This window comes from Pelodiscus sinensis, chromosome 10 (assembly GCF_049634645.1).
Source record: "Pelodiscus sinensis isolate JC-2024 chromosome 10, ASM4963464v1, whole genome shotgun sequence".
Classification (NCBI taxonomy): domain Eukaryota; kingdom Metazoa; phylum Chordata; order Testudines; family Trionychidae; genus Pelodiscus; species Pelodiscus sinensis.
Genome location: NC_134720.1, coordinates 17,539,795 through 18,116,510, shown reverse-complemented (window position 1 = coordinate 18,116,510; position 576,716 = coordinate 17,539,795). Strand labels below are relative to the sequence as shown.

Here is a 576,716-nt window from a genome sequence, read left to right as displayed (position 1 = left end):
AGCCGGAAAAGAGCGTCTAGACTGGCCCCGATCCTCCGGAAAAAGTGCCCTTTTCAAAGTAGGAATAAGACCCTCCGGAAAAGGGCACTTTTTCCGGAGGATCGGGGCCAGTCTAGACGCTCTTTTCCGGCTTTTTTAAAAGCTGGAAAAAAGCGGCGGACATTTTTATTTAAATGCCGCGGGGGATATTTAAATCCCCCGCGGATTTCCCTACGACGACTCGTGAAATTTACATGCCCCTTCCGGAAAAGGGGCCAGTGTAGACATAGCCATACTGTTTTGGGGCTTATCAGGTGAAGTTTGTGCCATGGTTGGCTGAGAGTTATCTTCCAATCGGATGACCTCTGAGGGCAGAAGTACATAATACATTCAGGTGTGTTTCTAATGTAAAGAAGCTCAGAGTAAATAAGGTCTGAAGACAGCAGCTAGCCCCAAACAGATTTGCTGAGAACCTGTGAAGGACTTGGCTGGACATCAAGTAAAATATTGCAGGACTATTGGATGCCAGAAATGGGATTTTATGGCATGGAAGCATTTTTGTTCCAAGGATATCAAAGCCTTCTAAAATGGGGGGCAAATAGTGCCCTATATTTAGCAGATGGGGAAAGTGAAGCACAAGGAAGTGCATTTGGTGACAGAGTCAATGTCAGAGCCAAGAAAAGAAGCAGGTCTATTTTAGGAATTGTTGCTGCAAGTAGGGATGGATGGATAGGAACAACATTAAGGGTAGAAAAAGGAAAGGATCTATTTGCTTTGATAGGTGTGAATGAAAAAAATGGGACTAGAATGAAATAGAGGAGAGGACTATCTGGCAAAAAGAGAGGGAGATAGGGTTGCCAACTTTCTACCCCTATCCTCCCCCTTCACTGAGGCCCCACTCCTGCTCACACTATCCCACTTCTGTTGTATATTGGGTTGTAGATATAGATCTTGTTGTTATGGTAACTGAGTAGGTCACTGGGGTCAGCCAACCTAGTCTGGGCTTGTTCTAGTGAGTTCTGTGCTATGCAATAAAATGGACACTTGCACCTTTCCACTGATTTCTTCCTATGCTGTGAAACTCCCCAAGACACCTTCCATCTGTCACTTGCTCTCCTCATGCTCACTCATGTGCTCATTTTCCCTGGACTGGCTCAGAGGGTAGGATTCAGGAGGGGGCGAAGATTCCATTTGGGAGTGTGGGCTCTGGGGTTGGGCCAGAAATGAGGAATTCAGGATGCTGGAGGGGGCTGTGGGCTGAGGCAATGGATTGGGATGCCAAAGGGAGTGAGGACTCTGGATGGGGATGTGGGCTCTGGGGTAGGGCCAAGGCTGAGGAATGATGGAAGTACAAGAGGGGGTTCTGGGCAGAGGGTGGAGTTGAGGGGTATGAGAGGAGGTTCCAGGCTGAAGCAAGGAGTTGGGTTGTGAGAAGGGGTACTGGTTCTGGGCTGGGAGTGCAGCTTCTAGGGTGCGGCCAGAAATGAGGCGTTCAGGATGTTGGAAGGGGCTCCAGGCTGGGATTGAAGAGTTCAGAGAGTGGAAGGGGGATGAGGCCTGCCTGGGACAGAGAGTTGGTGGCAATGGGGGGAAGGGGAGTGTGCAGGCTCTGGGTGCCACTTACCTCAACTAGCTCCTGGAAGCAGTGGCATGTCCCGCCCCCAGCTTCTACATGGAGGTATGGTTAGACATCTCTGAGCACTGCCCTGTCCACAGGTGCCCCCCATGCAGCTGCAGAGCCACCATTTGGGACGAGGGCAGCGTGCAGAGCCCTCTGGAAGCCCCAGCTCATAGGAGGCGGAGGGAGGACGTGCCACTGCTTCTGGGAGATGTGCAGAGGCAGGGCTGGCAGGGAGCCTGCCTTAGTCCCACTGCACTGTCGACTTGACTGGAGATACCAGGATCCCTTGTCAACTCGATGTTCTGGTCAAAAACTGGGCACCTAGAAACTCTAGAGGGTGAAAATAGCAAAAAGATTTGTATAAACTATAAATAAGCATTAGGATAAAAATCTGGTCCTATTGAAGTCAATGGCAGAACTCCAGTCATTTCCATGAGGCCATGAGCCATGATTTCAGCCTTGGCTGTCTGAGAGAGTATATCAGTGAAACTTTCCAATCTTTGGAGGCCTATGGTAGCAGGAGTTTCTTGTGTGTTATATGCAACCACAGTTTTATGGCCACTATCATCAAGCACTTACCAATGACGTGCCTTTGAATTTGAAAGCTGTATAAGGTTTTCATTGAAAGATGCAGGTGCTGGAAATCCTAGTAGGCATTTAATTTATACACACCACATATGCCTGACAGCTATATGTCTTTGGAAGATCTCAGGTCAATTTCTAGTGAACTCCGTGTTTGATCCATGGTGCCAATATATTTTTCCTTTCCCATCAAAGCATTAGTGAAAATAGTGCTCTCCAGAGAACCCGGCCAGGATTTTACTGATGCAGAATTGTGGCACTGAAAAAGCCAGCTTCAGCAGTAGCAAAAAGGAAGCAAATTCTCATCTAATTTGCACATTGAACATGACACAGAGATTAGCAGTCATAATGAGGAATGCCTGCATGAAAAATTTCTGCCCGAGATGATATGTTTGATGCAGTGTGTTCCATCAATTCAATATAAATTATTCCTGAGATATCCCCTTTGCATTTACCTGATTAGTAATCCCAATTATTTCTCACTGTTCCTAGGACCTGATTAAATTATACCCCTTCCTGATTACTTTATCAGGACCACTTTTTATGGTTTATTGACAGTTCTGTGTTAACTAGCTGCTTTGGTTTTTTGGCAGGCTGCCAGTGGAGGAGAAAAGCAGCTGTTCCTTGAAATGGGAATAATAAAAAATGCCAACTGATAGTCTTTCTGATTTTTGCAGTATTGAAAGAGGCCAGTAGCAGTTCTTGGAATTCTTCAGTTGTTTGCCTATTTGTGTTTCAAGGGAAATAATGTGGGAGGCAGGATATCAACGAGAATGTAATGCAATGGGTACAATTGGAAATACTAGAGCCAGGAAAAAAATCCGAAATGCAGACCAGCAGGAAAATATATGGATGAAACGACAGCACCTACTGATATATGGGTCTGCTTCTATTCAGGAGACTCTGAGATTTGTTTTTAAGACCATCACAGTGAATCAAATCCTTACTCAGAGCCACATTCTGCCATCCTTATACATGCTGTCAACAGTAGTTCCTATCTCTCTTACCTTTTACTAATATAGAAGCCCATACAGAGTTATTCCCCAATCTGTGCTTCTCCTAAGTCCTCTTAGGCCCCCCACCCAAACCAACTGTAATTCCCTTAAAGAGTTTAGGGATCGGGAAGGGCCTAGAGATGACACTGGACATGGGAGGAGAACAACAGCTACATTGTTGCTGACTTCGTCTGAGCCTCCATGTCAGGCCCCCAGCCCATGCCATCTATCTTCCTGAAGAATCCAGCAAAATGGGGTATGGAGACCCAAGATGAGAGACCTAGCAAGGCAGTCAGTGCAGTATCAGTGGCAGTGGGCTGCTGGTGAGAGCCTAACAGCGCCCATGTCTAGGAGTCCAGTCTCAGCAATTGGGAGGCTCTAAAGGGAAGAATCCCTTTTGTCTGTGAGCTAGTTTGGCTGAATGTGGATGGGGGAAGCCTCCTGATCTTGCTACCAAGGACAGTGAGGCTACGTCTTCACTGTGAGTTCTTCCGGGTTTTTGCACAAAAAGAAGCAGCGTGGACTTTTCTTTGCGCCAAACCTCCGTTTTGTGCAAGATCCTTATACCTGTCCCATCCACACTGCTTCTTTTCGCGCAAAAACCCCTTGCGCAAAAAGAAACTGCAGAAAATATGCTAATTATGTTGCAAATTATGCTAATGAGTCCCTCATTAGCATATTTTCTGCTGGAAGAACTCACAGTGAAGACAAAGCCTGAATGTGCAGATCAAAGCTTTTCCTTTTGGAGTGGGGGTGGGGTTTACTGGTGCTTGTAATAGTGGAGACCAGCTCCTCCCTGTCTACTCCACTGGCTTTAGCAGAAGAGAAGGGACAGGAACTCCCACAGTTTGCCAGCAGCTCTGGACTAGTTCAAGATGGGTACGTATGGAGGCATAAATGCTGCATCAGTGAGAAGCAGGAAGAGGAGATGCTGTGGAGACATCATCTCTCCCTTCCTCAAGAGTTCCTAGATGAGAGCTTTCTTCCTCACACCCTATCAGCAGGGTCACCTCTTTCTTATCCTCCCCACTCTTCAAGCAGCAACTCTCCCACCCTTACTCATCATGCAAATACCTCCTCTCTTCTCCCAATTTCCCTGGAAACAGCACTCTCTTTCCCCCTTCCACCAATGATAGATGCTCTGCAGTAGGGAGAAGTCCCTTCCCTTAACAGTACCTATGTTCAGGAAAAAGCTAGGGTTACTTTGATTCGGCAGCACTTGCAGTTGGTGGCTTCCTGTGATCCCCAGCTGAACTGGGTTTCTCATTTACTGACTGGTGCTTATTTCTTTCCAGTTGCTGAAACGGAGCTCTCCCCATTTCTTACCCTTCCTCCCAGTTTGTAGGAGCCTTCAGGCATGGAATGTTTGGTCTCAGGCCTGTTGTATGAGAGTAGGCCTTACAAGACACTTGGGAGCATATAACCTGCAGCTGCTACTCCTCTTCTATATCATTGGGACTGAAGGCTCTCCCTGCTCTCATTCTCTATAGAACTCTTAAAACCAACATTTGAACTTTGGTATCTTGAAAGCTAAAAACTGAGCGTGAATGCTTCAACAGAATTGTTCTATTTTATGACAAAATGAATTATTCTCTTGCATTTCTGTGGTTTTTATGATGTAGTAATGAATTCTGAAATGCAACAAGACACCAGTGAGCTACTATGAAAGCTTAACTTGCTACATTACCATTTTTGTCATTCCTTTTGATATGAGGGATAGGATTCACTTGTATTGAGGGAGGAAGTCCAAAGGAAAAGCTGGAGTGTTTAGGGACACTTTGATTCTCTGAAAGGTTGGCGTAGAGAAGGAAATGTTAACTAGATTTAGATATGCAGAGTTCAATTTCAAACATCTCATTTGTATTGCATGGTTAGCTTTATTTTAATATTGATGTGAGACACTAAAAATTTAGAATAACATGTAGACTTCCCTGTGGCTTATGGTGTATCCATATCTTGATTTTTGGCATTTTGAAGTCATTAAAGGGCCAGTTGCGAAGTTTCTAACTGGAATGGGCATGAAGTTTGCATGAGTGGATGGAAAGGTAAAGGGGAGTTTGAATGTGAGAATTTAGTTTGAATTCTACATTAGTTAGCTCATTTAAAAAAAAAAATCTCATTCATTTAGTTGGCCGAGAGTGGAAAGCAAGCAATGGAGAAAACAGGAAGGAGAGGGAAGACAGTATGGAAAAGTAAAAATGGGAGTAAGAAAAGGATGAAATAAGGCTTAAAGGAATTCAGAAAAACTTCATCAGAGTTGGGCCCAGATCCAAATCTTTTATACTTTGGTATTTCGGTGTTGGAATCTGATCTGGATTCCAGATATTGCAGCTGACTCCCTTTTATGTAATCACATAAGCTCACGTGCCAGATTTTAATGCCCCAAACATGGAATGGATGGATGCTGAAATCTGGATTTAGTTTGCATCTGGGGCCCATATCTAACTCATAATGTCCTACAGTATGTGCATATTGGATTGAGCTGTGTTCTTGGCTTAGAATGGCAGAGATGTCAGGTGTTACTTAGGTAGTTACATGTTTTTGTGTCACATTCTTCTAGTTTTGGACACTAGAGATGGTGGGTTCAAATCCAACCTATATCATCTTGTAGTGTCTAATGCAGTTGTGGTTATGAAATAAAGAATATAAATTACAAATATGCTAATTTATTGTATTTGATTTTATGCGAAAGATTTTGTGGAGAGTTGAATTAAAAAAGCTATTTGGATGTGGTATAATGATCTGGTTGTGAAAAGGCTTAATAGTTTAGCTTTGTGCATTTGTTTTTCAGATAATATCATGGGTATATTCTGCATCTCTCCAGACAAACAGGTCACAGCTCATAGTCAAACTATTTTATGAGTACCTTTATGAATGTACAATTGTCCGATATGCATGCTTGAGTACCTCTTGCACATGCAATACAGAGCTATTATGTGCAAATTGTATGAATGCAATTTAATTTGGCCTTAATAAACGTATTCTGCAATCCTTAATTGGGAAAAATTCCCATTGAGGACAAGTGGGAGTTTTGCCCGGTTAGAGCTTGAACTCACTCATTGAAGTCAACTGCATTATTCCCAATAACTTCCTGCTTCCACTTCCGCTTAGGTTGTTCCTGAAAAATATCTACCATGAGAAGCCATGGCATCTTAGTACTTAAACTTTTGGTCCTGGCTGACTGACCCATTGCCACCTGCAGGCATAAAGCAAGGGATTGATGAAGAGAAATGCTGCAGCTGCTAGAGGAAAAAGTTAGCTCCTGCCAACAGCCATCAGAACCATTCCAGGTATGAAAAATATTTTCCCCACTCTCAGTATGCTTCCTTAGCCCTGAAGTTGCCTTCCCAAGCATCTCACATCTGGTACAGGGATTTGATTTAATGCTTAGTTATTTTTATAGTAAGACTTGATAACTTCATCCTCCCAAGCTGAAACCCGAGGGGGGCGGAGAGAGAGCACTGGGGGAAAATCAAACAGGAATCCAAGAGGGAGCTTAAGGTAGAATTTGCTCCCCTCTTGGTACAGTGCAGCCCAAATCCATTGACCTCCAGGGCATGATGAAAGACCCACATGTTTTCTCAGGCTTTTAAGGAAGGAGTGAGAAGGGGAAGATGGTTTGGAAGAGTGTATTAATAGTCCAGTGTAGGTATTAATGATCTCATTTACTTGACAAAATTAACAAAGGGTAGAGTCTACTTTTTACCTTTGGTCTCTTTTGTTTATATAATGCTTTATCTATTTACACTGACCGTCAGTTTCCTGATGTTATGCATAGAGCACTGACCTAGTCCAACCTTTAGTTCCGATTTTATTACTATATAAATCATTCCCATAGCAGTATAAATTCACACATGAATATAGATAAGACACACCATCTGCCCTGAAGAGCTTATCTAAATAAGACAAATGCAAGAAAAGGAAAAGGTGCCAGTTCAAAAGGAGATCATGGGGACTATGTATAAGGAGGAGTCAGGAGAGATCCCGTGGAGAAATTGTGGTTACAAGGAAGGTTTCTCAGGCTTTTAAGGAAGGAATGAGAAGGGGAAGATGGTTTGGAAGAGTATATTAAGAGAGAATGAGGCTGAAGGAAGACAAGAAGCCTCAATGAGGCAGCAGGAGGGCATTCACAAATCCAAAAAGAGTCATGTCGGAGCCTGGAGCAGAGCATAAGGAAAATGAGTGTAACAGCACAGGTGGGAAGAAGAGCATGATGTAGGGCCCTGTAGATGAAGAGGAGCAGACTGGATATGAGCTGGTAAGAGCTAGGAAAGAGAAAATGGAGATGTGTTTAAAAAAAAAAAGGCAAAGGTGAATTAGAAGATGAAAATGAAATCAGGTTGGGCTTTTACTGCAAAAGATTCTCAAAGGTCATGAGAAAAGCAGTATGATAGCACACTGTAATCAGGTCACCACCTAATAGCCCATAATCCCGAAAAGAGATTTCCCCTCCTCCTCCCCCCCTCCTCCCGCAGATCTGATGGCTCAGGAAACTGATAATGGAACGTGGAGATTCTTCACATCTAGGCTATTGCTTCAGATTAGATTCAGGTCTGTAGTGCCCACAAGTCCTTACAGACTAACAACTCTTGGATGGCTCTAATACATATGAACTTAAGGTGGATAAAGTCTAACTAATGGTGGACAAATATAGTGTCAGTGATCAAAAACTGGCTTGCCATGGAGCTTGAATCCTGCTATCTCTAGAGCTGTGTCCTCTAGGTGAGGGTAAAGGCATTTTGGTAGATCCAGGTGATAGAGCTTGTGCTGCTGTTGTTGATTGTATTCTTTGCACAGAAGGATTTGATCCATCACACCAGTATTTTTAATATTTATTCAGTGTTGAGGAAACTGAGCCCTTTGTTCCCCACTTTCCTTAGATGTAGGCACTGTGATCTAGAGTTGTTGATTGCAAAAAGGGCAGAGGCCTACCATGTGTTGTGTGAGGTCTAGCTGGTAGAAGTGGGAGCAAGAAGCGGTGCTCGCACATCCATGTGGGTGTGGGTAGGCTATATCCCTAATAATGTGAACTCTAGAAGAAGAGCTAACTTGCTCACAACCTCACCAGTATCTCAGGAATAGCAATCAGTCTCTGTTGAGACTGATATTCCTGTGAGCATGCTGCAGTCAGAAGTAGCAGCAGAGGGTGGTACTAAGTATGTCAATTGTAGTCTGCATCATTCAGTTTCCAACATGTCCACTCAGCCACCACCCAGTACTTACAGTTGTCAAGTTAGAGCAGGCTTTTGTTCCAAAGCTTGTTGCTGGAGTTCTCGACGTCCATTTTGGGAAATCAGATCTTGACACTCTAATACCCAAAGGAGGTGAAGCCCAAAATACACAGAATGGATCCTCACCCAGTTTAACTATTAGAGATACACAAATCTACACTTCCTAAGGCATTGGATAGTTGTGTTCTTATCCTTCGGACTTATCTATTAGACTGACTGGTGTTTCTGAATATATATATATATATATATATATTTTTTTAAAGGCCACAAACTACCATTATGACCATCTACTCTGGGCTACTGCATAATACAGTCCAAGGCATTTTACCAAATGATTCCTGCATCAAGCCCATAACTTCTGGGTATACTAGAACATTTATTTTAGGAAGACATCCGATCTCAATGTATGTGTGTAATTCAGAATGCATGATGATAATAGTAATAATAAAAAAATCCCATATTTCAGGATCTATATTCATTGTATTGTAATACATTTGTCCCTATGTAGTAAAGTATAAAAATCAAAATCCACATAACTCTTAAATTTGTACTGTAGTAAAATGATTTTTCATAGCACTACAGAAGTGACTATAAAATAAAGCAGGTAAGGGTTTGAAACCATATGTATTGACAGTTGGAAGCTCTTTGTCCAGGGGCACTCTTATACTAAGAGAATATTTCTGATTGTCCTCTAAAATGGGTATGATTTTAGATAAACGGTGTTGATACAAAACTAGAACATAACCTCCATGGACAGAAATTTTAGCAAAGGCATTTAATCTGTAGCACGGCATTATAAATGAGCTCTCACAAAAATCTCTGGAGAGCTTCTGGCCAAACAGTTCAGCATGGCAGAAAGAACAGCTTTTCCTTAATGTTGTGTTGTAAATGTGACAAACAACATTTCACAAAAAACTGCACCGAGTGAGAAAATTAATCACAAGTAATCTGCATTTTCAATACAAAAATACCACAGATCTGGCAATGTCCAGAAATGTTTATTGTGGGCCTAATTCTGAGATGTTCCATGTGCCCATAAAAGTCTGTGGGCCTCATTCTCTAGTACCTGTCACCTAGGCTGTGTCCAGACTCAGGATTTTTTTTGAAAAAAGTAGCCTTTTTTCGAAAAAACTTCACCTGCGTCTAGACTGCAGCTGCGTACTTTCTAAATTAAATCGAAAGGACGCGGCTTTTCTTTCGATGGCGGTAAACCTCATTTCACGAGGAAGAACGCCTTTTTTCGAAAGTGCTCTTTCGAAAAAAGGCGTTCTTGAATGCCAACAGGGCTTTTTAGAAAGAGAGCATCCAGACTCACTCGCTGCTTTCTTTCGAAAAAGCGGCTTGCTTTTTCGAAAGTTCCGCTTGCAGTCTAGATGCTCTTTTTCGAAAGAGGCTTGCAGTCTAGACATAGCCCTAGTATGGTCATGTAAAGCAGTGCAAACCATATGAATGCAACACATGGAAGGAGGATGTACTGATTTGGTAACAGTGTGTATTTTACATAGGAACAAATGACTACAGCAGGTTCAGGGCAATGGAAAGAGCCTACGTATTCATCACCTGTCAGGTTTGGGCCCAATATTACTCAGTTGGCTCCAAATGTCAGGATATTTTAAGAAAAATTATACAGCATGCAATATGATCATTGCTATCTCAGAGGAAATTCCAACAACTTCATTTCTTTGTGTCTTGGTCTTTTTTTCTGACAAAATGATACTTCTCTGTATCCATGGGTACACATTATACCAGGACTCTTGTGAAGCATAATTCACTGGTGTCTGTGCTATGCTTAGATATTGGAGGGACGAGACATGCTTGTAATAAATGAACTAAACGAGTAATGTTTTTAGCATAGGGTTTTAAAATACCATATAATGAGTAATATTTTGCTTACAGTATTTACCTCATTATTACTACAAAGTGTTGTGCAATGTTTGGCAATAAATACCTCAGTGTAAAGGGGCATGAAACAATCATGCAGGAATTAACTAGTAGAAGACACCAAAGAGCCTTTGCACATAGAGACACTTCTTTACTAGCATAGCCATTAAAAATGAGGTTAGTAGACCGTTTGAGCATGATAATCCCTGGTACTGCAGTTGGGATGAGTCAGACCTTTAGAAGAATAGAGGAGATAGGATTTAATATTTCCCTTGAAGGAAGAAATTCACTTTGGGATTGGAGCAAGAAAAGGGAGTAGCAGGAGAACTCTAAAAGATGGGACAGAGCAAGGCTTGGTTAAGCAACAGCGAATTGGGGACAAGCAGAAGAGAAGCCGAACTTTAGCACTAGATAGGTCAGTGACAGCAACAGACAATAACTAAGGAGCCTGGGTCTGTCAAGTTGACTGTACATCCAGGAGGGTGCCTCTCAAGAAAAAGATCCACTCCATCCAGACATATTACCGAGAATGTACTGGCTGAGTCTATGTGGTTACATACCTCAAGGGGCTAGAGTGTTGTTGTCTCTTAAGGGGGTTCGTTAGAATGGAGATGCTGCACAAGGTGCCTTCCTCAGATCCAAGCAAAGGGACTGCTCTGCTTCCTCCTCACACTGAAAAGAGACACAGAGGAGTGGAGGGAAGCCGAGGTTATGGTTACTCTTCCCCTCCAATTTGACTAGCAGAAGTGACTGCACAGCAGGGAGACAGGAGCAAAGCCTCAGAGGCGGGGGACCCCGCCGCCTGTGCGGCTTTGCTCGGGTCTCCCTGCTGTGCTGTGGGGGTAGGGGGGCGCAGCTAGTGCGCCCCCCCCTCCAGCAGACCAGGCTTTTGTTGCGGGACGCCTGGGGTAGAGCAGCTGGGGTGCTGCCGGGTTGGTCCTGCGGGGACCTACCCGGCAGTGCCCCAGCTGTTCTGTCCCAGGAGTCCAGATTCAGCCGCTGTTGAAACTGATCAGCGGCTGATTCCAGGAAGCGGGGGCAGAGCAACTCTGCCTAGGGCTTCCTGTAGTCAGCCGCCGATCAGTTTCAGCAGCGGCTGAATCTGGAGCCAGTTCCGACTTAAATACAAATTCAACTTAAGAACAAACCTATAGTCCCTATCTTGTACGTAACCCGGGGACTGCCTGTAAATCCAATAGGATTCAGAGGGACAAGTGGACTAACAATTGGACAAGGGGATATTGAACAAATGATTAAACATGAGAAAGAGAGAGAGAGAGCCAGAGATTGCTCTGTAAACCAAAGGGACACACATAGCTTGCCAGAACTGAGCCAGCACGTACTCAAAAGCTGACTAGTTGGGAGAGGGAGGTGCTGTCCTGAGCAATGATGTAGCTGAACTTATGCAGGTCGAGATTTCCTAAAAATACCCGCGGTTCTCTGGAGTAACATAAAAGAAAGCAAAGGACTCCAGATGGCAGTAGCAGAAGGGAGGAGATCATTTTAGATAGAAGGTGTGACATTTTTGTAGTGTCTGAAAATGAAGAAGGTCAAAACGTTTCTGCTTTGTATGAATGAAAAGCCTCCTTATCAGGTACATTGCAACATCTCCTTTATGGTAGATCTAGCTTCTTTAAAGATATCTAGCTAGCTAGCATGCATCTGTCTTTCTGTGTGTCTGTCTGCAAGTTTGTGCATTCAAGAACTCCCCCTCCTAAATGATAAGACTAGAGCTACCAAATTAGGTAGGCACCTTCCTCTTCTCCTAACTTAAAGCAAAGTCAGGGTTTGGTTGTGCCAGGAGAACCAGAAGCCGGGAGAAAGTGACAGCTTTCCATAATATGTAAAGGGAAGGGCTGCTTTCAGAGGGACATGATATGAGAGTGGCCAGTGGGGTCAGCGAGTCTGCAGGGAAGAGCTATCCTGCAGAGTGTCCCCTGGGGGCAACTGCACCATCAAGGGAGTAGAAAGCAGGGCGGGGGCTCTGCCATCTTGCCTGCCAGCACACTGAGTGAGTAGCCCCCCGCCTCAAACCCTTTTCCCCTTCCCAGTCCTTAGCTGCAGCATTGGAGGTGGGGAGAGAACAGGTCCCGGCTGGGCTGGGGGGTGGCCTATGCGGAGAGAAAACAGGCTCCAAATTTTGTGTGTGTGTGTGTGTGTGTGTGTGTGTGTGTGTGTGACAGACAGACAGACAGACACCTGGAGGGGAGGGGAGAACAGGCCTCTGGGAGGGTAGTCTGGGGTAGGGGAGAGAATAGGCCCAGGGCCCTCAGTCTCCTGCACCACCCTAGAACCCCAAGGCTCTGCCCTGAAGGACCTAGGCAATGCCAGGTAAGTCTGTTAGTTATATATATGAATGTAGTATCGTGTGTGTGTGTGTGTGTTTGTTTACAATTAGATTTACATTACTTTTATACTATATCAGGATACATCTCAAAATTCAGGTAAACTGTTGTGAGGTAATAGTACATTTTGTCTGTCACACTTATACATATTTTTACATTTGAGCAGGATCAGCTCAGCCATAACTAGGTTTCTGATTCTGCATGTGCAATGAAATTTAAAGAAATGAGACATTTAAAATAACAAATTGATTTTTGAAGACATTCCAACCATCAGATTATATTATCCAGATGAAGTGAACTTTTGTTATAAAAAGCATTAGTAGGTGTTAAGTTAATCATTGCAATACATTGGCTGAACATTTCAAATACAGAAGCATGAATTAGTTCATTAAAACCATCCAAACAAAGAATCTCCTAGCTGGTTGGAAGATAATGTTAAAGTGCAATTAAAGATAACAGCATTCATCATTTACATGTATATAGCACATTTCAGTTAAAGCTGTCAAAGCACTTTACCAGTTGGGGAGAAGGAGAACCCAGCCGATAGTATCTAGCATGAGTTTTTCTGCTGGGCACTTGGGTTTCCCTTGATGGAAGTGGTGAATGCCTTCCCCCATCCCACTAAATATACTTCTTCAGGAAGATGAGGAATGCAAAGTTTGCTTTTTGTTATTTATGTGGGGAACCATTTGGAGGTCTCACAGCACATTTATTTGTGATCTTTTACACCTTAACTGAAATGGCAGGATGCTGAATCTTTAACAAAGACTTCCTTTATCTGAAATGTTAATTCATCATTTGAAGTTATAGTTGTATTAACAAAAGCAATCCATTCTTTTCTCAACTTGCACATTCTTGGCTTTGGTGATGTCACCATTCCACTACTTCTTTAGACATCAGAGACTTCCAGGGTGGGCTGGAAGGGTCTGACATGCAAACAGACAAAGACATTTTCAGGCTTTTTCATACATTGTAGAGAAGCACAAAAGGGCACAAGTCCTTTTAAAAATTTCTTTCAGGTTACCCTTTAAAATCAATCAACTGTTGTTCCTATGGTCCTGTGTGTTTAATTCATCAAGAGGTATTGTTTTGAGATGAGCTATCTAAAGGGTTTCCATTTAATACTTACATCCAGCTCTTTATACTTTTAATCAAAATTACTTTTGTCTTGCTAGACCACAATCACAGCTATAGCATTACTGTGTAACTGTCTGATAGGAGGCATGGGCTAGTAGCTTATTCAGATATTATTGCTGATTGTGCCTACCCTTTCTTTTTCCCTTTCTTAGTTTTCTTTTGTAGGAGGATGTTGGGATTTATTGTGCTTATAGGGCTGGTTGTGCTGCTAATGGTTAAGGCCATCAAATACTTTCCATTTGAAGTTTTAAGTTGCTTATAACTTCAAACATTTGGACTGAAAATTCCTTTCTGAGTGTCTTTCTCAGGCTGATATTTTTTGAAAAGTTGCAGCTAAAGTGCTTGGACCATTTCTAAGAACACGATTTGGGAGAAATATGTTGTTTTGTCCACATCAAAAAAATATTTCAGCTGTTTCATTGGAAAGATCTAGTGACTCCATGCTTTGGAATAGGCACATGTAATAGGGTGGGAGGGTTTTTGCTGTTCCTGAGAGAGATCACATAAATTTGTCCAAATTATCAGCCTGTAAAATCCTTAATTCAAATGTAATCAGTAGAGATTTGTTAGCATTTGGCAGCTAAATTCTCCAAAGATTCTGTCTGATGTGGGCATGCTGCAGCCCAGGAATGCAAGGGGCAAAGCAAGTCCCCCCCCCCCCCCCTCCGCAACTGCTGCTTGTGGTTGTTGTGGGCTGCTGTGATGCCAGGAGTGAAAGCAGGGAGACACTGTTCTGGACTCTAATCGCTAACTAATTACTAATAGCTAACTAATTGCTAATAACTCTAGCAGTATTAGTCAGTGTCTACATACAAGCATTTATTTCAACATAATGTCGAAATAATGTTGAGCTGGAGGACTGCTTACTCTGACTCTTGTAACCCTCATTGTACAAGGAGTAAGGGAAGTTGGGGGAAGAATGCTTTTTCTTGAAATAACTGCTGTGTAAACAGCACCTAAACTCAAAATAAGCTGTTTCAATTTATGCTATGCAATTAGTGTAGCTCAAGTTATGTACCTTGTTTTAAGTTTAGTCCTGCAGTGTAGATATGCCCTCTGTGCTCCTCATGTTGGCTTCTTGGCAATGTGAAGGAGGAAGCACTTAATGCAAATGCAGAGAGGACAAGAGCTGCCCAGGGACTGAGGTAGCATTGGAGGAATTAGATTGAGACAAAGAGACTTTTGGGGGAGAAGCCTGGGAGTTCTGTGGTGGGGAAAAGTGATATCCCTTTTAATGTAGTTTTTTGTGTGCAATAAAATGTAGTTTTAAACATTTTCTTATAGCAATTAGTATTCACAGACACAGTATTAATGTGCAACAGATTCCTTAAACAGGAAAAAAAGATGAGACAAATGTTGGGGTCATTGAGGTCAATAGTTTTTTCATTGACTTTGGTGGGATCAGTATATGGCCTTTAGGGTATAGATTTGTGACTATCCAGTACATTTTAGTTCTTGATGAATGATAAATATTGTATTTGTAGACTAGGAAATACTTTTACATCCTTATGTATGATATATAATTGTTCTGAACTGGCTATTAGAAAATAGCTCTTTTTAATAGTTTTTGGTAGGTGGGAAAATTGCTTTTGATTGATGGGTGAAATTCCAGCATAAAAGCAGTCTTGTCACATGTTTTTGTCTGTACGATAATGAGCACTACTCTGGGTAATTCAAAAGACTGACTCATGTGTAGTATGTCACAGAGCTTGAATGCTTGGTGCTGGAATTATTCTTTCAGTTCTTTTAATCCTTTCATGTATGCACCCTCATTACCATAGTTGTATCTCATTTTAGCATTCATAACTGTTTCCTAATGTTATATATTCTATGTTAAAATATTATACATTACATATATCATAATATGGAGTAAGGGCCAGATTTTGATTTCAGATCAAAGAGACCTTCCTTTCCTCACAGAGCTTAGAGTCTAAGTCTGAGGTCAAAATTCTGATTTCATTTACAACTATCTATATCTATATCTATATCTATATCTATATCTATATCTATATCTATATCTATAATAACTTCTGTTAGAACATACGGGTGCATTAATAGGGCACAGGATCTAATTTTCTACACTAAGGCTACATCTACACCACAACAGAAAGTCAACTTAAGGTGCGCAACTCCAGCTACATGAATAACATAGTTGGAGTCGATGTACCACAAATAAAGTTACTGTGAGCTCTACAATGTGGGGTCAACTTCTCTTACTCTTCTCATCTGAGGTTGAGTAACAAGGTTGACGGGAGAGTGATCTGTGGTCGATTTGGTGAGTCTTAACCAATGTTCCCTCAAATTTTTTCCATGCATGTGCTGAATAAATTTTGTTATGCACACCAAAGTATGGGTCAGTGTTCATCACCCATAGAAACACATGCTGTTGGCTGCTGCAAGTGCTTTGCTTATCAGCTGGGTGACATTTGAATTTCTCCTGGATGGATCCTCCATGCACACAACTTACAGGGAACGCTGGACTCTTAACTAGACCCACTAAATCAACTGCCAGTGGATCAATCTGGGCTGCAGTGTAGATGTTAGCCTAAGTGCTCCAATTTAGTTGTTTTCTCAGGGACTAACAAAAATAATACATGTCCACAAGAAGCTTCTCTAGTCTGAAAAGCACCATAGATGCAAGCAGTAGAATATCACAAAATGGTCAGAGTCTCTATTTAAATGAACATGAAATAGCATAGTCTTTAAGAACATCATTTATGGCATTTCACAATGAGAGGACATTGCTATTCTTTGGGAAGTTATTCTTAGCTACATCACAACACTGTTTGCATGTCATAACAAGGCATTTTCAAAGAGGAAAATGTTTCCCACAGCCTTTTGCAAGTTAGCTGTTAAGAAGTAGATGGATAAATATAGTTGTTTTGGATTTTAAAATATTATTCAATTACATTCAAAAAAAGTATTAATTGGTCAGATAATTAGTGAAATTTTATTCCAGATTAATTATTGTAACAATAAAATTTGCTCCATTATATAACTGACAAATATATTTTCTGCTTTTCCACTGGTCCTAATTATCACTTGAGTCTGCAATTCCACATTGGTTACTTGTTAATTTTGTCACTTCAAGTATGTGTCTAACTTTTGACCAGGAAAACAGCAAATGCACGCAAGAGATTACATATCATCGAAGGTATTATTTGAACCTAAGCCTCCATAGATGAAAAGCTGGTCTATGAGTTCCCTAGATCATCTTTCATTCTTCATAAGTATTCTTGACAAAACTCTGGGGCTTTCTAGAATATCTTTAAAGCTGTTAACAAAATTACCTGTATTCAGCACAGGAAATATGCACACTGGAGCTATATTTTCAGAAGTGCTCCGGATTTAGAATTACAGATTTTCTGAAAAGCTGAGCTCAAATTTAGGGAATAGCAAGATTTTCAAAATTGCTTATCTGTTTTAGATTAATTGATTCCCCATATTAGGACTGGAACTTGAACCCAAACCCTGAATCCTATTTTAATACTAGTTTGAATCAACAGCCAGACAGTACTTTTGCTGTTTATGATATTACAGTAAACATTGGAAGCTGCTAGTTTAAGTCACCTCATATGTAGGTTCAAGTCAATGGAGAATTTTTCCATGTTTACATTGGCATAAAAGCAATTTTGTTCTTTTGCATTTTGCATAAAAGTACCGGTATCTTGTTTTTCACATTTTGCTGCAATCTTTCTTTCTTGTTCTCATTTTCTTTCAGGTTATCCTTTTTCAATCTGATATACTGTACATCTCTTGTTTAGAATAATGAATGCCTATTAATAGGTTGCTGCTACGATGCAGATTATGCATGGGATAAACTACTGTTAGAGGCTTTCAATAAAAATATAAAAAATAGTGATGTGTCAGACCAGATACTCACTAAGGATGATTTTGTAACCACTATACAATATAGTATAAAGGCTGGCTAACGGGGGTAAAGGAGACTCAATAAAGGGAAGTAAAGTGAGAATAAATCAGTTGTCACAGTCTAAGAGTAGTTGTTGTGGAGGCTTGTTGCTTTTTCTCCAGCTTTTGCCAGGAGTCCCCACCAAATGAGCCCACCCTGACTCATCAAAGCAGCTGCCGCTCTCTCTTTCTCCTGGGGTATGCTAGGTGAGCAGTGTGAGCTTGACTGCCTCACAGCTTGCTGCTGCTTCTATCTGCAGCCTGACACATTCCAGCTAAACCCCAGAACTAATACTCTGTGATACATCAGAATCAATTGAAAAGCCTGGGTCAGAGGGCTTCCGAAGAGCAGAAGAAAAATGCTGTTTTTTTTTCTTCTTCCACAAAGAATTTTCATATATTATTTGAGACAAGGCTTCTTACACAAGTTATTGATGATTGCCTTCGTTTAATGCCCAGGAAGCAGTAGATCTCAGTTCCCAGACAAACCAGGAATCTTGTATGTTTAATGGCTATACAACACTCATAATATGGCTGAACCTTTGCATTGCTGGGCCTGACGATGTGAATCGCTGAGTACCCTCAAATCTCCATTGAAGTCAATAAGCTCTGGGAGTGCTGAGTGCCTCTGAAAATGAGGTCAGGAATTTACAGCACTCTCCTGGAAAACAAATGAATGAATGAATGCATTTTGAGCTAACGGTTAAAAAGATACTGAAAAGAGAGCAACTGTCTAGGACTTTGTGTCATTTAAATTCATCTCAGAACGAAGGAGGCTGGACACGTTATTCTACTCCTTTTTGGCACCTCTGATCTCAAGCAATTCCAGGCAGTTCAAACAATATAAAATGAATTTGTTGAGCCTTGTTCATCATTCTCTATCATAAAATCCAGATAAATTATTGTGTGTTTTGATTAACATTACACAGATGTTTTTGTTTGTGTTGTCTGGGCACTACTGTACTCAGAGATGTTATAGATTCTGTTTCTCAAGGTTTCACTGGGTCAGCTGGATCTTTCATCAGTTAGAATCCTTTTCATTTCTCTAGCCATTGCTTGTCCCTTGCCAAAGCTGGACAAATGATTAGTGATGATTAAGCTGTCTGAGGCTTTTAGCTCTTTTTTTCTGTTTCGTGGTTTGATCCTGCTTCTGCAAATGTCTTATTTTGGATGAATAAGGTTTAAACTTTTGATGACTCACAAATTATGCACTTTTTTGTTCATTTTTTGTGATAAACAATATTAGTGATCACCTAAGTATTAGTTACATGCTAATTTAATGATTGTTTGGAATCTGAATTGAAATTGAAACATTAATATACACTTTAAAAGCATATACCGTATATGATAAGATATGTGTATCTGAAAAAGTATAATAGATTTGAAAAGCATGAACAGATACTATCTTCTTTATACAGCTATTGTTTTTTATGACAATGTCAGTGCATTCATTTTGGTGATGTTGGCCAACCTAATAATTTCACATTATGATTTGTAAGCAAAGTCAAAATGAGCTCTCCCTGACAGCTAGTGATGAGCTGGAGGCTGGGGGGAAAGGCTTCAGAACCAGACAGTATTTATATTCACACCTAATCTACCTAGGTATCCAGTAAACAGTATCTGTGTTGCCCAAGTTATAGATTTTGGCTAGAATTGGGTTACAAATCACTTGAATGCTGGGGGGGGGAGGCATGAAATGTTGTTGTTCTTATTGTATGAGTAAAGGGCAGTAGAACTGTACTTAACCTGTACTGATTGAGGGCATCAAGAGAGAGGGTGGGGACAGGTGTTTTGCTTGATGGTCTGTCTGAGTTACAAGTACTATTTGACATGCCCCCTCCACTGTTTAAAGACAGAGCTGATTAGGCTCCATATATAGGCTTTTGTTTTGTTAAGTGACCACTACAGCTGAAATCACTGATAATCAGGTCTAAGTGCTTAGTCCTGCTGTGGGGACAGTGTTTCTGTGGGTACAGTGTTTTTGTGTAAGAGACAGCCCAGACTGCACTAACAGCGAGGTTCCCTTCTGAGAGCTGAGCTGAAATCACTGAGAGCTGGGTGGAACCTCAAGAGACCAACCTGCAGAGGTCACAGTGGCAGGTGGCCGCAAAAGGTGATGACGCAGGGCCATTGGCAACACAGCGATGGAGTGAACGGTGGCACAACGAACAACAGTGGCCAGAGTGAACAGTGAGCAGCTGGAGGAACAAGCAAGGTGCCTTCTTGCCCCCCACCGGGGAGGTGTACTCACGTGAAAGCATCTCTGAACTCTGAGTCTCCACTGACTAAGGACAACACCAGTGAGTGGGGTGAGGTGGAGGGAAAAATGAGGGGCACGTTAAATAAACATTTGTTTGTTGGACTATATTTTAGTGACTTTGCTCCAGAATGCTAGATTTGTGACTGGGAATGGAAACTTATATAAATGTGTTTCCTAGTAGGCCAAGATTTTTAAAATGCATTATATGCCAAGGTTGTCATCTCATATCGTTGCTATTTTGAGAGGTCATTATGTTGGGGAGTTTCTGTACTAAACATTATTATTATAATTAATTTTTATGTAAGAATGGTCATACTGGGTCAGACCAGTGGTCCATATGGCCCAGAATCCTGTCTTCTGACAGTGGTCAAGGCCAGGTGCTTCAGAGGGAATGATCAGAACAGGTAATCAAGTGATCCATCCCCTGTTGCCTATTCCCAGCTTCTGGCAACAGGCGAGGGGCACTCAGAGCATGGTATTGCATCCCTCCCCATCCTTGCTAATAGCCACTGCTGGACCTATTATCCAGGAATTTATCTAGTTCTTTTTTTAATCCTGTTATAGTTTTGGTCTTCACAGCATCCCCTGGAAAAGAGTTCCACAGGTTGACTTTATGTTGTGTGAAGAAGTACTTCCTTTTGTTTTTTTAAAACCTGCTGCCTATTAATTTCATTGGGTGACTGCTAGTTCTTGTGTTATGTGAAGGATTAAATAACATTTCCTTGTTCACTTTCTTCACATCAGTCAAGATTTTATAGACCCCACTTTCATAATCCCCTCTTAGTTGTCTCTTTTCTAAGCTGAAAATTCCCAGTCATTTTAATCTCTCCTCCTGTTTCATACCCCTAATCATTTTAGTTGCCCATATCTGTACCTTTTCCAATTCCAATATATCTTTTTTGGGATGGGGTGACCAGATCTGCACACAGTATTCAAGGTGTGCACATACCATTTATATAGAGGCAATATGATATTTTCTGTTATGTGTCTTGGTGTATTTTGCATTAGCCTTATGTTAAATTTGCATTATCCTAACAAAACATTTAATTTAGTCATATCTCTTTTATACATTGCAGATCAAAGTGAAAATGAAAAGACAAAAAACAATACAATAATTTTTCCATTCAAAGGCCTCAAAAACTAACCAAGATGAAGAACACATCAAGAACCAAGAATATATCAGCATGTCATCAGAAGGGTCAAGTGGTATATCTACATCCGACCAGCCTGAAGCACAAATACAGCTACCTACTAAAGAAACAGTGTCTCCAAAACCTAAAGGCAATTCCTGATGTTTGTCGATCAAAGTGTTCCCATTTATTGAAGTTACAAAAGATGACTACTGGTGCACCTCTTGCAAAAAAGCTTACAAAGAAGGAAAGCTTTCCAATGCTATAACTGGTAAAAGTGGAGGAGCTTGGTTTGTCAGACCGTTCAGCAAAGCCAATGCTGACAAACTATGTGAAAAGGCAGCAAAACACCAGGCCTCTGGACTACATCAACATGCAGAAAGCCTTATAAGCCAACTTTCAAAGCGAATTTTAGAGGTACTTAATGAGTCTGTTAAGAATGCTGGAGACAAAACACAGTTCATGTGAACAAACATGGCTGTGGCATCATACTTTCTATTTAAGCAAGAGATACCACATACTACAAACTGGAAGCCAATGTTAAGTGCATTGTCACTTGTGCATCCTGAAGCTGAACACTGGTTCCGAACAAGACCAGCAAATGCTCACTATCTTTCTTCAAGAAACTCAACTGATTGGCTAGAAGCATGCGGTGCAACAGTAAAAGACTCAACAGTTGAAAAAGTGAGGAAATCTCTCACCACATTTAAAAAATTTGCATACATGGCTGATGAATGCACCAATGCAAATGGGGATCAAGTATTAAGTCACTGTGTACGTTATCTTGATGTCAGTGGTAGGCCAATAGATGCATTTCTAGATGTTCAAGTTATAGAAAACACATCGGCTGCATCTGTGACAATCCACATCTTAGAAGAGTTAAATGCTTGTCAATTGGACCCCAAACAGATGGTTGCTTGTGCATTTGATGGAGCTGCAAACTTCTCTAGAAGACATGGTGGAGTACAAGCTTTGTTCAGAGAAAAGTGTAATCCTAATCTCTCCTACACACATTACAGAGGCCATCTACTCCAACTAGCACTAGAACGAGCTGCAGAATCTTCAAAAGACATTAAAAAAGCTATAAATGTAATGTCATCATTATATTCTTTTGTCAGCAAGAGTCCAAAAAGACTGAATAACTTGGAAAATATAGAAGATACACTGGGACGGAAGTTCAAATTAGTCCAACCTGGGAAAACCCGCTGGCTTTCTCATGAGTGATCCTTGGCTATTGTCTTAAAATTACTCCAACCATTATTACTGGCTTTGGAAAGTATCTACCAAGATGGGATGGATCTAAGTAGTGAGGCTGGAGGATTACTTTTGCTACTATGTTCAGAGAAGATGATTGCCATTCTCTCTCTCATAAATCTACTGTTGAAACCACTTGGGTCATTAAACAATGCCATCCAGGCATCGGCTACAGCAGTAGTAGATCTTTTTCCAGCAATAGAAGCTACATTTGGATCAATCAGAGAGCTATCCATTGAAAAAGTACTGGAAGAAGCAAAGATTTCAGTCCAAAAGTTAACTAATGAAGGCATTTATATTGAATCCTTAAGTGAAGAGGACAAGAAGTGTTTGTTAAGACAACTGAAAAAGTACACAGACTCGATTCTTAAAAATCTACAACAGTGACTTCTAGATTCTACTCAACCTCTAGGTAGCTTTTACAGATGCCTGTCCTATAAAACACCGACAGTTGAGTGGAGTGAGGCACTACTAGCAATGAGGCTGCCATGTGCTCAGGGCAGAATAGAGAATTTGAACACAGAGTGTAATATCATACAATGAATGAATGAAGATTTGACTTCAACTTCTTTTTTATCATCACTAGTGGCTTGACCAGATCTTTGTGCTATGTTTCCTGAGATGAAAGAAGTAGGAATTCATCTCTTGCTACTCCCAGTCACAACAGCTACAGTTGAGCATTCTTTTTCATCATTAAATAGAATTTTGTGTTCTGAAAGAAGTTGCCTTCTACCTGATCATGTGAATGAACTAATGAGCATATCAATTGAAGGAATGGAAGTACCGGACATATGAGAAGCCACCAAAGATGAACACATTGCATTCGAGAAGTTCATTAAAAGAGTTGTGCAAAATTATAACAAGAAACCAAGAAGGATGTAGACGTAGTGCTTCATAGAAGGCTTGAGTAGCCAACTTTAATTTGTGTGGTTTTAAAACATGAGTTAAATCTAATAAAATGGTCATGATACATTTTTCAGTTTTTGCTATGGTGCCATACAGCCCACCTTCACCCTCATGGTCTCACTCCTCATCAGCCCTGACACTCCTCTCCCTCCGTAAATTTGAACTAATTTCAGTTCCTTGGGAAAACACTGGGAGAGAGATTTTTGTGTCCAGTAATAAAGATACACCTGTATGCATATACTTTCTTTTTATGCCTTCTAATTGCCATAAACTCACCACGTAACAAGTCTTCAACTTTAACTACTGAACTTGGGCCAACATAAAGTCACTGTGGAATTTCAGATTTTTGATAGTTGGTGTAATGGAGGAGCTGATGGCTGCTATGAAGAAACTTTCAGGAATAAACAGATATTCTAAATCTTATCACACACAAATTGTTTTCTGTTGATTCCTGACACTTTCAGTTTTATGTAGACAAATGCTTATCATGTGCAGGAGTTATGTAGATGTTTTTTATAACTGCTGCTATGGTTCACTACTGCAATGAGAATTTGGCTTAGAAAATCTCTTTTTAGGATAGAAGAACTAAAGAAAAACCTCAAAAATAACAAAGCCTGTTTCTAAAAAATTAAGAAAGTAAAATAAATATTTTAAACATACTTTATAAAACTCACTTTTTCATATCATATTTTGCCTTTAAGCTCAATCCTTTCAACCTGATAATATTTTATGGGTGCTAATTAGGATGGGATTTCACCCTACATCTGTTTATAAAAATAATATAGTTGCACATGCCAGTGAGTTGCAAATAAGTGAGTTTGACAGTTAAAATTCTAAGTCTACTCTCATTTATACCATTTTGCCCTGCTATAATCTCATTTACTTCAGTAAAGCTGCTTCTGATTTATGCTTGTTGAAGTCCAAGAAGAGTCAAACCCATAATCTCTGCTTCTTATTTTCCCATTCAAATTCTGTGGGGCACAATCTCTTTTCAGAATATTAAACATGGCAATAGATTCCAGGAAGTGATTGGTGCTTCCTGCATGGCTTGATATGACATAGTTAAGTACTCTGCTGAATCAGGCTACATGTGGGGTTGGAGGGACAGGATGAGAGAGAGGCATGCAGGAGAGAATAGGAAAATGAAGAACAGCAGATAAGCAGTGAGAAAAGAGAGAGAGGATGAAAGATAGGAGGCGAGTGAAAGGGGAGAGAAGGGAGGGAAGTCAGACTAGAATGAAAGCGGGTGGATTAAGCTAGGCACTTGGTTCATTTATTCTTGAAAGGTGGATCAGTGCATCCTGCTAGATACACTGTTGTTTAAACCATGTTCGGAAACAGCTCTATCTGATGTATCAGGCTGCTCCTTCTTGGTAGCTTATGCCAGTCCTTGAAACTCTGCAAGACTCAGACATGGTTGCTTAGAGAAAGATTTGTTGCGGCATTAGCTGTAGCTGATGGGCTGAAGTTTTACTTGACAGGAAGATCCCTCTCCATCCATAGTCTCTTCCCTGTAAGCTGCAGGGAGAGCAGCTCATAAGGAAAGCTAACATTCTGCAGAAAGCTTGGGAAAACACAAAATTGTCCTATAAGAGCCTGAATCACATTTGTAGCATGACATTTCTGAGGCTTCTCTCTTGTGGAGCTAGGCGGGATGCCTGTCCTGTTTTGCAGTGTACCTTAATAAATATGCTTCTGTTATATCCTCACCTTGGCCTACCATCATGTGTGCACTCCCTGCTGTCACAGTGGCTAAACTTTTCTGTGGCAAATAAGACCTCATGGCTTTGCTCCCTCTCCACTCATCTGAGTGGACAGAGATGATTATTCTTTCTATTTGAGAGCAATAAATGCTCCAGAACAGTTGTGTATCTGGTTAAACAACAGGGATAGAAGGAACAGTCCAGTACAAGGTGCTTTAATGGAATGTCATGAAATGCTGTCCCTCATCAGCTCCTTAGTGAGGTGTGAATATTTCTTGGATGATGGAGAGTCATTTTCATCAGTGTTTCTGAGAGTCTTCATGCTGCGATATGAGTGTTTGGACATTTCTGAGTGCTGCAGCAAGAAACATAAGGATCTGTCTCTGTTGTATATTGTGAGACACACCATACATGTGCTGGCTTACATCTCTAACAAGTGGCCATAAAACTGCAGAGCATCTTGAAGGGTCTCTCCCCTCGAAAAAGTATGCAATTTATTTAATGCTTTTAGTGGCGAATATTTGATTTTGATTTTAACCTTAACAGAGCTATATGTGCAAAATCTGAGGATTATCGCTCCATCTGCAGGTGCTGTTGAACAGAAGTTTATCTGCAGGAAATATTTTTGCTGAACAGACCCCTGATTTTCATAAATATAATGATAATAGAAACTGTGTAACTCATGTGGTGGGCTCCTCAGCATATTACTGTGTAATTTATATGCTGGGTTCCTTCTCAGCCTGTATGAGTTATTTTTTGGAGGCCTACTGGGACCAATGTAAATGTGTTGCCTTTCTTGAGGACGTGGAGGTTTGTGGACAAGGCTCATTTCTGCATTGTATCCCAAGTAACTTGCTTTATCATCTGCTTATTTCACTTGTACCCCATGAGTGTCATGGGATTATGTACCACATAATCTGCACTTTAATTGTGTCCAGGCTCTTACGGATACAATTTTCAAAAGTACAAAGGTGTTTTAGGATCCTAATACCACTAAAAGCCAATGGGACTTAAAGGACATAGGAAACATTGGATTTAGGCTCCTAAGTCACTCATGCCTAGCTTTCTGTAGGAGTTATACACCTAAATTCCTTTAGGATCCGGGCTTTAGGCACTTATGAAAATTTTGCCCTGTGAGCCTTTCAGTTATCAAACAAAAAACAAACCAAAACCCCCAACAACCATAAAATAAAAATGAAGAAAACCATAAACATGAGAATTTCTCCCTTTCTGTCTCTTGCCTTAGGGATGGAAAACTTGGAAAAGAAACATATGGTCTGGACTCTTAGAGCATGTCTACACAGCAGCATTATTTTGAAATAACTAGGGATATGTCTAGACTGCATCCCTCTTTCGGCAGAGGGATGCAGATTAGGTAGGTCGACATTGCAAATGAGGCAGGGATTTAATTATCCCATGCCTAATTTGCATAAAAATGGCTGCTGTGTTTTGCCTACTCAGCACTTTGTCAGCAAAAAGCGACAGTCTAGAAGGGGATCTGTCGAGAAAGAAAGCCTTTTTTGACAGATCCCGTAAACCTCCTTGCAGGTTAGTCTGTAACAGGAAAAACTTAAAAAACAATACATAGTTTTCTGTGGGTGAATGAGCAAATCTGTCTATCCATCTGTCCACTTGTTCAAGAACTCCTCCTACACAATAAGAGCTAGGACTACTAAATTTGACATGCTTAAAGCAAGGTCAGGGCTTGGCTGTTGCAGGACAATGGGATGTGCCTGGATTGTGATTGTTTTCCTTGACATGGAAAGGGAAGAGGTGGCTAGCAACTGGTGATCTCGAAGTACGGACCTCTCATCATTTTCGATAAAATGAGAGAAATGTTTCACTTCATCTTCAAAAAGATTTGTGTCTATGTCCTCTCTGTAGAATTTACTTAATTTCTTACTGTAGTGGCCTTTAGCATTTTCATCCATACTTCTGTCAAAAATAAATCAAGTTTTCTTTAGAGATTCACCTCTGCTCTGCAATTGTACCACTATTGTGTCAAAAATAACATTGACAGTCTCAATAATGATCTTCTCTTTTCCTTTTAAATTGATTTCATTATCTCTACTTTAATAGAACTTAATATTCTGCTGATATGTTTGTGCATTATCAAAGCTCTGCCCACAACAATTTTTGATATCCAAACCTAAATTTTTAATGATTTCCAAAACCTTTGTCTCTAGGCATTCAAAAGTATGGGATTTTAGTCGGACAAAACAAAGAAATTGCTCTACAGCTTCACTATTGCTAGTCACATATCTTAAAAGTAATGTTAATTGGTCTACACAACTCACTTCTGGGGTTGAACTGATTATTATGGAATAGTGCTTGGCATCTTTTACTTCATCAGTGAGTGGGTTTCTGAGCTGCTCTGCCATTATATTAATGAATTAATTGTAGGTTTGGTGCATAAAAAGTTGGTCTTCCTTGAGCCACAATACTGATAATTTTTCAAATGTTCATTGAGAAAATTGTCAAATTCACTAAGATATTCAAGGCAGGTAAAAAAAAATCACCTTTTTGATTTGACACTGATCACTCATCATGTCCTCTTAGAGGTAGTGCCAAAGAAGACAGCAGTTTCACTGTGGCAACTCGTCTAAGCACTTTCCTCCAATAAGAACATTCCTTCTCAAACTGAACTGAAAATGTAGAATCAATTCTTCTGGATAATTTACATCCAGAGGAGACTACTTGAGGGTTCATAGAAAAAGTATCTAGAGTCTGTGTGGCAGGAGGGCTTTGTGGTCTCACTGTTCTCTGAGGGCTCTGCTATTCATAGAGCTGGGTCCCCCATCCCTGCAGCTCTTACTGGCTGAGTGAGCAAAGAGTATTGGGAGCTGAGGGGCAGCTTCAACATCCTGCACAATAGCAGCATTAGAAGAGGAGGGAGCAGCACCACTGCCTGTGAAATGGCCCCAGCCAGAGAAGCAGCTGACCCACCCTACCTGGCTCTGACTTCCTGCCTCCAAATTGTGCATTTCCACTGAAATTGTGGGGGAGGTTAATAATCTGGTTGTGGTTCACAAGGATTATCCCCAGTGAGTTGCTGTCTCTATATTTACCTGCACCTCCACAGCTACAGGGGATTGCAGTTCCCATTGGCCAGGAACAGCGATTTGCGGCCAATGGGAACTGCAATCCCCTGTAGCTGCAGAGGGCAGGTAAATTTGGCGGTATGAAGGTCCGGGGCTGGTATTTGCCCACTTCTGCCCTTACCCCTGTGTCACACATAGGCTGCCTTTCCTCCTGCTAGCCTCTGCACCCTGCCTGAGATCACCACTTCCTGGCTACCATCTGCCCTGTTCACCTGCTGGCCACAAACAGGAGGCTGCTGTGGCTGCGCTGATCATGACTGACCAGCAGGGAGAGCACTGGCACTGAAAATACGGGACAATTCACCTTTTTTTTTTTTAAGTTCCTGGTTTAAATATGGGGGTCACCCTATCTTTAGTCCAGGGTTCTGGGCTGCAACCACTCAAGTCGCTGTGTTCTAGGTCAGCCCTTCCTGGTGGGGTGGAGGCAGCTCCATACACCAAATTCCTAACAGACGTTAGTTCGAATTAACATTGATAGGTGCTACACATACGAACCGCTAGTTCGAGCTTAATTCGAACTAGCGGAGCGCTTAATTCGAACTAGGTAAACCTCATTCTACGAGGACTAATGCCTACTTCGAATTAAGTAGTTCGAATTAAGGGCTGTGTAGCCTTAAAGGGGCATGGTCTGGCTACGGTGCCCGTGCCAGGTGCAAGCCTGCCAGCACCCAGCCAGCAGACCCTGCACCTGGCATGGCTCGAGCCGGCCACCTGCTGCCACCCAGCCCTCCGCCTCGTCCCAGGACCAGGCTGGTGGCTCCCAGGAGCCTACCCAGGTCCGCAAGAGGCGGGCGCCCACCTGGTCTAGTGTGGACATCGTGGACCTCATCCACGACCTCTGCACTAGGCACAGGAAAGTGGCCGTCTAGGACAGGATAGCTGCCAGCCTGGCCACCCAGGAGCAGGTCTGCATGAAAATCAGGGTGGTCCAGTGAGACCCCCGACCCTGAGCCCTGAGCTTAGAACGGCCGTACTGGGTCAGACCAAAGGTCCATCTAGCCTAGTAGCCTGTCTGCCAACAGCGGCCAACACTAGGGACCCTGAAGGGGATGGACCGAAACAACGACCAAGCCATTTGTCTCGTGCCATCCATCTCCAGCCTTCCACAAACAGAGGCCAGGGACACCATTTCTACCCCCTGGCTAATAGCACTCCATGGACCCAGCCTCCATGAATTTATCTAAATTCTCTTTAAACGCTGTTATAGTTCTAGCCTTCACAGCCTCCTGCAGCAAGGAGTTCCACAGGTTGACTATTTGCTTTGTGAAGAAGAACTTTCTTTTATTAGTTGAAGCCTGCTACCCATTCATTTCATTTGGTGTCCTCTAGTCCTTCTATTATGGGAACTAATGAAGAACTTTTCTTTATGCACCCTCTCCACACCACTCGTGCTTTTATAGATCCCTATCATATCCCCCCTCAGTCTCCTCTTTTTTACACTGAAAAGTCCCAGTCTCTTTAGCCTCTCTTCATATGGGACCTGTTCCAAACCCCTGATCATTTTAGTTGCCCTCCCCTCTTCCACCCTTTCTCTTCCCCTCTCCCACCTCCTTTTCCCAGTCTCCCCGAGTTTTGTGCAATAAAAAGAGTTTCTATTTTTGAACACACGTGTCCCTTATTTTGTACATCAGGAAGGGGGGCTAGAGAAGGGTAAGTGGAAGGAGGTGAGGGAGGAATGGGGTACGAGCCCCCAATGGGGAGGACTGGGGTGGCTCTGCGGGCTCTTCGGGATGGAAGCTCTCCTGCAGCCCCCCGATTGACTCCCCCCTTGGATGGCAGCCTGCAGCAAGTGCAGCTGGGCTGATGGCCAAGTGCTGTGATGTGCCCAGTGTGGGCACTCAGGGCACTCCAAGCCAGGACTGCTTTGCAAGCGGGAAACCCCTGAGAACTGTCTGTCCGGGGTGGGGGTCGGGTCCCTTTAAGCACAGCCCTTGGCTAGCCTGAGACAGCAGCTCCACGCTCTAAGTTCTAATCTGATGCCCTGCCGGCACTGCTTCTGGCCATCTTTAACCTCGGTTCATGGTCCACTCAATGTGGACATGCTAGTTCGAATTAGCAAAATGCTATTCGAACTATTTTTTAGGTCTAGATGCACTAGTTCGAATTAGCTTAGTTCGAATTAACTAATTCAAATTAAGTTAGTTCAAATTAGTGCTGTAGTGTAGACATACCCTATGAGTGTCAGGAGTCTCTGTCCCTACACTGGCCTTGCCAGGAAGCTCAGCCTCTGCAGCTCCTATTGGCTGGGAATGGTGGCCAATGGGAGCTGTGGTGTGGGAGTGGTGCCTACAGGTGAGTGTGGGGCAGTGCAGAGATGCCTGTTTTCCTACCCTACCAAATGGGAGCTGCTCTAGTTAAGTTTCCGGCATCCCAACTCTATGTCCCAGCCCTGAGCCTCTCCTGCACCCTAACTCCCCCACCGCCACCCCAGCCTCCTGCGCTGAGCCTGCTCCCATTCTCCAAACACCTTATCCCCAGCTTGGAGCCACCTCATCCTCAGCCCTACCCCAGAACATGCCCCCCCAGTCAGAGCCCTTACCCCTACTGAACCCACCTTCCTGCCTCAACCAGTAGCCTCCTCTTGTACGCTGAATCCCCTGGAGCATTGGAGTCCCCACAAAATCTAATAGCGTTGGGCACCAGGACCAGACTGAGGCATGGGCAAGATGGGCAGCTGCCCGGGGTGCCAACCGATGGGGGGCGCATGATGGCAGCTGTAAGTGGTGTGCAGTTTCCCTTACAGCTGCCATCAGGTGCTGCGCGTCTGGCTCTCGCAGCGCCAGCCCCTCGGCACCGGCCATCAGCGCCCTTCCCCCCATGGCCGTGGGGCCCTGCACGGCCCGGCGTGTGCTCCATCAGCGCTGGCTGGGCTGGGCTGGGTAGCGCATGTGACATGCGCCCTGGGGGCGGGCCTGCACACCCGGGGGGGGGGCCGTGCCCCATGGGCGGGCCCACGCATGCGCGTGCGTCTGGGCCCAGGGCACCAAAAGGGCTCAGGCCAGAACTGTTGGGCACCCAGAAGAGTTAATCTGGCCCTGGCTGCAACTCTACATGGCAAGCTTAAGATACACATTGTGTAGTAGGGTATTTTACATTTAGAATGCAGACTATTAGGCTGTGTCTAGACTACAGGGTTTTGTCAAGAAAAGTGGACTTTTATCAACAAAACTATACCTGCATCTACACTGCCGCTGAGTTCTGTCTGCATAACGTGACATAACTCAGCAGTTTTGTCAACGGCTGTAAACCTCATTCAACGAGGAATAACGCCTTTTGTCTATAGAGTTCTGTTGACAGGGCGTTATTGCATCTACACTGTCCTTTGCATCTACACTGTCATGTCGACAAAGTGGCTTGTTTTGTCAACAGAACTGGTTGTAGTCTAGACGCTCTTTGTCGAGAGAAGCTTTGTTGACAGTATCTGTTGACAAAACTTCTGTCGACAAAAGCCTGTAGTCTAGATGTACAGGCAGTCCCCGGGTTACGTACAAGATAGGGACTGTAGGTTTGTTCTTAAGTTGAATCTGTATGTAAGTCGGAACTGGCCAGTTCTGACTTACATACAGAATCAACTTAAGAACCCCAGGCGTCCCCAAGTCAGCTGCTGCTGAAACTGATCAGCAGCTGATTCCAGGAAGCCCGGGGCAGAGCAACTCTGCCTGGGGCTTCCTGTAATCAGCGCTGGTCAGTTTCAGCAGAAGCTGACTTGGGGACGCCTGGGGCAGAGCAGCTGGGGTGCTACTGGACCAACCCAGCAGCACCCCATCTGCTCTGCCCCAGACGTCCTGATTCAGCCGCTGCTGAAACTGACCAGCAGCGGCTGAATCAGGACCTGGGGCAGAGCAGCTGGGGTGCTGCCGGGTTGGTCCAGTAGTGCCCACGGGCGCTGCAGGACCAATCGGCAGCGCCCCAGCTGCTCTGCCCCAGAGTCCAAAACAAAAGCCTGGTCTGCTGGGGGGGGGGGGGAGCACACTAGCTGCGCCCCCTTCCCCCAGCAGACCAGGGACACGGGGAGCAGAGCCGCAGCGGCAGCGGGGTGCCGCGCCTCTGAGGCTTTGCTCTGGCAAAGCCTCTGAGGCGCGGGACCCCCCGCGGCTGCGGCTTCAGTCAGGGTGCCTGTGGTCTGCTGGGGACCGTCCCCAGCAGACCACAGGCACCGGGACCCAAGCGGCAGCAGCGGGCGGGTTCCTGCGCTTCTGAGGCTTTGCCAGAGCAAAGCCTCAGAAGCGCGGGAACCCCCGCTGCTGCCGCATGAGACCCGGTGCCTGTGGTCTGCTGGGGACGGTCCCCAGCAGACCACAGGCACCCGGACTGAAGCCGCAGCCGCGGGGGGGTCCCGCGCCTCTGAGGCTTTGCCAGCGCAAAGCCTCAGAGGCGCGGGGAACCGCCGCTGCTGCCGCTTTGACTGAAGCGGCAGCAGCGGCGGTTCCCCGCGCCTCTGAGGCTTTGCTCTGGCAAAGCCTCAGAGGCGTGGGACCCCCCCGCGGCTGCGGCTTCAGTCCGGGTGCCTGTGGTCTGCTGGGGACCGTCCCCAGCAGACCACAGGCACCGGGTCTCATGCGGCAGCAGCGGGGGTTCCCGCGCTTCTGAGGCTTTGCTCTGGCAGACCACAGGCACCGGCACCCAAGTGGCAGCAGCAGCGGTTCCCGCGCTTCCGAGGCTTTGCTCTGGCAAAGCCTCAGAAGCGCGGGAAGCCGCCCGGTGCCCCTGGTCTGCTGGAGACGGTCTCCAGCAGACCAGGGGCACCGGAGCTGCTTACGAACGGGGCTTTCTCGCCCCGACTTCCGGGGCGAGAAAGCTCTGTTCGTAAGTGCGGATCCGACGTAAGTCGGATCCGCGTAAGTCGGGGACTGCCTGTACCCACAAAGTGCACAGCCCTATAAACCTGATTTCTCTGTCTCCCCTCACTCCTGGTATCATTATGAGTTATGTGTAATTGGCCTATTTATCATACATTAACTCTGGTAAAAGTGAGGAAAAGGACCTTGCATAAGCAATTCTAGTGAGTCTACACACAGCATATTGTTAATATTATTTCAGGATGTGACTGATTATTCCCATCTCACTTAAAATGACTTTCAAAATACCTGCTTGTCACCTTTGCTACCTTTCTTAATTTCTGTAATAGAAAGTATCTTTACCCAGGATGAGGGAAGCTCAGCAGTTGTGGTTGGAGCTTATCTAACTAAAAAGCACATTGAAGCCTGAAATTTGTTTTCTTTCGGGTTGCATGTTGAGGGTCATCTTGTACTGATTTTTTCTGGTTGGAAGCACATTGCAATGACTTGTGTGTTGCAGTAGGAAGCCACGATCACATCATGATGCCTTATCAGCTGAACTCTTAAAAGTTCAGGTTTGTGGCTAGATTCAAGTGGACAAAGCTGACTGGATAAGTCCAATTTTTACTTGAACTGACATGGACTAATAGGTAGCTTGAAAATTTTTTTATAAAGACAGTACAAAGTGTAAATATCACAGCTGCCTTATATTTACTTTAAAGACCAGAGCTAATTTATATCAATTATATGTGTAAAACCCATTTAAAATATTCTATCATCTCCTAGTAGGCTTTACAGTCTTCACATTGATCATTATTTTTTTTTCTACAAATAAGAAAGCCCATATGTTACTGATATCCCTGGTGTTCCTTCTGATGATGGTTTTCTTACTAGACAATCAGACTGTCAAAGTTATCATAGAAATGCCCAGATATCACGATTTATGTATTTGTCAAGGAAAGATCATAATCATTATCAGAATATTATTGATATAGTGAGATTTTCGGTCTCCATAGGCATTTATCACAAGTCTCTTCATGTCAAAGGAATGTAAAAGAAAAATGTAGCTGTAAAATTGTAGTACAACAGGTCGTTAGTGTCATGTCTATCACTCAGTGTTTAGATGACTCATTTCTTAATGATGATTGAAGTTGAAAGGGCAAGTGCTTCCAACAAAGAAAAACACACACTTTTAAATGCCCCTGCCTTTAAACAGTGGTATGATTTTGGAGATCTCTAATTTACAAAGTAGCCTTTTGATCATTTCCAATGTTAGTTATTTTAAGACATTTTTATTCACTTTCCTTACATTTGATTTAGTTTTGTTGTTCCTCTCAGTCTGCATTTTTCATGCACAATTGCTAAAAAATAACAAAGGGTCTAATAACAAAGGGTCTAATCTTCTGTTACATGGTGGTAAAAGATGTAGTAACCTGTGTTCACTGTAAATGGCCACTCAGGAGAGATTCAATCAGCTGGGCAGCATTTAACAGAGCACCCACAGCTGGCCACAGCAAGCAGCATGTGTTTCTACTGAGGGTGCACATCTGCACATTTATCAGTGCACATAACAAAATTTATTTTGCATGTGGATGGAAAAAATTAGAGGGAAAATTTGTAGTAGGCTTTTACTGCTACTACATAGCAAATTGATATGATCTCCTTGCCTTTTAAGGATCCAGAGGCAAATATACAACTGCGGAGCTGAATAGCACTATTCAGTTGCTGAAAACTTCTTACTGTGAGTTAGGTCCCAAATTTGAAAGGGCCAAATTTGAAAATCAATTTTCCCTCTTCTTTTTTGTTTTCTGTAAATGGATTTAGATCCCTTATCATTAGAGCCCTTTGCAGATTCAGAAATTTAGGACAGCTTCTGCTATAATTAACTTGTATCCAAGCCCCAATCTGCACTTCACCTAATATATATATATATATATATATATATATATATATATATATATATATATATATATATATATCTGTGTCTGCAATAGCTCCTCATCTCACCATTACAATTCTGTGTGGATACAGAAGTTTGGATATGGTTTTGATTCACGATCCACAAAGAAGTTAAACATTACAACCACCTCTGCATCTATGGATGCAGGTATCCACAGCAATAAAGCAGATATCCATGGATATGCAGGGCTCTACTTCTCCTTTACAGTTGCTCTGTTTCTTTGATTTGTTTCTGTCGGAGCTTTTCACTAAATTTGCATGAGACATTTCAACTTTACAAAGTGCAGAGATCATAAGACCAAATTTGAGTACTAGAAGTGATATAGAATATTTGGATGAAGCTGGATCCAAAATGCATCTGAAGTAGCATAGTCTCGAGAGAAAGTGTTATCAAGATTTGCCGTGCAGCAGATCCATCAACAAGATCACTTGCTTTCAGATTATCTTTTGACACTTGTGAAATTGTGGTATGGTGATAGGACAATCCGGAAATGTTTGTGAAACCCTTCACTTTTTTTGATAATGGAGAATTTGGAGCTAAAATTTCAAATATAGTCAGGATTCCAAAAAACACAATACTGGATTTAATCACCAATAAATGAATCTTAAACTTTTGCATTTCAGTTCAGATATAAACTCCTCACCCAGTCTATGTGTATCTGAACTATTCAAACTTCTCAAGGTTGCAGAAAAGGACTAGAAAGCTACAAAAATCAATGGGCTGAGATTTTCAAACGGAAGTAATGAATCCGGGTGCTGTCATTGGTTTTGGTTGTCCAACTTGAGAAATCTTTAAGAGGATACATTTTCATGGATGGGTACTTAGTTTTTTTCAATTAATCAAGCTTGCTTCAGGTGTCTAAAGTTGAGGCGCTTCAATCCATGGATGGCTTTTAAAAATCTTGGCTCAAGTTTTCTTGTTAGGCTTCTGATACTTCCTGCTGGACAAACTTCTATGGTAACCTGTCGCATGTTGCTGAGCCAAATAATACCAAGGTGTGGGTTTCTTTTGACTATACTCAGAATGAGTTTCAATACTTGGGTTTTGTTGAAATCTGGGCAACGGTTCAAGTTAGTTTTATTTTAATTGAGTCAGTAGTCTCATATCTAATTCTATTCAAATATCTTTGTGATTGTTACTACATTTCCTTTCTGTTTTGCTCCAGAGAGGATTGCAATGTGAAATACTATTCTTAGATTCCTGGTCTTAATTTTCTCCATCATTCATATATACTAATAATCAAAAGCAGATGTATTGAAAGCTCAGCCTATAGTCTTGTCTCTGCTTTGGTTACAATGCTGAGGTGGGAGGACACGCAATTATTTCTCAACCCAGTGTACACTTCTAGCTAGAGATTTGTATCCTCACTTTTTTGGTTGAGATACTTTTTTTCTGCATCTTTTTCAGTGTAGAGTTTGGTTCCAGATGCTGATTGGATGAGCTGCTGAGGATACAATATCTTACAATTAAAAGACAAGATCTAAATCCACTGTACAACCTAGATACTTGTTATCACAGTTGTCTCCTTAATTAATTGTCATTCAGGGGGCAAGCACATTATATACTAATCAGTCTATTGTCTCATGCTTGTTAATTTTGTAATTAATTATCGTGAGTAGAGCTGGGCAAATAATTTCTAATGAATAATTTTCTTGTAAACTTTTGCATCTTTTCTGCTCATTAATTGTATGCAAACAGATCATGACTTTAACTCTGGACTTTAATTTTTCTGCATTGCTGGGGAGTGTAAGGGTATGTCTACACTGCCACCCTAGTTCGAACTAGGGTGGCTAATGTAGTCATTCGAACTTGCAAATGAAGCCTGGGATTTAAATATCCCGGGCTTTATTTGCATGTTCCCAGGTGCCGCCATTTTTAAATGCCCCGTAGTTCGAACTACCCGCCCGCGGCTACACGCGGCACGGACTAGGTAGTTCGAATTAGGAGCTTTAATTCGAACTACCTAGCCCATGCTGCGTGTAGCCGCGGGCAGGTAGTTCGAACTACGGGGCATTTAAAAATGGCGGCATCCGGGATCATGCAAATAAAGCCCGGGATATTTAAATCCCAGGCTTCATTTGCAAGTTCGAATGACTACATTAGCCACCCTGGTTCGAACTAGGGTAGCTAGTGTAGACATACCCTAAGGGAGTTCCTTGTCCCCCTGTCCCTTCCTCACAAGGGTGCTAGATTGTATGGCTATCCTTCCATGAAGAGAAGGGAATTCAGAATGGTTCTTGAGGGGGAAACTTACCCTAGCTGTTCCTTATGAGCTTGGGGATGTCCATGTTCACGGGGTCCCCTTCTTCCTCAGAACCAAGCAGAATGATCAGGCACCTTATGTCTAAATATTAACTCATATTACCCCTCAGTCGTAAAGGTCTTATTCTACCCTACCACTGGAGGAGGGACAGGGAACCTTGCTGTGGCATGACAGGAAGGGAAGAGGGTGAATGATTGACTAGGCCATATGTACAGGATGTATTTGTGGGGAAAATAGGCACCTCTTTGCGCACTAATAAAATCGTTACCCCCTACTGCTTGGAGAAGTATTCACATTGTGTGGATGAGACTCGCTTTCTTGACTGCTGGAGGACGTGACTTGCAACCCCACTATGCTTATGAAGCATCTGCAGATAAGAAGAGGAGAGGGGGGAATTGATAATCCAGGCAGTATCCCTCAGGAATTCTGCCTAGGGAGAGGCTCCTTCTAAATTTTTACCTCAGTTCCTTAGGAGCCCCTCTGGCACTACCTTCTTGGGATAGGAACTAATTCAGTGCCCTTTGTGTCTGGCCTGTTTCTGCTCCTCAGCTAGCCCAGGTCTCTTTTGTTGGCAGATCTGCAGCAGCAGAGTGGGGTTGTTGACAGCTTGCGCCATGCAGTACAAGACAGGAGCAGCTTGCGTTCCCCTAGAAGGACCTGCACAATATTCCCAGCACTCTGTGTGCAAGAATTCAACTTGAATAAAGATGCTTCCCTTTTCAATCTTCCGTGTAATTAACACCTGGCTTTGCTTGGGGGCTTTCATCTCAGACCTCTGCAGTCTGTTGCCATAGTAATGTTTTGTTGCTGTTTGCCATTCCTCACTAGATAACCTTGGGAGGTTCCCATTACTTCACATTGTTTATGGCTGTCCAGAATTCAGTTAAATTGTTTCCCAAGATTTTCGTATCTGTTTACAGCTTTTGAGCTTTCTGCAGCCTTGTCGGACAACATTCCATCTCAACTGCTCCCTAGAGGTTCTCTAGTTTCCAGGCTACCTATTCTATTTGTTTTTCTTGGTCTCTCGATTCCTAGCCAGGCACTGCTTCATATGGAATTTTCTTTATTTTCAGTCTCACAACAAGAACTTTGTTTCTGTTTGAACTTTGTTTCGGTTATCTCTGACGAGTTGTACAGAAAGTGGAGCAAGATTTGTGAGCTAGGGCTTGAATGCTTCTTAGTCCAGGGTTTTGCAATTATCTGGCTGTCCCAAAGGTGTCATTCGTGTTGTTGTTATCTCCTTTGGAAAACATTTGCTCTTTCTGGTAAAATTTATCCAGGAGGCTCCCAACACAACGGGAGCCTGTGCATAGCAAGGGCAGATGTGGAACAGGCAGACTCTAACTCCTCACACGTGGTGCAGCTAAATTCCATCCCAGCTCTGTCTGGGTTGAAGTGGAAAAAGGCTGTGGTAGGTGTGGGTAAGTTTGAGGGGAGACTACAATGGACTATGAGACATAGGTGCTGACTTCCTTTGTTTCTGGGGGATGCTCGACCCCTGCTTCAACCCAGGGCCTACCCCTTCTCCATCTCTTTCACCCCACTTTTTCCCTCCCCTGCTCCCTCCTCCTCCCCCTCAGTGCCTCCTGCATGCTGCTGAACAGCTGATCTGCCTTGCATGGGAAGGAAGAGGAGGAACTGATCGCTGTGTCTTACGGTTGGTGCTGGCAACTACTGTTTTTTCCTCTGTATGCTCCAGCTCTGGAGCAGCCTTGGAATGGACTCCTATGCCATGAACTCATGTGCAGTGAGATCAACCACCTATTAAATCTCATGGGCTGGAGTAACTATTCTAGAGAGGCAGCAGGGTTACTCCATGCACTGTGCACTGCCCAGGGGAATGGATTCTTTCCCCTCCTTTAGGCCAGGTCTACACTAGGGGAGAAATGACTGTAATTGTTAAAATATGTAAGCTAATGTTACATGCGTGTTCATGAGTAATCCGACATGCCTATATCAACCTAAGATATAAAACTCCAGCTAGTTTAGTGTAGCTGGATTCAACGTGCCTTAGGTCAAATTTCTGCAGTGTCCCCACTGGTTGAGATCGATGGGAGAAATTCTCCCCTCAACGTCCCTTACTCCTTGTGACCTGGTAGAGTACTGGAGTCGACGAGGCACCTGGTAGAGTACTGGAGGCACCATTAGCAGTTGATTTAGCAGGAACTTACTAACTCTCCGCAGGGTTGATCTTCTGGTAAGGAGAGATGAGGCCAGAGTCAGGTTTGATGTAGAGTTTGGAAAGGGAGTGAATTTCACAGTAATGGTGCTGAGGTGATGTGGTAATCATGGATGTCAGTTTTCCACCCACAATTGGATTACTCATGAACACGCATGCGGCATTTGCTTATATATTTTATCATTTACATTAATTCTTTCTCCTATATTTACATCCTACAGTAATTGCTTAAAGTTCTTCTGTTTGTTTCTCTTCTCATATCACTTTTAGGTTGGTGCAGTACCATTGATTTCAGGAGGGTTAATCGTGATTCTCACCAGGGTGAAAACAGAAACAAACCATTTGCTTTCAAGTGAGATTTACTTTGCACTGAGTTTCCTTTTATGAAAAGGATAGACTATGCCATGGTTATAACAAGTCCCTGTGTTTGTCAGCGACACTCTCCCTTTTCCCCACCAATTCAGCTGTTGCTTTGCCAGAAGCATTGTTCAAACTGCTAACAACAGCTTGTGGTTATTTCAGAAGGTGTCCCGTTAGAATTTCAGTTGTCAATGTCAATTTAATGGTACTCAGGGAGCCTAATTCTTCCACTCTTACGATGTGTAGCACTTCACTGCATGAGTACTCTCACTGAAAGCGTAGCTAACAGTGGCCAAATCATGCTCTTGGTGTGTAAAACACGGCACGGTGCCAATGCTTGTTTGGCACTTCTTAGTCATCTTAGTACTCAACTTAGTACTTAGTGTCATGTCCTGCAAGCCTTGCTCATGTGAGTAATCTGTAGTCTTTAGACTAGTAGCAATGAAGTAGCACTCTGAATACATCGATGTCAATGGGTGATGAAGAACTGGGGCCTCTGTTTTGCCTCTTTGTCATACGCCTTTTTCTTTTCAAACAATTACCAAGCATTTGTCTTTTCAAACAGTCATAGAAAATGGATGGCTTTAGTCTAGTACTTAACACTGAAACTATACAATAACTATTATTCATACAAACTTTAACAATCACATTGTCTATGGTACATGGAGATGCACTTGGAAAACTGAATGGGGATACACTGGAACCATAGTAGCTTTGTGTAGTATCACTTAGAATCTAGCTAGTAGACAATACATGTCTAAAAACTGTTTACATTGAAGTAATAAACCATAACAATTTTGAAGCAGCTGTATGGATAGTTAGTGAGCAAACATTTCCCATAAGCATGTGGACTGCTCTTGTGAAGTTCTTGTAAAAGTAACCATGAACGAAGGGAGTTAAATGCTCTAATAATGCTAAGGTCTGATTTAAATTAACAAAATCCAGGAAATTCAGAATTATGACTGAGGCACTGTTGTTAACTCCAAAGCTAGCTAACTGAGCATGCTGTATGTGGCAGCTGAAATCATCCACTTCTGCAATGCCTACTGTAAACAAAATGGATTGGGTAAGGAGACAGAATTTCACCCACCAATCTGCATGGCCTGTTTTCATCATGTTAATCTTTATATCTGAATTTATGTTAACATAAATTTAATTTTTCTTTTCTGAACTCCATGTATGTGTGGTATCTATCCAACATAAACACATTACACACGTGCACATGTGCGCGCGCACACACACACACACACACACACACACCTTTGCAGATATATTACACATACCAGCATAATTCATAATTTATAATAAATGGAAAATGTTGGAAGAATGTGTCTAATAGGCTCATTTATATTTAAAAATATCCTGAACTACCAAGTACCATACAGCTAGAAATAAAGTTTGTAAAGAAACTCCCAAGGTCTCTGTACCTTTCTGTGTGCCCTAGTCTCCAGCTCTGAATTGGTCCTCTCCTGTGGAGTGTGGATCAAATGCAGCTCCACTTAAGTCAATGGGAATCAATGGGAATTTTTCTTTGACTTCAATGAAGGGTGGATTGGTCCCTAAGGGTACGTTTACACAATAGCTGACCTTTATTCCAAAATTATGTCAAGCTGGAGGACTTCTTACTCCAACTCCTGGTAACCCTCGTTTCACAAGGAGTAAGGGAAGTTGAAGGAAGAGAGCTCTTCCTTCGACTTCCTGCTGTGTAGTCAGCGCCAAAAGTTGAGTTAAGCTATTTTGACTTAAGCTGCGCAATTGACGTAGCTGAAATTGAGCAGCTTAATTTGACGTTAGCCCTGCTGTGTAGACGTACCCTAGTGTAGGAAGCCTAGGCAATGGGAGAAAACTAGCACAGACAGCAAAATGCAGGACAATGTAGCACTTTAAAGACTAACAAGATGGTTTATTAGATGATGAGCTTTCGTGGGCCAGACCCACTTCCTCAGATCAAATAGTGGAAGAAAATAGTCACAACCATATATACCAAAGGATACAATTTAAAAAAATAAACACATATGAAAAGGACAAATCACATTTCAGAACAGGAGGGGGATGCAGGGCGGGGGAGGAAGGAAGGTAAGTGTCTGTGAATTGACGATAGTAGAGGTGGGGAGAGTGGGATGTTTGTGAGTTAATGGTATTAGAGGTGATAATTGGGAAAGCTATCTTGATAATGTGTAAGATAGTTCAAGTGTTTGTTCAATCCTCTTTGGAGAGTGTCGAATTTTAACATGAATGACAGTTCAGAGGATTCCCTTTCAAGTGCAGATGTAAAAGGTCTTTGTAGCAGAATGCAGGTGGTTAAGTCATTGAGAGAGTGTCCTTTCTGGTTAAAATGGCAAGAAACTGTTTTTTCTTTGTGATCTTGTCTGATATCTGTTTTGTGGGCATTAATCCTTTGGCGAAGTGTCTGAGATGTTTGTCCAATGTACATAGCAGACGGACACTTTTGGCACATGATAGCATAGATTATATTTCTGGATGCGCAGGAATACGTGTTCTTGATCTTATAACTCACTTGGTTAGGTCCAATAATGGTATCAGCAGAATGAATATGTGGACAAAGTTGGCAACGGGGTTTGTTGCAAGGGAAGGTACCAGGGTTGGTATTAGTGTGGTATGTCCTGTGGTTGTTGGTAATAATCATCTTGAGGTTAGGTGGTTGTCTATAGGAGACTATGGGTCTGTCTCCCAGAGCCTCTTGGAGTATGGTATCCTGTTCCAGTATAGGCTGTAGTTTATTGATAATGTGTTGGACAGGTTTAAGTTGGGGGTTGTAGGTGATGACAAGTGGTGTTCTATTGTTGGTTTTCTTGGGTCTGTCTTGAAGTAGATGGTTTCTAGGTATTCGTCTGGCTCTTTCAATTTGCTTTTTTATTTCTCCGGGTGGGTAGTTGAGGTTTATAAATGCTTGGTAGAGATCCTGAAGCTTCTGGTCTCTGTCAGTGGGATTAGAGCAAATGCGGTTGTATCAAAGGGCTTGGCTATAGATGATGGATCGTGTGGTGTGTTCTGGATGGGAGCTGGAAGCATGTAGGTAACTGTATGAGTCGGTGGGTTTTCTGTAGAGAGTGGTGTCTAATTTTCCATTGTTGATTTGTACTGTGGTGTCCAGGAAGTGGATTTCTCGTGTAGAATGGTCCAGGCTGAGGTTGATGGTGGGGTGTAGGTTGTTGAAATCTCTGTGGAATATCTCCAGTGTTTCTTGGACATGCGTCCAGATCATAAAGATGTCATCGATGTACCGTAGGTAGAGAAGGGGTGAAAGGGGACGGGAGTTGAGGAAACGTTCTAGGTCAGCCATAAAGATGTTAGCATACTGTGGGGCCATGCATGTACCCATGGCTGTGCCACTGATCTGGAGGTATAAGTTGTTCTCAAACTGGAAATAATTGTGGGTGAGAACAAAGTTACATAGGTCTGCTATCAGGTTGGCAGTAGTGTCCTCTGGGATAGTGTTTCTAATTGCTTGTAATCCGTCTTCATGTGGGATGTTGGTATATAGAGCTTCTACATCCATGGTGGCAAGGATGGTGTTATTGGGGAGGTTATCGATGTTTTGTAGTTTCCTTAGGAAGTCAGTAGTGTCTCGGAGATAGCTGGGGGTATTGGTTGCGAAGGGTTTGAGAAGAGAGTCTACATAGCTGGATAGACCAGTAGTGAGCGTGCCAATACCAGAGATGATGGGACGTCCGGGGTGCCCAGGTTTATGGATCTTGGGAAGTAGATAGAACAATCCTGGTCGGGGGTCAGAAGGTGTTTCTGTGTGGATTTGTTCCCGAGCAGCTGTGGGGAGGCTTTTAAGGAGACAGTGTAGTTTCTTTTGGTATTCCAAGGTGGGATCAGAGGGAAGAGGTTTGTAAAATGTGGTATTCGAGAGTTGTCTGGTTGCCTCCTGGTTATAGTCGGCCTTATTCATAATGACTACAGCACCCCCTTTGTCAGCTGGTTTGATTATAATGTCCAGGTTGTTTTTGAGACTCTGGATGGCATGGTGTTCAGTGCAGCTAAGATTGTGTGTCGCTTGTTGTCGTTTGCGAATAATGTTAGTCTGTGCGTTGTTGCGGAAGCTGTGTATATAGAAATCCAGATTGTACAGACAGGAAAGTGGTATATCCACTGTCTATAAATTTTGCATTGAACAATGTAATGGACTGTGTTCACATCTCCTTCCATACCCTGTCCTAGCAACTATACATGCACTGCACCATACTGTTTATAACAAAGGGGTGTTTGGTTGGTTAGACCACACAGCATGGTTACTGGAGCTCATACTCAGTACCAAGCTTTAACTTCTTGTCTGCATCCTTGTTCCTATCATCATCTGGAATGTTAGACTTTAAACTGAATTATTCTGAGGTTTGGATACCTGTAGAAAGTGTTTATTTTTGTAGTTCTTGCCAAAAAATTCTGCCTTACTTATCATGAATCCAAATATACACGCGTTTGTTTATACAGAGCAGGCTGAGGGGGGAAAAAGTGCTTTTCCCACTGTTGAAAGCAGTGTGCTTATCCAGTCCCTTTTCAGAGACTCATGTCTAAAAGATCTTAAAAATTAATGCTAAGTAAATGTTAATTAATGTTAATGTGAAGGAAGATGGCTGTGAATTCTGTACCTAGTTTACTGAAACTCAAAACAATGTTTTGTACTAAATTTCAAAACTGATTTATAAAGAATTTTAATAAAAATGAATTTGCATCCTTTTTTCTCTGTTATGACTTATGAAGGCGATCTGAAAGGCGTTTAAATAGATTGTTCTGTTATTTGTTTTTACCATAGAAAAGGGTCTGGTCTTCCCTGTTTTCTTGGGAGAAAGGATTGTTCCTGATATTTATTGACCTTTCCCACCCTAGCTGAAGAGGAGGGAGACTGAATGTTTAGGCAGTCTCTATGGTCATTATTTACCCAAGTTGTAAATTCTTTGGGACAAGGACCTTTATTTTTTCAGTTAGTGAGTGTACAACATCTGGCAATATGGGACTACAGGCTCTGATTGGGGGCCTCCACATGTTACCACAAGAGAAATATTGATTTTAATTAGTAACAACACCCTCCCCCATTTCTAATGGCACAAAGAGTTGACTTAGTCAACAAGGTAGTTGGGCAGTTCGGAATCAGCAGCGATAAGATTGCTATTTCAGAGTGAGTATAAATATTTCCCCTGTTTGTATTGATCCCAAATTAAATATTTAAAGTGAAAATTATTTTAAAATTAGTTTTCAGGTATAAGCTGAGTAATTTCCCAACTGACTGTTAAGATTAAAACAAGGGGTTCCCACAAATATTTACTTTTCTACAGAAGATTTAACAGTTTCCTGATAGGTGGTGAGTTCCATTCACAGCAGAGAAATCATCCCCATCTTCCCTTCCGTGGGTGAAAGAATGTTAACATTGTGCTCTTAAGTGCTCACTTTATCATGTCACTACATTAGCTAGGATGAAGTGTTAGAGAGCTCAGCTGCAAAATGTAACATCCTAGATGAAAAACTTTAAAGATGCAATAGTTACTTTTAGTTTCGTTTGACCCTTCCTTGTTCAAAAGGACTTTTCTGGCCCATATTTTTAAATATTTGTTTTTCAGCAAAGTGACTTTTTAAGCTTAAAAGTTGAGCGTGGTCATGGTATTTAAATATCTTTGAATGTGACTGCTAGGAAATTAAGTTACCACTGTCACAGCAGCTCTTTGGTTCTGAAAAAGGTTTATATATAAATGTATCATCCTATGACTTCTAGCAGAACGGCTGTCCTGTGTTTTTGAGATGGGTACTGAGCAATGTTCCCTGTGAGCTGTGCACTTGTGTGGATGATCAGGAGAGATTCCAGTGCTGGCCAGATGATTAACAGAGAGTCCACAACTAAGGTTTTTTTTTCTACTGGTGGTGCACATTCACACATGTCTCAGGGCACATAGCAAAATTTATTCTGCACATAGATGGAAAAATCTGCACCTAGATGGAAAGATTGGAGGGAACATCGGTAGTGAGAATTCATAATTATGCTCATTTTGGTAGTGTTATCTCAGGGTTCAAGAATACTTTTTACATGCTGAAAATCCACAGTTGGCGGTGGATGAAATACATGCCAGAATAAAATAGAGAGGATTCAGTTTCAAAAATCTGCAGGGGAAAGTCCCATGGATCCCAAGTCATCGATCAATTTGTATACCACAAGGAATTTATATTCTTGCACAGAGTCAAAGTTGAGGTTACAATTTGGTGTTTCTATCCACAGTGCTCTATTATTTTCCCCAAAACCCCTCCATTTCTGTTCTATTTTTAAATATTGCTGTCCAAGACAAAGTATCCCACACAAATCTAGTGCCAAATGACATAAAGGAATGATGAATTTGTAAAAGGCTATTATTATGTCAGAGTGCATTTCACTGTAATGCATCTATATGTGTTAATGTCATTTTGGATGCTTTCCTAATTTGAATCAAACCTGTTGAGGTTTAATAAACTAATAAATATCCAGGAATGCTAGAAGTGTGCACGACACTGGACTCTGCTTCCTCTTTGGCAATAATTTTTGGTATGAAAAAGGGACTATTTTGAGCTATATGTCATCAGTTGTTCGACCTAATAGGTTAATTCATTCTGGGCCATTTGCCATTGAGTACAGTGGGAATAAAATTGGGGCTTATGCGCTCTGAGGAGAAAACGACAACCAAAATTTGAAAAGTGGATGTCTAAATCTAAGCTGCTAATTAAATGGTCTGATTTTCAGAGGTGCTGAGCATGCTCGGCTCGCAATGAATGTGATGGGAGTTGTAGGTGCCGAGGTCTTTTATTTACATGCATAAATGTGGATTTATGCTCACATTTAAAGATATACAGGTTTGAAAATGTAATGTAGGCTGCAGGTAAACAACTGCAGTGTGCATTGAGTATCACCAGCATTACATCTCCTACATTTTCCTTGATCAGAGATCCATTGTGATTATAATGTTCAATAAGTGGTGATTCGTGACGATCATATGTACTTACAGATGGGAACTTGAATGTAAAGTTCATGGACATGCTTAATGAGGTAATTATTACCTCTGTAATGTAAATCTCACAACTCAATGTATTCATTAGGGCCAAATGATAGGATAATGTTTTTCATGAACACTCATTTTTACCTTCAGAAAGACAGAGTTTGTGGCTATAAAGCTGTGGATGCAAGTTTATAAAGTAGGTTGAGGTGTCTTTGATTCCTTTTGCTCTGAAACTATAATTGATTACCCAACTATCTGACATAATTTAAACACTATTTATTCATTTTCTATAAACTGCTACTGATATATAGCCATAGCTAAGTGAGCACTCTTTTGGATACATGCACTAGCCTAAAAGTTACACTTAATACATCAAAAGTGTCAGCCTTTCATAGGAATCCTGGCATTAATTTCCCTGTGGCAACTTAGTGCCTGGGCTAAGGATGGGCTTTTCGACCCACGTCAAATAAGTTGGCATTTGACAACAAAGAGGCTGATGTATTGAACAGTTCCTTCTCTGAGCCAGTTTTGTGAAGCAGGCTTTATATTGAACAGAATCACATCCCAAATGAGCCTGTTTGGAACTAAGTACTCTTCTAGCAGCTCTGATCTACTCATGTGCCCCCATACCATTCAGTCAAAATGGTCCCTGTGAGGTTTAGGAAAACCATAAACACAAGTGGCTGATACACTATTGTATTTCTCTAAACAAACTTAACCAACTGAGGTAGTCTGAAGTGCATCTGTCAAAAGAGGTAGAAAAAATGGGTTTTCTGACTGTTGTTAGAAGCATTGCTGCAACACAGCTATTCGGAAATGGCCATGTGATTCCACTCTGCTGTCTTCACGTGTGGATCATAGGTGAGAGAGCCAACTTCAGATCAGACTAAAAAACAGGGCAGACACTCCCACACTTGTGGTTTATTTTATAGTCAGATTTAACCAAACCAGTAACAAATATGTCCTCCTGAATTGCTATAACAGTTTAATATTTATAGACCTGCTAATCCATATTACCATCCAAAGAAACTGGACTTGTGTGATGAAAGGTTATTAAAATAAAAACTCACTATACATTAGGTCTCCCAGCCCCAGGGAACTGGTCACTTACCCAAATCAGTGGATACTCATACAACTTACACCAAAAAACCAATGCTGTACCAATCCTTAGTAAACTATCTAATGATTTATTAACTAAGAAGAGAAATAAGCAGTATTAAAAGGCAAAGGCAGGTAAAACACACTGGATTAGACTATTCAATCCAAAATGTTAAAGCGGTGTTAAATCTGTTAGTTTTCTATACATCTTTCTGGGTTGCCTGAATAAGTTATGGAGACCTCAGTCCTTTCATTCAAAAATTCCCCTGTCACAACCAAAGTCCAGAGAAGGGGTAAGAAAAAAATGGCGAGGGGCTCATTGGAAAAATCCTGGATGTGTTACAGGTCAAGCAGTTCCATGGCGTATGTGCGCTGTCACCCATCCTTCATCTTACTTGCAGATTCTAGCTTTCCCCTTTGCCTACATGCATACAAATGCCTATTGAGTAGTTGGATTTCTTATTGTGAGAATTTCTCAAATTAAACAGATAGGGGATTACTATATATGCAAACTCATTGATAAGACTACCAGAAGCAGTGTCTGAAAAGATCTGAATGGTAATTGTTTTAGTTTTCTTTTGTACAGTATAAAGTGAATGTGCAGCACATAACTCCAGAACACATAGATGTACTGCCAAGCATGATTGTGTATTCTTGGGCTAAGTAAAGTTAGGAAAACTATTCTTCAAAGTTTTTGCCACTCTTTTCCCTGCCCCTTTTATTCAAGTATGATGCCTTCCATGAGAAGGAAATATAGTATTTCCAGGGAAGATGATAGTGTTGGTTATCTGTGGCTTGATTTGCAAAGTACAATAAAAAAATACTCGTACAATATGGTAGGATCCTAGTCAACAAAAAGTAGTCTGGTCTCCTGCTGCATAGAGGCAATGATCAATACGCCACCCTGATCAATACGCCACCCATGGTTTTTGATGTCTGTGCCTTTTCGGTGTCAGCTGCCAGACAACCTCAGCCTCAATCACTCCCCTCTCAGTCCACACAGGTTTCATTGTCTCCTGTGATAGGCACATGCCTGAATGTTCTCATGCAGCATCCAACCTTTCTCCACTGGATGCTCACAGAATTACCAGATCCTCTGTCCCCAGCGGAATGCGACACCACAGATTGCTAGTGATGCCTGAGAATGCAGCTCTGCTTCATGCACGTGTGTAGAGAAAGTAAGTATAAGTTTAATAAGGATCAGCAATTCACATGCCAGTGTAATATAACAGGTGGTCTGGGGCCACTGCTGTGAAAGTCAAATCAGGGCAAATTGCTTAGAACCAGGGCTGCTTACAGCCTAAGACTGGGTGTCCTTCTCTGTAAGACACCACACCAATCACAAAGCACACTTCAGCTGTCAGTCTGGTGAGCAAGAAGTTACATAAGCAATCCCCTTAGTCACAACCAGCACCACTCTTTACACAGATGAGAGGTTATGAAAACCATTCTCGCCAAATCCAAATAGGTTCTCCCAGTCCCAAAGGACCAGCCACAGTCCCAGGTCAATATACTTCAGATCTTACCCAAAAAAGCACATTGTGCCAATCCTTAAGAATCTAAAATCTAAAGGTTTATTAATAAAAAGAAAGAAAAAAGTTGAGAGTAGAATTGTTAAAGAAAGCACATTACATACATCAATCATAAAGTTCTTGATGCAGGCGTTTAGCAGAGATGTAATAAACTGCTAGCTTAAAAGTCTCTGGAGTACGTCCTGTCATAGGATGGGTCAACGAATACTTCTGAACCCTTCATTGATAGTGAAGATGCTTCTGAGGTGAAGAGCAGGATTTGAAGACAAAGATAGAAGAATCCCCAGGATCCCTTTACAATCTTGCCCATGCAGAGGGAAATCCATTGTGCTCCTGGGTGATGGTGCCTCCCAAAATGGAGTTGACCATATGATCAACTCACCTGTCAATGTCCATTTCATGCAAACAGCCATGGAGTATCTGTTAGTCTTCAGGTTTGCAGCAGAATTCCTCAGGCATCCCTTAAGAACCATTGACCATGCGACATAGCTATTCACCGAGTAATCCCCCCCCATAGGTGGTCAACTTTTGCTGATGTCTCCTAGACAGAAAACATTTAAAATACAAGTACAGAGCCCATATTCATAACTTTACATACAGAAATCATACATGTATATGAGCAGCACAGACAGATTCACCCAAGCATAAGCTTTCGTTAGAGACCTCATTTGGCCCACTTTGCACAGAATTTGGGGCAAACACACAACAGTGATCATAACAGTGATCTGCATTTTCCTATTAAAATCCAGCCAGCCAACAGAAATATTGAAAACAAAGGGTTACAGGTAAAATAAAATCATTACACACATTCTAGAGCCTACACTCAACTTCCAAGAGGCCATGCTGTTTAACTAGGTGCAGCTCACCTCAAAGTCCTTCAGACAGCATTTTTCAGCCATAGTGGCTAAAACATGCAATCAAGTCTGGTGGCCACTTTTCTCCCAGACAGAGGGTCCTAGCTAGGGCATCTTTTTGCATCCCTTGTCCCCACAGATATATCAGCCTAGTTCTTCATTCTTCACCTGTAAAACAGGGCTCCTCTCCCACTGTTTACCTCCTCCTATTAATTTTTATTCTGGTGTCCTTACAATTTCTTAATAACATTTGACTCTGTTTGTTAATCGATTTCTATTGTAAAATCCCACAAGACACATTGGTCAGCTAGGGGGATAAGTGCCTGTCATCTTTTGTCTGGAGGAGTCTGGAGGAGTCTGTCTCCAGGTATGCTATTTTCTTTAACTACAAAGCCTTAAGTATATAATTTCTAGTTTAGATACATTTCTCCTTACATATTATCCACACATCCATAGCACAACAACCTTATATGACACTCTCTGGTGAACTAAAATGAAAATACCAGAGCCAGAGAATCCTATAACCCACATGCCCTCTGTCAGTTGGCATCAAAATGTTCTTGGGTCAAACCTCCTCATCTACAGTTATAGATTTTAAGTAGTTAATATGCTGGAAGAATGCCTTCTAGGGAGGATCAACCTGCAAACTGAGGCAGAAAAGTTAAGAGCACAAAGCAGCTCTCTGATGTTTATTACTGTATTGATGTTAATACTAGGGCTGGATAAAGTGTCCCCCCAGCAAACAACTGGTTCTAGTTAACTCCCTTTTCCTGTTTGTGACTTATGTAAAGAGACTTTAATTTTAGTGTGCTCAGTGACAAGTGTTATCTGAGAATATATTGAAGTCTATTAATTGCTCATGAGCTATATGCCATGATAATTGCTTTGAGTTGTCACTGTTTAGGGATTGGGTCTTCCTCGGTGTAGTTCTGTATACTATTTATATTAGCTAAAGATCTAATATTATTTGAGTCACACAATCACATAATGTTAATGAAAGAGAGTGGGAAAAGAGGATGAAAACAAGAGTAATTGGGCTCTGTGTAAGTGGAATGGAGTGAGGAGGGGCCGTGGAAAAGAATCCACCATCTATTTTCCAAGTCCCTACAAGAGTTACCTCTCTCGATTCTCATAGTATGGAATAAGCAACTTTCCACAATGCTACCTGCACAAGTTGTTGGAGCCATCAGGTCTGCATTCCATATTCATGGCCTTCTGAACAGGCTTAAATGGCATTGCTGCAAAGACCTTCCCATGGAGGGCAGGCATATGTACATGCTCATATGGCTATACTGAAGGGGGGGGGTCTCTCTGTGCTGTCCTTTAAAATTTATGTGGGATCTCTAGTCAATGTCAGCAACTAGGCCTCATCCCAAATGAATACATTTATTTTTAAATCTGAAAAGTTAGAAACATGAGAAAACGTTGACACAGGGGCCACAGTAACACAGAACACAAAGACTAACAATAGTGAAACGCCTTGGAAAAGGCCTTGCTTTATTTTTTAGCTGTTTACAAATCTGTTTGTTTAATTCCATTTACAACTGCAAGACAAACATGCTACAATGAACTAAAGTTGAGCAATGTTTGTGCTGCCTGTTTCTTTCAGATTCCATTAGTGTCAACTGAATGCTGAAAGAATTGTGTTACACTTTTTGGTGCCATACAAAAATGGAGCCCCTATAGATATTTCTTTCTACTAATATTTCAGAAGTCTTCAGAACACCTTATATTTACTACCTTGTGTATTTCCTGGAGCTCCATTTCTAAACTGTGCAAAACTGCAGAGTTTTCACTTTGCTAGTGTATGTGCAAAACCAAATATTTTACTAAGTGTTCATGAGTACTTGCCAGATCTTACTGTAATTCCTTCCACAGCTGTCATCATAATTGCACGAGGCCCTATGCCTCCATGACTAACATGCCATGGACAAAAGCCAGTCAGAGCAATTTACTGCTAGAGGTGCAGGGAAAGAGCTAGCATGGGATGATGAGTTTTTTTCATAAGATAGACCACATCTTAATAGAGAGGGTCTGCTGGATCAATCTCCATGGCTATTTGTGATTGAATAACCTAACTTCCCTATGAAAATTACAGCAATTGCATATATGGAAAAGTAATATTAAGAGAGTATTTTATATGTTTGTATCTGCCTCTAATGCCATGTAGCAGCTGGATGTAAGTAAGAGAAACACCATCGCTTGATTCCTTCTCTTCCCAAGCTACCACCATGTGTGCTGCCCATGGGTCATGGGGCTACTACCTGGTAGCTAGTGTCCTAGCACAAAAAGTGGTTATGCATTATTATGTCACATCAATACCCCCAGTTGTTCCCATAATCGTAGAAGATGTGCTACACAGAAGTGGGCTGTCATCTATGGAAATGTAGGTGTGAGTAGGATTTGCATGAGCACTCCCCTGACATCTAGTGATGAGCTGGGAAAAAAAAGGCGTCAGGAACAGACTTTGTTTGCATAGACATCCCAAATGATTATTTTTGGCTGATGTTTGATTGCAAGTCAGTTGGTTGATGGGTGCAGAGGTGATGAGAAGTTGTTGCCTTGGTTGTACGAATGGGGCATGGCAGAACTGTGGTTTGCCTGTTCTGATTGAGGGATTTACCCTCAACTACAGTCACTGACTTTCAAAAGTTGTAGGGGTGGTCACCCACCTCTGCACTCCACCTCTTCCCCAAAACCCCATTCCTGCCCTCCCTCTTTCTGACCTGGCTCCATTCTTGCCCCATATCTTTCTACCCACTTCTGTCTCCCTCCCCTGAGTGTGCTGCATTCAGCATGGAGTGAAAATACAGTAGGAACCAGTTCTCTATGTGGAAGCAGTAAACTAGCTGAGATCTCAGGTTCTCTCTGGACAGGAAAATCTCTCAACATTTCTAGTACATTCTTAGCATACTCTTTACAGCCAGATCAATATATTTGCTTCTGAGGTTCTGTAGCACTGGGAGCAAAGGGGACAGAAAAGAAGCAGAGTCAATCTGGAACAAAAGGGTTTAAGAGTCTCACAAGGCCTATAACTAGAAGACTGATCTTCCTTCTTTTACCATTGCATATCTGAGCAGAATTAGGCCACACACTGCACAGAGAGCCCTGTCAGCATTTGCTGATGTTACTGGCCGTGAAATCTGTCCCTGAATTCAATCATTTTAAGCTCCAATGATTTATTTTTATAACTACATCAGTTTCCTACCTGTCCTGGTATCTCAGCTCATCTATTCTTCCATGCTGTTCTATTATGCAATTGACCAATTGGGTAATACTAGGTATGTAGGGCAGAAATTCCTACCAGACTCCAAAGCCCAGACAGAGATTAGTGAATACTCAAGCGGATACAATCAGATTCCCTTATTTTAGCATGAAGACAACATTGCTAGGATAGAGGTGACCATGGTTTTGCTTTAAAAACCTTGTCCATCCGGTTTTGCTCTTACAAAACTATAACACTGGGGAATCACACTGGAATTCCATCAGAGCTCCAAGGTGGAAGACAGGGCTTTTAAGCAAAATGTTCTGCTCTTAGCCCATCTCTAAAAGAATTCTTCAAAACTTTCTTTGCTTTAAGAATGGAACCATTAGTATAAAGTTTTCATGTAATGAAATGAATGTTTTCATGAAGCAGGTTTTGCAGGACAAGGAAGAGATTCTCTGGAGGGTACTGGTGCAATTTTGGGATACTTCTGGTATCCCAAAATAGCATTTTCCAAGTCTTGACAATACACCATTATTTCAAAATAGTTTTCAAAATAACGGGCACGCTATTCCAATGTCCCTGTAAATCTTGTTCCATGAGGATTAAGGGATTCTTTGGAATAGCTCTTTATTTCAAAATTAACCATTTATTTGTGCGAAAACCCCAGCGCAAAAACGGATCTGCGGAAAATATGCAAATGAGATCACGACTCATGGAAATTAGTCTCTCATTAGCATATTTTTTGCAGAGAAAACTCGTAGTGTAGACTTAGCCTAGATGTTTTTCTTTTTCTTGCATATAGAAAAACTATTACGGATACTGAAGTAATATAAACAATATCTGTATTTTCACTGTAACATGAAAAAGTATAAATACCCCTTCCTACGCCAAAGCCCTTGAGAATGGATTGTGGGGAAGTTGTGGGTTTTCCATTTGTTTCCTCTGGCAGGAAATTTGATTCGTAAAACTCAGTGCTCTGTGAAGATGTTAAGGGATGTACCACTGGCTAGGTGCCCAGTCCTATAGCCTCACTTTACATTAACTCTAATCTCTCAGTCTATCTAATTTTTCAGTAGTTCTGTTCTGAGACTTTTGTTTTGAGGGGCATGTTCCCCCAGCCTGCTTCCTGTTCACACCAGGACCAGCAATCCTATAAATGCCCTCTGTAGAGATCCCAGGGACTGGGTTGGATGGAAGTGGGATGATGTCTTGAAATGGCTGTTTTCCTGTTTCCATATGGATAGTGAGTGATACACACATGGAAAGAGGACATATAGTATATGTTTACATATAATTTGTACCATGTGTGACACCATTTAGTAGCTTACAGTGTGACAACCTCCCCAAAACAAACCTTAAAGAGCAAAGAAATAACAAGATAAGGGATGTTTCTTAACTGTATGCAGATCTCCACCCTACATATTCTTAGGGACTGTGCCAGGCTCTGCATTATCACAAGGAATTTCCTTCTGTTTGCAACTGACGGCGAAACACGCTGTGCACTGTACATTAGTCTCCTAGTAGTATAGCACAAAGCCTTAATTATGACCTGCTTGTTTTATTAGTGTACGTGCACATAAAACCCTTAGTCTGAGTACCTTTGTTAAAGGAAGATTTGCTGTTCCCGAGGTTGTAATTGATGTTTACATTCCAGATTTTCATACATGTTGAATCATATGATCCTGTCAATTCTTACAGATTTACTTTTGTTTTGGAATTTGAGTTGAAAAAAAATGTCAATTTTATATGGCATGTGAGGACACAGTTACTGGTATAAATGATTATCTTATTGAGAAGAATAGATAGGCCTGTAACCATAGCTGATCCAGAGAATAGAAGGGTGTGCTGTCTGCCAGGTGCTAAGATAAGAGATGTGGAACTGAGGTTGAAGAGAATTATTAAGGGAGCAGGAAGGAATCCATTGATCATCTTTCATGTAGGAACAAATGATACGGCTAGATTCTCGCTGGAACGAATTAAGGGAGACTATGCTAGGCTGGGGAGGATGCTCAAGGAAATTGAGGCTCAGGTGATCTTTAGTGGGACTCTGCCTGTTCCTAGAGAAGGGCAACTAAGATGTGACAGGATTATGATGATCAATAGATGGCTTAGGCAGTGGTGCTATAAGGAGGGTTTTGGAAAGTATGGTCACTGGGAGGCATTTATGGACAGAGGACTGTTCTCTAGAGATGGACTTCACCTAAGTAGGGAGGAAAATAGACTTCTAGGATAGAGGCTGGCTCAACTTATTAAGAGAGCTTTAAACTAGGAATTTGGGGGAGACGGTTGGGAGATGCCCAGGTAATCTCTATGCCAGATTTTAACACTGAGAGGGAGGAAAACTAAGTAAGAAAGGATATAGCTGGGGGTAGGAGAATGAACATGAGGAAGGGTGTGGTGGATACTAGTCTAATAGGTCATATTGGAGGTATAATGTCTGTGCCAAATTGGGTAAAGAATGTGAATGAGGCCAAACAGCAAAAATTAAGATGTTTGTACACCAATGCGAGGAGCTTAGGTAACAAAAAGGAGGAACTAGAGCTATTGGTCCAGGAAGTGAAACCAGATATTATAGGAATAACAGAAACATGGTGGAATACTAGGCATGACTGGAGTACAGGTATTGAAGGGTATGTGCTGTTTAGGAAAGACAGAAATAAGGGTAAAGGTGGTGGAGTCGCATTGTATATCAAAGATGAGGTAGATTGCAAAGAATTAAAAAGTGAAGGAATGGAGAAGACAGAGTCTGTCTGGGCAAAAATCACATTGGGGAAGATCCTCCCCTGGGATAGTGCTTGGGGTGTTTTATAGACCACCAGGATCCAATTTGGATATGGATAGAGACCTCTTTAATGTTTTTAATTACCGTATTTTCCGGCGTATAGGGCGACTGGGTGTATAAGACGACCCCCTATCTTTTTAATTAAAAGATAGGGTTTCATCTTATACTCCAGCGCCCCTCCGCCTCCTTTGCTCCCGGTGTCCCTGGTCTGCTGGAGATGGTCCCCAGCAGACCAGAGGCACCGGGAGCAAAGCCGCCAGGAGCGCCTGGGCTGCCCCCCCCCCCGCCGGAGCCCCTCCGCGGCTTTGAAAGCCTCGGGGGAAGCCGGCGGGGGGGGGCATCCCAGGCGTGCATGGGCTGCCCCCCCGCCGGAGCCCCTCCGCGGCTTTGAAAGCCTCGGGGGAAGCCGGCGGCGGGGCATCCCAGGCGCGCATGGGCTGCGCCCCCGCCGGAGCCCCTCCGCGGCTTTGAAAGCCTCGGGGGAAGCCGGCGGCGGGGCATCCCAGGCGCGCATGGGCTGCCCCCCCGCCGGAGCCCCTCCGCGGCTTTGAAAGCCTCGGGGGAAGCCGGTGGCGGGGCATCCCAGGCACGCATGGGCTGCCCCCCCGCCGGAGCCCCTCCGCGGCTTTGAAAGCCTCGGGGGAAGCCGGCGGCGGGGCATCCCAGGCGCGCATGGGCTGCCCCCCCGCCGGCTTCCCCCGAGGCTTTCAAAGCCGCGGAGGGGCTCCGGCGGGGGGGCAGCCCATGCGCGCCTGGGATGCCCCGCCGCCGGCTTCCCCCGAGGCTTTCAAAGCCGCGGAGGGGCTCCGGCGGGGGGGCAGCCCATGCGCGCCTGGGATGCCCCGCCGCCGGCTTCCCCCGAGGCTTTCAAAGCCGCGGAGGGGCTCCGGCGGGGGGGCAGCCCATGCGCGCCTGGGATGCCCCGCCGCCGGCTTCCCCCGAGGCTTTCAAAGCCGCGGAGGGGCTCCGGCGGCGGGGCATCCGGCGTACAAGACGACCCCCGATTTTGGGGGGATGTTTTTTAACATCAGAGGTCGTCTTGTACGCCGGAATATACGGTAAGTAAATACTCGTGGAAACTGTGTAATCATGGGAGATTTCAACTTTCCAGATATAGACTGGAGAACAAGTGCTAGTAATAATAATAGGGCTCAGATTTTCCTAGATGTGATAGCTGATGAATTCCTTCATCAAGTAGTTGCTGAACCAACAAGGGGGGATGCTATTTTAGATTTGGTTTTGGTGAGTAGAGAGGACCTCACAGATGAATTGGCTCGAGTGATCATGAGCTAATTCAGTTTAAATTAAATGGAAGGATAAACAAAAATAAATCTGAGACTAGGGTTTTTGATTTCAAAAGGGCTAACTTTAGTAAATTAAGAAAATTAGTTAGGGAAGTTGATTGGACTAAAGAAATTATGGATCTTAAAGTGGAGGAGGCCTGGAATTATTTTAAGTTAAAGTTGCAGAAGCTATCAGAAGCCTGTATCCCTAGAAAAGGGAAAAAAATTATAGGCAGGTGTGTTAGACCAAGCTGGATGAGCAAGCATCTCAGAGAGGTGATTAAGAAAAAACAGAAAGCATATAAGGAGTGGAAAATGGGAGGGATCAGTAAAGAAAGCTACCTTATTGAGGTTAGAGCATGTAGGGATAAAGTGAGAAAGGCTAAAAGTCAGGTAGAGTTGGACCTTGCAAAGGGAATTAAAACCAATAGTAAAAGGTTTTATAGCCATATAAATAGGAAAAAAACAAAAAAAGAAGAAGTAGGACTGCTAATTACTAAGGATGGAGTGGAGGTTAAGGATGATCTAGGAATGGCCCAATATTTGAACAAATATTTTGCTTCAGTCTTTAATGAGGCTAATGAAGAGCTTAGGGATAATGGTAAGTTAACAAATGGGACTGAGGATAAGGAGGTAGATATTACCATATCCGAGGTAAAAGCCAAACTTGAACAGCTTAATGGGAGTAAATCGGGGGGCCCAGATAATCTTCATCCAAGAATATTAAAGGAACTGGCACATGAACTTGCAAGTCCATTAGCAAATTTTTTTAATAAATCTCTAAACTCAGGGGTTGTACCATTTGACTGGAGAATTGCTAATATAGTTCCGATTTTTAAGAAAGGGAAAAAAAGCGACCCGGGTAACTATAGGCCAGTTAGTTTGACATCTGTAGTATCCAAGATCTTGAAGGAAAAAAATTTGAAGGAGAAAGTAGTTAGAAACATTGAGGCTAATGGCAATTGGGACAAATTACAACATGGTTTTACAAAAGGTAGATCGTGCCAAACCAACCTGATCTCCTTTTTTGAGAAAGTAACAGATTTTTTAGATAAAGGAAATGCAGTGGATCTAATTTACCTTGACTTTAGTAAGGCATTTGATACAGTACCACATGGGGAATTATTGGTTAAATTGGAAAAAATAGGGATTAATATGAAAGCTGAGAGGTGGATAAGCAACTGGTTAAAGGGGAGACTACAGCGGGTCATATTGAAAGCTGAACTATCTGGTTGGAGGAAGGTTACTAGCGGAGTTCCTCAGGGATCTGTTTTGGGGCCAATTTTATTTAATCTTTTTATTGCTGATCTTGGCACCAAAAGTGGAAGTGTCCTAATAAAATTTGCGGATGACACAAAATTGGGAGCTATTGCTAATTCAGAAAAGGATCGGGATATCATACAGGAAGATCTGGATGATCTTGTAAATTGGAGTGATAGCAATAGGATGAAATTTAATAGTGAGAAGTGTAACGTTATGCATTTAGGGATTAATAACAAGAATTTTAGTTATAAGCTGGGGACACATCAGTTGGAAGTAACAGAGGAGGAGAAGGACCTCAGAGTCCTGGTTGATTATAGAATGACTATGAGCCGCCATTGTGACATGGCCGTGAAAAAGGCTAATACGATCTTGGGATGTCTTAGGCGAGGTATTTCCAGTAGGGATAAAGAGGTGTTAGTGCCATGATACAAGGCATTGGTGAGACCCCGTTTGGAATACTATGTGCAGTTCTGGTCTCCCATGTTTAAGAAGGATGAATTCAAACTGGAACAGGTACAAAGAAGGGTCACTAGGATGATCCAAGGAATGGAAAACCTGTCTTATGAAAGGAGACTCAAGGAGCTTGGCTTGTTTACTTTAACCAAAAGAAGGCTGAGGGGGGACATGATTGCACTTTTTAAATATATTAGAGGGATAAATACCAGGGAGGGAGAGGAATTATTTAAGTTTAATACCCATGTGGGCACAAGAACAAATGGATATAAGCTGGCTAGTAGGAAGTTTAGACTTGAGATTAGACGAAGTTTTCTAACCATTAGAGGAGTGAGGTTCTGGAACGGCCTTCCAAGGGAAGTAGTGGGGGCAAAAGATCTATCTGGTTTCAAGAATAAACTAGATGGGTTTATGAAGGGGCTGGTTTGATGAGATAACATGATCTTGGTAACTAATTGACCATTCATTATCAGTGGGAAATAGGTCAATGGAGGGATGATAGGAGTTACTATAGAGAACTTTCTGGGTGTCTGGCTGATGAGTCTTGCCCTCATGCTCAGGGTTTAGCTGATCGCCATATTTGGGATCGGGAAGGAATTTTCCTCCATGGTAGATTGGCAGAGGCCCCGGAGGTTTTTCGCCTTCCTCTGTAGCATGGGGTACAGATCACAGCTGGAGGATTCTCTGCATCTTGGGGTCTTCAAAGTATTTGAAGTCTTCAATATCTGAGATATAGGTGAGAGGATTATTCTAGGTGGGGTGGGTGAGATTTTGTGGCCTGCACTGTGCAGGGAGTCAGACTAGATGATCATAATGGTCCCTTCTGACCTTAAAGTCTATGAGTCTATGATTAATTTGCTTGAATGGCTCTGTCTGTTACAATTCTATCCCTGAGCTGTTGCTTAATAATTTAATATAAAATGTTAGCTGCTTCTGGCTGCAGAGTAACTTTTTCATTTGCTTTACTAGTGGGTAATAATATCAGACAACCTTTTTGGCTTATAAATATATTAAACCACATTACTACAACAGTTTTATTATGTCTAGACAACATTGTATTCTCCCTTATCAGATCTCTTAACATGCTGCTAGGGTCCTATGACTAAGTACACCCACTATGTTAGTGAGCTATCAAACCTCTTCAGCTATTTGTCTGATGAATAAAACTCAGAAAAGAGGGAATCTGGTACTTGCTGTTACTTTTAACTTGTTTAAGTTCAGCCCTAGACACAATTTAGGCCCCGCTGCTGTGATGTGATCAGCACAAAGACTCTTATACCTGTGCAGAGTGCTCCTAATGACTCTGCATGGATATAAAGGGGTGGCTTATGCAGAATGGGTTGCAGGATATGCGTATGAGATTGCATCACAAGAAGAATTTGGTTTAAATTTTTTTTCTAAGAGCTCCAGAATGCCTGCCACGTATCTTGCTAGCTAGGATTTTCTTAGTCGTCTGTCCTTTAAAGTCATGGTGTTTCAAGAGACAGCATTAAGTCCTTTGATACCACACTCAGGGGTGTGATATTGATAGAAAAAAATGTGTTGTTTCCTCTGTGCTATTAATTGTTCCAATATACACCACATAAAGCACAGAGTAACAGTCAACTTACTCACAAATGCTTCCCTAATAATAAATTATTAGCAATAAAATAGGTTTAAGCATATATGTTGGTGGGGAAATGTGGGAAAACTTATGTCAGAGTGAGGTGTAGGGTTTGGCTCCCATTTATAAACTCCCATGGATAAACTCCTTGCTCCACAGGGGCAGATTTTCCTTTCTATTATTCCCTCAAGTACTGCATTTACCCTTCAGTACTCTGAAACATCTCTGATGAGAGTGCCTCACAGGACTGGCCTTACCATGAGGTGAACTGAGGCTGTAGCCTCAGGTGCCAGACTGTGGGGGAGGATGGAGGGGAGCTCCACTAGGACCCAGAGTATAGAAAATTGTGTCTGCTGCTGGTGTATATGTATTCTCTCTGCTCTAGAGAGGGGCTGTCATTTGAGCTCCCCGCCTCAGGTGCCAAAACGTTGTGCGCCGGCCCTGGTGCCTGAGCTGTAGTACATAGAGACTAAATTATTCTCTCTGTCCTCAAAGTGACTGCCAGCAACAGTGACTTCATTGATAGGACAGTGTGCTCATACGATTTTTTGCAAAAGATTTCATTGCCCTGGCATAGAAGATTGCAGTTTACCAGTGCTACCATGCAAGTACTAGTCCTTTGGAAGATTTGGCCCACAGTCTCCTTTCTTTGTATTAAACACGAGTGAAGACAAGTGGATTCCATTCTTTTTCTGACAGAAAAATTGATGTTAAAGTTTTTAGAAAGATCCTTTCATTGTTAATAAAGTCAGCTATAGTCATAAAGATATGTGCAGAGGAAGCACTTGGTCTAGCCGAAACCCTGTAGAGAATGGTATATTTTGACAAAAAGTAAAAAAAATCTCTTAACATTTTGATGAAAACAGTCAACCTTAGGCATATTCAGTCCCCCGTCTATAATGATAGTGAGCAATCTTTTCTGCAGTTTGAAGTGAGCCATCATCAAATAACTCTCACAACATCACAGACAGAAGCTGATCTCTGTTGGCAAGTTTATCACTTTATTTAATATGTCATAGATATTACAGTTTTGCAGTGTTTTCAGTGCAGTATTGTTAGCCTCCTTGAAAGATTTCGAGAACCAGCCAGTACAGATCTCTAATCTGTCTCATAGGTTGTTTGTTGTTTCTCAGACTTACACAGGGGAGGAGATAGGATACAACTCATTCAAAATTTTAAAGGCCTATCTTGACCTGATCTAAACTAATAGCTGTGGTGAGGATTTGGCTCCTGGAAAATTTCAAGACAAGGCCACTCTGTTGAGACATTACCACTGTGGATAGGAGAGATTTTAGTCTCCCGTATTCATACAAACTTTTGTCTTTCTGGCCCCCACTGCCCTATCAGAGGTGCCAGCTAATTTATATATGGGAGGCACTGGACATTTTAGTCCCCAAAAGAAAATGCCTACAAATACAAATAAAAGAGCCTTTATAACATATTTCCACAAAAGAAACTGGGATTTTGACTAAATTATATTTTGTGTGGCAAGTGTCTATTTTCTTCTAAATCTTTATATTTTTAATTAGAATTTTTTTTAAAAAAAACTCTCAACAGTATATTTTAGCTGAAAATGAAAGATTTTGTGGTTTTTGGCAAGTTAAAAATATTTTGGTTTTGAACAGTTTCTAGTTGAAAATATTTTGGTTTGCAATTGAAAAATTTTGAATTTTGGTAATTTTTAAGCAAAAAATGTTATTGTTTGAGGATTTTCATTTTGTTGACAAAAAGTCAAAAAATCCACTTACAGTTTTGATTAAAACAAAATATTCCTCCATCAGACAGTTATAGCATAATTGTCCGTGAAGTTTTAGGTCACCTCCTGAACTTCTTGTACCAGTCATCATTAAAGAGAGGAAAGCAAGGTAGGTGGCTGAATTGGTATGGCATTTCCTCTGTTCATGAGATTTCCCTTAAGGATTGCAAATGTTTATTCTTCTCTAGCTCTTTCTGTGTGAGGTCTGAAAGAATATTGCAGACATTAGTAAAGTAAGCCCTACAAGTTGGGAAGTCGTATTATCCCTATACTATGGGTGTGCAAATTGAGTAACAAGAGGGCAAGTTACTTGGCCTAAGGTTACACAGGACATATGGGTCAAAGACCAGAACAAAACTCAGTTTTTACTCTGAATTCTGAGTGTTAATCACAAGACCTACCTTCATCAGCACCTTTTATTACAAGAATAAGGTCTCTTATAAGCATTTTGAAACATGCAGGGCTATTTTAAAATTCCTTTCTTTTTCATAGAATAATTTAATCTTATACATAATGTTACCATTTTATTCTTTTAATTGTTATAGAAAGATTTTATTGTCCTTATTGTTGGCCTGTACTTAGACCTTGTTTAAGAATGGAATCTTTTTAGGTCTGCTAAGATAAGTAATTTTATAATCCTTCGTAAATTTGTTGCAGACTATGTCAATTGACTCAAGTATCTTCTCAATCTTTTCATTTAAATATTTTGTCCAATTTGAAAACTTCTCATCAAGTGTATTCTCCTTTTGATATGCAACTCTTATGAATGCTAATGGAAATTAGGTGTGAATTAAGGAGAGAATAGGCCTGATAGAGAGTATTGTGAAGAGCTACAAAAGAAAAAAATCTTTTATTTTGACTAAGCAAGATAAAAATGCCAGTAAATGTCTTTCAGTTTTGGTGGGCTATTTTCCCTTCGTGAATTCGTTTTTCTTTGTTATGTCAGGAAGACTTGGAAACAATTTAAGAAAGAAAAAGAGAAATGGGGAAGGGACAGAGATAGAGATTAATTTTGTTAGTTGTTATAAATGTTAGTGGGGGTTTGTCTATGATAGTTTTTTTGAAAAACGGCTGTTTTTCAGAAAAAAACTTCACTTACGTCCACACTGAAATTGCATTCTTTTGAAAAAAAAAATGGAAAGAACAGATGGGTTTTTTCCAACATTGGTAAACCTCTTTCTACAAGGAAGAAACCTTTTTCTGAAAGAGCTCTTTCGGAAAAAGGCGTGTGTGGACGGGGAAGAGGGAGTTCTTTTGAAAGAAAAGGGAAGAGGAAAAAGAACAAGTGCCCTGATATTCACTCCATCCATAGCAATTACATGCGAGATAGCATCCATTCAGTGTGGACACTATCTTTCGAAAAAGCAGATAGCTTTTTTGATGCGCTTTGGCAGCGTAGAGGCGCTCTTTCAGAAGAAGTTTTTTTTGGAAGATCTGTTCTGGAAATCTTCTTCCAAAACAAGCTTGTAGTCTAGATGTAGCTTGGTATATTATTACAACAAAACATGAAATCTGTTCTTTTCATTGTTTGTGCTAGCTTCTAATTATTTTTAATGGAAGGGTATAGAACAAGAGGCTAGTAGGAGTCACCAGTGTGTCTCACCTTTCTTCTTCTTGTTGTTTCCAGTGCTTTCTGGAGTGAGTACTACTAGGGTGTTTGATAAATGTGAACATTATTATGATTTTATTGTTCATTCATGGCTAGTTTGTTTCTATCACTTTTTCAAAGCAAAAAATTCTTAATTTACTTTAAGTAGCTAGCATTGTATTTGACTATACTGAGTGTGGGCATGTCCCCATTGCAGTTATGAGATGGAATTGTAGCTCATTCATACAAACCAGAGTTAAGTCTAAAACCTAGTTTACTTGAGTAGCAGACGAGTAAAACCCATAGTAATGTAGTCTTCCCTGAACCCTGGGCAATTAATTGTGGGGCTAGCCCACGCTGCTGCAGCTGCACTGCTTCAGTACCTGAACTAACTAGAATCTAGGTTAAAGCTAGTTTAGGCATGTCTACAGAAGCAGCAGTCATACTCCTCAATTGCATGTACACATGTCCTGTGTAAATCAGAGGTTAGTTTGTCTCATTTAACTTTCTGAAAAGTCAGGTATGCACAGTTTAGCACATATATGTACATGGTATTGTGGAGTGTCTGTATATTCCTATAATTTGAATAAAATGATTTGGGTAGTACTTAGTTGTTTTCAAACATAAGGTAAGGATTTTCAAAAGTGATGAATGATTTGGCATGCCTCATTTTTTGAGTGCTCAGTTGGAGGCCCCTTAAAGTGGTGAGCAATGACGCACAGAAAATCTGCCCTGTTTAGGCTGTCTCAAATTGGGTGTTCAAAATCAGTAGTTATTTTTGAAAATCTTGGCATATAACACCAGAAAAAAATATGGTAAAATTCAGTTTGAACTAAATCTGCTAGAGCTTTTCATGCAGCAGGTTGTAAAACTAAGCAAATATTTAGATGAATTGATGTACCCCCTGAAAGACTTCTGCCTATCTCCAGGGATATGCATACCCCTGCTTGAGAATCACTGCTCTAGCTAAAGTTGTTCTATTGCTTAACTACCTTTATAATTTGGAAGATTTTCTTAAGTACAGTCTAGATCTCTTACTTCAATTTATTCCATTCTTCTTGTTCTGTCCTCAGTATTTAAGGAGAACAATCCATAACTCTCCTATTTATAACAACCTTTTATGTACTTGTATGTTATCTTATTCTTCCTCTGTAGTCTTCTCCTGCATAAACAAACCCTTTTTTCCATCCTTCCTTGTAAGTCATGTTTTCTGCACTTTACATAATTTTTGTTGCTCTCCTATGGACTTTCTCTAATTTGTCCACATCTTTGCCAAAGTATGGTGCCCAGGACTGGACACAGTACTCTAGCTGTGGCCTTATCTATGCTGAGTGGAGTGGAGGAATTACTTCTTGTGTTTTCTTAAGAATACTTAAGAATAGTGTTTGCTTTTTAAAAATAATAGTATTACATTGTGGACTCATTTAATTTATGATCCACTTTAACCCCTCCAGTTCCTTTTCTGCAGTACTCCTTTCTAGGAAGTCATTTCCCATTTTGTGTTTGTGCAGCTGAGAATTCCTTCCTAAGTATGCTATTTTGCATTTGTTCTTATTGAACTTCATCCTGTTTAATTCAGACCATTTCTCTTGTTTGTCAAGCTCATTCTGAATTCTAATCCTACATTCAAAGTGCTTGCAACCCCTCCCATCTTGCTATCATCTGCAAATTTTATAAGTGAACTGTGTATGCCATTATCCAGATTATTTAAGTAGATATTGAACAGAACTAGACCCAAGATAGATCCCTGCAGGACCCCACTCTTTATGGCCTTTCAGCTTGAACGATTGATAACTACTGTCTTACTACAGTTTTAAAAGCAGTTGTGCATCCACCTTATTATTGTGGTATCCTTTTCAAGCAGGAGTGGGCTGCTAATGTGTTTCTTCTGTTATCAGCCTTTGAAGTCACTATATGGAGAGATATGCATTCTTCAGGCCCGGAAAGGATTTTTGAAGTATTAGCCTTGGTTTCAAACTGGCTTTGGGCTTTCTTCCTTGCCTAGCAAATGGACAGAATGTCTGCTCCAGGGCGGGGCCCAAATCTTTAGGGAAGGATTGAATGGATCCGACTTACTAAGGCCTCATTAAACTTATTTTGAGCTGAAACTGTGAAGAATTTATAAGCACAAGGAATCCCCTTGGGTGGGGATTTGAAGGACTGCTTCAGCCAGAGCCCATTGGGGTTGATTTGAACCCTGATAAGCTGTTTTTTTTCTCTTCAGCATCTGAAGAAGTGAATTGTAGCTCACAAAAGCTTATGTTCTAATACCTTAATAAATTTGTCAGTCTTTAAAGGGCCACCGGACTCCTTGTTGTTTTTCTCTGTGTAGATTATTTTATTGTTTTTAATATATTTTCTCTGTAGCGGTCTCATCTTAAGAATAAAATAGAAAGAACTGGGTGGTAATTTAACACTAACAATTACACCTGTTAACTGTCTATGGAGAGAAAGCAAGCAGGTGTGCTTGGGTGGTCTGTCTCTGCCAGGGATAACACAGTGAATACAGGGACCTGTGCCGCCTTAGAAACACTCTATTCAGATGGGAGTGAGACATATGTCTCCACCCAAGGGTGTGTCTAGACTACCTAGTTTTGTCGACAAAAGTGGACTTTTGTCGACAAAACAATACCAGCGTCTACACTACCGTGAAGTTCTGTCAACATAACGTCGACAGAACTCCGCGGTTTTGTCGATGCTGGTATACCTCATTTTATGAGGCAAAACACCTCCTGTCGACAGAGTTCTGTCGACAAAAGGTGTTATTGCCTGTAACGTTGCGTCCAGACTACGGAATTCTGTCGACAAAGCGGCTTGCTTTGTCGACAGAACTCCATGTGTCTGGACGCAAATTGTCGACGGAAGTTTTGTCGACAGTATCTGTCGACAAAACTTCCGTCGACAAAACGCGGTAGTCTAGACGTACCCCAAGACAAGCAACAGCTGCGGAAAGAAAGCCTGACAGGATATACCTGTGCTGGGACACTGATGGGAAATACAGATGAAGTTACCCTCAACTGTGACAACAGGCTTGTGTAATTTTTCTTCACAGGTGAAACTCCACTAGGTTAGATGAGATCATGGCAATACAGTGGTATAAATCCTGCACTATAGCTTCCACTCCATATCATGAGTAGAGCTGAACTAGTGCAGAAAAATGCAACAGTTTCCCCTGTGATGGGTCATACATGGGCAGAGATAACACTGGCTGCTCAGCAGATTTGCTGGTAATAGTGTCAGCAACAGATGCCATATGTTTGGCCAGATACTGACCTTATTTGTTGAGGGACTCTGTATCTTGTTCCTTGATCATGTAAGCTGAACTAATTGATACAAATGTGTTTGCCGTAAGTTAAATCACAACACAGTTTACAGCTAAGTTGGTGCTAAGAGACACAAAAGTCAGTGGGAATGGCAGCTTAATGACTTCCACGTTGATAGCCCTGTTATTTTGCAGTGATACTTAATAATGGTACTTTGACTTCTGTCAGAGACCAATTTAGCAGATTTATTAGTTTGAAGAGGTATATTAAATAATTATGCAAAATCTTTCAGTACAGATTAATTAAAGGTTCAGTGTAGGATTCCCTCCTAGCACTGACAGCAGCATGAGGAATCATACACTGTTTTGAACAAGTGTTAAAATTCCCAGCAAATTCTGTGAATCCATGAGTGAAGCAGTAAAAATATCTTGTATCTGTTAAAGTTGTTCCCTCACTCAGCCTTCTGCAACAGTGTGTCTGAGGTTATGTAAGGGAAAGGAAACTTTACTTTAGAACAAGAACTTTTAATGAACATCCTGAAGATCAGCAAATAGTCCTATGGCACCTTAGAGACTAAACAAGAATATATAGTATCATGAGCTTTCATGGGCAAACCCCACTTCATTAGATGACAAGCTGGAGTGGAAATAACGGAGCCAAGATATTTATAACAAAAGGGGGGGGGGGGAGAGGAAAGTACCAGTCAGTTGCAGGGCTGGTGCTAATGAGGCTAAATAAGTGGGCTGGAAGTGTCCCATTCTTAGCTTTTGATGTGAAAATGTAGTAGTTAGAGACAGGTGAGACTGCAAAGTCATGTCTTCCATGCAGAGTCCATTTTTTCTGCCTCTCTGTCTTGTCCTTTGATGACTTCTGGGGAAAACATTAAGGGAAAGTATGGATGAGCATCTCAACTCTCAGAGGGCTCAGCCCTGCAGTCTTTTGCCTAAGAATTTGGCCTATTGTTTGAGAGATATTGAGCAGAGTTAGTAACAAGAACCCAAATGTTTAATCCCTGAGGGCAAACAAAGTCATAGTAGGCCTAGTTAAAATTGCTCCATTTTGGTGTCGCATTGTTAATCCTGCATTCACAACAAGGGTGTGGGTTAGCTTGTCCTGTGCACTACTGGCTCATAGCTGCATAATCATACTGCTAGTGGGTCATTTGCTGCTCCATGTATTGTACTTGTATAAAACCCAGTGGAGTAGGTGCAGTGGGTCCCAAAGCATTCTCCTGCCGGAGATACAGAAAATCGTTAATTGTATGGAAGCAGAGGGAGGTCACAATATAGGTGCCACTCAGAAAATAACTTCTGTACCTCAGCTGTGTATATCCCTCTGAGTCTAGTCAGTGGGAAACAGGCATTTCTTGGAGACCTAGGGAACAATATAAACTGGCTCTAATATCATGATCCCAAGTAACGGCTCTGTCAGGGCCACTGCCTGTGACGACTATGACTCTATGAATAGAGTCTTTAGACTCAACATGGTCAGGCAGTCGATTTCAGACAAGTGGTTAATCAAGCATGGGCAACAGTAATTGTTTCCTGCAGACACTAGCTGAGCAGCAGGAGAACCACAACACGATCACGAGATGAAGGCAACCTACAACCTTGTCCATTTCTGCCATGGCTAGCACCATTGTACGATGCTTTCTGGTGCACATGGAATTTTGTCCATTAGGAGGACCTAGAACAGGGGTCAGGAAATATGGCTCTTTTGTCATTCCAAAAATATACACAACTTTTTAAATTAAAATGAAAAATACATTCAAAATTTCAAAAATGCATAATTACGTCAAAATGTTTTTTTTTTTTCCTATTTCACCTTTAACCAAAGGTGAAAGTAAGGCAGTATGCCCTGGTAAGAACTGGCTGCAGCAGCCTGGCCAAGAAGACCCCAATTAAGCTTGAGGAAGGGCTGGCAGTGGCCCCCCCTCCTGCTGAGGCATAGATAGGAGAGGAAGCCACAATCCAGCTGTGGCAATTCTGTTCCAGCCACTTGTCCAGCTACTGCTGCCCAGGTGCAGCAGCCCAGTCCTGGCCAGGTAAGGTAATCCGGCCCCAGGGCCCCCCTACAAATCCTACTTCCCATTTCCAGCACCTTGCCCTTTCTCCTGCACCTCTCACACATCCCAACCCCCTGCCCTGAGCCCCTCACATGCCTCAGCCCTGACTCCTGCACCCCACATCCACAAACTGCTCCCCTAACAGCAGCAGAAGTCCCATTGAATAAAGTTTGTGAGTACAATGTTTCATTTATACTGTTATTAACCATCATGTCAATTATCTATAGTATTAAGTTGTATATTTTGAGTCATGTAAATGGGCATTCTTATATGGCTCTTTGTTGACCTCTTTTTCTGAATTTTGATGTAGTTTAGCTCTTTGGTTTGAAAGGGTTGCCGAGCCCTGACCTAGAAGATACTTTATTTGTGCATGTTGCTTTTGCACCTTCATTGAGTCTTAATGTAATTCGTATTTTTAACTTTTTCCTCCTCCTTCTACCAAAGAACAGCTCTTTGGAAAGTCAGCACTCCCACCAGCAGCTGTTTCTGCCTCTGCTCACCAGCTCTGGCTACTGTTGCAGAATGGCTGCCTGCAAATATGTATTAGGCTTGGTTGTGCAGTTGATGCTGAATGTTCATGCATTTATGCCACAGAGATGGAGTTAGCTGATTTGCTTCTAGTACTGACAGCTCCCTGATGTTTATGTGCAGCGACTGCTCTTCCTGGGACCACATAGCCTTTGTGTCCTGAGGTTGGCTAGGGGGGCTCCCCATCCTGTATCAGAGTTGCCCATCACCAGCTGCATCGAGGTGGGAGGGGCCTGCTGGGTAGATTACACTAATTGTTGAATTCCTGGTGATGGAGTTCCAAGAACTATGGAAGGGGAACAGTCTGTTTGTGAAGGGATGATCTAGGAGTGGATCTGTTAATCTGCCTTCAGGCACAACATCAAAACCCTGACCTTGGCCCCTGGATCCTGTTTGGGGGCTGAAGAGCCTGGTCGTAGGCCAACCTTGAATTTCTGTGGTTGGCCCTACTGTTGTTGCCCCTATTATACCTCTTATTACTGTCTTGTCTAGGACTCTGCCGGTATGGCCTCTGCAGTCTAGGATTCAAGGGGCAACATTGCGGGGTGTATGCCCAAGGATTTCAAGGTTGCCCTAAGTCCTTAAGGCTTTGCAGCTTACTGTCCATTTACTCTGAAAAGAGCCCTGACCCAGCAAAGGGCAGGTTTTTCAGGGTGATCTGAACTTCAGGTGGGATGGCTGACACCTGCAGCCACGAATTCCTCAGTATCACTATGCCTGTGGCCATTGACTGAGCTGCTGAGTCAGCAATGTCCAATATGTCCTGTAGGGCCATATGGGACATCACCCTGCCCTCCTTGGTAAGGGCCCCAAACTCCTGTTGCGACTCCTTAGGGAGCTGGTTCTTACGTTTATTGAGTTATAGGTTTATCTGCTGAGCACTGCTTGTTGGTTTGCAATCCTCAGCTGTAAGCCTGTGGCTGCATAAGTCTCCTCCCCAAAAGGTTAAACTTTTTAGGTTCTTTATTCTTGGTGGGTGGCCAGGCTGGCCCTGCCTCTACCTGTGGCATGCGGCCTGTACCACAAAGGAACCGGGAGGTGGATAGGCAAACAGCTGTTCATGCCTGACTGCAGCACAAGGTACCGCCTCTCAGCCCCCTTCTGCTTTGGTGGGATAAACATTGGGGTTTTCCAAATAGTCTTCGTAATTTTGGCTGCTGTCTTGTTAAGCGGCAGGGCAAGTCTAGTTGGGACATTGGCTGTCAAGGTGTTTACAATTGGGTCTGAATCTTCCGCCACCTCTTCCACCAGCACCCTCAGGTTTTGGACACGTTTCCTGAGGAGCTCTTGGTGGGTATGCATGTCCATAGTGGGCATGGTTGGGGAAGGGTCAGACCGTGCCTCACTGAGGGAAGACGACAACGAGTCTCTGAGCAACACCAGTTCCTCGGGGGACACCCCTTGCTGAGCCTGAGGAGACTGCAGCTGAGGAAAGCCTGCTGGGGCTGGATGAGGAGCAGGCAGTTCTGGCTGAGCACCCAAGGTCCCTAAAGGGCTTGCCCTGGACTCCAATGCTGGTGCACGGGTAAGCAGGGTAGCTGACAGGGTACCCTTATACCCTGAATTCACTGATGCTGAGGCTGAGACCAAAGCCAACTTCAACATTCTTTGCCCCTGAGCCTGATCGTATGCCCAGGGGGTCCAAAAGGGCCACTGGGATGGTGGTTGTCACTGTGGCGGCCACATCTGAGAAGCGGTGGGATGCCATGCCTGGAGCTGTGACCTGAGCATGTGATGTGAATGGGCAGGGCTCGACAAATAATACAATCTACTCGCTCCGGGTGAGTAGATTGTAACCCAGAAGAGCTGGGTTCGGGCGATCTGCGCATGCGCAGATTGCTGGACAGTGCGGCTGGCGAGCGGGGCTCGCCGCAGTTTGGAGAGCCTGCGAATGGGACCCGTGCAGAGAGCGGGATTACCTGGACTTGAGAGACCAATGTGAGGATGCCCTCGACGCAATCGACTCTGCGTCCGACTCTGATGAGTACTACAATGGCAACCATAGTGGTACGACAGGTGACAACAGGGCACAGTGCTGGCCCCAGTGATATACCATAACCACTGGCTTCTCCTGATGCGGTGTTGGTGGTGCCAGTGGTGGCATGGTGCTATGTCCTGGTGCCGGTCCTGCCTATAGATGTGGTACCGGTGGTACAGAGCAGTCTCCAGTCTGTGGTGTATACGAAGGCTGCACCAGTGGGACTGGTGCTGCTGCATGGGCAGGTGCTGGACTCAAGCCCAAAGTTATCGAGGGAGGTGAGCTCACAGTAGCCAGTGCCAGCAGAGAGTTCCTTGGTGCTGCAGGCTTCAGTGCTGGCTGCTGCTCTGCTTGGGGCATGGGTGGGAATCTCCACCCCGCACTGCTGGACCCGATGAAGATGTGAGCTCGATTAGCTCACAGGCTGTGGCAAACATGTCCGGGGTTGATGATTCAGGGACCTCCTCCACTCACAGGTCCTGAACCTCTGGACTACTCACCCACACGGAGTTCGACCTGTTCCTCCAAGACATGGGAGCAACATCATGCCTGAATAAGAATGGAGCCATCAGGTGTCCCCCTGCGGATGCACCCCATGCTCCTGTCTTGATGGAGATCTTCCCCTCCTCATCTTCTTGGATGTTCTTGGTGCCAGGGACTGGGACCGGTGCCGTTGAGTGGCCCAACGCCACAGAGTGCTTTGGCATGACACCTGCCTCACACACCAATGCCGGTGTGTTTCTCACAGATGTTTCAGGGCCTAGTGCTACAGGTTGGAGGGCTGACTCCATTAGGAGCAGTTTCAGCCTAGAGTTGCACTCTTGTTTGGTCCTAGGCTTGAATGACTGGCAGATTTTGCAGAGGTCTGTCAAATGTGCCTCTCCTAGGCACTTACGGTGCTCTTCATGAGGCCCCCCCCCCCACAGGGCATCGGCTTCTGGCACCACGCACAGGGCTTAAAGCCATGGGGCCCCGGCATTCCATAAGAACATAAGAGCAGCCATACTGGGTCAGACTAAAGGTCCATCTAGCCCAGTATCCTGTCTGCCAACAGTGGCCAATGCCAGGTGTCCCAGAGGGCATGAACCAAAAGGTAGTGATCAAGCAATCTCTCTCCTGCCATCCATCTCCAGCCTCTGATAAACAGAAGCTAGGGACACCATTCCTTACCCATCCTGGCTAATAGCCATTAATGGACTTAACTCCCATGTATCTAGTTCTCTTTTAAACCCTGTTATAGTCCTAGCCTTCACAACCTCCTCAGGCAAGGAGTTCCACAAACTGACTATGCACTGTGTGAAGAAGAACTTCCTTTTATTTGTTTTAAACCTGCTGCCCATTAGTTTCATTTGGTGACCTCTAGTTCTTATATTATAGGAACAAGTAAATAACTTTTCCTTATTCACTTTCTCCACACCACTCATGATTTTATAGACCTCTATCATATCCCCCCTTAGTCTCCTCTTTTCCAAGCTGAAAAGTCCCAGTCTCTTTAATCTCTCCTCATATGGGACCCGTTCTAAACCTCTAATCATTTTAGTTGCCCTTCTCTGAACCTTTTCTAATGCCAGTATATCTTTTTTGAGATGAGGAGACCACATCTGTACGCAGTATTCAAGATGTGGGTGTACCATAGATTTATATAAGGGCAATAAGATATTCTCCGTCTTATTCTCTATTCCTTTTTAATGATTCCTAACATCCTGTTTGCTTTTTTGACAGCCACTGCACACCGCGTGGACGTCTTCAGAGAATTATCCACCATGACTCCAAGAGCTCTTTCCTGATTAGTTGTAGCTAAATTAACCCCCATCATAATGTATGTATAGTTGGGGTTATTTTTTCCAATGTGCATTACTCTACATTTATCCATATTAAATGTCATTTGCTATTTTGTTGCCCAATCTCACTTAGTTTTGTGAGAACTTTTTGAAGTTCTTCACACAGTCTACTTTGTTCTTAACTACCTTGAGCAGTTTAGTATCGTCTACAAACTTTGCCACCTCACTGTTTTAAGTTGAATAGGATTGGTCCTAGGACTGACCCTTGGGGAACACCACTAATTACCCCTCTCCATGCTGAAAATTTATTATTTATTCCTACCTTTTATTTCCTGTCTTTTAACCAGTTCTCAGTCCATGAAAGGATCTTCCCTCTTATCCCATGACAACTTAATTTACGTAAGAGCTTTTGGTGAGGGACCTTGTCAAATGCTTTCTGGAAATCTAAGTACACTATATCTACTGGATCCCCCTTGTCCAAATGTTTGTTGACCCCTTCAAAGAACTCTAATAGACAGGGCTCGACAAATAATGCAATCTATTCACTCGTGGTGAGCGTGGCTTGCTGTGGTTTGGTGAGCCCTGCTAATAGATTAGTAAGACATGATTTCCCTTTATAGAAACCTTGTTGACTTTTCCTCAACAAATTATGTTCTTTTATGTGTCTAACAATTTTATTCTTTACTATTGTATCAACTACTTTTCCCTGTACTGATGTTAGACTTACTAGTCTGTAATTGCTGGGATCACCTCTAGAGCCCTTTTTAAATATTGGTGTTTCATTAACTATATTCCAGTCATTGGGTACAGAAACTGATTTAAAGGATAGGTTACAAACCATAGTTAATAGTTCCGCAATTTCACATTTGAGCTCTTTCAGAACTCTTGGGTGAATGCCATCTGGTTCTGGTTAATTGTTACTGCTAAATTTAGCAATTATTTCCAAAACCTCCTCTAATGACACTTCAATCTGTGACAAGTCCTCAGATTTGTCACCTACAAAGGACGGGCCAGGTTTGGGAATCTCCCTAACATCCTCAGCCATGAAGACTGAAGCAAAGAATTCATTTAGTTTCTCCGCAATTACTTTATTGTCTTTAAATGCTCCTTTTGTATCTTGATTGTCCAGGGGCCCCACTAGTTGTTTAGCAGGCTTCCTGCTTCTGATGTACTTAAAAAACATTTTGTTATTACTTTTTGAGTTTTTGGCTAGCTGTTCTTCAAACTCCTTTTTGGCTTTTCTTATTATATTTTTACACTTAATTTGGTAGTGTTTATGCTCCTTTCTATTTACCTTACTAGGATTTGACTTCCACTTTTTAAAAGATGCTTTTTATCTCTCACTGCTTCTTTTGCAAGGTTGTTAAGCCTCGGTGGCTCTTTTTTAGTTCTGCTACTGTGTTTTTTAATTTGGGGTATACATTTAAGTTGGGCCTCTATTATGGTGTCTTTGAAAAATATCCATGCAGCTTGTAGGGATTTTACTTTAGTTACTGTACCTTTTAATTTCTGTTTAACTAACCTCCTCATTTTTGCATAATTCCCATTTCTGAAATTAAATGCCACAGTGTTGGGCTGCTGAGGTGTTCTTCCCACCACGGGAATGTTAAATGCTATTATATTATGGTCACTATTTCCAAGCGGTCCTGTTATCTGGCCCTCTTGGACCAGATCCTGCGCTCCACTCAGGACTAAATTGAGAATTGCCTCTCCCCTTGTGGGTTTCTGTACCAGCTGCTCCAAGAAATAGTCATTTAAGGTATCAAGACATTTTGTCTCTGCAGTTCATTCTGAGGTGACATATACCTAATCAATATGGGGATAATTGGAATCCCTCACTATTATTGAGTTCTTTATTTTGATAGCCTCTCTAATCTCCCTTAGCATTTCATAGTCACTATCGCTGTCCTGGTCAGGTGGTCAATAATAGATTCCCTACTGTTCTATTCTTATTAGAGCTTGTTATATTTTTGTTATATCCCTACTTGTTATATTCTTATTCCTCTTCCTGGGGTGGAGAATGAAGTACAAGCTCTAACTCAACTCCAGACCATTAACAGCTAATAACACTATTTACAAAAGACTGAACTATTTACAAGTGATAAGGGTGGAAAGGCTAAGGGTGCACTTGCAAAGGAGCAAGCCAAGCATTCCAGCAAAGGTCATGGGCAAAAAGAAGGAACTTAGGGAGTGGGGGGCCAGCAGGGATATATATGCGCCGATATAGTGACACCACTCCAGAGGACTCCCTGGTTGACCTGGCAGTACAGCTAAGGGTAAAAAGCTTTCGGGACTCGTGCTCGCAGCATGCACACACCTAGGTGGAATGGATATAAACAAGCACTTGAAGAAGATTTATGCATGAATCTCCTAAATGAAGGTATGTGTTTTCCTGTGCCCTGATGAGCCCATAAAACCATTAAAGAGAGTGGGGCAGTAACATCAGATGAGTTAGTCAAGCTTGCTTGGAGTTACAATCCAAAGCTTAAACTTGTATCAACTTTAACATGTCCAGGAGAAAGGAATCACTTGCAGTTTTATAATTGAAACCATCTAACAGTAACCAGACAAGCAGAGGGGCCACAGGGCCTAGAATAAAATTGAAATCTCAGCGACAGCACTATATTTTAGAGGCTTCGAAATCTTACCCAAACATAATTCTATTTTATTGTGTTTCTTGAGAAGCAATGTAAACACTGTCCTTAAGGACTGAAAAGTTAATGTTTCAGATACAAGGGCATTTTATTAGGCATTGCTGTTTTGGTGCCCATGTTACTAGCATATTAATGGCTGTGTATTTTCAGAACAGTGAAATAAGTGTATTTACTGTACAAAAGAACGTGAGAAATTAAAAACTGTGGGTTCTCTTGTCTCCCTCAGTGGCTCCAGGTAGTGTACAGTGTGTGACCTTATTTTGGGTCCATAGCTATTAAAATACTCCCTCCTAAGTTACCTTGGATAACCCATCCTTACACAGAGCTATATTGCTAGCTTTCCAAATCATACACATTACTCTGAAGTGAAAACCACAAGGAAAATGTTCCAAAATCACATTCTTGGCCCAACATATTGTACCCATGGTTGTTTGCCAGTTCCCTTTTCCCTGAGCTTTCAGGGTAATTTATAAAAGTGTTGCTAGATGTCATACTGAACACTGGCACTAATGCTATTTCCTTCACATTCATTGTTCATTGCTACCAAGATAGTATCAGGAAAGAACAAATTAATGTCAATCTAATAGAACTTCTGTAGCTTAGGTTCATTCTCCACCTTAAGGAGAAGCCTGTTTTTTATTGTCTGTGTTCCTCTTGTACTAAATATTATGATCCAAGGCTTACATGAAGATATGCAGGAGACAAAAGAGATGTAAAACATAGCTATGAGATATGCCCCTGGGCCCTTTGCTCTACAGTCCTTCAAGGACTTTGCTAGTCATCTTAGGTAATTCCAAGGTTCCTATAACCTTGGGATTTAAGTGCCTTATGGGGTTTCTACAGCCAAGGGTTGCCTCTGTTAGACCCAGAATAGTGAAAATAACTGCTGGTTTGGTATAGATATATTTGAGGGAGGAACTTGTAAGGAAAAACTAAAATCTTTAAATGTATGTAACATAGCTAAGTGATGATAAAGACAAGATGCTGCTTTTGTTTGTTCTTTTGCTTAGTAGTACAATTCTCTGTGTGGGGTCCCATGAAACAAAAAATACTGATCCATGTAAATGAGGGTGTTGGAATTTTGTCCTTAACCTTATATATATAGTAGCCCAATGTCTGTGACTCTGTAACGCTGAAATGCTGGCTGTTCCCTCTGGGTGGCACTATTGGCTCCCTGGCTGTTCCCTCTGGGGGGTGCTGTTGCTTCCCACCTGTTCTGTCCCAGGCTCCAGAGTCAGCAGCTGTTGAAACTGATCAGGCTGATTCCAGGAAGCTGGGGGCAGAGCAACTCTGCCTCTGGCTTCCTGTAGTCAGCCCCTGGTCAGTTTCAGTGGCAGCAGCTGAATCTGGAGCCAGTTCTGACTTACATACAAATTCAACTTAAGAACAAACCTATAGTCCCTATCTTGTACGTAACCCGGGGACTGCCTGTATTACATTCTCCATGAGTAGTGGAGAACTCTGGGAAACGTTTTGTCTCTTATCCTTTAACCTAACCAATTAACCAATATTTTGGGTCCTGAGGGATTGTTTCTCTTAGATGGACAGATAGATAGCATGAGTCAGGTGTATTCTTTGGTGCATTCTTTTTGATTTGCAAAGTGTGTATACAAAGTTCTGTTTTTCTGAACATTGTAGGAACAAACAACAGCAGTGGGCAATTTTCTTGCTCAGAATTCCCAAACCTGCCTTTCCTGCCAGTCCTGTGCCCCAAGGAGCTCTGTGTCTGCTCCCTTCCAGAGTTATGCTCACAATAGCTACTCAAGAATTTTGCTCACTTTCCTCTTCTGTTTCCTTTCCTATTCTGCCTCTGAAACCAACACAGCTAAACAGAGCTGCAATCAGTCAGTTAGTCCAAAGGGAAAACACTTTTATTCTCTCTGAATTAGCTTTTTCTCAGGCCTCCCCATATGGCCTAGCGCCTTGAATAATGGTTTTTATTGCTTCAGCTATCTTACTCCAAAAAGCTTAATTGCTTCATTTTTTTTCCTGAATTAATGCCTGCTACAGGGTTTCCCCTCCCTATCCTCCTTTGGAACAGCACAGAGTGTGATCCCACTGGGGTCTGCCAGACGGGCCTCCTGCTGAGAACAGCATGGCCTAGACACCAGAGTAAATATGATGGCCTGTAGGCTCAAGGCTGTGTGGCCAAAGTCAGAGAAGCAGGCCACCTCCTAGGGATGGATGGTGGCCATAGTGGAGACCCAGGCTCTCCTTCTCCATCACATGCCAGCACAGGTCTCTGGCAGTGAAAGGGTTGCTCATCACCCATTCAGAGGGGAATCCTACTGCAATATGGTGTCTTTGCTTGGGTGGTAGATCCCTGAAGTGGTCAATAGTTGGTTGAAAGCTGCAAAGCAATGTCATTAAATATTTATTTGAATTCCAAATCAGTACTGCCTTTTGTTCCAGCTTTTTATTTGGCATTCACAAACATTCAGCGGTTGTTTGCTATTACAAATTTGAGAAGGGGGGGAGGGGGAAGGTTGTTCTTTATTAGACTAGCCATGTTTGCACCCGAACAAAGTAATGACATGTGATCAGGAATATTTGTTATTGGTTATTTAACAATTCATTTCCTAATTAAAAGGATTCATCCACCTACTCCAGAAGCCAACCCTTCTGTATGACTTAGGTGACCACCTACATATCACAAACAGGATATAGTCCAATAGTGAACATTTCATGAACTTTCTAGCTGAAATTTTTTCATGTAGGTTCTGATCCAAAACCCACTGAAGTCATTGGTAGTCTTGGGGTTTGGATCAGTCCCTTAAACAGTTCATTGCACCATCACAAATTGAAAATATATTAGAAAACAACAGTAGTCTGTTTGCAAACAATTGACAAATGGAAAAAAATCTGAATTTGTCAGCAAATATATTCACAACCAGTAATTTGACCAGCTCTACACATTACCTTAAATGACATTTCTTCTCTTTCATGAAAGCTTCTAGACTATATATCCTACTAGTTTCCTTGGCAACTGGCATTCAGGAAGTATAATTCTATGGTACCTGCACATTAAGCATATGCTGTTTGTGATTCTGTATAAATAAGGGGTTTTCCAATTGCTTTCTCAAAAGCCAATCCTGCTAGCAGAGGGTGTATTTGTGGGAAATATGTGTATAGCAACTCTGACAGTCTTAAGATTCAGTGCTGTAGCATAGGAGATGTTAAATGGGCCTACTAAGCAGCAGGACCATGACACTTTTGTGAGCACTGTAAACCTAGTCCATGCTATTGGTAGCCAGTGACGCTTTTTTATTTAATTTAAGAGCTATTTGCTTTGTGTAAAGTAGGCTTGTGAGTGAGTAATTAAGTGAACTAGAGAATAACTCAACTCATGCATCACAAAGCACAATTCCCTCTGACAGAGACCAAACCTATGTGGTAATCACTGAAGCTCAAAGAGTGGCTGATTGAATTCCCATGCCTTTTGACATGTAGTTTTCAAGTTCAGATATCTCATCTGAATTTATCTGTGCTTCCAAAACCCTGCTTGCCTGAGAACTGCACTGACTCCCTCCTGCTTTATTAGTGCACTCCAGAGTGATAGCTGAGACACCTCCTCTGCATGTGAGATTTCACATACTGCTGTTCTTCCACTTTCTTAGGCTTCCCTTTTAAGGTAGCAAGTACCAGGCAGCTATCACTCCAGTTGATCACCACTCTCCTGTTTCCCACGCTGAATATCTCTCTCTATTGAGGGGGAAGTGGAGGGAGAACATAAACTGCAGTCATCAATTGCATTTGTGAGCTGAGCCGTGACATTGTCAAGACATGCTTCTTATGTTTATAGAATCATAGAATACTAGGGCTGGGTTTCCCCCTCCCTCCATTGCTTTTGAGGTCCACTGGCTCTGATGCCAAGTACTGGGGTGCATCTACGCTGCCCCCAGAGGTCAAAATAAGCTACACAATTTGAGCTATACCAATTGTGTGGCTTATTTCGAGTTAATTTAGAAATAGCTTATTTCAAATTTGGCACTGTCTACACAGCACCAAATTTCGAAATAGAGTGCTATTCTGAAATGTTCCTTATTCCTTGTGGAACAAGGTTTACAAGAACGTCAGAATAGTGAGCCCATTATATTTAAAAATGAAGAGCTTGCTCAAAAGATGCGGAATAGCTGTTTTGGGATACTTCTGGTATCCCAAAATAGCTCTGCAATGCAGATGTAGCCTTAAGGTGCATCTACACTGCACTGTAGCTCAAAATAAGATGCACAATCTGAGCTATGCAAATTGCGTGTCTTATTTCAATCAAAATAACCTGCTATTCCGAAATGTCCCTTACTCCTCGTGGAATGAGGTTTATAGGGACGTCAGAATAGAGAGACTTGAAATAACAGGCCTTCTGTGAAGATGCGAGTCAGCTATTTTGGGATACTCTAGCATTGTAGTATAGACATAGCCCTAGTGTTTGACCTGCAGGAGTCCTGGCTCTGGGGTTCAGGAAGCTTTCCTTTCTCCTCATAGCATTAGGCCTTTTCCAGGGGAGTTCTGAGGCACAGCACCTCACAGCAAAATTTACAATTTTTGGTAGGTCCACCGACCAGTAGGGGAGGGACCTAAAGGGGCAGTTGCCCAGGGTCTGGTGACTCAAAGGGGCCTGGGGCTTTTCTGGCAGTGGGTAGAGCCCTGGCCCCTTTAAATCACCATTGGAGCACCATGCCAGGTGCTCTGCATGTCTCTGAGGGCTGGGTAGGGCCCAGCTGCATGCTCTGGGGGGCGCTGTGGGATGGCTGCTCTGACCTGCCCGTTTTGTCTGAGGCCTCGTCTCTTATGAAGGCACGGAGCTGCCCCCCACCTTGCCTAGGGGCTCGCGTTGGCTGGCAGCTCTGCTGATGTCTGTGCATTCTATATAAAATAGTCTGATCTTCTTTATGGCACCCTGCTTTACTGTTCTGGAGATACTTCCTGGTGGGAAGGGATTGTTCTGATGAGTTTCATGACAACATTGACATGTGGTGTTATATCACAGCCTTTACACAGCTGGTCACGCATCATGCTGCATCTTGCCAGTAATTTTCAGTCAAAGACCTGGCTCAGTGATCTCTTTATGGTGGGATGTCAGAAAGTCAGGACACAGGGTGGTGCTTCCAATGGCTCATTAAGGCAAAGGAGACTCAAAGGTTCTTGGTGAATAATTAAAGTTTTAAAAAAACAAAACAAATCTAACTGGAATGATATCAAGGGGTTTTGTAACAAACTGTACTTCACACTTCCTGTACTCTCCCCCTAGATAATGTGAACAGAGGGGAGCCAGGAGGATGCTAGATTCCTCCCATTGGCATAGAATTGCAGAGCATTACTTCAGCTTCTTATGCATCCCATCTCTTAATCACACAGAAATTACTGCATGAACCAATGGAAGTTAGGAACATAAATATCTTTGAAGACCAGGACCTTGGTAATCTGCTCCATTTAAGGAACTTCAGGGGGTAGTCGAGTTAGTCTGTTAGGGTATGTCTACACTATAATACTATTTTGAATTAACTTAATTTGAAATAGTTAATTCAAATTAAGCTAATTCAAACTAATGCATCTATACACAAAAACTATTTCAAAATAGCACTATTTTGAAATAGTGTGTCCACACTGAATGGACCCTGAACCGAAGTTAAGGCTGGCCGGAACCAGTGCCGGCAGGGCATCAGGTTAGGACTTGAATGTGTGGGGCTGCTGCCTGAGGCTAACTCAGCTCTGTGCTTAAAGGGACCCTACCTCCACCCCAGACAGACAGTTCTCAGGGTTCCCCACTTGCTTGTCTACCTTGATGAGGGATAACAAAGCAGTCCTGTCTTGGAGTGCCCTGAGTGCCCGCACTCGGGACACCACAGCACTCGACCACATGGAGCCAGAGCTGCCCCTGGGCAGGCTGGTCCGTCTCGTGGGGTTGGTGCCATCAGCCTGGCTGCACTTGCTGCAGGCTGCCATCCGGGGGGGTGTATCGGGGAGCTGTCATGATCCAGGAGGCCCTGAGGGAAAGTGTCCACCACGAGGAGCCCTCAGAGCCACCCCCGTCCCCCCCACCGGGGGCTCGTGCCCCATTCCTCCCTCATGTCCTTCCACTTACCCCTCCCTAGCCCCCCTTCCTGATGTCAAACAAAAGACATGTATGTTCAAAAATAGAAACTGGGTTTATTGAACAAAACTGGGGGGGGAGGGGGAGGAGGTGAGACTCTGGGGAGACTGGGAAAAGGAGGTGGGAAAGGGGAAGAGAGAGGGGTGGGAGAGGGGAAGGAGAAACCTGGGAGGAGGGAGCTGGAAGGGAGAAGCAAGGGGAAGAAGCGGGAGGGTAAACTAAAGGCTCAGGTTTGGGGGGTCTCGCTGGACCAACTTGACTTTCATGCAAACCTGCTCCTGGGTTCACATGTGGCCTTTGGTGGCCAGGCTGGCAGCTATCCTACCATAGACAGCTGTATTCCTCCTTCTAGGGCTGAGATCATGGAAGTTGGGGGCATCCCTCCCAAACCTGAATAAGGTCCATGATCTCCACCCTGGACCAGGAAGGCACTCACCTTTTCCTGGGAGCTGGCAGACTGCTCCTGGGGAGCGGTGGAGGGCTGGATGCCAGTGGCTTGCTGGCTCATGTTCTGGGGCCTCTGGATCTGGGGCCCCAGTGGCCACTGCTGGCTCTGGGCTGGCAGGCTTGGAGCTGGCACAGGCACCGTGGCCAGGGTCTGCCCTTTTAATGGCTCCTGGGCTGGGGGAGAGGAGAGTAAGTTTTTCTGGTTGTGCCCAGAGTGGCCACCAGGGCTCCTTGGGAAGGGCTGGAGGCCCCCTATTTCGAATTAAGTGTCTACACAGCACTTATTCCGAATTAGCTATTTCGAATTAGGTGTTATTCCTCGTAGAATGAGGTTTACCTTATTCGAAATAAGGGCTCCGCTATTTCGAATTTATTTTGAAATAGCGGATTGTATGTGTAGGCAGCTATTACAGTTAATTCGAAATAACTGCTGTTATTTCGAATTTACTCTGTAGTGTAGACATACCCTTACAGAAAAAAAACAACAAATGGTCTGGTAGCACTTTATAGACTAACAAAACATGTAGATGGTATCATGAGCTTTTGTGGGCACAGCCCACTTCTTCAGATGACCGGAGTTATGAGTTGGGGATGTGAAAACTCAAAATAAATAGGAGAGGGGAAGAGGAGGGGGGAGAGAAAAAAAGGGAGGAGGTGGGAGACAGAGCATCATTATGTATCTGGAGAATGGGTACTTAAATGTAAGCAGATAAAAATCAAAGTCAATAGATAGATTCCTAAAACAGGAAGGACACCACTCAGGGAGCTGTTAGCACTTGCAGTGGTTATTAAGTAGGTAGAGTCCCCACCAGCCCATATGACAACTGAGTCCATCAGCATGTGAATTGAATTTGTGGATGAACTTTGATTCCAGGGCTTCTCTGTGTATTTGGCTTGTAGAGCTGGGTTGTAACAAGACAGCTACTTTCAGGTCTGTCAGACTGTGGCTAGGCAAGTTGAAATGCTCACCAACAGGCTTCTGTATATTCTGCAAATCCGGGGCTCCGACCCCACAGACAGAGACAGTCACCTACAGGATCTTTACAGAGCATTCCTAAAACTGAAAGACCTACCTGGGGAAGTGAAAAAACAAATTGATAGAGCCAAAAAAAAACACCCAGACGTGAACTACTTCAAGACAGACCCAAAAGAGAAAATAACTGAACTCCTCTTGTTGTTACTTACAGTTCACAACTCAGACACCTCCAACACATTATACACAATTTACAACCCATCTTGGAAAATGATCCCTTACTCTCAGAGGCCTTGGGAGAAAAACCTATTCTTGCTTACAGACAACCCCCTAACCTGAAACGTATTCTTTCTGATAACCATGCCACACAACCACATCATAAACCTCCAGCAACCCAGCCCTGCAATCAAAAAAGATGCCAGCTCTGCCCACATATCTACACTGGCGAATTCATCACTGGAGCAAACAACATAAGCCACAAAATCAAAGGGTCATTTGACTACACATCCAGTAATTTGATCTATGCCATCAAATGCCAGCAGTGCTCCGCTGCTATATATATTGGACAAAGTGGACAGTCTCCGCGGGAAAGAATCAATGGACACAAACCAGATATACATAAAGGGAATATACAGAAGCCTGTTGGTGAGCATTTCAGCTTGCCTAACCACAGTCTGACAGACCTGCAAGTAGCTGTCTTGTCACAAACCAGCTCTACAAGCCAAATGCACAGAGAAGCCTTAGAATCCCAGTTCATCCACAAATTCAATTCACATGCTAATGGACTCAGTTGTGATATGGGCTGGTGGGGACTCTACCTACTTAATAACCACTGAAGGTGCTAACAGCTCCCTGAGTGGTGTCCTTCCTGTTTTAGGAATCTGTCTATTGACTTTGATTTTTATCTGCTTACATTTAAGTACCCATTCTCCAGATACATAATGATGCTCTGTCTCCCACCCCTCCCTTTTTTCTCTCCCTCCTCCCCTTCCCCTCTCCTACTTATTTTGAGTTTTTATATCCCCAACTCATAATTTCAGTCATCTGAAGAAGTGGGCTATGCCCACAAAAGCTCATGATACCATCTACATGTTTTGTTAGTCTATAAAGTGCTACCAGAACATTTGTTGTTTTTTGCTCCATTTAAGTTAAGCATCACCTGTTTGGGCATCCCATGGGGAGTATGTTTCATACTGTTGTAGATTCCAAATTATGGTAGCTACTATGGGTCATTTCTTATCCTATATGCAGGGGTTTTCCTTCTCATGAAATGCTCTACGGGCACGTCTCCCCAGCAGCGTTATTTCGGAATAACGAAATGTGCATCTACACAGCAAGCCATTATTTTGAAATAATAGTGAGCTGGAGGATTTCTTACTCCAACTCTTGTAACCCTCATTTCACAACGAGTAAGGGAAGTCGAAGGAAGAATACTCTTCCTTCGACTTCCTGCTGTGCAAACAGCGCAAAAAGCCACGTCAAGCTATTTTGACTTAAGCTATGCAATTGATGTAACTGAAGTTGTGTATCTTAATTAAACTTTTGCCCTGCTGTGTAGATGCATCCTAAGGCAGAGTGGAATGGTAGTAGTGTCAGTGGTTTTTACACCTTACCCGAAAGGTGGGATACCTTTTTTGGGTTGGGGGCTGCTGACCCACAGAAAAATCACTTGGGGGCCAAACACAAGTGAGAAGTAACAACAACAAAAACCAAACCCCAGCAACAACAACAAAACCCTCTCCTGATGGCCCCTGACTGAGAAGGATAAAGACACTCTTCACATTACCCTCACACACCGGAGCCTCAGGTGGCCCAGGGTAGTAGATTTTGTTTGCTCTAGCTCAGTCATCCCCAACATTTGGGGGCATTTGTGTGCGCCCGCCAAGTGCTTGGGGCTGGCCCTGCCCCAGGCACGTGGCACATGTGCGGTGCCAGCCCCAGGTGCGCTGCGCATACGCGGCGCCAGCCACGGGCGCATGGCACATGGGGAGCGCTGGCTCCAGGTGCGCGGCGAATTGGCCGCCTGCATCCCAGGTGTGCGGCGCATGGGGAGTGCAGGTCCTGGGTGCGCAGCAAATTGGCTGCCCTGGCACCAGGCACGTGGCAAATTGGCTGCCCCACCCCCAGGCGCACGGCTATGGCGGGCACCGACCCCGGGCGCATGGCTATGGGGTGCGCCAGCTCTGGGTGCGTGGCGAATTGGCCTCCCGCCCCTGGGCACACAGCTATGGGGGTTGCCATCTCTGGGCACGCGGCTATGGGGGTGCCAGCCCTGGGAGCACGGCTCTGGAGGGCATTGGCCCCAGGCTTGCGGCGAATGGGTGGCCTCGCCCGTGGCCACACAGCGCGTGGGGTTGCTGGCCCCAGGCACATGGCTCATGGGGGTGTGGTGTATGTGCAGCACCACCCCCGGATGCGCGAGTGTCCCCCCCCTCTGGTGCCTGGCAGGCGAATGGCCCTGCCCCCTGGTGACAGAACCTCCAAATGGTTGGGGACCACTGCTCTAGCCCCATGGTGCAATGGCAGGAGGGAGGCTGGAGCACTAGTGCAAGCTCTCCATTGTTGTGGGGAGCCATGAACCTTGGGGGCTAGATCCAACCCTGGGTCTGAGGTTCCCCACTCTTGTCTTAAGCTTTACAATGCATTTGAAGAGTGCAGTGACTTGAACGGCCAGCATTAGGGCTGGGTTACAAAGGACATGAGCAATCTGAGGAGAACTGGTCTCACAAGTCACATGCCTAATTTTTTTGAGAGGGATTAATTATTTTGAGTTCTTCAATTTTTGAGGGACAAATTTGAGACTCCTCTCAAAAGCAAGGGGTGAGGTGCTTGCTTGAAAAATCAGACCCATTGGAGGAGTGATTTCAAGTGCTCAAACTGACACTATTAAATTTGGAGAATTTAGCACAATGATGTATCTCCTGTTGCAAAAGACATCAAGCAGTAGTGAATGTATGTCCTCTTCATTCCTCTATTGCTGTCCCTTCATCCTAGTACTACGTATGATTTTTTCTTTTTCTGTTCCTTCTTGCTTATTAGGCTTTCCCTTGGGCCCCAGTAGTTAATATTTACACCGGAAAGCCTTACAAAATCAACAGAATGCTTCAATCAACTAACAAATCAGTGGATCTAACCTGATGGACACATCTTAATCTGATGCCTCACAAGGAACTAGGCTTCCTGGGATATCTGAAAGATAAAACCAAAACTGGATAATCAGAAAAGTGCAAATGGAATGATGCCATCTGCACATTCTCCCATTATTCATCAAATGGATGCTGGTTGAGTATTTCTTGCATTTGTTTTTACCTGTGACCATCAAGTTAAGAGTGAAAATATTCTGTCCACAGGGAGCTGGCAGATATGCATGCATGATAAGACTCTTCTCAGTTAGCTTGTTATCACCCTGAATGTTTCTTTTGAAGTAAGAAACAGGTGGCAGTGTTTACTATAATAAGTGCAACAAAATCATGCCAGCCAATTATGGACATTTCAACTGACTGGAAATCTGGATATCTTTGCAGTATTTTGTTGTTTTGTTTTATTTTTGGTCTGTTTGTAGAAGAAACTTTTATTAACAAATTATTTAATAGAATCATCGATATTGTAGATTAAAAGTATGTTAGATCATCAAATCTCCGGCAATGAACCTTGAACCAAAGTACTGAAAAACAAATGATATTGTTTAAAAAGGAAGCAGCTTTGCAGTGTGTCATGAGATTCAATAACCAAATAGCTTCATCTGTGTAAACATAACCCCCCTTCCATTGCCTGACATGAGCTATCCCACATCCAGTGTTGGTCTCTCTCACTTGGGGTCTAATTCTTCTAACCCTTTCTTACATGAGTAGTTCCTCTTCACTTACATGAGTAGTCCCATTGGTAGAGGGTTGAAGTTATATAAAGCTTAGATTGTAAATTCTGCAGGGTAAAGGTTGAGGCTAGAATTTTCAGAAGTATTCATAGTTTTGGGAATGCATTTTCAGACTTGAAGAACCTTAAAAAAAAAAGGAGGTGCTGAGTACACACTTCTCCGATAGTATTTAGCACCTCTCAAAATAAGGACCTTAAATGCCTCCTTTTGGGATCCCCAAAATAGTAGCTATTTCTGTAAATGTGTTTTGGCTTGTGTTTTTAACTTTGCTTCAGAGAACCTTGCAGCATATCTGTATTGCTTCACTGCCCTGAATATTATCTGTTGTTATTGATGAGGATAGTGATAATAAAAGGATTGTTTCTTATTTTCTAATCTAGTATTATGCCTTGTTAAATTTTGAATGTTCCATAATGGGCATTCTGCCATTCCATTTCTTTGTCAGGAGTTTTTTTTTTTGATAGCAAACTTCTTTTTTTTCCCTTCAATTGGTTCTGATTCTTTATCACACTGAATCATTTTTGCCATCTTTAACTTTGCATTCTTTAAATGTCTGTCACAATACCATACACAGGATGTAACCTGGAGCAGAATTTATACTGCTGTATTTAAAAAAAATGTATAAAGCCAACTAGTGATTTTTTTGTTCCCTTCAATTTATTTGTGTCCTATCATTAAAGCAACCTAAAAGAAATAACATATTCCAGGAAGAGTCTCATCAGATCCTACTAATCTCAGCCAAAGCTCAAAAGTACGACAAAATTTGAAATAATACACTATTTTGAGATATCCGTTAACCCTCGTGGAATGAGGGTTACAGGGATGCTGAAATAGCATACCCATTATTTTGAAAAATGATGGGTGGCTTGTTAAGACTCAGGGTAGCTATTTTGGGATATTTCTATTATCCTGAAATAGCCGCGCAGTGTAGACATACCCTAACTGAATCCTTAAACATTGCCCCCTGCACTGCTTCAGATTTTGCCTAGCTTCTACTTGGTTAGTCTTGAGGGAAAACATGGGAGGTAGATGAACTTCTCAACTTCATGTATCCTCTTCCCATTAGTGAGTGCATCATTGCAGAATTTGGCAGAGTTTTCTTCCATAAAGTTTATAGGCTAGATTCCCAGCTCATGTATCTCTACTGAAGTCAATAGAATTTTTAGGGTTATTTGATTGGATATATTACCATGCAACTGGAGAACATAAAGCAGTGCACAGCTCTGCAATGATAATGCAGCATTGCTGTCTTCAACAGAGCTCCACTATCACAGGCTTCTGGTTCATTTTATATTTCACAAAATTTCCTCCTCCTCAGTCATTTTTGGGTAGAACTGCATTTATCCAAGAGGGCAGGCTTCTCAGAGGCTTACACATCTGTTGCAGATGTAGTTAGTTCACGGGCAAATCAGCATGAGCTATACTGGAAATTAGCTAAACATTCCACCTTTAGTGAGTGTAGAGTTACCATGGAAGAGGAAGCATTCTGCTTCAGACTTCTCACTCCCAAGTGATGCTTAAGGAGGCATATCGGCTCCTATTAGATATGGACTGTTGTTCCTAAACGATATTTTGTTGTATGTTATGAATGCATGTGGGGCAGAGTCATTTTGGGAAGCATTTGGAGGTAGTTAGGAATTGTGCTTCAAAATTAGAAACAACTGGAAGTGCTGCAGTTATGACTTAAATTTCTTTTTAAAATTCTTTCGGACCACAAATCTGTGCGTTGCTCAGTGACTTAATGTATTTGTACGTATGGAACTTTTCATTTAATACTGTTCTCCATTGGTTTTGGCTGAGACCCAAGCCTCACATCTTCTGGTTGCAGGATTCCTTTCTGCAAACTCCATAGTTTGCTGAGGACTCAGTGTAACATGAGACTATCCCCATTTCCCTTCAGGCAGCACATTAAAGATTTGCATGTCGACCAGCTGCAAAGACAGGTGTTAGTCTTCTTTTCTTTATGCTTCTCCCTTTACTTGTACTTATAACTTCCTTACCAGTGCTACCAAATCTTGAAGAAAATGAGTGGACATTATAAACTTAAAAAAGGCAATTCATTCAGACGTTATGGCACATTAGATTTTGGTTTGAAGCAGTGCGCTCTTAACCTATTAAGTACCATGCTTTCCCTGGCACTCTGACAGTCTGAGCCAAAGTCCAGACCCATCCCGCAGTGCATACAACCAGGCAGGATATATCTGCAGTAGTCCATGCATCATGCATCTTTCCTTCCCGGACATTTAGCAGCAGCCAGAACTGTTCCACAGTGCTTCTGGAGACTCAAGGACAGGGGTGGGCAATAATTTTTTCAGGGGAGGCACTTAATGAATTTTGGTACATGGTCATAGGCTGACTCCACAACTGGAAGGGGCAGGGCCTGGGGAGGAAGGAGCAAGGCTGGAGATTAGCCTCCCCTCAGAATTGTCTGGGGCCCAGAGGCTTTGAAGTAAAAATTCAGCAAAAGGCTCCCAGCTCCCATCCCTGCTGCTACTGCATTACCTGGCAGCTGCCCAGCATTGCCATGGCTACTTAAAGGGCTTGTGGCCCCTACCAGGAAAGCACCATGACTGTGAGCCATTTAAATAGGATCCTGTTGCCTGACCCCCTGCCTGTAAATTCGGTTGCACGGGCAGCCGGATATAAATAGAAATCAGTCAGATGCAGTCCATGGGCTGGATCAAAATGTTAGGCAGGCCAGATCCGGCCCCCAGGCCACATCTTGCCCAGCCCTGCTCAAGGTTGTAGTAGCCTATATTGTTGCTGTGTTCCTCTACATAAGGGGACAACTGGACATGCATACAAAAGTGTGTCTATGACAGAGAGAGAGAGAAAGAGAGAGAGAGAGATCTAGTATGTAGATATAGGTATCTAGGTCTCTCACACAGCTCATGCCTAGGATCTGATCCTAAGCCCACCGTTGTCACGGAAGTCTTTCCATTGAGTTCAATAAGCTTTGACCATCCCTACAAAACAAGTAAAGCACAAGCAGTGAAAACAAATTACCATCTGCTGTCCTGGGAATATGCCCTTGCTGTAGTTCAATTCTGTTCTGGATTGACCCACTTGAGAGCTGAAAGGGCAGTTTCTTCTCCAAGCCCATTCAGTTCTTGTTCTCTGCTGAGACTGTCAGCAGTTGTTATAAATGTTTCTGTGCTGTGCACACAGCACTAGTAACTATCACGCAGGCTCCCAAACCCATTTTATGTAAGCCATGGCCTGGGCCCTGTGGTTTGCTACAGAAAGATGTGTTATTTGCACAAATCCCAGTGAATCCATGGTAAATTTTAAAATGTAGTTAAACTCCCCAAACTATTTGATCACCCCATTTTCACTGCTCTGGCATTGTAAAAAGGCCTTTATTGCAGACATGGAGTATATCCAATCACTTTGGGATCCTTGTTCTGTAAATGAGCATCAGGCCAGGTATCCTTTAGATTCCTTTTAGGGATATTGTAGCAATGAATCACTAAGCATAGGCGTTTTCCAAACATTACCTCTGAGATATTTTTCTAAGGTGCTGTTCAAACAACAAAGTAAATAATCACATTCAATCCAATCAATATTAAAACAATTATAAAAGTTCGAGTGAAACTATTAACATGGCAAGAAATTGCAGAGTTATTGTTTCTGCCTAAACTTTATTTAGTCTAGTCCTGTTATGTCTAGGTATTGCAATGGTCATAAAGTCTGATATTCCTTTCATAACTATTCTTTCTTACTGAATGGAAATCACTTCCAAGGTGTCCAGCATATTTTTTCAAGTCGTATCATATAGTGTTTTGGGAATATTCACAGAGAGATGTGTTGATACGTTTGGACTTGATTCTTTGTGGTGACTTATTATAGGGGCTTTGATTTATGTAATATTATATACTGCTAAATATTTATTTCACCGATATGGTCTACACATGTGAAGAGACATAATTATTTTGTGCACCATTTATTATGGCCCATATGCAATATACAAAACCACCGAGGACACGTCTACACTACAAGGTAAGATTGAATTGAATAAGGTTGATTTCTTACCACTGGGTCCTCACTGCAGGGAAGAGTCGACTGTTCTCTGAAGTAGCACGTCCCCGTTAGGTAGCCTGCTGTTGACTCAGAGCGATGCACTGTGAATAGCTTGCTGTCTGGGCTATGGTTCCAGTGCCTCCTGGGATCAAAACTGGGAAGTGGGTGGTTAGGGTCTCATGTCGCCAGCATCCCATAATGCACTTCTCTAGTCCCTCCTGCCTAATGTGAGAGGCTTGGGCCTTTTTGTGCCCTGGTCACCCATGCAGATGCCAGAGCACTGCAAGCATTGAGCCTATGCTCATGCTTATATTTGTTGCGGTGAGCCTCATGGCGAGTACTTGGAGAGCATATGCATGGTGCTTTTCCAGGAAGAGGACAAGGCCGAAGCTCGGCGTGGCACGGAGGCATTGTTCATGCAAGGCCTGGGGCTGATACTAGTGCACCTGTCTGTCAATCCTCCAGACACAGTGCAAAGCTGGTTTCGGCATCATGAGACAAGCTCAGACTGGTGGGATTGCACTGTGATGCAGACATGGCACGATCAGCAGTGTCTGCAGAACTGCAGCATGTGGAAGGCCATGCTCCTGGAATCTGTGAATGGCTTTCCTCTGAGCTTAGGCACCAGGATACCTGCATTACACCGCTCTGACTGTGAAGAATCATGTGGCAATTGCCCTATGAAAGCTTGACATGCCAGACAGCTATCAATCAGTTGGGAATCAATTCAGAGTGGGGAAATCTACAGTGGGGGCTGTTGTCATACAAGTAGCTAAAAGCTATCAATAACATTTTGCTATGGAGGGTTGTGACTTTGGGAAATACGGACGCCATAGTGGATGGCTTTGCTGCCATGGGTTTCCCTAACTGTGGTGGCACCATCGACAGAACACACATCCTGGTCCTGGTCTCTGAACACAGTGCCTCGGAGTATGTCAACGCATCATTTAGAAAATCAACTATATGCGGCTAATGTCGATGTAAAGTCCTAGTGTAGGCCTGAGTGTAGGTAACGTCATCTAGCATTTTGGAATATCTGACTTTCATGATTGTGAATCTATTTTGCTGTATTTATCTTCTGTTCTTTGGAAATCTTACTCTTTTTTTTTCCTATTGAAATAAGAACTTAATTAATGAATGTAGTACCAGCTTGAAAGACAATCAGTGCACATTTTAAAAAAATACCTGACTCTTCTCATTTCATAATTAATCAGAAATGATAGCCCGGGTGGATTTCCTATTTCTTGATGATCAAATATGTTGTCTATTTTTGGATAGTTTTTCTTTTCACGGAACGAGTAAAATGGATATAAAATTTTAAAATTAAGGAAAAAATCTAGCTAATTCTCAAGAACTCAGAAACCCATCAATTTTTGTATTACCTACGTTAGGAACAGTAATACAAGCAAAATCTAAACTAATTTTTTTCTTTTTAATGTTTCAAAAATTACACATTTCCTCCAGAAGTCATTCCACAATTGGTAGAGTAAAATGTCCATTTTCATTGAAAGGATTTAGAAAAACTGTTCATATTTGACAGGGTTAGTTTCATCACAATTTGCAGTGCTGTTTACTGGTGTGTTCAAGTAAATGAGTAAGATAAGTCAATAAATACGTGCTCACTTTCCTCTAAACTACAAAGAAGTGATTAGCAATTTGAAATTTGTGCAGAGAATAAGTCACTATCTTACCTCCACCCAGTTTCCATTACACTGAATCAATATGATCACTGTTATTTAGAAAGCTGTATTAGTGTATTAAAAGATCTGGGATAACATTTTTAAAATTTCTTTGAAAATCTAGGCCAAGCGACTGAGTTTCTCAATCCCATTTTCAAAACTGACTTTGGCACTATAGAGACTATCACACTGGCTTTCATTGAAACTTAGACTCTTAAGTGCTTAAGTCATTTTTGAAAACGAGAATTGGACGATTAAATTACTCAACCAATTTTTACAATGTGATGAACACAAAGAAACCTGTTTGTTACCAGTTGTACCAGGAAATTAAAAATGTATTCCACTAAAACTGCCCACCTCCTTATACTAGTTCTATTCAAATCTAGGATAGGATTTTAAAAAGAATTCAGTTTTTGCTTGTCCTCTTGAACAAATGAAGTACTGAGCTAAATATGTGATATATGCAAATGATCAACAAAGAGTTTTATTTCAGTTAAAAAAAAGGGGAGACTAACTTTTTAAATGTCAGGATTTGAAGTGTCATTAATGTTCTGAATTTAATTTTTTTTACTAGCTCTTTGATGAGTTGGATGAAAATCTCCAAAATTCACTTCCTGTATTCTTCTAATCTTTTATTACCTTTTGAATTCTGAAATTTTTTAAAAAAGTCAAATCTGCTCTAAGCTCTTCTAAGTGTGTTGTCCTCAGGCTTTCTCTGCATAAGGCTTCCCTGTCGCTTTTGTGGTACAGCAGTAAGTGGATCTGGCAACAGCAGGAGATTCCTTGATGCTATTCCTATAGAATTCCATCTCATCTGCTGTAGTTGGAGGTGTGGCTGAAATCTGTTTGTCTTTTGGCTATGTCTAGAATTCAGAATAGCTCCTTGAGTAAATTGACGGCCTACATAAATTAAAGCAACTATCAGGCAAAACTTAGTGAGATCAGTGGAAATCTGACCTATATAAGGACTGTAGGATTTGCCTAATATCAGCTAATGCAGTGTAATGTGCAAAGTCAGTTGCTTACAAATAATGTGTTAAATCAGTACTTAGTTTTATGCTCCATTCAAATTAAACCTTGATTTCTGAGGGTTTGGCTAGGGATCCTATGTGGGGCTTTTCCACCTCTACATTCAGCCATTCATAACTTGATTCAGGAGCCAGGAGTTTTCTGGCACCATTTCTGCTGAGATTAGGATCAGGATTTTCCTTTCCCCCCAGCAACTCAGCTAGCAAGGAGCAAGAAGTCACGCCTTCTCCCCATGACCATATGTGGAAGCAGGCACACAAAGTGATTATATTGAGTCCAAGTCCAAACAGCTGTTCATCCTATATTTAATGTGCAGGGATATACTTGCTCCTATCAGGGCTTAGGCTCTATTTCTCCTTTTATTTATATAGGTTTTACACTGATTTTTGTGGTGGTACTCCTCATTTATTCCTATGTAACTGAGAGGCTCTGAACTCTTAAACATGAAGGGAAAAAATTGTTTCCAGTCCCAAAGTGTAAGGTTTTTGGTCTGCTTTAATGAAGCATGGAGAGCAAGAGAGATTTGAGGCCTATGTTATATTAAAAACTCCACCCTTTTCTCCTCTCCATGGGAGGTTCATGTAGACTGAGTTTTTTAGTGTAGTGTGAGCCAATTCGGGCTTGGGTGGACAGGCTGAGCTGTGTGAGAACAGGTCAGCTGGAGGGGAGAGACCTGTTCCATGACTTGCTGCTTATGGTTTAAGTGGAAAATACGGTTAAAAGAAGTTTGTGAGAATGAAAAGCTCAAGTAGATATAACCATGGCCCCCATTAATATAACAAACTCAATCAATCTTTTCCTCTGCCATGGTCAAAACTGTCAACGGTGTCAATCCTCTCATTGTGCTTTCAGCTGCTAACTTTGCACGTAAAATGAGACACAGAGCAAACACACACATGGCCAAAAAGCACTGGGGCTGATAGCTATGGACGCTACTTTCAGGTGAATCCCTGATTGTGCCAAGCTTCAGTTCAGTTTTAAAATAGAATCACTTATTTAGGGACAGAAACATTTGTGGGACAGATACAATCAACTGGCTAGCCAAGAAAGAGGGTGTTTCCTTGTAGGAAAGCCAATAAAAAAGAGGAGTAATAATACAACAACTTGCTAAGAGTGAGTTAACGGGCAAAGGAAACACAAGGCTGTTATTTATTGTGACTATGCCAGAGAGGCCCTGATACAGAGACTCAATAATAAAGATAATTTATGAGGCTTCATTAAAAAGCAAAGAGGACATATGTTTAAGTTCTGAAGTGATATTTCTTAAGTTTTATCAAAAATGTAATATTTGCGAAACATTAGAGATGGAGTGACACTGTGGATTTGGGATTCAGGGGTGGAGTCAGATAAGAAAGTTTTGAGGAGTCTGTGCTGAATACAAGTTTGTTTCATCCCATTATAAATATGGACAACATTTATAACATTTGTACCTGAATTCAGAAGACTTTGGGTACCCTAAGGGCTTTTGTTTTTGGATTGTGGGGGGAACAAATTCTCATTCACTTGCAATGTCTATTAAAGTTGCCTTATTTCCATTTGTGCCTTGGGAAAACATATCCCTGGGAGTTTCTGTGGGGAAACCTGGAATTATAGAATTCAAGTTGCAGAAATAACTGCTCATAAATGGTCTATTTCTGCAACCCTGATTCACAGGGAGTAATACTAACTCAACCAGCTAGACCCAGCATGTGTTGTAAGACTTGTTTAAGAAGAGTAAGAGCTACTCTACATGAACACATTTTGCATAAAAGCTGGGCTCCTGAATGACTTTTATTTCTATTTTAACAAATCGTTATTTTCTCTTTTCTTCACGAGCAGCCTCATTGCCATTTGATTAAAAAAGGACTCACTTTGCAGAAATATGATTCTCAACACAGCACAATGAACATAATCCAAGCATCAGCCTTACCTGATATTATATTTCCTCATCTAGCCGCGTCAGTTGTGTAGAGGGATTTTCACAATAAATTGTATTAGGTTAATGTGAGGTATCTTCAAATCACTGGAGGCTTTGCTGGAGAAAGTACTTTGCAAAGCTGCATATCCATAATGGCTCCCCTCCAAAATTTGGAATTCAAATCTCATTTACTGTAAATGTCTGCCAAGCGGTAGACATACATAATTTTTTTAGTATGTAAGGATCAGTGGGAATATGAGGGGACTGATTTTGGAATACTCATATAATGCATATTGATTTATTGAAATATTAATTCATATGAAATAGATGTTTTTCAATAGCAGCTAGTAGTAATATAGTATATTGGAAAATAAGATTGCTTGTTTTGATGGTTCCTCAAATACCAGGGGTAATGGGGCATGTTTTGTTTTGCTGTCAGGTCAGCAAACTCTTAATTCACCTGGGATTTTCAGAAGAGCTCAGTGTTGCCCTAACTCGCCCAATTAAAAGTAATAAGATGAACCTTCTTGGGAATAGAATTGGCCAACCTTGTGTGATTTTAAAAATCCCACTCTTAGGGCATGTCTACATGGCAGGGCTACAGCCGAAATAAGCTATGCAACTTGAGCTATGTTAACTGCATAGCTTAAGTCAAAATAGCTTATTTTGGCTTTTGGCGCTGTCTAGACAGCAGGAAGTCCAAGTTAGAGCACTCTTCCGCTGACTTTCCTTACTCCTTGTAAAATGAGGGTTATAGGAATCAGAGTAAGAAGTCCTGCAGCTCAACATGATTTTGACATTATGTCAAAATAACTGCTTGTAGTGTAGATACCAGCTATGTTATTTTGGAATAACTTCAGTTATTCTGAAATAATGCTGCTGTGTAGTTATAGCTTTAGTAATTTTGCAGGGCCAACATTTTCAGATTTTAGGAGTTTAAAGTTAGGCTGCTAAATATATGATTTTCAAACATCCTACACTAACATCTCCTTTTGATCATTTTTCAGAACCAGGCAGGTGCCTAAATATGGATTGAAGAATCTAAATGTAGGCTCCAATTTTCAAAAAGTCTAGCTTGTGAGTATTATTTAAAAACTTATGGACAGATTTTACTACTTTTACTCATAATAATGTTGGCTGGTTCTAATGTATTTTATTGTCACCAAAGTGTTACTCAATATGAGTAAGGGATGCAGCAGGATCTGTCTTAATTTTATATCATAGGGTACATCTAGACTACATGCCTCTGTCGCCAGAGGCATGTAGATTAGGCTACCAGACATAGTAAAATGAAGCGGCGATTTAAATAATCGCCGCTTCATTTAAATTTACATGGCTGCCGCGCTGAGCCGGCAAACAGCTGATCAGCTGTTTGTCGGCTCAGCGCGATAGTCTGGACGCGCGGGGGTCGACATCAAAGGTATTTGTCGACCACCCAGGTAAACCTCCTGGGATGAGGTATACCTGGGTGGTTGACAAATACCTTTGATGTCGACCCCCGCGCGTCCAGACTATCGCGCTGAGCCGACAAACAGCTGATCAGCTGTTTGTCGGCTCAGCGCGGCAGCCATGTAAATTTAAATGAAGCGGCGATTATTTAAATCGCCGCTTCATTTTACTATGTCTGGTAGCCTAATCTACATGCCTCTGGCGACAGAGGCATGTAGCCTAGACGTACCCATAGTAATGGCTGTGTTGGTTTGAGGGGTTATTGATTCACTACAAATTTTTTTGAGAAGAACAAATTTCAGTTCTCAAGGAAAAGAAGTACATCACTCTGAATAATGAATGTCCCGAAACACAACTGAGGGATTGCAAGCAGGTCATGTCAGAGATCTGGTGAATTTAGGAGATCTAGGTCCTGTTCCTGGCTTTGTCACTAACCATGAGCAAGTTACTTCACCTCTCTGTACCTCTGTTTCCTTTCCTATGCTTAGTTTGTCTTGCCTGTTTAGATTAGTTGTATCTTGCTATTTTTGTATGGTGCCAACACAACGGAGCCGCTGTCTTGGCTGCGGACTCTAGGTAATAATAATGTTACCATAGCTATTTCAGTTCATGCTGGTGTAACTCCATTTGCTTCAGTAACTTACAACGGTGTAAATAAGATCAGACTCTGTCCCCATATGTTCAGACAAGGGCATTGTTGAGCTCTATAAATTAAAAAAAATACTAATAACAAAGAATCTGTTGGAGCCTTCGATGCAATCCTGGCAGCATTTAGTCTGTAACAACTCTTTCTTTCATCAGCCTGAATCAGTTTCTGTGTAGAAATTGTAATTCATTGAATGAAAGCCACAATCTCTGCAAGAGACTAAGTGAACTGTACTGGGCTGCATTACTGGGGTCAGGCTCCTCTTTTTGCAATTGATATGCTTGTTGGTATTCTCAAGAGGGAGGTCATGGGCTATTTGTGAATGGAGTTTACCCTTGCTCCCATATAACTAGAAGGGGACCCCAACCGTCCTTTAGATCTTTCTGTTGGTTGGAATGTGGAGAGGTGGCAATGCTGACTCACTATAGCTGAGCCAGCAGTCTGGCAACATTTTTAAAACTGGAGACCACTGGAGGCAACTTTCTACAGACAGCTGGAGGCTGAAATGCACCCAATTCTGATGTTCCTCATTTATCATTGAATAACTTCTTCAACACGCTTTTAACATTTCCAGAGTTAGCCTGTGTATTACAGCTCACCATGAAATGACCCACATTTGAAGTCTTTCTTGTACATTTCATAGCTATGAAGGGTGGCAAAAGATCATGGGAAAAATTTTCAGACTACAATTCATGTATCATGCCACAGAGCACACATGCAAAATTTGAAGGTTGATATTTCAGAAGAGGTATAGAAACAGAACTGGGCTGTTAAGAGAAAGCATGACAACTTAACCATGGAATGGCTCCCATTCCTCAATAATAAAATGTAACCCTGCGGCACTGAGACCAGTCAGAAAAGGAGAGTGAAGTTTGCTGTAATGACCTTAGGGCCAGCTGGCTTTTAGCTCATGCTATAGAGGCACATGGCTTTAGCCCCTAAAGTCCCAGGTTTAATCTCATCTACCAAAGTCAGTCAGCTCTACAAAAAGGTCATAGAGAGAAACTTTAGAAATTGAAACAATGTGGCTACATCTAGACTACATCCCTTTTTCGGAAAAGGGATGTAAATTAGACATATCACAATTGCTAATGAAGCGGGGATTTAAATCTCCCTCGCTTCATTAGCATAAACATGGCTGCTGCTTTTTTTCGGCACGGAACTTTGTCGGAGAAAAGCGCCGGTCTAGACACTGATCTTTCGAAAAATAAAGCCTTTTTCGAAAGACCCCTTATCCCTCTTGAAATAAGGGATAAGGGATCTTTCTGAAAAGGCTTTATTTTTCAAAAGATCAGCTTCTAGACTGGCGCTTTTCTCCGACAAAGCTCCGTGCCGAAAAAAAGCGGCAGCCATTTTTATGCTAATGAAGGGGGAGATTTAAATCCTCGCTTCATTAGCAATTGCAATATGTCTAATTTACATCCCTTTTCCGAAAAAGTGATGTAGTCTAGACGTAGCCTGTCCATGATACATTTTGCAACAAGGTAGAGCTGTAAGACATGTGAGCTATAAAAGAAGCAGTTGCAAAAGTTACCTGCAATAAGAATAGGGCCATAGGGAACAGTTTGGCAGATAAGATGAAATATCTGATTAAATTCCCCTAAAAGAAAATCTAAACATTTTACTTGAACATTATTCAAGAGTCAAGTGAAATCTTAGAATGACAGCACCAGAATAATCCTCTTCCTTGGTATTTCTGCTGCTCTCTTGTTAGGTTAATCCATGTGCATCACTGTTATTATAATTACTTAGGTGCTAAGAAAACCCCAGTGTGCCAGGTAGTATACAAACAGGTAGCTTCTGCCCAGAACAGTTTTCAGTCTAGCTAGATAAAACATACAAAGCTTGAGGGGAAAAGGAGCAAACATGGCTTGCCTAAAGTTAGTGGCTCAGGTGGGAATAGAACTGAGGTCTCCCAAGAATCCATCTTTAATCTTTGCCAGAGTACCACCATGTGTCGAATCGTAGTTTAACTACAGAATCTGTGGTATGGAAAAACATATATATTGATTTTCTGTGTCCAGAACAATGAAAAAAGGTTTAGGTATTCTGTGGTAAGAAACAGATTAGAAATAATGTGACTACAGTGTTTTATCTAACTATGGAGACTTGTGCCCAAAGCAAGTAAGAGGGAATAGGATATAGCAGTGGTCTCCAACCTTCCTAAGCATGAGATCACTTTTTGAATTGAAGTGCAATCCAGAATCTACCTCAAACCCAAACACCCTCTACTCACTCCATCCTCCCCCCTCACTTTCTTTAATCAGGCTGGGGATAGAGAGTTTGGATGCGGGGAAGGGGGATATAGGCTCTGGTCTTGGGCTAAAGGATTTGGAGGGGCTCTGAGCTGAGCCTGGGGCAGGGAGTTGTGGTGCCAGACGGGGTTTAGGGTCCAGTCTCTGAGAGGGAGTTTGGGTGCAGGGGGACTCAGGGATAGGGCCAGGGCTTGGGGTGCAGGACGGGATTGGCTAAATGCTAGGTGCACCCAGCCCAGCCAAGCAAGTAGAAGTGTAACCCTTCTGCTGGGTAGGCCTAGCAGTAACCAGGGCTGGGTTCAATATCTTGGGGTCCATCTCACATAGAACCGGATCAAGCCCCCACCCAGTAATCTGGGAAATTCACGTACCCCTGGGTGCTCTGAGAGGCAATGCTTCCCCACTCACAAGCACTGAGTCTGAGTGTAGGAAAGAAACATTTAATGAAAGAGAGAGAGCAGTCATACGGCATTAACTTGGGGAAAACACCACAAACAGAGTTCATAACCCAAACATGAGCCAAACCCCACCCGCCCCAGGCAAGAATCGCCCGAAGTCCAAAGAGTCCGACACCCCAAAAGTCTCTGTCCCTGGTCCATGCCACCCAGAGTCCCAAAGTTCACCCACAGGGTTTCACCTCCCAACCTGGGTAGAAATGGGGGTGAGGGATAGATAGGGAGCACCTTATACGAAACTCCGCCACGCTCCACCAGCTGTCTCATCCCACGCCACTGGACGCTCCACTGGGCGCCTGCCGCCACTCCTAGTCTGCTGCTGCCGCTGGCTGCCACTCCTCGCCTGCCGCTGCTCCACGCCACGCCGCTGCTCCTCACCAGCCACTGCTCCACACCACGCCACTGGTTGCCGCTCCTTGCCTGCCGCCACTCCACGCCACGCTGCTGGTGGCTGCCACAGGCCTGGCTCTCAGTCAAACCAGTGATTTCAGCTCTTTAGCCACCAGCTGGACTGGCAAATGAATCCAGCTTTCACTGGACTAGCAAAAGAAACATCTCCTCAGGGAGTCTGCTTTAGCTCTGTCCTTAAAACAAAGGGGGAAAGGGGCAGGCTGGGCCAGTCTTATAGCTCACACCTAGCAAGTGTGAAGCAGGCTGACTCAAGCCCTTTAACCCTTCCCCCCTAGCTTTGTCCACTCAACTCTGAAAGGGGGGAGGCTTGTTCTTCCGAGACCTCTTACCATGATGGTGGTGTCTCTCCTGCAAGTACTGGTGGCATGTTTTACAGTTCCCACATTAAGGGGTAGCATGATTAGTGACCCCCACAACAGTCCCAAATAATTTACAATTCTCCACATTCCATTCCAACACTGACCTTCCATCAGCCCTGGCTGAATGGGCTTTACATAGCCACACCTCCGATTCTCTCCTGAGCTGTATTTACATAACAGTTAACAGTTAATTTCCTTTCAGAGCTAAACAATTGTAGTGGGCACACCCACCCCTCCTTTTAGCTGGCTGATAGCAAGCAGCAGTTCAGCCCCTGCTTACAGAAGCAAGTGTGCTGGAGACACTGCACACCATTCCTTCTGGAGCTAAATGCTTTGCCTTCAGATTTCCTGAGCAGTCCTGAACTATATGAGAAGGCTGACACTTTGACTTTCCACTGCATTATGATTTATTTGCTTTGCTCCCAACCTTTTCCACAGCTTTGGGTATGTCTACAAAGCAGTGTTATTTCAGAATAACTGATGTTATTCCAAAATAACAAAGACCATGTCTTCACTGCAAGACATTATTTCAAAATTGTTGTTGTTCGTCCATCGTATTCGAAGAGGACCTTGACATCTAACGGGTTGTGGACTGTCCACGGTGTGGTCGCAAATGGCTGATAAGGCCGATACGGGCACGTAATGTTCTGCCACATGTTGGGCAGACATGTGTGGGCACCACTGTTGCAGCTTTTGCAACTCTGGCTTTACGGAGTGCTCGCTTCTCTTGTGCTATGGTTGTCCTTCTGGCTTCAGATGTTTGACAGCCTTGGTAGATCAGCGTGTGCCATGTTGATCGGTCTTGTGCCAGGGTCTCCCAGGAGGTGGTGTCAATATCCAGGGACTTGAGAGAGGCTTTAAGCGTATCTTTGTATCGCTTCTTTTGTCCCCCGTGCGATCGCTTCCCTTGAAACAGCTCACCATAGAAGAGCTGTTTAGGGATGCGATGATCTGGCATCCTTGCAACATGGCCTGCCCAGCGTGTCTGAGCTTTCATCAGCAGGGTGTAAACTGACGGCAGACCTGCTCTAGGAAGGACTTCTGTGTCTGGCACCTTATCCTGCCACCGGATCCTCAGAAGTCTACGGAGGCAAATCGTGTGGAAGTGGTTCAGTTGCCTAGCATGCATGCTGTATACAGTCCAAGTCTCACTGGCATACATCAGGGTAGTTAACACTACTGCTCAATAGACTTTAAGCTTTGTAGCAAGGCTTATTCCACGGCGGTCCCACACTTTGGTCAGCAGTCTGCCGAATGCAGAGCTTGCCTTGGTGACTCTGCAGTTGACCTTGATGTCAATTGTCACTGAGCGGGAGAGGGTGCTGCCAAGATATGTAAATTGGTCCACTGCTTGCAGCTTTTGTCCCTTCACTGTGATGGCGGGCACTTGATGTTGAGCTTTCGGAGCTGGCTGGTGCATCACTTCGGTTTTCTTTGTGTTGATGAGAAGGCACAAAATAATGTCGAGCTGGAGGACTTCTTACTCTAACTCCTGAAACCCTCCTTTTACCAGGAGTAAGGGAAGTCTAAGGAAGAGTGTTCTTCCTTCGACTTCCTGCTGTAAGGACAGTGCCAAAAGCAGAAATAAGCTATTTTGCCTTAAACTATGCAATTGATGTTGCTTAAGTTTCACAGCTTACTCCATATTTAGCCCTGCTGTGTAGATGTAGCCTTTAGAGAGTTAGATATTTGCATGTATCTCAAGGGACTTCCCATTTCATTCTCTCTTTGACATCAATAGAACAGATCCAATATGCCCTGTAAAGTTCTTTGGAGGTAGGGTCTATCTTCTTATTGTGTTTGCCCAGAACTATGGGGTTCTGATCCATGACTAAGGACCCAAGTCATAAATAATAATAACAAAAGTGGGTAAAGCCCTGCATGGATACAAAATCTTTATCTGCATCCACAAAAATGATCTGTGGATATCTGCATTCACATCCACGAATGCAGATACCAATGGATATAAAGTGGATATCTGCAGATTTGCCGGGATCTAAAAATAGGAAGAAATAATTTGACATGAACTCAAAGGGTCCCCCAAATACAACAATACATTTGACTTGAATATGCTGCTAAATTTAATTTCTTGGCTTCACTAAATGTTTACAAAGCTACAAAAATAGTTTTTTGGGGCTCAATTCTGTGAGGTGCTGAGGGGCTGCAGTTCCAGCAAGAGTTGCTCATGGTTGAGCTCTTATTGCCTAACATTTTCCTCTGAGTGAAACAGCTGACCTTTAGTTGTTTGTGGCAGCATCTTGGAGTTCTCTGAACTGGCAAACACTTTGGAAGAGATGCTACTGTAGGCTTTCACAACAGTCAGCACTTTGGAAACATTCCCCTTGAATAATGTCAAAAACAATTCCAGTTTCTATAATGTAACTCATCCGTATCATGAGCACCAATAAACAAAACCACTAGAGATTCCAGGCCCGTGTCTTGCCAAGACCTGGCATTATGTTCTGAGCCAAGTAACTCATTATAAACGATGAGTATTTCAGCTCTACAAGCATGCCTACTCTCAACAGGGTGTTTGTGTATGTATGTAGCTGGCACCGGAAGTGATGAGTTTTAGATCTTTGCTTTGGATCAATCAAAATAGCTACTAAAGCCATGCTGTTAGAGAAAAACAGGTATTTACTTGGGGTTCTGCTGGACATGATTTATGAGAATACAAATACCAACAAAGAGTTGGAGACCCAACTCCACGAAACATTTAGGCTGTGTCTAGACTGGCAAGTTTTTCTGCAAAATCAGACGGTTTTGCGGAAAAACTTGCCAGCTGTCTACACTGGCCACTTGAATTTCCGGAAAAGCACTGACGAACTCCTGTAAAATCATCAGTGCTTTTCCAGAAATACTAGGCTGCTCCCGTTCGGGCAAAAGTCTTTTTCCGAAAGACTTTTGCGCGAAAGGGCCAGTGTAGACAGCATAGTACTGTTTTCCGAAAAAAAGCCCTGATCGCAAAAATGGCGATCGGGGCTTTTTTGCGGAGAACCGCGTCTAGATTGTCCACGGATGCTTTTGCGCAAAAAGTGCTTTTGCGGAAAAGTATCCTGCCAATCTAGATGTGCTTTTCCGAAAATGCTTTTAACGGAAAACTTTTCCGTTAAAAGCATTTTCGGAAATTCATGCCAGTGTAGACGTAGTCTTACTGTTTAACTTACAGTAGGATATCAGAGCTTAATGTATACTCCTGGTCTCTCTGTGCACAGTGTTCCATGCAACACTATTGTGAACCCTTAAAAAAGTCACTATAGGTTTTAAAATGTAGTGCTGAAAATGTCAGGAAGTAGTGCACAGAGAGAAACAGAGATGTAAAGGAAGGGAATTGAGTGGAAGTGAGAGAGAAGGAATCCTAATGGAAGAGAAAAAAAGATGGACACTGAAATACTATGGGCCACTATGTATTCACCGCACCCCATCACATAAAAGGCCAGTCAGCCTGAAATGCTAATAGTCTCCTTGTGCTGAGCCTGCCTAGATTTTTAGGAGGAGCACAAATGCAATTCATATATACCCTTTTGTCATCTCAGTAATGGTGTCAATCCTTCTAGGCCAAGATTAGATTTAAAACTCACAGTCAAGCTATTGGGACTACATCCACACATTCAAGTAGGAATAAGGGATCCTCCAGAAAAGGGCTAATTTTCCGGAAAATCGCGTCTAGACTGGCGCTTTTCTCCGGCAAAAACCCCGAGCCAGAAAAAAGTGGCAGCCATGTAAATGCAAATACCACGGGGGATATTTAAATCCCCCGTGGATTGGCAATTCCGAAGTGTCTCATTAGCATCCCTTTTCCGGAAAGGGAGGCCAATGTAGACACAGCCTCTATGTCTACTAAATATGTCCCCATCCTTCAAAGAGGCAGGCATCTGTGTTCCGCTGGAGTAGTGTTGAGCCACTTGGATCTAGAATTAGGATTATGCTTTTTGGGATCTGTGTGACAGAGGCCGAGTGACTAAAACTACAGAAATAAAATATTTGTGTTGTTTGAGTACAGTCTTAGGTAAGTGACAGTGCTGAGTAGTTGATAGATCAGCATTACATCTGGAGTGCACAGGCACGCTGTTTTCATCTTGGGTAAAAGTTTAGAGGTTACATTCTCCTCTAGATGTGTAATTTCCACTCCCATGAATAGGGATTATAGCTGTATCAAAGGGAGACTTAAAACTACTGCACTGAATAGATGCTTTTCTCTCAACCTGGATCCCCTTTCTTGTTCTCTCCAACTTCTCGGAAATGAGCTCAAGAAAAGACTGAAAGAAGGGAAACCCGGCCATCACCGTGACTAATATCTGAGGGCAACATTTCCCCCCTCACTCAGCCATAACTTATTAGAGAGCATTTCTGCTAGGAAATTCTGCCAACAAGACAAGTATCTTTAATGGGACTAAAGACTAAAGGTCAGCATCTCTGCTGGTGGAAATCAGCAGTCATATTGACTTCACTGAGCTATGCCCATTTACACCAGCTGAGAAACTGCCCCTAGAAAAACTGCTTTCTCTGCTAAAACAAGTGGATTATAGCAACAAGAATAGCAAACTCTCCACTGCTGTGTACCCCTAACAGTTTCAGACAGGTGCCACCCGCTTTTGTTTGTGATAGCAAAGGAGAGACTGTTGCGAAGTGCTCCCTAGGGCATGCAATATCACTCTTCCTTTTCTCTTTTTTACCTCTTCCCAATGAAAATCATATGACCATTATAAATCTGATGAAATACTGTCAAATAAATGCAGGTCACTAGATATGAAGCTCTAGTTGCATATTTAGCTCCCATTAACCTCTTCCCTTCCATGTAAAACATAATGTATTTTGTTAAGGAGTCTTCTGTTCCTCTTTCTTCTGGACTTCTAAGAGCCCTTCTTAGGGAATTGGGTTTCCAAACTCTTTTAAATGGTGAAATTCCAATGGAAGCCAATGGAACTTCAAATTTTGCTTAAAGCTTTGTCTACGTTATGGAATATCCCATTCTGGCAATCTGAGGTCAAGCAATCAATGTAGGTGCATTGGTACTGCTGACACTTAAGAGTAGACAAGGAAATGTTAGTACTTGCACTGTGGGAACTAACGGAAAGTTCGCTTTTTCAAGTCATTTTAGTTTAATTGTGCAGACCACAGGTAGCCTCTGTCTATGCTTAGGGGTGTCAATAGATACACCGATCACTTGCCACCAATAGCTACATTTGTGTGGTTCCTAATTGAAGAGAAGACCTGAGTAAGGAATGAAAGAAGCTTGATGTGGAGGAAAAAAGCCACAGTTATTTACCGCTTTTGCAGTCTGAAGTCATTTTGTCCTAGGCATGGTATAATATTTAGGGGAAGAGGGAAAGCAGAGAAATTTACAAGTGTATCTTAAAGCTGATCCCTGTGTTAGTGTGTCTGTTTCCAGGATTAGAACCTAAATAAGTAACTAAGCAAATGTAAAAAACTGTAATTGTATCCTTTAGTTTGTGTTATAATAAGATGATTTTATAATTTTCCTCAAGTGAGATACTTTATATAGCTTTCCAAAGTGTCTCAGCCAGCTTTGGCCCCCAACAATTGCTTTAATAACTGAGACTGACCAAGAAGCCACACAGTGTTCATTAGTAACTTAGCTACAAGATGTGATCAATCATTTTGGTACTGTCAAAGAATGTATTTTACATTTCATTGGCAAAGCGACTGGTCCCAGACCTGGTTACTGTGCTCTGAATATGCTGTTGTTTACTGTGGGGTTTTCAGATGAATTTTTCCTTTTAAAATGTTCCAGAAAAATAATTTTCTTTTCTAATAAGATTATAGAGGTACAAAGCAAATGTTTGGCTTCACTGGGAAATTAATTATGTGGAATGACTGATCTTTTGCTGGAAGAATCAAATAAGAAAATACAGCATTGTTTGTCTACATCCGACAGTGTGGATTTCTTGTGAAAAACTGTTAGAAGTTCTGAATAGCACCCATATGTGAAATCTTGTGCTGGCTGGAAATAGCAAGAGATTCTTAAAATGCCTTGCTCTGAAGTGTTACAATTAGTATTTTTGGCTGTTAGCTAAAATGATTAAGAAAACAAAATTATCACAGGAAAAATTAGAGTAAGATGACTAACACCTAATGATTGTTGGTGAGGAGTTACATAAATACTCCCCTTATATATATGAATATATGAATATTATAACCAAAAAGGGCATGTCTATACTGCAGGGTAAAAGCCGAATTAAGATACATAACTTCAGCTACATCAATTATGTAACTGAAGTTGAAATAGCTTAATTCAGCTTTTGGCGCTGTCTACACAGCAGGAAGTCGAAGGAAGAACACGCTTCCTTCAACTTCCCTTACTCCTCATGAAATGAGGGTTACAGGAGTCGGAGTAAGAAGTCCTCGAGCTCGAAATTAATTCAAAATAACAGCTTGCTGTGCAGACACGCACTATGTTACTCCGAAATAACACTGCTATATAGACATACCCTAAGGGCTTGAGTCTTCTTTAACACCAGCTTTACATTTTGATCTCACTATTGAGGGTATGTATATACTACAGAGTTTTGTTGGAAAAACAGCCGTTTTTCTGACAGAACCTGAGTTACATCCACACTGCAATTGTGTTCTTCCGAAAGTGAATTGAAAGAACAGAGGGTTTTTTCTGGAGTTGGTAATCCTCTTTCTACGAGGAAGAAGCCTTTTTCCGAAAGAGCTCTTTTGGAAAAAGGTGTGTGCGGATGGGGAAGAGGGAGTTCTTTTGAAAGAAGAGGAAAGAGGAAAAAGCACAGGTGCTCTGGTGGCCATTCCATCCATAGTAATCACAGCTTAAACGCGAGATAGCATCCATTCAGCGTGGACGCTATCTTTTGAAAAAGCAGATAGCTTTTTCGATGTGCTTTTGTGTGTGAAGCAAAATACAGAACTATGTAGCACTTTAAAGACTAACAAGATGGTTTATTAGATGATGAGCTTTCATGGGCCAGACCCACTTCCTCAGATCAAATAGTGGAAGAAAATAGTCACAACCATATATACCAAAGGATACAATTAAGAAAAAGAACACATATGAAAAGGACAAATCAAACTTCAGAACAGAAGGGAGATGCGGGGGGGAGAGGGGGGGCGGGGAAGGTAAATGTCTGTGAGCTAATGATATTAGAGGTGATAATTGGGGAAGCTATCTTTGTAATGGGTAAGATAACTAGAGTCTTTGTTAAGACCCCCGCACAAAGTGTCGAATTTTAGCATGAATAACAGTTCAGAGGATTCCCTTTCAAGTGCATTTTTAAAAGGCTTTTGAAGCAGGATGCAGGTAATAAGTCATTGAGACAATGTCCTTTCTGGTTGAAATGGCAAGAAATTGTTTTTTCTTTGTGATCCTGTCTAATATATGTTTTGTGGGCACTGATCCTTTGGCGAAGTGTCTGAGACGTTTGTCCAATGTACATAGCAGACGGACACTTTTGGCACATGATAGCATAGATTATATTTCTGGATGCGCAGGAATATGTGTTCTTGATCTTATAACTCACTTGGTTAGGTCCAATAATGGTATCAGCAGAGTGAATATGTGGACAAAGCTGGCAACGGGGTTTTGTGTGTGGACACTCTCTTTTGGAAGAAGTTTTTTTGGAAGATCTCTCAAAAGAAGCCTGCAGTCTAGTTGTAGCCAGATTTACACTGAGGCAAGAACCTGATTCTGTTCCCTTTACTCCTATTGAACTGAAATCTTAAGCATGTTATAGAAAACACACATGAAAAATACATTTTTGTAGTATGGAAAATGGTTTGTGAAGAGAGCCAGCTTTCCCTAGAAATCTCCACAAACAGGCCTGGTTTTGATTAGAATAAAAGTTGTGTTGATGGGTTAACTAATGCTATAACAGCCTGATCAAACCTAACCACAAGAAGCCCTTATATGGTATTTGACTTGGGGAGCTTGAGACGTAAGAAGAGTTCAGATTTTCAGCATGATTGGAAACAAACCATTTTTTAAATTTTTGAATTTTTTGAGGGATTTCTTCTGTCTGGATCTGTGTGAGTTTTTTTGAATGACTTCTTTAATGAACCCAGAATGGTGCCTATTTAAAAAAAGTAAATCTATGTGGCTTGACAAAATGTTATTTGCATAGGATCACAGAATCATAGAAGTGTAGGACTAGAAGGGACTGGAAAGGTCTTTTAGTCCCATCTTCTGCACTCAAGGCAGGACTAAGGATTATCTAGAGTGACCATCTCAAAGGTATATGTTTCTAACCTGCTTGTAAATATCTCCAATGATGAAAATTCCACAACCTCACTAGACAATTTATTCCAATGCTTAACTATCTTAGGTATGTCTATACAGCAGTTTTTTTTTTCCAGAAAATGGCCTTTTTTCCAGAAAAACTACACATACATCCACACTGCTAAAGCGATTTTTTTTTTTGACAGAACAATGAGCAAGAAGCCTTTTTTCAAAAAAGCTTTTTTGGAAAAAGTCATGTGTGGACATTGAAGAGAGTGTTTTTTTGAAAGAAGAGGCCTCCAGGAAAAAGCACAGATGCCCTGGTGGCCACTCCGTCCACAGTAATCACAGCTGAAATACGAGATAGCGTCCAATCAATGTGGACGCTATCTTTCAAAAAAGCACATCGCTTTTTTGTTGCGCTTTTGCTGTGCAGACGCTTTCTTTAGAATTTTTTTTTCTGAAGATCTCTTCCTGAAAAACTTCTTCTGTGAGAAGCTTGAAGCCTAGACATAGCCCTTGAAAGGTAGGAAGTTTATCCTAGTCTCCAACCTAAATCATCCTTGCTGTAAATTAATCCCATTGCATCTTTTTCTATCTTCAGAGGATAAACAAAGCAATATTTCTTCCTTCTTGTGACGAGGTGGCGGCGTGGACCGCCACCCCACCTGCTTGTAACTCGATTATGCTCAATGCACTGCCCGGTTCCGAATCTCCCGGGCGGAGTGGGGGGTCTGGGCCCACCCTCACTCCAGACCCTGACCCAGGGCCCTAACACTGAGAGTGTGCCTCTCAGTGGTAGCAGTGGGGCTAATACCCCAAACATACCTGCTCCCGGGTTCCACTGCCCGCCCTGGGTCCTTCTCCACTCCGCCGGCCCTTGGCCGCGCTGGTCACCCGCTGACTCCCGCGGGCTGCCTGCCTCCTCCGCTTCCCCCTTGCCCGGGCCTCTCGGTAGCCTCCTCTCCCTCCTGACCTCCTGATTCCCCTGGCTCTGACCACCCTTCCCCGGTCGCTGCCGCCTCCTTTATGCTCCCCCTCTCTTTCGGGTTCCCCGGCGGCGCGCCCGTGACGTCATCACCGGTGCGCCCAGGCGCCGCATGATGACGCGTCCCTCTCTCGCGCGGGCCGGCCGCGCTTGTTATCTCCCTCTCGGCTACCCCGGTCGGCGTTAACAAGTGACGGGGTTGCTCCACCCCGTCACGCTCCTCCTTGTAACACCTTTTATTTACATGAAAACTGTTATCATGTACCCCCTCAGTCTTCTCTTCTCCAGACTAAACAAACTTGATTTTTTTCAGTCTTCCCTCTATATTGTGTTTTCTAGTTTTTCTTTAATCATTTTAGTTGCTCTTTTCTGGACTTCCTCCAACTTGTCCACATCTTTCCTGAAATGTGGAACCCAGAACTGGACACAATACAGTAGAAGAATAACGTCTTCTGTCTGGCTTACAATGTTCCTGCTAATACAGTGTAGAATGTTGTTTGCTCTTTTTGCAACACTGTTACACTGTTGACTCATATTTAGCTTGAGATCCACTATGACCTCCAGATTCCTTTCTGCAGTACTCCTTTGTAGGCAGTCATTTCCCATTTTGTATGTGTCCAACTGGTTGTTCCTTCCTAAAGCCAGATCTGTACTAGACCCAGAAGGTCAGCTTAAGGTATGCAATTCCAGCTACATAAATAACATAACTGTAGTCAACATACCTTCAGCTGAGCTTGGCACCATTTCCACAGTGAGAGGTTGACAGAAACAAATGCTCCTGTCGACGTCCCTTAATTCTTGCAAATTGAGGGTAACCAGCACTGACCAAGGGTGTCTTTAGCATTCGATTTAGTGGGTCCTTACTACACCTGCTATGCCAGAAGATCAGTCTCTGGCACGGTAAGTATAGACATGGCCTAAGTGAAGTACTTTGTATTTGTCCTTATTGAATTTCATCCTATTTACGTTAGACCATTTCTTCAGTTTTTCCAGATTATTTTGAATTTTAATCCTATCCTCCAAAACACAACCCCTCCCAAGATGGTATAGCCTGCACACTTTATAAGTCTATGCCATTAGCTAAATCACTGGCAAAGATATTGAACAGAACCAGATCGAGAACTGATTCCTTCAGGTACTCATTTTGCCCTTCCAGTTTGACTGTGAACCACTGATAAGTATTCTCTGGTAATAGTTTTCCAACCAGTTATATGCCCACTTTATAATAGCTCCATCTAGGTTGTATTTCCTTAGTTTGTTTATGAGAAGGTCATCTGAGGAAAATATCAAAAATTTAGTCAAATATATCCATCTTTACTTAAGTTAGTAATTAATTGGAAACACAATTTTTTTTCTTGATTCCTCTGATAGTCTTTGGTTTAAATATGAAATATGTCACTTTTCTAGACCCAATATATAAAATGTTCCAACTTTTGATACTTCCATGCTATGTAGACTGTAGATTTTTTTTGGTGTTTTATATATGACACATAGTTGATAAATTTTAGCCTTCAACACTGACATTGTTCTGTATTTCCGTGTTTTTGACATGCTGTGGCGGGTTTATTCATTCTTCTTTCATCTCCTCTGAGTGAAAAACTCTGTAGTCATCCAACCAGTCTCTCTCCCTCTCACCCTCTCACTCATTCAGTCAGACCATCTGTTTCCAGATTACTGATTTCTCTGCATGAGAATCAGGTAACAGACGTGACTTCTCTCAATAACTACAGAAAAAAAGGTTTCACACACACTGCACAATCTGTGAACATATGATAAGTCTAGAATAACACGTCATGCCAATCAGAGGAAAGAACCCTGAAATCAGGAAGAGTGATAGTATTGGTAATAAGGTAATTAAACAGGTTGATTTTATTTTTTTGGACTTTGCTAGTATTCATTCAGTTATGATCCTGGAAATTTCATCGCAGATAGAAAACTGTCCTCAGCCGTATGAGAAAAGTTGCCTAAGAATTAGTGCAGAGGACTGGATTCCAGAGTTCAGGGTTCCACTGTTGGAGCTGCAGGGCCGGCCCAACAATATTTTGAAACCTGAGGCAGGGAGCTCAAATGCTCCCTCATTGCACCAGCAGCAGACACAATTTTCTACATTCTGGGTCCTAGTGGCGCTCCCCCACAGTCTGGCACCTGAGACGGCCGCCTCAGTTTGCCTCATGGTAAGCCAGCCCTGCGGAGCTGCCAGCTGTTTCACCTCTGACAAATCACTTAAAGTTGACCCTGAAAAATATTGAAAGTCCTCATTCCCCAGTGACAGCATGGAGATATGAGGATACACAGCCTTTTTCAGAAACAGGTTTTACTGTTTTTGTTCTGGTATCACAATAAGGAATAACACTAATCTCAAAGGAGTGTTGTGAGGTTTAAATTAAATGTTTGCTAAGATCTTTAAGATCCAATGATAAAAAGCAGTGGTGTAAGAACGCAAAGCACAATGTATTATTAACTAAGTACAGGGACATCTTCATTTTCTGACTCTCTGTGATTGGAATTCACCAGCATAACTGCATTAATGGACAGCTTCTAAGAACCACAGAGATTCAACCCCAAAAATCTGAAGCCAAAATTTGGTCACAGGATAAGTCACAAGTTTTGATTTTTTTTGTGATTCTTCCAGTGTTACTCTTTTATGAAATATCAACTCTGATTTGAAATTAATCTTTCATTATTAAGGATATGTCTTTCCTGGTTTTTTTTGAGGGGGTAAGGAGAAAGCTAACATATATTTATCCTTCTTTATGAAGATCAAAATAATATGGTGATATTCTTTTCAATGTCTGAAGTTTACATCTTGAGCATCATCCAAAATGAGTCTCAGTGTAGATTTTAGGTTCTTATAGTAATATATAATATAAAATAATAAATATTGCTTCTCAAATAATCTACTTCTGAATTCTTCAAGACAGACACATACTTTTGTAGTTTGGAGAAAGATTTTCCTTTTAATTTTCTTGCTTCTTGATTAACTGTGCTGCTTCATCGACATCTTTGAGCTGCAAAGATACAAGTGTGTGTGTGTATGTGTGTAGTTATTTACAATGTTTAGAAAACAAATAGCTTGAATTCATCTTAAAGTCAGATACCTTCACTAGCCAAAGTGAGGAAAACAATATGTATGATTTGCAAGCTATTGGTATTAAAAAAAAAATTAAGCCAAGTATTGGCCATCTAACTACAGGATAAGCCTCTGTAATACGGGAGACTCTGCTCTGGCAACATCCATCATCCAGCAAGACCACGAATATTCAGGAACCAGAGAGTCCCAGTGGGAAGCTGGCAGCTGGATTTCCTGCAACTGGATTCCCCGGAGCGCCACATCTGGGCAGCCAGGCACAAACCAGTGGGGCTGCCAGGCAGGGCCAGGAGCTCAGCACACCATAGTAGGGTTGCCCAGCAGGCCGGGAGTCCAGGGACTTGGGCTGGACCTAGGTCGCCCGGCATAGCAGGGAAGGAGATGGGGGGACCGGCAGGGAAGCAAGGCTGGCAACAAGGAGGAGCCAGCCAGGAGGTTTGTGGCTGGTCCAGGGCTGGAGGGAGCCAGTAGCAGGGGAGCCAGATATTACCTCTCCTGGTCTGGCAAAATCCCTCATGCAGAACCAGTCAGGTCCCAAAGGTGCCGGACCAGGGTGGTCCAACCTGTATTTTAAATCATCACAATTGCCTTGAAATTGTTAACTATTAAGGTTAACTGTCACTGCGAGATACCCTTACCAAAGGAGTTATCTCTTGATGATAATCAAGGTCTAAGCAATCATGGTACTCAGCTGATTTTTTTTGTTCTTTCTTTTTGTTTGTTGCAGTTCATAAGCGATAGTTCCTGTTTCTTGGTTAAACAGAAGCACACATTCCCCAAGAACAAGGATTATGTGTGTACTTTATTCAAGCTGCTGAAAAGCAAACAGAAACAGGTTTCCTGAAAGTTGTGTAGATTAAAAAATACATAAATACAATAAAAGATTTTTTCCACCTTTGTGATAATACTAGTGCATGATTGCCATTAATAAAATTTGGAATGGAATGGAAACCATCTGTTTATTTTTCTGAAAAGAGCTGTCTATATTATGACTTCATTCAACAGTGAAGGTGTATGGCAGATACTAGCACACCCTTTAATTTATTCCTGGAACTATTTTCTCTCATTTAATATGTTCTCCAAATCCTTGTCATGGCTCCTTCCCCACTCTGGCATGATAAATGCACAAGTGGGGACCCGCAAAAGTACCCCAAAACCTTATCTACTAGGCTTTGGTATAAAACTTCCCCCCAAAATCTTAACAACCTAGATTTTGGGGATAAAATCCCACTGCTATCACCCAAGTACTGATAAGAAAATCAGGGGAGAGATCACTTGGGAAATCTCACCCCTAAAGTAAAAACCAGGAAACAAAAATTAACCAATACCAGGTTGTGACGGCGCGTTGGGGGTTCCCCGTCTCCTGCACCCCGAAATGGCACAAACAGACTGCACCAGCCAGTGGAATTGAGGGTGGTTTATTGCTCCTCCAGCACAGCGCAGCACAGATGTAGTCTGGTCCCAGAGCTGGGCTAGGATGCCTCAGGCCCCCTTGAGATGGGGGAGACTGGGCCCCTAAACTCCAGCCCCTTCCCCTAGGCTCTCCTCCATGCTCTTCCACAGTCTAACTAAATTCCCCTCCAGCCCTGCCCCCGCAGTCAGGGCAGCATTCCACCTTCCTTTGTTCCTGTCCATGGGGGGTGTCTGGCCACTGGTTCAACCAGTTTGGCCTTATCTCTGCCTAGCCAGGTTTTCCCTGCTGGGTCTTGCTCCAGACAGCAGGGGTCACCACAGCCCAGCAAGTACCCCCACTACGTCACAGTTCTCCCCCCTCCGAGAGCGAACTGAGCAGGGTCACTCCGCTCGTGACCTAGGGAAGTTCGGGTCCTCTGCGTGGGAACCCGCCCTGAGGACATGGGTGCTCCCCTTGACTCAGGCCGGCCGTGGCAAGGCCCCACATGAGCTGGCTTCCCTCTGTCCACTCGCCGCCCCGCTCCAGGGCGACTGGCGCAGGCCTGTCCTCGGGGGTCACACCCACCCTTCCGCTGGCCTTGATCTCTGGCCAGGGTCGCTCGGGCTGGGGCCATGAGCCCAGCGAGCCTTCTCTGGACAGCCAGGGCGGCTTCCACCCCCGAAGCTCCATCCAGGGAGGTCTTCCCCTCCCATAACTCTCTCAGCAAGCCCAGAGGGTCTATCTGGGGTAGAGACCCCCAAGCCGCTTTCCTCCTGTCTTGGGCCTTCCCGCCCCTCTGGCAGGAGTCACAGGACCGGCAGTACCGCTGCACGGCTGTAAAGATTCCTGGCCAATAGAAGTGCTGGAGCAGCTTCAGCCGGGTGCTCCGGATCCCCCGGTGGCCCTTTCTGTACCCCCCGGAACTTCTTCCTGTACATCTCGGGGGTCAGCCCGAACTTGTGCAGCAGGGCCTCCTTGACTCGGTTGTAATCCCCGGGCTGTAGGTCCTCCAGCTGACTGAGCACTCCGGCCGCCTCCTGGCTCAGTGCGGGGATGAGCTCCTGCAGCCAGTCAGCTGGGGGAACCCGTTGCAGTCCACAGGCCCTCTCAAAGGCACTGAGGAACCCGTCTATGTCACCCATGTCCTTCAATTGGGCCACCACGGGCCTCTCCAAGCATCTGGCAGTCCTGGGACCCTGGGGCCCATCCGCACTTGGCGCAGCCGGTGCCCCGCCGGTTCTCCGCTCTGCCATGGCCAGCTCATGCTGCCGCTGCCTCTCTCGATCTTGGCGATCCCTTTCTCGGTCCTGGCGGTCCCTCTCTCGGTCCTCTACTTCCAATTCCTTGATCCGCAGCTGGATCTCCAGCCGCCGCAGCTCTGCTTGGCTGGCCCCTGCCCTAGATGGGCTGCAGCTTGCAGGCCTCCTGGGGGAAGCTGTCTCATCTCTCCTGTGGGTTCCAGCGCTCCTCCCCCTCTCTGAGCCTGACACACTCTCAGGGGGGGTCTGGCTGCTTCCCCTGGGGACAAGATCCTGGCCCTGTGGCTGGTCGTTCTCTTCTAGCTGAGCAATCAGCTGGGCCTTGGTTGCTTTCTGCACAGGCAAGCCCCTCTCTCTGCACAGCCCCACCAGCTCTGCCTTCAAGAGTCGGGCGTAGGCCATCTGCCCGCTGGGCCCCTCGGTGCAGACTCACCAGTCTAGTGCTGCAGCGCCCCACGATTCCCAGGAACCGCTTCGCTCTGTCTCCAGCACGCCTGGCTCCAGGGCTCTTGCTTCTACTGCGCCTTGTCGCTCGCCGCTGGAAGCTTCATCCACGGGGTGCCGTGGATCCCACTCCTGACACCAGTGTGACGGCGCGTTGGGGGTTCCCCGTCTCCTGCACCCCGAAATGGCACAAACAGACTGCACCAGCCAGTGGAATTGAGGGTGGTTTATTGCTCCTCCAGCACAGCGCAGCACAGATGTAGTCTGGTCCCAGAGCTGGGCTAGGATGCCTCAGGCCCCCTTGAGATGGGGGAGACTGGGCCCCTAAACTCCAGCCCCTTCCCCTAGGCTCTCCTCCATGCTCTTCCACAGTCTAACTAAATTCCCCTCCAGCCCTGCCCCCGCAGTCAGGGCAGCATTCCACCTTCCTTTGTTCCTGTCCATGGGGGGTGTCTGGCCACTGGTTCAACCAGTTTGGCCTTATCTCTGCCTAGCCAGGTTTTCCCTGCTGGGTCTTGCTCCAGACAGCAGGGGTCACCACAGCCCAGCAAGTACCCCCACTACGTCACACAGGTTAATAAAAGAAAAGAGAAAGAACTTTTATTATCACCACAATATTCCTGTTGCAAGCATCATGAATAGAAGGAAAAGTCACAAAATAATACTCATGGTGGGGGAACCTCACGATAGGCCAGGGGCTTAGTTACAAGAGAGCAAAAAGCACAGACATCAGATCCCATTTCCCAGACCATAAAACAATAAAACAGATTTATCTAAACTTTACCCTACTTACAGAAAAGTGAAGAGTCTATTCTTGGAGAGAGACATTCTGTCTGTCCCCCTCAGTAGATGGAGAGAAAACTGGCCAGGAGAAAGGAGGGAGAAACCAAACATTCCTTTGTCCTAGTTTGAAATTCCTATCTACATTCCTATTGGCTGAATCTACTTGACTTAGGTAAGGTTAACCCCTTAGGCTGTGTCCAGACTCCATGCCTCCGTCGACGGAGGCATGTAGATTAGCCAGATCGGAAGAGGGAAATGAAGCCGCGATTAAAATAATCGCGGCTTCATTTAAATTTAAATGGCTGCCCCGATCTGCCGATCAGCTGTTTGTCGGCAGATCGGGAGAGTCTGGACGCGATGCCCCGACAAAGAAGCCTTTCTTCATCGACACAGGTAAGCCTCGTGAAACCAGGTTTACCTGTGTCGATGAAGAAAGGCTTCTTTGTCGGGGCATCGCGTCCAGACTCTCCCGATCTGCCGACAAACAGCTGATCGGCAGATCGGGGCAGCCATTTAAATTTAAATGAAGCCGCGATTATTTTAATCGCGGCTTCATTTCCCTCTTCCGATCTGGCTAATCTACATGCCTCCGTCGACGGAGGCATGGAGTCTGGACACAGCCTTAGTTCCCAGGCTGCTGGCTAACCCTCATGATCATGACAATCCTGAATTACACGTATCACAGCCCTGTTTGTTCACTGGGATGCTTTTCTACATCCCTCTTTTTTGCTTTAGTTTCCACACTGATTTTCTTAGCATAATTTTTACAAATTAACATGCTAATGTGGATAACTGCCCCTCCAGGGAAGAAGGAAGTGTGAGACAAATGTCTGATTGGAGCAATGGACTATCTCCAAAGTACTGTGGTCCAGGGCAAGGGAATAAATATTCATTTCATATCAAAAGCCTTTCATACCCTCTGCATAAAGTGGGTCAGATCACATGACTGTACAAGTTGCTCTTGTCTTCTCCTGGGCCATATGATTATTTTCTCCAACTTTTTCCCCTAAATTTCTTCAACTTCGTTTTCAAGCTCAAACAATGAGTATTTTTGATTTCCAAGTTCATTCAGGCAGTAGTGGATTGTGCTAAAATCATCTGTGACTTTTAGCAGCAGTGATGGGTAATTTTATCCTTCTGGGAACTCAGCTCTGGTGCACTTGTCAGCACCAGGGAAGTAGTGAGCCCAGTGGTAAGTACAGTATAGAGCCCCTTGCAGGCTCCAGCTCCAGCTTAGCACAACTCGTCCTCACCTGTAACAACTTAGGTTGGGATTCCAAGAGATTAAATAAGTGTTAACCACCCAGCATCCATTGGTCCCTTGGAAAATCTCAGCATTAGTGTTTAGCGAGACAGGATTGGAACAACTGGTGAAATAAACAAGCTTTTAAGCTACACTGAGCTCTTCTTTGGGTCAGTTTTTAATGGCAGATACCGTTTCAAACACAAGGTACTGCTAAAGGATCATAGATATGCTGGAAATTAATGGGTCCAAATTCAATCCTGGTCTGTGTGAGGCAAGTGCATTAAAGAAACACTCATGCATACACTTATACCTGGACTGACTTTACTCCATTAACAACATACCAATTATATGAGCTAATAGTTAAAGAGGAATTTTGAAAAAGTCCGGGAGATTTGTTGCTGACTGTTCTGTTAGTAATCCAACAGCTGCCCATCTGTACTTTAACTGGACTTCATGCTGCACCTGCCATGCCAAATGTTGTACTATTTTAAGGTAGACTCTTAGGCTGTGTCTAGATTACATCCCTCTTTCGACAGAGGGATGTAAATTAGGCACTTCAAAATTGCAAATGAGGCCGGGATTTGAATTTCCCATGCTTCATTTGCATAATCACGTGATGGCACTCTTTTGAAAAAGCACTATTTCGAAAGTAAAACTGCGATCTAGATGCAGTTCTTTCGAAAAGTGTAGGCTTTTTTGAAAGATCCTGTAAACCTCATTTTTTGACTGTTTACCTTAGATTAGAACTTTTGTTGGCAAGAAAACTATGTAATTTAGGTTTCTAATTCTCATATGCTAAAATCTGTTTAAGTATCTCAGGCTTTGTCTATACTACACTGTTCTTCTGGAAAAAGTTTTTTCCGCTTCTTTTTTTGGAAGAGGCTTTTCCAACATTTGGCCCATCTACACTGGGCCAAATGTCAGAAAAAAAGCCTTTTTTGGAACATCCCTTCTTCCTTGTAAAATGAGGAAAGAGCAGATGTGTTCCCTGGATACCTCTGGTATCCTGGAAAAACTCTGTAGTGTAGACATATCCTCAGGCTTTCAGGAGTAAAAGATGTAAATATAGAAGTAGTAACAGCTACTGTATAGACTGAATGAACTTGGAAATAAAAAATACTCATTATTTCAACTTCAAAATGAAATTGATAAAATTTAGGGAACATGGGGGAAAATAATCATTTTCTTAACAAAAAATGAAATCAAATAACAAAAAAAGGAAACATATGAAACCCTGGATAATCCAGTTAGAATCTGTTGTTTGTGAGAGAAAACATGAGTGTACAGAAGTAAAATAAATGATTAAAAATGAATGTTGAAACGGGAGGAACTTTCATTGGACTTTGATTGCCATCAACATTTTAAGTAATGAAAGTGACTCTGATTGTGGAGCTATTTAAAAAGTAATTCCAGGAGCTGAAATTTTTTCGGGTTCTTAGCCAGGATAGAGTTTGTAGTTCAGAGATTTTGAGGCAGAATTCTGATAATCAAGTCTGAATCTCTACATAGCACAGTCCACAGAATTTCACAAGGCGGTTCATCCATCAAGCCCCAAATAATTACTTGAGCTAGAACATAGCTTCTGGAGAGGCATTCAATACAGAAAACACAGAAAGCAGTATTATTGTAATCCTAGTTGATCTGAAAATATGAGAAAACAAGAATGCTTAAACAAGCCAATCTCACTGCCAAATAGATGTGAAAATATCTTGTAAGGCTGGATCCAATACTCTTCAAAATTAATGACTTCAGGGGGCTGGGGCCAGGTCCATAAAACATGTACATATAGGATAGAAAAAAGAATATGCATAGAATATAATCATCCACCCACTTGTTTTCCTGCCTGTATAGTATTACTTCAGGTATTTTTTTATGTGCTCATTTTCTATACTTAAGATCAAAGACCTGCTGGGAACTAACTACAGGCATTACAGCCTGAGCTTGAAGTTATTTATAGTGAAAATTGAGACTTGAGCTCAACTGCTTTGTTTGCCTCAGAAGTTCAAGAATGGATTTATCTAACTTTAATAAACATGTTGTTAGGGAAACCTAAATAGTCCAGAGCTCATGTGAAACTGCTTGACAAAGGTTTACAAACTTGTTCCATGGAGCGGGGAGCTGCATTGGCATTGTTCTGAGGTGGGAATTTGTCTATGAAAATGGCTAATGTGGCAGTATGGAGGTGGGGGGAGGGGAGTTCCCTTTGAACAAACTGTCCAATTATTAAAGCCAACCTTTTCTCTTCCTTTTGATGGTGTTTATCTTGTCTGTTTTATTTCTTTTCTCATAAAGTTTAATTAGGTTACTAGGCTGCTTTATGAGATCTAATTGAGTCTGTAGTTGTTAGTACAGCACTTCCCAGGACAAATATATGTGCAGATAAAAGGAATTATCATCCTGAACTCATTGCTGTATCCTTCTGAGGAATAGGAAGGGATTTTCTCAGAGTCAGGCTCATTTGCTTCTTCACTTTAAGCTTCTGTGCCACATTTAAAAATGAATTCTCTGTCCCAGTCTCTCTCTCTAATATCTACTGAAGGTGGGTAGGTTTGCTGTCTTAGGTGCCCTCTGAGAACATCTGCTAGTACCTCCCTACTGGACTAGTTCTCCCAGGCGAGTATAGTGAGTCAGTGTAGCCTCCCGCTGACCCAGAAGGGGGATTACTCCATAAGAACCCTTGGTGGGTGGGGCCAAAGCCACCCAGCCCCACCCACAGGAAGCAGAAGGGTGGGGCTGGGACTATAAGAGCAGGGACAGAGAGCTTAGTTAGGTGAGCCAGCCAGATGCTTTCCCTGGGCTCCCTAGAAGGAAGGCACGGCTGCCCTGTCCTCAAAGTGATGGCTAGATTGGACCACCTGAGCCACTGCCAGACGCTGGAGACAGGCGAGGGCCACCCCGCCCACTGCTGAATACCGAAGTCTTGCCAAAAAGGCCCAAATTCTGGCCAGATGCCAGAGATTGGACTGCAGTACCAGGACCGCCAAGTGATCTGGACCCTGAGCCCATGGACACCCTGCCTGTGCCATTGTCCCCAGTGGACTCTGAGGAGCAGCAGCTGAGCTACGTAGGCCCCCAGGGAGAACTGGGAAACAGCCCAGGGAAAGCCGACCCGGGGCTGGCTGACAAAATAGAGGTCAGTTGGGCCATGTGTTGTGGCCTGACCCACTGGCTTGGTTGGTGTGTTGTGGTCAGGATCCCTGCTGACCCAGTAGCAGCTCACGCTGCCAGTGTTAGGGCCCTGGGACTGCATATTGCGCCCCACCCTCCCCGCACACACCTTGGGTGGCAGGTAAACCCCTGAGCTTGTCAGATCTCTGCCTGCGAGGAGACCGACCCCGCTTCAGCCTGCTGATCGGCTCGAGTGGGGAACTGCGTAGATTATCTTGTTGTTTGTACTGTGTGTTTGCCCGCTTCCCCACCCTGACCCAGGGCTGGGCCTTAAACTGTTCACCCTGTCTGCGTCCAGACCTGGGCCCTTAACTGTTTGCCTCCAGCTCCGCCCTGACCAATGGGCTGGGCCTTAAACTGTTTGCCCAGTCTGCATCCAGACCCGGGCCCTTAACTGTCTTATGTACTGCCCCACCCTGACCCGGGGCTGGGCTTTATAAACTGAGTCACAGCCTGCAGAGAAGCTTTAGTCCCACTTAAACTGTTCGCTTGTTGTCCCACCCTGACAAAAGGGGGGGGGGGGCCTTTGTAAACTGCTGCTCGGCCTGCAGCAAGTTGGCCTGATTGGTGCTACTGGGCACCTGACACTGGCCCCACCCTGAGTAAGGGTCTGGGCCTATAGACAGCCCTTAGCCTGCAAACAGGCCTGGTCCTTATAAGTGAAACCATTTATAGATGGCTTGCTGCTCTGCCCTGGTCAAGAGCTTAGCTTCTCAGACTGTAGCTCAGCCTGCCGCCTGAGCCTCTGAATGGTTAGGGCCTAGTGTAGTGAGTCAGCGTGGCCTCCTGATGTTTACAGTGAGATAGATGGGGGAAATGCCTACTTTATGAAATCTATTGGGATTTAGGCATGAGTTGGGTGCAGAGCAGCTTCATTTGGTTGGCTTGTACCCATTAGCAGATTTGTATGGGATTTTTATTAGTGGAAATTCATGCACCTCGGGAGTTTAGGTGCCTGCAAGGTTGGGGAGAAGCTGTTTTGAAAGTTTAAATTTCAGATTTAGGCACTTAAAGTGATTTTTGGGAGTCTAGATATTTGCATTTGAAAAAGATAGCATCCTTGGCCCTTATATTATCATTCTTGCATGCAAGACATACAAAACAATGTATAGCTTCCCAATACCTGAAATATTTCTCAGGAATTCATCTAATTGCTATACAATATGATTGTTGTCAATAAGTTGGAAAAATGTTGAGAGCATGGTGACAAACATTATTGTAGATTGCACAACAAATAGCTTTTGTGAGTCATTAAAAATGTGTAATGCTGAGACATTAAGACTGTAGCCCGAATCAATAGGCATTTGTAGGTCTGATCCTCTTTTACTTCCAACAGTTGTACACCTGTGTAACTCCATTGGGTCCACTGACGTTATTTGTGATTTGCGTTAAACTGAGTGAGTTAAACTTGAGTCTAGAATAATGTCATTAAGGATATGACAATTCTTTAAAAAAGACATTATTAAGGCTCCACCAGTTGGATTACCCGAGGTCCAGAGTTGCATAGTGAACAACCAGAAAGTCAGAACGTTCATGTGTAAATAATACAATATTCAATAAATTAACAAATGGTGCCTTTAAAGCAGCTATGCTCCCTGTACTTCTGTACAACTAAATGTTAACTGCCTAAAACAAATCCAAATGACTGGAGGGGGAGAGTCTTTTCCTGAAGTTTCCATGTCTCTTGTATTATGGTTTTTTTCAGTGTTTATGCTTTTCCTGCAGGAAAGATGATGAGCAGGTTTGTGTGGTTTGCAAAGCATAGTTTGCATGTGACTACCATGGAATTGCATTTTACTTTTCACGTGTTTCAATTTTTTAATGCTACTGATTACATGGTTCCTGTAGGATCCATGCAAAGATCTATGAAGTGTGTTAGTGGGTGTGTTAGGGAGAAGGGTTTTTTTTTCTGTCGTATTTTTCATTAGAAATTAGGCCTTGTCTACTCTTCAGAATTCTGAGTGACCTGTGAGGTAGGTAAGTAAATGCGGATGATGTACTCAAGTCTCATGTATAAATGCTGCATTCCAGGATCTTAATTTTTCTACATAAGCATGACAAGCATCTCCTGCTCATAGGACTCATTCAACTAACTGTAATGAAGTCACAGGTGCATCTTTAGTCAGGATTTTCTCCTGATTAAAGCGTGAAGGATTAAATTTGTTACCAAGTTTTGCCCTAGGTTTCAGATCCAATTAGTAGATTACATTTATGGATAAATGCTCTGTTTATATCTCACCATATATCTGACTATAAATATTCCAAGACAGCCACATAAATTACCATTTGGCCGCAGAGTGATTACCTCTGCCTGGCAAAGGATACTAAACCACTATACAAGTTATACTAAAAAGGAGAGTGAACTGTCTGTCCATTTCTTTACTCTTTACAGTTAAAAATAGCATAACTTATATCCCAGTTTACTATTTATTCTTTCAAAATTATATACACCATGGCATTCAACCCTGTTATTCAGCACACACAATGACAAATGATCTCCTCACCATGTACTGCATCATTATGAATGACTTTCTCAGTGAACAAAACAAACATGTTTCAAGATAGCATCAAATACTCATGATCCTGAAAGATATGAAAGGTTTTTTTGATAGACCTTGCTGATTCAATGGATAACATTTAACCTGCAGGAGGATTAATATAGCCATAACATGACATGTTGTGTCTGACTCTGACCACTACTGAAGTGCAATACTTTATAGTGTCATCCTTTGTCAACCATATCTAATTGGTTAAGCTACAGTAACATTTTTATTCTGCGCATGAGGTTCCCTCCTCAATTGTCTCCCTCCCCAAAATGTACATGCATCATTAATTACAAAATCAATGGCAGAGATGATCTGGAGCATATGTAATTGATAGCTTCCTTTTCAAATTAGCATAATCTGCCAATTCATTATGAGGAGTGAATAACATGTTTGTTGCTAGTTTGAATGGGGCCAGTTCACTCACTGTAAACTCTTTGTCAAAGTGCTTTTTCATTCAAATGGAGTTTACTGGATAAGAGTACATGGGAAAAAAGGTCTTTTTTTTTTTTAAATGCCCAGATTTATTTCCTACCTTTTGGTGAAGTGGTGATCATAAATTCAGAAGAATTAACACTTTAATATTGAAAGAATGGAAGATTTCTATTGCTGTCTGGAATGATTAAACTGTGACCAGTATAGAACTGATAGAAATGTAGCCGTGTTAGTCTGGGGTAGTTGAAGCAAAAGTGCTACATTGCTACATTGTCCTGCATTTTGCTTCAGTATAGAACTGTGATTGCAACTTGGGATAGACTATTAAAAAGCATGCACTGGGCCAAAAATTTGGGTCCCTCATGTGACTAATCTCATTAAAACCAAGGAGGCTATTCACATGAGCAAGGTGAACAGATTCTGGCTCAACTAGTGCATCCCATTATAAATTCAGATGCCTCTTTGTAAAAGCACTTCAGAAACAAAGAAAGCAATGAAATACCCGAAATATTTTATAGTACATACCACATCAGGACTGGATTACTCCACTTCTCTTTTTCAGTGGAAACAATCTTTCATTCAGATTTTCCAAAACAGCCTCTACAATTGCTAAGCAGCTATGTATTTTGCACACTTACATTACTATGCATGTTCTTAACTTTGTGTGTACCACTGTCCAATTTGCACTGGCAAATGTAGTTTCAGTGCACAAATACTAACTGCTGGATGTACAAAGATTGTGTGGAAAATTGCATGCACACAAGTTTGGTTTTTGAGAACGTGAGCCATTCTCTCTTTCTGCTAGAGATCTCAAAGCATCTTTACAAATTTACATTACATTACAGGCAAATATTATTTTATCATTTTATACAAAAGCTGAAAATCACCCTGTATAGAGGCATATGCCAGATTAAATCTTCAAAACAAGCCTGAATTGAATTTAAGGGATTGAATATCATCCAGTACAAAATATTATTATTAAGTGATGTAATATATCAATAAACAGTTGACAGGTTGAAATTCAAGTCAGGTTGTTGATGAAATAAACACAAAAGACAGTAACAGAATTGATATTATATATACATTCCATTCTTACAAGAATCTAATCATTTTCCTGTAGCTGAATCTCCCTTTGTAACGATATCCAAGAACCAGATTTTAATACCCTAACTAATGTTGTAGCATTCCATGGGTAGTTCCATTGAAGTCAATGGAATCCTTTCTGGAGTAAGATGGTGCACAACATGAGACTCTGATTGTTAATGAAATAGAAATATTTTTTGTGAAATGTAACACAAAAGCATGAAAATCAAACAGATGCAGCTTGATTTTCTTTGAAAATATCAATTATTATCTTAAAATTAAATACAAAATATTATAATGATATATCAAATATGCAAATAAAAGGAGTGTATGCTCATAGTTTTAATAACCATTAATGGAAGTTGAGCTGATGTTTAAGAGCTTTATTTAATTCGATGGAAAGACATCTATTAGCTTCAGTGGGAGTTGGAATGGGCCTTAAGTGATTTCTATTGACTTCAACAGGTTTTTGGATTAAAGCCTATGAGAACATGCCCCGTAATATTTAAATTATGAATCTGACCCTGCATATGTTATAAAGTGAACCAAAGATACAGTAGTATTATTAGAAACTCTTAATTTAAAAGGAATTAAATTAGGGAAAATGTCTGAAGCGGGGCTAATAGTAATATTTACAATAAAAGTCAAGCCAGGCTATTAAAAAGAATAATGGCAGTTAATTTTGTACATGTCAGTAAATTGTACTACAGTGTATGTTTCTACTAGAATTGAACAGCATATACAGAGAAATATAAATAGGCTGTAAGTCCTAATGACTTTATCTAGTTTGATATAAAAACAAATTTACTGTCTGCTTTTATTAGCCCTTTTGAATTGCCCTGTGTCTTAATTTTGTGATATTTGTAAATAGAGTACCATTCATGGTCTTTTATTTAGTACCAGATAATGCAAACAGATACACATGTCCTTAACTTTAAGTACAGGAGTTGATCCATTTGAGGTGGAAATTGAACAGTAGTCAGTGTGATTAGTTTATTCACATGCTTAAAATTAAACATGCACATAAGTCTTTATAGGATCAATAGTTTTGATTTTTACTTTAATGATGTTCTGATATACTTGGGGACAGGAACTTGGCATGGGTCCTTTTTTTTCCTCATATATAGTCTGCATCACATTTTCCCTGTGTCAATTCTTCAGACAAATTTTTAAAAAATCCCTACATTTCTGTGTGCCTTATTACATAAAAAAGAAATTCACATTTCTACAAGAAATTTGATTGTAATTTTTACAATCAAACCCTCCAGTTCATACTAGGGTGAAATTTACCCCTTGTACAAAGAATCAGCACAAGACCTATGCACTTTTCAATCTCTTTGAACTTCTCAGAAGATGATGCAAGTGGTGCATAAGCTAGCTCTTTGCAGGGGGCGAATTGCATAATACGTGCTTTCCTTTCTAAAGAAAAACACATTTTTCATGGAATCTCCACAAAACTCAACATGTGTTTATAATTTATGGAGAAATGAGGTTTTGCAAAACTCATAATTATTCTGAATATTCCAAAATATTTGTAAAGTGGGACCAATGTTGCCATTGACTTTCATAGACGCAGAAGCAGGCCCCAGTTTGTGTAGATGCCAACATTTCAAATTCCCCTGAGTTTTATGCATCTTTAATGTATAATGCTGACGTATATTTTAATTAGGCAAGGTCTTGACCCTGCGTTTTTAGTATCCAAATGTCTCACTGAAGTCAATGTGAGTTTGAGGTTTACAGGGAACGCAGGGTGAGATCCTGAATGATCAAATCCCTCCATCACGTTTATTCCTTTTCAAAACCATGACCACAATGAGTATATGACTAATCATTGCTGGATTCCAGATGCTGGGCACCATGTGACCAATTGTTTTTGTGGTATTATAAAACCAGTCAGACCTTGGTAATCCAAATTCTTTTGGAAATATTGAACCCTTTACACACACAAAAAAATGGAATGTATCAGTGGTACTTAGACAATCATAGAATTGCTACTTCTGGCTCCCAGAAAACAGATGCACACAGGTGGATCTTGAACCCAACAGAAACTACTAGTTTCAGATGGGCTCTACATGGGCACAAAGTGTTAGATTTACATCTGCACCCAGGAATTTGCCAGTTAAGACACAGAAAGAGATCTAAATAACCTGCTTGTTTCTTCAGCTGCTGCTGCATTGATTCTTGCTCTGCCACATTCTGCTACTAAGCCTCTTAGTACCACAAAGGCCGTCTAGTCAGTAAGCATGGAACATGTAGAATTACATCACCTACATTACAGTCCTCCTCTCTTACTGTTTCCCTTCAAACATGTCTAACCTAACATTATAAATTGCAAATATTACTAAGCAGGTCAGAATAGACTATCTGAGCACTCCATAGGAAATGAAAGTAATATTCTGCATCTATACCACTCATCAACTGGAACTATCAACTATTTCAATTACAGATTGAGTTGCTCAAGTGGTTTCCTTTGGTGCATAGGTTAGCATCTCTCAGATTATGGTGTAGACACTTGAACAGATGCTTCAGATGATAATTCAGGTTCTGGTTGCTCTGTGACAGAAATCAGTGTCCTAAACTTCAGAATATTGGATCAGTCAAAGCAGGTACAGATGGTGTAAACTCTTTGTTTTGAGGCTAAATCCCAATTTTTCTTGATGCAGTGATGCCATATCACATCAAAGTTACTACGATGGCATAAGAATAAGGTCCCTTTGAGCTTGGATAGTGCCAGAATCCCACTTGTAGTCACCTCTGTAATCTCAATCAGGAACACATTGTCTGGAACTCTGTAATTGAAGAGTGTCCCTGGTCCCTTACTTAAGTGGCCTGCTTTCTAATTACCCCCCTTTGCTGGTGACATCAGTGGCTGTGTCCTAGGAACAAACTTTGCTTGTCATGTGCAAAGTATTCTGATATGCCAACAAGCTGTTTGCAAGATTGGTCTATAATGAACTTGGTTGGTTGCAACTCTCAAAGCTTGTTTTATGGCTTGAATAAAGCATTCTATTAAGCCATTTGATGCAGGATGGTTTGGTGGAGATGTAACATGACTGATGCCATTACTTTTCAAGAAAACTTGGAAACCATCTGAAACAAACTGTGGATATTGTCAACTTCAAGCAGCTTGGAATATCCTAGAAAATGTATACTTGAGAATGGGCTTGTAAAAGCCAGTGGCAATCATTCCCAGGGAGCAGTTGGCTACTTCTAAAGATGAAGTGATGCCAAGTCAGTCCTATTTTGCACCTTCTGCCAACTGGAACCACTCTTAATTAACTGCTCAATCTGTCAATCAATGCATGGCCACCAGACACATCCTCTAGCCCAGGGGTGGGCAACCAGTTAGAGACAAAGAGCCAAAATAGTGGTGGATAGAGTGTGAAGAGCCACGTATTATATAAAAATAAATATCTATCTATAGAAAGATAGATAGATATAGTACACAAAATGTAGTGATAAAAATAACATTACAGGACATTTCCAACAAAAACCAATACAAATGTCTCTAGTCACTTAAAACATTCACGGCCAGTCCAGATCTTCAGAGAACTGGAAAAAGAACAAACATCAAATTAAAAAAAACAAACAACCTTTTAAAAATACAGTAATATTCTCACACTTAAAAAAAAAAAAAAGCATCCCCACCATGTATTTTAAATTTAACACTACTGCCCTATTATGTCCTGTGAGTATTTTAAAATTCTACTGAACTGAGAAGTAAATTAGCCCGATTTGAAGTGCATGTTTCACTCCAGCTTGTTGATCTCTGGTATGGTTTCCTCATTTTTTTTTTTTTTTTTTTTTTTTACTCATGAAGATTATGGCTTTTTTATAGTTCTAAAAATTCAGGCCTATCCCAGACTGCAAATATGAGAGGTTCAAAAACAATAATTGCCTCCGCCTGGCAAACAATAGCCTTTGGATTTTTTTTTAAAGAAACACAGTATAAACCAGGTACATGCTGATTCTTTTTTTTTTCCCCTGGAATTTAAATATGACATCTGTGTTGGCTGCCTTATTCTGCATCCATGAAGACTTTGAGTTTAAGGTGCTTCAGCTTCCCTCCCCCAGACCCAGGCACCCTCAGCCTCTCACTGTAACCCAATCCTCCTCCTCCCCCCCCCCGCTCTAACCCAATGCCCCACCCCTCTCCCATAGCCTCCCGCGCTAACCCTCCCCCAGAACCAGGCCCCCCCTTCTCCCCGCTCTAATCTAATGTCTGGGTCCCAGAATCGCTGCCTCCATGCATTTCTCCCTCCAGGCGCTGGGATCTGTGCACAGAGGGGCCAGCTGTGAGCAGTCTGGGTGCATGGCTCAGAACCAGCAGAGCCTCATTTCTTTACTCAAAGAGCCGCCTGCGGCTTGAGAGCTGTGGGTTGGCCACCCCTGCTTTAGCCAATGTCTTCATTCTAGACTACATCAACGTGCCCTGTATGTAATTCCCACAGGAACCTTACCTGGAGTTTCATAGGAAAGGTGGCATGAATTCCCCACGTCAAACAACCTGTTGCAGCTGAGATTTCATTCCTTCTGAGGGAAAATGTCTTTAACCTCTATGTTGGTTCTGTCTTCCAGCTTTTAAAGATAGCATTATATCCTTTGCTAACGCAAAGTTCTCGCTTATTCTTGTTTCAGTATCACCTGGGAATGCCAATTTATGCCACACTGAACATTTCAACAGCTGTAAGTTCATCTTATTGCTGCATGGAACTTGTATCCAACAGTTATCAGCATTATAATGTTGAATAGTCCTCTAAACTTGACATCATAGTTAGGGGCCCCAGAAAGAATAAAACCCACCGCTGCACATGAGCAACATCCATTTCTGGAATGCCCCTTCATATGAATGGCTTATGAACAGTCACAAACATAAATGTCCTACTCAGGGCCGGCCCAAGCCCTTTTGGCGCCCTGGGCCTGGGCACATGGCACCACCCCCCCAGGCGCACGGCACATGTGCAGGCCCACCCCCGGGGCATACGGTGCATGTGCAGGCCCACCCCGGCCCAGCCAGTGCTGCTGGCCCGTGCGCCAGGCCATGCAGAGCCCTGCGACCATGGGGGAAAGGCTGCTGGAGCTGGGCGCACAGTGCCTGATGGCAGCTGTAAGGGATGCTGCGGTAGGCGCCCCGGGCAGCTTCCTGGCTAACCCATGCCTCAGTCCGGCCCTGGTCCTACTATACAGGCAATGTCCAAATTTCTTAGTTCTACAGACTAGACTCAAGGCTTCATGGTCCACTTGAGCATCGTTACACTCTGCTAGACTTAGGGATCTGGAAGTCAAAATGATAGGTCATTCCTGAATATCAGGCATGATGTGAGAGATTGTTTATCCAATTCTATAGAGTGTGATGTCATAAACCAAGGAGATTGCTAGCTCTGGATTGTAATGAGTTAACAATTGACTAGAAGTAACTCGATACTTTCCCTTCTGGAAAGCTTCTTTGCGTTGCTTTTAGTCCATTTTCAGCATTTCCATTTTCAGTCAGCATTTCCCTTTCTGAAGCAACTGATTCAGCAGGAACAAAACAGCTGCTAGGATGGGCAAGAATGAAGGGTAATTGGTAATATGTAATGAACCAATGCCTGCATGAACATGTGACACTTCTTCAGAACAAGGTACCCTTATAACTACTTAATCTTTCTCTGCTGATTTATGCAATCCTCTAGCATCTATGACAGGCAGGGTTCCCTCTAAATTACAGGGCAGCACAGCTTCAAGGGTGATTAATCAGCCCGGCCCAGTCAGTCAGCTCTATGGAGGGAGCCCTGAGCCTCTGACTGGGTGCGGCTGATTAATCACCTGTTAAGCTGTGTTGCTGCACAGTTTAGAGGGAACACTGATGACAGGGATGGCCACACTTACTGACCTGCCAAGCCACATATGACAATCTTCAGACGTTCAAGAACTGGGGCACATCTGCCAGGAGTTGAGCCTTCAAACCTTGGGAGTTGTTTGTCAGGGCTTGGAGTTTCAGCCCTGTTCCTTCTGAAGTCTCCAACAGGTGTCAAGTATCAGAGGGCTAGCCGTGTTAGTCTGAATCTGCAAAAGCGACGAGGAGTCCTGTGGCACCTTATAGACTAACTGAAGTGTAGGAGCATAAGCTTTCGTGGGCAAAGACCCACTTCGTCAGATGCATGACGAAGTGGGTCTTTGCCCACGAAAGCTTATGCTCCTACACTTCAGTTAGTCTTAAGGTGCCACAGGACTCCTTGTCGCTCCAACAGGTGTGTTTTGTGTGATTGGTGCCCCAACACCTCCTTCCCCACTGGGCAGAAGGCAAGTGAAAATCCTGATCTCCCCTTCCAGTCTAGTAGGTGGAGAATGGGAGTATTAGAATGGGGGGAAGGTTCTGAAAGCCACACTTTAATGGTAAAAGACCCACATGTGGTTCACAAGCCACAATTTGGCCACCCCGATCTATGATGTTATGATGTGTCTACAGTATGTAACTGCTTCCTTGAAAAACTCACATTGCTGGTTTATCTGTAATCCATATTCTTTCAACCTTTCAAAAACTTGTGCCAGATTCTTCAGGTGATCCTTATCACTGGGCCTGGTGACAATAAAGTCATCTAAGTAACCCTAAAACTTGGTATTTCTTGGAGTACCTACTCCATTGCCCTCTGGCTGACAGCATGGGCAAATGCCCCTCCAAGTACCAATCAGTTCAACTGGAGCAACCTTGTTCAGTGTTGATGGTGAGGAACTTCCACAGCCTTTCTCTTACTTTCCTTTACATATAAGCCTGAGTTAAATCCAATCTGCTGAATTTTTTCCTCTAGCCAGCGATGAGAAAGTATCTTCAATGTAAAGTAAGCGTTATTGCTTCATCCAAAGCATGGGAATAGTGATCACCTAAAGACACTACAAACCCTTACCGCACCATTTTTCTTATAGGAGCAATGGGAGTCTCAACTTGCTGTTACAACTTGCTGTTACCAAAGGTTTCCTGGATTTCTTTTTTGGAATCACAGATATAGCTCAATCCCTATTCGGCTGCATATTAAGGGTGTTTCTAATTTACCACAAGTGTCACACGGATAACTTCTTTACCTATTTCCTGCACACAAGCCATTTCTAGGCATGCAGTGCTAAACTCTGCTAAATTGTCCTTGCTGCATTTGGCTTCTGCTTGCAAAGCATGCACCTTATGGATTGTCTCTGGTCTCTTTTTCTTATTTAGTGTTTTGGTCTTTATGGAGGTGCCCCATTTTGCCATAATGCTAGCAGTTTTTATGCTGGAAATGGCAATCAGTTGCATGGTGTGCACCGTTGCCCCAAAGTTATAAATTTCTCCATGTTTATCTTATCTTTTCCTGTTAGAATGTAATGTAATTTGTGCGTATTGTTCACTGTTTCCCACTGATTGAAACTCATATGACTCTCAGGGTCTGTCTAGACTGCAGCGTTTTTCTGGAAAAAACATACTTACGTCCACACTGCTATTACATTCTTTCAACAGAAAGTCGAAAGAACTAGGGTTTTTTCCCGAAGGCAGCAAACCTCTTTCTATGAGGAAGGCGCCTTTTTCTAAAAAAAGCTTTTTCAGAAAAAGGCATATGTGGATGCAGAAGAGGGAGTTCTTTCAAAAGAAGAGGCCTCCAGGAAATAACACAGGTGCCCTGGTGGCCACTCTGTCGATACTAATCGCAACTTAAATGCAAGAGAGCATCCAATGAATGTGGACACTATCTTTCAAAAAAGGACATTGCTTTTTCCTTGCGCTTTTGTTGCATGTACGCTCTCTTTCTAAATACACTTTTTGGGAATATCTCTAGATCTAGACTCCAGAAGAATCTAGATGTAGCCTCAGATGACAGTCTCCATAGAAGGAACTAACCACATAGTTCTCTTGAACTTGAGGCTGGTTGTTGTCAGGAGATGCTTCTGGGTTGCTTTATCTCATACTACATCCAAATTGATCCCCTGGGGCAACTTGCAAGGTATCTCCAAAATGGCAGTATTTTGTTAATCTCTGTAGTGTAGCTCCATACATCAAAATGGTTTCACCTTCTTGCTAATTGCATTTATGAACTCTAAAATGATCAACTATCTCCAAAGGTGCAAAATACTTGCATAAAATTGGCACTCACTCATCAAACGTCTTGATGTATGGCTTGTCTGGAGATGTCAGCCTGTGAAGTAAGTGGCATGCTTTGCCACCCATTTAATTCGGCAACACAGGCAGTTTCTTCACATCTTGCATGTAACAGAAAGCAAAATATAGCTGCAGTGTATGTAGGGCAGTTTTGCATTGTATTATGTCATATATGTCTATATGTTCTTTTGGGGATCCCATGATCTCAGAGCCCGCAAAACTGTGTTTTCAGTGTCAGTTGTGAAACACATGATGCCTCTTTAAATGTTTCTGAGGCTGTTGAAGCCCCAGCACATGTTTTTTCTAGCTATAGGGTTATTGAGTGCTCTCTTCCTTCCTTTACTGAGGAAATGAATACTGCACCGGACCTGCGTCATCTGCCCTCAACCCATCAGCATGGCCACTCTCATCTATGGGCTCCTGGTGAAGGAGGACAATTAAAACAGCATCACCACTGTTAGATCTTTTATATTTGCATCTAGGAACTTTCCAGTCAAGACACAAACAGAGAGCTAAGTAACCTGCTAGTTTATTCAGCAGCTCCATTGATTCTCGGTTCTACTGCCCCACTACTAGGGATCTTGTTACTTACAGATGCCCTGTAGGGGTTAGGCATGTATCATACATACACAAGGGCCCTGTGCTGAGGATCCAGTTACAATATAAAAGATTTGGTTTTTAGACATGTAGTATCTCTGAAGACTAAAAAGCTGTACTGAGTCATCTAGGCCATGCCCCTACCAGTGAGGGTAATTTCTTGCCAGTGTTAATTTTCTGAGACTGTGATAAATGTAATTTTCAATGTCCCAACTGATGGATTTTCCAACTCTTTTACAGGGAGATCATTTTACAGTCTAACAGATCACAGAGGCAAACTGGACATCCTTGTTATTAATTTTCAATATTATTAATTTCACCACATTACTATGACTGTACCTAGAACGCTTTTGTATCTAAATAATTTATCTCCGGGCTTACAGAATGCTCTTCAAATTTTAGAAGTCATCTATTGTATCTCCTTACTCTGAGCCAAGCTATATAAATTTAGCTCTTTCATTACCACAAAAAATGGGGGGAAAAGATAGATGAAACAGATCTCATTATGTTTCTGCATGAATAAGGTTTTCTTAGTTAAACAGAGGATCTTTTATTGTGAAAAAATGCAGCTTATTGGCCCTTGTAACTACATTTATGAAGTATTCTAAAAGTTTGTTATTGACTCATTAGACTGCAATGCAGAGTTGTTGCACTTAATCATATAAATATGTATGTAGGAGCCTTTATAAAATGCAGATTATTGACCCAGTCCTATAAATATTTAGTTGCGGAGTTTTAAAACCCAAATTATTTGATATGATTTTAAAACTATTATTACATTTTTAAATCACTACAGCAAATATGTATTTGGAGGTTTTAAAAGATCTTAGAATTAACCAGGTTGCTAAGAGTACTTCCAGGTTCATTTCAAGTTGTAGATGTTGTGAGTTTGTGTGTCTTCATGACAGGTGAATGGCTTACAAAATAATTCATGTTTAAAAAACAAACCTGTATTTGAGTTATAGGAGGGAAAATATTATAGCTTTTCCAATACTATAACTTGTATGCCAAGTTTCAGCCCAGAGCAAAAATTTTGATGGCTGAGTTACAAACCCATGAAAACAGGGATTTATAATGGAAACACTGACACAACTTTAACTATAGTGGCACAAAAAGCGCAGCTATAACATACACCAGAAATAGATAACAAGATTAGAGATGATATTTAGGACATGAGGCCTTCTTCAGGCTGTGGGAAAAATAACTGTTCTATTTTTTTTCCACAGCCTGAAAAAGGCCTCCTGGCCTAAGTGTCACCTCTAATCTTATTTTTCATTTTTATCATGTATTGAATTTACTCCTTTGTTTTTTTATTGATTGCAGTTTTTATAATGTTAGGGACAATCCTAAAACTAAATTATGATTTCCCAAGCTACAGTTCATCAGGTTGAGTGGGAGAGGGTCCAAGAAAACCTATCACCATCATAGTAGTTCTGTACATTAAAGGCCACAACGATGCAGAGCCCGCAGTTCTTGAATACCTACACTACCATCAAATAATACTGCCTTGGGCATGGGTGTGGCCCAGGCTAGTGCCAGGGAGGATGGAGCTAGAGGGCTGTGTGTGCATGTGCCATAGCAAAGGCTGCTAGTTAATACTCTTAACTCTACAATTCTTGGAAGCATTAAATGTGCTATAGCACTATTCAGCTATAATTATTCTAGCCATCATTCATTAAGCAGGGCACATCCTCCCCCACAACCTGAATCTGTCTCTAGGAGTCCTTAGGGTTATAAAGTGAGAATTTCATTAAAGAACAATAAATACTATGGTAATTTGTAGAGGACTTCTTACCCCATAGAGCTGCAAATCTCTTGACATCTTGGAAGTAATCCACCCTTCCCTCCTGAGTCGTGGTTCTATTAGCTGGGAAGTCTTCACTCCAGAACCATTAGGTAGGTGGGTGTCAGGGAGGCCATCCCTTGACTTCCTGCTTCCAGCCTCCTTTTCATAAAAGGACTTGGAGTTTGGGACTTGCATAGCACAAAACATGGGTTGTCATTGCTGCAAAGAAGAAGTGGTACCCCTAGCTTGGGAGTAATGGCTCAAGTGGGGAGGTGCAATTATGAAAGTTTCTCCATTGGCTGGGTCCGACTTCTCCTGTAGGGCTTCAGAATTTAATGCTGATTAGCCAGTTCCAGGTAGTAGGGAAGTAAATAGCATTTTTGCCCCCACACCAGTGATTGGAAATTTGAGACAATTTAATAACCCAGAGACTCTTTCAACACATTTGATTGTAACTGAAATCAGAAGAGTTCATGTGAGAGAGGATACAAATGTAAAATGCATTTTCTAGGAGGGGAAAGGGTCACTTTCCGAAACGTTTCAACAGCAATCTTTTCCTTTCTATTCTTCTTCTCCCATGGCAAAACATGTGTCATTGTTTATTAAAAACAACCACCACCAAAGCAACGAAGCAGTAATAGAGAACACTTTATAGAAACCAAGAATGAAAATAACCACTGTAGTAGCATGCCAGAGTTTCAAAGCACAGCTATAATTGATGATTGAAAAACCTAAATATTCATTGAAACACATGGCTATAGCCTGAGTCTTAGGGCTATTGTAAATCAAAACTATATTGTGATATGGATCAGCCCCATTTAAAGTTGAGAGAGATCTTTATCACTGGACTAGTATGCAGTGACTTTTCAGGGGAAAGGCTCATCTTCAAGATTTCCCCAGCAATTTAGTTTTTTGAGAGTTAAGTGAGTTGAGAGTCCCCCCTTAACTTTATATCGCTCCATAACCTCTCTAAGGGTGCATTTACACAGCACCCTAAACTGGAAATAATATACTCAATTTGCATATCTTATCTCAAATCTATTTTGAAATAACTTATTTTGAAATTTGGCGTGTCTACATAGCACCACATTTTGAAATAATGCGTCCCCTGCCATGCCACCCCATTTAGGTGAATAAAGTGCAGCTGGCTGGAAAGAACCTGCCCTAATTGTGGAATCAGTGAGAGTTGCCAGCTGAGTTAGCCCAGGGCTATATAAGATGCTGGGAAGAAGGAAACTAGTGGTAGTGGGGTGGAAGAGAGTGAAGGAGTGCATGCAGGGTGAAAGCCACCCTCTTTTTCTGTTTTGAGACTTGAGGACCCCAGAGCTGTGTACGCTGTATGGAAAGAAGATGGTGGGAGCACAAACTTGTAAATAAAGGTGTCAGTAGTTACTGAACCCCAGGGTCTACAAGTGACTTTGTTTGAACCTAGCAAAGGCAAGAGGCAGGAGAGCCAGGTGTGATGTGTTACAGTAGTCTACAGCCAGAAATTACCATCTGCTTAATGTTCATGGAAACATTGCTCTCTAAATTGAGGTGAATGGCCCAAAGACACTAAACTAAATCTAATCAGAATGCCTCTGTAGACAATAATTTGAAAAACACCCAAATCCTGTGGATTTTATCTGCAGAGGTTGTCTATGGTCTTTGGTTTTAGGAGATGAGGTGGTTAATAATGGCTCTCATGTATTTACTGAAAAATCAAGAGAACATAAATTATGATGAGAAAAGTAAGAGACGAAATCCCATGGATAATCTGGAATATGAGTGATTTGGTATTTGTGAGTGTTCAAAGATGTTGATATGTCTACTGTCAGAAAATCCAAAGCAACTTACTTTTTCAAAAAAGAAAAACAGTGGAATCATAGACTTTCACTATTAACAACCAAAGTGTGAACTTTCTGTGTTCAACATTTCTCTTGCTAGTGGCTACATCTCTGTTATTCAATACTTGTGAGCAGGCTGAAAATTTAGGGTAGTCATCTGAAAAAGGGCAGCACACACTGCAGCTATTGACCACTGTTGCTGTAGCAAGCTGGTAACCACAACAGTATCTGTTAATATACAATTGCTGGGAAACAAAATGTTCTCTCATATGCATTCTTATCCAAATAGAACTGTGAATGTGGAATGTGCAGGGGTATACACAAATCCATGCTGGACAGGCAATACTCTCTAATTTAAGACTTAATTACTTATATTACTGCATAAGCATGATAAGTAGTAAATTATACCAAGGAACATGCTGACCGTGTCTGACATTCATGTCGGAACGTTTTGTTACATTAACTGGCATGTTTTATCTGTGACAGTCGCTGATAACATTTCTTGCTTACTCAAAGTGGATTCTAGATTTGCCCTAAAAAGAAGGTTGTTTTTGAGGAAATGAGGGGAATGAAACTCTGGTTTTAGCTACTCACACATTGCAGTGGCTTAACAACCAGTTTAGTTAAACAGGTACAACTTTGTGCGTGGACACTTTTATATTGGTTTAAACCTGGCTTATTATTGGTTCAATTTGTGCCTGTTAATTGTCCATAATATCGGTTGGATTTAAATCAATAACTGGAATAACTGCAATACGTTAATTACCTTGATACAGATTTGAAACGGTAGGCCAGGCCTCAAAGGAACCATCTTTTCCTTTGCTCACAATGTCCTTGTTTTTTTCTAATTAATCTTCCTTCAAAAGTATTGGGGCAGAACCTCAGCTAGTGTAAATGGGCAAAACATCATTAAAGTCAATGGAGAGACTCCAGATTATATTTTGAGGATCTGGCCCACTGTTTTTCATCTACATATGCACTGTTTCTTTTTTAGATAATGCATTCAGAGGCCTTCTTTGGGACTTACCTAATTGTTCTCTTCTCAAAGCTTTCTCTACCATTCTGATGAAGTTACTAATCTGGTCCCAAGTTCATCATGTGTAGGCAAAAATAGGAAGGAATTGCTGCCATATTTACTGGCATGGAGGACAAATAGATTATTTTTATGAGCTACTACATGGAAAGTTATAAGGCCATATTCTCCTGTCATTGAAACAACATTACTGAGTATGGTACAGTCGCACTGTTGTAAGTTCAAGGAGAATTTAGCCCATACCTCAGAGGAGTAATAAGAGAGTTTCTAGTTGACCTAGGACACAGAATAAAAGGCAAGAGAACAGTCTGGTCCTTTCTAAGTGTTGCCTGATCTTTAGATTGTGTATTAATTATATAGATTTCTTATGAATGTCTTGTAATCACTTTGAGGTTTGACAGATTCTTGTCCCAGAATCAGGCCCGGTATTTAAATTATTCTGTGTTTGGGAAACCTGATATTCACAGTTGCAACCCTCACACTTTAGGATCTCTTGTATATTACAAATATAGTTTATTAATACATTTAGCACAGTCACAAACACCCCAGCAACACAGATAGATAGGAAATATACATCAGTATTTCTATAAACTCACCCCATTCCTTCTAAACAGCCTGAAGTGTTAGCCATCATCTTCCCCATCATCACCAGTGGCCATCATTCTGGCACCTCTTAAGGAGTACATTGGTTCTCTGACTACCTCCAGACTAGGATGGCAATTTTATAATATGTTACAGTTACGCTGACATTTGTTATGTTTGATACATATTTAGTAGGGGATGTTTCCCTTTCTCCTTATATGTATTTCACCCCTTTACTAATGGGTGCAGTGACTTTTTTCCCAAAGGTCAGTATGGCTATGTCTAGACTGAAGGCTTCTTTTGGAAGAAGCTCTTCTGGAAGAGATCTTCTGGAAAAACTTCTTTTGAAAGAGCATCCACACAGCAAAAGTGCATCGAAAAAGCGATCTGCTTTTTCGAAAGATAGCATCCAATCAATGTGGACGCTATCTTGCATTTAAGTTGTGATTACTATGGAGGGAGTGGTCACCAGGGCACCTGTTCTTTTTCCTGGAGGCCTCTTCATTTGAAAAAAAAACCACCCCTTTTTCCCATCCACACATGGCTTTTTCTGAAAGAGCTCTTTCAGAAAAAGTCTTCTTCCTCGTAGAAAGAGGTTTACCACTGTTGGAAAAACCTCTGCATTCTTTCTACTTTCTGTTGAAAGAATGCAATTGCAGAATGGACATAAGTGTAGTTTTTCTGGAAAAACAGCTGTTTTTCCGGAAAAACTCTGCAGTGTAGACATACTACAGGCAGTCCCCGGGTTACATACAAGATAGGGACTGTATGTTCTTATGTTGAATCTGTATGTAAGTCGGAACTGGCGTCAGCCGCTGCTGAAACTGATCAGTTTCAACCGCGGCTGAATCTGGATGCCAATTCTGACTTACATACAGATTCAACTTAAGAAACCCAGGCGTCCCCAAGTCAGCTGCTGCTGAAACTGATCAGCGGCTGATTCCAGAAAGCCTGGAGCAGAGCAACTCTGCCTCGGGCTTCCTGTAGTCAGCCGCTGGTCAGTTTCAGCAGCAGCTGACTTGGGGACGCCTAGGGCAGAGCAGCTGGGGTGCTGATGGATTGCTATTCGGCGCTACTGGATCAACCCAGCAGCACCCCAGCTGCTCTGCCCCAGGCGTCCTGATTCAGCCGCGGCTTTGCTCGGGTGTGCCTGGTCTGCTGGGGGGGTCCAGCGGCTTTGCTGGACCCCCCCAGCAGACCAGGGGGACAGGAGCAAAGCCGCCCAGGTGGCGGGAGTCCCACTGCCTGGGCGGCTTTGCTCCGGGGCAAACGAGTAAAGCCACCCAGGTAGCGGGACTCCCGCCGCCTGGGCGGCTTTGCTCGTGTGTCTCTGGTCTGCTGGGGGGGTTCAGCGGCTTTTCTGGACCCCCCCAGCAGACCAGGGAGACTGGGAGAAGCTTTTCTCGCCCCGGAGGACACGGGTGGCGACCCGCCGCCCGTGAGCTCCGGGGCGAGAAAAGCCCCGTTCGTAAGTGCGGATCCGACATATGTCGGATCCACGTAAGTCGGGGACTGCCTGTATATCACTGATCAAAACATCTTATCATCATATACATCAATTTGTTACCATGGCCTTTTTGTGGTTATGTATCACACTTGTTATTTCTGTTCTACCCTTTTATTTAGTTTGGTCTTAACCGGTTATTTTGGATTTTTCTAAGTTATGGTGTCCCCATTAAATTTGATGATATTATTGGAGGCCCCTAGGCCAGGGGAAGCTTTTTTGGGTCAGGGGAAAAATCAGAAAAATCAGTTGGGAGCTGCACACAAGTGAGAAGCCTCACTCATGTGGCCCCTGACTGACAAGGAGAAAGATACTCCCCATATTCCCCTTCATCAGCAGAGCTCGGGGGGCCCAGACTAGTAGATTTTGTGTGCTCCAGCTCCACAGGGAAGGTTGGAGTGCCAGCATGGGCACCTCAATGCTGAGGGGAAGCCCTGAGCCTTGGGGGCTGGACCCAGACAAGCCAGAGGCTGCATCTGCCCACATCTGCCCTACGCAGTTGAAGGTTGCTTTATCTAGGTGAAAGGTCCCGAATATATGCACATTGACTTTGCTATTTAGGTAAAAGATCTAGGCAGAGGTCTGCTAACTTTGCCTTAGCTCAACATAAATGATGTGGCCTGTAGGTCTCTTGTGATACAACCAAACTGGCAAACTACTTTAGTATAAACCTATTGTCACTAATTATGATAAACATATAAACATATAATTGAAATCCTAAGAAAATAATAAATTAATTATATATCTGCAAGCAAGCAGGTTAGCCCTATAGGCTATTTCCCCCCTGTGGCAGGGTGTTATGTAAAATAAACTTCATCATGCAGGTATGTATGTAAATAGTGAAGTATTTGTAGAGACAATTTCAATGCTATTTTCCACTACTTGGGGTAGAGGAAGAGTATCATAAGGATGATACTCTGACCCTGGTGTGTTTCTGTGATGTGTCATCAATGTTTGTTACCTGTCCAGGTCTCCACTTCAAACTATTAGAGTAGGACTGTGTGTATCCTAGAATAGTGAAAATAAACCCAATAATCCCTGATCCATAACCCATCTTTTTATTCCAACATGTATGCCAAGAATTATTAAAGACTTATCACCTTCCTTCATTAATTGGGAAATAGATTGTTTAGCTTTCTCCATATCGTTAGTAATTTCCATGAGGTGGGTTTCTTTATGAGCAAACAATGACTTCAGTTGTCATCCTAGCAGGAGACTTTACATTAGAAATGTGGGTATACTTTGGATAGTTAAATCCTGATAGTCTGGATCCCACAGGGTAATGGTGATGTTTCAAATGTGCAAATAAGAGAAATTGCTTGGTTCCCTATCAAAGTAGGGTAGTTGGCAGTTAAGCAGAAATTTGGTTTGTGACAGGACACTCCAGGGACTATAATGGTGCCTCTTTTCATTGGTTACTATGCAAAATTGGCCATTTCCAGAATAGATCATACTCTCCATCAGTTTTCCTCTTGGACAGCCTCACCAGGGCATGACGACAACAATGATGATTTATTCCATATCTCCTTTCCCTGTAGTCCACACAAAACACATTGCATCTTCAGATGTACTTAACCTCTATTTTCCATTCCCTGAAAACTTGGGGTTTTCTGTTGGAGTGTGTAGTGAGGTGGAATGGCCACTCACTGAGCCGGAGGCGGAGGAACCCCTCTGGGAGCCATTTTGGGCCCAGCCTAGCCCTGCCCCCTCACCTGACCGGAAGTCAAAGGCCGGGGCTAGGACTATAAGAAGGCTGCCGGGGAGCTCAGTCAGGGCCCAGCCTCTGAAGGAGCCCGAGGCCTGTCCGGAGTTCCTGCCTGGGAAGGCTAAGACCTGGACTGGGCCGCCCTCAGCTGCCTTCCTGGAGGCCGGCCAAGGCTTCCCTGCCCGGGCTACTGAGGCCTGGCCAAGCCTGCCAGCAGAACCACCAGGGGACCCAGAGGACGGGCCCGACCTGGGGGACGAGCTGGACCCCCGATGGGTACTGGAATGTTGGGCCGGATGAGCGCGCAGGACGCTGTAGAGCTCCAAACCGCTGACCCCTGGATTGGGCTGGCCAGACACTGCGGGGACGACAGCGCCTCAACTCCCTGACGGACCTGCTGGAGCTGCATGTACCTGGGAAGGGGGAGACAAGAAGTGGCCCGCGGCCAGCAAGTTACGGGCCGGAGCCATGCTGAGCCAGTCGCAGCTGCACGGCTGCATTCAGGGCCCCTGGGCCGGGGCGCAGTGAGGTGGGTGAGCCTGCGCCCCACTGCCACCTCCTAACCGGGTGTCAGTCTCCCCCTCACCGCTGCTGCTGGTGCCCTCCCGGGCCCACTCCTGAATGAGGAGCGTCTACAAACTGGTGTTTGGTTGCGGCCACGCCTTTCGTCAGGGCCTGGCCACCATTTGCCGCCCCGCCCGGAGTTAGGGCCTGGGTTTGGCTGGTGGTATTTGTTGACCGCCCTGCTCAAGAGCCCGGGCTTACCTACGGTGCGTTTGGGACCGTCCATGCATCGGGCAGAAACTCCTAAAGGGACAGGACTAGAACGGTTGCCCTGCCACGAACTGTATGATAATAGACTGACAAGTGGTGGGCTTATTTCTCTGCGGCCCGGACCTGAAGCAAGGCCGGGTGTGCGAACAATTACCTCTGGGCCCGACCTGAAGGAAGGCCGGGAAGAGACTCACCCGCCTGGACTGTTTTAAGGCATGGTAACGCACGGAGGCAGGCACATCTCCCACTGTGCTGGAGGCGGAGGGACCACCTCCTGAAGGCCTACCGGCCTATCACAAACTTCCCCCAGAAGGGGGGAAAAGCTCAGGCTGTTGTGGACATTGCCGGAGGGCAATGTCCTGAAAAGGGATCCGGCCACCTGCCAGCAGTGCTAATTCCCCAACTCGACGGCAGGTGGCGCTGTGGCGAGCAAGAAGGCGCTACAGAGTGTTAATCTGTACAAACTGTATTTGTTTAGAGATTGTAGATCTCAAGACTTACACTAATGTGTCAAAGCTAATGTCTTACAGGATACAAGGTTACTTGCGTTACCGCTGAATCTAATGCAAAGCAGAATATAATGTAGCAGTAAATATAGTGGTGCTGGACTACAGTAACAATGACTATAACAAAGGCAAACGAGTCTATTGGGCTACATAAATAACCATCAAAACAGAAATTCATATCCTTCTCAACTGGAAAATGGACAACTGGAGTACATTTATTTATTCTGAAATCCTAATCAGGATGAGATGGTGCTGCACAAAATATTGAAAAATGTCAAGGATAAATATAATTTCGAACCTGGGCCAGATCAGACATACCTTCCAATTATAATTTCAGAAGGGTCACTGCTTTAACAAGCATCTTTCTTTATGAATAGTGTTAATAGGAATAGGGATGAATTTTCAGAAGTGCTGATTGAGTAAAATTGAAATGGAAGCCAGGTGAAAGAAGTGTGGACACGCAGCTCTTCTGAAACTCAGGCCCATAAATAGGAGAATAAGGGTAAAAATCCCAAACCTATCAGACTTCATGACACAGCACTCTGTGACACAGCATGGTTCTGCTGCCAAAGAATGTTATACACATCGGCTACGTCTAGACTGGCATGATTTTCCGCAAATGCTTTTAACGGAAAAGTTTTCTGTTAAAAGCATTTGCGGAAAAGAGCATCTAGATTGGCATGGATGCTTTTCCGCAAAAGCACTTTTTGAGGAAAAGCATCCGTGCCAATCTAGACGCGCTTTTGCGCAAAAAAGCCCTGATCGCCATTTTCATGATCGGGGCTTTTTTGCGCAAAACAAATCTGAGCTGTCTACACTGGCCCTTTTGCACAAAAGCTTTTCCGCAAAAGAACTTTTGCCCGAATGGGAGCAGCATAGTATTTCCGCAAGAAGCACTGATTTCTTACATGAGATCGTCAGTGTTCTTGCAGAAATTCAAGCGGCCAGTGTAGATAGCTGGCAAGTTTTTCCACAAAAGCAGCTGCTTTTGTGGAAAAACTTGCCAGTCTAGACACAGCCATCTCGAGGAAGAAATCTCCTTTCAGGGCTAGAAATGCCCCACCAGGCCTGGTTCCCTGATCAGCTAACACAATCTGTTACTAAGCCTTTGGGGTCTGGAAGCACATGCCGAGAGCCTTTTCAGCTCGGTATTAGTGGGTGTTTCCTCTCTGTAGCTCACTGGCAATCAGTCTTGGAGGATTTTGTGCCCCTGAAATGGAACAATTGTTTATTGGGCTAATGGAGGACAGAGAAGGGTGGAAGAACCTAATTCTCCCAACACACAAATACATTGTAACCCATCTTGATCTCCATTTTGCCCTAGATGTGTCTCTAGAAGGATTACTCTGGCCCTTGTGTTGTGAGAGGGGAGGACAAGTATTCATGAAGCAAAGCGGAGAGTCTGTAGGCAGGAGTCCTGCAGCTTTGAGGACCGTTGTCGCAGTTTCTTCATCTTCTTACTTTTGGGAGCCAGCTAAAGCAGGCATGCTCTGCTTGTCTCTCGGGGCAGGTAAGCCATCTCCAAAGTAATACAGCAAGTCTCTACTGAGTCCATGCACCACACTGTGTGGCCCAAGATGTTTCTGAATGTGCTGGGCAGTCATATAGGACACAGAGGCCACTGCCTCCTGTACAACTCAAGAGGACTGCAGGAAATAAAACGTGTGCCAGGGAGGAGGGGAATTAACAAAACATGGCCAGTTCTGTATTTACTGTGTTTTCAAATTCCCGTGAACCTGAAACTCACTGGTGAGAAACTGAGCAAAGCAAACCAAACTGCTGGCAAAGTTTGTTGAAAGCTAGACAAACCAAAACTGAAACCTTTGGCACAGTTCTCTAGGTCTAACTAGTCTGACATTAGCAAAACTTCATGCCTGTTTTTCTTTGAAAGTCAATGCTATTACTTCCTGAATGGGTTACTTCCTTCCTGAGTAGGACTGTAATTGGACATATGACTCACTATGCACGCCAAACATACAGTTGTTGCACTACAACTGCAAGCCCTCTGTTGACTATTCCTTTTACATAATATACCAGGAAAAGCATTTATTGTGTCATAAAGTGCAGAGATTTATGACAATAGTTTTTAGTGGTGAACTCAACTTTATTCTATGTTATTCTATGCTAAATTAAATCACTTGCAACTGTACTGTTTAAATATCATGTTAACACTAAAGATAAATTGTGAAATGAGGGCCACATTGTGCCACTAGTTCCGCATATGAAGAGGATTCTTTGTGCATGGATCCAGGCCCGGCCTCTTGGCAAGGTGAGTGAGGTGGTCGCCTTGGGCCCTGCACAGACAGGGTCCTGCGGCTCCACACATTCAGGGCCCTGTGCTGTCCAGCTCCTGGCCCTACCCACTCAGCTGGGAGCCATGTGGCTCAATGTGCTGTCTTGGTCCCCACACAGTCTTTGGTTGGGCCTGCATGGATCTCACCTTTCTGTCTTGTGCTAAAAAAAGCTCTCTGACCAGTCAGTAACTGCATGGGCATGGGACAATGAACCAGAGTGGGTTGAAGGGGCACACATTATTTTTTCTCTGTTTACCAGCGCCTGCTCTGCAGTACATACACTCAGGTGTCCACCCTCTCGTAAGTAGCCCCCTGTGGAGCTTAAAGCAGGAGAGCCCCTGGAGAGGGGTACAATTGGAAACAAGGGAATGGTGGCCAAACCAAAGACACATTGCTAATGGGGAGTCATAGAGCTTCTGAACAAGAGGACTCTGGCCTCCCATTGTTCTCTTTTGGATCAGGTTCATCCACACTAAGTATACCTTGCCTGTAGACAGAACAATATGGAGGAAACTCTGAAGGACATCCCTATGGAGATTCCCTACCTTTAGCCCTGACATGGAAGTTTTGGGCAGCCTAGCCTTAATTTTTTAAGAATCATTGTGAGTGATAATTGTGAAGGGGCAGTTCTGCAGATAGAACTTGTCCATTTCTTTAGGTTCCCTTCGGGGTTCCTACCTGGAGTCATGAGCTGCTCCATTATTTTTAACTGAAAGTTTGGTAATATGAACAAAAAATGTGGTCTTGATGTTGTCACTGATATTGTCATGCAGCCTTTAGCAGACCGGCACCTTCTATTTTACAGTCAGCACTTGTGACTAGTCAGCAGCATTATAGAACTAGATTCACAGTATTACCTCTGTGGATTGCTGCTTGCCCTTTTTTCCTGGCTGTTGCACCTAATTATAAGGATTTCAATTAATTTAAAAAAATGTAATTTTGCACAGTGTAGCCCAACCACAGGGTGAGGCTCCTTCTTCTCTGCATCAGTGGGCAACCACTCCACTTCACTATCTACACTGACTTAGTCGCAAATGGAGAATCAGCCACAGAGATAATTCAGAAGCTTGGAGCTATGGTCGGGCTGGGCCAATAGTCAGTACGACTTGGTCCTCACTCAGGGCAGGCAGCAGTAGTCCAGGGACTCAGGCCTATGATCAGGCCAAGCACACCGTCAGTAAGCCCTGACCTGCTTCAGGGTGGGCGCCAACCAAAGCAGACAATTCTGGTGCTCAGGCTTATGTGCAGGCTGAGCCACCGTCAATAAATAGTTACAGGCTACATTCTTACTTCCCCTTTGGGCATATCTAGCTCCATAGCAGGATCTCTGGGTTGCTGTGGACTGGACGCTGTCAAGGTTGGCAGCTCCTCTGAGTCATGGTCTTGTGGGGTGGGGCCGAGCTCTGCCCACCAGGGCTCAAGGGAGGGACTTCTCTGCCTCACTACACACAGTAAGCAGTTTTTGAAAATTAGCGCCTAAATATCTAAGTCATGGTTTGACAATAATTGTTATCAAAGCCATGAGTCCTGATGTCACACCATTAATTCTTATGGTGAAATTGATATATTGCTGTTATATGAATAATGAACTATATTACATAAATAAACAAAGGTGTGTGTATATATTGATGTACCAAATCCTACAGTCTAGTCTCAGGAAAAACTCCCATTAGACTTTTATATAGGCCAATAAAAATCATTCTAATCAAGCACAATGATTACAGCTTGAGTTCAGTATAATTGAGACTATTTTGCATAATATTTAAATATATGGAGAAGACTTAGCAGTTTGTCTGCTAACAAGGAAAGAAGAATTTCAACAATAAGAATTATCACCATGTTAAAGAAATTTTCCAGGCTCAAGGGCTTCATCTTAGCATGTGTTATAAAACAGGAGACAGATAGCTAGAACTATGGTCACACTACAGGTAAGACTTGTGGTGTTGGATGAATGTTTTGCATTGGCAGAGCTCTGCTTTAACATGTTGTCAAGCAATAAGACAGTCTTAGGAATTTGCACAAAGCGTACCATGGTCTGAGTGAGAGTGGTGGATTAAATCAAAGTTTTGGATGAACTGCTATCAAATGTTTCGCCTAATCAGTAAATGGCTATGCGTGTCCTATGGAAATAACTTGGTTTATCTGTCGGTATTGAATTCTACTTCACTCGAGATCAACTATGGAATAAGATATTAGCAACACAGATGGTTATTCTTGGGACTTGATCCTCTAAATCCTTATCACAGAGAATTACAGCATTGACTTAAAAGGGGCTACTTCTATGAACAAAGATTTTTTAGAGGGATAAAGATTGACACAAAATACTAATTTGTTGGCTTTTAAAGAATTCATTTTTACTGTTTCTAAAATAAAGTAGTCCACACCAGATGTACACCCTGATATACAATTAGGATATACCATTGTTGGGATCAACTCTGTTTTCAAAGGATTTAAAACAAGTAGGATATAAATATTGAAATATTGTTCAAATGGCTTTCAAAATGAAAGGGGCCTGAATCTGATCTCATTGAAGTGTTAAATCTGCAGTAAGACACATGAGAGTGTAATCCTCTGCACCTGTCTGAATTTGTATCTGTTCTAAGATCAGAATCAGGTTTACCATTTTCCTTTAATCTACTCCAAATTAGTTTATCTATTACAGTGAAAAATCTCTTATAACTTCCTGAACTGTTCACTCTTTTTTATATACATCAGTTTTCCGGGTGATGTTTCTGTTGGCAGATGAGCCTCTCTCTTCTGTTTGGGAGCAGAGCACCATATAGTTAATCCAGTTTCCCTAATCAAACATGTCATTTGATGAAATATTCTTTTTGGCATTCACTAACACAAAAATGAGAGTAACAACAGAGTTCTCCTCATACAGAAATCTCACACACTTCATTATGTGTTAAAGTAGGGATGGGCAATAAGCAGCTCACAGGCAAGATGCGGTTCACCAGGGCTAGCTCCTGGTGGGCTACCGGACAGTTTATTTACCTGCATGTTCACAGGCATGGCCACTCATAGCTCCCATTCACCACAGATCACTGTTTCTATCTAATAGGAGCTTCAGGAAGCAGCGTGGACCAGAATACCACTTTCTGCAGCTCCCATTGTCTGGCGATCCACAGCCAAGGGGAACTGAATGGCTGTACCTTCAGATGCAGGTAAATAAAGCATCTGGCGGCCCATCAAGGGTTAACCCTGGTGAACCACGATCAGCCCGTGGGTTGCTTATTGCTCACTCCTGTGTTAAATGTAGACAGAACTTAGATAATTAAATTAGAAAATATCACTTTCTTTTGCTATATTAATGTTAATTCAACATAGTAACTGAACTCCTGGAAGATATTGTACCTGATCATCTATTTCAAAAATTACTGGGATAAATGTAGTTTTGCAATTAAAATGACAATTATTTTATCTCTTTGCATCAGGTCTCTCTGTTAGTTCCCTATGGCTTTGTTTAGTAGTACTTGATGCTTCTCATCCCACCACACTTTCTTCACTAATTCCAAGATGACTAGATTCCTGAAGAGATTTATTATCAGATCCTTCCCACCTTTGGTGAAGTCAGTACCTCAATGGCTCTTCAATCCCATTCTTTCATCTCCCATTGAATCTCCCTTGAGATCTTTAGCTACATGTTCTATGTCTCATCTCTCAATTGAAGTTGCCTTCCTATCACATTAGCCAGAAGGGTCAGTGAGCTGTGTTCACTCATGGTAGACGCATCACATACAACGTTTCATTTTAAAAGGTCTTTCTTCATTCCCACCAAAAATTCATCCCTAAAATATTTTCAGAGTTTCACATAAATCAAACCATTAATTTACCAATATTTCTTTTCCAAAATTACACACCTCAAGTGAGGAGAGAACGCATAATTGTTTAGAGGACCAGAGAGCAGTTAGCTATATAGAACAAAAACCATTAAAGAAACCTAGACATTTAGTTGCTATTACAGAAAAATCAAGAGATGAAGTTTTATCTCTGCAGTGACTTCCTAAATTTGCAGTATCCTTTGTTAACAATTAACTCACATCTCTCCTATGGAGAGGGTGAGGGTTCATTCCAATAGAGCACAAGCAACCTCTGTGGCATCTTTGCAAGATGTACCTTTTCTAGAGATATGTATGGCAGCTCTCTGGAGCTTCTTACATATCTACAAGATGTACTTTGATCCAGTCTTCTGTTACTGATACAGCTCTGAGGACAGCAGTATGACAGCCAGACATAATTTCTACATGATCACATCCACCTTCTGTTTGACTACTGCTTGCTCATCTCTGTGTATGGAATACACATAAAATTACAGAAGTATAGAAACATAGAATCATAGGGCTGGAAGAGACCTCAGGAGGTCATCACATAGGGTATGTCTACACTACAAAGTTAATTCGAACTAACGGATGTTAGTTTGAATTAACTTTCATAGGCGCTACACTAGCGGAGCGCTTAGTTCGAACTAGGTTAACCTCATTGCACGAGGACTAAGCCTAGTTCGAACTTACTAGTTCGAATTAAGGGCTGCGTAGCCCCTTAATTCGAACTAGTGGGAGGCTAGCCCTCCCCAGCTTTCCCTGGTGGCCACTCTGGCACCACCAGGGAAACTCGTATGTCCCCCTCCCGGCCCCGGAGCCCTTAAAGGTGCCCGTGCCAGGTGCAAGCCTGCCAGCACCCAGCCAGCAGACCCTGCACCTGGCACGCCATGAGCCAGCCAACCGATGCCCCCCAGCCCTCTGCCTCTTCCCGGGAGCCTGGCCAGGACTGCGAGGGGGCTAGGGAAGGGTAAGTGGAAGGAGGTGAGGGAGGATTGGGGTACGAGCCCCCGATGGGGAGGACTGGGCTGGCTCTGCGGTCTTCTTGGGGTGGAAGCTCTCCTGCAGCCCCCCGATTGTCCCCTCCCCCTGGATGGCAGCCTGTGGCAAGTGCAGCCGGGGTGATGGCCGAGTGCTGTGATGTTCCGCTTGTGGGCACTCAGGGCACTCCAAGCCAGGACTGCTTTGCAAGCGGGGAACCCTGAGAACTGTCTGTCCGGGGTGGGGGTCGGGTCCCTTTAAGCACAGCCCTCAGCTAGCCTGAGACTGCAGCTTCACGCTCTAAGTCCTCATCTGATGCCCTGCCGGCGCTGCTTCCGGCCATCCTTAACCTCTTTTCAGGGTCCACTCTGTGTGAACTTGCTAGTTCGAATTAGCAAAACGCTAATTCGAACTAGTTTTTAAGTCTAGCTGCACTAATTCGAATTAGCTTAGCTCGAATTAGCGCTGTAGTGTAGACATACCCATAGGGACCACTGCTTGAAGAAGAAATGGAGGTTACTTATGGGTTTTTTGAGACATGTAGTCCTTATCTATATTCTACCACTCACTTTCCTTCCCCTCTTCTGAAAATTGTAGCTGAATTTGTGGTAGGAGAAGGAACTCAAAGAGGTGATGGTGTATACTATCCTCTCTGAACTCAGTTCAGAGCTTTAGAAGAACAACCACACATATGCAAACCAATGGCCCTGCTTTTACTAAAACTCTTCAGGTTCATGCACATGCGTATCATACAGATGGGGACAACAAATCTTGAAGAACCACCACTTACAGAGAAGTAAATTCCATTGCTGAGGGTTGGCATTTTATAACAGAGGAATTCTGCCTTCAGTGATTTGAAGTACATAGCAGCAATACAATATCTGTGGCTGGAAGCAGGGAAGGTAGGTGGGTTGGGAGGAGGGCGGTGGCGGTAGCAGGGGATCTTGTCTGGTTTGGCAAATTCCCTCATCTGGGACCAGTCAGGTCCGGAGGGTGCCATACCAGAGAGGTCCAACCTGTAGCATCTAAAGGAATATTGCAACAGTTTCACCTGTCAGGTGCCATAATATTTGAAGATATGAGGCTTTTCCCATCCACGAACTACCTCGTTCATATTAGAAAAATACTTGGAAGTTAAGCATAGTTTTATGGAAAGATTTTATTGTGTTTTACACATTTTATTAGTATGCTCTGTATTCCTTATGTAGGCAAAATTATCCTTGAAGTCAATAGGAGTTTTGAACCGTTAGTGTATTACATTTGCTAATTGAATGCATATGCAAATTAAAATGTCTGATTAATGTATTTTTTTAAGTGTGATTTAAACCTCAAAAATCTCGTATCAAATATCTTAATAGAGAATGCTTTAAAAAGATTAATAGTGAAATCCTAATATTAATGATCTGGGCCAAAGTAAAGACAAGTGTGACTTGAATAAGCCCTGAGACGATCATAAAATCTGTAAGGATGTCAAGCCCAAATCTGGAAAGCATTTATAAAAATGACAGAAAAGATTTTTGGAAAGTTATTAGTATCCATCCTTCCTTTTTAAAAAAAATCTTTTGACTCTAATTTCCTACATTTTTAATCTAATGACCAGGGCCAACAAAAACATGAAGAGAAGTAAAGGGGCAAAGATAGTTTAAAAGCTATCCCTGTGGAAGTGTGAAAAGCTTTGTATTCTATTTTACTTTCACACATAAAGCTACATTCAATTCACCAAGAGACTGCGTTTTAAAAAAAATGCTGTGGTTCTGGCTTAAATCCACAAAAGTAAGGAACTTCAAAGTTAAGGATCAAGCCTCCAATATTTGGCTACAATATGACACAGTTGGGTAGAATTAAGGATGGCATCCCGTTGTGACTAGACACTGGGAAAGGGGTTTGATCTTTGACCCTGAATTTCCTTTCTTTTGCAGACTGAACCTTAACAAACTCTGAATGCAGTTAGAGGAATTAACCTTTGTGTCATAGAATAGAATAATAGAATCATAGGACTGGAAGGGACCTCGAGAGGTCATCGAGTCCAGCCCCCCGCCCTCAAGGCAGGACCAAGCTCCGTCTACACCATCGCTGACAGATGTCTATCTAACCTGTTCTTAAATATCTCCAGAGAGGGAGATTCCACCACCTCCCTTGGCAATTTATTCCAATATTTGACCACCCTGACAGTAAGGAATTTGTTCCTAACGTCCAATCTAAACCTCCCTTGATGAACTTTAAGCCCATTACTCCTTGTCCTGTCCTCAGAAACCAAGAGGAACAAATTTTCTCCTTCCTCCTTGTGACACCCTTTTAGATATTTGAAAACCGCTATCATGTCCCCCCTTAAGCTTCTTTTTTCCAAACTAAACAAGCCCAGTTCATGAAGCCTGGCTTTATAGGTCATGTTCTCTAGACCTTTAATCATTCTTGTCACTCTTCTCTGTACCCTTTCCAATTTCTCCACATCTTTCTTGAAATGTGGCACCCAGAACTGGACACAGTACTCCAGCTGAGACCTAACTAGTGCAGAGTAGAGCGGCAGAATGACTTCACGAGTTTTGCTTACAACACACCTGTTGATACAACCTAGAATCATATTTGCTTTTTTTGCAACAGCATCACACTGTTGACTCATATTCAACATGTGGTCCACTATGACCCCTAGATCCCTTTCCACCATGCTCCTTCCTAGACAGTCACTTTCCATCTTGTATGTATGGAACTGATTTTTCCTTCCTAAGTGGAGCACTTTGCATTTCTCTTTATTAAACTTCATCCTGTTTACCTCTGACCATTTCTCTAACTTGCTAAAGTCATTTTGAATTATGTCCCTATCCTCCAAAGAAGTTGCAACCCCACCCAGTTTGGTATCATCTGCAAACTTAATAAGCGTACTCTCTATCCCAATATCTACATCATTGATGAAGATATTGAACAGTACGGGTCCCAAAAACAGACCCTTGCGGAACTCCACTTGTTATCCCTTTCTAGCAGGATTTAGCACCGTTAACAACAACTCTCTGACTACGGTTATCCAGCCAATTATGCACCCACCTTATCGTGGCCCTATCTAAGTTATATTTGCCTAGTTTATCAATAAGAATATCATGCGAGACCGTATCAAATGTCTTACTAAAGTCTAGGTATATGACATCCACCGCTTCTCCCTTATCCACAAGACTCGTTATCCTATCAAAGAAAGCTATCAGATTAGTTTGGCATGACTTGTTCTTCACAAACCCATGCTGGCTATTCCCTATCACTTTATTACTTTCCAAGTGTTTGCATATGATTTCCTTAATTACCTGCTCCATTATCTTCCCTGGGACAGACGTTAAACTGACCGGTCTGTAGTTTCCTGGGTTGTTCTTATTCCCCTTTTTATAGATGGGCACAATATTTGCCCTTTTCCAGTCTTCTGGAATCTCCCGTCTTCCATGATTTTTCAAAGATCATAGCTAAAGGCTCAGCTCCTTGAGTATCCTGGGATGCATTTCATCAGGACCTGGTGACTTGCTGACATCTAACTTTCCTAAGTGATTTTTAACTTGTTCTTTGTGTATCCTATCTTCTAAACTTACCCTCTCTCTGCTTGTATTCACTACATTAGGCACACCTCCAGACTTCTTGGTGAAGACCGAAACAAAGAAGTCATTGAGCATCTCCGCCATTTCCAAGTTTCCTGTTACTGCTTCTCCCTCCTCACTGAGCAGTGGGCCTACCCTGTCCTTGGTCTTCCTCTTGCTTTTAATGTATTTATAAAAGGTCTTCTTGTTTCCCTTTATGCCTGTAGCTAGTTTGATCTCATTTTGTGCCTTTGCCTTTCTAATCTTGCCTCTGCATTCCCGTGTTGCTTGCCTATATTTTACTAGTGTCACTAGTGTTCTTTTGGTTTTTCATTCCTTAAAGCTCTATTTTATAGTCAAGGTAATAAAATTTGCTGATTACTTATAGCTTATGCAGTAAGACAAAAAGACCTGTTGTTTTTTTCTATTGGCTTGCTCTGTGATGGTCATCTCAGCAAAAGCGTGATAGGCTGCTCTTTTCAACTGGCTGATCTGAAAGAGTGATCATAAGGTCCAGTGACATACATTGATTTCAGTGGTGATGGAGAAGGACATTCTGGACAGGAAGTTAAAACAAACTTGTAGAGTTGGTTCAAAAGTTTCAGTGAGGCCAACAACCACCACTGGCCCTTGGGCAAGATGTGAAAGAGTCAGGGCCTCAGGTGGAAGGGGCCTGGATGGTGCTCAGTGATGCCAGGATTGCAGTGCAACTCCCCCTGCCCAGCTGTGCGGAGTGTGCAGAGCTGTGTTCTGACTCTCTAGTGAATCGTTGGGACCCAGGGCTTGAGCCACCGCCACTGCTGCAGGAACCCCAGGCTCCTTTGAATTGCCAGGCCTGGGGGCAACTTTCCCCTTTGCCTCCTCCCCTGAACCTGAAATGTTTCCATCAAAATTGTTCTTTAAAGGAAAATCTACATTTTCACCTAAAAAAATTCCACAAATAGCAACCTGCTTGCCTTGAAACATTTCAACTTGTCACCCAAAAATTCAATGTTGGAATACTTTGATTTGGAAATTCCACTGCAGCCTCTCCTGGGAGTTGTAAGGTTGGCTCTGAATTCCCCATTTCCCCCTATGAGCTGGACTCCCCAAGGATATGTCTGCCCTACGTGCTTATTTTGAATTAAGCTATTTCAGAATAAAAACTCTGAAATACCTTATTTTGACATAGCGTGTCCAGATTACAAATGCCCGTCGAAATAGCGCTGAGCTTTTTTGAAATAGCGCATCCACACTGATTGGAGCCTGAATCACATTTACGGCATCCTGGAAACACTTCGGCAGGGTATCAGGACAGCAGTTATTTCCTGTAGCTCGTGCTTAAAGGGACCTCCCTGTACAGTTGTGTCTCAGGCTCTTCACCTTTGCCTACCTCCTCGAGGGACAGCAACCTTTTCTCACTGCCTGCTCTTGCTGCCCTTGTGGATACCACAGCACTCCAGCCATGGAGCTGGACCTGCTGGAAAGCAGTTGCCAGGTCTTACACCTGCTGCTGAACCTCCTGATGCAGTTACTACAGGCTGTCCTTGTGGCTCTGCAGCAACACGACCCACTGCTCCCTGCAGGGCACCTCCTCTCCTCTCCCCATAAGCTGCTCATGCAGCACAACCCCTCTTGTCCTCCCTACACACCCTGCCAGGGGCAGATGAGAGTTTTGCGGGGCCCAGGGTGCAGGGCCTATTGAAGCGTGGGGCCCGGGGCAGCACAATTTCATGCATGCACCACGGCCACAGCCAACAGGTAGTAGCGCATGTGCGGGGACTATTGAAGCACGGGGCCCGGGGCAGCTGCCCCGCTTACCCTGCCCTATATCCGCCGTTGCACCCTGCACAGCCGCTTCTGGCAATAGGACATCATTTCCAACAGGTAGGACTGGATTGTCATAGAGTGGTGGGACGACCAGCAATGGTTCCAGAATTTCCACATGCAGAAGGACACTTCCCTGGAGCTGTGTGAGTGGCTCGCTCCTGCCCTTCGGTGACGAAAACCCACATGTGGCCCGTGTTCCCCTCCAGAAGTGGGTAGCCATTGCACTTTGGAAGCTTGCCACGCTGGACAGCCACTGCTCTGTCAGGAAACAGTTCAGTGTGGGGAGATTGACCATCGGGGTTGTGTTCATGCAGGTATAACTCTTGTGCTATTGTCCCAGGAGGGTGGTGAATTGCTGGAATGGGGTTCCTTAAGGAAAGGGAAGGTTTCCCTCCCTGGAAGGTTTTTTGGTCCCGCCTTCACAAAGCCCTGCTGGAATACAGTAAGTAGAGGTTGGGCTTGGTGTGTGGGGAAAGCGGTTGGACTCGGGGAACTCTCGAGGGCTCTGGCAACCCTATGATTTTCTGTTTCCTTCTACAGGTGGTGAGGGCCATCAACACAGTATTTCTCCGGAGGGTCTTCACCCTGGGCTTCCCCAATTGTGGGGGAGGAAGGGAGAGGACCCACATCTATTTCTATTGCCTTAGTCATTTGGGTAGTTCTATTAAGTCCAAATGAGATTCATGGAAGTAAGAACTAGAGGATCAGGCTGTAAATACAAATTATTTTCAGTTGACTTTGAACCAGTTTTCTGGCTCTTGATTAGGGTTTCATTTGTGATGTAGCATGAAAAAGATGACCCTGGAAATTGCTTAGTATAGCAAATTGGGATTTCTGATTAAATTGTTCCTCCCACAACTTCACAGGTGAGGAGGCTTTATCTGGGCTAGCAGTGGAAGAAATCCTCGGTTCCTTTTAAGTCTTATTGAACCTTCCCTACCTGATGGTTGTCAATCACTTCCTTCTGGGCTGGAGGAGTTTGGGGCTGTATGGCTGGTTGGTTGGCCAGAAGTGTGCAGCACAAGCTTGTAGCTCTCACACACCCAAGCGTGTGAGCAACCTGCACTAGGAAGAAAAACTCCACTCTCTCTTTTCTTGGGTTTAGAGTAGAATTGGACTATAGGGAGTAGCTGTGAGCATCATGCCAGTTGGGTTTTTATGGTACTGGAAAGATATTTTCCCCTTGCTGCCAGATTAGCCTTGGCAAGAGTGAATTTTTTCACCTGTTTCTTAGCAACCCAGGGGTGCTACGTGTTGGTTAGTTTATAAAATTCATTTTTTGCTACTTGGCTGGTGCCCGGGGTTCCTTGATAAACCAGAATCAAAATTGGATTAGGAAAAGGCCACTTCTCAAGAAGCTAGAGAATGAGGTTGGGGCTTCTAATGCCTGGTGTAACCTCCTCTTCCCACCCCCTAAACCTCATACAAAGGAAGGTCTGTAGGATCCCAGAAACTGTACTGGGACCAAGTGACTGGGGTCAAGTCTAAGAACAGCCCTCCCCTAGGTGGAACAGCTTACAAACAGATGACTTGCACTGGAGAAGTTACTGTCAAATAGGTCCCAGATGTGTTACTTACAAAAGTTGCATCCTAGTTAAACTATATATCAGGTGCCTTGTTTTAATTTCATCCGTCTTGGGACAGGAGAGGTCTGCCAAAATATTACCCAGCAGCAGTTCAGCTACTATGCAAACTACCAGGGTTTACTAGCTACAAAATGCACTGGACAATTCGGTGTACTATTTGCTTTAGTTTGCTACTGAATCAGAACTCACAGATCCCTGCAATCTCCTATGACTTCTGACAATGAGAGGATTAACTATGATTTTGCTATTACAGGGCCAGTTTTTGACTGGTTCTTATCTGGGCCACAGGATGTGTGTGAGTGATAGAAATATTCTGGGGAGTAGAGGAAATGCTGTATGCCCTTATCTCTACTCCCAAAGAGCATGAGAAAGGACAGGATGGTCACACCCATCCTTCCCCACATTGGTTAATAGAGCAGAACCAGCCCAATAGGGAGAGCACCTTGCATGCTAGGGAGGACTGTAGCAATGGGTGCATGCCCCGTTCACACTGTGCTACATATGGAGATACGCCCAGTGATCTTTGACTACACAGGAAAAGTCACTTGATTTATTTGCAGGATTGAGCTTCATGCAAAGATCAGGACTTTGCTTTTTATGACATTTTCAGGATCATTAATCTGTTCAGAGGTATAATCAAGTTGATCTGATTTCACTAAAAATCACCAGCCCACAGACCTCCAGACCTGAACACAGGTAGAAGTACAGCAGCATGCGAGTGTACATCAAGGAGAGAGCTAGGCACCTGCGTTCACATCCCTGTTCTGTTCATGTTCCAGGAAAATGGTTTCAGTATCAGGAATGTTCACTGAAGGAGCAAATGAATGAATATTACACAATGTTCGGGGGATTATTTGTTCTGGAGGGAAATGATTTTAAGAGCAATGAGACAGGGTTTTTCAATCCTGCCACTGCCTCGATTTTCCCTTGTTGGGCTTCTCAAAGGCTGTGCTGCCTCTTGAGTGTCAAATAACTCCCTTGGGGTATTAAAACAACACCATTGTTCAAATGTCAGCTTAAATCAAAACCACTTTTCCCCACTGCACAGCTTTACCAGCCCCTCTCTGGGTTCAACAGATTTTTCCCTAAATCTCAGACTCTGTTTCCTGGTATTTCCTCAAGCCTCTGGCTATTTAGACTTATGCTTCTTCCATTTTACTGCAGGTAGCTCCAGCCAAGCCTTTCAATATGGCTGGGGTGAAGAGCCACTTTCCAAGTCATCTCTGATATTGTGTCCCCACTGGATTCACTGCAAAACTTTCCTGCAGATCTCTTTCCTTCTGTGTTGTTTCTTACCTTGGTATCAAGGCTTCCGGCCAGGGCTGTCCTTAGGATTTATGAGGTCCTACACAGTACCGTTAAATGGCAGCCAGGGGAGGGGGACCATTTTTTTAAAGATGTGATTTTATAATCTTCAACAGCTTGCCAGTGAAATATTTTTAAAACAAATTTTAAACTCAGGTCCTAGATACTAATGCAGTAAATTCAGTAACGGACAGTATATACCTGGGAGTTCCAAATGCCTGTCAAATGGCTTCATTACCACTTCAATGGCTCTTTCACGGTGTCAGTGTTCTGCTAATAGTTCTGGCAGGCTTTTTTCACTTTTAAGTTAACTAGCTTCTCTATGGAGTTAGGCCATATCTATATTTACCCTCGGAGGTCAATCTTCTGCGTTAGATTTAACGGGGCTAGTAAGGACCACTAAATCAAATGCTGAGAGCACCCCCATTGACACCAGTACTTCTACACCTCACAAGGAGTAAGTGAAACCAATGGGAGCATTTCTCCCTTTAACCTCCCACTGTGGGGACAGCACCACAGTTTGAATTAAGATACATCAATTCCAGCTACGAAATTAAAGTAGTGGGAGTTGCATATCTTAATTTGAACTTACAGCTAATGTAAACCTGGCTTTAGTTTACTGATGTTATTCCGAAATAATGCTGCTGTGTAGACATACCCTTAGAGACAAAAATTGAATACAGGTTGGACCACTCTGGTCCAACAGCCTCAGGACCTGACTGGGGAAGACAAGGGGAAGTCCCTCCCCTAATGGCCCATGCTAAACCACAGCTTCCCTCACCCCAGCTGCCCACCCCATTGCATCCTGGCCAGCTATTGCTCCCTGGGCCAGAGCTCTCCAGCTCTTGCTGGCCCCACTGCTGCCAGGGTCAGAACTTCACAGCCAGGCTGGAGTTTCCGGCCTGCCGGCAGGGTCGAAGCTGCGTGGCCGGGGTTGGAGCTTCCTAGCCACCAATAGGGTCGGAGCTGTGCAGCCGGCACTAGAGCTGTGCGACCACTGCAGGCCCCCTGCTACTGCCCAGTTTCTGGGGCCAGATCTCCCTGCTGTGGCACCCCTCTCCCAGGGCTCCCCACTCTGCTGTGCGACTGCCCTGTGGCCAGACCTCCCTATACCTAGACCTTGTGATCCAGGAACTTCTGTGGTCCTGCTGGACCACAGTTGTTGCCAGACCAAAGAGTCCCAATTAAGGGAGGTACAACCCGTATTTAGGTTTTTACTCTTGTAACCAGCAAATTGGACTTTTATGTAAATGGATATTATATTTTTCTTTTGTGATTTATTATACTTGTAGTGATGTTGCTTATTTTTTTACTTCCTAATAATGAAAGCTTAGTTTAGCAGGATAAAGTGCTTTAAATATTTTTAGCAGCCAGTCACCTGCATTGGGATTAAATAGCTGGCATACAAACGTTTTTGTCTTTTCAGGCTGCTCAACTTCACTAGGGCTATTCACAGCTTGCACTTTAGTAAGGTCATTGGTATCACTATTACACATTTCCTCTGTTACAGGAGGATCAAATTCCAGTAGTTAACAAGTTAAAAAATATTCATAGGGCTGGGGAAGGAACTAGATGGACGAATGTCTGCTTTATTTCTAGAATTGCTGCCCTCATCCATGTGATACATTGTTGTGATACAAAATAATGTTGAATGGCAGTGCTCCAAATCACTCAGAACTCTTGTAACAAGCTGTAATATGCATTTCTGATTTATGGGGGCAGACGTATGATGGGACCCACACCTGCTGCCACCATTAATTTCAATAACTTCATACTGAATAGTTATAGGGCCAGAATTTGCTCAGTTACACCAGGGCAGATTGGGAGCAACTCCAGTAAGGTTAGATACTCTATAATTAAACCACTGTTACTCAAAAGACAATTTGCCCACAGTGTCAATTAACTTAATATGAAAAATAAGGGCCAGCCTTTTCTCTGTGTTACGCTGGAGTAATTGAGGATTAAATCTATTGAAGTAAATTGGGGTTGATTCTCATCTCTCTTATATTGGCATAATTCTTTTTGACTTTATTGAAATTAATCCTAATTTATATCAGGGTAACTGAGATCAGAATCTAGCCCTCAGTGTACTGTGTGAATTATGTTGTATGGGTTCCCTTGCAGGATGGAAACTAGTTGCAAACTATAACATTCTTTTTCTCAGTACTGACGGTGGCTCCTGCTGCAATTATCTGAAATTACTTAGGAAGAAAATATAAATCTATCTGTGTGCTCAGTGATCCCTAATCTGTGAATAAATAGCTGTCTGTTATCACCATACCCTAATTTAAAGAATATACTTGGAATGCGGCCAATAAAGTTTTTATCTGAAGGGGGAGAAAAGCTTTAGAAACTTCAAAATGGTAACATGTGAAGATTTTGCTTAAGTCTTTCTTCTTATACAAGCTTTCTTGTTAATTGATTTTCCTTGTCTCTGCAGCTTCTGTTTTCCTCAGCTTTACATATTATGTTTCTCAAGCATATGATGAATGGGATGCTGTGTAGCTGAAAGATCACAAGGCTCAAATGGCTCACTCTGCATTCTTGTAGTGAAGTGGCTGGCTGAGAATTGCATCTGAACTTAAACTAGGAGAAAAGTTGCCTTCTCCTTTTATAAGAACTTTGTTAAATGCAAAGTGAAGGAAGCTTCACCTGCAAAATTTGCTGAGGACAGGCTACCCCACACCCCTTTTCATACACAAACTGTCCTCCGCTCCTGCTTCCCTGGAAATATTAAGTTTGTCAGGCTGATTTTTTCCTCTGTTAGCAATGAAAGTTGACCATAAGTCACAGCATGCCTCAAGAAATCGAGCTGTGACCACATTAAGCATGAATGGCAGGGCAAGGTTATAACATGTAACACTATGCTGGGCCTGCTGTAGTTAGTGTTTGGGAGGTGGGATAGAGAACTTTTATTGCAAGCTAAGCCCAAACCTGCCTCAAGCCATTTACGCTTTCAAAAGGCATTTAGCAAGAATTTTTTATTTTGCAAACATACCACTTTTCAGCTGCAAGTTTTGTAACTGGACAATACAGAGTCAAACTCAAGTACTCCTTAATTTTACTCTTAACTGCTCCAGTTGCATACTTGAACATATTTTAGAAACAGTAGCTTCTAAAACTTTTCAAAACCTCCCGTATGAAGTGCTTCCTGTAAATCGGTGGTCTGAAAAAAATGGTGTGGTATTTAAACTGTGCATCTGAAGTGTTGCACTGTTATCCATTCAGTATCTGCAATAGTGTGGAGAGCTCATGGATGTTTAGTGATCAACTGCAACTTCTCCTCAGTATGAGGTTAAGTATTCTCCTAATGGGAAGAAAAATCTAGAGGCAGATGAATTATTTACCCTACTCTAGAGCCTGCCTCTACAAACCTTGACCTTATGAGACCTACCTGTCCTTCTGTTGAATGACTTTCAGCAGCTATAGTTAGAGTTAGGTATAAACACAAAGAATTGTTTGATTTTTGAGGCTGAAAATTGATAACTTTAGTGAGACAAAGTGGGTGAAGTAATACTTGGGTATTATACACAGTCTAGTTTACTGGAACTAATGTGGCCACAGCAAGTCTGCAAACAAATGGTAACTTTCTAATGTACTTGTTTGTTCATTGGTTTTGTTTGTAGTTACTATTTTCATGCTTATTCACTCCTTAGAAGCCATGTATACACTGCCATTTTACTGCACTGCAACTTTCTTTCTGAGGGGTGTGAAAAAACACAGCCTGAGTGTGACACGTTACAACCTTGTAAAGCACCAGTGTAAACAGGCTCCCAGCACTATTAACTTCTCTTGGTTAGGGTTTACGTAGAATGCTGGTGCCATGGCCATATTTTAAAGCGCTACTACAGCTGCACTTTTATGTTTTAAGTCTAGACTTAGCCTGGGTAGCCCAATAAGATGGAGCCAATTTACATTGCTGGGAAAGGAATTGGGCCCAATATTTTATGTCAGGATTGAGAAGTTTTGTACAATACCTACTCTAACAGTCAATAGCCAGGAGTATATATATTTAATGTATACATTTCGTCTTTGTCATTGATGTCCATGCTAGAAGTGTTAAGCCTCTGCAATATAGTATCAGTATTCACTTAACATGTATTATACTGAAATAGTATTGTCACAGCCAGTCAGATTTATATAGACATATTATACAATTAGCAATGCATAACTATACTGCCTTTTTTACTTAAAAGGGAAAATAACAGAACTCTACTTGTTATTACTTAGAGTCCACAACTCAGACCCCTCCAGTGCATTATACACAATCTACAACCCATCTTGGAAAATGACTGCTCACTCTCAGAGGCCTTGGGGGAAAAGCCCATTCTCACTTACAGATAACCTCCCAACCTGAAACAAATTCTTTCCGGTGACCATGCCATACAACCACATCATAAGCATCCAGGAACCCAGCCCTGCAACCAAACATGATGCCAACTCTGCCCACATATCTATACTAGGAAATCCATCACTGGAGCCAACAACATAAGCTACCAAATCAAAAGGTCATTTGACTGCACATCCAGTAATTTGATCTATGCCATCAAATGCCAGCAGTGCCCCATGGCTATATATATTGGACAAACTGGACAGTCTCTGTCTGGGAAAGAATCAATGGACACAAATCAGATATACGTAAAGGGAACATATAGAAACCTGTCGGAGAACATTTTAATCTTCCTAATCACTGGTTAAAAGATCTTCAAGTGGCTGTCTTGTCACAAACCAATTATACTAGCCAGATACACAGAGAAGCATTGGAATTAGAGTTCATCTGCAAATTCAATACTCATGCTGATGGACTCAATCTTGATGAAGGATAGTGGAGACACTATCAACCTAACAGTCAATGAAGGTACAAACAGCTCTTTGTGTAGATTTCTGTGTCAGGAAGGATACTATCAATTGACTTTGATTCTTATCTGCTTCATTTTAACTACCCAATCTTAAGATACTTATTCATTCCCTCTACCTTCCTGATTTTCTATACCCTCTGATCTCTGTCTCTCTCTCTCCCGCTCCTATTTATTTTGGGTCTGGACATCCTAAACTCAAAACTCCGGTCATCTGAAAAAGTGGGCTGTGCCCACAAAAGCTCATGATACCATCTACATGTTTTCTTAGCGTATAAAGTGCTACCAGACCATTTGTTGTTTTTTTACTTATGCAAGTCATTCTGCTCTGGTTGGTTGAGAGACTCTAATTTTCCCAATCATTATACAAACTTATTTTTACAAGAAATATACAGTACAAAAATCTCTTACTGTTGTCTTTGATTATTTTTCATGTATAAATGGTACCTGTCTAAACTGCCCAAAGTGCACAACAATACAATATTTAAAACAAACAATTTTTATCTAGGTAAAGAGTAAAGATACACATAAAGCAATTATGCATTTTTTTTATTTGGCTACTGTAGTCTTTCAGCCACAAGAGGTTCTTCCAATTTAAGGGCCCGATTCTTAGTTGGGTTTAATGGACATATCTCTATTCACTTTATAAACTTGAAGGATGAAATGTATGCACTAGATTTAAAAAAAACATATTTGGCAGCTGTATTCATTCTTCCACCTCTGTCAGTCATGCTCATCTCCCCATATCCCATCATTCCCCTGGCCTAAAGCAGCTTTAAGCCTCACAGATCTTCTGGTCACAGCACTCTGAGGTGAAGTTATCTTTATGAAACAGCTAGAATGAGCTGGATTGGTCCTAGCACCTGAAGAAACATACACATTTTAAATGTTAAATTCAATGAAGCTGCTCATGTGCTTACAGTTAAGTATGTATATAGGTGTTTGAGGCCTCAAGGCCAAATTCAGCCAATGGAGTCTGACTCTACTTTGCACTAGAAAAACAAAGATTAATGAATGGCACAACTTGTTCGTCCTGGCTCTCCTCATTAATTGAGCAGTCCCACCAAGAAGAACAAGAAACAGGTCCTGATTGCCCAACTATTTCAAGCAAAGAAGAAAACAATACAGTGTCAAAGTATCTACTAGTGCAACAGTAATAGACTGAATAAATTAAAAACATTTTTCAAAGACAATTTCTATGGTTTTCTTCATCTCACCTTTGTTGGATTATTCAATTTTGTTTCAGCTCAAAGGCTGCTTAGATTTCATAAACTGTCTTGGGATTTAAGTTGAAATCCTGGACTGATTTAGGTCAATGGGAATACTACTACTGACTTCAATGTAGCCAAAATTTCATCCTCACGCTCTAGATTTTTGTTGTCTATGAATGGACTAGATTTAATTCATGAATAGTGATTTGCTCAGTAATATACTCGCTTCTCTCCAGCATTAGGAAGTATTATTTAAAATATTTTGGCTGTTGATTCTCCATTGCTCTGCATCTCATGTGGTCATTTAACCTGTGCAAAATGAGTATAAATCACAAGAAGATATGAATGGTAGGCATTTTATAATAAATTACTAGGCAAAGTGCAAAGGAGTGGACCATCAGGCCCTGTGTGTCAGTAATACATTTGGAAATCTGTAAGTAGTGGACCATCAGCCAGCTTTCTGCAGCCCTTTAAAATTGCAGCATCATACCAAAGGCTGCTCTAATTCAAAGAGATTGCAAAATAAGGCACAGAAGGCTTCTCCTTAGACATCTATCTGCTGGATATTGGAAAACTCTATAGAAAAATCCTTTAAAATTCCTCAATTTTTTTTTTCAAGTCAAACTTCAGCATTTTGCTGGGCTTCTCCACTTCACCATTTATTTTGGTTGCATGCAGGAGAATATGTGAAAGATAGGAACAATTTAAAAATAAAAATAATTCTTTTTCCAGAGTCCTTTGTTTCGTCATATAGTATAGCATACTGTATGTTACCATATATATTACCATTCACTTTATATGGAGTAGAGTGGAGTAATAATTTCCCTTCTAAACAAAAATATCTACTCGATAGCTTGTAATATTCTGTTAAAAAATGTTCCCAATTATATCCTTCTGATTTAGGAATCTACTACCAAGGCATGACTGTTTTAGCTCTAATTTGCTGGCCACTGCACAAATTTATATAACCATATTGGGAACTTCGGATCTCAGGTTAGTGAGTCATTACTCTCCCAGGTCAATATGGGTATGTCTACACAACAAACTTAGTTCAGGACAGCAGAACTATCCAGAAATAGCTACCTCACATCTTTTGAGCCCGTCCGCTATTTCATAATATAGAGGATGCGCTATTTCGCCATCCCTGTAAACCTCATTCCATGAGGAGTAAGGGATGGCTCGAAACAGTGCTTTATTTTCTGAATCTGGCGCTGTGTAGACAGTGCCAAATGACAAAATAAGCTATTTTGAAATAGACTCGAAATAAGCTACGCAATTTAGAGTTTCGGGTGCTGTGTAGCCATGTGCTAAGACTACATGGGTGACTACTTGATCACCAGTGGGAGAAAAGGGCTCAAAACCTGAACCATAGTAAGTGATGGCTCCTTCCTCAAATACCTGATGGTGAATTATCCTATGTAAAGAAAATAGTGTTACATAAAATTAATATTATTAATGTAATAAACACAAAATCTGAAATGTAATTTTTCCTAGATGTGCAATCAAGGTCTTAAAATTGGATTATAATTTTAGTTTCATGATCATCTGATAACATCCTTGCTAGTTACATTGAACATTGCTAATATATCCTTCACAAGCCTATGAGGACTAAATAAGAACACAATATAAGAACACTGTAGCCACAGTTTCAGTATTAACTTTTAAATTGTTCCAGTTAGGTTTTGAAGTTCATATGTCACCAAGGAAAATGGGATGAAAGAGTATAGAGCAGTGGTCTCCAACCTTTTTAAACATGAGATCACTTTTTTAATTTAAGTGCAATCCAGGGTCCACCTCAAACCCAAACACTCTTGCCCCTCCTCCTTCCCACCCCTTCGCCAAGGCTCCACCCCTGCTCACTCCATCTTCCCTACCTCTCCCACCCTCACTCACTTTTAGCAGGTTGGGGGCTGAGGGTTGGGGTGCGAGGGAGGGAGATGCAGCCTTCGATCTTTGGCTAAAGGATTTGGAGTGTGGCAAGGGTTCTGAGCTGAGCCTGGGGCAGGGAGTTGAGGGGCAGAATGGGTGCAGGCTCTGGGAGGGAGTTTGAGTGCAGGGGGACTCAGGGCTAGGGCAGGGATTTGGGGTGCAGGAGGAGGTCAGGACTGGGGCCCGGGTTTGGAATGCAGGCTCCAGCTGGGCACCATTTATCACAGGTGGCTTCCAGGTGGTAGTGCAGGGGGCTAAGTCAGGCTCACCCCTCCTCTGGCTCTGCATCATTCCCCAAAGTAGCCAGCAAACTCTCTCCATCCCTGCCCCCCTCTGCTCTGTGGAAATGGGGTACAGGGTGGGGGGAAGGGTACCCTCACATCAGCGCCCCCCCTCTTCTTCTTGTGCTGTGCACAGCAAGCAAGAGGCTCCTGGGACTGGGAGGGGAGAGGGCAGCTCTGAGGCAGAGGGCAGGAGCAGCATGGCAGTGTTGAGAGGGGCAGATGAAGTGCCAGCACTTAACAGCCTCCTGGCCAAACCTGTCAGGATCATCTGTCAAAGGCTTCAAGATCTACCAGTAGATCCGGATCTACTGGTTGGTGATCACTGGTATAGAGGGTGTATACTAGAGTGATGTGACGGGAGAATGAGAGAGGTGTATTCATATTCACTTTTTAACTGCCTCTATTATTGTTTGAATGTATTGTCCTGTTTTCCCCAAGACTGGATTAACAAAGCCTCAGCTCAAGAGTTTGCATTGTGTTGACTGTATCTAGTGAAACAAGAGTGTGAAATGTTGATTTAAAATTAAATAATATTGCAGAATGCAATGATGTTATGGAGACATCCTGCAGTCTCAGAGGGCATGTCTACATTGGAGACGTATTTCGAAATAACAAGGCGAGCACCACAATACCAAACTTGTTATTTTGAAATAATAACTCCTGCTTGTGAAGAGGAATAAGCTTATTTTGAAATAGTTATTTTTGGAGTTATTATTTCAAAATAACTTCTTTTGAAATGACCTGGTAGTGTAGACATAGCCAGAGTGTCTGCAGTTTGTCAATGGTCACACTGTCCCCTGTGCTTGCTGTTATTGCAGCGGTTCATACAGAAGTGTGTGCTATGTGTTTCAATTAGTTACTTCTGTTTTCATCATACAAACTGTCCCAGCAGCATTCCGAGATCAGCAGCTCTTGTGCTTTTAAGGGTGGAGAGAAAATGCATCGATATGCCACAAAGAGCTCTGATAGGCTTAGCTAAAAATCACATGGGAAGACTCATGTGTCCACTCAGATCTGTGTGGGTGAAAGGCTCCATTCAGATGTCCTCTCAGGGCTTTAGTTACTTACTAAATAATTCTCAGAAAATGGTGTCAATCTGTAGTTACTTTTAATGATGTAAAAACCTTTTTTTTTTTTCGTACTCCAGAATGAAAATTAGTTAAATGACCAGTTTTAAAGAGAGACTTGCATTTGTTTTAAAAAGACAAAATGTGGCAAAGTATTTTACTTTGGGGAAAGATATCATTTTCTCAACCTGGACTCAGAAAAAGTTAAATGAGTTTTCCTTGCATGTTCATCAATAAATCTACTAAAGCCAAACATGAGAAACTTCAGCCCAAGAGGAAATCTGTTTTGGAAAGTGAATGAGTGAAAAGAGGGGTTATTGATTTAAGCTGTTTTGCAGCCACGCCAAGTGAGTACTATGACCCAAAACACATCACCATGTTATTCTCCTTTCTAGTGCTGTTCTCAGTCTCTTATGTAAGGTTATTGGCACACATTGTGGGATGGGTATTGCAGTGGCCACGCTGGCATTTGCTCTTCATAGCTCTCTGAAGCATTCTGTGCCTGGACAGAGATGCATCCTGAATACCTCTTGGCCAAGCTGTTGTGATGGAGCCACATCATGGACACCCCAGAGTTAGCTGTGCCATTGACAGCCACAACAGAACCCTGGCTTCTTAACATCAGGAGCAGGCATTGTCTAGAAAAAGGAATTCTGTATAGTTCTAATAGTGCATTACAATCTTAATCTGGTAATAAAATGAGACGAAAAGCTGCTTTTCTGGTAAAGCAGTGGCTATAAAGAGTTGCTTGACATCATTCTGGTAACTAAACTTGAATGGATATATGTTTTGACATTTAGGGGGCTGGGACACTGATGGAAACTGATGGAGCCAATGTCAGAAAGACACTAGAGGCAGGAGGATACCCAGCAAATTAAAACCCCATCCCCAAAGGCAAAGTATGTAAACAGAGGACTGAAAAACAGAAAGAGAAGGCAAAGGCAAAAAAAAATGGTTTTTCCTGTTCTTTCTTTAAAAAAAGTTCATCTCCTTTAAACAAACAAACAAGAGAAGGTCTATAGGTAGAGCCGATGCAGCCCAAGACAAGAATTTGTTTTTAAAATGAAATATGGGTGTTCACCTTCTCTTCTATTCCAGTTATGTAGTGTAAGAATAACCTCACTAATAACACTGTATAGTTGGTTATTAGTCAGCCTCGATGCAGGATAATTGATTTTGCCATATCCATACACTCCACATCCAGTTACACAGTTGTCTGATTAGAATATACAATACGATTGCCTGCATGTCCACAGAAGGAGCAGTATTCGAAGAAAAGGAAAAACAAAAGAACAAATGCAGATTTGTACTGCAAGAGCAAACACTTTTCCTGTATTTACTTCAAGCATTTTTCTAAGCACGTTCTGCCTACATATTTATAAAGTGTATTTATATACAACTGTCCAAGATAAAAGGCCTACAGTGGTAGTTCAACTATAAATACACTCTTGTGCATCATATGGTCTGGCTATTTTGAACTGTCATACAACTTTATGTTTGTCCTTAATGATTAATAAGTAAAGGATTGATGACAGTGGTGTGGCTTAAAGCTTTCTTAAATAATATAACTTTCTTAAATAATTCAGAGGCAGAGCAGCAACAGTTTTGAGGTATTATTAGCTTGCATGGTTTGTTGCAAAAATAAAACACTCCCTTCCTCCCTCCCTCCCATACGCTCATACTATCAAAAAAAGAGCTATTGTGGGAAATAAAATATTAAAAATTAACTGAAAAAAACTTATTAAAAATACTTGGGGTTTTTTGGTGGGAGGGGCAGAGGAGGAGGTCTGGTTCTTTGATTCTCTGTTGAAACATTTCCATTGATAGAGTTGCTAAGTGTATTCTATTTACAAATATAAACACTTGGTTTGATCAGCAAAAATGCATCAGCACACTTGAATAGTGTCAATGATGACATAATTACACTTGCAATTTCCTCTCTGTAATGATTTTTAAATGCCAGCAGTCATTTTTTGTCTAATTGTAGCCTGCATGTCAGCACTTCCTCTTAAAACAGCATGTTCCTCTCTGCTGGAATTTCACACCTCTCCACTCACTTACTCACTTCACCAGTGAAGATAATGAGGATGATATAGGGCTTCAGGATATTTTCATTTCTGCTCTGTTTTACTATCTAACATCAAACATAATGAGATTTTTTTAAAATACAGAGTTTTATCATTTAGCCACTAAATAATTATTTGAGATACTTGATGTCAAAAAGCAGTGTTCTTTTTTTCTGGCCTCCTACCTGTGGTTGATTAATAATCCATTTAAAACCATCAACTGTTGGTTAAGAGTATTCTCATAAATCTATACTGTAAACTAAATCACCAACACAGAAAGCTTTTCCCAGGCTACCTGCTGACCGCTGCTTGATCTGTTAGGTGTTTAAAACCAGCTGACAGCAGGTTACTTTTGCTTTGAAAGGGTTTTTTATTTAGTTTTGTTTTACATTTATTGACATTGTGGTGCCATGCTCAGGCCTAGAAAGTGTCAAATGAACTAGTTTTCCAGCTGGTGCCAGGCCTCCAGAGTCCACAGCATAATAGAACAAATAGATGTTGCTGGAATAAAACTTTGTGCCCCCACCACTTCCCATAGCTGAGCCTCCCTATTGACAACACCTTCAAGTGTATATCACTTGTACAGTGAACTGGAAGCTCTGAAACTTGGTTAGCAACAAATGTTTCCCACTCATTTGATCACCCACTGGAATTGGAAACAGGAGTCCAAAATGTCTACTACAAACCAATTAGCTTACAACTGATCTTCAAATATCTGATAATGCTTAATGCCTGGCCTTTAGAAAACAAAGCAGCTATCTTACAGGCCCAATGTAGTATTAAAATAAGTGAAGGGACCTCCGTTAATACCTGCGATTAATGCAGGACAGGATTAACATGTTAATTTTTTTAACGCGTTAATCACAAGCATTAATGCTGTGCTCCACCTTTGAAATGCTGTTCCAGCTTGTGCTTGTGTGCTTCAAAGGGGCTGCCCAAGCGGAACTGGGGATCAGCTGGAGCGCTGCATGGAACCCAGGGTTAGCTGCAGACTCCAGCTGATCCCAGGCTCCATGCAGTGCTGCCCTGTTGAAATGCTGCCACTGCATTTCAAAGGGGAGGCACATGCGATTAATCATGATTAAATTTTTTAATCACTTGACAGTCCTAGAAGGGACAGGAAGAATACACAGAGTGAAAATGAGTTATACAGCAAGGAAGATATCCACTAAAAGAGAAGACTAGTGAGTATGTTAGTATTTTTTCGTACACACCTATGTATCATTGATATTTGTATGTTACAAGTGGGTCCAGAGAGATGGATTAATAGGCAAATTGTAAGAGAGGGATCAAAGATACATGATATATATAATCTTATAAATATGACTATAGTTTATCACATGACTATCTATCAGCACCACATACATACCCTCATCTGCTCATTCACACACTTGGTTCTTTTAAATTCTTCATGTCCTGCTCTGGATTTCTTTCCCTCTAGGGTGAATTTCATTTGACCAACATGAATTCTTGTAAAAATGGCATTGCTTTCTGTAGCCAGACACAAAAACCCCATCTTGTTTCCCCCCCCCCCCCCCAGAGAGCAAGAGAAAGTCAGTCAGCCTTTGATGCCCTGGGAACACAGGTTTGCTGCCTGTCCCTGACTCTACCATAAACAGAAACCAGACAGTAAATGGGCTAGCTGACGACCCGGGGCCTCCCGTCGCCCTGATGGCTAGTACCAGTAATTGACACGCCTGCACTGTCCCAGAGAGGAATCTTCGCCCATCACATACCAGAGGTGCCCATTGTCTGCATTTTCCCAGGTGTGAATTATGCTTTGCACCCTTCGTGGGAAACTTGGCATTCAAAGCCATTTTTCCTAATTGGCCACTTGAGCCCAGGAAGAAGCCTACATGACCCAAGGGGTATAAAAGAGGTTCAGCAGCCCACCCCATTTGAGCTCCAATCATCTATACCTGCTGGCAGGTATTGATTGTCTCCCGAGGTCTGTGGGACGCCCAACCTCGCCCTACTTCTTCCCGAGGGATTGAGAGAAAGACGCTGGCCACACCAAGTCTGGAACGCAGGGGTGAGAATATATACCTGCTATGTGTCTATTTTGCATGCATTTAATAAGAGCTCAGAGAACCAAAGGGTTTCATGGTACCTGTAAATGACTTATTAGTGTAATTTCTGTCCTGTCCTTTGTAGTGTCTGTGTTATCTGTAACACAGTAGTAGCATTTAACAGCTAAATTTACCCTGTAACAATAAAATAGTAACTGTTTAAGCTTTAACCTGACTCCTTCAGTTGCTGTAACAGAACCAAGCACAATTTAAAAGAACTTCAGCCGGTCATAAGGGACTCACTGCCCTGACCGTCGGCTGACACTTTCCCATAGGAAAGGAGACATTTCAGAAATCCAGGGCTGCTGATAAAGAAGCACATCACATATGGTATCTAAGTCTGTGCATAAGTAGAGAGAATTCAGTATGCAGTCTAAAAAGATGTATGTCTGTGTCATCTGACTTTGAATACATGATTGTCCAGAGACTTTCAAGAACTAGTGAGTGTTGCTGAGACCAGAGGAAGTATCACCATATAGGTACGATAAGTTCACTTGGCCTTCTTGTCAAACTACTAAAGAAAAAAAGACAGGAGACAGTCAAGAACAAAGGAATCCTAAAAGCAGAAGGAACCTGGAAGAAATGAATCCAGGGGAAAAAGGAAGACATAACTGGAGCCTTTCCCTGAGCCCCTTCCCTATCTATTATATATGAAGGAAAGAGCAAAAACTTTAACAGTCCCCGAGTTACGCGGATCCGACTTAAGTCGGATCCGTACTTATGAATGGGGCTTTTCTCGCCCCGGAGTACGTGGGTGGCGGGACCGCCCAGACGCGCTGCGGTCCCGCCGCCCGTGTCCTCCGGGGAGAGAAAAGCGGCTCCGCATCTCCCTGGTCTGCTGAGGGGGGGACCCCCCCAGCAGACCAGGGAGATGCGGAGCAAAGCCGCGGAGGACGCGGACGGCGGGACCACCCAGACACGCCGCGGTCCCGCCGCCCGTGTCCTCCGGGGCGAGAAAAGTGGCTCTGCTTCTCCCTGGTCTGCTGGGGGGGTCCCCCCAGCAGACCAGGGAGATGCAGAGCAAAGCCATGGAGGATGCGGGCGGCGGGACCGTCCTCCGCAGCTTTGCTCCGCGTCTCCCTGATCTGCTGGGGGGGGGTGCAGCTAGTGCACGCCCTCCCCCCCCCAGCAGACCAGGCTTTTCTCGCGGACACCTGTGGTAGAGCAGTTGGGGCGCTGCTGGGTTGGTCTGCCCCAGGCATCCTGATTCAGCCGCTGCTGGCCAGTTTCAGCAGCGGCTGAATCAGGACGCCTGGGGCAGAGCAGCTGGGGCAGAGCATCCTGCCTGGGGCAGAGCATCCTGTAGTCAGCCGCTGGTCAGTTTCAGCAGCGGCTGACGCCAGTTCCGAATTATGTACAAATTCAACTTAAGAACAAACCTACAGTCCCTATCTTGTACGTAACCCGGGGACTGCCTGTATTTTGGTGAGGGTTAGGAAGAAAGGAGGCTACTTAGTTTACTATTGTTTGCATTACTGTGATTTCAGTTTAAGTATATGGCAAAGGCATCTAGAACATTTTGTAACGTATCATATACATTTACATTATGAATGCAGTATATGTAAATATGTTGCACTCATATTTTCTCTCAGACACTGGAAAGCGGAGAAGGGAAGGGCAGAATTTGAGTTCTTTGATTACCTGACCTACGGTTATTTTTATATTGTACTTGCTCCATGGATAATTTATGTGGATACTATCTCAAGGGAACTTAGAGCATATAAACAGGCACTACTCTCTTTAGCATTTCTGCAAATCCAAACAAATAACACTGGGCGATGTGTTTGGCACATACGGCATTTCACAAAGGTGAGTTCAGCATGTGGAAGCATAGCAAGATTTTCTATGCTAACTATAGTGGATTACTGTTATATATAAATAGATTGCTATGGATCATACCACCAGGCTGTTTGTTTTTCATGTTAGGAGGCATAGCCTTATGATCTGTTCATCACATATGAGGCCAGTGAAGTCAATTGGAGTTGTAAATGAACATCATCTCTGAAAATTAGGCCTGAGGGTCTTAAGGTGACCACTCCAAAATGGAGGCACTCAAAACTAGAGGCAACTTCTAAAAATTTCAGCACACTTGCTCCCTGTGAAACCTTACAAATTAGGGGATGTTAAAGCAAAAAGACAGCTGAGTGGTAACCATGACAACAATATTTCCAAAAAATGAATTGTATATTCAAGATTTATACACAGAGGGAGAGAGAGAGCACATGAAGCTCTATACTTATCAGCATCAGTTTGTGCTGTGTGCATTACCCATGAGTGAGTTATACAAATCTTTCCAAACTAGCCAATTAGCCCATCATAAGATGGGATTTTCAGGTCTCTCCTCCATGTCGGTCTTCTCTCCTGAGCCCCCAGTTTCTCGCTGTCTCTCTCTCTCTGTCTCTCTCTCCTCTTCCTACTGCCTCCTCCCCTCTCTCTCAGCTCTCCTCCACCTCCTGCCTCTCTCTCTCTCTCTCTCTCTTTCTCTTCTCCTCCCCCTCCTGCCCCTCCCTCAGGGGACCTCAGAGCCCAAACAGTCGCTTGCACCACTTGCTCCTATGCGGCGGCCTGGCTGAGTGTGTACGTCAGCGCCCCGCCCCTCTTCGCCTCCTGCAATGGTGCTTGGCTAACTTCTGTGACGCTCAGCTGAGTTGCCATGAGGGAGCAAGCAGAGCAAGCTGCATGGGGGCCGTGGCGCCCAAACGGTTGCTTGCTCCCCCGCGGCAGCCCGGCGCAGAAATCAGCCAAGCGCCACTGCCGGAGGAGAAGGACATGACTCAGGCAACAGCATCGCCAAGAGGGAACAGCCAGGGAGGCAACAGTGCCGCCCAGAGGGAACAGCCAGCATTTCAGCGTTACAGAGTCACAGGTATTGGGCTACTATATATATGCTACTATTGTCAAAGCTCTGTTATCTGGCACTTGATTAACCTGAAAGCTCAAATTAACTGGCATTTCTGATCTCTCCCAATACAAATCTTTAGTATAGTAACCACGACCAGTACACTTCGCCTTATACAACTGCACATTCTACACTCTACTTTTATGCAAAAGAGGCAGAAGACAAGTTAGCAAAGCAGCTTCCAGGATGTGGGACCAAGTCATTTCAGATTCAACCCAAGATCCTGAAGAGGCTTCTGAGTCAAAGGAAGATTAAATTATGTTTGTATAGTTTTAGTATGAAGTGTATTTTCAGGGAGTGGCTGGACTCCATGTACTGCTCAAAGTGACATGCACTGACATAAGATAACCTACTATATAGAAAATGTTACTTGTATATACCTAGATGCTTCAAGAAACCAACCACTCTGCACTATAATATTGACTGCTGGACTGGTGAGTACCTGTATACTATTTTATACTTTATTCATTTAATTGTATTCTAATTCTTTGAAAATAGGTATTACATTGATAAAATTTAACTCCCAGTTAACCAGAATTTTCCATTAACCAGCACTCCCTCCCATTCCTCCAAAACGCTGGGTAGCAGAACTTTTAGTATAATTTGTAACAGACATATTTGTTGACTTACCTTGGGTTTTCACTTCCAAGTAGAGCTGATAAAATGTTCTGAATCTCAATTTAAAAAAAAAAAATTGGTGAGAATTTTGACTTCCATTTAAAAACTTTTTGCAAAAATTGTCACCCAAAATTCATCTTATTTTTCAACAAGCATGGAGCTAGTGGCAACATTTTGAAATTTGATGCAAGAAAACTAGACGGAATTGTTTAAAAACCCCAAGTTTTGTGAAAAATATTCCTGTTTTTCAGAGAGCTCAGTTTATAAAAGAAAAGTTTAGTTTCTCTATTCTGTGTATTTGATCCTTTTTTTTGGATTGACAATAAAGTTGGGTTTGGGAGTGTTTTTGGTGATGTGCGGGCCCTTGTGGACAGTGAGGTAAAATATTTTAAATCCCATTCTTCTGTTCTCATCCACCCAGGCCATTGTTTCTTAAATTCCTTTTCTCAAACTAAGTTGAGAAACTGAGCCCTTATTGTCAACATGAAACGAAAAAAAATCTCATTTCCTCACCCCAGTACCTTGCAAATCAATGAAGGTTTTCTAATCTTTAATTAGTATCACAAATACTTCATTGCATGCACATTCCTTTAGTGAAAGGTTGTATAGAATGAGTCACCGAGTTCTGTATGTCCTGTGGGACTATGTGAAGAGCTACATGCTATCCTTTGATATATGAACAAAGGCCAAATTCTTGGCTGTCATTTTTCAGGACTGAAATGCTAAAAAAAAAAAAAAAAAAAAAAAAAAAAAAAAATAGGTGCAGGGGCTGAAGTCTGCATGCTGATGATGAGGCCTTCTTGGGTGGCAACAGGGGTAAGGTTTTAGGTAGCTCTAAAATGTCTGAGTTAGGGTACTGAGTGGTTTTTAATATTACCCTGTGTTTGGCACCTTCTTTGCTTTCATTGAAAAACACGCTTACAACAGTTCATATTTCTGTTGAGCAATTCTCAATGACTTTGTACTTGCAAATGCAATGTTCATGCTTCCCACAACAATTATAGGGAAGAAATTATTCTGATAGAATCTGGAGCAAATTTATTTACACACATTAGTTTAGTCAAGAAGTGTATCATTCCATTAACTAACCGTAGCCCTCTAGTTAGAATCAGCCCTTTTTTATTAAAGCAAACAATTAAATAAACGACATGTAGACATAATACTTAGTTTACTCCATCGACCCTTGACATGTGGTGCAACCCCAGGAATTAAAGTCACTTCTGTGTTTCCCTGATCTGTAAGGTACAGTGGTGACCCAGAGGCACTTGAAACAGCCTCTGTGCTGCTCTCTATTACACTTTCTTGTAATGGTACCCTAGCTCCACACACGCCCCTTTTTTCATCCAACTCATCCCTTACTCTCAGGGATTCTCTCAGGTTGGAAACTAGAGAAACTTTATAACTGGAGCAGCATGAAGGTACCATATCAAAGCTGAGAATTTGGCACATACCTACCATTTATCTGTTATTTCTACAGCAGTCATCACTATAAGGTTTAATGATCGATAGACTTAAATTATAGCATGAAACCACAATGCAATGGAAGACCTTCCAAACTACTCCATCTTCCAAATGTAGCTCTAGCTTAGGGTGAAAACTGATGAGAACCTGCTGATACAAAAACCCTAAAATCAATTTTTTATCAAAACTTCTCAAAATTCCACAACTATATATAGTTTGTGGGGGTGAGAATTGTTTGTGGAGGAGAGCTCTGGGCTGTAAAAGTTCTGTCTTTCTCCCTTTCCAGTTCATTCCCAATCAAGCTAGCCAGCCAATTCATTATTTCTAACATGTCATTAACGTGGGTTCTGGCCTATGTCATGAATTCTCCATGTGAACAGCATTTACATGCTCCAGTGGGAAGAGAGCAGGCAGCAGGATGTCAGGAGTGGAAAGTCTTTACCTGTTCTCTAATCAGTCAGAGTTCTGGGAGCAAGGAGAGCAGCTAGTGCTGTCTATCTGTCCCTTCATCAGCTAGGGCTCAAAGAGCAGGTCTGGCCTCTTCTCAGCTTGGCTGCTGAAATGTGAATTGGGGCTTCAGCCCTCTCCCTTCTAGAGCATAGCTGTCCCCAGAAAGTCTTGTTATCATTATTATTTGGTACGTATGTGGTGGTAGTGCCTGAATAGCTATTAAGACATATGAGCCTTAATCCAGAAGCTTCAGAGGGGTAGCCAAGTTAGTCTGTAACAGGAAAAACTTAAGACAACAAATAATCTGGTAGCAGGAAAGGGGGGCTAAGGAGGGGTAAGTGGAAGGAGGTGTGGGAGAAATGGAGTACGAGCCCCCGATAGGGAGGACTGGGCTGGCTCTGCGGGCTTCTGGGGGTGAAACCTCTCCTGCAGCCCCCCAATTGCCCCCTCTCCCCAGATGGCAGCCTGCGGCAAGTGCAGCCAGGCTGATGGCCGAGTGCTGTGATGTGCCCAGTGTGTGCACTCAGAGCACTCCAAGCCAGGACTGCTTTGCAAGCGGGGAACCCCTGAGAACTGTCTGTCCGGGGTGGGGGTCGGGTCCCTTTAAGCACAGCCCTTGGCTAGCCTGACACAGCAGCTCCATGCGCTAAGTCCTAATCTGATGCCCTGCCGGCACTGTTTCCGGCCAGCCTTAACTTCGGTTCAGGGTCCACTCAGTGTGGACATGCTAGTTCGAATTAGCAAAACGCTAATTCGAGCTAGTTTTTAAGTCTGGATGTGCTCATTCGAATTAGCTTAGTTCGAATTAGCGCTGTAGTGTAGACATACCCTATGATAGATGGTGCTGGGGAAACTGGTTTTTAAGCTGGCTACCCCCAGCACCAGCTCCTACTTACTCCCCGCTTGCTGCCTCTAGCACAGAGGCAGCAATGGGGAGGAAGTGAATAGCTGAGCAGTCAGTCAACTTGACTACCTGATAAGCCTACTACTCCCAACCCTGTATACTTAACAAGTATGGTATGAAACTTACCTTGTTAATATTTGTAAAATGCTTTGAGATCCTCTGCAGAATTATATTAAAACAAAACAATTATTTATTACTTATATAAAATTAACAATAATCTGCTTTCTACTCTATATTAATGCCATACAATACCATTATTTTTGTTTTGTTAGTGCAGATCAAATGAAGTTCTTACTTGAGAGTAAATGGTGTTTACTTCATTTTTCAAATTATTGTGTATTTCCCCATGTGTTCTCAGGTCTCCAGCAAATTCATAAAAATAAATGTATTTGAGATTGTAATGGTTTGAGGTTATTTGTTATGGTACATATATTTTATGCAGGCATTGATGGAGCATATATTTATGGTGAACACACTTCTTTGGATTCAACCCTGGATGTTAGGGGCAAAGATCAGTTCAATGTAGAATTCAACTGTTTTTTTTTCAAGGAGAAAAAAAGGACTGCTGAATTTAAGTGTGTTTGAGTATATCTGGTTGACTGAACTATTTCCTCAAGGAAGTATTCATTCAGTCAATGCCCTGAAGGGTTAAGAAAACAGAAACCCACAGTTTTAGTGAGTTGTTATGTATGTTGCCATGGGAACCGTAGCTGGAATGTTTAAATGTGTTGTTTCTCCCCAAAGCCACAGGAGTGTAGCTTGAGTGTCCAGTGCGTCCTAATCCTTGCAATTAGCTGCTATGTGGTGGGGCTTATGGGGCTGGATCAGACAAAATGCCTGCCAGTGGTGCTAGGTAAAATTCCCACCATGCTGGATGGATTTAGTTTAGCATCCTACTCATTATATATGTGAATCACAACCACAAGCAGAAAAAAGGCAGCTTATTAAAAATTTTCCCTTTCCCTGGGCCCCGAGGATTGCTTTTGATAAATGTATTGTAGAAATTAATGAACCACTTGGAAGCAACATCAAAATGTAGTTTAAAGCAACATTAATGTCGAGGAGGGGCTTAGCATTTGTACCACCTTACCTAGTGCAATAGGTCAAATTTTACTCAGCAACATCAGTGTAAACCTTGACTCTATTGAAGTAAAAAATACAAGAAGAGATTTTAGCCTTATGTGCATCTTGTTTTCATTTTAATGGTCATGCTCTCCACGTTATCTGTGGATTGCCAGATTTGCTCTTCAACAGCTATAAGTAAAAGGCCACTTCTGACTCTGCAGACCATATGCGGGGTTTCACCTGAATCTTCTAGCTTGGGAGCAACAATAACAAATTCAATTTTCTCCAAATTGTCTCATGGTAACACCCACTGTTGAGGGGAGGTCAGAAAATGTAGGGGAAAAGTGAGAACTGTTAACAGCCAAGAGTTGGGCCTTGCAATAATAATAATAATAATTAATAATAATTAATAAGTAAAGTCAATAGCCATACTGATAAAATTAAAAGAAGGAAAGGAGAAGTGACACCACAAAGGACTTGAGAATGGGGTGGAGACCAAAGAGAATCTAGGTATGGCCCAAAACCTAAGTGAATAGCAGATGTCTAATGGAAATGAAGATACAGAAGTAAAAATGACCATATCAGAAGAGAAGCCAAAGTCAAGGACTCAGTCAAGGGGTCCTAAGAATATTAAAAGAGCTGGAACATGAAATTGCAAGCCCAGTAGCAAGGATTTTTATTGAATCTGCAAATTTGGGGGTTGTACCCTGTGACTGGAGAAGTACTAATATAGTGCCTATTTTTAAGAAAGATAAAAAAGTTGATCTGGGAAACTACAGGACTCCTAATTTTACTTCAAGGACTTAGAACAAATTTTGAAAGAAAAAATGATTAAGGACATAGAGGTACATGATAATTGGGTAAAATGCATTAGAAAAGGTAAATCAGGCCAGAACATTCAGATATCTTTGAGACGATAACTGATTTTGTAGCTATAGGAAATGCAGTAGAACTAATGTACCTGGATTTCAGATACAGTACCACATGGGAAATTATTAATTAAATTGGGAAAAATGGGGATTAATATATTGAACAGTGGATCTGCAATTGGTTAATGGGAAGGCTACAATAAGTCATACTGAATAGTGAACTTAGTAGGAATAAGAGATCCTCCGGAAAAGGGCTTTTTCCGGAGGATCGGGGCCAGTGTAGACTCTCTTTTCCGGCTTTTCTAAAAGCCGGGAAAAAGCGGCGGACATTTTTATTTAAATGCTGCGGGGGATATTTAAATCCCCCGCGGATTTCCCTATTACGACCTGGAAAATTAGCATGCCCCTTTCGGAAAAGGGGCCAGTGTAGACGTAGCCGGTGTGTGTGTGTTCACTGTCCGGAGACTGATGCAGGGATGGGTTGTGGGAGGAAAGGTTTTTGGGGTGGGGTGTAGGCCAACAGGCCACATTGGGGAGACCCTGGGGAGAGTCATTGGTCTCCTGCTGAGAATCTGTCATGCAGAGCCTCCCGGGTGCAGACCCCAACCTTGGCGGATGGCAGATGTCCGGGTCTGCTCAAACCTCCTCCCCTCCACATCAGCCCATGTCCCCAACCCTGGGAGGAAGGCCTCCCCTTTGATCTCCACCAGGTTGTGGAGCATGCAACACGCAGCTACCACCTCAGGGATATTGCGTTCCCCCATGTCGAGGAGAGTGAGCAGGAACCTAAACTTTCCCTTCAGCTGGCCAAAGGCACATTCCACCTGCAAGCGCGCCCGTGTCAGGTGCGCATTAAATTGTTCCCTGCTCTCATTCAGATGCCCAGTGTATGGCTTCATGAGCCAGGGCATGAGGGGGTACGCCACATCGGCCATAATGCAGATTGGTATCTCCATGTCTCCAACTGCAAAGTTTCACTGCGGGAAGAATGTTACAGCCTGCAGCCTGCGGTAAAGGTAGGAATTTCAGAAGATCTGAGCATCATGTTCCCGGCACGACCACCCCACTCAAATGTCAGTGAATAGTCCACAGTGGTCAACCAGAGCGTGCAGCACCATGGAGAAGTATCCTTTTCTGTTGATATACCGGGCTGCTCGATGGGGCAGTGCACAGATCAATATGTGAATTCTATCGAGCGCTCCTCCAGAGTTCAGGAATCCCAGCCCAGCAAAGCTGTCCATAGATCTCCGAGGCGGACCATCCTGTTCGCAGCTCCAAGTTGATGGCCCTCACCATCTGCAGAAATAGACACATACAAACACACAGAATAGGAAGTTAGAGGGGTTGCCTGAGTCCTTTGAAGGTGCCCCCTCTCCCTCCCTCGCCAAAGATCCCAGGAGCGCCCCCCCCCTCCCCGGTGGCCATTCCTAGCAGTAGGGCAGGGTGAAGCCAGGAGCTCTCCCCCACTCCCACTCCATTGCCCCCCTGCCCTTTCCTCTTACAGTCCTCCTATCCCACATGGACTGTCCCCCCAGAGGGACCTACTCCATTAACATGGCGCCAACAGTAGATCTCCGCACACCAAACTGGTGTCCTACCGAAAGGTAGCTGTCAGGAGTGGCCAGCTTACAGAGTGCAATAGCTACCCTCTTCTCCATGGGGATGGCAGGGTGCAGGTGGGTGTCCTGTCATTGCAGGGCGGGGCCAAGCCAGGTACACAGTTCCTGGAAGGTGGACTTCCACATATGGAAATTTTGGAGACAAGACTGGTCATCCCACCGCTCCACAACAAGCCAGTCCCACCAGTCTGAACTTGTCTCCAGCCTCCAAAATCACCTCTCATGGGAGAAGTTCGGTGGCAAGGACACTGTTGCTGCAGCCCGAGTGAGGGGCTGAAGGCTGGGTTCAGAATCCAGACCTGGCATGAACATAATGAAGCTTGAGAACTTGAGTTGCAGCAGAACTTGAAGCACAACAGTGTGGGGCCATCGCCTTCAGAGGGGCAGCTCCAGCTCCATGGCAAAAAAACAACCAGGAAAAAAAAAAGCTCCAACCAGGAAAAAAAAATGCTGTGATGTCCCAGAAAGCAAGGCACTCCAAGCAAGCACTGCAGAAGCTTTGCTGTCTCTTTAGGAGGTAGGCAAACCAGCTGCAGGAGCAGAGGAACGGCTGTTCAGGGGGGTCCCTTAAAGCACACGTCTCTGCAAAGAGCATGCTGCAGGACCTGGAAGTAGAGGCTGCCCCTATGCCCTGGCACAAGTGCTTCCAGATGCCATTTTTTCGACAGAGCATCCAGGCAGTCTGGATGCTCTTTTTTGAAAAAGCAGATCGATTTTTCGACCTGCTTAGTGCAATCTAGATGCTCTTTTTCAAAAGAGGCTTTTTCAAAATTATCTTTTGAAAAAGCCTCTTTCGAAAAAGACATGTAGTCTAGACATACGTCAAATGTCTCCAATGGCTGGTGATGTGACACTAGATGGGAAGGGGTTGGAGTTACTCTAGAGAATTCTGTCCCAGATTTCTGTTGGGTCAGTGTCCAAATGACCAGCATATTTTGGGCTGGGAAGGAATTTCCACCAGGTCAGATGTTTCAGTAACCGGGTTTGGTTCTTTAAAGGATTTGAAACCACAGACAGAGGAATACTTCTTTTTAGGGTTTTAAACAAAGATTTTTAGTTTTCTATTTACTTTATAATTAATTTTTCATTTAAATCAATTCACTATCTTTGATTCTTTATAAGACAGTGTAATATACAAACAAAAAGTAGAAAAAGTACAGTTAAAAAGCAAGAAATAATAACTCCTCCTACAAATATACCCTCCTGATTTACCTTTAAATAATTTATAAAGTTAACAAATATATAATACTCACATAAAGAAAGATAGAAGCATTGCTTAGATTCAGGAGATATTCTTTTCTTTATGTTTCTCCTTTTTTGGATTTTTTCGTTGCAACTTACGACTGGTGTTGTTCCCCTTTTGCAGTGAGATTCAGCACCAGGGAGGGAGCCCTGGTTGATCAGACCTAGTTTTTTGGATTTGCAACCCATCCATCCTGGTTTGTTCCATCCAACCTTATATACCCTGTTTCGGTATTTCGGTATTCCTCCACTCTCCTGACAATTGCTGACGTTAGATTTTTGTTGTCTCATTCTGCCCTTTCAAAACTTTCATCTGCTCCATTTGGGGTAATCAGCACTTTGTTGCATATCGCTGTCTGAGTTACTTACTTCCCTAAAAGCGGGGTTATTGTTGGTCATCCAATCAAATTTTGTTTTTATTTTAAATCTCCCGTATCTCACAATGCTGCCTTTCCTTTACAATTACAATTAAACTGGTGCTCATTTGACATATTCTGGGTAGGCCTCAACACCTTCCTTTTACAAGATGAACATAAGAATGTTCATACTGGGTTAGACCAAAGGTCCATCTAACTCAGCATCCTGGCTTCTGACAGTGGCCAATGCTAGATGCACGAGAGGACTTAAACAGAACAGGTAATCAAGTGATCCTTCTCCTATCTTCCATTTCCAGCCTCTGACAAACAGAGGCTAGGGACACTATTCCTACCCATTATGCCTAATAAGTATTGATGGACCTAACCTCCATGAATTTATCTGGTTCTTTTTTGAACCCTCTAAAGTCCTGGTCTTCACAACATCCTCTGGCAAGGAGTTCCACAGGCTGATTGTCTTCAGCATGAAGAAAAAAACTTGCTTTTGTTTGTTTTAAACCTGCTACCTATTCATTTAATTTGGTGAACCCTAGTTCTTATGTTATGGGATTGCCAAAGATGCTTCCTCTGCATCATAGGTTCTGGGTCACATTTCAGCTGTAAATGATGCAACCTGAAGTCTTTAAATCATGATCTGAGGACTTCAGTAACTCGGACAGAGATTAAAGGTTTATTACAGGAATGGATGAATAAGGCTCTGTGGCCTTCAGTGTGCAGGAGGTCAGACTAGATGATCAAAGTGGTCTTAAAGTCTATGAGCCTATAAGACTATCAATGCAAAACTGCTGCTATGCTTCTCCATAAGTGACATGGCACTGCTTGATACTTGAGCTAGGTTCTCCCCCATTAAATCTGCCATCATGTCAGATTGTCTGTGCTTTGGATGGTTTATGTTTCTTTCTTCTTTCTGGAGGTGGAAGGACCCACAGTGTTTTAATGCATCACACTGTGCTCTTGAACCCATATATACCAGACAAGGTGGAACTCTGTCAGCACTAACCAATGTTGTTGTTCACCTTGTTGTATCACAACCATACAGATTAATTTTTCTTCAATAGAAGATCAACGGGAAGATCTTTTTCATGGGAAAAAGGGATTGCATTTGCAGACAGACGGCAAATTTCTGGTCCTATAGCAGTCAATGAGAGTTTTGCCATTGACTTTAATGAGGCCAGAAATTAGAAGATCAGCTATTTAATTTCTGTTTTTTTCAAGTATCAACAAGCAGCAAAACAGGGGCAACCCACAAAGGTTGCAAAAAAAAAAAAAAGTTTTTATCCTGGTGCCTGTTGCTGTGCATTGTAAAACCGTTGCATATTTTGGTATGATGGGCCGTCCCTGCTCAGGTGAAGCCTAGTTCTGAAATAGCAGAGTTGCTGTAGGTAGAGCCTAAGGTACAGTCTGGGGCTATACAAAGGTCCCCCATGTAACACCTGGCTCAAATGAGTGCTTCATATATCAGATTCATATTTTAAAAATAGTCAGCTAGAATAGCCCTTCTCAACGGCATCAGAAAACATCAATAACAGAAGCTGTTATGTGCACTCTAACTGGTATTTACAGTAGGAACATTAAGGGCCAGACCATACAAGCTGCAAATACTAATGTATTTAGCCACCTGTCTCCATTCGCTGACAAGTGCTCGGACCTTCTCTGGAAGTCAGACCTGTTTTACGGCGAAGCCCCTATGAAAATATTTGGCATTAGAACTGTTGTACCCTGTGGAAGGGCATCTTCACCTAGGGTACGTCTACACTACAGCGCTAATTCGAACTAACTTAGTTCGAATTAGTTAATTTGAACTAAGCTAATTCGAACTAACGCATCCAGACTAAAAAACTAGTTCGAATTAGTGTTTTGCTAATTCGAACTAGCATGTCCACACAGAGTGGACCCTGAACAGGGCTTAAGGATGGCCGGAAGCAGTGCCGGCAGGGCATCAGAGGAGGACTTAGACCGTGGAGCTGCTGTCTCAGGCTAGCCGAGGGCTGTGCTTAAAGGGACCTGACCCCCACCCCAGACAGACAGTTCTCAGGGGTGCCCCGCTTGCAAAGCAGTCCTGGCTTGGATTGCCCAGAGTACTCACACTGGGCACATCACAGCACTCGGCCATCAGACCGGCTGCACTTGCCACAGGCTGCCATCTGGGGAGAGGGGGCAATTGAGGGGCTGCAGGAGAGGTTCCACCCCCAGAAGCCCGCAGAGCCAGCCCAGTCCTCCCCATCGGGGGCTCATACCCCATTCCTCCCTCACCTCCTTCCACTTACCCCTTCCTAGCCCTCCTTCCTGATGTACAAAATAAAGGACAATTGTGGTCAAAAATAGAATCTCTCTTTATTGAACAAAACTCAGGGAGACTGGGAAAAGGAGGTGGGAGAGGAGAAGAGAGAGAGTGGGAGAGGGGAGGGCAACTAAAATGATCAGAGGTTTGGAACAGGTCCCATATGAAGAGAGGCTAAAGAGACTGGGACGTTTCAGTTTAGAAAAGAGGAGACTGAGGGGGGATAGGATAGAGGTCTAGAAAAGAATGAGTGGGGGGGAGAGGGTGCATACAGAAAAGTTCTTCATTAGTTCCCATAATAGAAGGACTAGAGGACACCAAAGGAAAGGAATGGGTAGCAGGCTTCAAACTAGTAACAGAAAGTTGTTCTTCACAAAGCAAAGAGTCAACCTGTGGAACTCCTTGCTGCAGGAGGCTGTGAAGGCTAGAACTAGAACAGAGTTTAAAGAGAAGTGAGATAAAGTGATGGAGGTTGGGTCCATGGAGTGGTATTAGCCAGGGGGTAGGAGTGGTGTCCCTGCCCGAAGTTTGTGGAAGGATGGAGAGGGATGGCACGAGACAAGTGGCTTGGTCACTGTCTTCGGTCCATCCCCTCCAGGGTCCCTAGTGTTGGCCGCTGTTGGCAGACAGGCTACTGGGCTAGATGGACCTTTGGTCTGACCCAGTACAGCCATTGTAAGCTCAGGGCTCAGGGTCGGGGGTCTCAGTGGACCACCTTGATTTTCATGCACACCTGCTCCTGGGTGGCCAGGCTGGCAGCTCTCCTGCCCTAGACGGCCACTTTCCTGTGCCTAGTGCGGAGATCGTGGACGAGGTCCACGATGTCCACACTAGCCCAGGAAGGTGCCCGCCTCTTGCGGTCCAGGGCAAGCTCCTGGGAGCCGCCAGCCTGGTCCCGGGAAGAGGGGGTGGGCTGGGGGACATCGGGTGGGTGGCTCTGTGCCGTGCCAGGTGCAGGGTCTGCTGGCTGGGTGCTGGCAGGCTTGCACCTGGCACGGGCACCGTAGCCAGCCCGTGCCCCTTTAAGGGGTCCGGGGCCGGGAGGGGGGCATACGAGTTTCCCTGGTGTTGGCCAGAGTGGCCACCAGGGAAAGCTGGGGAGGGCTAGCCTCCCACTAGTTCGAATTAAGGGGCTACACAGCCCTTAATTCGAACTAGTAAGTTCGAACTAGGCTTAGTCCTCGTGGAACGAGGTTTACCTAGTTCGAACTAAGCGCTCCGCTAGTACGAATTAAGTTCGAACTAGCGGAGCGCTAGTGTAGCGCCTATCAAAGTTAATTCGAACTAACGTCTGTTAGTTCAAATTAACTTTGTAGTGTAGACATACCTCTATTGTGGTGGCAGTTAGATATGGATTAGATATGTGTGGAGTGAAGCAAGGGCTGGGGGAACAGCTCTTTTTTCTAATGACTACACTTTTTGGGCTCAAGTATGACTTTCAGTCAGTGACAACCAACTCTGGAAGTGGGCCAATTTCTGCTGGAGTTGAGGGGGAGAATAGGTACTATAGTACCTATCTTAAAGGGTGAGCCCTGCACCCGTTTTGAAGGCTAGTTTGTACCTATAGAGGCTAGACCTGCATAGTTTTTGCCTTCTGTGAGAAGGAGATGGGGAACTTCTTCTTTCACTCCCTTCCCTACTTTGTCATGGTGAGCTCTTTAATTTTATATTCTACAGGGAATGTGTTTTGTTGTGGAGAGTGCACCTATTTATCATTCAGAAGGTTTGTGGTGTGTCAGAGCTGTTTGGGAGATTTTTATTTCCTGCTAGAATGTTCAGGGGGAAAATGTTCTTATTTGTTAATTATGCGCCCCTTTAATTGCCCCTGTAGAAGGAAAAAGAAAACTCTGATGTTACTGCCTTATGCATAACTGCTACAGTCTATAGTCTGTCCTGACTAAATATTGTCAGAAAGAGAATGAAACAATGATGAGGAGATCTTGAACATCTGTCTGGCATAATATTCAAGAAACCCGTGAGATTAGCAATGGCCCTTCATTCAAGCACCCTTGAAGTGTGGGCACATTTGATTTTGAATGTGAACTTCATTGACCAGCATGTAATCTCTGCTGTATATCTAATAATTGTTCTCCTTTCATACTTGATAATGACATACTCTGGAGCCTTTTAGAATGATCTTCAATGATGGTTGGAGAGCTTGAAATATTTTAGCCAACAGCCCCAAAGTTCAGATGCTCATTCGACCTTTAGCCAAACAACTTACAATACAGTAAGGTATCAGAGGGGTAGCCGTGTTAGTCTGAATCTGCAAAAGCGGCGAGGAGTCCTGTGACACCTTATAGACTAACTGAAGTGTTGGAGCGTAAGCTTTCTTGGGCAAAGACCCACTTCATCAGATGCATGTAGTGGAAATTTCCAGAGGCAGGAATAAATATGCAGGTCAGAATCAGGCTAGAGATGACGAGGTGGATCCAATCAGGGAGGATGAGGCCCACTTCTAGTAGCTGATCTGGAGGCGTGAATTCCAAGAGAGGAGAAGCTGCTTTGTTTAATCCTTTACAGTCTTTGTTTAATCCTGAGTTGATTGTGTCAAACTTGTGTCAGGACCAGATTTCAAAGAGAAACTGCTGAGCTACAGTTCATCTTCAAGTTTGACACAATCAACTCTGGATTAAACAAAGACTGTGAATGGCTAGCTAACTACAAAAGCAGCTTCTCCTCTCTTGGAATTCACACCTCCAGATCAGCTACTAGAAGTGGGCCTCATCCTCCCTGGGATCCACCTTGTCATCTCTAGCCTGATTCTGGCCTGCATATTTATACCTGCCTCTGGAAATTTCCACTACATGCATCTGACAAAGTGGGTCTTTGCCCACGAAAGCTTATGCTCCTACACTTCAGTTAGTCTATAAGGTGCCACAGGACTCCTCGCCGCTAATACAGTAAGGGTGCATCCACACTGTACCTGTGGATCGAAATAAGACACACAATTTCAAAATAGCTTATTTCAAAATGTCTACACAGTGCCAAATTTTGAAATAAGCTGCTATTCTGAAATGTCCCTTAACTCCTGTGGAATGAGGGTTAAAGGGATGTCGGAATAGCGTGCCTATTATTTAAAAATCTATTTCGAAATAATGGGCTAGTTCAAAAGATGCGGAATAGCTATTTTGGGACACCAAAGGTATCCCGAAATAGCACCGCAGTCTAGACATACCCTTAGTCTACAAAATGGTGCTCAATATCTTGTAAGAATGTTCTTTCATATGGAGTGTTATTGTAGCTTTTTTTATTTTAAGTCCCAGAAATGCAGAGAGATGTCAAACTGAAAAAAAGTAATCCAACCACATTCTTTTCAAGCCTCAGAACAGGTTCTGTTTGCATTTCTGGTTGGGGGACTCTTATTTTATCTAACCTGTCCTTAGTCAATTGATCTAACTATTGCAGATTTCAAAAGTGAAGCTGAACAAAATCTCTGGATTTAGTGTTCTCCCCTAGACTGCTGGGATTTTCAAAATTAGATCTTGAACCTGTTGTTACCAGTGATGCCCATTTTTATAAAGGGGATCACTGCCAAAACCCCACCTCCACACTTGGGGTCATTTGAAATTTGAATGCAAATCTGAATTTTGTGGCATAAATTGCCTCTTTCTATTTGTCAGTATTTATTCCAACCATGTCCAGTCTTTTTAAAATAACTACTCTCTGATGCATCTGGGAGTATGTTTATGCTTCTTCACAAAGCATGGTGCCCTCTTTAAAGTTGTCAGAACCCTTTAACATTAATGTGCCTCAGGCAGCCAGGGCCCCTTGATGTGATGTGAATGCTGGAGGGTTCAGCATATTTAGGTTAACATTTTGGATGTGCACAAAAGCCTGTGCAATCAGTAGGCTACGTGATTTAAACAGCATTAAAAAAGTTGTCTATTAAATGCAAGCTCATTAGAATTAAATGAATTAGTATTACGCGTTAGCTGGTAGGATGTTTCTAAAGCAGGTTTGTCTAACAGAAATGACAGGTCACAGGTTAGGGATGTAAGGGAGTAGTCGATTAGTCAACTACCCGACAAGCATATGCTTATCAGGTAGTCAAGTTGACTACTCACTTTCCCCCCACTTGATGTGTCTGTGCCAGAGGCAGCAGGTGGGCCGGGAGGAGAAGCAGAAGCTGGTGCTGGGGGAGGGGGCAACTTAAAAGCTGTGTCCCCCCCCGCCCCATCTCTGTGGTGCAGGGGAGCCAGAGAGGGGAGCAGAGTCACAGCATCCCAGAACCAGCACAAGCCTGGACTGTTCAATCCCGGCACACACCACCCCCAGGAGCTAACCCCACTGCGGCTCAGCAGTTTAAATGTAGTAGGAGCCAGGCTGCGTGCATTTAAACTGCATCGCCGCAGCGGGGTAGCAAGCGTTCCCTCCATTGTCTAATTGAGTAGTCCATGGAAATTCCGACTATTCAATTAGCCAATTAACCTCAATTTAACATCCCTATCACCGGTTGTTAAAAATATGATTACAACCTGTGAATTATGGTGCATCTAGCACCCTTACAGTTAATAACTCTCTTCCCATTAGTTCCAATCAACTAGTTATTGGAAATCCACCTGGATCATCATCACTACAATGAATCAAACCTTTCAGGAAACTCAGTTCTTGTCATACATGTTTCTTTTATGCCAGCTTTAGTTTTAAAGCACAACAACAACATGGACTTTGATTAGTCCCTGCATTTTTGCACTAGGATTTGTTTAGCTGACATAAAATGGCAACTCAGGCTTTCAGAGTCAACTCTATAGGGGGCCTGTAAAGGGGGAAGCTCAGCCCCCTAAATGTGCATTCCCTGTGCCCCCTGAACTAGTTTCCAACAAAGACATTTTAATTATCTTCAGAAGAAACCCCCTCCCACCTTTATACAGGCCACCCTGAGCCATGAAACCTAGTCCCTTCCCAGAAAGCATTCAGGATCCTTTGAAATGGAAAATGTATGCTGTACTGAAATCATTGGTACTGTAATAAACAACTAGTGCCATCATTCTGATGGTATTCGGATTGCACTTAAACCTGATCCTTATGTAAGTACAGTGTCTGAGGTGATGGTAGAGGAACTGGTCTGCTCAAATGTTCTTCTGCAAAAGACTGTATTGTGCTCCTTTTTTCTCCCACTGTATCAAAACCCCCCTCCCCACATTCATTTGGAGTCACAGGACGTTGTGGGTGATTATATAACTTATAGGTCAGTTTGTTGTTTAGGCACAAGTACTATAAGAATGTGGTATGTTGGCTGAAGCTGTTTGTTTGCTTAAGTTGTCAGAGTTCAATGAGGTCATTTTCTCATCTTCCCTGTGTTTTCTGTATTTTCCACAGACCTGCCAGCCTCAAACAACACCCTCTTTCTTCGCATTAGAAATGGAAACACGTCCTCTGCAGGAATTTTCCACTTAATAACTCCTGCTTTCCTACCGGGGGCCTCAGCGCACCACCACTGCAATGCTGTATTTCTTTCCACTGCAGCTTGACATTTTGCAGCCAGCACAACGAGCTGTATTCACTCAATCCTGATTAAAAAAACCCATATTACATATGCATGCATAATGCACCCAATGCAACAATTTCAGGGGCAAATAGCAAAGGTATTAAAAAGGATTTTGTGCCATTAATGGTATGGCATTCTTGAATAATAATGATCTTTGATAGTGCTTTCTTCTTCCCCCCGTGCCTTTTTTATATGTGCTTTCTTTCTCTCTTCTTTGCCAAAACACCTTTTCCTGGCAAACATGAAGAACAAACCTCATATTCTATACGTTTATTGTAATTGTTTGTAAATTATTTCCTTTGCATAATACTTGCAAACAGTGCATCAGTTCCTCACACTGTGATAAGGAAGAAAACAGATTGCTTATAACTGCAGCAGTAAACAAGAAGCCAGCTTTAAAATGTGCCAAATGACCTCTCTGAAAGCAGCAGTATTTGCAAACTGTTTACTGCTGAAATGTTTTGATGTGCTCTTAAATGCGGCAACCTAAAGATTTGATCAAAACCAGTTCTCAGAGACACAGTTTGATTTTTTGATGGGAGGGGCCATAGTAAAATAATAAAAAAACTAATTTCCAGGGATCATGCTTCTGCGCCTGATAAGAAATTGTTTAGTAAAATGTAGACTGATGCATTGAAGTAAACATTGTTTATTGATAGAGTGGAGGTTTCCCCTGTCTGCACAGAGTGGTAGAGTCTCAGACAGCAAGGTCCCAGTAGGTCAGACTGGCACATTGAATTGCTTATAAAATAGAACTGGGATTCTGGAGAAGGGGCGGAAAGAGGAAGAGGGGTAGTGGTGGGCAGGTTGTTCTGGCGGGGAGGGTGGGCTGCCTGCTGTGGGGAAAAAAAAGAAAGAGGATTGATGATTTGCAGGACACCTAGGTATTTCTTTCAGGGGGTATTACTTCCACTTTTAACCAGGAACAAGAGCTGGGAGAAAAAAAGCGGCAGGGGCTGACAGCTTTGTGCTGATCAAAGGGACATAGCATTGAATGCCTTTCCTTACTAGCTATTTATTAGAAAGAGAGGAGAGCTCCTTTGCTATTCTAGTAGGGAGAGACGGGATTAAAGATAAAAGAAGGGGACTCGCCTGACTCCTTTGTTCAGAAAATATTTTTTTTAAGAAGCTGTCCACTATAAGACAAAACCCCCCTTTCTTTCCACAGTGGTGCCACCTCTCTTTTTCCAGTGGTTGAAATTTCTGATGATGAACAATTCCGTCAGCATCTTTTCTTATGTAGAGAAGTCCCCCCTCTGGGAAACTTAGTTAACTGTCTTTTAGCCTGATTAACCTAGGAAATAAAGTTTAAATGCACTGCTGGGATTCTATTAGAATCATCCGTTCAAACAGATAACAGGGAAAGGTGTTAAAATGCCCTTCACTGGCGCATGTGACCTCGTTTTGTAAAAATGATTATCCCCAGCAGTACTGGGAAGGAGTAAGGGGCCACATCTACACATGGGAAACCCCGTAAGTGTTTTATTATCATTAATGCATGTATTGATCAAAAAGAAGCCCCCACGATGGTAGCAATTGATGCAGTGTATTAAATGTACTCCCTTAAGTCAGTGAAATGTGATCTTCTTAATTCCTGGAACTGCAATAAAACTATTAAGCAGTTGAAATTGGAAAAGCCTGTTTGTATTGAGTCTTTATTCTGGATTGCCCATAATGTAAAAAGGACAGGAGTGTTACCAAAGTAAGATCATATCATTGCAAAGACTCTGAGGAATGTGGACTGAATTTAGTCCAGATGTATCTTCACTAAATCAGTGAAATTATCCAAGGGATGAATTTGGCTTAATTGTCTAAATGTTTGGTTATATTTGTGGATTCTCAAGCTCTCCATAAGGTCTAGGAGGAAAAAGATTAAATTTTACATGATTCATTACCTTTTAATTTCTTCTTGGTTCAAGTTGTTATTTCTTAGTTCAGGAGAGTGGAGGCTACACGTAGGCATAGGCAGGACTAAGATGAAAGCTGGTAAATATAAATGCTCTGAGACAGACCTGTGACAAAATCAGGATTTTGGCTTTGTAGCATTTGATGCTGACATTCTCCATGGTCTTGTTCTGTGTACATTTGCAGTCTCTGAATTTTGCTTTAATTTCAGATGAATCCCAAATATTAAAGCAAAATTAAGTGAACATTTTTGAGTTTAAAATTGAAACCTCAGTAAACTCCATCACTAGAGTTAAACTTTAGAGCTTTATACAGAGGGTAACACTTTAACAAGGTAACTTTTTAAAAAGGAGAGTCTTTTAATGGTTCTTAGGAGCTTAACTGAAATGGGACTTAGACTCCTAAATTGCTTAAGTACTTTTCAAAATATTACACAGTTAATAGTGTGGTTACCATTAAAATACTCACCATCAACAATTATCATGCTGAGATGTCCGCGAAAATAACTGTGGTGCTGTTATTGGTAAATTATTTTGTTAATGATGTCCACAGAGCGGATAACAAAAACACCAGAATTTTAATCTGTATTACTAATAAAAATGGTTGTGTTGACACAAGTCTGGGTTTTAGCTAGCATGGATCTACTCAGTTCCAGAGTTGGGCCAAAGATTTTTGGTGCCATAGGTGAACAATGACTTTGGTGTCCCTCCTCCTTCTCCCCAGCCCATATTCAATATAGAGAAAAATGAGTAGTCTACAACAAAATGTTACCTTTATTTACTTGGCATTATAAATGAACAATGTAAAAATAAAAATAAATACCTTATTGATTTTTTTCTACTTTTCATTAATCCTAACAGGGCAAACTGTCCACTAGTGGATAACGTTTAACCGTTTTGAGTTGTACATTGTGTTTCCGGTCACACTATAAGCAGCTGCATTTCCTTCTCCACTGTGTGACTGGCCAGCACTGGGCTACTAAGAATGCCTGAACTGCCAGATGCCAGGCAGCAATGCCAGGCAGTGCTCTTTTGAAGCTATGCTGTGAAACATTTTAATACACAGCTGTGCTCCACAATGTGATATATGTAATGTAACTCAACTTCTGGCATGGCAATGATGCACTGTTTTACATGTACAATATATGATACTTTTGTTTATAAGAGACCACATATAAATATATTTTCACATAGAGAAAAAATCACTCCTGTCTAATTTGGTGCTCCATAAAGCCTAGCACCCTAGGCAACCGCCTAGTTTGCCTATATGGTCGGACTGGCCCTGCTCTGTTCTTGTCTCTGTATAGATATGTGGAGTAGCATATATCTCCATCATTTCTTTGGTGAATCCTGTTTTTAGTCCACCTAACAGCTCAGTCCATCATTCCAAGGTAGCTGGGATCAGCAACCAGATTTTGGTTGCTTGGTTGAATTACAGAAAGGACACGATTCTGCAAATAGATATGTTGGTGTAGGCATGCAGGTGTTTACAATCATGTGGAATCCCACTCAAGCAGAGCGTCCCTGTCTGCAAAACAAGCATATTAACTCATCCCATAAAAGAAGTGTTTGAGAATTATTAGTTCATAAAATCAAAATTATAAAAGGGAGAGGCCTACTAATCCAGCTAGTTCATTCCCCCAGTAATATGCAATGTTTGCAAAATGCTATGAAGATGAAGAGGATTCTGTGTGTACTAAGTATTATGAATACTGTACAATTCTTGTTTATGGATAAGTGGGAGAATTGACATTGCCAAAAGCCTAATGAAAAGCTTAACATGTGGGAGGGGAGAATAGCAAGTAACCAGGTGACAAAATAGACAGAAAATAAAGGTCAGTCTACAGCAGACAACTGGGCAAAGAAATGAGAAGCCCAACCTATAAATGTATAGCTAGGCCTCTATAAATGGCACCTTCATGACAAATGATCAAGAATGTTTCAAATACACTGCATTTCTCCACCCATTCCTGAGTAGGTCTTAAGTACCCTTCACTACTTTGAAGTTAGATTTCATGCCAACATGTCTGTTAGTAGTTTTGCAAGTGCTACCAGTAACTGAAGCTACAGAGTGTTGCAGATCTGAAATAAGACAGCCAGGGCATCCCTGCTGAAAAGCTACCCAGCAGGACAAACCCTTTGTTCTCTTTTAAAATGAACTCATTCAAGGAAAGTGCCGTCTAGATCATTACTGCTTAATGTATGCAGCATTCCTTCCCTCCCCCGACCCCTTTTCACTATAATTTTCCTGGTTAGATATCAAAGGACTTGGATATTCTTGTAAACTGCATAATTGGTTTTAATATGTAGCCTTGTCATTTCTAGGTGTTTGCATCTCTGCAGTAGCAGAAGTTTTGCATTGACCATACAGAGATCACCTGTGGATAGGCTGATTAATTAACAGAGCCGGAGCCCTATTTCATTCCATTTATACCAGAGTATTTCAATCTGGGTAATCACTGCAACAGTATTCAGTAATTTAACCTCCCTTTCAAGGTTATTTTAGCAATTATAACCTTGGTGAACATGTCAGTGAATGCATCTGCTATTTCCTGCTCTGCTGCCTGGTTTTCCTGAGCTCCATACCCCCTAGCTTGTCTATCGGTGTTTTTCCAGTTACATTAGTTTAAAAAGCTAGAAATAATGTAACTAACGTTAGTTGGGCATTCTTCAAAGTCTATTAAACACAGAAAGGCTCACTGGGGATTTCAGGAGATGTCCATAAAATGAGAAGACATTGAGAAATAGCCTAGTCATTGACCACCTTGGCCATGAAACAGCAAAAAAGACCAAATTTTTATTAAGCCTGGGATTTGCTCAGAAACTTAGGTATTGACTTCCCATTGAGAGTCAGTGGGAAGCGGGCATCTGATTTCCTTACACTCCTTTCAGAATCCATCCTAAAATAATTGTTTGGAAATAACGTATCATGTACTTTTCAAAATTATTAACTCCAGATGAGGTTTTTTATAGCAGTGGAGAGCAGTTGGCCACATATATTCAGTAAATGTTAATGGAAGATATGTGGTTGTACTCCTGCACAGCTTTGAACATTCCCACATCTGAGCATGTACATGAATGGTAAAGTTGATAGAACCCACTACTAGTGGAAATGCAGAGCTGTAAATAGTTGTTAATTTGCATCATGATGACAAAAGGCACGCTAGCTCACTGGCCCTTGAGGTTTTGTAGTGTTAACAGAGTAGGTCTATATTTCGGTAATAGTTCTGAAGGGAAATGAGATTTGGGACTTCACAATTTGCTTGTTATGTTTTTGGTTGCTCTCTCTCCCTCTCTCTTATTTATATTAAAACAAAACAAAATATCATAAAGGAAAAGTTCATGCATAAAACATCAACTTGATAATTGCAAATCAGTATTTTGCTTTTTTGTTGCTCTTTATACCACTATGAAATGAAATTCAAAGTTCCAACACTTTTAGCATGTGAACTAGAAGATATATACTATGGCCCCAATCCTTTTGTGAGTTCTGTGAGTTTTCTTGACTAAAGATTGTAGTTTAATCTAGCTACTTAAGCTGCCTTTATGACTTGTGGAAAAGACCTTCCTTACCTTACAGTTAAATCCTCTGTGTGGAATCGATAGTCTCAATAGTCACCTCATTTTTAAATTTAGGAAAAAACTGGTGTCCCAGCCAGTAATTAGTCATTTTCTGAAATCCTTAGAGTAGATCAGAGTCCACCAATACCCCTGGAAACAGCGAATTCAAATAATTGATTAGCTTCATGGTGGGGGGAACTTTTGTGACTTATGGGGTCTTTTGTTGGGAGTTTCTTTAATGCAAGAAAAACGTATGTGGGTTTGTGTGACTGCACAATGATTCTTTCTTCTTTCTTTAAGATAGTAACTCAAATGAAGTTACATGGAGTTACGCCAGTGTAAAACCAATATAACCAGTGTAACAGAGGGGAGAATCTGGGCCAGGGGATAAAAATACTGGTCATAAGATCCTGTTTTTTCCTGCCGAGCCTGAAGCTTGGAGTGCTATTGTGGCAGCATGCCTAAATCCCCAGTGGAGAGATTGCTTTCAAACAGGTCCCTCTAGTGGATGTGCAGAACAGAGCTGATGGTTTCTAGTGAGGATCTCTATCTAGCAATCTTAGGCTAACCGGAGATTATCAAAATGTGAGGCCCGTATTACTAATGGGAAAATAGTTATGGGCCATGAAGGCCCTCCTAAGCGTGAGGGGAAAAAAAAGGTGAGACATCTCTGCTTGAAATAGCTTCTACTGGGAGCAGAGGTGGCCTCCGCTGTTACCGATCCGAAATGCAGAATGAATAGAAGCAGAGGCATCTTAGCTTCAAACCCATGTATTCATCAAATAATGCCAACAGGAACTCCTTAACAATCCACTGGTGAGGTCAGTCTCAGATTAGCTACACAGACAAGTTTTAGAGCAACAATTTTGTCATTTCTATTTATGGGAAAGCTGTAGTATGTATACCAACCACAGTACTGCCTGTATCACATGACACACATTATTTTCTTATTGAATCACTCTCTATATTACTTCATACACCAGTCCTATTGGAGTTTTTTATTGTAGAACTCAGTGCAGAGTATGTATAGAACTCTTTGCGAGAGCTGAAGATGACTAACTTTTGGATGTGACAAACAGCAAAGAATGTGAAGAACAACAAAGACAATCTTGGTGCATGACACACATATTGCATAAAAGATAAATGATTGATTAATTTGCCTGTTTATTGCATCATTCAGAGCAAGCAGTGGCAGAGTAGCCAGATCAGAATTTGATTTTATATAGAATTTTTCAAACTTCAGTTATTCCCCTGGACTTTATAAAATAATGAGTCCCGTTAATAGTCACCGTGTTTACTGTGTAAGCAGAAAAGAGCTGCCAAGTTCTACTTAGCAATAACTCACATTAAAGCACTGGACAATGAGAACTTGTTTTAGTGGAAGAGGAAAAATGTTGTTCAGGACATCAGGGGAAGCCTCAATATTTTTTAAAAAAAGCCACAAGATCTTTCATATTCATCTGGTCAGTCACCAGGAGTGGTTAAACCAACCTCCATTTAACTCCTTTCCTTAAGGCTGGCCCCTTAACATTGCCTGCCCTCTGCCTCCCCCAGACACGTAAAATATCACACGACAGGCTGTGCACTAAGTATGAACATAAATCACGAATGTGGATTTAGGGCCTGATTGTTAAAGGTAATGTGACACCTAAAGATGCAATTTGGCACATAGGAGATTTTAAAAAGTTGTATCAGTGGGAGGTAGGTATCTTGGTACTTGGGGGAGGATTTTTAAACATATATAGGCATCTCCCTGCTACTTTCAGTGGCTAAATCATTTTTACAATCTGGTCCTTAGTACCTACTTGCTGCTTTCATCTGAGGTAATGGCTAATTTCCCATTCCCCCTTTTCAGTGGGACTAGAAGCAGGCCCTTTACCAGGAAGGGAAAATTAAGAACTGATTAAAATGTTCACCCTAGCACCTTTTCTTTTTCCCATGGTCATGCTTTGGAACCTTCTGTTTAACTGGGGCAGTGAAGCTCCATGAAAAGGGCAGGTTTCACTGGCGTTCTAGTCATTGTAGTGCTCAGAAATCGCACACGGGATCTTATCCTTACTACATTTGTAGAAAAAAAATGTTCAGAATTAGCATCTGAACAGTCAGGCATTTGTGTAAATGTGGCCCTGCAAATCTTTTGACATATGCCCATCATAACTTATTCAGGATATTCTGGTAAACTGGGAAAAGTTTTACCAGGGAAGGTATGAACACAAAAGTTATTTCAATCAGGAGATGAGAAGTTAGGTATAGTAGTTAAATGCATCTTTGAGTGAAGGATGAGTTAAGAAAGGCAAGCAGTTTGAGACAGGGATTGTCATTCGCCAGAACATCCCCAAATAAAACGTTTTGTGAAGTTTTAGAAAACCTCCTATTGCTGTTGTTCCCATTTCTAGTTTTGTTTCACCATTATTCTAAAACAATAGAAATTAGAATGATAAAAGTCCTGCTAAATCTCTTAGGGCACATCTACACAGAAGCTTTATTTTGGACTAAGGGACGTTATTCCAAAATAACCATGTGAGTGTCTACACAGAAAGCCCGTTATTTCAAAATAATATTGTTATCATGGGCATCTTATTCTGGATTCTGTAACCCTTATTTTTACAAGGAATAATGCCTATTCCAAAATAGCTATTTCAGAATAGGGCGTGTGTAGACAGGGCAGCTGGAGTGATTTCGAAATAAGAAGCCTCCAGGCCTTCTCACAGATGTCCTGCTGGCCACTTTGGCCACACTCATCAGAACTCTATAGCCCCTCTTCCACAGCAGGCTTTAAAGGTGCAGCCACAGGGGAAAGAGCCTGTGGCACAAGGCAGGCCCTGACAGCCCTGAGCCACAGAGCAGCAGCCTGCATAACTTTTGCAGCCACCATGAGCTCCCCCGTTGCTCCCACTGAGCCCTCCACAGCTGCAAAGGTGCTGGCAGCCAGCTCCAAGAACCCTGCCCAGGGGCGAAAGAGGCGCACACCTTCCTGGTCTGGTGTGGAGACCCTGGACCACATGGGGCAAACCTCCAGGATCTCTGCACCGGGCACAGGAATTCAAATATCTACAGCCGGATCTCTGACAGCCTGGGCAAAAAGGCCCACATGTGCACCCAGGAGCAGATGCTCATAAAGGTGAAGAAGCTGAGGAAGGCCAATGCCAAGGCCAGGGAGCACAGCCCCTGCTCTCGGGAGGCATTGCAGGCCTTCCCATATTATGCCAAGCTCCAATGCATCGTAATGAGCGGGTCAGTCCCTTCCCGCCTCCTCATTGTGGACTCAGGGTTGAAGACACCCGTCGTCACTCTCTTGGGGCAGGGGGGCAGAGCTGTTGTGGAGGAGGAGGAGAAGGAGCTGGACGAGGGCAGCAGAATTTCAATGCCCACCAACCAGGAGGTTATGCTCACCCTGTAGCCTGTATTTCCCACCCAGGATGTCTCCGAAGCTGGGGAAGGCCTGCAGGCTCCCAGTCTGGCTGGCACCTTCCCATGCCTGCTTGTCCCTAGAACATGGGGGGTAGTGAGACTTGCCCCCCATGGACATCTGTGCCCCTGCAGGAAAGGGCCCATTGTCTGGGCCACAGATGGTTTTGCTCAAAGCGCATCGCCTTTGTCTGACCTGAGACCTTTCGGTCTCAGATCAGAGATGAGGGCCAGGCTTCATGTACTGTGTCTCCTTGGATGACTGACCTTCTCATTGTTCTCCACAGCTGGACTAGCTGTGAGAGGGGTGTGCGCTACACCTCCCGTGCCATCTTCCTAACCCCATGTGACCCACAGGCACAGGTGAGCCCTCGAAGACCTCCAGAGAGCACATCGCTGCTGTGCGTGCCCTGCAGCACTTCCTGGACCGTCAGGACTGGAGACCGGAGGAGGACCTGCAGCTACTCTCTGACACCTGGCAGGTGTCCCCGCCATCCTCGACCACCATCACCACTACCCTTCCTTGGGGAACCTCATTCCAGCAGTTCAGCACCCTTCTGGGACAATAGCATGAGAGCACCATACCTACATGAGCATGGTCCCAACAGTTGATCTGCCCTCACCGAGCTGGTTCCCAATAGAGCAGTAGCTGTCTGGTGTGGTAGCTGCCAGATGATGATGTGACCCACTTCTGGAGGGGGGTGGCGGGTCTCATGTGGGTGTCCCATCACATGAAGGCAGGAGTGAGCCACTCACACAGCACCATGAGGGTGTCCTTCTGCATGTGGAAATTCTGATGCCACTGCTGGTCATCCCACCGCTCCATGATGATCCAGTTGCCAGAATCAGCGGTGCACAGTATGCAGGGGAGGGTGAGTGGGGCCAAGCTGCATGAACAACACCGTGAGAGAGGAGAGGAGGTGCCCTGCAATGAGCTGCAGGTACTGTTCCTACAGGGCCAGGAAGGCAGCCCACAGAAACTGCAGCAGGAGGTTCAGTATGGGGTCTAAGAGCCATAGTGCTGCAAGGGCAACCATAGCAGACAGAGAAAAAGCTTCGCTGTCCCTCAAAGAGGTAGACAAAGGTGAAGAGCCTGAGACATGACTGTACAGGGAGTACCTTTAAGCATGAGCCTCAGAGAACCTCAGGCAGCAGCTACTGGAAGTGAGTGCAGTCCTGATGCCCTGCTTGAAGTGCTTCTGGGTGGCCTTAAATGCGATTCAGCATCCAATGAGTGTGGACGCTCTATTTTGAAATAGCTCCGTGCTATTTCGACGGGCATTTGCTGTGTTGACGTGCTATTTCAAAATAAGCTATTTCGGAGGATTTCTTTTGAAATAACTTATTCCAAAATGAGCGTGCAGTGTAGACGTACCCTATTAGTGGCCATATCTACACTAGGAAATTATTTTGAAATAACTAAATTTGAAATAACTCCTAAAATAACAAAATCAAAATAGTGTGTCCACATTACGGGGGAGCCCCAAAATTAATCCGAGGCAGGCTTTGTTATTGTGGGCATGCTACCTCAACTAAAAGCCCCAGGAAACATTGGGGAGTAATTACTTTGAATTACTCTGGGGAGTTATTTCAAAATAGCAGCAGCGGAGCATCCATATTACTGCTATTTTGAAAGATGTATTATTCCCCGAGGAAAGCAGAAGTACGGATTTTGAAATAAGCAGCCCGTTATTTTGAAAGAACATAAGAACGGCCATATTGGGTCAGACCAACGGTCCATCTAGCTAAGTATCCTGTCTGCTGGCAGTGACCAATACTAGATGCCCCAGAGGGAGGGATCACAACAAGTAATCCTCACGTGATCCTTCCCCTGTCACCCATTTCTAGATAAACAGAACCTATTCTGAACCTTTTTTAATGCCAATATATCTTTTATTTACAGAGGCGACCACATCTGTATGCAGTATGCAAGATGTGGGTGTACCATGGTTTTATATAGAGACAACGGACATGGTAATACAGATGCTCCACTTATTATTTCGAAATAAAGGGGGTTATTTTGAAATAACTCCCTAGTGTAGACCAGAGCTTAGTCTGTCTCCCTAATTTATATTTTTTCCAGTGAATAGTCTAGTACTGCCAACCCAAAGCCTGCAAAGATGATGAGTCAGTCCTCCCCCCATTAAATCATTTTTAAAAAATATGTCAGGTGTGGTTTTTTTAAATTTGCCTTATGGTTTTTAAGTCTTTGTGGGCCAAGTTTTTGAGATTTCTCCACAACATTGACTAGAAACTTAAAAAAAAAAAAAAAAAGAAAGCTGAGCTCTTCACATAATTCCATCACCCCAGCAGCTGTGGCTTTAGTCACCAAAATAGACAGCTAAGAGCACACACATTCTGACATTTAGTACTTCTCTGGTCCCCATCACTGTGGTGGCTAAAACCCTTAATGTATTTAATGTACTTCGTCTCACAACACTCTCCAAAGAAGGGATGGCTATTCTACCCCATTTCACAGACAGGAACCAAGGCACACAGAAATGAAGTAACTTGCACAAAGTCACACAGGAAATCTGTGGTGGAGCAAGGAAAAGAATGTGGGTTTTCTGCATCTCAGACTAGCTCCTAATCACTGGCCCATCCTTTCTCTCTGATGATAATTCTGCATTGTTTGAAAAGTCTTCAAGTACGGAGGCACACCTAGCTCATCAATTTTATTATAGTGTAAATAACTATTTCCCAGTACTCATTTGCACAACAGTCTACTACTATAGTGCATCTAGGCAGGATTTCTAGTGCAATTAAAAAATGGAGATTGCCTATCTCCAAGAACTGGAAGTACCTTGAAAGGTCATCAGTTCCAGTCCCCTGCCTTCGCAGCAGGACCAAGTACCATCCCTGACAATTTTTTGCCCCAAATGGCCTCTGCAAGGATTGAGCTCACAAGCCTGGGTTTAGCAGGCCAATGCTCAAACCACTGAATGATCCCTTCCCACATAGGTAGTCATAGTAACCTGACCAAGGGGTAGAGGTGGCTAAGAATTCGAGAGACTTAAAAAAAATTAAAATAATAGCTACGAACAAAGGCATTAGAGTCAATCACTCAGTAGTCCTGGTAGAGCAACCTGAGGGAAAGCTGAATTTAAGTGATTCAGCATGCTTTCTCCTGTACTGTAGCTGCATGGATGGCTGCTTTTCAGACACAGCCTTCAGCGAGATGGAGGCATATTTTAAATTGCCACATCTGAAAAAATAGTATCCTTTTGCCCTCATTCTCCTCACGCCCTTCCTCCAACCACTGTAGGTGGCTCCTTCATTATCCAAAGCCCCACCCTCATTCCCTGCTTTCAGCCATGATTAGTACATATTTTTATAATAAAAATAATCCCCTGCCTTCCCAGCTGTAGATTCCCACCCAAATTCCTTTTATGAATCATGACAAATACATGTGTTTAAAATAATAAAAAAATGTTTCCCTCTGTCTTTGCTGCCTTTCCCACCCCTGGCCTCATCGTCATTGAACTATTTCCTAGAGTGCTCCAGTGTTTCCTCAGAGCTGAGGATGCCTCCTTCATACCAATTTTATTTGTTTTCAGCAGGACATGACTGGAGCACTTGGCAATGAGGTCATGTGTGTCTCTCTCTCTCACAGTCATTTAAAGCAAGCAAATGAAATAGGGAAAAAAGTGCAAGGAACGCTAAATGTGGGCTTAATCAGCAACATACTTTTTTGTATATGTGTTTACTGGAGTTTGTATTCCGGAGTTCAAATGGCGGCTAACCAGCCCATTGCCACGAGCTCCTCTTTTCATATTAGACATCCAGAAGAATGAGCAAGAGACAACCTGGATAGTGATGCATATATTCTTGAAATATTTTAAACACAATCTTCAAAAAGTTATTGCCTGATATTCCTGGTAAATTTCATAGAAAATAACAGATTTTTATAGGTTTTTGTGGAGCATCCAATAGAACCTGACATAAGGTTCTACAAGAAGGTTCCAAAGGCCTATAAGGGCATGTCTACACTGCAGGAAGTCACAGGAAGAACACTCTTCCTTCAATTTCTCTGACTCCTCATTAAATGAAGGTTGCAAGAGACAGAGTAAGAAGTCCATCTCGACATTATTTCAAAATAACGGCTTGCTGTGTAGACGCACACTTTGTTATTTCGAAATAACATCAGTTATTCCGAAATAACGCTGCTGTGTAGACATACCCATAGAAGGTTCTTATTCACTAGTAAACCCTACAGGTCTTTAGAACAATATATCCTTGTTGCTTCAAACTCTATTAAAAATAAGGCGCTCCCATATGGGCTTATTCATATTTGCCTACCATCATCTATAATGTAAGTAAAGCTATATGCACTGTGGACATTTCAGTTTTGCATTTCATTTTAAACCAAAAACTTCACTGATCCAACTACTTGTATTTGCTGTCTCGCTGAAACAAAACAGCATTTCTTTTCGTGAAACATTGCCCGGGCATGTTCAAAAACATCCTTAGTGTCACAGCCTCAGAAAAAGTGACCTTAGTTTCAGGCTTGTAACCAGCTTTCTCTGTGTATTGAAATGAAGCTGAGGTTTGAACCTAGAGCCACTTGAACCATAGATTGCATCTCTAGCAGGTAACGCCGATAGAAGTGACTGCTTGGGTGAGCTAATCACACACGGCTGCTCTGCTTTGCACAACTTTACATACAACACTTGGTAATTTGTCCATTTGGGTGCCCCACCCAACAAAAGCCATTTCACAAAAGTCTGTGCCATATCATAGGACTTTTTTTTTTCTTTCAGTACTTTACATGAAGGTTGGCAGACTGATGTGGGGGAAAAATCAATTTGTTCTCTAAACCATGGGATTCGGCCAGAAGGTTCAGCTCAGGTTGTCTCTGACTGAGACAGTGGCAGAATCTTCAGAGTGGTCCGTTGGGTAAAGCAGTGCTGGAAATTCTATGTCAGAAAAGTTCCTTGTCTGATGGCGGGATGTGAAAGTTTAGCCACATGCATCTGACAAAGTGGGTCTTTGCCACAAAGGCTTATGCACCAATAAATCTGTTAGGGTATGTCTACACTACCCCGCTAGTTCGAACTAGCGGGGTAATGTAGGCATACCGCACTTGCAAATGAAGCCCAGGATTTGAATTTCCCGGGTTTCATTTGCAAAAGCGGGGAGCCGCCATTTTTAAAACCCCGCTGGTTCGAACCCCGTGCAGCGCGGCTACACGGGGCACGAACTAGGTAGTTCGAACTAGGCTTCCCAGTTCGAACTACCGTTACTCCTCATTTCACGAGGAGGTTCGAACCAGCGGGGTTTTAAAAATGGCGGCTACCCGCTTATGCAAATGAAGCCCGGGAAATTCAAATCCCGGGCTTCATTTGCAAGTGCGGTATGCCTACATTACCCCGCTAGTTCGAACTAGCGGGGTAGTGTAGACATACCCTTAGTCTCTAAGGTGCCACAGGACTTATCGTTTTTGCAGATTCAGACTAACATGGCTACCCCTCTGATTCTATTCAGGCTTTTGTTAGGTTTCTTCAATGGGACTGGTTGGAGTTCAGGGTAATAGCGATGGGGGTGGAGGGCTGGTCACAAAGAGGTGCCTAAACAACATGCTAAGCAGTTTATGAGTTGTCTTTCAATCCTCCAGTTTGTGGCCTAACAGGCAGCCCACCTGCCTGTTGGCCACCTCACTTCGAAGAGGTCACATACAACCCTGACCACATGGAAAAATGTGTTTAACTCTGGGTTGACCCATTTTGTGGGTTTCCTTGTGTTTCCTCAGCTTACACTCAAAGGATGGAATGACTGAGGATATATTTCTGCTTGGCTACGTCTAGACTACAAGCCTCTTTCGAAAGAGAGCGTCTAGTCTATAAGTAGATTTTTTGAAAAAGCGAGCCACTTTTTCGAAAGAGAGTCTAGACGCTCTCTTTCGAAAAAACACCATTTGCATTCAATAGCACCTTTTTTTCAAAAGAGTACTTTCGAAAAAAGTCTTTATTCCCCGTAAAATGAGGTTGACTGTGATCGAAAAAACTGCCACCTTCTTTCTATTTACTTTTGAAAGAATGTGGCTACAGTCTAGACACAGGTAAAGTTTTTTTCAAAAAAAGGCTACTTTTAAAAAAAACAAAAAACCTTGTCGTCTAGACTCACTTTTCTGGCCTGTCAGTCTCCTTTTCTAGTGAATGCCACTTTCTGGGCTACACAGGTTCTGCGATAATACACAGGCTTCCCTTCTGGCCACATGCCTACAAATGTTGGCCACCTCCGCTACTCATACCAGCTATCATGGCGTTAGGCTGCCACCTAAAATAAAACCCCACTTTCTGAAAGAAGGCTCAAAACTGCCCTCCAATTTGCAGTATGGTTGGTGGGTTGCTCTTCTCTTTCATTCCTGCCTCAGATTAGTCAACAGGCTCTCTCCCTTGCTTGAAAAGCATGTAGAGAGAGGGAGAGCGAAAACGAGATGTTGAGTGCCAGGCAGTGAAAGCAATACTCCGTGCAAGGATTGCTACTTTTTCTGCTCCAAACTTGGCTCCTGGTGCTGGCCATGTGTTTCAGGCAGGGTGCAAAGAGCATTTATTATCTGAACAGCAAGTCAGCGGAGAGGCGTGTCTTGGCAGAGTGGTACTCTGCCAGCAGGTGGGGGAGTGAGATGGGCATGACAGGGGAGAGTAGAAGGAACAAACACCCTTGGAAGGAAGTTGTTTGAGTGTGGAGCCCTGTGCAGCTGTACATACTAGAGCCAGCCATATATGGCGTGGAGGGTTTGTAACAACACAGTATTTGCAAAGAGCAGGGAATCCATTATTAGATACAGTTTCTTCTGGGACTCAGTACTGTACAAATATTGGGCTCAAACTAATCAGCTTTTATTAAAATGTAAGATCCCCCTGCTGCCTCCAAACCAAAAAAATGCAACGTTTGGTCATTTCTAAAGGTGGTTTTTTTCAATTTTAACATTTTAAAATGGAAACATTAAATTAAAGTTGAAACAAAAAGTCATTTTGAACTGAAATATGGAACTTTTTAGATAGAATAGATCAGAATGGGATGTTTTGACTGTTTCAAATATTTAAAAACCAGAAATTCATTCAAACCAAATGTTTCCTGTGACAAGTTTTAGTTTTTGACAACTGCCATTTTCTGATTAAAGAAACTTCTATCAAAAGAATGCCTGACCACATCTAGTATAAATTGCATTCCCTGAACCAGCAGGGGAACCAGCTTGTGTATTTTATATTTTAGCTATTTTGATGTTTCAGGTTGGCTGGAACCCAGCCTTCCTTTTTGTGCATGCATTTTGTCCCTGCAAAATTAACCATTAGCACAAATTGCACCTGTGGAAAATATCTATAATGTTGCAATGCCCAAAACGTGTAAGGAGCTGCACAAATATAGGGGAAGGCACTATCCAGGAAAAAAAAAAGCAAGAAGGTAAATTGAATCACTTGCTGAGGGCAGGCTGGTGCCGACTTTCTGCCAAGGTTAATCAGGCAGAGGACAAAGAATTAATGGCTCTGCATGGTTAAACCTTTCTTTGACACACTTGTCATAACCCTCCACCAGCTCTTACAGTTTCTCACTAAAACCTGGCTACCAGATGGAGTTGCCCTGGTATCCTCCTGTATTCTATCCAGAATCTCTTGGAGCGTTAATATACTGCTGGGAGAGCCAGTCTGGAACCGTTCATTAGCAAGCCATGCAATACATAGCATGAGGTCCTCTGAAACAAGCCAGGGCAGTTTTAATGCTCAGTTAAAGTCAACCATGTTTCTGGCCAACCTTCACAAAGTTTTAATTCATGAACAATTTAGTTATTATCTTCCCTTTTTTTTCCTAAGGGCATTTTTCTACAATGGGAAATCTATGCATAAAGAACCTTATTCTCCCCTTATACCAGTTTAAAACTGGTGTGATTTTGGTGGCTTCAGTGGAGTTATTTTTGAATGGTGTGACTGAAAGCAGAATGTAGCATAATATATTACTGGCACCTTGCAATTATTCCCCCTTACACTGGCGTCTATTTTGGGAGTGCCTCTCACAATAGCCACATTATTACATTCGATATGTGAAATGGTTCCAGAGGATTTTTTTAATAGTTCCCCACCTATAGTGAGACTTCTCCAGCTTAGCTGACTCAAGCAATGAGACTATGAAATTATGGAATTGTGTGCCAATAAACAGTGACCAGAGTGCTTGTGTGACTATAGTGGAGGCAGCTAACTTTTAGTTCTATTTATACCATGATCTGTGCTACTAAGGCGATTTTGAGCTGTACTTTTCATGCCCATGAATACCACTTTGCTTGTGAATGTGGACTCTGTTTTGTCTGCTAGCTAGTGGAACTGGCCATTATGAATGCTTCCGACTTTACATAATTCTGAACTATTATTTGTGGGCTATTGGGTTGTTTATTAATGAGTCCTGGGAACAATCAGGTCTGTTACATAGATTTTAAATTCTCACGTGGTCCTTTAAAACTTTTGGGTCTGATTATCTCTGGGTTACTGGGTTTCCTCCAAATTTATCCATCCAGTGTTCAGGTTTGGCCTCTGAGACGGAAGGGAATCAGCTTTCAAAGCCTCTAGATCCCTGAAGAGCTCTTTAGATTGCTGGGAATCCAAATGAAGCCTATGAGGGTGTGTCTACGCTGCACCAGTAGCTTGAAATAAGTTATGCAATTTGAGCTATGCAAATTGTGTGCGGTATTTTGAGTCAATTTCAAAATAGCTTATTTCAAAATTTGGTGCTTTCTACACAGTGCCAAATTTTGAAATAAACCGCTATTCTGAAACTTCCCTTAATCCTCGTGGAACGAGGTTTACAGGAATATTGGAATAGCGAGCCCATTATTTTGAAAGCTATTACTGAATAATAGGCTTGTTTAAAAGATGTGGAATAGCTATTTGGGATACCGAAAGTATCCCAAAATAGTGCCTCAGTGTAGATGTACCCTCAGTCACAAGGCAGTGAGCAGAACAGAGGAGTAACTGGATAACATTCTACGGCCTGTGTTACACAGGAGGCTAGATTCATCCCATGGTCCCTTCTTACCTTAAAATTGATGACTGTGACCAGGGAAGAGACCTTGTGGGATTGCTGCTTCATCTCCTGCTCCTCCCAAGAGTCACTACTAGAGTCACTCAGCTAGGGTTTTTCTGAGTAGTGTCTTTACTCGGAACACCACTAACCCATGGGGTTGAAAACCATGGAAAAGCAATGAACTCAGCATTCAGAAAATGCCTCCATAAGGATTTATTTCAGATTTCTTATTATTTCATTGTGTGGCTCTATTACAGATTGTGAAACAGGTAAATCCCAGAGCATGTGCAGGCATCTGCCTATTACATGTACACGCCAAAGTAAACTTTTATTCCAGCGTGGCTTTGACATGTCAGTTTTTAGTCGCTTTGGCCAGGAGTCATATAGTTTCTCACAATAAATGCATCCAGAAATGGCTTAATCATCCCAAACTATGGAGCACGCATGCTACTTCCACCTATATTTATCTTTGTGCCTGATTCACAACTTACTGTAACGTGAGATCAAGAGACATTCAGAATTTATTGAATTCCACCCTAAATTTTCTAAAGCTTTACATGGACTTTTACCCCATTATTTGGCAATGCATCCCAACTGGCATAAAGCCTTTGAGCAGATCATGCCTATAAAAGTTGAGGGGGCCATGAGTTTAAAATTCCATAGAACTTCTTGAAAATCAAGCAATGGAATGTAATTGAGCGGTCACTGCATTTCAACCACATCGTATTTTCATTGGGCACTTGCTCCAAGACATCCTGTTCTGATGAACAGAACACAAAGACAAAACATATCCTCAGCAACCAAACAATACCTGTGCTCAAGCCCGTGTCTCCCACCCACTCTTGCCTCCTCATGGGGATATTAAGGGAACTCAACTCTGGTGATATGAAAAGTGGAAACAATAACACAGATATGAGTCATGCTTAATTTAGTGTGTGTTCTGTGTATTTATTTAAGGCCTGGCTCTGCTACCTTTATTCACTTGGAGCACAGTGAATTGATTTCTATGTTGCTATGCATGGCGCAAGGTGATGTTTCAGGTGAATCAAGGTGGCAGAAACTCATCCTTTTATCACGACACCTCTCAAATTCTGTGCGCCTGCACAAATTTCCCCACTATTATCACTACCAGCTCAGCACCGTCAGTGACAGCAAAGATGGTAATGCTAGTGCTGACAAGGCTCCAGGTGACTCACAGTATTTTAAGCCCTGCATGGTTTAACCACAGAGCAGGTCTAGACAACCTTGTAATTTAAATATCAGCAGCACCTGCCTCATGTGCTCTCCCAATGAAGCTGAACTAGTCCTAGCAATGGGCAATGTTAGCTTAAATCATAGCTTGAGTTAGTGAGAGGTATTTTAAAAAAGGCGTTTAATTTAATTTTTAAATGAAGTTAGCTGAAAAGTTTCTATGCTGCCAGACGTTAGCTCTGAAGTAGGTCTGATGTCTTAATCACAGCCTGAATCATCCCCAGCTGATTTAACTCAGTGGAGCTGCACTGGGGAGCCCTACACAGCGGAGGATCTGAGCCTCTGGTCATGCATAGAAGTCACATTTGTTCAGCTAGTCCGTGGCAGTCTAAGACATGCCCTGCGATCCACCTTTGGAACTCCCTGTGATATCAGTCCAGGAGTTTCCCCAGGCAGCACTACAGCAGTATATTATTTCATTCTCTCAGTGAAATATCCCATCTCACCAGAAGCACACTGCATTGTCTGACCTCCCCCTCACTGTATAATAGTTGGCAATTCACTTCTTTTTTTCTTTGTTGACAATGCAAGGTGGAATATAGGTCAAAACTAAAAGCCACTCTTGAGATACTGCACAGTTTAGAACCCTTCCCAGTAAGCCAGGATCGCAGATGTTTTCTTTTTTCTTCCTAACAGATAGCGCTGAATTGTGGGTTTTTTCCTTCCAGGAGAATGTATAATAAATTATCCTTCTGGTTCACTCCTTAGGTAATTTAGACCCACTTCATTTTGATGCCAGGTAGGAATAGCCCAATGATAAATTAGACCAATCTGTTAGAACTGCTGAAACGTGTTAGTTCAGGCAACAGCCATATTAAGCTCTTTTTACTAGATTCCTCTCAAACCCACAAGCTATTGCCTGCTATTACATGCAATAGTAACTATTATTACACTTGCCCCCTCTTTTATATTGCTTGGAGCACAGTACATTCCATTTGGGAACATGAGATGGGCCTGAGGTACAGAGTAAAGTTCAAATCTGGGGCCTTCTGAGAACATTGCCAGGTTCAGGGTGTTCAGAACTCGAAATCTTGTTCAACCATTAAAAAAGAGAGAGGTCAGCACCATTATTCAGCTCCAGATGTGGCTGTCAGATTTTTTCAAATTTTGGGGCAATCAGAGCTAAGGTGTTGGTTTAGTCCATAATGTAGTCGGAGGACAGTCATAAAGTTTGGATCCAGATTTGAACATTCCCCAGATCCAAGCCTGTTCTTTGGAGTTAGGCCCACCTCCACTCACGAACAGATTTAACTTGTGCTCACCAGCATTTCAAAGATTCCAAGTAACTTTTACATTTTTAAACTATTACCCTGTTTAGATCCCTGATAGACTTCAGAGCCCCCCACCATCCACCTGTCAAATTAGAAGAAAGACAATTGAAGTGCAAGAGCCACTTCAAGGATTTCCCAAATTTCCAAATGCATTGGCCTTTAATGGAATATCTTTTCTGAGTCTTTGCAGCTATTGTATTGGGGTACTATTTTTCAAAGAACACAATTTAGGGCTAATCATTTGTTTCAGGTGTTGAGCTAGAAGTGGATTTAAAAGGCAGGATTTAAAGGGAGAGAGAATGGTGAGTTGACAAAGCACTTCAAAAAAGGTTCTGTTAATATGGGATGAGATGGAAAAAATACAGAGATGGCTGTGGGAGTCAGACAAATTGGGCAATGTAATAAGAGATGATGTCGAATAAGCAGGGAGGATCAGCTAGGCAAGACCGTGACGATAAGGACAAATATGTAATCTATGAGGATTCATTTTGTAAAGCACCTCAACTCTGAGTCAGTGTCATTTCAAAAGATACAGCCCTAATGCCTATGCTACTAAGTAAGAGGATTTGCTTTTTATTTATACTACACTCTCAGGTTTGAGGAAATGGTTTTCTGTACGTACATATGTTTTGCCCATGAGCAGGTGTTCAACTACAAACCAAAAAGAAAAATCTTAGACCAAAATCTCACTCTAGAAACCATAAAATAGTCACACTAAATATTTTAATCTGAATTGCTTTTGGGCATAATGGTGCAGCCCTTACATTGGTAAACACTTTTCCTACTAGTAGATGCAAAATGAGGAAGAACTGCACTATTGAGCCTGGCACTGAGCTACAATGACTTGTAAAATCCAGCAAACAAGTCCTAACACTTTGCTTCCCTTTAAAAATGTGGATCAACTCTATTGCATTTGTGTCTCAGACATTTTCTCCTATCATGCTCCCTTCCACTAGGAAGGGAAAAGTCTGATTTACTAAAGAGAGGCAAAAACCTTACTTACAAATATGAAAACCACAGCAGGCCCTAGCCTGGAGAGATTCTTTAAGCTGAAATCCTGGCACCACTGAGGTCAATGGGCGTCTTACCGGTTAGTAGGTATAGCGCTTAGCAGCCAGACGAGTGTGTTGCATGAGGAGTACAAGAGTGTTATGAGAATAATGAATTTCTCACTTCATTGCTAATTTTGAAAAATTAAAAAAAAGAACTAAACTAAACATTTCAGGTTGACCAAAAGGCACAATTAGGTTGGATTTTGAGCTTTCGCTGCTTTTTTCATATACAATTAAAAGTAGTTATGAATCAAACATTCATTTTGAGTCAAAAAGACAAAAACTTTAATTTAAAAAATGTTGAAAGGAAATGTTTGACACAAAAAAAAAAAAATTGTGTTGGGTTGGTCCCCAATGGAAGCAACTCACCAAAATCTACATGAAGCCATGAAATGTTTTGTTTGACCTAAATCTGTTTTTCTTTTTTTCATGCCAACAATTTTTTTGCCCCACTCTAAGCAGCAAGTGCTACCAACTGCTATGAAAATCTTTGATGCAAGCATGGGATCAGTGAGTGCCACTCAGCCTTAAGAGTATAGATTACATATTAAATTTACTGTTGTCATTATTTTAAGACAGCGCATGTTTGCTAAGCAAGCTTTACAGAGGTCTAGCAAATAGACACTTTTCAAAGATATATATCTCATAGGAAGCCACATACCCAACATCTTTTAGAGGGAGCTTTTAGCAAATATGCAAACAGAGGCTTCAGAATCTGCACCAGTTGAGAAACTAGTTGCAAGTAGCATTTACTGCACCTGTTCCAGGGAGCTACTTTGGGCTTCTAATATGTGCCAGCAACAAAAAGGTCAGAATGAAGATGACGGTATATAGAACACCAGGAACATATCTTAGCATACAGTATGAGCATGTTAATATGTCAACCCTTTGGCTCCCCTATCAGTCTGAATCTTGAGACTGCTGCTTAGGTCAGAAATTGCAAATAGCAGCAATGCAGCTACTTATCTGGCACCACAAAGTTGTATTATGGTCATGTTTATGTACCTCTGTTGGTGGGTGAGAAGGGTGGACACATGCTGAAGGAGGCGCAAGGTTTGTTCAGTACTGAACGGGGATTGTCGGGGCAGAGACAACTGAAGACAGTGCCTGTTTTCACAGCACTGACAGCATCTGTAGCATTTTTACACCTACACACCTTCCAAGGAACATACAAAATCTCAACCCCCCTGCTGCCCCCTCGTGAATATGCACAAGATCACCCAATGGCATGAGCAACCAGGATATCTGAACGTCAGATATCAAATAAGGGCCATCTTTGCATTCTGCAGATTCTGAGGAGGCAGTGGTTGCTAATTAAATGGGAAATTTGCATTCTAGCATACACCTTAGTGAGCAGGCTACATTTTGCTAACAATTCTGCATGTATACAAAGAGAATCTGCCTGGAAAGTCTTTAATCACCTTAAATCACAATCTGATATAATCAACGCAATAACATTGCAACAAAATCTGATGGATAAATCAGAGAAAACACTAGCCAAGTTAGAAGATAGGCTCAGCAGGCCTCTAGAAAGTCTTCCATATAAACATGTTTTCCCTGATGTTGAAAGAGACTTATTAAGTAGCACAGCTGGCGAGGACATTTTGATTAAATGTATTTTCATTAAAATATGCTGGTGTGTCTAACCTGAAACGTTTTGTAGAGATAGCTCTTATTTTGACACACTTTTTTTTCCCAGGAAGATTTCACAGGTTTCTGTGAAATGTCTTGTCTTTTTTGATCTGAGACACTGTACCCTCTACCTCATATGCTACCTTGTGCCCCATGTTCACCACTTTTATATGATTAAGATATCATTTCTACAAAGTATGCCTTATAAGATATCATTTGAAAATATGTAATTTAATGGACTTCATTGCCCTTTTAAAATATGTGTATCAACATAGTGTGGAACTATCAATTTGCTTATGATTGTTACTGAAATATACTATAGTTCTGGGTAATACCCTCAGACCATTTTCTCAAAGACAAGGATGCACTTGCATGCCAGCAGGGGGCTGAAGAGTCATTACCTGCTTAATCAGAAATTCATCAGCAGGAGAGTTGTAAACAAAGAAATTTACAGTTCATCTGAAAGACACTGCAAATCTCAAATCCACAGGGGGACTGCTGGGTCTATACCCAGAGGGGGTGGGATAATTCTCAAAGACAGAAGAGGATATAAAACAAAATTCCCTTAAAATCAATGAATATTTGAAGAACTGAATCCTGGGGAATGGTCCCAGGCTGAAAGGAAATCCAGCCTGTGAACTAAGAACTGTGAATTGGAGATTACCTGCAGTATCTAGTGTGGTGAAAAAAATGTTTGCCTCAAATCTTATTTTGCTTAGTACAGTAGAACCTCAGAGTTACAAGTCCCAGAATTACAAAATGACCAGTCAACTACACACGTCATTTAGAACCAGAAGTACAGAAGTACAGAAATCAGACAGCAGCAAAGAAACAAAAACAAAACAAAACAAAACAATCTCTCCCCCCCCCCCCACACACAGTACAACACCATGTTAAATGTAAACTATTAAAATATAAAGGAAAAGCAGCATTTTTTTCCTGCCTATTAAAGTTTCAAAGCTGTATTAAGCCAATGTTCAGCTGTAAACTTTTGAATGAAATTATCATGTTTTGTTGAGAGTTACAAACATTTCAGAGTTATGAACAACTTTGCCATGGGGTGACTGCCCCACACATCCTTAAAGCAGGATGGTGGGCATCTGCGCAGAGCTCTGGCCAACTGGAGAGGAGATTTTTAAGGAGTCAGTCAGGTTGTAGCTTGCTGGGGCAGTCCTGTATAAAAGGATCTGCTCAGCAGAGAGTAGACAAATAGGCCCTGTCCAGGGAAGGTACCGGACTGGTTCCCAGAGAAAGCACCTTCAATAGAGCAGTACTGGCTGGCTAAAAGGCTAGAGAGGGAGGCTCCAGTCCAATACCTGTCAGGCTGCAGGCCCTGCTACATGGCTAGGAGGGTGCAAATGTTCACAGGGGAAGTGGCCCAGGGAACTAGAGGCAGTAACGAGGAGTAGGGAAGAGCAGGACAAGGCTGCCAGGAGAGGGTCCCAGAGTCGAGACTCATAGTAATGGGTAGGCCTGGGTACCCCTTTCCCCTGGCACTACACCTTGCTAGAAATAAAAAAGCAAATTGAAAGAGCCAGACGACTACCTAGAAACCATCTACTTCAAGACAGACCCAAGAAAACCAACAATAGAACACCACTTGTCATCACCTACAACCCCCAACTTAAACCTGTCCAACACATTATCAATAAACTACAGCCTATACTGGAACAGGATACCATACTCAAAGAGGCTCTGGGAGACAGACCCATAGTCTCCTATAGACAACCACCTAACCTCAAGATGATTCTTACCAACCACCACAGGACATACCACACTAATACCAACCCTGGTACCTTCCCTTGCAACAAACCCCGTTGCCAGCTTTGTCCACATATCCATTCTGCTGATACCATTATTGGACCTAACCAAGTGAGTTATAAGATCAAGAACACATATTCCTGCGCATCCAGAAATATAATCTATGCTATCATGTGCCGAAAGTGTCCGTCTGCTATGTACATTGGACAAACATCTCAGACACTTCGCCAAAGGATTAATGCCCACAAAACAGATATCAGACAAGATCACAAAGAGAAAACAGTTTCTTGCCACTTTAACCAGAAAGGACACTCTCTAAATGACTTAGCCACCTGCATTCTGCTACAAAGACCTTTTACATCTGCACTTGAAAGGGAATCCTCTGAACTGTCATTCATGTTAAAATTCGACACTTGCCAACAAGGACTTAACAAGTCTTTGAACTTTCTCACCCATTACCAAGACAGTTTCCCCAATTATCACCTGTAATACCATTAACTCACAAACATCCCACTCTCCCTACCTTTAATATCAGCAATTCACAGACACTTACCTTCCTTCCTCCCCCTTCCCACCCCCCCCCCCCCCCCCCGCATCCCTCTTCTGTTCTGCAAAGTGATTTGTCCTTTTCATATTTGTTCATTTTTTTAAATTGTATCCTTTGGTATATATGGTTGTGACTACTTTCTTCCACTATTTGATCTGAGGAAGTGGGTCTGGCCCACGAAAGCTCATCATCTAATAAACCATCTTGTTAGTCTTTAAAGTGCTACATTGTCCTGCATTTTGCTTCAATTACCCCAGACTAACACGGCTACATTTCTATCACTTGCTAGAAAGGCATGGCTGATACAGTCTGTGGCTTGCCCCTAAGGTAAGGGGCTGGACTTTGGGGCTGCAGTTGGTCACAACGGCAGGTGGAATCAAGAACTGCTGATACCCTCCTGGGAGGAGGGCATGGCCCATACAGATTGTGCCTGGTCCCTGAGATAGAGGGGCTGGATTTGGAGGCCACAGTTGGCCACCATGGCAGGTGCTAGACAAGACTGCTGATAACCCCCAGAAGGGGGAGAGAGAGACGATTGGAGTGGGCACTGCTGGAGGGCATTGTCCTGAAGAGGACACCGTGGTCCAGGAGTGACACGGGTCTGCAACAAGAGCATGGAGCATGGACGGGGAAAGACACCAGCTGGAAGGAAGCACCCTGCTGATGAACGGACTAATTCCCCAAAGCAGGAGGCGCCACAGCAGTGAGTTGAGTCCATGACAAACCTCCATTCACAAGGTATTTGTACCTGTTTATTTTGTATTTCTTTTGTAATCAAATCTGACCTTTATGTTTTATCCCTCATAATCACTTGAAATCTAGCTCTCTCTGGTTAGAAACATGTTTTATTGCTTCATTTAACTAAGGGGTGGGAACCTTTTTTGGGTTGGGGGCCACACACAAGTAAGAATCCCAAACAAACAAACAAACAAACAAACAAACAAACAAACAAACAAACCCCACTCCTCACTGATGTAGCTCCTGTCTGAGGAGAAAGACACTCCGCACATTCCCCTCGCATACCAGAGCCAAGAGGAGACCAAGTTAGTAGATTTTTTGTGCTCCAGCCCTGTGCTGGGATGGCAGGGGGAGTGGAGCACCAGCGCAGGCTCCCCAATGCTGGGGGAAGCCCTGAGCCTTGGGGGCTGGATCCAGGAAATCCAGGGGCTGTATCCGGCCCCTGGGCCTCAGTTCCCCCACCCCCCGAGCTAAACCAATGTGTTTTGATTGAAGTGCTTGGGTGAGTACTCAGGTTACCAAAGACTGGTATATAGTCACTTCCATTTAACAAAATCATTTTGCAAATGATAAGTTAACAGACTATTAATAAACCTGCATTGTTTAGTAATGTGCTGGACAGTATAAAACACATGCTTCTGTAGGGTAAGCTTGGGATTAAAGGATCTGCAGGTATTGATGAGTGGTTGGGAATAGCATTCATGTACTCAGCTGGGAATGACTGCATGCTGGTGGCTATGTGTGATCAGCACCTGGAGAGATTCGTTATTCACTAGCAAAGCAGTGCAAACGTCACCCTGGGCTAGACAATTAAGGGGTCACATCAATTCAACAGTCCAAATTGTACCTTTGGAGACCTCATGGAGACACAAATAGAAAAACTGACCTTTTAAATAAAAAAAGTGATGCTTTGACACAATTTCATTAAAAATAAACTTTTGAAAGGTTTTTGTTTATGTTCTATGCAGAACGAAAATGAGAAACCTCGAAAGCTGTCATGAAATGAAGTTGTCATCCTTTGGCCTGTTCTAATAAGTAGGTGCAGGCATAATAAAGGTCTAGAGAAGTGGGAGACAAAAAGGAGTGCAGAAAGAGCTGAGAAACATAAGTTATATGTTCCAACTAGTCAGGAAAACAGTGGCCTGTTGTCAGTTATAACAGGTAATATCTTAAAGATCATAATAAAAATGAGATCTGTGCAAACACACAGCCTTTCAGAGTCACCCATGGAACATCTACTCAAACCTCAGGAAAGGGATACACAAGACCAAGGTGGGTTTTTTTAAGTGGTTTTCATGCCTGTACAAACAACTTTGCAGATGCAACTCCCAGCCTGGTGACTTTTCAAACATTATTACCAATGAATAGGTGATAATCTATCATGGGGCGTTTCAGTGCTCAGTCCATAGATAAATCCAGATTAGAATTTGTCAAATTTCTATTTACTTCTTGGCAGTCTCATCTATTAGCTGAAAGCGAGATTATCATATTGTTAAGACTATAATCAAATTTAAGGTACTCAGCTTTAAAATATTTTAATTTTTCTTAAGAAAGCCATTATGATACTTTTGGAGTTCACCAGATTACTGGTTTTGACTTCGTTGTCCTCATTCACCAGTGGGCTTATTATACACATCTGGCCTGCGAATGAAGTCAAGGCAAGGGATATGTTTTCTTGCTGCCTGTAAAGTGTTACACTTTTGGTTCCCCAACAATAAGAATCCTAAACAGTAAGTTATAATTCCCCTACCAAATAATGACTGGTCCCTTTGATGGCTATCACACCTTTGCCATAACGAATCAGCTGCTTCCTAGCTACATCCGACCAGCCTGAAGCACAAATACAGCTACCTACTGAAGAAACAGTGTCTCCGAAACCTAAAGACAGTTCCTGAAGTTTGTCGATCAAAGTGTTCCCATTTATTGAAGTTACAAAAGATGGCTACTGGTGCACCTCTTGCAAAAAAGCTTATGAAGAAAGAAAGCTTTCCAATGCTATAACTGATAAAAGTGGAGGAGCTTGGTTTGTCAGACCGTTCAGCAAAGCCAATGCTGACAAACTACTTGAAAAGGTAGCAAAACACCAGGGCTACGTCTAGACTGGCATGATTTTCCGCAAATGCTTTTAACGGAAAAGTTTTCTGTTAAAAGCATTTGAGGAAAAGAGCGTCTAGATTGGCATGGACGCTTTTCTGCAAAAGCACTTTTTGTGGAAAAGCGTCCATGGCCAATCTAGACGCACTTTTCCGCAAAAAAGCCCCGATCGCCATTTTCGCTATCGGGGCTTTTTTGCGCAAAACAAATCTCAGTTGTCTACACTGGTCCTTTTGTGCAAAAGTTTTGCGCAAACGGGACTTTTGCCCGAATGGAAGCAGCATAGTATTTCCGCAAAAAGCACTGATTCTTACAGTAGGAAGTCAGTGCTTTTACAGAAATTCAAGTGGCCAGTGTAGACAGCTGACAAGTTTTTCCGGAAAAGTGGCTGATTTTCTGGAAAAAATGGCCAGTCTAGAGACAGCCCAGGCCTCTGGACTACATCAACATGCAGAAAGCCTTAGAAGCCCACTTTCAAAGCCAATTTTAGAAGTACTTAATGAGTCTGTTAAGAATGCTGGAGACACAACACAGTTCATGTGAACAAACATGGCTGTTAGCTATCCTGCAGGGGCAGGGCTAAGGGGTTAGGTAGTAGTTTAGTGGCCACCCAGGCCTTATGAAAGGAGGACGTGACGTCAATCTGGAGTGGAACTATAGGGCAGACTCCTGTGGACAGCTCTGAGCCAGAGTCTATAAGAACCTGGGTACTCCAAGGGAGCTAAAGCTCCCTCTATATCAGAACTTGTGCAAATGCTTATTGGACAGTTGACACACTAGTCAACTAATTGCTTCCCCACCCTTGCTGCATCTATTAGAAAGAGGCAGCAAGGGAGGGGAGGGGGACAAGGGAAGGGGGTGCTTCAAAGCGGCAGCACCATGTGGAGCCCTGGGCCAGACTGTGGGCTCCATGCGGTGCTGCCACTTTGAAACGCCACATGCATCCTGGGGGCTGTTGCTACACTTCAAAGTCGGAGGTGGCCTTGTTGACTAATTGACTAGTTAGTTATCTAATTGATCAAAATTTTACATCCCTAACCAGAGCAGGGAAAGACTCAAAGGTAACACAATAAGGAGCTGGGAACAGGGCCCAGAAAGTGGACTGAAGTGAAGCCTTATGGGACAAAGGACATTTTTTGTTTGCCTAAGACTTATCAATTAGACTTTCACTACTCTGGCAGGGGTTAAGTTTGTTGATCACTTGGCTGGAGGGGCAAACCACATTTCCAGCACTGCTCTATGTGTGTAAAACGGAGCAGACCAAACTTGAGGAGGGAAACTGAGTCAGGGAGTAGCAACCATACCACACTCAGCCAGCTGAAGGTGTTATGGGGTAATCATACTCCATGATAGCATCACAAACTAAAAATATCAATTCAAATTAGCTTATGTAATTTAAATTATTCTCCTGCATTTTTTCTCATATAAAATACCTTGCACTTTTTTTTTAGATAATACTAAGTGTTGCTAAATAATTCTTGCAACTGCCACCCAGTAACTGAAAGCATTTTACTGCATATTCCTTGAAAGACTCGGTACAGAATGGCCTTATGAAAGTAAGTACTGAACAATAGAGAAAGTATGTAATCTCAACTTATTTTTGTGAACAGTCAGAAGAAATAATTCTAGTTATTTTAAGTTTCCCTTAGTGTTACTGCTATAACAGAATGTGCTAAATGCTGTCTAGCTCTTGTGTCTATTTGAATATAAAGATTCAATAGGATGAGGCAACATCTGTTCTGAGGAAAAAAAATCAGTGGTTAGCATGTTGATATGCTCTGTGCTACAGTTAATAAATGTATATATTATATATATGATTTGAACTACATTTTTAATAGTGTGTTTAAAAGTTCTTGAAATTGAAATCCCCACACATAGCACCTAGAATCACTAGCTATTCAAAATTTAGACTGATATATTTAAATCGCTCCCTATCCCTCTCTGTCCCCTTTTTCTTTTTAGTTTTGTAAAGTAGTGGAGAAAAAAATCAGACCATCTTTCACAAAATTCACATATTTTAATATTGATTTTTATCCAGAGTTGGAAGGAAAGGGTTTTTTTTCCTCCACTAAACTGTTCAGAAAAATTTCAATTTGGAAACATGAAACATCAGATTACAGTCAGTTCAACATTAAACTGCATTTACCTATGTTGCCATTGTGCCTCATAGCTGTTGTAATTTGGCTCCCTGGCAAAACTACATTTCCCATGATTAACCCACAATCATGTGACCCAATGCACCTAGAACCTTGGTCATAGGAGACATTGTGCAGTACCATGGGAGTTGCAACCTTGTCTGGCAGTTCAGTCCACAGGGGAGAGTAGGGGCATGAGGCATCCAAATTACAATGCCAATGAGGCACCACATCACCATAGAATATGTTTGAATTCCCTAGATACAAAATGTTTTTGCTCGGCTTGACAAACAGAACTATTTAAATGTGGGTCAAACTAGCCCAAAAATAAAATGTTTTGTTTAGTTTTTCCTCATGGAAAAGCAAAATATATGACAGAAAATTCTAGACCAGCTCTATTTTGTAGCGTACAAAGGAGGATAGTGGATACGCCAGAATACAATATCTAAATATCATCATTTCTGAAGATACTACAAAAAGGATACACTCAAAGACATCCAGAAGAGTAATATGAAAAAAATATGGCTACTTTATATCCACAAGTCTTGTGGATAAGGGGGAAGTGGTAGACATGGTATACCTAGACTTTAGTAAAGCATTTGATATGGTCTCACATGAATGACCTTCTTGGGAAATACAGCCTAAATGGGGCTATTATAAGAGGGGTGCATAGCTATCTGGATAACTGTTTTCAGAGAGTAGTTATTAATGGTTCAGAGTCATGCTGGAAGGGTATAACAAATGGGGTTCTGCGAGGATCAGTTTTGGGACCAGTTTTTTTCAATATCTTCATCAACAATTTAGGTAATGGCATAGAGAGTATGCTTGGGGGCTGTGTCTAGACTGGCCAGTTTTTCCGGAAAATCAGCCACTTTTCCTGAAAAACTTGCCAGCTGTCTACACTGGCCGCTTGAATTTCTGCAAAAGCACTGACTTCCTACTGTAAGAAATCAGTCCTTTTGCGGAAATACTATGCTGCTCCCGTTCAGGCAAAAGTCCCTTTTGCACAAAACTTTTGCGCAAAAGGGCCAGTGTAGACAGCTGAGATTTGTTTTGCGCAAAAAAGCCCCGATCGCGAAAATGGCGATCGGGGCTTTTTTGCAGAAAAGCGCGTCTAGATTGGCCACGGATGCTTTTCTGCAAAAAGTGCTCTTGTGGAATAGCGTCTGTGCCAATCTAGACGCTCTTTTCCGAAAATGCTTTTAACGGAAAACTTTTCCGTTAAAAGCATTTCCAGAAAATCATGCCAGTCTAGACGTAGCCATAAAGTTTGCAGATGATACCAAACTGGGAGGGGTTACAAGTGCTTTGGGGGATAGGGTTATAATTCAATATGTTCTGGGCAAACTGGAGAAATGGTTCTGAGGCAAATAGGATGAAATTTAATAAGGACAATTGAAATATGTGGAGAAATGGGAGAGGGTCTAGAGAAGAGCAACAAAAATGATTAAAGGTCTAGAAAACACGAGGAAAGAATGAAATAACTGGGTTTGTTTAGTTTGGAAAAAGAGAAGATTGAGGATCTGTCTACACTATAGAGTTATTGCAGAAAAATGGAGCATCCACACCTTAAGCACATTTTTGTGCAAAAAATCAAAAGAACAGAGGGGGTTTTGTGCAATAGTTATTCCTCTTTCTACGAGGAATAACTCCTTTTTGCACTAGAGTTCTTGGTGTCTTCACCACTGAAGCTGCAAACAAACAAACAAACAAACAAACAAACAAACAAACAACTTAAAATTAGAAATTTAAGCACAACCCTGTTTTGGAAACAACCCTGCCCCTCCAATACCAACTTCTAGTATATTAATACATTATCCCTAGCAAACATTTCCACCTGTTAGAAACTGTCAGGGAATAGGTCAATATAAATTCATAATGTCATGCTTCATGTGCATTTCCTGGTTGTGCACAATTGACAAAAACAGTACTGGGAGCTGGTTTAAGGTTACATCAGTGAACATTTGTGGAAACCCAGTTTTATATTTGCACATGCAAATATATTTGCTCTAGAAGTGCTTGTGCATTTATCAAGTTAGCAAACAGAAAATAACACCCTATGACTTATGAGAGGACTGAGCAACAGAGCTTCAACTTCCAATATTCATGATCAATCAATACAATAGCTAGATGAAAAGCTATTCCTTGCTAAAGAAAGTATTTGGAGCAAGTTGTGATCACGAATGTTCCACAATCAGAACAAGAAGCTAAATGATGACTCTGAAATGAACTTGGAATATCTGAATGCTACTCAAGTATCAGAGGGGTAGCCGTGTTAGTCTGAATCTGCAAAAGCGACGAAGAGTCCTGTGGCACCTTATAGACTAACTGAAGTGTAGGAGCATAAGCTTTCGTGGGCAAAGACCCACTTCGTCAGATGCATGCCATGACATGCATCTGACGAAGTGGGTCTTTGCCCACGAAAGCTTATGCTCCTACACTTCAGTTAGTCTATAAGGTGCCACAGGACTCTTCGTCGCTGAATGCTACTCAGCGTTTTTGAATATTTTGTGTGAGAAAGGTCTCATAATGTTAATGTATTTATTACCTTTTCCCTGTCTAATCTAATTTAAGTGAATGTCATTCATTGTGAAATGTCTAATAGGATACTAATGCTGCTAACAGCTATTTGCTGCACTTGGAAAAGCAGGAGTTAGTACTACTACTGTCTGTGTTTGAAGATGTTATTCTTAACAGTGAATTAGAGAATGTTGTAACCATGTAAATTTATACACTAACACGATGGAAATGGAAGCAAAGTGTCAGAAGGAGCTATTGAATGTTTCTACATAAATACTGACTCTCACAGATGGCAAATAGCTCCAGATTTGAAATGAAAACCCAGAGAGATACTGACACTAGATAAAAATGTCCCCTAACATTGCAAGGGCTCGGACATAAATCAGTACATCAAATTTCTAATTACATTGACTTGCCAAGGACCTGCCTCAAATAACTAAATAATGGCCCCAGGTTTGTGACATAATCTGACAGGATGCCCTTTATTCTTGTTTCTAGACCCTAAAACCCTGTTTCTTTATGATCCACAGGTCTTCAATGCTCACAGCTAAGGGCCACCAGAATGTTAAAAAAAATCCTTTTCCTGTACAAACAGCTTTTGAATGAAGCCAACATGCTTGTTTATAATGGCTGATCCTCCAAAGGCTTTTTGTTGACTTTGGTTTTAGGATTGAGAGTAAAAATTGCCTTCAGAGCTTTATTCCATTTCACCTTTTGTTTCAAGAATGGATACTTGCCACTTTTAATCAGCTTAGCACAATCCAATTCAAGACTAACAATTCAAGAGTAAGGAAATCCTCTGATGACCACACCTTTGAACAGCTATGGGCAAATCACCCTCCTACCTACAGTATCTAATCTAAATGGTTAAAATTAACAGGTTTTATGAACATGTTAAATGTCTTTTTTATATACAGCGAGATAATGTAACAAAAAGCATGCACAAAGAGCTATCAAGATAATACATTGATAAACAACCGAGGGTATATCAAGACACATGCATATCTAGGGGATTACATGAATTTAAGCAGTCACAAAAGTACAAATTGAATGGTTATTTTAAAGTCCAATGATAATAGTTTCTCAGTTTAATTCTCAGCACAGTTTAAGAGGGGTGGATCTGGGGTAAAAATGCTGAAGGATACATTTGTTTGTATGAGATCACGACTCATGCAAATAAGTACCTCATTTGCATATTTTTTGCCGAAAAAAACTGTAGTGTAGACGTAGTGCAATAGTCCCTTTTTCTTTAAGTAACATGAGGGGACTTGATTTCCTTTCCAAGGCTTTGAGGAAGATAGGCCAATAGTTTAACAGTTAACCAAATACTTTTCCATCTACATCTCTTCTCAGTGGTGAAAAAATGCTGCTAATTTTATTTTTATCTGATATTTTAAATAATCCAAATACTGTTTCATTGGTAGGAAGGGTCCCCTGTGAGAAGGGCAAGTGCTCTGCTATTTGAGGGAAAGGGAGAGGCAGGGAAGCTGATAGAGTTGCCGGACTTCTGGGCAAACTTTGGGGGGATGGGCAGCTCCATGCTCCCAGAAAGGACAGGGCCATGGAAGGAAGGGGTGGGGCAGCCAGACCTCAGAGTTACCCAGATTGTGCCACACACACAACCTGCCAGCTTTGAATGCCACTGACAGCACCACCTAGAGCACAACACCTGGGGCTCTGGTAGTGATTTAAAGGGCCTGGTGCTCTGGCTGCCACCATTGCCACAGTAGCGGAAGTTCCAGGCACTTTTGAATTGCTGAAGCCTGGGGCAATTGCCCCCTTTGTCCTCCTTCCTCCCCCGCCCCACATCAGTGGGCCTGGGGAGAGGGCAGGATTCTAGAGAACCATTCAAGGCACTTCTCAGTGAATAAAAAAGAGGTGGTGCTGTGGGCCAGGAATACTACAGTGTATATTCTATTACCCACCAATTCTCACACCATAGAAAGAGTGTGTGGCTCTGTGGCCACAGTGCAACTTTGGAAGAAGAAGGGAGAAGGCAAGGAAGATTTATAACCCCACCTCCCAATGCACCACAGTCTGGTAGGGTGTCTTGTAAAATGTCTGGGCTTGTGAGTCTAGATTTTCAGCAAGTTGCTACCCACCATATCACACTGCACCATTCAAACTGGAGTTTAATAATACAGTACTGTGAACTCTGGAAAAGGCATGCTGGGTTAATCCTAATGTCTCAGTATGTGGTGGATTTAACAGCTAAAAGAACACTTAGCACATACGAACAACTGGGTCTTCACTCTGAAGAAGAGAGTTTACAACTGAGAAGTATTAATTCAGCAGCCCGAGACGCTCTGGGAGACAGACCCATAGTCTCCTATAGACAACCACCTAACCTCAAGATGATTCTGACCAACAACCACAGGACATACCACACTAATACCAACCCTGGTACCTTCCCTTGCAACAAACCCCGTTGCCAGCTTTGTCCACATATTCACTCTGCTGATACCATTATTGGATCCAACCAAGTGAGTTATAAGATCAAGAACACATATTCCTGTGCATCCAGATATATAATTTATTCTATCATGTGCCGAAAGCATCCATCTGCTATGTACATTGGACAAACGTCTCAGACACTTCGCCAAAGGATTAATGCCCACAAAACAGATATCAGACAGGATCACAAAGAAAAAACAGTTTCTTGCCATTTCAACCAGAAAGGACATTGTCTCAATGACTTGATTACCTGCATCCTGCTTCAAAGGCCTTTTAAGACTTCACTTGAAAGAGAATCCTCTGAACTGTCATTCATGCTTAAATTCGACACTTTACACTCAAGTTTGACTAAAGATGCTAATTATCTTATCCATTACAAAGATAGCTTTCCCAATTATCACCTCTAATATCATTAGCTCACAGACATTTACCTCCCCCCCCCCCCCGTATCTCCCTTCTGTTCTGAAATTTGATTTGTCCTTTTCATATGTGTTCATTTTTTTAAATTGTATCCTTTGGTATATACGGTTGTCACAATTTTCTTCCACTACTTGATCTGAGGAAGTGGGTCTGGCCCACGAAAGCTCATCACCTATTAAACCATCTTGTTAGTCTTTAAAGTGCTACATAGTACTGTTTTTGTTTCAGCTGCACCAGACTAACACGGCTACATTTCTATGGCTTTACAGTGGGCATTCTTGTACAATTCTACCATTTTTTAGAGATTCTAGTGATGTCGTTGTTATAATGGGAAATTCCATTCAAAATGGGTAGTGCCTTGTACAGCAGTACACATTTCACTCTAGTGCATTTTTTAAATGCCTGTCTTGTCCACTCTGAATAATTTGTTGAGAAGATAAGTGACTAAGAAGGTATTTACAGTATCTGACCTTTTGTTACTGAATCATAATATCTTTTATTGTTTCTGTTCAATAGCACTTTGCAAGGCAAATGATAGCATTGGTTGTTACAAATGTCCAGTGCCCATTTTTTCCCGCGTTGTGAGAAAAAGGAATGTTTCTAAACACTGACATGGTGAACGACGCTGAACACTTTGTTCAGAAGGATGGGACGCTATCAGCAAGGCCTAGACATTTTATGAAACCCATGAAGTGCAGTGCTGTGAGCAGAAAAGTAAACTAGGCCACTGACCTCTCCCATGACCTTACACAAATTCCAGCTTGCATTGACCATCAGAAGGCAAACATGAATGGGACCTGTCCTTTCCTCTTTTTTACCATGCCCCGTTCATGTCAAAGTGACAGAAACAGAACAGAAAACCATAGTTAAGATGAAAAGGATTTTTTTTTTAATAACAACAAATCTTCTTGGGGCCTCCCTTTCTTCATGATTTGAGCAAGCTGAGTTAGTTCTTTCTAATACTGATATTTAACAATGTTGACAGCTTTAATACATGTTAGATCCTTCAGATCATATAGTTAAGCAGTCAACATCTGACTTCTCGGAATTAATCCTAAAAAGACATGCAGTAGAGTCTGCATCTGGTAAAAACGGATTATAATTGTGCTGGCATTTCAAAACACGAAGTAAACCTTGCTCTGAGGTATGCAGCATCCTTCAGGTGCAGGACAGAGACATTTTTTCATGGCAGGAACCTTATCTTAATAGACAGTGGTTTGTGCCTAAGCTTCTCTCTTTGGCGACTGAATAACGCTATAGTTACTGTAGCAATTACATGCACCAAGCAGTAATATTAGGAGAGTATTTTGGAGGGTATTTTTAAAGGGCATAAAAGAGTCACATCCAATTCCTATTGAAAGTCTTTTGAAGATTGGAAGCCTGATTCCATTAAACTTCTTTGAACATCCAAATGTAGTGTGACTATATACAGTCCTCCAAGTTCTTTTACTTAGCATGCAAGTTTTTAGGCTCGGGAAGGCATGCTGCATTGTTGTTTAGTTTGGGGTTATTCAAGGTTCTAGAGAGAGGAAGCTGTGAAAGTTTGCTCTCTGCTCTGGTCTGAGTCCATTTTTGAGGCAGAGTTGTTTTCTGAGAAGTAGGCATTGGTGTTGGGCTGTGACTCCTGAAAGAAAGGATTGTCCTGCATGCTGTTTGACCAGGTATGGTTCCAAGACTGAGGTATATGTGTAAATAAAGCTAGTTACATTTAGAATATACCCAGACTCCAAGCCACTGATTTCTCCTCTAGAAAGCCAACCTGAAACACCCTGGGATTCTGCTAACATGTCAGAATGGGACACTGGTGGCAGGTGAGGTAGGAAGGTATTTTTAGCTGTCTAACACAGGTTAGCAGACAGAAATGTGGAGTAGGAGGAGCCAGGACCATATGATTGGCCATAATTTTCTGTACCCTTGGCAGTTCATGTACTACACTTTCAGAACAATTTAGTGATTATCAGGAAAGGTGGAATTTTCAAAAGAACTCAGCATTGGCCTACTTTGTTCTCACTGAAGTAAATGATAAATCTTCCTATTGACTTGATCTGGAGCAAAGCTAGGGCAATACTAAATGCTTCTGAAAAGCCCAGTCTAAATTTTTTAATGGACATTCATATGTAATTTGGGGCCTGACTGTCTAAACTGCCTTGACATATACTGTACAAATGTATGAACAATTGTATGCAGTTCATTGCATGCAGTTTCAACATGGAAGAACAATGATAATTTGTGCAAATGAATTGGGTAGTTTTGCATACAAATGTGTGGGGTAGTTCTGCATGTAAATTACCAATTGGATGCCTCACTTGTCTTTTATTCATGCAATTATTTGATTTTCATGCACGACCATTCTAAGCCTGTGCTCACTTCATTCAGGGTCGAGAGCAAGGAATAAAATGTATCTGAGAGATTTGTTGAAAGGTTTGTGTTGTGAGAGGAGAAAGAGAAAATGCTTCTTCAGCCATTCTGTTTTAGAGACAAGAAGAGAGTGAGGATGTTTGTTTTACTGGCCTATGATGGGGGAGGGACAGTATTGTTCTTGTGTTCGCCATTATGATTTTTCTGAGGTTGGTGTTAGCCTCTTTGACACCCTGCCCTGAAAAGAGTGAGCCTCCTGACCTTAGTCTGCCTGGCAACAACTATGACATATAAGGGGTGTTCACTTGTCCCTCAAGGCTCTTCTGCTACTCATTTGATCCCTTCAGGAGCTGGGGCAGCCTGCTGGCTTACTAGGCTGTCAGAGGCAGGAACCTGGTTGCTTTCCTCCCTGGGAGACCTCTAGCCAGAGAGTGTGGTACGGTCTCTCAGTGGGGGAGCAAACCAGATACCTTGTTTAGTAACAATTGCTGATGTAGTGTGGAGTCCACCCAGGTCAGGGTGACAGAACAAGGGCCAGAGATGCTGGATTCTTCAAAGCAGACTTGCACTCACCTGTCACTCACCTCACTCGATCACACTCTTCACTCTTAACATTGTGTCAAAAAGAGAAGACCTGGAGAAAGAAGAACATCCTCTGCTTACCTGGGCATCCATCTATGTTGGTGTCCATGTTGGTGTCCAGCAGTGTCCATGTTGGTGTCCAGCAGTGTTCCCGCTAAGATTTTCCATCCATGAGCAGAGTGAGTTTTGTCTTGTGCGCCAGCAATGAGACCATGTGCGTTTGTTTGGATGTGTGCCACTGTGGCACCCACCAGTGGCACTGCTCCCCAAGAGACTTTCCCAGAGCACAGACCCCAAGCCCTGCTCCCAGGTGGCACCCCCCATCTCATGGGGAGAAGGTGAGATGTGCCTCACCCCAGGGAGCGCTGCTCCTGGGCAGCCTGTGTGCAGGGCAGGTACTGGTCCAGGCTGCTCCCTTTGTCACATGGCCCCAGCTGCCGGAGCAGCTCCCCACTGCGAGAGCAGCTCCCTGACCACTGGAGCAACCCCAGATGCCAGAGTAGCCCTAAAGGGCTGGAGCTACAGCCAGGGAGACATGGTGGCTGCTTTGCTTCTCTCAGGGTTGACATCATGATGGGTGGCTGCCCCGTGGGCCAGGGCTGGAGCTGGGCCCGGGGTGCAGCCATAGTCCGGCTCCAGCAGCCTCCATGTGGCCTGTCCTGGCCAGAGCTTCAGCCCTGGAAAGGGCTGGAGCTACGGCCAGATCAGTGTGGTAGCTGCCCGGCTGCTCCTGCAGTGTGGGAGGCAGCTGCCTCATGCACTGGGACGGGAGGTGATTCCAGCCCCAGGACACATGGCAGCCACACACCACACAGCCCACTCCAGGAGCATCTGGGCCCCCCACGCTTCCACTGAGACCACCACCAGCAGCTTAACTTCCAGGAAGGTGATGCTGCTGTGTGGCTCTGCTGAGGAGGTTGGCGGGTTTCAAATGCCTTGTGTATGCCCATGCTGGCATGCGCCCTAGAGGGAACTTAAATGTGCAGTCATCCTGATCCCCCTCCCAGTGTCTTCTGTTCTCGCAGTGTTCTGGAACTTCATCTTCTGGCATTGAGAGCATGGTAGAATGATACAGATGGGCAGAGAACCTGAGCTTGGACCCTTCCCGTTCAGATATCTTAATAAGATCAGATCCCTGCTGACGCCTATCCCATGTCTATGCCTATGATCTTTGGTTCCCCTTTTATTCTGCCTTAGGTCCATCAATACTTATTAGCCAGGATGGGTAGGGATGGTGTCCCTAACCTCTGTTTGTCAGGGCCTAGGAATGGATTACAGTAGAGGGATCACTTGATGATGACCTGTTCTGTTCACTCCATCTGGGGCATCTGGCATTGGCCACTGTTGGAAGACAGGATACTGGGCTAGATGGACTTTTGGTCTGACCCACTATGGCAGTTCTTATGTTCTTATTTCAGGCCTTCAAACTGATGGTGCTGGTGACTAAAAAATACAACCCTCCCCCAATAGAGTGTTTGTATCACAAGAGCAGAGAAGATGCAGAGACTCCATAAACTCCGCTAGGGAGTTCACTATTGCTAGTCATTTCGAAAGAACTCAAATGCTATAATTATGAGCAGCAGTATCAAATCCTGTGGCAGGTAAGTGGAGTTTTAGATGAACTGGATGGGTTTTTTAACAACAGGAAAAGGGAATGGGATAGGGGACATGGAGCATATGCTGCTGGATTTCTGTCAAGTAAACCTTACCAAGATGGAGATGAGGGTCCCGGCCAAAGTACAGCACCAGAGCTCATTACTGGTCGCAGTATTTGGCAGCCAAGTAGATCTGTGGAAATCAGTTGAAAAATAAAATAATAAAAAAGTCTGGATAGATCCTTTACATCATTTTCCCTCTTCTGAACTAGCAGTCCACGTCACGTGGCCTATATTGTCAGTAGAAATGTGGGCTGAGAGGTTCAGACGTGGTTTTAGTTTCTTCTCCTGTGCTATCACTTCATGATCTCTACTCCTTCATATCAGATCTCCTTGTAGAGGTTTCTTTTGTGCCAGAAGGTCAAATGACTTCTTCCTCTTTGGGTCACACCAATTCTGTATCATACATCACTGATCTGGAGTGCATACAAGTCACTGGTGCCTCAATGTATTTCAGGTACGTCAGCTAGAGAGCTCTAGGTTCATTCTCCAGTTGTATGTTTCTTATATAACAGCACAGATGGTCCCATCCAACTACAGTGCCTCACTATTGGCCTTTTTCCTTCCTATATCGTACATGCTTTGTAAACATTTTCAATCATGTGAGCTATAAAAAAGTGAAGCATTATAGTAACAAAAATACTTATTTGTCTTCTTAAGTGCTTGTCTGTAATTCAGTTTAATGATGCAGCACTTTCTTGCGGTCTCTCTTTGCCTAGAGGGTAGTTTGTATTGATTTAGTCATTGTGTTAGTCTCAGTTAAAAACAACTACATAAAATAGACTGGAAGTGGAAAAACTTTCCATAGGTGTAAAAACACATTTATCACCATAATGAAAATTTGATTCTGAGCAGCATTTAGGAAAAAAAGAACTCTTGGGGCTTAAATGGAAAGCTTTATGGAGAGGAAAACGCACTATTCATTTATTTGTATAGTCTATCTCTTTTTAAATAGAACTGATCACTTTGGATTCAAGTGGGAAATAAAATACAACTTTACATTTATGGTATCAACCCCAAATGTGATAAACGCAGAAATGTAGGATTGAAAGGACCTCCACACAACATCTTGCCCAGCTCCTGTCTTGCAGCAGGTCTAAATATTATCTAAAACATCTCTGGCAAGTGTTTGAATAAGCTGTTCTTAAATGTTTTCAAAGATGGAGATTCCACAACCTCCTTAGGCAATTTATTCCACTGCTTAAATACCCTTACAATTAGGAAGTTTTTCCTAATGGCTAACCTAAATCTTGCTCGCTGCTGCTTAGGCCCATTACTTCTTGTCCTATTTTAGTAGATAAGGAGAACAATTTATTATCCTCCTTTTTTTAAGAATCTTTTACATACTTTAAGAATCTTGCCATGTCTTCTCTCTGCTTTCTTTTCTCCAGACTAAACAAACATTTTTTTTCAATCTGTTCTCATAGGTCACGTTTTCTAGACCTTTCATAATTTTTGCTGATCTCTTCTGGACTTTTGCTATATCTTTCCCAAAGCGGGATTCCTAGAATTGGACATAATATGCTAGCTGAGGTCTTATCAGTGCTCAGTATAGTGGAAGAATTACTTCTGTTTTGCTTACAACACAAGAACATAAAAACAGACATATTAGGTCAGACCAAAGGTCCATCTAACCCAGTATCCTGTCTTCCAACATTGAGCTAAAGCTCTAACAAATTACATTAATTACATGTGTCTGACAATTCTGTTCTTTGCTATAGTTTCATCCAGTTTGCCTAGTACTGAAGTTAGATTTACTAGCCTGTAATTGTCAAGCTCACTTTGGGAGCCCTTTTTAAAAATTTAGTCATTTTAAAAACTTTAAAAATTTATGTTACATTAGCTGTCCTACAGTTATTTGATATAGAAGCTGATTTAAAGGTTAGGTCGCAAACCATAGTTATTAATTCTGCACGTTCACATTTGAGCAACATAATATATCTTGTAATGCACCTCTGATTGAAGATCACTTTTTTTGAAATGGTATTACACTGTCTACTCATATTTATTTTGTGATCTACTATAACCTTCAGATCCTTTTCTGTAGTACGCCTTCCTACATACTTATTTCCTATCTTGTATTTCTGAAATTGATTTTTCTTTCATAAGAGTTGTACTTTGCGTTTGCCCTTATTGAATATATATAATTGATTAATGGGAAGCCTAAAAATATTTGGGAACTTCCTGAAGCAAGTTCTGACTATTGCAGAAAAGTATTGGGTCATACCACTATTCTCCTCTTGAATTAATAGCCAATTGCACTGTAACTTTCATTCTAGGACATTCCAAATTATGTGAATCCTATGTGAATTTCACCACTCATATGAATAGCAGAATTTAGCCAGTAACCATTCCTATAAGTCCCTCTTCCCCATCAAAGAAAACTTGATTGCATTGGGTGTCTATGTTTTTGTCTTTCTTTCATAACATCAGGCATTTTGATGGAAGACATTGCAAATGATGAATTAGAAATTCATGAATTGGACAAATGGTGTAAAGTAAGTCCATTTGTTACAGATAATGAAAATTATGTTGGTCTCAGGGAACTTGACTGGAACCCATTGGAGAATATTAATACTAGGTCAAGATTCTGTTTAATTCATATTGTTTGTATGTGCTAGATAGCTGCTCCAAAACAGAATCAACAATGGTAAGTCTTTAATGGTATCTGCTCTCTGATACCATTCTATTGGCCTCATTTACCCAGATGCCAAACTTTTAGGCAGAGGATCACTGTCTGTGCTTTCAAATATCATTTAAAATTGCTTTTAGCCAGTTCAAAAATTACCAAGTCTTTCTGTATTAATGAAGTGACAGCGTGTAGTCATAGCAGAGCCTTCCTTGCTTATAGCAAACTGGCACAAGCATTTTGAACCCCGTGCTTTTGGGGGCCACCTGCAGTCCAGTGCAAGACATAGGCTTGGGGATTATGAATGAGGGGACAGAGAGGTGCTGCAGGCTGCCACTCCACATGACTGAGGCCCTAGCTGCCGGACTCACACCTGGGGCTCTGAGTCCCTTCCTCACCCAAGGATCTGCTGTGGAGTGGGGGCCCGATACCCCTCTAGCACTGCCCTGAGTCATAGACAAATAGTGCTAATTCATGTGGGAAAGCCATTTTCCATAATGGCAGTCATTTGGAGTGCTGTTATCTTATGATAACAACATAAAAATGTTCAGAAGGAGAAGCCAATCAAGCTAAATCCACCATTAGAAACGTGTTAAATTATTTCTATATGCTACTTTCCCAAAGAAACAGTTTAGCATTACCCATCTTAAAACCTTGTGTATATGTCATGGGTTTGCTCTTTATTATGGTGAAACTTAAAAAACAACAAATAGTATGGTAGCACTTCAAAGACTAACAAGCATACCTAAGGAGCTGCCATTTTGCACAAGGGACTTTTGTGCAAGAAGGAGCAGTCTATACTGCTCCTTCTTGTGCAAAAAAACCCGCTTGCGCAAGAGCTGTTCCTCCTGAAAATAAGCGGCAATTTTTTGCCCCTTGTGCAAAATGACGGCTCATTAGGTATGCAAATAAGGTGTGGCGATGAATATCGCTGTGCCTCATTTGCATGTCTTCTTGCGCAAGAACACGCAATATAGCCATAGCTGCAGGGGCAGATGACTGTTTTGCGGGGCTCCGGGCAGCATAATTCCGCGGGGCCCCCCTTTGCCATGGCGCATGCGCAGTGACGCCACGGCGCATGTGCCGGGCTTTCTGAAGCGCGGGGCCCGGGGCGGCTGCCCCATTCGCCCTGCCGTATATCCGCCCCTGCATAGCTGTAGAGCTTTCATGGGCACAGCCCACTTCTTCAGATGACTGGAGTGCTGTAAGGGAAATTCACAGACTTAATCCTGTAAATCCTTATGCATACTTAACTTTTAGCAGGTGAGAATCCCATTTAGGACCACCTCATGACTTGAAGTTAAGCATGTGGATCTGGGCCTAATATGGATAGTGAGACCCCAAAAAGGGGATGTTTTACATAAGTCTAAATCCTTGCGCGTCTAGAAAATTATTCTTTTTTTGCTACAAAATAATTGTGGGAGCTGGAAAATGGATTTTGTTTTTATAAAGTCATGAGTTGAACCTACAAAATGTTTTGTATTTTTGTGAAACCACAAAAAGTATGTTTTTTCCCCAACTAGCTTTGTGGTTTTTTCCACAGAGCTCTAATGAAGGGTAAGTATTTTAAAAAAATTATTACTGAAAATTGCATTTTGGAAGATTAATTTCAGTAATATACATGGCCTCTTTGTAATTCATTTGCAGATGCCTAAACTCATATTTAAATAGATCTATAGTAAACACTTAAAATGAATCAATTAAAACTATATTCCTGAAATAAAAAGCTATCTTTGTAGAAGTTCCAGGCTTTCTGAATGTATTGCTTCTATTCAAGCTACCAGCAATAAATATAGTAGTTATATAAAAAATTACATGGAACATTACAACTATACCACTAGTAACAGTGTCTGAAATAATTTATGGCAGGTAAACAGCACTGCAGGTATTTTCTTTGGCAATTTGCAAAAAACCAGGAACTTTGTGAGGACTTAACAGAAATCCTTTTTGATGTATAATACTTTACACTCTTTTCAATTGGTCTTCAAAACACTAATACTGTGTCCTCCTCCAAGACTGAACTTTAATATGGGCTAGAGGGAAATAATTTCAATAAAGAGCCATCAACTTGTACATTGCCATCATCAATGCATTCCATCTTCGTTAGTGAGAAACTATTAAATATGGCTCCTGCAAAATGAGAGCTCAATGTTAGAATTCCTGCCACTGCTGTCTAAATGCTATCCAGTTAATAATAGTGTAACCACCATTATCTTGATCATCGCAGGGCATTTAATATGGAACCTCCAAAGCTAAGAGTATGAGTGTCCACAGCTTGAGATAAAAGACCTAACGTACAGATCATCAAATGTATTTAGATGCCTCAATGGGAGGTAGGTGTCTAAATACTTTTGAATACCTGGGCCTAAGATCTTACTTGGCAGGTATGGCTGATATAAAACCTCTGTGAACCAGGCATAGAGAGACAGGCATATACACTATTCATGATAACAGAGTTTGTCTTAAATTTTAATATTCTCATGGGCTTTATTGTGTGCCTCTTTCCCCATTCTCCCTCTTCCTCATTCTACTTCTTTTCTTCGTGCTTTCTACTAACATTTCTGTTTCAAGATAAGCTTTGCCATGAGACACAGCAGCTTTAAGGATAATAGGGTATGTCTACACTACAGAGTTAATTCAAACTAACAGCTGTTACTTCGAATTAACTTTAATACGGGCTACACATACAAACCGCTAGTTTGAATTTAAATCGAACTAGCGGAGCGCTTAATTCGAACCTCATTCTATGAGGAGTAATGCTTAGTTCGAATTAAGTAGTTCAACTTATGTGCTGCGTGAAGAAGAACTTTCACTTATTAGTTTTAAAGCTGCTGCCCATTCATTTCATTTGGTGTCCTCTAGTCCTTATATTATGGGTACTAATGAAGAACTTTTCCACACCACTCATGATTTTATATACCTCTATCATATCCCCTCCCCCCCCCCCCCAGTCTCCTCTTTTCTAAGCTGAAAAGTCCCAGTCTCTTAGCCTCTCTTCATATGGGACCTGTTCCAAACCCCTAATCATTTTAGTTGCCCTTTTCTGAACCCTTTCCAAGGCCAAAATCTCTTTTTTGAGGTCAGGAGACCACATCTGTACACAATACTGAAGATATGGCATACCATAGTTTTATACTTCCCCTGCTCCTTCTTCCCCTGGCTTCCCCCTTCCAGCTCCCTCCTCCCAGGTTTTCCCCTCCCCTCTCCCACCCTCTCTCTTCCCCTCCCCACCTCCTTTTCCCAGTCTTCCCAGAGGTTAATCTCTCCCCCCCTCCAGTTTTGTTAAATAAAGAGAGTTTCTGTTTTTGAACACACGTGTCCTTTATTTTTTACATCAGGAAGGGGGGCTAGGGAGGGGTAAGTGGAAGGAGGTGAGGGAGGAATGCGGCACAAGCCCCCGATGGGGAGGACTGGGGTGGCTCTGCAGGCTCCTCGGATTGGAAGCTCTCCTGCAGGGCCTCCTGGATCCTGACAGCCCCCCGATTGACCTCCCCGGATGGCAGCCTGTGGCAAGTGCAGCCAGGCAGATGGCTGAGTGCTGTGATGTGCCGAGTGTGGGAACTCAGGGCACTCCAAGCCAGGACTGCTTTGCTGTCCCTCATCGAGTTAGACAAGCAAGCAGGGAACCCTGAGAACTGTCTGTCCGGGGTGGGGGTTGGGTCCCTTTAAGCACAGTCCTCAGCTAGTCTGAAGCAGCAGCTCTACACTCTAAGTCCTAACCTGATGCCCTGCCGGCACTGGTTCCAGCCAGCCTTAACTTCGGTTCAGGGTGCACTCAATGTGGACATGCTATTTCGAATTAGCAAAACGCTAATTCGAATTAGTTTTTAGGTCTAGATGCACTAATTCGAATTAGCTTATTTCGAATTAACTAATTCAAATTAAGTTAGTTCGAATTAGTGCTGTAGTGTAGACATACCCATATTGTTTTCATCATTCAGTGAAAATGACTCATCCTATGAATAATTACATGTTCTCACATAAGACTGGGTCTGGCACGTAGGCTTGAACATGTTAGTGTTGGCTCCATCGGATCTTCTTTGGAAAGAAGTTCCACAGTTGGGGTTTTAGAGTTTAAGACCAGAAGGGATCATTAGATCATTTCGTCTGACCTCCTATATATCACAGGCCAACCATATCACCCCACCACCTGCAAACTAAACTCAGCAATGAAAAAGAGACCACAAGGGGTTTATCATTCATAAGTAGGGATACCCCGCAAAGGAATCCTGGTGAGAACTGGTAGATAATTCCAATGAACTGTCTGGGAGATAGCAGATGCTGGAAATCCAATCTGAGGTGTAGCCACATGGCTTCCTCAGCACAGCAAATGGCAAGTATTTGTAGGCACCATTCTTGAGCCATTTGTTCGCTTTTGAGTTACTACAGGCAGTCCCCGGGTTATGTACAAGATAGGGACTGTAGGTTTGTTCTTAAGTTGAATTTGTATGTAAGTCGGAACTGGTACATATTGTAGGGGAAACTCTAGCCAAACATTTCTCCAGAGCTCAGTTTTATTCTCCCATACCTCACTTCCCTCAGTCCTTTATTCTCAAGCTGAGGTGTCTGCTGAAAAAAGCCATTCTGCATCTCCCTGGTCTGCTGGGGGGGGGGGGGGGGGGGGCCTAGCTTGGCGTCTCCCTGGTCTGCTGGGGGGAAGCAGCTAGTGCGGGGTTGCCTCACCCTGTTTGTAAGTAGGGATCCGATGTAAGTCGGATCCATGTAACCCGGGGACTGCCTGTATGAGGAAAAAAATTAAAAATGAATAGGTCCCAGGAAAAAAAAGATTTTATCCATATGTTAGATTTCAAACACTTAAATCTAATATACTTTGGGTGACCCTATCTGCGGTCCTCCTTCAAATAAGGAAATCCAAAAGCAGTAGGTACACAGCAGAGGGTAATATTGTACCTAACATTATAAATTCCGTAAGGAAACGTTGCATTCTGGGCAATATAATGGAGGCCTTCCTGAAGGACTGCTTCTCATTTCCATAGAATGCTAGAAAAAGGAATAATGAAAAATGAAACTAACTTCTAGCAATGATGATAAAGATGGGTGTTTGAGTGTAGACTGTATCACTGTCTCTGAAGAGTTCACTGGGTTTGAGAAGGTGTGGTATTGTGGAAGAGACACCTGTGACAGGTCCACCCTAGATTATTAATGGAGCTTGTCCTAGACAAACAGTGGACAATTTTCCACAAAAATGTCATTGTAGGGACAGCCAATCTTACCAAGAGCTTACCATGTACAGCTCTTAAAGACAATTGTTTAACCGGAAGCAACTGTTCTCAGAGTTGTAAGTCATTGTTCACTTCCTCTATTTAGCAAGAAAATGTAAAATAAAATAACAAGACAAGGTACTTATCCACCGGATTTTCACTTGGATCAAATTCATTTTAATTGTGGCTCACTCATTTTTCTTGCTCTAGTGAACAGATTATAATTCAAGCAATTGCTGTTTGAATGATTTTATTAACTTGTTTGGAAAGTCATGTGCTGAATTTACCCCTAGTGTAAATCTATTGACTTGAATGACACCAGGGATTAATTTTATCCAATATGTTCATTTTTGCAGTCTAATTATCTTCACACACCTGAAATTTTATGTAGCATTTTCACTCACTGCATCGATACTTGTTAGTAAAAACTAAAGAAATGATCGGAGTAAGGAGCCCCTGCTGCTAAAAGCAACCAACAAACTGCTTTTGATTCCATCAGCATTTTATGCTTTGTTTTGTTTTAATTAAGGAGAACTTTTGTGAATCATCTCTAACCTCCCTTGCTCTTTCCTGGCTCAGCATCTATGAGTCCTGAAGGAAAAAACATATTTTGCATAATCAGAATGATAACATTGACATTACTAACAGTTTTGTGTTAGTCATATAGAATCATAAAAAAATCCCTTTAACATAAATTATTCAGAATGTCATAGTGCAATCTGGAAGGGATAGCTCCACTGTTTTCATGGTACCTGCAGCTATGAGGGGAAAGAGTCAAAGGTGAGAAAGGGAAAGACTGGTGCCAACAATGATTAAACTAGGACTGGGACTCTGAACATACTTAGACCATGGCCTAGTAGTTTGACGCTACAATTCTTGTGATTTCCTCAGGGAAGTTTAAGAGGAAATATAGGTTTGAGTGAAACATTGGCCTGTACAACAAATGAGGTACAGGTCATCCTGACTTGTCTTAAATTCCCTTTCCTGGGAATTAGTTCTAATTTAGATAAGCAAATTAAGCTATGTTAATTGCAAAGCTTTAAGTCAAAGTATCTCAAGTCGAATTTTGGTGCCATCCTCACTGCGGGAAGTCCAAGGAAGCACACTCTTCCTTCGACTTCCCTTACTCCTCATAGAAGCAGGACTGGTATTGACAGGAGAGCCCTGTCCATTTGAATTAGCGTGTCTTCACTAGATCTGCTAATTGGAACCCTGGAAGATTGAATGCAGCTGCTTCAATCTTATTTGTAGTGTACATATGGACCTTGAAAGCAAAGCTGGTCAAAAATAGGGTAATTTTTGTATGATAAATGTAGATTTCCCCCAAACCTCATGGCTGAAACTATGAACATCAAACATCAGAAAGCAAATGAAAACAACCCAACATTTATTATTTTTGACATCTAATGATTCTGAAGCCAGTTTCATGATATTGGAGACCAGACTAATGTGGCTTGAAAGATTGGGGTTGGCAACAATGCGTAAGTCTAATTTTGCCAGGACTCTTTATATTAACAGTGACTTAACATCTTGTATATTGCCCATGTGAAACTGCTTGGCAGTCATGCTATTTGTTTTAGATACTTAATAGTTTTAGATTTAATACTTGTCAATAAAGGCCAGCATAGACCATAAATACAAGCCCAATCCTTCTACTCTAATGGTTCCCTTCTTTTGCACCTTTTCTAAGACATGATTCTATACCTTCTTGGATTTCATCTTGTAGCACTAGAAAGGTACCTGTCTAGATTTAGGATCTGATCCAAAGCGTGTTTTTGTTTGTTTGTTTGTTTGTGTACTATTGCCTTTGAATCATGTCCTAAATTTTGACGAGAATTCCTTTGTACTGGATTAGAACAGAAATGAAGTTTTCTTTCCTTTGATGCCTACCTGAGGACAAACAAACAAAGATGGGGTTTAGGCTTTTCCAGGCTTGAGCACAGAACTATGAATAGAGCTACCAACAGTTTATTTGGGCAGGGCAGCCCTGAGATTTTAAAACTGAGACTATGTAACTGTCAACCCAAGATTATTGACATATGTTGTAATCTTTGCTTTGAGCAACCTCCCCCCACTGAGTGCAAGCTGTCATTAGCCTGCAAGATGCACCAAAACTGCCCCTTGACCTGTTAGCCCATTATTGGTACACCTCACAGGCCCTGTCTCCTCACCCGGCTCTGCCAGCTTTACTGAACTTCTATTGACATCAGAAGGAATCCTGCTCTCTCAAGGTAAGGTCCTCAGTAACCAAAACCAGTTATCTTCTGCCAGCAGTAGGAGGCAAAGCGTTTATCCCACCTTCTCATGAGGCAGCAGGCTAGCTGGGCCTGGAGCTGTGAGAATGACAATCTGCCATAGATTTAAAGACATTGCTACTGTTCACTCCAAATATGTTTTCTTTTAAACAAAAATGCTGGCTTTTCTAGGAAGACATTCATCTGTCTTTCCTGCACACATTCTGTGGGGCCCCTAAGACACTTAACACCAGCTTAAAATGAAAATGAGAATGATATTGAAATCTCCTCTCCTGTATGATAGAATTATGGAATCTTTAGTTTTGTGTAAGAATTCAGAGCAAGCATATCAGAGGCACAGAGAAGGGTTGGTTTTAATCTAAAACTCAACTCCTTTCTCCTCCCACTGAAGAAACTTCATACTTCATTTGTCATTTGCTTTGATTCACAGAGGAAACGCGTATTCAGTCCCAAATAGACCAGTTTGAGAGAGAATTTTCCAGAAAGATCTTTGGCGCTTCTGCAATTGTACAGCATGTCAAACAAAGGAGGCCTAGTTTATGGCTGGGAATTCTAGGTACTACCATAAGATCAATAAATAAAATAATAATAATAATAATAATGAATATTGTTTATCAGTGTAAAGCCCAAATAGAAGACAAGAAAAAAAAAGGAATAGAGCAGAAAAACTTAAAAAATTAGGTGGAATTCATTTCTTTAATGTCAAGTACATTTTCTCTAATCTCAGTCATGATCCATCACTTGAGAGGTGAATAATTTGCAAGATCAAAAGCAAGATTGTAGCCAAGTGAGTGGTGGGACAAATGTAAAGTTGGGTTTGAAAGTAAGGGGTGCTTTCATGGTGAAATACTTTAGAAGTGTGGTTATAAATACTTTGCAGTAATTAAATATGTTTTAGGAAAAACACATTTTGCTAATGATTAAATGAAACATTTGTTCTGTTTGCAATCAATTTAAAATTTATATAAAGGTAAATAGCATCATATTATGTCTGCTGATCCTTGAATTCAGAGGTTAGTTTATTCCCTAAAAAAAGTGTGCAATGTAGCATATAACTCTTCTAAAATTCTTTGAAGAGCCTATTGCTATGAATGAGTTAATAAGGTAATTCTAGAAGCCCAAGTTTGTTTCCTTAGCTACATAACATTACACAAACATTTTGGTTGCAATTTTGTGGCAGTGGTTTCACAGTTATTTGATTAAAATGCAATGCCTTGCTGCTTCAAGCCTGGGAGCGTCTGATATCAGTAAAAGCTCTTTAGAAGTGTTACAATTTAAAATTACAGCTTGCCCTGTGTGTAGAGGTATTTTTAGTCTATTTATTCCGAGTATAAATTTAGTCCTATACATCACTGGTTTAATGCCACTCTCATGAGCTGGTCAGAAAGATACTTTAGCCAGCACCAAACAAAGGTCAACAAATGGGTGTCTTTAAAAAAAAAAGCAGCATTAAGTGCTTTAGATAGCAAAATATTTTGTCAGCAAAGCCTGCATGTCTAACCTCTTTACTGCAGTGACCTACTTATAGAAAACACTCCCATTGAAAAGGGTTTTTTCCAAGATCTAACATTTCAAACAAAAACATATCTAAAATTAGGTGGAAAATATTTGTGGGATCCCCGAGCAGAGATAATCAAAAGAATAACAGAGCAAGAAGGCTAGGGAAATGGTGATGAATCACTATGTATTCAGGAAGAATGATGTAATGCATATTTCTATGAATGGCTATTCTCTAGTTTTATTATCAACAGCATCATGAGTTATTTATTTCTGATTATTTTGTTTGGGGTGTCAGGAAATGTTTGTGCCTGTAAACTAATGTTTTCAGTATATATAAACAGAATAGTAGTTAACATACAGGCAGCCACATTATGGCTCAGCTGTTGCCCTTGACTTTGACCTAAACAGACCCTCTCTTCTCATCTACAGCACTACTGCATATATTCAGTTTCTGTGCTAATGGAGGTCTCTGAGCTTTTCCTGAGATGGGTTTGCTTGTTATGTTGAACCATGAGAAATTCTTCTAGGAGCATTGAAAGTGGGTTGATTTCATTTTTCAGTGTGTATGATGGGGGAGCAGGAAGGGTTCAGTTCTTCCCCACTAATGCCTCTCCCCATTCCAATTCTCTCTCTGGAAACCCTCCTACTCTCACACTAAGCTTTCTCAAGACTTGTCTCCACTTACTGGGAGATTGACGCTGTACAGATCGATCTCCTAGGCTTTGATTTATCAGGTGTTGTAATGACCCACTAAATCAACCACCGAAAGTGTCCCTGTCGACTCCGGTACTCCACCTGGTCGTGAGGAATAAGGAAAGCTGACAGGAAAGTTTCTTCCATTGACCTTCCACAGTGGGGATACTGTGGAATTTCAACCTAAAGTATTTTGACTCCAGCTATGTTAATCACATAGCTGGAGTTGCGTATTGTAGGTCAGCTTTCTCCCCTATGTAGGCGTGGCCTCAGTGACTGCACAGGCTCACCAGCTAGTCTGCCAGTGGAGTTCTGTCCATGATGGCAGAAGTGCCACTTCAGAGAGGGTTTTCATGTCTCTGCATATAGCTATGCAAGCACAGAGCTCTGTTTTTTCAGATTTAGGGTGGACCTCAAATTGAAAAGGTGTCACTACAAAGTGGCAGTTATGAAGGTAGTTTGGAAGTCTGGAAAAGATGTGGATGGTATTGCAAGTGCATCTGGTTTCTGAGCAGATGTGAGTTCAGCCTCTCAGAGGGAGAAGGGGCAGTTGGAAGCAGGCAGTGCAATGAAGGTGCACAGGTGGGCACATATTCAGATCCCACAGAACAGACTTTCCATAGGTAGCTAGTCTATACAGGATGGCTACGTCTACACTGGCATGATTTTCCGGAAATGCTTTTAACGGAAAAGTTTTCCGTTAAAAGTATTTTCGGAAAAGCGCGTCTAGATTGGCAGGACGCTTTTCCGCAAAAGCACTTTTTGCAGAAAAGCGTCCGTGGCCAATCTAGACGCAGTTTTCCGCAAAAAAAGCCCCGATCGCCATTTTTGCGATCGGGGCTTTTTTGCAGAAAACAAATCTCTGCTGTCTACACTGACTCTTTTGCACAAAAGTTTTTTGGAAAAAGACTTTTGCCCGAACGGGAGCAGCATAGTACAGGCAGTCCCCGGGTTACATACAAGATAGGGACTGTAGGTTTGTTCTTAAGTTGAATTTGTATGTAAGTCGGAACTGGTACATATTGTAGGGGAAACTCTAGCCAAACATTTCTCCAGAGCTCAGTTTTATTCTCCCACACTTTACTTCCCTCAGTCCTTTATTCTCAAGCTGAGGTGTCTGCTGAGAAAAGCTGCTCTGTGTCTTCCTGGTCTGCTGAGGGGGGGGGGGGGGGCGCTAGCTTCGCGTCTCCCTGGTCTGCTGGGGGGAAGCAGCTAGTGCGGGGTTGCCTCACCCCGTTTGTAAGTAGGGATCCGATGTAAGTCGGATCCGTGTAACCCAGGGACTGCCTGTATTTCCGCAAAAGCAACTGACAATCTTACATGAGATATCAGTGCTTTTGCGGAAATTCAAGCGGCCAGTGTAGACAGCTGGCAAGTTTTTCCGGAAAAGCAGTTGCTTTTCCGGAAAAAGTGGCCAGTCTGGACACAGCAGATGTGTATTCTTAGGAGCAAAGTCTCAAAAGATGTATCTTTTGCCAGGATGGTTGTTCACAGCTAGAATCTGAGTCTGCTTAACACTTGTGTTTGGCACTGGGCATGCTTTTATTTTGCTGGGGTACTGTGTCACCTGGACCTACATGTCTAAAAGATCCTTCATGCTTGGATCCAGCTCATCCTTCATATGCACAAGAGGTAGTGAGATTCAGTCGCTGTCTCTTTGGCACTCTTACCCAAGGATCTAGGGGAAGCAATCTGTGGGGCCGAAGTTCACAGAGGTAGAAACATAGGCTGAGGCAAAGTCATGGCAGGCACACAAGTTCCTCTTCTAGTTGCACAGATATTCTAGAAAAGATCATGAAGCCCGAGGCTCTGTTATCTCTTCCATGGAGCACTCAGCTCACACATAGCTGAGGCAGTGAAGAGTCACTGGTAGCAGAGCTCCAATGAAGCCACACTATTAGGGAGGTGGGGCGGAATGATGTGGGGCCAATTAAGAAACAGAGAAGCTCTGTGAGAATCACACTGGGCCTCCTTGGATTCCCTGGGGTTTCAGTAATTTCTTTATGCAGCAGCTTTCAATAAATAGCCACGTCATCTGCCAAGTTGGGGCCTCATTCTGTACAGAATATTTCCTCTGGCTTCGTTGCAGTGGGAAAAAGTTGTGTTTTTTTTTTGCATAAGTGCACCAAGCAAGCAAGGGATGAATGTGGTAAATCTGGATCCTATTCCAGCTGTACCACAGACTCCCATAATCTGACAAGCAACATGATTTCAGGTTGCCTTGGTTCATCCTTCTGTGAAAGCTGGGCTACAAGAATTTCCCTATTTCACTGGGGTATTATGAGTATATATTGATCAGTGTTTTCATGGTATGCAAGTGCTATGAGATGAATACTATACTGTATTATGAAAAGGAGGATCAAATTTGCAAATTTTTCATCTCATCTTTGGAGATATCAGGAAATGGAGATTTTTATTTTACTTGCACTTTAGTAGACAGGGTAACAGTCCAGAAAAATATTCTGTGCCCAAACTGTGGTGTATTTTGTATAGCTTATTCTGTACTCATTCAGTGTACAGAATATACATTGATGTCTAAGAGACATTCTGCAGAACAAATGTAGCAAAAGAGAACACCACTGGTGTTTGGAAACAAGAAAATTCCTTGTATTCGACCTATAAAAATAAAAGGAATGTTATATTCTTGTTTACAGATAGATAAAACAGTAAGACATAACTGGTGGCTCTATTGATTTTTATCTCCCCAATAAAAAAAATTCAAATTCTAAAAAAAGTCATATCAACCAAAAATATTGGGTAAAACAGTAGAGGGGCTACTAAGTTAATTACTGTAAACCCATGTCCAGGATGTGGAATTTCTACATCACTTTACAATATTATACTCTATGGACATGTCACACAAGGAAATTATTTTGAAATAACTAAATTTGAAATAATAACTTCAGAAACTATTTTGAAATAAGTGTTATTTCCTGAAGAAAACAGGAGTACAGATTTCGAAATAACCAGTCTGCTATTTCAAAATAATGAGCTTGGTAATGTGGCTGCTCTGCTTATTATTTCAAAATAAAGGGGGGTTATTTTGAAATAACTCCCTAGTATAGAACAGGACTATGAGTATTCCTTATACAATTCATAATATTTGTATTCTGTAATGGACTGTTCTATCAAACCATCTTTCACATTATGGGGCAGAAAAAAACAAACCAAACCCCCCCAAACATGACAGGTTTTCAGTGTATACATAGTTTTGTCTGACTTCTGTATTATTGACGTTAAATATATGTTATTGTATTCTAGTCCCCTTTCAGTTTCTTTGTGGGTTTTTATTGTGAGCTTTTCTGTCTTCCCTGTGCCATATGGATTCACAAATCCAAAGGAAGGGAAAAACAAAATTTATTAACTGTCTTGTGGATTTTAATTCATATTAGACTAACCCTTGCATTTTTTTAAAGCAGTCACTTAGAAACCATTCAGTAGTTCATGACCTGCTCCTCTCGAAAGAGCATAATTTATTATTTATAAAGTGGATAAAATATAGACAGCTGCCATGATGATTGTCGTCAAATGTATCACCTACTCACAGCAAGGGCTACACCTGGAAAGTGTTTATTAAAGCCAGAAAGATAGTGCCTCCTTAAGATATTCCTGGGATGTGACTCATGATAATGACTAATAGAATGTTACTTTACTCAAATGTACCCTGTCCCTAATCCATCTGTTATTCTTGTTGCTACAAAAAGCAATATAATTTGCCAGAATGTTTTTATATAGATATAATACGTTTACATGATTGACTCTCTACTGCTGGAAATGTCAGCCATTATGGCATTAAAATGTACTGAAGGAATGCATTTTTGGACAAAATTTTTGCAGTGGGAATTCCAGGTGAGCCATCTAGAGGCAATAATGGGATCTTCTTAAACATAATCTACACTGGTCGTGTAATAAATTAATCTCAAATACATAACTTTTAAAACACTTAACATGATATGTACCAATTGCTGAGAGAGTCCCATCTGTTAAATTCAGAAACCTCCTAAATGTAGAATTTCCTGTGCATTAAAACTATACATTTAAGTTTCCTTTTTCTTTCACATCATTTGCAAGCATGATTTGGAATATTTTCTGCTGTTCCAGTGTCAATGAGAACCTATATTACTTATAGGGCATGTCTTCACTGGGGAGTGTATATATACCCTGTGTAATCTTCAAGGAGATATGCTGCAGTATGATGGGCAACTGCTGTAAAATGCTGAAGAATTATAGGAGTTATTGGTAAAAGGTGCTATGTACATCATTTTAATATATCACCCGTTTGGCTAAGTCCCTTTTAAAACCAGAAATCGTAACTGTTTTTCTGTTGCACATGAATGAAAGCAACTCATAAAAAAAATCCATTCCCAAGAAACTTTCCAAAATAATGGACATAAAAGTGGGTCCCTACATTTATATTTAGGTCCTGATCCTAAAAGTGCTTGCATGTGGTTAGTGCCCCATTGATAGCAGTGGGGCTAGTTAAGGAAGCAGCCTACGTACAAAATTTGAATTGTAGGATCAGTGTCTTAAATTGTCACTAGGGTATGTCTACACCAATGGTCTCCAACCTTTTCAAGCACACGATCACTTTTTGAATTTAAGTCAGTCCAGGATCAAACCCAAATACCCCTGCTCCACCCCGTCTCCAAAACCCTGCCCCTGCTTCCACCCCTTTGCCGAGGCCCTGCCCTCCCCACTATGTGAAGATGGGGTACAGGAGAGGGGGACAGAGTGACATCCGTGCCCCCTGCCTCTATCTCTCCCACCCTACACAACAAGGAGACTCCCAGGGGCAGCTCTGAGGTTCTGGGCAGGAGCAGCAGGGCAGAGAGGGGAGGGGCAGCTGAAGTGCTGGTATTTGATAGTCTCCCAGCCAAACCAGTCAGGATCACCTGTCAGAGGCTCCAAGATCTACAAGTAGATCCTGATCTACTGGTTGGTGACCACTGATCTACACTGTGAGGCTATTTCAAGATACCGGAGGTATCCCGAAATAGCTACCCCACATTGTAACAAGCTGCCTGTTATTTTGAAATACTTTTCGAAATAACAGGTGCACTATTTCAGCATCCATGTAACACTAATTCCATGAGGGTTAAGGAATGTCTTGAAATAGGGCATTATTTCAAAATTTGGCACTGTGTAGATGCACAACATTTCAAAATAAGCTATTTCAAAATAGAATCTAAATAGATATGCAATTCGCATAGTGCAAAGGCCTATTAATAGTTGGGAATAGAAATATAGCAATCATGAGCTTCAATCAATGTAACTATGGGTATGTCTACACTACCCCCCTAGTTCGAACTAGGGGGGGTAATGTAGTCATATGGAGTTGCAAATGAAGCCCGGGATTTGAATTTCCTGGGCTTCATTTGCATAAAGCCAGCCGGCGCCATTTTTAAATGCTGGCTAGTTCGGACTGCGTGCTGCGCGGCTACACGCGGCACGAACTAGCTAGTTCGGATTAGGCTTCCTAATCCGAACAAGCTGTACGCCTCGAGGAAGCCTAATCCAAACTAGCTAGTTCGTGTAGCCGCGCGGCACGCAGTCCGAACTAGCCAGCATTTAAAAATGGCGCCGGCCGGCTTTATGCAAATGAAGCCCGGGAAATTCAAATCTCGGGCTTCATTTGCAACTCCGTATGACTACATTACCCCCCTAGTTCGAACTAGGGGGGTAGTGTAGACATACCCTATCAGTGCTAATTCTTGAGTGCAGAGAAGGGCTAACTGGTTTTGTCCTGAGTAAAGTAATCCCGTTGGGAAGCAGGGGTAAACCCTGATTAATCCAACTGGTTCAAACCCTTTCATAGGCAATACAAATAATAAATATTCCAGTAGTTTAAAAAAGGAGTGGATGTCCTACTCTACACTTGGGCATCAACACAAATGCAGCTAAATTGATTAGCTCACATATGTTAGGGAGTGTCAACACATCAAGCCCATGGTAGGAGTGTGAGGAAGTGTGGTGGCAGGCGAAACAGCCTGGCCATCTTCTTTTCATTGTCCAAATTCACACTTTGGAAAAGCTTTGTTCCAGCCCTATAAAGTAGATGGAGAATGGAACCATCAAAGTAGGGACTCCCATTAGGAGCTGAAATGGACCACAATGTTGCTTCTTCTCACCTAACAGCCTGGTAATGTGAACTGCTCACATTACATGTGGAGAGAGGCTGCTGTGGAGCAGTGGAGCTTGAAGGCTGATTGAAAAGAGGCTTTTTCACACTCTCCTTACCATAGTCCACAAATGAGATATTGCTCTGTTCTGTGCAATAATGGTTCGCTAATTAAAGGTGCCCAGTTTCTCTCCTCAAGTGCTAGAGACATGGCTTTTCTTTGGGGCTCCTATAGGAACCCTCTTCTCACTCCACTGGCTAATGAGAGTCCTTCTTGGGACAGGTGAATAGACTCTGACATCTGTTCTTCTCCCTATTTCTCCAGATGTGGTGTACTGCTGGTGATGCTTCCTGTAGCTCACAATCTGTTCAAGTTGCACTGCTTTCTCTTCAGTTTAAGTGGTCAATCCAACTTTCGTTCCCGTTTACTTTGGACAGCTGTGGTTTCCTGGGGCTGCTCTCTCAGAATTCATATGTACCTCAGAAAATTGTCCAACTTGCCCCTCTCTTTGAAAAATTACAGAATACTTTTTTTACTTGGCAGTGCCAACAATTGTTTGCATGTAGTTTGTGGTGCCCGACTACAGCCACATAGTATCAAAGAGCACACATGGTAATTCCCTAAAGCGTCAAGTGGGATAAGCATTACGAATCTATCACAGACACCTATTTAGACAGAATAACTAAATTCTAGTCCACAGATCTTTCCTAAGTAACTAAACCAGTGCTGCAGAAACAGATAATACATAGTGTAAAGAACTAAATAGAAAACTGCAGCATTTGCTCAGCATGCCTAAAAACTTGTGATTTTTTAAACTATAAATAAAATAGCAAAAATATTGCAATAATGAAATGTGCAACAATAAACTCTGCAGTAGCTCTCACATACACAAACCCTAATGGTGACAATCATATGAGAAGCTATATTTTTCATGCACTTTTATCTATTTCACCTGCACTCTGACCACAAACCTTGGATTGCTAGTAGCATTTCAGACCTCTGCAATGCTTCAAACAGCAGATGCCAAAAACTGTGTCATGTAAGTGTTTCCTTCTTTATTTTCAAATGGGGAATTTCTTTACCCCAAATTAAATCTGTTCGATGTATAGGGCAGGCAAAAGTCCCTCAGTATAAAGTCTGATATTTCTAAACTACAAATGGTGCTTTTTACCTTGAAAAAGCTAAAGGCACCGTAGCCCTATGAGAATAACATAAGGCAGAACCTGAGACTTGGTTTACGGCTTTTCTATCTGGCTCTCCCAATTGTATCTCAGTGACACTTTTATATAGTCTTATGTGTGTGTTTACACACACACACATAAAATATATGAAATGTGCATTATATACTTTTATATGTTGCATCTCTATACACTATCTGGGCACCACACAAACAGTAATGGATATTCTCAGAACAGCTGAGTGAAATAGGAAAATATTATTGGTATTTTATAATTGGGGAACTGAAGCAGAGAGAGATTGATCCCCCCACCAGTTCCCCAAACCTGACTGTTTCATTCAAAATGAATGAATTTGGCCAAAGGTGATAAGAAAATTGGCAGTATAACTGGGAATTGAAATCCGATCTCCTGACTCCCAGTCCAGTGCCTTACTGTCTAACGTATAAAGTAGCGCTGGGTGAATTTTTTTCAATGAATAGCTTGTCAAAATGGAGGTTTGGGTAGCTTGCACCTATATACCGATTAAAACAATTATTTTTGGGGGGGGCAGGAGGGGGGCTAAATTCTCAGTGAGGCTTAAATGTACTCATAAACCACCCCAGTGAGGTGCACGCTCATCTAGGACATGTGATTATTTAATGTAGATGTTCAAAATGGAATGACTTTGAACAGGGAAGACCAACTTCACTAGAACAGGTACTGAGGAGATTCACCTTGGAAGGGAACACCCTGCTGAGAAGAAAATTCAAACCTGTAGCTCCTACAACAGGGGTGGCCAACCCAAGGCTTGCGAGCTGTATGCAGCTCCCAAAGAAAAAAATTGGGGCTCCTGACGGAACTGGGATGGAACCCGGAACCGCTCGGGTCAGCCGCTCTCACTGCCGGGCTGCTGTGAGCCGCATGCATGCTTACGGCCCGCACTGTTCCGCTCACGACCCCAGCACACTGTGCCAGATCCTACACGTGCAGGCCGGGTCACACACAGCGTCCCAGCCTGCACGTGCTAGCAGCCGGCTACTGAACACAGGCAGCGGCTTTGGCAGTGGCTCCAGGCATAAGGTTGGGGGGAAGAGATGCCTGGCTCTGGAGAAGGGGATGGGGGGGGGGTGCACATGGCATCCTGGATGCGGCGCAGTGGCTCTGGCTCCAGGACCTGAGCATAAAGTTGCAGGGGAGGGGGATTGGATTACAGCAGGGAGGGGAGGTGTCTGGCTCTGGGGAAGGGAAGAGGAGGGGAAGGGAAGGGTGATTTGGTTGTGCACAGTATTCTGGCCAGCTCATGCTCAAAGACGGCCACTCAGCACATGTGCCCAGTGCCTGGAGGGAGACTTGTGGCTGTAGCAGCAGCTGTGGCTCTGGGACCCGAGAATTAGATTAGAGCAGGGGAGGGGAATTAGGTGGGGGGGGGGGTGCCTGGCTTTGGGGAAGTGGAGGAGAGGGGGATTGGGTTGAGGGGTATGTGTGCCTGGCTTTGTGGAATGGGAGGAGAGGAGGATTGGGGTAGAGTGAGGGGGGTACCTGGATCTGGGGAAGGGGAGGGGGACTAGGGCTGTGTCCAGACTCAGGATTTTTTTCGGGAAAAGTAGCCTTTTCCCGAAAAAACTTCCCCTGCGTCCAGACTCAAGCCGCGTTCTTTCGAAATTATTTCGAAAGAACGCGGCTTTTCTTTCGATGGCGGTAAACCTCGTTTCACGAGGAAGAACGCCTTCTTTCGAAAGTTCCTCTTTCGAAAGAAGGCGTTCTTCAATGTAAATAGGGCTTCCTCGAAAGAGAGCATCCAGACTCGCTGGGTGCTCTCTTTCGAAAAAGCGGATTGCTCTTTCGAAAGATCCGCCTGCAGTCTAGATGCGATCTTTCGAAAGAGGCTCTTTCGAAAGATGCTTTCAAAAGAGCCTCTTTCGAAAGAAGCCTGCAGTCTAGACATAGCCTAGGTTACAGCAGGCTGCTCTTTCCCTCTCCTAAGCAGCTGGCATGCTTCCTGAAATGCTGGGTCTGTTGCACCACCTGGGACTTTTCCCCCTGTAGCCTGCCTGTGCAGGGGGGGATGGGGGAAGGGAGTAGGAATCCTGGGACTTCATGCTAGCTCCAACTTCTCAGGAAGCATGTAGCTGTCGTGGGGAGCAGAGGAAGAGCGCGTGCTTCCTGAGAAGTTGGAGCTGGCATGCAGTCCTGGGCCTCTTTCACACACACACCCACTGCTCAAGCAGGCAGCAGTGGGGAAGGAAGTCCCTGGCAGAGCAACAGAATGGGCATTTCAGGAAGCGCACCAGCTGTTTAGGGGATGGGAAGAGCAGCCTGCCCACTTCCTGAGACCCGGGATCCCCAGGTACTGGTCCCTGCTGTCTCTGTCCCTTCTCCCCGGCCAGACCCCCCTCCCTCATGAATACCCTGCCCCAACACCCTGTCCACTGCCCCCACCAGCACAGTTGAGGCCACATTAGTGAGGCTTGGAGAGTTTTGGAGGGTTTTTTTTTTGCATCTCACTTATGTGGCCCTGAATGACTTTTCTGTGGGTCAGTGACCCCTGACTCAAAACAGGTTCCCCACCCCTCTCATAAATAAAGACAATGTTGAAACATTTTGTGTTTGACATAATATTTTATTTAAAAATGAAGGTTGGCCAACACGCCCCCAGTTGGTGCCAAGCCTCCATCTGGCTGCAGAATCATAACACTTCTGCCACCCCCCATCCCCGACCTCAAATCTGAGCCTATCATACATTGGAATTCCCTGTCTTGAGCCTCTCACATCCCCAAACTCCTGCACCCTCACATCCCCAGTCTTCTGCCACAACACTCCTGCACCATCCACACATCACAAATCTGTGTCCTGAGCCCATCATACTCCCAACCTCCCTGCCTTGAGCCCCTCATGCACCCCAGCCCAAACTCCTGCACCCTCACAGCCACAAGCCTGTGGCTTGCTCAGCACCCCAACCCTCCACCTCACCCCAACAATATCCAGCCTGGAACCCCCTCCCTCAGCCAGCATCCTCTTCTCTACTTCCCCGGCACCCAGATTCCCTCCCAGAACTTGCACCTCTCACCCCTTCCCAGTGCTTTTTTTTGTGAGCTACAGTAGCAGTGGAGACAAAGTTGTCAATTAAAAAAACAACAACAACTTTTTCCTGGGTCTTTGTGGCCCTGTCCCCCCACCTTTTTTTTTTGCTCAACAATTTTGCCCCGGCTCTTCACGCTGTCTCCACTGCTATTGTGGCTCTTCATCTGGAATGGGTTGGCCACCCCTGTTCTACATTCTAGGTCAGGACTACTCAACTTTGTAAGCCCCGGGGATCACAATGATACTTACAGCACATGCTGAGGGCCGCAGCTGAAGTGTGGTTGCATATACATGCAAATATATATGCAAATATATGCAAATAGCTCCGTTCACACTGATTGGCATGAATACAAATATTAAGGCAAGACTACACAACATGCAGACCCCTTTAAGTCAGTTCTGCTGATATTAATAAAATGAAATATTTACCTGATTTTCACCCATAAACAGCACTTTTAATGAGCAATGACAGTCCAGGAATTTAACTAGTAAAATGCATATCAGCAGAAGACCATGTTATTGACTCGTTGTGGAGCACGTTCTCAGTAGAGACCATGATGAAAGGATCCCACCTGTGGGCCACATGTTGAGCCCCGCGTAAACCCAAACCACACTGTGGGCTGCAAACAAATGGGCCAGGGGCTGCATGTAGCCCATGGGCTCTGTGTTGAGTAGCTTTGTTCTAGGTGAATACCCGAGACCCTGGGTTAATAACAAACAGACTTGTTTCCTCGTCCTTTGGCTGTAGTATTGATCTAATTGCCTGGGATAAAGTGTTTTATTTGATCCAGAAGGGACTTTTCCAATTGGCTGAACATTCTAAAAAAAGTTGGATTTGGTACACTCTAAATAATTTGTATTAATTTTTCAGCACTACCAGCATACAAAAAAATATCAGTTACTTACCATGTGTATTTATATATCAAATTGGATAAAACACACCTTAAAAACAGATGTAAATATATAGCTATACTGTCAGCCAAACCTCGAGGTACTTTTTTTGGGGTGCAAAATCATATGTGCAAATACTTGCACCCAAATTTAATGAAATGCAGCTAACATACCTGGATTTGGGGTGCAGATTAGGGCCTCTTCTCATGCTAAAACCTGAAGGAGGGGACTTTACAGTGGAAAATCTGCTCAAAGCTTTCCTTGCACAGATGCCATCTCATTCAGCAGTCCCACTCTCTTTGGCCCCACATAACAGCCCCCGGCTGCATTCCCACTTTGGAGTGTTTTTTGTGAGGATGGCTTGTGGGGCTATGTACAGTCCTTTCTTTATCCTCTGACCTCCGTCCTGACCATCCCCCTCCATCTCCCATCACAGGTGCATCTGACCACTTGGAAAGCCCTCAGCAAAGGGCAAGGACCAGGCACCAGATTTCATCTTCCTCACACATGTTCCTTCTGCATAATAACTGCTCCCTATACAGATCTTGAGTGGGGGTGATTCCCTGGCCAGGATTTTTGACTATTGTTGGCAGTAACTGTTGGACAGCAAAATACAGGCACATATATTCCAGTGCAATTTTGCATCTGCAAAAAAACAGACAATAGTTGTGGTCTGCCCTATTATGCTGAAACTTAAAGAGAGGGTTATTTGGCTTCACACAATGCAAAAGCTTGTAATACCTGCTGCAAGAACCTAGGGGCATTTAACTAGGGCTGTGTCCAGACTCCATGCCTCCGTCGACGGAGGCATGTAGATTAGCCAGCTCGGAAGAGGGAAATGAAGCCGCGATTAAAATAATCGCGGCTTCATTTAAATTTAAATGGCTGCCCCGATCTGCCGATCAGCTGTTTGTCGGCAGATCGGGAGAGTCTGGACGCGATGCCCCGACAAAGAAGCCTTTCTTCATCGACACAGGTAAACCTGGTTTCACGAGGCTTACCTGTGTCGATGAAGAAAGGCTTCTTTGTCGGGGCATCGCGTCCAGACTCTCCCGATCTGCCGACAAACAGCTGATCGGCAGATCGGGGCAGCCATTTAAATTTAAATGAAGCCGCGATTATTTTAATCGCGGCTTCATTTCCCTCTTCCGAGCTGGCTAATCTACATGCCTCCGTCGACGGAGGCATGGAGTCTGGACACAGCCTAGGAAAAATGAAAAAATAAACTAAAATAAATGGATTACACTGATGTTACTCTAGATTACTCTATGAAAAAAGTAATTTGCAAGTAATCACCTGGTAAATGATGTTTATTTGTGACATTGTGGTAATTGCTTCCAAATTTATTTCATGCTAGTTGAAAAAAAAATCATTTTGTTTGTATTGTTCAGAGCTATAGAATAACATTTCTGCTTTATGCACTAGCATTTTTTTTATTCCTAAAGAAACACTTGACATCCGTTACTCTGATGACAAAAGCCCAATAAAGAAAGAGAACTCTTTTGTATAAATTGTTGTGCGTGATCGAATATGAGAGCTGATCTGAATTAGTCATCAAATTACAAGTGAACTTTAATCAAACCTTCTGAAGAAACAAGAAGTTTGGTGAACTTGTTTTAAAGATAAAAATGCATACATCCTCTATCATGTGGGTCAAGACATTACACTTTGACACCCACATGGCAAATGCAGCAAACCCAATAAAACTCAGAAAAAATAATATATTGTAATAATATGCAAAAAATGACATTTTTGTTGAGATGGTTTTATGTTCCTCTAAGGTCTTGTATTTTAATATACAAGACCCCTTGAATATTTTAAATAGAGAGGTGCGGTACCAATATTTTAAATAAATGAATAAACATGCTCTGCGGTTTTCTTTCACGTCCATTAGCCAGTTAGCTTGCCCCAATAAACAGGTAATGTTGAACAATAATGAAAATTGGGCATAAGTGTAGGGAAGGGAAGGTTAGTGAAAGATACCGAAGAAATCCTATTGTTATTGAAAAGGCCATAAGTTTTTAACATAAGATTTTAAATATCCATGGAAAATAGAGAGACTTTCTGTTTTGATGGATGATTTACATGCAGTTTATTGAAGAGGAATTGTAATATCTCCCTACCCACCATTAAACTAGAACCGACAGACAAATCTTCCAGTATTGTATAGTCAAACTTTGAAATACACACATGCAGCTCCGTTCAAGATTAGGGAATGAAAGTCAGTGCAAAATTGGGCCCATGTGGTCTGACCAGTGATATTCAGAGATTTCTTTTGCAGTGGTTTAACTTCTGTTCCATTGATTTCAGAGGAGTAACTCTAGCTTTACATTGTTGTAAGTGGGATCACAATTAGTTCTCCGATAAGTACACTTCTTGAGTAGCAGAATGTGCTCCTATTCTGAAAATGGCTATTCATATGAAGACCTGCAGTATGGTTTGCCCTCCATATCAAATTGTTCTGTTTACTGAAAAAAGATATTTACCTTTAACGGCCCATCCTTGAAATGCTATGTATGCTTTTAAAGCCATGACCTATAACCTTGACTAAAGTTAACTACATTATACTTATGGTTAAGGTGCAACAGAGGTAGTACAATTCTTTGAATTTTAAGTAAGAGATTCTATCTCTGGAACGCCTTTGGTCAACTGACATATGCAGAAGAAGAAGAAGAAGAAAAAAAGAGCAGCTCCCACTACCATTAGTTGACTCAGTAGTGATAACCTGATTAAAAATAAACCCATTTGTTGCTGAAGTCAGGAGATACACACAGAGATCAGAGCTGTCAAGTAAAAACGTACCAATTTTCCGGTCACATGTCCTAATATACCCACACTTAATGGTTGAGCAACTGCTTGAAGTAAGAATGGACTCACCGGATCTCATCGATCATAAATCAAAACCTTTCCTGTTATAATCCTGCGCTATCCAGGGCATGTAAATACATCAGGCTGTAAAATCTGCACATCTACTTTAGTGGTCTGGTGTTATTTATATTTCAATTACCCAGGGACTGTACAAAATTCCTTACAGCTAGGAAGCCCTTATGAACGTGGAAATGTCAGTATTTTTGCTGCTTATTCAGTTCAGTGTAATGCTGTTGATAATAATGAAACATTTGAGGAACTGGACAGACCTCAATAATAAAGAAGTGCACTGTTTCCTCCTTGTGGATGGTTGGTGAAGTACTACACTAGATTGCTGGCATCATCATTGTGTTCTAGTGTACAGGAATGCCTGAAATCACTCAGGCATCTTACAAAAGCTGAGATTTTCTATTACATAAGATTGCTATTTCTGATCAAAATTAATATACAGTGATGAAAGAGATGATGTATGCAGTGTAAGAGAGGTAAATAAATGTGCTTATCAGATGGGATGTGACACTCATCTTATTGCTTTAAAGTTGAACACGCCTGCTTGCTGGCACAAGAGCATGTGTTTAATTCCATAGCAATAAATCACAAGCTAAATGGCATCACTGTGAACATTTGGAAGGGAACAAAGAGCAAAGGGTAACCCAGCCACTATGGGGTCAGATCCTCGGCAGATTTCAAAGGAGCCAATATTTACCCCAGCTGTTGATCTGCCCCATTTAACATATCATTAAACACCAGTGGTATTAGAGGCCTGCAGCATGAGCTACCCCAGAGCGATGTTTTTGAAAGGAACTAAAGCCTGGAGAGACACACCCTTCACAATACATACTGAAGAATGTCACGGAGGCCAATCGGACTTTACATAGGAGGCCAATTGGACGTTACAGGATTTGCAGTGATGTACATACGTAGGATCAGAGGGTGCGGTGTCACTTGGTGTAAGAGACTACATAGCCTACCAAGATACTTAATAGGAATCTATTTATACTAATCATTAATAACATTTTCATTATTACTGCACTGGCCACATGTGGATCTCAAAGCACTAGATATGCTTTTTAGGAAATTCACTTTACAAACCTCCCTGTGAGGTACAGGAGAACGATACCTATTTTACTGAAGGGCAAACTACAGCAAAGATATGTCAACCAAACTGAGGCAAAGGAGAAGAGATTTGCCCAAAGGTATAGAGGGCATGCCTATAGTGCAACTGAAACCTCAAAGCTGGCCTATTGCAGCTGATTAGGGCTTGGGCTATGCAGCTTTAAAACACTGGGGCTTTAAATCTTTGGGCCTGAACTCCAGGATCACACAAGGAGTGAAAGTCCCAGTGTGTGGACTGCAGCCTGAACTCGAATGTCTATATCATGATTTTACGGGCCCATAATTTGAGGTCTGCAAGTCCAAGTCACAGGGACTAGCCACAAGTATTCAGTTGCAGTGTCCACATACTTACAGAGTCAGGAATAGAAGCCCAACCCCCCAATTTCTACTACTGCACTGTCATGCCAAGAAAGCCCCTGATGATTATGAGTTTTTACATTTACATGGTCCTTTTCATCCTGATGGATGCCAAAATGCCTGACAGAGACAAGGAATACACACTGGTAGGTAAAGGAATTTTCTCATCACTAGTGAAATGAAACATCCTCTTGAGCGCATGCATAGCATCTGTTTAACAGCTCACATTTACATTCCCTGACAGGCCAGACCAGCAGGTGAAGGATACCATAGGCAATGGGAATTGCTGGGGTGGGGAGGAGGATTTAAGTAGAAAGAATGCCAAAATCAGTGCTGTGTGAAGAGTTCTTAGGGAACCTCACACACAGGTGCATGAAACCCAGTTTAAGATTAGCCTCATTTGTTATTATGCTGTCAGAAGTTCTCATGATAGTGAAAGGTTCTGTCCTCTGAGGGAGCTGCCTGTTCTTCATTCTTTCACTCCACTGATCACACTTCCTGCCTGGCTTGCTCCTTCCTGACAGCAAGTTCCAGGACACTTACAATTACTGCTGATGTCTTGATACAGGGAATGGCTCTCTTGCCTTTGTCAAATGCTACCTGGATGATCCTAGTTCAGGTTTCTTAATGGTGTTACTCCCCATCTTATTTCAGCTAAATTCACTGTCAACCCAAATCTCAAGGACAGAACATTGTAAGAAAGAAATTCTCCCTCTCCAACTATGGATGGCACTGAACTACACTAGAGGCTTGTATTCCCATATAATGCTCTGAGTAGTACCTCATACAAGTGATTAAAAGGCAGCTTTCCTGCCTCTTCCCCACCTCTGTGTAGCTGATAGGCATGGGTGCTATTTGCATCTCTGTTGCAGCATGATTTGTTTCAACTATTATCATTCTTCTCTAGCTCATGGACTAACAAGCTCCTCAACTAAAATTCTGAGAAGTCGCTCGGAAGGGTATCCATGTTAGTCTGTAGCTTTAAAAACCACTTCAAAAAAATGAGTAGTCCTGTGGCACCATAGAGACTAACAAAAATATATAGTATCATGAGCTTTCGTGGGCAAAACCCACTTCTGCAAGTATAAATCAGAAGTAAATAGTTTATTTTTACTGCATATGCACACACTGTGCCAGGAATTCTCTTACTTGAGTAGAACCGAATGCATACATTTTGAAGGGAAAAATGGCCCAAGTAATTAACCATAAATACTGTAATTATCAGCGGTTTCCCCCTAGATGTTTAAGAAATCACTTCAATGAGCCTGGAGCAAGCCAGGCAATGAGAAATCACTTCTTTGTTATGGAAACGATTTAATATGAAACACGTCAGATTAGAAACGTTAATAGCAGACAAGCTTCTGTGAATTCAACTGGTTTCGTAGTGATGGATCAATGAAAATGATGTAATGAACAGCCCATCAGCAGGATACTTTTTAGCTACTTCTAACAGAGTCTGGAAAAAAGTAATTTTTCTTTTTTTTCCATATAAAATGAGGTGGGATAATGGGGTTTAGTCAACATGACGTTTTCTAACCACTGTCATCTCTTGGGCTTGTTGGGCAGGAGTTGTCCCTAAACTTCCCCAAAAAAGTAGTGCCTGGAGGTTTGAATCTAAGCACTCAGAGCACAACAGTGTAAAGCGCCAAGTTTTACCCCAAAATGGTCTTGCTTCATTGAAAGATTAGCAAATGATTGGGGTACCTGCAAGGAATTCCAAGGATAAAATCAGTGAGGTTTGATGTTTTAGGTTCACTGTCAACATTTTGTACATCTCCGAGAGAATCTTCACTGGTGTGTGTGGTGAGAATAGTTCTTCCCAAGTTGTTCCAAGCACCAAGCATTTGAAGCAGTGATAGCTTCAGTTTTGTGCGAAGTACTACACAGGCCCTTCTGGGAACACTTGAGAACTTTTATTGCCTGTCTGCATGTGAGGTTTCCTCTCATGGAGAGCCTGAATGAACATACGTAGGCTTGCAAAGAAGAGTGAACTTGAAGAAGATACTTCAATATGAATAAGTTCAGAGCCAGATGAAAACATATGGCATGATAACTGCAAAGAAGGGAATACTGAAGACAGCAGCTGTGGCATCTTGTTTTTCTCTTCCAAAAAGGGTCAAAGCGAGTAAAAAAGGGAAAAAAGGGATACTTAATCCTGTCAAATCCCCAATACTTGGAATAAATGGCAAATGTTTGCTGTCTGCACTCCACATGGATTATCCTCCAAAGGCTTCCTGTACCCTTCCTCCGCTGTGCCCAATTATGAGGCCTTGCCCTAGGGATTCTCTATGGGAGGAGGAAATCTATGTACTCCATGCCACGGAGCCATTCCATTGCTATTATTGCAACGTAAAACATGTCACCTCTCTCTCACCACTAGGAGGGAGGGTTGAAGACACAGGGTTGGCCTTACCATGAGACGAACTGAGGCAGAAGCCTTAGGTGCCAGACTGTGTGTGTGGGGGGGGGGCGCCACTAGGACCCAGAGTGTAGAAAATTGTGTCTGCTACTGGTGCATATGTATTCTCTCTGCTCTAGATGCACAGAGATGGTGGAGTGCTGTGTTGGAGGAAGGAGGGCACAAGAGACATAACAGGCAGGCAGGAGTAAAAGTGTCATGGGGGCGTCATTTGAGCTCCCCACCTCAGGTGCCAAAATGTTGTGGGCTAGCCCAGTGAAGACAATGCATGAGAGCCAATGCAATCGTGGACCCACACGTCTCACCTCAGGGTCCCCCCGGTCACTCCTGTATGCTGGGGGTACAGAGCACCCATGGAACTCTGCACCATGGCACATCTGATGTATGGAGCCCTTACGCAGCCGGCAGAATTGCTGTCTCTGCTTAATACAATGATTTTAACCTTTTGCATTTGCGGGCCCCTGAAAAACTATCAAATGCAGGAAAAATCCTTAGAGGTCTGAGGACCACAGGTTGAAAACCACTGGCTTAGAATCACACTAACTTATTCTGCATCCCAAGTCCTCTGTTTCCATAGCCTTGGGTTTCGTGTTGCCCCTTACATTATATAGCAATTAATAGCAATCATTTCATTATTGTGTTGCAATTGTAAGGCACCGTGACACTGAGCCAATGAGGGAACAGCACAAACAATACTTCAGAAGGCTTCATGAAATAGATAACATAAAACCAAATACGTTATTAAAAAGCCACCTACTCATCCCTAAAAAACATTCACTTTTGGAAACACACTAAATTATTTCTTTTAAATACAAATAGATTGTCTTAATATGTTGTAAACAAAAATATATGGCTGGAAAACACAATGGGGCCTCCAATTATAGGTCTACATGACCCACTTGAAATGGGAACATGAATCCAGTTCTCACATGCCGCTAATAAAAATGTGTCCACTGCAAGGACTCAGTGCCCTTATAACTTAGGTCATTTGTCAAGCTTCTCTATCACTGGGTCCAATACACTGCACTTCAGTTGCTGACTCTGTAATAAAAAGGTCAAAATAATTATTAATTGAGTCCAACTCCCACCCCTCTTTCTGGTGGTAACTATAGACATTTTTCTACCTCCAGCAATGACATTACCAGCCAACACAACCACAGATGGCCTGAAAAAGAATGTGTTGTTATTGCTTTAATAGAAAAGCTACTTGGAATTTTACCAACAGTGGCAAAATACAAATTAGGAAGTATATTTTCATGATGTGAGAGTTTGTTTCCTTATTCCTTGGTCATTATGTTACAAATATTAAGATAACATTTTACAGAGCAGTCCATGGAAGCAGTCTTATTCCTTGATGATAAATGGTACTAAGAAAGGCCTGCAATTTTCAACTAACTCGTTCCCTGTACATAGTTAAGGTTTTTTTTGTTGCTATGTCAGCTGACCTCAACTTAAAGGGACTTGTTAATGTTTTTGTCACTTCTCTGTGGGTGTGTCTACACAGCAGGGCTTAACTCGAAATAAGCTACACAAATTGAGCTACATTAATTGTGTAGCTTATTTTGAAATAGCTTATTTTGAAATTGGGAGTGTCTACACAACACTTATTTCGAAATAGAGCACTCTTCCTCCAACTTACCTTATTCCTCGTACAATGAGGGTTATAGGAGTCAGAGTAAGAAGTCCCGCAGCTTGAAAATATTTTGCAATTATTTCGAAATAGCTGCCTGCAGTGTAGACATGGACTAAGTTATTTCGAAATAAGGCTAGTTATTTTGAAATAATGCTGCTCTGTAGACATACCCACATGTGTTTTCAAAGATGAACCTCAAGAGGTAGAATGAATGTGAGTAGAAAGAGTTGGGATTTATCCAAAAGTTTTACATGCCAGGTCCTTCAAAAACAGCGGCTATAGTGAAAATTCTGCTGAGATCATTAAGATACATACAAAGTCTGAATTTTTCAACAGTTTCACAATTCTTTCAATGGCAAGTACCAGAAAATAAAAAAGGAAACTTTACCCAACCACAGTTTAATATATAATATGATAAATATCTCTGCTGCACCCAAAATATTGAAGAGCCTAATCTGAAAAACTATAATTCATGCATAGTTTCTTAGCCACAGAGTGGTAGGTGTGTTAGTCTGTAACTTTTAAAAAATGAGTAGTTATGTAGCACCTTAGTTCTGGTGCTAAGGGAGCTACGGAGCTATTTCAAAATAACTCCCCTTATTTTGAAATGACAAGCGGAGCATGCACACTACCAAGCCCATTATTTTGAAATAAGGGGCTGGTTAATTCAAAATAATAGCTCCTGCTTTCCATAAGGAATAATGCTTATTTCGGTAGCGTGGCTGCTCCACTGCTGCTATTTTGAAATAACTACTCCCCATAGACATACAAAGTAATTACTCCCCCAGTATTTCATGAGGCTCTAAGTTGAGGTAGTGTGTCCACATTAAGGGTGCGTCTACACTGCACCTGCAGTCGAAATAAACTACGCAATTTGAGCTATGCAAATTGCATGGCTTATATCGAGACAATTTCAAAATAGCCTATTTCAAAACTTGGCACTGTCTACACAGCACTCATAATAAATTGCTATTCCAAAACATCCCTTGCTCCTCAGGTTTACAGGGACATTGGAATAGCGAGCCCGTGATATTTTGAAATAACGGGTGAATTCAAAAGATGCAGAATAGCTATTTTGAGATACCAGATACCCAAAATAGTGCTGCAGTGTAGACATAGCCTAAGGGAGCGTGCCTTGGACTAATTTTGAGACTTCCCTGTAGTGTGGACATTCTATTTTGAAATTATTTCTTGTATATATATATTATGAGCTTTCATGGGCAAAACTTACTTCCTCAGATGAGATGATGATATTTTCTTAATGACATGACTGGAACTATTCCTAGACCTGAGAATTTGAAGGATCAGGTCGTTTCTTCTGTAGTTTACTCAGTCAGGAGGGGATTTTACTTTGGCCGCTTCAGTAATACAGAAGCATCTACACATTATAAGACTCTTGAAAGTAACAATTTTGAGACTTTCTTCCATTTCCATGCCCCCCATGTGTACTAACCATGTTTCATTACTTCAGTAACAAATCACGCCCCCTCCCCTTCCCCGTCCGCCCCCTTCAGCTGAGACACAGAGCCCAAGAAGTGCAGGCAGTTTACTATATTCTGTGCTGGAGAAAGTGTTTTGGGGAAAGCTCTTCTGTATTTCTGAAGCAGTTTACAAGACATGCTCCACAACGTGTGCAGTCTGTTACTAGCTAATCCGTTTGGGAATCTGACATTTAACCTTTTAAAAATAACCCAGGGGATAAGCACCATAGCTGCAAATCAAGGGGCTCCTAGGTACTGGGAAACGCTGTCCTAGATTTTACTTAATGTATACACGACTGCTCTGATAGACAACTGCTTTTTATGGAAGCTACATCCACAGTGGCTGATCCTGCCTGAACTAAAATCAATTGTATAATTTCTACTAGACCACATATTGGGGTTATATTTTGGGGTTATACCACAAAATGTGCCAGGAGTTTGGTATTACTATTTAAAGTCAATGAACATTTGCCTGAGTATATACATTGGGATTTAGCCCACTTACTTTAATCAGTGCAGGATCAGTGCCAGTGTTTATATAGCATGGCAGAGAAATATACTAAAGTTCAAGTTACTGCAATGAAAGAACCATCAGAACTGAGTGAATCTTGGGTTGAAATTTATATGAACTAGTCATGGTCCTGAATCCAAACCTTGGACTCAGGTCTGTTTGAAATTCAGAAAGATCTTAACTTTCAGGTCTGTCCTATTCCTCTAACCACTTGACTCCCTTCCTCAAATTAACATGACCATCAGATTTACAATCTTTTTATACGAATATTGTCTCATTACAGGAATTCTGGTGCAAATGGACAGAAAATTTCCCCTCTCTTATTTTTTCTGCCATTTCCTTCATTCTTCAATTGGCTGAGTGTGAAGGGAGGAGGAAAAGAATATAAATGGATACACACACAGAAGTCTTCAGCTCTAAAGAGAAGGCCGTATATAGCATTTGTACTGGGGCATTATTGATTAGGACTGGATATTGATTCTGTTATTCTTATTTTCAATGCTATATATATATATATATATATATATATATATATATATATATATATATATATATTTGATTCTTATTTTAAGTGTAAATTCAGGAACAATAAAGTCACACTTGGCTCTTGATGGTTGAAAGGCTTTCCCAAAACAGGCTTGTTAAACTGAATGTCAATGCAAAGGATAAACACAATACTGTTATTTTTGTACAGTTGCTCTCAGCTATATTCCTGTTGACAGGCATCAATGAACTCTTAAGAGCATAGCTGTCTAGTTCCACTAATGTCATTATTATTCTAGCAGAACAATAGAAAAGCAGAAGACTGAAAATTGATTTCATGTAAGGGATGAACCAACCATTCAATTAATGTAATGATATTAAATAACTTACAAATGTATTGTTAACACTTACAATATGTAACTGCCCCAAATCAGTGTGAAGCTATGCTGCCAAATGCAGAGTCCATTGAGGCCAATGGCAAAACATCTCTTGGATTTTTGTTCTCTGGGCAATTGAAAACACCCTTGGGAGTTCTCTCTAAGCTGCATGGCAGGCAACTTCACAGGTGATTAATCAGCCCTGCCCAAACAGAGGCTCAGGTCTCTGTGCACAGAGCTGAGGGTATGTCTACACTACCCCGCTAGTTCGAACTAGTGGGGTAATGTAGGCATACCGCACTTGCAAATGAAGCCCGGGATTTGAATTTCCCAGGCTTCATTTGCATAAGCTAGGATTCTTATTCCGAACTACCTAGTTCCTAGCCCCGTGTAGCCGTGCTGCACGGGGTTCGAACCAGCGGGGTTTTAAAAATGGCGGCTCCCCGCTTATGCAAATGAAGCCCGGGAAATTCAAATCCCAGGCTTCATTTGCAAGTGCGGTATGCCTACATTACCCTCCTAGTTCGAACTAGGAGGGTAGTGTAGACATACCCTGACTGACTGGGCGGGGCTGCTTAATCACCTGATCTTAGAGGGAACACTGCCTGGGACCAAGATTTAGTTTATAATAATGGTTATGAAGACATTGTATGTTTGTGCCAACCTTCTACATGTGGCAGCTGAGATTAAAACTATTTGTGCATGTTAAAGAAAAAAAGGAAGGAAAGGTGCACAGCATGATAACATAACCACAAGTGGATAAGAGCAGTTACCTGTGAAACCTATGGACCTATGCAAAGCTATACTGTGATTCCAGTATAGAGGCAAAACTTATATAAACAAAAACAGATCTTAAACTAAACTATGAATCTGAACCCTCCTGACAAAATGTGACTCAGATCCATACTATGCCTACTATTGTTTTTTTATTTTTAAGTAAACACTGACAAATGATGTTTTGAAAAAACTAAAACTACCCTCGTGTTTGTCAGTCTCTGATTCTTGGGAGATCATACACATACTGTTCTAAATTCTCAACTAAGTTTGTGGGGCACAACTTTTGCAGTATAATCAAGAGAAGAATTAGGTTCCTAGATACCTATTTCTATGGGTAAAGTTTTAGCTGCAATCCCACTAAAAGGCTAGAAATGTTCACAAGACGAATTTGGTTCTCTGGGCAATTGAAAGCATTCTGTAAATCTGAAGTAGCTTTGTATGAAGAGGTTAGTTGGTGAACTATTCCTTATCTTAGTAAGTATTCCTTGTATTACTAAGTACAATACTCATGTGGCTAAATTCATACTGAGTGTGAACACTTTATTCAATGGGTTTATGACAATAAGGTTTTCAGGATTCAGTCTATGGCAGGGCTATTCTATTTTAGAAGCCCTGGAGGTCACAATGATACTGACAGGGCATGCCAAGGGCCACAACTTAAGTGTGGTTGCAAATACATGCAAATATATATGCAAATAAATGCAAATAGCTTATTTCTCACAAATAGCTCCTGGCACCTCCTCTCTGGGGGCTAGAAATGCTGACACCTTCTACCCAACTGTTCCAGCCAGCCTGTCCACTTGCGTCTTTCAATGCTCACCCCACCTGGGAGATGCCTCACTGTTATGGAGAGTGTTCCCAGTGGAATCCAGGTTCAAAGGATCCAGCCGTGGGCCTCGTGTTGAGCCCTGTATAAACCCAAAGCTCACTGCGGGCCACAAACAAATAGGCCGCTTATTGAGTAGCACTGGTCTATGGGCTTTTAACTAGAGGAAAACAATGTGTGTGAGGTCTACATAATTTGGTACATATATTACTGCTATCCCACAGCAGCAGCGACTGTCAATTTTTTTGACTATGCATATTTCACATATGAAAAGCCTATTTTTTGACAGATTACCTCCTTTTGGAATTGTTTACAGAAAGATTATTATAAGGTGTCCATTTAAATTTGGGGATAATAATGGGTCACTACAAAGCATACTTTACCCTGGAAAATTATACTCTACACATTTTTTTTCTCAAGAAAGCTGACGAGACTATGCAGAAAATGAATAATTTATTGTGAATTGTGCCCCTGATAATGGTGCTTTCAGAATAATTTCTTTCTGTGTCTAAATTACTGGCTTTTAAAAAATTAGGGTACCCTATAGATCTAAGATAACTGTTTTCTCAGAACAGTCCTTCGTTACTGTACACAATCCTCTAATTATAAAAAGTACTAAATGAGTATTTAGCTCTGTGTAATTGAAAGCTTGAAAATCTTTAATACCATTAAATAATTGTACAGACATTTTTCAATATTCACCAGTAAAAGATTTACTCCTGTAGGGGCATGATCAGTCCTGATGGAGTCTTTCCGTTGGCTTCCCATGACACAGAGATGAGTCACCTTTAATGGAAGCATCACAACAAAAAACCCAGGACCAATATATGTGCAGAGTGGCTTCTGCTTCCTCTTATTACCAAGCACCAGCAAGCCATGCCTCAGGGAAGGAGGGGCTACACAAGACTTCAGAGCAGAAAGCATTCATTTGTTTTTACTGTCTTTTAGGGCCCACACCTGGGCCTTACTCCTAGGGATAGGGGCGGTGGAGGGAGGGATCAGTCCCAGCCTTCCTCCAGCCTGCTGATGCTGATGTTTGCTTCAAGTGGGCAGTTGCTAGTACCATTACATAGTTAGCCAGATTGTTTGATAATCATGGGGCAAAGTAGTTCCTGGACCCTGCAGAAGAATTCATCCCAGCTATCAGTTCCCACTCAACATCTGACATATTAACTGAACGGAATGATAACCTTGAAATGTGAAAGACTTCAATGATTTGACAGCTGTAGCAAGAGGCACTGTGATCAAGATTCCCCAACAGAGAAATAAAAATATTTTAATGGAAGTACATAACTGATCAAAGAGACATGAGGTACTCATGGGTACAGAGTGAAGATACTCAGAGTCCTTAAATCCATCATAAAACACTAATGGGCACCCATGGGTACACTGTAGCCACTTTATTTTAGTTTAAGTGAATTCCAGGACCTTAATTTACTAGAGACAACCAGTTTACTTGCTGCATTTACTTTCTTTCCTGCCTTAGAGCTTGAAGGTTGAAACTCAGATTCTTCAGTCTAACTAACTCATTACATAGTAGGCAAGTACTACTGAAGCTACTACAAGATTTGTCATTTACTAATGCTGATCACAGTTAAAACTGCTGTGTAGTGAGAAGGTAATTGATATATCTCCACTTATAGACAGTAAGGGCACATCTACACTGCGGTGCAAAAGTTGAATTAAGATACACAACTTTAGTTATGTCAATTGCGTAGCTGAAGTTGAAATAGCTTAATTTGGCTTTTGGCGCTGTCTACACAGCAGGAAGTTGAAGGAAGAGTATTCTTCCTTTGATTTCCCTTATTCCTCATGAAATGATGGTTACATGAATCAGAGAAAGAAGTCCTCCAGCTCAACATTACAGTAATTACTTGTTTAACACGTGCCCACTTAACACGTTTTTGTAATAGCACAATTTTTTTTTAGGGAACATTTTTCGAATAACGTGACCGTCCCCGACATAACATGAAAATAATCAAGGGGCAGACCATTTGTGTGGCAGTATAAGTTGGTGAAAACAGTGGTAATACGCATGAGCAGATGAATACACGTAGTCACAGCACTCCTTCTCTCACTCACGTTTTTATCTTTGTGTTTTAGCAAACCGTGGTGACTTGTGTTGCTAGAGATCTTGTGTTGCTACATATCTAATGTTGACATTGATGACCAAGCACCAACAAAAAATTGACTTTGCCACCACCACCTGAAACGCAACCCCCATCTTTTCCATTATTTTTAATGAGAAAATTGACCCCACATAGCATGTTTTCGCTTAGCATGAACATTTTCAGAAACACATCTATAGTGTTAAATGAGGAATTACTGTATTTCATAATAATGGCTTGCTGTGTAGATGCCCATTTTGTTATTTCGAAATAACGTCAGTTATTCTGAAATAACGCGGCTGTGTAGATGTACCCTTAGTGACTCATTTCAAAAGACCCTGCTTCTGTGTTGAGCTCTAAGAGCTGAACTGATCAGTGTTTCATTTATGCAAGTGGATATTTTCTGATCATTTAGGAGATCTTTCTACAGCACTGTCATTGCCTTACAGGTTTCAATCAATAAAGGATCAAAAAACACATGCTACCCTGCTGGTATGTGAACATGACTTTGCTGGCCATTTGAAGTATGGGCAGAGTTAATCCTTTTCTTTACATGGCACCACATGCAGTGGATATAAAGAGGCTGATTTCTCAGCAGAGTATAAAAAAATTTCTGCAACACTAAGCACTTTGACACCTTGTCACTGGCATTGTTGATGCCCTAAGAATTATTGTCTTTACTCCTCCTATTGTTATCAGCTTCTGTTCTGATAGAGAGTAAAAGACTTTGGTGTACAATGCATTACAATTTAGCTGAAATCAGGGAGGGGTGCAGAGAAGAGTTACAGGAATGATTCTAGCTCTGAAAAGCACACTATAGTGATACTTAATGAGCTAACTCTATCCACCCTATCAAAGAGAAGGCAAAAAGGTGGCCTATAGATAGATAGAGAAGGTGAAGGCATCTAATCCTCCAAGAGGCTTTACCTCAGGAGAAACAGTCTAAACAAGCTCCAAGATGAGCTTTGAATACCCTAATTGGAAACACATTTTTTTTCAAAGGCAAATTCAAAATGGGATCATCTTACCAAAGCATGTTGTTCCCTGGCATCTTTGAGGCTGGTGAGGTGCCCGGTTCCCACTGATTTGGGTGCCTAACTGCCTTAACCTGCCTTGAAAATCTAAGCCTAAATCATACCTGGGGGAAGGGGGTGAAATCATATTCCCATTAGCTTTAATAAGGCCAAAATTCCATCCTGGACACATTTCTAAAAGAAACATTCTATTTCAACCGCAAGTTACAGGACTCAGTGCAGGAATCTCTGAGTGTGAAATTGTATGGCTTATACTATGCAAGAAGTTGGCCTAGATGAACACAGTGTTCCCTTTTGGCCTTAAAAACAAAACAAACAAAAACACCCATGGAACTTCTGCCAACAAGAGAAAAACCATAATCAGTTCCCAGACAAGTGAATTTGTGCTAAATGAAGTCAGCGGGATTTAACCACATGTTTATAAGTGCTGTGCTGAACCACAGCTGTAACATGCTACTAGTAATTCAGGTAAGCACATTTAAAAATAGGATTTGTATCTTTAAGGTAATTTGACATAGTGGTCTGTTTGCTTTACTCATTGAAGTAAACAGAAACACTTGTGTATTGAAGTTAAACTGGAGATAGCTCAAGATCTAGTTAAGAATAGGGTTTTTATCGGCCAAAATTAATTTCCTGTCTTTTCATGCAGGACCCAAATGCTCAGACTTGGCACAGGGGTGATCTATGGGGAAGAATCCCATTGAGAAGTGGTAGTACAGTCCAGAAGTTACAATAGTCTCCATTACTTAATGTGCAGAAATGGCAATGTGTTCTCCTACAGGTTTATGCATGTTACCATAGGAGAACACTTTAATCTCACTGGACATTTAGTAATAGATTTGAAAGTAGTGATCCTTCTACAAAATAATTTCAAAACTCAATTATAAAGGGAAAGAGCAGCCCTGGAATTCATTTGCAAATCCAACACTACCAATTTAGAATTGAATAAGGATCTTAACTGGTTAACACATTCCAAAGACAATTTCCACATCAAATGCTGTGAATGAGCCATTTTCACCCTAACTTGATTAGCCTCATTTAGACAGGTACCCTCTTTCTTTTGGTGTGTGTGTGTGTGTGTGTGTGTGTGTTTATATATATATATACACACACGCCTCTGTAAACTCCATGCCAATTCACCTGATGAAGAGCTTACACCCTAATAAATCTTTTAGTCTCTAAGACCTGGTCTACACTAAAGAGGAAAGTTGACTTATGATATGCAACTCCATTTACATTAATTATGTAGCTGGAGTCAAAATATCTTAAATCACATTTTTGCACTGCCCACACACTCCCAGCAACTTTCCTTACTCCTCAGGACTACCGATGCCAATGGGCAAACCTTCTCAGTTTGAATTAGCCAGTCTTCACTAAACCTGCTAATTCAAACCCTGGAAGATCAACTGTGGCAGCGTTGATCTTCTCCATATTGTAGACAAACCCGCAGATGCCACAGGACTCCTCTTTGTTTTTGCAGATACAGAATAACATGACTAGTCCTTGAGAGGTCTCAGGAGGAACTAGGTATATAATTAAAGGAAAAAATGTAGTACTTTAAAAACTAAGAAGTTTATTAGGTAATGAGCTTTAGTGGGCCAGACCCACTTCTTCAGATCATATTCTGAAAGAGAATTGGCATGACCATATATAACAAAGGAATACAATGAAGAAAGTGTACACATTATAAACTAACAAATCAGATTTTAGAACAGAAGGTGGGGCAAGGGAGAGAGAAGGAGGAAATAGCTTATTGTAACGAGTGGTTAATCTGGAGTTACTAGGACTATCAGTAGGTGGGGAAGCTGTCTTTGTAATGTGTAAGGTAATTAGCATCTTTATTAAGGCCCATTCGTAACGTGTCGAATTTAAGCATAAATGAAAGTTCTGAAGTTTCTCTCTGTAATCTGGTGTTAAAATCTCTTTGAATTAAGACGCACATTGTCAGGTCTTCAAGGGAATGCCCAGGTAGATTAAAATGTAAACCAACAGGTTTTTCTTTGTGAAGATGTTGGATGTCTGATTTGTGGGCATTGATTCTTTGGCAAAGTGACTAAGCAGTCTGTCCAATATACATTGCAGAGGGACACTGCTGACACATGATGGCATAAATCACATTGCTGGATGAACAGGAATATGAGTCCTTGATCGTACAACTGACATGGTTAGGTCCAGTGATGGTGTCACCAGAGTAGATATGTTGACAAAGTTGGCAACGGGGTTTGTTGCAAGGGAAAGTTCCAGGGTTGGCATTGATGAGGTGTGCCCTGTGGTTGTTAGTAAGTATCTTCCTGAGGTTAGGTGGTTGTCTATAGGAGAGTATAGGTCTGTCACCCAGGGCCTCTTGTAGTGTAGTATCCTGTTCCAGTATAGGTTGTAGGTTATTGATAATGAGTTGGAGGGGTTTAAGTTGGGGGCTATAGTTGATGACAAGAGGTGTTCTATTGTTGATTTTCTTGGACCTATCTGGTAAGTTGGACACTTCATATGTGTGCCATGGAAACAATATATGGTACACGAAATTAGGAATCTGAAAAAGGAAACAAAATGTAGAATAAATCTAGTTTATCTTTCTTTCTCACTCCGAAAGGAAGGAACCCAACTATTTTTAAATTATATTTGTCCATGTACATAGCCAAATAAATGCTCTCCTCTGTGGAATAAAATTTTGTTTAGATGTTTGAGGCCTGTTTTATTCCTTATAAGTGGCCACACTCTCCCTAAATTTCAATCCCCTAATGATTTTTTTCAGGCACTAGCCTGTGAAGTCACACAATCAGGGAACTGACCTAAGACTATGATGCTTGGTGACTTCGATGACACAAAGGATCATTTGCTTTGAACAGAGTCTCATTATGTATATTAGAGACACACACATATGTGCTAGGTGACAAATGGAGGCACAGTTCCTGGCCCAAATAATTTATACGATCTAGATCCGATGCTGCAAAACCTCAAGAATTCACAAAAGTTCACTTTGTGTGCAGACCCAATCTAACTTCAAAGGTGTGGATGGGAAGTCAGGGCAGAATCTGAGCTACATTTCAAATAGAGATTGTTAGCTGGCCAAACAATGGTGAAAGGACTGAAAAGAAAATGGAATTGTCTCAATGTTTATGAATATTGTAGCTGGTTAGCTAATTTGTTTAATTTTGCTATTGTGCATAATAGTTTTTTGTAGAAATGGCCTACGTGAAAAAGGCTCTGATTGTATAAAGTGGAGGTCTTAGACAGTCTGTTATCCACCCTCCAAAGATGCTGATTTTTCTAGAATTTTACCTAAATGTCTGTGTGATAGGTTTGTCAGTGGCCAGGTGGCTCAGTGACTAGATTGCTGGTCTTTTGGTCCATAAGTTCAGAGGGGGTAGTAGGAAGACATGAGCCCTTCCTTTCTACTGGATCCCAGCCCAGGGCCCTGTGTATATCAATACCTAAACAGGAAATATGGGGTTTCACTACCAGAGAGGAGTTATGACCCATTTCCTGGGGCTACTTCCCACAAGTCTCTTCAGTTTGGGGCAGAGCCCCATTAGAACAGTTGTCCTGAGTGCTGGAGCTTATTTGCTGCCTCACTTTGACAGGAAAGTCCTTACTTGCCTCAAGTGGTTGTGTTGTCTGGCAAGTCACAAACATGTCTCTTTGCACAGACAGACAATTGCTTCTTCCTTGCTGAAATTGCCTCCCAATTGAGCCAAACTCCCTTCTCCTCCCACCACTCCTTCAGACAGACATAGTGGAGTAGGGCTAGCTGAATCCAAAGGTTTTCTTTAACCCCTGCTGTGCTGAATGGCAGTTTCTCTGCTCCCTCACAACTGCATGAATGCCATGGATCAGTGTTTCCATCTTACCATTTCCTTAACCCATTTGCATTACAGTTAAGAAGAAGTATAAAGTTAGAGTTTAGTTGCTAGATACACACTGGCATGAGTTTTCAAATACATTATAGAGAATATTATGTCTTATAACAGTTGTTTTACCTTACTATAGTTAGGTATGAGATCAAAGATAGCTCCTAGAGCCTTAGGCATACAGGGGAGGGGAAGGCAGCACATTACCAGAGCAGACATGGCTGGCAATATTTCTACTGTATAAGAACATTGGCCAATGGGACTTACTAAGGTTTTGCTGAACTAGGTAAAGAAGGGGGATTGCAGAGAACAATACCAATGGAGAGAACAATACCCCCTTCCCTGGACTCATCTATACCTGAAGTCAGATTATATCAATCCCTTGGGCTACGTCTAGACTGCAAGCCTCTTTCAAAAGAGGCTTTTTTGAAAGATACTTTTGAAAAAGCCTCTTTTGAAAAAGAGCATCTAGACTACAACCAGTACTTTCGAAAAAGTAAGCCGCTTTTTCGAAAGAGAGCACCCAGGAAGTCTGGATGTTCTCTTTCAAGAAAGAACATTTTGCATTCAAGAATGCCTTTTTTCAAAAGAGCACTTTCGAAAAAAGGTGTTCTTCCTCGTAAAATGAGGTTTATCACAGTCAAAAAACCCACCATATTGTTTTGATTTAATTTCAAAAGAACTCGGCGGCAATCGAGATGCAGGGGAAGTTTTTTTGAAAAAAGGCCACTTTTTTCAAAAAAATCCTGTAGCTTAGACACACCCTCAGTGGGCTGGGTTGAGGGAAGCAAGGACTCTTACATCCCTTCTCCCAACCCTATCTTACATTACCACTACATTATACCAAATGTATTTATCTTCCTTCTAAAAAGGCTAGAAAGTTAAAAAAACAGGTCTCTTGCAGGACCTTACATGTCAGTGCTTTCTTTTTATGCATCATTCGCAAATGTAGTCTGATTTTGGCATCAGTAGTTATTACTCACAACTACTCAGTGTGTGAACAAAATCCAGCCTATTAACTATATGCTGAATGTAAACTACACAGTTTGACATTATTTTTGTTCCTTGTTTTGAGTAATGCATATTATAGGAGAGTGACTAACAACCAACCAATACATTGTAATGGATTACAAATGATAAACAGAAAATAATTTTTTTCCTGGACAATTACTGATGGTATTGACTTGGAGAAAGAAACTTTATATATTGAGTGAAATAAATGCTGTGCACAACTCTGTTCCTTAGTTTACCAGGATAATTTCTTTAATCCTAAATTTTTCAAAAAATTACATTCATTTCCATGGTCAAATTCAAATGAAGTTCTGCTTTAGAGTAATGCACATAAAGTCACTTTTTAGGTAATCACAAGTGAACACTTGTCATTTGCCATCAGCTTACTCACTCATAAGATATGCATTGTAGAAGGTGTTCAGGACAAGACTTAGGCATAGGCAGAGCCACCTGCCTAGGGGGAAAATAAACATAAAATGAAAAGATGCCTAGGGACCTGACCACTTCAAATATTTATGATAAAATTATGTGTAGAAGTTTGAGTACACATTTATTACATAGTGAAGCCTTCATTAATTCCTATTTTCCAACCTCATGGCAAATGTATTTATAAATCCTTTACAATGTACATTTAGGAATATGTAGCCAGGTAAACATTTCAAGTGTTAAGCAAAAAATCATCTTGCCTAATGCATGAACAGGCCAATGCTACAGCAATTCAAAATCCTTGTGTGAGAAGCTGTAACTCTATCGACTTGAATAGAACTGCATCTGCCAACAAGAAGTTTCAATTTGGCTCTCTATCTTCTACGAAAACTTGGCCCTTTTATTGTATTAAGTCCGTACTGGCCTTTTGGTGGAATAAAAGTCAAAATTCCAAGACAGTCTCAATAGGTTTGTTATTGCAGGTGTTCTTGCACTAAGATATGCAAACTTTCTAACAAAGCTGCCCAGTAAAGATGCGGTGAGGGATGTCAATTGTGAGATGATTGCAGTCCTTTCCTCTCCTCCACTTTTCATCAAAATGTCATTTAATTAATTCAGTTATACTAAATGCCATAGATAAGAATGGCATTCGTTTTGCTCAAATAAGGTAAATACGATGACAGATTAAAAAAAAATCCAAGAATTGTATAACCTTCCTACTGTCTTCTTTCATGGGAAGAGATATATGTAAATTGAGTGCCATCTACTGCAAATTTGCTAATCTGAGTAACATTTCCTTTATAATTCCAGAATCTTCCACTAGGTAATGATGGTTTTGCATATGGACATTTCAATGAGCTGGTAAAATATAGTGATTGGTTTGAGATTTTTCCAGCCATGCTATGGAATTATATGTTTGAGTTTAATTGTTTCTAGGTTACTGCTGCTTTAAACTTGTATTGGGAAAACTGAAGATGTCTCTTTGAGTTAGAGAACCTCACTGCAGAGATACTTACAAAAACAGGGTATAGTGTATAGTAATTGGCTGTTTGAATAGGAAAATACTAGGAATCCAGAGAACAAAATACATTTTGGCTACAAAGTCCGTTAATTCAACTTTTGCCAGCAGAGAGAGTACAAATGAAGTGTTGATTAGCATATTGTCACACTTCATTTGCATAACTGATTGGAGCCATTTTTGCTCAAGTGGTTTTTGCGCAAAACCAAGCAGTGTAGCCGCTTCCGTTTTGTGCAAAGAACCCTTTTTGTACAGGATCCTTATCTCTCTCCTGGAAAGGCATAAGGATCTTGAGCAAAAAGTGGTTTTTGCACAAAATGGAAGCAGCTACACTGCTTCATTTTACGCAAAAACCCCCAGTGCAAAAAGTATCGGCAGAAAATATGCTAATAACATTGCAACTCATGCTAATGAGTCTGTCATTAGCATATTCTCTGCTACAGAAACCTTGCAGTGTAGACATAGCCTAAGTGAATGTAAGTTAGTGGAAGAGAGTGAAAGTCACAGAAAAGAAAAGCGAGAGTTGTATAGTAAAATCAGCTAACAGAACGGGATGAAAGATGTAAGATAAAGCATATGCTACAATTTATGCCTTCTAGCTGTTTTTTCTTGAGTTGCTCCCTTCCACTTCTTTGGAGTATAAATTATACTCCCCAGTCTTAGATTTGTGAAATTTTTACTTGCAGTATTTGAAACAATGCCAACATTGAAAAGTTTTCTGTTCCAAAACCGCTGCAATAATTAGTTCTTGACTTAGCTTCTCACTTCACTTCTGAACATCAAGGCTACGGCTACACTGTAGCCTTTTTCAAGAAAAGCTTATGCAAATGAAGCGCAGCATGGAATATTGACATGCTTCATTTGCATAAGTAATTAGCAGACACTTTTGCGCAAGAGGCTTTTGCACAAAAACAAACACTATAGATGGCTCCTTTTTGCACAAAAACCTCCTCTTGTGCAAGAGTCGTTCTTCCTTATTTTTCAGGAAGAACAACTCTTGCACAAGAGGGTTTTTTTGTACAAAAAGGAACTGTTTACACAGATTCTTTTTGCACTAAAGCCTCTTGTGCAAAACAAGCTGCACGTTATTTCTGCAAATAAAGTGCGGCGATATTCCACGCCATGCTTCATTTGCATAAGCTTTTCCGGAAAAAAGGCTACAGTATAGCCGTAGCCTAGCTAAGGTAAAGGTGTCAAGAATATAATCTCATGTAATGTAATTCTGTGAAAACAAAGGATTAGCCTTGCATTACTTTATCTGGAACAGATCTATAACTCAGGAGAAGGAATCTTAACCTTCATCTTTGATCCTTAATTATTTTATTGACATATCCTTCTTTGTTCAATATAATTGTTTAACTAAACCATTCAAATTATTATATTGCTTTTGTAATGAAAAGTTAACAATTCATGCTATAAAATATAAAGGTCTATGATTTAATAGCCTAGAAAAGATGGATTGTGTTCTCTCAAAGCACTGACACAGCAGCCAAAATGTTGAAACTTGGATGCCTAAATTCACCTTGCATGTTTAGACATGAATATAAGTGACCTGATTTTGAAATGTGCTAAGGACCCCATATCTTATAGCACTCAAGGGAACCAAAAAAATGTTCAGCAGAGTTGAAGATCAGATCACTTATATTAAGTGCCTAAATATCGAGCTGGTTACATTTTTCCTAGGTGACCAGTTTTCCATTAGAAAACATTGGTTTGATGAAGTTGAAATGTTATATGTAAAAGTATCAATTTTGTAAAAATTTGATAAGTTATTTTATTGAAATGTTTCTTTTTAGCTATACTGTTTATTATATAATAAAAATGGAAAAATCAAAATGAAATGTGTTGATATATTTTATTTTGAAAATATTAAAATAAACTTTTCAGAATTTATGTTTGTGATAACATTTCAAAATTTCCACATTTTGTTCTAATCCAGGAGAAAAGGAATTTGAAATGTCAAAATTTTCCACAGAACTGACAGTCATTCTATATTCTGACCAGGTCTATTAAAATTGGATGGAGGAACCCAAATATAGGCACTCACATTTAAAAGTTTAGGCCGTTCTTTTTAACTCTAGACCACACAGAGTAAGTCTATTGAATAAGTTCTTTGCTTGGGAACAGTACAAACTAATATGAGTCATACCCTATAATGCCTTTTTCAGAATGCAAAAGACATTAACATCCTAAGGAAGAGAATCAGAGCACTGGAATATCTCATAAACAAACACTAACGCTGCATTTTGGCAATGAACAAATCTTGAAGACAGGGAGTAATAAAAACCTCTAGAAAATATAAATGGGTTAGTCATATTTTGTGCTCTTTATAAGATTTTGTTTCACACAAGTCAAGAGTTTACACATTGTCTATTTGATAAACATTTTGTATGCAATTGAATGCTTAATTTGTGATCACAATCAGTATGACTTCAGGCAGATATCAGTTGACTGTATCTGTAAATAACCACAGTTATCTGCCTGCACAACCAGTTACCCGAAGCATGTGAAAAATTTTGTTATCTGTACTTGTAGAATTTTCTTCACAACTTGACTAAAAAATTGGTCAACGGAATTTATGAAAAAATGTTCATGGTGTTTAATTCACATTTATTGCAGTATGCCAGATTCCACTGCATATTAATGTCACAAACACTTAGGCTATGTCTAGACTATGTAGAATTTTCGAAAGAGGATATGCAAATTCCAAGTGGCTCACTCCTGCCCTCAGGCGAAAGGACACTCGACTGCGACCAATCATCCCCATGCAAAAGTGCATGGCCATCACCCTCTGGAAGCCCACCATGCCTGACAGCTACCATTCCATTGGAAACCAGTTCACTTTGAGAAAATCCACTGTCAGGGCCATTCTCATACATGTAGCCAAGGACATCAGCCACATGCTGCTATGGAGGGTCAGCAATCATGGAAGAATGTGGAAGGCTTTGCTGCTATGAGCTTCCTCAACTTTGGGGGGTCATAGATGGCATGCACGTCCCCACACTGGCCCCTGACCATCGTACCTTGGACTTCATCAACAGAAAGGGGTACTTCTCTATGGTGCTGCATGCCCTGGTGGATCACATGGGATGCTTCACTGACATGAACATCGGCTTGTTGGGAAAGGCGCACAATGCCCACATCTTCCAGAACTCCTGCCTGTTCCAAAGATGCATATCAGTACTTTTTTTCCCGACCGCACCATCAGAGTCAGGGAGGTGGACATGCCCATCATCATCCTGGGTGACACAGCCTACTCTTGCTCCCCTGGCTTATTAAGACCTACATGGGTAGCCTGGACCACATCAAGGAGCACTTAAATGCCAGGCTGAACAGGGGCTGCATACTCATGGAATGTGTTTTCAGCTGTTTAAGGAGGAGGGTCAGGCGTCTCCTCACCTACCTGGACCTAAGTGAGCACAACGTCCCCTTCATGGTGGGGGCCTGCTGTGTACTCCAAAACCTGTGTGAAATCCAGGGGGAGATTTTTCTGCCAGGGGCTAAGGCTGAATGGCTGGCCAGGGAATTTGAGCAGCCAGACACTAGTGCTATATAGAGAGCCTATCAAGGGGCTGTGATTATCTGGGAGGCCTTGAGGGAAAGTTTTGTGCAAGGCCAGTTGTGAGACTCTTCCCCGTGCCTCTCCACAAGGGGTCTATGCATTCCCTGCATGAGCCTTTCATCCCCCATTCTTCCCTTCCTCTGCTCTCCCTTCCAGTTTTCCCCTCCTCCCCTGCAGAACAAATAATAAAGACATGTTTCTTGAAAAAACAGGACTGTTTATTGGGGGGACCTACAAAAGGGGAGGAAGTGGGTAAAGAACCTGGAATGGTGGAGGTGGGAGGAGGGTTCAGGAATGGGGCTGGCACCTGCCTCTGAGTGGTCAGAAAGCTTTTGCTGCCCATGTTATGGGGCCCCAGCAGCCCCTGGTGAGGGAAGAAGGGGAAGTTATGGGGATGGGCAGGGAGATGGCTGGTGGCCAGCTCCATACATGAAGCCATGCACTCTATCACTGAGGTGAGGGAGGAGCACATGGCGTTGTGTTGGGTCACCAGCTGGTCCCAGGTGGCCTTCCTTTGTTCCCAATTGGTTCAGCACTCTTCCTGGTCAGCCCAGCACTCCTCCCAACTGGCGGTCCACTCCTGGTGCTCATCCTCAAACCTCCAGATGAGAGGCTGCAGGCAGCCATCTGCTCATGCATCTGGTCCCCCTGGGTGTGTTTCCTCCTTCAGATCCTATGGAGTTGGGTGGATGGCATATGATGTGGGGGATACGCCAAACTCACAGGTGGCCCAACTGTGAAAAAAAGTTACAAGGGCAGTCATCCCAGGAGACACTGTGCATGAAGTCTAGCCCTAATCTCTGAGCCCACACCAAAGGTCTTGGTTCAGACATTGGTGATGTGCTTCAAGCAAGGCCATATGTTTCCTAGACAGTGGGCACTTTTGCTCAGGGGCACAGACATCCCAGGGGAGCATCACGACACCCACAGCCTAGGGACAAGCAGTCATGAGAAGGTGCCAGCCAGACCAGGAGCCTGTGGGCAAGAGGGGAGAAGGGGGAAGCTTGACTTCCTATTGTGTCCCTCACACATCGGGTCTGGCACTGGAGGCATTCCACTGAGAGAATTTCTATCCCTGCTTGCTAGAGGAAAGGGTGAGGGGTGGGGATGGTTTGGGGAGGTGCATGAGGGGCAGATGGTGCTTGCTGGAGAGAGTGCTATTGGGTTCGCCTCCTCTTCTCCCCCACCAGTTTTCCATACACAGGATCAGTTTCCTTTGCATCACTGCACTTGACCAGGAGTGAAAGCTGCCTGAGTGCGGGCATGACCCTGTGCTGTGTGCGGTACTGCTGTGTGGTTCCATGATCCCAGCCTTCTTAGTGGTGGTGTGCCATGGGAAGGTGTCCCACCACAGAGGCCCAAGTAAGGCAGCCTCTCCAGCAACCTTCTGAGAAGGACTGAGCTGAGTGCTCCAGACTGGCGCTCCACGTGCATCCATGTGTACAGGCTATTGTCCAGTCCTAAGCCGAGTAGGCTGAGAGAGGAGAACGCAGACCCAATCAGCCCATCGCCTGCCCCCACGTGTAGATAGAGAAAGTTATAGAACTCACCTGAAGTGCCTTCCTCTGGGTCATTCAAAGTCTGGGAAGCATGCTGGGAGGTGGGGACTGGCTCCAGGGTCAGGAGCAGGCCCTGGCTGGTAGGCATGGTGTCCTGGCTGGCCGTCCCCTCCTCCTTGTCCGCCACCGCATCAGTAGAAGCTGATGGTAGGCATGTCCTGGCCAGACTCAATGACAATGGAGACGTGACCAGCCTCCCTCCCAGGATGGCATCCAGCTGATCATAACAGCAGCAGCTATGTGGTGCTGCCCTGAAGCATTGCTCTACTCCTTGGCCTTCTGGTAGGCCTTCCAGAGCGCTTTGATTTTCTTCTGGCACTGGATGAGTGTCCAGGGATGGCCTTTGTTGGTCAGGCTGAAGGCAATCTGTCCATGGCTGTCAGCATTTCACTTTCTGGTGTGGCAGTCCTGGAGGTTGGCCTCCTCCTACCAGATCTCGATGAGGTCCAGGATCTCAGTCTAGTGCAGAGCTCTCTTGCATCCCTGGCCAGTGGCAGCCTAGGGAGTAGCAGGACTGCTGGCAGCCATAGGAGGGTCTGTTGAAGCATTGGGGTCGTTCATTGCTATATTGCTTGCTGCTGTGTCGCACGGGGTTTTCAAAGCTGGCCACATGCAACAAGCCCTTCTCCTGCTGCCAGGAGTTTTAAGCTCCTCGGGAGATGGGCAGAAGTGGAGATGACAGGTGTAGCCAGGATGGTCAGAGCTGCAGGTGCAAGTGGCCTTTGGAGGCCAATTATTTTGAATTTGCAGCTTCGGAGCATCCACACTAATGCTATTTCAAAATGACTATTTAAAAATTAGCATTATTCCCTGAGGACAGCTGGGCTACGTCTACACTGGCATGATTTTCCGGAAATGCTTTTAACGGAAAAGTTTTCCGTTAAAAGCATTTTTGGAAAAGTGCATCTAGATTGGCAGGACGCTTTTTCGCAAAAGCACTTTTTGTGGAAAAGCGTCCGTGGCCAATCTAGATGCGCTTTTCCACAAAAAAGCCCCGATCGCTATTTTCGTGATCAGGGCTTTTTTGCGGAAACAAATTTCTGCTGTCTACACTGGCCCTTTTGCACAAAAGTTTTTCGGAAAAAGACTTTTGCCAGAACGGGAGCAGCATAGTATTTCCACAAAAGCACTGACAATCTTACATGAGATCCTCAGTGCTTTTGCAGAAATTCAAGCAGCCAGTGTAGACAGATGGCAAGTTTTTCCACAAAAGCAGATGATTTTGCGGAAAAACTTGCCAGTCTAGTTACAGCCCTGAAGTATAGATTTTGAAATAAGCAGCCCGTTAAGCGTAGTGTGAATGCTCACTTATAAATTCGACCTAAGGGGACTTATTTTGAAATAACATCTTAGTGTAGACCTTAGCTATATTCCTCAGTCTGATCTAGATCACCATAATACCTCCAATTCCACACCTGCTTAGAGCATAGAAACTATTTTATATATATATATATATATATATATATATATATATATATATATATATATATATATATATATATATATAATGCTTCTCAAATTCATCTCCATGAGTTACATTGTGTATCTTCTCCTTATATGTTTTTATGCAGCCACTGTTCTTCATTATCTTTTTACATTGGTACTTATTGAAAACCAATTATATTAGGATTGCTAACACCAAATTACTTACCTATATCCTCTTGTTCAGACATAATTCATTCCCTAAATAATTTCTAATGCTTTATATTATTCAATAATAACCGTAAAGGAATATAGTTCCATGACATCTTTCGTTAGTTATCCTATAATTCTTTTTCCAGACAGTGTTAAGCTAACTGACCTTTCCCAAGATAATTGTTCAAACCTTTTGATAAGTCTCCCTTTTCAGGTTGATCTTTCTTTTCATCCTGCTCTGAAGATCTCTAATGATTTACAAATACTATTTTTTTATATTTCTATTTTTAATCTAAGTTCAAGAAGCCTGTTCTATTATTACAATCAATCAATCTGTGTATGTCATTTGTACTTCAGAGTATCATCTTTCACCACTATTGTCAATTGTAGTGCCTGTTATCCTGTGCCTATTTTGCCTGTGGTCTTTAAATTCTAGAACTTGATATCCAGATCTGTTGTCCTGATGCAGTGAAGTTTCAGTGACATTAATTACATCATATTTCTTTTTTATATATTTCCTTTAGATTACACTCCCCCTTTCCTATGTGCCAATTTTATTTTGTTCAGAAGAACAAGAACTCCCAGTTTCCATTTCCTTTGTTTTCAATGTGCTGTCTTTGAATTAGTTTTTAATTTCTGATTTAAAGAATGTGCTTGCCAGTTGTTCCCTTTGACACTTGCATTTATATCCCCCTATAGTTTAATAATAAGTGGGGGTGAAGGAGCAGAAGGATGTCCAACAACAGCACCTGATTCTTCTCTGCTAATGAATATAATTGAGGGTAACACGAATGATGTAAATAACACTGTTGTTAATGAGAAGAGAATTAGTCCAATAGTTTTCAAGAATAACACCAATTCTGAGAATGTTCAACATTTGCCCTACAATACCATAGAAATTTACTTTATACATCACTATATCACTAGATCTTTCCTCTTTCTAGTTTTCTTGGCTTTTCCCCTTTATTAATTTTTCTACAAAGGAATCTGAAAAACCAGCTACAGAGATAGAGTGCAGAATTGTCCTTCATGGAAATTTGACACTCTCGCTCATGGCTTGAACAAAGACCTGAACAGGATAGTGATAGAAATGTAGCCATTATAAAACCTGCTTTCCTTACATTCACCAACCAATTGAATCAAAAGCTAAGATGGGGCACTTCCAGTCTACTCTATTAGCCTCATTAACAAGGGCACTAAAATTGACAGGAATTTTTCCCTCCCCCTTCTTTTTCTGTTATAAATTATGAGGGTCTCATCTTTTCTCTACAGTCTGCTCATCTGAGGAAGTGGGTTTTGCCCACAAAAGTTCATGATACTATATATATATTTTCCTCAGTCTCAAAGGTGCTACAAGACTACTCATTGTTTTACTTATAATTATTTACTTATAATAATTATTTTCTTTAGTTAGGTTTGTCAGTCATTTAGAAAAGTGCTATATTAAAATATTTTAGATAACAAGCCTATTTGCAATGGCAAAGGGAAGAAAACTGAGGAGCTTGTTTAAAATAAGTCTTTTAGCATCATTAGTTTATTGTATTTATTTCTCTTCATGTGAGATAGACAGGCAGCAACTTATTCAGAAAAATAGATGTGAGGACCCACTAACTGGTATTTCACCTTCCTGTCCAATTTTTACTAAACTAACAGCCAGAAGCATAAACACTGATCTGAGTTCTGATCTGTGACTAATTCAATTAATTCAGATTTAAAACTCAAAATCAGTCAAATTGACACAGCCTTGGATTTGCCATAGTTTTTTCAAACTATTCCATCAACTTAGGTCTACTCCTTCTGGCACTAACTAGCACCTGATTTGTTAAACTTTAAAAACCCTGTCTTCACATTGTTAGTCATGAAACTTACAAATATTTCATAACACTAATACATTGCAGTTGTACTCAGTTATACCACTGATGTTTTAATAACAGCAGGATATAACCATTTGGCATGCCTGGTGTGCATTTTTATAATTAAATCTCCTTTGCTTTTGCTTCTGTTCTGAAGGCATTGCAGTAGTTGTTAAGTGGCATGTTCACAACAGCTCTGGGGATTTTTATTCCTATACACCATCGACTCATTCATTCCCCCATGTCTTCTATTTCATCTTAAAGAAAGCACAATACAATAGTTCTTTGTTTGCCAGGAAACATAAGTACATTTATCCACAAGGTATTGATCCCCAGGATTACAAACTCAATGGCAAACCCCAAAAGAAGATATATTTCTCTCGATTGGGTCTTGCTTCTGTTTTTTCTAATTATTCAGAAAGTTTAAATCATCATATTGTGAAAACTTCAAAAGAAAATCCAAAAGCGCACTAACTTGGCTTTTAAGATCAAGGAGAAATAGTTTAGACCCAAAGAAAACTACACAGTGTGCACTATCTTTCATAAAGAGTTCTATCATGAGCTTTTGTAAAGCCAAAATAGTAAGCCATTCCTTTGACCAGCACAAAAGCTATAAAATTTAGATTGTTAGTATGTAAGGGCGCAGTGAAAGAGAAATGAGGATATGTTTACATATGGTTCGTACAAAGTATAATGTTCCTTTTCAGATTTACAAAATGTCTAAATTAGGGTCAGTCAAAACTTCCATCAAAACTGTTTTTAATTTAAAACCTAATTTTCCATCAAACTGTTTTGTTTTGTTTACAGAAATGGTCTTCTTTCCACAGAAACATTTGTCTTTGTCAAAAACAAATAAACAAATGCATTCAACCCCCAAAGTACTTTTGGCTGAACCCCAGAGAAGAAAAAAAATTCTATTCAGGAAGGCCACTATGATGTCATGTAGTACACCTGCCTCTTGCTTGTATTGTCCTTTATGGGCTGGTTTTCTCACCCAAACTACATCTCTCACGCTGAACTGTGGTGATTCAGCAAAGCAGGGATTCTGATATAGTAAAATAAAGACATGAGGCATCCAAACTACCACTTCCACAAGCCACCGCAGCAGAATTTATTAATAGCATTTTTTTGTTTTCAGCAGCAAGAAAAAAAAATCAAAACCAGATTTTTTTTCCTCTATGGAAAACTTTGACAAATTATTTTTATGTTTTCCCGCAAAAATTTCCACAGAGGAAAATAATTTCCCTATAAAATCGAGTATAGATTATTTGGAATTTTCTCAGTCCTGGGTTAACAAAGGAAATAGGGTGAAATAGGGCAGGATTAATCTTATATGTTCAGATCCAACCTCAATACCCCGTATATGACCAACTATCAACATGACACTGGTGTATACCCCTTTATAATAGGTGAGCTAAAAGTTCTACCAGTTTGAAAGATTCCTCCTCTTGCAGAGACATTTGCTATTTTTAAAACATGGGATTTGATAAGACATAGTGGATTCATTTAAGATGTTGGATTTTTTTTATAGGGGGCTATTGTAATTTTATTGTAGTGTCTCCTCAGATAGTCAGAAGGCCACAGGGGGGTTCACATAAGAGAAAGCCTACTAGCAACATTCACAGACCAATTGGGGAGACGTTAAACTGAGGCTATGTCTACACTACAGAGTTTTTGCGGAAAAATGGCCATTTTTCTGCAAAAACTTGCAGAGCGTCCATACGTCAAGCTCTTGTGAAAAAAGAAGTATGTGGACGGGAAAGAGCGGGGTTTTGTGCAAGAAGAGGGAAGAGGGAAAAGCACAGGTGCCCCTGGTGGCCATTCTGTCCATAGCGATCACTGCTTACTTGTAAGAGAGCATCCAGGAAGTCTAGACACTCTCTTTCGCAAAAGCGCATCACTTTTTCGATGCACTTTTGCAATGTGGATTCTCTCTTGCACAAGTTTTTGCGGAAGATCTCTTCCGACAAAAGCTTCTTGAGCAAAAAGCCGTCAGTCTAGACGTAGCCTGAGTGTTCTGCTTAAGTCACATCCCATTCCTATCCCAATGAGATGACTGCATGTGCCTGGAAGTCTCTTGTAATCAAACAGCAATTCTAAGATCAGTCATGAAGGGGCTCTGGATCAGGAAGTACCCCTATAAGAAGACAGGCATTCTGAGAATTTCTTTACAAGTTACTTGTAAGTTTAATATCTTTTTCAGTTATGAAGATTACTTGTCTAAAATTCAAACAATAGTCTTCCATAAGAGTTTGTGGCTAAGAGACATAGTTATCAAAGGAGGATAGGGAAATGTGGCCTATATTAATGACACTAAGGAATAAAGTGTCCTTATATTTAAGTTTGCTGTATGGGAAAACACATACACAAATGAAGTCTTATTAAAAATTAAAGAATGAATTTTGGAGCTCTCCTATGATTGTGCATTTACCTCAGTTTAGAGCCTGGCTCTAGTGACAAAATCCTTTCCCTCTTCCTCAGGGTCACAAAATTTTCAGATTTGCCTAAGTGACTTAAGAGACCATGTTCCATTTTCAAAAGTGATTTTCACATGTAGGCTTCTAATTCTAAGTCACTTTTGTGTAAAGACCAGATTTACATAGTTGTTCATCCACCCTAAGGATGGAGATAGGCACCTAGCAGTATTTTAAAAAGTTAGATGAAAAATCAACAAGAGTTAGGCATCCAGCCTGCTAATGCGATTATATCAAATTCTAAAGTGAGGCTTTTGATTAAAAAAATAAATACAGTATAGTAAATTTCTAGCCCTCATGATTGGGGTTACTTTTCCAGACTACAGGTGTTAGCCCTTGAGTTTGAGAGAGTGGTTTATGGAATCCCTTCTATCACTGTGTTAGGCATGTGCATTCTGCCCCAGTTCCTATGCAACCCTAGGAGCACACAGATGCATCCCAATACTCTGGCATTACCCCAATTCTGTGGAAGTCACGCTTTCAGCAAAAGGGTTTTATTTGAAAGAAAAACAGATAAATAAATGCATCTGAATTATTTTTTTTCTAAAATGTCCACCAATACAACACTATGGGCACATCTACACAGCAGGGAAAAAGTTGAATTAAGCTACAGAATTTGAGCTATGTCAATTATGTATCTGAAGTCAAAATGGCTTAATTCAGCTTTTGGCACTGTCTACACAGCAGGAAATTGAAGGAAGAACACTCTTCCTTCGACTCTCTTACTCTGTGTAACGTGAGGGTGACAGGAGTCAGAGTAAGACGTCCTCCAGCTCTCCATGACTTTGAAATAACGGCTTGCTGTGTAGACGTGCTCTTTGTTATTTAGGAATAACCTTAGTTATTCCAAAATAACGCAGCTGTGTAGACATAGCCTGTGTGACTATTAAAAAATTCGTTAAGTGTCACACTCTTGAAGATTTTCGCTTTTAGCTTAATTTACCCTGAAGGTTTGTTATGTGTAGAAGATTAATCCAAAGATAAATGTATGCAGGAGCACAGATGTTAAGTGAAAACATTCTTTCCCTCAGTCATCAAGCAAACAGTGTTGGACACTATTTTTTTTAAAAGCAGTACATAATCAAGAGTAACAGAAGGAGGTCTTTTGAATATCTGCTGTGTTTAAATTAGTGGCTAGATCTTTTCATATTTTCCCTGGGTCTTGAAGAAGTCACAGAAGCATGCAAATAACCTGATTGTAAAGACTAGTGACTTACTCCTATTGAAATTAAATGCAGAACTTCTGCTAGTTTTAGTGGGAGCAATATACCTCCAGAATTTGTATAATTTTGAATCTTATTTTAATACTTATTTTGTCAGTGATTTTAGAAATTTGATGCATTGATTTAATTTTGGTCCATTTGCACCCAATGTTCTGCACAGTCCAACCTCTGCATTTGCATAGAGCTCCTCTTATATCCACTGTCAACCCATGGCTCATAACAAATAATGAAAAGTCATTAACTCCTACCTCTGTGAAGGCATTGTCACAGAGTGGCTGAGCCCTGTTAGTACCAGCACCAATGCTCCCATTTGGCCAATTATGGGGCGGGGGTAGCACTTGAGGGATAGTATCAGGGAGAGGGAGTGCTAGGGAACTAGGGAAGACTAGTTCAGTCAGGAAGGGCAGATGTCAGAGATCAGGGGAGTAGAGGAGTCCTGGGAAGCAGAAAATGGTCCTCAGCAGAAGGTTGATGGTAGGAGAGCAAAAAGTGGGGTTTGCTGGCTTGTACTCATTTCAGAAATGCACGTGTGAAGGCATTGGCAGCGGGAGAGGGACTTTCCTGGGGGCTGAAGGCAGGAGAGTAGTGGAGGAAGTTACTTGCTGACATCTCCAGAGCTGGAGAACTGGACCTAAAAAGATTTTGAGAGGGCCTGGGTGAAGTGGGGGATGATTCCCCCCGGCAGCTGGAAAGACTGGGGCAGATGTCCTGATACAAGGGGAAGAAAGTGCTTTATTAAGTGCTGTAATAAATTCCACACTCTGGGGAGTTTAGAAAGCAGTGACCAGATCACGATTACACCCAATACAAGGGTATTATATAATATGCAAAGATTTTTCCATCCAAGACAGTGAGACATATACTTTTCAAAATTAAAAATACACAGAAGCTTAATCCATTTCCACATACATGGCCAAGTTCATATCAAGTGTAATTCCATTTACTTCAGTAGAGTTATAGCCAACATGTATTTGGCCATTAAAGCTTTGTTTGGTTGCATCATTAAATGTTCTCATTTGGAGTTCTGGACATCTGCCACCCAACCCATAAAAGATCATTTGAGTTATTTGAACACATATCCAATTCACATTTGCCACAGATTTTCAAATCTCATTTCAACCTTTTGCCTTATAATGTCAAAAGAATTATGGGGCTAACATTTTGAAAACAAAACAAAAAAATCCCAAGGGGAGATGCTGCATTTGTATTACTGGCAAAAGATTTTTGGGAAACTCTTTATATGTTCAAAAGCTTCAGAGGGGTAGCCGAGTTAGTCTGTAACAGGAAAAACATAAACAACAATAAATAGTCTAGTAGCACTTCAAAGACCAACAAAACATGTAGATGGTGAGTAGATAGTTCAAGAAAACAACAGAATTCCACTTATCACCTACAGTCCTCAATTTAAACCCCTCCAATGCATTATCAACAATCTACATCCTATCCTGAAACATGACCCCTCACTCTCAGAGGCCTTGGGGGAAAGGCCTATTCTCGCTTACAGACAACCCCCTAATCTCAAACGAATTCTTTCCAGTAACCATGCAACACAGCTACATCATAATTATCTTGGAACCTATCCCTGCAAACAGCCCCGCTGCCAACTCTACACACACATCTATATTAACAATTTCAATCACTGAACCCAATGACATCAGCCACTAAATCAAAGGCTCATTTGACTGCACATCCACTAATGTGATCTATGCCATCAAATGCCAGCAATGCCTCACTGCAATGTATATTGGCCAAACTGGACAATCTCTACGGGAAAGAATCAATTGACACAAATCAGATATCCCAAAAGGGAACACACAAAAACCTGTTGGAGAACACTTTAATATTCCTGGACACTCATTAATGGACCTTCAAGTTGCCATTTTGTTTCGGACCAATTCCACAAGCCAAATACACAGAGAAGGACTGGAAATTAACTTAATTCACAAATTTTATTCTTATGCTAATGGTCTAAACAGGGATTCTGGATGGCTCACACACTATCTTCCACCTTTCAATAACTTAACCAACCAACCAACGGAGGTGCTAATGGTTCTTAACAGACTCCTGTAACTACTTGAACTATCTACTCACCATGTACATGTTTTGTTAGTCTTTGAAGTGCTACTAGACTAATAGTTATTTTTTAAGTTTTATCTACTCACTGTCTCTCTTCCCCCCCCCCCCCTTCTCTTTTTCTTCCCGCCCCCCTCCCTCCTTCCCTTATTATGCTTGGATCTAGACTCATTATACTGCGGTCATCCGAAGAAGTGGGTTTTGCCCATGAAAGCTCATGATACCATCTACATGTTTTGTTAATCTTTAAAGTGCTGCTAGACTATTTGTTGAAGTTTTTCTTTATATGTTATCAGGTACTGAATATCATAGATGCACCAAGTTCTTCCTTGACAGACTTGAGACTATTGATAAACAACGTTTTACAACAAAAGTGCTTGTCAGTAGTAGAAGTAATTTTCTAATTATTTCCATAAACTTCTAGTAAAGCAACTTTGGCGCTGATAAACTATACTTCAGAGTTTTTCTACAAATTCAAAGTCAGCTAAAAATAGATAACCCCAATCTAACATAAGGGTTTATATTTGGATGCAAGTGAGGAAGCTTCTATTTACACCATGGTGGTATTAATGATTCAGTAGTGCATACCACCAGCAGATAGTAATATAATAAATGATCACCATATTGCACACAATTCAAGAATATACTGTGCTTTTGAATAGGAGCCTCTTGGCTAAAGTTCTAACATTATGGTAAGATTTATCCATTATTCTTAAATCTTTCAAGACTATTTGAACCAAAGTAATATAAATCTGACAATTTTGTTATTTTAAAATGAATCATGGAAGATATTATGATTGTTCTTGCTGGGAATGAAATACAAATGTAATAGATTAATAGGAATATACTGTGGGGCAGATCCTTATCTGGTGTAAATTGATATGGCACCACTGATTTTGATAGCTATACCAGATTATACTAGCTAAAGATATGACCCATTCTTTAGTTTTAATAGAAAACTGAAGGTTTAAGGATAAATTATAGCTTCCTCTAAATGTTGGGGAGGAGGGGGGGGTTGGACAACGGTAGTTCTTCTCCCTTCATTAGCTGTAGGTGACAATAGTGTATCTGCAAGTGCACTGAAATTCAAAGGATAGGGCATTTAGTATGCTCTGCTATGCTTAGTGCCATGTGTAAGTAGGGACCTGCAGTCCATGCCCACATGCTACCACTAGCAAGGCAGGACTGGAAGAAATAAATGCCACACCTGTTTTCAATACATTTTTTACACTTCTCCATCCATTCCTATCCAGCACCAGTGGAGGGATTGATTCTCATCCCACACATGAGTAAATCCATTGAAGTCAAAGGTGATACAGCTTTCAGAAATCTAATTATCACAACCACAATGGTTTACATGTCTTTTGCCTTCAATGCTTAGTCTACTGAGCAAAGGTAACTTTGAAATCATTTAACTTTTATCTATTGAATGTGGAAGTTTAACATAAATTAGGATAGAGTATCTTGCCCCTGCTAGATGAACTGCATAGACCCGAGTGGAGTTTCAGGGGATTTTTAATAGTGTTTAGAAGGATTGGAGTGGGTTCTAATGAATTTTAAAATATGCTCTCAGCTTTATTGCAGAGACAGTTCAACCTCCCCTATTTCTGAGATAATATCTCTTAGGGACATCATGTACCTAACTGACACGAATAAAAGATTTTAATTACAGCTAATACAACTCAGATTTTGCTTTTGAGTTCTATAATGTCAAATCTGGCATCCTGCACTAAAGAATCTGTACAGAGAGCACAATAGACTCTTCTATAACTCATTCAGCCTGTTTTGTTCATGTCAGTTTGACCCTGTAAAGAACTTCTTGTCCTCAGAGATTCTAAAATCACAGTTTGTAATCAAGTGTTGGCTTAAAAAAACTTCTTTTGCAGCTTTAACGGGAATAATGGATTATATTATTGGACTAAGAGTGGCAGAGCTATATATTTTTATACTTTTGTTCTGGTAAATCTAAAATACACTTGTTACAAATTGTAGAGCTCCACATTCATCAGCATTACTGCATTTATAGTATCACCATCAAAAGACATGAAAGTGTGAGATAGCAAGACTTCTAGAAAAACTACCATCATTTTACAGTAAAGGGAGATTATGCTGTAGTAAGAATATGAAGAGGCTGATCTTGCAAATAATTATACATCTAAGTATTGTATTTGCCTTCATAGCTACAGCACCACATTCTGGGCATGTCTACACTAGGAAATTGTTTCAAAATAAGTTACTTTGAAATACTTACTCCCAAAATAATAATTTCGAAATAGCGGGTCCACACTACAAGGCACCACTGAAATATCTCAGGATTAATTTGAAATAGAATGTCCACACTGATTGGAGCCTGCATCAGTTTTAAAGCCCCTGCCCCCAGAAGCACTCTGGGGTTGGCACCAAGAGGGAGGACACTTCTTGTGGCTGCTTGCTGAGGTTAGCTGAAACACGTTCTTTCAGGGGCTCCTCTCTATGGCTGTGTCTCACGACACTTCTTCACTGCCTACCCTCTCACAGGACACCAAACTCATGCCATGTGATCCGATTGCCACAGTACTTCCAACATGGAAGCAGAGCTGCTGCAAAGCAGTGTTGGGCTCACAGGCCTCATGCTTCTGTTTATCCAGACTACCCACGTGCTGCTACCAGCCCAAACCACAGGATCCCTTTGCCCAGACCCTGACACTCTTGTTGCAGCAAGTGATCAGCAATCCCCTGCACACTGTGGAACACCACTTCTGGTGGAGGGAGACCAGTTCCAACTGGTGGGACCACATCATCCTACAGCTATGGGACGACCAACAGTGGCTCCAGAACTTCTTCATGCAGAGGCCACCATGCTAGAGCTTTGAGAGTGGCTCACCTCTGCTCTCAGGCAAACGGGCACCCTCATGAGATCCACCATCTTCCTCCAGAAGCACATCGCCCCACTGAAGCTTGCTGAGCTGGACAGCTACCGCTCCATTGGGAACCAGTTCAGCCTGTCGGGGCTGTGCTCCTGCAGATAGTTCAGGCCATCAACATCATATTTCTGTGGAGGGTCATCACTCTGGGGAACGTTGACCCCATCATGGTTGGCTTTGCTGCTCTAGACTTCCCCAATTGCAGGTGGAGGTCATAGACGGCACACACATCCCCATCCTGGCCCCTGACCACCATGTCTCAGACTATATCAACAGAAAGGGGTATTTCTCAATGGTGCTGCAGGCCCTGGTGGACCACAAGGGACAGTTCACAGACTTTAATATCAGCTGGTTGGGGAAGATGAACGACACCCACATCTTCCAGAACTCAAGCCTGTTCCAGAAGATGCATGCCGGCAGTTTTTTCCCCCGACTGCACCATCAGGGTTGGTGACATGGACATGCCCATGGGCATCCTGGGCGACTCAGCTACCCCTTGCTTTCCTGGCTTATGAAGTCCTACATGGGCAGCCTGGATCCCACCAAGGAGAACTTCAATGCGAGACTCAGCAGGTGTCACATGGTGGTGGAGAATGCCTTCAGCTGCCCAAAGGAGAGGGGCAGGAGTTCCTGACCCACATGGACCTCAGCGACTTCAACATCCCTTACATGGTGGCAGTATGTTGTGTGCTCCTCAACCTTTGTGAGAACAAGGGGGAGACTTTCCTGCCAGGATAAGGGGCAGAGGCTGAATGGCTGGCCAGGATGTATGAACAGCCAGACATCAGTGCCATCAGGAGAGCACATCTGTGCTCATCTGGGAGGCCGTGTGAGAGAGTTTCAGCCAAGGCCACCTGTGAGACTCTCTCCTGGGTCTCTCCACAAGAAGTTCCTGAATTGCCCCATGTACCTTTCCTCCCCTGCTCTCTTTTCCTACCTTTTCCTCTGCTCTCCAGAATGAATAAAAAAAAAGACTTTTTGTTTTGAAAACACAACTCTGTTTTTTTATTTAGGAGATGTACAATAGGGGAGGGATTGGGGAAAGAACCTGGAATGTGGGAGGGGGACGAGATGGGAGGAGGTCTCAGGAATGGGGTTGGGATTGGCACCAGCCTTGGGTAGTTCAGGAGGATTTGGTTGCTGGAGCTCTTTGATTTTCATGCAAACCTGGCCGAGGGTCTGCATGTGTCCCTTCTTGGCCAGGCTGGCAGCCATACGGCTGAAGACATCTGCATTCTGCCTTCTGGTGTGGAGATCGCAGAGGTTGGTCTCCTTCACCCAGACCTCGATGAGGTCCAGTATCTCCGCAACAGTCCAGACCAGTGCCCTCTTTTGTCCCTAGCCAGTAGCAGCTGACAGTGCTGCGGGAGTGCTGGTAGCCATGGGGGACTCAGAGGGAGTGCTGGGGTCAGCCGTGGCTTGTGGGATGGCTGCTGTGTGGCACAGGGATGGCAAAGCTTTTCTCGTGCCATAATCCCTTTCCTTTCTGCCTGCAGCTTTAAGCTCTGCAGGAGAAGGGGAGCAGTGTAGTTGTCAGGTGTGGCCAGATCAGCCACAAGTGCAGCTGTGAGAGGCCTCTGGAGGCCAATTAGTTTGAAATAGCAGCAGCTGAGTGTCCACACAAACACTATTTTAAAATAACAATTTTGAAATAAGCATTATTCCTCATGAAAAGCAGGAGTTATTTTGAAATAATGGGCTGGTTATTTCAAAATAGTAACAGGCTTGGTAATGTGGATGCTCCACTTGTTATTTAAAAAATAAGGGAAATTATTTTGAAATAACTCCTTAATGCAGACCAGAGCTATGAGATCATGTTTAACTGGCTATCAACCATGATGGCTAAGTCCTTTTCAGAATCAGGTTTTTTTTTTCTATCAAATTATAGGTATGATGTGTATTCTTCAGACTTTAAAAGGTACAATATTCAGGTACCTAAAGATTCTCAGAGGTGCTTCTGAAAATGTCCAGTTTGGCCAATGTATATAGCAGAGGGGCTATAAAAGAAACCAATAGAACACCACTGGCCATCACCTACAGTCCTCAGCTAAAACCTCTCCTACGCATCATCAGTGATCTACAACCATCCTGGACAACGATCCCTCACTTTCACAGGCTTTGGGAGGGAGGCCAGTCCTCACCCACAGACAACTCGTCAACCTGAAGCATATTCTCACCAGCAACTATACACCGCACCAGAGTAATTCCAACTCAGGAACCAATCCCTGCAACAAACCTTGATGCCAACTCTGCCCACATATCTAAACCAGCAACACCATCACAGGACCTAACCAGATCAGCCACACCATCACTGGCTCATTTACCTGCACATCTACCAATGTAATATACTGCATCATGTGCCAGAAATGCCCCTCTGCTATATACATTGGCCAAACTAGATAGTCCCTACGCAAAAGAATAAATGGACGCAAATCAGATATTAGGAATGGCAATATAAAAAAACCTGAAGGGGAACACTTCAATCTCCCTGGACACACAATAGCAGATTTAAAGGTAGCCATCCTGAAGCAAAAAAACTTCAGGACCAGACTTCAGAGAGAAACTGCTGAGCTGCAGTTCATCTGCAAATTTGACATCATCAGTTCAGGATTAAACAAAGACTGCGAATGGCTAGCCAATTACAAAAGCAGTTTCTCCTATCTTGGTGTTCACATCTCCAGATCAGCTGCTAGAAGTGGGCCTCATCCTCCCTGATTGAATTTACCTCGTTATCTCTAGCCTGATTCTTGCCTGCATATTTATACCTGCCTCTGGAAATTTCCACTACATGCATCTGACGAAGTGGGTCTTTGCCCACGAAAGTTTATACTCCAATACATCTGTTAGTCTATAAAGTGCTACAGGACTCCTTGTCGCTTTTGCAGATCCAGACTAACACAGCTTCCCCTCTGATACTTGACATTCTTGTTTATGTTATTATTAGGAGTTCATTCATTCCCTATAGAATTAATTCCTCATTATTGTCGACAATACTAGCTGTTGAGTTGTTATTGATAGCTTTAATTTTCCTTATCTGATGTCCTGCATATCCTAATTGATTATTTATACTCACAGTTATTAGCTTCCTAATTTTTCCTTTTTCTTTCTTTCTTTCTTTCTTTCTTTCTTTCTTTCTTTCTTTCTTTCTTTCTTTCTTTCTTTCTTTCTTTCTTTCTTTCTTTCTTTCTTTCTTTCTTTCTTTCTTTCTTTCTCTCTCTCTCTCTCTCTCTCTCTCTCTCTATATATATATATATATACATATACACACTTGTGTGTGATTTATTTTTATTTCTGCCCTCACTTTCAGTCTTAAGCAGCATTTTTTTTAACCAAGAAAGCCTTCTTTCATAAGCATGGATTTCTTGATTTCTAATGTGTGTATCTACTTCTAAGATGAACATAGACTAAAGGTCTGATTTAGACTGCAAGTCTACTAACCAGATCCAGATTCACCAGCAATATGATACAAATAACTCAAGTGTGAAGAGGCTGCTTTGTGCCATACTGTTAGTTCATCAGTCCCTAAAGTGGATGAATCTGGCTCTGCAGTGCATTAAAGACACTGTAGTACTAGAGCACTGGGATGAGGTTCCTATGCCAGCTCTCTCCCCCTTTGCCTATGTAGGGGTCGTGGCCAAAGATCATTGTGCTATACTGATATCCAGCTGTCATTTTGACTCCATAGGAATAAAGAAGGGTGGGAAAGTATTTTTTCTCCACAAAATAAACCACCACCACCATAGCAGTAACAACAAAAACTCTGGCAACAAAATTGAGAGAGTTTGTTTTGGTTGAAATTCTTCAACATTTCAAGCTTTCCTAAAAAATGACATTAAAAAAAGGAAAGTAAAAGCAACCCCCAAAATGTCATTTTTTAGGAGAATGTGCAAATTTGAAAATTAGATATTTTACACCAAAGAAGTCTGTTTTGGCAAAAAAAAAAAGTCATTTTCCATCTAACTACTTGGATGGAAAATTTTCAGTCCACTCTACTTAGAGTTGTTAACTACTGGCATAAGCTAAGCTATCCCTAAGGCCGATGAAGTGCATTCCTGAGGACCAACTTGTAGCCAGACAGGAACCCCCCTTGTAACATCCATTTTTGCTTGCCTGGAGCATACAGGGCACACAGAGCAGAAGGCCCAGGCTGTGTGACTGTGAATGGCTGTAAACAGAGATATGCCAATTGCTGACCAAGAGGCTCCAAGGAGTGTCCTTGACTTAACCCATATTGATACGAACACACAGCCGTCCGCAGGGGGAGGAATCTCTCGCCCAGTAAAAAAATGTCTAGTACTTACAATTTAGTTATCTCTCTTGCAAGTGTAAATTAACTTGAAACTTGCTTGTAAGAACTGGCGCCACAAAACGGACCAGTACAATTCGGCATCTTAGATAAGAAAGAGGATACGGGCCCGCAGGGGTATAAAGATGGGTCCAGCAGTACATTTACTCTGAATATCAATCTACCATCTATCTGCTGGCCGGGTTAGGTGTTTGATCTCCCGAGGTTCCAGAGGGGATGCCCACCTCATATTCGTCTTTCCTAGGAATTGAGAGACCGGCCCTGGCCTGACACGCTGGAGTCAAGAGGCACAGAAAGGGGTTAAAATTGTACCTGGATGTGGTCCTTTGTCTTAAGTGTACACATAGACTTAGAGCTCTTTAAAGATTAAGCTGTCACTTGGTACCATTATTTCTATTTTCTATCTTTATTTTCTTTGTAACCATTTTTAAAATCTGTATTTGTTAACAGTTAAGAAAGAGAGCAATAGCCATTGTAACCATATGCTTTTATAAGTCTTGTAATAAACCTGTAACTGTTTAAGCTTTAACCTGACTCCTTCAGTTGCTGTAACAGAACCAAGCACAATTTAAAAGAACTTCAGCCGGTCATAAAGGGACAGGCATAGGAAGAGCTTGGGCGTTTGGATCTGTGTCACTCCCAGATGACAGATCCGTTGGGGCACCTTTCAGCCTTTCCCAGGCTGCCCGCTGCAAAGGAACCCTGCTAAAATCTAAGGTGTAATAAGCTCTTCCTATATAAAGGGGCATCTGTTGGCCTGCTAGCCACCCTCTGTGACAGGACCCCAGTCCTAGCAGTAAAGACACGGACGTTAAACCTTTTCTCGGAAACACACACAAACACACTGCCCTGACCGTCGGCTGACACAACTCTACACACAGCAGCTGTAACAAATCTACCTTCATTGAGCCAAATCCTTCCTTTTTCTGGATGAAGACTGGGGGAAGAGGATGTACCCAGAGGACTTTGGGTCTGTGAGAAGAAAGCTGGTCATTCCTAACCCCATCAGCTCCATTTTCTGCTCCTCCTTCTTGTATGGCATATTGCACAGGAGATACCCAGATGCTCCTGTGGAACTCAACAGTTTACAGAGAATACTGCATTCCTATGTGAGATCTCTAGATTCAATAGCACAGAGGAAACACGTACCAGTTCCATGCATGCAGGGCTCTCTGTGGTAATTGAGGCGGGAACAATACTTGTGCTCATAATATCTAACACACTGTCATGGTTCAACAAACAGCCATTGTTGGAACGACACCGAGTTCTTAATTTTTATTGTTTTGAAGGGAGGGGATTAGAGATGGCGGACAATATAAGTTGTATGGAATCAGCTGTTTAGGACCTTAAACAACTGTCTTTACTTTAAAAAAAAAAAGCAGACAGGCTAACTGAGACCCGCTGATGGTGTGTCAAGAATAACAAAGCTGTTAGGTACATTTGCTGCATGCTTCAGCTGTCTTAACTCCTAACACTCATGTAGGCATATCCTCTTATACAGCTTCAACACAAGCTCATAATCAAGATTTATGGCCACCCAAGCGGTTTTTGTGTCTGATCTTTCGAGGCTGAGATAATATGAGATCAAGATGTCAGGCAGCTAGGTTCACACAGCAAGGCTCTCATTAAAAATCTGGATGAATTAATTGCCAGCAGTAGCAATGAGAACTATGCACACTGTGAGGATTATATGTTTAATAAAACCCATGCCGTGGGCCACAGAGCCTTGACAAAGAATTTATTTCCACACATGCCTCGCATTGCACAATTGAATGCACCATGGAGGATCTGGGCCTTTTACTGAAGACCAGTCACTGCAAACACAGGATTGTGAAATATATGGAATAACACTCGGCTCCCACAATAGGTGCCTATGGCAGGCAGACAGACAGGGGTTCAACAGTAGCCACCCAGGAGAGAATCAAATGCTGCCCAACTGATTAATAAACCAGTGGCAGACTTGGAAGCTCTTCAAATGTTGCATTGACAATAAAAGATTCCATAGGTTCTCAGATGTTCCTTGTCTCTAAAATGATGAATTCCATTAGACCCAATAGAATATATTTAACCTGTGGAACTTTTTAAGGGGGAATATATTGTAATTAAATAGAATGGATTGTTCATTTGACAATTAATTGGAGTCAAATTAGAGATGTTAGTAACATAGTTTAAAAATAAACCATCTTATGTAGCTGTTTCAGAACACCATATGTAAAAATATAGTACAAACATGAATATATATATATATATATATATAGGCTTATGCATGGGTATAATTATGGGTTAAATATTGCAGTTGTAAGAGTTTGTGTAGGTGTGAAAAGCATGAATACAACCAAGACATTGTAGGAACTATATTGATTCACTAAGCAAAGAAGCATCTTAGCAGCACCTTTGATATTTTCATGACCTTACCTTCAAACATCTACTTCATTAAACTCCGTCATCCTTTCAGGAGCAATTTAGTGTGCATTTGAACAATTTAAGTACAATCTTTGGAGCTACTCTCTGTGCAAAATACCATGGGTGAATCAATAGAAGATCTTCAGTAGAGCCAGGAGCTCACCACTTGTTCTCATATTATCTCAAACAATTGACCAAGTAGATTTCCAGACTGAAAAACTCAATGTAAATCAAAGGAATTGGTGGCCTTTGACTTACTGCAGACGTGTGACCTTGCGTAAGAGAATAGTTAGCTTCTGATACCTGCTGAAGTCTCATAAGCATAAGTCAGATGAGCTTGTAAGTATCTGATGATTCACCACTGGCAGGGAGCTGTGACAATGCCATTCTTCACTGGATGATCCCTCTCATTTGCCTGCCAGAAATAAAACAATATGTGCTGCATATAAGAGCACTTTGAAGTCAGGGTGACTATCATACTAGCCACAATGAAAGAGAGGACTTGTAAAAAGTACACTATGATATTACAGGGAAAACAATCTTGTTCCTTTTTATGTCTCTAGTTCAAATACACCAAGCCTGCCTCTCTCTCCTGGGATAAGGCTGACTTAGACCACAACAAACAAATTGTCACACTCAAGTGGGCCAAAAATGTGCCAAAGAAGGAACAAAATATAACTCTAAAAGAAGTAGGTAGAACATAAAGTGAAATAAATCAAGCCTTTATCAGCTTCTCCTTCATCTTTGACCTTTCATAATATTCAGAAACAGTCAATTAACGTTTGTGTGGGGGAAAACGAATCTCTTTTGTTACTAAATAGTGCAGCTGGGTTTATGAAAATTATAGGTAGAGCTGCTGGAAAATTGCTAGGGTGATAAAATTGTATGTATCCTAAGCACCATTTTCATTCTGCTCTGTGGCTTTAGAAACTCATCTCATTCTGTAGTGTTTGTCTAGTCTGAAAAATGTTACTACATGATGCTCAGTGGTTAAGACTGTGGCTGAAGTACTCTGTCCTGCCACCATCACTTTAGAAAACTGGCTCACATGGCAGCATTTAAAGATGGATTGCTTTTCTAGGGCTGGCCTGTGAAATGGGAATTTGTATGTCAGCAGCTTGAAATCATGGAAGCCCTTTAACTATTAAGAACTAGAGGAAGAAATGCATGGAGGAGACACTATGTCCTAACACAGGAACAGTAGGGAAACATGGATCTCTTTTCCCAGGCTGTGATCCCATGACTCATAAGAAAAAGTTTTGGGACATGGCCCACCTACTTGTTAAGGAAGGACTCAAGGGCTGTGTCTAGACTGCCAAGTTTTTCTGCAAAAGCAGTTGCTTTTGCGGAAAAACTTGCCAGCTGTCTACACCGGCTGCTTGAATTTCCACAAGAACACTGACTTCCTACTGTCTGAAATCAGTGCTTCTTGCGGAAATACTACGCTGCTCCCATTCGGGCAAAAGTCCTTTTGCGCAAAGCTTTTGCGCAAAAGGGCCAGTGCAGACCGCTCAAATTTGTTTTGCGCAAAAAAGCCCCGATCACGAAAATGGCGATCGGGGCTTTTTTGCGGAAAAGCACATGTAGATTGGCACGGACGCTTTTCCACAAAAAGTGCTTTTGCGGAAAAGCGTCCGTGCCAATCTAGATGCTCTTTTCTGCAAATGCTTTTCCGTTAAAAGCATTTGCGGAAAATCATGCCAGTCTAGACGTAGCCAAGGAGTTATGCACCATTACATGGGCAGAATAATTGTCCACAAATGCAGCATATAGCAGAAAATGAAGATAAAGAAAGTAGAAGGGGAAAAGGTAACAAAAGGACAGGGTAGGAAATGGAAAGCTGTGCGAAGGAGAGGAGACAAGTACGATTCTTTCAAGAAGACTCACCAAAATCAAGATCTCAAGAACCTTGGGACTTGAGCATTTGTCATGTTTCACTGCGTACTGCTCTGTGTGTGTATTAAGGCCTTGATCTGCAGTTTGGCCTTTGACGCAAGATTATGCCTGGTCTAAAAAAATAAAAAGTTTAAAAGCCTCGTAATGTGTTACACTTTGTCTTTCCCTCCTCTATACAGTATCTATCTCACTGACTGTTTAGTATCGGTTTGTTTGCCATAAGTTGTTGCAGCAGATACTGACTAGTTAGTGAGGCATTGTTGAGGCAAATGAAACAGCTATGTCAAGAATAAAAGTTTATTAAAAGAATCATGTGACCAAACCTTTTCCTTGACTCTCACAGACATAAAGTAGGAGTTGCCTACTTTTGAAATGAAGGGTTAAAAGGGCATAACAGCACAAGCAGTCAACACAAAAAGCCCAACAGACTGTGAGTGACTACCATTCAGGGAGCTATAATATCACCTGTAGTATATTTAAAAAGGCCCCCAGGAGTACATATTTAAAGATAGATTTTGCACTGTGCATTCTATAGAACTATGGAGCTTGATTATTTTCTGAAGCCAGTTTTCTTTCTACTGATTTAAATGGAGTCTCCTCTGATTTACCCTAGGGTTAGGGACAATCAGACCTAATGCATGTAAAAAAGAAAGAGAAACCTGAATGATTTACCAGCTTACTATAATTGTGGGACCAGAAACTACATTGAAATAGGGGATCTTTTCATGGTCCCCTGCTGCAAAGCTGCTCTAAGGCAAGTAGATTTCGACATGGGAGGATACCTCCTTCAAAAGGGAAACCACAGGCGCTGTAGTGACAGGAAAGGGGCAACAACCTGTCTTGCCATAAGACCATGATCCCTTGCTGATGGAATAATCCCTGAGGCTCAGAGGCCATCACAGCACAATTTAGAGCAAATTAGCTCTGGACCCAGGATCAGAACAGTGCAAAAGTAGCATAAAAGCATCTTGTCTCCACACCTGCTGAGCTGTGTGAGGGACAGAAAACACTGACTAAAGTATCTGGCCACTAATGTTGACAGAGCTTTAAAAATCTGTAATCTCTGACTACACAAACACAACTTGATTGGTAGACTGTGCTAAGGAGCATATTGATAACGTGGTGAATGGAATATACAGTAACAATCTATTATAAAGTCAACACCGAGCAACTATTACCAACCATTTACCACAGGTATCTCCCTTTCTATGTACAGGAGTGTAAGCCAATCTGCTCAATCCTGTGGCTCAACCAGCACCCACCCCATTTCCAGTCTATGCAAGTCTGATCCCAGGGGTGGGCCAGGCAAATAAACAAACACTCCGTGGTGCCTTTTAAGCCCAGGCCCTTAGTACAGGGTGAGTCAGGCAAACAAACTCAGTCTTTGGGCTAGGCCAAAGCCCTGGGGCGGGACCAACACACAAACACAGGTTGTAGCAGTTTAAACCCTGGTCCTAGTGTGGGGCAGGCAAACAATCCCAGGCAGGAGTCTCACGGTGAGCCCAGGCCCTAGTGCAGGGCATGGCAGACAAACAAATACAGTTTGTAGTTTCAAGGGGGAGATGTGGGATGCGAGCCCTCCTGACTCCACTGCATCCCTGGCCAGGGCCCTGGCAGTGGCAGGCCTGACTGCCACTGGGATCAGCAGGGATCCGGCCTGCAACATGCTGACTCACTAGAGCACAATTAAGTCAGCCTGACTCTCCTTGTCTGCCTCTGAGCCATGTCTGGATTCCCCCTTGAGGTAGACTTGGTTCCACAGCAGGTCTTCGAGGTCGTCAGGGTCTGAACCCTCGAATAAGGTCAGCAAGGTTTCCTTGTTGGTTTTGGCAGTCTGGACCAGTCTTTAGTGGCCTCCCAGCTTGGGAGCATAGGGTAGGCCTCTGCTTCCTCTAGTGGCTGGGGCTTCATTGAGCTCTTGGTCTGGGCTATGATACAGGTAATTTCACCCTCTGACTTCTGGTCAGGTAAAGGAACAGGGCTAGGCTTGGCCACCAGGGCTCAGAGATAATGTTAGACACTTCTGTGATACATTTCCCATGGTCCCTAATTAAAATGCATTCATCAAGCCAAAACAATTTGCTTTCAACAAAGCAGAAAGATTAAGGAAACCCTCAATTTAATGAATCACAAATTGTTAAAAAGTCATATAGCTGAAATTTGAATATGCTTCCCATAACCAGATTTCCTATAGAAATAAATTTCATTCTAATTAGCCAAATATTCTGGTTGTCATCCAAGATGCTTTTGCATAATAAGAATTTACATATGTATTTTGGACTATATATTGTGCGATCTGAGAGGAGAACAGAGTGTAACAACAGTAATAAAGTTAATAAAGGGTCATATCATTTAAAGATTTTACGGTAATGAAAATGAAAGAGGTGACACATTTAAAGCTGAGACTGGAACTTTAATTGTCATTTCCTGACGTTTGAGCGCATAATGATCATACAGATGAACATTCTTCCAATGCAGCAGGATATTTTACAAATTCTTATTTGTAAAAATAAGCTTGAAGAGTAATCACAGTTTTTGATAAATAATACTTGCACGGACTAATACTAATACTGGCTTTTCCTGAATTTGTATGACTGAAATAACGTTAATGTGGATGCTCTGGTGCCACTAATACAAACTGATTGGCCTTAAGAGGCCTCCAGCAACTCCCCAGAATGCTTCCTGGAGTTCTGAGTCTGAGGTTGCACATCCATATTAATGGATCCTGCTCGGACTACATTCGAGTCTTCCCTGTAGTGAGGACACGGAACTTCAAATTTGTAAAATCAGGTGTCCAGAAGTTGAATTTAGTAATTTTGAAATAATCTCCTAGGCTGTGTCTAGACTGGCCAGTTTTTCCGGAAAATCAGCCGCTTTTCCAGAAAAACTTGCCAGCTGTCTACACTGGCCACTTGAATTTCTGCAAAAGCACTGACTTCCTACTGTAAGAAATCAGTGCTTTTTGCGGAAATACTCTGCTGCTTCCGTTTGGGCAAAAGTCCCTTTTGCGCAAAAGTTTTGTGCAAAAGGGCCAGTGTAGACAGCTGAGATTTGTTTCCCGCAAAAAAGCCCCAATCGCGAAAATGGTGATTGGGGCTTTTTTGTGGAAAAGCGCGTCTAGATTGGCCACGGATGCTTTTCCGCAAAAAGTGCTTTTGCAGAAAAGCATTCGTGCCAATCTAGACGCTCTTTTCCGAAAATGCTTTTAACTGAAAACTTTTCCGTTAAAAGCATTTCCGGAAAATCATGCCAGTCTAGACATAGCCCTAGTGTAGACATGGCCTAATATAATATTTATGTTAACAAATTCCTCAAATGCCAGAATAGGTGTATACTCCAGTACCAATCAGTTCTAAGAAGAGAGTGCAAATTATCTGAAAAGAACTCAAGCCACACATGAGTAGGCCATACAAGTTCTTTTTTGACTAAAGTGCACTAGACTTCTGTAGGACATTAGAGGACTTCATATATTTTCTTCTGAACTTATATCATCAGTTCATATCTGACCAAATAGCTAGGCTTTATACAAATGTGCTTGTTCAAACTGTAAGGTCAATAGAAACCATCCAGCCATATATTATTTAAAAAGACAAATGGAAACAGCAGCCCTAGTCTTCAGGTCAGGCTGAGCTATGTTTCACACAAGACTCATCAAGGACTGCAGGGGGGAAAAAAGTGGCTTTAAACCACCTTTACTTCCCCAAATGCTTGAGTCAGTCAGGGGTTGATTCAGACTTTGGGTACGTCTAGACTACATGCCTCTGGCGACAGAGGCATGTAGATGAGGCTACCAGGCATAGGAAAATGAAGCGGCGATTTAAATGTACATGGCTGCGACGCTGAGCCAATCAGCTGTTTGTCGGCTCAGCGCGGTAGTCTGGACGCGCGGGGGTCGACATCAAAGGCATGTGTCGACCTCCCAGGTATGCCTCATCCCAGGTATGCCTCATAACAGAAGAACAACCATACTAGGTTAGACCAGTGGTCCACCTAGCCCATTGTTCTTTCTTCCAAAAGTGGCCAGTGCCAGATATTTTAGAGGGAATTAACAGAACAGGATAATTTTTTAAGTCATCCATCCACTGTTGTCCAGTCCCAGTTTCTTGCAGTCAGAGATTTGGGGTTACCCACAGCAATAGCCATTGATGCACCTATTCTCCTGACCTATTTATATCATGTTACTAAAGTCATTCTATACCTCAACATTGATTTTTGTTGCTTATACTTGCATAACAGATCTAATATCCTCATCCCTTGCTTGCTAATCTGGAATCTACTATGAACACACAGATTTTTATTCCTGTAATCCCAGGGTTGTCAATTATCCCACTTAACCAGACCCTAGATGCCATATAGTTGGAACACAATTCTGAGTTAAATTGTCCTGGCTGTATTTGCACCTAAAAAGTATATCTGAGAGCCATATTATACACATATAGCTCTCTGTGTCTATTTCAGTGCATACCCATTGATTGCCCAATATCTGAATGGTTGAACAGCTCACTCAGCATGAGCCATTGGTTTATTGACCACATCCTCTTGGATATTGGGTTTCTAGAGAGTGCACACTTTACATTTCAGTAACAACACAGTCAGAGTTTCCCAATGTAAGTAAATAGGAATGTGGCTCATTGCTTCCATAATGTCCCTGGTTCTTGCCTCAAAGCTTTCATGTTTTGTTTAAAGTTGCACCAACCTGCCCATATGCGTGTTTTTGGAAGGGTAGTTAGGGCCAATGGGGACATGCTGAAACCGTCCATTTCAGACCAAGTTGGGGAAAAGTCCTGGAGAAAAGTTGGGGTTAACTGGTGCTGACTAGCTTGTTGCTGAGGTAAACTGTACCTTGCTTAAGTATTTCAAAAAACTGCCAGCAATTTGTATACTTCTGGATGTGTGGATACCAACCACTGAGAATACAATAAAAATCACCAAGAATATGTGTCCAAGCAGTGATCACATAATCAATGTATAATGGATTGTTCTCCTGAACTGAGCAAAGCATTTTGGGGTACATTTTAGACATGCACATCAACAACATAATTCTTCATTTCCTGTCCAACAAAAGGTATGTTTAATAATGTTAGCGAAGTTGCCAAAACTTGTTGGAAACCAATTAAAATTGACAAGTAGATTGATAATAAATCAGTGAACTTGAATCACATTACCCTGCTGGTGTGCTTGGAACTGCATGTTCTGTAGAGCTCATATTTCCAACATAGTTCTTATTTATCTGAGAGTGAATCCCTCCTTGCCACCTCAGTCCATTCCTCCCACTGAAGTTTGCTGGAGTTATCAGAGGGTACAACAAAATGGAGATATTTCCATTTAGTTCAAATATTTTTCCATAAAAGGGGAAAAAAATTAAGATTTTTTTTTCAGAGGGTCAGAGTATGCACCTTGCACTCAAAGTTGTATTTACTTATATAAGTAGTCCCATTGTCTTTTATGGGAATGCTCACATAAGTAGTTGCTATCTAATGTGAATAAGGGCTGCAGAATCAGTCCTCCAGTGAAAATTCTTCTTTACACCTAAGCAAATAAAGCAAACAATTGCTCTCTAATAATTTATTGAAAAAATCCATGAAATTCATATATATACAGGTTGCAAATTATTAGAATAAATGCATGTCAGCAAATAATGAAATAAGGTTGAAAATGCATTGAAATGTTATAAAAAGGGTGGAATAAATTATACTTATTCAACCAGTCTCATCACTGCAACTGCTATTTGCATTGGAGTGCATTTAAGTAATTTGGGCTTTCATTCTACTTCCATCAAATCTAATTTTACCACAAACAGGTTTGACTGTATTTGATTTCCCCTCTCTTTCAGCAGAATGTTCTTTTCTAATAGATATAACTAATTGGAGAGGTAGACATTTCCACTTTGAGTAGTTACCAGTATTGGGTCCCACTATTACCCTCATATTATCTGGCTATTGCACAGTTTGTCTTTTTTATGATTCTCCATTTAATAATAATTTTAATCTTTCAATCTGTAACCATTTTCAGTGCTGATATAAAACATATTTGGCATAAAAATATTGTTCTGATTTACAGCCCTGGGCTAGTTCTACATAATTCAATCACTTTAGGGAGAAAAGGAATCCATATATTACATTTAACTTCAATACAATTTTAAGCACAGGGAACTTACTTAACATTTTTTCCTCTATCTGATTATACACATATTCCAGTGTAGCCAGACTGCTTTAGGTTAAACTCATAGAAATCTTGGCATTTTGTTCCATTGCATAAGAACCCAGCCAAATGTATTTGTATTGATTAAAGTTTTCAGAGGAAACACATTTATTTTGATTGATTCTTGAACTTGCTCACAGTAATGGAATACAGTATTGCTTATTTCTGTATTGCATCATGAAAATCCATTAATGGACACTGAAAGAGCTATTGTGCTTTGGCTAACGAGGTTTCCACACCTCATTCTTAAATAGCTAGCGTTCTAACAAAGAAGGAGAAAATATCCCATGGCCAAGATGAGCCACACCTTGATTTGAAACTGATTGTAACTTGATTTACAATATGTGAATTTAGCATCTTAAGAACTCAGTTCTGTTCATTCAGTGAATGTGGTTTTACTGTAAGTTCATAATCAGGTCTGGATTTTACATTAGGATACATTAAGTAAGCTCAAATAAACTTAAATCACATCAGGGGTGAGGAGAGGAATTCCCTGTGTTTACAACAGCTCCAAGTCAATCTTTGCATCTTATAACCAGACCTAATATTTGAACTCGGCCCCCAGAGCATATTCTAGGTATTTCTTCAATATATTTTAGATTCTATCCTCCATTTTCGAGTGGCGTTATGTATTATGAGGAAAGGCAGGCTGAGAATTAATTAGTCCAAGATTAAAAGAAAAAAAATATTGCCACGTGTTGAAATAACTGGGCAAAAAAGAGTAAGTTTCTCATTGTGGTCATGGTCATTCCTCACTGCAGAGAAATGGGCACAGGGCCACTCTCACTGAGGACTGAAAGAGAGATGAATGTGAGGGAGATATAGCTAAAGAGGAAAAAGTACAATGAACAGGAGCAGAGACTGGGTGAGAGAAAATAAATCTGTCAACAAATATTCAAAACTACTCCCACTGCTGAAAGGCAGAAAAAGGTCAGGACAAAAGCTGTTCCCAGCTGATCAGCTCCACAGAAAGCCACAAGAAGTGACCAGTTAAAGCTTGAATATTTCCAGACATATTGTTCCTTAATAGAGCTGTTTGGAATTTCTAGCCCACAGGAAATTCCAGCATTTCAATATTTATTTCACTCCGAATGTGAAAAAAAGTCAAATTCTCAACTCTTTCTTGAAACAAAAATTCCAAATTATTTTATTTCAGAAACATCCTGATGAACTCATCAAAGCATTTTATTTAAGTAATATCAACACAATGTACAAATTAATTAAAAGTTAAGAAATGTGAAATAAAACAATTCAAAACAATGAAGTAGGAATGTAATGGAGTAAAACAGTTTAAACAAAATACTTTATTTGAATTTAGAATAGTTTCAAAGTGTTTCTTCAAAATAGACATGTTCCCATAAAACCTTTCAATTGGATGAAATGGCATTTTCTTACATAAATATGTTCCTTGGATCAGTTCTATTCCTTGAATGGTTTATTTCACTATAGAGGCTAGAATATCTGTAAGATTTGCACTTGTGTAGCCACTCAGAAGACATTCCAGTGCTGGCCACCTGCTTAGCAGAGCACCCACAGCTTGGTTTGTGCTTTTCTTGGTGGTGCACATTTACACATTCCTCAGTGCATATAACAAACTTTATTCCACACATGGATGGAAAAAATCTGCACATGGATGGAAAAGATTAGTTTGACAGTGTGGATTCATTCATTGCTCAGTGTGGATTCCTTCATTGGGTAGAGGGAGGTGGGCAGAAAGGAAGCATTTTCCCTTTCATTAAACCAGCACTGAAGTTAGTGAGAGTTTGGTCTGGGTAAAGGTAAGGCTTTCAGGACCAGGTCAAATGAGAGTTTTGCCTGAGCATGAACTTCAGGATTTGTTTATATGTTTCTCATTTCAGTTTGCATTCAAAGGGCATTTCTAGATAAGGTACTAACCCAGGGAGTGTTAGAGTAATGTAATTTTCACTGTCCATATATTTCTATATATATGTGCTGACTTTCTGTTGATGTGAGTGGAAGACGCATGTACAGATCAAAGAACGAATATAATGTAGCCCATTTATCCTAATGGAGCTCATAGGACTTTACAAACAAAAGCCCTGACACTACAGCACAGGCAGACCCCTGAAACCACATGTGCTGAAAGGGCTTTGAGTGGGTATAAAGTTCTAGTTTCATAGCTCTTTGCAGGACGTGCTTTCTTAGTTTGTATTTGAGCAAACTGCTGAAGAAGTTAATAGGAGTAAAAGCAGTCAGGATTTCTTCCCATATACATTGGGAACATGTGGTATTGGCTATCAATTAGCCTTTATAATATACTTATCAACTTGGTATCTAACTCTTAGATTGATTAGAGAGATGACTAAATACTCACTGAAAAACAAGGATTTGGGAAGCAGAAAGGTTTCTTCCCCACCCCCCAACAATGCACAGAGAAAGATCTAATCTTACAAAAGTTATGTGGGATCTTCAGTCTTCACGTGGAGAGTCAGAACTTTATTATTTGAGGATAATATGGAAGATTCATACAGTAAATCAGGGATGGGCAAGATAGGGTCTTAGGGCAGATCCAGCCAGCCAAACAATTTGATCCAGCCCACAGTCTCCCTGCCGCTCTCCAATCAAGTTCTGGGGATGAGGGAGAATGTGAAGTCTCCTCCCCCTCCAGGAGCATACGGCACCAGAGGAAACCATCAGCTGTTGAAAGGTTCCCTCTAGGGTGCCATGTGCTCCCAGCAGGGTGGGCCTTGGGGGTGAGAGACTTTGCGCACTCCTTCTGTCCCAGGTCCTGATTGGCCATGGGTCGGGGTAGCGCCTGAAGTCTCTTCCTGCCACCAGGGCGTGCAGCACCTAGACAGAACTTCCAGATGATAAAAACGGCAGGGCATGCACAGGGGGCAAAGGACTTTGCACAATCGCTCACCCCTAAGTCAATCAGGGCCTGGGTGTGGGGGAGCATGCAGAGCCTGCTCTTCCACGCAAGGGCCACACATAGAGGCCATAGCCCCCTTTGGCCTGAGGCCCTGCCCCTTCCACCTAAGGCCCTGCCCCTTCCAGCCAAGGCCCCGCCCCTTTGGGGGCAGCTCATGACCACTTCCAAAATTTGTGAAGTGGACCCCCCCTCGCAAAAATTATTGCCCACCCTTGCAGTAAATGATAAGGTACTTAGCTAATGTGCTTCAATGTAAAGCAGCAGTGGCCAACCTGCATCTTGGTGAGGCTCTTCTCCCTCAAAAGTGTGGCTCACAAAACTGTTCCTGCGCCCCCCTCAAATGGCCCCTGCCCCTCTCCCACCCTAGCTCCCTTGTGCTCACCGGGTAGGCAATTCAAAATGGTGCCCAAGATGGCAGCCGTCGACGGGAGCCTAATATGGCCAAAAAGCCTAAGCTTCCTTGCTCCTTAAAGGGGCAGCCTCCATTTTTGTTGTTTTTTGTTTTTTTGCTTGATAATTCTGGTGCAGCTCTTCACATTTTTTCCACCGCTGTCTCGGCTCTCTTTATTAAATGGGTTGGCTACCCCTGATGTAAAGGATGACGGGTTGAGGGATAGCCTTGCAAGGAATTACTCGTCTGGCCCCAGATAATGTGATATTACAAAACAGGAGGTTTAGATCATTTTCATATGCTCTCCAGTTGAATACCCATGCTATTTTATATGAAATTCTTATCAAGTCAGCATCAATATTGATTCTAATGCTTAATATGTATTGGTCGCAATCAACACATGAACAATTAGTGGTTACCCCCCAAAGAAGTTCTTTGGAGTTTAGACCAGGAATTGACTGTGAACACCCTGTTACTTTTAGTGGCACATAATGGTTTTATGCATCATTCAGTCTTGTCCACCAATGTGCTGTGTTTTGATTGACCAGTGACTAAGCTGGGAAAACTAGCCAAGCTGTATTATAGGGAAGATTGCTTTTAAGCTAGCCAGTCTACATTTAGAATATTGAAATATAAAAGCAGTACATTACAGTACTACTGATGCTGGGCTTTGGAGACTAACATGAATTCAGTCATTTTAATGAGCAAAGCTAAAACGAAAATAGATTAGTTGTAAGGCTTGAGCTTGAACTTTCCCAACATTTGGGAGTGTTTTTATCAGCAACTTAAGCTTTGACCCACCTCTAATTAGAACCAAAGTCCTGCATATAATTTATCCAGTCTCATGGCAAAACACATAATGCTGGGGAAAGATATAAACACCTTCTCATTATAATTTTCAGATGCCAACTTAGCAATTCAGTTCAGATTTCATAACTAGGGCTGCAATACATTTATAGCCATTGCCAGGACCGTTATATCCCCGAGGAAGAGTGTCTCTGCCATCTCATGTTTTTTTGATAAATGACTGCAGGGGAACTGTCTGGAGAAGTTCATTGCAGTTGGTAGCCTAAGCATAGCCCTTAGAAAAAAACTGTTACATATACAAACAGTCATATGGGTCAGTGCACTGGAAAGAGAACAACTGCTATAAAAAGTATGTCCATAGCTAAAGCTTTACAGTGAAATGAAGAGATACAAAGCTATACTCACAGTTTTGAATTACTTGGGAAAATAAGGGGGTTGAGTGTCTGCATCAGTTATTCACTGGGGAAGGATCTATGGAGGTGAGGCCTCGAACACAACCAAACCCTCCTGGCTTTAGAACATCTTGACCTACTGAAACCTAAATCCCCCCAAGACTAATTCTGTGCTTCAGAATGAAGCTCCAAATGCCATATGGCTGCTTTGCTAAAGTAAATAAGGCTTGGCTTCTTGTTGCTGTGGTTTTATGGTATGTCTGAGGTCAAAGACAAAACAAAATTACAAAAACAAAACATGAAATGCCATAACATTTTGTAAAATGAGGACAAATTTTACTTCAAAATGTGTTGGTTAACCACAGGGAGATCTAAGCACTTAGAAATATAAGCACAGCATTTGGTCACCCTAAGTATACAACCCAGTATCACTATGCAGGCGACCAGTGTGGTACCCTTTCCCCAAAATATTGCTACAAAAATACTTCTGAGAGGACACATTTAGTTCAAGGCTAAGTTTTCCTATTTCTACCAGACAATATGGATTTTATATTTGGTGAAGCTCTTCGGGGCAGGAACTCATTTTTTGTTCTTTCTTGTATGTATGTAGCTAATATTGTAGGGCTGGGACCTGTAGGTTTTACTGCAATACAAGAATGAAATACATAATGAAATGCAATACATAATGAAAATCTCTCCCAGTAAATATAATTTATGTATATATGTTCTTCACAGAATTTACTATCTTCATAAAGAAATGTCACTATTTTTATTGTGAAAATAGTTTTTGGTAGCAAGACAAAAATCTAATAACCCACAAATTTAAAAAAGACGGGATTTATAGGCAAATAAATATTTACCAAATAAATGTATATTCTTACTCACGATGAATCCTTTACTCCAGTAGAACTATTCTTGTGACTAAGATAATAGTACAGCATAATCTTATCTTTGTGACTAAGATAACAGTACAGCATATACCTCTAAGTATTATGTTTTGACAGCAAGTATGAAGGAAGTAGCACTGTTTTACATTTCATACAATAGAGATGAACTAAGGGAAACAAAATGTAAATGCCCTATTGAGAATTTTGGGGTGTAGTCAAAAGCTTAACTAGGGTCCCATTCAAAATTAAGTAGACATCCTCTTTTTTTATAGAATGGGTCAACCCCTACAATTGTGCATTTAAAAATGCTTTAAGTTTGAGTCGTTCAATATCTGTATTCAAATTGTGTCGCTAATCTCAAAACAAACTTGGCTTTGGCTAAGCATGAGGCCTCCACCCAGCAAAATACTTTAAACACCTGAGTAATACCACTGAAATCAATAACATATCGAGCATCAATAAAAGTAATGATTAAAATTAATCATGCTTTTAAGGAGTAGATTTTCCATCAAGCATATACCCAATGTGCTGAGCTTTTGAAAATCAAGTCACTTATTATGGTGCTCAAATGGGCACTAACCTCTTTTGAAAATCTGGCTCCTAGTGCTTTGTAGTACCGGGGCTGTTAAAAGAATGTCATCATAAAAGCAAGTAATACCCAAAACCAGCACAAAATACTTTTAATAAAATAGTATTTTATAGAGTTCCATGGCAACAATTATTAGCATAGTCTCTTGAGTATTGCTTTGCATATGGTACAGTGTCCTGAAATGATGCTAGTACTGATTGCTGATATCATATCTATAAATGCTCTCCATGTCAACTTTAGTGCTTTATATCGTGAAAATGGGGGTTCAGTTCTAGTCAGTCTTTTGGAACAAAGATTGTTTAGATAAACTAGTATTTATTATAGTTTTCACCTTAAAAGCAAGCACATTGTTTTTGTTTATCAGTTCAAGTATTTTCCATTTAATTCTATCCAGTAACTGCAAGTTTCAAATGGACTAATTAAGAGTACAGCAAATACAAATTCCAGACACATCTGGGCTGGAGAAACTGGATTTAATTTTTGTTTGAAGAGCTCCGGGTATTTTTCAGCACATCATAGGCTAGAGAAAATAAACTGAAGTATAGCAATTGAGGCATTAACCATTGAAAAAACCCCAACAACATAGTAATTCATTTATTATTGATAAAATGGGTGCATTATATAGAGACTTTTTAGAGTCTAGAATGTTGACAGTTTTCTGATGGAACAAATTCCATGTTGGAAGATAGGATTTCCTGTTGGAAAATGCTGTTTTAATTAAAGCAAAATGCTTCATGTTAGAATACACACTGTCTAGTTTTTTATGGGATATTGAAATGATTAATTTAGTTCTATTATAAGATTTTCAAAATTTTTGACAATTTTATAAATTACATATATTAAAGTTAAAATAAAACATTGACCTTATTCAACCTTCTGACTCTTATAGTATTTTTGGAATATTTCATGTTATGAAAGAAAATTTAAATTTCGTCTTTGTCTCATTTCAAGATTAAATCAAAGTTTCAATGTCTCAGAATTTCCTGTGGGACAGATATTCCATTTTTGACTAGTTCTAATTAAAGAGAGCAGGTAGCAAATACTTTGAAAAAGCTGCAGCTTGCATGTCATCCATTCAGGTTAGGCTTTTTTTGAAGTGCTGGGGGATGAGAGAGAAAAATCAGTAGGTGCCGCTTCTCATGTGCCACCTCTTACTGAAGTCAAAATGAGATGCCACTTACAAAATCTTGTCATGATTGTCATACTGGGCCTGATCCAGTGTCCATGGAAATTAAATGGGAATCTTTACATTGATGACTATTGGGCTTTTGATAGCAGTGAAATGATTAATCATGGCAACGCTTAAATCATACCTGGGAACCTGAATTAATACCCTATGAAGAGGAAAAGGAGCAATTCCTATCTCTCAGAGGTGGTATTTCTGGATCTGTGCAAATTCAGGCAGACACCACTCAATAGGTTACAACTCAGTACATGACTTGAAGGTTTTCTTCATATCCATAAATGCCTAGAGACTTGACTAGATCCTCAGATGAAGTCAGTGAAGCTTATATTGATCTACACCAGATGAGACTCTGGCTCTTAGTGTCTGAGTTGCATACGACTGCAGCCTTAAAGTAGGAAGCACTTGCTTGTTCAGCCATAATCCTTTCTAACGCACAGTACATCTCAGGCTATGTCTAGTCTGCAGGCTTCTTTCAGAAGAAGCCTTTCTGGAAGAGATCTTCCAAAAAAACTTATTCCAAAAGAGAGTGTCTACACAGCAAAAGCTCAGTGAAAAAGTGAGATTACTATGAGCGGAATGGCCACCAGGCCACCTGTGCTTTTTCTTCTTTCCTCTTCTTGTGAAAGAACTCCCTTTCCCCCGTCCATACACGCCTTCTTCCGAAAGAGCTGTTTCGGAAAAAGGCTTCTTCCTTGTAGAAAGAAGTTTACCAATGTTGGAAACCCCCCTCAGTTCTTTCGATTTTTTTTCGAAAGAACACAATTGAAGTGTGGACATAAGTGAAGTTTTTTCAGAAAAGCAGCCATTTTTCTGAAAAAACTCTGCAGTGTGGACGTACCCTCAGACATATAGCTAGTCAGTAATTTATTCCACTACTCACAGAATAGGTTGCAATCTGCATGAGTAAGGAGCGACAGAGTTAGGTCCTTAAATATAGAACAAGACAAGTGTCTCATAGCTGTTTTACTGTCAATAACAGTGGTTCATAAACTTCATTGCACTGTGACCCATCTGACAATAAAAATTAGAACACAACCTAGGAATGGGGGACTGAAGCTTGAACCTGCCTGAGCCCCAGTACCCTGAACTGAGGTGGGGAGAGCGGGGAGAAGAAAGCTGAAGCCCAAGGTCTTTAGCACCAGGTGGGAGGGATCTGAAACCTGAGTGCACCTCCCAAGGTTGAAACAAAAGCCTGAGCCCCACTGCTCAGGGATGAACCCCTCAACCTTCAGCTTTGGTCCCAGGCCATAGACCTTGGCAACCAATTAAAACAGTGTTACTACCTTCTTTGGGGTCCCAAAACAATTTGAGAATCCTGCCTTACCAATAGGGAATGGGCAGATAATAGTATTTACTCTCTTAATAATACTCTGCTTTGTACATTGGACAAACATCTCAGACACTTTGCCAAAGGATCAATGCCCACAAAACAGATATTAGACGGGATCACAAAGAAAAAACAGTTTCTTGCCATTTCAACCAGAAAGGACATTGTCTCAACGACTTAATTACCTGCATCCTGCTTCAGAAGCCTTTTAAATCTGCACTTGAAAGGGAATCCTCTGAACTGTCATTCATGCTAAAATTCGACACTTTACGCGGGGGGCTCAACAAAGACTCTAGCTATCTTACCCATTACAAAGATAGCTTCCCCAGTTATCACCTCTAATACCATTAGCTCACAGACATTTACCTTTCCCCCTCCTCCCCCCGCATCCCCCTTCTGTTCTGAAATTTGATTTGTCCTTTTCATATGTGTTCATTTTTTTTTAATTGTATCCTTTGGTATATATGGTTGTGACTATTTTCTTCCACTATTTGATCTGAGGAAGTGGGTCTGGCCCACGAAAACTCATCATCTAATACAGTGGTCCCCAACGCGGTGCCCGCGGGTGCCATGGCACCTGCCGGGGCATTTGTGCACACCCGCCGACAACCTGGGCCGGCCCCGCCCCCGGCGCACTGGAGGCACCGGCCCCAGACGCGCAACATGTACCAGCACCTGGGCGCGGCGCTCGGGCGGCCCCAGGCCCGGCCCTGGGGCACATGCCAACGCTGGCGCCGGGTGCAAGGGCATCCCTGCCCCTGGCATGCCCCAGGACGCGTGGCCCCACCCCCCGGGTGCCCGGCGTGTGAGTGGCCCCATCCCCCGGACCCGGCGTGTGAGTGGCCCCGCCCCCGGGCGCCCGGGAGCCTCCAAAGGTTGGAGACCACTGATCTAATAAATCATCTTGTTAGTCTTTAAAGTGCTACATAGTCCTGTATTTTGATTAATAATACCTGTTATTCTAATCCTGTCTGGTATGTACAGAAAATATCATTTAATTTAATTTTTATTGTTCTAGGTGGATTAATGGTGTCATTGTCTCAATCTTTTCTTGTGACATATTCTGCCAATGGTCTTTGTCTATAGATGGGGTTAAAATGTATGCTAGAGAGAGCAAATAAGTTTAAGAGTGGTGCTTCAATCACACAACTTTCTTGTTTAGCCCTTCCAAAAAAAGAAAATTTGGAAAGAGAAATGGCTAAATGTTGATGAACGAGGTGGTATGGAATAGATGGAAAGAGCTGAAGTTAGCTAAAATAAAAGAGGACTTTACTAGAGCGCTCTTAAAAATGAACGGTATATTTTGTAGTTGCATTGCTCACCATCGGTATGTTCCAGCAACCTTCAGTCATGCTGAAGAGTCTTTAGCCTCAGTGGAACCATCCATGTGAGTAATAAGACTGTACCTGCATCAGTGCCAAATAGCTGTCACTGATCTTCAAACTTTTCCTTGTGGATTTAGTGGGTATGTCAAGGAAAACAGGAGACACAATTCCCTTTTTAATGACTGGTAACAGGAGAGAACATAGTACTGCCTCCTCTTTATTTCAGGCTCCATAACATCCAATTTTTAAAAGTGAACTCTTCCCACTTTTCCCTTCCTTAAAGGATACACTCTAAACTTTAAAAAAAAGTTTCCTAAGATGACTTTTCAAAACAACTTTAATTCCTTGGTCTCAGTTTCATTACACTATAGTACTCAGGATTCTGTAGCTCTCTTTGCTTGAAGAATGCCCGAGATCTCAACTTGAGATGGAGAAATGTTTAGAGCATCGTAATAGGAAATCTACAGATGAATAAAATTCCCATTGAAATTATTGGTAAAGGGTTGATTTATCAAATGTGTGATTACAGCTATCAAGCACTCTGAGTCCTAAAAGTCTCCAGTCTCACCGGTATACTGTAAGAGCTGAGAAGGATAAAATATTTAAGGTTAAATTAAATCTCTACACATCAGATATTCACATGGTCCAATCAGCATAAACACACAGCCCCTGTGTACTTCTACCACATCACTGTACAGTTGAGTTCAAGGTCCTTTTAGCTTTAAAAGCTTTGTTCTTACTCCATATTATAAAATTGATCTTTTAATCTCCATATGCCAAACTTAATTCTCTTTTCTCAAAGAGAGTATCTCTCTGTAAAGCCTGTTTTGACTCAGAGGGACTGCTTACATTCTCTGTTGTGATTCTTATTGCAGTTAATATAATTTTCCCAGCTCATTCATAAACTGTATTGAAACAGACTTATTATGCTGGCATTATTCTAGTTTTTCCCTTTATTCTGTTTTGTACCTTAATGATAATTCTGATTCTTTTCAGAACAATTAATTGTTGTTATTCTAACATCTTGTGCTTTACATATCCTAAGATCTAGTTCTTCAGCAGTTCCATCATATTTGAGGAACAAGGATCTTCCAATACATGAAAACTTAATTAATATACTGAGATTTTGGCAAATCCAGAAAACCTTTTTTTGGATTGCAGCATAAGGAGCGTGGGACACTAAGGGGCTACGTCTACACTGGCCCCTTCTCCGGAAGAGGCATGCTAATTTCGAACTTTGGAATAGGGAAATCCACGGGGGATTTAAATATCCCCTGTGGGATTTAAATAAACATGGCCGCCGCTTTTTTTCCGGCTTGGGGAAAAGCCGGAAAAGAGCGTCTAGACTGGCGCGATCCTCTGGAATAAAGCCCTTTTCTGGAGGATCTCTTATTCCTACTTTCAGGGAATAGGGGCTATTTTGAAATAGGGGGCCCTCCAGCCCTTCCCAGGGTGCCCTGCTGGCCGCTCTGTCCACACACAGGAAAACTCTACACCCCCCACCCCCAGAGCCCTTAAAGCTGCAGACTCTGCAGACAGGATTTGTGGCTTGCAGCAGGCCGGATAGCCCCAAGCCACTCTGCAGCTACCCCTGACTGCATTTAGGCCCTGAAATGAGCCAAACTGATGCTGCCACCCAGCCCTCCACTGGTTCCAGGGAGCAGTCAGACAGCTTCCAGGAGCCTGCCAGTGGCTGCAAAAGACGTGCGCCTTCCTGGTCTGGTGCAGAGGTCCTGGACCTTATTGAGGTTTGGGGGGATGAGATGAACCTCCACAATCTCTGCCTCAGATGCAGGAACGTGGTTGTCTATGGCTGGATAGCAGGCAGCCTGGCATCTAAAGGCCACATCCACACCCAAGAACAGGTGTGGATGAAGGTGAAAAAGCTCTGCCATGCTTATGCCAGAGCCAAGGAGGGTGATTCCCTCCCCCCCCTAGTTATAGACTCCGGGCTGCAGATGCCTGTCATCATCCTCGTGGGGCGGGGAGAGACGATGGCGATGAGGAGAGGAACTAGGAGAGGAACTAGGACCCGGACGAGGACAGCCTAAGCATGCAGCTGACCCAGGAGACCTGGAAGCCTCCCTGTGGACATGTCTCAGGCGTTGTCTGAGGCCAGGGAAGGTACATCATGTGAGTGCCATCACTTTCCCCTCATACAGGGGGTGGATTGGATGGCCGGGCAGTGGTAGGGGGAAGCTGGGTGCTCCATGCTTGACCCTTGCTGGCCGCGGATCACACAGCAACCTGTGCATATGGGGGCATGTGCCGTGCTGCTCCTGAGCACATTGTTCCAGGAGGCTGCAACAGAGAACCCTTGGGCTATTGGGCACCTGGTGTCTGGAGAGGCCTGCCATGCTCCTGTCCCCAGGGTGGGACACACTCCCTCCACAAGCCACCTTAAGAAGGAGGCAGGATACACACACACACACACACACACACACACACACACACAGCAGTCCTGCACATGGCACATGGGCATGCCTACAGTCTTGTGTCAACCCCCACTCCTGGGGCCATCTGGGGCTTCTGGCCAGAGAGCACATGGCCTGGCTCCAATCACATTGCCTCCGACAGAGCCGAGAAATGTCGCTCTCGGCTTGCAGACCCGGGCTGGGCTTCAGGCACTTTGTCCCCTGGGATGACTGACCATCTCTTTTTGTTCTCCACAGCCAGACCAGCTGTGAGTGGAGGGCGGTTTATACCACCCAGGACAGACTCCCAAACCTGAGGCTTCCGTAAGTGCACCCGTCCCATGGACAAATACCAGAAGCAGCACCTGGCGGCACTCCTGGGCCTGCACCAAACCATCCCTGGCTAGTGCAGGAGGACCCTGCAGCTATAGTGGGAGAGATTAGGGTTAGGGTTAGGTTTCTGTCTTCATGCTTTCCAAGAGAATCCTATTGAATGCTTTTCCTGGAATAGACAGTAATGTGATACCCCTCCAGTTCTTGCATTCCTTCAGGTTGCCTTTCTTTGGAGGCTTGACAAGGTAGCCATGTTTCCAGTCCTGTGGGATCTCCTCAGTGTCCCAAATTTTCCCAAATAGATTATACATCATGTTGACTGATGTCTCACTATCTGCCTTGATTGCTTCTTTGGGGATGTTGTCCTGACCAGGTGCTTTTCTGCTTGTCAGATTTCTTCTTTTGTAGGTCTGCTGCTGTTAATTTGCAAAGGTACATTTGCAGGTGGTATCTCCGGAAGTTCCATGTGGGCAGGGCGGTTCAGTAGCTCTTCAAAGTGTTCCTTCCATCTACTGAGCTGCTCACTTGGGTTCATTAGTTCATGCCCCTTCTTATCCTGTACTGGCTGATCCACTGTACACCGTGACCCAGCTAGCCTCTGTGTGATGTCATACTGCTCTTTTAAGTTTCTCTGTTCTGTAGCTTGTTTCACTTGTTGTGAGAGGTTTTCCACAAAGTTCTTCTTGTCCCATTTTACAGCCTTTTAAACTTATCTGTTGGCTTCCAAATACTGTGTCTCAGATTCTGCCCTGGCTGCTCTTGTTTTGCTGTTGTGGATTGCTGCTTTTCTATCCTTCCATTCCTTCACTTTTCTCAGAGTTTCTGCTGTGATCCATCTTTGTGATGCCTTGTCCTCTTTCCCAATGTTTTATTGCAAGTCTCTTTCCAGGCTGTTTTGGTGTGCTCCCAAATTTGTTCCACAGTAGCATCTTCCGGGATAAGGTTTGTCAGAAGTGCATATCTGTCGGACAGCTCCACTTGGAAACAGGCTCTTGTCTCTAAATCCTTCAGCTGCTCCATGTTGAATCTCAATCCCGGCTTTGTCACTTCTGTGCTGTACCAGCATAGGTTGGCAGGTTTCCAAGGATGAATGGAAATTCTGGAACCTGGTCTCTCATAGTCATGAGCTTGCTTTTGTCCTAGGAAGGCATCTAAGCTGATGATATGATGGTGTAGCACAGGGCTACTTGTTTGCAGCCCGCGGGGCTCAACAAGCAGCCCATAGGTGGGATCTAAAACAAAAAAGTAGTCAATATAGTGGTCTTCTGTTGATATGCGTTTTAGTAGTTAAATTCCTGGACTGTCATTGCTCATTAAAAGTGCTGCCATATGGGTGGAAATTGAGTAAATATTGCATTTTATTAATATCAGCAGAAATGACTTAAATGGGGCTTGTGTGTTGTGTAGTCTTGCCTTAATCTTTGTATTCTTGCCTGTCAGTGTGAAAGAAACTATTTGCATATATTTGCATATATATTTGCATGCATGTGCTGTGAGGTATCATTGTGGCCCCTGGGACTTCCAAAGTTGAGTAGCTCTAGTGTAGCAAATTATACCAGTGATGAGAAAAGTGGAATAAGTAATTTTTAAATAACATTAGGACTCTCTCGAAGCCTTGTTTGCCACTGATGGGAAGGAAGATGATCACTATACAAGTTAGTTAAACCTTCCAGGGAGACTGGGAATGTGCACACAGACGTACCAGCCACTACTCTACATACTCCTCCAGCATCAGCTCTGGAGTTCCAGATGCTGTGCGAGTAAAACAGAGCAATGGACAACCCTTCACTTTCTCCAGCCATCTCACCATTGAGACATCTAGATTGGACAGCTCTATGACTCCCCAAGATATGAGTATGGCCTTTGTTACCATGGTATCTGAGCCCGTTGTCTCACTTGTGTGAAGCCAGCAAGCATTATAATCCCCAGTTCACACATGGGGAACTGAGGCACAGAAGAGACTAAGTAACAGAGCCGGGTGTTGAACCTCAGCCTTCTGAATTGTGGGACTATACTTCTCCCTGAATCTTGCACTCTGGGGGTGTCTACACTGCAAGTTTTAGTGGCAGAAAATATGCTAATGAAGGACTCATTAGCATGAGTTGCAATGTCATTAGCATATATTCTGCAGATGCTTTTTGCACAAAGGGCTTTTACGCAAAAAGAAGCAGTGTAGCTGCTTCCTTTTTTATCCTTATGCCTCTCCGGACACCTGGGTTCCCTCCCCATGAAAAATGTTCTACATATTTTCTAACTGAGATTCTTTCATTCCCATGTACTTGGAGACTGAACACCTGGATCCCTCCAGCAGGTGCTATGAATCACTCTAAACTGTTTTCATCTCTACCATCTACTCAAACTGAATTGGAAAAAAAATTATACCACTCTACGGCACCTTATGTGAACTCCAGAAAGAGGCTGAATATACACCAGGCACTCTCAGCGCTAGGGAAATGAAGTGTGTTCTCATGAGTTCAGATAGCAGGGCTCTGGGATTCATTTGGAATGACAGCATTCTCCAGGGCCATCTTGAGAGTCACACTCACTCCGCCTTCATGATCCAAGAGATTTTGGATTTATTTAGCAGGCACCTTTATGAGAAAGAGTTGGGAGAGGAAGAGAGCTGAATGAAAGTACAGGATTTTAGAATGAGGATAATAGTTTCTTTCAGTGGCACTGGTTATATTTTATGAACACTTAATTTCCCCTATTGTCCCTTACTCTACATGCCATATGAATATTCTGCTAGCTGAATTAGCATGTCTTTACATTGTGCTCTGGGGTCTAGTTTGTGTGTGCTCTAGCTGAATGTGAGGTGGGTTAGCAAGATATTTTGCAGATTTATGATCCTGTCATATCGCATGTCATTCATTACTAGTTTGAAGTCCCACCAGAGGGCAGCATAAGAGCAGATCTGAACAACTAGAATGTATAACTGAAAAAATATTACACATAAAGAGAGAGAGAGAGAGAGAGAGAGAGAGAGGAGAAACTATTCTATCTCATAACAAACACTGACAGAGACTTTTGTCAAGCTGTGGTTCTGAGGACCTATTGAAATGGGTGCTTGCAACCCAGAAATTGTATATCTTATAATTGTTCTCAGGGTGTTTAATGTACTTCACTAGCAATGCTTGTAAATATCAGGCTCACTCCAACCATTGGTTGGGTATAGATATTGCAATTAATTCGTACCTGGGAACTTTGAACAACTTTTCCATGACATATTTTTTGAAGATTAATGCTTGCCTTACAAGCGAAGTTTCGTGCTAAAGTAGTGTGTGCTACTGCTGATAATACATTGTTGTTGAAAGCATTTTTCTACTCTACCAAAGTATTCAGAAGTGATTCATAATAATCCCATGAAAGAAAAATGTGGGTCCTTGTGATCATTTATTTAGGAGGAAAACCACGAATCCTGTCCCTGAGAATTTCAATAGGCACAGAGAACTGCAGATGCTGTGCAGTATGGGAGCAGATTTGAGGCAGCCTGTGCAAGGGCAGTCATGCTAGAACAATGTGTATAATGAGGTGCACCAAACTGTAAAGCCTGTACATAATGGAAACCACTGTAAGCCACGGGGTATTGCAACACCCTTTAACCTCCCCCACCACCTCCTGCACCCTGAGCTTCTGCAACTGTGTGCAAAGGAGGAAAACAACAAGCACAACAGCAAGCTGATGGACATTGCAGTACACATGAAATCAAGATGCTTGTTTCTGGATTTACCTCTTGTGGAGAGTATTTATCTCTTCATCAGAAAGCTCTTGTGGAGAGTATTCAGTATTCTAGTCATCAGGAAGCTGTGGATAAGCATATGGCCATTCTTGTGTTTGAATCCAGTTTTCCAATGCTTTGAATGCTGAAGAAAAAAAATCTTTGTTATATGTAATTATGTTTTAAGTATTAACTTTGTGCTATCGTCTAAGAGTTTTTGAAGTTTTACATGTTTTAATTAAGTTATTTTTTATGGCATTAATTTTCTAGAGAATGCCAGATATGTTCATTTTAATTACACTTTCAAATATACCTAATATTAACCTCAGGCTAGTACGGAATATGGCTGAAGAATGAATGTCAATTTAGTCTTAGTAAGACCCAGAATCAGCTACTAACTCTCTCAGGGTACTTCTACACTAGCCCCTTAGATCAATCTAGGGAGACTAATGAGGGCTACCGAAATTGCAAATCAAGCCCAGGATTTAAATATCCCACACTTGATTTGCATGTTCCTGGCCGGTTGCCATTTTAGAAATTGACTAGCTCAAAGTAACTGCCCACGTCTACATGTGGCAGTGAAACGGGATTCTGATTTAAAGCCCCTAAAGCCCCTAGATCGATCTAGGGGCTAGTGTAGTCATACCCTCAGTCTGATTGTTTCCTCTTTACCTAGAATCCACATTACTTGATGCTTGTTCAAAAGTTTTAACAAACTAGCATATCATGAATTTAGTCTACAACCTACCAGCACAGTAATATTTAAGCATTCTCTGAAAAGGCAGTGTAACAGCTATCAATAAACATGTGGTCTTTCTATAAAGTATTTTCAACAGAAAAGAGAACATTTGTGTTGTATGTCAGTCATTCAAATCATTATTTAACTAAGAAGAAATGAAAGTAAGCAGTTCTGATGCAATGCTAATCTATCTGCTCTGAACTGGTTTAATCAGCATGCACAGGCCTTTAACCTCACCCTGGTTATGTCTACTCAGCAAAGTTATTTCGAAATAACTTTACCAGCATCTACACAGCCAAACCGCTATTTCGAAATTAAATCGAAATAGCGGAGGGCTTATTTCAAAATTGGCAAACCTCATTCCACGAGGAGTAGCACCAATTTCAAAACTGCTATTTTGAAATAAGTGTTGTGTAGATGCTTATTTCGAAACTAGCCAATTAACCCATCATAAGACGGAATTTTCAGGTCTCTCCTCCACATCGATCTTCTCTTCTGAGCCTCTGGTCTCTCGCTCTGTCTCTCTCTTCTCCTCCTACTGCCTCCCCCCCTCTCTCTCAGCTCTCCTCCGCCTTCTGCCTCTCTCTCCGTCTTTCTTTCTCTTTCTCTTCTCCCCCTCCTGCTTCTCACTCTCCCTTTCGCTTCTCCTCCTCATCCTGCCACACACTCTCTCTCTGCTCTGTCTCTCTCTTTCTCTTCTCCCCCTCGTGCTTCTCACTCTCTCTCCACACTCCTCTGTCCCCATTGGAGATGCATGAGCGGTGTGGGCAGCACCCTGGAATCTGCATGCGCCCAGGTGAGTCCGGCTCCCCACTGGCCGATTCCCTCTCCCCACCAGCCAGTTCCTCCTCCTGATTTCCCATGGCCAGCCTTGCTGCCCCTGACTCCCACCCCCGACCAGCTTTGCTTCCCGCCGGCCGCCCCGTGGCCTCTGACCTCCACCCCCGACTAGCTTTGCTTCTCACCGGCTGCCCCTCCCCCATTCTCCCCTGGCCAGCTATGTTGCCTCTGACCCTGACCCCCCATTGTCCTTCCCCCCCCAGACAGCCCCACTCCTCTCCCAGCCAGTCCCTCCCCCATCCCGTCCCCGATCAAGGGTGTCCGGTTTTTTTACACCCTACCCCAGTGATGTACATGGCCAGGGGGTGGGGCCATGTACATCACTGCCCCGCCCCCATTCCCCTCCCACCGTGGCAATTGGCTGAGTTCTGCGCTGCTCAGCTGGGCCTACACGAGGGACCAAGCGGTGCAAGCAACCATTTGGGCTCCCCCGCGGCGGTTCGGCTGAGCGCGCAGCACTCAGCAGAGCATCATGTCGGGAGGCGAAGGGTGCGGGTCGGTGACATACACGGCCAGGGGGCGGGGCCGTGTACGTCACTGCCCCGCCCCCCTTCCCCTCCGGCTGTGACACTTGGCTGAGTTCTGTGCCGCTTGGCCTGGCCGCTGCGGGGGAGTAAGCAACCGTTTGGGCTCCCCCGTGGCAGCCCCGCTGAGCAGTGCAGAGCTCAGCTGAGCACCACGCCTGGAGGTGAAGGGGGCAGAGCGGTGATGAACACGGTCAGGGCCTGTCCCCTGGCCGTGTACGTCACTGCCCCACTCCCTTCCCCTCCTGCTGTGGTGCTCGGCTGAGTTCTGCACTGCTCAGCCGGGCCATAGTAGGGGAGCAAGCGGTGGCAAGCGGCCGTTTGGGGTCTGCGCTCCCCATGCAGCACAGCACAGGCAAGAGCTCCCCCCAGAGCAAGATTGTAATGCTACAGTGTTACAGACTGACAGACATTGGGCTACTATATATATGAGAGGGGGCCTTCAGCCCTTCCCAGGGTGCCCTGGTAGCCACTCTGGGAACAACCAAGAAAACTCCTCTCCCTCCCCCCCTCCCTGGAGCCCTTAAAGGGGTAAATTCTGGCCACAGTGCCTGTGCCAGCTCCAAGCCTGCAAGCCCAGTGCCAGCAGTTGCTGCACCTGACCCAGTGGCCCTAGTATGAGCCAGACAGCCAGTGCCAGCCAGCCCTCCACTGCTACTCAGGACCAGTCTGCCAGCTTCCATGAGCCTGCCAGGGGCCGGAAAAGACGGGCGCCTGCTTGGTCCAGTGTGGTGATCAGGGACCTAATTCAGGTTTGGGGGAATACCTCCAATGTCCATGATCTCCACACTAAACAGAGGAACGCAACTGTCTACAGGTGGATGGCTGCCAGCCTGGCCACCAAAGGCCACATGCAAACCCAGGAGCAGGTTCACATGAAAATAAAAAAGCTGTGGCAGGTGTATGCCAGGGCCACATGGGGCAGCTCCCAACCATGGGCAGACCCAGACCCTTGCTACTATTTTGATGCTATGGACCACATCTTGGGGGGTAGGCTGGACCGTGCCCCCCAGATGGTCATCGATCCTGGGGGAGAGCTTGCTGCCTCCTGCTGCTCCAGCCCCTGCTGCCTCCCCAGCTACTGCTTGTCCTCCCACTCCTTCTCCTCCTCCCACTTCTTCCTCTCCACCCCCCCAGGGACACTGAGGCCCCCGCACTTACGGTGCTGGGAGACAGCTGGGCCAGCGAGACCCCCAACCCTGAGCCCTGAGCTTCTCTTCCCCCTTTGTCTCCTCTCCTCTCCTCTCCCACTTTCTTTCCCCAGTTTCACCTCAGTTTCATCCCCTCCCCCCCCAGTTTTGTTCAATAAAGAGGCTTTGTTGTAATGAACACATGAGTCTTTTATTGTACAGCAGGAAGGGGGGTTAGAGAGGGGTAAGTGGAAGCACGTGAGGGAGGAATGAGGCACAAGTCCCCAGTGGGTCACACCAAGGAGACTGTTGCTGCCTGCAGAACGTGCTGCCAGGCTCACAGCAACACATCCAGGAGAAGCACCAGAGTGTCCAGGGGCAGCTCCGGCTCCATGCTGCAGAGTGCTGTGGTGTCCTGAGTGAGGGCAACCAGAGCACAGAGAGAAAAAAATGCTTTGCTGGTAGACAAGCAAGCAGGGAAACCTTAGAACAGGCTGTCCGGGGGGTTCCCTTTAAGCACAAGTCTCAGGTAGCCTCAGACAGCAGCCACACATGGTAACTCCTGACCTGATGCCCTGCCAGAACCCGTTCCGGCTGGCCTTAAATGCAATTCAGCATCCTATCAGTGTGGACGTGCTATTTCAAAATAGAAAAACACTATTTCGAAATGCATTTTGTGTCCAGATGCGTTATTTCGAAATAAGCTATTTTGAAATAACTATTTCAAAATAAGATATTTTGGAATAATGCTGTAGTGTAGATATACCCCCGATTGGGCTGAGGATGTTCCCACCCCTTAAAACAGCTCAGGAACCCACTGTCTGATTCTAGTTCCCCCTACTCCTGTTAAAAGATGACTGTGCTCTATTGTGGCCCTAACATAAAATAGGAAGTCTAGAGATCAAAGCAAAGTATCAATCCATTATTGTGTGGACTTGCCTCTTTTGTTGTGTTCAGCCATCGGAGGGACATCTGTAAAAAGGGGAAAGGGATTACCCAGCAAAGCATAACTACGCAGCAAATAAAACCTAAGGGATTCTATGGCCTATTTGACTGCTAGTACCTCTTTTCAATCACAGGATAAGCATTCTCCCTAAGGAACAGCTTCCTACTAAGATACAGAATTGTGTATGCTTCACTGTGCACCTCCAAAGACAGTACAATACCCAGGGCTACACCTGAGGTATTTGTCTCTCAAACGAACTCTTTCAAGAGGCTGGAATGAAAACACCTGGCTCTTGGCACAGCTGTTGTCTCAGGATGCTAATGGCCTTCACACAGTTGTTTCTGGGGCCTTCTTTGGGTCTATCACAGGGGTCTCCAAACTTTTCAGCCCGAGGGCCGCATTAACTATCAAACAGCAGTTCGGGGGCCGCTTTCACGACGGGGAATTTCAGTTGCCTATTGCGCCCTCTGTCGCAGCGCGGCCGGTACTCTGACCATGCACTCCCTCCAGTGCTGAAGGGGAGGGAAAGGGGGGCCCGGTCCCACCCTCACTCACGGGCCCCAGCCCAGGGCCCTAAGGACACGGAACCAGCTGGCTCCGGTCCGGCTGATGGGGCTCCTGACGTAACTCGTCAGCCCGCCAACTCTAACGAGTTCTGCCCTGGGCTGCTTCCTTTCCCTCCTCATGTGACCCTCTACCTCCCCCCACCGTGGGGCGGTCACCTTTGATTCGTCCGTCAGGCTGACGGTCGTATATCCAGACGCCCACCCCTCCCGCTGGGGCTGGTCCTGCCGTCTGGGTGGCCGTCGGGTCTGGACTCCTGAGAAGGGGGGGGGCTTTTCCCCCTGCTCTCCCCTTCCTCTGCACGCTGTCCTCCCCTCCTGCTTGCCACCGCTCACTCCTTCCCCCCCCCCCGGGCGGAAGGGGTCACCTTTTTAAAGTTCCCGCCGGGGTTCACGTTCCCCCGCACGTCGCCGGACGGGCGTTACCACCACCACCCATCCTGCCCCCTGATTGGCCGGCTGCCCTGTCAGTCTGGGCGGGGGAACACCGCCTGTGCTAACCCCCGCCCCCTGCACCGTTTGCCGCCGCGTGGCCGCTTGTCAGCGGAGCAGCCCGCTTCTCCTGCCCCGGCGCGGCGTGAGTACACGCCGCACACCCCTGACAGGGCCCCCCCCCGCGGCAAGAAGGGCCCGTTTGGCGGCGCCCCAGGGACGGGCGGGGGTCGCCTCGTCACACCGGCACGCGGAAGAAGGCGGGGCCAGACAAAAAGGTCTCCACGGGCCGGATGAGAGGGCCTTGCGGGCCGCATCCGGCCCGCGGGCCGTAGTTTGGAGACCCCTGGTCTATCAGATGGGCTGTGCTGCTGATGGAGCCATGCATGAGTCACCTTTAGTAAGTAGTCAGCTAGTCCAAAGGAGAGTCTTACTGGTTTCTTTGCTTAAGGGATGGGCTATGCTGATGATGGATATGTGTATAGTGAAAACAATATGTCTCTCATCAATCAAGCTAAGGTACACACTGTCCCCAGGGGGAGAGCATACCAGATAATTTCTGAATTGACAAGGGCTGGACACTGTGAGAAGCATTTTGAGGAGCTAGTGTTTGGCATGTGCCTATCACTAACCTGCACAGGGTGAGTGAGTCCTGTGGAGGCTTGGAAGGCAGTGCTTGTTCTCCCAGGGGCTGTTGGTCTTAGGGAACAGAGTTACAGCCATCATAGACACTCCTTCATGCTAAGGACTGTAGTGAGGGAGTGTCACAGAGGTCTACATTTGTGCACCTAGTGTGTTATAAACTAGGTAAGTAATGTCTTGATTGGCCAGCTGGTGTTTGGCTGGGATGGTGTGAAGCCTGGGACTACAAGGCTGCTTATTTTTGTTAAATACATAGTGACAGCTGGGAATACCACATACCTACACTGTCCAAATATGCAGCAGCATGCTTCTGATGAGTCCTGAGTACCTTGTCCCTTAAACTTTAAAATGTTGTAGTTGCTCTGGGTAAGCCAAAGAGTATTCTCCAATAGTGGGAAAGCACAAAGGATGAAGATAAAAATATTGGTAATGGGTAGAGTAGTCTAGAATCACAAGAACATGTTGACATTCTCCTTCTTCAGAAGACCTACAATAGCCATGCTGATTTGCTCAAAGCGGGTTTCAGTTTGGGCATGGATTCAAGAGGGTCTCTAGGTTGCCATTTGGGGTGCTTACCTGGCACTCAGGAAAAGAGGCACAGAACTCTCTGGCCTCCTGGTGGATGCCAGGTTAGGAGAAATGAGCCAAAACATGGGATAAAGTCTTCTTCTTCTTAAGTACAAGGGATATCACAACTAGCTGCAGGAGTAACTGGTGGTATAATTGGAGTACCAGTAATTGATCCTGACCTCCCTACTCTGTCACAATATAGGCACTTTCTTTGTAGCATGAAATGGGGCCACTGAGTCAGGCATTGGGGTTTTACCACCTTGCAATTCATGGCAGGAATTTTATCATAGACCCTTCTTAGTGTAGGATCCCCCCACCTTTGTCTGTGGACATAATCTGTGTAATAAATCAGAGGTTCTAAATCTGGCAGTGATACCTCCTGACCTACCACTCCTGTCTATGACTGGCATGATGTCCCATGCATGTCACACTCCCTTCAGTGAGGTCTTTTGATTCTCCTAACCCAGCTACTCTTGTTCATCTATAACCTCACTCAGGCCAGACTCCTCTGGCACACTCTACTGTCAGGATCTGAGTACAGACAGTAGCTCGCTCCACCACCGCAGTGTTTTTCTTGTTATCATTCTGGGACCTCTCTATCATAGTCCCCCTTTCAGACACCTCTCATCTATGGCTCCCAGGTAGGTCTGGTGTCATCACCATGACATCGACCTTGCCAGTCTAGATATTTCACATCTACCACTATCCCCCTATCCACAAGGCTTGTTACCCTATCCAAAAAAAAAAAAAAAAAAAGGATCACGTGGGTTTGACAAAATTTGTTTTTAACAAATCTATGTTGACTATTACTTATCACCTTACTATCTTCCAGATGTTTTCAAACGGATTCCTTCATTATTTACTCCATTATCTTTCCTGGTTCAGAAGTTAAGCTGACTAGCCTGCAGTACCCTGGCTTGCCCTTACTTCTCCTTTTTCCAGTCTTCTGGAATCTCTCCCATCTTCCATGTCTTTTCAAAGCTAATAGCTAATGGCTCAGATATCTCCTCAGGTACTTCCACAAGTATTCTAAAATTCATTTCATCAGGCCCTGGTGACTTGAAGCCATCTAACTTGTTGAAATAAATTTTAACTTGTTCTTTCCCTATTTTACATTCTGAACTAACCCTGTGTTCTTTTCATTCACCATGTGAGGCGTCCAAACACTGCCAACCTTCTGGTGAAAACAAACAAAGAAGTCATTAAGCATCTCTGCCATTTCCACATTATCTGTTATTGTTTCTTCCTCTTTGTTGAATGTACAGCTTGAAAAAGATTGAACAAAGTAGCTGAATAACAAGTATCCACAATGTACTTAAAAGGTCCAGGAAGTGGAATACTGAGGTAAGGAAAAATTGGAGGCTAAGACCTCTGACATTTCACGTTTCATTGCTCTGTGAAGTATGGGACCCAGAATGCTACTGAACCCTCATTAAGCCTTGATTTATATCTGACAATTTGAGTCAGCCACACAGGCCCATCCAGTGATAAATCAAACCTTTATAAAATATTATCTGTCTAGAGTAAATCCAAAAGGGTGTTCTTCATAGGCAGCATAGCAGTAAACGCACCATTAATATTCTTCCCTCTTGTAATATCAAGTGCTCTTAACTTATATTTGGTGGACAGAGGACACCTTGTTAAAAGTAAAAATTCAAAGTCAGCAGTCTCTCTGATTTATTTTGAGTGTATCATGGAAACACTATGGAACTTTTCAACGATGCACCTTGACAAAAGAGAATATATACATTAGTTCTAATAAAATAGTCCATAACACCATAAAATATTCCACTCTCTTTAAAGAACAATAACATTTTAGTATAGAAAAGAAAGTTAGTATAAAATGTATGCATGGTTCTTCTTTCTTTCTCTCCTAGATAGCTGGATAGTTGGATACTGAACACAATTTACATAGCCAATTAGTAGACTTTTTGAAAAGGCACTATAATAGAACTCACTAATAAGAAATGACATCGCAGCAAAAGCTTGGAACTAGGTTTTCATATTCCTGATTGTGAGATCATGCTCAAAATAGGATTGAGGATTGAGATGTCAGCAATATAATGCTTCAGAGGAAATAACTTGATGCCATCACATGACCCCAGAGGGTGTTAGTCACTGGAGCCATTCTCGATTTTTAGACAACCACAGAATGAATTCAGGTGTGTTACTTGACCTCTGTGAGTTTCCCAGGAGAAGTAAATTGCCATGAAAATAGGCAGACAGACAGACAGATAGATAGATAGGGCTGTAACCAGAATGTTCACAGAGCAGCGACCTGGGCTATTCCAGGGCCAGAGGCTAGATATTTTGGCCTTCGGAACTTGCCACCAGGTATATCTTCATTTCCAGGCCTTTCCACGGTAAAAGGAGAGGTGATTGGCAGAATGGCCTGGGATGGAGGGAAGGATTGTTTGACCAGCTGGGGTAGGATGTAGTTTCTGGGGTTGGACAGCTGTTAGGGGAAGTTAAGCACCATGACATTTTATATGGTTATAATAAGTTGCAGAAGTAACTACTTGTGGCAGTTGGATTTAGTTTTTGTATTGGGTCTAGCGGGTCAGTGGGTGCTTTAAAAACATACATTAACTTTATAAATATATCCAAAATATTCCTGTCCTCTGTCCTACTGAAGCCCTTTCCCTCTCAGTTAACAGTCTGCTGTTACTACTCGAGTATGTTTAGGCAAGTGCCCTTAGATATGCATGCTGTTGTGAAACCCCTTGACCTTAATGCCAATCTAGAAAAGCAGGTGCATTTTCACTATAATTTTCCTCTAATAATTCAACATTTATCAGAGGGAGGCAAAGTCTTGTGCAGACACGACATTACAGCCCATTCATTAATCAGATGGGACAAGGATCTGAATGGAGGTATGATAATGACACCCTTTCACAAATACATCATCGTTGTTATTGTAAGTGAATGCTTCCATTTGTTCCAGGTCACTGGATCTATGTCTGGATGGACACAGTGGTAAATGAGTGCTGCTTTCCTTGCTGGTGCTCAGTGCTGTACCACTGAACACGCTGATAGTGTTCAGTCAGTCACATAGATTCAGTCGAGAATAATTAATCCAATAAACCTCTTATCCTGTGTGTACAGAGTGTCACTGCATCATTAAGCTTCTGATGAGTTGGAAAAGAGAAGCAGGGAGAAAACATTAACCTCCCAATGTAAATAATTGAACCTCATACTGGCAGGATGTGCCATATTTTGTTTCATAGAAATTGGGTGACAAATACCAGCAAATTGTGAGGGTGAAAACTGGTTAGGTCATGGAGACCTGGACTCTTTAAATATATACGAGAGGGGTAAAAGAGAAATGTTTGACACAAGGACACTAAAACTGTGGATAAGTTAGAAAAACTAATGCATTTGGGAAGACCTAAATTCTGCTGAGCTTAATTGAAACCCGAGAAGAAATCTGGAGCAGAAAAAAGCAGGGCTGATTTACCATTGCACTGTATATACCCTGTATGATCATTTACATACTTTCAAAGTAGATGTAAAAATGCTACCAAATCATAACAGCAGTATTTGACACCCACTTTTCAGAGAAGGTAATGTCTGTTTAAGGCAGTAGAAAATTTGGACCAGAGAAAACCAGCTAAGAACAGGTAGTGAAAACTGCAAACACAATTTGGTTTGTAGGATAGTGAATGATAAAAATTATACTAATGAAACACCAGGCAGTCTACTTGTCAGTTATTTATGTTAATGGTTGGTCAGGGATCCTAAAGTCAGGTCACTGATACCTAGCAATTTTTCAAAGTAGATTAACTTTTTGATGGCACACATACTTCACAGCTATACCTTCATGAAGGCTTTGCTGCTGTCTACTGATTCCTAGCTCAGTTGTGTCATGCTCCAGAAGTTCTATCATGGTCAACTGTGTGGTCCACCAAATTCAATGCCTAGCTATCCAATCTTGCATTAATTGAACATTCGACTTTCTGTCTACCAGCTCCCACATGCACGTTTATAAAAGCTGCTGCAACAAGTCATAGTAAAGTTTGTGTTTAACACACACTTTTTTAGAACTTTTTTCTGAATAAATGGAAATGTAATCTTCAACAGCTGAGGTGACATTTCCAAAGCCTTGGCTACAAGGCCAAGACCACGGTATTATAAAATAGGAGCAAATGGGGTGCTCATCCAAACCTCCATGCCAAGAGCAGTCAGGCAACCCTACCTTTGTGTCCCCTTGATGGCCAAACAAGGGAAACAAGAGCTGTTATTTGGAGACTTGGTAATTAAAAGAAGTTTACAGATAAACTGTGAGTGAGGAGTGAATCAAGAATCCAAGTGTGAGAGAGACAATATCGTTAGAAATCTAAAACAGCTAACAGTTCCAACCTAACACAACATGTTGCTAGGTGAAGAGACACACTCCTTAGAATTTTAAAGTTGGTTTAAAAGTAAAGTAACTATGAGCATTTACTGCACTATTGCTTAAAATATTTACTTCAGTGACTTCCTTTTATTTAGTCCCTAAAACTTACTTGACTCAGTAGGCGAAACCTAATAAAAATCACTTATTTTCATGCCTTTACCAATAATCCTGCCACAAAAAGAGCACTTCACATATTCCATTAACGTCTTTAAAATAAAGAAAAGGCCCTGAATCATAGGGCTGGAAGAGACCTCAGGAGATCATTGAGTCCAACTCCCTGCCCAAGGCAGGACCAATCCCAACTAAATCAACCCAGCCAGGGCTTTGTCAAGCCAAGACTTAAAAAACCTCTAGGGATAGAGAATACACCACCTCTCTAGGTAACCCTTTCCAGTACTTCACCATCTTCCTGGTGAAATAGTTTTTCCTAATATCCAACCTAGACCTCCCTCACGGTAACTTGAAACAGGATTCAGCCTCTTTGCCAAGATTCCTGTGTCATGTCTCTTTTACAAGGTGTGGCCCTTGTTCTTCCTCTCCCTTTTCCAGACACAGGGGCAATTTTCTGCCATAAAACAGCTGGCTTATCTGTGAGGTTCTCCCAGGAAAAGTCTAGTCCACACAGAATTAACCCTGTGGATAAATGCTTAATTTCTCTCTTCCTTTTGAATGTATTGATCCAGGGGTTATAATTGTATTTGGGGAAGGAAGAATTAAAATTCAATGAACAAACCAAATACAACTTAACTAAAATAAAAGGCTGAGGCAGCTCCAACACAAAGGTAAAATAGGGAGGAGTCTCATTACTTAATCCTTTCATTGTTATCAATTATTTGTATTATAGAACCTACAAGATCCATCTGAGACCAGGACCTCCTGGCTCTAGGCACTTACAGACACATAGTCTGAAGAATGAAAAAAGGGTGAAATCTGCAAGCTAAGGGCATATCAATTCTTTTGTGAGGAGAAGTAATTTCTGCAGCTCAGTGAGAGACCCAAGCTATCTCTGAATGAGTTCACACACTAAAAAGACATTCTAGCCTTGGTAGTGTGAGTAGTGGGAATGGCTAGCTGTCCTGTGGAATAGCCATCTGAGACTTTAGGTGCACATGCTTTCCTAGTGTGTTGCCACAGCTATAGCTATGTAACCTATGCAATGTAATGTGCCTCTTTGTACCCTGCCAGCCATTCTTTCTGGCAGGTAGAAAGGAACAATCTAAGTTTGTTGGTAAAGAAACATTAAGCAGGCTTTTGTGTTATTAATGATAAAGCAGAAACAGACCAAAAGGGTCCTTGTGACTCACTATTTTCACCCTTTTTTCTGAGGATTGTTTTGTTCTTTAAGAGCGTAAGAATTTTTTTTTGTATTACGGAAGAATTTGTAATAGTAATAGTTACTTTAATATTAGGATATTTTATACTAAATCTGTTTTTACAAAAGCAACTATGTAATTTTTGTTTGTGTGAGTGAAGAATGTGAGAGTTTGTTTTAAAAGAGAGTAGTCTGGAAGTTAGCATTGCATGCAGATGATCAGAGGAGTGGCCAAAGACTTAGAGGCGCAAGGAAACTATCAGATATGTCCACAGTATTCAGTGATGGAGGAGGAGCAAATTGGCAACCCTGAAGTTAGAAGCAAGCACTCCCAGCATGTGAAAATAACAAATCCCATCAAAACCAGGGTGGGGAAACCCCCAGAAAAGTCATCCTCAGACCAATATAAACAACAATAAAAACAATCTCCAGATAAAGATATGTTGGAGAGTGACTAATAACATAAGGCAGCAAAATCCAAAGATTTACGTAAGAAGCAATTCCTATAAAAGATTGTTCTTTGGGTTCCATTCTGTCAAGATCCTAGAGCATCAGTCTGGACCAACAGAAGTTCAGCTCTTCCCTCGTATGGCCACTAGGTTGATACAAGCAACAGACTGGTATTACCACATCAATAGGACAGGGGTGTGTATGTGTATGCATATACTTTTTACTTTGCATTTTCAATAAACATGGCATATAACCTTTTCCCCTAAAAGGATCCTGTGTGCTTCTGATAAGCATAACATGGCTACACTCTGTATTTTCTAGGTAACACATTATATAATCATAATTTTTTTTTGTAACTCATTTATTGGTATAACCTAGACCAATCAAATGTCATTGCAGGATTTTGGTCATTCTATCAATAGATCAACCAAGCTAACCCAAACTCTAACCAGAGCCTGAATCCCAATGTTGTTAATTCTAAATCATAAGAACATAAGAACGGCCATACTGGGTCAGACCAAAGGTCCATCTAGCCCAGTATCCTGTCTGCCGACAGTGGCCAGCACCAGGTGCCCCAGAGAGGGTGGACCGAAGATAATGATCAAGCGATTTGTCTCCTGCCATCCTTCTCCATTTCTATCCCCTGGCTAATAGCCTTTTATGGACCTAACCTCCATGAAATTATCTAACTTCTCTTTATACTCTGTTATAGTCCTAGCCTCCACAGCCTCCTCTGGCAAGGAGTTCCACAGGTTGACTACACGCTGTGTGAAGAACTTCCAGGGCCAGAAGTGTGGGAAACATTTTCTTACCTTAATTTTGTTGTGAATAGGCTGTCTCCTGCTGCCTCCTATAAAGATTTACTGTTAAATCAGTGTAGAGTTGAGTTCAGTGTTCATGATCTTCTCCACATGCATTCATATAGTAGTCACACAATGGAAGGAGGGAACAGCAAGGAATATAAAAAGCAAGGAGATGCAGAGCTCTGACTCTTAACTAGAAATAGGGAAATGGTTTAGAAAAAAATAGGATCTTCATCCAAACAAAACTTCATAGCATTTGTGTTAAAAATATCAGACATTTTGAAAATATGTTAACATTATTATGCACTTTCTCTTCAAGTTAGGACTAGAAAGAGCAATATCTGTATCCCAGGAGTAAGAATGAATTAATAGAAGTTTCAGGAGACAGACGATCCTGATGCAATTTGCAGCCCAGTTTTGAGAATTCCGAGAAGGATCCTGATTAGGGTAATTGGATGGGGAATCAAGAAATTTGAGCACTGCTTCCAGCAATGCCATTGAGTTACTGTGGCCTACGGGCAACTCAATTAAACTTCAGTGCCTGAATTTTCCCACCTATAAATGGAGATAATTATAGTTAACTTACCTTGTAAAGTATTTCAAAACTTGTGCAAGAAACATACTTTATAAATGCTAAGTATAGCTTTGCTAAATATTATAGAAAGACAAAACATTTGGCAGTCCACCACTATTCTTGATTTCTGTGCAGCTTTTCATGTGGAAAGATAGCCTAAGAGAAGATGGGAAGTGGTGATAGGAAAAAGGGAACATTAAATGGGAGAGAAAGGGATGGGACAGAGAGAAAGTGATGGAGGAATAACAATTGCAATAAATTAGATATACAGATCAAATTTGATCCCAAAGCCCATCAGAGAAAAAGAACGGAATCAGATAGAAAAGTAGAGTGAGAAAGGGACAGAGATAAATGAAAAAAAAATCCACATTTGAAGAGAAGAATAAAAACCAACTGTCACAGAAAGACAATTTAAAGGTGACAGGTATGTAATTTTGTTTTAAAGGGAAAGCTAGCCCATAAAGAGATGTTTTTAGATTTAAAAAGTAATTGCCAAATGTTTTCAGTGGTGCCTTTGAGCAGTGTTTCTTTTCAATTCTCTTTTGTTTTTGTAATTTTTTATTTAGCTTTATGGGGTTTCCTTGCTGACACTCTATCAGCTGTCATCGTAATACTAAGTAATGTTGGCCCATCACTGCTCTAGTGGCTATTCGATTTTTTGCCTTGCTGGGGGCAAGTTACTTATTTCTAAGCAATACAGGCCACTATATACTTTAATAGCCATGTAGGCATTTTGGTGATAGGCTAAAGTTTCCACATTGATTTGCAGCACAGAGATGGGCAATTCAGTACCCAAGGTTATAGAGATCATTTTTAAAATGCAAAACCAATGTTGTCACATAGGCGGCACCAAAGAGAACATCTTATAGCATTTGAATGATAGAAAATTCAGCATTGAACTCCAGCCACTGCATCTAACAGTCTATTTCCTAGTTAATTTACTTTAAACCTAAATAAGTTGAAAAACACTCTCATGTGTAATAGACCACTTCTGGCAACTAGGAAAGGGGACACATATAAGAATATTCTACGGAGTTAAAAAAAAAAAAGAAAGATAAAATTATTCAGATGAAAATGCATAAGGTACTCTGTTGCATTTGGGGTTAAACAGTCCCCTCACCAGCCCTGTAGTTGACACAGGTGCCAAGGACTGAATAAACGAGGTGCAATTATGATGTAAAGGTTGGGGCAGTGTAGAACTCCCTCTCCTTTTATGACAAAGACCTATACACCCGAATAATAGATAGATATTATGAACTATCCAAAGGATAGGAACAGACAATAATTTCCTCTCTGTAGGATGATTCTAATAACATGGAGATTAAGCTCTGTAGGAACCTATTACTTTACTCTGTGGTCAGTTCCGAAGGGCTTTTCAGCAAGATTCCATGCAAGTACAGCGCACACTCAGCTGTTCACTGTGGAGTTTAGTTTCACAGAGGATCACTGAACATCACTGCACAGTGGGCGCAAGGGTTACTTTGAGGTGAAAGAAAGTAGATATACTCTTCTACATGTGCCCAGATCACCCCCAAGAGCTGCGGTAAAGGGAGCTAATCAAACTTCAGTACAGCAAGTATGGCCATTTAGTAGCTCTGTTGCCAGGTTGCAGAGAAATGGCTGGTCCAGCAGTCCAACATATGGCTCTCAGAGAAAAACCTGCTTCTTTAGATCTTCTGTATCTGGAGTATACTCAAGTTCCTGGAGAAATCAATGAAAACACTTTAGTTTGATTAGTGCTGAAAGCAGTACTGATATGACAAACATGAATACACTCCCCCAGCATACTAAATGCTCATTATTCCATAAACTAGAATTTTTCTCGATTACAGTGATTTTTTTGTTCAAAATGAAGCACTGCTTTACCATGGACACCGCTACCTTCTTTTGTCAGTTTAAAATCTTGAGGAAAGATGGGCCAACAAAGAAGTAATAGGAAGACTATGGGCTCATCTCCACTAGGGGATGAATCAGTGTTACAGCAATTGATCTACCAGCATTTAATTTAACAAGTCAAGTAAAAACCCACTATATTGAGTGCTGCTCACTCTCCTGTCAATGCTCGTACTCCAGCAGAATGAGATGAGTAACAGGAGTTGACAGGAGAGGTTTCTGTTGATCCCTTGCAGTGTGGAACCTGTGGTAAGTAGATCTAAGCTACATCAACTTGAGTTACATTAACTTAACTCAAATTATATAGATTAGATCAATCTTTCTTTGTAGTGAGTCTTTGACAGGAAATATTTTAAAATAAAGCCTTACCATGGTAGTGGTTTCACTAGCTCTCTAGTTGTGGATGGGAGCAGAAAGGATATAGCATACCCCCTTGTGGAATGAGAATTCCCAAATGCTGCAGAACCCCTGAGATTCTCACTATTGCCAGATGGAAACATTTAAAAAATGGTGAATCAGGATCTCCAGGTATCATGAGTTTGGAATAAAAATCAAAAGAATTAAAAAAAAAAATAAAAGCTGAATTATCTTTATTAGTTATCTGGTTTGGGAGATTTTAGGTTTACATTTTCAAGCTCTGAAATGAGGCCTACAACTCTTTTTTTTAATGAAATGGGAGACACTGTAAATCACATGCCTCCAGGATCTGGAGCTTAACAAAATATTGCAAGAAGGCATGGAGTTCTGTACCAAATTTGGAGCATACCAGACTCACCATCTCCAACATCAATGTGGCATGACTAGCCTGCCCTCTACTGTCATTATGGAATTCCTCTGCAGAGAGTCTATTTCACATTCCCAAAGAACCTGATGCTGACAAGAGGCTAGGCTCACTTGGGACTACAGTGACTTTTAAGCAGATTCCTAACACTGCTAATAGGACACATACTTGATGATAACATATACTTGCCATGCCTCATTTGTGGATTCTGCAGACCGTGGTAGGGCCATCAAGGTGAGACTCCTCCTTCCATCCAGATGGGGGAGTTCAGGTGACAAAGAATCTTTCCAATTGTAGATTCATAGGGCAAGTTCTGGCCTTTGGCTCAGAAGAATATAGTTCTAGCAATCCCCCAAGTTGACAATGAAAGCAATGGCATTCCATCCAACCAGGCCTGATCTGAGAGTATTAAAGTAATCAATTCATTATTCCCTAATAAAACACATAATAAAAAAATTGCATCAGGAAAAATAAAAAGCCCATAATTTCACTTTTCCTCAAGAGAGTGTTTCATGCAAATCCCCAATTAACAGGCAGTTTTAAATTAGACAAGAACATACAGAAATAAGAGTCAGGATATTTTAAACTATTGCTTTTATTATAATTACATTGGAGCACAAATAAATAAGCACTGAATTATTGTAAAATATTGTCAATGCACTAAAGAAAGCAGAATCTCCAAACAACATCTTATTACTTCAGAAGTATCAAAGTACATTTAATTACATCGTACTTAAAAAAATCAAGTACAAAAATGAAAAGAAAATTAATGTGTATTTATACCGTGTACATAGAAATGGCTAATAATTTATGATTACAGTTATCCTCTAGCTACTCCTTACTCCTACACAATTTCAGGCACATACCTGACATTTCTAATGAAATATGGAAAAAGCAATATGACATTCAGTTTTAAGATATCGGTAAACATATTACATTGGAAATAACACAGAATGGTTTATTCTTATTTAAAAACCCTGTAATTCAATAACGTAATGCCGTAGTCCACTAAAAGAAAAAATACCATTTTATACCATTTGCTTTAATTGGTTAAAAAGAGCAATAAAATTAAGCATACATTTGCTAATATACGTAAACACATTTTTAGTGCAAGAATAACAAGACCTGTGACTTTACTGTGCTTTTTTGAAATCACAGTGCACTTTACACAAATTGCTACACTATAATGTTTAACTTTAGGAATTTAAAGCAAAGTAAGTGCATACCAAACAATTTCATATGTACAGTCTTCATAAGTGTGTGTATATATGTGACCTGTATGTATATACAAATTGCATATTTATATAACTGCAACGTTAATGAGTCCATGTTGCTAAACATGATTATTCACCCTGTGATATAGAAACTGCGGAGACAATAGGGGATGTAAAAAATGTTTAGACAGCATTTTGATGGTATGATCTCTACAGTGAAGATGCAACTTTTACTTTCAGGTTGTGCACGCTGCCAAATGATAATGTGGCCAAATGGTTAGAGCACAAGACAGAGGTCTTAGCTCTGGTTTTGATTGAGCTTTGGCAAGTCACTCAACATCTATGACTGACCTTCTGTAAAATAAAATGTATCCTTCCTCACATAAGTGTGCAGTTTAATTCACATTTCTAAAGTGCTTTGAAGACAAGTGCTAAGTTATATTTTAATTTTTATGTGACATCAAACAACAATAATAAGCATAAATTATTGTTTGAATGGGATACAATGGTGGTTTGCAAGCATTTGAGCTAATTAAGAGATGTTAGTTACGGAGATGAACTATATAAGCAAAGCAGTAAATGGTTTTTGTGGTAGTTTAAATGGCCAAGCAAATCTGTTTATAACCAGAATCCTTCAGTACCATGATAATTGTTCCTGTAACACATCAATATGAAAAGAATACAGTAATTGTAATTTGTGCCTCTTTTAAAGGTTTTCCATGAGGTTGCCTTTGGAGGCATCAGTGTCAGTGATGAACAACTGCTCTTGGAGAATGTTTCCAAAGTGAATATTGCAATTTTTAAAATGACTAATTGCTTGAGGAAGAGGCCAACATCTACAAGAAGCATTCAGTGAAGTCTGTGAAAGGGTCCAAATTAAAAAAAAAATCACACACTTATATGAAAGTCTTTTCTTGGCACATAATTACCTGTACCAAGGAAGATGATGCATTTCATTATTACAAACATTTTCAGAGTAATGAACCTGTTATCTCAACACATTCTGCATGACTAACAAGTCATTCTCTTTCCATCAGCTTCTGGAATATTGCAAAAATCTCTTGAGTTTTTATTCTGCACTTTTCTTTCTTTTTTTTTAAGAGTAAGCAGAATATACAATTGATGCCTGTTGGGTTAAATATTTATTTAAAAATTCCTTCACAATTTGTAGTTTTTATGTTTTCTATCACTTGCATTGTGAAGGTTTCTTTAAATTTTCAAATGAACTTTGCACCCATTCCAACCACCGTATATCTAACAACACACACACACATTTCATATACATATACATTACATGTAGACATATATATTTTTAAAATGTGTGTGTGTGTATGTGTGCCTATATGCGCCTATACATATACACATATATCATAATGTTAATATACATACACACACATAAACACACACACTTCTTTGTTTCTCTAATACAGGAATCCTCAATTTGGACATCAAAATATACATTAGTTAATTAGTTATAAAATATTTAAAAACTTTATTATTATTTCAGAGGCTGGAAAGAAACTACTACTGATAAAGCATTACTCAAACGTTAGCAATATAGACTACGAAAAAACCTACTAAAATTGGTTATTTTTGGTTTTTTAAGGTCAGCAACAATGCTCAGGGCATGGCCGCAATATAATTTCAAGGAAAAGCCAATATGACAATAAGTTCAAGAAACACATCTTTTCTTCTCAGAGAATATAATTTTAAAGGACTATGAAAGAAGAATTTTCATGCTGTCAAATTTCAGAAGCATAGATAGAACTTTTAATATACAAAATATATGTGATAGCATCATTTTATCACTCTGTGGCAATACGGACAGTGTTCACCCTAAAGCATTTCTTTTGGAAGATATTTTAATACACAGCTTTCACCCTCATATTAGCCATCTCTTTCTCCTGTTAAAACCAAGAGGTCATAATTCTTTGGTCATGACATAGCCTTCTGTTAGGGTGGGTGTGATGCCACAGAGGACTATGACCCAATTATGTGATCAGTCAGGAATAGGAAATGGATTACTTCAGAGAAAAGTGCTCTCTGGGTCTGATCCTAAGCCAAGTGAAGCCAATGGGCATCTTCCCACTGATGTCAATGGAGTTTGGGTCAGGCCTTTTAAAATAATGTTTTCCAATTTGCTATAGAGCCAACTAGGGACGTGTGGTATACTTAAAAAAATAATGTAAACAGATCTTGTTATCTTTACTTTCTGGACCAAAGACAAATGTGAACAGGAATTATGGGTGCATTGCCACTGTTTATCTTGCTAAACAATGGGTTAACTCATTATCATGCGATGTACAATTCTTAGTCACAGTGAACCATGGTCTCCTCTATTCAGCTGAATAAAAGAAGGAAGAGAGTCTATTTTAGACCTTTCTGCAGTAAATTTTGTTTACTTGGTTAGCCAAATGTAGCTTAGGAACTATCATTGGAGACTTAAATAATTGATTGACATAAAAAGAAGGGCAATTTCTAACAGTAAATATATCAAACATCTGATGCAGAACAACTCTTTTTTAATGCAATTTGGACATCCAAATTAAGCATTTTTATTTGCATTGTTTACAGTTTGTATTACTTCCTGCCAAAATATTTCCCAGAAGAACAAAAGCAACGGATGTCTCTAATGAACATGACTCTAGTAAACGTTTACAGCCCTAGCACCAGGTTGATTTGTACATTGTACTTGTTAAACAAAAGTACAACCACATGCTTTTGTACAGAGGCCAAATTTAGGCAGGGAAGATAATTAAAAATGACAACAACAAAAAGAGCATTAGGATACCACATATAAAATAGTTAATAAAACAATATAACAGTAATTATATTATATAGTAAAATTCTTCATAAACTTTTTAATTATATATTTTAAACAGTGTATTAGTTCAGGTGTTTTCAATAGATTGGCAAAATATTTACATTTTTAATATCTTCTGGATCCAAAAAAATCCTTAATAAATATGCATGCCTTAATCAGCTGGAATTTTAGATTTTTCTTCAGATTGACAGGTGAGCACCACATTGGTATGTTTTTCACTTGGTAGTTCGTCACCTGCAGATTAAGTTTTATGTGACAGGCATTGCCTTATTAAGAAAGGAGGCTACTTGTGCATCTTGCAACATTGTGGTGATTGCATCAGCAACAGTCCCATCATATCGCTGTGTCCCAGAAAACAGTTTGTTGTTTGGAATAAGGAGGGGGACTGTACTTCTTGGTCCCAGCATTCTTCTTCCAACTTGGCAAAATAGGCATGCTGTCCTGTTTGCAAAGTCCTTTCTCTGATTTCTGTCGAGCCTTTATTTCTTTACACAAACAACGCTTTTTCTCAATCATTTCCAGCATTGTATGGTCCCCATGCAACCACTGCATACATGTCACCTATCAAAAAGATAACGCACACAAATAACTGCTTAGCCAGAGATTATATTGAGAGTGTTGGCTCCTGGTGATTACCATGATGATTGTGGAACACTGCCAATGGTTTTAGGAGCACAACACCCTTATGTACTAAAAGGAATAAACACAAAAATGCACTTATATATATATATATATTTGACAGACATAAAAGGGAAATCAAAATAATCCTTGTTAATGTTGCAAACCTAATGCAAGCAAATATGGTAAATGCTTCCCCTCCTCCCCCCACAGGACAGCTATTTATCTCTGGATTTTAAATAATAAAGTAAATCTTTAAAAGGCAAAATGATGAATGTTGAATGTAATGCAATGTTGAAAGTAAAAATTCTACCCACTAAAACCCATGTTTTATAATGCCTGCCAAATTCGATTTGCCACATTAGAACAGTGGCGTAAAATCTTCCAAATGTAAAGCTAAATATGTTAGGGGTTTGTTGTATGATTTAATGAATCCTATTTCAAACAGATTGTTTAACTTATCCTGTTCTCTGAAATGCTTCATTAACACAAAAGCAGAAAGTTGTTTTAAAACTGAACATCTTCACACATTTGCTCCATTGCAAACTATTATCCTGATCCAGCAAAGGAGTTAAGCATTTGCTTAGTTTAAAGCAAGGCTACTCAACTTTGGAAACCCCAGGGGACACAATGATACTCATAGCACATGCCGAGGGCCGCAACTTAAGTGTGGTTGCATATACATGCAAATATATGCAAATAGCTTTTTCACACTGACTGACATGAATACAAAGATTAAGGCAAGACTACACAACACACAAGCCCCATTTAAGTCAGTTCTGCTGCTCGATTTTCACCCATTATAGTACTTTTAATGAGCAATCACAGTTTAGGAATGTAACTACTAAAATGCATATCAACAGAAGACCATTACACTGACTACTTTTTGGTTTTGGCTCCCACCCGTGGACCACAAACAAACTGGTTGCGGGCTGCATGCGGCCCACGGGCCGCACATTGAGTAGCCCTCGTTTAAAGCATATGGGTAGTTCTGCTGAAATCATGGGAAATAGCCTCCTTTGAGTTCAGCAGGAGATTCACGTAATTAAACTTAAATATTGCATGAAGTGCATCACTGGACTGGGCCCTAAACAGCTAACTTTCATGAGAGTATTGTTACTTGCAATACTGGTTTAAAACATTTTAGGCAAAAGCATGTCCCTTTAAACTCACACAACACATTCTTCACCCTGACTTTTGTCTCGGATAGGATTCTGTGCAGTACTGTTTTTGGAATGTAACCCTAAACCAGATTAGAGATGTGTTGTGCTATTGAATAATCTTGCTAACATAGAACAGTACAGGTAACATATACAGGGTGCTTTTGCTAAACTGACTGAATTTAAAAGTCTGAGCTACAGTCTGAAATTAAAGCAACGAGACTGATCCACTTTGCAATTTCTATTTGAGTGTATGGCTCTCACTTTATGTGTATTGCGTCATTCATGACAGACTCTGTATGGTAGATATCACAGTGAATCAACACAGTTCTTAGATTTGTTATGAGTGCTTTGATTCTGATCTTAGCTTGTTAAGTCAGTGGAGAGAGTCCCATTGACTACAATGCACTTTGGATCACAACCTGTGTGATTAAGAGGTTTCCTTGCCATTACACCAAAGGGCAATATTTTATTACTTACACAGCAGTGTCTTATTTTTGTTGGATCCCTCTATGTGGCAAGCCATGTGCATAATCTGCACACAATTCACCAAATAGAATATCCAAAACACATGACTGTATACCAGCATCTGGCAGAGTTTGACCAGACACTTGAGAGAGACTTACAGGCATGCGGAAGTACCCTTTTCCTACCCCTCCAGCAAGGGAACAGGGCAAGCTCCAATATGAAATGATTATTTTACACTGTACTCATTAGTTGTCATGCACTGGAAAGCCATCATCAACACATAGTCTTGCTATGAAGAATAAATTGCATTCTTGTTTTCATTCACACACTCTCTCCATTGTGCTGTATTTGAGTTTTCCTGGTTCTCTTTCTGTTAATGGCTAACGACTTTGAGAGGCTTCAAAGGAACTGAAACTGAATCTTTACATAGCAAATGTAATAGCAAAATGTTTTTAAGTACATCAGAAACAGGAAACCTGCTAAACAACCAGTGGAGCCCCTGGAAAATCGAGATTCTAAAGGGGCACTCAAAGAAAAAAAGGTCATTGCAGAGAAACTAAATGAAATCTTTGCTTCGGTCTTCACGGCTGAGGATGTTAGGGAGATTCCCAAACATGAGCCATTATTTTTAGGTGCCAAATCTGAGGAATTATACCAGACTGTGGTGTCACTAGAGGAGGTTTTGGAACAAATTGATAAACTTAACAGTAACAAGTCACCGGGACCAGATGGCATTCACTCAAGAGTTCTGAAAGAACTCAAATGGAAAATTACGAAACTATTAACTGTGGTTTACAATCTAACCTTTAAATCAGCTTCTGTACTTAATGACTGGAAGATAGCTAACATGCCAATATTTTTAAAAGGCTGTAGAGGTTATCCTGGCAATTACAGACAAGTAGGTCTAATGTCAGTACTGGGCAAATTAGTTAAAACTATACTAAAGAAGAAAATTATCAGACACATAGATGAACATAATTTGTTGGGAGAAAAGTTAACATGGTTTCTGTAAAGGGAAATCATGCCTTACTAGAGTTCTTTGAGGGGGTCAACAAACATACAGACAAGGGGGATCCAGTAGATATAGTGTACTTAGATTTCCAGAAAGCTTTTGACAAGGTCCCTCACTAAGATTCTTAAATAAAGTAAGTTGTCATGGGATAAGAGGGAAGGTCCTCTCATGGGCTGATAACTGGTTAAAAGACTGGAAACGAAGTGTAGGAATAAACAGTAAGTTTTCCGAATGGAGAGGGCTAACTAGTGGTGTCCTCTAAGGGTCCATACCGGGACCAATGCTATTCAACATATTTATAAATGATCTGGAGAAAGGGGCAAACAGTGAAGTGGCAAAATTTGCCAATGACACTAAACGGCTCAAGATAGTTAAGACCAAAGCCGACTGTGAAGAGCTTCAAAAAGATCTCACAAAACTAATTGATTTGGTAACAAAATGGCAAATGAAATTTAATGTTGGTAAATGTAAAGTAATGCACATTGGAAAAAATAATCCCAACTATATATACAATATGATGGGGATGAATTTAGCTATAACTACTCAAAAGCGAGATCTTGGGGTTGTTGTGGATAGTTCTCTGAAAACATCCACTCAGTATGCAGTGGCAGTAAAAAAGCAAATAGAATGTTAGGAATCATTAAAAAAGGGCTAGAGAAGAAGACAGAGAACATCATATTGCATCTATATAAAGCCATGATACACTCACATCTTGAATACTGCATACGGATGTGTTCGCCTTATCTCAAAAAAGATATCTTGGCATTGGAAAAGTTTCATTAAAGAACAACAAAAATGACGGGTTTGGAACAGCTCCCATATGAAGAGAGATTAAAAAGCTGGGACTTTTCAGCTTAGAAAAGGGGAAACTAAGGGGGGATACGATAGAGGTCTATAAAATCATGACTGGTGTGGAAAAAGTGAATAAGGAAAAGTTATTTACTTGTTCCCATAACATAAGAACTAGGGGGTCACCAAATCAAATTGGATATGTCTACACTACCACCCTAGTTCGAACTAGGGTGGTTAATGTAGGCAACTGGAATTGCAAATGAAGCCCGGGATTTGAATTTCCCGGGCTTCATTTGCATATTGCCGGGCGCCGCCATTTTTAAATGTCCGCTAGTTTGGACTCTGTGCCCGCGGCTACATGCGGCTCGAACTAGGTAGTTCGGATTAGGCTTCCTATTCCGAACTACCGGTATACCTCGTTCCACGAGGAGTAACGGTAGTTTGGAATAGGAAGCCTAATCCGAACTACCTAGTTCGAGCCGCGTGTATCCGCGGGCATGGAGTCCGAACTAGTGGACATTTAAAAATGGCGGCGCCCGGCAATATGCAAATGAAGCCCGGGAAATTCAAATCCCGGGCTTCATTTGCAACTCCGGTTGCCTACATTAACCACCCTAGTTCGAACTAGGGTGGTAGTGTAGACATACCCATTGATAGGTAGCAGGTTTAATACAAACAAAAGGAAATTTTTCTTCACACAGTGAATGATTAGTCTGTGGTACTCCCTGCCAGAAGAAGTTGTGAAGACCAGGACTTTATCAGGGTTCAAGAAAGAACTAGATAAATTCACGTAGGTTAGGTCCATCAATGGCTATTAGCCAGGATGGGTAGGAATAGCTAGCCACTGTCAGAGGCTGGGAATGGGTGACAGGAGAGGGATTACTTGATGATTTCCTGTTTCTGTTCATTCCCTCCGGGGCATCTGGTATTGGCCACTATTGGAAGACAGGATACTGGGCTAGATGGACCTTTGGTCTGACCAAGTATGGCCGCTCTTATGTTCTTTACATCCTAAAAAGTAAAACGCCAATTGAAAATCCCTAAAGATAGAAGTGGTATTTTAGAATTTGTCAGCATATTAGTAGCTACACAACAGCTCTGGAATTACTGTAGTACTGGAGATAAACTCAGGAATAGAGAATGCAACATTATTATTTAGCCACTCTGTGCCTCAGTTTTCTTTGTTTGAAAATAGGGAGGTAATGATACCTACCCTCCTTTGAAAAGTGCTTTGGGATGTATGAGTGAAAAAGCCTTCTATAAAAGTTAAGTAATATTGCTATTGATGTATTGGGTATTTGGCTACCTTGTTTCATCTTTCTTCACATTACTCCATCTTGCTCATAGAGTGACTTTTCACTGTATTATAATGCATATCATTAAACAAATACACCCAAAATATGTGATTCTTAAAAGAATGGCAATGTAATCTAGAGGTTACAAGGAAAGGGTTGGGAGGCAAGTGCTGTGGGTTCTATTTTAGCTGTGTTACCAGAGTTCTGCCTGATCTCGTGACACTTAAGTAACCCTAATGCCTCAGTTTCCCCAACTGTAAACATACATTGATATTTACCTCCCAAAGCTATTTAGACTCACTTCATTAATGTTTGCAAAATGCTACAAAAGGGAAATAATATTGTAACTTTTTCAGATGAGAAAAAACATACTCTCAATTTTAAACTCTAATTTTGTTTGTAATTAAATTATACAACTACTGAGTTACATTAAAAGAAGAAAAATGATTGTTCGTGGGAGAAGTTTGATGAATTGAGGATTTATCCTTTACTTACTCCTTCATCTTCTTTCTTTTCCTGACAGAAACTAACAATGTGGCAAAATTCTGTCTCACTGATATGGAATGCGGAGGAGACAATAATTCATTAATCTTCATACAGAACTGCAGTAAACTGTCAAAGTTTGGTTAATAATCCCTGCAAAGCTTTGGGTGACATCCAGGCTCCATTTAAGTCAATGGCAAAACTCCCATTGAGTTTCAGTGAAGCCAAGATTTCTCCTTTTGTCACTAGGAAGGTTCTGCATTTGTTATGAATATTGGGCCAGATCCAAAGGCCCTGAAAGTTAATGGAAAGGTTTTTATTGATTTTAGCAGATTTTGGACCAAGACCCATGATTAAATAAAATTTAAAAATCTCCGTTAATACAGAATAGTAATAGAAATGTAGCCGTGTTAGTCTGGTGTAGCTGAAGCAAAATACAGGACTATGTAGCACTTTAAAGACTAACAATTCTTCTTCCACTACTTGATCTGAGGAAGTGGGTCTGGCCCACGAAAGCTCATCACCTAATAAACCATCTTGTTAGTCTTTAAAGTGCTACATAGTCCTGTGTTTTGATTCCGTTAATACAGAAATCACATACAGGATAGACAAACACTCTGCTGATACAGAACTTACACGGTTCTTGAGGATCTCGTTTTGAACAAGAATTTTACTGTTGTTTTATTCAGTGACTATAACTTAGTCATGTGCTAAAGAGGTAATTACATCAAAGAGACTGAATTGGAAGAGGAACTAAGAGAGGGACAGATGTGGCTTCCCAAAACAACAGAACGGAAGCATTTTTTAAATTCCTCAGACACATCCAATAATTGGGCTTTATGTGGCCATGCAGTGTGAGGAGGATTGGCTCAACCTTCCAAGCAAGAGTGAGACTACAGGCTCAATATCCTTAACAAAATCGTAATGCAGAACCCAGGCCCTCTCAGAGAATGACAGAGGCCTGGGCCACTTTGAGTTTAGAGGCCCCAGTCCAGCCTCAGTCCCAAGCCCACGATGTATCAACTTCTCATCTAAAGGGTCATACTAAAACCAAAAGAATATATGAAAATGAACACGTGAGACATTTATTTATTAACAATTAAGTCATTTTACCAATAGCATGTATATCAACACCGACAAGATTTAGTGGGTCGTTGCTATTACTAGAGAAAATAGTTTGGATTTTGCTCAAGAAGGATTGCTGGTACTCTGTTATACTTCCCAGCCATATTGGATCCATTGTTATAGGGTTGGCCAATGTGGACTTTAAAATTTAATTTGAAACCTTCCAGAGTTTCTAATACACCAGCGGCTATTTCTTTTCAAATTATTTTCATGAAATCATCAAAGAAAATGAATCATTCTTCAATTGAAATCTTTCAACTTCCTGCAATTTTAACATATCGAACAATCAAGATAATCTGTTCTTTATTAGAACAGTCTGGAGTTTCATTAATAGTAGTTGAAAAGTACTTCACATGTCGTAGCTCTTCAAGAATTGTTGTTCGCACAAATGTCTCTCACAGCTCAATAAACTCATTTTGTATTCTGGTAGACAAATAATTGACTTGCATGCCTTTTCCACTTTCTTGTGATTTATGAACATACTTAACATGTGCTGATAAAAGTGGGTCATACTTGCTAAGAAGCTTAAGTATACCAAGGAAGTTTCTGTTTGTAGAGTCACCGATACGTTGACTGAAACCAAACAAAGCCAACCCCCATTCAGAAAAAACGCCATCCAAGATGCACTCAAGGAGTTTTTTCCAGTTATCAGTTCCTGTGAATATTTCACTCAGGAGTAAGTTTTCAATTAAACTGCCAGCTAGTGCTGCTGTCTACTAGCTGATTTCCATGTAACATAGTTATCTTTATATGATACTGAAGTTTCATGTGCAGGTATTCGGTCTTTCAACTTCCTCCAGCATCTAATGATGCTCCAACTGGATGGATCAGACAGTACCGATGCATTTGATGTATTACTGTTAAAAATGAAACAGGGTACACAGTACAGAGCCTACTTTTCATGCTCCAGTGGAACCAGCCTCTTATGTAGATCTCTCCATTTGGAAGAGTTTTTGTGGGCAGACTTGGGGGGAAAGCATGATTTTCAGCATCTTTCTGTATATTACTTGGAATCGGAAAACAACTAACTTTGAGAAATGATTTCATTTGAGCAACATTGTTCTTATCAAGAAGCTCAATATCAGGTTCTGATGCCACTGTTGTTACGCTGTGTTCTGTGCTAATCATAAGTTCTTGCTCTTGCTGCCCAGCATCTCTAAGGTCTTTGTTTTCTGCCTGTACAGTCTCTAATTCGAGAGTATATTCTGCATCTATTGCTACTGTTGGCATTTCTGTGTCTTGATTAATGACATTCTCATTTTGAGGCAATGGCATTGAAATGTCATTTGTGGGTACAAAGTTTTTATCATCAGAACTGGAAGTGTCAATGTCAGTATGGTCACCATATAATGGCTGAGGTGTCTATTCTATGACAAATGATGTTATTGGCTTTAAACTCTTAACTGCTGCTTCACTCTGTTGCTTTTGCCATCTCTTACTTGCACCACTTTCAAACTTCGCTTCATTTTTATAAAGGAGTTCTTTTAAAACACAGTACACATAATAAATTAAATTCACTAAAGGCTATTGTTATACAGACTTTTAATTGTATACTTCACAATTATTATATAATAATGGTTTGGGGGGTTTATTTACTATGGCCCTCGTGAACTTATTTCAAAATCTTGAAATTTTGTCTGGTAACATATTCCCATTATTAAATTCCTCTAATAACTGGTGTGTTATTTTGAATATGAACACAGAGCAATTGCCAGATTAGATATAACGTTTATTAAATAACTAGAATTAAAAGTTTATTATCACAAAAAAGCCTTTAAAAGTGAACCTAAAACTGGATGAAGAGGTTATTTACAGCTGAGCCTGATATGGTTATTGTATACAAAGACACGTAAGAAAAAACGGGAATATAAAAATCTCCTATGCAGAGATAAAAATCTAATTTAAAGGTTAAGCTCACCCTCAGACCAAGCAAAATCACTTTACAGTAACAGAATTAATTATGACTTTCAAAACCTTTAAACTATACAAAGACTGTAAATAGCATTTCATAACACAGAATTACTAATCACAGAAACTATTCCAGTCTCCAGTCACACAGATGAAAACTCACATGTGACCAAAAATTGGTGAAGGCTCGAGGTCCCACAATGATTTAAATCATTTTTTTTGCAGGTCTATATAGCTTCTTTTGTTGTTTCTATAATAACTGCAAGATGTATAATAAATGGAAATTACTTGGTAGAAAAAGGTCAACATTTGAGGCCCTTTTATCTCCTGAGAACCAAGCCAAAATGGCCCTTTTGCCTCTCCTCCCCTTTCTCTCCCCCCCCCCCCCCCGCTCCCAATAGGGCCTGACAGAACCTGCTTAGTGAGGCAGGGATAAATCCTGGCTTCACTGAAATCAATGGAAGTGTTGCCATTGACTCAAATGTAGTCTGTATGGTACTCAGTATTTACTACACCAGCTTATGGACAGGAATAGAAGCCTTAGCTCCTTCACATCTTCTACTGGTTCATGGCAATTCTTGGCTTCTGCACCTACTATCCTAGATCCTGCCAACCTAGAATTCAGGTTGGGTTCTATCTATGAAAGGTATCAGCGTTCTAGGGGAACACTGGGAAATGGTTTGAATTTTTCCTCAATGCTTTATCCAAAGGTCAGTGATGGGCAACTGTACCTCTGCCACCAAACCCCCTTCACCTGTGGAGCACCATTCTATTCTGGTATAGCTTCTGCCTTATCACTATTCACATGGAGCTGGTATGAGAAATGATGAGGTTTCCTGTGCCTATATTTCAAGTCAACAATATGATCATGACACAGCTTTGCTGTTCACATCTCTTGCTAACACCGCTGTTGCCCAGCCATTTCACTGTTTAACTACAGTAGCGCATAAAGGAGTAAGAGCTGGCTTAAATTAAACCCTACTGAGATAACAGAAGAAGAAATACTTCATCCAGCTTGGGGTAGAAGAAACACTTCACCAGCTTGCTTGCACAGTGCTGTGTCAGGCAATCAAAGATGTTTGTCCATAGAGCAACAACAAAGACTGAAATATGTTTTTTTTCCAACTTCTCACAGCCACAGCTAATGCTGGATATGCCATCTTCTGTGAGAAATGCAGACTTCCCCCCTTCAAGAGGTTAGGAAACTGCATTTCAAGCTTATTATTGATACCTAAGGGTGTGTCTAGACTACAGAGTTTTGTCGACAAAACTATACCTGCGTCTACACTACCACTGAGTTCTGTCGATGCTGGTAAAGCTCATTTTACGAGGCATAACACCTTTTGTCGACAGAGTTCTGTCGACAGAAGGTGTTATTGCATCTAGGGTTGTGTCTAGACTACAGGGTTTTGTCAACCAAGCAGCTTGCTTTGTCGACAGAACTGAATGTAGTCTAGACGCTCTTTGTCGACAGAAGCTTTGTCGACAGTATCTGTCAACAAAACTTCTGTTGGCAAAAGCCTGTAGACTAGACATACCCTAACTTTGACCATGCATGCTTCTGTTAACTCCTTGAATTATCACAATGCAAGCTTTTAGACATGAAAACATCAGCACATGTTCTCTACATGCCACTGCCTACCTTTAAATAAAATATCACATCGTGCAGCCTTATTCCTAATTTTAAAGTGCTAAATGGCCAGGGATACAAGATGCCTAACACCTGCCTCTCTATTTGGGCCTGTGATCACTCTTAGAAACGATTTTTCATAACAAAGCTATTTCCCAAGACAACTTCTAATGAGCAGGAGATAGGCCTTCCTAGAAGGTGAGCTTAAAAATGCAGAATTCACTCCCAGAGGAACTAAGAATTACATACACATCAAGGCTTTTCAAAACAAATGCAAAACTCATAGTTTGACCTTGCTGTCTTGCAAAACTACATATCATATTTTTTTTTAAATGTGGTCTACTGAAAGAAAATGGAGGGAAAGGAAGCAAAAGGCACCCACATGACTATTCCAGGTGACAAGAAAACAGACATAACCTCATCTGACAGACTCTTCCTTAACTGGTTATTCTTAACTCAAGAAAGTGCTCAGATCTCTGAGTGATCAACAAAGTATAAGAAGCTAAGCAAAATAGAATTCTAAAGGAAAATATGGGAAATGTTCTCCTAGAAGCTGCTTTAGCCAATATACACTTTGGCTGCATCTAGACTGTCAAGTTTTTCTGCAAAAGCAGATGCTTTTGCGGAAAAACTTGCCAGCTGTCTACACTGGCCGCTTGAATTTGCACAAGAACACTGACGAGCTAATGTAAGATTGTCAGTGTTCTTGCACAAATACTATGATGCTCTCACTGTTTTGCGCAAAAAAACTGTTTTGTGCAAAAAAGCTCCGAAAATGGCGATCGGGGTTTCTTGCGCAAAACCGCATCTAGATTGGCACGGACGCTTTTCCGCAAAAAGTGCTTTTGCGCAAAAGCGTCCGTGCCAATCTAGATGCTCTTTTCTGCAAATGTTTTTAACGGAAAAACTTTTCCGTTAAAAGCATTTGTGGAAAATCATGCCAGTCTAGACGTAGTCTTTAAGTACTTGGGGAAGAATTCAGCTACCGTTAATGGGCATAGCACTATTGAGTCCTAGGGAGCTGTTTACACCCATGTCAACTATGGAGCTGGGCCCTACATTTGAGACACATAAATAAAATAGATGGATAAGAAAGGCAGGTATGAGTATATATGGCATTAATTTCTACCCAAAAAAAGATCTTAAAGCAAGAATAATAAGTATATGAATGCAACAATTCTTTTCATTTGTTAAACTAAGCAAGCCAATTTTGCTTTAATAGGAGTAATTATACATGGAATAAGGTCAGAAGAAAATATTTTTGACATATTCTGGCTAGTAATATTAACCAGTTTCTGTTCAATACAGCCCACATATCCATTAGTTATTCCCCCACATTTTTTTTTCAGAAAATGATACAAGCTTTTCTATTTTAATATGAGGTGCTTCTCTACTGTCGTATGAATGTCTGGACACTCTACATACATCACGAGACAAATTGTGTTAGCACACTAAACAAATACATATTTAGTAGTTAGTAAATACATATATATATATATATATAATAACTGAAAAAATATGGAAACACCTTCAAATTGCATACATACCAAACCATATCCAACAAAAGCAAAAGTGAAAAGGACAGGGAGGAAGGAGGAGAGAGAGAAAGGAAGATGGGACTGAACATATAAAATGAAAAATTCTCAGCACATGATCTGTCAACGTGTTTATTAGGTGGAGTAATTTTATCTGCTCATGTAATCTCTTGGTGAATTTCACCCTTATAGGAAAGGCCTACGTGCTTCCTAAGTCCCACATGACTTCTGTTTTGATGGATTAAATGATGCGTAAGGTAGTCTTGTGCTGGTTCTCTGCACAGGGGTTAGTTCACACTATGTATCATGTTTTCAGAGCTCGTTGAAAAATGGGATATAATTTTCACAAAAAAATATGAAAAGCTAATTTAATTTTTGTTGAAAATCCTTGAAAAAATTATTGACATTTTACATCCAGTTCTGCAGTGGGTCACAAATCAGGCTAAAATAAATGTTGACATTATTTTCATTAACTATTAAAATTTTCATGGAAAAAATTGCAAACATTATCAGACATTATCAACCAACTATGTAGACTTTTATCCTGTGTGGACTTAGTCCATGATCCAAATAGTGCATCCCTTACTAATGCAGGGCATTGTGAAGAACAGATTAGATTACGTAATATTCCATTTTCTTATTTTCTCAGTAGTGGAGTCTTTGCTGGTGGGAGGTTTGCTTGTTTTCAATATGGTTGGATTTAGGTGGCAATTGAAGCTCTAGCCAATAAGTTGAGCCCTACTTCAGCGGGTGTTTCCATAATTTTTCCCCAGTTCTGCATAATCACACTTACTTTGCTGTAACTGTACAGGTTATTAGGCTGAGGAAGAGGTTGTTCTCTTCGGGTCCTTGAGGTTTTCTTCCCTCTCCTATTGGATGGGCAGTGGGGCTGACTCTTCATTTATGGAATTATGGGGAAAACCAAACAATGTTTATGTGATCACGGATGTCATGAACAGATATGCTCTATTTCTTCATGATTACTGTATATCACACTAAAAAATGATAGTCTGCCATTCAATGTAAGGACATAGAATGAATGAAATTAAAAACCAACCATAACATTTGCTTTGAAGTGATTACAAATGGCTCCGGCATCTGAAAACAAAGCAACATACCTATGTGATATGTTATATGAACAGTGCGACAAATGATTTCAATACAGCAAAGCAAGATGCTTGTTTCCATCAGGCTAATGACAGGTGAAAAAGACAGGCTTACTGAAAGCCACTTACCATCCTCTATGAGGAAGTGTGAAGAACTGCACTCTCCCCACTTGCCTGTTCAGACATGAGTCTCCACACTTTCTTTTCCACTGACAATCTAGGTGACACTTTCTCTTGTTTTTCGGCAATATGGTCAATTGCATATTTCCACTTGGAAGGGTGTGGAATGACATGATCTCAGATGTTGTCTGGGTCCCACTGGTGCATAGGGGATATGGCTATGCTATGCAGCAGTGGTTATTTCAAGTTCTGTGAGCTGTTACACTTGGTTTGAAGTCACAGATTTCCTCACCTATTCACAAGCAGGGGTCGTGCACTGCAGTAAAGACATCCGGGATAGGGCTAGACTACAAATTTTTGTCAGAAAAAAGTACACAAAATGCGCTGCACATTTTCCACACATTTTTCTGATTCTTTTGTTGGAAGAGGCTTTTCCGACATTTGGCCTGTGTAGACTGCACCAAATGTCGAGAAAAAAATCCTCTTTTGAAAGCCCTTTTCTTCCTCGTAGAACTAGGAATACAGGGGCTTCCGAAAGAGTGCATTTGCTCTTCAACACACACACACAAAAAAAAAAAAAAAAAAGAAGCGGAAGAGCAAATGCATTCCATGAATGCAGCAGAGTTTTTTTGGGATACCTGAGGTATCCTGAAAAAACCAACAACGCAGTCTAGCCATACCCTGAGTGACTTCCTGACCCTTCAGGAGTCAGTGAGATTGGCTTTTGACTTACTGGGCCAGGATGTCACCTATAGTTGCTAAATCAAATATTAATAAAAGCAAATGTTTCAGCAACATTTCTTGACAATCTTTTGAACATTTATATTATGTGGTAAGGGTTTTGTCTGGCTAATCCACTGGAATCACTGCACTGCCCCTGTTTTGGGTTGCTCCCATTGATTGTAAACCCAGAGTAGGGAGAATCAGATTCTACTCACATTTCTGCAGGTATTAAGCTACGGAAGTACCATTGTCATTGATGGGGTTACTCTGGATTTATCTGACATAAATGAGAGCAGCATTTGGGTCAGCATACGCAATCATCAGTTTAGCTCTGGGTTTGCTAACCAGTTATCCCATAGCTGTTATATTAACACAACTGGTTATTAGTACAATGTTACTTAGTAATGACAAGATATGCAGGGATGTACAAAGCACGCCAAATGAACACAGAAAGCAGGTGTTTTCCCACACAGTGGCTACTGTATGTGAGACATTTCATCTAGGAGCTGAAAGCACCTCTACTTGATCATCTCTAGAAAGCATTCTGAGCGAGCCCTTGGTTACATCAGTGTTCATATTATAGCATTCATATGCTTATATAGCATTCACAGATACAAAGAATGCATTAAACATAACCAGGGCAAAGTCTTTGGCTACAGTATTCACAAATGTTTCCTTCCTAAATAAACACAGAGAATAACCTCTCCACAGACATTTAACTTGGGTAGCCCAAACATGGAGTGATATGAGGCCATAATAGCTGAAAAAGAGATAATTTCTGCTGAAAAGAACTAAGTAAAGCTCTGTGAATAGACCATATAAAGCAGTTCTTATGTAGATTTTGATAGCAGCATATGTCTGATTAACATAAGTGAATAATTACATTGGGCATTTAAAAACCATTTATTCTCCTTTTCCTAGTGCTTTTGTCCTTTGCTATCTGTGTTTCTCATGGAATACAAGCCAGCATGACTCTGGCGTTTTGGGTTATGAACTGAAACCTTCAGTGTTGCTAGTGCAGATCTGAAAATAAAAGTTTGCTAGCTAACCTGAGCAATGAAGCATAACCCTGTGACAATGGAGTCCATTTATTTCTAGTACCTAGACATAAGAACATAAGAATGGCCTTACTGGGTCAGACCAAAGGTCCATCTAGCCCAGTATCCTGTCTACCGACAGTGGCCTGCACCAAGTGCCCCAGAGAGGGTGGACCGAAGACAATGATCAAGCGATTTGTCTCCTGCCATCCCTCTCCAGCCTCTGACAGACAGAGGCCAAGGACACCATTTTATCCCCTGGCTAATAGCCTTTTATGGACCTAACCTCCATGAAATTATCTAGCTTCTCTTTAAACTCCATTATAGTCCTAGCCTTCACAGCCTCCTCTGGCAAGGAGTTCCACAGGTTGACTACACGCTGTGTGAAGAAGAACTTTCTTTTATTAGTTTTAAACCTGCTTCCCATTAACTTCATTTGGTGTCCTCTAGTTCTTCTATTTAGGGAACTAATAAATAACTTTTCTTTATCGGCCCTCTTCACACCACTCATGATTTTATAGACCTCTATCATATCAGTCTCCTCTTTTCTAAACTGAAAAGTCCCAGTCTCTTTAACCTCTCCTCATATGGGACCCGTTCCAAACCCCTAATCATTTTAGTTGCCCTTTTCTGAACCCTTTCCAAGGCCAAAATATCTTAGACAATAGATATACATAGACAATAGAAGGCATATATTTTTAAACAGATGTATACACTCTGGAGGTAAAACCCCAATCCCTCCAGCCATCATTTTAACATAGTTGATGCCACAGAGACATTTTATAGTGAAATTATATAAATCATTCCTCAGGGCTTGTTCAGATCATTGTGAGAGCCTTAATTTAGCAAGATACTTAAGCACAGACCTGACATTAAGCACAGAAATAATTATATCAACTTCAATGGAAATAATATGTGATTAAAATATGAAATAAATATTAAATAAAGCTTAAATATCTTGCTTGACCCAGGGCCATTTAAATTAATGGAATTTTACCCTACATACATCTTTGCACAATTGGTCATGTACTTTGTTATTTGCCTTTCTTTAAAGTATTTAGCTGTGGTCTTTGATCCACTAAGGTAGTAAACAGACCAACAATCTTTGCTGTTATGGTAAATCCTGTGATCCTAATACTCTGCAAATTGGTTTTAAAAATATTACCAGAAAAAGATATGCAATGTCCCTGTAACAACTGTTACAGCATTTGCTGTAAATCATGACTTACAATTTGATAAACATGCTTTTTATAACATAAACAGGAACATATGGGTCTTAGCAAAAGTAGAAAAGGGGGAAGGTACATAGTCTGGTCTGTAAATGCTGGGTCAACAAGAGCAGACAAAAGTCTTCAGAATTTAGGAATCCCAGTAGATTGCGTCACGTACAAATAATCTTTATTATCTAATTTAATTATCCAATGATTAAACCATTTAGCATATCTGATCTCAGCCTTCCAGTTTCATAATTCAGATTTCCAATTGCTAACTATCATAGTTACTTCATACTGAGAAAACATAGCACGTAATCCTCAACAAGCTCTCCTTTGGTCTTTAAAGACAAATTAGCTGGTTATCTTCAGACTGCTATTGTACTTTTCAATAAAACAAACTTTTTGAATGATAAATTAATGTTCTGTCATTCCATTCCCATGCTAATAAATACACTAAATGCACTCTTGTGCCACAGATCCTCTTAACCGGTACTCACTTATTTAGAAGCATGACTTTTCCTCATCAAAGCTAATCTTGCTACAAAACAAATGGCTTGAAATGTGTTATCTGACATACCATTATTTAACACATCATGGCCTGCAAATACGGTACATGTGCAAAGTAATAACCTATAGAACAGCAAATGTTAAGAATATTGTGCGTACTGGTCTCATGATATTTAATTTATGTGGCAGAGAAACATACATTTCAGTCCTATTGAGTCCCTTTATGAAAACCAAAGCTTAATCTTAGCCTTTTTACACAGAACTAAGAAATAAACATGGGACTCAAGCTAACTGTGTGATATATCTTCTTGTTAACCCTAAAAATTAAAAGGGAAATGAAATATTGCATTTGGACCACCAAAGAGGAGCTAAGGGACAGGTTACCCTGACTTTATTAACTCGGAATGAGATACAGACGTTTTTATAATCACACAACATTTTGGATTGCTCAAAACTCTCTCTCAATATTTCAGATCTTGGAAGAGAAGCAGTATAGTATAAAGAAAACAAACGTTTGACATTTCTGAATCTAATTATTCTATTTCCTGGTAATTAACAATAAGCTCCTGAGCCTTTAGCTCTTATTCACGCAAGCAATCCTTACTGTGAAGTCTGATTTGAATTAGTAGATTCCATTTATCAGTAAGAGTTGCCTAAACTAGGACTCTTACATTCTTGGGATCCATCCCCTCTGAGTTTAGGGAAGGCTCTATCACAGCAATGAGACACTCAACAAAAGGCAGTTTGATTGTACAATAGCTAATTGCAGATTCTCATCCACTGGCTGTCAGTGAGAGACCCAGATCCCAATCTGTAGCACTGAAGTGAATGGGAGTTTTTTCATTGACTTAAAAAGGGACAAGACCAAGACATCGGGACTAGGAAGAAATGAATTGTGGTGTTCCTCAATTTTTCACATCATGTTACCGCATGACCCAAGAGAAGGGTATACTACCTTGAGCAGCAGCTGAAAGTTCCAGAACTCTGATACAGGTGTAAACTGTACAGAAAAGCTCCTGATTTTTAAGACAGGGCCATGTTTTGTGGATTTACTCCCAGTTTAATCTTAATCTACCCTGAAAACCTTTAAAAAAACCCCACTCTGCTTCTAGTGACATCAGTGGCAAAACATACATTGACTTCCATCCCAACAATTTTCAGTTTCAAGACCTGGAATTAGAACTATTGACTGTCACTGTCAAGCATGACACAGATATATAGCATGGCACTGGATTTATCATTATGATGCTCTTTATCACTAGCCCTTTTAAAAATAATTCATAATATCCTTTTTAAAATTTATTGCTTCAAACATACAGATGGATTGAACTAAACTTGATTATTGTTTTAGCTCTGGTAGATAAGACTCCAAATTCAGAGAACAAGTCTCTCCTTCTTCTTTATATCTTTATGTTTATATAAAGTGTTCTCAAAGATTCTTTGTCTAAAAAATAAGCATTTTAAGACTGTAGATTGAAAGTGATAAAGTTAGCATGTTTAGCCCATGGAGAAAATGCCTCTGCAGATAAAGTTCTGGTAAGTCAGAATTCTCTGGCAGTCTGCTCATGTAGCATTGCAAATTCACAAAATCAATGGGACCATGCACCTGTACCAGTATTGCAGGTCTGAGGGTCTCACATTCTAAAGTTGTCTTATGTATATGCAATATAGTACTGTGTTCTGTTACATTTCTTCTTTTCTTATGGCCAAATCCAGTCAATGATCATTTTTAAAAATGAACATAATTTGTAAAGGATGGTAACATTATATCATGGGAAAAATTAATCTAGGATAGTAATGTATTCAAATGAATCATTATGTACGAGTAAAAAATCACGCCGAGCCATTCAGAGATGGAAAAGTTTTGGCATGTGGGAATATCATCCTTCTTTCTCCATGCATAGAATTGTTCTTAAAAGGCAAAGGTATCCCATGTGTTATTAGCTAGTAAGATATACTTTAATCATAAAAATGCTGAATGGAAGAAATTACTATCCAATGTTGGTATAGTATTTTTCATTCTGAAGGATCCCAAAGAGCATTTTTAACTGCAGTGTACAAGAAGTCAGTTCACCATCATCTTTAGCACGGAATGTGACACAGAGCAATGTTATACAACCATTTACATGAGGAACTGTTAAATAATGCAGTAGCCAAGTGTAATGCATGGTGAATCCATAAACACCCAAGTACAGTTATGGAATGTGTCCTTTTTAAATGACTGCATTTTCTCTTGCTGTTGAGAAAAAAAACATTCCTTGATAGTCTTATAGGGCCTCTCACTTATAGCCAATAGCTGACATGGAATTTTTGCTGTTGACTTCAATAGAGTTAGGATTTCGCCCTCTGACTTTAAAAATGAAAGGTTTTCTTGCATGTGACTTCATTGGAATTGAAGGCCTTTCATAATGGTGCCTATGTCACTGCCAGTAAAACAGTCTAAAAATTCTTCAGTATTTCCTCTGTAAAGATTTGTCTTCTTTCTAACAGCTTTCTAAGTAGCTGCTGACGCTATGCTGCAATAACTTATTATTCACTAAGGCCAATCCAGCTGGAAAAAATCCCTGAAGAGAAATAATAAAACTAGCTTTAAATGGAAACAAAGTTACCACACTTAAAAATAAATATGGCTTGTTCAAGCATATATAATTCTTCATAGAAGACTTTATTCAGTAATGAACTTGAACACGTGGTCCACTTTAAGTATGTTAGCACAATATTTCCCAAAGGGTGGATCCTGACCCACCAGTGCATTGTGGAAGGTTCTAGATGGGTTGCAGGCCCTAGACATACACTTCTCATGGCTCAGGACCATACTCTTCCCTCAGCAGTGCAGTACCATAACAAGGGCAGGTGGGGCGCTCACCCTCTGTGCATCATAATCAGGGGCACAAAGACACAATAGATAACAATAATAAGCTGCAAAAGTAAAGAGATGTGTGCTAACCTAAGTCCCAGTTTACACGAGACTGTCTAGAGGCCTGACACAAAACAAAACAAGCGTGTTGATTTGGCTAGCAATGAATGAAGCTTCGGTAAGCTAAGGCTTATAAAATAATATTTATTTTCTAGTATTGGGGAGCAGAGGTTATCAGGACTGTCAATTCTCCCCAGTGAGCTTGAAATATCCCAAATAATAGATTTCAGTGATAACTGATGAGTTTGCTGCACTAAAAGTGCATAAAGTAACTTTATAATAAGGATTAAAATTATTTTGTCATTTATTATATGTTCCTTTATTTATATTATTGTTTGTAAAGAATCACATTTTATTTAATATCTATGTAAAATATGTTCCTAATATGATTGAAAATATATTTTGTTACATTACTATACGAATTAATACATTTTGTTGATTTTTCTTGAAGTAAAGATAAATAAACATTAGTATACGACACATTTTTAATCTGGAGGAGAGGTAGCACATAATTAATATTTTGCCTCAGGACAAAAATACCTAGTAATAGCTCTGCAGCTATGGTTCCTGGGCTCCTCTCCCTGCTCTCAGCAGTGAGCTCTGGCAGATGGTTTAGAGCCAGGCACAACAGTCTGAGTGATGCTATGACCCCATGTGCAGGATTATAATTCATAGATTACCACTACCCTAGCTCTGCACCTCAAGAGCCACCACTATGAGATGAGTGTGGGGTAAGGTTGCTCTCCACCTTATTATTGGTCCCTCCCCTGTGCACTGGGCTGGGATTAATGTTACAGTGTTGGGACAGAGGGAATATTTATCTAATAGTGTCACAAAAAAGAACAAAAATTGGTGGGTCATCTTGGAAAAGGTTTGGGAAACATTGGTCTGCAACATACATTGGTCTGCAACATACTTTTAATCTCTTGTCAGTATTGATTTAAGCCTTGAGTAAACTATTTATACATATATTTTTACTGTAAAATGCAGCTAACATTTTCACCTGATCCTAAAACTCCACTGGACTGGAAATGAGTTTCTTTGAAATGAAGAATGCAAAATATTAATGAAAGCAATTCTTTGTTGCTTATAAAAGCAGTGTAATTAACTGATCAAGACCCCTGATCCGACATATGTTTATGCATGTGGGTGACTTTGTGCATAAGCTATTTTTGCAGTTCATTGGAACTCCTCATATGACACAAGTTAGTATTTTCAGAATTGGAAGCCAATTGTCTGAGAGTATTAATTGAAAAACGGAAAACTCTTGATGAATGCAAGATGAAAAGAACTGAAAGGACAAAATACAGAATGTTTTCTAACACTGTGACCTTTCAACTACAAATGACCATTGACAGATGAGAGCCTAGGAAAAAGAGTAAGCATTGCAAACTTAGGTTAAAAAACAAAACAAAACAAAACAAAAAAACCTTTAAAGAACAGCACCATGAAAACAGCAGAAAAATAATCATTTTTAAAGTTCTGATTTAAAATACACAACATTTTTATTTTTGTAGTTCAACAAGACAAAATGAGGGTAAAAGTAAGCTATCAAAAGTGGGCGCTGGCATTCATACTTCTTAGCAATCAACATACACTTAATGTATATGAATAGCCATATATTTCTAATGAAAGACTATGAACAAACACACATACATATACATAGATATATAAACATACTATACATACATACATGAGTGAATTTACATATTTATGTGCATACAGTATACAGACAAGATACTATACAGCTACAGTAAGTGCAATATACTGTATAAGACTATACAAACATTGAGGGACTCTGATGAAATCATGACAACCATGAGAGCAAATCTGAATGATTTATGATGTAATTCAGAGATGGTGGAAACATCTTCCTGTCCTGTGGCGTAGTTTAGGCATCACACAATTTGAACAGAAAAATGTGGTACAGGACATTCAGTTCATATACAAAAAGGCAAGACAACAGAGTGCATGGGGACATCTGAAATGTGCATGGTCAGACAAATAAGATGAGGCTTTCTAAAATACAGGATCTTCATGTTCATTTACAGAGGGGCCTATGTATAAATCCATGCTTTCATGAATTCTCTCTTCATGCTGTTGTTTGTCATTTCTATTTGTTTTCTTTATGAATACTACAAAATTCTTGCCCTGAGTTGAACATAAATGTAGAAAAGGAGAAAAAAAGGAAATTGCATGTTTTTTATTTCATTTTTTGTTTAAAACCAAGGCACAGTACCGTCAATAGTGATCATAGTGCCAATTCAAATAAATGCCACAATGGTTATTGTCTAGGCACTACTTATTTTGTTAACATGACTAAACTAAAAAAGTCTCAGAACAAGTTTTGGAATAAATGAATGCTTTTTTAAATGAAGTAAATTTTAAGAGGGTGCCTTAAAGAGACATTCCCTAGAGGAATAAGGAGTGTTGCAAGAGAAAATTAAATTATAGCTAACAGATGTTTAGCATAACACATTGTTTTACTCTCTCATTAGAATATATTACAGTATAATTAAATAAAATTTTAAATGTAAGTTACTTCCATTTTTAATAGAACTATGTACAAAGCTCCTAAAGCAGTTAAATAGTAGATGAAACACCTCTAGTTAATTTTCAGTTTCTCCATGTAGGCAGGAAAGGAAAGTGATCTCATAGGGTGTGTCTAGACTACATGGCTCCGTCGACGGAGCCATGTAAAGTAGTTTACTCGACAGTCAATGAAGCAGGGATTTAAATAATCCCCGCTTCATTAAAATAAAAATGGTCACTGCGCTGTGCCGACAATCAGCTGATCAGGCACAGCGCGGCAGTCTAGACGCGGCGCAGTTGACAAGGGAAGCCTTTGTCGACCGCTCCGGTATGCCTCATGAAAGGCTTCCCTTGTCGACCGCACCATGTCTAGACTGCCGTGCTGTGCCGGACCAGCTGGTTGTCGGCACAGCGTGGTCGCCATTTTAATTTTAATTATTTAAATCCCCGCTTCATTGACTATGTAGAGTAAACTACTTTACATGGCTCCGTCCACAGAGCCATGTAGTCTAGACGCACCCATAAATATGTTTCACAAGCTTCAAGAGGGTTAGCCTTATATTAGCCCAAAGGAAACAATAAGAATTTGAGGTTTTTTTACCATCAATAATTGTATCTCCCCTCTACCCCCATCTCAGTAATCTAGATGTCTTCTATTGTTGAGGTTCTTTATTCTCATATATGCTTTTAAATTAACTAGGTGCCTAAATAATCACAAACATGGTTATGTGAATGAATAAAAGTCAATCACAGATCTTTAAAAATCATCCAAGTTGCGCATCTGAAAGGACAGGGCCAGATCCTGAGCTGAGAAGAACTCAGTGCAGCTGGGGCTGAGGCAGTGGGGCATGCAAACGTGGCTTTAAACTGCCACATTGTTTACTTACCCATGTCAGGCACATCAGGTACTAAGGACATGCAGTTGGACCTCCCTGGTCCAGCACCATTGGGACCTGACTGGCCCCAAACAAGGGGATTTGCTCGAACAGAGGAGGTCCCTTGTCATTGGCCACTCAAACCCTCCCTACTGCTGGCTGCTTCCAGCCAGCTCCTGGTCCCTCTGACTCTGGCTCGGGCTCAGGCTCTGGCCCCAGTCTCACTACTGCAGGGCTTTGGCACCAGCTCCTCCTGCCACTGCCGCTGGCCCTGGAGCTCCACACCAACTGCCCCTCCTGCTATGGGGTTCCTGCCCAGTTGCTTACCTCTCCTACTGTAATCCCGGCCTCGCTGCCAGACCTCCCTATTCCTAGGCTCTGGTCCAGCAACATCCGTGGTCCTGCCAGACCACGGATGTTGCTGGACCAGAGAGTCCCGGTTTAGGGAGGTACAACCTCTATCATGCTATTTAAGGGATTCCCTATGCAGGAAGATCCTCCTTTAGTTGTACCCAGCAATTCTGAGGCTGCTTGGCACAGCTGGAGCTACACAAAACAAACAGTCCCAATGCACCAGCAGACTGAGACTGTGCACTGCTCTGAAAGGCTCGTTGGACGATCTCTTCCAGAGGTCTTCCTGGATTGAACACCTCCCCGTCTAAAGACCTCAGTTAGGCAAATAGCCATCTATTAGGTACTTATGGCTCAGGGTACTACAGAGTGAAAGTGAGGACTAGAACCTTGCAATCTTTGGGTGTGTCTAGACTACATGCCTCTGTCAATGGAGGCATGTAGATTAGACAGATCGGCAAAAGGAAATGAAGCCGCGATTAAAATAATCGCGGCTTCATTTAAATTTAAATGGCTGCCCCGCTCTGCCAACAAACAGCTGATCAGCTGTTTGACGGCAGATCGGGGCAGTCTGGACGTGCCGGGGTCACAAGGAAGCCTTTGTTGATCAGCGCAGGTATGCCTCGTGAAACCAGCTGATCAGCTGTTTGTCGGCAGAGCGGGGCAGCCATTTAAATTTAAATGAAGCCACGATTATTTTAATTGCGGCTTCATTTCCCTTTTTCAAATAAACTAATCTACATGCCTCCGTCGACGGAGGCATGTAGTTTAGACGTACCCTTTCAGGTAACAAGTCTCAGAGGGGTAGCAGTGTTACTCTGTATCTGCAAAAACAATTAGGAGTCCTGTGGCACTTTAGAGACTAGCAGATTTATTTGGGCATGAGCTTTTGTGGGAGAAACCACTTTGTCAGATGCCCAGAATTTTTTAAACTAAAATAGCTACCTAGGGAAGTGAAGAAATAGATTGACAGAGCCAGATGAGTATTACAGGTCAGATCCAATGAGGAACATAACAGAACATCCCTGGCTATCACCTATAGCCCCCAGATGAAACCCTTCCATTGCATCATTGACAATCTACAACCTATCCTTGGAAAATTCATAGAACTTGGGAGACAGGCCAGTTCTCACCCATAGAAGCAAATACTCACCACACACCCCACAAACACTAACCCAGGAACCTATCTCTGCAACAAACCCTGTTGTCAACTCTATCACATACCCATACAAGCAGCATCTTCACTGGATCTAATCACATCACCACACCAGCTGTGGCTCACCCACCTGCACATCCCCTTATGTGATATTTATGGCATCATGTCCCAGCAATGTCCTTGTGCCATGTACATTGGCCAAACCAGACAGTTTCTGTGCCAAAGGATAAATGGACATAAATCAGACACTGAGAAAGTTAACAAATAAAACAGTTAGGAGATGCTTTAACCTCCTTAGACACTCAGTGTCCGATTCAAAAGTAGCCCTCCTTTACCCAAAAAAGCCAACAACCACAAACAAACAAACAAACAAACAAACAAACAAACAAACAAACAAACAAAACCCTTCAAAATCAGATTAAAACAGCAGAGCTCTAATTCATTTGCAAATTTAATACAATCAAATTAGGAGCGAATAAGGATTTAGAATGATTCTCTCCCTACAAAGGCAGTTTTCCTTCTCTTGGTATTCACACCACCCCATCAACTGTTTGCAGCGAGCCACTTCCCACATCCATACTGACTGAATTGATCTCCTCTTTAACACTGCTCCTACATTTGATAATTAACTCCCTTCTTTTGAATCACTAGTCCCCGCCCCTCTCTCTCCCCATTTATATGTATATATTAGAGTGCATCTGTCTGTATGTCTGTTTGTGAGTCCATTTGTTCAAGTACTGCTCCTATACGGTAGGAGTTAGGACCACCAAATTAGGTAGGCAGCTTCCTCTGCTCCTAACTTAAAGCAAACTCAGGGTTTGTTGGTGCCAAGACAAGCAGAAGCCCCGGGAAAAGGATGGTTTTCCATAACTTGCAAAGGGGGGGGGCTGCTGTTCAGAGAGACACAATATGAGCGTGGCCACATGTCCACAGTGAGGAGCTATTCTGCAGGGTGTCCACTGTGGGCATTTGTACCACCAAGGGAGTTGCCAGTAGGGCTGGGGCTCTGCTACCTTGCCCTGCCAGCATGCAGTACACTGGGTTAGTAGCCCTCCCTGTCCCAAACCCTTTCCCAACCCCCAGCCACTGACTGCAGTGCTGGGAGGGGCTGGGAGGAGGCCCCTGCTGACTGTGAGGGAGAGAACAGCTGGGAGGACCTGTGGGGAGTGAACAGGCCTCTGGTAGGCTGGGGAGATTGGGGAGGGGCAGAATACAGGCTCCTAGTGGGCAGACATCCTGAGTGGAAAGTACAGGACCCTGGCAGGCAGCCCCCCCTCCACCCTGAACCCCTCCTCACTTTGCCACCCTCATTCTCACACCCCCCACCCCCAGTGTCCGGCACACACACACACACACACACACCCCTCCAAGATTCTGCCCTGAAGGACCAGGCAATGCCGGGTAAGTCTACTAGTGTGTGTATACACACACACACACATATATATACACACACAAGTATATCCCTGCCTCTGTGATTTTCACTCCATACATCTAATGAAGTGGTTTTACCCACAAATGCTTATGCTCAGATAAATTTGTTGGTCTATAAGGTGCCTCAGGACTCCTTGTAATCTGTCAGGAAGTTATCCTTTCAACTGCTAGTGAGCTAGGGCATTATTATTATCCCCAGATTCGGAACTGAGAAGCTAAGTGACTGGCCCAAGGCCACACATGGAGTCTAAGGTAAAGTTAGGACTTAAACCCATGCCTTCTTTGTGCTAGGTTAGCACCCTGACCACTGGACCAGCCCTCCACTTTGTTTTGGAGATTAAATGGGATTTCTGTGATATAAAGGCTTTGTGCTGCCTCTCAACACAAGGGCTTCTTCCTCTGCACCTCCTACTTGGGCTATATGCAACAATATGACCCTTTGTACACTGTGCAGTGGGATTCTCCAACTATCAAAACCAGCCACCTGAATGAACAAAAACCCTATGTGAAAAACACAGCTGGAGAACCCTTGGCATAGATCACTACTGCCACACGCCATCTAGCTACAGCACTCCTCCCCTCCTGCTGCCTACTCCTCCCATCTTTCCAGACCTCTGCAGTTTCAGCTCCCACCCTGCTCTTCCTGGGGGGTTCTGAGGGCATCTGCAACCAACAGAAGAGGCTGATTTCCCTATCATGTATTTTTAGTGAGGTCTTTGCCCATTTCAGGACGCTTTGCTTCTTACAAGGATACTTTCAGGTGGGTGGTGTGCTAAGAACTGGATTTGCCTGCCCCTTTGGTTGGAAAGAATCCTCACTTGTAAGTTTTAGTTTGTCTTCTGATTTATCACTTCAGATTGGCTGTAGTGCCCTTGCCACTGTTGGCACAACAGGACAAACAGTACTGAATCAATACCCACCAAACGCATCATCGATGCAGTCACATAGCTGTCTCTAGCTGTCAAATTTATACAATTTTTCCTGGGTCTCCCATGTACCACAAAACCCATCTCTATCAAAGACTGCCAGAGCATTACAAGTGGATTACAACTGCTTAAACCTTCTTCATCTGTGATGACTAATGAAATTCCACCACTGGTCAATGTTACAGCAACCACCTCCAGAAGATCAATACAAGGCCTTCCCAGTCCCTTGTGAAAATAGCTTAACAGAATAAAGCAGTCTTCTCCCACCCTATGTTAATTCCCAAACAACCTTTTTTTCCTGACTGGCCATTAGCCACATTGAGCTTTGCGGGGAAGGAGAAGAGAGAAGGAGTGCCTCACATGGACACTGAGAGATGCTAGGCAAAAGGGCTGAGGAGCACAAGGTTTTATCTTTCAATTCCCTTAATTGATTCCCTTTCCTAGAGAAAACCTTCTTAAAGTCCACTTGGCTGGTCCGATCTCCTATTCCACTGGAATCACCTGTCCCAAAGCCAGACCCAAAGGCTTTTCAGAGAAATCTCAATGTGTGTCAGTCATTTGCACTCGCAGTGATAAAATATGCCAGGAAAATTGGATGGTTAGACGCGCAAACACTCTCTGTGCAGGCCAGGATAAGGTCAGCTTTGAAAACATGGCCCTTTGTTTCTGTAGACAGTAAACCATCCTCTCAAAATCCAAAGGTAATCAATCTGCGATAGGCCTACTTTGCTACTGCTACCCCAAGCTTATGCCATCGAGATGCCATAAATAGACCTATCATCTAGTTGAGAGATGGGCAACCAGGAAAGGTGGGTGGGCGGCCCTCTACCTCAGTGAGCCACAGCAGCCTGTGGCCCTCTGGGGTTCTATCTGCAGCCCTGTGGCCCCCGTTTGTCCCCCTCCCTCATAGGCCTCTTGTTCTCCAGGGCACTGGAGCCCCTCACTTAATTGTTCCTCCCCCATCTCCTCCCAGCACTTGAAGCATGTGAAATGCCTAGTTCATCCTCCTGCCCCTCCCCCCAGAGCTGGAATTCTGCAAGCAGCTGATTCGTGGTATTCCATCTGTAGGAGGGAGGAGGAGGAGAAGGGTTGGAGTGAGAACTGGGTAATTTGTGGCACCTCCTGCCAAAAGTGCTGGCAGGTAGGGGGGAGGCATAAGAAGTGTGGGCTCCAGTGCCCCGGGGTGTGAAAGGTCCATGGGGGAAGAGGTCAGCCGGGGGTCTGCGGGCTGCAGGTGGAGCCCCTGTGGGGCTCCAAAGGCCACAGACTTCCCACCACTGATCTATACACTTTGTAGCGGTGATCCTGAAACCTTTTTAAACCATATGGTACATCCAGAGCTTCCATGGGACTGTGGCTTGATTTTGCACTTACTGAAAACAGTGGCAAGACTCACTTCACCTTCCGTAACAGCGAAGGCCTCACACAGCATGTGGTCTCATGCTTTTAAATCAGAATCCTAGCAATGCAAAGCACCATGATACAGCAACCTGCTTCTGCTACATGACCATAACCATAGACCACAGAAAGAAAAATATTGGGACAGTAACAGCAGGGATGTGTGCCAGGAGATGATGATTTTGGCACTTTGGCCAATGACTTCTGCCCATGCCAATGACAAAGGTCAAGGGTGCCAGTCTCTGAAGAGATTGGATGATTGGTTTTTAGTAATGATTTGTATCGTTTCGGTCTAATTTTCTGATTACAAAGGCCACATTTCAGTCTGAAACTCAGCATACTGCAATGTGGTGCCTTTCCTAAGGCAGTACAATTCTTCTCAGTGTGCTCTTCCAAAATGTTGACAGCATATTTAGTTGGATTGCCCTCAGTAGATTTTTTTTTCTTAGTGTGTGCCAAGTAGTTGGGAGAGTGGGGGTGAAGAGAGGGAGTAAGAGTTTTAAAATAGTTCAACTGCTCCCTCTTGTGCTCATAGTGAGGAAAGACACCCTAGATAAACAGCTGCTTACACTGCACATCCAAAATCCACACACTCTCAAAATTTAAACCAGGGGTGGGCAATCATTTTTGCCCAGGGGCCACTTAAAATTTTTTGAAGTAGCCCCGGGCCACCCTGGAAGGGGCAGGGCCTAAACATGATTGGTCTGGGGTGGGGGAGCCCCTTTGTCCCCCCTTCCCACTAGGCACCCATGTCCTGGAAGAGTCTTGGCATGCTCCCCCACCCGCAGGCCAATCAGGGCCTGGGGAGCCCGTGAAGCCTCCTCTGCTCTCCCCTCCTCCCCCACTCTGCAAGCAGTGCATGGCACTTCAAAGTGCCTGGGGGCAGGGGAGCAGCAGGGGCTCCACGGGCTGGATCCACCCGCTTGGTGGGCTGGATTCGGCCCAGGGAGGCACTTTTTCCCACCCCTATTTAGAGGGTGCCTGTGGCCCTGGTTGACCTTCACTCTTGAACACACAAGGCCCATCTCCTTCTCCCATGTACCACTAGCAGCTTCCCCTATGTCCCATCCTTGTCCCATATAATTCTCTCCAGGCACCCTCTTCCCCTAAGTCAGACTGCAACTCTCTTCTGGTCCGTTCTCTAATAGATCTCCAGAAGTTTTAACATGCAGTCCAGGAAGGCCCATCACCCACAGACCACCAGCTCAGAAACCAGAAGCAGTCTTCCAGCAAACCCAACATTAATAAGTCTCCTAAGAACCAGTCTAAATACAAGAATCTGCCGTTCACTGGGTGGGGATATGAGGAGAGGGGGTAGAGGGGAATTGAGTTTGTTTCTCAGGCTATGTCTATACTATGAGCCTCTTGCAGAAAAGCAAATGCAAATGGTGCGCTCATTTGCATATGTTGCGCTCTCATTTGCATTTTCTCTTCCTTTCCCTTTTGCTCAAAAGGTTTTTGCGCAAAAAAGCGTTGTGTAGACGGTGCCTTTTTGCACAAAAAAACCCTCACATGTGAGAAGGAGGAGGGATTGAGCAAGTGTGCAGGTAACATTTCAAACACCCATGAGAGGAGAGAACACATTTGGAAGCAGAGTTCTTTTGAGGTGATACTCACTTGCAGTATAGCTTCACAACCTAACCAGCCTGCTCCTGGGTTTCCCAGCAGCTCAGACATGGCTATAGATGTTCTAAGGACTACAGGGCTTCCCCAAACCCATCAGGCTGTCTACACTGCAACATTATTTGAAAATAACTAGCGTTATTTCAAAACAACATAGGCCACATCTACACAGCCACCAGTTACTTCAATATAATATCAAAATACTGACAAGCTGAAGGACTTCTCACTCTGACTCCTGTAACCCACATTGCATGAGGAGTAAGGGAAGTCAGAGGATGAGTGCTCTATTTCAAAATAAGTGCTCTGTAGACAGCACCAAAACTCAAAATAAGCTTTTTCAAAATTAGCTGTGCAATTGACAGCTCATTTGTGTAGCTTATTTCGAGTTTAGTCCTGCTATGTGGACATGCCCTCAGTGATTAGGTATGAACTAGCCTACAGTTCTAAGTGACAACATTCGTGAGCCATTCCCTCTTGCAGTACTGCACTAGCGATTGCACACAGCCACTCAGTGTGAGGCCCATAAGTTATTTTCTCTGCTATCCCACCCTTCAACTTCCTATTAAGTTTCATCAGACCAAAATAGCCATTTACAATCTGCAGCTTTTCTAGCTCCATCTGGTGGCAACCATGCTGCATTAGCAAGCGTAATCTCTTTAGCCTCATTACCAAATTCACCAGTGTTTAGGTCACTGGTTTGCACAGGATCACAGTCCAGACCACAGAGTACAGCAGTGAACAAACCCTGCTTTCCAGCAGTCAGCTCTGCTAGATGAAGCTTAGGCTGGAAATCCTGTCCCTAGAGGCCTGGATTTTCTCCTGGCTGGCTGCTTCCATGATCACTGAGCTGGAGTCCTCATTGGCTTTAATGAGGTTACATGGGCCTCACTCCAGTGACAGTGAGAAGAGAATGAGTTTGGGCCTATTACTCTGAATGCAGTGTAGATGGCAGCTTCCCAAAAAGCCTCACCAAGCAAAACCAGTTCTAAAGAACCCCTTTGCTCTGTGTCCCTTCCAGGAGAAACTACCTAGGACTCAGACCAGTGTGAATTTCAATCTGCCCTTTTTGAATGAGGAGGACTGTGGCTTGCGTGGATTATGGGACCAGGTGGTCCTGATCTAGGACAGGAGCTCAGAGCTACATCAAACTAGTAATAATAGTGACAGGTTCCTCCTCCCAAACTTCAGTTAAAAGGGCTTTTATCCCTTGTTATCTCCATTGGAGTTCAGCTGGAAGTTTAAATACCACTGCATTGCCCATCAGAAGCAGCACAGCAGCGTGGAAAGGTCTGATGACACCGCACTGAGCACTCTCTGAAGATGTAGCGCTCGGCTGTTTAACCCACCCACATTGGATAGTTCACATGAACTCTGAGGCTAGAAATCCGTGCTTGCTAAGGATCAGACCCCACTCATCAGAAGTTGTGACATTGACTGAAATTCACAGTTGCTGGAGGCACCTCTGAAAGCACACTTTACCTTGTCCGCAGGTCATGCTGGGTTACACTAGGCTCAAGGGTTGGACAGGAAATAGATGTGAACCTTACATCCAAGTACACAGGAGCGAGTGGGTGCTGTATGTCTCTGATCTGTCTATCCCAGATATGTATATGCCTCTCTCCCCACAATAGAGTTTGGGGACCACACAAAATAGATTTTGGTGACCACACAAAATAAAGTTTGGGGACCACACATGGAATATCTTTGGCAGAGCCAGGGTGTAAATCCAGGTGTCAAGTACTACATTACTGCCCTATTGGGCTATTCTTTCTTCTTCTAATCCCCATAGCTCTGCTTGTGGAGCTGGTGGGCTGAGGAGGAATCAGCAGGGAAAAACGAACATAACCTAGGTCCCCGCAGTGCACCAGCAAGCACAGCTGAGCCAGGATGGGGGTACAGACCAGCAGAAAATTGCTAACCCCCCGCCTTCTCCTTTCCCCCCCCCCCCCCGGAGCAAAGGGGAAACAGGAAAAAGATTGAGCATTTCAGATCCTTCTCTAAATCACCACGGGGCTTTAGGTAAAGCCACAGACTGCTCTTTGACATACACTGTGAAGATTTCTTATTGGAGAAGTCCCTGGTTATTGTACAATCAGCCTCATTAGTCTCAATCACATTCAAAAAGAAACACCTGCCAAAGCAAGGACAGCCACTATTAATCCACGTTATTTGTTTTCTTCTCCACAAATATTGAAGAGGTTTCCAAACACTGAGCTCAACAAGGACAGTTAAGGAATGACCCATAATACACAGCAACATGTTAGAGCACAATACACGTGGGTTTGTATTTTCATATATTTAGAACTTACAAAACTATAAAATCTTTGCATGAGGTTGTAGAAGCAGAGTCTAAAATAGAATTGAAATAACTGTTGATGAGTTAGCCTGCACTCTGAATTTCTTTGCATGGATTGTTTTAGGGCAGGATATATAAAACGTCAAACCTTTCACAGTCCCTTTGTGCCTTACCCATCATATCCCCTCTGGAGCCACCTGTTGTTTCTTGTGTTGTACTTAGATTATGAGGGTTTTGGTGGTTTTGTTCTGTGTTTGTAGAATGGGATGTTGGCCCACAAGTGTAGTTCCCAAGCACTAAGGCAGGGGTATGGAACCTGTGGTCCAGATGCCAGATCCATTCCCCGGCTTGCTTGGATCCGGCCCCCAAGGTTCAGGGCAACCCCCAGCATGGGGGAGCTAGCTCTGCAGTCCTATGGTCACCTTGCCGCCCAGAGTCTACACCCCAAGACTCCTTCCTGGCAGTGCCCTCCCACACACTGAACTCCTCATTTTGGGGCCCACCTCAGAGCATAGGAGACTCCACAAAATCTACTAGCCTGGGCTCCCCATCCTTGCACTAAGATAATACAAATAATGTTGGAAGTTGTTAATGGTTGTCATTAAATGGTCTTTTATCTACAGACAGACACAGATCCAATTAAAGCTGATGGCTATGCTAATCAAGCTTCTTTGCATTTAGGCCAAATGCAAGGAGCAATTAAGACTCTTTATGGAGTGAAATAGCAAGAAACAACAGAAGCCACTGCTAATGGCAATAGGTGCATGGCAAGGCCTGATCAGTAGCTTAATTGTGTGGGTTACAGGATTTCCTGGTTGCAAGCACAAGTTCTTGGGGGTTGCCTCGCAGCAAAGTGCGTACGTTAGAGAAAGAAAACAAGCAGACTAAGCTGAAGAGAAGCAGCCAGTCACAAGTATGGCCTTGCAAGGGAGCAGAGACTGGGAGTTCTTTGGGGCACAGGATTCATCAGCAGGACAGACTTGAAACTTGAGAGCAAGTAAACTGCCTGCAGTTATTTGTTCCTACTATGTTCATAGAAACAGAACTTTGTGCACACAACTTTACCAAAGAAAACCCTTGTTTGGCTACCACTTCTTTCATTTCACTCTATCCAGGTAGTTGTATGGCTGACAGTAATGAATAAGAACTGCACACCTTCCTGTAACAAAGGGCAGTGCTACTATTCCCATTGTAAAGATGGGGAACTGAAGCACAGAGAGAACCAAGGTTTGGTTGGAGCTAGCTACAGATATCAGAAATCAAGTTCTGTCCCACTGGAACAATTGTTTGGGAAAATCTAGGCAAGGAATGTCTCACAAAACTGCCAGTAATTCCTGCTTTTTATTAGGTGCAACAATAATAAATAATACCCCTCTGAATAATACTCCACTGAAAGCTTGACTTTAGTGGGGAAACTAGTGTGTAACTGATCACAAACATGAGAAAAGGGAGAGGTCACAGTCTGTTCCAAAACAGCTACCTGAGGCAGGACCGGATTTGGGGGGGGGGGCTATCTGGGCAGCTGCTTGGGGAGCCAACCTATGGGGGGCCCCTGATGGCAACTCTAAGGGGCGCCACGCACCCGGGGCTGGGGGCCGCGCGGCACCAGGGGGCGGGGCCGCACATGCGCTATGCATCTGGGGCGGAGCCACACATGCGTCGTGCGCCCGCTGCCCGGGGTGCAGGAATGGCTCGAGCCGGCCCTGCCTGAGGAATTAGAGGCTACTCAGTGTAGTAACAGAGGAAACTTGCTCTTTTAGGGTGTGTCTACAAAGCACCCGAAACTCAAAATAAGATATACAATTTGCACTACGCAAATTGCGTATCTTTTTTCGATTCTATTTCAAAATAGTTGATTTTGAAATGTGGCATGTCTACACAGCATCACATTTCAAAATAACGCACTATTTTGAGCCAACCCTTATCCCTCGTGCAATGAGGTTTAATAGGATGGCAAAATATTTCAAAATAACGGGCAGCTTGTTAAGATGCAGGGTAGCTATTTCGGGATACCTTCCTGATATCCTGTTGGAATCATCCCCAGCTTCGATTTATTATATTGATCAAAATGGCTTTTACTATGAAGTCTGTATCAATATTGTTTTTATAGTTACCATTTCCCTTGTATTCAAGCAGGATGATAGAATACTTCAATTCAGAAAACTCTCTATTTCTAGCTACTCTATTTTTAATAGACGTTTAATTGGCTGGTGTGATCTGTTATTGTGACTTTGTGGTTCTTGATTGATTTGTGGTCTTTTTTCAATACCAGAACTCATTAAGTGTGAATTTCAGGAAACGACTCCCTCTTTTAAGAAGCAGGACCACTCTGGCTTATTTATAGGTTCCTCTGGAACTTTTATACAGTATTGCTGTGGGAAAATAGAAACTTTGGCCTGACAGAAATGTAAATGTAATATCACTGCACCAATTATGTTCCAGGAGAGATAGGGTGCATATATTAATTCTGAAAGCACAGATCCAAATAATGCATTGCAGTTTCAATTCATTAGAGAACTATTTGTCTAGGTGCTTTTAAAAATAATTATAACAATAATTATTTGCTCTTCTAAAGGAAATCAAAGCACAATGAAGAAATACATTAATTAAAGTATAAGCACAACACTCTTCTGAGGCATGTAAGTATTACTGTACCCATTTTAGACATGATTAAACTGAGGCACAAGGACTAGACTTTTGATACGTGGCTGAAGCAATATGGGATGACTCGTGAGAATCAGCAAATGGAACTTAAATTACTAGATGCTGTTCTAAGAATGCATATGCACAAGTCACTGAATTATTAAACTTCAATATCATAACATCTTCTTTTCACTACATAATCACCCAAATTACTGGAAAGGATTAATGAAGTCATTTGATAACTAAATTAAAATGATTTTAAAATAATATACTACTCAAAAAAATTTTTTTTGTTGTTTAAAAGTGGTACAAAATTGTTGTTTTCATTAAGGCATAAAAAGCTGCTGAGATCTCATTGAATTTGGGCATAGAATTGATTTTTTTTTACTTTGAAATTTTAGTGCTTAAATTCTGTTTAGATTAACATTTGGAGGCTTAGGCAAGCTTCTCTGAACTAGCTACAGATGTCAGAAAACACATTCTGCCCCGCTGGAACAATTGCATGACAGAATTTGCCATTATATGGGAAAATCTGGGCAAGGAATGTCTCACAAAATTGCCAGTAAATCCTTCTTTTTATTAGTATCCTGAAAACAGCTTTTCTCACAATAACTTGCTACACCCATTTGTGATCTCAGTAGCACCAGGAGCAGAAAAATTAAATTAAAATAAAACGATGACAAAAAGATAGCTAAATATTTTCTAATTTCAAAAGGTATGGACAACAGTTCAGATGAAGTTCTTGTATTGTCTGAAAATGGTTTGCCTCTCCCTAATTTACATAGCTGTTTCTGAGTTACAGTCATTCACAAATAAGAGATTGCAATGAAAACACCCCTAGTTAGAGCAGCATAGACATGACGCAAATGGTCCAAAATAATGGGCCCCTCATATCTGAGTACAGGCCTCTAATTGCTACTGCCATATATATAACTTATAAACATTACTCTAGAAAAGTATTTATAGTTAGAATATTATTCTTGAAAAATTGTAATTATTAATTGAATTCAGAGATAGTTTTGCCTGTATTAGAGTGGCAAAATCAAATGAACTCAGTGCAGTATTCAGAAATCAGATACTTAACTGTGGTATGTATACAGGACGATACACAGAAAAATAAACAGGGAGAAAACAGAGCCACTAGGTGGAGCTATCAGCCCACCTGTATTTAACAGACATTGAAGCTGCAAACAGCTCTTTGCCAGGAAGGATACTATCTATTAACTTTTATTCTTATCTGCTTATTTTAACTACCCAATCTTCAGATACTTACTGATTCGCTCTGCTCTCTGACTCTCACTCCCCTTCCTTTTTCTCCCCTCAACTTCCCCTCTCCTATTTATTTTGGGTGTTTAAATCCTAAACTCATAACTCCCGTCAGCTGAAGAAGTGGGCTGTGCCCATGAAAGCTACCTGTTTTGTTAATCTGTAAAATGCTACCAGACCATTTGTTGTTTTTTTTCTGTAACAGACTAACTCGGCTACCCCCTGAACCTTCTGTAATTTTACAGTCACCTAAATTCCTTCATTTTCTAAAGAGAGACAAGATGAGTACTGTATAGAAATATATTTTGTTGGACCAACTTCTGTTGGTGAACCCCCAGGAAAACAAATCTATAGGTGAAGTGTAAGTTGCACTTTCTTACTAGACACCCTAGCAAGAGAACAGACACCAAGAGAACATGCTTCCCAGAAAGGGTAAGTCTACACTGCACGCTTATTTAGGAATAATTTAATCTGGAAGATATATTTCTAAATAGACAGTCCGCACTATAGGGAAGCCTTAAAATTTGTCCAAGGCAGGCTCCCCTAATGTGGACAAGCTATCTCGATTTAGAACCCAAGGAAGCACTGGAGAGAAATTACTTTAAATGGCCCTGGGGAGGAGCTATTCTGAAATACCAGCAATGGAGCATCCACACTGCAGCTATTTCAAAATAGCTATTTCAGAAGAGGTGTTATTCCTCATGGAATGAGGTTTACAGAAGTCAGAATAAGTCACCTGTTATTTCGATGATATTTCAAAATAACGGAATTGCTGTGTAGACGCTCACATTGTTATTTTGAAATAATGTTAATTATTCAAAAATAATGGTGCAGTGTAGATGCACTCAAATTCTTTGGAGATTGAAGGGCAAATCTAAGCTGGATTTCAACTGGCAACTTAACAGCAAAAGGTTCAGAATCCCTTGATCTACCCAGCTGTTTACCAGCATCTAACTTTCTTTACTGTATTTAAAACTATAAAATGAGCAAGAGTACATCTGGTTTACTGAGCTGAATGCTAGGGCTTTTGCTTTGGGCCTTTGAGAATTCTGGTGGCTGACTTTCCATCTCCTGTTCCAAAACTCCTGCTTCTTTAACTGATGTTCCCTGCTGCACTAGATAATTCATAGATGTTCTCTATTAGAGGCCAGGCTCTTATTTTGTCTCTGCCTGTTATAGAAATACATTTGTTTTATTCATACAGTGAGATCACAATTGCGCTTAGCACCTTATACAGCACTTTCAATCTTCAAAGTGCTTGATACACATTAACTAATCAGTCATCACAACACTTTCTGAAATATGCTAACTACCATTATTTCCCCAGTATGCAGACGAGAAAAATGAGGCAGAGAGTTTAGGTCTCAAGATATGCAAATAGTCAATATCTGAGCTGGATCAGAATGTAGAAGTTCCTAGTTTTCCATCCTATGCTCTAACCACTAGACCTGTCCTCCTCATATCATGTAAAAAAGACCATATTATGCAGCTGGCTTTTTTTAAACATTCAGATGCAAATGTGAACCTACCTGAAATCAGTTAATGGGTATAGGTTCTATTACTACTGCTCAGGAGCATCAGACCAAGGCCATGACCATATTGGATAATTGGGCTAATGCAGTAATCTATCCCTTTTCATGTGTGTTCTTCCATCTTGGGGCCTTGTCTGCCTCCTGTCACCTCCTGACACACACACTTTTAAAGGGTGCATGCCACATAAAGCACCTTGCTTCTAAATCCTGGATGATCTTTGGGAAATCCTGTTGTTGCCAATGCTATGGTGGAGTTGAGGGTAATCAGTCTTGGTGCTCTAAGACAGCCATAGCACAGGGTTATAACATGCCCTCTAGTCCACAATTGATCTGACTCCTAGTGGGCTTGACAGCCCTGTATAGTGTCTTCGCATGCATTTCACCTGAGCCAGTGTTGCATACCATGGTAATAGGGGAACATGACTCTCAAGAAGGATTTGAGTTATACCAGGGTTTAAACACAAAATCCCAGTGATGTCTGTTTACATCATATAACTGTTATGCTTCCTCTCCTCCGGCTTCTCATTAGTGTAGCTCAATGGGAGTTTTTCTTCTCCCCCACTCAGATCTTGATTTGACAACAGTAAGCTCAGTGAGAGTTTGGCCATTGGTTTCACTGGAACTCAGCTAAGCCTCAGCTCCTCATATCTCCACGGCTTTCTTTTGGTTTGGCTTTGCAGGCAATATTAACCCATTATTTTGGAGTTGTGTATGGGTATTTATCAAACAGAACCAAGCCAATAAGGTTACTCATCCTGTAGGGCTGCCATGTTTGCTGTTCTCACAGGAACCCAAGCAAACACATCTCTACCTTCCCGTACAGGATTACAAAATAGCAGTGTTCAGAATCATTTTCTATTCCCTCAAGGTCCTGCTTTGTCTTACATCATCTTCCACTGTCCTGTCAATTACTGATTCCTGCCTCCTTACCCCATCAATGCATAAATTGTGCTAGTTAACAGCAGCTGATACTTGTTTATGTTCACTCATTCAACTGTTTTTCACCTCTGAGTTTGGCTCAAAATCTCTAAAGTCTCCCCTGTAATTACAAGTTGTTTTAATGTCATTTTTACTGTCGTTTTACTTTATTCAAAAGGTTGAATGACATTTCTAACGTGATTAAATATGCAACAAAACAGAGGGCAGAAAAGAGATGGATTAAAAGGGTCTTACTTCAACAAGCTTTGCATCACAGCAATGGAAAGCAGTACCATCAAATTCTTTCCTTTCCATAAATGAGGGAATGCTTGTTAATATCAGATGACAATATCTGCAGCAAAGTTGCAAAGTACATTTCCCCATTTGCAGGCTGCTATGTAATTTACAGTTAACTACTCTTAGGAACTCTGGACCTGATCCTGTTCTCCTGTACATCCATGGGAGTTTTGCCAGTCAATGAGAGCAGGACCAAGACCTCTCATTAATAATTATGCTATCATAATAGATTACTGTGGTACACTAGTACTTTATTTTTCCCATGTGATCAGTTTAAAGAAAACATTAATATGGAGTGAAGGCTATTAATAGGGCGGTAGGGTTTTTTGGGGGGAGAGCCATACCATGCACTATATCAGGGGTCAGCAACCTTTTCAAACCAAAGAGCCAAACTACATCCAAATTCAGAACAAGTGGTTAACAAGAGCCAGTATAAGCATTCCCATTTGCATAACTGAAAATATACAACTAAATATTATTGATAATTGACATGATGGTTAATAACAGCATAAATGTAACACTGTACTCACAGACTTTAATGGAACTTCTGCTGCTGGGGCTGCAGTTTGTGGCTGTAGGGGCGCAGGAGTCAGGGTTGGGGTATATGAGGAGATCATGGCAGAGGGTTGGGTTGTGTGGGAGGTGCAGAAGGCAGAGGATCGGGGGGGTGGGAAGTAGAGTATGTGGGGATGGGATTTTGGGGCCTGATTACTTTACCTGGATGGGGCTGGGCTGCTGCACCCAGGCAGCAGTGGCTGGATGAGGGGCCGGGCCAGGATCGCTGCAGCCAGATCATGGCCTCCCCTCTTACCTATGCCACAGCAGGAGGGGGGCCACCGCCAGTCCTTCCTGCTGCCAGATGGTGGCCAGACTGTGGGGACTGCCCAAAGATTGGGGCTGGGGACAGGATGCTGTGGCCCGATGTGGGCTGAGCTCCGATTGGGGCCTTGTTGGCCAGGCCGCCGTGGCCAGATCCTGAGTCTGAGCTGGACTACTGCAGTAGGGCTGTTGCAGAAGTCATGGGGTTGCCAGGGCTGAGCCACAGGGTCTGCCCCAGGAGTACAGCAGCTGAGGACAGACCATGGCAGTCAGATGGGGGCGGGAGCGAGGCCGCCATAGACAGAGAGAGGCATCTGCCACCACCAACCCCTCTCACTATCCCGGCTGGGAGCGCACACGTGTCCCCTACAGCACATCCTCAGTTGGCCCTTTAAACAGAGTGCCCCAGCCGGTTCTTGCTGGAGAGCAGCTGGTTCTTAATGGGGTGCAATCCCTTACTTTCACCTCTGGTTAAAGGTGAAATCGACAAAAAAAGACCATCTTGACATGAGTAATTACAGTTTTAAAAAGTTTGAATTAATTTTTCATTTTAATTTAAAAAGTTGTGTGTATTTTGGGAATGATGAAAGAGCCAGATTTGGTTCCATACTGAGCCATATTTGGCTCAAGAGCCATAGGTTGCTGACTTCTGCACTATATGCCACTGTGTTAGCAAAAATTTCTTCTGATAGTTACTTGACATTTTTTCCTGTCATCTTTATTCCTTTCTTCTCTGTAGAGTGAAGAAAATTCTTTCTCCACAGTTCTAATCAACCCTGGCTGCAGCTTCTGGAAGTCTCCTTATTTCTATCATCATGCCAAGTTCTGCTTTCAGGGCGTATTGTTTATTTTTTTAAACCCAAACCGAGATACTAAAAATCCTTCATAACATTCAGGGTGTCTTTGTGACTGAGTAACTAGCAATGAGTCTCCTTGGCTGAGCTCTCTGATCAATTACAGGTAGACTGGACCATGCAAAAATATTCAGAATTACAGCTGATCTGATTTTTTCCATAGTCAAAAGAACTCTCTACATACTATTTAATTACCCTGTCATTGTCAGTATCCATTAAGAGTTTAATTTGCTTATCTCAAATACCTTTTGGTAATGTGTAAGTTTTTTTAGGCATCATGTTCAATAGGACACAAAAGTATAGTAGACCCTCAAAGTTACGAACACGTTAGGAATGGAGGTTGTTCATAAATCCGAAATGTTTGTCACAAAATGTTACGGTTGTTCTTTCTAAAGTTTACAACTAAACATTGACTTAAAACAGCTTTGAAAGTTTACTGTGTAAATGCTGCTGCTTTTAACAATCTGAATCTAAATGATACAAGCACAGACATTTTCCTTAGCTTGTCAAATCTTTTTTGAACTTTCCCTTTATTTTCAGTTGTTTCCATGTAACACATCACAGTATTGTATTTGTTTTGTGTATGTGCGCTGTCTGATGGCTTACTTTTAGTTCCAAATTATGTGTATGGTTGTTTGGTCAGTTCATAACTCTGAGGTTCTACTTTAGTAAAACAGCTCTTACTTCAATTAAGCAAAGTTTGCAAAGTTCAACCAATACGGATTCACTTGTCCAAATAGACTGTTATGGAAAAAATAGGTTGAGTAGATTGGCATTGCTCCATTAGTTGTGCCAATTTATACTTGCACAGGCACTGGAGCTGAGGTTCTTGAGGAAACTCACAAAGCTGCAATGAAATTAAGTATGGGAATAGCAAAGGGGCCCTAAAGGGAGTTAGGCCCCCAAATCTCATTGAAATTCAATCAGTTTTAGGGGCTTTATTCTTTATGGTCATTTAAAAACCACAATTAAGTAAAGACAAATAAAACATATAAATATAAAAGAAAACCGTACAATACCAAAACACTTGATGTTTGATGGAAGACAAACACTATATTTAAATGTAATCATTGCCCCCAATAACTAATCCTTGTAGTTAGTTTTGAAAATTAGTAAAATACCAAATGATATGTGAGCACCGAAGTCAACAAGGTATCTACATTAGCATATAAAACAAAGTTACTTGTGAATTTGGCTATGTCTTTATTTCTCATGTCTTTCCTCCGGATGCTAATTTAGGTCTCATTTGCTCTGTTTTGACACTTGGGTTTCTTTGTCAAGTGTCCACCTGGCAATTTTGTGATTGTTGAGAAAAGTAGCTACATTTAAAGAAATTTTTGTTTTGTTTTGTTTTTGTTTTTTACAACTTACAATGGATATAACTAGAGCAGACCATATAATAGTCCCATTAGCACTAAACGGCCTTAAGTTGAAAGAGGCTAGCTGTCATATTTAAACAAAATAACTCTCAGTCTGAGCAATTTTAAGGACAATGATAATTCATAGTATAATACAATCATGCACCAAGCTCAAAACAAATGTAAGACTGGCACAAATATTACAATACAACAGGACAGAAGTTAAAAGGTATGTACAAGTTTTTTGACAAACATTGGTGCAAGTGCTTTAGATGAAACATTTAAAATAAATATACACTAAAACAACATAGATTAAAATTTATCAAAATGTGATAAATTTAAAGACGGTAAAAAGGTACACAAAATATGAAAAAAATTAAAAAAAACCCCAACCAATACATATATTGCAGCTTTACTACATCTATGTTACAGAATGAAGGAAATTGGAGACAAAAAAGATTTAAGAATTCATAGCAAAGAAAGTTCTACCAGACTTGAAGGATAGAATTTCATTGCCAGTGAGAGAGACACACGCACACTCACAAAAGTAAAAACAAACACAAAAAGATCATTTACTGTAACAAATGACAGACACAGAGGTGAGAAACATTTGGCATGTTGCATCACAGGAAGTCATTCACGATTGGCTAACGATGGTACCTGGCTCGGTTGGAGATCGCTGGCTTGCCTGAGAGGAGTAACTGATGGAGGAGGCACACCTGAAGTGGATGCAGATCGACCTAATCTGCAGCTTGCTTTAGGCTCTAAGAAGGGAAAGAAAAGATGACATATGCCTAGTTAATGGTATTATGGATGTTGGTGCAGTAAATTGCAACTTGAAATTACATAGAAAACTAGAGCTCCTGCAAGTGCTATGAACATGCCTGGTAACCACCCTAGGACTTTCCCACAGTATGGCATCCAAGCACAGATTCTTGGACAATGTCTTGGGCAGTTGGCTGAGGAGTTTTCTAGGCACTGGCTGCCACTATGGCAATAGAAAGTTCTGGAACTGACTTCTTCTTGCACCTCACGGTCTCAACTTCTTTCATTTCAAGTGGCATCTTTGAGGCTGAAGAGTGGAGCAGTGAGCAGCAGAGATAGGAAGCATGTCTAATTTTCCTTCTGCTCTCCACCACACATTCTGGCTGCTGCCATGTACAACTTACTTACTTGCATAACGTGGCAGTGATTGGTGAGGGAAGCTTGAGAGAGGTAGCCTGTGACCTAATACTCTCATTCAGAGATTGAGTGCGCTAGATAGTGGAAGAGGACAAAAATGTAGTGGGGCTGAAGGACAATAAGGGAAAGCAGAAAGAATATAGAGTTCTTGGGGAAATGGACAGAGATGGGAGAGACGGATGCGATAGGAGGGGAAAATAGGAAGCTAGAGATTTTCCACAATCAAGATATCAAGATTTGCAATGTCATGAAAGCATCACAGAAATCTAAACGTAGTTAACAGTGAGTCAAGGTCAGCCACAGAATAGAGAGTAGAGGGAAAGAACTCCACATTTTAATACAGGCCTCAGTAATGGAGTCCGTGAAGTTGGTTGCATTATGTTGTCTCCAGCTTGTGTATTCCCCACACAGGATTGATTAACATAAGCAAAGAAATGGGAAAGAGAACTTGAGCACTTGAAAGGAAGCTTGATGCAGAGGTATTTGATTTCCCTATCCTGGTTTTGCACAGAAAAATTTCCTGAAAGATTCCCCACTGATTTACAATGCAGTTTACTGTAATGATCCCAGGATAAATGGCCATACTGGGAGAAATGTAAAACCCCATAGCACTGGTCTGTCTGCAGTTGGCTTTGTAAAACATCTCCCTGGGAATCCAGTCTGCCCATCTCTGGTTGAGAGAAATGTTTCTCCCTGAAAGAACTGCCATGCGCACATCTCCTCTAGGCATTGGTTTGCCTTTGTCTGGCTCAGAGGAATGTGTTTATTCTGCTTGTCTGTGATATTCCTTTCAACAATCCTTTATCTGTCTTGTTGAATATTTAAACTGTAAACTCCTCAAGGCAGGGACTATCTCTTACTATGTGTTTGCTTAGTGCACAGTACAATAATGTCTTGATTTTATTTGGGTTTCCGACATTCTGTCATAATACAAACAATAATAATGTGTCTCTTTATATCTAACTGAAAAGAAGTGTCTTCTCACAGCTCACACGTGCCAGAGTTGAGCTGAAGGCACACATCCCCTCATGGTTATGGTCTAACACGTCTCCTCACAGGTCTTACCTGCCTGTATCTGAGAGAAATGTGTCTTCTCATATCTGGCGTACGTACACCTTCCCGCCAGAACACACCTCTCCACAGCATTGGGAGCATTAGGGACCTGCAGTGGCTGGCTGCTTGGGTAACTTCCTACATTGCATTTGTGAGTGGGTCAGCAGGCCATCCTCCTTTCATCACCACCCACTTTTACCCACACCATTCTTTCAGGAAGCTCCATGACAGCTGACAGCCTGCACCAGTACGTAATCTGATGTTTTTCCTGTCTGGACTAGGACAGTGCACTAGTTACTTGATTAGACCTGTTTTGAAATAGTGTGTTATTATACATCTTAAATCATTTATTTTTTCATACAGTCTGTGTGCAAGGCTCCCAATTTTTCCTTCACTAATATATGCACTAACAAACGGAGATTTCCTATTGATTTCCATGGAAGAAAAATTGGGGCTTATTTTTGTTTTGTTTATCTGTTAAGGACAGATGCTATGCTGTCTCCATGCTAAGCAAAACCAGATTCTCAGCCAGCATCATTTTGGTTAGCTTTGTTAATGTCAAAAACTCTTAAGGCGTTATCTGCCATTGCTACTGAGTTGTTTTCTTTATTTTGAGAAAGCAGAGAAAAATGTCATAATTTCCAATTTGGATATACATGCTGCAATGAGAGACCATCATTTCCTTGCCAAAGACAATCCTTTCATCTGGCATCAAAGAAATAAAATCTGTCCTACTCAGATGAAATATTAGTTTCTTCTTTATCTCCCTGGCAATATATTCAAGTGTCAGAAATTATTGCAAATTCCAGCATGGTTGTTACTATGGGAAGTTTCCAATAAATGCCTATCTAGCTTTTTTACATTCCAAAGTTTAGTTGAATAAGAATTTCTTTTTTAAAAGAAGGGGCTGTTCCATTGCTGTCAATAGGATTATTTTTACATGGAATAAATTGGAAACATGCAACAGAAATGTTTACTATAAGCCACTGCTGCGGCATGGAATGGAATCCCCACCTCCAATGATATGTCAGATATGGGCTTTATAACTGACATCACTATACTCATTACACCTAGTTCTGCCTTCTATTGTTTGTCCACTGAGCACATCTTATTCCCTGTACTCAGTTAACCAGACTTTGAGTATAATGACCCTTTTCTCTGAATAAGGAGTTCAGAATAGGGCCCCCTAACTACTACAGGAGTACTCGGTGTATAATGGCATCCAGCATCAGTGAATTCCTTTTCTGATCTTAGTATTTCAAATGACAAATTTGAACTTGTCTTCAGTGCTGTGTTTCATGGAGCACACAAGCAGAGTTAGTTTGCAAACTCCCTGCGGCTATTGCCAAGCGGATCCCAAAGGGTTTGCCAACATAGTGGGTGGGCAGCTTCTAATGAAATTTCACATGATGGTGAACCTGAAGTGGAGACAGGCCAGTGTCAAGTGCTAACATAACCTGGCTGAGCCCCAGGTGTGTCCCTAATGCATTGGGCACAAAGCAGGAGGAATGTGTGCTTTGATACGGCTCGGTGTGGTAGTAAGAAGTAGGGGGACTCTCTGGTTCTAAATAAATCTGTCCCAAGGGCCACCCCTCATTCCAAATGCAAAATTCAGAGACAGTGGCCGTGTGACATTGCTGCTAGCCACTCAACTGCTGACAAGGCCTGAGGATCTCCTGCTATGCTAGAAGAATCCCAAGCATGCGGGTAAGTGCTTTTCTGGGTTGGAGCCAAACCATGTCATATATGAGATGCCGGTTGTAATCAATGAGCACCACATGACTGGAACTCAGCTGCTCACGTTAAAACATAGTGCGTTGTTTTCAAGACTTCATTTAGTTGAAACAATTTTTTTAAAAAAAGATTTAGTTGCTATATTTGCTGATGAAACATTTGTTGTGGTAGTTTTCTCGGCTTGAAAAGCCAGTTCCTTCACCTATGTGAAATGAAGCACCCGCTAAGGGCCAGATCCACTATCAGTGAAGTCAGCAGAAAGACCTTTTTCAATGGCGTTAATTAGGCCCTGATCCTGCAATAGGATCTAAGCATGCAGATGCTTGAGCAGGGTCCCAGTGGTGCCAGTGGAACTCCACATGGACCAAAGGAATCATGTTGTAGGATCAGTGTCTAAAAGGAAAACACTGAGCTCCCATAAGAATATAAGGTATATATTTTCAAATGTGGGCACCTAAAAGAAGATATCTGCATGATCCATTGTCCTCAACTAAGAGTGGTTTGTTTTGTTTTTTGCTAACATAGCAGACATCTCTGTGCTAAGGCCAGAATTTTCTCAAATAATTTAGGTTTGTTTTATAACAACAATAGGTAGTTTCCTGCTTTCATTAGTTACACAATTGTTCTGCGGGATTTTTACTTCTGGATTTTATCAGAAGAGATCTCTTTTACACATCCCAGGGAGTCATCATTCTGCCTATGTTAATCTTAATTTAAAAAAAAAATTCTCTGGCTGTCACATACACTAGAGACACTTCTTATCCTGCCGCAGTGTCTCCTTTGCACATGAAAATAGGAATATTGCTTATGCATTACTGCTGCCAAGAAGCACATTTTGAATTAAACAATAAGATATGACAGGATGTATATCCTGTGCAAAATATTGAATATGCACATTTTAAAATGAATTGTTTCTGTTTTATTGACCTAACCTCACTGGTCTCCAAATATAAATATAAATATCCTGAAATAAAACTGAAATGCTCTAATACTGTAGAGGAAGAAATCATTCAATATTTTTCTCTCTGAAACATTGAGATGAGACTGTATTCAGGAGGAACTCGGTGGTGAAACTGAAGAATAGCACATTTAAAAAGAAATGTTTGTACACGATACATGATAAACCCTTGGAACTCCCTTTTACTAGATATATCTGAGGGCAATATAGTAGAATTCAGAAATGGGATTAGACATTTATAAAGAGCTAACAAGAATATCCACAGTTACACAGATTTAAAAAAAAAATAGATGGGGGATATAAACCCTCACATTTCAAGGCACATGCCAATCACTAACTGATGGAAAATATGAAGAAACAACTCTTATTGGCAGGTTATTCTTATAGTCCACTGCATTTCCTGTGGAGCAACTGTTGCTGGCCAAAGTCAGACACTGGACTACATGAGTGATTAGTTTGATCTGATATGGCAATTCCTATATTCAGAGTATGCATATGTGCCATAAAATGGTGATGTGTTGATGTGTAAAGGGTCAGAGTCTGAGAATTTTTTCATATGCACATATCTTCTTTACAGCTTACTGGGTTCACTGTCTCCTCTGCATTCTATCAAAAAATCCACTTTCTTTTATATCCGTATGTAGGATTATATACCCTGTCATCTAGGAAGGAGTGATAGAACTGTGTATTAAGAACACAGATTTGTTGGTACACACACACTTGTTTTCAATGGCTTACGCATCTCCGCATCCCTGGGAGGTCTTTCAGCAGGACTCTAATGGCGCATAGGCCGCCAGTCCTCATTTGAAGAATCCCTGGGACAGCTGGCAATGTAATGCTACTGCCTGCCATTCTCTTGGGGTTGAATCCTCTGTAGATGAAGCAGAGATAGGTCGGGGCAGTTTGTCTCCTGCCCCATGACAATGGTATGAATCAGGCCCTATATTTATTAGGCCTCCTAATTGGAACTTTATTTTTTGGCCAATGATTCTTCCATAGGTTAAGAGTTGATTTTACTTTGATATCCAAATGGCAACTCTGGTTAAGTACAATATATTCATTCCTTCCCTGATCATCTGCAGAGTATTCATCCTGAATGTTAAGTGTGTTGGCTGAATGTCTAATAGATGGTGATTATAAAAAAAACAACCCCCTGCCCCCCAACAATCAGTTCTAGAAAAAACACACATTTAAAATGCCCTGCAGTGCTTCTCTCCCACAGCAGGTGGCAATGCGAAATGCTACATAGTAGCAATAAGAGAGCAGCATTCCAGAAAATGCTCTTTAAAGCTCCTGGAGTTAAATTATATGTGCCTCCCATTTTGTAAACCTCCTGTAGCTCAGCACTAAAATCGCAAGGACATGTTTTGAATTTTGCTGTGCATAAAAATCATTGACAGTGTTTTCCAAAAGGGGCACTCTGATAGAAACAGTATCATGCAGATAGGGTGCAATGACATTATCTGAGAGATGGGAGGATGATCCAGTGCTATGAAAAATGATGCTTGGAATTAGTGACCTAAGGACATTCAAACTTTGCACACCCACCAAAAAGGTCTGTGATCTTCTCTGTACGGGCCCAGGCTCTGATTTCAATCTTACTAGGACCAGTGGGGCTCAAGAGTTACAAACTAAAATATTCTATGGAGTTACACTGTGTAAAACCAGTATAAACAAGATTGGAATCAGACCCCAGAAGCTAATTAATTTGGGTTCCAAATTCCCAGCATAGTTCCAACAGGAAATACAATAAATCACACTGACTTGTGCCTATTCAGATATAGATAAACCTTACTTTTTGTTTTTCATTTAAGTGTAATTCTACTTTGCTTTTGATGGTCGCAATCCACAAGAACAGTTCACAGTATAGTAGCTGGAATAAAATGCCACAGTGAGAAAAAATAAATTATTTACTGATACAAGAGCTATGGATCCCATCCAGGGAAAAATGTACGTGGCTAACTGGAGTGTGCAACTCAAAGACATTTTGCAATAAATAATAAATTTGAACCCCTCCCCACAAATATACTCTTTGGGGGGTGGGGAGAAAAAAATCTTAATTCAGCCAATGAAATATTTGTGTAGTACTAACAGTTCCACTTGGCCTCTGAGGCTTTGATGGTCTTTGTGATAAAAGAAAAGACCCAGTCACAGGTAGGTGCATTAAAGACTGATCTGACACCCACTGAAGTCTAGAGAGCAATCCTAATATATACAGTTTTGCATGACTTAATTGAGAGTTGAATGAAGTCCCTATGCAGTAGTGTCTGCATTAGGGCAGAATGGAAGTGAAATATTTTGTTTATTACTTTATTCATACAGAGAATGGGTCCCTCGGTTTAATTTTTCCTTTTCTTTTCTTTTCTGATCAATATTATTGTCCAGCACAGCTACAAAGCTTGGTATGTACCTTGGGTCTGTTGTACCTGACATTCTGATCTGGTAGCATTTTGCATAGATGTTAATGACAACATAATGTGTAGGACAAAGTTCCATGAATTTATCTAAAACATTCAGAGATTCTAGCCCTATAAAGATAAACTTTGATCTACTCTTAGGCCATGTCTACACAAGGAAATTATTTCAAAATTAGTAAATTTGATTTAATTCCCAATTTAACAATTTAAAACTAGCATGTCCACATTACAGAAAAGGCTTGAAATTAGTCCAAGGCAGGCTTTGTTAATGTGGATGCCCTACCTTGGACTTAGAGCCCTCAGGAAGCAGTGGAGAGTAATTACAGGCAGTCCCCAAGTTACGCGGATCCGACTTATGTCGGATCTGCAGTTACGAACGGGGCACTTCCTCTCCCTGGTCTCCAGCAGCCCAGGGAGAGGAAGCAAAGCGGCGGAACGCGCGGCCAGCTGACAGCCCAGACGCGTCTGGGCTGTCAGCTGGCCGCGCGTTCCGCCGCTCTGCTCTGCTCCCCCTCCCCCTGGTCTGCAGACCTGGGGGACGGGGAGCAGAGCAGAGCAAAGCCGCGGAGCCCGAGGGCAGCAGGATAGCCACAGCGCATCTGGGCTGTCCCGCTGCCCGCGTGTTCCGCCGCTTTGCTCCCCATCGCCCTGGTCTGCAGACCTGGGGGATGGGGAGCAGAGCAGAGCAAAGCCACGGAGCCCGAGGGCAGCAGGATAGCCACGGCGCGTCTGGGCTGTCCCGCTGCCCCCGTGCTCCGCGGCTTTGCTCCGGACGCCTGTGGTACAGCAGCTGGGACGCTGCCGGTTGGTCCCGTAGCGCCGCTCTGGGCGCCACTGGACCAATCCAGCAGCACCCCATCTGCTCTGCCCCAGGTGTCCCCAAGTCAGCAGCTGCTGAAAATGACCAGTGGCTGACTACAGGAAGCCCCTTCCCCGGGCTTCCTGGAATCAGCCGCTGATCAGTTTCAGCAGCAGCTGACTTGGGGATGCCTGGGGTTCTTAAGTTGAATCTGTATGTAAGTCAGAACTGGCGTCCAGATTCAGCCACTGTTGAAACTGATCAGTTTCAGCAGCGGCTGAATCTGGATGCCAGTTCCGACTTACATACAGATTCAACTTAAGAACAAACCTACAGTCCCTATCTTGAACGTAACCCGGGGACTGCCTGTATTTCAAAATACTGGCACGTGAGTGTCCACATTACTGTTATTTCAAAATAACTATTTCAAAATTAGCATTACTCCTGATAAAAAGCAGGAATACAGATTTTGAATTCCACAGCCCGTTTTTCCAAAATAACGGGCTTGGAAGTGTAGATGGTCTGCTTATAAATTTGACCTGGGGAGGGGTTATTTTGAAATAAAGTCCTAGTATAGACCAGGGCTTAAGATCTAATCCTGAAAACCGTTTCTCATCAGAGCACTGGGTGGGTGCATTTTAAAAATCCTAATAAATAAAAACAAATAGCTAAACATTTTAAAAACAACAAGCAGTCCAGTAGCAGCTTAGAGACTAACAAATTTATTAGGTCATGAGAGTGTTTAGGACTGGATCCATAAAGAAGACTATTTTCCCCTTCTAGGAGAAATGTTGTGCAGAATGTATTGCAGAGTAACAATAGGAATCTATAATGTAAAAAGTCGGTGAAAGATTGCTGCAAACCTTTTGTCATCCTGGCAAAGTTTGTTACAATTCTACACTGAGTTTTTGTCAGAGCAACAAGCAAGACTTCTTTTCTCTGGGAACAAGCTGAAGCAGTGTTTTAAGTGAGAAGAGATACACTTCTATTGTTATGACAGTATGTAGACACCAATGCCTGTTACTGATCACTCAAAAACATCTCGTCTGCAGAAATGGTTTATTGTTTATCAGTTTTGGTATGAGACAAAGTCTTTACTCTAGTAGATGATTGTTACTGAGATTACTGAAGTATTCATGTCAATTTTTATAAAAGTAGATATTTTCGGGCAATCAAACATGCCATGAAACGTCTTTTTTAGTGATCTGTCAAATTTCATAAAAAGTAACACTACATTGATTATTCATAATGTTATATATGTGCCAGCTATATTCTGCTTAAATAGACATTTTACAAAATATAGGCTGTTTTTTATTTCACTACAAGTCATTATATATATATAATAGCCAACCTGATAATAACATTGATGAATATTAATTCTGACTTTTGAAATCCATGGTCAGTTTTAGACTGGTTTACAGAAGACCTCTTGTTTTCAGCTGTTGTGCATGTCAATATGACTATTTTGTTTATGCTGCAGTATGTTCTACTCATTACCTTGTGTGATATTTGAATTTCAGTCCTTCTCTTTATTGAAATCTGAGGGATTGTTAGCCTTTAGATCCTTTGAAATTGTGTAATTTACAAATTTTGTTCAAATATTTGAATGGTACCATTTTATTCTCAGTCAAGGACCTAATCTGGGCTAAATAAAGAAAACAGCTATTGGGAACATTAGGCCTGAACCTGAAAGTTGTTAAGGGACAGATTTTTAAAGGTATTTGGGTGTATAAAGATGAAGGCAATTGTCTAGTGGGATTTTCCAACACAGCTAGGCACCTAATTCCCACTAATTTCAATAGGAGTATGGCACAATAGAGGAAAAGCTAATCTCAGTGGGAATTAGACACCTATCTGCATCCTTTGGCTGACAAATACCTTTCCCAGAAGCTCATGCTAAGAGCCCTTAACTCCAATTTCTTTAGCTCGGCTCCTTGCAGGATTGGGTCCTGTATTTGTAACGTACCATGAGATTTCTATCATTGCTCTGCTTGTGAAACAATCTCTCACATACCTGAGCTGTTGTTTCCTGCCAACATCGTTGGACTAACAGAGGATCTTCCCAGCCTGCTGGACAGAACTGGTGGTCCTGGAGTTCCATCCCATTCCTGAGCTTTTATTGGCTCCCTGGAGGAAGTTGCCCCATGGTGACCTCCTCTCTCTTTGTTTTCCAACTTTGGTAGTGGTTCAGTACTGTGGCTCCTGATCTTCACCTCATCTAGTGGTTCTACAAAATACGCAATGTTCACATTCCATTATCTAGTGCATTTTAATTAAATTCATGCAATGATATTCTCTCCCATACAGTATTCCATTTTCACTCATCATCCAGTGCTGTAAATGTACTCATTCAATAGAGTAATTGAAACCAGGATTTTACTTAACAGACAAGTATAAAAAGTGAGCATCCTTAATGATCCTTCTTGCTGAATGATGACCACCACAATATGAGAGATGGGTAAAACGGACCATTTTTAATTCACTTCTTTTTGTTAAACTCCAGTATTTTTATGAAAATACTTACTGTACAAAAAATAAAAATACAATTGATCTGAATTCTTTATGGTTGCTTATCCCTGCTAACTGGTGCTTCTATAACTCTCTTTCTACGCAAATTGTTTCCTAAGGTTTAATTTGTTCAATTGATGGGCTTATGATTTCCAGGAGCATTAATACAAGCTACACAAAATCTACTGTGCCTGACTAATTTAAGTATTTCTAGTATGTCCAGGAGCATAATCTATGGGCTAAATCCTGCTCATAAAATATGCTTAAATAATCCCTCTGACATCAAATGACTGGCTGCTCCATTTGCAACCATAAGAGTTAGTGAGGGGTTGAGAAGGCAGACAAACGGGAGAGCAGATTTTCTACAATGATGCCAAGGTTTCAGTAGCTTTTTCTATCCTTGATGACCATATATTCCTTCCATGGCCTACATTTGCTACTCACTCACTTCTAAGGCATGACCATCAACAAGGTGAAGCATAGGATTTTAAAAGTAACTCTAATGGAATTAACAAATCATTTGCATTTTTATTTTCTATGGTCTATGAACAAATAGCATTAAAAACACGCTTGGGGAAATATTAAAAAAAGACTTAAAATCATAACAGTTAATTATTATTCTGCCCACTTATACAAAGCCTGCCAATCATTTTTAAAAATTTTATTTGATGAAATATTTCCTCCAGAATTCCTTGCTTCATATTTATGCCCAAAAGTATTCTTATGTCATATTCCTGATTTATAAACATTATAATGGAAATGCTGGCTCTTCTGAACTTCAGCATTGATGTCTTGAGCACTGTAATGTAAATACAATATTAACTATCTATATAATATGGAGAAGGGAGAGAGATTTACCAAAAGTCTATCTACAACTATACACAAAATTGTTCACTGTACCTTGAACAAAGATCATAGAATAACAGAACATTAGAACTGGAAGAGACCTCGAGAGGCCACAAAGTCTGGTCCCCTATCCTCACGGCAGGACCAAGCACCATCTAGATCATCCCTGATAGATGTTTATCTAACCTGCTTTTAAATATCCTCAATGATGGAGATTCCACAACCTGCCTAGGCAATTTATTCCAGTGCTTAAACAACCTGAAAGCTAGGAACTTTTTCCTAATGTCCAACTCAAACCTCCCTTACTGGAATTTAAGCCCACGAGAATTACCCATCCCATTGAGATGGTAGATGTACACGTGGCCTCCTCCCACCCTGCCATTCCTGCGGGGGAAGGGGGGAAGGGGTAAGGAGGCTTGGGCCACTTGCCACCTCCCTTCCCACTGCTCTGGGGCAGGGGAGGCTTGGGCCGCCTCGGGCCATGGTACCTCCTCCCTCCTTGCTGTTCCTGAGGGCAGGCAGGCTCAGTCTGCGTGGCCTTTTCCCTGCCCACTGCTCCTGGGGATGGGAGAAGTTGGGGCCATGCATCCTCTTCCCACCCCATTGCTCTGGAGATGCTGGGGGGGGGCGGAGTGCATGTGAGCTCTTTCCCTCCCTGTGGTATGGTGGGGAGGGGGGGACCAACACTCGGCATGCTGCTCCTCCTTCTCCCCTCTCCATGGTCAGGGCAAGACCTCAGCGGAGGGGGCAGGGCTGTTGATGGTGCTGTGGCTTACCTCCCTCAAATCTTCTCAAATGTTCTCAGTGACAATGTGATGGACACCTTTCCTTCTATAATAGTATATAGATTACTTCTTATCCTATCATCAGATGTTAAGGAGAATAATTTTTCTCCCTCTTGCTTCTAACATCCTTTTAGGTACTTGAAAGCTGTTATCATGATACCTGGCTATATTTTGGATCTGTTCATATTTTAGTCAGTTGATGAACTTTATGAGAAAAATAACATTTTCTTTACAAAATCCATCAAGAAAACATTAATGTGAAGACACCTTTATCATTTCTAATGAGCAGGTATGCTATATCTTATGGAATCATTAAGATATGGTGTGAATTACTGTCAGTTTACAAGCTTGCTACTGTGAAGAGAAAGGAGTAAAAGGATTTTAATGATACAGAGAGTCTTTTCATCACCTAGCTTTAAAGTTTTTTGGAGTCACGGCAACCAATTTAAAAAAAAAAAACTATTACAAAACAATTCCAAGCTGATTATTCACATAAAGAATATTCAAAGTTACCATAAGTGTCAATCTCAAAATCTACCAACTTCCCTTCGAACTTTTAGACTATGTACCTTAATAGAGAAATATTGTAAGAGGGAAGGCAATCCCTGCTTTGTAACCCAAAGAGCTATATTGGAAAAGCACTGAAGAATAGTTTTCATCAATATTACACGACACAGGCTTTTCAGGGACATTCAGCATGAGATGTCTGCCACCAAGCCTTGTTTATGAATTCTTAGAGAGCCAGGGTAATGCAAGGAGCCATGTGCAAAAATGTGATGTTGCAGGGCTTTATTCATTTAACATTTACACATAAGTATAGTAGAAATGTTTCTACAAACTGAAAACATATGCTTCCTGTAATGCCACGTTATTGGGCAAGTGGAAGAGGAGAACAACTATCAGAAATTCAATCAAAATACAAGCAGTCGTGGGAAGAACTAACTGCCTTCTTCAAAGTTCTGAGTGTCTATTTTCCAATAAAACCAATGGAAATAGAGAAGTGTACTGTGCTCTGATCGATTCAGTTCCTAAGTAATAGCAAATGTGCCTAGGGAAGTTATGGAAAGAAAATATGTAACTTTACCAAAGCTCCATCATCTTATTGCAACATTCAAAAGAACTAGTTCACCATATCTTTCAACTGCTACTGTAAATACTTAGATTATTTTAGTGAAAGCCTTTTATATTTGTGACTTCTTATTTCTGGTTGAATACAACCACTTGAAATTTCACACACTGACAAAGTCATCCCTTAGTTACAGAAAAAGCGCTCCAGTTGCACGTGACACAATGAGGCTAAAAACCACTTCAGTTCACTTTACGGAGCAGCATTAGTACTTCTTACTTGATGCAAATGATTCTTCTGAATGTCACCTCTTATTTCTATTATCAGCTGAATCAAATGGCAGCAATTTTCTGCAAACAAATGGAGCTGTGGAAATACTCAAAGGCAATTTAAAACAGATTGATTAAGCAATGAGACCCAACAGGCAATCAATTTTGCATGATGCTATAAGGGAATCTGACTAAAGAGTGAAAGAGGTGCAATGCAATGCTCTGTTCCTGCAAACAGTTGCTACTGTGCAAAATACTAATTATCAGAAGGCACCTCAGTGAAATCACTTTTTTCAATGACACCACCTCTAGCCGTAACCATTATAGCAAGCAGTGTTTTCCAAGACAGACTCTTCCTGTCAATTTGGAGAGTCAGTGTAAATTGCCAATCACTTCACTAGGAGCTATCTACACCAGCTACAAACCTGCCCTGAAATGTCTCAGGGCTGAGCTGCCCAAAAGCTGGTCTACATTAGCTAGTATTTGCTGGTTAGCACTAAGGACAGGTATTTTAGGGTATGTCTACACTACCCTCCTAGTTCAAACTAGGAGGGTAATGTAGGCATACCGCACTTGCAAATGAAGCCCGGGATTTGAATTTCCCGGGCTTCATTTGCATAAGCGGGGAGCCGCCATTTTTAAAACCCCGCTGGTTCGAACCCCGTGCAGTGCGGGTACATGGGGCTCGAACTAGGTAGTTCGGACTAGGATTCCTATTCCGAACTACCGGTACACCTCGTTCCACGAACCGGTAGTTCGGAATAGGAATCCTAGTCCGAACTACCTAGTTCGAGCCCCGTGTAGCCGCGCTGCACGGGGTTCGAACCAGCGGGGTTTTAAAAATGGCGGCTCCCCGCTTATGCAAATGAAGCCCGGGAAATTCAAATCCCGGGCTTCATTTGCAAGTGCGGTATGCCTACATTACCCCGCTAGTTCGAACTAGCGGGGTAGTGTAGACATACCCTTATATATTTGGAATACTACAATTAGGCTAATAGGACTATAATCAGATGGGATTAATCAATGTAGTTGCCATAGCATTGGCAGAGCTAAGTCACTTTACCCCAGTCAGGCCCGCCGAAGGAGGATGGGAAGCAGAAAGGGAACAATTGCCCCAAGCCTGATGATTCAAAGGGGCCTGGGCTCCAGCCACCATTACTGTGGCAGTAACGGTGGCTGATGCTCCAGACCCTTTCAATGGCTGCCAGAGGCCCATATGGCACTGTGGAAGGGCATGGTCCAGATAGTGCCGAAAGCTAGCTGCCCAGCCCCATTCCTTCCACCCAAGGTCCCCACAGCCCTTCCACAATTCCAGAGCCATTCCCCCAACACCTTGTTTTAATGATGTCACCTCTGGCCATAAACATTATAGAAAACAGTGTTTTCCAAGTCAAACTCTTCCTGTCAATTTGGAGAGTCAGTGTAAATTGCCATTCACTTCACTAGGAGCTATCTACACCAGCTACAAACCTGCCCTGAAATGTCTCAGGGCTGAGCAGCCCAAAAGGGGCCTGGTGAGGTATTGGCCCATTTGAAGATTTGGTGTCAATTTATTTCTTAAGATTTTATAGAAAATAATTTTTTTCCACTTGTCAGCCTAGATTTCATATATTCCACTCCCCTATCCCTTCCTGGAGAGCTTCTGCTCTGTGGTTATCTAAAAACTAATAAATCCTAAAAATGAAAAGTAGATTGGATCAAACTATACGCTCATGCAGGCCAATATTAGGCCCAAACCACTGTTATTCGATATTTATCAGTAACACTGATGCACAGTCAGAAAAACAATATGCTAATATTTTCCATGACCTTGTAGAATATTTGTCTTCACCTTGTTTTGTAATATTTCAAGAAAAATAAAGTGTAAGGCAAAGTAACCTCATCTTGAAGATGGTTCTACTTTACTTAAATGACAAGTGGGGATAATTTCAGTTTCAAAATGTTACTAATACATTATTAATTTACTGTATACACTCAAGCATTAGCCCATTTGTTCCTAAGCTGACCACTATCCCCCAAATTAAAAAAAAATTGTAAACATGCAATGACCCATACATATATTGGCTGTTCGCAAACTTCTGGTCCCAGCTCATCAGAGTAAGCTGCTGGCGTATAGGGTTGTTTTGTGTACCTGGAGTGTCTGCAGGCACAAAGCCTCTCAGCTCCTGTTGGCTGCCATTCACTGTTCCCAGCCAATGGGAGCTGCAGGAAGCAGCACAGACCATGCTGGCCGCCACTTCCTGCCACTCCTGTTACCTGGAGCTGAGGGGCTCCAGGTCTGCAGACACGCCAGGTACATAAAACGTCCCAGCACGCTAGTGGTTTATCCTGCTGGGCTGGGCCCTGATCGACTCCCCCAATCCCCATTAAAAAAATGTGAAACCCAATGACCTGTTCATAAGTTGACCCCCTGCTCTTTACTCTGCCATTTTTAACTTAAAAAAAATTGGCTTATGAGCGAGTATATACTTCAATTTTAAGACCAAAGGCAGAATGCTCCCCTCCAGGCCATAGAACATAAGAGGAAACATTCTGTGGTGACTATAACGGTGCTACATTTATCTGAACTGTCTCATGCCATCTACTATTCTACATCACTGCCAATGGAACTCGATGGACTGCAGCTCACGGGCCCATATACTTGTTAAAAACCTGCTCATTGTTTTGTATAAACCTCAGGCACTGATCCTGCAATGTGTACTGTGTGCACAGAAAGCAGCACACACGTGGAGACATGGTGAAGTACCCATCCTGAGATAATATCATTTTATGTAAGGCAAATCATATATTTTTATGGGCAGTTTGAAAATTATACCTGGGACAAGGCAAAACTTGAAGAAATAGTTGTGCAATCCTGCACGAAAACTGTGGAAGGAGTTAAATGCTCTGTTTACCCATATTAACAGTAGACAACATACACTGTAAAGGGGGCTCATCACCTATTATTTGAAAGACATGATATTATACCGCTGTTATCTCAGTCAGATGGTTGGAATTAGCAAGAGCCAGAGAAGCCCTGTGTTACATGAGTTTCTTGAATCACATATCTGAAGGTAAATCTTTTCACAGACAAATGTTGAATTTTAAAAACTGAGTATCATTAGGGAAAGTGTCTTTATGGGTCAATAATTCTAAACTCAAAATAGTTCATACAATGTACATTTCTCAAAATAATTTGCTGCTTTAAATATTTATGGATACCCCTTCAGAGAGATTTCCATAAAGGAGTTCAAATGCTTGAACCACTTTTATATGTCATTGCATTTCAATATTCAGAAACGTGTACTTTCCATATTTATTTCATCTTCTCATTTGATGAGAAAGATGGCAGCTAAAATCTCTGCCACAGCACATATTTTAAAATAATTGACATGTATGATTTAAACATTATGAAAGATCTCTTAATAGGTGAATGGAACAGGGTTTGATGTGATTTGTGGTTCTGGAAGATCTGTAAGCTCTAAACAACCTGAGAAAACCAGCTAATCAGCCATAGTTTAGACCAAACTAATCTGACAATCGGAGCTAGGGAAAATGTTTTACCTAAAAAGCTATCATTGCAACAAATATACTTTATGTGGCCAGCCTGCCACAAGCTGCTTAAATGCACATTAATTCTAGGTCATGTTGCCTTCTTACTGCAATGCTAACTGACAAACAGCAAAATCATTTTAAAGGTGGCAAACAAGAAGTAGTGTGAAAGAACTGCAAATGAGGGCTGCATTGCTAACCATTTCTCTGTAATCTGAAATGTATAAACTAATAATCCAGGTTTTATTCATTCTTTTATTTCTGTCTGCCATAAACCTAAAACCTTTAAAAGTCATTCTAAGCATAGAACTCTGTTAATCTGAGGAATACATTTTTCTGCTCACAGCATCTAAACAAATAAATGTGCATAAATCTGCAGGATAAATCATTTGGGGGTGGATTTTAAAAATACTTAAAGTTGGCATTACTCTCCTCTCACTGACGTCAATGAAAGCTTTACTACTGACTCCAGAAAGAGCAGAGTTAGGACAATGCCAAGCCTATTTGAAAATCCTACATCTAACCTTTGTGCCTCAGTGTATTTATCTGTAAGTTAGGGATAAAATTTTACTCATCTTTATAAGGCACTTCAAAATCTTGGAATGGATTCTTCTTCGTAACGTCTGAGTATTATACTTACCTCTTTGATGTGCAGTTATTTGTCTGCTCAGTGAAGACCATGGTGTACAAAGCTTTTAAAAAACACCACAAAGGAAATAAACAGGGTATAAATATTGCAAAATGAAATATTCAATGCTTTAAGAAATTATATTTATAACAAACAATTATGAATATATTACACTGCCAATAAAAGCCTTTTCCTGATCTTCATTAAGCTTGTGGCTTGTCAAGTCCCTCTTTATCTGGTTGCTAATTAAGCAGAAGTTTGCTTTTCATATCAATTTTTAATATTCATTTCTTACAGTTAAGTGAGAATTGGAGCATCCGGCTTGCTCAATTAAAAGCAGTTCTGACCTAGTTCCATGCAAAATCAATGGAGAGTTTCAGAAACCACCCAACACTCCAGGAGACAAGACTGAAATACATCTAAATATTAATTTAGCACATGTGCCCATGGAATGGATCATTGCAGAACTAGCAGAGAGGCACCCCCACTTTGACACACTGGCAGCCTATAGGCATATGCATTGCCTTTTTTCTAGCCAATAGATATCATTGAATTTGGTACCACCAGTAACCCATGCACATGCCTGACTCTGCCATTGTTCAAATTCTGGCTCCACTCCTAGAATGAGTTTTTACTCACATATAAATACAGTGGAGATATACTCCCTCTGCTAGCAGACAGAATAGGGAAAATCTTGGAAGATAAGAATTGACTGATCTTCTGTAGCTATCTCAGGCTATGTCTACAATGGGAAATTATCTTGAAATAATAACTCCCAAAATAACTATTTTGAAACAGGTCATCCACACTACAAGGCACCATCGAAATAGTGCAGAATTACATTGAAATAGCACGTCCACACTGATTGGAGCCTGAATTGCAAGCAGGAAGGGTATGTCTACACTACCCCGCTAGTTCGAACTAGCGGGGTAATGTAGGCATACCGCACTTGCAAATGAAGCCCGGGATTTGAATTTCCCGGGCTTCATTTGCATAAGCGGGGAGCCGCCATTTTTAAAACCCCGCTGGTTCGAACCCCGTGCAGCGCGGCTACACGGGGCTCAAACTAGGTAGTTCGGACTAGGATGCCTATTCCGAACTACCGGTACACCTCGTGGAATGAGGTGTACCGGTAGTTCGGAATAGGCATCCTAGTCCGAACTACCTAGTTCGAGCCCCGTGTAGCCGCGCTGCACGGGGTTCGAACCAGCGGGGATTTAAAAATGGCGGCTTCCCAGCTTATGCAAATGAAGCCCCAGAAATTCAAATCCCGGGCTTCATTTGCAAGTGTGGTATGCGTACATTACCCCGCTAGTTTGAACTAGCGGGGTAGTGTAGACATACCCGAAGTGGTCAAGGCCATCAATGCCATCCTGCTGTGGAGGGTCATCACCCTAGGCAATGTGGACCCCATTATCACTGGCTTTCCTGCCAGAGACTTCCCCAAAGGTGGGGGAGCAATTGACAGCACCCACATTCCTATCTGATCCCCAACCACCGTGCCTCCAAATATATAAATAGGAAGAGGTATTTTTCCAACCTGCTCCAGGCCCTTGTGGACCACAAGGGATGGTTCACAGACATTTATTTACATTGGCTGGTCGGGAAGGCACATAATGCTTGCATCTTCCAAAACTTAAGCCTCTTCCACAGGGTTGCACACCGATACTTTTTTCTCCGATGGCACCATCAGAGTTGGACATGCCCATGTACATTCTGGGTGATGCAGCTTACCCCTTGCTCCCTGGCTTATGAAGCCCTATAAGGACATCCTGGACCCCACCAAAGAGACCTTCAACACCCGTCTGAGCAGGTGCCGCATGGTGATGGAAGGTACCTTCGTCAATCTCAAGGGGAAGTTCCAGAGTCTCCTCAGCTGCCTGGAACATCCCCCAGGTGGTGGCAGCCTGCTGTGTGCTCCACAACTTTTGTTAGAACAAGGGGGAGACTTTCCTGCCAGGATTGGGGGGGAGGGGCAGAGACAGAGCAGCTGGCCAGGGCTTTTGAGCAGCTGGGCACTACTGCCATTTGGTGAGCCCATCGGGGACTTTGCTCATCTGGGAGACCTTGAGGGAAAGTTTCAGCCAAGGCCACCTGTGAGACTCTCCCCTGGACCTCCCCACAAGGGGCCTCTGCATTGTCCCGGTTTGCCTTTCCTTCCCCTGCCCTCCCTTCCCTCCTCCCTTGCAGACCAAATAATAAAGCCTATTTTATTTGGAAAAACAACTCTGATATTTTTATTATACAACAGGGAAGGGACTAGAGAAAGAACCTAGGAGGGGAAGGAAGGGGAAGAAAGGCAGGAAGAGGGGTTCACCAAGGGGCTGAGACTGGTGCCTGCCTCGGGTACCTCGTGAAGCTTCGGCCCACTGGCACATCCCCATCCTTGTGGAGGCTGACAACAGGCATGTTCTGGCCGGAGTCAAAGATGGAGCAGAGGGAGAGGTGACTGCCTCCCACCCCCTCCCCAGAACAGCATCCAGCTGCTCATAGTAGCAGCAGGTCTGTGACATCGGAGTGGGAACTTTGTTCACTGGCCTTCTTGTAGGACTGCTGTAGTTCTTTAATTTTCATCAGCCCTGGTCCAGGATGCGGCTGAGCCCCATCTAGGTGTACACATCAGCATTGCACCAGCTGGTGTGGAGATCCTCGAGGTTTGTCTCTTCACCCCAGACTTCGATGAGATCCAGGATCTCTGTATCAGTCCTGGCTGGTGTCCTCTTTCACTCCCGGCTGGGGGCTTCTGAGGTGGCTGCAGGTATACTGGTAGCCGTGGGGGACTCAGAGGGAGTGCTGGGGGTTGGACATGGCTCAAAGTCAGGCTGCTGTGTGGCATGTAGCTAGCAGAGACCATATTGTGCCACAAGCCCTTTTGCCTGCAGCTTTAAAGTCTGCCTGCAGCTTTAAAGTCTGAAGGAAATTGGGAGCCATGGAGTTGTCAGGTGTGTGTTCAGCTGAGTGGCCAAAAGAACAGCTATGAGAGACCCCTGGAGGCAAATTATTTCAAAATAACAGCAGCTGAGCATCCACACTAACACTATTTCAAAATAACAATCTTAAAATAAGCATTATACCTTATGACAAGCAGGAGTTATTATTTTGACATAATGGGTACGTCTAGATTACAGCCCTCTTTCAACAGAGGAATGTAAATTAGGCACTTCGAAACTTCAAATGAAGCCAGGATTTGAATTTCCCGTGCTTCATTTGCATACTCACGTAATGGTGCTCCTTCAAAAAAGCGTTATTTTGAAAGTGAAACTGCGGTATAGACGCGATTCTTTCGAAAAGGGAAGGTTTTTTCGAAAGATCCTGTAAATCAAGGGATTTGAATTCTATTAATGTCCTTCCCTTTTCGAAAGAACCGCATCTAGACCACAGTTTTACTTTCAAAGTAGCGCTTTTTTGAAAGAGCACCATTACGTGATTATGCAAATGAAGTGAGGGAAATTCAAATCCCAGCTTCATTTGCAATTTCCAAGTGCCCAATTTACATCCCTCTGTCAAAAGAGGAATGTAATTTAGACACAGCCAACAAGCCTGTTATTTTGAAATAATTTCAAAATAATGGGCTTGCTAATGTGGATGCTCACCTTATCATTTTGAAATAGAGGGGGTTCATTTCAAAATAACTCCTCAGTGTAAACATGCCCTAAAGGTTTACAAGTGGGGAATTTTATGGGGATATAAGATATTAAAGGAGGGCAGTGGGGTGTGGTGAGTAGTTCATAGCCCTAGGTGGGCTGAATTTATAGAAAACAAAAAGTAGAAATAGGATGATAATTTTGTGAAAACAAAGGATTAGTAAAATAAGCATTAGGGTAATACAAAAATAGAAGTTAGACAAGAACCCAAAGCTGAAATGTAAAAATAATTAAACAATGAGGGAAGGACATTCATAGAATTAGTCAGAAAACAGGTAACGTTTCTAAAGTAGAAAAACAGATACATTTAAAATAGGTAAATCACTTTCAAAACGGAAAAAATAGAGCCAGAATCTGGCAACTTGGCTCCTATTGAGTAAGCTCCTTATTTCATAACTGTGATAGCTTCAAAGTGGTGACAATGACTTTAGTGGGACTGTTTGTGGAGTAAGGTACTCTTCAGTGGGCATAAGTGTGTGAAATTTGCCCCACAGAAATTTTAAAAAGATATGGGTTACAATAAATAAGACCAGAGACAAGGTTAAAAAAAACCCCAGCAAATGTAAAGACCTAACTCATAAAGTGTACATTAAACCCCATTAATCACCTTTCTTGTTTATTACATGTCTATCTTTATCATCATTTCTGTGACTTTTTTTTTTTTTACTCCATCTTCCATGTGTTTAGTTTTGCTAGCAAAGTATGTCCTACTGAAATCAAGTTGGGCATATATGCCTTTTTTAGGAATGGGGTCTTATACTTTGAGGCAGGTACTATGTCTTTCTCTGTCTGCAGATGACCTGGTTACCCGTCTGGCCTTAAACTCTATGACTCTTATAGCAGAAAACAGAGATTGGTCTTTTCACACTGTAACAATAAGAAGAGTTGTGAACTCATCCAGGGGTAGTTCTGTTGGGGGTGAATATAATTCATATTCTACTGAGAGAAAGTACTGCTGGAAATTACTTTGAATATATAGTGGTTTACACTGTTCTGAAAATAACTGGTTGGTTGTGGGATGTTTCCATGGATACATGTATTATCCTAGGGCTCATACAATGTTCGGCTATTTTAGGAATATCAAACCTCATGCTTCAGGATTTAAGCCTGCATCTAACTATTTGAGACTTAATGTGGACTGCAGATGATTCCACCATTGTCTACTGCAAGGCTCCCTTGCACCTACTAGGGGGCAGGCTGTTCTAGATTGGATTTTTTTAAAATAGGGAGGAACTGGATGAGAATTTAGAAGTGGAAGGCAGCTCGCATGAAAGTGATCATGAAATGATAATTCATGATTCTAATGAATGGTTGAAGGGAGAACAGCAAAATAAAGACAAGAAGGCAGACCTCAGTAAACTCAGGGAGCTGGTAGGTAAGGTCCAATTGGAGGCAAATTGAAGAGGAAAAACAATTGAAGACAGTTGGCAGTTTTTCAAAGAGACACTATTAAGGGTGCAAGAACACACTATTCCACTTCATAGAAAAGATAGGACATATGGCAAAAGAACACTTTGGCTTAACTAGGAAATCTTGAATGGTCTAAAAATAAAAAAGGAGTCCTATAAAATTGGAATCTAGCTCAAAGTGCAAAGGATGAATATAACAAATGACTCAAGTATGTAGAAGTAAATGAGAAAGGTGAAGGCACAGAAGGAGCTCAATCTAGCTAGAGACACAAAGGGTAACAAGGAAACATTCTACAAATATATTAGAAGCAAGAGGAAGACCAAGGACAGGGTGGGCCCATTGCTCAATGAAGAGGGGAAAACAACAACAGAAAATGTGGAAATGCCAGATCTGTTTAACAACTTCTTTGTGTTGGTTTTCACCAAGAAGGTTGGTGGCAATTGAACACCTAACATAGTGAATGCCAGTGAAAACTGGGTAGGTTCCAAAGTTAAAATAGGAAAAGAACAAGTTAAAAATTACTTAGAAAAGTGAGATGTTTTCAAGTCACCAGGGCCTGACGAAACGCATCCTAGAATACTCCAGGAGCTGATTGAGGAGGTATCTGAGCCTTTAGCTATCATCTTTGAAAAGTCATGGCAGATGGGTGAGATTCCAGAAGATTGGAAAGGGGCAAATATAGTACCCATCTATAAAAAGGGAAATAGGAACAACCCAGGAAACAATAAACCAGTCAGCTTAACTTCTGTGTCAAGAAAGACAATGGAGTAAAAAATTAAGGAATCTATCTCCAAATCTCTTGAAGATAATAAGGTGAAAGATTTACAAGAGCTGAAGAGAAACCCAGTCAGCATGGATTTGTCAAGAACAAATCATGTTGAAACCAACCTGATATATATCAAAGAAAGCTAACAAGCCTTGTGGATAAGGGAGAAGCAGTAGATGTGGCATATCTACACTTTAATAAAGCATTAGGTACAGTCTCGCATGACTTCTTATCAATAAACTAAGGAAATACAACCTAGATGAGGCAACTATAAGGTGGGTGCATAACTGGTTGGATAATTGTTCTCAGAGAGTAGTTATTAATGGTTCACTATCATGATGAAAGGACATAAGTGAGATTTTGCAGAGATCGGTTTTGAGACTGGGTTCTGTTCAATATCTTTATCCATGATTTAGATAATGGCATAGAGAGTATGTTTATAAAGTTTACAGATAATACCAACATGGGAGGAACTGCTAGTACTTTGGAGGACAGGGTCATATCAAACTGGAGGAATGGTCAGTCTGAGGTAAATAGGATGATGTTCAATAAGGAGAAATGCAAAGTACACCACTTAAGAAGGAACAATGAGTTTCATACATACAAAGTGGGAAGTGACTGTCTAGGAAGGAGTACTGCAGACAGGGATCTATGGGTCATAGTGGACCACAGAGTCAAAAGTGTGACACTATTGCAAAAAAAAAAAAAGCAAACATCATTCAAGGATGCATTAACAGGAGTGTTGTGAGCAAGACACGAGAAGTAATTCTTTCCCTTTACTCTGCACTGATTAGGCTTGGAGAAGGTCTTGAGAAGAGCAACAAAAATAATTAAAGGTCTATATAACATGACCTATGGAGGGAAGACTGAAAAAACTGTTTTTTTTAGTTTGGAAAAGAGAATACTGAGAGGGGACATGATAGCAACTTTGAAGTACCTGAAAGGATGTTACAAGAAGGAGGGAGAAATATTGTTCTCCTTAATATCTGATGATAGGACATGAAGCAATAGGCTTAAATTGCAGCAAGGAAGGTTTAGGTTGGATATTAGGAAAACCTCTCTCACTATCAGGGTGGTTAAGCCTTGGAACAAATTGGTTAAGGAGGTTGTGGAATCTCCATCATTGGAGATATCTGTCAGGGATGATCTAGCTGTTGGCTTGGTACTGCTATGAGGGCAGGGGACTGGACTTGATGACCTCTTAAGATCCCTTCCAGTTCTCGTATTCTATGAAGCATCTTGTAATGTCCACAGGGAGAGAATACTGGACCACAGGTGTAATCCAGTCTGTTCCTAAGTCATCAGAGTGGAAGATTTTTTCCATCAACTTGCTGTTTGAATGAAGAATTGATATTAACATTCACACTGAATAAAAGAACTTGGTTGGTGTCTACGCTCATTCAACTATATTTATTGTTCCCAACACTGTTCTTCACACACAACATTCCATTGGACTGAATCTTGGTAAGCACAGGGTCTGTTCCAATCAATGAAATAATAAGTCTTGAACAAACATTTTCTACTTTTATTTTCTTAAAAGTAAAAACACCTGAAAATATGTTGATTGATGGAGTGAAAAAGCAGGACAACCTGGGACCCACAAAAGAAAGTGATGTTGACTTAGTAAAGCTGAACTAGAGGATCACTTTAACAAAATGGGGAATGCACACAATTCCTGGGTAGAAGTTTAAAATATCACTTGGAAATGTAGTCTCTTTCAATAGAAACAAGTGGCATAATGGAACTGTTGAACATTTTTGTTGAAGGTTTCTTATACAAAGTAGAAACAAAATACAGGACTATGTAGCACTTTAAAGACTAACAAGATGGTTTATTAGATGATGAGCTTTCGTGGGCCAGACCTACTTCCTCAGATCAAATAGTGGAAGAAAATAGTCACAGCCATATATTCCAAAGGATACAATTAAAAAAAAAAGAACACATATGAAAAGGACAAATCACATTTCAGAACAGAAGGGAGATCCGGGGGGGGGGGGGGGGGGGGGCGGGGGAAGGAAGGTGAATGCCTGTGAGTTAATGATATTAGAGGTGGGGAAGGGTAGATGTCTGTGAGTTAATACTATTAGAGGTGATAATTGGGGAAGCTATCTTTGTAATGGGTAAGATAGCTGGGGTCTTTGTTCAGCCCACTGCGGAGAGTGTCGAATTTTAGCATGATTGCCAGTTCAGAGGATTCCCTTTCAAGTGCAGATTTGAATGTCTTCTGAAGTAGGATGCAGGTGAGTAGGTCATTCAGACAGTGTCCTTTCTGGTTGAAATGGCAAGCAACTGTTTTTTCTTTGTGATCCTGTCTAATGTCTGTTTTGTGGGCATTGATTCTTTGGCGAAGTGTCTGAGACGTTTGTCCAATGTACATAGCAGACGGACACTTTCGGCACATGATAGCATAGATTATATTTCTGGAGGCGCAGGAATATGTATTCTTGATCTTATAACTCACTTGGTTAGGTCCAATAATGGTGTTAGCAGAGTGAATATGTGGACAAAGCTGGCAACGGGGTTTGTTGCAAGGGAAAGTACCAGGGTTGGTATTAGTGTGGTATGTCCTGTGGTTGTTGGTAAGAATCTTCTTGATGTTAGGTGGTTGTCTATAGGACACTATGGGTCTGTCTCCCAGAGCTTCTTGGAGTTTAGTGTCCTGTTCCAGTATAGGCTGTAATTTATTGATAATGTGTTGGACAGGTTTAAGTTGGGAGCTGTAGGTGATGACAAGTGGTGTTCTATTGCTAGTTTTCTTGGGTCTGTCTTGTAGTAGATGGTTTCTAGGTATTCGTTTGGCTCTTTCAATTTGCTTTTTTATTTCTCCGGGTGGGTAGTTGAGGTTTCTAAATGCTTGGTAGAGATCCTGAAGTTTCTGGTCTCTGTCAGTGGGATTAGAGCAGATGCGGTTGTATCGAAGGGCTTGGCTATAGATGATGGATCGTATGGTGTGTGCTGGATAGGAGATGGAAGCATGTAGGTAACTGTATGAGTCAGTGGGTTTTCTGTAGAGGGTGGTGTCTAATTTTCCATTGTTGATTTGTACTGTGCTGTCCAGGAAATGGATCTCTCGTGTGGAATGGTCCAGGCTGAGGTTAATGGTGGGGTGTAGGTTGTTGAAATCTCTGTGGAATGTCTCTAGTGTTTCTTGGCCATGCGTCCAGATCATAAAGATGTCATCGATGTAGCGTTAGTAGAGAAGGGGTAAAAGGGGACGGGAGTTGAGGAAACATTGTTCTAGTTCAGCCATAAAGATATTAGCATACTGTGGGGCCATGCGTGTACCCATGGCTGTGCCGCTGATCTGGAGGTATAAATTGTTCTCAAACTGGAAATAATTGTGGGTGAGAACAAAGTTACATAGGTCTGCTATCAGGTTGGCAGTGGTGTCCTCTGGGATAGTGCTTCTAATAGCTTGTAATCCGTCTTCATGTGGAATGATGGTGGCAAGGATGGTGTTATTGGGGAGGTTATCGATGTTTTGTAGTTTCCTTAGTAAGTCAGTAGTGTCTCGGTGATAGCTGGGGGTGTTGGTTGGTTGGTTATACAAAGTAGAACTGTTTGAACTGTGCCAATTTTTTACACTAATATTTTCCTGTTGAAATAGTCCATATTTTTATCAAAATAATCTTTTTCATTTAGTTCTTAAATGAACATTTTGTTTACATTAAATTGAAACACTCATGTTTCAGTTTTGATTAAAAAATATTTTTTTCAAATTTTTACTTCCCTCACCCCTTTTTATTCTCCCTTTTCTCTCACTTTGCCAGTGGGAAAAGGGTGGAAGTAGAAGAGCTGGGAAAATATCATGCACAAGAAAAATTAAATTTTTAATTTTGACGTAAATCAAATAAAATAGGATCAGTTTTTTAAAAATTTCATGTAGATGACAAATAAAATAAATCTATGCTTTGTTTCAACAAACTCACAGGCTGTGTCTACACTGGGCCACTTATTCCGGAAAATCAGCCACTTTTCCGGAATAAGCTGCGAGCTGTCTACACTGGCCCCTTGAATTTCCGGAAAAGCGACGCTGTACTGTACAAAATCAGCCGCTATTCCGGAAACCCTACGCTGTTCCCGCTCGGGCATAAGTCCTTATTCCGGAAAAGCTTTTCTGGAAAAGGGCCAGTGTAGACAGCTTTTCCGGAAAAGCAGAAGACACGGAAAAAAGCGCTTTGGATGCCGCGAGACCCTGTAGGAGCCTTGGACTTCCTGGTAACCCAAGCTCTTAAAGAGCTCGGAGGCTGCTGGGCGCCCGTGGGAGGAGCCTGCCGGAGAGCGTGCTGCTTCAGCTCTGCCACGTGGCGTTGTGCTGCCCAACAGCCACCTCTGAGCCCACCATGGCAGCTCCGGGTGATGAGCCACCTGCACCCGCAGGAGAGGAAGCCCCCAGGGACCGGAAACGCCGGGCCCCATCCTGGACCCCCAGGGAGCTGGAGACCCTCCTGGACTTCTGGCAGGAGGAGGAGGGTCTCCACGACCTGCAGTCCTGCCGCCGCAATGCAGACCTCTATACGCGGCTGGTGCAGAACCTGGCGCAGCAGTGACAACCGGCCGCAACTGTGAGCAGGTGCGGTCCAAAGTCAAAGAGCTGCGGCTAGGGTATGTGCAGGCTACCGACGGAAGGGGGGCAGGACCCGATGCCTGCCCCTATTACGACCGGCTACAAGCATTTCTGGGCCAGTCAGTCCCGGAAGCCCCAGCTGTCCCTGTGGACACCTGCCAGCGCCCTCCCATCAACCGTCCCACCAAGCCAGGGGAGGGAGAAGACAGCGCCAGCGCGTCTGGCAGTGAGGAGGCCAGTGTTGCCACCGCCCAGAAGGCCCCCTCCAGCAGCTCCTCCGAGGCCGAGGCCAGGGAGGAACCCACGGGTGAGTTTGTGCAGTTTGCACTCCCAAGAGGCGGAGGGCAGAAGGCGGGGGGGGGGGCCCAGAGCCCGCAGCTCCGCCAAGGGTGCAACACGGAGAACGGCACACTGACCCATGCCTCGCTGTGAGGCACAGCCAGCTGCTATTGGGTACACCGCAGCATCACGGTCCTGTGACCGTGGACCCCCACCGAGCCCCTCGCCTGCTCCCGGTGCCTTGGCTGCCTCCCCGAGGGAAGTCCTCACTGTGGCCACACATGTCCCTGAGCTACTGGGCTTGCGGGAGGGATAGTGGGAGGGGGAAGGGCCCCTGAGTTTTGCTGCAAGGATGGAGCATCCCCCCCCCCAGTCACTCTTCTGGTTCCGTCCAGCAGATATCCCATGAGAGGGGATCTGAGAGCCCAGACCGCCTCTGCCAGATGTGCTCCCAGGCACTGCGTGGGGATGCATCTCTCTCCCTGTCAAACACCAGTGATTAGCCCAAAGCTTTTCACAGTCTCCACCGGCAGGGAGTTCCACAAGTGAACGCAGCACAAGCACCCTCCCGCCCTTCACAGGGCCAGGATACAGACCGGTGCTTACAGTACTGGAGGGGGGACCCTACTCCAGGGGCGGTCCTCCTTGCAAACATACAACACAGGGGCAGGAGGGGAACCGAGTGGGCCCAAGCCACACAACTGTGGGGTCACCTGGGCTCAGGGGTGGAGGGCATGCAGTGTGGGAACAGTGGACGGCCTGCCTGACTGACCCATCCTTTCTTCTCTTCCCTGCAGCGGGACCCAGCACCAGACCCTCCACTGCGGCAGCAGCGGCACCCCCAGCAGGCCAACCCCGGAGGCACAGGCTCCGGCAGAGGGACCAGCTGCTTCGCCGGCACATCAACGCCGTGGAGGCAATCCAGGCCTCCATCGCTGAGCGGGTGCAGGGGGATCTGCAGTGGCGGCAGGACGGCTGGGCTGCCTTCCTGGACGAATGCCGAGGGATGCACACCACAATGGACACGCTGACGGCACGTATTGTGCATGCCATTCACTATGGCATGGGCGGAGCCCAGGCCCCCGCCATCCCTCCCGTAGCACAGCTCATGCCCCCTCCCATCCCAGCTCCTGCCCCTGTTCCTGCCCCTGCCCCTGGCCACCTCCGTGTGCAGCCTGCCCTGACGCGCTCGCAGGGGCCGCCCGTCCCAGTAACTGCCCCCCCTTCCTGTCCCAGTTGAAGGTCTCCCCCCCCTTGTAAATAAACAGGTCTCTATTTTGCTGTTCATTCCTGTATTGGGTATTGTGTAACTCTAGTTAGTGTAAGAAATCATGTGAGATGCACAGTAGCCACTTAACTTTAACATGGTGGCAAACTGTGGAGAACGAAATCTGTAATCTATCACTGGGGGGGCCCTTCATAAGTGGTCAGTGGTTTGTGACACAGAAATAAATGCTGACACTTTTCAGTAAAATGTAAACCACAAACTATATTTACATAGATAACAAACTAGCAAGAATGGTTACAAGATGCACACAACAGATAATTAAACATAGTCTAGGCGCAGGGAGGACAATTGGGTAGTGTTGCTGGCCACCTCAATCCTTTGGTCCTTCCGGGCCTCAGGAGAGGAACAGCCAGGAGATCCCTTGACGGAAGATGATTGGAATCAGGTACGCTGACTTCAGCCTTCCGCACGAACCCCGCATCCTCGTGGCTGTTCTTCGGGACAGGCGATGGTGGCCTAAACCCTAGCCTAAGCTAAAAAGAAAAACCCTAACTAAGCCCGACTCACCCGACGAACAGACTCGATGACGGCCGACGTCCTTTGACCCAATGCTTTACAATTGGGGGGGAAGTGAAGGGAGGGGGTGGGGAAAGGTAGGAGACGTGCGGGAGTAATCTGGGGAGACCCAGGTGACCCTACTACGGGGCTTGGGCAAACATGTCCACCAGGGCCTCTCTGATGTGCACTGCATCCTGGCGCACCTGGCGGACGGCAGCTGTGTCGGGCTGTTCCAAGGTCTGTGCCTCGGCTGCCATCCATGCAGGGAGGAAGGCCTCCCCACTGCGCTCCACAATTGTGGAGCATGCAGCACGCGGCCAGGACCGCCGTTGCATTCTGCTCACCCATCTCGAGACGGGTGAGCAAGCAACGGAAGCGGGCCTTTAAACGTCCAAAGGCCAGCTCCACTGGGTTTCGGGCCTGGTTGAGGCGGTCATTGAACCGGGCCTGTTTCTGGTCCGGCTGCCCCGTGTAGGGCCGCATTAGCCAGGGCATCAGGGGGTAGGCGGCATCCCCGACGACGCAGATGGGCATAGGCACATCCCCGACAGACAAGTCCCGCCGGGGGAAGTAGGTGCCCGCCTCCAACCTGCGATACAGTCCAGAGTTCCGGAGGATGCGGGCGTCGTGTGCCCGGCCGGACCAGCCCCCGTAAATGTCCAGGAAGCGGCCCCGGTGGTCCACGAGGGCCTGCAGAACGATGGAGCAGTACCCCTTTCGGTTCATGAAATGGCCTGCTCGATGCTCCGGGGCCTGGATGGGGATGTGGGTGGTGTCCAGGGCTCCCCCGCAGTTGGGGAACCCGAGGGCAGCGAAGCCGACCATGGTATCATCCACGTCACACAGGCGGATGACTCTTGGGAGCAGGACGTCGTTGATGGCGTGGACGACCTGCAGAAGGGTGCAGAGAAACACAAGGGAACACATCACATACGGCAGGGGTGAGTGTGCGCTCCCTTGGGCCCCCCCCTTGATTCCCTCTGTCCTCTCTCTCTCTCTCTCTCACACACACACACACACACACACACACACACACACACACACACACACACACACCCCTACCTCCCAGGGCCCCCCTTGCCGCACGCCCCCCCCACCGGGCCTGTGCAAGGGAGGGACGGCCGAAACCCCTGGGCGACCCAGCCTGGAGTCTTGGCTGTCCCTGGGCCTGGAGTGCAGCACCCTCCCCCCATCCCACTCCCCCTGGGACTTACCTCCACGACGATCACTCTGACGGTCGATCTTCCCACCCCGAACTGCTGGGCCACCGAGCGGTAGCTGTCTGGTGTGGCCAGCTTCCAGAGTGTGATGGCGACCCTCTTCTTCACGGGGATGGGTGCCCGCAGCCGGGTGGTGGCTCTCGGCAGCACGGGGGTGAGCCAGGGCACAGCTGCAGGAAGGTCCGCTTTCTCATCTGGAAATTCCAGATCCACTGGTGGTCGTCCCATCATCCGAGGACCACCTGGTCCCACCAGTCGGTGCTGCTCTCCAAACTCCAGACAGGCCGGTCTACGGTTGGGTGCTGATGCCACACGGTTGCCACGGCCTCCCTGGTGAGGGAATCCAAGGAGATCTCTGCCTCCTGGTCCATGAACACCATGGCACCGGCCTGCAGCACGAGCTGCAGCCACCTGAACAGCCCCAACAGGGGCCCGACCAGGCACATGGCCACCCGTGGCTCCATAGCAGACAGAGCAAGGCAGAAAAAAAAAACGCAGGCAAAAGCAGTTGGGGGCCAAAGGGTGGTGTCCCCAAAAGTCAGAGGGCAACCACAGACCCTGCGAAGGGTGACAGTCCCTGGCAGAGGCCCCAAGGCACGGGAGCAGGAGACCAACGGCTGCCCGGCGAGACCCCCTTAAGCATGTGTCTGAATGGCGCTTTGGCCCCACCCCCAGAAAGGTTTGGTGGCCTTTGCCCTCTTCAAAATGGCTCCAGGCTTCTGCTTTTCCGGAAAAGCGCGCCGCCAATGTAGACGTGCTTTTCCGGAAAAGCGCTTCGTTACGACGATAACGCCGGGGCCAATGTAGATGCTCTTTTTCCGGAAAAACTTATAACGAAAACTATTCCGTTTTAAGCATTTCCGGAAAAAGGTGCCAGTGTAGACTTAGCCACATTGTTTCAATTCATTCAAAGTTTTCTCCTGGAAAATAATTGCCATTTTTCTAACAGTGCTCTAAGTAGGACACATTTATTAGTACTAACTTGTAATGGTTTATTTTTTTTCAGCCTATGAGTGTGCCTGCTTTTCATTAATAACAGAAATATTCTACTTGAATTTTGTTCTTTATAGAACAGTAGAATGACTGAAACATAGGACTCAGGAGCAAGGAAATCTGTTATTTAGTCTTCCACCAGTTTGGGTCCTGATCCTACCAGAACTAACATATGTGCTTAATTTTAGGATATGTGTACATGTTTGTGGTGTTATGTCCACATCAACTGCAGACCGAGAGTAATACCTAGATTTACTGACATAGTCACAAACTAATGCCTATATCATGCTGCATTTCTTATGCCCCTTTATCTTAGTTGATGCACCTCAGTTTTTCAGTAGATTGGCATTTCCTATTCCCACTTAATACATGATTAGATGACAATTGCATGTTAATTTTTGTACCAAATAATTATCATCCATGGATGAATCCACTCATTACTAAAAGTAATATGGCTCTTTATACAAAATTAAAGCCCAGTTGGACCTAACCCTTTTAATAAAGAATAAAATAACAATAATTATGTATGTTCCTATTTCTCAATTTCCAGACTCATCTAAAAGTTCTGTAAATCCCATACGTGTCTCAACTCAATGTCGAGATCAATGTCAGCTAGAGAAACCAAATAAATATCTCTGAGCATTTGGGGTTTTCCCATCCATGAAACCCTATGGAAGGCCCATATCACTGGTTGTGAGGAGGTAAGATATCCTTGGCAGTTTTTTATGGAGAGATTGGGGGTAGGTAAGGAGACATAATGTGCCAAAAACTATGTAGATTGTCCCAGCTAGTCACATTTACTAATTCCTTCTACACCCCATAACAGAGTCTGAGTATGCAGGTATTGTGAGTGATGGGGGCTTTTTTTTTTTAAATGAAACAATTTTTCCCCAATAGGAAGTAAAACCCTTTTGCTTCACTGCCAAAATGTAGGTGTAATACAAAGACCATTGAAGTAAGAGTCCTTACTCTGACTTCACTTGCCTCTGGATCAGTCCTTTATTGACTACACTTAAGGACTGAGCTCACCCTGCTAGGGCTCAAATCAGTTCTAGAAAATCTAGATAAGCAACTTAGTCAACCTGAGTAATTGTTATTTTTCATTATGTAGATCAGGATGGAAAAGACATTTTAAGAAACATTAAGAAGGGCAACAGTAGTTACAAGTGTTGCAAGGATTTCAGAACTTTGGCCAGGAACTTATATCTTTTATATATTTTCTTAACTCCCCTACACAATGCCCACAATCTTCTCTTTTACAATAACACCTATACTATAGCTAATTTGTTTTACTGTAAGAAGCCCAAGTAATGCATGAAAGTAACCCCCATCTTTTGTCAAGAAGCAATGACTGTGGCTCAGGAGATCTTGGAAATAGTAGGTTGATCATGAGAAAGGGTTGGAAATGTCTTTTAACCATTACCTTCAGCACTTCCTCCAGATGTGATTCTAACTTTGGAAATAGAAAGAAGACTTTTGCTAGCAAAAATAAATTTTTGCTTATGGTAAAACTGGGGAAACTTTTCGGCTTGGTTGCCTTTGGAAATGAAAAAAAACGATAATTCTACTTTCTATAATGTATAACTGCCTTTTTACCTCTCTTCTTTACTACAATTTCTTTTAAGCAAGCTAATTTTGAGTGTCTTCTGAACAGATACACATATTCTCTAGTCTCTGTAATGGATTGTATCAGATCTGTGAAAAATCGGTGTTATAAACATGTTGGTTCTAAAAAACATTCTCTGTTATATAGAAAATATGGAGGGTCTGTTTCTTGGAATTTGGAGAGGAGAGTGGCTTGAAAGCACAGAAGCACTTGAGTTATATCCTAGGTTACAAGTATGAAACTCAGCGTACCCACAGTTTTGTGTACAGGTACAGCTGTGAAGTTCTAAAAGAAATATATTACTATTCTCAGAGGAGAAGATTCCTTGCATAGCTTATGGCTGCCAGAGGAACTGCCTGTACTGTCACATGCCCAGAGGGAGGCACAAAGGGAGGTCAGACTCTGAAAGAGAGAGGCTACATCCCCACTATGAGTTAGGGGTGTGATTCTTCTGCTCTAGTATTCATATGCTGGGAGCTAATGTGAGAATAAATAGCAGCATAGCCATGGTAGCATAGGGAGTGACAGAAGAGGCACCAGTATGCTATGCCAAATATGAACCTGGCTGAAAATGGTGTATATGGACTCACCATAGCTCATCAGTGCCGCTGTTGCCATAACCCTGCTATTGTGACTTCGCTATTTATACTTGTAAGAGCTAAGAAGAACATTTTTCACGTGAACATGGTTTGAATGAGCCCTTCCTTGATATCTACTTATGCACTGGGGGGAAAAGACATGAGGAGCAGACCCAAGTTGTATACATAAACTCAGTTGGTATAGGCGTGTGGCAGACAGATCTACTTTGCCAAAGTGATCTCTTTTGGCTAGTTTTGGGTTACAATAACATCTTAAAATTCTAGTTATTTCATTATTATTTTCACTTTGGAATATACATGTACTTTACATTTATATCTCCTCTCTAAAGGACTCAGAGATAAATTTCAACAGATTGTATTTAACTGAACGTAATGCATGTTTGGATTTCTGGAAAATAGCACAAGGTTAAATGTTTTTACTTATATTTTTATGATTTCTAGGCACACATCAATCTGGTGTGCATTCTGGAGTTTATATATTTAGAAAAAGCAGGAATAAGCTCTCAACGTGTAATGTAATGCCAGTTTTTCTAGATGACTGTACAATTTTGAATATAGGTTTTTGTAATCACAAATGTCAGGTTTATGTCTAATAGCCAAATGCACTGTTCCATTGATTTCAGTGGAGATATGCTAGGATACAAAAGCTGAGGATTTGGCCTTAGAGGTCTAAATTTTACAGACATGATTGTTTGTGACTTAAAAGCTCTGTGAAGATAAATGAGAGACACTCAAAACTCAGAGCCCATCAGCAAACGCCAGGTCTTCAAGTGCAGCAAGTGTTGATTTGCTTATCAGTGGCAACTATTAAATACAGGCCAGAGGAGGGGCCTATAATTTATTTTTAAAAGACTTATTTCTGTAAATGTGTTCAACATGGCCAAGAAAACCCCATGTCCTTCCTGCCATATAATGTACAAAAAATAAAACCTATTTCTACCTTGTGAAACCACGGACAACAAAAATGAAAGAGACTTTTCTCAATTTCTTTTTAACGATAAATTTTTAAGCTTTCTTTTTTTCATAAAAAAGAATGTTGATTGAGGCGCTAACCGGAAAATGTACTTAGAGATCAAGCAGCTGAGAAGCAAACACAAGGAATAAATAAGTCCATACATATCCAACAGAAGCAGCAGCTGTTTACAAAAAAAAAAAAAAATCTGAGTAATTATTTATGAAATTATGTCTTCTTCAATGATTCTATATACTGCAGCAGTCCCAAGAGAATCTGATTTTTTCATGAGCCCAAATTGTTGAATTAGAAGATGAGAAAACGTCATGGTCCCAATTAACAAAACTATTGTGTCATTTCAAAATATGTGTTTTCTATGTTAATGCCGGCGTGTAAGAAAGACATTCTTTCATTCAAACAATACTCTACTCATTCTTCTGCTCCTCTCAAGCTCACTTTTTCACCCCTTCTTTTGCATGTGTGTTCTTCTCAATATTTATTTATAGATACACAAGCAGCTTCCTAATTTTTTTTCTTTCCTAGACATTTTCTTCTTTTTTCTTTCATTTAATTCCTTTTTTGTAGCAGTGGATGGAATTACGTTAGTGCAAAAGAGGCAATTCAGTGGTACAGTTGAACCTCTCAAAATCGGGATTCTCTGACAACCATGAATGTTCCTGGATCAGAGAGCCCTGGAGGCTGGGAATACAGTGGCAGGAGGTCCAGTGTCAGGAAGACCTGCCTGGGCTGTGGAGCCAGCGGCCATTAGCACATCCAGACTGGCAGGAATGGGACCAGCACTAAGGATGGCATTTAACAGCAGGTCCAATGTCTGGCAGTGGGCTGGGAACAGCAACAGTGGAACCAGGAGATCTGTTGGGCAAGCAGCAGCAGGGCTGGCATCTATCATCAGGGTCAGGCCTGTGGCAGCGGGTCCAGCAGCCCTATCAGGGCCAGGAGCCCTGTTGGGTCAGCCACAGCAGGGCCAGTGATTGGCAGTCCAGCTGGAGTCAGGAGTGCAGATGGGTGGGAAACAGACAAACCAGCATTGACCTCCTATGGTCAAGCAACCTCCCTTGTTTGGGACCAGTCAGTCCTCAAGGGAAGTACAACCTGTAACACTAAGGAGTTTATCACTTACAGGGCAGATTTTCAAATAAGCCCAGCTTCTGTATAGCCCCAGGCAGATTTTCAGAAGTGCGCAGCACCCAGCAGCTCTCATTATGATACTTCCCAAAAATTGGCTGTAGAAGTTCAGTACGCATCATGCAGAAGCTGCTCTAAAGCTGGCCATGTGATTCTGGTGCCTAAGTGAACTCTTAGTAAAATCTGGCCTGACTGCAGGGGCTGTGCTCTTTGGAAAGGCAGGTCTATAGTTACCAATGGAGAAGAAGGCAAAAGCGTGTCTAAGAAATAGAATACAAGGCAGGGAGAAAAGGGCACATGGAAAATAAAGAGAAAAGCAAAAAGGAAGAAAGCTATCAAGGAAAAACAGAAAGGGGAAACAGAAACCACTAAACAAAAAATGAAGAAAGAAGAATTAAGTATTCAGACACAAAAGATAGAGATGAACCTGCCCCCTCTACATAACTTCTTAATGATACCTAAAATTTGGCAGCATCCCTTTAATATATAATATATTGTTAACATCAGGAATTAGGGATAAGTGCTGCCAAGAGCAACATTATTTGGTTATCCTGGGTTTCTTAGTTATTTAATGCAATTGGCAAGAGTTAAAGTATGACTACTGTATCCAGCTGTGTTGACTGAGTCACTCAGTTTGCCCAGAGCATATGTAGTATCTGTCTTATCCATATCCTTAATTCAGACTGAATTAGAGAAATGAACAGCCTTCAGATTTTCTCATGCTGTTTTCTATGTACCTCAGTCTTTTATGTTATCTAGTAAATATGTAGCTATCCATGATGATAATGTAGAACCAAAGTGAGACGTACATAAACACATGACGATAGTTAAAACTCAATACAGTTTTACCTATAATTCTCTTTTCCAGCTCATTAATTTCAGCCCATTTCATTTAGTTAGGTGAAATGGTACTGAAAGCTTTAATGATGATCTGCAATTTCTGTTTCCATATTTTTTATTGCTGTCTTCTTTCCTACAGCAAATTTGTAAGAAGCATCATTTTTATATGAACGTTTTCCAGCTAATGGGAAATTTGTGTAGTTTACAGTAATGACTGCTAAAAGATTCGTATGTTTGTGAGTTTCTGCACTTACTGTAAGATCCTTGTATGCAGTTAACAATAGTTGTAGTGCTCTCTCCTTTAGATTAACCACAGGATCTTGCACAGTCTGTGGTTTCCCCCCTATGAAGCATTTCCCTTTACATGTATGACAGGTAGGGAGGGAATTTGTGATGTACTATTCTCAGAAGATTTGGAAGTTTAGTTAAGGATCTGAAGATTTAGAAAATTATTCAATTTTTCTGATCCTTCTTGGTATCTACCAAATTGTGGATTTTAACATTTCATTATAATCTTTCAAATAATGTATATTTAGCTGGAAGTGGAATTTATTCAGATTTCAAGCTGTCATAATCTATCTATGAAGTTTTCAAATCTGTTATATGCCAAGGAATTAATTCACAAAATGATAGAGGGAAAGCTGAAATTTTCATCCTAGTGTTTTCCAAAGATCTAGAATATGAATTTGGATTCTTGTCAGACAGAAGAGCATATGGGAAAAGAAAGTTTACAGAAATTAATCAGACCAAGCTAGATGCAGAATTCTCTTGTTAGATTCATATGGCAGTGTGCATCAGGCTTTCTGCATGATATGTATGAGTAACATTTCTTAAGTAGATCTCAAAATAAGTACATTGTCTTCTACTGTGTGTTATTACACACCATGAAAATGTGAGAAACTTGGTCAGATTATACTTTCAAACTCCACATTTTACTCCAATTGTGCTATTGTGGATTTTTTTCTGTAGAATTACATGGGAGATAATGCTCATCTCATACTTAGTTACACATCATCCTACAGTGGTTTCTATCACTATTGTATTTGAGCACAACCCCTGTTCTTGCTTATTGTGGTAATCCCAGGAGATTAAATCACACCGTAAATACCACATGAAGTAAATCAAGATTAGACTGAGAGTCTGTTTACTTCCTCTACATAGCAGCACTCCAGAGTCTTTTGCTTTTAGCTTCGCTGCGTAACATGGATGGTTAATCCTTAAAGGAACCAAATTTGGCTTAATTCCTCTTCTTTCTCACTGCTAATGTCCAGTAACACACACATTCACTGACCTTGGAAGGGCAAATAAAATGTTCCTTGGGAAGCCAATAAGAAAGTTGCTTGTTGTGGAGATCTTGAGTTCAAATTCTGCTTTAAACTCATATCTGAAATGCCCCTTGATAGTCTGCTGTCAATTTTAGTCAAGTGGAATATAGAGGGCTTCTTTTTTAAATCATCTGTGAAATTGCAGCATAAAGACATTTCAATATCTGGAACTAATGGCCCATTCACTGTGGGACTTTCTCAAGGTTCTAAGACCAGCCCTCCCATGTACACTGACAAAGAGAGAACCTTACTCATTCCCTGGAAGGTGCTGGATTTCTGTTTGCTTATTAACAAGCAATAATGTTTATTGCCAGTTTTACTCCTCCACTGTTTCTCCACCACTTCACTTTAATTATTCCTAAATGCTGTAACATAATTCACATTTGTCCTTTATTATAAAGAACCTTCTCTCATTCTAGACCCAAATTTGCTTTCATCCCACACACAAATCTGGTGTTATTGTAGTTTTATTACTGTAATTATTTGTGACAAAACTACTGAATCATGGAGCTTTCTTTCAATGCATTTATGTCTGCAGGCTACCAAACTATCACAGGTGGATCAGGCTAATTTCTGGAGTGATTTATACTCTGTGTATCCTACTGAGTCTAATTCCCTTCTCGCTGCCACAGTTTTAAATCCATAGGCTTCAAAGGAGTTACTCCTGATTTACACTAACATACATAAGAGAATTGGTCTCAAGGGGAGGTGTTAAAACAGCAGTAGGGGTGTGTAAAATGACTGTAAGTGACAGGAGAATCAAATGCTGACTTCAGGGGGATACTGAGATTATAAATCAGTTCAGAAAATGCCCCATCTCTCTATGAAATACTTCGGTAACCTGAAGACATCCTAAAAATCATCACTTATCAGGATGTAAGCCAGTCCAGAATTTGGCACGCTGTTGTTCTGTGGCTGCCAAAAAGATACAATATATTGATAGTACAAACATACAATACAGTGCTACAAAATCAGCAGTTCTCAAATAAAAGCATTCAAGCAATTCAGGCAGCAAGAAATCCAAGTCACAAACTAAGTCATTATAACAAGCTCACTCACTTTGCTCACCTTTAAAAGCTTAGGGCCAAATTCTATCCTAAGACACTGTCTTCTGTTTCACTGACTTTGGAGGATTGGGGACATGCCAATATCTGTGCCAAGTTCACTCTTATCATTTTTCTTCTCTTGCTGACTTCAGTAAGAGTTACATCTTGCATAGTCTAAAGGTCAGAAGCCACAAAATTCTGACAACCTTTAATGTCCACAGAAGCTAATGGGACCTACGTGGTGGGATTCACTTGTTGAAAACAGCTAGGATGTTTATTATGGTCTATGATTCAAGTATTTATGGACCTGATTCCATGAATTATGAATTCCACGAGGTCAGGGCACTTCCATGGGACTAGACAGCACTCAGCATCACAACAGAGACTCTCAAGACCTTGCAGGGATTAGGCCTTAAATCTCTTAGGGTGTGTTTACACTGCACCATTAGCTCGGAATAAGAAATGCAATTTGAGCTATGCAGATTGCATATCTTATTTCAAACGAATTTCAAACTAATGTCTACACAGCACCAAATTTCAAAATAAACCACTATTCTAAAACATCCCTTAACCCTCATACAACGAGGGTTATAGGGATGTAGGAATAAGGAACCTGTAATGTTTTGAAATAATGGGCTTGCTTAAAAGACACGGAATAGCTATTTCGGGATACCAGAAGTACCCCGAAATAGCGCAGCTGTCTAGACGTACCCTTTCAGTCCTCCTTGCAAGCCTTCATAACACTGTATAAACAGCTTTGAAACCTTGATATATAAAATAAAAACATGGGATATAAAAGCAGTTTTCATCAGTAATCAACTTTCTTCTGACAGTAGGAATATGACATATATAATTCATGTTGAGTTTTATAGTTACTTGCACAGTTCTGATTTAATAAAATATGATGAGCTATAATGATGTAGATAAGACAGTTAAACAATGCATTGAAAACTTACTTTCTGCAGGCTCTTTAGATCTTCTGCCACTGGATGACTTCCTCAGTAAACTTCGTCCTGAGGTAAAGAGGCTGGTTAACTCCTCTAAAGGACTGGTTGGTGTTCTAGAACGTGAACCACTCTGTGATGATGACCCGTAGGTATTGACTGAGGCATTTACCATCTTTCCCCCTTCTTGCAACGTAGTTCTGGCTGTAGAATGAGGCACTGATGGAGAACTTCTTGAGAGACTTCCTGAATGTACAGAGTCATAAGGTGGAGGTCTTTTGAGGCTTAAGGGGGTAAGAGACCTACCCATACTGACAGGAGAGGGTGAGGCAGAGTGACTTTTAGGGTAGCCATGTGGAGACTGTGTTCTGTATAAGGTAGAAGGATGAGGAGGTGAGGAGGAGTGCCCAGGAGTGGTAGTTCCATGGGATGCTGTCTGGTCTTTCTCCAGTTTTTGATGGCCTGGTGTATGAGGTGGCAGTGAAGATGGAGAAGCTCCAGCTTGTTGTTTGATGTAAGACACATTTTCTAGTACAGGAAGCTTTGCAACTTCCAATGGAGTTAGAGGAGACTCATCAGAATTTGGGGAACACTGCACTGGTGCTGGTGGAAACACCAGTAGTGGAGGTCTATGAGAAAGTAGATTTGGAAATGGTGGGGGAATATCACAAAGCAAGCCCTTGGGAGTAGATGGCACTGAGGACTTGGCGAATTCGAGGTCAGGCACTGTAGGAGTAGCACACTGAGAAGAACAACTGTGATGGTCATATTCACACGAACACTTTGAATCTTGGCCTACATCATCAAATATAGGGTATTTCATCTCCTCATAGACTGCTTCACTTTGGTCATCCTCATCTTTTTTGAAGTCTCTTAGTATATTCCCAACCATTTCAATATAAACAGGCTCTTCTTCCTCTGTGTCTGGGGCAGGACTGCTGACCTGCGATAAAGAGGAATCCCTAGTGAGTGTTGTCTTCATGCGGCCATGCTTTTTGATGTATGTTTCATCAAAAGATGTGCTTAGCTGAGTGTTGGGATTTCGTTTAGGCTTAGGAGGAGGAATCTTCTTGGTATATTCATCACTGTGTGGTCTTGGTTTGGCCGACGCTGAAAACAGAAGATAATATAAATTAATCAAAACTACTTAAACTTCTTCTGACACAGAATTTCTTATAATGTAATTTTATAATAGATTTCTGGGGACTGGTTCACTTAGCAATACTCCAACATTATGCCAGTGCAACCCAATTAAAAATAACGACTGATTAAATGCATATCCTGACCTTTCCAATTCTGTTAGGGTGCACCATAATAATACCATTCATGAGCATTTTTCCTCTCACAAGGGCTGCCCTCCATCAAGCCCATTGGGCAGGACATTTTTCACATTTAAATATACTCTGCTGTTATGAAAACCCTGGAGAGACAACCATAGTTCCTGCTAAGGTACTCGCATGCACGGCCGCGAACACAAAATTCTTCCCCCGCCCACCACCTCTGGAGTCCCATGCAGCCACACTCGTGAGGGAGGCGGCTGCTCCTGTGGGTGGGACCGGCTGAGACAGAGTGGTGAGGGAGCTGCTGGGGTGAGGGGCCGGGACCTGCCGCAGCTGCATGATGGAGGGGAGGCCTCATCCAGTGGCTGGGGCTGCCATGTGGTAGGGGAGTTCGGGGCTTGTTTTGGCAGCTAGGGCTTGGAACAGGATGTTCCACATGGCAGGGTCTGCTCTGATGTCTGGGAAAAGGACGTGGTGGGGTGTGTGTGTGTGTTTGTTTCTGCTCCAGTGGCTTGAAATGTGAGTGTTAATAAATTGGGTGCCACAGTGGCACACATCCAAACCAGTGCACATGACCTCAATATCGGTGCACAAACCAAAACTCACTCCGCTCATAGCTGGAAAATCTTAGAGGGAACACCAGAGACAACACCTGCATCTAGGAATGAACTTCTTATGGACACGAAAGACCCCAGACAATTATACTGGAGTGATAGAGGCATAAAATAGGGATGAATCAAGACCCTTTCACAATAAGACCATTCTGTTGCAGTCATAACAACTGTATGTTCACTCCTATTGATGAAGTATATTTGTTCTTACTGTGATGCAAGTAGTGTAATACTTATCTCCAAAATGTTTCTAAAGTCAGTTGGACTCCATGTTGTGAAATGCCAAGACTTTGATGGAAAATGAAAGGACTCAGCACCTCAAATGATTTGGATCTTCTGAAATAGTTTAAAACTGAAAACAATTTATAAATCTGTCTTTGAAAATTATAAGTTGAAACATCATTATTAAATTCATTTTATATGACAGAGCAAGGATTTCATAGAAACTATCCTCTATAGATATAACAAGAAACACACACACATGAATGTTGTATGTAGGTCTCTCTGTATAAATAGTATCTCATTAAAGGTTCGGGTTAAACCAGTTTATCCTCTTAAATGGACTTAGCCAATTCACTTACAAGAAAAATCAGCAAGAATACTAGCCCTTACCTCTATTTCGGTAGAATATCTCTCCTGATAACTTATTGCTGTGTCCCACAGTTCTAAATTTCCTAAACCATAGCTCAGTTTAACATGCCTGTCTTCCAGATTTTTACCTATGCTGTATTTCTCTATGATAGTGCCAATTCTACACTGAGAAAATTTTCAAAGTACCTTCTGCTGACACATCAGAAAACATCTTGTGAGTTTCTAATGTTAAATCAACCAGGCAGCACTTGTGGACTTAAAGGACCCCTTCAAGAAGCTCAGCCTCAAATGCACTGCTAAATTATCAACAGTACATTGTTCTGCCAGCTGGAAGACCATATTTTGACAGTTTACTTATGAATCCCAGCTCTGGGGTAGGAGAGGCTAGTATTATGGCCTGTGATTGAATTGTTTTGTTTATTGGGAAAGGATTCTAGCATACAATTATTGTTATTTTGTCATACTTGTGCTTTGATACATAAGGTATCATTACTACTCATGGCTAAGACATATGTCCCATCAACTATGCAGAAGATATTGTAATAAAGTTTGACATCAAATAGAATGCTAATTCTGTTTAGGAATTAGTAGAATTGGGTTTATATTGAGTGTAGAGACCACATTCATGTCAATACCATCTGCATAAATATAACAGGTAGTAAGGATTTTTCCGGAGGTGGGGAGAGAATAGGGACCTAAGCAGGTTTTGAAAACCATCAGAGTTCTATTATAACGTATTCAAAAGTGTCAGAGATAAAATTTTCAGAGCTACTTAAATGTGTTGTGACTAATTTGCACTTAGAATTTCTGTCAACATAGCTACAGAGGGTGAAAAATCCATACTGGTGACCAATGTCCTATACTGACATAAACCTCAGTGTAAACACAGCTAGATTAATGAAGAATGCTTCATTGACCTAGCTACCATGAGACAGGAACATGATATCCCTTTCCATTTCTATGAGCTGCACCTGTGCTGTGGTGTTATGCTAGCATAGATACAGTGCCCAAACTATGTCAGGATAATCCCCGTAGTGTAGGCATACACTTAGGAGGCTAAATCCCATTTCCAAATGTCTCTTAGGACAAGTCTCCATAGGGACACTCAGGAAAGCAAGGTTGAATTTGCTAAAGGTATAAATTTGAAGTGCATTAATGCCTACATGGATGCTCGGATGGATGTTTGGATGGATGGATGGATGGATGTGAATGGGAAGGTGGAAAATGAGGAGTTTGAGTGGGCAGAATGGAGGAATGCAAAGAACTTCCTGAAGGGGGAAGTTCATTTGGTCTACACAAGCAACAGGATGTGTGACCCTCTTGTTAACAGATACTGGACAATATTTTCAGAGGTAACTTAGGTTTGGTTTATACTTCAAACTTATTCAGGCATGCCTATATCATTCATGGTGTGAAAAACCACACCTCTTGATGGCATGCTTCAGTCACCATAGATACTGTAACTCAGGAAGGTGGCATTTCTACACAGGCAGAGAAACACTTTTTTGTTTTTATTGTAGTCCACAGCTATACCAGGAGGCTGTCAAATATAGCTGTGCTGACATAAGCTCTGTAGAATAGTAGACAGAGGCTAGGTCTGCACTGAAAAGTTAGATTGATCCAGCTATTTTGCTCATGGGTTGTTTTTCTGAAATGAAATATGTTCCCTGGAATTTTCATGGGGAGTCAGCTGGACCAGGAATCTAGATGGTAAGGCTGCCCCCAAGCCAGACCCTGAAAACCCCCTGCCCTCAACCATTGAAGCTACCAAGAAGGTGGGCAGCAAGTAGTCTTGAAACTAGGCTGGTTTCTGATGGAACCCTCCCAATGTTCAATAGGGAGTTTATCAAAATCTAACTTTTTGCACAAAACTTCACTATCTTGCAAACCAGTAAATTGTGACCAAATAACATTTTGTTTCATTTTCCAACAAGCACCAACACACACAACTCCCGCACCTCCAGCCACAAAGGGAATTCTATTGAGTTGCTTCTCTGTGAATGACAAACACACAAATGAAAAGCTGTTGTGCGTGCATTAGAAAATCTATTTTTGTATGTCTTTGAAAACAACTACAGCAGTGACATGCAGTCTTTTTGCAAACTGGCATATGATGTCATATTGCATTGGTCTAGAATACACAAATGCCTTTATCAACAGAAAGGTCAACTGATCCAACCTTCCTGAACAAGGTGGAAGATAAATTCTGATGGGGTGATATTTTCCTCCACTAAGGTTATTTTATTTCTTCTCTATAATCATTTGTATAAGTTAAGTAGTAGAATGACAACATGTAACTTAGATGTTCCCTCCCAGCAATCTGTAGGACTTTATATATTAAATATATATTTAATTTAGGTACTTGTTTATTACTTCTACTGGGAATACATGATACTAGAATCTCTCTAGTTTGGCATCTTCTAGACCTAACCAAACCAGAGAATTTGCTGGACAATGGGACATTAGTGATGTCTAGCAGCATTACCAACATTTCCACTGCTGACTGGAGCTAAATAACAACAGCACGGAACACAGAACAAGGACTAGTGGCTATTAACAAACTTTATGGGACCACAGGAAACTTAGCCACTCCCATGATAAGAGGACAGCTGGGTAACTAAAATCAGAGAGTGCCAGACTAGAGGTTCAACCTGTATTATAAAGATACAAGAGGAACTAGCCAAATAAAACCAGTGTGTGGGGGAGGACAAGAGAACAGAGGCCTCTGGTTAAGAAGGGGAGCAAGGAAGCTGCTACACATCAATATGCAGTGTAGTGTATACTCATTCAACTGTGATTAAGTAAGACAGGTGTCAAACTGAGTTAATACCATGATGATTCAGGCTTATCATTATTGTTAATTATTTTTACTATTCTTTTTAAAGGCTCAGAGTCTCAAGCCACTTCTGTAGCAAGAAATGATATTTTGTGGCAAAACCCTAGCTGCAGAATTATGAAATACCTATTTATAGGCTGCCACTCAAATGATTTTAGATGGAACACAAGAATGCTGCAATTAAGAAAACTATGCTACTGTAATGAAAAGCACAGACAATGTGTCTGCAAATTTATGTGTAACCAACATTTGGCAGAGAGCTGTGCATTAGAGCTCTGCCAAGGTCCCATAGTTAATGAAAGCAGATTATTTGGCAATGCCTGTGAGCGGAACAGGCAGCATTGCCTTAGTACTTGACATTTATCGGGCAAGGAAAGCATTCCGTATGCCTACTGGTAGCACAAATTGCTATGAAAAGTAACCAGGGCTGACACTTGGTGACACACACACACTGCAGTGTTGTCTGCTATAAACATGGAATAATTAAATACTTTTCAATACAGATTACTATGCCACTGGTCACTTGTTCTTACTATCCTGCCAACTCAGGAGGCATGTGTGTGTCACCTGGCTGTCTAGGGCAGGGAATCATAGAAGTATGGAACTGGAGGTCAACAAGTCGAGGCCCCTGCACTCATGGCAGGACCAAGCACTATCTGGATTACCCCTGACAGGTGTTTGTTAAACCTGCTCTTAAAATTCTCAAATGTTAGAGACTCACAATCTCCCTAGGCAATTTATTTTAGTGCATAACCACCCTGACAGGAAGTTTTTTCCTAATGTCCAACCTAATGGCCGTTGCAGCAATTTAAGCCTACTGCTTCTTGTCCTATCATTAGAGGTTCAAGAGGAATAGTTTTCCCTCATCCTTGTTCTTGCTTTTGATACTCCTATTAATACATTCCAGAACAATATTTGCTTTTTTGGCCACCGTGTCACACTATTGACTTGTATTTAACTTATGGACCAATATGACCCCTAGATCTCTTTCTGCAGTACTCCTTCCTAGGTAGACATTTTCCATTTTGTATCTGTGCAATTGATTGTTCCTTCCTAAGTGGAGTACTTTGCACTTGTCTTTATTGAATTTCATCTATGTACCTCAGACCATTTCTCCAGTTTATCCAAATCATTTTGAATTATAATCCTATCCTCCAAAGTACTTGCAACCCCTCCCAGCTTGGTAAGTTCTGCAAATTTTGGAAGGTGTACTCTCTGTGCCATCATCTAGGCCATTTGATGAAGATATGAAACAGAACAGGTCCTAACACTAATCCCTGTGGAACCCCACTCATTATGCCATTCCAGTATAACTGTGAATCATTGATAAATACTTTCTGGGAATGGTTATCCAAGCAGTTATGCACCTACTGCACAGTAACTCCATCAAGGGGTATTTCCATAGTTTATTGATAAGAATATATCAAATGCCTTACTAAAGTCTAGATATACCACATCTACCACTTCCCCCTTATCCACAAGGCTTGTTATCCTATCAAAGAAAGCTATCAGGTTGGTTTGATATGACTGGTCTTTTACAAGTCCACGCTGGCTGTTACTTATCACCTTATTATCTTCTAAATGTTTGCAAATTGATGGCTTAATTATTTGTTCAATTATATTTCCTGGCATAGAAGTTAAGCTGTTTGGCCTGTATTCCCTCGCTTGTCCTTATTTCCCTTTTTATAGATGGCCCCTATTTTGTCCTTTTCCAGTCCTTTTGTATGCCATGACTTTTCAAAGGTAACAGAATGGATTGCATCATTAAAGAATTGGCTGAGGCTGGCCTAGAGCTCCAGAGAGTTCAGCAAGAAAAAGATACCACAGTGACTGAACAATCAACACCCAACAGCAGGAATAGGGCATGGAGGTGAAAAACAAGGTGTCAGATGACTGGAAGGAGGTTTATTTTGGGAGAGACTCAGAAGTCCACCCTGGACAAGAAAAAGAGAGCAAGAGCGAGAGATAGAGTCCATTATAGCTTGGCAGGGCACTGTTTGAGCAAGGTGGACTATGTGGCTTAAATTCTGCCTCTTGTGCTAACCTAAGATAAGGTCTGTATCCAGGTTAGGGACGTAATTACCCATTCTAAAAGTTAACTGGTTAAACAATCTCATTTTAATTGTACAACTGGTTAATCACAGAAGGCTGGTATAGAAAGGCTAGGGTCCTACAGCAGGGCTAATCCAGGCAGGGACCCTTGTGGCCAGAGTCCTGGTCAGCCTGCCTCAGAGGTTGGCTGCTAGCCGGGCCTGCCATGCTAAGCCACACCATGGATAGAGAGCATCTATAGGCTGGGCCAGCTGGGCCAATTTGCACCACTGGTGGGAGACAGCTGCCAGCTTGACCTGGCCCTCCGGTTAACCAGTAAGCGTGCCAATAAGGTGATAACCAGTTAACCTTTTACATCCCTAATCCAGGTGACCAATAAATGGTTCCTTTGGTCTGGAAAAAGCTGCCTGTATTGCTGTGAATACAGATTGATAGCATTGTACATTGAAGGGGTACAGTACAAGCTTCCCACAAGAGTCAGGCTTGGCTGGATTAGCTGCAGGGAGCCACAGAGAGAGAGAGACCCTGGCATCAACTGCCCAGTCCTGTAGACCATGGGCCTGCCCTGTGGAAATGTGTGGGACCTTAGGGCACAGCACACTAAAGGGATCACTTCCAGGAGACTGCTGAAATCCTGGAGCATAAATCAGAGCTTGTGATTAATTACACTGTAATTAAAGTTGACTCTCAATATTTTTTGATAAGCTAAACAGATTGAGATCTTTAAGTTTTGCCCTCTCCAGCCTTTGAATTATTTTTGAAGCTCTTTTCTGCACACACTTCAGTTTTTCCATCATCAAATTTTAACACATGGACACCAGAATTACATGTAGCTGTTCTCATCACTGCTAAATACAGAAGTAACATCACTTCTCTACTCCTGCTCCCTAGCTCCCTGTTTAAACATCTAAGAATCACATTAGACCTTTTAACCATAGCATCACGCTAGGTGCTCATTGAGTACCCTGAGTGGCTTGTCCACTATCGCCCTTGTATCTGGTAACTATTGCTCCAACTTGTAAGCATGCCCTGCATGCATGGGCAGGGATATGAAGCACTGGAGGAAGCTAGCTCTCAGCTCTGCCCCTTCTGCTCCATGCCAGCGGCCAGAGTCCCCCATCCACTGTGTCCACTCAGGGTAACCTCAGAGCACTAGCAGCACATGGCTGCAATACCCTCTTCTCCCCCCACACAAACCCCTACCCCTGCCACAGGATCCTACAAGAGCTCTGTAGGGGTTGATTACAGAAGAACTCTGTACGTGTGACTTATAGGGTTGGGGAGGCATGCATTTCCCCCGCCCCTCATATCTGATGAGCCAGAAGCAAGCCTCTAGGAGCACACACCATTTAAGATAAGCAGTGGTGCCATTGTAGCAAGAACAAGTTATAGATAAGAGTAGGGGAAAAGAACAAGAACATAACAATTTGGCTTAATCAGATGTACTAGTCATGCAAACAAGGTCAAAGGACAAGTACAGCTGAGCCATACTGTAACAAGCGATGAGTAACCCCTGGAAACTTCAAAACTGCAAAACAGGGTAGAGACACTGTATTTAAAGCTGCACCACAGCACAGCAATTTGAACCTCACTGATGGACTCTGGTACTAGTGCCTCAGAAGCCTAGATGACCTCCCGCTCATCTGCAGCTGAAACGGGGTTCCCAGCTTGCAGAAGGGACATAAGACGTCGCTTTTCCTATCAGGTTGTTCTTTTAGTTAAGGGGGCACAGCTGAGAACTGTCAGGAAATAAACTGCTTGTGTTCGACAGATACTTGTGCTGCGTGTTTTTGTACTTAGAGAACCCAGTGTCGGACCTAAGACTTGACAGCAACAAGCTTGATCTCCTGACTAAGTGATGCTTTGTACAGCTTAACCAGCCCAAACCAGCCACAGTTGGAGGCTCAGAACCACTGTGATCAGTTGTTAAATGTAAGAAATAAGCTCAAAATGTAGTGAATCTAAAATTAATTTAATATCAAATCTCCATTTTGAATAGAATTCTACCACCATTATTAATTCCTCTAATGATAGAACAAAGAAATTTTGCTAATAAACCAACCTATATAGGCAGCTGTGCTCTAGAAATAAGAAGCTTAAAATAGCCAACTGGCAGCCCTCCTGAATAAGCAGAATATGACATTTTTGAAATGAGATATTTGTAGCACAAAGGTTATGCATAGCTTTCAGACATGCCTAAATGATCTGCCTTTCACAGCTAATTTTGGAAATTCAGCAGGCTTCTTGTCATCCTAGCCTTCTGAAGTCTTTTTTCTCTTTAAGGAGAGGCTGAGCTATGAAATTATGTTGTGGCATTTCTTTTCATTATTTGCTCACTATATGGAAAAAAGGACATTTTTTAATAAAATGAGTTTGTCATTTTCTATTGTGCTGTAGCTGTTTACCAGATTTTTGAGACCCACACATAGTCAATGTACTGTGCAGTTCAGCCCACTGCAAGATGAAAACTAAATCCGCGAAACAATTAAACTCCTACTTTTCAATATGTAAAAGGTGCAGATGAAATGTAATTTTAAGGCTGGATTTTTTTCTGAACAGATTTTCAGCTTCATGAACTACAAATTTTAAAATCTCCTTAAAAAATAATATTTGCTTAAGCTGTAGGAATTACTCTGGCTATATTTGTGTCTCTCTTAGAAAGGACCCACGTATAGAATTGCTTTAATTAAAACGTTGAAATTACTGGCTACCAAGCTGTAGGTCACAGATTACTTTCCTCTGCCTACATATACACAATTCCACAAAATAAAATCTCCCCCCCCTGCCAGCAATGAATCAATTATATATATATATATATATATATATGTTTAAGCTTTGGAATAGCCCTATTGATGGGATGGCTCACCTGTTTAAAGTTACAGATGACCTTAAGTGCATTCCTGGATGGGGTCTATGCATCTCTGCTTTCATTCTTATTGTAGATAATTTGATGAATATTATTAGTAAAACAATATTGAGAAAACAGCATGCTCCAATGGATAGTGCACCAGACCAGCATTCAGAAGACCTGGGTTAAACTTCCAGCTCTGTCACTGACCTGCTGTGTGACCCTGGGCAATCATTTCATCTCTCTCTGCCTCTGTTTCCCCTTTTATTCTTTGTCTATTTAGACTGCAAGCTCTTAGGGCAGGCACTGTTCCTTATTTTGTGTTTTTACCATGCCGAGCAAAATGGGGCCCAAGTTTTCTAGGATAATGCAAACAATACAAACTAAAGAGGCTCGGAGAGCATGTATTGAGCTCTCATTACATTGAGCATCCGACTTTTCCTCCCTGAGGCACTTGCTTTGTCAAATGTTCTTGATCTGGTAACATCAATAAAACACACAAAGCTGTCTCTGGGCGGATGATTGAGCCATCTAAACATCATCTTTGGTTTGGCTTTAACACCAGGGCTTTTAGCAAGCAAAGGTAGCTCTCAGAGTATAATGGTCCAGGAGAGTCTCTTTACGTGGGCCAGCTTTCCGTTTTCTGAAAACAAGAGAATAAGCAAAAGTACAGAGAGGAAGGGACAAAAGGATAGAAGAGTATTCAGTGTAAGGGCCCTTCTAGCAGTAGGTGGTTTTGAAAGAAATTTAATGTCGCTAATATATATTCCTTGCTACCAAATAATCTATGCCCCTCCCTTACTAGACCTTGTGTGGGTGGTTAACAAATGTACCGTCAAGTACCGTCAAGTGAGGGGACTGTAAAATTGCTTCAGAAAATGCTGCTGTGATGTTAATTAAGGTACATTTACAGAGTGCATGGCAGCAAGCCTCCAAGTCTGGCTTGAAAGGCTCAGACTCACGCTACAGTGCTAAAAATTGCTGGGCAGATGTTGTGGCTTGGGCAGGAGCCTGAGCTCTGAATTATGGTGATGGGTTTCAGAGCCCACTCCCCAGCTCAAGGTATAACTTCAAAGCATTGTCACGAGGCCCATGAGCCCATGTCTGTCAACCTGGGCTCAGAGGCTCACTGCCTCGGGCTGCCCCACTGGCTTTGTAGAGCTAGGCTCACTGCCATCTTTCAGGCTACATTTAAGGAAACTTCTTCAAGCGTGGTTCCAGATTTTGGTCTCATTGACCTAGTATTAACTCATTGACTCCAAAGGAGACAATAGTCGAATATTAACACCAGCATAAAAGAGAGCAGAATTCTGCCCTTGTTAGTAAGTTCGAGTCTGCATTTCATCCAATAAGTCCTTCAGTGTTTCATCAATATATCAAAGAGGCCTGAAGCACAAGGGCCTGAAGACATGCTACTGCCCGGTCGGACCTTAGAGCTTTCTATGCTACTCCCTCTACTTAAGGACGAGCATCAGACACTCCTTTCAGATTGTCTTCTCCTTTCAACCATACTAGATCTTTGCTTCTCTGTGCACTGCTCTGGTATACTGATGTGCATTAATTAACCTCTCGCACAATGAAAAATCTACCAAAGACTCCAGAATATTATAAAATAACTGATTCCCCCCTCAGCAGCAGACTTTGTGCCTCTAAATTTGAGTTGCACAACCTATGTCCCTTCAAGGCCTGGTAACAGATCAACCTTCATTTTGTGAACAAGCAAATTACAAATTAAAAGTCAACATTTGGGAACACATAGGACATTTATGCAGTCAAGCCTTTCTGCACTATTTAGTGGGGTTGGGAGTTCTTGTTTTCAGGCAACAGAATGCCGTCAGAAGTGGGAAAAGGCCTATTTCTGCTTTAAAATAATTGTCAGTTTGACGTGACCTACTTTTTCAAAAAAGAAATGATGGACCAGGTGCAGCTGCTACCAAATAACTAAGTGGACATTTAAGAGTCCCTCTACCTGTGAGCATCATTGGGTAATGATTCAGGGGCAAAACGTCTTTGAATAGTGATGATATGCCTGTTTATGAAAGGCCAGATTGTGCCCTGTGATGGCTTGAAGAATTCCAGTGGAATCAGTGGAATTATTCCTGATTTATACTTGTGCAATCAAGAGCAGAGTCCACTCTGGTGTTTTCAGATGATGGAACATCCATAAGCTACATAATTCCACAGAAGATACATTATTTAGTCCTGTCCGGGACTAAACTGATCAGATATGAAACTACAGCAACTGCACTATAATCTGGAGGACCTCTAAATAGATTACATAATCTGTATATGAAATCATCAATAATATGTGTCACTGTATGAAATACAAGAAACATGAATAAATGAAACTATTGAATCATGCTCAGAAATAAATGAATTTACAAAACATATGTGCTTGTTGTTGGTTTTACTAACTAGCCTGCTATTTTAGTTTAGCAGTGTCTGCCTAAGGCCAACGCTGTACGGAAGATTAACTAGTTGGGGTATGGACTGAAAAATATACCCTCTAATCACGTCCACTGTAAGAGAATATTGGAAAGCATCTACAGATTAACAAAAGTAATTACATTGAAATCATCAGTTTTATCTTCCTGCTGACAGGGAAAATATAAATGCATTTGCTGTTCTACTGTAAATTAACCGATATCACCATAGTCTCATAATGGGTATGTCTACACTACAGCGTTATTTCAAAATATCTTATTTTGAAATAGTTAATTCAAAATAATATATTTCAAAATAACTCATCTACGCACAAAATGCGTTTTGAAATAGCATTTTGCTATTTCAAACTAGTGCGTCCACATTGATTGAACGCTGAATCACACTTAAGGCCAGCTGAAACCGATTCCAGCAGGGCATCAGGTCAGTAGATACTTTGTGTAGCTGCTGCCTGAGGCTTTTGCTTAAAGGGACCCCCCTGGACAGCTGGTTCTCAGCTTTCCCTGCTTGCTTGCCTACCTCACTGAGGGACAGCAAAGCATTTTTGTCTCTGCCTGTATTTTTGTCTCTGACTTAGGACACCACAGCACTTGGCACCATGAAGCCAGAGCTGCCTCTTGACACTCTGGTACTCATTTTGGATGTCTTGCTGCAAGCCTGGAAGCAATTGCTGGAGTCTGCCTCACAGAATCTGCTGTAGCCCAACCCCCAAGCCCTCTTCTTAGGGGATGAGGAGGAGCAACAGCAGCGCCTAGATGCCAGCATGCCCTGCCGGATCTGGCGTCTGGACACCAGCAGCGACTGGTGGAACCACATCGTCCTGGAGCACTGGGGAGACCAACAATGGACCCAGAACTTCAGAATGAAGAAGGACACCTTCCTTGAGCTCTGTGAGTGGCTTGCCCCTGCTCTGCAGCAATGGGACACGCACATGAGGCCCGCCATTCCCCTCCAGAAGCGTGTGGCCATCGCCCTCTGGAAGCTCTCCACGCCGGATAGCTACCGATCCATGGAGAACCAGTTCGGTGTGGGGAGGTCCACTGTTGGAGCAGTGCTCATGCAGGTAAGGCAGTCTCCGACCAATGTGCTGGGTGGGTGGGGGGGAGGCAAGGAGAGGATGGGCTGCCCTAGGATAAAGCAGGGGAGGTGGTGCAAGTCCCCTCCCCAGGAAGGTTTGTTCTGTCCCAGCTGCAGTACGGACTGCCCGCAGTGGCCAGGATTGCAGGGGGAGTTGCTCCTGGGGAGGGAGTGCGGGGCAGTGGCGGGGAAGGAGCACTCTCAGCCACCCTGGCACCCCAGTGACTCTCGGTTTTGTGTGTCCCTCTGCAGGTGGTCAAGGCCATCAATAGAGTGCTGCTCCGCAGAGTCATCCGCCTCACTGATGTGGACATGGCCTTGGAGGGCTTTGGTGCCCTTGGCTTCTCCAACTGCAGGGGGGCAATTGACAGGACACACATCTCCATCCGTGACCCAGACTACCAGGTCTCCCTGTACATAAACTGGAAGGGATACTTCTCGGTCATCCTGCAGGCTATGTCTGACCACCGGGGCCTGCATGCTCCGTGGTCAGCAAGGCCCACACGCATGGTCCCTGGTCTCTCTCCCCGCCCCCAAATAAGGGGACAGTGATGGCACTCACATGCCGAGGCCTCCCCGGCCTCTGCTGTGACGCCTCGAGGGTCCTGGGTGAGTGCCATGCTCCCTCCAGGCTCCTGCGACTCCTGGCCATCGTCCTCTTCCTCCTCCTCCATGCCCTGATCAGAACCCTCTGCCTCAGGGTCAATGACTACTTGGGGGGCACGGACCATCTGATCCCCCAGGATGCAGTCCAGGGCATCATAATAGGGGTAGGGATCTGGGTCAGCCCCTGGTTAGGAGCTGTCCCTTGAGACCCTGGCATAGGCTTTCCGCAGCTCCTTTATCTTCATGAGCATCTGCTCCTGGGCACACATGTGGCCTTTGGTGGTCAGGCTGTCAGCCATCTGCCTGTAGACGGTCATGTTCCTGTGTCTAGTGCAGAGATCATGGACATTGGAGGCCTCCCCCCAAACCCTCAATCAGGTCCACAATCTCTGCACTGCCCCAGGAAGGCGCCCGCCTTTTGTGGCCCTTGGCAGGCTCCTGGGAGCTGCGGCTTGATCCTGGGGAGCGATGGAGGGCTGGGTGCCAGTGGGTTGCTGGCTCATGCTGGGCCAGGGGCAGCGACTGCTGGCTCTGTGCTGGCAGGCTTGCTGCTGGTCACAGGCACTGTGGCCAGAATCTACCTCTTTAAGGGCTCCAGGGTTAGGGGGGAGCAGAAGAGTTTTCCTGGTTTGGCCCAGAGTAGCCACCAGGGCACCCTGGGAAGGGCTGGAGGCCCCCTATTTCAAAATAAGCATCTACACAGGTCTTATTCCGATTTAGCTATTTCAAATTTGGCGTTATTCCTTGTGGAATGAGGTTTACCAAATTCAAAATAAGTGCTCCGCTATTTCAATTTAATTTCAAAATAGCAGTTTGGCTGTGTAGATGCTAGTAAAGTTATTTAGAAATAACTTTGCTGTGTAGACATACCCATAGGCAGGGCTCGACAAATAATGCAATCTTCTCGCCCGTGGTGAGTAGATTGCAACTCAGAAGAGCCGGGTTCGGCGAGCCCTGCCCATAGGTACCAGCAAACTGACTGCAATTCTTATTGAGAATTAAGGATTTGCAAGAGGCTAACTAAAAACAACTTGGTTTTTTGCACAGTTTTTTTGCTGCGCTATTGTCATGAAGTGCAAATGTCCTCCCCATGCCATCTATTATCTATTTATATCTTATAAATATAAGATATAAATAGATAATAGATTATTATCTCCTGCTCCTGTTATTTTAGTTGGAGGCCTTACAAAAATGTATGTTCTGTGTGTTAATACTTCAGTTTGCCATATTGTCTAGACTATTCAGTTTGCTAAGACACACTTAGCAGGAAATCCACTGGCTCAACAAGGGCAAGAATCCATTTCAATCAGCTCAGCATTTTCAAAAGCATGTAAGTGACTTAGGCACCTTGAGCCCTTTAAAATTCAGATTGATACTTTGCAGAGGAAGTCAGGCACTTTGGAAAATGGCTGGCTGTTTTAGGACCCTTGGTATTGGACACAATAATGAACACAATGTACTCATGCACATTCAGCCTTTGTACTAGCACAACTCTTCAGGCTGCCCATTTACACAAAGACTTAACTTGCCCACTGAGTCTGCTCACTGCAAGCAAGATTTTGCAGTAGAAAAAACCTGCAACCCCGGGGTCTTAGTGTGCTGTCATTTAGAACAATAGTGGACAGCCTCAGCAGGTGGGAAAGATGCCAGGCCCCTCCTGGGTGCACCAAATGGAGCAGAAGAAATCTATAAGCTATATAAAAAATAAATTCTATTTGAGACAGTAAATGTAGCTCAATTATTTGGCTTGGCCAGGAAGACTCTCCCTATCATCTGATCTAATAGCTGGCCAGGGACTCAACGGTGATCCCAAGCAAGCAGACACAACATGGAGAATTCATCCACCGGATGGGGGACTCTACCAGATGTTTATATCCACTTGTTTTCCATCTGTTGATGCCATGGCTGATGTCAAGTCTACCAGAAGTTTGTACTGTTCGTGATGTGCTTGCCAAGCTTGCTAAATATTTTCAACCCATCAAATGAGGCTGCCAGAACTACTCAGATGACATTGTGCATAAAATTGTCAAGAGTACCTGTGACGGGGTGAGCCGGCCTCGCACCGAACTCACAGGGTTTAGCTAGGTTACCCTGCCTAAAGGAACCCTGCCCCCACGACACTGCAGGGCATTCTCAGCTGGTAGCCCAGCTATAAAAGCCTGTGGAGAAGCTCAATCTGGGCTGACTGCCAGAGGAGAAGGACCTCAGAGGGGAGCTCCTGACCAGCACCAGCCAGCCGCCCGGAGGGGAGACAGCTGAGTTGCTCGTGCACGTTGGGATGACTCCATTGTTGCCTACGTGGAAGGAACAACTCCCGGGGCATTAGAAGACCCTGCAAGAACATGGGAGGAGACCCTGTCGGTCCAGGGAGGGTGCAGGAGCAGCCTCTCCAGCCCGGGAACACTTTGGATGGTTTCCCTACCAAGGGAGTGGTGGGCTGTCCTGCCACTCACAGGGCTCACAGGGCCCTGGGCCGGGACCCGATGGAGTAGGGTGGGCCCGGGTCTCCCTACCAGGGGTGCTGTTTTCCCTCCCCCAGAGACTTGCCGTCACAGGCCTTTCAGCCCTGAATTAAAGAGCCAACCAGTATCAGGGAATAGAGACTCGGGCCAGTGGGCCCTGCGTTAAAGAGACAGTCACTGATCTTGCATAGAGACTTGGGCCAGTGGGCCCTGGGTTAAAGAAACTTTATATGGAGATTCAAGGCACTACCTCTGCCCTCCAGAGGGGGCAGGAAAGTCAGCCCTGTGACAGTACCAGTGATAAAATGCAATAAATCACTTCTGGCTCTTGCATGGGCAGCCCTTAGAAACATTTCTGCGTTTCCTAAATGCTTTCACGTTGCTGTCAAAGAACAAGCAGCTTACAATACCTCCCTGTCCTTTGCACAACTCTCTCTCTCCAGTCTTTTGTTTAAAAAACAAACACACACATTGCTGCACATAGATGTCACTTCCAGAGGGTGTCTGTGTTGACACTTGGACTTCCAAAATGAGAGGAGCACAATGCTGATCAAAAGGGCCAGCTGAGTTGAAACAGCAGAAGGATCAGGAAGGAGAATTATACCTACTGGCCAAGAGTTCATTTAAAGGAGCTCTCCATGTTGTCAAAAGGTCACAGGATAACCCCACAGCAACAGATTCTGCAGGTTGTCACTGAGAATTTTCTGGGGTGATTATAATGGTAGCTGAAGTGAACGAAGCATTGTTAGAGCAGTTCAGCTGCACTTCGGCAGGGATACGCAGCCCGCAGATATAACATCCCTGTGGTCAAAGGCTGAGCAGTTCTCAAATGTTCAGTGTAATCAATTTTCAGAAAAGAGCCTCAAAGCAATTTCACATTTCAAATCCATCTCTAGAGTCGTGGTTCCACCCTTCTTCTTGTGACAGAATTAATCATCACCAAGAGTGGCCAAGTGTGAGTTCTCAGATAAACTTAATTACCTCTAAGGCCGACACTCACCATTCTGTAAGTAAGTGCTTATCTTTACATTAAGGTTCAACTATAGAAGCTGTTAAGACCCCAATATTAGCATCAGTCTCTACACCATAGGGTACTCTCCCTATGCATCCCCAGAATGAGAGACCATGTTTGTAGGGTTGCACTAGTTTCCAGTCATAATTTTCTAAGTGCTAATCTCAGTGTGCATTTGGTCTATAGTCCAGATTTATCCTCCCTATGTCATCTCTGATGGCCTATAGAGCAGCTTCAGAGTAAACTTGATTTCAGCATGTTCTTGGGGGGCTATGACTATCTGACTGAAGGTGCTTGGTTGATGCTGCTGTAGTATTTATTCATTCTAAGTAATAAAACCCAAATATTTAAAAACTTCCATTGTTATCATCACAAATTTCAGCCAGTCAAAACTGTTCCTACATAGGAGATAGAATCAAATTCAGTGAAAGGCAGGACTGATTCACAGGCCCAGCTACTGTATTCTGAGGGATGTGACAATGAGCCAAGCCTTGCCATGGGTATGGAAGGAAAGAGGATGCTAGAAGCCTTCCTCTTCTTGCAAGGCCCACGTTAGGACCTGGAGGGGAGGAAGCAAAAACACTGAACTGGATTTAGTTCCGTTCTCAGCTCGGTCTCAGACTTCCTGGGGGGATCTTGGGCAAATCATTTAATCCCAGATTCACAAAAATTCCTAACTCCCATGCAAGTCAGAACCTAAATGCGACCTATGTGGCTTTGGGCTTTCATCTCTCAGCAAGCTGATGCTTAACCTGTAAAGCAGCACTGTCTTATTTCCTTTTTCTCCTGCGTGGTCTGCCCTTTGTAGACTGTAATCTCTTTAGGGCACAGCATAATGGGCCCTGGTCTCACTTGCGGTCTCTAGATGCTATCGGAAAACAAACAAAAATAATGAATTAATAAACTAATAACAATAAAGAGCTAGGTTTGACTGCATTCAAAGGCTGTGATCTGGGGTAGAAGTTCCCGATCATGTATACATACTCACACTAGCACAGGTATAAATGGCTCTATAGTTGGAGTAGCACACATAGCAGCAACAGAGGTACTGCTGAGCTATGCAGAGTACAGACTGAGGCTTGTCTCCACTTACCAGGAGATCATTGCTGCTGGAGATCAATCTCCCAGCGGATCTAGTAAGGACATTCTAAATCAAACACTGATGGCACTCCAACCCCAGTATTCTATCAAGTCACAAGGAGTATGGGAAGTTGACAGGAGAGTTTCTCACATCAGCCCTCCACAGTGGCAACTGATTTTCAGGAAAAACTGGCCAGTCTAGACACAGCCTCAGTGTAAAATGCATGCAACTTTGATTTCATTTTCCTATTAATCATCGCAGAAGTTGGAATTAGTCATGTGTGACTTACATGCTAACCAGTTCAATAACATTTACTGAAACTTGATCATCTCAGAAAGGTGCAACCAAATGCTGTGACAAGGATTATCACATTGCCTCAAGGAATAGACACAAAATAACGGCCTTGAGGTCTTTTGGCAACTAAGAGGTCAAATGGACTGTAAGCCAGATTTTGGCCTCTCTTACAACCCTGTGCAAACCCATTGAAACCAGTGAAACTCCACAGAATGGACACCAAATTAGAATTTGAACTTGTGTATTTCATTTGAGATGCCTGTAGATCAAAGCAGTGACCATTACAATTGCCCAGGGGTGAACTGTAATGAAGAACCACCACCTCATGAAGCTAATACAGTCAAGGCTACAGAACAGAAGATTCTTTGTGAACTTTTGTGGCAAATGGAACCCCTGGGGACAATGTAAAAACAGACTCTCACAAATTAGTATCTCATTACCTACATTTCTCGACATCTCCACAAATCACCAGCCAAGCTGCTCTGTCTGGCATAAGATGTTTTATCTGCATAGGTGCATCCCTACTTGGCACAAGGAATTTTGCATAGTAGAGATCAGTAGTACTGCCTGCTGCTATATTATGGGATGCCTTAAGTCTACCCACATCAACAGCCTTTACACCCTCCTAGGTATTGGTCCTCAGGAAGTATAGCAGGAAGTTACAGTAGAGTTGAGCACACAATGCTAACATGAAGAACAAAGATTTCTGCTTCAAATTGTCTTGCAATTGTTAAACCCCTAACATTTCACTCACACAGATAAGCGGTCAGTTGTGGCAAATAAAAGTAAAGAACAACTTGTACGCTGGTTTGCTCCTGCTCCCAGGTCTTCAGCACCTCCTTGGTGCAGATCAGCCTTGGATTACATGGCCTTATTTGATTCCATAGTGGGGCTGGCTGGTCTAGAGATGCAACAATCAAGTAAGGCTACATGACTGGTCCCCGGATCTTTGACTGCAGCAGAAAGCCTCAAAAAATGAAGCATCTCTTGCAATGCCAGCTGTTCAAGCATAAATGCTCTTCCAGTGACCCGGCAGAGTGCATTGTTTGGGCAATAGCATGCACAGATGTGGTTGGAAGCAGTTTGAGGACACAACAATAAGAAGAATCACTAAAACTAGCCCAAATTATTTTTGGTTTGGCATCTGCATGTTTAAAGTGTCATTAGGACCCATTTTTACCACCTGCGGGGGAGGATTTATTGTATTTAGCTGTCATTAGTGTGCATGTTATTCCAACATAGCACAGTTTGCTGTATTTCAGCACGCTTATAAACTGAAAAGCATGAAGTGCCAAACGCAGTTGCAGCATGTCAGGCATATGTTGCTTGATGTCATCCAGCATTAATATGTGTGGATGATATGAAAGTGCCAACTTTGTGCACCAAGCAAGAAGACTATATTCAAACTGTGATTAGATACAAATTAGTAACAAAGTGGAGACCGGCCAATAGTTTTACCTGAAGCCAGGCTCAAAATCTTCCCATGGAAGTCACTATGAGATGAGGGTGATCAGCACTTGGCATGATCAAGTTCTTAGGAAGGAAATGCTTTCAATCCCTGAACCTGCTCCATTTAGTTCAGTGAGAGTTTTTCCATTAGCATTAATGGGGGCAGAATCAGAGCCTGACTGAACAAGAAGATAAGGGAAAAGATATGAGGACAGAAATATAATTTATTTTCTATGGAATGAGTGCAGCTGTTTTCTGTTCTCTTTCCTGTAGCTCCACATGAGTTTTACAGGACCTAGGCATTACAAAGGATAAGCTCTATGGATATAAGTGAGAGTTAATATTTGGACCTGATCCTGCAAAACCTTACTTAAGTAGTGCCATGGCCTTCAACATTTTCAGATCCGCTCTAGCAATGAGGCAATAGACAGAAAGCTGGCTAGATTGTTGGGCTCAGCGAGTAGTGGTCAATGGCTCAATATCTGGTTGGTGATCAGTATCCAGCGGAGTGTCCTAAGGGTTAGTTCTAGGGCTGGTTTTGTTAATGACCTGGATGAGGGGATGGATTGCACCCTCAGCAAGTTTGCAGATGGCACTAAGCTGGGGGAGAGGGAGATATGTTGGAGGGCAGGGATATGGTCTGTGAATATCTTGCAGGTGCTCCATAGCTCTAGCTCAACCTCGCCCACAGCTTATATTCTCCACAGTGGGGAGCCTGCACTGGTGCTCCAGCCTCGTGCCTGCCCCTCCCTCCCATGAGAATGGAGCACTAGTGCCAGCTTCCAGCTGGGGTGGGAGGGAGAAAGCCCCAAGCCTCGCTGTGTGATCTGGTTCATGGGGAAGAAGTGGCTCCACACAGCTGCTCCTCTCCCCCTCCCCCAACTGGGGGAACAGCAGCTCACGGACACGCTGCTTTACCCGCTGCTCCCATGGTACCTGGGAGCGGCAGAAGGCGTGAAGGCAGGTAAGTTCTTCCCCTTGCCCTCGTTCCCAGACCCTGTTCCCCACCCCCCTCACTCATGTTCTCCATGGAGACCCTGCACTTCCAGACTGCTCCTGCATCCTCCCCTTGGGCTAGACACCCCAACTCCACCCTCCTTCTGCTTCCTTCCCCCTGGTCAAAGACCCTACCCCGACTTTGCACCCTCACCCCCTCCTTCACCCCACCTCCTACCCAGATCCTGCGTCCTCATCCCACTCACTGGCAGCCCTGTCCCGCACACTGAACCCCTCATTTTGGCCCCATACTAGAGCCCAGGGGCAGTCCACAAAATCTACTAACCCCAAAACTCCTGTTGGGAGCAGACTTGGAAGGGGTTTTATCTGGGAGTTAGTTTGGATTTTGGTTTTTTTTTGCTTCTCACGTGTGTGGTCCCTGACTGATTTTTCTGTGGCCCCCTGACACAAAAAACGATTCCCCACTCCTGCCATAAACAAAGACAATGTTGAAATCTTTTGTGTTGGACATAAATTGATATTTTACTTTATTTAAGATGAAGTTGGGTAAAATAACATGATAAAGTTAAAGCACTTAGTCTGTTTAATAATTTCTTTTCTTACTGGTTAAATGAAACTGTTCTTCTAGCTACAGACCTGGCAAAATGGCTCAGGCATAATTATATAACTAATGGCGAATTTCCATTAGCAGCTGGTGGCCCATGGAAAGGTTTACGTTGAGCTGGAAAGGTTTACATTGGGCCGGGTGGGCCTTGGGCCAAAAAGTTTGAGAACCAATGACCTAGACAAATTGGAGTAGAAAAAACTACTTTCCTAGCAGGGTGGTGAAGCACTGGAACTGGTTCCTAGGGAGGTGGTGGAATCTCCATCCTTAGAGGTTTTAAAGTCCCAGTTTGACAAAACCTTGGCTGGGATGATTTAGTTGGGGTTGGTTCTGCTTTGGGAGGGGGTTGAACTCGATGACCTCCTGAGGTCTCTTCTACTCCTATGATTCTAATAGAAACCCAAGCTTTCTTTTTCCAGAATCTTAAGAGGACATTCAGTAAACTCAAATAACCTAAGACCTGATCTTCTCAGAGAACTTTAGCATTGCTAGTGGCAATACAATAAGAAAGCCCATTATTATGTGACCCTGAGGTGAAACAACCCAGTGAAAAGTTATCAGTGGCGTGTACCTATGCACTAGGTTGAACATATTGTAACTTAAGTGTAATAAATACATTTATGGATATTTCAGGCAGGCTGTATTTCTCAACTTGTGCTTTTTTGGAATGTGGAATATCACCCTGCATAAACGATCAATACCCACACACAAAATAGAAACGTGAAATATATAAAGTGACTTCCTCAAACTTAAAAACAGTAACATTAAGCACACGAATCCTAGTGCAGGCTCATATGTCATAGCTACAGTACTATCAATTCCTCAGAATAGGATAATTCCTAAGATGGTAACTAGAATGCCATGTTTTAATACTGCATGGTCTATTCTCCATTCAGTGTTTGTAACTTCTATTAACATTAATGAGTATGCATATGGGCCTCGAGTGGTAGAACATACTCTTATACGTATTCAAAACTTGTTTACAAATGCCTCCGAAAAATTGCATTGTGCTCATTGTTCTTGGCAGAAAGCTATTATAGCTGCATTGGAACTTCTGCTTTTTTTCTGATTGGAAGGACCAGACAATACACCAGAGCAGAAAGAAGGTGGGGTGGGATGCCAAGAAAAATAATTCAGCTCTGGGAGTCTGCCAGTGGAAGAGGGGTTTGCAGCAGAAAGGTGGTTACTGAAACTGTAGATCTAAACTTTCAATGGCAATCTCAGCTAAAAATAAGCAAAGGAGACAACCACCAGTGACTGCTTGTCCAGAGCTAACGGAGAAGACTGAGCTTGTTGCTGTTAGTTCTTGTTAGAATCCAGGCAAATGGGAACAAACAACCATTGCAGTTTAAGGACTGAACAGTGGCTGCCTCTAACATGGGCAAATACACCCACACCCGGTGAGAGAGAGAGACACACAGAGACAGAGGTTGCTTGTCCCCACCAGCAAAATCAGGCAGGATCTGATCCTGCTGTTTGCAATCCCTGAATGAAAGAGTAATGTGCTTTTCTGGCCTGATCACTGGAGGTAGGGGGAATTACATGCAGCATCTTATTCTTGTTAGCTAAAGAGGTGACAGGATTTTTCTAGCACTGCTGAAGGCACTGTGTCCAGAGCCATCCTGCCCATTGGATGGTTTGGGGTAGTTGCCCCAGGCCCTGCAGTGGCCAACTCAAACATACTATTGATGGGCCTGGCACTAGGGTGGTGGGATCTGGCAACCACTGCCCTCTCCCAGCCGTGTATGCTTGGCTTCCACATGGTAGCAGGCAGCAGAGAGCCCCAATCCCAGAGCAGTCTGCGGAGAAACAAGATGCAGCAGGCTGGGAAGGCGGCACAGGGCAGACTGCCCAGCTGCTCTGGCTCCCACCACAGTGGGGAGGGGTGTGACAGCTGCTGGTGCCCAGCCCCCGGTAATCTCCAGACTCAGGGGAGGGGAGGGGGGCAGAGCAGGGGTAGGCTTGGGAAAGGGGATGAGCAGACGTGGGATGGGGGTGGAGGAGAGGTGGGATTACGGGTGCAGGCCCTGTGCTCTCCTCAGAATGGCCCTGACTGTGTCTACCTCTGCCCTACATAGGCATGTGGGGGAGATTTTCAATGGCACAGATGTTAGTAAAGGAGTCAACTCACGTTAATTTTGAGCAGAAGTTGGCCACCTAACTGCCATGTGGAAAATCTCTCTCTTTAATCGCCAGTCATTCCCACTTAGGTGCTACAGCTTCTCAGCCCCACAGCAGAACTGTTGCTTGGGAGGAGCTGTAATTTGGCTATAAGTAGTTTAAGGGTAGCTCAGCTTAGCAGCAGCATGAGGATCCAGGCAAAACAATAACAGAAAAAGCGACTTAGCCATATAACATTGACCTCTACAGGGTTAAATGAGGTGTAGTCAGGGAAGAACACCAGCATGGAAATATGAAACAGCATTCAGAAAAAGAAGAAATAGGTAAAACTGTATTGCACAATAGAAGGATCTTCTGACATATTTCTTCCCTTTACAGGTTCACAGCAGCTAGGGTGGAAAGAGCTGGTTTTAAGCCAGGAAACACAATTCTTTAAATAAATTATTAGCCAATATAGGAAGCAAACAGAATTGAGACCTGCACAAAATACTGGAAGCCCTAAATCCATTTCAGTCCAACTCCTGGCAAAAGCTCAAGCTCACAGCAAGTGGTTAGTAGCTTGGGTGGACAGGTAACGGGGAATTTATTAGAGAAGCTGCATTTGAACAATGCCAATTACAGTATTGACAATTACTTTTCTCCAAAGCTAAATAGTATCCCTATGTTGCAGAAGTTACTGAGCAGAAGGAATGCTTCTCTCAGACTAGAGTCACCAGAAGCCCTGTTTTTAAAGGGACAGTCCCCTATCTAAGCCCCCTTGCAGGTGTGTCTACTTTTTCTTAAAAATAGGCAAAGTGCCTTGTATTCTCATCTTCACCACCCATCCGTACTGGAGGGTCCTGCTACTGATCAGTTCTCTGCTCACCAGCTACCAGTGGTGAGTTACAGGGGGGTCCAGCAGCCAGAGCTGGGGGTTACTGTGCAAAATTGGTGGTGGTGCCAAGTTTCAGAATACAGGGCCATCTGCTCGTTTAAGCATACCATTAGCTGCCCTTCCATATGGTGCCAGCAGGAGGGGACAAACTGCTTACAGCCAGTGTGGGGAGGGAGAGGTGAGCTCTGCAAAAACTTGGGCCAGGTCATTCCTCCCTTATTCTCTCCTGCGACTGGATGCACACCCCATCCCTTCCCTCTTAGCTGGCTACGTTCTGATGTGAGCTCTGGCAGAAATCTGGGGAGAGGCGCATGTGACCCTGCATGCTCCCCTCCCCTCCCCCCCAAATGTGCTGTCTCAGGAATATGTAGTGCCAGTAATCAGGAGAGGTGGGTCTAAACCAGGGGCCTACCTGGCATGCAGAGTGGAGATGAGGTGAGGTTGGTTAGTCATCCCTCCTGTGCACGTGGGAGTGTGTGTGTGCCACCACTCCCCATGTGAGCCCTAAAGCTTTAACACAGCGTTTCCCAAACTATGGGCCATGGCCTGGTACCGGGCCGTGAGAAAAAAATACCGGGCCTCAGCGTGGCTGCCGGGAGGGGAGCAGAGCAGGGCAGGCTGGGAGGAGGTGTGTGTGTGTGTGGGGGGGGGGAACTGGCCCTGGGAAGCAGGGTTGGGGGCAGCAGGGCTGTCCCGTGGAGATGGGGGGAAGCGGGTGGGTGGGTGGCAGAAGCAGGGTTGGGGGCAGCGGGGCTGTCCCGTGGAGATGGGGGGAAGCGGGTGGGTGGGTGGCAGAAGCAGGGTTGGGGGCAGCGGGGCTGTCCCGTGGAGATGGGGGGAAGCGGGTGGGTGGGTGGCAGAAGCAGGGTTGGGGGCAGCGGGGCTGTCCCGTGGAGATGGGGGGAAGCAGGTGGGTGGGTGGCAGAAGCAGGGTTGGGGGCAGCGGGGCTGTCCTGTGGAGATGGGGGGAAGCGGGTGGGTGGGTGGCAGAAGCAGGGTTGGGGGCAGCGGGGCTGTCCCGTGGAGATGGGGGAAAGTGGGTGGGTGGGTGGCAGAAGCAGGGTTGGGGGCAGCAGGGCTGTCCAGTGGAGATCAGGGAGGGCAGGCGGCAGAACCAGGGCTGGCCAAGGGGCGGGGGGGCTGGCCAGGGGAGATCAGGAGGAGGAGGACGGAAGAACCAGTTGCCGGAAGCAGGGCAGGACGGGAGCAGCGGAGCTGGTGGGGGGGTTGTTGGGGGAGCGGGGCTGACTGGGGGAGATTGGTGAGGTGTGGGGGGAACCAGCCGCTGTAAGCAAGGCTGGAAGGGTGCAGCAAGGCTGAACTGGGGACATCGGGAGGAGAAGGGGGGGGGAGCGGGACTGACCCGGGCACATGCAGACCCTGCAGACCCTGGCAGATGAGTGAGTCTGGCCGGGGATTCCATTTTGTGTTCCCCTCCTCTCCCCCGCACATACCCTCCCTCGAGTCATTGCAAACTGCCTGGCTAGTAGACACACTCAGGCAGCGTGAGCACATCTACCAGGCAGGCAGTTTCTACCTAAGGACTGATCCACCTAATTATAATAAAACTTAGCTCATGAATGGATTTACTGGTCCCCGTGTCAAAAAGTTTGGGAACCCCTGCTTTAACAAAGGAAGGTCAACAGAAAGAATCCAGCTATGCAATATTGCTTTTTAAACACAGATTCAGGGTACGTGTAGACTGCGAGGATCTATTGGAAAAAGATACGCAAAATGCGCTCCATCTCGACTGGGCCAAATTTTGAAAAAAAAACCCTCTTACGAAAGCTCCCTTCTTCCTCGTGGAACGAGGAATACAGGGGCTTCCAAAAGAGCGTTTTTGCTCTTCTGCAAAAAAAAGGGGAAGAGCAAACACGTTCCCTGGACACAGCAGAGTTTTTTCAGGATGCCTCCAGTATCCCGATATACCCCCCTCCCAACCAACACACACAGTCTAGCCGTACCCTCAGTCAGCTTCATGTTAATTTGAATGTTTGCACTGCACACTTCTGAGTTATTGCCATTGGACTCACTTGAACATGAATTATTTTATCAAATGTCCCTTATCCAGTATATGGAAATATGGTCACCCTATATCAGACAGAATTACAGAGCTGCAGGGTAGATGCCTCAGCATTTTTGAAAATCACATCTTCAGAGATTGATTTTTTAAAGGTCTCTTGTGTATTCCTCAGCCTCTTTACTAGCAACACTTCAAAAGCTTAAAACAAAATCAACCTTTAAGATCTAATTTGCTTTTCACTGTTTTTATGATTTCATTTTTTGCACTGCAACGGCACCAAGGAACTCCACCCATGAACAAACACAGAAAAAAAGAAAGGGGGGCATCACTGTTTATTCTGTTCCCTCCTGTATTTCATTAAGCCTGAGAAGTGAAAATATGCCAGTCAGTTTCACATCTCTTTATATTTGTTATGTGGCATACAAGACAAACAGCAAAATAAGGTCCCCACATTGAAGTGCTTTCTAAAATCTCTTTCAGGTTGCCATGCTCTGCAGTAGTCCCCAGTGTGGTCCCCGCGGGCGCCATGGCACCCCCCGGGCCATTTCTGTGTGCTCACTGAGTGTTCGGGGCCGGCCCCGCCCCTAGGCGTGTGGTGCATGGACGGTGCCAGCCCCTGGGTGCATGGGCGGCGCTGGCCCCGGGTGCACAGCACATGGTTGGTGCCGGCCCTGGGCGTGTGGCGGTTAGGCGGCCCCACCCCTGGGTGCACAGTTCGAGGTCTGTGCCGGCCCCGGGTATGCAGCATAGGAGCAGCGCCGGCCCCAGGCACGCAGCACATGGGCAGCCCCACCACTGGGAGCGTGGCGCATGGGCACTGCTGGCTCCTGGGTGCATGGCACAGGCGCCGGCACCGGGCACGCAGTGCATGGGCAGCGGCGGTCCCGCCCCTGGGTGCACGAGACATGGGCTGTTCCGGCCCCGGGAGCGCTGCGTATGTGCGGCTCCAACTCTGGGCGTGCCGCACAGTTGTGGCACCAGCCCCAGGAGTGCGGCACATGGGTGGCACCAGCTCCAGGCACGCAGTGTATGGGTGGCCCGGCCCTCAGGTGCGTGTGCAGCCACGCCCCCGGGCGCATGTGTGGCCCTGCCCCCGGGTGCCCGGTGTGTGAGCGGCCCCACCCCCGGGGTGCCCGGCAGCCCCAAAAGGTTAGGGATCGCTGCTCTAGGGCAATGGTATATTATATGGGTTGCAAACAGGGGTTTTAAAAAGCTGTGTTTCTACTGGAAGTTTCAACTCAATAGAAAGACAGACATAGATTCTGTAAAAACCCGGTCTTATAGAGCCAAACAGGGGGAACAAATGTCACCTAATGAAGGTCCTTTAATTAATTAGGTGGCAAGGGGGTGGGAAGAGAAGAACAAATAATATAACCTGATCATGTACACAGAGATACAGAAATATACCAATCAAATTAGAGAGAGATTACAGGCATTTCTTTCTCTTACAAATTGCTCTTTCATATGCTGCGATGAAACACAAACTGAAGCATTATCACATTTTTGTATAATGAGGTTAGGCTAATGAATGTCAGCACAAGTTAAAAAGACTTTCACACTATAGCAAATTTGGAAATAAGCACCCTCCTACAAAATGCTATTTATGGAGCCACTACCTCTCCGTTTCTGATGCTATTTATGGTTTTAAAAACGAAGTACTTGCTATCTTCCAGTCAAGTTTCTCCTACCTACTCTCAGAGTCAGATTTAAAACATCTATTGCTATGGAAATTATTGTGATGTGATAGAATCAATATTTTGACTTCACCAGAATCAGGCAGAGGAAGATAAAGTCACAAGACAGAACCGCTATTATTTTTTTCAAAATGTATCATTATAGAACACAGTAAAAAAGAAAACACACATTATATTAAAAATGATGCTGACGAATCTCTCTAATGGTTGCCTGGGAAGTTAAAATAATTTTCTTCCAAATTAGCCAGTGGGCCAGTTCATACACACCAGAGTTGCAGTTATTGCAAGTACCATAAAAGAATATTTGAAACACTTTTGTTCAAACACATGTGCAAAAATCCAGTATTTATTTATAGAAAACAATAGCATTGTTTCATAATTTTCCATAGTTGAATCTCCTATTAGCACAAAGGTCACTTGATATCAAACCTGTCAGCAATATGAGACTGACTATTGTCTCTTGTGGTTTTGAGCCAGTGAAATATTGTGGGGATATATTCTGGAGGAAATGAAGGCAAATTATGACAAACAGCTTAGTTTTTAAATAGCAACAGTTTAAAGCTTGGGTTTGGAGTATTAGAGGCTGGATCTGGATTTGTGGTCATAGTGACACATTGATATATGCATGATCAATTCCATTTGCAGACTTTTTTACCAACATACGTTGAGGTATAAATTTATGATCCAATTCAACCTCTCTATAAATAGCCAGTTGAACTAGGAATTTTGAGATTTTTTTTATTGCCTTTTAAAAATATGATTGAAGAATTTCTAATCACAACACAGCACCAATGGGCACACATGTGGAAAGCAATAACCACACCATGTGTCCCAACTGATAGGTAATGTGGGGAGTGAGAGTAGAACCAGCAATGACCAAAAATAATCTCTGAGCCATTCTGACCCTAAAGGCTCCCCTTACATCTGACACTCAGAAGCAGAACCAGATGAATGTCTCCTGCTCCACTAAAGACAATTCTAGCATGCAGGGGAGGAAGGAAAGATCCTAATACGTTGCCCTCTCCTGAAAGGTTTATGGTGAAGAAAGTTCTCATACACTGCCTCCTTTTCACTGTTTCTGCAGAGGGACTGGGTGAAGAAATCAGGTACAATTTTGCCCTTAAGAGGGAAGAACAAAGGAAGTGCACAAATCCCCCTAAGTTACCTAATCTAATACTGGATGTTTTAGCATTCCTTACAAAGCCAATATTGCCTGTCAGGAATATATACCCTCTCTGGAGCTATTGTACTACTATCATTCTGAGAGGGTGCATCTACATAGCAGCATTATTTTGGAATAACGGACATTTGAAATAACAGATGGCTTATTTCGATATCTGTAAACCTCACTGCTGATATTTCAAAATAGCTCCTCCCCAGTGCCATTCAAAGTAATTACTCCCTAGTGCTTCCTGGGGTTCTAAATTAAGGTAGAGCATCCACATTAGGGGAACCTGCCTCGGACTAATTTCTAGGCTTCCCTTTAGTGTAGATGCATTATTTTGAAATAAGCTATTTTGGAATATGTCTTCTAGAATAGCTTATTCTGAAACAAGTGTGCAGTATAGACGAACCCAGAGGGAGATCGTTACTTTTTTAAGTACTCTTCTTATGTAACTTTGTCTAAGAAAATGGCACTAGCATGGTTATATAAACTACAGGCAACAGGTTTGGAGTATTTCAGGAGAACATTGTTACTGGGGTGACTATAACATTGGATCTCTCTCTAACACCATGTTCCAAATAATTGTATAGTTTACCTTCAGTTCTCTCTGGTAGTTTCCCACTCTTACTTGTTCCAGAGTTGACCGTTTCAGAGGAGGTGCTCAGTTTGGTGTTGGGATCTCGCTTAGGTTTTGGTGGAGGTTGTTTACGAGAGCAGCTACTGCTTTCATCATCGGTACCCCCAACAGAATGAAGAGACTGGGATCTCACAGCAAAGCCACTAGAGCAAGGATGCGGCAGTCTGTCCTGAGGAGCAGGCATTGTCATAAATCCCATGCGGAAATGTTTGCCCACATAGCTTCCTTCATTTCCTCTTCCGACTTCTCCACCTATGCTGTAAGAGAAAAGACATGCACATACAGATGAGGAATTTATCTGTGTCTGACCAGCATCTAGAAATGGGGCCTATGGACATTATTATTTAATAATTGACATTATCATAAAGGCTTATGTATCGAAAAGTATCAGTGACATATTTCCATGCAATGAAGGGGATCTTTTTCTGTGCACATAATTAACTTAATCAGAACCAATGAAATAAAAACAGATTGACAGTGTAGTAACAATGGAATAAATCCACAGTAATACCAAAGAGGAATCTTGATCTAAAATCATATAAATGGGTCTAGCTTTAGGAATTAAAGGAGACAGATTTCAGATGGTCAACAAAAGGCGATAAAAATTAAGAATTTTATTTATTTGTTTTCCTTTTTAAATTTGAAACATTTTAACTAGCTCTGTAGTTGGTCCAAAATTGTGTGTATGAAGAGGAAATTTTGGAAAACTTAAATTTTTCTTCTTACTAATTTTTCAGAATTTTGAAACGTGATTTTTTTTCTTCTAACATTACAAAAATACTGTTCTCCAGCTTTAAGAGAAATGGACCTATATTGGCAATGACAAGATGGAGAAAGCACAGGTCCTTAAAAACTCCCTTTGGTATTCTACAGGCCTTCCAGTTTCACAATTCCTTCTTCCTGTCCAAACTTGTTAGTATAGTATGGCTGATTTGGGCCAGATCTTCTCTTCCCTTCGGGGACTTACCTACCCATTGGCTTTATTTTATAATCATGCTTTACTGAGTCCACATATCGTACATCAGTGTGAAATATCACAAGCTGTTTAAATCTTTTTTTTTTATTTTCCTTATCACTCTTCAGCAAAATGCAAGTTTTTTCTCTTCAGCAAGGCTAAAAATCAAATGAAACCAAATCATTCATAGGTATTGTAAGCCAACATAGAAAAGTCTTCAGAAGTAAGTGTCAGGTAAAATCTTCAAATCATCACAGCATTAGAATACAAGAATAAAACTTCTATTCTGACTTTTACCAAACTTTGCAGGAAACAGCCACCCATGGGATGAGATGCAGTAAGCAAATGCTCAGAAAGAATCCTGTGCCTCTCTCTGAAGTATTTAGAGAGTGAACTTCAAAAATTAGTGACAATAGGATATCAACCTAAACACTTTCTGTTACAGATACCTGAAGACTATACAAAACTGTAAGCGCTTTGAAGCAGGGATCTTTTTTCTTTCTGGGGTCAGACACTCCGAGGCTACGTCTACATTGGCCCCTTTTCCGGAAGGGGCATGTTAATTTCACGAGTCGTAATAGGGAAATCCGCGGGGGATTTAAATATCCCCCGTGGCATTTAAATAAAAATGTCCGCCGCTTTTTTCCGGCTTTTAGAAAAGCCGGAAAAGAGCGTCTACACTGGCCCCGATCCTCCGGAAAAGATCCTCCGGAAAATCCCCCACGGATTTCCCTATTACGACTCGTGAAATTAACATGCCCCTTCCGGAAAAGGGGCCAATGTAGACGAGCCCTCCAAGCATAGTGGCTTTTGTCCAGGGCTCCCAGTGCTATGATAGTACAAGTAATAAACAACAATAAAATGATAAAACATTTAAAAATGCTCATGTTTTTTATGGTAACAAGCAATTAACTTCTAATATTGTATTCTAAGAGAACAACATCTGGCAATCCATTAGTGCGTTTTACCAGCCTGTATCTATATCGAGTATTTGATATATTGTTGTGTGCTTGAAACTTGGAAAGCAGTATTTGACTCAGCTCAGGTTTTATAGAAGTATAACAAGAACCTACCCACAGGGCAAATCCCAAACATCAGACATTAGAGGTGTTTTTGTTTTTTTTTGTTGGTGGTGGGTTTTTTTGAAGAAGATAGAAAATTGGTCATGCAAAAAAGAGTATTACTTTAAAAACATAGCACCATGTATTGATCTGTATTTTTTAAGTACTCATCTATGACTGTAGACATATATACATCTAAGAAAATAAAAATCATGGGATCTAATCCTTTTGGAGTAAAAAAAAATGCAAGGGAAAAAATGCTCCAAAATAACTCTCATAGGTTATGTCTACACTGCAGTTATTTCAGAATAAGCTATTCTGGAATAGTTAGTCCAAAATAGCTTATTTTGAAATAGCAACTCTACACTGCTGGGAAGCCTCAAAATTAGTCCGAGGCAGGGTTCCCTAATGTAGACATGCTATCTCAATTTAGAGCCCCAGGAGAAATAATTTAGCCCCTCACCAGGGCCATTCTATTTCAAAATGTCAGAAGTGGAGCATCTACACACACCTTATTTCAAAATTCCTATTTCAGAATAGGCATCATTCTCTGTAGAATGAGGTTTACAGAACTCGGAATAAGCCATCCGTTTTTTCAAAATTATTTTGAAATAATGGAATTGCTGTGTAGACGCTCACATGGTTACGTCGGAATAATGTCTATTATTCCAAAATTACTTTGCTGTGTAGACACACCCATTACAGAGAAATGTAAACTCCACCTTACTATCCCATCAAATCCACAAGAATCTGTAATGTGAACAGCAATTAGGTGGTGAAGTAAAAGTGAGGAAGATGAGTAGATAATGGGGATGCAGTCCAGACTCTGAGAAGACAAAATAATCTAGAACAATTTTGTATGAGGAGAGAAACTGTGCTGATTTAGATTGAGAAACAATTCTGCATACACAGTATTGTTCCTGCAGTGCTTGTCTGTCCTAGAATGCTGTTCTAATTGATGCTTATGTTTTGGGAATGAAAACACACAGTGTATTTCCGTTAATGCAGCAACCCAGTAAAATGAATGGGATTATATCTGTAATCTATATCTGAACCATTTAGACAGCTATACCCCACATTCAGGTACATCAGAACCACATGTCCTTTATCCCAATTCATACAAACTTACACTCAAAACTTACTATCAGTGGGTAAAATGTTTAACTTTCTTCCACTTTAGTATCTTGTTTGAAGTGACCCTTCACTGGGATAGTACTGAGCAAGGGATCTGGCTATGAATATACTTCCCTTTCCAAAAGCTAGGGCCATATTTCCACAGCTCACTTGGGATATGTCTACACTGCACAGCTATAACTACCCTGCGTCTACACAGCCTCCCATTATTTCAAAATAACGGGGACACTATTTCACTATCCTGGTAAACCTTGTTGCACGAGGGTTAAGGGATGGCTCGAAATAGCGCATTATTTTAAATTTTGGCACTGTGTAGATGCACCAAATTTCAAATTTCAAAATAGATTTGAAATAAGATACACCATTTGCGTAGTGCAAATTGTGCATCTTATTTCAAGTTTAGGGTGCTGTGTGGACACATCCTCAAGGAATGAGCAAGCTCTGTGCATCACATTATGCTGCCCTCCCTCTCGTTGATCACTAGTGAACCATACGAACCCATCTTGTCTAAATTACATACTTGAGATGATTTGCTACAGCTTATATCAAATACACACTGGGTAAAAGAAGAGATAACAGCACTCTGATGATGTTATGCTCCAAAAGCAGCAATCCATCACATGACCGCAGAGGGACTTTCTATTGGGTCAGAGTTCTATTTCCATGTATGTTCTCATTTCTAATCCCCAGCCACTAAAAGACAAGTCCATTACAAAAGTCTAGAAAATGAATATGTCTGATATACTCCATCCATTAGAGGTAGTGGTGCCCATATACATAAACTAGTACATGTTTACAACCAACTTACTATTCACTCATAGCTGGTGTCAATTCCAGAGGGATTTTCAAGCAAAAACAATAAAAAAGGTAGAACTCAAATATTTCCTCTACAATTTGAAGATTAATAATTAAAAACTACAAACCAACCCACTAAATGGTGACTAACTGAAATGATCAACTACACTTCTGCTAATCTTTCTGTATATTGTTCTGAAAATATAATCTCTGATTCTCCACCACAAAAATGCCTGTTAATATATTTAAATGGTAATCCTTTTTAAATAATGTGAAGGATGCAGGTAGGCAATTCATTTTAATTCATATATTATACATACAGGTTAAACCTCTCTCGTCTGGCACCCTTGGGATCTGACTGGTACTGAACCAGAGAAAGTCAATATTTTCTAGAAACATTACCAAGATTTCTCTGCTTACTGGGCTTCTGGAAGACATTTAGGGGTAAATTAGAGCTAAAAACCAGCATAGAACACTGAGAGCCACAAAAAACTTGGCCACACCCATGATAAATGAACATCTGGCTAATTAAAATCATGCTGGACCACAGATGTTGCCAGACCAGAGGATGCCGGACTAGAGAGGTTCAACCTGTGTGAGTGTGTGTGTCTATACACACACACACACACACACACACACACACACACACAAATTGTATGTATATAATGCTCTGAATAGAATAGACTAATCAGAATTAATTATTTCACTTCTATGTAGAGATATTTAGATTGTGTACCATAAGCCAAATTCTGTCCTCAGAAATTCATGCAGACAACTTCCACTGTGGGGGTGGTTTTCCCTTTGGCTTAGAAAATGTATGACCTGGACAAATGCATGTGGATTTTATCATGCCTTTGAATGGTTTTACACACCCTGATAAAAAAAAATCTGTTCCCTCTAAATTCTCAAATCTTTGTTATATGCCAAATTTAGTTCTAAATTATCCACAAGCCATCATAGGCTGACATTCCAACAGAGTTTGATTTGTCTTGGGCTTTTTCCATGTTTAAAAGCTGTGGTGTTCCGATAATACAATAAATCATAGAAAGCTTCCAATTTGACAGAGAAGTGGTCATTTGGAGGTCACTTTAAAATATCTAGCAATCAGCACCTACTCTTGAGAGATGTGCTTACTACTGGTTATATGCACACTCAAGCGGGTGCAAGTATACACCCATGGCTAAGAGTATGCCAGTACCATAAATTACATTGACATATTAACCTACCCAACCACCTGCCAGGGAATGGTGATCTTTAAATTGGCTCAAAGTGCAGCAATGCAATTAACTACATGCTAGTTACATAGTAAATTTTATCTCTACTATATTTGCCCTGCAACAGTTTTCAAGATACTGACTGCTAAAGATTTCCAGATCATTACCTATATCTTTACTTATAATCACACAGAAATCTGTTTACCTATAACACAGAAGTATGAACACAAATATCTAGTACAAATTTGATGTGTCCTGACCAAATAGCCAAAGGACATTTCTTCATTTTGTGTTTAATTCTTACACATGAACACTAGTAAACCACCACAATAGCAGACACACAAGGCCAAATTAATCCCTGGTGTTCCTTGAAGGACAAAATAAGCCTACAGTTTCTACCGAAGCTACCTCCTAAATTGAAGATGTGACAAGAATGCTAGTGAAAGACTGGCCTGATCCTGTTCCCCATTACATGATATGCTTACAAAAAGTTAATACCCTTCACACACTCTCAATACTATTGTTAGTTGCATAACAAAGTGCAGTTTAGTACCATGCCTCACACTTTTCTCCCTTTCCTTAGAGGTAGGGAGTCAAATCTTGATCTGAGGTACATAAGCTAAAATCTAGAATAACTCAATCCAAGTGAACAGAGACACTCCAGATTTATACCAGCATACATGAAATCAGAATGATCTGGACCTGCTATTTACTTTCACCTTTTCCCCCACCCCCAAACAAACTCACAGAAGTTGTTGTATACCTGAGTCTACACATTATAATGCCCTGTGCTACCAGTGTTACATCGCTGAGCCAGAGAAAATTAAAGGATTTATTTATGTATTCCTTCAACTTGTAAGTGGGAGCTGGCTGGAGCTAGACAGACCTGCTACAGCATAGCAGACTGAGAAAGATTTACATATATACTTTGCTGCATAAAGTACTACTAAGACAGCTACTAGAAATAATTGTTCAAATGATCTCACTTCATTACTGTGCTCTCCATTGTGCTGGTAATAGGTTCTCTCTCATTTCAAAGTGGTATTATATGAGTTGCTGAAAATGTTATAGTTTATTAATATATATGGAAATGCAGATTTGGATTATTCCCTTGAGAAATTTTAATGTGAACTGGTTAGATTCAATAGCTCCTATGACGTAGAAAAAAGTACCTAAGTAACGTTAAAAAACAAAACAAAAATAAACTACATTGGTCAGCAAAGAACTAAATGTAAGGGGTAAATTGCACAGTGATAACCTTGAATTTTGTCAAGCACTCATGTTATAGACAGAGTAAAGGGTCGGCTCCTAAAGCTGGAGATGCACTGTGGGACATTGATACAACATACAGTGGCTAAATATGTAACGCGAGCTTCCTGTAGCTCACCAGGCCGTACGCCTTTTGGGCTATTGCCAGAACATTAACCACCTCCTTTGATTAATTAGGGGTAAACAGAACTTCCTGCCTCCTCTTCTCTCACCTAGAGATGGCTACAATTGGATACTTATAGAATACAAGATTTATGAAGAAGAAAATTAGAATACTTCAACTACACTATCTAGCACAGTCATCATTCTTCATTCTTCAAGCTAGATTTTTTTTTAAAAAAATACTTAGGCTATAACCCTTTCCCCATTGAAGCCAATGCTAAGATCAGCTAGGTCTGTTTCATTAAATCAATTCCCTACAATTGCAGGGGCCTTGGGTGCAGGTATACCTTAGTCCTTTCTGTTGTCTCCTTGTGGCACAGAATAGTATAGTGTCCTGATGGGAAAAATACTTTGGTCTCCACTGTTTGTTGGGCTTGATGCAGTGTTGGTTGGGTGTTGCAATCCACAGGAAGTCAAATTAGTTGATTTGGCTTTTCCTTCTGGCCTTAAACACTCTGATATTAGAGTTTTACAATTGACTTGGTTGGGGCCATAATTTCACAGGGATTGAGGAACAACAGATGAACAAGGCTGATATGACCATGGGGAAAGAAGGGAACTCCTCTTCACAAGAACTCTGAACATGACTGAACTCAGAACTTGGTGGGCCAAGTTGTGGCCTTCAGATATGGGGTTGCCATCTCAACTGAGTCCTTCTTGACATCAGAATTGGACTAGGCCAGGTAAGAATTCATAAAACTGAAAAAACAGACTGATACTGCTAATAACAATTGTTTGCCCCCTCTAGGTTATATCCCTGGTATCCTGTCCAAATAAATACTCAGCTAATCATGTTATGCCTATTTAAATTCTACCCATGTATTATAATACAGTAGGTCTCAACCAAGGATACACATAACCCTGGAGTATGTAGAAGTCCTTCAGAGGTACATAAATTCATCTAGTTATTTGCCTACTTTTACAGCAGGCTACAGAGATGTCAGTACAAACTAAAATGTCATAAAATGACTTGTTTATACTGATCTATATATACTATACGCTGAAATGCAATGTTTATATTCCAATGGATTTATTTTACAAAGGTAAAAATGAGAACATATGCTATTTTTCAGTAATCGTATGCTGTGACGCTTTTGTATTTTTATGACTGATTTTGTAAATAAGTAGTTTTTAAGAGAAATGAATCTTGGGGACTGTGCAAGACAAATTGGATTCTTGAATGGGTTAAAGTAGTCTAGAAATGTGGAAAGCCACTGTTATAGTGTCAACTGAATATGGTAGTCTTCACTTTCTGACTCAAACGGATACAGAGTTTTTGAAAAGCTTCCACATTCTACCCTAGAACTAGCTGCATTTCCTTGGTGGGTGAAATTCTCTCTCTCTCTCTCTCTCTCTCTCTCTCTCTCTCTCTCTCTCTCTCTCTCTCTCTAATGGAGTTAATATTTAGGTGCTTGGAAAGATATTCCCATGAAAGGGGCAACTGATGGGCTTATTTTATTAAAAACAATAAAGAAAAGTGGTCAACATCATGAACAAATAATAAAAACCTACAGAGTTGAGGTTTTTTTTAAATTCCACTTTGCTTTACTAGTCAGTCATAATAAAAAGCTTCTTAACTCTGAAAGTTGGATACTCAAAGCAGCGAATTTATATTAATTAAGCAATAATGGCCAAGCAGAAATAGTGGCACTTGCTTAATATTTTAAGACTGCTTGCTAGACAGTGGAGTCTCTCTCTATCTTATTTTTTTATTCCCTATTGTGTATTACAAATAACGAGCTTAACGTTATTCTGTTCCTTTTTCTATGGAAATTACATTACTAGTTACTTGGGATGCATCTAGACAGCAGAGCTGTCTACACAGCTCTGAATTTGAAATAGATCACTCTTCCTCCGACTTTCATTACTACTCATACAATGAGGGTTATAGGAGTCAGAGTAAGCAGTCCTCCAGCTTGATAATATTTTGACATTATTTCAAAACAACTTCCTGCTGTATAGATGCGGACTAAATTATTTTGAAATAATGCTAGTAATTTTGAAATAATGCTGCTGTGTAGATATACTTACAGAAATGTAATTAAAATGCTATATAAACTAACACATTTATGTTATTACATATTTATTTTAGAAACATTAAATACCTTAGAATAACACCGTTCAGAGTAAAGCTGGAGGGATTCAGAATTATTGTGGCTGCTTACATCCCATGAAGTTCAAATACTATAGAGCCACATCTTGACTCCTGCGTACTGGTTCAGACTACAAATCTACTGGTTTCATGCCTGAGGCACAAGTGTTCTTTTAAATACTTCTTATCCATTGAGTGAGATCTATTTTTCTCCGTCTGTGCTCCCATGTCTGATATCTGAACACCTCTTTACAGGTTCTTGGCTACAAGGTGACATGGACTTGCAAGGTATTATTCTCACAGAATCTTTGCATGTATCTTTGTCATCCTCAAGTTGTACAGAGCTGTGCTCAACCTCTATAAAAAGAAGCTTTTTGTTCTGGAAAACCCAAAGGCAGTTATGGCAATGACAGTGTCTTCTGCTGAGGTATGAGGAAGGAGAAATACTTGATAGCAGTTATTGGCCTGATTAGTTTCCTGGGCTAGCTGGCAAAAATGCAGACTGTGGTAAGATCTATGTGAGTGGATATGTGTGGAGAAGTGCACCACAAATCACTGCAAAGCCGCAAAGCCTACTACCATAGAAGGCCTATAGACCCAGCTGATAGAACTTCCACAATAGGTCAGTCCAATCCAATGGGATACATTAATTCAAATGACATAACAAAAATGAGCTATGCTGAAAGGCAACAAAACGACCTCCTGCACACATCGTGCTAATATTTGACTCAAGAACTGTGCGTGCGTGCTGGCTATAGGCATTCTTTCGACTGAATAAATAGCAATTTATTACTCAAAGCAATTAGTATTGTCACAGTTAAGCAAACAGTAACTTTTTTTAGGATATTTTAACTCCTTGTTTACTCTTATACCAATTAATATGCAAATTATCTGTTCACGTCAAATGTACTGAAGATAAAGGACTGAAGTGGCTTTGAAATGTCTATTCCCAATTGGAATAAATTACATATGTATTTATTAGGATGACACATTCTACTTTGTATCTGGAAAGCCCTTTCAAGATTAGCATAAATTATATTTGTAAATTAGAACTTGTATTTTCAGTTTTTAGGCATGCCCTATTTTTATCATTCAGATATGGATTTCAACAGTTCATGAGGGGCAGAACAGTTCATTTCTCAGGATGGAAAGCAGGATCACAGCCAGGGATTCAGGGAACTGCAGACACCACCACTCTAATATAAAACTCTATTGTTTACATTGAGCTCCATCACGTTAGTCACACACGAACAGCAGGAGGTTTCCAAATTAAAAGGATTCCGCTTGTATTTTCTCAATTTAATTTAAATTGGATTTTCTTTTCAGTGACTCCATTCCCCATCTCACTATTCCCATTCCCCCCCATTTCTGCCCCATGCCACAGTCCAGTCATACCAACAGTCCAAATGGCTCATGCTGATCCCACATCAGTCTCTTACCAGGATACAGAAGATAAGAGAATTTCTAACATTGGTGCACAGACCTGAAGTGCGAGTAAAAAACCACAAAGGTAAACCCCAGTTCTGCTTGCTGTACTAGCCAGCAGGAGCAGCTGATGCAATGAGCAAGCAACACATACTTCCATGCAAATGAAATATTTAACTTCTGCGATATGCCTTCTCTTTAGTGGCAATAGATCAGATGCTGCTCCAGAGGTCAGGTCTCTAGTTGTATTCAGTACTGCTGAAAACCACTAGGGTTAGTTCCTTTGTTTACCAAGTCAAGACTAGAAACATAGGGTTTGATCCTACAAATATTACACAAGCAAGCTATCTCCCTTTCCCACATGTGTAGTCCTGCTGAAACCATGGAGATGATTCACAGCAGTTTCCTTTGCTTTGTGTTATTATCCATACCATCTGCAAGGGAAGACTCATCTTGCCCGGAGCTTTTTCTGATACATCCAGCAAAATCATTTCCCAGCAGAGGAGCATATAATTCTACTTGTTATTTCCTCATTAACATACAAAACATCCTCATTGACATACTCGGGTCTGAGCTCAGAACATGTGGTTCCAAACCCAGAAACCCAAGAGTTATGGTTTTTATGGAACAGTCTCACAATTCAGAGGAGTTTAACCTCAAGTCACAGGCTATTGCAATGTCCATATTGGATCAAATCCCTCATTGTCAGAACCTCCCAATGGGCAAATGTGGGATAATTTTGTTTCCAATCAGCATGTAGAACTGCGGTGGGAGGGCATTGTAGGTGACAAGAAATTATCAGAATTTAAATCCTAAGCATGAGGTTTAATGTGTACAAGCACCTTCCTTCCACAGATGCACAATGTTTGGGAGTGATCTCAGATTGCTGCTAGATCCATCTCTACTTACAATATCAATGCTGATTTCTTAGGTACCACACCCAGGTGCTGTTAGCTGGGATCACATTGCCAGAGGAATCCTAGCGGAATTATACATGTTGTTACTTTGAAAGTGTGAGAGCTATGGGCTTCCAGCAGATTATTTGTGTAGGAGGGAAGGACAGTCAGGGAGTCCCCCGCACTTCTCCAAGCCATGGGCCAGGCAGTTCCTTTTGCTTCCTGGCTGCAGAGCATCCTACAAATTGGTTCCAGAGCCATGTGTGTTTGGCAGGGGTCAGCAGCAAGGAGGGAGCTGGGGATGCTGAAGCCAGGATACAGCAGGGCAGCATGCGATCTGGAGTTGCTGAGAAACTGGGGCAGAGTTAGGCAGTGGGGCCACTCAGTTTTTCCCCTGCATTGGAAGCAGAAGCTAGAATCACTCCCTGTTACCCTGGAGCTCACCTATTTCCCCACCGCCCCCTATTTCCCCGCCAGCTCCCTCAACATCCTCTCGGAGCCTGCCACTCCAGCACTGCAGAGCCACCATCTTGGGGATTGAATTGGGAACTTTGGTCTTTACAGCTTAAACTGGAGGACCATCCTCTGCATTGAAATAGACTCATTAGTCTTGATGGGAAACACATAACACACACCCTGGACAATGGGTTATAAAAGAAGACTTTTTGGAGGACTAATCAAGACTGGTCACAGCAGGGTTGAATACATGGTGTAATATTCTTTCTCAAAGGGAAGACTTACTAGGCCCCTCCTCCGACCCTGGATACCAATTTTCATAATTAAAGCACTGAAAATCTAGCAATTTTAATTTAGAAAAGATACTTTAAAAATACAGACTTAAAATAGACCTATACTACATTATGTTTACAATAAATTTGATCTGAATAAAGGGATCATATAAAAATATGCAAAAACAATGAGAAGTTCTGTGGCACCTTATAGACTAATAGATTTATTGGAGCATAAGCTTTCATGGGCAAAGACCCACCTCGTCGACATGCATCTGACGAAGTGGGTCTTTGCCCATGAAAGCTTATGCTCCAATAAATGTGTTAGTCTATAAGGGTATGTCTACACTACCACCCTAGTTCGAACTAGGGTGGTTAATGTAGGCAACCGGAGTTGCAAATGAAGCCTGGGATTTGAATTTCCCGGGCTTCATTTGCATATTGCCGGGCGCCGCATTTTTAAATGTCCGCTAGTTCGGACTCCGTGCCCGCGGCTACACGCGGCTCGAACTAGGTAGTTCAGATTAGGCTTCCTATTCCGAACTACCGGTACACCTCGTTCCATGAGGAAGCCTAATCCGAACTACCTAGTTTGAGCCGCGTGTAGCCGCGGGCACGGAGTCCGAACTAGCGAACATTTAAAAATGGCAGCGCCCGGCAATTCAAATCCCGGGGAAATTCAAATCCCGGGCTTCATTTGCAACTCCGGTTGCCTACATTAACCACCCTAGTTCGAACTAGGGTGGTAGTGTAGACATACCCATAGATGCCATAGGACTTCTCATTGTTTTTGCAGATTCAGACTAACATGGCTACCCCTCTGATATATAAAAATATGTAGCTCTTCTAGGGACTGGGCAAAACTACCCACTCACCACTCCCCAGGAAATGTAATGTGGCCCTTCCGGGGGTGGAAAGAGACAGAGCAGGGGGAGCCATGAATAGCCATGGCTCACTGGCAGTACAAGTGAGTGCTGTACTCCACTTATAGGGCTGAGGCAAAGTGTGACATTTTGCTGAGGTGAAGTTTCACTAGTGCTCCGCCTACAGTGTCTCAATCTAGAGACAGTTAAAAAAAACTGAACTTTTTCCTATTTTTTGAATATAGGGGAAGCTTAATGAGCATCAGTGAAGCAGGTTCTGATTGTATATGGCTACTTTTTAACATGGCAGATGCACAGCTAAAAGCCAAGAAATGAGAGCTTATACGCCTTCCTCAGAGAGTCACTGAAGATTAGAAACCAGCCACATGCAATATGTAAACTGAGTGCAATTTTGTGTTCACTTTAATGGAATGCATGTGTGCACCTTGTCAGAAATGGGTGGAGCTATGACAAAATAGCACACTTGTCACTTTCAATGGAAAATCATGTGGGGGCAGCATCCATTATGCCTGGGTGAGTGTGGATGAATGACTAAGTAATTACTGAAATGAAATATGTAAATTAATTAACATATGAAAGCCGCTAGTTGTAAATTTTAGCTGCTACAATGCTCATATGGTTTGGATCAGCAGACAGAGGCTTCTTAGAGAGATGAGACAATTTCTTACGGTAGGAACTTTAGCGGAAGGAATACAGACTAGAAAAAGTTTAGATTGGGAACAAACCAAGGAGACATGTTGGAGCTCTTGGAGGTGGGATTTGGAAGTCAAGCACATAGGAGCTGTGTTTTGCTTGCCAAGGCATTACCTTGTCTCTAGCCTTTCCAGCTGCAGGCTTATTTCCAACAATGATTTACAGACACATTTTTAAGGCCATCTAATCAATATCAGTCTACTTTCCTTTTAAATATACAGCTCAAGTAGCAAGCACAAAGGGAAACAGCAAGGGTTTTAAATAGCATGTCAGTTCCCACAGCAGAAAGTGTAGGGTGGGCCAACAAAGCTGGGCCCACAGGGCCTGATCCTGATCTGAAACTCCACTGATGACACCACAGTGGAATCAGAGTGGAAACCATATAGGAACATAATCAGACTTTAATATTTGTACACTACTACTGCAGCTACTCCTCATTCAAATAATAACAATGCTTGTAATGGCTATACTGAGGAGTCAACTGAAAATTGGGCCCAAATGGTGCTGTTCAGTTAAGGTATGTCTACAGTTGCTCCCTAGTTCGAAGTAGGGATGCAAATGTAGCCAACCAAAATTGCTAACGAAGCAGGGATTTAAATATCTTACACTTCATTAGCATGATCTTGCCAGCGCGTTGCTCTGCTCAACAGCTGTTTCAAAAGTGAAAGTGCGCACTGGGATGCATTAGTTTGAACCAAACCCCATGGTTTGAACTAACGTTACTCCTCAAAAAATGAGCTGTTGAGCAGAGTAACGCACCAACAAGGTCATGCTAATGAAGCGTGGGATATTTAAATCCCCGCTTCATTAGCAATTGCAATATCTTACATTTGCATCCCTAGTTCGAACTAGGGAGCAAGTGTAGACGTACCCTTATAGAATAAGAAACAGTTTGTACTGTAAAGAAATTTCTGGCTACTCTGACATAACAGAGAAAGGACAGGGAAAGGGGCTAGACTGGTGGTCTCCAACCTTTCTAACAACAAGATCACTTTTTCAATTTAAGTGGAATGTAAGATCTACCCCAAACCCAAATACCCTTGCCCCCCCTTCCTTCCTTCCTTGAGGCCCCGTCCCTGCTCCATCTTTTCTCAGAGGCCTCACCTTGCTCACTCCACCCCCTTCCTCCCTGAACATCATTCACTTTCACAAGGCTATCGTAGGGGTTAGAGTTCAGGGTCTGGTCTTGGGCCAAAGGGTTCACAGTGAGTGTGGGGCTCTGGGCTTAGCCCTAGGCAGGAGATTGGGGTCCAGGAGCAGGAAGGGATTCAGGGTGCAAGCTCTAGGAAGGAGTTTGGGTGCAGGGGAACTTACATCTGGGGTAGGGGTTGGGTGCAGGAAGGGGTTCAGGACTGGGAGAGGGATTCAGGATACAGGCTCTGGCTGGGCACCATTTAAGTGAGATGGCTTCTGAATGGTGGAACAGCAGAGTTAAGGCAGGTTTACTTCTGCCCTGGCCCTGCACCACTCCTGAAAGCAGCTGGCATGTACAGCAATGGGTCCATGGCACCATGTGCTGCCCCTCATCTACCGGCACTGAGCCCACAGCTTCTACTGGCTACAGTTCCCCATTACTGATCAACGGGAGCTGCAAGAGTGATGTCTGCAGGCAGGATAGGATGTGGACACCCCCTGCTTTGCCTCTCAGGGGCTGCAGGGACATAGCCACTTCCAGAAACAGCAAATACCACAGGGATAATTACTCCAGCCATGACAGGTCGAGCATTTGAGAGCTCACTATAGAACTCACTACTCAAAGAATTAAATTTAAGGAAGAGAAATGAAAATTATGAAATGCACAGACCAGTCAAAAACCAAAAAGAACCCACTTTACAAGCGGTAAAAGGAATAACAACAACCCCCTATGTATGTGTTGGGTCAGGAGACGAGAGTGAAGGACAGTGTGTGTTTGTGAGAATGACAGAGACATACACAGTGTGTGAGAGTGACAGAGATTTGCATTGTCAAGCTCCCTCCATCCCCTTCTCTCTGTGTGGAGACAGAGTACAGGAGTGGGAGGAGGAAGGACACCCTAACATCGGTGCTCCCCCTCTTCTCCCTCCTACACCCTGCACAGCAAGCAAGAGCCTCCCAAGGGAACAGCACCAAGGTCGAAGGTAAAAGCAGCATGATAGGGGGTAGAGGCACAACTGAAGTGCCAGTACTTGATAACTTCCTGGCCAAACCAGTCAGGATCACATGTCAAAGGCTCCAAGATCTACTGGTAGATCCTGAACTACTGGTTGGTAACCACTGGGCTAGAACATAAAAAACAGAGTAGGTTGGAGAAAATAATCAGTGGCAGAAAGTTCAGATTGAAAACAGCAGCGAATCACCTGAGACATCACTCATGAGTCTCACTCCCTGAACAGGTCGGTGGGATGCCACATGGGCCCTAGTACCCCCAGAGGGTTTCTTACCTGCATAGTTCTGGAAGAACTAGCTAGTCTGCCAGCTTCATCCTTTAGGCCAGGGGTTCCCAAACTTTTTGACACGGGGACCAGTAAATCCATTCCTGAGATTTTGGAGGACCGGTAACATTCATTTGCATATTTGCATATTCATTAAGCAAATGGTGAATATTCAAATAAGTTGTTTCTGGTCCTCCCAAAGCCCCCAGTGCCAGCATTAGCAAAGCTTTTGGTACAGTCATCCACAATATTCTTGCCAGCAAGTTAAGGGAATATGAACTGGATAAATGGACTGTAAGATGGATAGAAAGCTGGCTAGATCAGGGCTTCCCAAACTTTTTACTTTAGTTGGAACCTGTTTTTTTCAGTACTGTTTTTTGCAGCCCAAAAATGTAAACACATATAAAAAAAGAATGAAAATGAATAAATTTTCAGTCTTTCGCCTGGCTGCATCCTCCACCTAGCCTGGGCCAGGGCTTGTGGGACCCGGCGCCGCATGGGCACTCCAGGAGGCAGGAGCAGGAGTGGATTGGGGGTAGGGTATCTGGCTAGGAGGAGGGTGCAAGGAAGGGTAGGGTTGCCAGGTGTCCGGTTTTGTACGGGACAGTCTGGTATTTGAGGGTTCTGTCTAGGAAACAAATTGAGAAATTACCAGACATATAAAATGTCTGGTATTTTCTAATTAGGTAAGTTTTATTATTATTAGGTGGATCAGTCCTTAGCTATGAACTGCCTGCCTGGTAGATGTGCTCATGCTGCCTGAGTGTGTCTACCAGCCAGGCGGTTTGCAACTACTCGAGGGAGTACCCCCACCAATCTCCCCCAGTCAGCCCCGCTCCCCCGACACTCCCTTTGACCAGCCCCGCTGCCCTCTTCCAGCCCTGCTTCTGGCAGCTGGTTCTCCCGTCCTCCTCCCCCCCCCCCCACTCAGTCCAGCCCTGGTTCCGCCGCCTGCCCTCCCTGATCTCCGCGAGACAGCCCCGCTGCCTCCCACCCTGCTTCCGCTGCCCTCCTGCCCAGATCTCCGTGGGACAGCCCTGCTGCTCCCAACCCTGCTTCTGTTGGCCACCCACCCACCTGCCCTGATCTCTGCAGGACAGCCCTGCTGCCCCCAACCCTGCTTCCCAGCAGCCGGTTCCCCCCCTGCCACCTCCTCCCAGCCTACTCCACTATGCCTCGCTCTGCTCTCCTCCAGGCAGCCACCAGCCATGCTGAGGCCCGGTATTTTTTTCCCACGGCCTGGTACTGGGCCGCGGACCATAGTTTGGGAAATGCTGTTTTAGGCAATCCCTCACCCCCACTCATACAAACAAAACCTCAGGTTTGTTGCATGTACATTGTGTAATCTGGTGCACAAACACCTGGGTAAACAGAAGAATATGGGGTTGCGTCTACACAAACAGAGGTGCTCTCAAACACTGCAGGTGCATTTTTAGATGCTTCATTGGACTCCTGGTTATCCAGTTCAGCTTTAAAATGAAATGTTGCTGATGTGCTACGTTTTAGTGGTAATTTACAGGGCTAAAAATTTGGGGATACATTTTCATCTGTAACTGAGAACAGCAGAGTGTAAGTTCAAAGGAGCAGCAAAGGTGGCAAACCTCCATGCTGGTACTTCCCCAAATCCTGGGATGTTGCACAGAGTGCTGATCTACATGAATAATTAGAGCTGCCTGACAAATACTCTGACTTACTAGAGCTGCTAATTATCCCCAGCATTGGTTCATCCTGGCTGCATCCCTGTTTCTCTGACCATTTCCCATCCACTGTTAGGAGGAAATGTAGTGTCTCTGTATTACCAGAGAATCCGCTTTCCACTGGAACATTCCTCTCATAACTCATTATCTTGGCTTTATAGACAAAATGTGTCTGCAGCATCGTACTGTACAAAGTGATGGCACCATCCAAAATTTGGCCCATTATATTTTGGAAGCAAAATATCCACTCATTCCTTGATAGCTACCATATGAAAGAATTGTCTCCTCTCTCAGCAGTACCAATTTCTTTTACCTTGAAAAATTAAGGCAGCCTCTGAAAACTAAGCACATTTTTCAGATGTGTGACTATTTATGAACTTTATACAGAACGCAATGCACCTCATATGGTTTTGAAAATAGGGTCACTTCTCTCATTCTCTCCCCTGATTGGTCTCAGGCTGATAATACAACTGAATCAAATACATCAATATTGGCAGCTTTCAGAGTTGCTTTGCATCCAAGCCTACAGGGGCTTGCTCACTAACATTCAAATTTCCCAATGAACAGCTCTCTGTGGCTCTCTTCAGGGTGTATCTATTCAGAACAAAATGATAGTTATCTCCACAAGAAAATATTCATATACTTTATGCCTAAATTCGAAAATAAAAATAAATCTTCCCCCTGCCTTGATGGATGCCTGTTTCTAAGCTGGTTTTGTCAGATGGAAGGTTATAAAAAATTAAGCATCTATGTTGAGAGTAAATGAGGGAAAACTGAAATTGTATATTTATAAACAAGGTTGATTTAAAATGTGCATGGAACAATGTGAGAATCCAGTTAACATTCACTGATTTAAATTAGCTCATTGAAAGAGTCTATCCAGTAAAGAACTGCATGTCATTTCCATGTACTTACCATAATGCTCCAGCATAAAATTCATATTAAGGAGCAAATTCTGCCCACTGACATGTGTATGCATTTCCTACTGAGATCTATGAGAGTTATGCATCTATAAAGTCAACATTTGATTTTAAATTTTCTTCTCCGGTGTAGTTGTGTACTACAAAGGCTATGAAAAAGGTAAACTTATTCTCTTAAGTATACAGGCATGAACCAAAGTCCTCTGACGTAAATCCTATGGGGCCTTAAACACAAAGTTTCATGGTCAGAAATGAAATACCAGCTGTGGCTATAATAATTGCAGGCAAGCGGACTACCCTGAAACAAATCAGTATGTGTTAAATTTCTATCACTCAGAAATTACTGCTGTAAATAAAAAGAAAGTGGAGCTACTGTAGGTGATCGGCATCCTTCTTACATTACCCAAAGGCTTTTCCATACAGCTTGTGAAGCTGCAGTGAAATGAAATCCATGTCCAATTCAACAAGTGTTGTCTTCAATGATAGTCTGTGGGAAGTTCAGGCTATATCAAGGATGAAACAGAAACAAAAAGAACCCCCCCCCCCAACATCAAAAAAATAAAACAAAACAAAAAGCTTCTGTAAGAAGTAAGCCATGGTATTTGTTGATTTATACCTATCTATGCTTCGCATTTGAACTTTCTAAAAAGATGTTTGCTGTGAGGTATGGTGGCATGAAATTGCTTCCAGAACAGGGTGGGATGCTGTAGTTAAATGACGTCTGAGTATCATTTTATAAAACAGGGTCAAAGAACAAAGCAACATTGTGTTCCTCCTTTTCTTGGTGTTAAAGATTATTACTAATTTTACAAGACCGTAGGCAAAACTTTCAGGGCCTCTCTCAAATTTTTACCCTACAGCAATCTGTTCCATTCAATAATGTCATAATCCTGGACAAGAATTTAAGGAGGCCCTGTCTGTATACATTAAGTATCACGCACCAAAGCAGTCAGTCTAAGAAGGATTATAGGAAAGCTGTACATCCTGTAGCTTCAACAGAGACTCTATTTTGCATTTGTTACAGCAGTGTCCTATAGCTTCTGTTAGAGGAAGAACACTAAACACTTTTTCCCTCCCCTGCTCCAGTGCACAGATAGAAATTAAGTTCTGCTATGCCTGCTACTCTGCTCTTTCTTCCAGGGGCAGCAGAAAGTTTACTTTTTGGTAGAATGACCCAAAAGCAAATCATTCAAAGAGCTAGACAGAAATTTCTTAGTCTGGAGAGGTCTATACATGGCTTATACATTTGTTCCATTGCTGTTCTGTCCATACTGTATATATGCAAGCTAAAAACAGCTTACAGGCAAATATATTTTAGTCAAATGTCATACCTGAACTCTGCATAATTACTACATATAATAAATAACAGAGTAATGAGTTCTGGACAATATATGGGCTAACCTGAAGTCTCTGGGGCTCAACTGGAGTCCATGCGAGCAGCTGTACTCCTGCGAATACTGGAGGACCAAAATATAAGAAGTTTCCTAGTCCACACTAGTGCTGGAAATGGGTGCTTCTGTAGAATAGTGTGTTCTGGCTCCTGAACTGAAGAGACCTGAAGATTTTGAGTTTATACATAGATACCTGATACGGTAAGTTTCTGTACATGGACTAGACTAGTATATTGCACTATAAACCCCCTTTTAGGCTGCTAGGAAAGATACTGAAATCCAGGACCTCTATGGTGGCATTCTCAGAAATGCTTCCAGTTCCATGCGCAGGGCCAGGTAGGCAGGCAGAGCTTCAGAATCTCAATGTGTGGATGAGATGATGGTGTAGGGAAGAGGGGTTTAGATTTATTAGGAACTGGGGACACTTTGGAGAGAGGGGGAGCCTATACAGGAAGGATGGGCTCCACCTAAACCAGGGTGGAACCAGACTGCTAGCACTAAACATTAAAAAGGCCGTAGAGCAGTTTTTAAACTAAGAGATGGGGGAAAGCCGATTGGTGCGGAGATGCATGGAAATCGGAGGGAGACTTCCCTTAGAGGAGAATCCATTGATAGAGATTCTCTAAGCTGTAGTCAGAAAGAGAGGAGGGGAGAGGGCAAACCATGGGCCAGAGCAGACAAACAACCGCATACAAAGGAATCCAATGCATCAGGGAAGGGCAGACAAATAAGCAGTGGCAAATTTTTAAAGTGCTTGTACACAAATGCTAGGAGTATGACTAATAAGCTGGGTGAACTAGAGTACCTTGTATTAAATGAGGAGATTAACATAATAGGCATCACTGAAACCTGGTGGAATGAGGAAAATTTGTGGGACACAATCATACCGGGATATAAAATATATCGAAAGGATAGAGCAGGCTGGGTGGGTGGCGGAGTGGCACTGTATGCGAAAGATAATGTAGAATAAAATGAAATTAAAATAGTAAGTGAATCAATATGTTCCATAGAATCGCTATGGATAGTAATTCCATGCTCCAATAATAAGAAATTAGCAGTAGGGATATATTACAGACCACCTGACCAGGACAGCGATACTGACATTGAAATGCTGAGGGAGATTAGAGAGGCTACCAAAATAGAGAACTCTATAATAATGGGGGATTTTAATTACCCCCATATTGACTGGATACATGTCACCTCAGGAAGAGAAGCGGAGATAAAATTTCTCAATGGCTTAAATGACTGCTTCTTGGAGCAGCTAGTGCAGGAACCCACAAGGGGAGAGGCAATTCTCGATTTAGTCCTGAGTGGAGTGCAGGATCAGGTCCAGGAAATAACCGTTACAGGACCACTTGGGAATAGTGACCATAATATAATAACATTCAACATTACTGTGGTGGGAAGAACACCTCAGCAGTCCAGCACCCTGGCATTTAATTTCAAAAAGGGGAATTACACAAAAATGAGGAGGTTAGTTAAACAGAAATTAAAAGGCACAGTGACTAGAGCCAAATCCCTGAAAGCTGCATGGAAACTTTTTAAAGACACCATAATAGAGGCCCAACTTAAATGTATACCCCAAATTAAACAACATAGCAAGAGACCTAAAACAGTGTCACTGTGGCTTAACCACCATGTAAAAGAAGCAGTGAGGGACAAAAAGGTATCTTTTAAGAAGTGGAAGTCCAATCCTAGTGAGATAAATAGAAAGGAACATAAACACTGTCAAAACAAGTATAAAAATGTAATAAGAAAAGCAAAAAAAGATTTTGAGGAACAGCTAGCCAAAAACTCAAAAAGAAATAACAAAATATTTTTAAGTACATTAGAAGCAGGAAGCCTGCTAAAAACCCTTTGGGTCCCCTAGATGATCGAGCTATAAAAGGAGCAATCAAGGACAATAAAGCCATTGCGAAGAAACTAAATGATTTCTTTGCTTCAGTCTTCATGGCTGAGGATGTTGGGAAGATTCCCGAATCTGTACCGTCCTTTGTGGGTGATGAATCTGAGGAACTGTCCCGGATTGAAGTGTCATTAGAGGAGGTTTTGGAACAAATAGAAAAACTTAATGTTAACAAATCTCAGGACCGGATGGCATTCATCCAAGGGTTCTAAAAGAACTCAAATGGGAAATTGCTGAGCTATTATCTGTGGTTTGTAACCTATCTTTTAAATCGGCTTCCGTACCTAATGACTGGAAGGTAGCCAACGTGACACCAATATTTAAAAAGGGCTCTAGAGGCGATCCTGGCAATTACAGACCGGTAAGTCTAACTTCAGTACTGGGCAAATTAATCGAAACAATAATAAAGAATAAAATTGTGAAGCATGTAGAAGAACATAATTTGTTGGACAAAAGTCAACATGGTTTCTGTAAAGGGAAATCCTGTCTTACTAATCTATTAGAGTTCTTTGAAGGGGTTAACAAACATGCGGATAAGGAGGATCCAGTAGATATAGTATACTTGGATTTTCAGAAAGCCTTTGACAAGGTCCCTCACCAAAGGCTCTTGTGTAAATTACATGGCCATGGGATAAGAGGGAAGGTCCTTTCATGGATTGAGAACTGGTTAAAAGACAGGAAACAAAGGGTAGGAATAAATGGTAAATTTTCAAATTGGAAAGGGGTAACTAGTAGTGTCCCCCAAGGGTCAGTCCTGGGACCAATCTTTTTCAACTTATTCATAAATGATCTGGAGAAAGGGGTAAGCAGTGTGTAGTAAAGTTTGCAGATGATAGCAAACCGTTTAGGATAGTCAAGACAGAAGCAGATTGTGAGGGACTCCAAGAAGATCTCACCAAACTGAGTGATCGGGCAACAAAATGGCAAATGAAATTTAAGGTGGATAAATGTAAAGTAATGCACATCGGGAAAAATAACCCCAACTATACATACAGTATGATGGGGGCTAATTTGGCTACGACAAATCAGGAAAGAGATCTTGGAGTTATCGTGGACAGTTCTCTGAAAACTTCCATGCAGTGTACAGCGGCGGTCAAAAAGGCAAATAGGATGCTGGGAATTATTAGGAAAGGGATAGAAAATAAGACCCAGAATGTCTTACTGCCCTTGTATAAAACTATGGTATGTCCACATCTTGAATACTGTGTACAGATGTGGTCTCCTCACTTCAAAAAAGATATTTTGGCCTTGGAAAGGGTTCAAAAAAGGGCAACTAAAATGATTAGGTGTTTGGAACGGGGCCCATATTAGGAGAGGTTAAAGCGACTGGGACTTTTCAGTTTAGAAAAAAGGAGACTGAAGGGGGATATGATAGAGGTCTATAAAATCATGAGTGGTGTGGAGAGGGCCGATAAAGAAAAGTTATTTATTAGTTCCCTAAATAGAAGAACTAGAGGACACCAAATGAAATTAATGGGTAGCAGGTTTAAAACTAATAAAAGGAAGTTCTTCTTCACACAGCGTGTAGTCAACCTGTGGAACTCCTTGCCAGAGGAGGCTGTGAAGGCTAGGACTATAATAGAGTTTAAAGAGAAGCTAGATAATTTCATGGAGGTTAGGTCCATAAAAGGCTATTAGCCAGGGGATAAAATGGTGTCCTTGGCCTCTGTTTGTCAGAGGCTGGAGAGAGATGGCAGGAGACAAATTGCTTGATCATTGTCTTCGGTCCACCCTCTCTGGGGCACCTGGTGCTGGCCACTGTCGGCAGACAGGATACTGGACTAGAAGGACCTTTGGTCTGACCCAGTACGGCCATTCTTATGTTCTTATTCCTTTTTATTGTGTATTAAATAAAAACTAGCCATTTTTCTAAGTAAAAACCAAGTGGATACTTTATGGGTTAATGAATAAGTAAAGTCTTTGTATGGCCGGAAGAAAAAAGATCAGAGATGTAAAGAAGAGGGATCCCTGAAATATTACCTGTCCCAAACTTTCAATAAGCCTGAGTTAGATTTTTTTTTTAAAGCCACCCAAACCCCACATACAACAAAATCATAAGAATGGCTTAAAATCATGTTTTATTTTTTTAAATAATAAATTGTGGGTTGCTTTTAGCCTTCCACTACTTTGAGCCGCTAAGGTGAGAATGGGTCATATTTCCAGACTCTGCCTATAACTATGGTTTAAATGAAAGCTGAGATTCTCTCTTAACACCAGGCCTCCAGAAGTGGAGGCTTTAAGGGGGAAAAAAAAAATCACCAAATATTGCAAGATGTGTGATAAAATAACTATAGAATCTCCAGCAAGTCCAATACATTTAACCGTTGGATATTACAGAGTAGTTCAATGTGGCAAACTTCCTTAGCATTTCCCAGCAGGATTGGCTTCTCTTCCAGCCACCTCAGCCATTATTGAATCAGGTCCATACTACACTGGGAGGGAAACCAAAGGGACCTATCACCAAGCCAGAGAAAACCATAGTGTAGAGCAGGCCTAGGCAAAGTGCGGTTCTTGGGCTGGATCCGGGCCGCCAAGCCATCGGATCCAGCCTGTGGAGGCAGCCTGGAGCTCCAGGCTGTCTCCCCAGATTGCCCCACAGCCCCGCGTGCCATGCAGAAACACGGCTGTCAGGGCTCTGTTCCAGTTTTAAAACTGGAGGGGAGGGAGGAGTTTTAGGAGCTGCCTTTCCCCCAGCACAATTCCATTGGCCGGTGTCTGCTTGTTGAACTAACAGGCAGCTAAGAAGAATCATGCCCCTTCTTCAGTTATTCATGATACACATGGTCAGACAAGCAGGCTGGCTGGCTGGGAAACATTTTAACCTGGGCAGGCAGGCAGGCAGGCAACTCTGGCAGCTAGCAAGTAAGTCTCTTGGCCACATCCTGCTTCTGGCACTCCAGTCCTTTCCTGCCCCAACTCTCTCCCCCCACTTTCCCCACTCAACATACTCAAACCTTCTGTCCCCCTCTTATATCCTCCCAGATCTGGCACCCCAATCTCCTGCCCCAGATCACATCCCGAACCCCTGTACTCCAGTCCCCTACCCTAGGTCACAACTGCCTGCTTCATCCCAGCTCCCTCCCAGACTCCATTCTCCCTTCTGCACCCCAGTCTCTTACCCCAAGCTCCCTTCTGCACCCAATCTCCATCCCAGATACTGCATCTCCTCCATTAATATCATAGAAGAGTGCGACCCTCGACCACTTTCCAAAATCTTGGAGAGCCCCCCCCCCAATCAAAAATTATTGCCCACCCCTGGTGTAGAGACACAAATGCTGAAGGAAAAAATCTGACTTGCTCTGAATTCGAAACCCAGTGCGCTCTCAAGAGAGAAGAGAAAACTCAAAGAAATCTTATTGAAACCAAAGCTACAAAACTTTGCACAGAAAAGCATGGGACCCATTTGACAGCACTAGGTACACACAGCTACCAGTGTGGACAGGTAGTTTACTAGCACGGTAATTTCTTCAAAACACTCTTGATTTAAACCCACAATTAACTGAAACAATAGGACCCTTACTTCATGAAAACACAATATGCTGGAAAATATCACCAGGGAAATAACATTCTTCAAGGTTAGGATGAGAAACTGAGTCATCGAATGAGCCTTTTCCACATCTACATCCATGATTCCTGAGTTGCTGATAAAAATAAATGTGAATTATAAGTTTTATAGCGCTTATGAGTCCTTTAGGCATATGCTCATTAGTGTATGTTTATTCCCCTTCAAGCTAAGTAGAAGAACAATTAGATTCTTTTTTAGCAGGAGTATTATGGAATACACATACACGCAATCATAACTTTGATTTACAGAATGTGACAGGTAATCAATGTGTATGAGAGAAGACCCATATCAACAAAAAGATTTCATAGCTGTATTTGAATATTCTTTTTCAGACCTAAAAAAGATATTTTCTTCATTCAGCAAATATACCAGGAATGTCAGACCACCTGAAATCTGTGCTAGGAGCAGATATGCCACTATAAATGTAGTAAAAATGAATCATGCTGGCTTTAATCATTAACTCCAGGAGAAAAAAAAAGTCAGTGTCTTCAATGGAACCATACAGTTCACAACAGAAAAAAAAAAAACAGAAGCAGACAGATGCTGGAGCCTGTTATTAGTACTTCCCACTTACATACTGCAAATAGTACAAAATGACAGCTAGAAATGCACTTGTGTGTCTGAAATACACAGCGTATGACAGAGATACAATGAAAATTGTTTTAGGCCTCAAAAACGATGAACTGAAGCAAAGTCAAAAAAAGAAAAAAAATAGTCTGTGAATACTTATTACTTTCATTCAATGTAGAAAATACTGGAGAGAATGTAAAGACCAGGTATTAATGATGGACACGGTTATGACAGCAGTTAAAGATACTTTTAAAAAAATATATAGACATGACATTCAAATAAGGTTTAAGTCAGTCATTACAGCTTTAACACATAAGTGGGTTCTGCCCATGAAAGCTCATGATACCACCTACATTTTTTGTTAGTGTCTAAGGTGCTGCAAGACTATTATTCATTATTATTCATTCATTATTTTTTAAGTTTTTACAGACAATTCTTTCAGATAGTCAATGTTTGAATGTGATACAATAGGCTACTGAAGAGACAGCCATTTGCTTCCCACATGTCAAAGTGGATAAAGTTACTAGCATTTTGCTTTTAGAGACACGGGTCAAGCTCAGCTTATTGCCCTAAACTTGTATAACTCATCACCACATTCACATGTCTTTTTTGTAATGCTCTCAATTCCCATTCACTGGGAATTTGGACATCCTTATTTGATCCCTGTCCCAACAAAGCTTAGCATTCCTGTTTTCCAGAAAAACAAAAACAAAGAAAACTTAGCTCAATTCTAATACTTGAGTTTATTTCCCATAATTAGAGCTATGTGGGAAATGCAATTTTGCATTTCTAGATCAGAATGAAAATAAAGAACAATTGCACATTACATGATGTTTTCAAAACAATGTCATTTCTGACCATATCAACACATTTTCAATAACACATTTAATTTGAATTGACTTTTTTAAAATGTAAAATATGTTACAAAGAGACTTTATATGAAAAATTGAAATGTTGGGTATTCTAAATGTCATAACTAGGGTTGTGATTAACCATGAGATTTAAAAAGATTAATCTTATGTTTAGCTCAAACAATAATACAATAGAATTTATATAAATATTTGTGAATGTTTTTCAGTTTCAAATATATTGATTTCAGTTACAACACAGCATACAATATATGATTCTTACTTAATATTTATTGTTATTATAAATTTTGCATTGAAAAATAAAAAAGTATTTTAATTCATTTAATTCAAGTACTGCAACACGAAAATTAAACTTACAAAAGAAGAATAATGTAAAATAACTGCATTCAAAAGCAAAACAATTAAAAAACTTTAGAGCCATCAAGTCCACACTGTCCTAGTTCTTGTTCAGCCAGTCACTCAGATAAACAAGTTTGTTTATATTTGCAGGAAATAATGCTGCCTGCTTCTTGTTTAAATGCCACCTGAAACTGAGAACTGATCTTTGCATGAGACTGTTGTAGTTGGCATTGCAAGATATTTGCATGCCAGATGTGCTAAAGATTCTTATGTCCCTCATGCTTCAACCACCATTCCAGAGGACATGGGTTCTGCTCAATAATAATACAAAGCAATATAGACTGATGCATGTTCATTTTCATCATCTGAGGTAGAAGCCACCAGAAGATGATTGGTTTTCTTCTTGGTTGCTTGAGTTCTGTAGTTTCTGCATTGGATTATGACTCTTTTAAGACTTCTGAAAGCATACTCTGCACCTCTCAGATGTTGGAAGGCACTTCAAACCTTAAATGTTGGGTCAAGTGCTTTAGCTATCTTTAAAAATCTCACATTGGTACCTTCTTTGCATTTTGTCAAGTGTTTCTAAAATGAACCACATTTACTGGTCATCATTCAAGAATGTGATAACTTGAAATACATGGCAGAATGTACGTAAAAAACAGAGCAGGAGACATATAATTCTCCCAGAAAAGGTTTAGTCACAAATTTATTTAACACATTTTTAATAAGCATCATCAGCATGGAAGCATGTCCTTTGGAATGGTGGCCAAAGCTTAAAGGGGCATACAGATATTTCACATATCTAGCACATAAATACTTTGCAAGGTTGGCTACAAAAAGTGCCATGCACACATCTGTTCTCACTTTCAGGTGACATTGTAAATAAGAAGTGAGCTGCATGATTTCCTGCAAACATAAACAAACTTATTTGTCTTAGTGATTAGCTGAACAAGAAGTAGGACTGAGTGGACTTATAAGCTTTACGTTTTACACTGTTTTGTCTTTGAGTGCAATTATGTTTGTTCCATCAAAAAAAATGACACTTGTAAGTTGTACTTTCCTGATAGAGATTGCATTACAGTACTTATATAAGGTGAATCAAAAATACTGTCCTTTATCATTTTTACAGACAATATTTGTAATAAAAAATGAACTATACCCTTTTATTCTGTGTTGAATTGAAATGAATATATTTAAAAATGTAGAAAAACATCCAACATATTTACTAAATGTCAGTTGATATTCTATTACTTAATTGTGCTACTAAAACTGTAATTATTTGCAATTAATTTTTTATCACAATTAATTATTTTAACTGCGATTAATCAATAGCTCTACTCATAACCTCAGAATTACAAACACCTTGGAAATGGAGGTTGTTCATAACTCTAAAATGTTTCTAACTCTGAACAAAATGTCAACTAAACATTGACTTAATACAGTTTTGAAATTTTACTATTCAGAAGAAAAATACTGTTTTTAACCACCTTAATGTAATTAAAACAAAGAAACTTATCTTGTCAATTTTTTAAAATGTTCTCTTTTTTTAGTAGTTTACATTTAAAGCAGTATTGTGTCATTCCCCCGTCCCCGTGCCCTCCACTGCCTGATTACATACTTCCTTTTCCAAATGAGGTGTGTAGTTGACTGGTAAGTTCATAATTCTGGAGCTTATAACAATGAGGTTCTACAGTATTAAGACTGTTTATCCTCCTTCATTTGCTACATTTTCTACCGTATTTTCCGGTGTATAAGACGACTTTTGATGCTAAAAAACATCCCCCAAAAATCGGGGGTCGTCTTATACGCTGGGTATACAGGCGGCGGGGCAGCCCAGGCACGCCTGGGATGCCCCGCCGCCGGCTTTCCCCGAGGCTTTGCAAAGCCACGGAGGGGCTCCGGCGGCGGGGCAGCCCAGGCACGCCGGAGCTGTCCCGCTGCCGGGGCGTCCTCAGAGGCTTTGCTCCCGGTGCCTCTGGTCTGCTGGGGACCGTCTCCAGCAGACCAGGGACACCAGGAGCAAAGCCAGGGACGCGGAGGGGCGCTGGGGTATAAGACGAAAACCTATCTTTTAACTAAAAAATTAGGGGGTCGTCTTATACGCCCAGGAGCCTTATATGCCGGAAAATACGGTACTTTAAGGCTTTCTTTTATTCTTAAAATGCACATTTTATTTCTATGTTCCTTTACTGAGCCTCTTTGCTAACTTCTCAGTAGAATATCTGTGGTAGAGGTTATGCACTGAAAAACTAATTTTAGAGCTTCCAATTCATTGTAAGCAATAAGCCCAAAAGAGCCTATAAACTCAGATTGTTAAATTAAGCTTGCGCCGATGGGCTTGATGGACTCTGAAGCATGAAGGCAGAGAAAAACCTCATCTTGACAGTTTTAACGTTGTACTTGGAACTGCAAAGTAAGTAATCCTAGATGCTTGAAGACTGATGTCCTTAAAGTGGGTTTAGGGTGAGTAGAAAAACAATGTATGAAAGCCTGCACAAAGTTGTTGTCTATGCATGCGCAAGAGGAATGTAGAGACATTAGATAAGCAGAGGGTTCATTTTAGTTATCCCTATAGTGAAATACACTGAAGTAATATTAATTTTACCTTGAATTTTTCTAGGAACTGGCCTTTACTACATAATTTTGTGGTTTCTGCTTCAGTGTAGCTGAGGCTACTAACAATAAATACGTATAATGAAGACACAAACAGGTTGGAGACAGAACTTTTATCATTAATCAGTTATGCCCCAAAACTATTATTTCTTGTAATTTACTCAATTAATAAAACATTTTAAAGTTCTTTATGTATCATTTAACCTTGATACAAATACTCTGGAAGCTAAAATAAAGCATGGTGAACAAGTTTACATTATGTGCATTTTATCTGTTCATTGTTAATGCAAACAGTAATGAAGAGTGAGTTCCCACAAAAGCACACAGCAAAGGAAAGACACTGACTGCAGCTTAGCTATAAAGCAGTGTCTTCCCTATAATTTCAACCTTATCAATGTATAGCAAGAAAGTTTTAGGTTTAGAATAGAAAGACCTACTGTGGAAAAGATATGAGAAAATAAGCACTCTGCCTGCTATGGACAATTTTGGATGGAGGCTATTATAGAAAGGCAAAGATCTTAAAGAGCTTTGTAAATAGGCTTGAGAGATTTTAAATTTGTAAATGTAAATGTTGGTTTCACTCTACAAACACAAACCAAAGTTTTCATCAATAATCAAAATTTATAGATAGGCCAAGAAAGAAAAATTTACTTCAGGAATTTAGAGTAAAAATCCAGTGGCTCAGACTAAAGAATTAGGCTTCTTACAAAGGAACTAGTGAATGAATAGTAAAATTGGGCATGATTTCTTGATTTAAGGATATTTACTTTGTACATTTGACATGGAATGTTGACAATACATGTTTTAACAGCGTATAGTGCTTTAAAGACCCTATATGCTGCTATTTAAAAAGTTAAACAATGGACTAACCCTCCCCCCCATAATGTCTTGCAACTGCAAAAATTTAAATAGATAAAACTTTTAAAAAGGTGTTTTCAAATAAACATTGGTATCTATCAAAAATATAAAAAATAAAAATACAATTATCTCAAGTCTGTTTATAAATTTTAACAACTTATGCCTTGGGACTAATCCTATGAAGGAGGTTAGTAACTATCAATCACATTTTCAAAATACAGAATCTGCACAGAGAAGCTATACTACATTCTCAAAAATTAGCCACAAAACTAGTCTACTCACACCCCAAGAATACTAAAACTGGTTGTTGGGGTAGAAATTCTTTGATTATAGTGAAGGGGAAATCCAACTGGCAATTACTGTATTTTATAACTACATACCTAGCCAATTTTCAGGACTGTACTGAAACAATTTGGCTTAGGAAAATAAAAAGCCATCAGTATATTAATGAAATGTTTGCATGCAACAGGAGGCTTAAATATCACAGGGACTTCCCAGAGAGAACAGTCCACTGCTCTTGTTTCTCTCTAGCTTTGATTTTATTTTCATCTCTTGTCTTGTCCTTTTTACGTCCTTCCCCTCTGCTCTTTTCAAAAAGCAGTTCACATTGGTTCACCTGAGTTTAACACGTTTGGAAGAAGAGACGAGAATGAGGCACCACATGAGAAGTAGAGTCCTAGGGAGAGCTGCAGATAGGGCATGGATTCTACTTGGTTGAATGAGCTGGAGTTGGGTCCAAGAAATCAAAGGATGGATCTGTTTTCGGAAAGAAAACCCAACCTGTGATTCCTTAGGCATTCATAAACCCATCCTGTGATTCCCTAGGCATCATGACCCATAGTCTAGGAAACACTGAACTCAATGAGTTGATGTTCCCCCTTGAAGATCTGTGTTTTCCCCCAGGGCATGTGTACCACTGGTTGAGAACCACTGATCTAAGGTACTTCTATAGTCCCCATCAGAACATTTCCCACGCTAATATATTTGTCCTCACAACAACCCTGTGAATTAGGGAAGTGCTATTCTCCTCATTCTATAGAGTCGGAACAGAGGCACTGAGAGGCTAAGTGCCTTGCACCAAGTCACACAAACTTTACAGCAACTACTAGGGTAGCACCTTAACCATAGGTCCAACCTTTCTCATTGGCCAAGCTCCTGCTGAATTCAGGTAGGCCAGAATTCCACCTTATAACTCAGCGATGTATTGGAACACTTTGTAGCCTGCCCAAGCTCATCCTCAAAGCCTCTCAAGCCATGATGAGTCATTTTAATTTAGCAGACTGCTGTTGACATTACAGAGCCAAAATAGAATTCACTGCCATTTGACATGATTGGCAATGGCAGTCTCTCAGGGAAGGCCATGCCTGAAAGCATAAAGGGGGCTTGCAATGAGGTCTCATTGAAGTGCAAGGGCAGAATGTGCTTTTGGCTTATCTGCAGCTCTCTCATCATCCCAGCCCTTTTCAGCTTTCTAGGTTCTTCAGCACGTGCCAAAGCAGGCAAAAAGAGGGCAGTGAGAGAGACACACTGTATGTGTGTCTCTCTCTCACATGCACCCTCCCCTCTCAAAGTTACATAGTCCCAGCACAGTGAAATCTAGAATGTAAAAACAAAGTTGGAGTGTTTGATGAGAGAAATGTATGGTAAAGGATGGACAAACACATTGTGTCTGGTACATTTTTCACTGTAATTACACAAATGTGTGGCAAAATTGGGAGAGGGGCTATTAAGGGTTTGGAGAGAAAGGGAAAAAATAAAACAAACAAAAAAATTAAGGCAGGAAACTTACTTGGTTTTCCAGAGTCAGAGATGGAGAATATGGTAAACATGTGAAGGTGATTCCTGGATAGACTTATATTTGATGCACTGAAACAGAGGAGCCTGCCCACACTATGTGTTAGAGTGCATCTGTCTGGGTGTCTGCGATTCCATTTACTCAAGAACGCCTCCTAAACATTTAAGAGGTAAGGCCACCAAATTTGGTAGGCAGCTTCCTCTTCTTCTAACTTAATGCAAGCCAGGGTTTGGCTGTGCATAACGTGTAAAGGGAGGGGTTTCTTTCAGAGGGACAAGATATGAGAGTGGCCACTGGGAGCATTGAACCAGCAGGGGAGAAGTAACCTGTGGAGTGTCCACTAGGGGGAGTGACCAAATGACTAAAAACCATGTATTGTGTGCCCATAGAAGCAAATTTCAAACATTAAATATGTTAAAAGGCTTCATTCTACTCTGAGGACCAAGGGCCAGATTCTCTGCTGACAGATGCCCCCTTTACATCACAAATGGGCCCAAATTTTTCCATAAGCAGCCATCAAGAAATTCCCTTAGCATAGAAGAATTCTGTGCTGACAAAGGCTGTATCTGTCTCAGGTGACTATTTCTAGTATGTTCCTCTCCTCCATTGATGTAGAATCCATCAGGGTATTTCTACAGTGTAAAGTCCTATGTCCATTAATCTTGGGCTTGAGCATCTACACTTATAAGAATGGCCAGAGTGGGTCAGACCAAAGGTCCATCTAGCCCAGTATCCTGTCTGCTGACAGTGGCCAATACCAGATGTCCTAGAGGGAGGGAACACAACAGGTAATCATCACATGATGCATCTCCTCTCATCCACTTCTAGACAAATGAATTCTGGGGACACCATTCCTACCCATCCTGGCTAATAGTCAGGGCTCGACAAATAATGCAATCGACTTGCCTGTGACGAGTAGATTACAACCCGGAAGAGCCGGGTTCAGGTGATCTGCGCATGAGCAGATTGCTGGACAGTGCGGCTGGCGAGTGGGGCTCATCACGGTTTGGCGAGCTCTGCTAATAGTCATTGACGGACCTAATCTTCATGAATTGATCTAGAGCTTCTTTGAACCCTGTTAAAGTCCTAGTCTTCACAACATCCTCTGGCAAGGAGATCCTCAGGTTGACCATGTGCTGAGTGAAGAAAAACTTCCTTTCATTTGTTTTAAACCTGCTGCCTATTAATTTAATTTGGTGACCCCTAGTTATTATACTATGGGAACAAGTACATAACTTTTCCTTATTCGTTTTTTCCACACCAGTCATGATTTTATAGACTGCGATCATATTCCCCCCCTTAGTCTCCTCTTTTCTAAGATGAAAAGTCTTTTTAATCTTTCTTTCTTCATATGGCACCCATTCCAAACCCCTAAAAATGTGTGTTGCCCTTTTCTGAACCTTTTCCAATACCAATATATCTTTTTTAATATGAGGCGACCACATCTGTACATAGTATCCATGATGCGGGCGTGCCATGGTTTTATATAGCAGCAATAAGATATTCTCTATCTTATTCTCTATCCCATTTTAAACGATTCCTAACATTCTATTTGATTTTTAACTGTCGCTGCACACCGAGTGGATGTTTTCAGAGAACTATCCAGAATGACTCCAAGATCTCTCTTGAGTAGTTGTAGCTAATTTAGTCCCCATCATATTGTATGTGAAGTTGGGATTATTTTTTCCAATGTGCATTAGTTTACATTTATCAACATTAAATTTCATTTGCCATTTTGTTGCCCAGTCACCCCAGTTTGGTGAGATCTTTTTTGAAGCTCTTCACAGTCTGCTTTGGTCTGAACTATCTTGAGCAGAGTGGTATCATCTGCAAATTTTGCCACCTCACTGTTTACCCCTTTCTCTAGATCATTTATAAATAAGTTCAACAGGATTGGTCCCAGGACAAACCCTTGAGAGACCCCACTAGTTACCTCTCTCCACTCAGAAAATTTACTGTTTATTCCTATCTTTTGTTTCCTGTCTTTTAACCTGTTATCAATCCATGAAAGGACCTTCTCTCTTATCCCATGACAACTTACTTAAGAGCCTTTGGCGAGGCTGATAGGATGCAATGATATCTTGCCATGTATACGTCCCCGTTCTAAGAAATGGATGTTATTGATAGTATGACAGACACTGTGATGGTGGTAAGTGCTGACTTTTTAGTGGCACACTTCACTCCTCCCTCAAGGGTGTCATTTATGGGGGGTTAGGAGGCAGAAGCCCCCCTCCTGAATTTTAACCCCTCGATTTCATACTTGAGGTCAGCTTAAAGCTGCATGCCCTGACTCCAGAGGCAGGTCTTAAATGCAACAGAGTTTGAACTGCTTGCAACTTTGCCTTTGGGGCAAGGAGTTTGTTATAAAAGGAGGGAGGCAGAGTGATTAAGAACCACAAAAGGCCAGGTATTCAAACAATTGAAGGATCATTAGATCATCATGAAAACATTGCCATACACTCTACTTAAAAGATAGTGGGGGAGGGAGAGAAAGGAGGGGAGAACTAGGAATGAGTATTGTGTTTCCAGCCCCCCCCATCACATCAGGCACAGGTTTCCCCCCCCCCCCCATCTGAAATGGCACCCCTGTCCTCCATATTACTCTCATGCACAGTAAGTGGCTTTCTAAAGCAGAAAACTCCCCTCTCACTATTCTGAGGTACTAAAATTATCTGGTGATTTAAGTCCTACACATATAAACTAGAACAATGCCTGCTTTAAAGATTTCAATTACTGTTATTTCCTTAAATTCCAGTTTATGGTTCTTATTTATTCTTGAGGCAATGTCTGAGAACTTGTATCCCTGCTCAGATCAAATTGCAGGTGGTTATTTTGGGCAACCACACACTATAAATGTCATTGTACATATAAATCAATAACGATGTGTCTTATGTATTTCTCTACTTAATTCCTATGTACCATGATGCTTACAAGATGGTCAAAGTCAGATAAATCATTACTCTCTGAGGCAGGACTAAATGCCTGATCATTAAACTGGAAGGCTGTGCTTCTTTCCTAAGAACACATCGGGGGCATGTTATGTTAAAGGCATTGCTATAAACAAATATAAATTGTTAGGGATGTAAAAGCCTCCAATATAATCCCTACTGAGTGTTCAGTCACATATGTTATGTCATAGACAGTTCTAGATGAAGATGATAGTTGACATTTACATTTCTTATGTTCTCCTTCTATTTCATTCTATAAGAAAATTTCCTCAAAATTTTACTTTCTTCAGTTTTACATCTTCACAAAAGAATCTAATGATGAAAAGCCTGATCCTGCAAGTGCTTATGCACTCGAGCAAGATCTTTTCAGGACTTGGCCTTCCCTATGATTGAGAGTGCTCATACATCTCAAAATATACAAGATATTTAGGGAATTCGACCTGATTAGCAATTGGGTTTGCATTTTAAGGGGGAAAGAGAGTAAACATAAGAGAGCCATTTTTAAACACAACTATTTTCTTAACAAAAATATTAGTAATATGAGCTATTTGAGCTGCCTGTTATGAGGGCAAAGGTACTTTCTGAACCCAGCATGTAATATGTTACTTAGGATAGGTAGGATAGGTTACTTAGGAAGACAGGATATGTATGCTCTCAGGATATGTCTACACTGCCACCCTAGTTCGAACTAGGATGGCTAATGTAGGCATTCGAACTTGCAAATGAAGCCCGGGATTTAAATATCCCGGGCTTCATTTGCATGTTCCCGGGCAGGCACCATTTTTAAATGCCCGTAGTTCGAACTACCTGTCCGCAGCTACACGCAGCATGGACTAGGTAGTTCGAATTAAAGCTCCTAATTCGAACTACCGTTATTCCTACTGCAGGTAGTTCGAACTACGGGCATTTAAAAATGGCGCCCACCCGGGAACATGCAAATGAAGCCCGGGATATTTAAATCCTGGGCTTCATTTGCAAGTTTGAATGCCTACATTAGCCACCCTAGTTCGCACTAGGGTGGCAGTGTAGACATAGCCTTAAAGGACCATTTCCCATAGGTTTATCTAGGCCCTTAGCTGTTTACTATAACATCACAAGACAGTGAATTCCACAGATTAGCTATGTTACAGCTAGATACTATTTTAATACATCTGTTTTAAATGTTCCCATTTATATTATAGAAAAGGACAAACAGGACAACACATCAAGTTTAAGTCAGTCATTTAAAATAATTACTAAATACATTTTTAATGTTAAACTGCAACAAATCCATTCCAGTTTTTCAAGTTACACTTATTTTATATATTTTATAACCTAAAAATCTTCCCTGGAAAGTTACAAACATATTCAGTAATTTGTTACATATTTATTACTAAACAGTGTAAACAGACCTGATTTAAACACACCTTGCCAAATTGTAATTCAGGTTGAGACTCTTTTCCAAAACTTGTACCATGAAGCTCACTTTTCTTGTACTCCCTAACATTAACACACACAATGAAATCTTGATTCCACTGATGTCAATGGGAGCTTTGCCTTTGACTTCAGTGAGGCCAAGATTTTACTCCATGAATTGAAGGATAATGTTGACTTCCAATCAGGGGTTGCTTTAGATCAAAATCTTGATCAATAGGGCCAATGGAAAGGAAAGTAGATATGAGAATGTATCTGGCAACATTGTTTAACCTTGTTAAACAAAGGCATTCTCAAAAGAACTTTAGAGCACCCAAGTTATTGCTATGTTGACAAGATAAGAGACAAGGTCAGGTTGGCAGAGCAGACAACAAATCTGAGATTATCCTTTGTTGGCTGCCTTTGTGGTACTTCTGTACTTTAAATACAGATGTGGTTGCCTCATTTAAAAAAAAAGATATATTGGCATTGGAAAAGGTTCAGAAAATGGCAACAGAAAAGATTAGGGATTTGGAATGGGTCCCATATTGAGAGATTAAAAAGACTGGGTCTTTTCAGTTTAGAAAAAAGGAGACTAAGGGGGATATGAGAGAGGTCTGTAAAATCATGACTGGTGGGGAAAAAGTGAATAAGTTATATACAGTAAACTTCCGATAATACGGCACCTTTAGGACCCAGGGGGTGCCGAATTATCAAATATGCCAGACTATCGGAAGAGGGGGCTATGAGGGGTTTGGGGTGGGGGAGGGATGCCACCCCAGACCCCTCATAGCCCCCACTTCCAATAGTCTGGCTCTGCCCCAGGCGTTCCTGATTCAGCCGCTGCTGGTCAGTTTCAGGAACGGCTGAATCTGGGACACCTGCGGCAGAGCAGCTGGGGTCCTGCCGGGTTGATCCGGTAGCGCCGCCCCTCAGCACTGTGAGACCAACCCGGCAGCATCCCAGCTGCTCTTGGGGATGCCTGGGACAAAGCAGCTGGGGTGCTGCTGGGTTGGTTCTGCAGCCCCGAGGGGCGGCGCTACAGGACCAACCCGGCAGCATCCCAGCTGCTCTGCCCCTGGCTTTCCCAATTCAGTTGTTGGTCAGTTTCAGAAGCAGCTGAATTGAAGAAGCCGAGCGCAGAGCAGCTCCAACTGGCTGACTGCCCAGAGCACTTCTGGGTTCCCGATGGTGCCAGACCATCAGGAGTGCCGGAGCATTGGATGCCGGACCAATGGAGTTTTATTGTACTTGTTACCATAATATAAGAACTAGGGGTCACCAAATGAAATTAATAGACTGCAGGTTTAAAACAAACAAAAGGAAGTTTTTCTCCATACAGCACATAGTCAACCTGTAGAACTCCTGGCCAGAGGAGGTTGTAAAGACTAAGACTTTAACAGGGTTCAAAGAAGAACTAGATCGATTCATGGAGTTTAGGTTCATCAATACTTATTAGCCAGGATGAGTAGGAATGATGTCCCTTGCCCTCTGTCAGAGGCTGGGAATGGGTGACTGGAGAGGGATTGCTTGATGATTCCCTGTTCTGTTCACTCCCTCTGGGGAATCTGGCATTGGCCACTGTTGGAAGACAGGATACTGGGCTAGATGGACCTTTTGTCTGACCCAGTATGGCCGTCCTTATGTTCTAAAAGTTCTGAAAAACAGAAGGCAAAAAGAGAGCCCCAAAGTTTATTTTAAGCCAATAATTTTGGGGGGCTTAAGTCATAATTTTTCATTCATGGAGGTAGCAATACTGCTGCTGGATTTTTCTTAAACAAAAATAATGTAATTTAAGATGCAAGTGCATATTCTTATTTTTATGAGGGAGCACAACACACAGGAGTGTCAGTAGACCCTCTAGTATTCCAATCCTCTGTGTCCCCTCTTCTGTGGGAAGTCTCACTTGGTACATGTAATATCTGATAGATTCACCAGACTACTTCTATGTAGTAATCATTTTTTAGAGTTGGAAGGGAAGCCCTTATAGATCCAGATACAACTCACCCTCTCTCTGAGGAAGAAATTGGGAAATCTCAGTAGTAGAAAGAACTGGTCACAGCAGAAAAGCAGGCTAAGAGAAATGGGGTTAGGGTTGCCAGGTGTCCGGTTTTTACTGGACAGTCCGGTAATTGCGTCTTCTGTCCAGTTTAAAAAATCAGAGAATGCTGGACATGTCTGGTATTTTCTGTTTTTCTCAGATGGAAGGCCCTCAGGGACATTTTTCCCCTGCCATGTTTGGTGGGGGCTGGCGGAGCACGGGAATTTTGGTCTCTTTTTTTTTTTTTTTGCTCAATCAATATTTTTTTGCCATGTTTGGGATTTTTTGTGGAAAATATCTGGCAACCCTAAATTGGGTTTTCCATGAAAAGGTGCAGAAAAGCCGAGACTACTCCTTCTCAATGGTACTGAGCTGCCCCACTATTCAGACATCAGGAAATTTCTTGCCTCTGTAACATAGTAGTTCCTTTTACAACTATTGGCCTACTTGTAACCTCAATTTCTTGACTAGACTCTCAGGTGTTAAATACTGGAAGATTAGCCTTTATCCTAAGGGTAAAATGACATGCCCCAAGCATTTGAGATTTTTCCAGAATAAGAGGTAGTGATAAACCTGCATGACGCCACCCCCGGCCCTCACACATATGTGGCTAAATCCCTGGACTATAGACCTTAAGGGTTTTTTAACGGATTTTAAAATGTAATTGCGATTCAGAAATCACAAACATTATGTTAATAACATTCTAAAAGCAGATTTTCAGGCAAGAATCCTGCTAAGAGCCTACAGAGAACTCAGAAAGAGTAGGTACGCTGAAACTGCACAATGCTAGGGAATATACCAACACACAAGCAATAGGGGGAAAGTCACCATATCAAAGTCACTAGATTTAGGACTTCCAGAACCGAAAGAAGACAAACTCCCAAAGAGTTGGGCTTTTGCACTTGAGCTCTTCAGAAAAGTTGCTGAATGGGTTCTTTCCTTATATAGGATGCTTTTAGAAACAACAATAAGTGAACAGAGTGCCTGCATATATGAATCTGTATGCTTCTTGAATAAGCCACCTCAAACTGCGCTCATAAGTAGGTAATACTGAAAGGCAATGTGACTACATTTATATCCACCCAAGCCAGAAGAATCAAGATGGTGAAAAAGACCATAGTAGGTGGCTTCTGTTTAGAAAATCACTCTACACCCAGATGGAAAGGAAAAAACATATTTGTCCTCCCAGTCAAGAGTAAGGAGTTTCATGTTACGCTGCTGTTCTACCAATGTATCCCTCGGTATGTAGGGCATGTCACAAGGCCAAATCCCAAGATGTGCTCATTACTTTGCATGGAGGACAGTCTCAAAAAGGTGGGTTTTTTTGCATTGAACTGTACAATCACCCTGATTCTGGAGCTGGTTCAGTACAAATTCAAACAGCTTTAGGGTGGAATGTTAGACAATATTCATGAACAGCAAATGTTGACCTCCTAAATGAGGATATTCAAACTGGGAAAATTAGCATCAAGAGTTACACACATCCAGGAAAGGAGAAAATAGACCAGCTATGTATCCTGATCCCAGTCACAGTTATTACTGAATAATTTCTATTTTAATAACAATTAATGATCCCAAATAGGGATCAGGGACACATTTTACTAGGCACTGCCAAACAAATAATACCTCCAGTTCCAGTCGCCAACAGCTCAGGGTCTACAAAGCCTGAAAAAGGGTATATAAAATATTCAAAACAAATTGCTCATAAAAATTGCTTAACAGAGCAAGCATTATTTATAGAATTTATACAACAAATAATTTTTTATAATGAATCAACACATAATGAATACAATTGTGAGTTGCTATCTGGCAATTTAAAACACGGAAAAAAGCAAAATATGTCAGTTATGATTTGCTATAAATTATTTTCTTAGCCCAATATTATGGGGCAGGGTGAGCGAAGGAAGGTAGGTCTGAAATAAACCAGTATTTTCTAGTTTTGCTCCAGCAGCTAAATTTAGTGCTTAATAAAATCATATTTTCCTGATTCTGTTTTACTTCATTACAATAAAAAGCAACATTGTTGCATCCCCACACATGTTAATAATGAGTGCCTAATCGTGCCTGAGGTCTTGTTCAGGACCAAGAAAAAAGGGGGTTGGAATAGAAGACACAGGGGCAGATAATTTTGAAGACATGAATGAGAAAAAATGGGAGAAAGAAAACATGAAAGGAAAAAAGAGAGTCTCAGAGGGTTTGTATAACTTCAAAATGGACATTGTGAAGCTCTATAATCTGCAAGGCATTTTCCAGGTACATCAACTATAATTGTGTTAGATTTACAATTTATGAATATTACATATTTTATGAGCCACTTTTTATATTAATTGTCTACATTCACGCTAGTTTTTGCATATGAGTCCCAAAAGAGATATGAATTTTTCTTAGCATACCCAGATCCACTACTTGAATTAGATAACGGCTAAAATTTATATTCTTTAGATAGCCAGTATGAAGTAAATGAACTGACGATGTTAGCAGAAAAATAAAGCAGTTTCAATTCCATCTATGGAGCTACATCCAAATTGCACCAGAGACACAAGACATGATTCTCTTCTCATTTACACTGCTTCATTTCCTGTGACTTCATTGGAGTTATTCCAGATTTACAATGTAACTGAGATCAGAGTCAGGCCAACAGCATATCAACACCAGTGCATTCCTAATAAGGATCAAGTGTCTTTACAATTTTTATTTCCAGCTAATTAGTGTTGAAATTCTATTACTAGCTTATGAGTGCTTTTGCATTCCGCAATAAAGAATGATTCATATCTTGACTCAAATAAATTATTCACAAAATGATACGCAAATTAGAGATGCTTTTTCTTGTTTATAATTCTGCCAAATCCTAATGTTAGAGAAAAGATTAATCAGATACTTTTACAATTTGGACCTACCGGAAGTGCTATTCGCAGCTGATGAGAAGAACTATACAGCTGCGTCTAGACTGGCATGATTTTGCGGAAATACTTTTAACGGAACATTTTTTCCATTAAAAGTATTCGCGCAAAAGTGTGTCTAGATTGATCCCGGAGTTATCATTACAACGATGCGCTTTTGCGCAAAAACAGAAGCCTGGAACCATTTTGAAGAGGGCAAAAAGGCACCAGCCCTTTCCGGTGATCCCTTTGAGACACGTGCTTAAAGGGATCTCCCTGGACAGCCGTTTCTCTCTTGCTGCATGCTATAGGACCTCTTGCAGGGACTGACAGCCGTAGCAGTTTTTGTGGTTGCCCTCTGCCTTGTTGGACACCACTGCCTTGTGCCTTTTAGTGCCTTTGCCTGGTTTTTTTTTCATCTTGCTTGTTTTTTGTGCCAAGGAGCCAGGGGTGGCCATGTGCCTGCTCTGGCCCCTTCCGGCCATTTTGGAGTGCCTGCAGCTGGTGCTCCAGGCTGCTGCCCTCCTCTTCCAGGACCTGGAGGCACAGATCACTCTGGACTCCCTCACCGGGAGGCGGTGGCATCCCTGTGGCATCCCCACCCCAGTGTGGAGAGGCCACTGTGGAGACTGGACACCAGTACCGACTGGTGGGACCGGCTGGTCCTGGGGCAATGGGACGACCAGCAATGGCTCTGGAACTTTCGCATGCGAAAGCGGACATCCTGGAGCTATGTGCCTGGCTCACCCCTGCACTCCAGAGAACCACCTCCCAGCTGCGGGCACGCATCCCCGTGGACAAGAGGGTCGTCATCGCAGAGTGACCGTCAGTGTCATCGTGATGGAGGTAAGTCCCAGGGGGAGTAGGGTTGGGGGAGGGTGCTGCACTCCATGCCCAGGGGCAGCCAAGACTCCAGGCTGGGTCACCCAGGGGTTTGGGCCGTCCCTCCTTTGCACAGGCCTGCTGCTGGGAGCGGGGGGTACCGTGGGGCAAGGGGGTCCTGGTGTGTGTGTGTGTGTGCATGAGCATAGAGGGCATCACAAGGGGGGGGCAAGGGAGTGCACACTCACCCTGCCTTATGTGATGTGTCCCCCTGTGTTTCTCTGCACCCTTCTGCAGGTCGTCCATGCCATCAATGACGTCCTGCTCCCGAGGGTCATCCGCCTGTGCGACGTGGATGCTACGGTAGCTGGCTTCACTGTCCTTGGGTTCCCCAACTGCGGGGGAGCCCTGGATGCAACCCACATCCCCGTCCATGCCCCGGAGCATCGAGCGGCCCATTTTATGAACAGAAAGGGGTATTTCTCGATCGTACTCCAGGCCCTCGTGGACCACCATGGCTGCTTCCTGGACATTTATGCGGGCTGGTCCGGCAGGGCACACGACTCCCGCATCCTACGGAACTCAGGCCTGTTTCACAGGCTGGAGGCGGGCCCTTACTTCCCCTGGTGGGAGTTTACTGTTGGGGATGTGCCTATGCCCATCTGTGTCGTCGGGGACGCGGCCTACCCCCTGCTGCTCTGGCTAATGCGGCCCTACACAGAGCAGCAGGACCAGAACCGGGCCTGGTTCAACGACCACTTCAACCAGGCCCGCAACCAAGTGGAGTGTGCCTTCGGCCGCTTGAAAGCCTGGTTCCGTTGTTTGCTCACCCGTCTCGAGATGGGTGAGCGGAATGTCCCGGAGGTAGTGGCCGCGTGCTGCATGATCCACAATCTTGTGGAGCGGAGGGGGGAGGCCTTCCTCCGCGCATGGATGGCAGGTGAGGGCCAGGTCTACGAAAAGTCCCGCACAGCTGCCATCCACCAGGCGCACCAGGATGGGGTGCGCATCCGGGAGGCCTTGACGGACATGTTCTCCCAGGCTCCATAGTGGGGTTGCCTCGGTCTCCCTTTACAACTTCCTCCCATCCCCTACCCTTCCCCACGCTTACCTCCCAATAAACAACAAACAGTTTTTTTTTTAACACAAACTTGTAATTTTATTTACAATGGGGAGAGGGGAGATCTAGGATGGGAGGGGGAGGAGACCTTCAACTGGGAGGGGGAGAAGCTACTCTTGGGAGTGGTAGCTCCTGCGACTGCTTCTGCGGGGGCGGACCTGCACATGGGGGGCAGGCCACGTCGGGGCAGGCAGCATGAGGAGGTGGGCAGTAGGGTCAGGACCAGGAGCAGGAGGGGCAGGAGGGGCAGGGGCAGGAGGGAAAGGGGCAGGAGGGGCCATTGCAGGAGGGGGCAGGGGCAGTGCTAGGGGAGGGATGGTGGGGGCATGGGGCAAGGCCATGACATAATGATGGTATGGCCAATGTGTGCAGTGAGGGTGGCTATTGAACCTGCCATGCAGATGCACTGGGCCTGGAAGGAGCCCCAGGCCTTCTGGCGCCACTGCAGGTCCACCTCCACATGCCAAGTGATGGCTGCCTCGACGCACTCGATGGCCTGCACATGGCGCCGAAGGAGCTGGTCCTGGTGGCAGACCCGCCGCCTTGGTGGTTGAGCGGCTGGGGGTGCTGCTGCTGTTGCTGCTGCCCCAGGGCTGGAGGGTCCCCGGCTTGTGCTTGGTTCCGCTGCAGGGAACAGAAGAAAGGATGGGTCAGTCAGACAGCCTGGCTACTGTCCCCACACCTCATGCCCTCCGCCCCTGAGCCCAGGTGACACCACAGTAGTGTGGATTGGGAGCACTCGGTTATTCCCCCTCCCCCCCCGTGTTGTATGTTTGCATACAGGACCGCCCCTGGAGTAGGGTCCTCCTCCATGTACTGTAACCACCGGTCTGTGTCCTGGCCCCTTGGAGGGTGGGAGGGCACTGGTGTTGTGTTAACCTGTGGAACTCCCTGCTGGTGGAGGCTGTGAGGCTTTGGGCTAATCAATGGTGTTTGACAGGGAGCAAGATGAATCCCCACACAGTGCCTGGGAGCACATCTGGCAGATGTGGCCTGGGCTCTCAGATCCCCATCATGTGGGACGTCTCCTGGACGGAACCAGGAGAGTGATTGGGGAGTGTCCCATCCTTGCAGCAAAACTCAGGCAGCCCTGGGGCCGGCCTGAGCGCTTCTCCCCTCCCCTTCCCACTAGCCCTCACACACGTAGCCCAGGGACATATCTGGCCGCAGTGGGGACTTCCCTCGGGGGGCCAGCCAAGGCACCGGGAGCAAGCGAGGGGCTCAGTGGGGGTCACACTCACAGGCTGTGACGCTGCAGTTTTCCCAGGAGCAGCTGGCTGTGCCTCACAGAGAGGCATGGGACAGTGTTGCCGTTCTCTGTGCTGCACCCTTGCAGAGGTGCGGGCTCTGGCCTGAGTCCCTGGGGCCCCGGCTGGTTCTAGCTGGCATCTACCCTTCCCCCTTGGTCCGGCCGGATGTGTGTGAGCAGCACGGTCCCAGGCGTGCCCTGGAGCTGCCTGCCATGACCACATGATGGCATGTGCTACATACTGCCTAATGCTACACAGCCCGTGCAGCTCATGTGGCCTGAGTGATGTGCTCTCCCCGTCCCCCCTCCGGGCACCTGGCTCCCCCCCCCCGCCTTGTGAGTGCAAAGTGCAACACTCACCGGTGGATCCTTCCCCAGCCTCCAAGGATGCATGGGAGACGTCGGGGCTGCCGGAGGGGGCCTGCCAGGTCCCCCAAGCCGTGGCCCAGGCTAGGTGGAGGATGCAGCCAGGTAAAACACTGAAAATGTATTCATTTTCATTCTTTTTTTATATGCGTTTATATTTTTGGGCTGCAAAAAACAGTACTGAAAAAAAAAGTAAAAAGTTTGGGAAACCCTGATCTAGCCAACTTTCTATCCATTTTACAGTCCATTGATCCAGTTCATATTCCCTTAACTTGCTGGCAAGAATATTGTGGGTGACTGTATCAAAAGCTTTGCTAATGCTGACACTGGGGGCTTTGGGAGGACCAGAAACAACTTATCTGAATATTCACAATTTGCATAATGAATATGCAAATATGCAAATGAATGTTACCGGTCCTCCAAAATCTCAGGAATGGATTTACTGGTCCCCATGTCAAAAAGTTTGGGAACCCCTGACTTAATTGCATTGTCAGAAATGCCTCTCTTCCCCATCTGATCCCCTACACTGGCGAAAATCACCCTGGTTCAATTAAAGTTAATAGAACTCTGCTAGTTTATATCAGCTGAGGATCTGACCTATACATCTTGGCTACGTCTAGACTGGCATGATTTTCTGCAAATGCTTTTAATGGAAATGTTTTCCGTTAAAAGCATTTGCGGAAAAGAGCGTCTAGATTGGCACGGACGCTTTTCTGCAAAAGCACTTTTTGTGGAAAAGCATCCGTGCCAATCTAGACGCGCTTTTCCGCAAAAAAGCCCCGATCGCCATTTTCGCGATCGGGGCTTTTTTGTGCAAAACAAATCTGAGCTGTCTACGCTGGCCCTTTTGCGCAAAGGCTTTGTGCAAAAGGACTTTTGCCTGAATAGGAGCAGCATAGTATTTCTGCAAGAAGCACTGATTTCAGACCGTAGGAAGTCAGTGTTCTTGCGGAAATTCAAGCGGCCAGTGTAGACAGCTGGGAAGTTTTTCCACAAAAGCAGCTGCTTTTGCAGAAAAACTTGCCAGTCTAGACACAGCCCTTGTGTATGTGGTGGGGGAGGGACAAAGGAGGAAGGAGGGATTAATAGTTTAACTGATTTCAAAGGCAAATTACAATTTTACAAGAGAAGAAAATCTTCAGCAGTTTAACTACTCCTTGTAAAAAGGCTGAAAATCATGAAATAAAATAACGACAATTTCCCCTCCTTGAATATATAACAGTAAAAACACTTTAAAAATAAATAAAACATTGATCACAATGGTTTAGAGTCCAATCATTGTATTTTTCATTTGTTGAAACATTGTATCTTTGCTACAACTTTAATGACCCTGTGTTTAGTCATTCAATTTCCAGTTATCATGAGTCATTTTTATTTTACTCTTTTGGATAGGGGCTTGGCATGAAATGGGACTAACGCTTGTCAGAAAAGTCAAATTAATCAATGAAATCCGTCATTTTTACCTGCATAAACATTAGCTGGAGGATAAAAATGAAACACTATTAATGGAGTTCCTTAATAATGAGCTATCATAATAAGCTGGAATAATACTTTCCATTGTAACTAGTAAGTAAAAGGCTGGTGTGATACTCTACAAGTGGGATTTTTCTTTTATTTCACCTGGTGAGCAGCCACAGTCCCTCTGGAAGTCTTGGCCACCTGTCAAACACCAGAGCAACATACAGTAAATCCTGCAGTTTGGGTGAAAGTTTGCTCCTAGATGCCAGGACAGTCTGATTTCACATCCGTTTCACATACCAGTGACAATTCAATAGCGCAACTCCATTTAATACAGTGGGGCTATAATTTGATTTACAACCTGGTGTAAGCGAGATGAGAATCAAGTCTGGGAGGTATCCAAAAAGCTAGGTAGTTATTGTTTGAAGATGCACATGAACAGGTGTCACACCTAGATACTCCTCCATAGGGAAAAAATCACTTCAGTCTGTTCACCTAGAAGAAGTGATCAAACAGAAGAAACAGCTTTTGCTATCCTAGGAATCATGGTACAAGGAGACCTTCACTCTGTCTGGTGGCGGGAAGGTGCAAGGACTCTTGCAAGGTGCAAGGATTGCCTCAAGAGGAGTGATGTAGAGACGGAGCAACTACAGTAAAACTCCATTGGTCCGGCATCCAATGCTCCAGGACTCCTGATGGTCCGGCACCATCAGGAACCCGGAAGTGCTGGGGCAGCCGGACAGGGTTCCCCCATTCAGCTGCTGCTGAAACTGACCAGCAGCTGAATCGGGGAAGCCGGGAGCAGAGCAGCTGGGGTGCCGCCAGGTTGGTCTCCTAGCGCTGCCCCTCAGGGCTGCGGGAGCAACCCGGAAGCACCCCATCTGCTCTTGGGGATGCCTGGGGCAGAGCAGCTGGAGTGCTGCCGGGTTGGTCCCGCAGCGCCAAAGGACGGCGCTGCGGGACCAACCCGGCAGGACCCCAGCTGTTCTGCCCCAGGGGTCCCCAAGTCAACCGCTGCTGAAACAGATCAGCGGCTGATTCCAGGAAGCCCAGGGCAGAGCAGCTCTGCCCCGGGCTTCCTGGAATCAGCCGCTGATCTGTTTCAGCAGCGACTGACTTGGGGACCCCTGGGGCAGAGCAGCTGGGGTCCTGCCGGGTTGGTCCTGCAGTGCCTAGGGGTGGCTCTGCGGGACCAACCCGGCAGCACCCCAGCTGCAATGCCCCAGGCATCCCCAAGAGCAGATCGGGTGCTGCCGGGTTGGTCCCACAGCCACGAGGGGCAGCGCTACGGGACCAACCGGGCAGTACCCCAGCTTCTCTGTCCCAGGCGTCCCCAAGAGAAGCTGGAGTGCTGCTGGGTTGGTGCTGTAGCGCCGCCCCTTGGCAGTGCGGGACCAACCCGGCAGCACCCCAGCTGCTCTATTGCAGGCATCCCCGATTCAGCTACTGCTGAAACTGACCAGCAGCAGCTGAATCACGCCTGGGGCAGAGCCAGACTATCGTAAGGGGGGGCTATGAGGGGTCTGGGGTGGCATCCCCTCCCACCCCACTCCAGACCTCTCATAGCCCCCCTTTCTGATAGTCCAGCATATCTGATAATCCGGCACCCCCTGGGTCCTAAAGGTGCCGGATTATCGGAAGTTTACTGTACTTGGAAGAAGCCAGATATATCAGTGTGGTTGGAGGGTGAAGCAGGCTGCAATCCCTTCCTAGAGCACAATCCCTCCTTGTGCCTTTGTAGCACAATCTACTTCTTAATAGGAAGAATGAGAGGCTATTTCCAGTTATGAAAAGGGCATATCTGAAGCATATGCTTCATACGACATATTAAGTTATTTTTCATAAGAGTCACTAAGTCAGCCAGTCATTAAAATCAAATTGGCCTGAATTCAAAATTGCGCTTGCTTGCAGTTTTCTAAGGCTGTCGTGCCAGCACCCTCATCTGTTTCCTTAAGGAAATGTTAACAACTATGAGTTCTAGAGACATGAAATGCAGAAATTTTGCCTAACTAAAGCCGAAAAGGTTTAAAGACCTTTTCTTAGAGAAAACCCATTTAAACCTGTTAGTTTATTCATTTTCTTGGACAGGCTCTTTGTGCTGAAAAAGATTTCTATATTACAGGATGTCTGCAACCTATATGGAGGCCACAGAGATCAAGAGCACAGGGCAGGATTTAACTCAGAAAAGGGCCATGTGCATGTTATTCTCATATCTAAACAACCAGGGACATGGTTTGTAAGAGTTGGACTAGGACACACTGAACTGTATTGTTGCTATATCCCTAATAATAATATTTAGACTCTCTAAAATGCTTTTCATATCAATTCAATGCTTTTTCCTATAACTCAGTAGCACTGACAATTTTGTATCAAAATATTCTAGACAGTGAGGGTACGTCTAGACTACATGCCTCCGTCGATGGAGGCATGTAGATTAGCCAGATCGGCAGAGGGAAATGAAGCCGCGATTAAAATAATCGCGGCTTCATTTAAATTTAAACGGCTGCCCCGCTCTGCCGATCAGCTGTTTGTCGGCAGATCGGGGCAGTCTGGACGCGCCGCGCCGACAAAGAAGCCTTTCTTGATCGGCACAGGTATGCCTCGTGAAACCAGGTTTACCTGTGCCGATCAAGAAAGGCTTCTTTGTCGGCGCGGCGCGTCCAGACTGCCCCGATCTGCCGACAAACAGCTGATCGGCAGAGCGGGGCAGCCGTTTAAATTTAAATGAAGCCGTGATTATTTTAATCGCGGCTTCATTTCCCTCTGCCGATCTGTCTAATCTACATGCCTCCGTCGACGGAGGCATGTAGTCTAGACACACCAGAGTTACATCTCTAACATAAAAAGCCCCAGAATCTAAAAACAAGTTTTTGTTATCTTATATGTTCAAAACCAAAACAAAATGCTACATATAAAAATTTCTTTTAGGATATGATCTGACTTGCCATGGTCCTGTATAACAGTGTAGCTTACATAATATATACCAGTGGTTCCCAAACTTTTTGACATCACAGCCTCCATTTTTTATTTTTGAAAAACCCTCACTTCTCTTCCCCCCCCCCCCCCCCCATAGCAGCAAAACTTGTTGATCAAAAAAGGAAAAAAGGAACTGAACAGGGCAGCAAAACTTGATGGGGGGGGGGGAGGAGGAGGACTGGGTCACCTCACGCCACCCCTGGAATTTCTTCATGCCCCCCCCAGGGGGACATGCCCCCCAGTTTTTGAACCCATGATATATACCATTTCATACACAATTTAATCTTCTGTGTATGCTAGCCTTTATTCTGATGGTCTTTTATCAGGTGATCATGCCTTTCCACCCTCACTTTGGGCAGTCTCAATGAAGTCAAAGGGACAGAGTCTAACTTGGTGACATAGCTCAAATGAAGTCTATGAGACTATGCCTTTTCAAACCAGATGGAGATCTGGCTCAATAGTTCTACTTCTGGAGTAAAGATCTACTCACTATAGGAAAATCTGGCCCTAAATAACAATTTGCTTGAAAATAAATAAATAGAAAACAAACCCTTCTGTAAGGAAAATAGAAACTCCATATCCTCAGAGAACAAGCCCCACATGGAAACATTACAAATCTCTTTAAAGGACGATTAACTTCTCCAACTGTGAAGCTGGAATATTTAAATCCATATATCTAAAACTAACATTTTGAATCTGTTTAAGTTGGCAGAGTCAGGTGGTGGCAGTTTTCATTTCATGCAGCTATACCTAATTTGCTTCAGCTAAAACCTATTTGAAACATGCTGAGCAAGAAGAAGCAAGGTGTCCCCTTGCCTGCAACTTAAAACAACACACTAAATCTTGCCAGTCATTGCACACATCTTCTGTCCTATATGTAAAGGTCATATCTGGTGAATTGTTAATCAAAGATCCACACAATTTAATCAAGTGGAATGCAAATTATATAGATATTCGTAAATGTTTCTGTCGTAGCTGTGGCTCTCTTTTCATACCAAACTGATCCAATTTTCAGGAAAAAAATGGCAAAAAGGTAATGCTCTTCTTTTAGATGAGATGAATACAGAATGTGTCTTTTTTGTTTTGTTTTCAAACTTAAAGATCAAGGAGAACCTACATCAATACATTTTTGTTTAATTATACAGTAGCTAAGGGGATATGACTCAGTCTCTTTGAAGTGTCTTAACTTCTGTGCTACTTTCTTATGTGAAATTATACACAAAAGGGATCGTACTCATCACTTTGAATACTATCTGCTTAGATCTGTGTACACTAAAGAAAATCAGATATATTTTCCAATTGATTAATGAAATGTGAACACATCCTTGGATCAAATAGTAGGTCACTTTCCTGAAAGATGGTTGCCAATACTAGTTAAGGTATGTACATTTAATCTTAAAATGCTGAAAACATCTTTGGAGCCAGAGGGAGTTTTGCCATGAATGTCAATTACAACAGCAACAGCCCCAGTCCAGATCTTACAGTCTTTATCCATTCTTTGTTTCAGAGTCACTTCCTTCTTCATTGACTTTATTCAGTTTATGCATGAAAATATTTAGCTTTCACCACATGACAATTGCTTTGTTCTCATCAGTAGCTTGATCCACTCCCCAGTTAAGTCAATGAGAAAATGCCCATTGACTTGAATGGTACAGGATCAAACCCTGGAAGAAGTCGGTGTTTCTAGAGAATTACTCAGATAAACAAGGAGTTTTAGGATTGGGCATGTATCCCGTTTTGAAATTCACAGTAAGATTTGCTTAGTGCCCATATTAGATGTTTGGAACAGGTAGTCTGAGGGTCTATCTACCAGGAGCACTATGGTTTCTTCATTTGCCTGGTGATTGTAAAATAAAACAATTTTTCCACTTGCTAAATGTACTGGAAATATTTTTCTTCCACTAAACACCTTTATAAATGCATTTTTTTAAGCATACAACCTAGAAACTTTCTACAATGTGCCTAACACCAGAAAAGAAAACCTGAAGCAAAAACATCAACCAGAGATCGACTAAGCTCTCAATATTTATTGAACAGTGACCTGTCATCTTAGAATCTCCAGCTGTGAGGTTTCCCAACCCCCAAACCATATATTTTTCAGAAATCAGGATGGCAACCTTTACTAAAAGATATTGAGTGATAGCTTTAGCAATGAAAGTGTTGCCAATTCAATTACACAGATGATTAGTACTCAGTAAAGCAAGAAAAGAAGGGAAAGATCATTTAAGCACAGTATGTCAAAGGACACTAATACTTCTTCTGGGATTGCCACATTTGATAAAATAACCTTAAATTATTATTTATGGAATGCTGAACCTTTACTGCACATAGATATGGATTTTTTATTTTAGAACCACAAAAAAGGTCTATCAGCTATTTTGATAGATTGTTGCTTAAAGAAGCAAAAGAGTTTTTTAAATGTGTATTATTTATACCTGCCATATGACATACATGGCTTGCTCATGATAGCAATAAATCACATTTATCTCTGTGTACTTCCAAATACTCCCTGGAGACCAATAAAAAGGCATATGGCATAATGGAGTCATCTGTTCAATTGTAATCATTATTGTGGTACATATTAAATGCACTGTCTTGAAGGTGAACTGAGGCCCTGTAAATTGCTATGGTCCATTAGTTTAGAGGGTTCCCCCTCCCTCATTTTGCCTGAATTTAGTACTCATGAAAGGTGGCAGATACTCAGGGCAAACCTACACTGTGATTCTGGGGTGTAGATGGACCTAAACTAGTTTTAATTCACTAGAACAATCAGCAAGGCTGCAGCAATGTGAGATTAAGTGCTGCCATAAAAGATTCATGGGCTGTTGCACCTTCACTGCTACATTAAAGCTAGCTAGGTACATCAACTCATGCTTTACAAACTGTCCTCACTTTAAATCCTAGATATGTTCCAGAAGACTTTGGACTTATAGTGAAACAACATAAAGTGAGGAATTTTTTTCCTGCGGCTGGCTTCCATTTGTGCAAATTGGGGAGGTTTTTTGCACGTGAATTAAGAGTGGGAATTGGAGGACTTATAATGCATAAGTTCCTACAAGCGTCAACAACTTTAGTGTGGAACACATGTATACCAGAGCGACTTACAGTGGGGACGTCCTGTAATCATACATGTGCAGCATAGATACATCCAGAGAATGAAGCCCACTATCTACAACACAGGTTATAAACAGACAGTACAAGCAGAATTTTTTCCTAATTAAACACCCTGAAGGAGAATTATCTATATACAAGAGGAAGTATTTTCCATTCCCATTCAATCCCAGGCTTCTAGAACTATTGGTCTGATTTCATTTGAAGGTCATTAACTGTGGCCCAGTAACTGGCGCTGCCAATGAGGAAGACAAAGAAGGCTGTAAAAATTTAAATGCAGTTAACTCAGTTGAGGATTTTTCCCAAAGTTTGGGGGTGGCATGCAATTGGAAGAGTTTTGGGTTAGGCTAAAACCAAAAGTTTGTTTTCCGATCCATCATCTTGCAGAATGAAGATACAGTTCAGGGTTATCACTAATACAGATAATGACAATGGCCATCCTTCCCCAACCCCCATTAGGAACCACACCAAATAAGTCTATTCATTTTACATCAGCCTCAGTATGGACATCTGATGTTTTAAAAAGAAAGCGAGAGAGAGAGAGAGAGAGCGCACATGCAACAGGCTCCTAGTCACTTCCAAGGTGAGCCAGTATAAGAAGAGATAATCCCCAACTCTCAGTACAATTCCTCAGTGACATCCAGTCATTTATGTCATTCTTCTTTGAAAATATATGGATCCATTGAGAGATATTTGGGAGAAATACTATCTGGAAACATTTCTCATTATACTTCTAAATTCATTGCTTTTAAAATTTCATTAGATGTCAGAATTCTACAATCTAAAATCCTTAAATCTCAATTCACAGTAAGGTTTATTCTGGCAAGTTGTGACTTACCTTGAACTACTCTCTATTTTTTCTACAAAGCACAATTTGAAACAGAACTTGTCAGTTACACAGAGCAGCTATAAAGTAAGTCTTACTTTAAAATGTACGTCTCCACAACGGTTGTAAAGGAAGATTCTATTTGCTCTTTTTGACAACTTGTTTATACTCCATAATGAAAGGAAAAAATGAAAGGAAAGGAAAAGAAGAAGTTGTTTTCAACCATTTATCACGGACTGTTGGAATTACACTGGGACAGAACCAAGGTTCCCTCTAAGCTACGTGGTCGCTGGGCCGTGCAGCTGCTTAAGGAGCAGGAGCTCAGGGCTGCCAAGCACAGAGCTGCCTGGCTTGGGGAAGGGCACATCTCCCTCAGCTACAGCAGCAGCTCCCTGCTGATATCAGAGCAGTAAGTCTCTCGCAGCCACTAGGGTCGGTGGGGCTCATTAAGCAACTGCACGGCCTGTTTTGCCGCGCAACTTAGAGGGAACTTAGTTGTTCAAGGAAGAATCCTATTACTACTACTTATTGTTAATACCACAGTAGTCCCTAGTAGATCATCTCATCTCAAGACAAACATCCACACCGACTGACACCTTGCAAGACTTTTGTTCCACCAGACAAGAAATCTACTATACACACTTCTATTCCCTACAACAAAAAAAGACAATAAATTTTCTAACCTGCTCCATACCACTGGCTACAACAGCAACTGCCTCAACCCACCGGATAATATTGTTAACCTCTCCAGCTACAAACTCAATCCAGCAGAAAAGTCTGTCTTGTCCCGGGGTCTCTCTTTCTGCCCCACGTCCCCCACAAACTGGATACAATTTTGTGGTGACCTTGAGGCTTTTTTTCGCCGCCTCCATCTCCGAGAATATTTCCAAACCACCACTGAACATCAATCTGACCTACCAGATCCCCCCTATCAACACCAAAGGAAAAATAATTCTATATGGACTCCCCCTGACGGTCGGAATTACAATCTGGATTTCTATATACACAGCTTCCGCAACAACGCACAGACTGACATTATTCGCAAACGACAACAAGCGACACACAATCTTAGCCATGCTGAACACCATGCCATCCAGAGTCTCAAAAACAACCTGGACATTGTAATCAAACCAGCTGACAAAGGGGGTGCTGTGGTCATTATGAATAAGGCCGACTATAACCAGGAGGCAACCAGACAACTCTCGAACACCACATTTTACAAACCTCTCCCCTCTGATCCCACCTTGGAATACCAAAAGAAACTACACTGTCTCCTTAAAAGCCTCCCCACAGCTACTCGGGAACAAATCCACACAGAATCACCTTCTGACCCCCGACCAGGATAGTTCTATCTACTTCCCAAGATCCATAAACCTGGGCACCCCGGACGTCCCATCATCTCTGGTATTGGCACGCTCACTACTGGTCTATCCAGCTATGTAGACACTCTTCTCAAACCCTTCGTAACCAATACCCCCAGCTATCTCCGAGACACTACTGACTTCCTAAGGAAACTACAAAACATCGATAACCTCCCCAATAATACCATCCTTGCCACCATGGATGTAGAAGCTCTATATACCAACATCCCACATGAAGACGGATTACAAGCAATTAGAAACACTATCCCAGAGGACACTACTGCCAACCTGATAGCAGACCTATGTAACTTTGTTCTCACCCACAATTATTTCCAGTTTGAGAACAACTTATACCTCCAGATCAGCGGCACAGCCATGGGTACACGCATGGCCCCACAGTATGCTAACATCTTTATGGCTGACCTAGAACAACGTTACCTCAACTCCCGTCCCCTTTCACCCCTCCTCTACCTACGGTACATCGATGACATCTTTATGATCTGGACGCATGGCCAAGAAACACTGGAGATATTCCACAGAGATTTCAACAACCTACACCCCACCATCACCCTCAGCCTGGACCATTCTACACGAGAGATCCACTTCCTGGACACCACCGTACAAATCAACAATGGAAAATTAGACACCACTCTCTACAGAAAACCCACCGACTCATACAGTTACCTACATGCTTCCAGCTCCCATCCAGAACACACCACACGATCCATCGTCTATAGCCAAGCCCTTCGATACAACCGCATCTGCTCTAATCCCACTGACAGAGACCAGAAGCTTCAGGATCTCTACCAAGCATTTATAAACCTCAACTACCCATCCAGAGAAATAAAAAAGCAAATTGAAAGAGCCAGACGAATACCTAGAAACCATCTACTTCAAGACAGACCCAAGAAAACCAACAATAGAACACCACTTGTCATCACCTACAACCCCCAACTTAAACCTGTCCAACACATTATCAATAAACTACAGCCTATATTGGAACAGGATACCATACTCAAAGAGGCTCTGGGAGACAGACCCATAGTCTCCTATAGACAAGCACCTAACCTCAAGATGATTCTTACCAACCACCACAGGACATACCACACTAATACCAACCTTGGTACCTTCCCTTGCAACAAACCCCGTTGCCAGCTTTGTCCACATATTCATTCTGCTGATACCATTATTGGACCTAACCAAGTGAGTTATAAGATCAAGAACACATATTCCTGCGCATCCAGAAATATAATCTATGCTATCATGTGCCGAAAGTGTCCGTCTGCTATGTACATTGGACAAACATCTCAGACACTTCGCCAAAGGATTAATGCCCACAAAACAGATATCAGACAAGATCACAAAGGCTATGTCTAGACTGCAGGCTTCTTTCGAAAGAGGCTCTTTCGAAAGCATCTTTCGAAAGAGCCTCTTTCGAAAGATCGCGTCTAGACTACAGGCGGATCTTTCGAAAGAGAAATCCGCTTTTTCGAAAGAGAGCACCTAGCGAGTCTGGATGCTCTCTTTCGAAGACGGCCTCTTTACATTGAAGAACGCCTTCTTTCGAAAGAGGAACTTTCGAAAGAAGGCGTTCTTCCTCGTAAATTGAGGTTTACCACCATCGAAAGAAAAGCCGCATTCTTTCAAAATAATTTCGAAAGAACGCGGCTTGAGTCTGGACGCAGGGGAAGTTTTTTCGGGAAAAGGCTACTTTTCCCAAAAAAAACCCTGAGTCTAGACACAGCCAAAGAGAAAACGTTAGTTCGAACTAACTTTCCTAGGCGCTACACTAGCGCTCTGTTAGTTCAAACTTAATTCGAACTAACGGAGCGCTTAGTTCAAACTAGGTAAACCTCATTTTACGAGGACTAACGCCTAGTTCGAACTAGCTAGTTCGAACTAAAGCTGTGTAGCCCTTTAGTTCGAACTAGTGGGAGGCTAGCCCTTCCCAGGTTCCCCCTGGTGGCCTCTCTGGGCACAACCAGGAAAACTCTTCTCCTCTCCCCCAGCCCCGGGCCCTTAAAGGGGTAGACTCTGGCCAGACGGCACTAGAGTCAGCCAGCCCTGCCAGGAGTCTCTGCCCCGAACCAGTGGCTGCAGGATGAGCCAGGCGGCCAGTGCCAGTGACACGTCCCCTGCCCAGTCCCCCAGCACCCAGGGGCCAGCCAGGGGCCGTAGACGGCGCGCGGCCTCCTGGTCTAGTGCGGAGGTCATGGACCTCATTGAGGTTTGGGGGCAGGCCCCCAACGTCCATGATCTCCACACTAGGAGGAGGAATGCGGCCGTCTATGGGCGCATAGCAGCCGCCATGGCCAGCAGGGGACACAGGCGCACCCAGGAGCAGGTGCGCATTAAAATTAAAAAGCTGCGCCAGGCATACGCCAGGGCCACAAGAGGCGGCACCGCTGCAGGGGCTGCCACCTGCCCCTACTTCACTGCCCTCCACCACCTATTGGGGGGCAGGGCGGTCCGTGCCAGCCCGGGGGACATCGAGCCGGGACCAGAGGGCCCTGACCTGGGCACACCAGAAGGGTCACTGCTAGCAGTGTCATCCAGGGAGACCGTACCAGGTAAGTAGTTTGAATTAAGTAGTTCGGGGGGGGAGGTGGGAGGGAGACCAGGGACCGCGCGCCTGGGCCATGCCTTCCACGGATCACGCAGACACCTGTGCACGTGCGAGCACGTGCCATGCCACCCTTGGGCAGGTGGCTCCAGCTGCGTGACACCCAGGGGCCATTGCCCAATAGGCACATGCTTGTGCAAAGAGACGTGACATGCTCCCGACCCCGGGGCAGGACCCAGCAGGATGATTTCCCTTCACATGTCCCCTCTACACGGAGGCAGGGGACATCTCCCCTTCCCCCCCCCCCGCCGCCCCGGCCACACTATACATGGCACAGGGACATGGGTGCGGTCTTGGGGCAGCTCCCAGTCCCGGGGAGAGCCAGACATCCTGACTATGGCCTCTGTACAAGCACAGGGGCTGTGACGGTGCAGGACATGGTCACCCTCACGTTGCGGAGTTGGGGAGGGGGCTGGGCATCATCCTCTGCGTCCCCAGGGAGAACTGACCACTTCTCTTCTTTCTCTACAGCTGCACCAGCTGCTCGTGCAGGGCGCACCACCCCACCCGGGACATGCTCCCGCACCCGCGGCCTGCTCCGGACTGCCAGCACGGAGCAGGAATACTGGGACCAGCACCTTGGGGCCCTGCAAGCCGTGCACCGCACACTACGGTCGTGGATGCGGGAAGACCTGCAGGTCCGCCACGAGCTGCTGGCTGAGCTCCGAGGGCTGAGCACCAACCTGCAGCTCCTGCTGCGGAGCATGGTGCCCCGTGCTGATCCTGCACCAGCTGTCCCCCCAACTGCTGTCCCTCCTCCCACTCCTGCTCCCCCTCCCATCTCTCCCTCCTCAACCCCCACAACCTCTTCCTCAACGTCCACACCCCCCCACCTCAACCTCCGCACCCTCCACCCCATCCCCCCGGGGACGCCGAGGCCCCCTCCCTCGCCGTACTGGGAGGCGGTCGGCCCGGCGAGACCCCCACCCCTGATCCTTCAGTTTCCCCACCCCCTCCTTTCCCTTGCTTCCCCCTTTCAGCTCCCTCCTCCCAGTTTTCCCCCTCCCCTCTCCCAGCCTCTCTCTTCCCCTCTCCCACCTCCTTTTCCCAGTTTCCCCGAGTTTTGTTAAATAAACAGAGTTTCTATTTTTGAACACACGTGTCCTTTATTTTGTACATCAATAAGAAGGGGGGCTAGGGAAGGGTAAGTGGAAGGAGGTGAGGGAGGAATGGGGTACGAGCCCCCGATGGGGACGACTGGGCTGGCTCTGCGGGCTTCTGGGTGTGGAAGCTCTCCTGCAGCCCCCCGATTGCCCCCTCTCCCCAGATGGCAGCCTGCGGCAAGTGCAGCCGGGCTGATGGCCGAGTGGTGTGATGTGCCCAGTGTGGGCACTCAGGGCACTCCAAGCCAGAACTGCTTTGCAAGCAGGGCACCCCTTAGAACTGTGTGTTCGGGGTGGGGGTCGAAACCCTTTAAGCGCAGCCCTCGGCTAGCCTGAGACAGCATCTCCACGCTATAAGTCCTCCTCTGATGCCCTGCCGGCACTGCTTCCGGCCATCCTTAAGCCCTGTTCAGAGTCCACTCAATGTGGATTTGCTAGTTCGAATTAGCAAAACGCTAATTCGAACTAGTTTTTAGTTCTAGACGCGTTAGTTCGAATTAGCTTAGTTCGAATTAACTAATTCGAACTAAGTTAGTTCGAACTAGCGCTGTAGTGTAGACGTACCCTCAATGACTTAACCACCTGCATTCTGCTACAAAGACCTTTTACATCTGCACTTGAAAGGGAATCCTCTGAACTGTCATTCATGTTAAAATTCGACACTTTCCAAAAAGGACTCAACAAACATTTGAACTATCTCACCCATTATCAAGATAGTTTCCCCAATTATCACCTCTAATACCATTAACTCACAAACATCCCACTCTCCCTACCTCTAATATCATCAATTCACAGATACTTACCTTCCTTCCTCCCCTCCCCCCCGCATCCCCCTCCTGTTCTGCAATGTGATTTGTCCTTTTCATATTTGTTCATTTTTTTTAATTGTATCCTTTGGTATATATGGTTGTGACTACTTTCTTCCACTATTTGATCTGAGGAAGTGGGTCTGGCCCACGAAAGCTCATCATCTAATAAACCATCTTGTTAGTCTTTAAAGTGCTACATTGTCCTGCATTTTGCTTCAGCTACCCCAGACTAACACGGCTACATTTCTATCACTAGTCCCTAGTAGACTCTAATGATGTATACTGGCCATATAGGCCAGATGAGGAGAATACTTTGAGGCCAGGTTACCCCACTACAGTAGTTCTGCTCCCCAAACAGGCCCAGGGAAAAGAGGCAGTTGTTGAGAGAAATCCTGGGTTAGCATTGAATGTCCAGAAAGACCCCAAAGTATTGTTTTGTTCCAAGCTGGACTAAGAAACTTCATCTGGCACCGGGACAATGCTCCTTTCATTCATAGAATTAAGGCAGGTAACACAGAATCTGCCTCTTCCTCCTTAGAGGGAAAGTTGCTGTTAGGCACGGCACTGGCTACTAGCCTCTACAGGGGACCCCCTCTAAAATCTTCAGGGGACCCTCCCCCCCCCCCACACACACATTCAAAACTATACAACTCCATCACATGCCAATGATGGAGGCGGACAATGAAACTAGGCTGTATCTCTAAACTCTGAAGGAGACGTAAACAAAACTCACCCCAGAAGGGCTGGCTGGGGAGGAACAAATCCTCCAGCCCAGGATGCAGCCAAGTGAAGTTGCTTCAAAGGCTTGCTAGGTATAGCCACCTCTGACTCACGGCTTATTACATACTTCAACCACTATACTAGGTGCTGTACAAAGATTGTAAGAGAAAGTCTCTGCCACAGTGAGCTTACAGTCTAAGTAGACAATGCAGGCAATGATTGGGAGGGGAAATTGAGGCAGTGACTGACCTGAGGTCACACTGTAGATGAGTCCGGAGCAGAACCCAGGTCTCCTACTTCCTACTTCAATGTCCTGCCCACCACCTTAGGAGGTCAGGTTAATGGAAAGTTCCCCAAAATTCTAGTTCTGGCAGTTGAAATCCAATAGAGATTATAAATACAACCTCACATATTGTAATGCCTACATAGTTATTCAGTATTTATGTCAAAGACTAATACAAAATATATATTATTTTCAAAAGCTTTTTGTCTATTTTCCCATTTGAATAAAAGAGAGATGATATTTATCAAAACACTGCCTCTCACTGAATATGCCAAACATTGCACCTGCATCAATCTGGATGGGGGGAAAAAAAAGGCAGGGACATGTCATGGAAACAGATTCCTGAGCAGAGTATGAAATTAGCACCCAGGATGATAAGACGGAATGGTTAGTGACCTATGACTCTTAAACAGAGTTGGTCATTTATTGCAAGAAGTGTTCATGGACTTTGGCTCAAAATTCTAAACAGCTCTTGGGTTCTGCCATCTTTGTAGCCGTTTCTAGTCACTGTTTGTGAATGAGCTCTGCTGTACTAATAATTAGCACATGGTGGTATGAATCTTTTTAGAAAGAACTGAGTTTGTTTAGTTCAGAAAAGAGAAAGATTGAGAGGGATCATGATAATAGTCCCCAAGTACCTAAAAGGTGGTTACAAGGAGGAGAAAAAATACTTTCCTTAACCTCTGATGATAAGACAAGAAGCAATGGGCTTAAATTGTAGCAAGGGAGGTTTAGGTTGAACATCAAGAAAAGCTTGCTAACTATCAGGGTGGTTAAGCACTGGAATAAATCGCCTAGGGAGGTTGTGGAATCTCCATCCTTGGAGAATTTTAAGAGAAGGTTAGACAAACACCTGTTAGGGATGGCCTAGATGGTTCTTGTCCTGCTATTAGTGCAAAGGATGTCCCTTTCAGTGCTATGACCGTCATATACTAGGAACAACAAAGAAAAAAAATTCATAGGTATCCCAGAGGGTAAAATGTACTTGTAATAAGCGATTCTGTGAATACTTATGAGTAAACAAATAACTTTGTAGAAATCAGGATCAATTCACTAATGATTAATGAACAGAAAAATAGGCTGAATTTGTCAAATACCTTATTCCCCACAAATAATGTCAACCATCTCTATGTTATTTGAAACAAATATGCTTTTAAATAGTCACACAAGCACAATATGATCTCTTCTTTCTGTGATACCAAAGAAGCTATTTTTTCCTCAGATACTAGAGTAAGTCTTTTTCCTCAGATACTAGATGCTAGTCAAAGCTGTGCTCAGAAAGGCATGTTATTAACTCCTTCCATAACCAATTCTAATACCACCTTGTAGGCTAAATTACCAAAGGTTATAACGTGACAGTTTATCAAGGGAGGTTTAGCTTGCCTCCCTGACCAACTCTGACCCTGAAGAGTGAATATGGATAAAGCTGATCTGTCAGAGAATCCTTCATGGATTTGAAACAGCCCTGACAGCCTTAGTGCTTAAAGGAAATAATTAAAAGTGAGTTGGCCCAGAAAGAGAGGGAGAGAGACTGAGTGAGCACTGCCAATAACTGTAAAGCTCTTCTTTAGGTTACAACAGAAAGCCACTGCAAAATGTTTATTAAGTGGACTCTATCTATGGATTAATAATTTAGTTATGCACTTATGGTGTAGCTTCATTTTTCTGGTGGGCTTGGCAGAGCATATGGTATAGGCTCAGAGTCCCATCCACACTGACATGCTTTTTCTGAGAGTGATCTGTGCCAAATGCTTCCGAGGAAGAACCTCATGATAGGCAGCTATGGAATAATCTGCCTCACATTGGTTATAAATAGGCTTAACCCCTGAAGCACAAAGCCTAGTATCCCTTGTTATTAATTATAAACACAATGGAGATTCGTGATATCCATATAAACACCCTTGTTTGAATCTTGTTAAGTTTTTGGCCTCAACAGCTTCCAGTGACAGTGAGTTTTACAGTTACACATTATGTGAAAAAAATAGGTTTTTTTGTCAGTTTTGAATTTCCCACCTTTTCATTTCATTCGATGGCCCTTTGTGTGTTATGAGATAGCATGAACATACATTCTCTGTCCACCTCGTATCAGGTCTGTGAATTATTTTTCTTTCTAAGGTAAGCAATCCCAAACTTTTCAAAAAAGGTGGCGTTCCTATATTCCCACAAACTGGAGGTATGGTTGCTTCAGGGGCTAGCCGAGTTAGTCTGTACAGGATAAACTTTAAAAAGAATAAATGGTCTGGCAGCTCTTTATAGACTAACAAAACATGTAGATGGTATCATGAGCTTTTGTGGGCACAGCCCACTTCTTCAGATCTGACGAAAGTTCATGATACCATCTACATGTTTTGTTAGTCTATAAAGAGCTGCCAGCTCATTTGTTGTTTAAGTTTATGGAGGTTGGTTGTCTACCCCTTTCAGGATGGTTGCAAGAGGGAGAAAGACTTGCACTACAGACTACATCGGTATAACTACATTGTTCAAGGGAGTGGAAAATCCACACCATGGAGCAGTGCAGTTATAATGACTGAAGTTCTAGTTTACATAGCACCTTGTCAATGAGAGGGCTTCTCCCATCAACATAGCCTGCTGGGAGGCGGGAAGTTCTCCCTGTCTCTGAAATGGGACTGAACACTGAAGTGGTGCAGCTGCCACATGCAATGGGTTGGAGTGGTCACCCACTGACTCCCAGGGGGAACGCCTCTCCCTGAGCCATGGTGGGCTCACCTGGATGACTCACCTGGGAGGAAGCCAGGGGGTGGGGCCAGGGATATAAAAGGACTCTGCAAGGCCAGTCTTGGCCCTGCCAGACAGGGAGCCAGAAGCCTTCTCTCCCTAACCAGCAAGGAAGCCAGAGGCCTCCCCAACCCTGCCTGTTGAGGAGCCAGAGCTGAAGGGGGAACCAGAGCCGGAGGAAGCGGACAACTGGCCTGGACCCCCGGGCCCACTGTTGGAGGACTACCAAGCAGTCCTGCTGTTCTGGCCGGAGGTTCCCACCCCGCGTGGCCTGGAGGAAACTGCCACGGAGCCAGGCTACAGGTAGGGAGGGGAGAATTGGAGCTGGCCCAGGGATAGTCGACCTTGGTCTGGCCGAGGGGCAGTGGGCTGCGGTGTGGACCCCGACATAACAGGTCAGTGAGTTTTGGACTGGATCCCTGGTGACCTAGCAGCTGACTACGGGCTGCTATTAGGGCGCTGGGCTGGGGCGCGGTGGTGTAGGGAGGGCCCACGTCCCCCCTACGACTCATTGATCGGGTGGCAGTCTCCCCTCCTATGAACCGGCTAGTTCCACGAGGAGTACAGATAGTTCGGAATGGCTACGTAGTTCAAACTATCTAGCCCGTGCCGCATGTAGCTGCGCGGCACGGGGTTCGCACTAGCCGGCTTTTAAAAATGGCGGCGCCGGCTTTATGCTAATGAAGCCCGGGAAATTCAAATCCCGGGCTTCATTAGCAAGTTCGGTATGCATACATTACCCCGCTAGTTCGAACTAGCGGGGTAGTGTAGACATACCCTAACTGTTTAATGACTGCAGCCCCTGCCCTGCACTAAGGGCTGGGCTATTGCTTGTTTAACTGAGTTAGGGCTGTGCTACTAACTGTTTAGTGATTGTAGCCTGTAGTGGGTTGGAGTGGCCATGCACCGACTCTGAGGGGGACACCCCTCATTCCCCAGGGTGCACCTCAACGGGTTACACCACACTTTATATGTAGACAAAACCTCCATGTTGCTCTAATCCCCTCAGCATCCCCACTGGGCTTTGACACAATCCAGCCTGCATAGAGTACCAAAGCTTCTTTACAAAAAATGGTATTAGGGAGGTATGTTCATGTATAAATGGTAACTGATTTAGCATAAGGTTACTGTCACATGGCACGTGTTGCTCATCACCTTACTTTGACATTCATAATTTCCTGATTAAACATAGGAATATACAAAATATGGCTGGCCATTGCACGCATTGTCAGCAGTCACTTCAGTCATTTCCTCATAGCCTGTCACACTGTGAGGGAGCGGGGATGCAGAACAGCTGGAACTTGTATCAGATCCAGCAGCAGGTTTTCTCCAGACGGAATTTCACCTTCCCAGTGGTTGAACAACTGCACAATGAAAAGCCATTAATGACTTTGCAATGCAAAATATAGGGGCTGAGAGAGAGCTGGGTTTGTATGATCTAGTTGTTACTTGCTTATGAAGTCCCCAGCAGAGCTGTAGTGTTGGGATGGGTTCTGTGGGGCCTGTGGCAATTCTTGTAATCCTGGCTGTAGGCAACAGCATGATAGCAAGTAGGTTCTTGGTTAGCCATTATCTAGCCGAGGCATTCTCAGACTTCATTGACAGACAAAAAGAATTACCTCATGACCTCAGTATGGGAGACTGAAGCCTGAGCCAGCCCAGCCCCAAATGCCCCAAGTGGAAGGCGTCAGGGGCAAAGCCCAAGTCCCACTGCTCTGAGCAGGGGATCAAAGCAGGAGCTCAAGGGCTTCAGACCCGGATCTAGACCCAGCCAGGAGGCCTATAACCTGAGCCCTGCCACCCACAACTGAAACCCTTGGGCTTTAACCCAAGGCAGTGGGGCATGGACTACAGTCCCAGGCCCCAGCAAGTCTAAGTCTGCCCTTGTTACCCCATTTAAAGGGGGTCCTGACCAGTGATGATGGAACAAATTTTGGGAGTAGTAAGCTGCACTGCACCTTTAGACCTGTTGAGACTGGGGGTTGTCAACTCTCCTGGGCCAGACGGACTGGACTCCATTGTTGCAAATGGCATCCAGTCCAAGAGAGTTGGCATCCCTCACCACCCCAGGCTGGGCCACAGCTGGGGGCAATTGCAGAGCCTGAGGCCGGCAGCAGGACCCTGCAGCTGGCAGGCTGCAGACCCTATGTCAGGGTCAGCAGGATCCCCAGGACCAACAGAGCCAATGGGGCTTGCAGGTGCTGGGACCCTGAGAGCTGGCTGACTGAACCCTAGAGGCTAGCCAAGCTCATGGGGGCCACTCTCAGGGAACCAGCAAAGCATGTGGGGCCAGCAGGACCTGATGGGCCACCTGGAAGCCAGGCCTGGGGCTGGTGAATCTAGCAGTGGGGCCAGCCCCCAGGGCCAGGAAAGCCAGATACAAAGCCTGGGGGTGCTGCAATATACCCACACCCATAGTCCCATGTCTATCGTCCTGACCCACAGTTTGGTAACTGCTGAGTTAACCAGAACCTTGTCAAATGGAGCTCAGATAATTGGAATTTTGCATGAGTGAAGACAGAATTGCAATCTCTGGCACATTTGTTATTATAACAGCACCCTAGTGTAATTGGCAATTTGTAAACAAACCAGATCCGGAAATGAAAATAATGTAATTTGTTTTCTTACAGATAACATACAGGACCAAATTCATCCCTGGTGTAACTCCATTAAGTAAATAAAATTGAACTAGGGCTGATGACAACCCTAAATGTTTCAGAGCAAATTGTGGTTGTATGGTAACATTTCTTGTAATGTTGCGGATCACTTTATGGCCTGCCATCTGTAGATCCGAAATTGCACTGTAGCATATAGATGCCCTACTCTCTATTGAAGAAAATATGTTTCTTTAACTGTAGCTTGTTGTGTGAATTAACAATGTATGCTTAACAATGTATTCATGTCACTGCGCAAATCTTAGATTGCATCAACTTTAACAGGGAAGTCAGTGCTTAGAAATGGAACGCTTGAGAATCACATTTTTCTATGAAGATTTTGTTCCTACTATAGTAACACGTAAGGTCACTAAGGCTATGTCTAGACAGCAGTACTATTTTGGGATGCCAGAAGTATCCTGAAATACTATTCTGTATCTTTAAATGCGCCCTTTATTTCAGAATAGATTTCAAAATAATGGGTGCACTATTCCAGCATACCTGCAACCCTCAAGAGTTCCACAAGGGTTAAGGGATTTATTGGAATAGTGCTTTATTTTGAAATTTGTAGACAGTGCCAGATTTCGAAATAAGCTATTTCAAAATTAGATATGCAATTTGCCTATTTCAAGTTGCTTATCTTGTTTTGACCTATGGGTGCAGTGTAGATGCACCCTAATAACGGAAGATCGGAGGGAAAAATTGGTTAGTTTACTTGGCACATTTGACAATGTTTTGCCTATTAGTCAGTTACCTTTCCTGTGTCATGTTCTCATTGAGTACTGCAGTGGGTGGGAAGTTTACATGCACTCCCCCTGCCAGGCTCCAAAAGAGAAACAGCAGCAGCGAAGCAGAAAATGAAAAGGCATCAGTCAAGACATATGCACCTATATATCTGCTATCCTTCTTGGGCCTAACCAAAAAACCCCAGTGAATATTTTTATGAATAAAAATTGTCAGGAATCTAATTCAAATTATTATCTAGTTTTCAAAAGCAGTAGTGCAGCAATGCCTATTTAGTATGGTACAGCAGTCAATCATAGAAATGTAGGGCTGAAGGGGCCACAGGAGGTTATCTAGTCCATCCTCAACACCGAGGCAGGATTAAAATGTACAGATGCCTGTCTAGCCTGTTCTGAAAAATCACCAGTGACAGGAATTGCATACTTGATTAAATATCCTTACAGTTAAAATACTCAAAAGTTTCAGAGGGGTAGCCGAGTTAGTTTGTAACAGGAAAAACTTAAAAAAACAACGAAAAGTCTAGTAGCACCTCAAAGACTAACGCAACATGTGGAGCATGCAAGGCACTGCATTCAGCTGTATGGAGTGGAAATCCATCAACTACATGATACCATCTACATGTTGTGTTAGTCTTTAAGGTGCTACTAGACTTTTCGTTTTTTACATTTTTCCAGTTAAAATACTATTCCTATTATCCAATATGTATCCTCCTGGTTGCAGATTAAGCTACTTACTTTTTGTCAGCAGACAAGGAGAGCAATTCATCATTGCAGCCGCTCTGAATGCACTTGCAGACTTATCAGATGAGTTCTCAGGCTTCTTTTCTCCACACTAAACTTACCCTGACTTTTTAACTTTTTCCTCAGGAGGTCAGGTTTTCTAAACTTTTATGCATTTATTGCTCTCCTCTGGGCTGTCTCCGATTTATCCAAACTGATATTAAACCATTATCTTAAACCATGGTGCCACAATACTTCAGTTGAGGCCTAACAATGCCAACTAAGACAGGTAACGGACACCAGCAAGAAACCTCATTCAAGTATTTTTCCTCTCTGAAGCTGATCCCCATCATCACTCACAAACCAGAAATCCATCTAGCCAGTGGCTGCTTATTAAGGGTAACTCAACAATGCAGACAACCAGCTCTAGTGATTGTGGTAGGATTCTAATTTAAATCCAGTGGCATTTTCTACAAATTCCAGCAGGTCATATAGAGGAGAATAGAAATATTGTAGTATGGGAGCAATTTGTATTTGGTATATGGCTATTTAAGCCCCTCACATTTAACTTTGGGGCATTCTCACCATGTGTGAGAAACTGCCCATTCTATTACAACCTCTGCAGTCCTAGTTTGATAGCAAGTTTCCCATTTTATTCAATTCTCCAGGGGAACCTAACACTGAGTTATAAAACAGGATGTGCAAACTCTTGCTGGTATGTCTGAATTCAGTGACCCAGAATTTTGTGGTGGTTTTAAAACCATTTGTAGTGGACGTATCATAGGCTTCAATAAGTTTAATACTTTAGGAGAGTACAGTGAATGTGATAATAAGCTTCATGTTTTTGTGGTAAGTTATTTATCATTCGTGAAGTTCATTAAATACTTGAGTCTCACATAATGGCTTAAACTAAAAAAAAAAGTTCATCAACAGTTTTAAAAAAATCTGTCTCAAACTGGTAAAGAGGGAGCTCCAGTTTTACACTCAGCTTTAATTTATTCAAATGCCATATATGCTTCCCATATGCCATATCTGCTTCCCATGTGTTACACGTACTCTCTCACACATACATTCATATTTTATACCATCTCATCCTTCTTTGGAATGCATCAGAGCATTTGGGGTGAGAAATTTCTTTGGGCCAAAAGTTAGCCTGTTGGGTTTAGTCTTTAGAAAGCACTATTCTTTTAATTTGTTTGTAACAAATTGTTTACTCGCCTTCTCATAAATCTTGATAAACTTACAAACACATCTCAGTGTGGCAATATTAAGTACCGCTTCTGAATTGAACTAACTAAACTGTTGTGTTCTCTGTTTCCCCAAGGACATCAGTCCTGGGAATCATGAGTGTTTAATAGCTGGACACTACATATTTAGAAGGGGCTTTGGGACTGAGTTCACCCGCTGTTAGGCCTCAAGGCAAGGTAAGAGCTGACATATTCCAGAGGAGAGGACTTGGGCAGTAACAGACTGGAGTGTCAGAGAACTGACACACCATTAAGCACAAACAATCCTCTTACTTGCTGGAGGCATGGGGGTAACAAAGTGGCTCTCCGGATGCTCAGACCTGTGAGCCACCAGAGATGTATTTTAGAAAAAGAAAAAAGTAATGACAAGAACCTGGGAAGAGTTTATAGCAGGCAGCAAGGAGAAGGACAAGCATATGTGCAGTAACAGAGAATCTAAGTAGTCTGGTCACATAGAATCATAGGACTGGAAGGGACCTCGAGAGGTCATCGAGTCCAGCCCCCCGCCCTCAAGGCAGGACCAACCTCCGTCTACACCATCCCTGACAGATGTCTATCTAACCTGTTCTTAAATATCTCCAGAGAGGGAGATTCCACCACCTCCCTTGGCAATTTATTCCAATATTTGACCACCCTGACAGTTAGGAATTTTTTCCTGATGTCCAATCTAAACCTCCCCTGCTGCACTTTAAGCCCATTACTCCTTGTCCTGTCCTCAGAAACCAAGAGGAACAAGTTTTCTCCTTCCTCCTTGTGACACCCTTTTAGATATTTGAAAACCGCTATCATGTCCCCCCTTAATCTTCTTTTTTCCAAACTAAACAAGCCCAGTTCATGAAGCCTGGCTTCATAGGTCATGTTCTCTAAACCTTTAATCATTCTTGTCGCTCTTCTCTGCACCCTTTCCAATTTCTCCACATCTTTCTTGAAATGTGGCGCCCAGAACTGGACACAGTACTCCAGCTGAGGCCTAACTAGTGCAGAGTAGAGCGGCAGAATGACTTCACGAGTTTTGCTTACAACACACCTGTTGATACAACCTAGAATCATATTTGCTTTTTTTTGCAACAGCATCACACTGTTGACTCATATTCAACTTGTGGTCCACTATGACCCCTAGATCCCTTTCCGCCATGCTCCTTCCTAGACAGTCACTTCCCATCTTGTATGTATGGAACTGATTGTTCCTTCCTAAGTGGAGCACTTTGCATTTCTCTTTATTAAACCTCATCCTGTTTACCTCTGACCATTTTTCTAACTTGCTAAGGTCATTTTGAATTATTTCCCTATCCTCCAAAGAAGTCGCAACCCCACCCAGTTTGGTATCATCTGAAAACTTAATAAGCGTACTCTCTATCCCAATATCCACATCATTGATGAAGATATTGAACAGTACGGGTCCCAAAACAGACCCTTGAGGAACTCCACTTGTTATCCCTTTCCAGCAGGATTTAGCACCGTTAACAACAACTCTCTGACTACGGTTATCCAGCCAATTATGCACCCACCTTATCGTGGCCCTATCTAAGTTATATTTGCCTAGTTTATCAATAAGAATATCATGCGAGACCGTATCAAATGCCTTACTAAAGTCTAGGTATATGACATCCACCGCTTCTCCCTTATCCACAAGGCTAGTTATCCTATCAAAGAAAGCTATCAGATTAGTTTGGCATGACTTGTTCTTCACAAACCCATGCTGGCTATTCCCTATCACTTTATTACCTTCCAAGTGTTTGCATATGATTTCCTTAATTACCTGCTCCATTATCTTCCCTGGGACAGACGTTAAACTGACTGGTCTGTAGTTTCCTGGGTTGTTCTTATTCCCCTTTTTATAGATGGGCACAATATTTGCCCTTTTCCAGTCTTCTGGAATCTCCCTTGTCTGCCATGATTTTTCAAAGATCATAGCTAAAGGCTCAGATACCTCCTCTATCAGCTCCTTGAGTATCCTGGGATGCATTTCATCAGGACCTGGTGACTTGCTGACATCTAACTTTCCTAAGTGATTTTTAACTTGTTCTTTGTGTATCCTATCTTCTAAACTTACCCTCTCTCTGCTTGTATTCACTACGTTAGGCACACCTCCAGACTTCTCGGTGAAGACCGAAACAAAGAAGTCATTGAGCATCTCTGCCATTTCCAAGTTCCCTGTTACTGCTTCTCCCTCCTCACTAAGCAGTGGGCCTACCCTGTCCTTGGTCTTCCTCTTGCTTTTAATGTATTTATAAAAGGTCTTCTTGTTTCCCTTTATGCCCGTAGCTAGTTTGATCTCATTTTGCGCCTTTGCCTTTCTAATCTTGCCCCTGCATTCCCGTGTTGCTTGCCTATATTCATCCTTTTTTAGTTGTCCTAGTTTCCATTTTTTATAGGACTCCTTTTTTATTTTGAGATCGTGCAAGATCTCCTTGTTAAGCCAAGCTGGTCTTTTGCCATATTTTCTATCTTTCCTACACAGCGGAATTGTTTGCTTTTGGGCCCTTAACAACGTCCCTTTGAAATACTTCCAACTCTCCTCAGTTGTTTTTCCCTTCAGTCTTGCTTCCCATGGGACCTTACCTACAAGTTCTCTGAGCTTATGAAAATCTGCCTTCCTGAAATCCATTACCTCAATTGTGCTGGTCTCCCTTCTACCTTTCCTTAAGATCATGAACTCTATTATTTCGTGATCACTGTCCCCTATACTGTCTTCCACTTTCAAGTTCTCAACTAGTTCCTCCCTATTTGTTAAAACCAAATCCAGAACAGCTTCTCCTCTGGTAGCTTTTTCAACCTTCTGAAACAGAAAGTTGTCTCCAATGCAGTCCAGAAACTTATTGGATAGCCTGTGCCTCGCTGTGTTAGTTTCCCAACATATGTCTGGATAGTTGAAGTCCCCCATCACCACCAAATCTTGGGCTTTGGATAGTTTTGTTAATTGTTTAAAAAAGGCCTCATCCACCTCTTCCACCTGGCTAGGTGGCCTGTAGTAGACTCCTAGCATGATATCACCCTCGTTTTTTACCCCTTTTAGCTTAACCCAGAGACTCTACACAGCTATCTCCTACATTCATCTCCACTTCAGTCCAAGTGTGTACATTTTTAATATACAAGGCAACCCCTCCTCCCTTTTTTCCCTGTCTGTCCTTCCTGAGCAAGCCGTACCCTTCCATACCAACATTCCAATCATGCGTCCCATCCCACCAGGTTTCTGTAATACCAATTATATCATAGTTGTATTTATTGGTTAGCAATTCCAGTTCTTCCTGCTTATTACCCATACTTCTCGCATTTGTATATAGGCATCTAAGATACTGATTTGATCTTGCCTCCCTGTTGTGCCCTGACCCTCCTTTCTCCTTGCCATTATAGGCCGTAGTCCCCCCCCTTTCCAACATAACAATTAATCAGAGTAATTAGCGTAAATATTTTGCCCCTGCTTGACAAATGATTTGTTCATCAGCCCGATTCTTCTGGTATTTGCCTCTCTGTAACAAATATGAAGACAGAGGAGTAACCCAACTTCCAATAGAAAAATAGGTCTATATGACTTGATACTTAGCATTTAGGTGCAACAGCGAAGAGCACTGCAGAAACCGGTAGCAAGATGCTACTTGTGAATGAGGGCGTCATTAAGGACATTGAGGCTACATCTATACTGCAACCTTCTTCCGCAAAAGCTGATGCAAATGAAGCACAGAATAGAATATCGCCACACTTCATTTGCATAATTAATTAGCAGCTATTTTTGTGCAAGAGGCTTTTGCTCAAAAAGGAGCTGTGTAGACAACTCCTTTTTGCGCAAAACCCCCCTCTTGCACAAGAGCCGTTGTTCCTCATTTTTTCAGGAAGAACGGCTCTTGCACAAGAGGGGGGTTTTGCGCAAAAACGGCTGCTAATTAATTATGCAAATGAAGTGTGGTGCTATTCTACTCAGGACTTAATTTGCATAAGCTTTTGTGGAAGAAGGCTGCAGTATAGATGTAGCCACAGAGTTAAACCCTGATGAAGATAACCCTTATGGGCTGTCTTTATTGGCAGGCATGAAAGTCTCAGGAAACAGCTGCCCCAAATTCATCTCATCCATACTCAAATCCTGAGTCTCCTAAGGGTCCAAAACATAACCAGACCATTTAAACCCAAAGGCATTGGAGCCTTGTGTGCCCTTGTAAGTTTCTACACCCCATAACCCTGAAGGTCACAGTGAGATTTCAGGCATTCTGAAGATCTCAACCCCTTTAGCACAGCAGGTCAATCAATGTCCAGGTCTCAGGACAGGACATTTACACTCCCTCAGCTTCTGTAAGTATGAAAGACCAAAGCGTTCAAATCCTACCAAGGAAAAACTAGCTCCTGCCTACAGGGCAAATTACCTAACATTAGGATCTTGTGAAAAAAGGTAATTCAAATGGATGTAACCTCAGAATGCGCACTCATGTATTGTGGCATCCAGGCATCCCTGAGCAGCCCTCATCCCTGTACCAAAGAAAGCAACAGTGTAACCAGTAACTTACAAGGGAGGGAGGCAGGAAATTTGCAGCAGTAGGTGAGGAGCAGGAATAGATCTGCTTTTGCCTTACATCTATGGGAGGTGCCCTGCCAGTCAGTCCCGGTAATTCTTGAAATTACTAGCCAATAGCAGCCCCTCCAACTAGGAAATTGGCATTGCAGTATTCATCAGATCCATAGCCCATCCTCCCTGCCTTTCCCTTTGATGTAGTATGGCTTAGATGCCCAGTACCACACCCGTGTGTGAAAACAAATTGGTAGTATAATCCTAACATGCATAGAGAAAGCACGAGCTACCAAAGGAGGACTCCTCCTCTCAGGCCACAAATGAAGAGGCAATGCATGAAAAAAAAAAATGCTTACATGGAACAAATCTTCAATTTATTCCATGAATTTTTAAATACTGGCCTTTCTTGACTTCATGGGAGTTTCTTCTCCTTTTCTCCTACCATCCTAAAACCAGCAGATGATGCTGTTTGCTGAAGGGACTAAGCATTGTAATAGTATCACTAAGACAATGTTTAAAAATAAGGGTTTTTCCTTACTGCAGATCTTTTCCCTTCCTTTGACAGTCCACGCTGAGATTATTGGTTGTTCGGAAGTGGAAAAGAAATAGCTTCCAGCCACCAGCCCAGGAAACGTGATGGGCACATAGTAAGCTAAGAAGTTGCAAATGGCATAAAATTGTACCTGATGTCTGCTTTTTTCCCCCTTTTGTAGAAGGGACATTATGAATTTTGATTTGTGCATTTGCTAGCTAGTCCTTTCCCTACTATTCCTTCTTTCCTTATTCTCTGTCATTTTTGTTTCCTCTCCAAAAGGACAAGTAACAAAGATAGGTGACTCAAAATTGGGCTCTATCGATCATGGATGGGTTATGTAAAACTTTGAGGTGGCCTATGCAGCTATTTCTCACAGTCTTCAAACAAATTTTCTTACCGGACAATTCAGGCCTCTTCTGGAATTGTTAGAGACTTTTAGGACCAGTTAAACAAACAAAACTAAATGCCTTTATTCGTTGCTGCTTCACGTCTTTGGCCAAAATGTATCCATGATTAAAATTTTCTTTTTGTCACCAACACAGGAAGCATAACTATACAAGCATAAACATACAAGGCAGACCAAAACATCAAAGTGTCCTGGAGGGATTACATCCGTGGGGGACTAATAAATGTAAAGCTCTTCAACCAGGGAGAAGAAATCCAAAGGATGGAAAGGTGATTTGTAACAAAGCTGCATAAATATCAAGATTACTGCTACAATGCTCCATTAATTATTGACCTAATATTAATGCTAGAGCTAGTAGAAGAAAAGGATTCCATCAGAAAATGACAACTTTGTGGGAACATATTAATTATGAGTTTTTATTAAAATTCTAACTATTTTTACCACCACCCCTCTTTGTCACTGCTTCTTATGGTTCTTTATAGGTCAGTGTCCCTGATCTCCCACAGATGTGGCTCATTCTGTAATCAGGGTTCACTGTCTCTAGACCTTAAGGGGCAAGCCACCCTGTTATGCCTCCAGATTTTTTGCAAACAGAAAAGTCTGGTGATCATATTTGTATCTTTCAAGCTAAAGTCACATCATGCAGCAAGCTGTATTTCAGTCTCCAGCCCCACCATCACTCAGATTGAAGTCAGATCGCTTGGGGTAGTGAAAAAACAGTGAAAGCAGTTCTTTGCAAGCTGAGAAAAATCAGGCCTCTGCCTGATACTTTTCACAGAACTGGCAGAAAATGCCTCTGGGCCTAAGTTCATTTCTATGCCTGATAAATAAACATAAAAAGGCTGACATGGCAGGATTTCACTGTTGATATTTTTTAGAGAAAAGCAAGGAAATGAGAGTGATAAATTACTCACTCTCCTCTCTTGTCCGAGCCATTAGAGGGAATGGTACATGCTATATACTGCAATGAACACCTACTAGTGCTACTGGTTCCTGCAGTGTCAGCTGCAGGATTCTATTGTTTTGAAAGTAAAAAGAGAAAATGTCATTCTGTTTACAACCAGGCCAACCATTAAAAAGTTAATATTAATCAACCACATTCTGGCATAGTTTTCCCTCTTTTAAACCACTCTGGTATCTCATACTACCAGCTGGTAATGTATCCAACCTTCACAATTGTGAACTCTGAATAATAAAGAGCGTGTCAGTCAAAGGGATATACATCAGTAATAATTACTTCTCTCACTCTCATGTGTGAGAATTCCATTCACGATGATAGACGACTGATACATGAATTAATGGTATCCCCATACATGGCTCATAAAATAACTGTAAATGCTTGCCCCTGCTTATGTGAAAACAATCTGTTTAGCATATGTAGAGTAGAATATGCCACTTTCTAATGAATATAAACATATTTGCATATCATATTACACATGATGTATGTAGCTTGCATGCATGCTAGACCAGGAGAGCAAATATTCTCCACCCAGACCAGCTCTGAATGCATCCACAGTTTCTTGCCCTGCTCGGATCTCCAAGTCTGTTGCAGCTGAAAAGGACTGAGGCATTGGAGTGACGGCAAGAAACAGTGGCTAGTCTCAAAGGTATGCTTTGCTACAATTCAAGTAGATCAGATCGTTTATTACCTTGCTTAATATATTACTTCTGGAAAGTGTCAGTTTTTAAATGTGTTTTACATTCAGGAGTGACATCACACCCCTAGACATAAAACTTATTGTGAAGTCAGTTAAGCAGTTCAGATACCGTAAAGTCAATGCCAGAAGGATCATTTCCAGAAATAGTAATTTCACAGAGAAGGTGGGAGGGGTGGGAAATTATGACTGTAAGTAGTGAAACAGAAAGACAATCAATTTCTCTCAGGTCTCCAGTTACCCCAGTGTATTTGGAGAAATCAAAATTTCAAACCCAAAAGATTAATCTGTTTTCCAAAAGTCTGCAGCAATCACTCTTGACTTCAAATTCTAGACAGACCTATTCAAGCAAGCAGCACAATTACTCAGTAAGGGGCAATTGGCTGTAGCGTTCCAGGGGGTGGAGAGTCGAGATATTTACCTGTCCTCACATTCTTGATTTCAGCTTTCTGTTGTACTTTCAAGCATCAAATGAGTAGAATTTTAATGAGCCACAACCTTTTGCTTGAGGTAGTATTTTGGCAAGTTCTCATGCAGCAGACAGGTCTGGATTTTTCTTCTTTTCACATCAGAGCTAGCTTCTCCAATGCTTTAATGGTCTAATTTACTGGGCTAATTTACTACAATATTTCTGCTATGACACAGGAAGTCTCTGATGTAATGCAAAAACTATGGAAAGTAACATGCATGTCCATTAGGCACAATTCTAAGCTGCTGCAGAGACATGTATTATCCTAAACCAAACAAGTCACTTCTCGTAACAGATATTTGTTTGCTGAACACCCTCATGGGCCTGATATCCGGACCCCATTGTACTAGATGATTTAAAAACACATGAGAGAAGCCCCATCCCCAGGAGTTGACACTATAAATAATATAAAGTGTCATTTAGACTAGATTCTACTCTTTTAGAGCTTACAAGCTGTGAACAAGTTGCCTCGTCCCAAACACCCCTTTGAGAGTCCCCAGCAACTCCACTGAAGCTTATCATAGAATACTAGAACTAGAAGGGATCTCAAGAGATCACCATGTCTAGACCCCTGCCCTCACGGCAGGATCAAGCACCATCTAGATCATCCCTGATATCTATCTAACCTGCTCTTAAATATCTCCAGTGATGGAGATTCCACAACTTCCCTAGGCAATTTATTCCAGTGTTTAACTACCCTGCCAGGAAGTTTTTCCTTATGTCTAACTTAAACCTCCCTTGCTGCAATTTAAGCCCATTGCTTCTTGTCTTATCAGAGGCCACCCTTGTACCACCCTTTTAGAGACTTGAATCTAAATCTTATCTTCTTCTGCTCATACCAGCATAATTCATATCACCCCAGCGCAAGCAGTCTTTAAAAACATGTAGCCTCTTGACTATTGACATAAATCATACTATATCGTGGTGTCTTCTGCCATACCCAGACTCTGTTCTCTGCTGTCTCTCCACAAGGACACACACTCCAGCCTTCTTCTGCAGTGAAACCCCAGTCGTCCAAGCAAAAACCCGCACCACTTCCCTGGGAGCAATTCCCACTTTCCTTGATCCCCTGGCCAATTCCCCAGGGTGCAATTCTCCAGCAAGCACACATCAGTAAGTAATTCCATCCACTGTCCCCTCACCCTCTGCTCTGGCCCTTCACTGCAGGTCAGAGCCAGCAAGTCTTTCCCACTGCTGCTTCTCCTACCTTTAGCTCCAGCTCTCTAGCTTGAAGATGCCAGCCAGCAAACCCTTCTTGCTGCTGTCTTCAACATTTCCCAAGTACCACTTTCTCTAGCAGCTCTCATCTTCAGTCCTTTCTCGCTGAACCGGCCCTCTCCGACTGCCCCCCTTGTTTTCTCCCCACTTGTTTCATCTGAGACCTCTAAACCAGCCCCCACCCCTCAATGTTGCCTACCCTCTTAATTGGCTCAGCTGGAAGCACCTGGACTAGAACTGGAGCCCTGAGCCCTGTTTCATTCTAAGGACAGGCTACCCTGCTACAAGACCTACATTGTGTGATATTAGCTCCTTTAATGGTGATGTGTATAGTTGCAAATGTATTGTATATGAAGTATAATACATTGCATTTATGTGCAACTAAATGAAATATAATTTTCTTTTGGCTACAGGCATGTAGGTTCTTTACTACTCCCAAAAATGCCTTCAGTGACTTACAGGGACAAGATGATATTTTATTGCCACTGGGGTTTCTCTGTTATACTCCTGCTGCTGGATGTACTGTCATGATCACAATGCCTCTAGAAGGGAAGCATGGAGTTATTTTTATGATTATCAGTCTGTCTCTAGAGGGCAAGTATGGAGTTATTTCTGGGTTGCATTCAAAGGAAGAATCTTTTGCAAGGAATCAAAGGAAATGCCGCCCTGTCTTGTCTCCCCTTTGAAAGAAACACAAGATTAAAAAGAAAAGATGATGTCTGAAATCATTCCTGCACTCATGCCTGGCAAAGAATGGCATGCAGGAAGCTTGCCCATCTCTGGTCTTTGGGCTGCCAGGGGCTAGTGTAGGAGCAGCATTGGTTAGGTCAGCTCTATCTTGCACTGGCTGCAATATCCCTATGGGGTTTGCAGAAGCTGGGGAATAGCTGAAGTGTAAAATTGGCCTGGCCATGCATTCTTTTACCTATCGTGTGCCTCCTAAGGAACTCACAGAGCCAACCACCTATGCTGGCACAAAACAGCCATAGTAAAGGGGTGATTTCAACCCCAAGTTTTTCTACAGAGAATCAGCCACTGTTCTGCCTAATACCCCTTAATTTAGGGTTGCAATGTTTAATTTACAGAAGGATCTAAGAATGACAGTGAAATGTAGTAAAGATGATGGTTCAAAAGATAAAGGCTCTGGAAAGCTCAGCTGATTTTCACATGGAAGATGAGCATAAGTTAATGCAATTCCATTCAGCGCAGTAGAAATGACAAAGTATCAAAACCAACCAAAAATGAATTGTGTATTTAAAAGCCTCAGATACATGAATATCTATCTATTCCTAGTAATAGATTTCACCCCTCAATTGAAGTAAAAGCATCTCATGATGTCTAAGTGCAACAGGCCATGATCTAAGCACGTACACAAAAAGATGGAAGTGGTTCAAAAAGTATAGAAAACTAAGTGTATGAACTGTTACTTTAAACCGTGAAAATGGGTTTATTCTATGGCGTTTCAATGTGGTAGCCATCATGTAACCAGGGACGTAGAGTGTGTGCAAAAAAGAAAAGCATTAAAGTGTAGATAACATTTGGGGACACGTCATAAGAAAGCACCATTCAAGTTGTGCGAGAGCTAGCCAAATAGCCTATTGCAGCAAACATGTATGTTTGGTACACTGGTATTTCCCTGTGAGTGCAGGCATGTAATAGTGATTTAGCTTTTTTGAATTCAATAAAAGCAAACAGCCTCCCAGAACCACAGATCCCTTAACACTTTTTTGGGTCACTGTTGCAGATCAACACCGTGTAAAACAACTGGACCTCATAGTAAACAATGGGAGACAGGAATACCCCAAACATCTCAAAACAGAGAATACGTGCAAAGGAACGACAGCCTTTGACTCACTCATTATCTCATCTTCTGGGTTTGGTTTGTGTTCCTTCTGTTATGTGCTGCAGGAAAGCTGCTGGTGACTGTATAGTAAGGACTGTCTTGGAAGTATCACATGGTCAAACAACTGAAAGTTTATATCCACACAGCATTTGCTTGTATATAGCTATTGCAAAACTGATATTTAGTGTTCAGCAATGCAAAAGTCTTGAGAAACAACTGATTCAACCTCCTGCCCCAAAACGGACATTTGCCACAGAAATTCTGTGAAATAAGCATTTTTCATTGCAAATATTAATCAAGAGCCAATTGGGTGGGAGCTGAATGTATTGCAAGGACTGCAGAGACACACAAAACATAAACATGATTTTATCAGACAAGTCAGTAGAAGGAGGAGAGGCTCCTGGCTGTTCAAATTTCCAAGTAAGTTCCTATTTCTTTTGAATCACTGCACATCTCTAGTTCAAAGCACGGAAGGGAATATGATTTCCCCAAAGCTGTGAATTTTCCCCAGCAATGTAAAGTGTAGCAACAAAAACATAATAGTTTATAGCAAAGATAAACGACAATGAAAAATATCCATGAAGAAAATAACTGCGCAAAATTCAGTCTCTCTAGTTTCACTTTTTTTGTATACAAACACAACATGTATGTGGGTTTGTTTTTTTATAGTAAATGACACTTTTTCTCTAGCCTTTCTTAGCTGACATTCTCCTTCCTTTACTGCAGCAGGCTATTTTGTCTGATCTAGCTCACACATCTAAGCAAGCGAAATCAGTCCCAAAAGAGAAAGGAACTGGCCACCAGGAAGTCCGCTTTGAGCTCCTGAGATCTAGCAGACAGTTTGCCACAACACACTTGCTTGGTGGATATCATTCGTAATACGACTATTGGGACTTAATCCTTTGGCTATTTATGCCGAGCGCTGCCTTGGGGCTGCTATCAGTGTAAGTTAAAAAGATGATTACATGTGAAATGGACCATTGTGACTGCAGCTTTCTTGCTTGCGATGCACATTTCCAAAGATGGTTTTAATTAGATTTTAACCTAGCTTTGTGCCTCCTGCAGCAAAAGAATCAGTAAACAAGTTTGATATGGCAGGGAGATGAGGATGACTTCTCCAAGGGAGCTGGGAGGACAAATACTAATAGACATTGGATCATCCTAAAAGCAGAGCAGATTGACTTTCAAAAAGGCACTCACTCCCCTTACTGGCTTGGTAATAGAAGCGCAGATTGAAAAAATATTTAAATTTTAAAATTTTCTATGAAAAACAAGGATAAGCTTTTCATGAAACTGTGGACCATATTCTGTCCTGATCTGGACAATAAAGGCACTTTGTCACCACTCAGTGCTTTCCATGACTCTTACAAAGATTCTGGGAGGAGGTCGTGCATGCTGACAGAGCACTGTCGCTGACAGACTCTGGCCACACCAATTCTAAAACTATTAAGGGAATTTAAATATTAGTTTCAAGAAAGGATAACCATATTTTCCCAAAATTGAAAACAGGACACCACAAGAGGGCTGTTCAAGGATCCCCACCTGCCTCCCCATGCAGAGCTGACCCAAAGCATCCACTCTCTCCCCTGTATGTGGGACTGGCATGAAGCTCCTGGAGCCTTCCATGCACAGGACCAGCTCCCACCTGCTTGTGTGGGACACTCCTGTACTCAGGTCTGATACAAGACCCCCGCCACCTACTCACATAGGACTAACCTAGCCCCAGCTGTTTTCCCAAGCTCTCCCTCCCATGCAAGATTGATCTTTCTGCTTATTCCACCTGATACACACTTTTTCATACCCTGCTAGGGGGTCAAACCCCATTTTCTGTGAAAACTGGGCATTTGTCCCATTTGCACTTCCCAATTAGTACAGGCCTTAAAAATGACTCTGTGATTGACAAAATGGGCCATATGGTTGCCCTATTTCAAGACATTAGGTTGGCCAGAGCTGCTTATTCTTTTCATAATATGATGACCACCTCAATCCAGTTCATTTAATGTTTTTAGAGATGCATCTTATTTTATCTTCATGAAAGAAAAAAGAATGGAAAATGTTAAGAGAAGTTTAAGAAACAAAATTTACCTCATTTACAAAACCCATTCACTTAAATCCAAGAAAATCAATAGTTTAAGACAGAATAAATTTTACACTGCCTAAATAACACCCCCCCCCCCCACACACACACACACATTTTTTCTTATAATGCAATGTATATTTCATTAGACTATAACCTTAACTCTGACCCAATAAATGCCGGTGGTAGTTTCAAAGTATGAACTCAGCACAAAATCTTTTGGAGAAAGAAACAGACATTATACATGCACGTAGCAATGGTTCATGTTGATCAGTCTTAAAAGCAAGTCTGCAGACATCCATAATATTTTCATAACACAAGAATATTACACACTATTACTCTTAATTTAAGAATGTTATTTTGAGGGAAGAGCAACTTTAAGTAATTTACCGAAACATTCTACAGGGCATCAATGGTATTAAATTATATTGACCAGAGTATACCTATGATGGGATATATAAACCCCACAGTGGGATAGAAGAAGTTAAGGGGCCGGTTTTGGTACAGCTGATATAGGAGCTCAGAAGAGAGCCAGGCTGCTCAGAAAGGAATAGATATGGTAAGAGCAAAGAGCGACTTTGGGGAGCTCCTGAGCAATGGTACACCTAGAACCCTTGCTGCAGAGAGAAGTCAGTGTAGCAGCAATACCAACCATTCTAAGGCAGTGCCGGACTGAGCCATAGTTGCGCCCTGGGCGCATGGTGCCCCTTACCACTTCAATCAGGCGCCCCCCCCATAGGTTGGCGCCCCAGGCAGCTGCCCGACTAACCCCCCCCCCCCCCCCTTAATCTGGCCCTGCTCCAGGGTCTAACTCTTCCCTAATCCTGGGAAACCCTTCTTTCCAGCATCTGGTGGATTATTTGAGAAAGGCAAAAAGCTTCCTGTGTCTATGTCCTGGACTGGGTGGGTCAGTGACAGCAATTAAGCACTTGTATGTGTTTGATATCACTGCCTCTTATACAGCTTTGGGGCTGAGCCTGGGAGAGGGAGAGCCTGGGCTTCATAAAAAGGGGACAAACACTTTCCCAGCTGGAGATGTAGGTGGGTGATAGAGACATTGTAAGTCATGAGCCAAGGGGTCACAGCCGGTAGATGACTCGACAGGAGGTGAAGATTCTCTTCCATTGTAAGGGATACTGGACTTGAATAATTGATTGTATTCTGTTATTGCAGAAGAGGATGTACTCAAAAGGTAACCTGGCTGGAGGGCTGAGTACTATTTACTTGAAAGGAGACCGGAGTTACCACTGGCGTGGGATACTAGAGACTGGGGGAGTGTCATGACTCAGGTACCTCACTACGTACTATGCATATCATCAGTAAAAATGTATGTCATCACAATACCTAACAAACTATGGAGCCAGCAGAATCACAATAAACAAATGCACTAAAAAAAGTCCAAGGAGATCAGAATTAAGTGACTGAAGTACCATATTTTCCAGCGTATAAGACGACTTTTTATACTAAAAAACATCCCCCAAAAATCGGGGGTCGTCTTATACGCCGGGTATAAACATACAGGCAGTCCCCGACTTGCAGGTACAAACGGGGCTTTTCTCGCCCCGGAGGACACGGACTGCGGGACCTCGTGGTCCCGCCGCCCGTGTACTCCGGGGCAAGAAAAGCTGCTCCGCGTCTCCCTGGTCTGCAGACCAGGACGACGTGGAGCAAAGCCGCCGAGGGGCTCCAGCAGCGGGGCAGCCCAGGTATGCCTGGGCTGCCCCGCTGCCCGAGCCCCTCCGCGGCTTTGCAAAGCCTCGGGGGAAGCCGGCAGCGGGACAGCCCAGACACGCCGCGGCTGTCCCGCTGCCGGCATCCTCAGAGGCTTTGCTCCCGGTGTCCCTGGCCAGAGCAAAGCCTCAGAGGCGCGGCACCCCGCTGCCGCTGCGGCTTTGCTCCCCATGTCCCTGGTCTGCTGGGGGGGGGGCGCAGCTAGTGCACCTCCCCCCCCAGCAGACCAGGCTTTTGTTGCGGACCCTGGGGCAGAGCAGCTGGGGCACTGCCAGTTGGCCTCTTAAGGGGGGGTAGTCTTATATGGCGAGTATAGGCGAAAACCTATGTTTTAACTAGAAAATTAGGGGGTCGTCTTATACGCCCAGTCGCCTTATACGCCGGAAAATACGGTATTATAAATGTGCATTTCTTTACATTTGATAAGAAAAATAGATTTCTGGGTTTTTGTAGACAGGGTAAGGTCCTGATCCTTAACCATTACATTTCTTGCTTTTCTAGTAAACAATGTGGTGGATAATCACATCACTGCCTCTTAGTAGCCATAACTATTTAGAAATTGAAGGGTTTTAAAAAATATATTCTATTAGTAACATGTATCTGCAAGTGTTAGGCCCAATTTTATAAGTCCTTCTGCACAGAACTTCTAGGGTGAGGCCTTTTAAGTCACAGAAAGAAGCTACTATGACAGATACTCTCTGGCTCACAAAGTCACAGGGGAAAACAATCCACTGAAAAACAGATTGAGGATGAATGAGTGAACAAGTAGGAAACAGCTAGTCATAATATTTTGTCATGAGGCTACATAACCTTTCACATAATTCTAATTTTTCAGACAAAAAATGATAGCCACCTTATAGTTTCTAGTGCAAATCTTTTGAGGAGGAAACTGAAACCAGAAATAAAAGGGATTTTATATTCTGGCTAGTAAAAAGGGGTGTATGCATGTGTGTGTGTGCATGCTTTAATGGAATTGGATAAATGAAAATTCAGTACCACTTATGGGTGCTGAATACTTTGGAAAATCTGGCCCTTTGATCAGAAGTGAAAGATTGTGGGTCTCTTCACCATGCTAATTTAGCTAATTATATGACCATTCAACTTCAATGGTGTCTTTATTGACAGAATTGGCTTGTCCAAAATCTTTGTCATCAGCAGAAATTCAGCAATCTGGTCAATGAATGATTCTTGGCTTTATTTCATGTCCCAAATCAAGAAATAATTCTGCAAATTGTCTCCCTACGAGGCTTATATAAGGACTCACCTGAAAGGGACAATAAATGATGGCATAATCACCACATGGTGTCATGAAAGCAGCATTCTAAAGCATATAACTCTACTCAATAACAAGGCACTATTTTATTCTGGCATATCTTAAAAATGTCTCATTAGTGAAATGTTGGTTTTGCTTCTGAGCCTTCGCTTACACACACAAATGAAAATATGAGTGTCACTGTCAGGATATTCAACTTTTCATCATAATGAATACAACATTGCTTGCCCTTCACGTGACCTTGCTAATGTACAAGTACACTTGAAAATTAATTCCCAGACAAAGCTAAGGGTTATTGCATTGTGGATCACTTTCAAGAGGATTACCAAAAAACAAACAAGGAAACAAGGATTTAGGCCTCATATACACTGGTTTTAACTAAAAATATTTCCACATACGTGTGACTGCTTGTGAAATAAAGACAAAAGTGTGATTGACTTAAAATAGAAATCGAAAACAGGCTTTCCTCAAGTTCAAAAGCCACAACACAAATCACCAGATTCATTAATTCCAGCATACAAGAACTTGAAAGGTGTCCTCTTTTTAAAATGGGTTGCCTTTATATAACTGGAGCTAAATGACAGCTGCATAGCTGAATCAAAAGGCCCAATAATTGATTTTTTTATTAATTAAACTAACATGCTCTTCATACCTTTTTGTCACTCTGCCAGATTTTCCCCTTCATTTTGTTGATGCAGCATATTGCTCCACATATTTCCTCCACTGTAATTCAGGGGTCATAAGTAGTGGCTGTAACTTTTTGATTAAAGGACAATCATAAACTCTGTTGTCCAAAATGCAGCAAATTAATAAAAACCAAAGGCAGTCACTGATTTGCTTTTGTTCACGTTTTACTGTTTAATAATAAACTGCTTCCTGTGCAGAGTTATATCTAAGTCCCACTTTTCCATTACGTTCAAGTGTACACACTTTGTGATACATTTTGATTCTAACGAAGTGTTGGCCAAGCAAATGAAGGTCCTCATTAAATCAGGAATAAAAAAATGCACACTATTTCAGTCAGATCTCATGCTCTTCACCGACTTCCCCCCGCACACAGCCCGTGTGTGGATTGTATAGGCAGTACAGAAAAAATCTGTGTCAAATCTAGGGCAGGTTTTAAGTGGCCATAAATACCAATTATATGCCATGTGCTCCTTTCCACTATGTAATGTGTAGCATGACAAATGTGGCAGTAAAAATTCTGTCCCTGCGGAGGCAGGAGACAAGCAGCTCAGCACCTGCTGGCCTTCTACACATTACAAAGGCCCTCGTGTGTACATGCTTGGGCTTGGAGCCTTTGGGGAGCGGAGACAGTGCCAAAGAGCACACTGTCTTCATAGCATACTCTCTTTATAAGTTACTAATGCTCAGATCAGCAATAATCCTCCCTCCCCTACCCAAATCTGCCAATCAGCCTGCTCTTTCTGATGAGCACACATAGACGCAGGTAGGGAAGTGGAAATAAACAATAGCAGCGTAACTTCTAAAAGCGAGCAATTAGAGGAGTACTATGAATTGTCAAATGCTCCATTTAGTTTGGAGAAGAGAAGAGAAGAGAAGAGAAGAGAAGAGAAGAGAAGAGAAGAGAAGAGAAGAGAAGAGAAGAGAAGAGAAGAGAAGAGAAGAGAAGAGTGAGGGGGAACCTGACTGCAGCCATCAACTACTTGAAGGCAGGTTCCAAAGAGGATGGAGAGAGGCTGCTCTTAGTAGTTACAGATAACAGAACAAGGAACAATGGGCTCAAGTTACAGTGGGGGAGGTCTAGGCTGGATATTAGGAAAAACTATTTCACTAAGAGGGTGGTGAAGCACTGGAATGGGTTCTCTAAGGAGGTGGTGGAATCCTTAGAGGTTTTCAAGGCCACGCTTGTCAAAGTCCTGGCTGGGATGATTTAGCTGGGGTTGGTCGTGCTTTGGGTGGGGGCTGGACTAGATGGCCTCCTGAGGTTTCTTCCAACCCCAGTTTTCTATGATTTTATAATAAGAATGGCTTGGAACTTGCAAGGTCACTCTCTGCTGTCCTCGCTGATACTTTAAGGGAAGTCAAGCCTGCCGATGGGTGGGGGCAATAGGTCAGGGGCCTGGGTGATTTAAAAAGGCCCTTGGAAACAGGCCTGCTTCCTGGAAGCAGCTGGCATGTCCCTGTGGCCTTTGAGGAGGAGTCTCCACATGCTGTCCCTACCCCAACCACTGACTACTCCTTGGCCACCCATGCAGCAAATGGGAGCTTTCCAGGTAGTGCCTAGAGACCAACCAGCCCCATAGGCATGCAGTGGTCCTTTTCAGGAGCTGTGTAATATAAGCACCAATCTCTCTCCTTTTCCTGTAACCCAACCCTTTGCCCCAACCTAGAGCTCATGCCCTGTACCCAAACTCCTACCCGGAGCCCAAATCCTCACCCTCATCCCACATCCTAACCCCTGACCCAGCCTCCTGAAAAAGAGTGAGGGGAGGAGAGCAAGTGACGGAGGGAGTGGGGTCTGGGCCTTATAGAAAGGGCAGGACAGGGGTACCATCTAAAGGAAGAGGTGGGGAATGTAGGGGGCAGGAGAGACAAGGGTCTCTGGGTTCTCACAGTTAGTAACCATACCTGATAGGCACACGGAAGCCCCTGGCCATCCAGTAAGAGCACAGTCTGCAGCACAGCCAGCAGCTTGCTGGGCACTAGCCAGGGCAGGCACAGCATCACCCAAATGTCAGCACACAGTGTCTGTACATGTGCAGCTTGTGGTGTGTGTGGGGGAGAGGGGGAGGAGGACACATTGATTGTTCTGCCTGGAATTGCTGTGGAAACCTGTGAGTATTTCTGCAGTTTGTCCTGTCAGGTTAGCCCATGAGCTAGCACGGATACTGACCGCTTAATATTCCTAAAGTGCTCTTAAGCAAAGACCCCCAGTTCAGACCCCGTTTATACTCTTGAAATCTATAGGGTTTTGAAACTGAAGGCAGAAAATTAGCTAGAAAGGTGCTGTGGAGTAGAAGTGCCTCTGATAAGATGAATACCCCATATGGCCTCTGATTGGGTTAATGTGGGCCTGAGTGGCCAATTAACATACCTGAGAGCACCTGCAAAGAGAGAAAGCCAGGCTTAACTGATTATGAAACCCAGCAGGGAAGGATTGGTGATGATTATGAAGACACAGTGTTAAGAGCAGGGGAGAGAGAGTCTGCAGCCCCTCTCTGTGAATACAGAGGGGAGGAAGAGGAAAACCTGTGGGAAAAGAATAATTCTGGGCACCCCAGTGAGAGTAGAGAAAGCTGGCAGGCCATAGGAAAGTTATAAAACCACTACTGGAATGGAGCAGGTTCTGGTGGCATACCAAGAAAGAAGGGCCAGACTTGAACTGCCAGATAAAGAGCCTTGGGAAGAGTTCAATGGAGGAACAGAGTAAGGGGAACTTTAGAAACATAAAGGGGGTATGCCTGAAAATGTCTGGATAGGAAGGATGCCAGAGAAACAGCAGCAAGGGAAGCACTGCACAGACTTCGTTGTTTAGAGAGTCCATGGGCTGGAACTTACAGCGGTAGGAGGGCTTGGGTTCCCCAACCAGTCACTGGTTAAGTGGCTTGAGTCTGAACAAGCATATGAGGACCAAGGACCTGGCGCTGAGATGAAATACCCTCTTTTCTGGGGACATTGGACTATTTTATCTTGACTTTCTGTTATGCTGGATCATGACGTAGCCACAGAGCTGCATTATGGGAAGAGAGACCACCAGGCTGACTGTCAGCAGGGGGCACCAGACTGAAAGACCATTACTAAACTATGCCTGACTAGAATGGATGCTCCTGAGTGAGGATGTAAGTGACTAGTCGGCTACCCAGTAAGCAAAAGCTTATCAGGTAATTGACTAGTCCCTTGACTAGTCACTCCCCACCCCACCCCTCCTTGCTGCCTCTATTAGAGGGGGACAGGGAAGTCAATGGGGTAGTGGGGACTGGGCATTAGTCGGGAATCAGCTGGTCCAGCTTGTGCCAGGTTCTACCTACTGTGCTTCACCCTTTTAAATGAATTAGGAGCCTACCAGCTCTTACCTTTGATCAGTGAACACAAGAAAGGCCATGCTGGGTCAGAGCTAAGGTCCATCTAACCCAGTATCCTGTCTCTGACAGTGGCCAATGCCAGATGCCCAGAGGAAACAGTAAATCATCAAGTGATCTCTCCTGTCATCCATTTCTAGCTTCTGACAGAGGCTTGGGACACCATTCCTTCCCATTGATGGACCTATCCTCCATGAACTTATCTGCCTCATTTTTGAATCCTGTTAAACTCCTGGACTTCACAACATGGCTATGTCTACATTGGTGGCTTCTTGCACAAGAACATCTTGCGCAAGGGTTGTTGTGCAAGAAGTCATGCACAAGAAAATGTCCACACTGCCATTTGCGAGCTGTGCTTTTGCGCAAGAGCACCCATGGCAGTGTGGATGCTCTCTTGCGCAAGAAAGCTCCGATGCCCATTTTAGCTATAGGGCTGTCTTGCGAAGAAATCCCTGCCGACCATCCACACTGCCCTCTTGCACAAGAGCCCCTGTGCAAGAGGGCTTACACCTGTTAAAAAAGAGCATAACTCTTGTGCAAGAAGCCCTCTCTTACCACACCGTACTGTAAATCTTCTTCCGCAAAAGAGGGTGGGCAGTGTGGATGCTCTGCGGATTCTTGCGCAAGAATGGCCGTTCTTGTGCAAGAACCCGCCAGTGTAGACATAACCCATCTATTTTATCCTGTTGCTGAAATACTCTTGTATTAGTGAAATGGAAATGAAGAAAATGCCAAAAAGGGAGGATCCATCCACCTCTGTCCTTATTTTAATTTAAGACATAATGGGAAGCAAGGAGCAGGAGTGTGGGGGGGGAGGGGGAGAGAGGGTGAATCAGACAAAGTGTTGCTTTACTGAAATCTTCAAGTAAAAAAGGAGCATGAAATAAAAGCAAAAGCCTGGTGGTCTCTCAGTTTAGTGACATTTTTCCCCTTTGCAGATTTTTTTAAAGATCACATGACAAAATGGCATCTGTGTGTTTAAGAAGCTACTCTGTGTTCTTTGGCTCTGAACTAGCATGTGTATCATGTGATGCAAGGGTTGCCATGGTAAGTACATATGCAATTTTCGGATCTGCTCCATCACAGATGCCTCAGAATTCAAATCAACGTTGCAAGAATATGATTGTATGGAAAAGCATTTCTAGGCTGGGTGTAAGTTTGGATATGAATCTGACAGAATTTTAAGTAAAATATCAGTTCATCAATGTAATGCAGCCAGATCTCAACCAAGTCATTTAAATTACAGATTACCAGTCTGATCAAAACTAATGTAATTTTGACACCTACACATTGCAGTATATGAGTATCATTGTGCTTTCCCATTTAAAGTGCCCTGTATTAAAATATAATACAGTTGGATCTCTCTGGTTTAGCACTCTTGGGACCTGCGTGGCCCCAGATGAGGGAATTTGCCAGATGAAGGGAGATCAATGCTAGCCCCTCTGCTGCCAGTCTCTGGGTTTTCCAGGGAGGGAGGGGCTGCCAACTTCCCCACCACCAGGCTCCCCTCCTGGCCACCAGCCCCTGCACCCAGGCTTCCTTCCCAGCTGCTAACCCTGCTGCTGACCCCAGGCACTGGGCTCCACTCCTGGTCCTGGTTGGGCTCCTTGCTACCAGGTTGCTGGCCTGACTCCACTCCCAGACCTAGATGGGCATCTGGCTGCTGGCCCTTCCACTGCTGACTCTCAGGCTACGTCTACACTATGGGGTTTTTCCATGATACCAGAGGTCCAGGGAACGTGTCTGTTCTGACACTTTATTTGTGGAAGAGCCTACGTGCTTTTTTGGAAGCCCCGTCTTCCTCCTTCCAGAGGAAGAAGGGCTCTTCTGCAAGAGGAGGATTTTCCGAAATTTGGCCTAGTGTAGACGGGCCAAATTTCAGAAAAACCTCTTCTGCCAAAACTTTTGGAAAAAGGTACACAAATTGTGGAGCACAATTTGCATTCCTTTTTCTGATAAAACATTGTAGCCTAGACATAGCCCCAGCCAGCCCCCCGCTCCCACTCGCAGGTGCTTTCTGTTCCTGGATCAGAAAGTCCCAGACCAGAGAGGGTCAACTGTTGTCTAGCTGCCAAAATATGTTTCTTATTAGTCTTCTAAGAAAACACATTTTTTGCTACTATAAGAAGACCAAAACATATCTTTAAAAACAGGTGCTTTTTAACATTTGCAAGGCCACTGCTGTGCTATCTCCTTTTATTAGGGATACTTTGGGAATTTGGGTATTTCTAGACCTGCTACTTTCTCCAATTAGTGTTAAAACAATAAACTATGCTTGTTTTACCATTCATATTTTCTGTTTCCTTTCTCTTGTGTGCAATCTACCTTCTCTCCCATAGCAAAAAAAGGGAAAATAAACATTACATTCAATGTCCTGATTAAAAAAGATAACTCCAGTAATCTATAGTAATAGAGAGGTAGCCATGTTAGTCTGCTCTTGCTAAAACAAAAGGAAAAACTATGTAGCATTTTAAAGACTAACAAGATGGTTTAATAGGTGATGAACTGGCCCACGAAAGCTCATCACCTATTAAACCATCTTGTTAGTCTTTAAAGTGCTACATAGTTTTTCCTTTTGTTTCACCAGTAATCTATAGCACCCTACAGATATATAATATGGCATTTTATTCACGGTGAATTTCAGTTAGCATTTTCTGAGTGTGGATGGGATAGACATCTACGTCACTTTTCTAATCTAGATGGCTTAGTGATCATGAAACTAAGACCTAATCAGGTGGATTTCAACTGAAATAAAGAAAAACTTCAAGCAGATTTCAACTGAAACAAAGAAAAACACGAGGCATACCAGAGCTGTCGACAAAAGCTTCCCTTGTCGACCGCTGCGCATCTAGACTGACCCGCTGTGCTGGATCAGCTGATTGTCGGCACAGTGCGGCAGCCATGTTTATTTTAATGAAGCGGGGATTATTTAAATAGTTTTTTCAGCTTTCACTATGCTGAATAAACTATTTTACATGGCTCTGTCGACGGAGCCATGTAGTCTATACATAGCCCCAGTTTACTGTTTTTTTCTGAGTGCATAATTGTCTGCTGCGATATCTGGTGATACGCTGAATGAGAGAAAAATAACTTCTAATGTATACCAACACATCAATTTCTTTCATACAGCAGGACTTTTTTGTCCCTCAACAACGTGCAGAGAAGCACAACAATCTTAATGTTTAATATAGATTTTTCTCTTGATGAACTGCATTTTCAAACGATCCTACTCCAATCAGAGACACTGCACCTTAATTTCCTTTTGTCTCTAAAAATTCAATTAAAAGCATGTTTCAGAAATTGAATTATAGTACAAAATTAGCCAAAATTATAAAAGACTACATTTGCTCTAGCATTCAGGGAACGACTGTACCAAGCAATTCACTTAATGGCACATGTGATCCCAAGTTAATAACTGAAGTGCTCTCTGTGAGCAGAGAATCTATTGGTGAGATAGGTCTAGTATAATCCACCAGAAGAGGGAATGGATTAAATGTAGGTAAATTTTATTAATTAGTAGCAAGCCATATAATTGTTCATATTTTCAATCTTTTAAAATTATGAGTGCCTAACAACCCATATCCAGTCAAGTATAGTGGAGTTGGGTTTAGATGTTATATTTCTTTCCCTATGGACACATTCTAAGCATGTTTCAACATTATTTTAAATTCAGATTTCAAACTATTGAAACACTAGTTGCTAGATGGAACTTCTCAATATTATTATGGCTCCTTGTCAACTAGCGAACTGTTTTAACTTATCCCAAGTCATACTACACTACAACTGAAAATAAGACATTGTTTAACCCTTAAATCATCAGTCTATTCACTGGTTATGTATTGTCTAAATGTTAAATTGGGAGTTCTCTCTGGTCAGGACTCTCTTTGCATTATATGTTTATACAGTGCCTACTATAATGGGCTCCAAATTCCTTTTTGGGGGGGTCTTTAAGCCCTGTTGCAATAAAGATGAATAGCAACAACTCTTTGCTTTTGACTGGACTTCTGCTATGGAAACAGAAGTCATTTCATTTATTCCTTTCATAAGCTATTCAGCACCCTGGGTAGGGAGTTGCAAGTGTTAGCGCTTCTACAAGAGTTCACCAGAACTCTCAACTCTATGCTAAACCTTTCTGACTCTGTGGAGGTGAGAGGTCATTCTGTTTTCATGTTAGCTAAGCTGTGACCTCTCTGGAGAGGGGACTCTCATTGGCACTGAATTATGAATGAAGGTTTTGTGCCCAGGACAATTTTCAACCAGGAATTTTGTTGACATGTTTAAACTTGCTTCACTTTCAACTTCAAGTCAAAGTGGAATGGAAAACCTTAGCAGAGAAAAGGCAAACATCTAAACCATGCTGTTCCCCCTCTCCAAAATCTACATCCACTTTAATCAATTATTTCTCAAATTTTAGTTAAATCACATACAAATCTAATCTGCATAACAAAAAATAAACCTCCCCCACATTAATGTTTTCATATAATTTCAGTCCTCCACGTAGCACACAGTGCACAAGTAAAACCCGTTGACATATGTTGGCTTTTGTTTCAGAGGAGGCATGTGCTACAATAATTTATTTTCTAATCCATATCCAAACAGGGCCCCCTTCTCCTTGTCACAAGCAAATAAACTCACTGATTAGATTATCATACTGTGTGCTCAAACCAATTCTTCTTAAAAAGATAAAATGACTATGTTTGTAATCTGAAAAAGCTGAGCGATGCAACTGTCTAGAGAGAGGAGAGGGCAAAGTTATCAACCAGTTGTGGGCTGTGACATAATCCCCTCTGTTATTAGTGAGTGCAAAGTAAAGCTGGAATTTATAGCCCTGGAAAGGGAATGACCTAAAATGTATTTCAAAAACAATTTGCCTGTTGCAATTCTGCTCAGGCTTCTATGTCGATACTTATAAATGATGGGTTTTCATAAGGCATAAATATGATCCACTCATATTTTTCTTGCTAGCATACATCTTTGGTTCTGTTTCTTCCCCTAGTCTTTGTTAAGCAACAGGTGTGTCAGCAGCTCATGAGTGTGCTTTTGTGTGTTTCACTAATGATTGCATTTTACTGCTTATATATATTCAGAGAGTTATTTTTTGCCTAACTTCCACAAATATTACTTCCTTGGGTAGTATCATCCTTTCTAGTGACCAGTCTAATTCAATGACACTATTTGTCAGAAGTCAGTGAAGCTGGGCTACAGCATATATTATTGAAATTGAGTTTTTTTTACGCTAGCAGATCAGCACTTCCAAAGCAGGTTTTATAGCTGAATCGGACTAACTGCTCATGTCTGTGATTCTGCTGTTTTACTGAAAGTCCTTTTTTTTATTAATGAGATCCATTTTGAATTCACTAAGTGCTATAAGTGGGCAGCCTTGAAAAGAAGCTTTCCTTCTTTTTCCTGCCCAGTCTCTCTTTTTGATAACATTAAATAACTTCCTGGAAAAGTCTTATGGAATTTAATAGATCATGATAACCTTTCTGCCATTTTTTGACCCATTTCATTTCTTCACCCCTTCTGTAGATTTCTGAGGGATGGTTCGAAATTCATTAATTTTCTAATAAATTCGGCATGTGTTCAGAATATTTTCTATTGAACCCTGTAACATTTTGATTGTTCCCCAGTAGTTTCATTTCTACTAAATTCCAATCTTGTCCATAAGGGACTTTGCCACCTGTTTCAGATATTTAATGCAGAAAATGGGGAAATTAGAAATGTTTAAAATATAAGCAAGAGATAGCAAGGAAAGGTAGAAAGAATGAGAGGAACAGAGAGTACAAAGGATTAAAAGTGGCAGTTGAAGTTTCTTGACACACTCGCCAATATGCCTCAGCCATGATGTGTAGGGTACTACAAAGAGTGATAGAGTAATTCAGCCTCCATAATAATTCAGTCTGCTGAGGGAGTAAGCAAAGCTGTAAGTTATAATGTGAACATCTATCCACCAGAAACTGGAATGAGGCCAGCAGTGCATTTCACAGAGGTGACCACATAGCAAACATGTGGCAATAACATTCAACCATGATTGACGTGGGCTGTATTTCAACTAGTGATTTCAAGGGTAATGGTTCTGTATCCCATTACCAACTCTCTAGGGTGATCAGATGTTCCGATTTTATAGGGACAGCTTGAGTATTTGGATTTTTTTTATAGGTGCCTTTTGCACTCCCCCGTCCCAATTTCTCACACTTTGTCTGGTCATCCTACAGTTCTCTGAGCCATCTCCATCCATTCCTGTGTCTTTCAATATGGCTAATGGAAGCCAAGCTAAAACTCCTTAGCGAGGCTTTGTGGGATGTTAGAGAACTGGGAAAGCTCAACTTTTCACATTATAAGTTAAATATCAGAGTAAAGTGACATTCCAAACTATATACATTTTATTTGAAATGAACCTTATGGGTTTTTTTTCTGTTTTCTGATTTGGGATTGGCAGTACCATCGCAATACTTGTCAGCAAGTAGTATTTGTCTCAGGTGGTAAATATTGACTTGTTTTGCAAGACTGCCCTGAAATCATATTTCCAGGAACGATAATAGCAATAAATTTGGTTTGTGGGTTTTTTTTGTTTGTTTTGTTTTTTTGTGTTGTACTAATGTAGGTAGCCATATAGGTCTGAGCATTTGGGAAGGATGATTTGTTTGCTGGATCATCTCATCTATTTACTTATATATGTAACAAAATACATGCAGAGGTCAAAAGTGCAACTATTTTACTTGCAATGGATAGAAGAGCGGTTATACACTATTTGAACTATGCTGTTCATAAGATGATTTGAGATTTTCACAAAATGGAGATTTTAATCTCCTGTTAAACTTGAATTCTATAAGGATGCTGTCTACACTGCAGCGCTACTTCAGGATAACATCCATTATCCTAAAATAGCATTCTGCGCTGTTTACACAAAGCCAGTTATTTAGAAATACATTCAAAATAATGGGCTTCTTATTCCAGCTCCCTGTAAACCTTGTTGCATGAGGATTAAGGAAGACACCGGAATAGTGATTTATTTTGAAATTCAGCTTGTTTCAATATTTGATGCTGTCTACACACTGCTATTTCAAAATAATCTATGCAATTTGTGTAGCTTATTTTGGGGCATGTGCTACTGTGTAGACTTATATCCTACCAGTCCTTAACTACAGTGTTGTGACCAGTTCCACCATAATATGACTTGTATCCCTGAATAAATTCTGTAAGATTTACTAAACAGCATGCAATGAAGAATCTAAGAAGATATCAAGGTCTTTTGCTGGAGCAACTTAAGTTCCTCAGTAACACATGTCTCTTCATTAAAACATCAGGTTATGTCAGAAAACTCTCCTTTGTCATTTAATGGTAAACACTGTATTGTAAAGCAATAAATTGATGAGTTCATAATTGACAACCTCTCAACAAAACCCCATATCTACACTTGCAGATGTTTTCACTGAGCCTGTCACCCACAATGGCTGCATTTATTTTACTTCTGTATTTTTCCTTAACGTCTGGCTGCAAACATTATCTGCTAAGTATGAATTTTCTATCATTTATTTTGAAATTTGTAATTAAGCACAATTTTAACTACTGGAAAATATTTTTACTTTAAAAATAAACTCTAGTATATGCATTCTTTTGCCTAAAGTATTTTCTCAATATCAACATATTACTGAAATTTTAGTTCATTGTAAACTGTAAGTTAATAATGAAAAGACTTTTTTTATTCTGGCTATTTTTATTCTGATATAAACATTTTGGTAAAAGCACTTCAACATGTCCATAAACACTATTGGTTAATCTAAGATAACACATTATTTTCTGTGCTAAATAGAGCTTTTAGCAGTAAATAAATCCATGGACCAAAATATTTTTCATCCTTCTTTGCTGTTGCTTACATTCACTAATGCCTAGCTTTTAGCTGAAGGATGCCCTATGCCTTAGTTATAAAGAAAACTAAAGACATACCCATTGAAAATGATAGACAGTGCCTTCACTCAATTGCCTCCAAACCCATTAAAATACTTATTTAGTGAGACAGAGAGAATATTCTCTTACATTTTGCCGATGGGTTCAACTTCAATACATGATCTGCCATGGGGAGGAGAGGTTAGGATGACAGCTGTTCATTACAATTCCTTCTTTATTAGAAGAGCTTAATTCTGCTTTTGGCTGGCTGGCCCATATCTGCTAGCTCTAGCACAGAACAACACTTCTAAAAGCTCCTCCTTCATGTCAGCATCTGTCTGTTTACTCCCAATAACAAGCGAAAACAAGGCTTTCCACAGTGCTAGAAATGGGCTATGAGCAAGGTTAACCATTTGAAGCAGGAAGAAAACTCTTACTACTATGTCTAAATCTCGATGGGTAGCGATTCATAGTAACTCACATCATCAAATTAGCATGAGAGGAGTTATGTTTTTTACGTGTGCATCAAAATAAATGTATTTGCTAGAGAATTGGTAGGTGAGGAGTGGAAGCTTGAAGGACAATATTGTTGAATGTACAGATACTGTTTTTACATTCGTCATGCTACCCCAGTATGACTGATGTGACTGTTACTTCGGTTTTCATGAGAGAATTTCCATTCGTGCATTAAAAAAATGCTTTCCAGAAGAGTTGTATATAGGGCAAGATAGCATGGAAAAGTGTGAGAAAGTTTAATGGGCTTAAAGCCTTTTGGATTTATGTTTCAGCTATGAATGAACTGGCAAGGAAATGTCTGTTATCTTGAGTGCCTCTGGATAAACCCAAAATACTCAACCTTCCCTCCGGCGCCTTGAAATGATTAGTCAATCCGGCATTTTATTCCAGAAGTACTGCTTCCAAGAGGTATTGTAGTGTCGTCTGTTAAGAGTGGCCAACACGCATCTTCCAGCATTGTAACGAGATCCATAATGAAAACTAGAATGCTTCTTAAGTTTGTAACATATATATGCTGTAAGCAATATGGCAGTGTTACAACAATAGTTTCCTGTTATGCTGCATATGCCAGCTTTCAAACTTGAAGTTAAGCTTGGTGCAAGCTCAAAACCTTGTCTCTCTCATCAACTGAAGTTGGTCCAATAAAATATATTACCTCACCAATGTTGTGTCTTCCATAAAATTGTAACCCCCCTCCCAAAATACAAAAAAACCAGTACGTCCAGAAATTAGGTGCTAACTATGTATGATGACCTATTTATTATTCAATCTCAGCCCCTTATCAGCATGTCATCTTTGTTTTCTTTACATAATCACTAAATACTAGGCTAAAACTAGGTCAAAAATTCAGATCAGATCAGCTGACTTGGTCCAGTAATATGAAAGAGAAAGAGAGAGAGAGACTAAATTTTTGATCAATCCAATATAAGATATGCTTTTCTCTTATAACTTATAAATGATTCACACAATCATTACATAATTAATCTATCAACATCAGCAAGCATACCAAAAGGTACATGAGTGCCACTATTACAGCACAAATACAATGCAATGTATCATTCCCAATTGTTTCTCAAGGAAAATGTATAATAAAACAGCATTTTAAGTTTTTCCGTTAAAAGCATTTGTGAAAAAGAGCATCTAGATTGGCACGGACTCTTTTCTGCAAAAGCACTTTTTGTGGAAAAGCGTGCCAATCTAGATGCGGTTTTGCACAAGAAAGCCCCGATCGCCATTTTCGCCATCAGGGCTTTTTTGCGCAAAACAGTTTTCAGCTGTCTATATTGGCCCTTTTGCGCAAAAGCATTTCCGGAAAAGGGCTTTTGCCCGGATGGGAACGTCAAAGCATTTGCACAAGAAGCACTGATTTCGGACAGTAGAACATCAGTGCTTTGTGCAAAATCAAGAGGACAGTGTAGACAGCTGGCAAGTTTTTCCGCAAAAGCAGCCACATTTGCGGAAAAACTTGCCAGTCTAGATGCAGCCATTGTGTTTCCAAAACACTGGCACCATCTAATGTATTTCACTGAACTATGTTATGTGTCTTAAAAGGTTCTACCTACGTAACTGTGAAAATAAATAAGTTACTCTCAGCTATGTTGCTAACAGCCAGGACTGACCTTCTAAAAATAATCATTTTATTCATATAAATGAATGGCTCTCAAAGATATTTTGAATCAGTCAGAAACACTTCCAACCCAAACAACAATATTTGTTTTGAGTTTTTTTACCTTGGCAAGCTTTTTCATGTGGTCTCTGGTCTTTTCATTATTTTATACCTGCATGTGTTCCCTAGCAACCACTGTCACTCTCTGGTCACTCCTGTACACTACAAGTACAGGAATAAAAAGTAACCTAAAAGTCCAAAGAGTGAATAATAGTGCAAATACTGAAGGATAGCTGCAAAAAACAATGTCATCTTTTATAACTGCAATGCACATTAGAAAACATAATACCATTGCTACCTAAAAAATGATGGGGTGGAAATTAGCTTAGCACTCAAGAAAGAGATTTTGGAGTCATTGTGGGTAGTTCTCTGAAAACATCCACTCAACATGCAGCAGCAGTAAAAAAACAAAAAACAAAAACAAAAAAACAAAAAAAGAATGTTAGGCATCATTGAAAAAAGGAATAGAGAATAAGACAGAAAAAATTATACTGATTCAATATAAATCAGTGATGGGCAGCAAAAATAGTAGAGTTGCCAGATACTGTCACAAAAAATCCTGAACAGGCAGGGAAAAATTGGTTGGACAAAATACTGTCCAGGCAAAAACTGGACACTTGGCAACCCTAAATAGACTGTGGGCCTACCTGGGCTCCACCTGCGGCCCACAGGCCCATTGTCTGTCCTCCTCCCCCACACACCTCTTGCACACTGGGACACGGAAGCCCTGCCCTTCCTACTCCTGCCCCTCCCTCCCAGAACTTTCAGAGTGTCATGAATTGCCTGTTTTGCGCTCTGCCCCCACTACTATCCCGCCTTCCTTGAGCTGGAACATCCATGAGCAACTGATTCACAGTGTTCCAGCTCTGGGAGGGATGGAGAGGAATGGGGATGGAGTGCAAATGAGCGGATACATGGTTCTCTGAAAGTGCTGGGAAGGGGGGGCAGAGTAGGAAGTGCGGGGCTGCAGCGCCCTCCTGCTCAAGAGGTGTGTGTGGGAAGGGAGCAGACGGGGGGCTGCAGGTGGAGCCCCAATGAGGCTGAATATGGCCATGGTCTGTACATGGTCTGCCCACATCTTAACTGGGGCATGCAGATGTGGCCACCCCATCTCACAAATATACAGTGTATTGAAATAGGAAAAGGTTCAGAAAAGAGAAACAAAATGATCAGGGGTTTGGAATAGTTGCAAGATGAGGAGAGATTAATAATACTGGGACTTTTCAGCTTGAAAAAGAAACAACTGAGGAAGGATATGATAGAGGACTATAAAAATCATGTCAGATAAAGTAATAAAGGAAGTGTTACTGAGTTCCAACAGGAAGTGTTATTTACTTCTCACAGGAACTAGGGGTCACCAAATAAAATTATTAGGCAGCAGGTGTAAAACAAACAAAAGGAAGTATTTTTCACACAATGCACAGTGAACCCTTGGAAGAGGATTCCTTGCCAGAGGATGTTATGAAGGACAAGGAAAATGTATAATAAAACAGCATTTTAATTTTAGGAGGTCATTTTCCACATTATATTTGCAGAACACTGGTATCATCTAATGTATTTCACTGAACTATTTTATCTATCTTAAAAGGTTTTACCTATGGAGCTATGTGGGGCACAGCACAGGCTGGCCAAGGGTTGTGCAGGGAGCGGCACAGAGCCAGCCGGGGGCTATGCAGGACACAACACCCCACGTGCAGGGCGCCAAGATGCTCACCAGCTGCTGCTGGAAATGGGACTGGAGTTTCAGTTGCTCTCAGACTGGGCAGCGGGGTATCAGGGGTGGCCCACTCTGCCAGAAAATCCAACACCTGTCCTATCCTTGGCCTGCTGCCTTCCGACCCAAAAAAAGTTCCCTACCCCTAATGTGCAGGGAGACCTGATGTGCAGGTAGACCTGAGGAGGGAGCTAAAGGGAAGGGAAGGGAAACTCAATCAGGATTCCTTTGAGGAAATCCTTACAACTTGTTTTTCCCACCCTAGGGAACATTCAGCAAGAGAGCAGCGACAGTCTCAAGTAGTTTTTGTGCCTCCATGCAGACATGGTGTTCTTCAGACATACCCACTCCCCGGCTGTGTCTCGGACTGGAGCCTCAGCGGGAGTGCTTCTGTAGCCAGCAAAAACCCACAGGAGGACCCAACAGAATGGCAGTGACACCTCAGGTTTCCTTGTCCTTTCTGAAAGGTGGGTGGTGGGTGGTATGATGCAAATCCATCCCCACATCCGGGGCCGGCTTTAGGCCAATTCGGCCGATTCCCCCGGATCGGGCCCCGCACCGAAGAGGGCCCTGCGCCCTAAAGCCGGAAGTGTGCTGGCATGCCGGGCGCACTGCGGGAAAGGTCATCGGCCCTGGAGGAGGAGCGCGGCAGCTTCCCCGCTCAATGAAAAATCCTGGCTGTCGGGGCCCCGTCGAAACTGTTCAAATTGTGCCCAGCACTTCCTAAAGTCGGCCCTGCCCACATCAACCTCCACCCAACATGCTCCTGGCTCACTTCTGATTGAAATAGGAGAAATTATTGTACCACTGACCCCTACCTAGCACACAAATCTGGGAAGCATGGCCTGACAATGGGCTGCTGGCTCGTTTCCTCAGCCCAGGAAGGATTCAGTGCCACACCCATATCTCTTTCTGGTCACAGTTTAATTGTGTGATAGCTGAACTGAAACATAACCCTTCTAGCTACTTCCCCCTCTCCCCTCGAACAACTGGTTTATTTTGACTCAAGTGATATTTTTAGGGTTTTTTTAATCACTGAATCAGAAAATTGAAACAGTATTGTTTAGAAACAAAGTGTCCAAATGGCTTGAATGAATTTGACATTTAAAAATATATATATATATTTTCCCCCCAGCTGAAAGTTCACCAAACACTCTATTTGCCATCCACTAGCTAAAAACAAAACAAGAGGGCTGTGTCTAGACTGGCAAGTTTTTCCACAAAATCATGTGATTTTGCGGAAAAACTTGCCAGCTGTCTACATTGGCTGCTTGAATTTCCGCAAGAACACTGATGATCTCATGTAAGATCGTCAGTGTTCTTGCAGAAATACTGTGCTGCTCCTGTTCAGGCAAAAGCCCTCTTGGACAAATCATTTGTGCAAGAGGGCCAGTGTAAACAGCACAGTATTGTTTTGCGCAAAAAAGCCCCGATGGCTAAAATGGAAATCGGGGCTTTTTTGCACAAAACCGCATCTAGATTGGCCACGGACGCTTTTCCGCAAAAAGTGCTTATGCAGAAAAGCGTCCTGCCAATCTAAACGTGCTTTTCCGAAAATGCTTTTAATTGAAAACTTTTCAGTTAAAAGCATTTCCGGAAAATCATGCCAGTGTAGATGTAGCCGAGAAGTTAACACTTCTCTTGTGGTTTCCCTTGTTTCCTTGCCCACAGCAGGGAAGATTTCAACATGTTTCCCCTATTGCTAGAATCAGTTTAGCTTCACCTGAGGCATCTTATTCTAGACAGGCTGCCTGCTGCCATGGCATGAAGGTGACAGTGAACAGGAGTGCTAGTAACTAATAACTCATTTACACTAGAGCTCCAGGGTGCTCAATATGCAGATTAGCCAGCATTAGCAGCAACAGGCCATTTTTGGCAGTATTCCTTTAGGGCAGATGTTGCTTATGTATATTTTCTTCCTTCCTAAGTATGAGGTCTGTGGACAGGGACTGTCTGTATTAATGTGTTGTACAGGCATTCACCTGTGAAAATCCAACAGTCAGTAAACTCTGTGTGTGTGTGTGTGTGTGTGTGTGTGTGTGTGTGTGTGTGTGTGTGTGTGTGTGTGTGTGTGTGTCTGTATGAGGGAGGGAAAGAAAAATATATACATTAATATAGCTAGTATACTTACATAGAGAAAACAGAAAAGAAACTAAAATAGCACAATTAAATAAAAGCTCAATCAGTATACACTAACACAGAAAACTGCCTCCTTATATCCAGTTAATTTAATCTTTATAACTTCATGTGTATTATACCTGAACTACCACAAAAACTTTATTCTGAAATACTCTACAGTGTACACTGTACTCCAAAAATCCATCAGGTTTCCTAGCCTCAGAAGATCCTAAAATGATTACATCTGATTAGTTATTGCCTTTTCCCCCCTTCCCCGAAAACAGGAATTGAAATCAAAGAAAGATAACAGGAAACAGCGCAGTCACAATTTCAGCTTTTTTTGAGTTTCTACCCAGAGTGCTTGATCTACTTCTATTGCCCTATTAACATTCTATCAGAACTAATGGACTCTTAAGGTGTCCCTGGAATGCTCAGCAGGTCTCTTTCACCTGTACAGTGCATGGTACATTTTGCAACATAACTGAAGAGTCACACTGGGGGAAATATTCAAAGTGCCTCTTCTCTGTGTGTGTTCAAATCTTTCATTTGCATATGCAAATTGGCTACTCAGATGGGTGGTTACCTAATTTTTATTACACAATTTATCCTTTCTCACAAAGCATTGTAAGATTTGTATATGTAAATATGCCTTTTGCTCTTCCTGTTTTCCTGACCCTGAAAGTGCATAGTTCTCATTGACATCCATTGGAATGCGAGGATAAATCCCATAAACACTCTGTTCATAAGATGTTCATGAAATCTATGGGAGATCTGTATATAAAACATTTACAGAATCAAACCTTTTTTTGCACATATGGGGTCTAATTCATTTCCATTACAATGAATGATAAAAAGCTTCTGATGGTTTCAGAGAGAGCAGGATGATGATGTAACCTCATAAATAGCAAATAAATAAGTTCAGAAAGTTCTCTGATATAATTAAACACATTTTTTATACTAAAAGCACCAATCAAGAACAATCTATTCTGATCTACAAGGAATGTACGAATCCTACAAATACCTATGCACGCATTTATCTTTACACAAGAGATGTTCCATTGTTGGGGATTACCCATATGCAAAAGTTACACATTTAAAAGTGTTTGCAGGATCAGCATGCACTCTTCTTTTATTTATGAATCACACTAGTGAGGGTCCCATTCACACTCATGCTATAAACTCAGCATTTGGTTGGAGATACATTGTTAGGTAAAACTATCTCACATTTTTGAGGACAGAGCCACTCATGCATACTGTGAAACATATGAGATGAACAGCTTAGTATGGGGCCAGACCTACGGCTGGTGTAAATCAGCATTGCTACAAAGATGTCCCTTCAGTCATGCTGATTTGTACCAGATGAGGGTCTGGCTCTATACTTTTCAATCCGTTTTACAAGTCATACAACTAAAGTCAATAGTCAATGGGATTGTTTTCTCGTGGCCACTTCATGGCAAACAATGCTTTTGTTGATATATTTACCGTTTTATTGCTTCTTCTTGTTTTCGGCGTTTTTCATTCTTTTCTTTCAAGTAAGCCAGGTTTGTTTCATTCCTCATGCGATCATTCTCTCGAGCAATGTCTGATGCATTCTGTATAACCAAGCCATCATAGGCCTTCATCCCCATATCTTCAATATATTGGAGAAAAGTGCCCAACGTGACCTCCTCCTGATTAGAACTCATCATCTTGCAGGAGATAATGGACAAAGGAAAGCAACACTTCCTGTAAGTTGAAAGACACATGATACCTTAATCAGTGAGCAAATAGCTTGCAATTTATTACAGATAATACGTTGTCAGTAGCAATTTGCAATGCTTGGCCAGAAATATATTTGAGGCCAGGCTCCCACCTAAAATGATAGCAAACCTGGTAAAAAAAAAATCCCTTTTTCTTTTATGTTATCCAGAACTAACAAATTATGGACATTATAAGCTTGTGTTATCCTGTGATCTTAATACTATCTCTCTGTCCCCTTTAACTCTTCTTCCAGTTATTTATTACATTCACTAAATTGTCCCTCATTCTTGATTTGATTATATATCCTTCAAAGCAAGGACCCTGGATCCCTTTGTGTTTATACCATGCTCAGAACAGTGAAGGCATGATCCCACCTCATGTCCTTGGTTCATATTATTTACAATTTTTTTAATCACACTTTGAAGTGCCATTTATAAAGAGTTAATAAAAGATTGTGACATACTAATTGTCAGTAGGATGCATAATATAAGGTTATAAGCATATCCGTAGAAAAGTTATACCTGGCTGTAAGCCATAATTTCAAGCAACGTATTGGACTCAATAACAATTGATTATTTATTCATATATATTACCCATTTGTCAATCTTTTAGAAATAGAATCTCATATAAAGGTTCTAAATGGTCTCCATCACCTCATAAAAACAAGGAGCTCAGTGACACCTTAAAGACTAACATATTTATTTGGACATAAGCCTTCAGGGTCAAAAATCCACTTCATCAGGTGCATCTGATGATGTGGGCTTTTGCCCACAAAAGCGTATGCCCAGATAAATCTGTTAGTCTTTAAGGTGCCGCAGGAATCCTCATTATTTTTGCCAATACAGACTAACAGGACTAGCCCTCTGATACGCATCCCCTCTTAGGGTGTGTCTACACTACAGAGAATGATCGAACCTGCCACTGGGTACATCTATACAGTGCCATGTAGCTCAAAATAAGCTATGCAAGCTACACATAGCTGATTTCGAGATAGTCTATTTCAAAATTTGGCGCCGTCTACACAGCACCAAATTTAAAAATAGATTGCTATTTTGACAAGTCCCTTAATTCTTGTGGAACAAGGTTTATTGGGATGTCAGATTAGCAAGTCTGTTATTTTAAATATATTTCGAATAATGGGCTTGTTGTAAGACATGGAAAACACTATTTCAGGATACCAGATGTATCCCGAAATAGCGCCGCTATTTAGACATATCCACTGTCGATCTTCCAGGGTTCGAATTAGCAGGTCTAGTTAAGATAGCTAATTCGAACTGAGAGAGGCACTCTGGTTGATGCTGGTAGTCCTGCTTCCACGAGGAGTAAGGGAAGTTGAAGGGAGAGTGTTCTCCCTTCAACTTCCTGCCATGTGGTGAGCACCAAAAGTTGAGTTAAGCTACTTCAGCTTCAGCTAAGCAATTAATGTAACTGAATTTGACCTTGTCCCATAATGTAGACATAACCATAGACTTTTAATGTAGTTATCTTCACAACTCCTCTATGAGAAAAGTACTATTATCCCCATTTCACAGAGGAAAAATTTAGACACAGACTAAAGCAACTTGTTCCAGGCCCTGCAGGGTCTGGGTAGTACAAGGAAGAAGGATACTAACATTTTTCATACAAGTACCAAGTCTATGTAACCATAATGCAACATAAGAACAATGGCAGGACAGTGAGAATACCTTAATTGATCTCACTAATCAGGCTATGGGAGTTCTGTCTGCACGAGGACTGTAATGTAGGAGCGACTTTTAACTAGCATCAAAATATTTCCTCTATTTGCTAATGTTACGTTTCCTGGCCTATTTCAGCATTGTTTCATGCTGCTTTATAGCTAAAATTCTGATGTGGACAATTATTAATTTTAAACATATAATGAAAATCTCTGATAGAGTCCAATAATCACTATGAACCTCTGGGCACAGCCTATAGCATGAAGCCATAATGCTTTTAAATTCACAAAGTAAACAAAACTGGGAAAGACAGAGAAATCTTTTCTGTTTCATAATTTTCTTGGTACTGGTAGCAAAAGCAAGTCTGGTATTAGACAGAAATATTTTTGGTGTCCCATTAAATATAGATCATTTCAGTGCCTTTACTTTCTTTTTTATATAAAACAAATAATATACATATAAAAATGACTCTAGAGCAATGTTAAAGTTGGAAAGATGAAATATTAGAAGTCAAAAATTACTGAAGTCTCAATTGTGAAACCGGTACCCTGCAGGCATGCTCTCTGCACACATGCAGAAGTCTCTCCCCACTCTCACTTTTACATCCATTGGGGTTCTATGTGGGCACAGAAGTCGGCATAGAACAATGTGTGGGATCAGCACCTGTTTGTAGGCCCCAACAGTAGAGTCCAACTGGCAGCCTTGTTCTTCTTGTTATGTCAATGGCATTTCAATAGGGGTGAATTTGGATTAAACTGGCTACCGCTATAATATTTTCAGGTATGAAACCACAAGGCCTGATGCTGCAGCCCTTACTGAGACAAAGTTCCTTTTGTCTTACTTTTAAATTCTGCCTGATTATGGAGCACAGAACTTGACTCAGAATCATTCTGTCTCTAAGGCCTACAGATCTCTTGAAGGGAGCTTGTTTTCTTTTAACTAGATATTTGGGATCTCGTCCCTTCTATTATTTTAAGGCCATTTACATTTAGGCTTAAACACTTTAGTACATCTACACAGCAATTTGGAACATTTGAGAGCAAGCCTCCCAGCCTGGGGCAATAGACTTGGGCCAGCAGGGCTTGTGCCAGGGTTCAACCCATAGCTGTAAAGACAGAGCTTTGCAGCTGCAGTTCAAGTTATGAAGCCTAGGAAGGGGAATAGACTTCAGAGCCGAAGCTGTACCTTCCAAGTGCTGTTTATACAGCCTTTTTTAGAGTGCTAGCACAAGTCTGTTCACCTGAGCTGGAAGGCTTGCTCCCACTTGGTCCAAAATGCTGCATGGACACACCCTTTCAGTGTACAATAAAACAATAACACATGTGGTTGTGACAGAATCCCTTTAAGGTAAGGTTAATCCAACCATGAAATCTTGTCTCCTTTAAGTTAAAGGAAGTTTTTGCCATTTCATTAGGGTATAGAATTTCACCCTTGATGTATACATTTATTGTATTCTAATGAGTCTTCAGAACCTGAGCTAAAGTTCATTGGTCCCAATGACTTTGGTGGATTTTGGATCAGGCCCTAAACAATTATTAAATGGAGAATTAGATCTTTTTTCACTGAGGCACACACAAGTTTGTTTATTATATGACCTCTACATGATAAGTTATTGCATTGTATTGCATTTTCTTTTTTTCTGAGGTATAAAAGATGCAGGAATTTAAGAATATGAAAGAGGTGCTTAGCTAAGGCTGATGTTACAAATCATTATATTTTTTATTTGAGTACATTATTCCCTAGGCTGAAGCAATATGGAGAAGGCTCAATATTGACACACATATGCTCAATAGAGATGAGTCTCTGTTTTGTTGCATGCAATGGCCCAATATTTTATTATATTGTGTTGTTGTATTAGTTACTGTTTATTATTAATCATGTAAATAACACCTTGTTCTTTGGTGTTTTAGAAACAGAGTAAGACACATTCCCTGGCACAAATAGCTTACAATTTAAGGAGGCAGTTCTGCAAACTCTACTGATTACAGTTCTAACTACTATCATTGTCTCATTGGCTAACTTCTGGAATCACTTTATAGCAAGTGTAGCACAGTGTGCCTTGGCTAGTCTCATACCTTTCAGTGTGTTGTATTGACATCAGCAGCACTACATATTGAAACAAGTAGAAAGATCAGTAGCAATTAATTGTTTGCTGGGTCTGACCCTAAGAATCTTGCATAATTCTGAATTTTGCAATCTCATGGCATTTGCCAGTATTAGAAAGTTGTGCCTGCCATGCTTACATAGGCGTACATTTCCAACAACTGGAAATAGTAAATGCTTAAAGTACTTATTACTGTAAACATTTTTACTTTATTAACATATCCTGTGTAGTATGACAGACTGATTTTGTTAATACACATTTTGGCACCCGGATTGTGAATACACTGCTCATGGAATTTTAATTAGCTGGTGATGAAGGACACTTGCATAATCAGTCTGTTTTCAGTGGATTTGATTTTTGAAACTGGAGAATACAGGCTAATTGTTACATGGGGATTGTTTAATTTGGAAAATTCTCTTGTACTACTTTGCACACCTCTCTGCATAGACATCTATACATAGGAGAGGTCTGTTTCAAAACATCTAGTGTCAGATGAATTCTGTTCCTGGTATAGTCAATAGTATAGAAAGCTATTTATAAGTCAATGTCTCTGATTTCACTGAGCACTTTTGACAGTCTATTCTACAATGAGGATTTAGCTAAAAAGGTGTCCAAGGATTACACTTTATTTCATATCAATTACATGAAAGACGCATGTGTCAATTGCATGAGAAATCTCATCTTAAGCAAAGCTATAGCTCTTATTGTTCTCTGTTCACCAGAGGTTTAGGTGTTTTTATAAACTACCTCAGTCCATATGTTTGTCTTCATTTTCTCAACTACTGTATGGATGCTTTTATGACTGCAGTAAATGTGGACATTTTCTCAAGTGTAGCTGTATATTCTGGATGACTTGATAGCTCTATAAAGACTGGTCCTGTATTTATCCAAATGCACAAATATGCTATGCTTTGTGAATGCTATGATATTTATTAGAGTACACAATATAATAATAATAATGGAATACAAAAATGTTATATATTGATGTTCCAAAATATCAGTAAGTATTTTGGGGAAAGCCCTGGAAGTTAATCGCTGTAGGAGAGTTTTTTGCATTTCAGGCAGGACAATCCCTTTTTCAAAAAAACATCAAGATCTGAAAGTCTCCTCACCTTCTCCTCACCTCTGAGGCAAAGTTGAAAGGCGATTGCCAAAGCAACATGGAGCAGCGTATATGCAATCAACTATCAGCATGAAAGATATTAAACTAGAGATTTTTTCTTCTAACTCTTCTACAAATTCATACAGTTTACTGGCCAGGGCAAGCAGTTTTCTGACTGATTTTTGCCTCTTGCCTTGGCAGACTGTAAGGGAATTCTACTAATTCAGATGTCATTTTTGAAAATGTGGGGAAATAATGCATGGTGTATCACAAATCTGTGACATTTTTATACATTTAAAATATAATTTATCTATGTCATCTGATACATAATGTAAAAAATCCTTGCATTAAAAACAAACATTCATCCAGCAAATCCACAATCCATGTGCAGGGAATGCTAGAGTCAGACTACTAAATGCAGTGATTGTGTGTAGTCTCATGCTATACTGTATTGCTATATTGTAACATTCAAAGAAGTAGCTCCATCTTTATTCATGCTTAGGCCATCCCAAGAATCTTCACATTGGCTTTTCACCTTGCTTGATCACCTCAAAATGCAGCTGTGTTTCACTGAAAATAGGCAATGTTGACATTAAACTGAAGGAGCTTGTTCAAATAGCAACAAAGGCTCTGACTGCTTTCTTCTCAAATCAATGGGAGGCATTTTATTTTTTAAACATAGGAGGACTGATGCAGACACAACTCATAGTACATGTCCTGAATCCAACCCTGGATTCCTGGTTGGGGGTGGGGGAATTGTATTCCACCTCATTCCTGCTTTCTTCACTGCACAATCCCACTGCTTTCTTTTACGCCTCATTCACTCTAGCCTTGTCAGCTCGATCAGCAAACTGCAACATTTCAAAAAGCATTTTTGCACAGATCAAGAATGCTAAATGGCCACCATGCCCTTTGAGTTTGTGCTGCAGTGTTCTGGTTGCTTTCAAGGTAGTAAGTGCAAAGTAGACCGACCACATCTGATTTTCACAAACTGACGACTACAACCCCACTAATAAAGGCCTCGTGGTTGTGTGTGCGTGTGTGTCTGTCTCATGGTAGTGTATGTGTGTGTTTATGTGTAGGGAGGAAGTACACATATCCCTCTTCAAAATAAGTGACTGCAAATACATCAGCAAATGGAAAGAGATGCTGTCTTCCATGAAATCATTTCTACACCTGTCTCAATATTTCTACCCCTATGCCAGGTGAGCTTCCGTATGTTCAATATTTGATCTGATTAATCGTTAAAAGGAGAAGCATGAACAAGGAGTGCATCAATAAAAAGCAAACAGCGAGCAGGCATGTTGTTTGCCTAAGTAGTACTACAGAAATTCTAATGTCAAATAGAGAGCAAAGTTTCTATGAATTAGGCACTCGGGCTTTCCTAAGTTGTACAATGTAGTTTGGTCATTTTTAAAAATTAAATAGAGGCTAATTGAGTCTTAAATGCAAATCATTTTTACAAGTTATTTTTGCTAAGATTACATACTGCCCATCTTGCACTTATTACATTACACAACGAGCACCAGTATCTGAATGAAAGCCACAGAAGGTAAGTGCTGCTAAAACATTCACTTAAAGAGGTTAAAAGTGGCTTCTTAGGAAGAAAAAAACCTTTTATGTATATTTAAGAAAATAACCTGTGTCTGTAAAATTACTCCTTTCAAGTGTGCCGGTCATTCTATCAATAGTTTAAAGAACTAAAAATACCATCCAAATCTTGGAATTTGGGTCACTTCATGATGCATTTTGGGCAGCAGAAAGATCATTGCCTACAATGTCTCCTCTCTGTCTTTAGAATTTAGAGAGCTGTGGTTTTTTACTTTGCAATAAGACAGTTTGATCAAGGTGCCCTTTCCAAAAGAAAGAAATATGCTTCATCCCAAATACATGATTTCTTAAAATGAAACAAAATTCAGTGCTTCTTAACAGCAAGCACTTAGTGTAATTCTGAGATTTAGTTTATCCAGACACTACTGGAGAGAATTAGAAAAACATTACAGGCAAACAGAGATGTGTATTTGAACTCAGAAGAAAGAACCAGCTTCTTGTGTATGTGCATTTCTTTCCTCCCTTAAGAAAATGAAATGGAGATTTCGTTGCTAAGAGTAATGTAAAATATTAATATTGTGGCATGTCTGATAAGTAACTAACACGGATATGAATAATGTCAATTAATACATCAGAATATAGCAAAAATGTTTTAATAATTTAGCACTGCTTTTTACAAATGAAAAATCCTGCTTAAAATTATCCTATTATAAATGCAGCTAATGTGTGTAGGTACATAAAATAGTCTGATACACATTTACAGCACTGTTTAGTTAAGCAAGGGCTTAATTAAGGTGCCCAAAACAGAAAAGCAAACTTTTGCATTAGATATCCCTGATTACAAATTATTACAGTTTTGTAAGTATGCTTTGTCTTAACCTTCTCTAATTAGCATTGTATTCTATTATTAACATGCTCAGATAATTTTTAGAAAACATGTACATACCAAAATTTAAGTCCACGGGGACTGCTAAGTGCAATAATCAAAGGTGACTTTTGTCTGTAAAAGCCCTTTCCTGTGGTTATCTCAGTGCAGTCTGAAGGAATATTTCAGCACCATAAGAAACAGATTTGCAATTAGGCTCAGTTTTTCTTCAGTTAAAGTGCATTCAATCTTGTTGGCAAAGAAGCCCAGATTGTAGAATTCTGCATCACTAGAAGTCAGTGGGTTATGTCAGAGATCTTCTTAATGTAGCATTAAAATGGCCTTTCAAGTTTGGCTTTTAAAAATGCAGTGGCAAAAGACAGGTGCTGGCTTCTTTAAATCCACATTCAGAGAACAGAGGACATAGATAATGGGAGGGTACAAACAGCACCCTGCTTTGAGGTCCAGCTGAGAAGAAACTGGATGATGTTTACCCACTTTACAACGCAGAAGATTACACCACCATCATATGCAATAACACAGAGATTGCTAAGGTGCCTCATTTGAATGAATTCTGTGGAGACAAAAACAAATGAAAACAAGGAATAGAAAACATCCTATCCAAATGGCTTCTTGCCGCAGAAAAGATGCTCTCTCTCTCATTGCCACTTAGATACAGAAGGTTTGAGGCAGCCTAGCTTGTGGCATCGACTCTCTCCCCCGTGACTACAGGCAGGCTTGCTCTCTCCAGCTGCCTTAGTCTGTTGATGCTGCTGTTGATTAATCAGGGATTCTCAAACAAAGAGCATGCCTACCTTCTGATACAAGCAGTAATCGGGTGCTCCTCTCTTTCCGCAATCTGTTTGTATTCAGCAGCCAAGCAGCCAGCATTCTAGGACCTTGGATAGTTCCCGCTCACTAGGCCCATTGGAACAGGGATGAGAAGAAGCAAGTGAAGAAAAGACAAGAGACGGGGAAACAGCATCATTCTATTTCTGATTTCAGCTCCCAGGGGTTTAGTTGCTCATTAAAGCCAACTATCTAGGCAACAGATTCTCTCTATTATCTCCACTGTACTGTAGTCTGATTAGCAAATAATCTAGTGGAAAAAAATCTGTATTAAGAACACTGTACATCATAGTTTGCCTCTGTAGGTAGAAAAGAATATGAAATATACACACCTTAAAAGAAAAAGAAAGCAAAAGGCTGTTCTCCCACAGAGAATGTGTAAGTTAACCTTTAGCCCATATTATGGCTCAAGGAAATGAGCAGCCACTTAAAATGGAACATCTAGGTCTCAATTTGATATCTCATATTGATATATCTTTTCAGCTCACCCTCACTGTAAAGCAGTGCAAGGCACACAATTACTGCTGACGCCGATTAGGCTGCTGCTTGGGGAAAGAGGGGAGGAGCTTTTTAACCTCATCAAAACAACCTTCTACCACCTGCTCCCATTGCATGAGAACAAAACTATCCTACTTGGACAGAATAAGAGTGGTCTATACATTGCTTGAACCCCCCCCCCCCCCCATGAGAGATGCACTCAAGAATTCAGCATGCTGCATTATCAGTATCTAGAATGTAACTATGCAGTTTCATAGCTCCCTAAAATTTCAAACTCACTCTCTCGAGGAATACTTTTATTTCCCTTTCTTTATTTTTACTATATCGTTTTATTTGCTCATATTCTGTTTGCTTTTCCTAGAATTAATGCAGCTTGTTTTTGTCAGCTAAAGCTGCTAGATTAGACACAAAGCAAAGGCACTCCATCATAGGCTGTGAAAATGGAGATGTCAAAATGTACATAAGAAAGAAAGTCACACCATTGTCTAACATAAATTCCTTCCCTCTCATCCTGGCCCCTGCACACTGACTCTCAGGCATGTTCTGTACCTGCCATGATTTTTAAATCTAATGTTATAGTAACGTTTGACATAAGTTTTAGAAAAAATAAAAAACTCACTGGATAAATTCCCATCAAACTGGAGCATATAGCCTGCAAAAGTGGTATTACTATGCACCCAAATACCATTTGCAAGCAGCCCTTTAGACAGGACACCCACATACCTTACTGGTAGGAATAATTTCTGCAGATTCATTATGTCTGTGCTGGAACATTGTAGTACGCTCTGTTTAGCTTTAACGGGTGGAAAACTCAACTGGCAAGCTTCCTGAACAGTGGAATAACTTGCTATCTGAGCTCTAGCCTGAGAATGACATGCTACTCCAAACTGTTTAAATAGTAATAATAAATAATTGAGTTACAACATACTTGGTGAATGTAGCTGTAACAACACACTGAGCCTCAGGGTGCATACATGCAGCTGCTCTGGCTTATGGACCTGTTAAAACCGGAAACCGTAGTTTGTAATCCACGTGCCCAACTGAAAATTCCATATACTGCTGCCAGGCAAAGGAGCAGGCTGGAGAGACACTGGTGCAAAGGAGGATATGGGAGAGGCCCTGCACATGTCAGGTGGAAGACTTGGCCAGCGCACACCTGTAGGAAGTAATAGGACTGTAATGATGATGAGTGTCTGGAGCAGAGGTGAAAGTAAGGAGGCGCATCCTGGTACATCACTCCAGCAAGAGCTGGCTGCACTCTGGCAAGAGTAGGCCGGGATGCACTATTTAAAGAGCCAGCCTGGGGTGGGCTCTTTAAAAGATGGGCAGGGCAGGGATGAGGGAAGGAAGGAGCCCCGCAGTCTAGCCCTCATCTGGCTTCAAGAGGGGCTGGTGGTAGCCCCCATCTGGCTTCAGTGGCTGCTCCTGCTATGGTGGAGGTAGAAGGGGAGGTGAAATTGGCTGCGGTGATCCTGGCTTGGCCCCTGTCCATCTGTGGCTGCTTGACTGTAGCATCCCAGTCCTGGCCTGGTAAATTAACCCATCCCCAGGACCCCCTCCCATATGCTCCCCAACCCCCACTCTCAGCCTCCTGCACCCTCTGCACACACCAGCCCCTTGCCATGAGCCATTCATACACCCCAACCTTGACTCTGGCATCCCCCCATGTCCCTAGTCCCTTAGCCTGACACCTGAACCCTCACATCTCCAGCCCCCTGCCCTGACTCCTGCACCCCCGCACACCTGAACCCTCTGCCCTAAGTCCCACACACTACCTCATGCTGAAATTTCTTACAGGTATTGCAACACCCTCCCAAACCTGAGGCACCCCCCAAGCGGGGCAGGTTGTGATAGGACAGTACTTGTAAGAAATTTAAGTTACTTTCACTCCGGGTCTGGGGAAAGGGACTAGGACAAGAACTTAAGGGGCACCAAGTTTGTTTGGTTGCCAGGTTTTGCATTTTTGCTTCTAACTGCATAAAGAAACTCCCTGAGAAGAGGAACTGGGACAGTCTTTGGAGCATTATTTTCCCTTTCTCAGTTGGTAGATCAGCACACAAGCTTCAAGAGGAGTTAAGATTGCTGCCACGCCATAGTGCCTTGTGCGCTGCATGTTCTTCCAGCATAGAATCATAGAACTCTACAACTGGAAGGAACCTCAAGAGGTCATCAAGTCCAGTCCCCTGCCCTCACAGCAAGACCAAGCATGATCTAGATCATCCTTGATAGATGTCTATCCAACCTGCTCTTAAATAACTCCAGTGATAGAGATTCCACAACCTCCCTAGGCAATATATTCCAGTGTTTAACCAACCTGACAATTAGGAAGTTTCTTAGGGTACGTCTAAACTACATGCCTCCGTCGACGGAGGCATGTAGATTAGACAGATCGGCAGAGGGAAATGAAGCCGCGATTAAAATAATCGCGGCTTCATTTAAATTTAAATGGCTGCCCCGCTCTGCCGATCAGCTGTTTGTTGGCAGATCGGGGCAGTCTGGACGCGCCGCGTCGACAAAGAAGCCTTCCTTGATTGGCACAGGTAAACCTGGTTTCACGAGGC

General features: G+C 42.3%; 1 protein-coding gene and 1 long non-coding RNA gene across 3 annotated transcripts; one reads left to right on the top strand and one right to left on the bottom strand.

The window, feature by feature from the left end:
- Positions 1 to 131,860: 131,860 nt before the first annotated feature.
- LOC142830758 (uncharacterized) lies at positions 131,861 to 193,742 on the top strand. Its single transcript, XR_012906215.1, has 3 exons — positions 131,861 to 132,073; positions 146,194 to 146,379; positions 192,803 to 193,742. It is a non-coding gene; the product is annotated as an uncharacterized LOC142830758 (long non-coding RNA).
- A 150,970-nt stretch (positions 193,743 to 344,712) lies between these two features.
- NYAP2 (neuronal tyrosine-phosphorylated phosphoinositide-3-kinase adaptor 2) lies at positions 344,713 to 575,305 on the bottom strand. Of its 2 annotated transcripts, XM_075937582.1 has the most exons (9): positions 575,084 to 575,305; positions 573,624 to 573,726; positions 572,890 to 573,382; positions 565,253 to 565,495; positions 461,651 to 461,949; positions 430,989 to 432,086; positions 400,235 to 400,447; positions 390,738 to 390,841; positions 344,713 to 348,713 (listed from the first exon to the last, which is right to left on the bottom strand). In XM_075937582.1, exons 4-9 carry the CDS (start codon positions 565,456 to 565,458, stop codon positions 348,486 to 348,488), a joined length of 2,148 nt encoding a protein of 715 aa, XP_075793697.1. In that variant the 5' UTR covers positions 565,459 to 565,495; positions 572,890 to 573,382; positions 573,624 to 573,726; positions 575,084 to 575,305; the 3' UTR covers positions 344,713 to 348,485. The 2 variants fall into 2 exon arrangements, with proteins under 2 accessions (XP_075793697.1, XP_006119965.1); XM_006119903.4 differs by lacking the exon at positions 575,084 to 575,305 and having other exon boundaries at positions 573,624 to 574,196.
- Between the last annotated feature and the right edge of the window lie 1,411 nt (positions 575,306 to 576,716).

Bases quoted from the DNA above. Each gene is read 5' to 3' on its own strand.
- NYAP2 (XM_075937582.1), bottom strand. From the start codon at position 565,458: ATGATGAGTTCTAATCAGGAGGAGGTCACGTTGGGCACTTTTCTCCAA. The intron at 390,842-400,234 runs GTATGTGAGAGA...TTCCCTTCTTAG, and splicing joins GGCAGGAAACAACAGCTCAG to AGCCTAAAGCAAGCTGCAGA. The intron at 348,714-390,737 runs GTACCATCGTTA...TCTTTTTGATAG, and splicing joins GCGATCTCCAACCGAGCCAG to GTGACATGTATGCAGTGGTT.